The 478,148-nt window shown below is 38.9% G+C and overlaps 2 protein-coding genes across 10 annotated transcripts; one reads left to right on the top strand and one right to left on the bottom strand.

Annotated features, from left to right (window-relative positions):
• Positions 1 to 25,462: 25,462 nt before the first annotated feature.
• dcun1d5 (DCN1, defective in cullin neddylation 1, domain containing 5 (S. cerevisiae)) lies at positions 25,463 to 48,629 on the bottom strand. Of its 7 annotated transcripts, XM_052026814.1 has the most exons (12): positions 48,093 to 48,121; positions 46,951 to 46,981; positions 46,782 to 46,838; positions 41,050 to 41,092; positions 40,855 to 40,972; positions 39,897 to 39,985; positions 35,360 to 35,430; positions 30,124 to 30,215; positions 29,796 to 29,904; positions 29,592 to 29,696; positions 29,351 to 29,453; positions 25,464 to 29,261 (listed from the first exon to the last, which is right to left on the bottom strand). In XM_052026814.1, the coding sequence occupies exons 5-12, from the start codon at positions 40,923 to 40,925 to the stop codon at positions 29,206 to 29,208; spliced, it is 696 nt and encodes a 231-aa protein (XP_051882774.1). In that variant the 5' UTR covers positions 40,926 to 40,972; positions 41,050 to 41,092; positions 46,782 to 46,838; positions 46,951 to 46,981; positions 48,093 to 48,121; the 3' UTR covers positions 25,464 to 29,205. The 7 variants fall into 7 exon arrangements, with proteins under 7 accessions (XP_051882779.1, XP_051882774.1, XP_051882773.1 ...); XM_052026813.1 differs by lacking the exons at positions 46,951 to 46,981; positions 48,093 to 48,121 and adding an exon at positions 48,495 to 48,629; XM_052026815.1 differs by lacking the exons at positions 46,951 to 46,981; positions 48,093 to 48,121 and adding an exon at positions 48,467 to 48,606.
• Positions 48,630 to 48,915: 286 nt separating this feature from the next.
• On the top strand, positions 48,916 to 429,348 carry LOC127576305 (cytoplasmic dynein 2 heavy chain 1). 3 transcript variants are annotated; one of them, XM_052026809.1, is made up of 90 exons: positions 48,916 to 49,048; positions 64,299 to 64,503; positions 77,441 to 77,611; positions 78,450 to 78,588; positions 82,551 to 82,669; positions 84,074 to 84,218; positions 85,751 to 85,983; positions 89,931 to 90,065; positions 90,150 to 90,263; positions 91,030 to 91,141; positions 91,236 to 91,360; positions 93,162 to 93,337; positions 94,394 to 94,589; positions 94,746 to 94,841; positions 98,195 to 98,356; positions 99,685 to 99,783; positions 102,723 to 102,862; positions 105,652 to 105,880; positions 111,080 to 111,207; positions 112,497 to 112,612; positions 114,867 to 114,994; positions 116,237 to 116,386; positions 118,814 to 119,019; positions 121,257 to 121,412; positions 122,898 to 123,012; positions 123,680 to 123,850; positions 126,668 to 127,050; positions 128,359 to 128,491; positions 129,001 to 129,118; positions 131,533 to 131,645; positions 131,721 to 131,840; positions 133,116 to 133,266; positions 137,137 to 137,342; positions 140,099 to 140,281; positions 141,152 to 141,334; positions 143,180 to 143,403; positions 147,191 to 147,300; positions 147,865 to 148,064; positions 148,875 to 149,139; positions 155,589 to 155,796; positions 157,379 to 157,508; positions 159,074 to 159,229; positions 160,160 to 160,419; positions 164,637 to 164,883; positions 165,653 to 165,804; positions 166,488 to 166,632; positions 168,043 to 168,145; positions 177,009 to 177,176; positions 181,653 to 181,783; positions 186,578 to 186,826; positions 190,822 to 190,930; positions 194,456 to 194,569; positions 197,050 to 197,192; positions 202,761 to 202,833; positions 205,970 to 206,124; positions 208,768 to 208,905; positions 214,781 to 214,894; positions 216,165 to 216,325; positions 218,480 to 218,603; positions 218,843 to 218,964; positions 220,101 to 220,187; positions 220,590 to 220,716; positions 224,511 to 224,652; positions 226,935 to 227,044; positions 228,722 to 228,820; positions 233,541 to 233,664; positions 238,372 to 238,535; positions 239,068 to 239,187; positions 241,302 to 241,436; positions 242,617 to 242,760; positions 243,805 to 243,894; positions 271,879 to 271,944; positions 273,503 to 273,553; positions 279,778 to 279,855; positions 287,990 to 288,121; positions 290,835 to 290,907; positions 299,641 to 299,801; positions 302,648 to 302,773; positions 313,095 to 313,205; positions 319,542 to 319,697; positions 321,132 to 321,207; positions 324,543 to 324,754; positions 330,705 to 330,809; positions 365,257 to 365,373; positions 367,771 to 367,980; positions 386,015 to 386,104; positions 421,270 to 421,379; positions 421,550 to 421,631; positions 423,990 to 424,106; positions 428,755 to 429,348. In XM_052026809.1, exons 2-90 carry the CDS (start codon positions 64,309 to 64,311, stop codon positions 428,911 to 428,913), a joined length of 12,921 nt encoding a protein of 4,306 aa, XP_051882769.1. In that variant the 5' UTR covers positions 48,916 to 49,048; positions 64,299 to 64,308; the 3' UTR covers positions 428,914 to 429,348. The 3 variants fall into 3 exon arrangements, with proteins under 3 accessions (XP_051882769.1, XP_051882770.1, XP_051882771.1); XM_052026810.1 differs by lacking the exon at positions 313,095 to 313,205; XM_052026811.1 differs by lacking the exons at positions 48,916 to 49,048; positions 64,299 to 64,503; positions 77,441 to 77,611; ... (11 more) ...; positions 98,195 to 98,356; positions 99,685 to 99,783 and adding an exon at positions 102,508 to 102,595.
• The last annotated feature ends 48,800 nt before the right edge of the window (positions 429,349 to 478,148 follow it).

The following is a 478,148-nucleotide window of genomic DNA, read 5'->3' as shown; positions in this document are numbered from 1 at the left end:
GCAATGCACTTCGCTGTAGCTGTGACACTTTACTCTGTATTCTGTTATTGTTTTTACCCTGTACTACCTCAGTGCACTGTGTATTGAATTGATCTGTACAAACGGTATGCAAGACAAGTTTTTCACTGTACCTTGGTACAGATGTCAATAATAAACCAATACCAATACCTTACAATGCAGATGACAGAGGAGAAGATGCCACTGCCAGCTTTGGTCCACACAAGCAGTGGAAACCTTGACTTCCATGAGGAAAAATGGGTGCATTCCTGCATTAATGCTGGCATGAAGTCAGGCCCTTAAATATGTTAACACCTGATGAATCCATAGATTCCCTTGTCATAGCACTTTACAGCTCAAACTGAAGTCATGAATGACACTCCCCGTAATACTGGTGCACTATTCCTCCTCATCCTGTTCACATTTCTGCTGCCTTTGACATCGATAAAGAGACCGTCCTTCTTCAAAGCCACTCCTGCAGCATAGGAGCAAAGAAAAACAATGAGAGAGCAATTGTGATAGGGGATTCAATAATTGGCAGAACAGATGTATGTTCTGGTGACCCACCTTTGTTCCCAAAGCAATAACTTCTCTGCATTCCAGCAGAGATTAATTGCTTTAGGAACAAGCATGTGACCCCTGTATTATTTTAAGAGAACATTCTAGTGAGCTATTATAACATATTTAACAGCTATGTCAACATTATGAAAGCCATAAAAATATAAGCCTACAGATAACAATAGTGTTAAGAGGAGAGAGCATGAAGAGTTTCTAATACCTGTGGAGGATAATTTTCTACAGTATTATGTTTCTGGTCCCATGAGGCAGGAGACATCATTGGATCTGGTTCTGAGGAAAGATGTGTGTCAAGTCCAACAAGTTTTGACAGGGGAACATTTCAAGTGACCATAACGTTGTAAGATTTAGGTTAGCCATGGAAAAGGGAAGGAGAAATCTTAAGCAAAAATAATTAATTGGAAGAAGGCCTATTTCAATGGGATAAGAATGGATTTGACCCGGGCAAATTGGCTTTCACAGGAAGGGTTCTGTCATCACTAAGGATGTTTTGGAGCCTCCTCCTCCCAAATGTCCACCATCATTTGTGAATCAGTGTGGCAGGATTGCAGAGATCTGGTTTTTCTGTTTAACATGCGAGCATACTGGCATTGTAGCATGGCCAGACTGGTACCTCATTTTTAGATGTGCCTGTTGCTGCTGTTGTTATGTTTTTCTCATTGAACCACCATCAGTCTCCTGGCTTGATGGTAATAGTAGAAGGGGGGATGTTTACAGATTGTGTTGGAATACAATTTTGCTGTTGATAGCAGTCGGACGGCACAAAATGGTGAGCCGAAGGGCCTGTTTTGTGCTGTATGGTTCTATGGTATAGTCCTCAGCATCCTATAGATATCCAATTCTGAAATTAATCATCTGCTCTAATTTTAACCTACTTAGCATGAAATTAGTGTCTCACATGATGTAGTGACCTCAGTGAAAAGCCGATATTTTGTCTCCCTAAGCACTATTCAGTGGTCACTCTTATCAATACTATGATAGGCAGATGCAACAATGATAGATTGATTTGGTGAGGACAAGATCACTGGTATAACTCTCACATTGGTTGTCCTTCAGTGTGAGTGATCTCCACTGCACTTACTTCGATGATGAGACATTCCACACAGGAGCCTCTGAAATGTCTTCCTTCTTCCTGGGCTATGATTTCCCTTTTACCATATGGGCAGAGCCCTTGACAGCGTCTCATACTTTGAAGGGCTTGCTGCCTTTGCGAGTCCCTGGTCTGCTTTTTGTCACTGTCTACCAATCCATGTCTAATGGCAATTTCCCCTACAACTGCAGGAGGTGCAACACTTGTCCTTTCACCTCTTCCTTTCCCACCATCCAGGGATCCAGTCTTTCCAGGTGAAGCAGTGATTCACTTGCACCCCTTGCAATCTAGTATACTGCATTTGGTGTTCACAATGTGGCATCCTCTAATTTGTAGAAACCAAATGCAAGACTGAGTTATTGCTTTGCAGAGCATCTATGCTCAGGCTGCAGGAGTGACCCTGACTTTCGTGTTGCCTGCCACCTTAATTCATCATCGTGCTCCCACTCTCACCTTTCTGGGCCCTTCTGCACTGTTATAGTGAGGCCCAACAGATGCTTCAGGAACAACACCGCATCTTCTGTCAGGGCATGTTGCAGCCTGAATATCGAACAATATTGAACTCTGCAGCTTTAGAAAATTCACTGTTTTTTTCTGTTTGTGTGGAACTGGCCATTTCTACCTGTAATCATCATTTTGGCTCACTTTTTTATTTTTGTATAGACTGGCCTGCTGGACAGGTCCCACAGCCTCACTGTTAGCAATATATTAGCAAAGAAATGTAATGTGTTCTTACCTGCTTCTTAGCTTCCACATTACATTTATTCCCTTTATTCCACCATTCCCCCTACCCCATCTTTTCGCCATCTCAAACTAACTTGTTTTTTCTCATCTCCTGTTCTGGTAAAGGGTCTTTTCTCACAAATACTGCCTGACTGGCTGAGTTTTCCAGTGTTTTCTGTTTTTATTTCTGTAAGTGTTGATGCTCGTGAGCTGCCCTGAATGAATGGTATTCAGTGCTTCTTCCATATTTTGTTCAACGTGGAGGAACACTGATTCATCATCTGAGGGAGAACAACAAGCAGTAATCAGGTTTCTTTGGGCTTATTTGACCTAATGCCATGAGACATTTTTGAAGAGCCATTCAATTCTGAATGTATACCACCGTACCACCATCTGTGGCAAGTGAAGCTACACCTAGAGATCGTGGTGTTGGAGTATGGATGTTGGTCAAAAGATATGAGTTAACGAGCACCACTGTGCCATACTGTGGCTGGACTAAACCTTAGATGAAGCTTTCCCAAGTTAGGCATGTTCTTAAGAAACTTAATAACTTTGACTAGATTATGTCTGAATCCACTGCCTAGGTCAATGGTAGATGGTCTGTTTGGAATTATTCTTATTGTGTTTTGACATAGCCATTTCAGAGCAATCTTGGAAGCATGTATGTCTCATTAGTTTAGATCTCAGGATGACTAGTTCAATAATTTAACCACAATGCTACCATTCCCAACTTGCTCCTCTGTATTGCCTTCAATGACTTAAACCAAACTATAAACTGGAAGCACTCAGTAGATCAAACAGCATCAATGGAGAAAACAGAAAGGCTAACATTTTAGGTGAAAATTATTTAATGACAGCAAGGTGTTGAAGGTCGGTGGGCAGATAAATCACAGAAAACAGTTTAATGTATACCAAACAAAGTAATTTTACTCAAAAAATAGCTTATTTAAAGAGGTGAGAGACAAGAAACCAAGGGCACTTCTCCCAATTAATGCAGTGTAATTTCTACAGAAAAAGAAAATCAGCGAGTTGGGAAAGGCTGTATACAAATTTTTGGTATAGGGTCCAGGTTGTTGGGCAAAGCAATTCCCAAGCATCTTCACAGGATTGTCATTATGTGTGAAAGCAAGGAGAGCTTGCATTCAACAGACAGAATTTCAATGCAACGCTTGTATGCTGAGTTGCTTCTGCTTGTGATGGCTATCAGATACAAATGTTGAAATGGAGAAGGATGTTATATTCACACTGGAAAAGCTGGAATTTGGAAACACATATTAAAAGAACTGTTTAAAGTAGGAGCTGGATTCCACCATGCTCCTTGATTTTTCATGTAAGCTTTCAAACAGGCTCAACAAATGTCCCAAATATCTCAGTGGGTAGCCCATAAATCGTCGTGGCATGCCTCATTATCTGATCCCTACAGAGCAAAACGCATCTGTGACCTTACCCTCCAGGTAGTTGGCATAGGGTGTGTTTTCACCCCTTCCTCTGGCTGCATGCCTTCCATGACCATTAACTCATGAGGTGCAGATCCTTCCCTAAACTATCCTTTTGTGTGTGTGGAATTCCAGTGTTTGAGTTGGCAGCTGTGTGCATCAGATTGACTGATGGAGTGTCTTCTTTGTTATCTTTCTACTTAGCATTGAGGAGTTGACTAGATGGGGGTTCTTGATTCAAAAAAGCAAAAACCCTAATCACTACTTCAGTACAACAACACTATGACTGCTTTGACCACTTTGCACTACAATGGACTTTGCTTTTATTATTCTAATTGTGTTCTCTCATTTTTTCATATAATTTATGTTTTTCTTGTGAAATGTTGTGTCTCTGATGCTACATGCCTGTGATGCTGCTGCAAATAAGATTTTCATTTTATCTGTGCCTACATGTACTTAGGCATATGACAATAAACTTGACTTTGACTTTGTAAGACACAAGGATGGTGTGCTGGTAAGGGGATGGGGAGAGGGGAGATGGTGCAGTAGTAAGAGATGCACATTTATACCGTCTGCATCTTGTAAATCTGAAGAGATTGTGAAATGAGGAAGTAGTAAATGTGTGAAGTGGGATTAGGTATGAGCATACTGTCATCTTCAATGATATCTCTACCACCATTGGCCAAAGATACTGTGGCAGCCACTCTAGTAGTCACAAAATGTTCTCCTTTAGTTTGTTAAGCCAGTGCATATGGACTTTCCAGTCAATCTGCAGCTGCTGTTTCTTTGTCATCTTTTCCTGAGGGTTCTGTAATATTTCTCATAAAGCCATCACTAATGCAAGTGTTTATTGTGAAGGCAAATGATTATTTTAATTTTTTATTTTGTTAAGTCAGTCCGTATTGTCTGGTCAATAGTAAATTATCCACACTCACTGCTTCTCAATATGCCAAGCCTGCACTTACTTGGTGCCTTCCTTCCTGAAGCCATCCCAAAATATTCAGTGGCAAGGCCCTGCTGATGTGATTCCATTATGTGGAAAGGGAAAGGAGTGAAGGGAGATAATAGAGAAGAGGAAGTGCAGAACAAATCCCACCACAAAATGGCTGAAAATAAAACATGACAAGTTGCTAAGGCATGGCTTAGTAGGTTGTCAAAGTCTTCAAAATACATGAGTGTTTCTGAATGTTGCTAGCATTTAAAAACTAATATAAACTAATGAGTAATAAAAATGTAAAAAAAAGATAAAACTATTAAGAGGAAAACAATTAAAAGCATTTATCTAAAGTTAATTAATCCAATAATGCAATGAATGGTTATTCTATTGTTATTTAACAGTGTAATTAAAACTGAAATTAATTCATCTCTAATTTTTAAAAATCTCTCAATTAATTTTTAAAAGTTCTTAACTTTAGTTTTGAGGTAATATGCCTGCCATGATGAAAGATCCAGCATTGTCCAGCATGGTCAGGCACGGTAGTGTAGTGGTTAGTGTAACACTATTACAGCGCCAGTGACCCGGGTTCAATTCCGACCACTGTCTGTAAGGAGTTTGTATGTTCTCCCCACGACTACATGGGTTTCCTCTGGGTGCTCCGGCTGCCTCCCACATTCCAAAGGTGTACGGGTTAGGGAGCTGTGGGCATGCTACGTTGGCACTGGAAGCATGGCAACACTTGCAGGCTGCCCCCAGAACACTCTACACAAAGATGCATTTCACTGTGTGTTTCGATGTACATGTGACTAATAAAGAAATAAAGAAATCTTAATTGTGTAGGAACTGAGTCCTGGATTAGTTAGGTTGCCGATTAGATTTATGAGGATGCTGCCAGGACTCGAGGGCTTGAGTTATAGGGAGAGTTTGGGCAGGCTAGGACTTTATTCCTTGGAACATGGAAGATTGAGGGGTGACCTTTCAGAGATGTATAAAATCATGGGGGGCATAGACAAGGTGAACGCACATAGTCTTTTACCCAGGGAAGTGGAACTAAAATCTAGAAAGTATAGATTTAAGGTGAGAGGTGAAAGGTTTAAAAGGGACCTGAGGGGCAACTTCCTCACACAGAGGGTGGTGCGTATATGGAATGGAATTGTTGAGGCAGGTACAAGAACAATATTCAAAAGATATTTGGATAAGTACATGGATAGGAGCAGTTTAGAGGGATATGGGCCAAACACAGGCAAATGGGACAAGCTTGGTTGGCACAATGGTTGGCATGGACGAGTTGGGCCGAAGGGCCTGTTTCCATGCTGTATTACTCTATGACTGAAGTGGTACGTACGGAGGTATAGTGGGGATTTGTGATTTATTAAGAATGTTATTAGATGGGTGAAGTGGGTACACTGCATGGATCAATGAATAATGTTAGTGGAAAACACTATGATGCTGGAGGAACTCAGCAGGCCAGGCAGCATCCGTGGAGAAAAGCAGGTGGTCAACGTTTCAGGTCAGAACCCTTCTTCAGGACTGAAGATAGGAAAAGGGAAAGCCCAATATATCGGAGGGAAAAGCAGAGCAGCGATAGGTGGACAGAAGAGGGGAGGCGGTGGGGGGGGGGCACAAGGTGGTGATAGGTAGATGCAGGTAAGAGACAGTGAAAGGCAGGTGCAGGGGAGATGGGGAGAGCAGATCCGCTGGGGAAGGGTCAAAGGTAAGGAGAGTAAAAAAGGGGAGAAAAAAAAGAGAGATAGGCTAGGAAAGGGAAGAAAAGACAAAGCATGGTTGGGAGGGTGTTGTGGGGAAGGAGTGTGGGGATTACTTAAAGTGGGAGAATTCAATGTTCATGCCGTTAGGCTGCAAGGTTCCAAGACTGAAAATGAGGTGCTGTTCCTCCAGTTTGCACTCGGAATTCTCCTGGCAGTGGAGGAGGCTAAGGACAGACATATCTGTGATAGTGTGGGAGGGGGAGTTAAAGGGGAGATGCAGATCATGGTTACAGACAGAGTGCAGATGTTCCATCTCAGGAGATTCCTTATCCACCGACATCTTCTACAAACCCACTGATGCCCACAGCTACCTCGATTACAGCTCCTCCCACCCTGTCTCTTGCAAGGACGCTATCCCTTTTTCTCAATTTCTCTGCCTCCACCGCATCTGCTCTCATGATGAGGCTTTCCACTCAGGACATCTGAGATATCCAACCTCTTCACTAACCAGGGCTTCTTCCCGACTGTGGTCGAGAGAGCTTGTATGCATATCTCTGCACTGCTCTCACCCCCACTCCTCCCAGTCCCAACAAGGATAGGGTCCCCCTTGCCCTCACATTTTATCCTACCAGCCTACGTATCCAACACATCATTCTCCGCCACTTCCACCATCTCCAACGGGACCCCACCACCAAGCATATCTTCCCATCCCCACCCCTTCCTGCCTTTCGCAGGGAAGCTCTCTCCACAACTCCCTAGTTCACTCCTCCATCCCCACCCATCCTGCTCCCATCCCGGGAACTTTCCACTGCCCCGTCGTAGGTGCAACACCTGCCCCTACACCACCTCCATTCAGGGACCCAAACAGTCCTTTCAGGTGAGACAGATTCACCTGCACCTCCCTTAATATCATCTATTGCATTCGGTTCTCCAAGTGTTGCCTCCTCTACATTGGTGAGACCAAACGCAGACTAGGTGACTGTTTCGCAGAACACCTGTGCTCTGTCCATAACCATGATCTGCATCTTCCCATTGCCAGTCACTTTAACTCCCCCTCCCACACTATCACAGATATGTCAGTCCTTGGCCTCCTCCACTGCCAGGAGAATTCCCAGCGCAAACTGGAGGAGCAGCACCTCATTTTCCATCTTGGAACCTTGCAGCCTAATGGCATGAATATTGAATTCTCCCACTTTAAGTAATCCCCACACCACTTCCCTGTACCCCACCCCCCCCAACCATGCTTCTTTTATTTCCTTTTCCCAGCCTCTCTTTTTTCTCCCCCTTTTTTTCTCTCCTTACCTTTGACCCATCCCCTGGTGGATCTGCTCCCCCCTCCTCCCCCCTGCACCTGCCTATCACTATCTCTTACCTGTATCTACCTATCACCACCTTGTGCGCACTCCCCTCTTTCGCCCAGCTATCACTGCTCTGCTTTTCCCTCCTATATATTGGGCTTCCCCTTTTCCTACCCTCAGTTCTGAAGAAGGGTCCTGACCCAGGACATTGACTGCCTACTTTTCTCCACAGATGCTGCTTGGCCTTCTGAGTTCCTCCATAGTATTTTTCTTCTAGATTCCAGCATCTGCAGTCCTTTATTTCTCTAGTAACGTTAGTAGTACTGTTGTTAGGTTTGCTGATGTCTTCTTGGACCTTCACTATAAGTAGGAGTTCATGGATCTTTGTCCAGCACTACATTCAAGTCCTGCATGTGTCAATCTTGCATTGACTTTTTAATAATCTTTTGCCTCTGATTAGGTTCCTTGACCTCTGCAATTAGAGGACCTTACTTCATCTTCAGCATGTGGGGAAACTCTGCCCTGTTCTGCTGTTGCTTCCATTAAAGTTCCTAAACTTTTGAAATGACTTCCACTAGTGGAGGCAATGAAGATCCAGTCACATATACAAACAGCATTGGTAGCTGCTCATGAAATTTAACTCTGTGGTAAAAGATTAAGAGCATAAATAGTGTGGGTGACACTAAGTGGACAGTACAATCATGGTGATGGAATGCAAATACTATTTCTGGTCTGTACCAGTTCAAATGGTTCTTTTTAATTGCATTTCGGAATTCTGGTGCATGTTCTCTGGTGCTATCCAACTTTTCCCCAGGTGTCTCTCCAAGAGAGTTAGGGACAGGTCACATTTGCAGAAGGTTGTAGTTCACAAGAGCTTAGTAGAAGGAAAAAGCAGGTCAGTATTTAAGTTGCTGAACATCTCGACAATACCTTGTTCTGAATACAGCTCCCATCCCAGAAACACTGTACACCAACAAACATTTGCTGTTGTTCCTGCCAGAGAGAATATTAGATTTTTTAAGTTGTTATGCATATGACAATAAACTTGACTTTGAAATACCTAAGGGTAGTGTGATGGTGCTATTCTGAAGAATACCAGACTTATAAACTTTATAGAGTTACATAATATATAGTGATTAAAAATAAAGTCAGCATTTGGATAACGTTTCATTCTAATGTTTGTCAAAATAAATTTATCATCAACTCTTTTTGTGTTTCAAACATTGATCTTAACAATACAAAATATAAAGTTTGCCTAGTATTAAAAGCACAAACAACACAGTAATTTTACATTTCACCATAGTATTACAGCAACTTAATTGCTCAAGAGCTTGCTTTAACCTTGGTGCAATAGAAGCATTAGATGGTAAATAACAAAATGTTTCAAAGCAAATGTTGAAATGTTCTTGAAACCCAAAGCTGTGTGTTAAAAAAGGTGGCAGCCACATTATTTCGCAAACTTCTTATTTAGAAAATTTTAACGTTACCTTACTTCAGAATACAGTATTCTTCTGATAAATGCATAATTCTTTAATTTAGTGGATGATGGTGTAGTGTTATGTTACTGGAGTATTAATCTGATATATACAAGTCATGCAAGATGATTAGCAAGTTTGCAGACGATACCAAGATTGGTGGAGTTGTGAATAGTGTAGAAGACTGGTGACAGATACAGCGTGATATAGATGAGTTGCAGATGTGGGCAGAGAAATGGCAGATGGAATTTAACCCAGATAATTGCGAGGTGTTGCACCTTGGTAGGACTAATGTCAAGAGGCAGTACACACTTCAGGGCAAGACTCTTAACAGTGTTGAAGAGCAGAGAGACCTTGGGGTGCAAGTCCATGACTCATTGAATGTGGCTACACAGGTAGATGGGATGTTTAAGAAGGCTTATGGAATGCTTGCATTTATTAATTGAGGTATTGAGTGTAGGAGTCAAGTAGTTATGATGCATCTCTGTAGAACTCTGGTTAGGCCGCATTTGGAGTATTGCATGCAATTCTGGTTACCTCACTATAGGAAGGATGTCGAGGCTTTAGAGAGGATGCAGAGGAGGTTTAGTAGGATGCTGCCTGGATTAGAGGGCATGTGCTATCAGGAGAGGCCGGACAAACTTGGGATCTTTTCAGAGGGAGGTTTTTCACCCAGATAGTGGTTGGTGCATGGAATGCGCTGCCTGGGGTGGTGGTGGAGGCTGATAGGTTGGTCAAGTTCAAGAGATTGTTAGATAAGCATATGGAGGAATTTAAAATAGAGGGATATGTGGGAGGAATGGGTTAGATAATCTTAGGTGTGGTTTGAAGGGTGGCACAACATGGTGGGCTGAAGGGCCTGTATTGTGCCGTATTGTTCTATGGTTCTATTCTCTGGAATGGTGGAGGCTGAGGGGTGATCATTTGGAATTGTATAAAATTATGAGGGGCATAGATAGGGTGGACAAGCAATTTTTTTTTACCCATTATTGAGTGATCCAGTACCAGAGGGCATGCATTTAAGGTGAGAGGGGGTAGGTTCAGAACAGATGCGAGGGGTAAGTTTTTTACTCAAAGAATGGTAGATGCCTGGAATGTGTTGCCTGATAGGGTGGTGGAGGCAAATTCATTGGGGGTTTTTAAGAGGGACTTGGATGGGCACATGAATGAGAGGAAAATGGAGGGATATGAGAATTCTGTAGGTAGGAGGGATTAGCTATGTCGGCAGGAGGGATTAGCTATGTCGGCACAACATTGTGGGCCGAAGGGCCTGTTCTGTGCTGTACTGTTCTATGTTCTACACTGCTTAAAAGAACAGGTAAGATTCGAACATGGCAATGTGGTAAAAGGAGCCACTTACAGACATTATAAGACAGGTTGGGTTTTACAACAATCAAATAACGTCATGGTCACTGCACCTTTGTCAGCCTTCTAATTAAATATGCTCATTTTATCTGAATTCAAATCCACACACTGTTAGGACTTCATGATTTCTGTTTTTTTTTTAAGCATACATTTTGGTTATCCAGAAAACAAAATCCTTTCTATAGCATTCTTAGTTAAATTCTCTTCCCTGTTTACTGTTCATTTTCTGGTGGTACTGGACTTGGAGATGAGAGAAATCTGCTGAAGAACCTGGAAAAAAACGGTGAAACCATTGGTGAATGGTGAAATGAAGTAGTATTGCAATAGTTTCATTCCCTATGCTCACAAAAGATGGAATTTGTCCAGTCTTAGGAATAGCTATAGGACCTATTTCACTCTGTCTTACCATTCCTAGTGCTGGCTGGGATGGACACTGATGCAATATGCCTTATATTAGTGAATGGATACTTTAGTATCAGATGGATACCCTAATCCATAGCAATTAACTTGAGAGTACTTCATTTAAATACATTCCCAAGTCAAATCACTTTACTTCATGCAGGACTGTGGATCCAATATTTTGTTGCTTGTCTTTTGCTTGGTTTCTGTCAGCCAACACACTTTGATATCAAACTATTACAAACTCTAGTCACTAGCTTCCAAACTTCAGGAACAATTTGAGAATCCATAGAACTTTGCCAAATGACAACCAGAGTATCCACGATCTCTAAAACTACATCTTTCATAAATCTGGGATATAGGCCATCAGGTCCTTGGGATTTATCAGTTTTCAGGATTATTAACTTCTCTAGCAGTACTTCTATACTAAACACATTTCTTGTGTTTCCTCATTAGAATGAGACTTTTGTTTCACCGGTATTTCTGGAAACATTTTATGTCTTCTTCCATAAAGATGAACACATAGTATTTGTTTAATTCCTCCACCATTTCCTTAGTCCCCGTTCAAAAATCTCCCATCAATCTATGTAAACAATCTACAGTTGCTCTCACTAGTCTTTTCCTTTTTTGTTATTTTGAAACTGTAAAAGATGGAAATAAAAAAGTAATCTTGCTTAAAATATTAAAGAAATGTGTCATCTTTAACTTTATGCCTTTTGGAAATCAGGTCATCTTTCACTCACTTAGCTATTCACAGTAACAGAAATTTTGACCAGGGGTGTCCAAACTTTTGCATGCCACTGTATATGGGGTGTCCACAAGTCAGCCGTTCGCAACCCAGGGAGGGCCTATACATTCAACAGTGTGGTTTTCAGAGTACAAAAAGATTTATATTACCGTATTGTCTGGGTAAAGATTGCAATTACATGTCTCTTCGCTCTTCAGCTCTTAATTCTATTATTCTTCCAATCCTCAAGCTTACTGCTGCTTTTTCAGGCAACTTTATCAGCCATTTCCTTTCATATAATATAAATTTCCATTTGTTTTATAATCATGGTTGAACCATTCCTTCTGCTGTGTCTTAGTGTCTTAATGGAACATATATTTGTTGCAGACTTACCACCTTCTCTCAGCTGATGCATTAGGCTCTGTTACTTTGTTGTAGCACAATGGTATATAGGAGATCAAGAGTATCCCTTGGCGTTCTCAACATTGACTCCAGACCCAATTAGGTCTCATGGCATCATATGTCAAACATAGGAAAGAAACGTCCTCCTGATCATCACTTACCATCTTCCCTCAACTGATGCATTAGGCTATGCCACTTGTAAGAAACACTTAAAGTAACTTTGAGTGGAGGACTTCAATGTCCGTCACCAAGAGTGATTTGACCATGTCCACATAAATCCACCTGTGACAGATGCATCTGTCTGTCCATGATAGCATTGGTTTTGTAAAAGATTGCTGGGAATGCAAGGGTTAACGACTGGCAATGTAAGGGTTAATGGTATGCTTCTCATTGTCAGTGGCTTCCCAGGGTAAAGAATTAATTCAGACATGGGATGATTATAGTTATGGCTGAAGTGAGGGCCAGGTGTGAGTAAGGGAGACATAGTTATTTTGGACATATGTTTTGCTGAGGCTTACTGTAAGCAATTACCATAGTGAGTGCAACTTCCCACGAAGGTTTCTCATGAAGGGAGTATAAAAGATACACACTGACCGAGGCTTCTTCGAGTGGGAAAACAGAGCTTGGGTTACACTGTTTACTCTTTCTCTGTATCCCCCACTCCTGCTAGCGTTATGATAATAAAGCATTAATTGTAAGTTCTTTGGTTCTGCTGTTGTCTGACTTATTACAGAGCGCGGGTCGACTTTAACATTGGCATTAGTCGGCAGGATTTTGCAAGGATACCTGGACACCTCCGGACTGAGTAAGTGGCCGATGGCATTCGGAAGGTCAACGGGAGAAATAAGGTGCCTTCAGACCCCTTGTGTCTGACTCCTATATTGACCTCCAGGAACACTCTGGTCCCTCATCCGAGGTCGATCTGATTCCCAGTCAAAATCCCAAAGAACCAGCAGAAAGCAAAGAAATTCACAGGTAGGAGTGTGGTATTTTTATGAAATAGTCATATGGTTAAAATAAAAACCACTGGTTCGTATGGATAAATAATTCTGAGTTCGTATGGTGTAAGTTCGTTTGGAAAAATAAAGTAGCACTACAAAATTTGTTTGGGAAACAGAGTTCGTTTTGAAACAATGTTTGTTTGGAAACATAGTCTGGGATAAATTGTAATTCGATCTGAGGCAGTGAGGCCAGGGTAAATTGTGTTTCGGACATCAGACATAAATCAGAATGGGACAGACTCTTGATAAAAGTGAAGGAGGCACCCCAGTGCAGCAGATGTGTTATTTGCACCCAGAACATCAAAAACAGTATTGACAATTGTTAACTGAAGGGTTTCTGAGTGGTGGCACAAGCTGCGCATTAAGTTATCTGTTTAAAGACATTAAGGCAGATATTTAATTTAGTTTCTTTTTTTTTTAAGGCTCTAATTTCTGTCTTATCTTATTTCATGTTATCTTATAATTTCACGTTAAGTCCGCTCTTTAATTTCAAGAGTGCTTCTCAGTTTGTGGTAGAAATTTGTTTTTAAATTGATACTTTAATGTATAAGTGTTGTTTTTGGGTTATTTTTTGTCTTTCATATTATGTAAGATTTTTTGAGAATTGAGAGCTAATAAGTTAAGTTTTGAATGGTTAATGAGCAACATTATATACTAAAGAGGGGAAAGCAATGTAGGAAAAAAGTGGAAAAGACGAAAAAAAAGTTGAAAAGCAATGGGAAGAACAGGGTTTAAAAGAGTGGCAGAAGACAAAAGAGTAGTTGGAGGGATAATGTATGTTGAAGAGGGATTGAGTTGTGTACTAAGGAGGGTGCACCCAAAGACTGGGAGGTTTTAAAAGCTGAGTGTGAATGGTATGACAAGCAAGAAAAGGAGCGTAAAGATAACAAAGTACAGTGTCAATTGATTAATAAAGTGGCCAAAAGTAGTAAAACTGATAATGACCCCAGGGACCCACTGTCGGGCATGGTGACCCTATTCTTGCAGAATGATGAGGATGAGGAATTGGAAGATTCCTTGTGGGTGGGACCACCCCCATATGCCCCTCAGGGACCCCCAGATCACCAAGCTGCAGCACTGCCGGCACAGGCGGAGTAAATGCCTCAAGCTCAGGCTCCCGACAGGGATGAGCTAGCAATACAAACGATAGCTGATAGTGTGAAAACAGACCACAGAGCAATGAGGAAAGAAGTCCCTGAGGTAACAATGCACCCTGTTCAAGTAGTCCCCAATCCCCGAGCGGGTGCTCACGGCCAAGAAGACACTATGCAGATTTATACACCATGGAAACCCCAAGAGATGTTATTAATTGCCCATCATGCCCCAGATAGAAATAAAGATCCAGAGCATGTACGGGGCATGGTTATAAAGCATTAATCATAAGTTCTTTGGTTCTGCTGTTGTCTGATTTATTACAGAGTGCGGGTCGACTTTAACAGTTGAAGTGACCACTGTGAAGTCCTTTTGGAGACAATGTCCCATCTTCACGCCAAGGAAACTCACCATCATCTTATGTGCACTCCAAATGTGCTAAATGGAATGGACACAGAATGGATCTGACAGCTCAAAGTTGATTTATGTACACCACCACAATCTCTAACCTCATGCACATCCCTCACTTTGTCACTACTATCACACCAGGGGATTCTGATTCAATGAGGAGTACAGAAGGACATTCTGGGGGCCAGCACCAAATGTATGTAAAAATGGGGTGCCATTCCAGTGAACATACAAGATTAAATGCATGTTAAACAACAAAAACAGTTTGCAATGGACAGAGCTAAGCAATCTCATGACCAATAATCATGCAGAAAGACCTTGATGGCATTCAGGCATGGACTGATAAATGACATAATATTGGTGCCACGGAATGTGCCAGGACATGACAACCTCTAATTAGAGAGGGTCTAACCACCTACCCTTGATAATCAGTGCCATTACCCTTATTAACGGCACTATTCCATTTCCTTTTTCTTTTCATCTGTCTTCCTAACCGTTGAATACCCTGGAATATTTAGTCCACTGCTTTGGTCTCCCTGCAACCACATTTCTGTAACAGCAATTAAATCACACCCACTTACTCTATTTCTGATGTTAATTCATTCACCATTAGCATGCATTTAGATAAAGTGTCTTTAAATTTGGTCTTTTAACATTTTTCCAAACTCCAACTTTATTTGCTGCTTGCCATTATTTTTGCTGCCTTTCTATTTTCGTTACTACATTTCTGACTTCTAATTCCAGCTTTGTTTCTCTCCCTCTGGACTCTCGACTCAGGTAGATTATTGTTTCTGTCTGTTTTCTGGAGCAAAATTCATATTTGTCTTTTCCATGTCTTTCCAACTTATGATTTTACAAACCCAATTTTCTAAGCCAGATTGAAAAGTAGGTAGGTTGTAAGTATAAAACACCACAAAGAATTTTTAAAAAATGGCTGACTGGAGACACAAGGGACTGCAGATGCTGGAAAAAAAGGCTGGATTTTTTTTTCCCACCCATTTTCTAGGGAGTGAGACTTACCCATACCTCTGTACATGCTGGACACTTGTCCAGATTCCTTTCGGAGTTCTGTTTGGTTGTGCAGATCATTGCTGCAAAGAAGGAAATATGACTTGTGGTATTTTGTTATGGCAATGGAAGTAGGAGACCAGAAATCTCCTGAAAATATACATCTTTTTAAACATCAAGGGCGCCTCAAGTCTTGCTTTCACCCTATCAATGTAAACTGCAACTCTGCCATTGGGCCTGATGTCATTCCCCCCACCCCCCTGCCCCCAGGAATCCTTGGCTTTGTTGTGTCTTAGGCAGTAGGCAGGAAAACTATGAGTTGTTGGATTGCATCTCCAGACAGTCACTGACCTTCCAGGCTGAGGCAAGGGGAAAGAAAATTTAGGTCACTAAGGGGATATGATTGGTAGCTTCCACCGTTTCTGCCACTGTACTGTGCAAATTGGAGGATCAAGGAAGATTACACCCTCATATTGAGAATTCCTTTACAATGGATCATGTACTGGAATACATACATCAAATTTTTAAATAGTGAACTACATAGATATATCATACCTTCACTGGAAACATACATCCAAAATTTTCTCATATTAAAATCAATGATTCAGAACAATAATGATTATTTGTTAATGTAGATTAATAGTAATAATAGAATATTAATAATAGAACTAATAGAATAATTTTCCAAACAAAATAGAATTCTCCATTTTGTTTGGAAAAGCGAAATACAAAGTGAAAGTTTTCCCTTTCTGGCAATGTTGTATTTATATTCCAAGTACTGATAAATGGTACCAGTAAATTATATTTACCGCAAAATATCATGGTTAGTATTGACAGTTAATCACCATTGTTTCTAAATATTGTTTTTAGAATATCAAACCTGATGTGAATTTACTAAAACAAATTTTTGTAGCTATTACTACCATAACTTTCAAGAAATAACTTATTCATACCAAGCTGACAACATCATCTTAATCACCACATCATTTCAAAATCATGGCCTCTATTCTTGGAATATGGCCTTGGTATTTCACAATATTGTGTGCCAATATTTCCTGTAGGTACAGGAATCAGAACATTTGAAGGGTCATATCCTAAAGTATTATTTTCACAAACACAGCATATATGCTATTTGCATTTTGATTTAAAACATCTTTGTTGTTGGTTAAATACTATACATCTCTCTGCCCTGGAAGAACATCTTAGATCTTCATATTGAAGCAATAGGCATTTAAGTTTGTTGAGGCTCACGGCTGAACTCCAAGTAGCTCGTATATCACATTATAGTTTTAATCTTTTTGATTCTTTTGCCATGGAAAAAAGCAATTCCCTAGCATGTGCCAAAGATAGGTCAGCATTTTTTTAAAAAAATCTAATGTTTGATGGAACTGCAGTAATCTGGGGCTTTCTCTGAGGGATGGTAGTCAAACCCCATCTACTGTCATCATTGATTCCTTCACTGAAGCAACAAGAGGGCGAGCCTTAAACTAACCATCTGGAAAATGCAAGGTCCTCTACCAACCTCCCCCTGCCCTGCTGCACAACAGCTCATCTCCTGATAATCAAGGCCCAGGAAGAAGCCATAGAAAAAATGGATTACTTCCACATCTTGGGAACCATCACACAACAAAGGCAGACATTATTGACAAAATTCACTGCTGGTCTATTTGGAAAAGCGTGTGCAGAGACCAAGATCTTAAACCTGGCACCAAGTTGGTGAATTCTGCACTCCTGTATGCATAGGAGACATGCGAGTACTTGTAAAGCACTGAAGTACCACAAATGCCACCTTAAACCAATGTAAGTGAGCCTTCCGTGGCATCATCTGTAGCACTGAGGCTCTGATTACAATCCATCAGCTACACTCGGCAGGCCATATCAGTACAGAAAGTCATATAGTGCTGGTCTGGGGAAACAGATGAGCTCCTACGTGACTGCTTTGAGTTAGTGGACTGGTCCATGTTCAAAGACACAGCACTCAGCCCAGATGAATATGTCACCACCATCACAGACTTTATCAGCAAGTGTGTTGAGGACTGTGTACCAAATAAAACAATTTAGGTGTTCCCAAACTGGAAACCATGGATGAACTGGGAGATCCACTCCCTACTGAAGTCTAGGACTGCAGTGTTCAAATCAGGTGGCCCTGACCTTTGCAAGAAATCGAGATACAACCTCCGTAAAGCTATCAGAGATGCCAAGAGACAATACCAGTCCAAACCTTAATGCATTCTATGCACGTTTTGAATAGAAGGGGATTAGAATGTCACCACCCACCCCAACAGCCTCCAATGCACCTGAACCCAGTCACTGTTGCGGGCTTAAGATCAGACTTTCGGAGCATGAACCCACAGAAAGCAACTGGCCCAGATGGTGTTCCTGGCCATGTCCTTAGATCCTGTGCAGATCAACTGGCGGGGATATTTGCAGACATTTTTAACCTCTACCTAGTTCAACCTGACATTCCCACCTCCTTTAAGACCACTATCATCCCGGTACCTAAGAAAAACAAGGTACCTTAATGACTACTGCCCGGTTGCTCTGACATCCACCATCATGAAGTGCTTTGAGAGGCTGGTCATGGCACGCATTAACTCCAGTCTCCCAGAAAACCTCGACCCACTGCAATTCGCCTGCTGCCAAAACAGGTCTATGGTGGACGCCATCTTCCTGGCCCTACGCTCATCTCTGGAGCCCCTAAAGACACCTACATTAGACTATTATTTATTGACTACAGTTCCAAATTCAATACTATAATTCCAAGCAAACTTCTCTCCAAATTCTGAACCCTGGGACTCAACACCTCCCATTGCAATGGATCCTTGACTTCCTGATCAACAGACCGCAATCAGTAAGGATAGGCAGCAACACCTCTGCCATGATTATTCTCAACACTGGTGCCCCACAAGGCTGCATCCTCAGCCCCCTACTCTACTTCCAATACACTCATGACTGTGTGGCCAGATTCTGCTCTAACTCCATCTACAAGTTTGCAGATGATACCACCGCAGTGGGCCATATCTCAAATGATGCTGAGTCGGAATACAGGATTATGGTGTCATGACGACAACCTTTCCCGCGCTGTCAGCAAAACAAAAGAGCTGGTCATTAACATCAAGAAGGGGGGGGGGGCCGGTACATGTCCTCCTATTTACATCAACAGTGCTGAAGTCTACAGGGTTAGGAGTTTCAATTTCCTAGGAGTGAACATCACTGATAGCCTGTCCTGGTCAAACCACATCGATGCTGTGGCCAAGAAAGCTCACCAGCACCTCTACTTCCTCAGGAGGATAAACAAATTTGGCATGTTCCCTCTGACCTCACCAATTTTCATAGAAATTTTCACCATAGAAAGCATCCTATCTGGATGCACTGCTCTGCCCATGACCGTAAGAAACTGCAGAGAATTGTAGACACAGCTCAGCATATCATTTAACCCAGCCTCCCCTCCATGGATTCTGTCTACACTTCTCATTGCTTCGGTAAAGTAGCCAGCATAATTAAAGACTCCACCCTCCCCAGACATTCTCTCTCCTCCCCTTGCAGAAGTTACAAAAGCCTGAATGCATGTACCATCGGGCTCAAGGACAGCTTCTATCCCGCTGTTATAAGACTATTGAATGGTTTCCTAGTTTGCTAAGATGGACTCTTGACCTCACAATCTACCTCGTTGTGACCTTGCACCTTACTGTCTACCTGCACTGCACTTTTTCTGTACTGTAACACTTTACTCTGCACTCTGTTATTGTTTTTACCTTGTACTACCTCAATGTACTGTTGTAACATATTGATCGGTATGGACAGTATGCAAGACAAGTTTTTCACTGTACCTTGGTACATGTGACAATAATAAACCAATTTACCAATTTTCTGCATGCCTTATACCAGACTCCTCAAACCAGCACAATATGCCAAGCTCCATCACAGTGAGGGATTTCCAGGACTGAAAATACTTCAAGGATGTTCTCAATATCTCCCTGAAAATATGTAACAATCTCATTGACTTATGGATATCTCTGGCTTATGATTACTCAAAATGGAAAAGCAGCATTCAGGATGGCATTCAAAGGGTGATTGTAAGTCAACCACATTGGTGGGTCTGAAGTCACAAAAAACGAGATTGGGTAAGGATGACAGATATTCTTTTCTGAAGGCTCTTAGTTGATGGATTTTCACACTCAGTTCAGTGTCCAGTTAAGGGTGAACAATAAATGCTGCTTTGCCACCCACATCCATATCCTGTGCACGAATAAAAAAAGACTATATGCTTTGTATCATAATGTAGAAGGGGATCCTATTTAGAGCTAGAGGACTTGAGACAGAATTTGTGTGATACTCAAATCATGTGCTAGAATAATAGATGTGGAAGTAATTTAGAGTTCAGCCATGGATGACCAAGAATTGATAAAGGAGGAGAAAGGAATATGGGAATAAACTGTAGAGTCCTCGATAGGTATGTCATAAGGAAAAAACATACCTTTGCTCATTGCAGCCAAGGAGTTCTATTTTAACTTCATCAGTCCACAGGACTTGTTTCCAAAATGCATCAGGCTTGTTTAGATGTTCCTTTGCAAACTTCTGATGCTGAATTTTGTGGTGAGGATGCAGGAAAGTTTGGAGAAAAAAGGGTGCAGAATTTCATGAAAAGAAGACCTCTCCAACTGTTAAGCACGGGGGTGGATCGATCATGCTTTGGGCTTGTGTTGCAGCCAGTGGCACGGGGAACATTTCATTGGTAGAGGGAAGAATGAATTCAATTAAATACTAGCAAATTCTGGAAGCAAACATCACACCATCTGTAATAAAAAAAGCTGAAGATGAAAAGAGGATGGCTTCACAACAGGATAACTATCCTAAACACACCTCAAAATCCACAATGGACTACCTCAAGAGGCACAAGCTGAAGGTTTTGCCATGGCCCTCACAGTCCCCTGACCTAAACATCATCGAAAATCTGTGGATAGACCTCAAAAGTGCAGTGCACGCAAGACGGCCCAAGAATCTCACAGAACTAGAAGCCTTTTGCAAGGAAGAATGGACAAAAATCCCCCAAACAAGAATTGAAAGACTCTTAGCTGGCTACAGAAAGCGTTTACAAACTGTGATACTTGTCAAAGGGGGTGTTACTAAGTACCACCCATGCAGGGTGCCCAAACTTTTCCTTTGGGCCCTTTTCCTTTTTTGTTATTTTGAAACTGTAAAAGATGGAAATAAAAAAGTAATCTTGCTTAAAATATTAAAGAAGTGTGTCATCTTTAACTTTAGGCCTTTTGGAAATCAGGTCATCTTTTACTCCCTCAGCTATTCACAGTAACAGAAATTTTGACCAGGGGTGCCCAAACTTTTGCATGCCACTGTATATGAATGAGCTCCCATAAATATTATTAAATTCAAAGAGAACCAGTCTTGAAAAAGAAACCTGGTTACATGTAACCTCCCCACAGTAATGAGACACCACTGCCTCCTAAGAGAACAGGCTGCCAGTTTTCACCACAGAATACCACCTAAGAGAGATGCTGTGGAAATTGACAAGCAAATGCTTCTTTTGAAACTAGTGCAACAATACTCTATTAACCAATATAACAGCCACTGATACTTGAAGCCCATCAAAACCAGCCATTAAGCGTGGGACATCCTGATTTTGTACCACTGTAACCGGGCAGGTGAAGACAATAAATAAAATGTTCATCAACACCATTCATTACAATACCGCATTGAGTGATTTTGTGTATTTTCCAACTTATGGACAAAATCAACATGGATGTCTGTAAAAATGGAACCTGTTCATTACCCAGGGATGGCATGTATCAAGTGTTAGTTGTACTGAATAATGTATAATCATTGTCCTCCAATGTAAATTTGGACATTAGTAGGGTATTTGACAAAGACCCAAAAGCATCAGAACTTTCTGGAACTCAATTATAAGTCTTGCAGCAGATCATCATATTGTTGCATCATTCTTGTTTTGTAATTCATGAAAATAACAGTATTTCATTTAGGCTCAATGTAAGACATTAACCTCTGCTTTGTTTCATAGAATCTTCCTGGTGCTGTGATTTATCCTAGGTGCTGTCCAAGACAGAAAATAGCTCACACATGCCCAATAAGCAAAGATTTTAAAACATCCCACAAAGGATATCCTTTCATAACCTCATCACCAGATTTAATGGCTATCTTTCATACAAATTGAGCTTCAAGGTTTGAACTTCAGGATCATGACAACATTGAATCCATTAAAACCACATCCCTCAGCAGTATACGTAGCATGACTTTACCAATAAGACTGAATTGTCAGGATAACTACATAAGAAATAGAAACAGGAGTAGGCCATCAGGCCCTTGTGGCTGATTTGCAACTTCACATCCCCTGATTCACTTAATATATAAATACCTATCAACCTTCTTTTGACAACTAGGCCAAACCGGAAGTGTAGCGGTTAGCATAACGCTATTACAGCGCCAACGACCCGGGTTCAATTCTGCCACTGTCCGTAAGGAGTTTGTACGTTTTCTCCGTGTCTGCGTGGGTTTCCTCCGGGTGCTCCAGTTTCCTCCCACATTCCAAAGACGTACAGGTTAGGAACTGTGGGCATGCTACGTTGGTGCTGGAAGAATAGCGACACTTGTGGACTGCCCCCAGCACATTCTCAGCAACACAAGACTCATTTCACTGTGTGTTTCGATGTACACGTGACTAATAAATATCCATCATTGACCTTTATAGCAAATTCCAAAGATTCATTACCCTCCAGAAGATATTCGTCATCTTGAATGCTCACTTTAATGGTATTTTAAAGGAGCTGAATGAGGCCAGAAAAACTCGGTTGCAACACACTGTCATTCCATTTCTGAGCTATTATTGAAGGATACTTTATTTACTTAATGTTATGAATTTGAACTGTATTAGCTCAATGTTATCACAGTCCAGATTAATCTTACCTTTCCACATCAAATGGCACCATACCCAAATAAATGTTTTCATGGGATCATTTACCACATTTCACAAGGCAGTTGATGCAATTTCTACCTGCTTGACTGGCAGAACATTAGAACTGATTCTAAGAAATATTTTTTGTATGATGTACAATCAACGTTGGGCAAGTTTGGCAAACAAGCTTATTCTTAAGTGGAATCTTGAACCTCTATTGCATATCCATACGTAATGAAAAGCTGTGGGGCATTTAACACTTTTCCCAAAATTGTAATCATTAAGAATTCCATTAGAAGACAGACTATATAAACCATTTGGTTTAGTGGAAGTACATTTACTAATGATATTGACACAGTGAAAAATAAAATTGATGTACAAGTTCAATTAAATGAGTACATCTGTATTATTAACGAATAGTATCAAGCAGCAAATTATTCTTGAAGGCTCTTCTAGCAGGAACCTCCAGTAGAAAGAGCAAACAACATTCTGGGTAATTTTCCCACAAATTAAACATCCACTGGATGCTCAAGGATTTTGTTTTTACCTAAATGCAGATCTTTCAAACTTCATTTGGCTGGATGGTCCTTGCTGGTTACTAAATGATAGCTTTGCAACTGGCAGTTGTGGGGTAGGAAGGTGTAGTGGGAAAGATGTTTGGTTTATTGCCTCCCAGTTAACTCATTCACTATTTCATTTTATTTTTGATTCATTTTTATTCATACAATTGGATACTTTGACTAACAATCATCACTTTATTTAGTTGTTATGAATGTGACATTTTCACCAGTGATATTGGTGAAATAGTGTAACTAACCTTTAGGACCAATGTTAAAAAGCAAAGTGCATTTGTACACCCATCTGGTCAGAAAACCAAGGACATTCAACTCCATTTGAGCCTGTTCCTTCAATAGGTTATAGTATGGCTGATTTGTGACATCCCTTGCACCAATGAAAAGATTTAATGATGTGGAAGTAATGCAGATAGGTCAAGTTGCAGATCTAATTAATTGGTGGAGCATGTTTGAGAGAATGGCCTGCTCGCACGTTCCCAAAATTTAGCAGCACAAGGAATTGCCAATCCTGTTACAGGGGTGTTGGAACTATTACACAAAACTGCAAAAAGTCAGCATAAAAAGTAATAGCAGGTATAATCAAATTAAAATTTTTTAAAATCTTGATTATATTTAAAATAAGGATTTTGAGATGAAATTCTGCATAATTGATTCACCTACAAAATTAAAACCTAAGGGTTTAAAGTTAATGAATGCATAGTTACAGAGTAGTGACCAACTGTTTTTCATTCCAGATGGAAATGTGCAGTGGTATTCCCCAGGGTTTGACGTGGGACCATTGTTTTCTCTATTATATATCTAGGACATATTTTCATAGGTTGCAGATTTCAGAACTCAAAAACGAATTAAGCAGCGAGATAGTAAAACTTCAGGAGGACACAGAGCTTGTCAGACTTGGTTGATTATGTTTTATGCAAGGAAGTGAGAAGCAAATCATGTTTTGAGATGACCACATAAAATGGTACATGATATAATTTTAAAAGGAGACCTGGGGTGGATGAATGCAGATTTTTGGTGGTGACAAAACAAGTTGAAAAGACAGCAAAAGCTGTAAAAGACTTAAGCCATCCTTAAACCTTAATAGCAGACTGGTTAGTCATTACAAAAAGTACCACGGTCACCATATTTCAGAAAAGATGTTGAGGATTCATAGACTTACCAGAATTCCAATTGATCTAAAATACCTGTTAAAATAAAAAAAAACACTGGATGCATGATTATCCTCGATACAGAGGGGAAATACAAGGGAGAGTTCATACCAGTGTTCAAAATGACTTGTATTTAAGGGTTTTTATGGTGTAAGTACAGAGAAACTGTTTCCAGTGGAATCCAGGCACAGATTTTAAGTAATTGGCAAAGAATCAGAGGCAATAAAAGAACAACATTTTCTTCATACAGCATATTGTTATGGTGTGGCTCACAAAGTCTGAAAGGGTGGTGGAAGAGTTTTCAACAGCACTTTTAGAAGTGCACTGAATAAATACTTAATGAAAAATGATTAAAGATTAAAAAGCTATGGGGAAAGAGGTTGGGAATGGGACTACTTGGATTGCTCTTTCAAAGAGCAGGTGCAAATGGTTTGACCTTCTTTGCCATATCATTGTGCATTTTATCCTCACCCATAGGCAAATACACTTGTGAAATAAAATCCAATATGGTGGGTTTATGATTAATTGGCACTTTTAAAAGAAGATAGATGGTTACAAATTGAAAAGTCAGAGGAAGCCTTTATAACTCCATTAATATTTGTCTTCCAAAGAGGCTGAGGGAAGGAGATTAATAGGGGTAGGGGGTGGGGAAAGAAACAGTCAACGCAGGACTAGTCTATCTTGGACTCTTATCCGAAACCACAGGCTGGCTAAAAACCATTGCTTTTTCTTTTGATTTTGTGATTAAGAATGATGACTGAAAGAAACCAAGAACATGGTATTCTAAACCATTAGATGTTAAGTTGTCGAAAATAACATGTAATACTATCCAATCAAAGCTGCAAGTATTCTGGTTAAGAAAATAAAGAGACACATCCATATTGAACACAAGATCTGTGGAAACATGATCTTATGCTTGAATTGATGTTTAGTTTTCAATATTATCAAAATGGTGTCAGGTTAGTATCTGATTTTCGTTTAAGAGTGTAATGAAAAACAAAAGATCACACGCAACTATTGTTCAAAACACTGACAATAAAGAGACACATCTCTATGCCCCATTATTCACAACCTTGTTCTCCCTTGAGTGTGCAAAATATTTAGACTCTGGTTGTTTATGGTTATGTAAACAGTAGGGTGAATGGATTTTCAATATCACCATTCAGGAATTAAGACACTTAAATAAACACTGTTCCTTTTTTTTTATTATACAACTAAAATGCCAGAGTTCACAATCCTTGGCGTGTCAGTAATCCTGTTTTAAGTTGCATTGCAATAGGTTTTCTTTTTTCACCAATATCTTTAAATATGAAAACATGCAAAGTCATTTTATATTTCATTATGAACCTCTTTATAAAGTTTATCATTCAATTTAAATAGGTTTGCAATTAGGCAATGCAAAAATATATAAACATAATTCCAATCCAAAGGAAACAGTGAGTGGATACCACTGAGTAGGAACAGTGAAATCAGGAAGAAAGTTGTGCTCCTTTTGTAGGATCATCCCAACAATGCAAAGTTGTAATAAATTGAAATAGTATTTTTTTTAAGTCATAAACTGGACTGAATTGTTAACAATACTGGATTCTCTATTCTCTTAGCACAACTTACATGCATGATAATCCCCTTGTTACACTCTACAATATTCTTTTGCCTCAGATAGAGAGAGAACCAAGGGATTAAAATACACTTGTTGGAAAATGACAAAAGAAAAAAGTTGCAATTATATATTCAGCAGCATATTTTAAAATTATTGAAAGTACACTGAACAACTATAGGTTTCACCTACAGTATTCCCCTTTAAAAGAAATGCTATTAAGTACATTTAACTTACACAACCAGTAAGTTTCTTCAATCTATTTCTATTCATATTCTTTCTAAATATTGCATTAGGGAGTTTCTCAAAGATTAGGGTATTATTTCATAGACAAAATGGAAGAAATACCCTTCTCTCTAAACCCATGGCATGTTTTACTATTTTGTGTCTTTGAGCACAAATTAGATACACTTTTGAAATTCTGGCTTTAAGCTAAACCTCTTGTTTCTATGATTTAGGAAATCTGTTCTGGGCACCTCCAAATTATGAAAGAAAGGAAAACAAAAAAAGCTGACTGCAAATTCCTTGGAAATCCTTAAGCATTTCACACTTTATGATTAACTTTTCTCAAGTACAGTCAATTATGTGGAAACCAGAACTCATTATGTGACTTGGGTTTTCTCTTTTAAGACAACTGAATACAAGTTATGGAAAATATAAAAGGAATAATGTACATGTGTTCCTACCATGCTCATATCTGAAACTAATGGAGATAGCTACAAACAAAATTGAATTGAGTATTTCCAAATTAATTATTTCACATTTTTTTCCTTAAACACTTTCACAGATAAAGATGGGTTTCACACCAGATTAAAAAAAAACAATGAGAAAATGAGAAATGATGCTCTCTATTATAAGATTTAAAGTTTGAACTTTTGAATGTTAAGTACAAAGCATAAAATTGTACTTGAGGGTCTGCCACAAACTGAAATTGATCAGTCACTTTACTTAGGTGATTTTCAAGGAATAAAGAAAAAAAGTTGAAAGATGAATGCTGACAGTGTAATTTTTGCATTACTGTGCATCATCTAGACTAAAATCTAATAGCTCTTGTCCACTTGCTAGAAAGCTTTTCAGTGACATAAATGACAGGATCTGCAAGGAATCTCAAGAATTCTCTGACTTTGTGCATCATATTGATGGCACAGGAGCCTGAAAAACTCAATACTGCAACTATACCAGAAAGACTGCCATTTTCCTAGCCTGGCAGTTAGTCTAAATGGGAAGCTTGTTGATACTTCTAGAGCTGACATCGACGCACTCGTTCCCTGGTGAAATATAACATCCTCAGAGGGTGGAAATATGGCAACATCACAAAAATCAACTTTTAAAAATAAAATATATTTTAAACCATCCCTTGTACTTTTACGAAAACAGCCACATAACATTTACTGAAGTTCTGATATCAGAATTTTTTAGACCATTGAATAATTACCCTACTGGCTGTAAGATTTCTTTATTTTCTTAAAAAAAACTATTATGCTTGCTTAAAGATCCACTGTACTATAGAGGCTAAATTTCATTGAATTAGTTACTTTACAACTGGGAAGAACTAGCCCCAGAGCAGGAGCATGTTATTTCAGATAAACTGTCATAATAAATCATTTAGCAGTTTAAAAAGCAAACTTTTCAAGTAACCAATTCTGTACTAACAAGCTGCATTCACATAAATAACTTTTACTGAGAGAGAACGGGTATGATGATGTTGGTGTGTGTTGGAATAGATCACAAGTTGAATTCATGCTCTGGGAATGGGGTGCATAATGGCTTATCTTGTGTAAGTGGGTGGATGAAGGCAGTACAGGAATTTAGCAATTTATTGGTTACTGTATTAAACAACTGGTACTCAAAGTTGAGCAATCTAGAGTTTTGGGCCCTTTGCACTGTTAAGCCATAGTTAAAAATCTGTAAGACCTTGTAAGACAATTTTAAAATGTGAACTTGTGAAAAAAAAATCAAAAATACACTACTTCATTAGCTGGCACTAGAATGTACAGAACTGTGTAAAGTGCATCCCAAAACACCACTCTACATTTAACTTTGTGGGCTTTTGAGTGAACAGTAAATCAGTAGCTTTTAGTGTTTCTGAAATTATCATACTGTTCCAATAATTAAATTGCCCCAATACCTTCTGCAGAAAATAATTTTAGGATTTGGTAAGAACCTGCTCAAATCTGAAGTACTGAGGGAAAAAAAAAAATGAACAATTCACTACACTTGTACTTCAGTGTTTCAATTTGAAGTATTTAGATCATACTTTCTATACACAAAAGATCCACTGTCAAAATTTCAGTTTGTATTTTAGATGCTAATAAGCACAAGAATGTTCTCTGAAATTCAAGGTCCACAGTATCACCTTTGTATAAAAGCTTTCACTCAACAATAGCGTAAGAGTACTTAGTTCAAGCTAATTTACAGCTTTCTACCCAGAGAGTGAAATATTTGATACTGTATAATCTCATAGTGTACTTAGTACAATGGGCCAAAGAGCTGTGGCAACTTATCTGCTGTTACTAAAAACTGTAGTCAAAACCACATGCTTACTCATCAAATATTGAATTATATGCAGTTCTGATTATATACCTTTTCCCCCACTCCAATTCAGATGACTATATTCCATTTTGTTCTTAATGGGCATAAAATAAAGCTTTTGAAAACAGGCAAATCTGTGGATACCTTAACAATGTAAATGAACAAATTTAAATATACATTGGTATCACATGTAATCCTCTGTTACATGGCATCGCAGTGGTGCTACTGTCATTACCATTAACCCTGAGCTCACAGTCCTAGAACAGCACCAGTACCTATTGATATAGTATATCACAGAAAAGGTGCTATATAGTTACAATAACATATGATGAGGTTCAGTAAGTTTTTGGTATGGTACCAGAATGGCAAATTTCTGATACAATAGCATACACTTTCCAACAATTGAAAAACGCATCCATACATTTCAAGGCCTTTCATCTCTCAGTCACACATGAAAATCATTTCTGTTTCTAATGAAAACCTATAATTTTTAATGTGCTTCATCAAAGTACTTATGAAGTTATAAACAGATATTGCCAAAAGCATTAAGACTCAAGACTGGACAAAATCCTAACATCAGGTGCCATAGTTGATGAATACATAATAAAATGCTTAATATAGATGCAACTGAAAACCGTCTCCCCTCTTGTAACACTGAAAAGTCTGTAGCTAGCATAAAAGATGGCTTTTGACAAATACTTTCCATTTCATAATTAAAGATGTAGTTTGGTTGGATAGCAAAGCATTATTGCTCTCCCATACTTCTCTTTCCCTCCAACTTGTTATGATGACTGCCTTGCTTTCTGCCACTCAACAAATTCATCAAGCAGCACAGGCCCTGAAAACAGAAATAACTTGAAATTATAAATTTATTTTGTAACTATATTGGAATAAATGCATACTCCTAGATATGGGAAAGAAACTTACATGCACCATCTTCATCATAGTTGCTAAGGTCTGCAAGTACAGTTCTGCTGAATTCCAATACATTGAACCATTGATCTTTATTCATAACTCTGTATTTTGATTGCTGCAAAGAGAATACATGCATTATGAGAAACATACTTTGAAAAAATCCCCAGTTATTGCATTTCTTTAAATTTGTGTTTGCAGTTGTAATCTTTTGCAATAATTTTCTAGAATTATTTTTAAAGAATTAACAAAGTACCTCCAAAAATTGGTAGAAGGCAGAGAACAGAGCCCATGTTCTCCCTAGGAGCAGAGCTAACATAGACTTAGCAGTATCAATATCAAGGCTACGCTGGTCTTTATCCTAAAAGAGGGCACATAGTGGGGTTCATGATATCTTTTGTCAAAAGAAATGAAGAAACAATTCAAAATCAATGCAATAGGAATAAATTTTTTGTCTTACTCTAGCAAAATCAAAGGCATATCTGTAAATTTGTTTGAAAGCTGATAGGTCATTGAGTTGTGAGCGCAAATAATCAAACTTGCTCTGTAGCCTTTCTGTGCAGTCACATCTAGGTTAAAACAAATGTAACATTAAAAATTAGATTTTCCTGAGCAAAAATCCAAAACAACAAACTGGAAGCTTTCATACTTGTCACATACAAGTTTATTGGGAATAAGCACGAGTTGTAGCATGTGGTTGCTTAGCAATTAAACAGAAAGGAATGGACTGTCATGCTTTAATTTTACAATTTTATTGTAGAACAGGCATAATCGCTGAGATTTCTTACTGTAATGATGTCATTCCTTTTAACCACTCTTCTTTAGTGAAAAAACCCATGTTTTGAGCCTCCAGCTTCCATGCTAATACTAACATGATAATCTGCAGACAAAAAAAGATTATTAGGTGCATTTTCAGCACATCTAAATCATTGGTCTACAACATGTGGCCTTTGGGCCACCACAGCCCACGAGGTCAGTCTTTCTTGACCCACAGGCTCCAACCCGGCAGAGGAGACAGGAGATCATTTTGGTTGATTCGTCTTTCTTTCATGTGGATGCCACACCTTTGAACACAGCAGGCTAACTATATGTAAATATCCTTTTATGTAGTTTTACAACCCGTCTAAAACAGGCGCCCACATCTTACAATTACGACCAGCTTACAGCCACAGCATTGTCAACGTTGAAGTACTAAGACCATTTTTGACCCTTGAGTTTTGCAGTTTTAAAGAGGTCTGCTGACTATTGATTTATGTAGTTTGTTCCTGATATCCAAATAATGACTTGAAGTGAACCCACAAGTTGTAAATCAGTAGCCCAGCAAGTGGTGCCAGCAAATGTCAAAACATTGTAGAGCCAGTCAGCATACACCTTATCTGAGAGTTTCTAGAATGCCACATGCAGAGGTTGGGAGACAGTTTATACACTATTCAATGTTGATGGATACTGGAATTGTCTGCAGCACCTCTGTAGAGACAGGCATTGGAAAATTGTGGGCAGATTTAAAGAAAAACCAAGACTGACACAGGATTCCCTCTACTCTCTCTTCCCATATTCCCAAATTTGGACAATTACATTAGCTCTTCGATTAGATCAAGAGGGCCTTGTCTGGAATTGTTGTTCTGGGGCCTGGTATCGATGCTATTGTTGGGAATTTCTATAGGGTAGAAAGGAGTTAAGGCAGGCAGGGATTTTGCTTCCATTTGGCCACTTCCAGTGCAAGTAGAAGCACCATTTATGCATTATATCTTGGGTGTTGTCCAGTGGATACTCGGTCCATTTCTATGATAAAGCAGTTTTGTTAGTGTTCGAAAATCCTGGGCTTGGTACCTGGCCCACCAAGCCCCACTTCCTGCATTCCGTCTAACCTCACCTGTTTCACTACAATGTAATACCTAAAGAAATGAAATAAAAGTGTATTGTATTAATAGGAGTTCCATCCAATAGTCCAGAAAATCTGTTAGTACGAAGCCAAAGTCCTGATTGTGCTGAATTATTGGAGTTTTACTGTAAATGCCATCTCCTTCCCTTTGGACCCGTGTCTACTAGAACTCTGTTAGGGCGAGATGTTTGATTTTAGTCAGGCAAACCTGTATAAATTTGCTAGACTAATACAAGGTGTTGCTTGGGCCAGACTAGGAGCATTGCATCCAGTACTGTTCACCCTACTTTAGGAAGGATGTAAAAATAGTCAAAAAGTTTGAGAAAAGATGTCCTCAGATGGTTCCATGGATGAGGTTGGACTGGAGAAGGTAGGGTTGTTCTCTTTAGAGCAAGGAAGATTGAGAGAAGATTTTTTTTAAAACAGAGGTGTACATTATCACAACCAATTTGGATAGGATAAACATATGGTTACTGCACCTATTAGTGAGTGGTCCAAACACTAGAGGGCACAGGTGTGATGTTCTGGGCAAAGTATGTAAAGAATAAAAAATAAACTTTATATACAGCAAGTAGTTATGAAATGGAACTCATTTATAGTGAGGGTGGCGGAAAGACAGTCAATCTGGGCTTTAAGAAGTGATTGGAGAGAAAATAATTTGCAGGGCAATGGGGAAAAGAGTGTTGATATTAAGACCAAGGGGATCATTCAACAATTTTATAATTTCATGATTCTATAAATTCAGTGGCAAATATGCCTGGCTCTCAGAATATTTGTTTTTTTAAATTTTAAGAATGCATCGCGCTGATCTAAGTTTTCAAGAAGTATCATCAGATCTCAAATCACTTGAGACCATAACCTTTTGAGGCAGAGCTAGAAAATTAATCCAAATGACTTCAGAGGGCCATTCACACAAAACAGGTTTTATTTTAACCATACACAACTACATACTGATAATATTGTCACATTATGTAAAGACACAAATGCTAACACTTTAATAGCCCATTGTTCAAATTGCTGGCAAAAAAGAAACACAAACCTACAATGGTTTCCTTATTTAAAGAGCAGGAAATTATGACTCTGAATCTGTGCATGATAAGATAATTTGCTCAAAATCATACTTAGTCTTTTTCAGTCCCAAGATTCAAACAGCTATTGAGTCTCATATCCAAACAATGTCTCAAAGATTTTCAATTTGAATTAAGCTTTAACTATTAAAGCAATACAAATTTTCCTCCCTCCCCTTACAGCCAACCTCGTATTTAGTTAATGACTGTTTCTTTGACCACTCGATTCTCTTACAAAACCCCCTAAATTTAAGAATTTCTAAATAGAGCTAATTAAGTGTCAGAATGTACAGAATTTGTTTGCATCAATTTCCTCCTCACCTTGCAATCCTAAGTCTTGAACCTGTCAACTTAGAAGTTGTTTTCTGCACCATGTTTACAAACAAGCAGACAGGAGTTAGGGAGCATCAACAAGTATAGGGCTGCTATCAGAGAATAAATAAAATCAAATTTCTTAGTTTACCAGAGCTCTATTAAACTTGCAAATCCAAATTACACGTTAGGGCATTTACTTTATAGACTGACAATGCTCCTATTCATAGAAACAATTTGAGAATTTCTCTTGTACTCCTCCCTAAATAAATGGTGCTTTTGTTCATAGTGCAGCAACCAAAAGGAGAACCTTCCTTAACAATGGCAATACCCCTTTCCATGAATATTCCCAACAACAGCATCATCGGCATAATCCAGCACACACAATGGTCAGGGTTAGGAGCATGCATAAGCAAGGACAAGCACCAACATAGCCTCCCCCAATAATATGCTGACTTTTATGAGTATATACATAATCACCCAATAATATTAAATATCTCTTTGTGTATAATACAAAATTGGCACATTTAAAGTCTTGTGCAAAGCCCTCTTAAACCACCTAAGACTTTGTGTAATTTTCCCAAGTTTATAATATGAGGAGAGCAGGTAGAAAGAATATTTTGTTAATTCTAATTTTTTTCTTTAACTCTTCGCCCTTGCTTTTTTTTTGTGGCCTGTCTATCTGCTGAGATGCCAACTAATGGCAGCGATTAATAAACAGCTTTCATTTCTCTTCTGCATCTTGGCAAATGGATTAGAGATCCTCTGTGCCACTTTAGAGCTGTATGCCAACTAGCTACATCCTTTAATTAACATCACTAAAAGACAAATTTGGTCCTTTTGGGTTTGTGGGACTTTGCCATATGCAGATTAACTGGTACATTTCTCTGCATTACAACACTGATCATACTTCAAGAAAATGTTTCTGGCTACAAGGCACTTTGGGATATTGTAAATTCATGAATGAAAGCTTTTAATTTAAAGATGGAGAAACTATTTTAAGGAACGTATTGAGAAAACTGAGGCAAGAAAGAATGGAAGCAAGAAAGGTCAATGCTGTGGGGATGGAAATAAAAGGAAATATTTAGATTGCTGCAATGTATATGTTTCTTCCTCATAATTCTCCATTTAAAGACCCCCTCTATAACACATCTTTTCCATCAAAGATGATAACCTGAATATCTCAATCTACAGAACTGTATCTCTGGTGGGAATTGCCAGTAATAATCAACTAAATGAACTTTTCAAGCAATTTGGTCATTTTGTTTTGATTCCAGACTCTAATCTATATTAGAAAGAAAATTCAGTCCACAAAAATACTGAAAATTGTAATCTCGGATTCCTGATTGACAAGAGGGCTAAAAAGGATGTTGCGGACTAAAAGTTTTAGACTGGCACATTTAAACCAAACTAAGGCTGTAAAAACATGGGAGAAGCTTATCCTCCTGGCACACAATGGCACTGGGTTGGCAACATCTGATCATGTTTAAAAGTATGATTGCAACAATTTAGTTCACTGAAGTTATAATACAGCATTTATCGCTAAATAAAGGCAGTTCATGACATTTTTTATGGGAGATTTCTTCTGAAAAACAGCCTGTACATAATGCTTGTTTCTGAAATAAACTCATGGAGTTGCCTTAAGTTGCTAAAGCTATTCATGATTGCATACATTGTAAAACTTGTGTGTGCTGACACTGTGCACTGTTGAGCATCTCTGTCATTAGTTCCTATAAGCTTCTTCACCAACTTTAAATACATTGCTAAGAATTTGATACAGAGGGCATCCTCCAGGAGTTGCTCGAGAAGACATTCTGACATATGACCACGCAGTGGTTAGATTTTAAGAACTTTCTTAAAGAGGAACATGGTGGAGAGGTTTAAGTGAGGAATTCCTGAATTTAGGGTAGAAATATCACTTGGCAAAAGAAGATGCCCTAAATTTAACTTGTTGCAAAAAAAAAGGCCACTTAACTCATTAGAGTTATCAGGGTATAACAGATATACTCGTTTTAATGATTTTTTGGGATTGATTCAAAGTCTTTAGGCCCAATGCTCATCATTTCCTAAATTTTAAGAACAATGGGCTTATTTTACAAGTATTATTCTTTGCAATTTTAAAAATCCTGAGATAGGATCTCCCTAACAGAATTCAAAATCATTTGCACAAATCAGTTTGTCCTGATATCTGGAAAAAAACATTCCTGTGAAAGAATGTCTTCCTGGAATTGCAAAGTACAACAACTGGTACGAGATATTCCCATGAAATGCACATTCGGGAAGTTATTTCTTTTGGTCATTACAGGGACAACATGTGTGACAAAATTTATGAATGAATAATTTGGATGAATCCTAGGTCTGCACTCCTGTGATTAAAATCCAGTGGAACAACATTAATTTTAATGCAACCATACATTTTCATTATAAAAGCATAAAAGGGCAGCCAACTATAGATCACATACTTCCTTTTGGTAACTAGCTATTCCATCTTTCTCATGTAATTATTTTTAAAGCAAATCTTTCGCGTTCCAAATCTTTAATATCTCTTACCAATTTACGTAGTTTACGATGATTAAACCATACAATAGCACCAGGTTAGCAAACTGATATCTTGTTAAAAGAATGGAAGTTAATCCAAAAAAAGTGGCAGCACATTTACAAACTATTAATGGTACATTCAGTATAGCTTAAAAATTATTTCAATTACTGTTATTTCAACAACAATTATTTCAATAATTATTTTTAAAAGGAGATAAAACTTACATTTTCAGGCTCCACACCTATATCTTCACAAAATTTTTCCATTCCTTCAGGACCAACAACTTCATCTGTTCCTTTAAAATATAATGGGAAAAAATCCTGTATTCTATCCAAAAAGGTCACTTTGTTCACTATAGGCAGTCCTGCTGCATTTGCATAGGGTCAGATCTGTATTGTGATCATGTGCTTTAATTAGTAAGGCAAGTTAGAACCAGAGAAATTAAACTGATCCAAATGGAGTAGTTTAGAAGTAGCAGGCATACAAACACGTTAACATTTTAAAGAATTGTATGGATCAAGAATAGCAAATCAAACTCTCAGTATCTTCTGACACTATTTTCAAGTTGATTTACAAAATAAATGAATAAACATAGGCATATTTAAAAAGTTAGCTGCAAATGCATTTTTACAGGATATGAGATACAAGAGACTGCAGATGCTGGGATCTGGAGCAACAATCTGCTGGAGCAACTCAACAGGTTGAGCAGCATCTGTGGGGAAGAAAGGAATTGTCGACATTTTGGGTTGACACTCTGCATCAGCAGTTAGAGTGGAGAGGGGAAATAGCCAGTGGAAAGAAGAGAGGGGGAGTGGTGACACACGGGCCAGAGTTAATTGGTGGACTGAGGGGAGGGGTTAAAGGATAATGGGCAGATAGTCAGGTGGGGGAGGGGTGGAGTTGGGAGACAGGCTGGTGGATGATAGAAGGAAGACATCTCCATCTTCACCCTCCCCTCACTTCACCTGGCTCCATCTGCCTTTTTGTCTGCCTCCATCTTTCATGCACCTGCCTGTCTCCCAAATTCAGCCCTTCCCCTCCCCTACCAAGCTTGATATGCATGTCATCATTTGCCTGCCCTTGGTCCACCAATCATCTCCACTGCCTGTCTCACCACCCCCCTGTCCTTTTTATACTGGCTATCTCCCCTCCCCACTTAGCCCCAGTGTAGGGTTTCAATCAGAAACGTCAACAATTCCCTCACCCCACAGATGTTGCTCGATCTGCTTAGTTCTGCCAGAAGATTTGTTTAAAGGATACAAATCCACTAGAAAACTTGAAACAAAATAAAAACACACACAAAGCTAAAATTCTCAAGATACACAAGTAAAACGGTCATGGCCTATATTCAGTCATTAATCACCCAAACCCATATCCCACAAAGCCCTATGTAATTAACTCAATTTCCCTTTTAAGATAAACCAATTTGGAAAGGAGTTTCAGTTATATTGCCAAAATTGCATGCACTTAATACAATAATATAAAAGAATCTGATAAATGAAGAAATAATTAATATACCAATTTTCATTGCGAACAGAACGTGGATGATGCTCCTTAGGACAGCATTTATTGCTCAACTGCAATATCTCCTCAACTAAGTAGCTGACTAAGCGATTTCAGAGGGTAGTCAACCAGATTACATTGGAGTTGGAGTCACATACAGGCCAGCCTGAGAAAGAGCATCAGATTTCCTTTGCTTAAAGGACATTAGTGAACCAGGTCAATTTTTAGGACAACACAGTGGTTTTGTGGTGACTATTATCGATATTAATTTTCTATTGCCAATTTATTTAGTGAACGGAATTTAAATTAGTAAGCTGATGAATTTTTGACTCCAGATATCTAGTCCAGCTCTCTTCATGCCAGTGCACTAACTGGCTACTGAACCCAAATGTATTAGCTACTTAAAAGTCAAAATACTCTAATTGCTATAAAGTAGGCACACAAAAGGTAGCGTGCTCCCATTCTTATCTTTTCTCACAGAAATACGTAGAAAGTCAAGTAAATATCATCTATATACTCCTTTCCCCAGCCTCCAAGGGGGTTATAGAATAGGAGCAGTCTATAAAACTGCTCTTTCAAATTTTGGATCACACAGTAAGCTCTTATCTGGAGCCAAGGAAGACAATGTATTTAACTGTTTCAATTAACCATTTTATCCCACATCAAGCTAATTCCAGTATGGCATACCTACTGCATGCTCTTCTGAAACAACTTATCAAACAACAACCCCTGACTCTGATGTGCTCTATGACAGATCTGTATTCTGCCTTCCCAATTTCAAACTGAACTATGCTGTTTTCTACTTCCAAAAGGACAAAAATTATTTTGAAAAATCTGTAGTTACTGATTTATTTTAGGGCAAAGGCACATCATATTTTTCTGCATGGAAAATCAAATTAAGCTACCAAAATAACAATGGACCAAAATAACTCTTCAGAAAAGTATATAGTTAACATGGATCTCATTCCATTGCTTTCATAACTGGTTGAACATTGATGACAGTTGCTCAACATCACCACAGAGTAAGCCACTATGCCAGTAACAATCACCAAGCCTTTTAAACAGTCTACTTCTTGTTTACGTAGCCTAACTAGGTGAAGTGCTACCTCCATAGGTACTTTAAAAACCTAAACAAAGTTTTCCAAAAGGTGACTGAAACCAAAGTTTCACTGGAAATTAAGGATTCTAAACAATGATAGAAGTACAATCACCAGATTATGCTTTAGAATACCAACCTACAAAAATTTGCTGCTCTGCCTGATTTCTAATAGATTCCAGCTTTCCATTGTTGTATTAAGTAAAATAGTAACAGAATAAACATGCTCTAATCTAGATCTTTTGTTATGCAGCTGACATGCAACACACTAAAGGCAATTGTAGCAAGAAGGGAGCATTGTTAAAGGCAAATTCAAGTTTCTGCAAATAAGCCTAAAGAATTCCATTGAACAAACCCACCCATGAGAAAAATAATTTTTTTGTTGCAAGAACAAATGAAAAAGGTAACAATATTAACAAATATTTCATATAGAACATCTATTTTTAAATGTTGATACTGAAGATCAGAAGCCATTTGTCAGAAATAACCTAAACGCAATGAAATGTCCAATGCTGAATTAAGCCAAAGGACAAAGTTGATGTGTGTGTTTGTGAATTGGAGGAGAAAAAAAAAGTATCAATCTTCTGAAAATCAAAGGAAAACTGCAGATGCTGGAAATATGAAATAAAAACAGAAGATGCTGGAAACTCTCAAGTATTTATGGAAAGAGATGTTAACGTTTCAGGTGAAAGATCCTACGCTCAGTTCTGACAAAGGGTTTCAGACTTAAAACGTTAACTGTTTCTCTTTCCCCAGGGGCTGCCCGAACTAAATGTTTCTAGCACTGTCTGTTTTGATTTCACTCCTCTGAAACAGTGGTTGATTTGTGAAGGTAATTATTTAGAACAAACTTCTGTTTAATTGATCCTATGTCTGAGCAGAAGTGTTTGATAGTGACAATGGGACAAGTCGTTCCTTTCCATATCCTGGGACAGCTTTAAGCTTTGACGAGAAACTTTGAAGAAGAGAATATGCTGCAAGAGGAGATTAAAATATCTGAAATAATTTAATGGTACGACGTTACAGTGGTTGCCAATATATGTGGACTATGTACCCTAATACACCCAATTAGTAATGTTAGCTCAGAAGTTAGATACAGGTGGGACAAGAAGCAGTTGCACTTTAATGGAATGTCATATGTCCATAGATGAATTGGTCAATCTATCTATCCACCCCCAACCCCATCAACCCACCCATCTGGAGCTCCTGATCTTCATTACTGAAATGGGAAGGTGTTGAAAAGAAGCTTGATATTTTCCAACAGGGAGAGGGGGGGATCCAACTGTGCTTGAGTCATTCATAGACTGCATCAGCACATCTCCTAACATTCTGTCTACAGTGCCACCAGCAGAAACCTGGCATGAGGTTGCCTGCTTATCCTTGATTGCAGCCCATACATAGACCAGCAGGGAAAAAAAAGGGTACATTCCCTCAAATTAATTTAAAACAAAAAAACATGTATTCTCTAGAATGTTGTTAGATACCTTTTGAATACTCACCGAAGGGTTAAGTAAAGATAGAATTTGTGGTGCCATGTTCAATGACATTTTCTTATGAAAGTGCAATGTGATTTTGTCCAAAACCTGTCACAAATGATAAGCTTTCAATAACCATATCACAAAATACTGGGGTAGAGCAATTCAGAAAGATCTCAAAGTCTCTACATTTGGGAAATATGCTTAACAATTTGTACATTTCTTTGCACTGCTATAGCACCATGTTTATTTAGACTAAAAGCCACTTACCATTCATGCACTTCAATGATATTGCTCTGGTTTGTTCTTGGGTAGGGCACGATGGGGGGAGGGGAAGGGAAGTTAATTTTTTTTGTAGGAATACTGGCAAGAACTTGTTATATTAAAAATGCTCAGGTTAACAGGCAGAATGAACATGCTCTTCTCATCAAGATCTGCTGTTATGCAACTGGCATGCAACAGACTTAACAGAAATGCTGCATTGCAATAGCACTATTTACTAATTTCCCCCTGCTCCAATAGACTTAAAAACATGTTCTCCTCTATTCAGATCCTGCAGAAAAAAGGTACTGATTTTAATTTGTCTCTCCTCATACTATATTTTGTAAGCATGTTTTAATGATGAATAATTACATTTTAGGCATCATAATGTGCCATAATATAACAATATACCTTCAAAATTCTTACCTGCATATTCATAAAACCAAGCTAGGCACTTTTTGCTTGAAAAACTGTCATCACTTATTAATCTAGATGGTGTCTGTACTCTACAGAAACTTAAAAAGACAAAAGGCGGTCAGTGAGCCATTTTCCATGAAACAGGTTCATTTTTATTTCATTCTTCAGACTCTTATATTACAAAGGAATATGCAGTAAAACAAGCCATTAGGCCTAATAAATCCAGTCCAGCATCTTTGCTCCACTCCAGCCTCCCCGCCTTTATCCTCATAGGGTTGGCTTGGACCAGTTAGGCCGAAGGGCCTATTTCTGTGCTGTTTAACTCTATGAAGGTTTTTTTCAGCTTTCAGAACAATTTTTCCCCCAAAATCCCAATTAAAATATCCCATTCTCATAACAAAAATTTTAGACGACTCAAAGATTAAAGCCAAGATTTAGCAGCAGCTATAAATGAATCTGTTTTGATATCTAGGATGTCTTCTTGCATGTTAAATGTACATTAGGCAAAATATGCCTCTTTAGTTTCAGTCATAGAAAACCTAGAATAAAAATACTGTTCCACAACCAAAGTAACACTTTTGGCCCATGAATGCCCATCACTCATGTTAGAGTTGCTTAAATTAATAATACATTATGAAACAATATTTGTTAAAAAAAAACTGCATTATCTGAGAAAACATAACTGTTAATATACCAAATTAATCACAAGAGGAAAATTTGTATTAAAGTCAGGAAACAACTTGAGGCTTTATTTTGTACACATCAAATGGAGAGCTTCTATTTCTACGATGCAGTTAAAAATAATCCTGCAGTCAACTATCCATAAAATCTAAACTTCTGAGTGAATTTAAAAATCAGAAAAATTGTTGGTGATTAAATCTACATTAGGGTGATACTGGGCTTTGGGACATGGCGGTAGAGGGTGAAGAAGAAGAAAGAAAAGTCTTAAACCTAAATTGGTACCCACCTGCTTATTCTACATTTTTTCATGCTGGCGTCTTCTGATCCTGAAGATTTTCTCTTCTTCTTAACAGGCATCTTGTGAGCACACCAAAAGACAGAACAGGTGCACTGAAAGGAGCTACCTACAATAGTTTACAGATTAGTCAGTTCCACCTTTATGATAGCCTCTTAATCAATAAACTATTTCTATTGCGCTTACCTATATTTTGATCACCTTGGCCATTCAGATCTTCTTTCAAATTCTGTTTAAAAAAAAAGTATAAAAAGAGACTAATGATGACAAATACTTGCATAACTTCCCACATGGACTCAAGGAACAAAGATCTGAAGATGAATGATATAACTTTTAGACATCGATCACATAAATACATATAGCATCGATAAAGAAAGGTCATAAATGATTCACTATCCCGAGTAATTGCCAAGTCCACCATGAATATTCCTGCTGGTTTGACAATGTTCTCTTAATATATTGTACTGAAAAGATTTTGCTTCACAGAACAAAAGAGGATATTTAAAGTGAAATATGGACTGGCCAAGTAAAACAATTGTGTTGAATCTATTTGTAAAGTCATAAATTAGAAACCAGAAATCTCAACATCCTAGAAAAATGCCTATGTAATATTTTAAAAAATAACGATTTGGAATAACATTCACATATCTTGAAACATAGTCAACTTTTTTTTAAAAAACAGAAGTGATTCCCTGTGCACTAAATGTGGCACTGGAAGTGAAACCCATTGAAATATGGCCTATTTAATTTCCAAATATTGCATCAGTTTTCAGGTCAGCTTGATGATACAGTCACCTGTAATGAGCCCAGATTTGAAATATTGGAATAAGAGCTAACGGTACCCAAAGAAAACAGTTTGGTTTTTGTATGGTGTACTACTGCTTTTCATGGTTCCTTCATCTCCCCACTGTAGAATATTTCACAATTTCCTTGAATTCAGCTTTCGGTTTACTGAAGGCCATTGAAATTCAAACTCTCACCAAGTTTGAAGGCAGCCAGACATTGCTTCAGCTAACTTATTGATCAAGTAAAAATGTGAGACAATTACCACGCATCTTCAAAGCACCTTGAATAAGATGCATTGTTCTGACGACCAAGTTGTTACAAAACCGTGAATACATGTCAGCCTTTAGTCAATTATCTGTGCTCCAAACAAACAAGAATAAATAATGACTAATTTTTAAATTTAAGTTTAATTCAAAACACACAATTGTTAATTTTAAAACTCAGCCTTCCTCAAAAACATGTGTGAAAATAATGCTTCACTATTGAATAGTTCAACAGTATTCTTCCAATCGGAGGAAATCATGGAGAAGACAGTACAAGCAATTCAGATTATTCTGCAGCATAATTTTATAAACTGATTGCATTCAATCATGGAATGATCAACAAAACTACAATCCTGTGAAGCCTTGTAATCTTGGTTCCACACTACAGTAAGCAAGATAAATTAGTTAATCTTGTTCTTTGCAAACTTCCATAAATTAGGGTTGATGTTACATTCCACGTGCTGCCTTATCTGGTCACAGCTACATTGGTGCAGATATATGGATGGAACCTAGATTGCCAAAAGGACATCTCATGCCCAAAAGTAAAGCATCCACCCGATATAATATTGATAGAATGCCAACTTTCCTGTCTCAATGTATGGATGCTTTGACAACAGATTGGAAAGCAGGAGGCTAAGGGCCAGGAATCCCTAGATTATCCTTAAATCCTACACCATGGAGACCAGGGGACAGTGATTGAACATTAAAGTTCCACCCCCAGTCCATCTGGTTCCTGGAACTCTGGGACTCACCTGCTGTTGGCCACCAACTGCAATTTAAAAGAGCTCTTCTAAAACACTTCACTGGCATGATGGGTTGAGAATCTTTAAATTATTGTCCCTGCACCAGCCTTCTATATGGGGCACATACACGAATTTGAAGGATTCGCAGACAAAGCTAATTCTATAAATAGCAGTGCTTTCTGAATGTGGACAGGGCAGAAATGTGTTCAGCTTCTTAACTTAAGAAAGGGGGAAATGTTTGCCATTGAAATTAGAGTGTGAACATTCAGCTTTTTGAATAAAAACTCTTTTTCTGAATGGCCTGGAGTGTTGCCTTCAGAGTTTAATGGTCAGAATTCAGAAATAGGCAAATGATGGATCTTGTTCACTTTTTAATATCATTGCATACAATGTCCATAGTTACACGAAAGCATTTGGCCCAGAGTTGGTTCAGCTGCCAAGATCTTTTGTTATCCTGTGGGATGTGGACCCAGCCATAACTTGCTCCTTCCTGTTGTAATACAACATTGGCAACATTCACTTGATGGACAGCTTCCATCTCTGAGCAATGAAGTTCAAAAAGAATGTAGTGACCTAGAAACACAAGGTTGTTCCTCTGGGCCAATGCAGTGTACTCCTCTCATTCTGTGATGCAAAAGCAACGTGTGTGTAAACTTTTACTTTATTTTTTTTGTTAAATCAATTCTATTCCCATCTTGCAAATATCCTGTGGATTTTAAGAGTTGGAATGTAGCTGATGGATTTTAACCTTGCACTCCTAGTTAAAACAAGTGGGCAAGCAGTTAAATTGCTCCATATTACTCATCTGCTGGAATGTTGCCTAGATTTTGCCATTTCCTTTGCAATACATACTACTTGACAGGTGGGAATTGAATTCATGTATGCCAAATTGAGATCTGATATTTTCCATATTACAACATACAATAGTGTTTGATGCAAATTGCTGGAAAATTTGGATTCAGATTATTAACTGGAAGGAAACCATTTCTTAAATTTCACAAAGGATTCTCCAAGGCTATTGATTCTTCTGCAGGCCTAGACTTTTTGTGGATTGCTTCATTAGTCTCCAGAAGAGCTTGACCTCAGCATTTGTCTAAGCAATTGCCAGTCCACTTAGATGCTTCCATTTAGACACAACTAGACTGTGTTTGGATGCCACAGAGTTAACAGTGATGGATGTCCTAAGACCAAACTCTTCACTTATGAGGTCAATACATCTTTAGTCCACAATATATATGTGGACTTTAGGAAGGGGAAGTCGGGAGAACACACACCAGTCCTCATTGAGGGGTCAGCAGTGGAAAGGGTGAGCAACTTCAAGTCCCTGGGCATTAACATCTCAGAGGATCTATCTTGGGCCCAACACATTGATGCAATCACGAAGAAGGCATGCCAGTGGCTCTACTTTATTAGGAGTTTGAGGAGATTTGGTACGTCAAAGACTCTTGCAAATTTCTACAGATGTACTACCATCGGGGAGGAGGTACAGGAGCCTGAAGACCCACTCTTAATGTTTCAGAAAGGGCTTCTTCCCCTTCACCATCAGATTTCTGAATGGTCCATGAACACCACCTCAGCATTCCTCTTTTGCACTATTTATTTTTGTAACTTATAATAATTTTTTCATGTCTTGTACTGTACTGCTGTCACAAAAACAACAAATTTCATGACATATGTCAGTGATAATAAACCTGATTCTGAACAGAGTAGACCAAGGTGCCGCCAACACATAGTAAATTATCTTACTCTCTGAAATCCATAATACAGGAATCCCAGGATGGTAGCCCTTCAAGGGGCAATCAGAATACATGTTACAAAGTATACATCTGGTCTGACCATTTACAGGTGGTGGCATGGACTGCACTGGGCAGGCCACACAACTCCTGGTATGCCCTTTCTGAGGTGAAATATGCCCTTGCTCCAACAAAGCTAAGCTGTGCATGTTATGGGAGAAAGTTTGGCTAAATTCTTGAAGAATGTAAATAGTTGTAATGCCGTCACATTTGATTATACCTTGCTCTTTATTTACTCTTGGGATTGTCCTTTATGTCCAAAGAAGACAATGGCAGATCTTTTCTTGAGTACTGAACTTCTCATGATGCTGTTTAAATATGCAATTCAAGGGGGTTTGATCTAAGAACAAAACAGCAGAGATGTGTATCTAAATCAAAAGGACGTACAACTTGGAGATAATGGCATCCCTATGACCTTGCTGTTTTTGTTCACCCAGAAGTGAATTGCTATCTAACCTCGAGTTGCTGCAGTGAATCTTGTAGTTAGCTCCATGACAAACTTTGGCTGTGGTATGTTAGTAGCAAAGAGGGTGGATAGAGACTAGTGACAAAGATCCAAAATGAGTGGATTGGTCTATGATCTTGTGCCTTAAGTGCTGTTGCAAATATATCTATACAGGCCAGGTGATCAACACGATAATACATTGGTGACTTGGGTGTTTTATACAATTGAGATGTCTTGAAAGGTCATCTAAACTACCCAATCCTTATTATCTAGGTGTTGCCCTGGTTACTCAACCCCAAGGATCTTGATAGCACTGGTAGGTCAGGTTGTTGGCTATTTTGTTGGAGGCAACAATTACCTACTGCAAATGTGGTATGAATATCTGCCCTTCGTAATTAACTGAAATATGACATCAGCTAAACAAACAGCTTCCCCTATATTTCTAACTTACAAAAATTAAAGCTCCACTCAATAATTGCTAATCTCTCCATTACGAAGACCACCTACTTCTACCTCCCTGATTTTTCCTTTCTCAAATCTATCCACAGCTCATCCGATGCAGAAGCCCTCATCCCAGCCTTTGTTATCTTGATTCAATTATTCCCTCTTCTGGATGCCTGCCCTTGCAACTTCCTGTAAACAAGCACAAAGCACCCTACTTGTTTGTATCCTAATTTATGCCATCCCATTCAACCATTACCCGAATGTTCAATGGTCTATTTTGACTTCCAGTCCAGCAAGGACTTATTTAATATCTGCATTCAATGTTTTCAAATCCTTTCAAGGTCTTTCCTCTTTCTACCTCTGTAACCTCCTACAGCTCTAAAACACTAGGACAGTTCTGCTCTTCTAATTCTGGCCTCATGTACAATGCTGATTTTAATCACAACATCATAGGTGACTTTTTAAGCATTCCCTTTCCAAACTTCACCACCTCTCTGACCCACTTAGAGATGGTCTTAAAGCCACTGCTTCAATCAACCTTTTGGTGACCTGCCCAAGTTGATGCCCTTGTGTGTTGATATTAAGTTTTGTGTATAAGATTTCAACAAAATGGCTTGGGAGGTTTATGAATGTTATAGGATTGATTTCATAATCATCACACTTTGATTCCAACAAATCAAGTTTTGAAATGAATTTTCACCTGGACAAGATACCCATCCCATTTCCCCTGAAGATAAATGGATCAAATCTGCTCTCGGCCAACCACTCAAATGTGAAATCCCATCCTGTGAATAGTGACAGTCTTCAATGAACCTCAAATGAACAGGCCTTTTTTTCCCCCCCTCAACCAGTGTCCATATATACACTACCCAATGGATTAGTATGCAGAGCTGGGAACTCATGCTAATTCTGCCTACTGCACTTACTTGATCCCCAGCAGTACAGTAGAATTATGGATCTTAAGATATGTATTTGCCAAGATTAACTGGTTTACTACAAAACTCAGAGTTAACTGCGACCCCCCCACTACTATGTAAATATTAATTAATGTACTGAGCTGCTGTTGCAAAAACCTAATTTTCATAGCATTTAGACCCTGTGTAGGTATGTCTATGGCAACAAACTTGAACTTAAATTTAATAATACAGGGGACGGATTTATGGTATCAGTTATTTGATTCCTACATCTCACTGTAGCTAAGCTTCTTGTTTCGTTTTATTAGCAGCATTCAGGAGACAACCCTCACTGATCCAAACAATTGTGCAGATTGATAGAAAAAGGAATGTTTTTAATTATATAATGTATGACATGAATCTGCTGTTGTAATATTCCACTTTAGCTCTTTCGACTTAAAATGGCCTAGATATGTTTCAACTGTAAACAATTGTTGACCTAATTAAGTTAGAGGGCAAACTATTAAAGATGGCAATATTCCAACACTTACCAGTCGATTGAACGTTCGAGATATCTGATGAAAGTCTGCCAGTATGAGCCAGTCTCACTAGAATAAATTAAAATGAGATGGTGTTAAACTTGTGTGCAAATCCTTAACTATATGATGAAACAACATTTCTTCTTCGCGTTTAAATGAAATAAGGAATGCATTATACAACCTCTGGTCTAGTTACGTTTTCGTCCTGAATGCTGCAGAACAGATCGTGAGCGCAGAAGCAGAAAGAGGACATAACAAAATTAACACAGACTTAATACCACGAACTGCATCTAAAGAAAGGTTCACGAAAAAGGCTCTGGTCAATTTGACTTCTTTTTAAATTACAACTCTCTCACGGAGTAGACAACCTTTAGACCAATATTTCCCGATGGGCCTACGTGACAAATAAAGGTAGGATTGGACTGGAAACGAATTCTCTAAAAAAAAGCTTCATAAGCAATCCAAAAATCACTTAAATCTTGTGGTTAACTCTTGCCGTATTTCCAACGATTGTGACTAACTGCGCAATTTGTAATTGGTAAAGAGGAGGCCCTCGATCGCACCAGAAGGAGCTGCAGTCAGAACAGGGCTTTGACAGGCTGCATCCACTCCAGTGCCTCACAATTACTGTGCGATTGAGAGGGGAAGCCGTTTAAAAGAAATGCTAATCACGTTCGGCGGGGCCTCCTTGACTGGGTGCACGACCTAGATTCAGGTCGGAAAACAAAGTTACAATAAAATTTCGCGCTGCGTCGTTTCCAGGACATGTAATTGAAGGCTAAATGCTCCACCGATCAGTGCGCTGTGCAACATTCACCACCTCCCGACACTAACTTCGGAGCAGCCACCGGGCGGCTCTAACGTTGTGCAGGAAAATGGGTCAGTTTCGGGGATCTGGGACCGGCTCTGTCCCCAACCTCCTGACAAAGAAATCGCCCTTTCGCTACGTGATCCCACCACGCAGCGGATCCACCTCCTCTCTCTCACCAACCCCCTCCCCCCAGAACAGCACTCAGGCTCCTAGAGGGGACAGGACTTTACACAAGCCGGCCCTCGAGTCAGACAGCGGGCCGGCCCCGGCTCGGGAGGGGACGTGAACTGGCTCCGAGACAGACGCTCTGCTGGCGGAACCGGCCGCTTCGGGAAGGGGGGGGGGAAAGGATCGGCTCTGAGGTGATGTCCGGGCCGGACCCAGGGGCCGACGCCCGGCCTCTCTCCCCCCCACCCTCCCCTCTGCCGATCACACGTCTGGATTCATGGAAAGGAGCCGGCGGCCGGACGCCGGTCAAGCGGCGGGTCGGAGCGATCAGAGCGCGGCTGCACCTGCCACCCCCGCTCCGGGCTGCCGGGAACGCGCGGCGCGGCTCCGCTCCGGGCTGCCGGGAACGCGCGGCGCGGCTCCGCTCCGGGCTGCCGGCCACTCACACACCGGCACGGCGATCACTTCCGGGGCTGAAGGACGAGGGTCGGCGCCCCCACTGGGGGAGGGCGGGCGGACGGCAGCGCCGGTCGCAGGCATTGCACAGCCTGCAATAGCCCACGGTCGGAGGGAGCGCCCGCTCGGAAATGTTATCCTACTGTAAATAAATCAATGCCCGGGGGGGAAGAAATCTCCCCTTTGGGGGATCCACGCCGCCAAATGCAGGTTCCGGGCGCCGCGGAGGTGGAGCCCAACGCGGCGAGTGCGTAAATCCCACCAGGAGCTTTCACAGCACGTGTGCTGACCGGCGGTCGGTTTATATTCACGGCTCCTGCCGCTCCCGTCCGTGGTGCTCCTCATAAAGGCGAAGGAAAGCGATTGACGTTCGCGGCGCCCTCCCCTCCGCCCCGCGGTCTGCCCGCCTCCCTCCAGGCCGTCGGCCCAACTGCTCGGCAAATCCCTTAAAGGGGCAGCACCCGCCCCGCTCTCTCCAGCGTTGACGGGGGTGTGGACACGGTGCTTTACCACTTTAAGCAGCGGCGTGCTCCCTCTCAGGTTCCCGTCACTTCCGGCGTGCCGGGCCGTTGCTGTGTGGGGTAACCGTGGACGCTCCGCGTTGCCAACAAGGCGGCGGCGCTGATCGCGGCCCATCTCCGGGCCGGGGCTCCCGTCCCACCAGCTCCTCCCGTCAACCGCGCCCCATCTTCGCCGAGCGGTGGATTTATTCGCAACCATAACGCGGTGGTGCGGAGACTAGCCCCGCGGGGCTGGTGTGAGGGAGCTCGGCCTCCGCTGACCGGGACAGCTGGGCGCTGCTTCGCACGGAGCTCCGGCGGCCTGTGTGTTGACGTCTCTGGAGGTGAAATGTTCACTGAACAGATTTCACATGTTTCGATGCCGAACGGACTGATGCTGCGATTTCCCTCTTGCAGTCCCTTTGAGTAGTTTAATGGTCAAATAAATCACAGAAGAGTCACAGCACGGAAGGACTCCACTCTGGTTTTACGTAACAAGAAAATCCGCTCTCTCGCCCGTTATCTGTAATCTGCTTTTCTTTCACACAGTTACCCCGCTCTGATTTGTACGGTACAATCGAATCTTTCGTTGAGCCAACACTTGCTGCATGCAGAGAAATAGTTTTCCTCTTGTCACTTTTGGTTCTTTTGCCTTCATCATAATTTAATGTCTATAGATTTTTGACTCTTCTGCCAATGAGAACTGTCTCTATCTGGTCTATCAATACCTTGCATGATTTTTAAACAGCTCTTTGGGATCCCCTTGCATCCTCATCGGTTCCAATCAGTTTTCCCACACAACTATGTCCCCAATCCCTTAGAATCAGTTTAGTAAATCTCTTCTGCATCCTCTTGAAATAACTTTCAAAAGATGTGGCCCCCAGAATTGATGGAATACATGGGTTGTGGTGGAACTAGCATTCATTACAACTTTCTTGTTTTTGTATTCTATGCTTGGGTCCAGTGAAATTTTAAAAATTACTTTCTCAATCTGCCCTGCCATTTCCAATAAACTAGGTTGATATATCCCAGGTCTCTCTGTCCTGCTATCCTTTCAGAATTGTGCCCTTTTGTATTGCTTCATCTCATTCACAATGCGTTTCTCAGCATTAAATTTCATCTGCCATCTACCTGTCTATTCCATCAGTTTATTTTTTAAGTGTGAAATGATAACCTCCACCACACCCCACTTCTACTGTGCTGGAAACAGCTGTGAGTTAAGGAAGGGCATTTTTTTTTGCCAGTTTAGACACTTGGCTGAAGCTGCAAGGTTGTACAGCTACTCTTGCACTTGTCCTACCCATCCTACTTTTTGTTGCAAGTATTTGCTTTAAGTGTGTAAGCAGAGTTTAATTCTTGAGAGGCTTTAACTTGGAGATGTGTTGAGGACATGCATTTGTGTGTGAATGCTAAATGGAATGGTATTGGAAAATGCTTTGGAGCAGAGTGAGCTCGGAGCTGGATATGTAATTCCAAAAGAAGCCAATAGAATTCTATCATAAAGTTGTATATGACATGGAAAATAAAATGATTATGACACAAGTAGATATGTGGACAACTGGCAGAGAGATGCGATTAAAAATAGTGTTATAGTACAAGGGGATTTTAATTTCTCAAATATTATCTGGGATTGCCAGCATAAAAGGCTCAGAAGTGCAGAATTTTTGAGGTGTGTCCAGAAGAGTTTTTGAAGCAGTATGTAGTTAAACCAATGAGGGATGGATCATTACTGGACCTTGTTTTGGGGAATGTGGTAGGTCAGATGGAGGGAGTGTCAGTGGGGGAGCATTTTGAGATAGTGGCCATAACTCCATATATTTCAAAGTGGTTATGGAAAAAGATAAATGTAGACCAGGAATAAATGTCTTGGGTGGCACAGTGGAGCAGCTAGTAGAGCCACTTCCTCACAGTGCCAGAGATCTGAGTTTAATCCTTATCTTGGGAGCTGTCCGTATGGAGTTTGCACACTGTGACCACATGGGTTTACTCCAGGTGCTTCAGTGTCCTTCCATATCCCAAAGATGGGCTGGGTGGTAGGTTAACTGGCCACTATAAACTGCCCTTAGTAGTAGAATTTGGGGAGAGTTGATTAGAATGTAGTGAATTTTTTTTAAAAAATGGGATTAATGTAGGGTGAGTGTAAATTGGTGGTTGATGGTCATTGCGACCTTGGTGGGTTGAAGGGCCTGTTTCCTTACTGTATCTTTCTATGACTCTATAAATTTGGGGAAGGCTAATTTAATTAAAATAGCAAAGGTAGACTGGGAGCATTTACTTACAGGCAAGCTTACATTTGCACAGTAGGAAATAGTCAAGGGAGAAATAACAGGAGTGGAGGAACATCGAGGATCAGATAGAGAGAGAAAAACAAGCATATGGCAAATATAGAGAACTAAAGACGAGGAGGCCCACCTATAAAATGTGTAAGGAGACACATAAAAAGGAAATTGGGAAGGCAAAGAGGGGTCACAAAATATCATTGGCAGAAATGATTAAGGTAAGTTTTAAAGGTATATTAAGGACAAAAGAATAACCAAGGAAAATTAGGACCCATTAGGAATAACAGGTAATCTGGAGCCAGAAGCTATAGCTAAGGTCCTAAATCAATACTTTTCATTAGTATTCGCAAAGGAAACAGCCTTTGTAGTTAGAGAACTCACTGAAGTGGAACGTGAAAGTGCAAGTTTCCATAAATAAAGAGGAAATACTTGATGCCTTAGCGAGTTTAAAGGTGGATAAATCCCTAGGCTGGATGAGATTTATCCCAGGCCGCTATGGGAGGCAAAGGATGAGATTACTGTGGCTCTGAATGAGATTTTTACATCTTTGCTGGCCACATGTGAGGTATCGGATGTCTGGAGAACGGCAAATATCGTCCCCTTTAAAAGAAGGGCAGCAGGAAAAAGCCTTGCAATTACAGACCTGTGAGTCTAACATCAGTAGTGTGGAAATTATTGGAAAAAATTTCTGAGGGACAGGATTAATGATTACTTGGAAAGGCAGCATGACTTTGTCAAGGGCAGATCTTATCTGATCAATCTGATTGAATCTTTTGAGGAGGTAGTAAAGTGTATTGACCAGGGCAGTGTAGTGCAGTAGGTGTGGTTTACATTGACATCATTATCAATCAGAATTATTGTCACTGATATAGGACGTGAAATTTGTTGTTTTGTGGCGGCAGTACAGTGCAAAGACTTAAAGTCTATAAATTACAAAAATAAATAAATAGTGCAAAAAAAAAGGAATAATGAGGTAGTGTTCGTGGGTTTATGGATCGTTCAGAAATCTGATGGTGTAGGGGAAGAAGCTGTTCCTGAATCGTTGAGTTTGGGTCTTCAGGCTCCTGTACCTCCTCCCCAATGTTAATGATGAGAAGAGGGCATGTCCCAGATGGTGAAGGTCCTTAATGATAGATGCCACCTTCTTGAGGCACTCTCTTGAAGATGTCCTCGATGGTGGGGAGGGTTGTGCCTGTGATGGAGCTGGCTGAGTCTACAACCCTCTGCAGCCTCTTGCAGTCCTGTGCATTGGAGACTCTATACCAGGCTGCGATGCAACCAGTCAAGATGCTCTCCACTGTACATCTATAGAAATTTGTAAGAATCGTCGGAGACGTGCCAAATCTCCTCAAACTCCTAATGAAGTAGAGCTGCTGGCATGCCTTCTTCATGTTGCATTAATGTGTTGGGCCCAGGATAGATCCTCCGAGATGTTGACGCCCAGGCGCTTGAAGTTGCTCGCCCTTTCCACCACTGACCCCTCAATGAGGGGTCCTGACTTCCCCTTCCTGAAGTCCACAATCAGTTTCTTGGTCTTGCTGATGTTGAGTGCAAGTTTTTGTGACACCACTCAACCAGCTGATCTGTCTTACTCCTGTACGCCTCCTCATCGCCATCTGAGATTCTATCAACATCAGTGGTGTCATTGGCGAATTGATGGATGGTGTTTGTGCTGTGCTTAACCACAGAGTCACGAGTATAGAGAGAGTAGAGCAGTGGGCTAAACATGCATCCTTGAGGTGTTGCCGATGTTGATTGTCAGCGAGGAGGAGATGTTATTGGCGATCTGTACTGACTGTGGTCTCCCTATAAGTAAGTCGAGGATCCAGTTGCAGAGGGAGGTACAGAGGCCCCAGGTTTTGAAGTTTGGTTATTAGTACTGAGGGAATGATGGTGTTGAACACTGAGCTGTAATCGAGAAACAGTAGCCTGATGTATGTCTTGCGGTTGTCTAGGTGCTCCAAAGCAGAGTGGAGAGCTAGTGAGATTGTGCCTGCTGTAGACCTGTTGTGGCGGTAGGCGAATTGCAGCGGGTCCGGGTCCTTGCTCAGGCAGGAGTTAATTCTAGCCATAACCAACCTCTCAAAGCACTTCATTACAGTAGATGTGACCGCTACCGGGTGATAGTCGTTGAGGCAGCTTGCCCTACTCTTCTTGGGCATGATTGATGCCCTTTTGAAGCAGGTGGGAGCATCCGACTGCAGCAGTGAGAGGTTGAAGATGTCCTTGAACACTCCAGCCAGTTGGTCAGCACAGGTTTTCAGTACCCTGCCAGGTACACTGTTGGGGCTGATGCCTTGCAAGGGTTCACCCTTTTGAAGGATGTTCGGACATCTGCCTCCGAGACAGAAATCAGTGTTGCCGTATGCCATGGGGATTCGCACAGGTGTAGTGTTATTCTCCTTTTCAAAGCCTGCATAAAAGGCATTGAGCTTGTAGGGGAGTGAAGCATCGCTGCCATTTATGCTGTTAAGCCTTCAACAAGGTCCCAAATGGGAAACTAGTTCAAAAGTTTAAGGCCCATGGGTTCCAGGGCAAGTTGGCAAATTTGGATCCAAAATTGGGTTGGCAATAGTCGACAGAGGGTGATGGAAGAGGAATGTTTTTTGTGATTGGATGCCTGTGACTAGTGGTGTTCTACAGGGATCAGTGTTGTGACCCTTGCTCTTTGTAATATACATGAATGAATTGGATATGGATGTAGGAGGCATGATCAGTAAATTTGTAGATGACACGATGATTGGTGGTGTTTGCAATACAGAGGATAATCTTAGGCTAAAGGGTGATATTGGTGTGTTGGTGAAATGGACTGAGAAACAGCAGATGGAGTTTAATCCTGATAAATGTGAGGTGATGCATCTTAAGAGCACTAATGAGGCTAGGACCATGAATGGTTAGGTTCTCGGGAGTGTTGGGGAACAGAGGAACCTTGGAGTGCAAGTCCAAAGATCCTTGAAGGTGGCAGCGCAGGTAGATAACATGATTAAGAATATGGGATGTTGGCCTTCCGTGAGTCAGGGCATTGAATACAAGAGCAAGTCGTGGTTGAAAGAATATCACAATTGGGAGCTAAACACCAAGGATACACATCTTATCGAAAAGACAGCAAGTGGGCAGAGGGGGTGGGGTGGCTCTGTTGGTAAAAAATGAAATCAAATCCTTAGCAAGAATTGACATTGGGTCGGAAGACGTAGAATCCTTGTGGGTAGCGTTAAGAAACAGCAAGGGTGAAAAGACCCTGATGGAAGTTATGTATAGGCCTCCGAATAGTGGCCAGGATGTGGGGTACATATTACAACAGGAGATAGAAAAAGCATGCGAGAAAGTCAATGTTACAGTGGTCATGGGGGACTTCAATATGTGGGTTGACTGGGAAAATCAGGTTGGGACTGGATCCCAAGAGAAGGAATTTGTAGAATGCCTACAAGATGGCTTTTTAGAGCAGCTTGTGGTCAAGCCCACTGGGGAAAAGGCAATTCTGGATTTGGTTTTGTGCAATGAACCAGGTTTGATTGGGGAGCTTAAGGTAAAGGAACCTTAGGAGGCAGTGATCATAATATGATAGAATTCACCCTGCAGTTTGAGAGACAGAAAAGCTAAAATCGGATGTGTCAGTATTACAGTTGCATAAAGATATCTACAAAGGCATGAGACAGGAGCTGGCCAAAGTTGATAGGATATGAACCTTAGCAGGAGTGACAGTAGAGCAGCAATGGCAGGAGTTTCTGGGAGTAATTTGGAAGAAGCAGGATCATTTCATCCCAAAGCATTCTAAAGGGGGGATGAGGCAACCGTGGCTGACAAGGGAAGCAAAGACAGCATAAAAGCAGAAGAGAGGGCATACAATATTGCAAAAATTAGCAGAAAGCTAGAGGATTGGGAAGCTTTTTAAAAAAAACAAAAGAAGGCAACTAAAAATGCAATAAGGGGAGAAAAGATGAAGTATGCATGTAAGCTTGCAATAATATGAGGATACCAAAACTTTTTTCAGATATATAAAGAGTAAAAGAGAGGCAAGAGTGGACATTGGACTGCTGGAAAATGACGCTGAAGAATTAGTAATGGGGAACAAAGAAATGGCAGACGAACTGAATAAGTATTTTGCATCAGTCTTCACTATGGAAGACACCAGCAACATGCCAGAGTCAGGGGGCAGAAGTGAGTGTTGTCGCTATTACTAAGGAGAAGGTGCTTGGAAGCTGAAAGGTCTGAAGGTGGATAAGTCACTTGGACTAGGTGAACTACATCCCAGGTTTCTGAAAGAGGTAGCTGAAGAGATTGTGGAGACACTGGTAGTGATTTTGTTCAAGTATCATTAGAGTCAGGAATGGTTCTAGAGGACTGGAAAATTGCAAATGTCACCCCACTCCTTTAGAAGGGAGGGAGGCAAAAGACAGGAAATAATAGGCCAGTTAGCCTGACTTCAGTGGTTGGTAAGATTTTAGAGTCCATTATTAAGGATGAGGTTTCAGGGTTCTTGGAAGTTCATGATAAAATAGGCCGAAGTCAGCATGGTTTCCTTAAGGGGAGATCTTGCCTGACTAATCTGTTGGAATTCTTTGAGGAAGTAACAGGCAGGATAGACAAAGGAGAGTCAGTGGATGTTGTTTACTTGCATTTTCAAAAGGCGTTTGACAAGGTACCAGACATGAGGCTGCTAAACAAGATAGGAGCCCATGGTATTAAAGGAAAGGTACTCGCATGGATGGAAGATTGGCTGACTGGCAGAAGACAAAGAGTGGGAATAAAGGGGGCCTTTTCTTGTTGGCTGCCGGTGACTAGTGGTGTTCCTCAGGGATCGGTGTTGGGTCCGCTACTTTTCACGTTAAGTGTTAACGATCTGGAATGATAGCATTGATGGCTTTGTGGCCAAGTTTGCTGATGATACAAAGATAGGTGGAGGAGCAGGAAGTTTGCAGAAGGACTTGGACAGGTTGGCAGAATGGACAAGGAAGTGATAGATGGAATACAGTGTTGAGAAGTATATGGTCATGCATTTTGGTAGAAGGAATAAAGGCATAGACTAATTTCAAAAAGGGAGCGAATTCAGAAATTGGAGGTGCAAAGGGACTTGGGAGTCCTAGTGCAGGATTCCCTAAAGGTTAACTTGCAGGTTGAGTCGGTAGTAAGGAAGGCAAATGCAATGTTAGCATTCATTTCGAGAGGACTAGAAAATAAAAGTAAGGATGTAATGCTGAGGCTGTGTAAGGCATTGGTCAGACCACATTTGGAGTATTGTGAGCAGTTTTGGGCCCGGTATCTAAGGAAGGATGTGCTAGCATTGCAGAAGGTCCGGAGGAGGTTTACGAGAATGATCCCGGGGGTGAACAGGTTAATGCATGAGGTGCATTTAATGGCTCTGGGCCTGTACTCACTGGAGGTCAGAAGAATGAGGGGGGATCTTTTTGAAACCTACCGAATATTGAAAGGCCTGGATAGAGTGGATGTGGAGAGGATGCCTCCAGTAGTGGGAGAGTCTGGGACCAGAGGGCAAAGCCTCAGAATGAAAGGAGATCCCTTTAGAACAGAGATGAAGAGGAATTTCTTTAGCCAGAGGGTGGTGAATCTGTGGAATTCGTTGCACAGATGGCTGTGGAGGCCAAGTCATTGGGTATTTTTAAAGCAGAGGTTGATAGGTTCTTGATTAGTAAGGTTGTCAAACGTTACAGGGAGAAGGCAGGAGAATGGGGTTGAGAGGGAAAAATAAATCAGCCATGATCGAAAATTAACAAATTTTTGCTGAATGCCATCAACTTTTTTCTAGTCTTTGCATCAAGATTGATTGAACATGTAATTGATGAATCGCTTTTTGCTTTCACCCACATTTCAGATGTAGCTCTTGATATAGGATGAGTCTGTTCAGCAATGGTCAACCAAAACATTAGTAAACAAGTTTGCTTGGCATTATTTTTAAGTTTCTATATTCAAAACTAATCTGAACACTTACAGTTTTAAAATATAGTTTTTTTAAGCTTTTCTGTGCTGTATATTTTCCAGGCAGGAGGTTGATGAGGTCCCAGGCCAGCGTTCTCAAGCTAGCTGTTTTAATGACACCAGCTGATTTACCTGTTAAATTTTAATCCCTGAGCTCTTCATATCCACTTTGTGGTGTTGCTGAGATCATTATTCACAAATACCACATATATGATTTATGACATGACTGTTTTTCTCAAATTAACATACCATACTTTAAATGATTTACTGTTTATAGTTTTTGCATCAAATTAAATATAAAAGAGTTTGTATTGGGGTAATTCCTTTAAATTCTCAATGAGGATTATTTCTAGAAAAAATTTGTTTCTCTGATGTGCAGAAAATGCCTGCCCATTAGTTCCATAGAATCATGAACAGTGTTTACAGAACATAAAACAGTTCATCTTGTCTGTAATGTTAGGGCAATCCAGAACTAATCTCAATATTGCTTTTAAATGTATGTTCCTCCATTTCAATTTTTTACTAATTTCTCCGTACAGGATGCAAAGGTTTGTACTGCTGTGATATAGCATGTTACAATAATGCAATGTGATTATTTTTGTCCTTATCTCTCCAAGTTTTTGGTGATTGTTTTACATTGATGGCCTCTTGTGATTAACTTCCCAGTCAGAATAAATAGTCTTGCCCTGTTCACTCTGTTATCTCCTTCCCTTTAGCAGTTTAAATGATGCCAGTTTTTACTTCGTTATGGCTCTATTGGTAGCACTCTTGCCTTTGAGTTATAAATTTATAGGATTGTTCAAGTCATGGAACTTGAGCACAGAAATCTAGGCTAATGCTGCAGTGCATTACTGAGGGAATTGAATTGTTAAGAGTGCCATATTTCACAATGAGACATTGAACAAAAACTTTGCCTGTTCTCCCAGAAAGTGTGGTTCCCACCACACTTCCCAAAAAATTGTGCAGGAATTATTCCTGGTGTTCTAGCTGATACTTATTCGTTAGCTGGTATTACTAAAATGATTTATCTGGTTGTTATCATGTTGATATGAGCTGCAAATTCACTGGATTTCTTACATTACTACAGTGATCACACTCTAAAAATACTTCATTAGGAGTGAAGTACTTTAGGATGTCCTGAATTATGAAAAGCAGTGTAAAATTGCAAGCTTTTTGTTTGTCTTTGCTTGTTCTTTTTGAGCCACAGCTTCCTGCCTTTTATCATCCTATTGAATCCACTCTCTGGGCACTCTATGACTATAAGGTTATATCCTGTTATGGCGAACCCAAAACTGCATATCTGTGTGGGCAGTCTAATAGTTTGTAAGTTCATTGTTACTGATCTAATATTGAACTTGATTGCTCCATTTCTAGAGCCTGAAATTCTACAGGTCTTGTTCTTACAAGTTTTTGGCTTTCCCTTGAGTGTATTTTCCATTTCATTTGCCAGAATGCATCACCTCACAAGTCATCCACATTAAACAACAACAATCACTTCTCTACCCATTCTAATAAATTGTATCAGTCTTCCTAAAATAGTGTGCAGTATTCCTCACTATTTACTAAATCTCCTACTTCTGTGTTGTGACTGATCCTACAACCAAATCCAAAAATAGATCCAGGTCTGACATTGTATGGGGGGTAAGGGTGGGATGGGGAATGTGTCACTTCCATTTAAGTTGGGCTGGATTTAAAAACAAAAAAAGAATGGATGAAGTCTGTGCTGGCAGTAAGTGGCAACCAAGCAAAATTTATATTTGGTTTTCAGAATGCTGCATGTGGCTTTCAAAATGCATGTCATTTAGACTGCTGATCAAACTCATTTGTCTGTGAGATGCATTGTTCAGTGGCATGATCATAGTGGATGAGAAAACAGAATAGTAAAAGCACTTGTAGATATAGAGTGAAAAATAAAAGCTGTGTGCAATTGAATGAAAGAAAGGATTTTGTTTAAGAAACAACTAAGGGAAATCCTAGACCAGTCTGTAAATATTGCAGCATTAGTTTTTCTGTAATTAATGGCAAAACTGCCATTAGTTTTCAGGGCATCTATTTTGTAATGTATTGCAAATAACATTAAAAAAATTCATTTATGACTACTGGAGCAATATAGATGTCACTGACAGAAGTTCTAATCTAAAATGAAAAGACAGCATGAGGATGTCTGAGGACCATGTTGAATTGAGTGGGTAGTACTCCTGTTGAGTGAACATGCAAAAGACCCCCTGCAAGGAGGATACTATCCTCACAACAAGTATTTAAGAGGTTTTTGGAACTTACTTGCAATGTGCAATAAGTATGGTGAGTGTTTTTTTTTGAAAAAAGCTATTATCCTTGATGAAGGCCCTGAGATATGTGGCATTTCAGCTGCAAGTTCCCTGTTTACATTTTATGATGGTGAGAATGAGGATGGGAGTAACACTGTAACAGCCAACATAGAAAATGTGCATTTATGGAATTACTCCTCTCTGGCAATATTGCTTCAAAAAGCTCTCATCGCAATTGTAAAGTCATGTGAGCTACATGTTGAAGCTCTTGCATGGTTTGAAATTGTCTTCCTCTAATTTTAGAAGGTGTGGGATCTCTGCCATTTGTTCGACACCGATCAAGGCTGTCCTTTACTCAGATTCTTCTGAGGAGGTAGTTGATTTCATTATTCATGCTGGTGCTTTAGTTAAACATGCTCAGTAGCTGAACTTTGCAATCGGTCAGGACATTCAATTAGCACTGAAAATGATTCCATCAGTCATGATCTCTCTCTGGTTTTCTTTTGCCAAGGGTGTCAGTTGCTTAGTTAAATACTGAAGACTGTTCACAACATCTCTTTTAGGCAACAGATCCTCTGAAGTGAAATCCCTCAAACTGAATAAACTGATAGTTTCTGAAGAAAATAGGTACTTTATAATTATACCAGCTTAAGTTTGTGTCAGAGAACTTTCTTCCTTAGAATCAATCAAAGCCCTAGAAAGTGAAGTGACTCGTGCAGACCTGGGTTCAATCTTGAAATAAGAATTAAGCTACACTTCAACAAAAATCTGTAGAAGGGTTTAGTGATTATGGGCCTGAAGCCTATGCTCTATGAAATTTTCAACCAATCAATGTATGTAAAAGGCTTGAAGCATTTCTTTTCCTTTTCAATACTTATTAAGAGGCAGGCAGCTTTAGCTAGTTTAAGGTTAATATGCAAGTTTTTGGCTCTCTAATTAAGAAGCAATTTTCTCAATCCTTTAAAGGTTACATTTTTAATCTTTAACTGTTTTGCATGAGAAGATCGAGAGGTGCTGCAGAATTGGTTCATGAAATATTTGCTCAATCCAGCCCCTACAAATCTAAATAACACATCAGTGGCATTCTGGAGAGTGCAAATTGTGGAGTGAGTTAATCAGCTTTTGTGTCATAAATGATTGTGAAGAAAAAGCACCAATAAAAGTGTATGCCACAATTTACAATGGGTTTTCTGAACCTTCTTCATTTTAAATGTGAACATCTGGACTTTATTCTTGAACCTTATATTTGTAACTAAATGTAGATATTTTATTTATTGTTAAGTATATATTTTAAATACAGTTTTGGTGGAATCAATGTTGAAGAAAAGAGAAGCTGGGGCACAAGCAATTAATACATTTTATTAACAACATTTGCACATTCAAATTCATATTTCAATCTGATTGCACTTGCAGACACCAAAAATTTATATATTATTTTCTGAGTTTCTTTTATAACTAGATACTGATGGTGGCATAGCTAGCCGAGCTTGCTGCCTCAAGCTTCAGTCACCCAGGTTCAACCCTGATCTCTGGTGCTGTCTGTACGGAGTTTGCACACTTTCTCTTTGACTGTGTGGGTTTCCTTTGGGTACTCTAATTTCCTCCCACATCCCAATGACATTTGGGTTAGTAGTTTCATTGGCCCATTTAATTTGCCCTGGTGTGTGGGTGAGTGGTTTGTTCTCGGGAGAGTTGATGTGAATGTGGAGAGAACAATGGATTAGTGCAACTTGGTGCTTGATAGTTAGCTAGGATTTGGTGGGCCTGAAGGACATGTTTCCATGCTGTATGACTGAATATTATTGAAGTCTGAAAGAAAAACTAAAACTAAAAAATAAAAATTCAAGCAACATTTTTGTTTCTTATCTCTTATTTGACTCCCTTATGGTAGATTTGAAATGATACAAGGAATGCTTTTTAATAGCATTTAATAGCTTTTAATAGCGTTTAATAGCTTTTTGTATGTGGTATAGGGATCACGATACACAAACCAAAATTTGAACCTGTGAATTGCTCTTGGGAAGATAATATTTGTCCTTTCTCTTTCCCAGTTCTCTGGCTGTTTTCCTGTTAGCCAGCTAGTTTATTTGACCCACGGTCTGTTGATGTAGTTTGTAGTTGTGCCTTCTAAGCCAAGAGCTGGTTGACATTGTCTTTCATGTCCACATTCAGTTTCTCCCATTGAAAGTGGGAAGCCTTCCACCAACCCTGTTGGACTCACCAGGGCAGCACTTTGTAGAAACACCAGAAAAGGCAAAGACGTAGTGAAAACAATAGTCAGTAGGGGGAGGGACAAGTATTATGAGATGAATGGAATGGTTATTGTGGGGTGGCTTTTCTTGTATTATGGTTAAGCATACATTGTAATGATCAGTATTAGAGAAAAGGTAACATGTAGAGTAGAATATTACAATTGCATTTAGAATAGTTCTTCAGTGACAAGAGGAAAGAAAGAGATGGACTAGGTTGCTTTACTATTGCCGCCTCCTTCCTTCAGCTCCTCATGCTCCATGTGAGTTTTGTAGCAGGCCACCATGAATCTTGACTCTTGATTTACCATGAACTCCAGGGCTCGGCCAGAGCAATCCAGCTTGTCGAAGTGTTACTTCCACTAATGGTTTGTTCTGTCACATTTCTTGTATTAGCAGTTTTCATTGTATACATAATGATACCCTTTGCTGTCAAATTAAGAATCTGAGAGGACCATTTAGCTTTTTGAACTTGCTCTACCACTCAGTGATATGACTGATCTATGAACAAATTCCTTATTCTTGCCTTTCTTCTCAATACCATTGGTTTAAAAAAAAGCTAATGTGTGTGTGTGTGAGAGAGAGAGAGAGAGATGCAAAAATGTGAAATCATCTACTTTGCTAGAAAAAAACCAGAAAGGAAGGATATTTCTTAAATGGTGAGAGACTGAAAAGTATTGGTGCTCAAAGACCAGTGTGTCCCAGTGCATAAATCACTGAAAGCTAACATGCAGGTACTGCAAATGATTAGGAATGCAAATTGAGCTTTAGCCTATACTGCAAGTAGATTTGAGTACAAGTATACAGATGTCATACTAAAATTGTATTGGGCCTATTGAGATCACACCTGAAACAACTTGTGCAGGTTGAGTCTACCCTGCCTTAGGAAGACTGTGCTCCCTCTCAGTGCAGTGAAAGTTCACCAGATTGATTCCTAGTACTGGGGGGGGAGAGGCTTGTCCTATGAGGAGAATAAGCAAACCGAGCCTGTGCTCTAGAGTTTAGAAGATTGGAGATGATCTCATTGAAACATACAAAACATACAATAACAGGGATATTGTACTCCTTGACTAGGGTGTCTAGAACCCGGTCACAGTCTCAAAATAAAGGGTCAGTCATTCAGGATTGATAAGAGAAGAAACTTGTTAGCCCATAAGTTAGAGAATCTTAGGAGTTCTGTACCCGAGAGGGCTGAAAATGTTCAGTACAGAGATCAATAAATTCTTGGATGTTAAGAGAATCGAGGCATATGGGCTCCTACAGGAAAATGGTGCTGAAGTAAAAGATCAGGTTTGAGGGGTCAAATGGCTTACTCCTTCTGCAGCTAAAGCATGATGAGAATTACACTTTAAATTTGTAACTAAATGGCATTTTAATATTTAACACACACACACACACACACACACACACACACACACACACACACACACACACACACACACACACACACACACACACACACACACACACACACACACACATTACCGGATCAGTAGTAACGTTTCCTTGCTGACAATCAACAAAGGCACACTTCAAGGATGCTGCTTAGCCCACTGCTCTACTCTCTCTATACTCATGACTCTGTGGCTAGGCACAGCTCAAATGCCATCTATAAATTTGCCGAGGACACCACTGTTGTTGGCAGAATCTCAGATGGCGACGAGGAGGTGTACAGGAGTGAGGTAGATCAGCTGGTTGAGTGGTGTCGCAACAACAACCTTGCACAACATCAATAAGACCAAGGAATTGATTGTGGATGTCAGGAAGGGGAAGTTGGGAGAACACACACCAGTCCTCATTGAGGGGTCAGTGGTGAAAAGGGTGAGCAGCTTCAAATTCCTGGGTGTCAACATCTCAGAAGATCTATCCGGGGCCCAACACATTGATGCAATCACAAAGAAGGAATGCACGTGGCTCTACTTTGTTAGGAGTTTGAGGAGATTTGGTACGTCACCAAAGACTTGCAAATTTCTACAGATGTATGGTGGAGAGCATTCTGACAGGTTGCATCACTGCCTCGTATGGAGGCAGGATCAAAAGAGGCTGCAGATGGTTGTAGACTTAGCCAGCTCCATCATGGGCACAACTCACCCCGTCATTGAGGATATCTTTAAGAGGTGGTGCCTCAAGAAGGTGGCACCTTTCATTAAGGACCCTCATCACCCGGGACATGCCCTCTTCACATTACTACCATTGGGGAGGAGGTCAGGAGCCTGAAGAGCCACACTGAATGTTTCAGGAACAGCTTCTTGCCCTCCGCCATCAGATTTCTGAATGGTCCATGAACACAACCTCGTTATTCCTCTTTTGCACTATTTATTTATTTTCGTAAAGTAATTTTTATGTCTATATGTCTTGCACTGTACTGCTGCCACAAAACAACAAATTTCACAACGTAGGTCAGTGATAATAAACCTGATTCTGATTCTGAACTTCCTCCAAGAGTGGTTGGGGCTAAATTACTTGCCACAGGATTCCACTGGTTTTTCACAACTTGAGATCACAACATCAGTCCAGCTCTGTTTATTTGATTAAAATGTTTTCATTGTGAAGTTTTGCATGAAAAGATTCCTTGAATACAGAGGGACCAATTTCATTTGTAACTTGTTGAATGTGATTGATTAAGATTTCTGGAGGTTTAATTTCTGAGGGACTTTTATTGTTGATCATGGGTCTGCATTTCACAATTTTGAATTTCATTTCTGGCTGCTTAAGAATAGTACTGGTTTTAAATATTTTTTTGTTGGAGTGAAAATTCAGGATGTGTGCATTCTAGTTGATCTTTTATTTTCCTGCTCATTGTGTTCTTCTGTGCAATAAAATTTGGACTTTGGCATCTAACCTTTCTTTAAATTTCTGTTTAAGGAAAGACAACATGCCTGCAAGTCTAGAAGATACAAGAAAAAGCTTCATCCTCAGAACAGCAGGAAATTATTTTGGCATTTCACCATCAGATTCTTTCATTTCATCACTGGGAGACAGAAAAGAATTGAACAATTTTCTGGATGATGGCAATGTGTTTGTTATCTCATTACGGAAATCGGGTGACCAGCTGGTTGTGTGTAATAAGGTATCATTTTATTTTACTTGTATACTTAATGGCATTTAGTAGAATTTCAATCTATATGTCCACAACACATAATTTTCATGTAATTTAGTGCAGAGTTGGTAGCCCCAGTTTCAAATGCATTTTCTGTGGGAAATTGTATGGTGGGGTTCTATCTCTATCGAGGCTGAATAAAGGCATATTGTTAGGGAAGGAGGCTAACTATCCAACTTCCGTTTCTCCAGGGAGTGATTGATGGTTATGTTGGGTTACAAATATGAAGGATGCTCTATTCCCCTGCACTGACATTTCCTAGCTTGTCAAACACAAATTTTACCGGAAATCCACGTTCATTTCTTTAAAAACAAAATAAGTTCAAAAATAATCTTTTTCTTTAATTAGTCTATCAGTTATTTCTGACATTTTTAAGTTGTGGTAAATATTGTTTCAGATCTGAATTGGATGATACTGTACTAATTGTTTAGGGTAAGTTAATATTACAATTTGCATGAACTGAACTAACACTAGCTGCAAGAGAGTCATCGACATAGGAAGCAAAATTCTGCAGTTTATCTCCCACCCAGTGCTATTTTCCTGTCAGTGGAAAAGTTGGACAAAACGATAAGATATCTTTATTGGTCACATGTACATCGAAACATCTTTTGTGTCAAGTGTTCTGGGGGCAGCCCGCAACTTATGGTTTGTAATTATATTTATGTAAATGATTACCAAAGAATCCATTGGATGGGGTTGGATGGTGATATTCCTCCTGTCAAAATCAAAATTGCTTTTTCAGAAACTCACAATGTAAGTTTTTTTCAGTAAATTTTTGGCTAAGTAGTTGCAATTAGTTGGTATTTTCAGTCACCTTCTCACAGGTGGGAAAATATTAACAATTCAATGTTTCATTATTGTACAAGAACAAACATTGCTTAAATTCTAATCAAAGTTGTATTGATATTGCCAAAATTACTGTACAATTTTATTATAACAAACTTATCTGGTCTGTTTTTATCTATCTACCCTTTCTACTGATTTATTGAATCATTAAATGCTTTGCATTTATAGGATGTAACAGATCTTTTGGCTAAAATTTCTTAACTAACAAATAATAAAACATCATTATGAAGAATTATTATCACAGAATAAATTTGATTTTTTGTCACTAGCAGTGCTGCTGCTGAAAATTAGGGATGTGGGGATTGGGAAGTCTTCTGGTGCAAAGTGGGTGACATTTGATGACTCTATTCCATTGAAGAAAATGTACTTACTTAATGAATTCAAGGTGGGAATATATTATGTCTCAGCATGCTTATGTAAAATAGGTGATTAAAATAATTATTTAAAAATGGTTATCATTACTGCAATCAGCAATTTTTAAAATGATTTTATTCTTAGAATACAGCTGATACTGGCAATAACAATATTTATTATTTATCTTTTATTTCCTTTGAGGTGGTGGTGGTAAGTGTTACCACTGGACTAATCCAGTTCCTCTTGTGAAAGTAGGGTATGTTAGAACTTTGACCCAGCAACACTGAAGGAATGGCAATATTTACAAAGTCACGATAGTGTGTGAATTGAAGGTGGTAGAATTTCTTTGTACTGGCTAGATTGTCCTACTACATTGTGAAGGTTGCAGATTTGGGAAATGTTGTTGAAGAGGCGTTGTTGAGTTGCCACAGTTCATTATGTTGATGGCCTCTGCAGGCATGTTGGAGCACCAGTCGAGGAGTGAATGTTTAGGTGTGTTGATCCATTTGGTAGGTTTGTCGTGGATGGAATAAAAACTAAAAATTCTGGAAATATTCAATCAGTCAGGCAGCATCTGTGAAGAGTGAAATAGAGTTAATGCTCAAGGTTGATGACCTCTCATCGGAACTAGGAAAAGTTAGAGATTAGAGAAAATTCAAGTTGCAGTGATAGGCATGTAAACGGAAGAAACAAAATAATTATCTGAAATTACTTGAAGAAAATTGTGAATGCTCAAATGTGAAATTCAAATGCTGATTATCTGAAATTGTTGAATTCTGCTGCCCTTGAAAAGGTATAATGTATACACTGGGAAGATGAGGTGCTTTTCCTCAAACTTATGTTGAGCATTGTTGGAGGAGTGCAGGATCCCAAGGCATAAGATCAGGATGGGAGTAGGGTGGAAGGCTAATGCGACAGTTGACTGGAATCTTGGGATCATGCTTTCAGAATGAAAAGGAAGACCTGCTTTTCATTTCCCATTGTAGAGGAGACCACAATGAGAACAGAAAAAGGAGTATACATCTTGGAAATAGAGCGAGTGAATTACTGCTTCATCTGTACAGAGGCACAGCTCTAGCAGTCCGAGTTTGATCCTGACCTCTGGTGCTATCCGTTTGCATATACTACCTAAGACTGCGTGGGTTTCCCCGGATGCTCTGGTTTCCTTCCATATCTCAATGATTTACTGCTGTAAATTACCCGAATGGAATTGCTCTGAGCGCCTACATAGAGTTAGTATGCTGAATGGTCCTGATAATGGCTATGTCATAAATACAAGTGTGTTTGGGATCCCAGGCAAAGGGCAGGAAGAAGTAAAATTGCAGGTACTGTGAGAAAGTAAGTCATTCTTTATAGAGGTAGAAGAGTAATCTGTACAGTCTCTGGAATGGTAAGAAGAAAGGAAACCTCACCCCTTCTTTTTCTCTCCCCCCCCTGTCTTCCCTTATTCCTGTGGCTCCCTTCTGCTGCCTTGATGACCTGACCATCTCCTCTCCTCCCCTCCTCCATCCTTTATTCCATGGTCCACTACCTTCTCCTACCGGATTCCTTCTTCAGCCTTTTGCCTCTTCTACCTATCACCTCTCAGCTTATTACCTTCCCCCCCTCCCCCACTCACCTACCTTCTCCCTCTCACCTGGACTCGCCTATCACCTGAACTCACCTATCCTCTGCCTGCGTGTGCTCCTCCCCCTCCCCTCACCTTCTTATTCTGGCTTCTGCCCTCTTCCTTTCCAGTCCTGATGAAGGGTCTCGGCCAGAAATGTTGACTGTTTATTTCCCTCCATGGATGCTGCCTGACCTGCTGAGTTCCTCCAGCACTTTTTGTGTATTGCTCCAGATTCCAGCATCTGCAGAAAATCTTGTGTCTCTGTATTACATGGATTCACATGGTTTTCCAAAGCTACATCTTTCATTTGAGTAGAGTTTAAGGAAATTTTTTCCGAAGTGAGAACAAGTTCAGCAAAGCAGAGGAGGGTCTGGTGATGGAAGTAGAGGGGGATTGTTTGGGCCTCCGTTGGAGAATGAAACAAAGCTGGTGAATTATGAAGGGAAGAAGGATTTAAGATCCTAGTGTAATGTACCACCAGACTTAAGGACATCTTCTACCCCACTGTGATAAGACTATTGAACAGTTCCCTTATACAATGAGATGGACTATGACCTCACGATCTACCTTGTTGTGACGTTGCACCTTATTGCACTGCACTTTCTTTGTAGCTGTGATACTTTACTCTGTACTATTATCGTTTTTACTTGTACTACATCAATGGACTCTATACTAACTCAATGTAACTGCACTGTGTAATGAATTGACCTGTACAAATGGTATGCAAGACAAGTTTTTCACTGTACCTTGGTACAAGTGACAATAATAAACCAATACCAATAATGCAGTTAGGACCAGGGGATTAGAAGCTATTAAAGTGATGAAGGATGCTGTGAATATAGTTGACACAAGATCAAACAGGCTGGAAAGAATAGACTCAAGATCAGAAGAAGTATACCATGAGAGAAGAACAAATCAAAATGATGGATCTACCTGGGTAATCCTGCCGTGGATCTTTGGGAGGAGGCATAAACATGGCTGGAGCAACTGTGTGGTTGGAGGATATGGAGGGGAAGATCAATAAGGTAAAAAAGACAAATGGAAATTTTACTGTAGAGAAGAGCATAACTTAATGGTGGCCATTCCTGGAAGAGATGGATACTTTCCAGATTTACTTGTACCAGCGGATTTCTATTATTGCATTAAAAAAAAATGACACTGTGCTCAGATTCAGGTACATCATGGTGGAAGTGTCCAAGTTCAACTACTTAAACCCTAAGATTTGAATCTCTAAAGCTATGGATAGTCAAGATCCCATTAAGCTAGTTCTGTTTCTTCCCTATAGATTATAAATAATTAGTTAATTGTTTCTACAATATAAACCTTTTATACCAATTATACTGGAAGTACTTGAATTTCTACTCTTGGCCAAAAAAGCAAAAACTGCAGATGCTGGAAATCTGAAATAAAACCGGGAAATGCTGGAAATACTCAGGCACCATCTGTGGAAGGAGAAACAGAGTCAATATTTCAGTTCACTGTCCTTTTTAAGTTTCTTTGTCCTACAGGTCAAATACAACCTGTCAAAGACAGCACTTTCTGTTGTTATTAAGCCTTTGAGAATTTTGGATAATGAGACAATAGTTCATGGTTTTCTATCTTGTATCTTATTTATGTAAAGTAACATGTGGAAAAGTGTGAAGTATCTTTAAGATGAGTTGCTCTGTTTCAATTCAAATATTTCAAGTATAACTGTCAATGCTTCATTATCATTGTTTCAAAGACTGATTCAAGAAGATAGGCACCCATTACCTAATTAAGCCAGCCAGAGAGGGGCAGTAATTACTGACATTACCAAACATGGCCATACATCAATAATTAATAGAGAAAAATATTTTGTATGTTAATTACGGTAGCATAGCAGTTAGCGTAATGCTATTACAGCGCCAGCGACCTGGGTTCAATTCCTGCTGCTGCCTGTAAGGAGTTTGTATGTTCTCCCCATGTCTGCATGGGTTTCCTCCAGGTGCTTTGGTTTCCTCCCACATTCCAAAGACATACGGGTTAGGAGCTGTGGGCATGCTATGTTGGCGGTGGAAGCGAGGCGACACTTGCAGACTGCCCTCCAGCACATTCTTAGCAATGTAAAAAAAATACGTATTTCACTGTGTTTTGATGTACATGTGACTAATATCTATCTATCTATCTATCTATCTATTATTACTGTGAAATTTGAATTATTGATTTGTATATAGTCCTAGCAAGTACTTGCTTGGTTTCTCTTTGAAGTGAAGGACTGTCCATATCTAGCTCAGATCTTAAGAGGATAATTTCATTCCCTCTCTTCAAAACTCCCTCTCTTCAAAACTCCCTCCCTTTTAATACCATGTCATTAATCTGCCTTTAAGAAAATCTATACTTCAACCCTGTGTAGTTGTAGTTCATTGCCCCATCTACAACCTTTCATTTTAATAGCCCCTTTTGGGTCAGTGTTCATTCTTCTATTGGACTGTCTCCATTTTGGGTTCTACTTTTCCTAGCAGCAAACATGTCCTACTCAAAGCCATTAATGTTGTTCTCTGACTGCGAGATCATGATACATTAGCCCTCCTTGTCCTTCTCAGCCTCTTTGCAGTCTTTGATACAACATGGTCAACAATATCATCCAACTGCCCTCACTTCATTTCTCTCATCCTCCTTATGGTAACAAGAGCATTTCTAGCAGTGACTTCATTTATAGAGCCCAGAGCTCTATTGGTTTTCATTACCTTGTCCAATCTTGAAAGAAAATCTGTTGTTGGAGGTAGAGTCTCTCAGTTGAACCAGAGAGACAGGCAATGGAAACAACAATTGTGATGGCAGTGGATTTGCAGATGGGGGCAGGTAAAGAGGAATAATAGACCATGATCATAATTATAGATAATAAAATCGTGGAATGTTATGGCACAGAAGGAAGCCATTTAGCTTATTGAGTCTCTGCCAGCATCAGGCACATAGATAACTAGGTACCTTGGTTATGTGTCTCTTGCTGCTTAGAGCAGGATGGAATCCGGACCAAAGGGGTTTGACAAAGTACTTCGTGAGATGATGGTCAAGAGTGGAAGGTTATGTTATATTTGATGGAGAAAATTATGTTAGAAATTAGATAATTATAAATATAGGTGGATAAATTGAAGGTGGACTGTTTGACAAATGTTGAGGAAATGATGGCCTTGAAAGGGAGAAGGAAAGTACCTAATCAAAAAGAAGCTGTTTGTGGTGTTGCAAAAATGGTCAGGTAATAAATGAGCAGCTGCTTTAGAAAGCGGTGTTCTTGAAAGGGATGAGGTTGAAGACTGCAGGAGGATTATAGGAGAGGAACTGCAGAGCAATGAAGCAATATTATAGACTGAATTGGGAACATGTCTGTGTCTTATAACTTTTAAGGCAGCACAACATTGTATGGAAATTAATCAATGCATTATAAAGACTCTGAAGCAATACACACACATCTCCATAAAGACTCTGAAGTTGGTCTTGACATGGTGAACATCAGTTGCTTACATGTTTAACAGGAAATATAATGCTATAAAGGAATGCTTTCTGGGAACAAAACAATACTAACAATAACTATTAACCTTTTAGTAATATTAAGATATCTAAAAGCAATAAATTTTAAAAATGCATGGCACATAGTTGTGAAGTAGCATGTGGAACATGCATCAGATTTTCAAATTTATTTACTTCAAATATCTCATTATTTACTGTTCGTTTTTCATGGAAAGTGTTCTATATGAGAATGTGGTCTTGTAAGCAGAACAGACCTCAAATCTTTACGTAGTTTTCATTTGGCTAATGAAATTGTCCACCTATAATGCTTTTTTTGAACCTCAATCAGTTTCTGCTTGGTTGAGTGGAGCTGTGGTAGTAATTCACTGGCGCCCTCTGGTGACAGATATTCAGTACTGCAACATTGCACAGGTACTTTAAAGTGGGAATAAAGAACTTGTGTTTCTGTGGCATCTGTCATATCACTGGGGTATCAATGTTCTTGATAGATACTTTTTAAGCATTGTAAAAGTTCTTTTTTAAGCCAGTGATAATTAATGTAGATATAGCAAAGACCATAAATGAAAAGAATAAATAGCAAATCTATTTTTGATGATAATGAAAACAGAAAATGCAGGAAACACTCAGCAGGTCAGGCAGCGTATCTGGAAAGAGGAGCAGTTAACACCACCGATCTGGGACCTTTCTCCTTCCACAGATGCTTTAATTGCTGGGTGTTTCCAGTATTTTCTCTTTTTATTTCAGATCTCCAGCATCAGCTACTTTTTGATTTTCGTATTTTTGATGGTGTTGGTCGAAGGATTAATGTCGTTAGTACACAGGAAGAAATTACCAGCCCTTCAACACTTAGTGCCATAGCATCTTTTATGTCCATCTGTAAGGATAGACAGATCTTCAGTTTAATATCTCAAAAAAAGTACCATCTCTGATGCTAGACCTAGGATTTATGTTGCAGTCCTGCACTGGGACTTGTTTCACTTCAGAAAAGAACCCTTTTTGATCTTACACATGTTGAAATATTTTGAGATCGTTGAAGGTCCTTCCCTAATCAAAGAAACCACAAAATAATTAGCAGATTAACATGATCGGTGAGTTAAACAAAAAGTTCAGAAGGCACAAGGGTGCAATAATTCTAGTTGCCTTTGTGAGGTACTTGATATATGGTTATAAATGTGATGTTCCACAGTGTCATGAGAAATGTTATAAAAGCAAAATGGAGGCATGAAAGAGAATGAAATGTCTAAATCAGAAAAAGGAAAATTTGGCAAAGGCTTCATACAACTTGTATAAAACAATAACAAAGCAAAATATCCTAAAGCAGTTCATAATTGAGACCCAGACCTAGTTCTTTGAAGGCTTTTTAAAGCATAGAGGGATTTTAGCAAGGTGGTGGATTCAGGAGGAGTTTGAGTATATTATGGTTGAAAGCTCTGCAAGTGGGAAATTTGTAGTAGATGAAACTAGTTGGTGACATAAGCAACAGCAAGGTTTTGGAGTAATTGGAAACGTCAATTTATTGAAAATGATTTGCTGAATGCAAGACAGTGAACAAGTGGAGGTTGCAAGGACGAAGGAAGATCGGGAATTTTGATTTTTGCATAGCAAGAGATGTTTATTGCCAGAGTTCTAACTGAATTATTATTTATATTCTTTGAAGTGCAGGAGGGATTTGAGAAAGTGTTTGAATCCTTCAGTCTGAAGTAGCAGATGCGTGATTGAGAACTTCAGTGACTGTATAGTAAGGTAATGATAAGAGTGTGTGGAGGAAACCTTTTGCAATGTACTAAATGTGGTTTCAAGCTCAGTACAAGATCAAATGGGACCAGATAGTGGTCCTGAAGCTGAGATCTATGAAGAGAAATGGAATCAATGGACAGGGTGGGAAACTATCTGGCAGGCAAAAAATGGTGTTTTTTTTACCTTGTTAAATTCCAGAGTGTTCTCCATTCCCCACGGTTTATGGGCTGGTAGATAGTGAGGCATTATGGCACAATTTATGATTCATCTATGATTATAGAAAGAAAAAGACAGCATCCATGATATAAAAATGTGGTGCCATAACACAAATCAGAAGAGGGCAAGGATGAAAAGTGACTTTGGAGTACTGGACAAATGGGGAGATGTGATGAATTCATTGGGACTAATAGTATGATAGGTTTATGAGCAATTGATATGCAATGGTAACTTCAGAACTTTGAAAGCGAAAGATGCAGTTTCTGGAATTTAATCATTACTGTGAATTTCTATTAATTAGATTCTTGCTTATATATTAAAGAAAGATTTCCATTTGTATATTACCTTGCCTCACCTAGAATTTTAAAGTCATTGCAATACTTTTAAAGTGTAAATGCTGTGGTAATGTAAGAAATGTGACAGTCAATTTGTCCAGGACACTGAGAAGAATTGTGGAGAAATGACTTGAAGGGGCAGCTTAATGTTCCTGCTTACAGGGTTTTCAGATGAGGTAGAGGCAAGGATTAAAAAGAAGAGTGGAAGCAGCTGGCCGCAATTTTGGTTAAAGAAATAATTGGAGCTATGAAAAGGAATAGACTAGATGGATCATTAAATGAAGCTATTTGGGTTAAACAAAGGAACAAAAAAAGGAGCAGTGAGGTTGATGGGATTGTACTATAGACCTCCAAACAATTTGGAAGAGATTGGAGAACAAGTTTGTAGGAAAATATCTAACAAGTGCAGAAGCACTTGGGCAGTAAGATTTGGAACTTTCAGTTTCCCTGATATAAACTGGTATACAATCAATGTAAAAGTTATAGACTACATAGATCGTCTAACTGCAAACTACATCAAAGAGTTTTTTTTAGTCCAAACCAAACCAAACCAAATCAAACAAGGGGAGCAGTTTGTGAGGGGAGGGGGGGTGGGGACTATTCAAGATTTAATTTTAGGAAACAAAGGTAGGCTGGTGGAAGGGCTCCATACTCAGTCCCTTGCCATTTTGTAGCATATGGTAATGATTTAGACTTAAATGTCGGGGCATGAGAAAGGAAACTGTAGATTTTACAAATATTGGTTATATGGTTGCCAGTGAGGAAGAAAACTTGTGATCTGAGGAAGATGAGGCTGATCTGGTTATTTGAGCAGAAAATTGGCAAATAGTATTCATTCAGAAAAAATATGAGATAATGCATTTGGCAAAGTGCAACAAGACATGGAATATGCAACAAATGCGAAAACACCAAGACGTGAATGAATGGAAGGAACTTGGGAAGTATGTCTACAGAACCTTAAAGGTTAGCAAGACCTATGGATAAAATGGTTAAAAATGTAGATGGATGCTTTCCTTTATAATAAAAAGGAGATTATGCTGGAACTTTATAAAACACTAATTAAATGATAGCCTGAGTACTGCAGCACTGCAATGCAGGAAATATGTGATTGCATTGGAGAGGTGCAGAAAGATTTACGTGGATGCTCCAGGATTGGAAAATTTTGGTCTGAGGAAAGATTGGGGTTATTTTCTTTGAAACAGAGGAGGCAAGGAGAAAACTTAATTGAAGTTTGTAAAATCAGATAGAGTAAGTAGAAAAACTTATTTCCCTTAGCAGTGGGCTTAGATTTAAAATAGAGAAATTAAGGGGAGGCGAGGAAACATTTTTTTACACAGACAGTGGCAGGGGTCTGGAATTTCAGAATTCCCATATTATTCCCAGCTTTTTGATTTTTTTGTTATTTCAATATATGTCAAGAACTAGAGGACATGCATTAAATGTCAAGTACTAGAGGATATACATTTAAGGTGAGAAGGGGAAAGTTTAAAGGAGGTGCGCAGGGGAAGTTTTTTTTTTACACAGAGAGCCGTATGTGCCTGGAAGCGCTGCCAGGGGTAGTGGTGGAAGCAGATATGACAGTGGTGTTTAAGAGGCTGCTAGACAGACACAGCAGGGAATGGAGGGATATGGATCATGTGCAGGCAGAAGAGATTTAGCTTAATTTGGTATTGTGTTCGGCACAGACATTGTGGGTTGAAGGGCTTGTTCCTGTGCTGTACTGTTCTATATTCTGTACCTCATTGGCTGTACTTTGATATTGAAGGGCATAGAAATTGCAAAATAAGTGAATTTTTGTTGAGACATTAAGTAGATTTATGATGAATGTGGATTTCTACCTATTATTAACTTTTATCATGCTATGGGACTTGAAATCTGGACTACTTCTGTAATCTCTCCTTTCATCATTATCAGTTTAGAAGAAATACCACTAACTGACTCATCCTATCCTTTCACTGATTTTCACCAGTACGTCCCCTGGAGGCTAGTTTTGTCACCTCAACGCAACAAAATTATTGCTAACAATGACAGCTGTTGTCATTGGGGGCTCATGCCCTCCCTGTTGTTTCCACTATTCTTGGCTTTTCCATAAGCCTTTAGGTATTTGGGCCTCGGTGGTTTTAGTAGCACAGAAGAACCTGCATATGTCCCAGTAATCGCCGAGTTTCTGGATCTCATGCACTGTTCTTTAGGTAACAGATTTTCTGTTGTATCTGGGCCTTCAGGTATCTGCACAGCTCTGTTTCCTTTCTCTTGTTGCTTTGAATCCAAGAGTGCATTGCGTTTGTAGTTAACTTGCTCTTGGACTTGAAGAATAAGATAAAATAAAAGGGGAGTTACTGAGTCACACTTAAGGAGACACCTGATTGCAGTGACTACAAGGAAATCTCTACACTGTCTGCAAGGGAAAATCCTTGCAAGGGTCCTTCACTACCACTGCTGCATTATCACCCCAATACTTTCTTCAATCTTGCATGACACAGTACTGTATCTCACCACTGGAGTGGAACTAATCTGCAGGATTAATAGGAAAATATTCAATCTATATCGCTTCTACTCCAGAACCAAGGTCACTCCACTCTAGGTCATTGAGCTGCAGTATGCTGATGTTGCTTGCTTATGAACACAGTCAGAGGTTGAGCTCCAAGTCATTTCAACTTGTTCATCATGATTGCATCATGGTCTGATATGGCAATTCAAATGCGCAGGAACGTTAGAAGCTGCAGAGAGTAGTCGACTCAGCCCAATACATCACGGGAACATCCCTCTCCACCAGTGGTAGTATCTGCATGACGTGCTGCCTCAAGAAGGCACCATCCACCTTCAACAATTGCCACCATCCAGGCCATGCCAGCTTCTTGCAGCTTCCATCAGGCAGAAGGTACAAGCCTGAAGTCCCACACCACCAGGTTCAAGAAGAGCTACTTCCCTTCAACCATTCAGTTCTTGAACCAACTGACACAACCCTAATCACTACAGTATGGCAACACGATGACCACTTTGATCATTTTGCACTAAAATGAACATTTTTTTGTTCTAGTTGTGTTCTTTCATGTAAAAATTGTGTATAATTTATGTTTAATTTATATTTTTCTTGTGAATGCTGCTTATATGATACTTTGTGCCAGTGATTACAAAAGAGTCATCCTTGACCAACCTGTTCCTGCTGCAGAACACTGTCTTTGAACAATAAAGTCCACGATGAGATTCAGGAAATTGTGGCCTGCTTCCTATATCCTAGGAGCCACCTCTCAATGAAGGCAGATGTTGTTGATGAAATTCACCATCTTCATTGAGTTATCATGGCTATTGGTGACTGAGGAAAAGAGTGTTTGAAGATCAAGACTTCAAACTTGATAGAGAGCTTACTGGCAGTAGTGATCCTCATCTTTCTATTGCATTTCTGAGCAACGACCTCCCTACAGCATGCACCACAAAGTCCTCCAGATCCACTGGCAGGATACTGTTAAACTTCGTCTCCTGGGCCAACATTCCCAGCACTGAGACACTAATTGCACTCTATCAGCTCTTATAAGCAGAACATGTTGCTGGTATGCATGACTCCAGACTTCTGATTCAGACAGTCTACTCCATCACAGCTAGAGCTCACCAGATGGACAAAGGAAATGATTCAAGGCTGTTCTCAAAGCGTCCTTGATAAAGTGTAACATTCCCAACTACTCGTGAGAATCCCTGACACATGACTTCACCACCTCTTAAGTTCCTACCTGCCTGTCCTATCAAGCAACTCTTTCTTCACATACGCCAGAGTCTGCGAATCCTACTTTGGTCTCAGCCACCTTAGAATCTATAGAACTTGAGTGGGAATAAGTCATCTTTGACCACAAGGAACTGCTTAAGAGAGAAATGGTAATTTGATATGAATATTACTATCAATGAGAACCTGTTCATTCATAAATGAAATACCAAACAATATTTTCTCATTGCTAACTTTTTAGACACAATATTCTTACACATAGTTATTGAGCAATATTTAATTTTCACTGGGAAGGGTTATTACATTGAAAATGTTATCTGAGTGGAGTTCAGCTGTGTTTGGCAGAAATTGCAAGAACCTTACTTCTTGTGTGGGGAAGGTGGTAAAATCCCAGAAAGATGACCAGAGACATAGGAATTGGAATTCCTGTTGATATGTGATCAGTGAGGGAAAACATTTTCTGTTGTGTTTAGAAATGGAAAGATTTAAAGGGTCATAATAGTAAGAACAAAATACAGTTTTATTAACTGTTTGGAAAGTTAATATTGCTGCAGGTAGTTTTTAGTGACTCTGGAATTTTGTTTTTTTTTTAATCAATGATAGGTTGAGCCAGGAGACATCAAGGACAAAATTTTGGTGTTCTTTAAGATGCGCCCAGATGTTATTACTGAGGAAAATTTGCATACAAATATACTTGTGTCATCAATGCTGGATTCACCCATAAGTGCTTTTTATCAAGCAATACGTCAAATATTTGCACCAGTGCTGTTGAAGGTGAGTTTTTGAACATTTCAAGAAGACCCTTTTCTGATCTGATATCTGTTCCCTACTTTCGGAAGGTAAATATGTTATGGAAGTTTATGCTGTTGTATCTGTGCCCAATAAAGTGTACTCTGCAATTACTAATTATAAATATGTAATCTGTAGGAAGGGAAATAGATTAGTTCTTTTTGATAATAAGTATGTTTAGAGGTCACTTCAGTAATCAGTACATAATAGTTTAAATTTTAACTTGATGTTATTAGTTTTCCTGGATCTTATCATCTGTTGTGGTGTTCCTGTGTGAATATTACAAAATTACTTGAAGTTGCGCCACATTGTTTGATAATTAAATCTCTCCTAATATTTATATGAAAATTGCATGGCTAATTATTCAACATCACACTGATAGTATTTGTTAAAAATGCATTCATGTTTCTACAGGAATTTGCCTTGATTGTTTTACGTTGTGGGCTAAGCTTGTGCTCTCTTTTTGATTAAAATGTATTGTCTTTATTGGGATTTTCCTTGTAATGCCAGTTGAGAGCCAAAAGCTAGCTTGCAAGACCAGGGTGATATTATCTGGATTCTGACTTTATGCTCAATTTTCAAAAGTATTAACAATCTCTTAAAATCTACCATCATCAGACAACTGCAAAATAAATTGTGCTACTAGGTTAAATATTTTGATGAAAAACTGATAATGATTAGTGACTCAGTCAGACTTCATAAATTTTAAATTGTACATGAAATACAAAAAAAAGTGAGAAAGGGCTGGGACATGGGATTTATTTTAAACTTCAAATTACTGGCAGAGTTTTTATGGTTAATGTATTTTCTGCTTTTTTTTTAGGATGAGAAATGGAGTAAGAGTTTTGACCCAAAACTTCAAAATTTGTTGACTCAGCTTGAAGCAGGTTTGGGGTCTATTGTAAGGCATTCAGATCAGAGTCATAGTGGAACAAAATTTGGAGGAGAAGAGGACACTTCAGGTTTGAAACTTAATGCTGGAATACATTATATTTAACGAGTCTATAATTTTATTTTCCCTTCCTGTTCTTTCACCATCTTCATGACGTCATGAACTAAGACATAGACATCTACATGACTGCTGTCAATATTCTGAATAATTTCAAAATTTAATTTAAGCAGGATGCAAATTGGATGAACTCTTTCCATCTATATAATTTTTTTCTTATCCACATAGAATGGATTAGGCTCAGCTTGCCTAATTAGGTAGACATATTTCTCATCATTTAGATAAATGTCCTCATGTTTTGATGTAGTTTTTGCTCTTTATTTGGAATATCAACTCAAAATTTCTCTTGACAGGTGAGGAAGAACAAATCTTGCAAGAAATGTAATGTTATTTTTATTTTTCTTACTGATTTCATGAAGGTAAAGGGATTGGTATGATTTAATATCTGGCCATCTGGTGTATACTTAGCTGAGATTTGCTGGATAACAATCCAATGGGTGAATATTTTAAACTCGAACATAGCAAAGTCAGATACTAGGACAGGTCAGGCCCCAGTGGGAACTAAGTACTTTTATTGGTAGGGAATATTTATGTATAATGAACAATTACGTTAACAGACACTTACTTGGTGAACCCAGAGAATTGCAATTCAGAGGATCCTAGTTATGTTTTTCAGGTCTATCACTGGTCAAATGGGCATAACTAACAAAGCTCCTGCACGAGAAAATCCATTAGTTTGTTTGTTAGGCTAAGAAATATTGAAGCTTTTTAAGAAAGTAACATTGAAAGTCAAGATTTGCAGTGGTTATTAAGGGTACAAGGTTTTACTTCCCTCTGAGGAGGTAATATGAAATTTCTTTGGAAACTTGTTCAAATTGATCTCAAGTAGCCACTGAAGGCTTTTAGCTTATACATTGCAGTTCTCTAAATAGAATGATGTCCATCTCATCTGATTCTCTGATTAAGTTTACTTGGATATTGGGCAGAAGATAGGCATTACTAACAAAAGAATGATCTAATCAATTTGTTTAAAATGATAATGGGAATAATGCAGAAAAGCTACTGGGAAGATTTTAAAGCTATCACATGGCTAAAGTGAGCAAGAAGTCAAGTGACAATGCAGGTACTATATTGATAGAGTTATGACTAAACTCTACAGTGTTCCTTGTCATAGTCACTAAAGATGCTGGGTAATATATGGTGGAAACTCTTTGTAAATTAACCTTTATCATGTATGAAGCCAAAGAGAAATGTACATTACTTGAGACAAAACTCCATCCAGGGTGGAGAAGTGTCCAGCACTGGTTCAAAGAGACAAGCAAAGTTTATATACCCTTGACAGAGAGACTGGAGAGGCTGTGTTGATAGCAAAGATGGAGATTTGATTGGTGTTTACTAAACTGATACTTGAATAATGAGAAAGGTTTGCTTTCATTGCTTAGTCAAGTCTCATGATTTTTTTTGGTTGTTCTTTTGTATTCTTCATGGTCTTTGAAGGTTTAGATGAAGAAACATCGTAGCAGCTGGGTGAATCCAGTAAGACTATTCTTACTTCTGAATCACCCATTCTGCCATGACATTTTGCTTAGTCAAGTAATAGCCTAGATACATCCACTCTTGGAGGAGGGTTTACTGCCACAAGTGGAAATTGCTGGGTGATAATGAACAAGAGGAGCTGGAGGATACTTCTGGTCTCGCATTGAAGTTTGCATAAGCAACATGCCAGAGCCGAGGCTGCCAGGTCCAAAACCAAAAGCGAACCTAGCTGTGGCAAATGGAAAACATGCTTCGGGATTGGTTTCACGTGATGATATTGGACATCATCCCTTCTCATTGTGCTGATGTAGAACTGTTCGAGCAGTTCTGAACTGTATCTTTAATGCAGTGAGATATGTTGTGAGGAGGACTCCAGTTTATGTGGCAGCAAAAGAGATCAATGCTGTTAACAAACTAAAGGAGAAGGATGCAAGAGCTAATGTTACTTCTGTAACAGCAACTAATTCCAAGTCTTACAAAACAGCTTTGACTGCACAGAAACTTCAGTCTCATGCATCAAAGCAATGCTGCAGAATCATATGCCTGTGAAGATTTGAATTTTCTGGGTGTTTACTGAGCTGATTTAACCAGGCCTCACTCCTTTATCTGATTCTGATGGTCAACAGAATTACCAAGATGACAGTGGGGTTGTTGTTGCAGACATTCAAGCATCCAATATTGGTGCATTATTTTAATGTGTTACTTTGGCTGACAGTCCCATCCCATTTCATTTACTAAGTGTCCTTCATGCCACCTATAAATGTAGAGTTTTCATTTGAATATTTTGCACTTTTATGCCAAAATGAAGTTGTACTTAAGGATGAGGTTTCAGAGTACTTGGAAGCACATGATAAAATAGGCCAAAGTCAGCATGGTTTCCGTAAGGGGAAATCTTGCCTGACAAATCTGTTGGAATTCTTTGAGAAAGTAACAGGAAGGATAGACAAAGGAGAGTCGGTGGATGTTACTTGGATTTTCAGAAGGCCTCTGATGAGGTGCCGCACATGAGGCTGCTAAACAAGATAGGAGCCCATGGTATTACAGGAAAGGTACTAGAGTTGGAATAAAGGGGGCCTCTTCTGGTTGGCTGCCGGTGACTAGTGGTGTTCCTCAGGGGTTGGAGTTGGGTCCGCTACTTTTCACGTTATATGTTAATGATCTGGATGATGGGATTGATGGCTTTGTAGCCAAGTTTGCAGATGACACAAAGATAGGTGGAGGGGTAGGTAGTGTTGAAAAGCAGGGAGTCTGCAGAAAGACTTGGACAGGTTGGGAGAATGGACAAAGAAGTGGCAGTTGGAATACAGTGTAGGGAAGTGTATGGTCATGCACTTTGGTAGAAAGAATAAAAGAGTAGACTATTTTCTAAACAGGGAGCAAATTCAGAAATCAGAGAGGCAAAGGGACTTAGGAGTCCTGGTTCAGGATTCCTTAAAAGTTAACATGTAGGTTGAGTCGGTAATGAGGAAGGCAAATGCAATGTTAGCATTCATTTTGAGAGGATTAGAATATAAAAGCAAGAATGTGATGCTGAGGCTTTATAAGGTGTTGGTCAGACCACATTTGGAGTTTTGTGAGCAGTTTTGGGCCCCATATTGAAGGAAGGATGTGCTGGCGTTGGAGAGGGTCCAGAGGAGGTTTACGAGAATGATCCTGGGGGTGAAATGGTTAACCTATGAGGAGCATTTGATGGCTCTGGGCCTGTACTCATTGGAGTTTAGAAGGATAAGGGGGGGATCTCATTGAAACCTACTGAATATTGAAAGGCCTGGATGGTATGGACATGGAGATGATGTTTCCAGTAGTGGGAGAGTCTAGGACTACAGGGCACAGCCTTAAAAGAGAAGGTTGTTCCTTTAGAACAGAGATGAGGATGAATTTCTTTTGCCAGAGGGTGTTAAGTGTGTGGAATATATTGCCACAGGTGGCTGTGGAGGCCAAGTCATTGAGTATATTTAAAGTGGAGGTTGATAGGTTCTTGATTAGTAAGGGTGTCAAAGGTTACAGGGAGATGGCAGGAGAATGGGGTTTAGAGGGGAAAACTAAATCAGCCGTGATCGAATGGCGGAGCAGACTCAATGGGCTGAATGGCCTAATTCTGCTCCTATGTCTTATGACAAAAAATGATGCTTAAGTCAAAGCCTGACAATACTGTCCAGTGCTGGCCACAAAAGCATGAGGGAGCTATTGATGCCTGGGCTTGTGTAGAGAAGAACTACAAAGAGGTTTCCCAACATGGGAGAACCCAACATGAGGATGAACTCAAATTTAGGATTAACGTGAAACAAAATCATTGTTCACAAAAAGATTAATTCGTACCCGTTTGTGGTTAAACAAGACAACTTAGTTTTCTTTAAAAGTTTCCAGCCTTGTGTCAATTTAACATCTGTGAAATGTGACCATTAATACGATGCAAATGTTTTATTTATGTTTTGAAAGGAATTCTAGAACCTAGTGATGAATTTCAGTTCTGGACAGAAGTTGCAGCAACCTGTGGTAAAACAGACAAAAGGGAAAGGGCCCAGCATTTTGAAGAATTATTTAAAACAATTACACAGGTTTGTTTACTAACACAAAATTTTGCAGGCTGAATTGTTAGTTAGAAAGTTTTGTATGTTTTCTATTTTTCTGCTTTAATATCAATGTAACACTCAACAGTAGTAATGATAATATTAAAGTCATTGTTTTTGAGTACACACTGTTTGGCTAAGTGCTGGACAAGTTGTATACATGTTGGGAGTTTTTTTTAATTTTATCAGTTATGTTGGGATTCTTTGTTATCTGACTCAGTAAATAGCTCTGTAAATCTAAGATATGAAGTTTGCACCTGGCTTGGTGTTTATAGAGTCATGGAAACAGGCCCTTCAGCCTACCACATTCATTCCTGCTATCAAATACCTATCTATACTAATCCCATTTTCCAGTGCTTATCTATGTACTTTTTAAATACCTCCATCTCCCCCTCAGGTAGTGCATTCCAGATATCAGCTACCATTTGGGTGAAAAGAAATCCTTCCTCAGATCCCCTCTAGCTCTCCAACCCCTTACCTTAAGCCTATGCTCTCTAGTCGTAGACATATCTGCCAAGGGAAAAGGTTTCTTATTATCTACCCAATTTATGTCCTTCATAATTTTATATACCTCAGTCAGGCCCCCATCAGCTTTTCTCTGCTGCAAGGAAAACAAATCCAGCCTCTAGTTTTCCCTCACAGCTGCGTTTCAGACAACATCTTCTCTGCACCCCCTCCAGTGCAATCACATCCTTCCTATACTGTGGCAGTCAGAAATGTACACCAGCTGTGGCCTAACTAATGTTTTATACAGCTGCACCATAACCTCCCTGCTCTTATATTTTATACCCTGACTAATGAAGTAAAGCAAACCAATTTAACTTCCTGTGCTGCTGCCTTCAGGGATGTACCGCAAGGTCCGTCTATTTCTTAGTACTTCCTAGTGCTATACCATCCAACCTTAATGGTTCTTAATGCATTACCTCACATTTTTCAGGATTAAATTCCATCTGCCATTGCTGTACCCATTTCACCACTTAACAATATCTTTCTGTAGCCAAAGACTACCCTCTTCACTCTCAACAACATCACTAATGTTTGTATCATCTGTAAATTTACTGATCACATCTCTTACATTTGCATTCAAGTCATTAATGTATGGAAACAGCAAGGGTCTCAGTACTGATCCCTGTGATATACCACTGGTCACAGGCTCCCAATTGCAAAAACAACCCTTGACCATCACCCCCTACCTCTCATCTCCAGTCCAATTTCAGATCCAATTTTCCAAATTGTCCTGAATCCCATGAGCTGATTACTGGTCAACATGAATATTTCATCCCATAAGCTGCTTACCTCTCTAGCCTCTGATTTGGTAATGCTATGGGGGCAGCTCTTAAAATTTCAAACCATTTTAATAATTTTTTTAACTTGTTTATTTTGCTTTCTTAGCAGTACAACAATTTGGGTGCTCTTTCTTTGGCTGATGTGGTGGATTTGGTTGAGACTACTCATGATACCGTGGATGATATATGGAGGCAAACTGAGCATGATTTTTATCCAGAGGCACGCATGCGCCATCTACTAGATATCATAGGTACTGACCTGGAAAAAGTAAAGAGCTGTTTGCTAGAGCACACAGTTTATAGAACTGTATCTATGTTTGGATGTTAGTTTTTTATTTGCATTGGGAAATCTTTTAAAAATCCAATTAATATCTAAGAAATAGAAGTTTTTGATAAAAATTCCTATTTATATTAATTTCAACACCTAAGAAATCTTTTAGATTGTTCCTTGTATCACCTTCCATCTTCATGATGGGCTTCACTTTACAAGGACTATATTGATGTAGGTTGATGGAATACTGTTTTGGTGTGAAATGATTATGTGCTTTCATATTTAACAAGCTTGTTACATATTAAAATGTGATTGTGAATATCTGTAATGTTGCCATTTTGCTTTGAAAGTAATTCCTAATTTTGTAAGAATGGGGTTAAGATAGGAAGAAAGATTTAAAGATAAGTGATTTGAGTCCTGATCGAAATTTTAAACGATGAGCATTCCTACATAACCATGTTATTCTGACACTTACCTGACATCCTTTATTGAAGCAACAGATTTTTAGCCATTGTACCCGAGATCCATGTTGCTGTATACAACAGTTTTATACTGTCTGATGAAAGTGCATCAAAAGTGCAAAAGATGTAATACTTCAGAACACATGTTTGAGAATAGCCTGGAAAGTTCATTCGTTTTCCAGTTCCTTTGTCTGTTACCATTGACACTTCAACCAGATGTACTTTTTGTTATTCATGAATCTTTACCATCCTCTTTTAGCTGGCACCACTATTCCTGCTTTCCATCCTATCACAGACACTCCTATTGTTCTCTCTGTGCAGCGTTCACCATACACTTTCTTTGCTCTGAAAATCTCTTTAATCTCTTGCCTGGTTCAAATGGAAGGTCATTGACTTGAAATGTTAAAATTTCTCTCTTCACTGATGTTGCCTGACCCGCTGAATATTTCCAGTGTTTTCTGATTTTTTTTTCTCTGATTTTATTTCTGATTTCTAGCATAGGCAGTATTTTGATTTTGAAGCAGAGAGGCATAGAGTCACACAGCATGGAAACAAGCTCTTTGGCCCACTGAATCTGTGCTATCAAGCACCCATTTACACTAATCCCGCACAATCCCATCAACTCAGCCCGTGATTTTGCCACTTGCACACAAGGAGAAATTCACTGTGACCAATTAACTTATCAACCACATGTCTTTGTTGGAGGAATCCAGAGCAATTGGGGAATATCCATGCAGCCACAGGGAGAATGTGCAAGCAGAGAGCACCAGAGGTCAGGAATGAACCTAGGTTTCTGTAGCTATGGGAGCCCCACTAGTCTCTTGGCTGCCACTTTGATGGTGGGGAAGTTTTCTAGCTTCTATAGTTGGAATCCAGGATTTAGACCCAGTGATGTTGAAGGGCCTATAATATAATTCCAAGTTGCAATGGCATGTGGCTTGGCAGGGAATATGCAGGTGGTGATGTTTCCATGCACCTACTGTTCCTGTTCTTGGTGGCAGTGGTTGTGGGTATGGGATAATAATATTATTGCATATTTTCTTTTCTTCAGGAAATGCCTTGGGTAGATTTGTACAGAAAACTCTAATACAGTTAAACTTATGGGGAGATGCTTTCCACATTGTGAAAGAAAGCCTCCGATCTGGCATCATCATCTGTGGACAGTGGGTGTCAGCTTGTGATCACCTGACTGGACAGCTTTGGCGACGATATACTCCTCATCAATGGAAAAGTGAGAAGTATTATCCAGAATTGTTGAGTAAACTTGCCAAAAGACTTGAAGAGGTACAGTCATAAATCTTCAATTTTCTTTATTGTTTTTGAAAATAGTATTATTTTGCTATTACTCTTGCACATTATTATTAGAGGAAACCACTATGCATTAATGTTTAAATTAGCAATCACAATGTGACACTGCAAATGTAGGCCTAGAAATTGCTTTACTATATTTTAAACCTGTTAAAAAAACATTTTGGATTACCCTTGCATTGTTTGTGAAAATCTCATAAAGATCAACATTTTCAATGGCAAGGTTTGCAGAAAAATATTCTCAAATTGCATATAGCTTTGGACTTTCAGCACAGTGTGTTCTATTGCTCTAATGGGAGTTCACATGCTGCCAGCATTTTGCCTCTCAGGTGTGATCTCTGCAGCCGGCTTTTAAAGGGATATAGCATAATTCAGGCAGCTGTGTTCTAGTCACAAAGAAGTGTTCCTATTTAACCATGTGATGCTGTCCTATGGGAGGGTGTGGGGGAATGTACGGACAACCTGAAGAAAAATAGTGCCTGCAGGAGGTATGTTCAGGATACTTCTGGTGGGAGGGAACCAGGGAGATCTCTGGCTGCATGAACACCATTGCTGAGTACCTGCACTTTGGGGAAGCCTACCATGCAGGCTAATCCCTGTACCTGTTCAGTGGGCCAAGGGAAAGGTACGGGGTTTCTGAGATGTGGTGGCAATCAGCAGCAGCAGCTGGGAATGACCCTCAGGCTAGGTAGCTGGGAATAACAACAAGCTTGACTAGTAAGGGGCAAGTCATCAAGTTTCATGTGTGAGGCTGTCTTTTAGGTCGCAGGAGGTCACAGTTCTCAGTAAGGATAAAGAATGTAATGTGAGTGTTTGTCCCTTAAATAGCATGGTTTTAGGGGAAACAGGGTGAGTAAAATTTGGTTGTTCTATGAGGAAGTAACAACTGCCAATTCTGTTAATGTCAGTTAGGTGGGGTTAAACTGGAAGAAAAGTGCTTTGGTAAACTAAAATCACACTGAAAGCTCGGATTTGAACTTACTAAGGGTAACTAAAAAAGCTCTGGGGTGAGCACAATATTGCCCTTACTCTTGGTTAAGCCATTTTTTAACTATACAGCTCCATTTTTATTTGGACTTGTGTGAACGCATTTCATAACCTAGTAATTGCAATGTGTCATTCAGGTAAATATTGAATAATTCTTTATAGCCTTCCATGAGCATGTAATTTGAACTGCATTCTTCTGAAGATATGAATACAGCTCATACTGGAAATTAAACAAATAAAAACAAAAAATGCTGGAAATACTCAGCAAGCTACGCAATATCTATTGGGACAGAGGCAGAGTTAATGTTTTACATCAGTAACCTTCAGGACTTAGATTACTGAAATTTAAACAATGTTTTAGCACTTGTACTTCCAGTAAAGTCATACAGCACGGAAACAGGCCATTCAGCCCAACTGGTCCATGCCGACCAAGATGCCCATCCAAGCTAGTCCAATTTGCCAGTGTTTTTAACCTGCCAAACCTTTTCTATCTATGTATCTGTCCAACTGTCTTTTAAAAATTGTTATTGTACCTGACTCAACCAATTCCTCTGGCAGCTTATTCCACATGGATACCACCCTTTGTGTAAAAAAAAAAGTTGCCCCTCAAATTTCTGTTAAATCTTTCCCCTCTCACCTTAAGCCTATGCCCTTTAGTTCTTGATTTCCCAACCCTGAGAAAAAGACTGAGTGCATTCACCCTCATGATTTTATCCACCCCTTTAAGATCATCTCTCAGTTTCCTACGCTCTAAGGAATAAAGTCCTAGCCATCCAACCTCTCCCTATAACTCAATTCCCCAAGCCTTGGCAATGGTCTTGTAAATTTTTTCTGCACTTTTTCCAGCTTAATAACATCTTTCCTGTAGCAGGATGACCAAAACTGAACACAATACTCCGAATGCAGTCTCACCAGCATCTTATACCACCGCATCATGACCTCCCAACTTTTATACTCAATGCCCTGACTGACTGATGAAGGTCAGAGTGCCAAAAGCTGCCTTCACCACCCTGTCTACCTGTGACTCCACTTTTGGGGAACCATGTACTTGAACTCCAAAGTTAATCTGTTCTACAATACTACCTAGAGCCCTGCTGTTCACTGTGGAAGTCCTACCTTGATTTGACTTTCAAAAATGCAAGGCCTTGCACGTATCTGAATTAAACTCGATTTGCCATTCTTTGGCCCACTTACTCAGCTGATTAAGATCCCCCTGTAATTTTTGATAACCACCTTCACTGTTCACTATACCACCTATTTTGGTGTCATCTGCAAACTTACTAACCACGCCTTGTACACTTATCCAAATCGTTGATCTAGATGACAAACAATGGGCCCAGCACCAACTCCTGAGGCACACCACTCGTCACGGGTCTCCAGTCCGAGAAACAACCTTCCACCCTGTGTATCCTACCATCAAGGCAATTGTGTATCCAATTAGCCAGCTCTCCCTGGATTCCATGCAATCTAACCTTCCAGAACAGCCTACCGTGTGTGGAACCTTATGAAAGGCTTTACTGAACTCCATTAGAAGTAGTAGAAAAAGTTATTTTTACACACAGCCTATTTGATTAACAGACCATCCACTAACTCAAACATATGAAAAGTCAATCATGCTCCTTTTGGAATATTCCAGAAAAATTGGAACATAAAGATGTGGGAGTCACTGTTGGTCATTTCTGGGGCAACCAGATTTGTATAGTGCAGTACTGGACTAGGATCCATTGAATGAAATCCCACACTTGCTTTGTCTGTACCCTTTGGGCCCTCAACCCACAGAAGTGACCATGTCCCTCCCACCCACCTCCCACCCATGCTTTCCCCCCACCCACTGTTTTCACCCCTACAACACCCTGATCAGCCAAGGTTCTGATCTCCACCCCACCTTTGAGCTCAGATCCTCTGGGTATAAATCTAGCCTCCACTAGACCCTCTTGACCTTAGCACCAATGGCTGGCTGAACAATTCCTCCCCAAGACCTAATTGGGTGTCCAACCACTGGTCTACTTTGCTCTCCAGTCCTTGAGATCTTAGTCCCAGCAGCACCTATTTCTTAGCCAATGTGCTTCTGTGGAAGAGAAGTTGAAAGCTGTGTTCCTTAGTAGAGAATTCAGTGTAGATTTTCATAAGTCTTTTCGTTTGGGAATGGTTTTTTTAAAAAAAAGGATAAATGTTTAGAAAATGGAGAGGTGACTGTGCTGCTTTATTGTAAACAAGGCATCTACCAGTTGGGTCTGATAGCCAAAGAGCAAATTATCAACAATGTGTCACCCTGGGGTTGCTTTTAGCACAGTAAATGTGTTAAAGAAAGTTTGTAATACCAATGTATATGAATTAAAGTTTTCAATATTGAATGCCATAGTTTGGTTGTTTATTATAATATTCTTATGTAAATTTATCCTAAATGTTCAATGAATTAAAAAGATACATAGAATTTGCCATGTGGAAACTGGCTGTTTCACCCAGTCAGTTTAAGAGTTAGCACAGCATGCAAGTAAATGAGCCTGATTACATTTACCAACAGTGTTTGTAGATCCTTTTTCCCACTTTTCCTTCACCAGCTATTCTATTTTGGTCAAACTATTGTTCAGCATTTTAATATGGTTCTGATTTTTAAATTTAGTTATTAATATTTTCACCCATTAAGAGATTGTAGTTGAGGCAAAAATATTTTAGCAATCAGTGTTAGAATGAATGAAAGGAAAGCATAAGAGAATAGAAGTCTGGGGTGGAAAATACCCACTGGAATAGTTTTGCCACATCGAAGATATATGCAATTAACTGCATGTGATTGCTTACTATAACTTGTAGTTTTATGTATTTTGGGCTGGATTCAAACTAATCCTCTGCTCAACCAAAGCTTCTAAAAATTTAATTTGCAAATCAAGAGAAAATTGACTTCACTGTAAACATTTTACTTTAATTTTTTTTTGCAGATACAAACTAGTAGAACTGTCCACGAGAAGCTTATGCGGCTCTTACCAGCTGGAGAACAGCAATTGCTTCACAATGCCCAAGTATTTGAGCCCTTTGTTGGACTGAATCCAGTTCAATATAATCCTTACACTGAGGTTTGTTATATTTTACCTCTTAATTTGTATAAGCTCAATATTATTTTAATTACCCATACAATGTAGAATTATTCAATTTTCCAGCCACTTTGGAAGGCTGCTGTAGCCCAGTTTGAACGCTTAATCGCTCCATCAGAACAGAAAGTTGCAAGCAAACTGAAAGTCTGTATTGTGGAAGTTAAAGATAATCCCCAACAGGTAAAATAGTAATACATTTACTAATCAAATCAAATTATTGTGAATCAGAAAGTAGTTAAAACCACAATTTAAAAAAAATGATTTGTAACACAAAGGGACCAGTGGTCCTAATTGTATCTCTTCGACCTTTTTACTTTTATTTACCTATCCAATGTAATGTTGACAAGAGAGTCTGACTTAACCTCTTATCCCCACCTTCACATGTGTCCATGTAAGGACGTTTCTCTTATTCTCTGACCTTTCTTTCCTTATCAACTATGTTCTTCCATTCCAGTGAGTACCCAACCTCTTTCTTCCCCTATCTAGTTGGATGTTAAACATGGTTTTATAGTTACCACACCAAGGCTGCTTGATCAATTCTATTCTTCAAGAGGATTTCTCACTATAAGAGGTTTGGGACTTCCACTCATGCATCCAAACTTGTTGGCACTATTTCTGGGGAAATATTGCTGGTATGAGTGGAAACGTTGGCATTTATTTCATGCTTATCTTTCTAATCTGTCAGATCATTTCATCCTCTTTCCACAACTTAAAGGTTTGTAAGAATGTCTCATAAAGCAATACACCTTCTTAAAAAAACCTTTTGGACTCTCAGCACCTTCCTTGCCAGTATCAAATCTCTCAAGCATGAACTTCTAATTAACCTGCTATTCTGCCGCCTTTCTTCTTTCTTTCATTCACACATAACAAGCTTTCTGGAGCGAGCATTTCTATCAGTGGACTGATGTATCATGTAGCTTTTTAGAATTTGTACTTTTCTTTCAAGCTTCTGCAGGCATTTCAAAAATACCAAGAACTAGTCAAAAGGCCAAGCATCAGCAAGGAGCTACTTTCAGAGCGTGAAATGTTGTTGGCAAAACTTGTGGAGTACATCAAAGGTGAGGGAAGCACAAGCATTTCTGAAATATAATCACATCAAGTAGTAATTGAATAGAAAATTGTTGCCTTCATTGATGATACTGTTTGAATTAGGCATCCACACTGATTTTGAGAGTCGGCGATATGGTGTTCCTGGCGAACCTTCTGGCCCCCTTTCAGGCAAGAATCTCCCTGAGGTTGTCAATAATATTGTTTGGGTTAGACAGCTAGAACTAAAGGTAAGCATTTATGTAACGAATGTTTTCTTTTTGCTTTACAAAATTTTAGATTGGATTACTGAATTTGTGAAAAATGAAAGAAGAAACAGCCATTTACTTTTAATATTTAGAATCATGCACCATGGCAATATACCTCCTATGGAACGATTCCAAAAAATATAACCAGGAAAGTTATCTCTGCTGTCCTGGCTATTCTTTTTCCCTCAATCAACATTTTTAAACAGATTATCTGGTCATTATTACACTGCTGTTCATGGAAACATTTCTTGTGCAAATCGGCAACTATGTCTTCAAAAATATTTCATTAAACACTTTGTGATATTTTGAAAGAGATGTGAAAAGCACAATATTAAAAGCAAGTCTTTCCTTCTTCAGACAATGCTTTTGATTATCTTTTTTGTGTTTGCTGCCATTGTCGAACAGAGACATGTTGTGGATTATTTTGTATCTTTACTATGATGTAGTAAATCAGAGTAGAGAAGTGCCAAGTTTCAATTACTCTAAACTGTAAATGATTCAACTATTTCTTGTTTATTTAATGAAGAATGGAAGCCAAGTGATGGTTGCTTATATTGGAATTAAATTGGGAATATATTGACTCGAGGAATTAATTGCAAAATGCTTCCAATTTAATGTTTATTTTAAGCAGTTTCTTCTACCTTACTTTGTGGACTGGTATTTTAGATTGAATTATGACCTCAAAACAATGAGAGGGAAATAGGCAATACAAATTTTGATGCAGGTACAGAGAGCTAGAATTTGGTTTAGACATGTGATTCCATTGTAATAGAATTCCTGAGAACTGCTTTTACATAGCACTTAATATCTTCTTTGTTACGACATTTCAAAGAGCCAGATAAAGATTTCTGTTTGCAAAAAAAAAACTGCTGGAAGAAATCAGTGAATTAAGCAGCATCTGTGGAGGCAAAGGGATGGCCATTGTTTTGGGTTGAGATCTTGCATCAGGACTGAGAGTGTTGAGGGAAGATAGCCAACATATACATGGAAGTGAGAGGGAGGGGTGAGACAAGAGGCTGGTAGGAACCTGATGAGGGAGGGATTGATTTTCCAGTTTCAGGTAACCCACTCATATGTTCCTATCCCATTCCAACCAGGCCACACTAGTTCTCTTCCACTTTGTTCACCTTTTCCATCTCTTCTCCCCCCACCACCCCCCCCCCCCCCCCCAACTGTGTTACTAAGACTTGCTACCTCCCCAACTTGGTTCCATCTGCTCATTACCCACATATCTATCCACCTGGGTTTCTTCTCCCCTGGTTCACTTTTCTATCCTCTTACCCTCTCCCCCCTTTCTCTCATTCCATCTGCCCATCATCCCTCCCTCATCCGGTTCCACTTATCACCTACCAGCCTCAACACTCAATTCTCTTCCCTCCTCCACCTGCATCCATCTGTCCATTATTACCCCCCTACCTCCATTTGGTTTTGCCCATAACCTACCAGCCTCTGTCCCATCCTTCCCTCTCACCGCTTCATACGGGCTATCATCCCTCAACACTCTTAGTCCTGATGCACGGTCTTGATCCGAAACGTTGACCATCCCTTTGCCTTCACAGATGCTCCTTGACCAGCTGAATTCTTTCAGCAGTTTATTTTTTTGCTCCAGATTCTAGTATCTTCATTCTCTTCATCTTCTTTTGTATCCAAAGCTTTCTGTTTGTTCTTCCATATTGGAGTGGTATCTGGTGGAAGAGATGTAAAGGGAAAATGATGAAATTTAAGTAGGGAAAAAGGTAGGGCAAGCTATGTTGCAAACATTAATGGTGTGCTTTTATTTTAGGCTGCAGATACTGTAAAGGTTGCTGAGACTTTGTTGCATGACTTGTCAGGATTTCAGTCATTTTGGCGAACTTGTAATGAGCTTTTGGACCAGTTGAGGACCTATGAACAAGAACAGTTTGGTGACTGGTCAAGGGAAATACAATCATCTGTATCAGATCCCACATCTGGTATCAGGTATTATTGTGTTGTATACAAAGAAAATAAGAATGTACGGAACAGAATAATAAAACAAAATGTCTTTTTTTTTCCCCTTGCTGGCAATGAAACCATTCCACAGTCAAAGTTAGTTTTTGCAGTTGTCATGCTTCCAGTTTTTATTGTGTAAATAAGGCAGAGGGTTGTTCCTCTGATAAGAAATGCAAAATGATCACATGGAGGGTAAAGGGAAACACTAACATACAGGTTATGTTGTGTGGTTTGCATCTATTTAGTTATTTCCACGTTTTTCTGAGCAAGATCAGCAGTTCCAGGGGATGTGGAATATGTTAATGTTAAATTGCTACTGAGTTCAAGCTTTTCATGGTGTAAAGGCAGCAGAAATTGGAAGAATAATAAAACTGAGTTCCATTTTTCATTGGGGAGAGGAGATTAATTTCAAAGATTATAAATTCACCATTATTAATCATTGCTCGCATGTTTTAGAATCATGGAGTCTTAGTGTCAAAAGCACAGAAACAGATATATAAACAGAAAGTGCTGGAAAATCTTAGCAGGTCAAGCAAAATCTATGAAAAGAGAAACAGTTAATATTGCAGGTCCGGGACCCTTTAGAACTGAAATATGATGGCAAAACACACTCAGGCAATGTCTTCCAGATTCCAACCACCCTATAGTTGAAAGAATTCTTCCTCAGGTCCCATCTTAATCTCTTAACCCTTCCCTAAACCTATGCCCTCTAATTTTAGACACCTCTGTTTTGGGGAAAAGATTCCCATTATCTATGCTCCTCATAATTTTCTATATTGTCATCATGTGCCCCCTTCAGCTTCCTCTGCTCCAAGAGAATTTATATAAAATGTAGTTATAAGACTACAAGGTTCCTTTTCTGTATTAGTCATGTATGGCTTTGAAAATGCCAGTTTTCAACTCTTATAATTTGAACAAATAGTAAGTTTTCTCCACCTTATGAAATATTGCATTAAAGCTCTTTTATTACTATGTAAAGACATACATACATTTGTGTAAATGTACAACATGTAACCATTGACATTTTTGTCTAATTTGTGATAGTTTACAGGCTAATGGTCGAGTTATAGAATTGGATCACTTTGATGGAAAGTTGAAAATACATTACTCAGATCGCCTCGTTTCTTTGTTGAGGGAAGTGCGCCAGCTTTCTGCTTTGGGGTTTGTCATTCCTGCAAAAATTCAACAAACAGCAAATACTGCTCAGAAGTTTTACAGACAAGCAGTTATTCTCAAACAAGTTAGTACTGCATTTCTTTGTTCGATTCCATTCTTGCATTCACCATCATATTTCTTTCTTTTTCCTTTTTGTTTTAACTGCTTTCTCAATAATTAAATGCTAAAGGGTGAGAATCCAAGCTTTAGTATTAAAATATGCTTTTATTTTCTTTTTCAGGTTGCTCACTTTTACAATACTATTGATCAGCAGATGATTCCTAGTCAGAGACCTATGATGCTGAATTCTGCTTTATCCTTTGAACACATAATAAAGGTGAGTACAGAAAATTTAATTCATTAGTTACATTGTCGTAGAAATGTATCTATACCATTAATGACTAACACTGCTGAAAGGTCACTGTATAACATACAAAAGAAAAAGTACTGAGTCTTGTTGAGGAGACGTGGGGGAGAAGAGAGAGGGATGGTGGGGCGGTGCTGTGGAAGGTTGAGGTGTGCTGGGATGTACACTGTGCTTTGGGAGGTGGGTGCCTGGAGGTGAGTACCATTGTGTGGTGATGGGTGATACTCAGAGATTGGAATTTAGAGTGGGGGAGGGTGTGCACAGAAGTAGGTTGTAGAGTGGGGATGGTGGTGAGACTCCATTTTGGGTGAGGAGATTTGGTTATGTTGGGAGATCATTGAGTGGTGGGGTTTGGTACAGTTGTGAGGGAGTTTAGTCAGCCCGAGAAGTGCAGGTAAATAAATAAAAAATCAAAAGGGAGCTACCAGGGCTGCATTCTCATAACTATGTTGTGACTAGTTTCAGGATGCCCTCATTAAATAGCACAAATGAGAACAAGGTTGTTCCAGGAGTGACTTGTGCTTCTTGGAACATTGGGTTGGATCAACTGGGCCTGGTCCATGCCTTGCGTTCATCTACCATGGGGCTTGCAAGTTCACATTTACCTTTCGTGGCTGCCTAGCTTTCAGCATTCTGCTGGCCTCGTTGCGCCAACATCTTGCTGACTAATTTTTCCATGAGTTGCAGTTGATGAGTGGAGTTTGGGCCACAGATAGCAGAAAATGAATCCCAGCCAACAGACTTCCCCGATGGCCATCTGGCGCCTTGTTCTGTCAGACACCTTTTTGCACTTCCCAGTTCTCTCTGATGATATTTAGAAACAGTTGAAAAATATTTAACTAATTTAAAAAAAAAACAAAGGTAAATTAATTCAGAAGTAAATTAATTAGTAAAATCATAGCAATTAAAATAAATTGATAAAAACACAATTTTTATCATTCTATGGACAGGTAATTGGATAGGAAAGGCATAAAATGATACAGGCCTAATGCGGGCAAATGGGATTAACAAGGATAGGGATTGTGGTCGGCATGGACCGGGTATGCTGAAAGGGCCTTATCAGTGTATGATTCCGTGACTCTATGAAACACCTTTTTTCTGAAGGTTGGTGACCTCATTGAAATGAATGGGGCTGCACTATGTATGACCAGTGTAAAGACGAGAGGCCAGATATGAAGTACGTAACAGAACACCCCTAAACACAATAGGAAGTATGGGAGTGGAACAAGACATGTAACACTGAAAAGCACAGTGCTATATGTTGGTATTTTTCAGCTTGTATGTTTTCAAAATGTGATGTGTTGGTTTGTGAATAATTTATTGTGTGATATTACAAAAAACGTTTTGTAGGCAGCTTGACATTTAAAGCTACAAGACAAAAGCTGTTGCTTTGTATATACCTGCTTTTGATATTCACCAATGTTGCAAGGACATTCTGTTGTTTTTTTGGCAGTAGTGATCAGAGAAAAAGTAGAATTTCAACAATGGATTGTGGAAAGCTTTGTGATTTTTTTAAATGACTTGGATAAGGATGTGGAAGGGTGGGTTAGTAAGTTTGCCGATAACACGAAGGTTGGTGGTGATGTCGACAGTGTAGAAGGTTGCTGTAGGTTATAACAGGACATTGATAGGATGCAGAGCTAGGCTGAGAAGTGGCAGATGGAGTTCAAACTGGAAAAGTGTGAAGTGATACACTTTGGAAAATCGAATTTGAAGGCAGAATACAAGGTTAATGGCAGGACTCTTAGCAGTGTGGAGGAACAGAAGGATCTTGAGGTCCACGTCCATAGATCCCTCCAGGTTGCGTGCAGGTCGATAGGGTTGTTAAAAAGGCGTATGGTGCGTTGGCCTTCATTAGTCGCGGTATTGAGTTCAAGAGCTGTGAGGTAATGTTGTAGCTCTATAGAACTCAGGTTAGACCACGCTTGGAGTATTGTGTTCAATTCTGGTTGCCTCATCATAGGAAGGAGGTGGAAGCTTTAGAGAGGGCACAGAGGAGATTTACCAGGATGCTGTCTGGATTGGAGAGCATGTCTTATGAGGAAAGGTTGAGTGAGCTTGGGCCTTTCTCTTTGGAGGGAAGGAGGATGAGAGGTGACGATAGAGGTGTACAAGATGATAAGAGGCATAGATCAAGTGGACAGTCAGAGACCTTTTCCCAGGTCGAAAATGGCTAACATGAGGGGGCATAATTTTAAGGTGATTGGAGGAAGGTATAAGGGGGATGTCAGAGGTAAGTTTTTTTTACAGAGTGGTGGGTGCATGGAATGCACTGCCGGCAGAGGTTGTGAGGGCAGATACTTTAGGGACATTTAAGAGACTCTTAGCTAGCCACATGAATGATTGAGAAATGGAGGGCTATGTTGGAGGGAAGGGTTAGCTAGATATTAGAGCAGGATAAAATATTGGCACAACATCGTGGGTTGAAGGGCCTGTACTGTGCTGTAATGTTCTATGTTCAACAATAGCGTAAACCATCTTTATAGTGGTGGTAACATAGAGAAATATTCCAGCCTGCTTTAAGGTGGCAATCCAAACAAATTTGGTTGCTTTGGCATTAAGGGGATATAAGGGATATCCCCTTAGTAGAACTGTCTATGAGCAAAGGACATAGGTTTAAGGTAAGGGGTAGGAGATGTAGCAGGGAAGAATTCAATCACCCAGGGGGTGATTGAAATTTGTAAAGCACTTGTGAGTGAGTGATGGAGGCTGGTACTGACAACGTTTAAGTATTTAGGTGAACACTTGAGGTGCCATGGCTGTAGGCTGAGTAATGGAAAATGGGATTAGTACAGAAAGATACTTAATGGCTGGCATGGTGCACCAGAGGGCTTGTTTCCGTGTTGTATGCATTAAGATGTGACTCTATGATTAAGTGACTGAAAGCTTGGTGAAAGAGAGAGTTTTTGTGTAGAGAGATGTGAAAGGCAGAGGTACTTACCTCGAAGTTTTAGGGCTTGTTTCCGTGTTGTATGCATTAAGATGTGACTCTATGATTAAGTGACTGAAAGCTTGGTGAAAGAGAGAGTTTTTGTGTAGAGAGATGTGAAAGGCAGAGGTACTTACCTCGAAGTTTTGTTTTTGATGCTCATTGTATATCTGTAGAGCTCAATGTATGTCAATCTGCCACAGTCAATCCATGCATGTATGACTTTGTGCTATACTTGCAGTTGGCATACAGTATTGGCTAATGTCTGATCTTGGCTTGGTAGCTATCATTGTTTTCTAAGTCTTGTTTGGTAATCCTAGCCACTCTCTGCTTGCATAATAATTAGTCAGGGTTTTAGTGATAATGTACAATTATTTTTATCATCTTTAATTAGAACCCGAAAGCAGGAACCAAGGAATCTGGCGGAAAAGTACAGATCACTTGGGATAATCCCAGGGAGCTGGAGGCCTATATTCAGAAACTTCACACTGCAACAGAGCGTCTTACAACAGAGAATAGAAAGTTGAGAAAGTGTCATACTGATTTTTGTGATAAGGTAGGAACATTAAGTAAAGAATAGCTGAGGTTTTTTTAACTCCATCAAACCCACTCTTTCCATATCCTCTGAATCTTCTGTGAAAAGGTTAAGTAAATGTTATTGAAAAATAAATTTGTCATTTGGCTACTCCGCTAGACTGTATCTTGAAAACTTTTGGCAAATAATTACTTAATCACAATCAATTTTATCTCTTCTTGCCTGCTTTAGTTCTTGGTCTCATGTCCTGTGTACATGTTTTCTTTTCCATTATAATTCTCCTCTACTTTGTTTGCTGAGCTGTTGTGGAATATTAAACACAACTTTCTGTGAGGATAAAGCCGCTAATAATTTTGAATATTGCTCACTGTAATACTATGCCAAATTATTTATGTGCAGGGAAAAAGAAAAGAAAATGGCGTCAAAGATACTGGACTATGCAACAGTTGAAGGAACAACCACATCCTCATAGTTTTTTCTTCTCAGTGAAAATAATACGGCAATCAATCTGTTTTAATATTGGTTTTACAGCAGTTTTGCTAATTTAGTTTTATTCTTCTGTTTCTTTTTCTGTGCAAATAATACACATTTGACCAGGTGACCACAGGAAATAAAGTTCTGGAAATAATGTAATTGGGAAATGATATAACAAATTATTTACTTGCATTTTAAATATATGACAGAAATGCCAAAAATTGAGAATATCTTTATGCAAACCTGGGATCAGCCCTTACCACATGTTAAAGATTTCTTTAAGTATAGCTGGCCACATGCACTGAGAGAGCTCCTCTATTGTGCCTCACTGATATGCTGGGAACTGGCTTCCAAAGAAAGTTTGTGCCAGGACTACACTGGAAAACATTCAGTGGTCTAAAGGCAGACAAGCTGTAAGCTGTGAGCCTTGGCCACTTACCATTCAGTACTTAATGGTATACAGTTTTTAGCAGTTAACTTGTATAATTAATCTACTCATCCTTTGAATTTAATTGCCAGAATTGGAGTCCACAAATGCTTATTTTACATGTAGAATGGATTCTGGAAGGATTATGGCAAGATTCGTATTTAATGTTCCTATTACTTCTAAAATAAATGGAATTGTATTTTCTATTTAAGACACAAAATACTGGAAATATTCAGTGGGTCTGAAGAGAGAGAGAAATAGAATTAATGCTTTAGGTTGAAGTCCTTTTGCCTGTTATTTATATTTTCTATTTCGCTGCATTTTAAGGTTTTAGTTCATCGCACTTATCTGCCGTTTTTAGAAATTGCAATAAAAAGGTTTACAAGTCAAATAACTAAAATATAAGTTGTTAACGATGTTGTTCGTTTGTCTACTGGTAATCTTGCAGGTTGTAGCTCTTATGAACATTGACCTACTTCGCCAGCAACAACGATGGAAAGATGGACTGCAGGAACTCAGATTTGTTTTCTCCACCCTTGAATCACAGGTGCTTTGAGCAGGGCATTTATGGCATTGTTATCGGACAGGTCATTCTTAAAAATAATAATATGATTGCATTACATTTTCATCATTTTTAGTTGGACTGCACACAATGTTTTTTTTTTCTGGTCTTAATTTTGTGACCAGATTTTGTTTTATGTATCAAAATAGTGGCTATCATTCTTGTAAATGTATTCATTTGAAAACATTTAGTCAACATTCATTTGCTACTATAGTATTGTTATGTCATTCAATCCAAGATTTTGATCTGATATCCTCTCCAATACACTACCCATTTCGACATCCATCACTTTTCTTGCCTCCACTCACACTTGATTCCATTTGATGCAAACTTTCATCCATACCTCTTGTTATATGCAGACTGCCATCTGCCATTTACAAGTTAGAATATTGTACTAGGCTGTGCCATTCTCTTTCTGACTTTTTTTTTCTCTATCTTTCCCTCGAATCTTTCTTTGTCTTGTTCATGCACAATCTCACTTTTTGTCCCTGCTGTGATTTTGATTCTGCCTTTCTCTGCTCTGTCTTTCCCTCTTGCTCCCTGCATTAATTTTTATACTATATCATTGATTGTATTAATTGGAGAAGTTAGGGCAATGATTCCATGGTGGGGGGAAAATCTTAAATATCTGAGGTGGGGTAGAGGGGAATGATTTTGAACTCAATATAGTTTGAAGAAAAAAAGCTTAAAAATTCTTTGGTGCTAGGTTTGCTCTTTAGGCCCAATAAATACAAGAAAATATTTTTATTTCTGGTGGTTGTGACATTTAGTAGGGCAACAATTCTTGGGGGAGCTCAAAGCTTACTCGTAAAGAGGACTTAATAACTATTGATTAAAAGTATTTGAAGCAGGTGTTAAGATTTTACTCGCAAGAGTGAGTGAATGAGTTACTAAATAACATGAGCTGTCCCAAAATCGTTTCACAGGAAGTAAGAGTGAGAAAGTGAAAAGATTTCCAGGAATTTTAGTGTTTTTTAAGGTAACATTATATAATGCTATAAACTTGATTTTAAAAATGCAGCAGCATCACATGAAATATTAATTTTTTAACATTGTTTTTATCAACACTTACTTTAGTTTATATAATAATAATCTAGTTATATTATGTTTCTAATGGTGTAAAGGTATAATTGGAGAGAGAAAAAAATAAGCTGGAGAAAATAGCAGCTAAGTGGAGTTAGGTGTTAAGGGCAAGATAGAATTTTTGAAAAGCCTTTTGGAAGCAATTGGGGTAGAGGGATTTAGGTAACAACTTTCAGTAGAAGCGTGGTTGTTTTTGTTTAAAAGAAGAGCATTGTCTTGGTATCTCCCTTTTTCATTACCCAGGTACTTCAAAATTTTCAGTCATTCAAACCATTAGCAAAGTACTTTATTAAAGGCTGAAGGCCAGCATTCTTATTGTAGTAAAACAGAAAATGCTAGAAATACTTAGCAGGTCAAAAGCAAGAAACAGTTAACTTTAGGCCTATGACCTTTCATCAGACCTTTCTTTGACCTGAAGCATGAACTCTGTTGAAACAGGCAAAGTAGGAGCTCTCCTTATCGAGCTCTGTGCCTGAACCCGTTCTTTCACATTGAAAAGATTTGCTCTACCAAGGTTTGGCAAAACATCTGTTATCTTCATTGAGTACTACCTTTTTTTCAGACCTTCATTTGGTGTCTTGGGACGAGGTGAATTCTAAGCTTACTGCTTTATTTCTCAACCTGCACCAACAGATATGCACCATGTTTGCTGTGGCTACTATTTCTGCCCAAGTCTGTCTCTCTCAGTTGTAAGTTTCTTCTTGAGAGCCATTAGTACACACCATGGTAGATATACTACAGGCTACTTTCATCTTGGACTAGATGATATTTACTTTCTAGTTTCCCTGTTCTGTAATGCATCTGTGAGATGTACATCTGAAGTGATCGCTTGCATTGAAGCATTCATGATGCTGCCGTCACATCCAGGACAAAACAGCTTGCTTGGTTGGCACGCCATCACTCCACAACCAGTGCAAGGTAGCTTTTGTATATATCATCCATAAAATACACTGCAGTTACTCACTTTGGCTACTGTGACAGCACCTCCCAACCCTTGACCACTACCCTGCTACCAGCAAGGAGGAAAAGGGCAGCAGGTTGTTGGGATGACCAATACAGACACACACCACACACAATACCTTCACTGCAAAAACTTGAGCAGTTCAGGAAGGCAGCTCATCACCACCTTCCCAAGGACAATTGGGGATGGGCAATAAAAATGGGGGGAAAAGAAACTGCAGATGCTGAAATTCTGAAATAAAATTAGAAATTATTAGAAATGCTCAGCAGGTCAGGCAGCATCTTTGGAAGGTGAAACAGAACAAAAATTTCAGACCAAAGACCCTTCATCAGAAGTTAGTGCTAAATTGCAGAGAAGATGGTGGAGGGAATATTTATGATGGGATGAAGCCAAGTGAACTTTAAAACGAATTTGCTGGCCATTGTTTTCTTGGTTGGCAGTAAAATCAGGAAGAATCAGTTCATACAAGAATTTCTGGATCTATCCCAAAGATATGCAGGTTGATATGTTAATTGGCCATAGTAAATTACACAAAGTATGTTGCTGATGGTAGAACCTGGGGGGAGTTGATGGAAATCTGGGGATTAGTATAAATGGGTACTTGATGATCAGCACTGTCTTGGTGGGCTGAAGGGCCTGCTTCTGTGCTGTATGACTCTATGATTCTATGATTGCTTCCCTTAACTTAAGTTTCCATTACTGAAATAAATGGATTCTTGCATAAGGGTACCAAAGGATATACAGCAAAGACAGGTATGTAGAGATGTGGTACAGATAAGGAATGATTTCATTTAATTGTAGATTGACTTTGAGGCTTAATAACGTATTCCTGTGTAAGTCAACTTATTTTCTGTTATACATTTGAATATGATTTTAAAAGGGCTTTCGCTCCATTGATATGAAAGCATGGCGCCAACATTGGAACCACCAACTATATAAAGCATTGGAACATCAATACCAAATGGGCTTGGAGGCCTTGAATGAAAACCTTCCTGAAATCATTGTTGATCTGACTTTCAAGTAAGGGTTTGGTCATATATTATTTAAATGCATTGTTTTTTTAAAGTTTATTTCAGTTTATTGAATATCTTTGCAATTAATAACTGATATAAAATTTCTGAATATTATCAAAACAAATTTGAACAACTTTTCTGGCACTATCACCAAAAATATTGATGATATCCTTGGAAGGTTTTGCATTCCTCAAGACTTGACCATTCAGTGCTAGAGTCTGTTTCTTCACTGATACCTTGATGATAATGTAATATCACACACTAGCTTCCAGTACAGGGACAACTTGGGTTACAGATGACTTGACTTATGGAAATCCTACTTTATTCAGATTCTCCCATACACTTTAAAGCATTTTCCAGAACAATGATAATAAAACTTCTTGTGGTGTTCATTGATGACTGGATACAGTATATATTCCATCAGTTTGTTTTTGATTATTTGTGTTTTGATTAATGTTATTCATAATTTAAACACGTTGATTGAATTTTCTTGAGTATTTTATTTATTTCATTTAAAACTATTTAGAAAAGCATTTGAATATTAAGGACATTCAAAAATGTTAAAAAAAATTCAAACAACTTTGGCAGCTGACCAAGCTGGGTGAAGATGTACAAGAGACCAGAAGTGGGTGATTCAGAGACTTGCAGGGTTGGTGACTTATATGAAGATGGGAGGGATGAGGCTATGGAGGGAATAAAAGGATTTGGTGTTTAGGACAGTTTTCTGCAACAATATGTCCTGAAACCAACATGGGGTCAGGCTATATTAGTTTTAACAATGTGTAATGAGCCATCTTCAATTTACAAATTAATGGTATGTGAACATTTATTCATTACTGTTCAGTAGTATATCATTTATAGGTGATGCCTCATAGACCACACTCCAGTATACAAGAGTTTTGATCCTACTACCAGTCGTATTTGGATAACCATATGATAACCCAGTTAAATCAAGACCTGCCATTTATTCTCGATAGTATAAATTACAAATAATGAAAGTTGTCATATTTGGTTTTCTGATTTTGAACTCTACTCACCCTGGTTACCAGCCCTGTGAGCTTAGGCTATGAATTGCACAGGTGATCAACTCCATCTGTGGTTTCCTTGCAAGTTGTAACTCCATACCTCAACCAAGCAAGCTTTAAACTCTCAAAACTTTCCTCATTTCCCATCGACTCGCATGCTGCATATCTGTGCATAGCAAGATACCAAGCTTTGTTTTAGTATATCCACATATTGTTGTGAGCTGTACTTTCCCAAGTTTTAAGCTTTTTGGTTACCCCATGTGATGGTGTTCAAAACTTAAACGGTCTTCAGTCAGTCTTTGTTAATGGCCGATGACTCCTTTTGGTGCCTGAGGTGCCAGATTTCATGTTCTTGTGATATGTTAAGTCGCAGTATGAAGTTTCTTTATCCGTTGTTCTGCCAAGAACCCCTATAGTCAGCCAGCTGTGTCTTTTCTATAAAGATGGCTCTGAAAAAACAGCCAGCCAGCAGTGTGAAGGAGAACAGAAGCCAGCAATGTTCATTTTAACATTTTGTTGGCTTCATAAAGCATTTTTATGGAAAACTGATTCAACAGGCTCTGCAGCCTTAATTTCCAGTCATTTCAGAGACTCAGCTTGTGGCTAATTAAGTGCTGAGTTATATCAGAGCTGTTTTTTCAATTGCAGCAGTTTTGTTGCAATGCAATGCCTTTTTTTTTCCTGTAGGTTTTTCTGCAATGTACATGATTTTGTTTTTCTCTAACGAGAGAAAAGCAAAAGAGTCATTAAAATTTTATATTTAGTTAAGGTCTAATTTAAATGTCTGAGAAGGAGTGTCCTGGATTTTTCCTATTTATTAAGTTCATAGTAAACCAGAAAATGTTATGAGGAGGATTTCAAAAATAACTTCAGCTGTTACAAAACTAGTTGGTACTGCTAAGAGATAGAGTTCAACTTGGCAAGAAAGTCAGCTATGCTTGACTAAAGGTGGTGAAGTTCAGTGGAAAACTAAAAGAAAAAAAACCATACAAAAATGTCAAACATTGTAGAGATCCTGATGAATAAGAGAGATATAAAGAGCAGCAAAGTCAGTCATTATAATAGTGTTAAGAAATTTGGAAGGGATTAGCATTAAAGGTTTTACAATAATATTGGAAAAAAGATGGTTGTTAAGAGCAATGCTAAACTCTTTAAAAAAAATTGATAAAATAAATCAAATCAAGGAAGTGGAATATATGTTAGATCATTTATGTCAGCATTTACAATATGGGAAGTGGATAGCATATTAGACTTCCCATAGTTTTCTTGAATCAACAAAGTAACTGAAAGATAGAATGGCACTAAAGACTGACTAATCCCCAGGATAGGATGTTTTTCTTCCCAGCATGCTAAAGGCATATGTGAGAACCTGGCAAAAGCACTGACCGTGGTCCTACAAGGTTCTGTTGATTCAGGAACTGTTCTTTAAGATTGAAAAATTGTACATGTCATTGATGTTACAGAAAGAAAGAGACCAAGGAATTATGGACTACTTGTTATTAACATCAGCTATTGACAAATGTATATCACCACTTTTAACAGATGTTGGTTTATAAATATAGATTAAAGATTTTAGAAGCACCAGGGTGGTTAGCTGGAGATGTAGTTAACATGTTGAGTTATTAAGTGGTGAACTTCCTTCTGTCCATTTTTACTAATGTTAAAAAAAAATGAATGCATACAGCATATAATGAATTTAAGTTTTGTTTTATTCCAACATGCTCCCCTGTTTGGAATAATGATTTTGGTTTCTTTATTATATTCTTTGTAGACAAGGAAGGCTACAATTTAAACCACCATTTGAAGAAATACGAGCAAAATACTACAGAGAAATGAAGAGGTTTATTTCTATTCCAAATCATTTCAAGGGTGCAAGTGAGCCTGGTGAAGAGTCAATCTTTGCTACCATGATAGAGAGAAATGCAAAAGGTTTCATCACTGTTTTTAGTAAAGCAGAAGATCTGTTCAAACGTCTGGCAGCAGCATTGGATAAGTTTCAGGTAAAGCTTTTTGTCGTATTGTGCAGAAACCTAATTTTGATTTTCTAATTTGAAATGTCCTATGTATGATGCAGAATCATAGTACACCATAAATCAGAAAGAGACATTCTGGCAGGCCATGTCAGTGCTGGTTTTTTGAAAGAGTTATCCAAATATTCTTACTCCCCTGCTCTTGCCCTATAAGCCTACAATTATTTTTCCTTCAAATACTTATCTAATTTCCTTTTGCAAGTCAGTATTGAATATGCTTCTACCACCCATTTGAACATTACAGATCACATTAACATGCTGCAGCTTAAAAGATTTTCTTCCTCTATCTCTGGTTCTTTTGTCAATACCTCAAAATTGGTTGCTGACTTTTCTGTTATTGGAAACGGTTTTTCTTATTTACTCTGATAAAAATGTTTTAATGAATTTAAGCATTTCAATCACAGCTCCCCTTAATTATCTTTGCTGTAAAGGAAAGCAAACTTAGCTTCCCTAGTCTTGCCACAGTTCCCAGATCGTTGATCATCATTTGAGTTAAACCCTGGTGTAGTTCTCCAAGGCATTGAGATCCTGTCTATTGTGTAATTCTGGTGCCTAACTTATGTTTTATGATGGTTTAGAATAAAATCCTTGCCTTGTACTCTAAGCTTCTAATTAAAAACCAAAAGGTCCTTTTAAGGATCTTTGCATCTTGTCTTATCACCTTCAAAGATTTATATGTGTACCCCCTCAGATAGCTATGCTCCTCCTCACCCTTTCAATTTGCACCTTCAGGTAATGTGTTTCGTATGCAGCACTCACTCTTTACAAAATCATATTTATCCTACATGCGTCAGATTGTCTCAAGAATAGTTATAGATCAGTCACAAATCTTAATTTTGCAGCTTACCACTGAACATGTTTACAGATGAAAATATTGAATGAATTCTGACTGCTTACCATTTGTCAGTCCATTTCTAAACTTTATTCAGATCTTGGTGCAATCTGATGTGGACTGCTTCATTTTTTTGCAGAATAGCATTTCCAATCAGGCTTCTCTTAATTGAAAACATAATCTGTTCTTGATGTTATGGCTGGAAGGGGATTCTCTTCTTCCTCCTTTTCTCTTACTCCTTTTTTTTCTGCCACATCCTTCTCTTTTTTTGGTCCGAATTGGCTGATGGGAAATAGCATGTGCAGTGGATGTTGCACCAAGAAGGTGTCATAATATTCTCAGACCGTGGATGGTTGACCATAATTACCTTCTGACTGCAGTTGTATGTGAGCTGTACATTGAAGGAATGATATAAATTTTGATTTATGAACTCTCCAGTACATCTGTGGAGATTTCAATGCAATATTGATTGATTCCTTGTACCTTTGTAAAAAATCTCTTTGCTCTGCACCTCGACAAGGTGTAGAACTGGAGCAGACAACACCCTTAAGTTTCCTTGTGCAGCAATGAATTACAGGGTATGATGTATTCTTCAGCACCAGCTTGAAATGATCCAGTCAGAGGCATAGAAATTTAGCACAACTGTCACCTAACTTCTGGGGAAAGTAATTCTAGCCCTGCTACATTGCAAATATGGCTGCAGTACATTGCAGAACTCTGACAGGATACCCTTGAAAAAGTGGAATGTGGGTCCCCTGCAAAATATCATGAAATTGGTCAAAAAGATGCTTGCAAAAACGTTAGGGTAGTTTATACCCAAGCAAGTGCTAAAGTGCATGGTTTCCTACAGGGCCTCACTCAATTTTGTGCATCCCACAATACTGTTCAGTAACCAGACAAGGATGGAGATAATTGTCACTGGGGCTGTCCATGGTGGGTGGCATGGGAAAAGGGTGAGAGTAAAGAACCTATATTAGAGAATCCAGATATTTCCTAGAGTTATAGAGCTGTAGGTAAGAAGATATGAAACATAGACTGCTGTAAATGTGAGGATAAGAGTTTTAAAGTAGAGGATAGCAGTTGTCTTCAAGGTGCTGGCTTATGAAAATATCAGCAGGAGTGTCACTACTGAGGTACCCATGGAATCAGTACCTTAGCAGCTAAGTGCTGGAAAAACTTCTTGGTGTTAGCTTAAACATACTCGGTGAACTTTGAAAGGGCGAGCAGTTTGGAACTGAGTTGTAAGGCTATCAGTCAGGTCTCTGATGTCAGTAAAGAGTTTCTTTAAATGGTGGAAATAGTGACAAATTAGCACAATGTGCTACTAGATCTACTGAGTTTGTTCCAACTATTGTATGTTGAAACTTTTGAACTCCAGTTTGCATTGGGATAGTCGGAAATGGGGCTTATGTGAGTAATGAAGTCATTAGCTGTGCATCTGATGCAGGGAGGAGGTCAGTTTGCTAATGTGGATTGTGCACCAAAGTGCCTGATTCATTTTCATGATTGGTATGATTTTACCAGGAAATCTTTGTCCATGCAAACTACTTGAGTTGAAACAGTATTTTTCTTGATTAAAACTGAAAAAAAAAATGAGTGCGATGCAAACCAATTTCTAATGTGTCCACTCTATCAAAAATGTGCTCTCACAACTTGCACACAAAATTGGAAGCAAATTGGCACCCATTGTGCCAGAATAACTGGTGCTACACAGCCTGGTTTTATTGGTCAGGTTTTGACTGAACTAACAGTCTTGTAGCTAAACAGATGGAGAACTTGAGAGTCAAGACTGCCAACTACTCAAATGTTACCTCTTCAGAATGATGGGACAAATGCACTTGTTACGTATAGCTTAATGTAGAGGCAAAGCTTTCTGCAAGAGGAGTGGGAGAGAAATCTAGCACAAGAAAAAGTAACACAGTTCAAATGTTAATATAACCATTAGAATGAACCTGCATCAGCATCTGGTTCAATGTAAATAATGAATTTTGCCTTTCAGTTAAGTAAATAAACAGTATGGCATGCTAGCCTTCATTGGTCAGGGCATTGAGTATAAGAGTCTGGATTAGAGGGTCTGAGCTATAAGGAGAGTATGGACAAACTAGGGCTGTTTTCTCTGGAACATTGCAGGCTGAGGGGGAAACCTGATTGACATTTATAAAATTATCAGAGGCATAGATAGGGTAGACAGTCAGAATCTTTTTCCCAGGATAGAAATGCCAAATACTAGCGGGCCTTCTTTTAAGGTGAGGGGGGGAGCATTTAAGGGAGATATGCAGGCAAGCTTTTTTAACAGCGTGTTATTCCCCTATTATGGGATGCTGGTTGATTAGTGGTAGAAGCAGGTATGATAGTGGCATTTAAGAGGCTTTTAGATAGACATGGATATGCAGGGAATGGAGGGATGTGGATCATGTACAGGCAAAGAGATTTAGTTTAATTTGGCATTGTGTTTGGCACAGACATCGTGGGCCAAAGGGCTTGTTCCTGTGCTGTACTGTTCTGTGGTCCTATGTTCTTTGTAACCATTGCTGGCTTGGCAGACTTTTTAACGGGTTTGGAAAGACTGGTACTTCACTAGATGTGACTTCTACCTGAAATCTGAATTGTAGAAGTAAATTTTAAAAATGAATTGGTCCACCTAATTGGGGCCATTTACATTTATGTGGAACCTTTAACAGATCTTTTTAAGAGCTTTAGAGGAATGTAATCAGACAAAAATCGACACTAAGTTAGAGATAATGGGCCAGGAGACTAAATTTTTAATTGGTGGAGTTTTCCCATCTGTCGTCAGATTTCTGAACGGTCCATGAACTCTATATTGTTATTCCTCTTTTGTACTATTTAGTTCATTTATTTTTTGGTAACTTGTAGTAATTTTTATGTCTTGCACTGTATTGCTGCCGCCAAACAACACATTTCACGACATTCGTCAGTGATAATTAACCTGATTCTGATTCTGAGAAAGTGTGGCGAGGTAGTCTTAGGCTAAGGGTAATATTGATATGTTGGTGACATGGGCTGAGAAATGGCAGATGGAGCTTAATCTGGTTAAATGTGAAGTGATGCATTTTGGGAGTACTAATGACGCTAGGATTACACCATAACTGGGAGGGTTCTAGGGAGTACTGAGGAACAGAGAGACCTTAGTGTACAAGTCCAAAGATCCTTGTAGGTGGCATTAGAGGCTCTTTGGACTTGTACATGCGTTTTGTACATGGATTAAGAAGGCATATGGGATACTGGTCTTTATCTATTGGGGCACTGAATACAAGAGCAGAGAGGTTATGCTCCAACTTTATTAAGTAATAATCAGATCTCAGCCAGAGTACCACGTGCTGTTCTCATCTATAGGAATAATGTGATAGTGCTGGAGAGGGTGTAGAGGAGGTTCATCAGGATGTTGCATTGGATAGAATTCAGTTATGAGGAGAGACTGGAGAGGTTAGGTTTGTTTTCCCTGAAGCAGAGGAGATTAGGAGGGGATATGATTGAGGTATATATATAAAAAACAAAATTGAGGGGTATAGATAGAGTAGACTGCAGGAAACTTTTCTCCATATTGCAGGTAGATAAAACTAGTGGACTTGGATTTAGGGAAAGGGGTAAGAGCTTTAAAGGGGAACCTTTTTCACCCAGAGAGTTGTGAGTACCTGGAATTCACTGCCTGAGAGAGTGATGGAAGTACAGTCACACTTTAAGCATTTTAAGAAGTGACTAGATCAGTGCTTGAATCGCCTAGGCTTAGAAGGCTTTGGGCCAAGTGCTGGAAGATGGGATTAATGCGGGTGGGTGCCCACTAGTTGGCGCAGACGCGGTGAGCCGAATGGCCTTTTTCCATGCTTTTTGACTCTGTGACTCTACAAATCTATAACTCTAGCTCAATCTTACTGTTAAATTGTCCACAGACACCTCACACATTGGAATAGAGGGCAGAGTGAACCCGTAAGATGTGCTTAATATCCTATGCATTTACATCAAAAACTCTTTCAAGCCTTTCTTAGGAAAAATGGTGAAATAATTCTCAAAATCTGATATTAAGCTGTTGTCTCTTCCTACTTCTGTTTGTCGCTGGGTTAGGACTATATAAGCTGCTAAAAGATCGTCCTCGAAATAATTACGTTGATGTAAAGAGAATTGGTTGTGAACTGTAATATAACTTACCTAACCGTATTTTTGTCCCTTCATTTCTTTTCTTTTGTTACAATTTTTATTAACATTGAAAAGAAAACAAAAAGTGTCAATCAGTACTCTTCAAGTAGCTTATTGGAAACATAATCTTCAATTGGCAATGCATTAACTGTATCTATTAATAATGGTAAACTTTTTTCTAAAAGGAATGGGTTGTGCTTGGACAAGTGAACGTTGAAGCATTAGTTGAAGAAAATCTCCATACTGTACATGACTGGGAGAAGAATTTCAAGGCTCTCAAAGGAAGAGGAAAGGATTCTGAGAGGCTTCCAAGGTTGATTATTGGCTTTACAAATAGATATCTTCACAAAAAAAAGAAAATCCATTACAATGTAATATGATGAGAGAAAGAACCAAGTATACTGCAACTGACAATTTAGGCTGTCATTTAGGATCTTTGATGAATGCTTGCATAGGATCACATTTATCAATTTTCTAATGGATGGTTAACCTAGGCATAGCATTAAAATATAGAGCACAATTTCTTGATTATTATAAAAGCTAAGTTATAAAAATATTTAATTGTTGTTGAACTAAATGAATGGCAAATAGAAATTTGTTTCTTAAAGACTATATAAATTGCATAATCTGAGAACAAATTGAATGCAGGAAATTAAATATTGGGAAAGATGTGAAAGAGAAGATCAATATACAAGAGTGGCAAAGGATTAGGAGATGAACTTATTTTGCTTTTAACTTGTAATTTGCTTGTTCTTTCTTTTCTGTACTGTAGATGCACCTGTTCAGAGCCTTTTTTTAGTTATGCTCCCTGTTGTGACAGTAGCAGGAGTATCATGGAATTAGAAATTTGGAGAGGTTTGCTTTAGCCCACCCGAACTTGTCCAAAGCCCTTTGTTTTCATTAAATGACATGCAGTATCTTTGAAATTTGGAGGCTAATATGCAAGGAATTTTCAGTAAATCACTTCACTGTGGACAGAACCTACTGATGTGATATGGGATATCTATTGTTCTATTAAATTAATTTCCTATTTATTGTTATAGAAAGACCTGTATCAGCTCAAAATATGCTCATGTTTATCAGAGATGATAGATTTTTGGATGTTTACAGCGATTGATAGATTTTTAGATATTAGAGAAATCAAGTGATAAGGCTATTGCAGAAAAGTGGCACTGAAGTGAAAGATCAGCAATAATCTTATTGAATGATGGAGCCTGCAGGAGGGGTCGAATGCTTCTGCTTCCACTTTTTAATGTTCTTAGGATAATAGATATTACAAGTTTATTAAATTATTAAGTGACTACCTCAAGTCACTCTGGCCACTTGACATTATAAATCTTGTTATAATCCATTAATAATTGTAGAAACATGAAAATACTGTACTTGTCTCCATGATTCTTTTCTAATCACATCCAGACCTTGGCAAAGCAGAGATGCTTCTCTAATTTGTGTAGGGTTGGATAAGATTCTTGGGACTAAAAGTTTGCATAAGATATGATATACAGTGTGTTTAAATAAATTGGATTAATGCATGTTTACAACTTTCTTGTGTTTTCGTGTGGACTAAAGTGAAAGTGACAAGCAATTTTTCAAATCTTGTAGTGTCATGAAAGTGGATTGTATTACAATTAACTGTAACCCAGTGAAGGCTGTGATTGATGACCTTATTCAGATGCTGTTTGATGCTTTGCTTCAGTCATTAAGAAAGTCCATACAAGGTAACACCATTTAAATCATACTTGGGGCAACTAATACTAGTTTTAATATGTTGAGGTCTGGCTAATTTACTTACTTTATTTTTTCATTAATGGAATATGGCCATCACTGTCAAGTCAGCATTCAATAACCACCTGTCTTGTCTTAGACAAGGTAGTGGTGTGCATCTTCCTTAACTCATCTATGTTGTGAGATGCAGTTAATTGAATCACTGTGGAATTCAAGTTGAACTGTGATGTGTATTCAGAGAAATAAAGGACTACAAATGCTGGAATATTTAGGTGAAAAACACTATGATGCTGGAGGAACTCAGCAGGCCAGGCAGCATCCATGGAGAAAAGCAGGCAGTCAATGTTTTGGGTCAGGACTCCTCTTCAGGACTGAAGGTAGGAAAAGGGGAAGCCCAGTATATAGGAGGGAAAAGCAGAGCAGTGATAGGTGGACAAAGGAGGGGGGTGGGCACAAGGTAGTGATAGGTAGATGCAGGTAAGAGATGGCGATAGGCAGGTGCGGGTAGGGGGGAGAGCAGATCCACTGGGGGATTGGTCAAAGCTAAGGAGGAAAAAAGGGTAGAAAAATGAGAGAGAGAAGCTAGGAAAGGGAAGAAAAGAGGCATGGTTGGGGGCGGGGTGGTGGTTGTGGGGTTACTTAAAGTGGGAGAATTCAATGTTCGTGCCGTAGGCTGTAAGGTTCCAAGACAGAAAATTAGGTGCTGTTCCTCCAGTTTGTGCTGGGAATTCTCCTGGCAGTGAAGGAGGCCGAGGACTGACATATCTGTGATAGTGTGGGAGGGGGAGTTAAATTGACTGGCAACAGGGAGATGCAGATTGCGGTTACAGACAGAGCGCAGGTGTTCCATCTCAGGAGATTCCTTATCCACCGACATCTTCTAGTAACCCACTGGCACCTACAGCTCCTCCCACCCTATCTCTTGAAAGGATGCAATCCCTTTTTCTCAATTTCTCCGCCTCCACCACATCTGCTCCCATGATTAGGCTTTCCACTCCAGGGCATCCAGTAACTTCTTTACTAACCGGGGCTTCCTCCCGACTGTGGTCGAGAGAGCTCGCACCTGTATCTCTGCCATTTCCCGCACTGTTCTCACCCCCGCCCCTCCCAGACCCAACAGGGATAGGGTCCCCCTTGTCCTCATATTTCATCCTACCAGCCTACATAGCCAACACATTATTCTCCGCCACTTCCACCATCTCCAACAGGATCCCACTACCAAGCATATCTTCCCTTCCCCACCCCTTTCTGCCTTTTGCAGGGACCACTCTCTCCACAACTCCATAGTTCACTCCTCCCCCACCACCCATTCCGCTCCTACCGTGGGAACTTTCCACTGCCCCCGCCAGAGGAACAACATCTGCCCCTACACCACCTCCATTCTGGGACCCAAACAGTCCTTTCAGGTGAGACAGAGATTCACCTGCACCTCCCTTAATATCATTTAATGCATTCGGTGCTCCAAGTGTGGTCTACTCTACAAACGCAGACTAGGTGACTGTTTCGCAGAACACCTGTGCTCGGTCCGTAACCGCAACCTGCAGCCCATTGCCAGCCACTTAAACTCCCCCTCCTCCACCATCACAGGTATGACAGTCCTCTGCCTCCTCCACTGCCAGGAGAATTCCAAGAGCAAACTGGAGGAACAGCACCTCATTTTCCGTCTTGGAACCTTGCAGCCTAATGGCATGAATATTGAATTCTTCCACTTTAGGTAATCCCTCCCCGCCACCCCCCACCACCCTCCACCATGCTTCTTCTCTTCTTCTCTTTCCTAGCCTTACCCTTCCCCTGGTGGATCTGCTCTCCCCTCCTCCCCTGCACTTGCCTATCACTATCTCTTACCTGCATCTACCTATCACTGCCCTGTGTCCACCCCGCATCTCCTCCTTTGTTCACCTATCACTGCTCTGCTTTTCCCTCCCATATACTGGGTTTCCCCCTTTCCTATCTTCAGTCCTGAAGAAGGGTCCTGACCCAAAACATTGACCGCTTGCTTTTCTCCATGGATGCTGCCTGGCTTGCTGAGTTCCTCCAGCATCATTGTGTTTTTCTTGTCATTTAACGTACTTCTTGGCCAATTGAAATTCTGACTTTATAAATTTGTATACTAATGTAGCACAGTTAGTAACAATCACAAATTCTATTTTAAACTTAAGGAATCAATTTAATCAAGATATTTTGCAACCATTGCACTTTAATTTACCAATTTACCATTTTGTTTTTACTTATAATTCTGTTATTCAGCGAATATCCATGAGATAGACAGTTTTGTAAGTGATGCAATGGAATTATTATCAAAAAGACCTGAGACAGTGGAAGAAATTGGAGATGCAAATTCAAAACATATGGAGATTACTTCAAAAAAACCTCAGGTAAGGATATTTAAGTACAAAAGGAAAAATATGTAATTATAAAAATATAGAAAAAATAATTTAAATCTATATTGATAACCATTTTTATTTAGTTATCAATAAGATCTTTAATCAGAAGGATAGGTTAAAGTAGTATATATTTCATTATTACAAATGGAGATTACAGGAAATATTATGTGATAACTACCAATTTACAAGTAACAAAATACATTTTTAACCAGTGCTCTGCTTTTGTTTGGCATTTGTAAAATATTTTTAAAATGTATTGGTAATTCTCAGTTTTAACTGTTTCAGTGAGTGGAAGTGAAATCAACTCTGACTATGTGAAAAATTAAACTGAGCACAATTCAGTCAGAATTTACTATCAAAATAACATTGAGGGTATTTATATAAAAATGGTACAGCAGTTTAAGGTGAGGGCTAGATGTGTAGTTAAACTCAGATATGCAAAAGTTGATGTCTTCCTTGTGCTGTCCATCACAACAAAGGTTTCTTGCAGTCTCATTCACCACTGAAAAGCAATGAATCTTCATACGCTTACTTTACCAGTCAATAAGATCATGACTGATCTTTTACCTCAGCACCATTTTCCTGTGATCGTTCTATATCCCTTGATTCCTTTAACCTTTAAAAGTCTTTGGATTGGTGGTGCTTTAATTTCTGCAAATAATCTTCTTTTTCACTGAAACTTAAGTATTATATACATGGGTTCTCATTACTTCATTTGTTCTTGGATATTTTGAAAATGTCATTTAAAATTACAATGTTTTCATTATTTTTCTTTAGTCTTTTTTCTGTCTCTCTTTTAAAGTGATTTCCTGTACCTGATTTGAAATTGAATTCACCCATTCTAAATCCTATTTTCTTCTCCCTCCGAGTCCTTCAATCTGATTGGTTAAGAACCTAGGTGAGCATATGCTGCCCATCTTTTTATTGCCTTTATCACCTTCACTCTCAGCAACCTGCCATGGAAAACCAAATGATGCAAGGATAATCCTAAAGCTAAACAGACTCCCTTAGAACAAATCATGATGCAGTGTTTCTTTCAAGTTTTATTTTGATAATAGGGACTCCTCTCTAAAGCTTCTGTCATTCACTTTTCTGATATACTATCAAGAGTAAAACAAGTCAAAGAAATAAAATAGAACTGATGTATAATTTAACCATGTTTTGTGCTGCATTTGTTTTTCATGTCACCAATAAGCATTTTGTAATTACTTTGAATTCTACAATTTCTGTCAGGTTTTACCTCTGTTTCAAGATGCTGAAGATAAAAATAAGCTGCTGCGCTCTGTCGCAGGTGGTGGTCTTGAGACTCTTAGTAGCCTAAGAGCTAAGTGGGACAAGTTTCAATTAATGATGGAGAGCCATCAGCTTATGGTGAATGAACAGGTAAGACTAATGTATTTTCTATGAAGCAAAGTACTTCAGAGGCTAGCAATCTGAAGTAAAATGGGACATGTTGAAAATACTCAGCAGATTGGGCAGTAAGTATAGGAATTGAAACAAGACATACGTCAGGCTACTGTTTATTGATTACAGCTCGGCATTCAACAGCATCATTCTCTCAGTACTAATAACCAAGCTTCAAAACTTGGGCCTCTGTACCTCCCCCTGCAACTGAATCTCAGATAGTGTGAGGAGGCGTACAGGAGTGAGATCAGCTGGTTGAGTGCTGTCGCAACAACAGCCTCGCACTCAATGTCGGCAAGACCAAGGAACTGATTGTGGACTTCAGGAAGGGGAAGTCAGGAGAACACACACCAGTCCTCATTGAAGGGTCAGTGGTGTATAGGGTGAGCAGCTTCAAGTTCCTGGGCGTCAACATCTAAGAGGATCTATCCTGGGCTCAACACATTGTTGCAGTCAGGAAGAAAGCATGCTGGCGGCCCTACTTCATTAGGAGTTTGAGGAGATTTGGTGTGTCACCAAAGACTCTTTCAAACTTCAATAGATGTACATACACAGAGCATTCTGACTGGTTGCATCACAGCCTTGTATGGAGCCTCCAGTGCACAGGATTACAAGAAGCCACAGAGGGTTATAGACTCAGCCAGCTCCATCATGGGCACAGTCCTCCCCACCGTTGAGGATATCTTCAAGAGGCAGTGCCTCAAGAAGGTGGCATCCATCATTATGGACCCTCAACATCCGGGATATGCCCTCTTGTTACTACCACCAGGGAGGAGGTACAGGAGCCTGAAGATCCACGCTCAATGATTTAGGAACAGCTTTTTCCGCTCTGCCTTCAGATTTCTGAATGGTCCATGAACGCTACCTCATTATTCCTTTTTTTTTGCACTATTTACTTATTTTCGTAATTTATAGATTTTTATGTCTTTGCACTGTACTGCTGCCACAAAACAACAAATTTCATGTCATATGTCAGTGATAATAAATCGGATTCTGATTCTGTAATGTTTCAGGTCAATGAACTTTAACTGGAACTAGATGAAGTTAGAGATATAAAAGTTTTATCATGCAAAGGTGGGGGAAGAGGAAGGAAGAACAAAGGGGACAGTCTGTGATGGTGTGGAATGCAGGAGAGTTTAAGGACCAAAGGAATGATGGTATAAAGAAAAATGGTGATAGTTGTGGAACAAGGGAAAAAACTGGACATGAGTAACAATAAGAAAATTATTAACTGAACTGTTGAACTCTGTGTTGATTGGAAAGCTTCCAATATGCTGAGTCAAAAATGAGATTCTATTACTTCGCATTGCATTGAACTTCATCAGAGCAATGTAGGAAGCTAAGGACAGGCAGGTGGGATAGAGAATTAAAGTGATAGGCAGCCTGAAGCTCAATGTCATGCTTGAAGTCTGGTCACAAATGTTCACAAGGTGATCATCCATTGTGTTTTTTGATGTTTCTGGTGTAGATGTGACCACATTGTGAGTGGCAAAAACAAATTGAAATGTACAAGTAAATTGCCGTTTCAGCTAAAAAGAGCTTTTGGGAATCTGGATGATAGGAAGAATGGAGGTGAAATGGCAGGGCTGTTGCATCTCCTGCAATTTCATAGGAAAGGAACATGGGGAAAAAAGGGATGCTTGTGGTAATTGTAGATTTTTATGGAGGAAATAGTTGCTGCAGAATGCTGAGAGAGGGGATAGAAAAATTTGTTTAATGCTGGCAATGTGCTGGAGTTGCCAGGAATTTCAGAGGATAAAAAAACGTGTTTTCTTTGTGTTTTACCTTGTGAATTATCATCAGTCAAGGCATTGAGTATAGAAGTTGGGATGTTAGGTTGCATTTGTACAAGATGTTGATGAAGCCGCACTTGGAATATTGTGTTCAGTTTTGGTCATCCTGCTACAGGAAATATGCCATTAAGCTGGAAAGAGTGCAGGGGAGATTTATGAAGGTGTTGCTGGGACTCAAAGGACTGAGTTATAGAGAGAGGTTAAGCAGGTTGGACTATTTTCATTGGAGCATAGGAGAATGAGGGGTGATCTTATACAGGTGTATAAAATCATGATTCTGTTTAAAATCATGTATAAAATCATGACACATTGTGAGTGGCAAGGCTTAATAACCTCGGAGGCTAAGATCCAAGATTGGTGAATTTGCCATCTTGAAGCAGAATGAACAATAGGACATCATCATGCTTTGGCACATTTCCTGGACCCTACATGAGGAAATTAATTTCCAGTGTACAAGCACTCAAATGATTTTATGATTATTATTTATTATTATATGATTACTTATTTTTATTCTGATATTTTCACTCTTATTACTTTGCTTGAATCTAGATATTCAGATAAGAATTGGAGTGTACTTCCTGCAGCCTTGAACTTATTGTATTTACTTCCTTAGATTGAAATTATGAAAGCAAATGTTGAATCTCACGTAAGGATGTATGTTCAAAAGCTGGAGAAGTTTGAGGCTCGCTGGAATCAATTAAAGCCAAGTGATGACGTTGTTGACAGTGGAAGCAGGGAAATACTCAATCAATGTGTTGAATGTATAAAAGAGAAGAGAATTGAATTTGATGAGCTGGAGACGACCAGAAAGAAATTGATGTATGTTTTTATTAATCAGGAAAGTAACTTTGCAAAATTAAGTCCTCACCACATGATGCTGAAAATTCTAATGCTTTTATGAAAAACAATAATCTAAAGCAAGCATAATTAAGGGTGGCATGATCAAGATATGATTATCTGAGTCACCCATTTCCAAGAAATTCACTTCTTATTATTTAGTGGTTTTTCCTCAATGAACTTCTGTTGATTGCTTAAATGAGATGGGACATTTGGAAATGTCCACGTCATTGATGGATAAATCATTAGTCTGAATGTTACTACAATAGTAATATTGTAATATTTCGAATGCAAACCCGCTGATTCCCACAGCTAACTTGACTACACCTCCTATCACCCTGTCACTCGCATGGACACCATTCCTTTACCTCAGTTCCTCCGTCTCTGCATCTCTGCCGCACCTGTTCTGGAGATGAAGCCTTCCACTCCAGGACATCCGAGTTGTCATTCTTCAGAATAAAAGGCCCCCACCACTGTTATTGATGGTGTCCTCATCTGCATCTCCTCTGTCTCCTACACTTCTGCCCTTACCCCATCCTTCCTCAGGCAGAACAGGGACAGTTGAGGACCAGAGTTCCCCTGGTCCTCACCTACCACCCCACCAGCCTATACATCCAACATTTTTTTCCAAGTTCTGCCATCTACAAAGGGATCCCAACACCAGCCACATATTCCCGTCCCCTCTCCTCTCCGCTTTCCATTGAGACCACTTTCTCCATGACTCCCCACACATCTGTCTCCACCCATTCCCCCTCACCTCCCCGCCCCCCCCCCCCCCCCCCCCCCCCCCCCCCCCCCCCCCCCCCCCCCCCCCCCCCCCCCCCCCCCCCACCAGGCACTCTCCCCTGTAACCAGAAAAGGTGTAACGCCTGCTCCTACACCTCTTCCCTCACCACTATCCAGGGCCCTAACAGCCCTTCCAGGTGAGGCAGTCTTTCACATGAGAATCTCCTGGTGTTATTTATTGCATCCAGTGGTCCTGTTGCAGCCTCCTTTACATTGGTGAGAAAGGACGCAGATTGGGTGACCACTTCACCAAGCACCTTTCTTCTGTCAGGCATGGCCACCTGGATCTCCTGGTTGCCAGCCATTTTAATTCTTCTTCCCATTCCCACATTGACATGCCTGCCCTTGGCCACCTCTACTGCCAAGTTGAGGCTAAATGCAAATCACAGGAACGGTACCTTATATTCCACCTTGTATTTCTGGCAGCATTCTCCAACTTCCGGTAACTGCTCCCCCTCTGTCCCTTTTCTCTTTCCTCCTGGTCCACCTGACTCCCATCACCCTGTCTCTTTCCCCTCCCCATCCCCTTCCCTCTCCATCTGCCCATCACCCACACACTCCTCCAACTAGTTCAGCTCCCCACCTTCCTCCCTTTGTTCCATGCTCCACCTTCCTCTCCTGTCAGATTCTATCATCTTCAGTCCTTTGTCACTTCCACCTAGCACCTCCTAGATGCTTCTGACATCATTCCCACTCTCCCATCTGCCTATCACCCCTCCTCACCTGGATTCACCTATGGCCTGCCAGCTCTTGCTCCACCCCTTCCCTCCAATATTTTATAATACGTGCTATCTCCCCACTGTCTTTCAGTCCAGATGAAGGGTCTTGACCTGAAATGTCGACTGTCCATTTCCATAGATGCTGCCTGCCCCTCTGAATTCTTCCAGCGTTTTGTATATAGCTCCAGATTCCAGCATCTGCAGTCTCTTGTGTCTCCAATCTGAATATTCAAGATGTGTTATGTCGTCAATTTGAGATAATGGAAATTGTTGCAAACATTTTTTTAAATATAATTTTTTTATAGTATATGTTGAAGTAACCCATAAACAAAATCTTGGGCACTCTTGACACAACCAATGAATGCAATATAAGGTGCTTTACATTACTTATTTTTTTTCTATGACTTTTCCCACTCTTCCCCTTAATTCACTCTTTCAAATAGTACAGTGGATGGCAATAACCCTAACTGTGTATAAATGGCCATTCTTTGTTTATAAGACATATACATTTATTCTGAGTTGTTGTAGGCTATTTGACATAAGGCCAGGCAATCTTATCCTTGTATTTTTGGGTGGACTTCAGCAGAGTTTTTTGTAAACTAGTTTGATGTAAATCAGCCAACCCAACAGTCAAATCTTCCTGGCCTATATGGCTACTGAAATAGCTGGCTAATTACCTTTTCTTATGCTACTGGTTATCTGTAATTCTTTCAGTGAAGACTGCCGCCACTTTAAAGTAGAAGAACCTGAATTCGAGTTGGCAGAGCGTCTTCGTGAGGATCTTGAACAATATGCAAATATGTGGTCATTATATGAGGAGTTTACCAATGGATTACAAAGTATGGTAAATGAGGACTGGATCTCCTTTAGGTAAGTGACTGCAGTTGTCACAAATAATAACATTTCTATGGTGCCTTTTCTATACTTGGGTTTTCTACACAATTACTGGGTATAATATTGATTTGTTTCTTTATGCTCTAACTTTGTTTCACCATAAAGCCTTTTGCCTATTTGTAGTGCCTTTCACTAGGTAGGTCAGACGGTCAAGGTCAGGTAGTTATTCAAGCTGCTGGAAAAGATTGATGTGTGGCAGTGGATTGGCTCATAGTTCTAAAAGTGACCGTCCCTTTGCCTCCACAGATGTTGCTTGAGCCACTGAGTTCTTCCAGCAGAAGACAGGATTCATTTGGAGTAACTTGTTTCTTATAATGAAACTGATTTTGTCATTGGTTGACACTGGAGGAGCTGTTAGGCATTTGTACATGTAGTAATACATAGCTTTTATTTCTATATTTTGATAGTTTTCTTCTCACATCTAAAGTTACTGTCAGTTCACAGGAGGTGTGTGCTCTTTGGTACTTTGTTCAAGTAGCCATTCTTAGGCTATTTGATTGTACTTCTTGACTCTGTGCTCATATGGCCATGCATAGCACATAATTCCTTATTAAGACCCCCAAAGTATCTTCTCCTGATGAAGGTCTGTGTATTTAATTGTGTTTAGTTTTTCCAGCCCTCTGTCATCTAGGATCAAATAATTTATTAGCACATATAAAATCCACAGGGCACATCAGCTATCTAAAATAGCTGCCTGTTGTCTATAAATTTCAACTTCTTGTTCTTTGTTTTTTTTCTACCAATCACATTATGCTTTCTAAAATATCTCTGTCAAAAGGAGTTGTTGGGAACATCATATCCTCGCCTAATATTTATACCAATGCTTAGGTTTAAGAGTCCTTGGATGATAATGGAGAGTGAAACCTTATCTGGTATTTGCTGCCAAGGCAATTGGGGCACCCAAAATGCTTCCTTTGATGAGATCGTCTTACCAGTACATCTGGAAGTTATATCTCTAAACTTAAAAGCTTTATCACTGAGTGATATTGTCCCCTTAGTTAACTGTCAAATCAGTTTATATACTTTTAAGAGTTATGCATTGCAGTTCAGTACTAAATAAGATTTTCTTAGGATTAGTTGTTTTGAAAACTGTACTACATTTCAAAACAGGAGCAAATCCAAAAAATAGAGAATGGTGCTTGGTTTAATTTCATAAAACCACACTGGGTCTCTCTCTTTTGTGAATATGTACAGTCTAATAATTTTCAGAGAAGTATATTTCTGAATTGCTAATTTGTGTGCAGCAGTAATACAACGTTGGCTGCAATTCATAACATCTAAATGGATTCCAGTGCTGTCAGCTAGGGAAGGATAAATTTGTTCCATTTGAGAATCATCTTAATGAAATATGCTTTTCTTCATTAAAATATTGTGTGACATTAATTGTTTTAGGAAGTTAAGTATTAAGCAGATGTTTGTTTGATTTCTTTAATTTAACACGTTGCATGTTAATTTTCATAGGAGTAAATCTTACATTTTTGAGGAATTTTTATTGATGTGGCATGACAAGCTGAGAAAGAGAAATGAACAAACAACAGTGACTGTCAAACTGCAGAAAGATGTTGATAAATATAAGGTACATTGCTATACAAGTAATGATTTTACTAATTATATATCCAGATAAAAAAGATCTTAGATGCTGACCTTTTACCCCTGAGAAGTTCAAGTGGGATCACTTTACCTTTTCTAGTAGTTGCATACTTCCTGTTATAGAAGAAAGGTTGGCCCACATTGATTTTTTAAAAAAATATGTATATGGGTCCATAACCTGGCAATTTTGAAAGTTAGAAGAATGATTGATGAGGGAAAGTGTCATGTAGCCAAAATAGATTATTTTAATATTATGTCAGAAGTACATTATTAGAGCTGAGCTTTTTTTCTGAATTTATTTGCCTGACCTTAATTGTGTGATGCTGAATCTTAGTATTGAAAATGTTAAAAGCTTTTTTTGCTTGTTCCAAGGATCCCTCATCATGATAAGCAAAAAACAAAAAGCTTTTCAAATATAAGTTAGATTTTGTTGTTATTCATGAACTTTAATCAGCTTTGAGTAACTGTAGATTAAGGACACTTAAACTGAGGATACTAATCAATTACAGATTTTTCTTGCATGTTTACCATACATATTTTTGAAAAGCAAGAGTAGTCCTTCAAGCTTTGCATAGCACTCTTTGGAAATAAAATTGTTGCTATGTTTTGGATTGGAAGGATTTTTTTAACTTCAGCTCTTTTCCCTCTTATAGACTGTTTTACCTGTTCTGAAGTATGTCCGTGGAGAACATCTTTCCCAGGATCACTGGCTGGATCTGTTTCACCTGATAGGCATGCCCAGAGGCACCACGTTAGAAAAGTTGCAATTTGGGGACCTACTGAAAGTGGCAGATGTCTTGGTGGCAAAATCTTCAGAACTAAAGGTATTGACTTATGAATTTCACTGTTAATTGTAAAATAATAGAGCATTCATAAAATGATTTCACAGTACATATTCACCAGAGATGCAGTGTAGCCCTATGAACTTGAATAGAACTTGAACCAAACACCATTTTCTACTTTTTGGATTTGCTCTTGTCCTGAAATATAGTATGTACTTGGCAAAACAATTAATCCTAAAAAGATCAGATTTTGTACTGAACTGCAATACAAACTTTTAAAAGTATATAAAGCATTTGATAGTACATTTTTATGGAAGAAGTATTTACCATAAGAAGTATAAACTTCTACCTTTACATCAACATATAAACAGAAATACTGATTGTGAATCCTACTTTTGGTGAATTACCACCAGTCTTCATGCTTGTATTTTTTTGTGTACAACTGTAGATATTCCATAAAAGCCTGAAAATGAAATGGTTTTCACACTTCATTTAGACTTTGTCAGGACTACATTCTATTTATTATTTTGCACTGTTTCGATTTGAGCTTGTGATTGATCTCCCCACTCTTTCCTTTTGTTGCATTATGCTTGTTTTCTGCTTTTTGACTTGAATATATTCTTCATATAGATTGCTTTTTGTCTTACTCTCATGATTCCATTTCAGCTTTTCAGAATTTCTGAAAAATAAACAAATGGAAGGCTTTGGTATGGGCTTGTTTTGGACTTAGATATGGTAGTGTACAATTAGTATATGGTACAACTAAGAACCCAAGAATAATTGGAAATGGATGCTTAAGTCTGATCTGCAGACTTGGAGTGAATTGCTAATGTTTGTTGTATCTCCCAGGTAGCTTGACTGTTCAGTTTCATCCATGGCCTTCAGATATGCTATGAAGTGGAAGGTTGGATCAGGAAACATGGGGAATATGTGAATTCTGTGGTGTCAGGGATCTACAGGAAATTTTTATTTTGAAACTTTTTTTTTAATTGTGTCAACTTGCATATCCAGAAAAGAGCTGGCTATCAGTTAATTTCTGAATTCCATGTTTCAACAGGTTTTAGCTTTTAACTTGTATGATTTAAGTGACTCATGCCTATTTTAGGCATTTAGCATTTAGGAACTCAACAGTAGGACCAACACCTGAGAAGACTGGGTATAAAATGTTCACTGCTATACTAGTTTGCTTAGGGCCATATTGCATGTGACAAAACAGGCATATGACATACCAATTTCTACCTTGAAGCCTCAGGAAAAGAAAGACACATTCATGTTGTGCTTTTCACATCCTTTTCAAAGTTCTGAAGTGCTTTACAGCCAAAGAAGTATAACCATTGTTATAATGTAGGGAATGCAGCAGCAATTTTTGCAGCACTCTCCCATAAATAGCAATCTGATATTATTTTTCATATTTTCTATAACAAATGTTGATTGAAGGATAAATATTACCCAGGTCACTGGTACAACACCTCAGCACTTTAAATATTTCCATTGAATCTGTTGTGTTCGCTTAAGCTCAAATGCACCTTGGTTTTACATCTCAGCTGAAACATTGCACTTCTGACAGTGCAGCATTCCTTGAACACTGCATTGAAGGAAAAATCCATAACTTCATGCTCAAAATGTTAGAATTTGAATTCAGGGATGAGAGTGGTGTCAAATGTATTGCAGCTGGCACTGATAATTTCTATTATAACAAAATATCCATTAAATTCAGGAAAAAAGTAAATTTTGAGAAAAATATATTCAAAAATTATGCTGTTGGTAAGGGAAATAAATTGGGCTATCAGAACATATCTGTTCTTTGATTGCAGTTTCTCAGTCCTCACTCTGCGCATACCTTTCTCAGCTGTTATGTTATTCAGTATAGGCATATCCTTCAGACTATCTTTTACAGTTACCCCAATAAATAATATTTTTATTCTCTTTTAATCATTTCATCTGTACTAAATAAATAAAAAAATCTGCAGATGCTGGAAATTTGAAATAAAAGGAGAAAATGCTGACAGACAAAGGATCTACAACACTGATCAACACTGACTGACAAAGGATCTTGAATCTGAATGCAAGGGATCCTGGACTCTTAATGTTAACCATTTCTCTTTCCATAGATGTTGCCTGACTTGCTGAGTGTTTGCAGCATTTTCTGTTTTTATTCCTGTTTCCTTTTTGTTTACTGCTTTCTTTGCACTGCCTTAACAGTAATATTAGCTGTGGTGAAATAAAACATAACCTTTAAAGATTTTCTCAATGACTACTAGCTGTTATTTCAAAAATCATAAATGCTAATTGAATGACAGTAACTTACTTTCATAGCAATGACAATGAAGACTACAGTACTCTAAAAGAGCAATTTTTAAAATGGTTGCAATTCCAAGACTTGTTTATATAATATTAAATTCTAAATTGCATTTTGTAATACTAATTGTTATAACGATTCATATTCTCTATTTTTTTCAGTATAATTTAAAGTGTTGCATAAGCCTATAAAACATATACAGCTGCACAGTTCTGTTCTTCCTCCGTGACTATGAGTGCATCTATCAGTATTTTGAATTATGTAGTCCTTGGTTAAGGTTTTCTTTGGTGTTCAACATTATTATTAAGACTACAAAATGCTTAATGTGGATTATTTATTCACATTAGTTTCTTAATAAGTTACAGTCTCTTGACAATGAATTCAAAGGAATGTTATGTCATTATTTATTAACTCAGGTTTTTAAAAAGTATCTTTTCCTTTAATTGAGACTGCAATCGCATTTCAAACTTTTTTTTGTTTCTCAGTTTTGCTCAATGTACTTATTGACAATTGATATGTTTGAATTTATTAAACAGCAGCTTTTGCAATTTTTCTTCCAGGAACTTAACAGTCGAGCCCAAGGGGAAGTCTCCATTAGGGAAGCATTGCGGGAGCTTGATTTGTGGGGGGCTTCTTCAGTCTTTTTGATGACAGATTACCGGGACAGCCAGAAAACAACTATCAAACTGATTAAAGATTGGAAAGACATTGTCAACCAGGTTGGCGATAACCAGTGCTTACTGCAGTCTCTTAAGGACTCTCCCTACTATAAAGGATTTGAGGACAAGGTGTCTATTTGGGAAACCAGATTAGCAGATCTTGATGAATATCTGCACAATTTAAATCAAATTCAAAGAAAATGGGTCTATTTAGAGCCAATTTTTGGCCGTGGAGCTCTTCCTAGAGAACAAGGACGTTTTAAGAGAGTTGATGATGATTTCAGGTCAGTTTTAGATTTCATTTTAAAGTGCTATGAAAGTTGATATCTTAATAAATAAATTTTAGTTTATTTGTACTGAATATAAATGTTATGTTTTTTCATGGAGAAAACTGGGGAGTGGATTGTTTGGTTTGGGTGTAATTGAGAATTTGAGGCCCAAATGCACACAGAATTACACTGGTCAGGTTAAAGTTCATATTTCCAACAATATCTTTGCATTATCACAAACCTAAAGTCCTCCACTTATCAGTGAAATTAAGAAGAATAATCAAATGTGATACATTATTTTTTAATTAAAAACCACTCATTAATATGTTTGCAAAGAGTAACCTTGTCAACTTTATTTGATAAACCAAACACTAATATAATGTTACACTTTTTAAATGCTACTTATTCTGAGTGGTAACATGAAGCAAAATAATGAAATGAATAATAATCCATTTACACTGGTTTCCTCAAGATGGTAAAATAAGCTCATTAATCACATTGTTTCAGGTAATTGCATTTTATTGGATTTTTTAATTCATCTTTTGAAATTGGTGACAAGGCCAGCAAAGCCACCACTAAATGCCTTTGGGAAAATGGTAGTGGACTGCCTCCTTGAACCCCTGCAGTCTTACTAGTGAAGAAAATTTCCAGATATTAGGTAGATAGTTCCTGGATTTAGACCCAGTGATAAAGAAAGATGATGATATATCTCCAAGTCAAGATAGCGTGCAACTTGGATGGGAACTTGCACCTGGTGCACCCCTGCACATGATTCTCTTGTCCTTCTTGGTAGTTGGAGTTATGGACTTGGTAGGTGCTGTTGAGGTAGCTTAGGCAAGTAACTGCACTTCTATAGTTGGTACACACCCCAGCCCCAGTGCTCTGGTGGTGCAGGGAATTAACATATAGAGCAGTAAAAGGGGATACCAGTCAAGCGGGTTGCTTTGTCCTGGATGACAGATAAATAAAGACCTGAACTTCTATTTTATAGCATGGCATTAATGTGTGCCATGCAATTAAATCCCTCATGGCAGTGATCCCTACCCCAGTGCCTTGAATCAATATTCAAATTCCTGATTTCTCTTCATCTGCACGTGAACCCCTCTCTCCCATGACCAGTGATCCAAACCCTCAGCAGCCTCTTTTTGTTTAGTCATTTTGCAAAGATAAGCAAGGGTTAATACTGGCTTCTGAGTCAGAATTTCACATAGGAATCATATCAGGAAATGTTTGCTATTGCAATGGGCAATGTTAATATAATGAAGATTGGCCAAGCATGGATAATTATTAAAACATTGGATCTGTATATTTTACCTTCTCCAGATCAATCATGGCAGATGTTCAGAGGGACAACAGAGTAACTTCACTCTGTGTGCGAGCTGGCATAAGACATTCTCTCATTACCATATTAGATCAAATGCAAAGATGTCAGAAGTCACTCAATGAATTTTTGGAGGTAAGAGCATAACATAATTAAATAAACAGCATGCGTATAAGCAATCCAAAATAACAAAATCAAATCTGATGTTCTTAGATTGCTCGGTTCGGTTAATTGCTGGTGAGGTTAATGTTAGCCATTTTGAGTTCTGATTTCCTCTCTTACTATGCTTTTACTATTGTACTAAAGATAATTTTAGTATATGGTACTGATTATTAATCATATCTCCCAAAGATTGTTGTTAATACCTCTCTAATATCTCTCTAAAAAGCTGCATTATTTAAAACTCTAAAGCAAAGTATTTAATTCAAGTGGAACTTGTCAAAAATGGTATGATATAGAATCATAAGTGATCAACTAGGTTGTTATATTAACTATCATAATATCTTTTGAGGGAATTTTGATTCATGTAAGGCCACATAAACCTAAAAATATGATGTAACGATGTAGTAACATCATGAGTGCCTTTCTGAGGTATATATTGCTAATATGCAAATAGACTAATATTTTTAAACTCCTCTACTTAGGAAAAACGTTCAGCATTCCCAAGGTTTTATTTCATTGGTGATGATGATTTACTGGAAATCCTGGGACAGTCAACCAATCCTTCCATCATTCAAACTCATCTCCGAAAACTTTTTGCTGGTACGACTTCATATCTAATTGCATTGGCTCCTGAGTCCTATTTTTGTCATTCCTTAGCAACCTTGGTTATTGTTCATCTAGCTTTTAGTACATTTGTTTCAACATCTTTTAATCAGCAAGCTGTAAATTTTTAAAAATTGAAGATGAAAACTGACTGAGAGTTCCCTGTAAATTATTCACTTGTGCTTCCCACTGAATTATAGAATGGTTTAACATTTACATTGATCAATATGATTAAAGGCACTAAACTAGATGGGTATATATAGAGTACTGTGCATAATACAATGGTTTTCATTAATATTTATTCTTAAAGTAACATAGAACATGGATTTTATTTCTCATAAAGTTATTGACTAATATTCAAAATGGAGATTGAAAAACAACTTTCTTGGGGAAAAAATAGGTGTTACTTAGAACTAAGTTTAAAAATGTAAAGCATATAAACACATTTTAAGGGAAAGCATTCCATGAAGTTTTTTTAATCTTCATGCCTATCTTTCCATGTTTGAATCTCTCAAAAAATTTAGCTGTACATTCTCCATACTGACATGCCCGTGAAATGAATTAGTAAAATCCAGATGTGACAGCTGGCAATTTGCCCTCGTAAATACCAATAAATTTGGAATTAAAACATGAATGCGGCAGTTTCCTGGCTGTGCCCCAACAATGGATTCTGTACAGAGTCTGAGAAATTCAAAACACTCAGAGTCTATTAGTGAAGTGGATCAGAGAAAGCATTGTGGCACTGAAGCTTGCTGATATTTCCTTGTGTCTATGCTGGGGTAAATGCTATTGGATGTTGGGTCACATTAATCCTTGTATAGGATTCATGAACCCATTTATTTGAAAAAGTTTATTTGAATGGAGTTTTCATGAGTGGACAGCAAAGGCAAGAATAAAGTAAGTTACAATTTTTAAATTACTTAAGTTTGCTGCTGTTTTTTCTAAATATTTAAAATGTTTGAACTGTTTTTAGTTGATTTCCTTTTCTAAAAAGTTTTTTTATTTGTTTATTTCATCTTCACTTGTTTTTAAATGTTTCCTAGTATTAGAGAAATATTCAGAAATAGTGAAAACCCCGTATAGCATTAGCAGGCACTAGAGCTGATGGTGGAACTTGGGTCTTAGTCAAATGATCATAGAGTAGTTTCTGGGGTGGGGCTTGTTCTGGTCCACTGTTATAACTTGATTACATTGTTCAAGACTCTGTTGCTGTTTGGCCTCAGGACACTATCAGCCAGCATTATTACTTTTCTGGATGCAGCCAAGGTTATTCATGAAATGTTTAATGGTGAACTTAAATAATGGGGCTCATTTGGCAAAATCCAGCTGTGAGGTTGAAAGAGGGACTTCAATAAATCAAATTCAGTCAATGCGGAGAACCAACAGAGAATGTAGAAAGTTGAATTATTTAGGAGAAAAAGTTGACTATAAGGTAGAGCAAACTGTTGTCATCCAGTGCCAAGACTAGATCTTATTTGACTGCATCCAGGTCCAGTCTTTGAGACCCAAATATTCAAACACAAGAATCAATCCAGAGAAGACTCATGAGAGTGAGGTTGAGAACTGGAGGACTGGGTTGTAAGGGAAAACTGCAGAAATCTTTTATTTTCAGCTTTGAAAGGAAGCGAATAAAAGGTTGTTTAAATAGTAATTCACAATACGATAGGGAATGGAAAAATGAGGAAATTTTTCAAGCTGTTCTCTGAAATTAGGGAAGAAACCAGCACATTCAAGATAGTTAAGGAAGTTTTTTTCAATAAAAATTAATCAGCATGTTGAATGGATGTCTTGCGGAAGTAGGGGAGTAAAGCTTCAACTGTTGTCATGAAGGGCTAGTGGGTACTTTAAATTGATAAGAATAATATACTCTATTATCTTATGATATTTTAATCTTGTAAAGTGAAAATTGTTGAACTAACTTTTATTATAATCAACTCAAAGACATTCTTTGAATAAATAGAGACATAAGAGACTGCAGATGCTGAAATCTAGAGCAGCAAACTATCCAATGGAATTCAGCAATCCAGCAGATTGTTGATTAGAATAAATGGAATTTGTTTGGCTGTTGTATCACATTTTGTACTTCATGTCAAAGGAATTATGATTAATCACAGAATGATTTTGAGGTGAGATTAAATGAAGGCACCACGAGGTATAGTAATATTACACATTTTACTGGTATAGAGTATAATATATGACGTGTAGGAGAATATGAGTTAACTATTGAAACAAACCTCTATTCTCCTGCATTTGGTTATTGTACTGTATGCTATCACAACATGTTTATCAGAGAAAACATTGCCAATTTCATTTGCAAATTGCTGTAAAAACTGTGAATAATTTTTGCCAGTTCTGTTGATAATTTTACAAATTTAACATTGGCTGTTCCATTAATTTATGGTTGTTTCCAGGTATTAACAGTGTGGATTTTGATGAAGATTTCCAACACATTGTTGCAATGAGGTCCTTGGATGGTGAAGTTGTGCCTTTAAAAAGCAAGATTCGCATTTCAGATGATGTTGAGGTGATAAAATTTCGATTATATAAAACACAATGAAAAAATTTATGAATCCATCCAACCATTTTTTTAATTTGTCAGGTTTGGCTGAATAATTTGGCTGGTGTAATGAAAGAGACTCTGAAGCAACTGTTGGTTGAGTGCATTGATGCTTGGAAACAATCGCAAGGCGCTATTGACCCATCACGCTTCCCCTCACAGGTACTATATATGATTAATGTCCTAGATTATGCGACTTAAAATCTTTCATAACATAAATACAGTAAGTTGATGATGAGATATAAAAAAATGAACACAGTTTTCAAAAAAAGTTCTGTTCTGCAATTGTAAAAAGTGTTATTGAAAATCTGTGACATAAATCAACAGTATTTTTTCTGCAATTAATTTCCCAATAAAAATGGTATAATCATCATTATCCATCAGGAATGTCAGCAATGTGACTGAAATGAGCAAAATTAGAATTAACATTAGCATGTTGGTGTTATCACTGTAACAATCTAAAAGTGATATTTTGGGACTCAAAAGTATTAAAATTATAAACATGTAGAATTTTTTTTATCATTGTTTAACATCCTCTAAATCTATCAAGTAGATTACTGTTTTGTAATTATTCATTGCTCTTCATGTACTGATTTGGGGTTTTACTATGGTCAATATATAATTGTAGTTTCGATAAACCAATTGAATTGCCTTTGTACTTGCTGTTATATCTGGTATAGTGTACCACAGAAACAGCAACTAACCTTTATTTCATAGCTGAATGACCAGACAGGTCATGGCACAAGCACTTAAAAAATGGAAAGTAGCGTGTCTTTACAATAAGACTGGCAGATTTATTGATGCAAAATAATTACACAGAAAAATAAAATGTGGTACCCATAGCTTACACATAACAGCTGCTCGAAAATGCAAACATAAAAAAAATCAGTCTTTGTTCTATTGTAACTGGAGATTGACTGATTGAACTAGTTTAATTAGTCAAATAACTCACTCAGAATATATTCCTTGTGTAATTGGATAATATAACATTTTTAGGAGTAAAGTAACACTTCATAGTTTTTCTAATTTAAGAATTACAATTGTGTGAAACTGTTTATTCCTGTGAATCACACAAATTTTAAATGCTAATTTAAGTTTATTTGAAACTGGTCTCTCATTATTGAACACTGAATTAAATATGAAGAGGAAAATGAGTGTGTGTCCATGATGAAGAAAGACCACTTCCATCAATTTTTGGTTGAAAATACATTTGCCTTATATTTATATTAAATTGGTCGTATGATACAAAAATTCTACCTGAATTAACACTCTACTTTTATCATGTTCTGAGTTTAAACCAGAACAACCTTTCTTACACATTAATTTTTACTTCAGGTCTAATTTTATGTTCAGAAATACAGTAGGTTTTGGAATGCTCAGTTATATTTCAAATATTCTTATGCATCTATAAATGCTTAATTACCTCTCTGTTGTCAGATTCTTTGCTTGACTGAGCAGATTCAGTTCACTGAAGAAGTTGAAAATGCCATAAAAAAGCATAGGTTGCAGCAATTAAATGTAGAACTGGTGGCAAAACTGGAAAACTACACAAGTATAGACTCTTACAGCGAGGAGGCAGGAAGTGCAGGTAAGAAACTACTGGCAATACTTAGACGGGGCTTGCAAGGACGGCTGTTAGCAAATGCAAAAATAAAAAAAATGATACAACCTTTGATCTTTAATAACTGGAAATTGTCAATTTTAGTAATATCAATATCAGTAATCTCACTCTATAAAATTCTAGAAGGATCACAAGTACTGTTATTTACTTAATAATTTAAGTTTAATTTAATATTTTATATAGTTAGCTCCTCACAATCAGTATTTTTGGGGTGATGGCTATTTGAACATTAGTAGGATGGAGTGTAATGATAAAAAGTGGTGTATGTTTCTAGATTTATAATAGCAAAGTAGGGCTACAGTTCAAACTTGCAATTGTATCAACAAGCTACATATAATAGGATGACCTTTTAACTATCTGTTCACTTGAAGTCTTGGCCAATAACAGCCAATATACTGATTGAGATAACTGCAAACTGAATTTTTATGATGTTATGAATATACAAAAGTTAATTCATCCATTATTTCTTTTATATTTCTGTAAAATACTTTTCTTCTTTGGTTTATGTTAATTTGCAGTTGCTGCAAATATGCATTTAACTGCTTTCTAGTAACCATCAGTTTATGTGATTTTTGTGACATTGTTAAGTAAATACCAAGAGAAGATTATTTTTTCCAGAAGGTTTGCACAATGTTAGGTGAGTTAATCTAATAAATGTCTTTCTGCCTATCAGATCTGGAATGGCAAATGGTTTTAGGAAACAGTTTTGCCACTTAGTACAATTAGCAGTACTTCCTGAAATCCAAGATGTCTGGTATGTAAAACAAAGGAATGATAGGTCATTGTGGAAAGGGAAAGTTCATTTTACAATGAATGAGTATTATTGCTGGAAGTACAAAAGGATAAAGGACTGTGGTCCAGAAAGGAAGGAGTGAAGAAAGTTTATTGTGTTACTTATTGGCTTGTAATTTCATAATCTTTGGAAAAAGTGTAGTCAGAGGCCAAACATGTGAGGGAAAGGAATAAGTGTGTGGAGTTTTGTCATAGAAGTAAATTATAAGATGTTTTTTAAATATGATATGCCAAAGCAATGGTGTGTCTGTGAATTGGTATTTTTTGAGAAGCATATAGAACTCCAGGATTTTATTTCATTAAGAACATGATCAGCAATTATGATTGGCCTTGTTCTTAAGATGCTCTCAACTTGTATTCTTAGTCACATATAAAGCAAAATAAAGACAGGTTACTTTAATGTTGTATGCTACTTAGGATTTTGGTGAATATACTGCAGTTGGGTTTTCTTTAGAATGAGATGTTTTAGTAAAATCTTCAGTGGATAAAAAGGAAGTTCTTTATCTGTACCACCATCAGTTGGGAATGGTGGTGGGCAATTAGATGTAGTAGCCCATCCTCAACTATGGTCTATCCTAACACCAGAGTCTAAGAGACAAGCCTGATGTGGTGAAGGCATCTTCAGCCAAAAATACAGATTGGGTGATTGTATTTGGGTTTCCTCTGAAATGCTATGTATAGTATTTGGAAATGGCTGAATTCACTAGAAACACTAAATTGACTAAGGCTTACTATAGTGGTATAGGAGCTATTATTAGTAAGTTTGCAAATGGCATGAAGATTGGTGGTGTTGCTGATAGATAGGAGGGTAGTCCTAGGCTAGCTTTAAGGTGAGAGGGGAAAAGTTTAAAGGAGATTTTCAAGGCATGTTTTTTTACATAGAGAGTGAGAGGTGCCTGGAAAGTGCTTCCAGGAGAAATGGTGGAAGTAGATCTGATAGCAATGTTTAAGAGGCATTTAGACAGACACATGAATAGGCAAGGAATTAAGGGATATGGACTACGTGTAGGCAGATGTGCAGTTTAAACTGGCATCATGGTCGGTACAGACATTGTGGGCCGAAGGACCTGTTCCTGTGCTGTACTGTTCTGTGTTCTATGTGTGTTCCATTTACAAATAGCTAAGAATAATTGAACTTGGTCAACTACCATCCTTCCAGACTTCCCCTAATCACCCCTAACATGATTATCAATAATACTGCCACTCAGTACCTGCTTATCAATAACTTTATACCAAATGTTTATTTAGATTCACTTTCTATTTCATTCAAGACTACATCACAGCTCTGGTTTTGTTATGGATCTAAAAAGTAAAAGCCAGGAGAGATGTGAACAGTGAATCCCAACATCAAAGGAACTATTGACTGAATAAGCATCAAGGACCCTGGCAAAACTCTTCAGAAGCATGAACTATAGCTGGCACAGAATTATAGCAGATCATTCAGTATCACTATTGGGAGTTCCACAGGCAGCTCTCATTACATCATTACCTTGCATCATTGCAAGGTCAGGGGTAGTATTGTTGGTTGTGGCTCTTTAGCTGTAAAAGTTGAACAGACGTTGAATATCGTGTGTTGCATTTTTCACCAACCAATATGTTAAAATCTATCCATTTTCAAAAAGATTAGAGTCAGGATTGTAACAGAATACTGGTCAGTTGCATGGATATGTGCAGCTACAATAGCAATTGACAAGGTCTACACCATCTATTAGCTACACAGCTATTCACTTCAATTGAAGCTGTTGCCACTGGATTAATCCACCAGCGGTGAATTGTCACTGTAGTGTGTATGAATTCCAGGATTTACTGCAACAACTGACAGCATTACCCTCCTCTGTGACTTCTACCATGAAAAACAAGAAACAACAATAAGAACATTCTATTGAAATGGTACATATACCAATATAACTACATTAACATTGGGTGTCAGCTGAGGCGACAGTGTCACCAGTGTTTCAGTTGATACCTCTCATGCTTTTGAATCAGAGGGTTGTAGGCTCAAGTCCAACTTCAATGACTTGAGCACAAAAGTTTTGACAAACACTCCAGTGAGGAAGTTCTGCAGTGCAGATGCTGTAGATTGAATGTGATTTTATACCAAGACTCTATAATGCTCAATGACCTGGTCGATAGTTATCCCTCAATTTATATTGTTAGAGAAGATTGCAGTGTTATTTCATTGTTACTGGTGGAACGTGCTGTGCACTAGTGGACTGTTAGTTTTCCTACATATAATGGTGACTACATTTCAAAAGCACTTTATTGGTATTAAAGTACATGGAAGCACCCTGAAAGTCATGTGAAAAGCACAAAAAAGGTTCATATTTTTTCTTTTTTGGGATTAATATTTCTGCTCATCCAGTACTAGTTGTTGAACAGGTAATGTGACAATTTTGAGTTAGTGGAAAGGCTGAGTGAGGGATGGTGGTGCACTGCTGGGAGCAGTCAGGATGTGTATGGATCCTGATGTTTATTTGGAAAATATCACAGAAGGGTATATAAGGTGACAGATGCTTTGAGACTCCAGAAATAACATGTGGAAACTCCTCTGGCTGGTAATGTCAGTCACTCAAATGACAGTTCGCATCTTAGCTTGCATCTTGCTATCTTGAAAATTTAATGGAACACTAGCTGAAGAGCTGTTTGGAATATGCAGAATAAAATTATGTAGCTACAGAAGGTAAACTAGGCTTTGTTTTTAATTTTGAACAGTGCTTTATTCTATTTAACTATTTTAATGTTGGCACCAATTTTGAATTTAATAACCTTTACACCATTAGTATTTTATAATAGCAATTCTGTTTAAATAAACACGGTCAAATTGTTTGTTGTGGCTTAATCTAATATGCTCATTAAGGATATTAAGTTCAAATACTGTTGTAGAGTTTTAAACTGTAAGAAGTGCCCATCATGCTTTGTAAGCTTTTTTCTAAAGCAATTCAAAATAATCCCTTTCTCTGTGATTTGGTTAATGTTTAGAAGGCTTCACGTGTTAGTGAATTTTTGTTTTGAAGCACATTTTTATATATTTGTGTGTATTTTCAGAGATGACCGTTTTGGAGTTGAAGCTCAAAGCCCTCATTCTTGACATCATTCACAACATAGAAATAGTCAAGCAGTTGAGTCAAGCACAGATTTGCAGTACTTCAGATTGGGCTTGGAAGAAACAACTTCGGTTTTATATGAAACCAGATAATAACTGTTACATTCAGATGGTGGATGCAGAGTTCCAATATACTTATGAATACCAGGTGGGCTTTTTCCTGATATAATTAGTTTCATTGTGTTTGTTCTGAATTCTGTTTAAAATTCTAACAGTTTTTAAAAAAAATTTCCATTTCTCTCTAACAGTTTTTTTTTAAAAGCTCATTTTATGTGGTTTCTTATTCTTTAAGGAAGTTGTAAAGAATGAATTCATTTTGCAAGGATCAGTATGGTAGAGAGAGATCCTGCAGTCAGTATTTACCAGATGGTCATAAGCACACTGTTTATATAACTTTTTGATTTGCACTGTATAAGAACACTGCTGAAAGTGTGAATCTCACAAAATTTGCACTTGTGTTTCAAGACTGTTAATGAAATAAGTAAGCTCTTGTATATAATGTTGGTGTGTGGATAAAATGCATTTTGTAGACTACTTAGAGGATTGATGTGTGTTTGTAGGTGTAATGCAGAGTGGGTGGTAGAAGATTGCTTATCCGTTATGCATCCTTCTAGTTTTCTTTTCCATTAGGGAGTGTGTATTATGTTTGTCATTCTGTGTTAGTCCATGTTCTACCTGTGCCAATGTTGAATTTATCTTCCTTTTGTCAAAACATAAATGGTATACACTTTCTAACTTTATTATTTATAACATATGCAAAATTATTTAGTGTTCTGATAATCACTCTTTAGAGGAACTCAATATTTTGAGTTAAATACTTTTTCTAAGTGTATCACTTCTTGAAGTTAAACATAGGTTTATGCAAATTTTTTTTTCTGAAACTGGTTAGAATAGATGTGTTGCCAAAGATTCCCCTCAGTTTCCTGCAGTTACCCTATTCTGTAAAAATGAATTTCAGCATATTAAGTTGATGACCAAAGTAAGAAATAATTCCCCCAAAGAAAAAATATCAGGCTTACAAACGTCTGCTTCTGTCTCAAGACCTGCACCCTCTTCTATTTATAAAGATACAAATTCACAGGGAGGCAAAATAATACAAGGGAGAACAAAATGGCAAATTCTTTCAAGATTTTATTTCTATATGGATTTCATCCATTTTCGCGCATTTCCAAGTTTGTATATAAGATTTCAGTGAGTTACTCAGAAGTAATGCTGGCAGTTTTGATCTGAGACTAAACCTTAATTGATCTATAGCGACTTTGGCCAGATTTGCCAAATTGTTCAGAGACTGATGGCTTGAATCTTCAGAGGAGGTATTTAATTGCATAACATTTCAGCCTTCAGTTCTTTATTGTAAAATGGTTCAAGACTAGATCAAAAATGCATATCTCTTCATGACAGGATAACCAACCAGTGTGACATTTTAAATTAATTATTTTTAAAATTAATTTCTCCAGTTTGTTCAATATTTGGCAATTGCTGACTTTTGGTAGTAAAATTGATTAGGAATTTCTCTGACATTGAATTTATCTTACAGAAACTAAATTTCTGCACAATTCCAGGATTGCCGACTTGTGGTCGTCAATCAATTAATTAATCTATTTTTGTGAAATCATTGAGATAATTACGTTACTGAGGAGACCAGGACGGTGCTTTATTCTTCAAAGTGTCTAACAAGCCATTGGAATCGTATCTGACTTCAGTTTGATTTGATGAACTGAAGTTGTAATAGTGTAGAAGCCTCTGTATGACGATGCATTGATCTTATTTGGGAAATTATATGTGTTTTACCTCTAATTACATTTTTTTTTGTCTGCTGCTTTCGTGAATGCACTGATCTGTTCCATATTTGATAAAAATTTGTTCATTTATTACATTAAGACTTCATTCTCCAATGCTGATAGTAGTAATTTCTAGGTGATCCTGGCTCAGACTTTGCTGTCATATTCTGCAAGAAATTCCAGCATCTGCAGAATCTCTTGTGTCTCCATGTTGCCGTTATATTGACAGTGAGTCTGTCAAAATTAACCATGATTACCCTAAGAAATTGTGCAGCAATTTTAGGAAAAGAACATAAGAAATAGAAGGATACATAAGTCATTCAACCTCCTTACTTATGCTGTTCCATCATTCCAGAAGTTCATGGCTGATCTGCACTAATCCCATATCCCTTTAGTTCCTAAAATCTATCTCTCTCCACCTTGAATTTACTCAATGACTGAGCTTCTACAGGTTCTGGGATAAATAGTTCTAAAGATTTACTACCCTCGGGATGAAGAAGTTTCTTCTCTGTCTTGCGACTTCAAAGTGGAAATCCAGATGTTCTTGGCAGTGATATATCTATCTGCACAGCTAGGTCTGTTTCACAGCCTTCCCAGTTGTATCCAGGAGAACATCAAAAACTGATTAAATTTTCAAGTACCTATTGTTGTTTCAAAACACCCTGGAAATATTACACTCTGATGCCATATTTCATTTTTCATTTTTTTAAAAAAAAGTTTATTAATGATATTTTACCTTCTGCTTTAATTTTGTACCCTGTAAAATGTTTAAAGTGTAAGTTAAAAATTGTAATTTTTGTTTTTGTTTTGCTCTCTGTGAAAATTCTTCAGTGTGATTGGCTGTTCTGCCAGCTTAGTGATAAATAATATTAGGCATTTGGGGATCCCACAGAGATAAATAGATCTTTGTGTGGAGCTGTCTTCTGGATCAGCAGCAGGTACCATCTTTTTGCTGGTGAACATGCAGTTCAAGTCAATTTTTTAAGGATTGGCATGTATCTCTTTTAAAAAAAAAATTCAATATGATTATCCCATAGTAGCAAAGATATCTATTTTGTGGAAGCTATATGGTGGGAATATTTGTAGTATTGTTATTAACAACTTTCTAAAATTTTTTTAATAGGGTAATGCTCCAAAGCTGGTTCATACTCCTCTCACAGACAAATGCTATCTGACTCTCACTCAAGCCATGAAGATGGGGCTTGGAGGAAATCCATATGGACCAGCTGGTACTGGCAAGACGGAATCTGTGAAAGCTCTAGGTGGCTTGTTTGGTAGACAGGTTCTTGTTTTTAACTGTGATGAGGTAATTATTTAGAAGCTTTTTATATATAATACATAATATGTAAGTTGATTATTAATGCTTTAAAGACCAAGTATACAGTAGTTGCTGGTTTTAAGGTGATCATACCAGCTAATGTAATTAAATATTCTGATTTAAAACATGATACTAATTTAAAATGGAAAACTGCTTCATGCCATATGGACTGTAGTACTTTTCCAAACCTTAGATCAATATTTAATTCCAATAAATTTGAAAGGTAATTTTGAAAAACTTTTCAAGAAAGCAAATAAATGTAATAGAGTCTCAGTGAAAAGCTACAGATGGCCTTCATATCCCTAAATAAAAAGTGGAAAAAGTTGAGCCAGGGTCCCTGCTACTAAATTCAATGACCAGTGGAGGAGAACGCAGATGTGTGAATACAAATAAGAAAAGGTAACTTGTTACGGAGTGCACAGATGTGCAAGGTTGCCAATTTGGGTAAACTGCTAGAGGACTTTTGCCATCAATGAAACTATACTTTCATGTGAGATATCAGGTCAACTAGAATTGACCATGATGCTGTCTGAGTGTTCCCATACCGAGGTCAAGGGGATGTCCAACAAGATTGGTAGAAATTAAGATGGTAGAATCTTTGACTGAAGTTGAACAAAGTGGTATGTAGTGATTAGGTTTCCATCCACATCAGAGGTTGAAATATCATAAGTGGTATTATGCTAAATTGGACTTTGCTAATATTTAGCACAACTTGCAACAGAGTTATTAAATGCTCTTCAATCAACATTGTAAGATTGCTGCACATTTACTGAATTACTATTTACTTTATAACACTTGAACCCTTTTATGTTTTAAGAAATTATTTTCATCCTTGATTTCTTATCCTTATTCCTGAAGGGCATTGACGTGAAATCGATGGGTCGAATTTTTATTGGTTTGGTGAAATGTGGTGCATGGGGCTGCTTTGATGAGTTCAATCGTCTGGAAGAAGCTGTACTGTCTGCTGTTTCAATGCAAATTCAGGCTATTCAGGATGCCCTGAAAAATCACAGGCGGTTCTGTGAGTTGCTGGGGAAGCAGGTATAGTTCTTAATTTTACAGGAAAAAAATAACAAAAGTTCTTGTCATATTTTGAAACAGCGGACATTAAGTAATAGAAATAGTAGGTTTTAATATGAATTATTTGGTCTGCCCTATAAACAGTTTCTATGAAGGAGTGAGTTGCCTGAAAATTTGGTTGCATGAAGCTGTTTCCTGCTGTACAATGTGATTATATGATTTTCCAGGTCACTCTGGAGATATGATGAATTATGCTCGCACAAGCGAAACATTTTTCATGTCAAACATGCAAGTAATTCCATCACTCCTTGTGCAACACTTGTTAAGAGCATTTCTGGGAGTAATTAGGACACATTAATCCAAAGTGTAACTCTAAAAACTTGAATGGGTTGTGTGCAAACAATCAAAGCATTGCTTGTCCTGCAGCTGCTTGATATAAAGGAGGCCTTACTGCATAGGTCTCAGCTCAATATTGAGAATTTGACTTGGGTAGGTCCCTTCCAAGTCATTTACTTATTGGCTCTTCTTTAGGCCTCTCAACACCTTCCCAGCTACAGACAGCAACTGCCTGACATGATCAAGCTACCTTTACCAATTACCTTCTCTTTCATGTACTGACCATATGACATAAGTTTCTGTTCCCACCCAATGCAACTTCTTTTGACTGCTAATTTTAGGTGCTTGAATTGTTAACATCCTCTGCCTCAACTGATAATCACAAGCCCTATCACTGCCAACCAATCCTTGTCACAACTCCCCTTCCACTCCATGACAATTCCCCCTGGGTTTCTCTCCCCTGTGATCCCTTGGACCTAGACTCAGACACTATCCTACCATGAATACCATGGAGCCTGATGCATTCCTTGAAAGGAAGGCCTGTCCTAATGCGAGCTGTTTGTAGCACCTTGCACCTTTGTCAGAGGTCATCCACAGTCTCATTGAATGGTAGAACAGGCTTGAAGGTCTGATTGGCATTCTCCTATTGCTGCATTTAAGAAATAATGATTAAAAGATTGTGCTTATAACATTTAAAATTCCAACCAATTTGCACAGATTAAAAGCATATTTATTGTTATTACAAATATTCTGGTACAAAATATGGTTTTAATGAAGATGGTTAATGGAATATGCCTGTCCTCAAACAGCACAATTTGTATTTCACAGCTTGGTCATAAAACAAACCCTGGTTCATTGTCTTTGCAGTAACTACGTGAGGACCAATGTTTTCCATAGCCTTGCTGGGAGTGAATGATGGAAATGTGTTGCCTTTGTCAGCCACAAGCTTGTATGGGGCTGGATCTGTACTTGCCCTGCAAGTCTTTTTCTCCCCACCATTGATTGTAACTCTAAAGATATTAAACATAATAACACCAATGATTCAGAGTGAAGCTTAGGAATACATAAGAAATAGTCTGAACAATATGAAGCATCAGGTACTTGTTTATAGACTTGTGCTCAGATACTGAATTCTATGGACCATTGATTGTATTTGAAACACTTACAACTTCTCTAATATCACAGTAATTTTACATTAAGTGCTTGGATTCTCAAACTCAGTGCTACCTAGTCAATTTTACAAACAGTATCAAATCAGGAATCCGAGGGAGCAGCCAGAGGACAGGTTATTAATTTAATTATTCTTATAATGATCAAATTACTAAATAAGTTACAATTGGAAACCCTTAATTTGCTAAATAAACATATCCAGCAAAATGAAAGTGCATGGTTATAGCTGTGGTTCCATTGTAGGAGTGGTTTATAATTCGGGGGAATTGCATCATCATATATTTTTATAATTTTATTTTGTGAGTCTAATCTTGTTATTTTAGTGTAACTTGTTATGAACTGGCTTATTTGCAATTTTAGGTTGATCTTGATTCGAATTCTGGAATATTCATCACCATGAATCCTGCTGGAAAAGGTTATGGAGGACGACAAAAACTCCCTGATAATCTGAAGCAACTTTTTCGGCCTGTTGCTATGTCACGGCCTGATAATGAACTTATTGCAGAAGTGATTCTTTATTCAGAAGGATTTAAAGATGGTAACATGTTGGGAAGAAAACTAGTGGCCCTCTTTAATTTATGCAAGTATGTATTCAAATAAGTTTTTTCTTTCTACTTGAAATGTATGAATTGTTAAAATTTATATCTGTTCTATGTTCATCTGGTAACAATGTCTTTGATGTATTTGTTGAGTAGGAATAAAAATCAATTCAATGCATAATGCCAGATCCATGTTTCATCCAGGGCTTCAACTTTTCCAATAAACTCATCCACCTCTTAAAGATCCCTTCATATTTCCCATTTCTTTAAATCCAGCCTCTTGTATATCCTCATCTTTGACCTTCTAATCACATATCTTCACTTTCACTAAGGTCCTCTTGCTATCTCAACTTTTCCTTGCTCAGCTCATCTGCTACCAAAGCCATCATCTACCCCTTTGTTAGCTCTTGACTTTTCTTATGACACTCTTCTGGCTGGATTTCCATGTTCTAATCTTCAAAAATTTAAGACCAAGCAACTTTCTACTGCATGTGCCCTGGTTCACACTTAGTTCCTTTCACCCATTACTTCTGACCTGTATTAGCTCTTGATTAAGAAAAGCCTTGATTTTAAAATTCTCAGCTGTTTTCAAATTGGTAAATGGTGTATCCCCTCCACAGTCTAGTAGTGTCTAATTACTTATAGACCTCAGATATTTGTACTACCGCATTTCTGACCTTTTAGGTACCCCTAATTTTAACCACTGCACCTTGCCTTCAGATGCCAAGGTCCCAAGAGATGCTTTTTTTAAAAATTTTATTTACAGCGTGGTAACAGGCCCTTCCGGCCCAACGTGTTGCCCATTTTAAACCCCCAGATTAACCTACCGGTACGTCTTTGCAATGTGGAAGGAAACCGGAGCACCCGGAGGAAACCCACGCAGACACGGGAGAACGTACAAACTCCTTACAGACAGCAACGGGAATCGAACCCCGATCATTGGCGCTGTAGTAACGTTGTGCTAACTGCTACGCTAAAGATGTATCTCTTTGAACAAGCTTTTGGTCACTTGCCTAAAATTTCCTCATATGAATCAGTTCCAAAGTTAGTTTGATGATACTACTGCGCAATGTTTGTTATTTTGTTGGAGAGAATTCCATAGCATACAGGACAGTAAACTGAAGGCACTGTTGCACTGTATGTAAGAAGATGAGGATGTAGAAGAGGCTGGATTTACAGGAATGGAAAATATGATAGGATCTTTAAGATCTGCAAGAGTAATAAGAAAAGTTGAAGCCATGCTTGAATTTAAACACAAAATGAGAATTTGAAATTTGAGAAGACTGGTCATTTGCTTTGGATCTGAAAAATATAGATCACTGAATTTTTCTTTCATGATTTAAGAAGCTTTGGAGGCTCTAGGAGAATCAACCATTCTTGTAGACAAATCATTAAGCTGACTGGGACGGGCAAAGAAAATAATGGAATACCGGCCTTTACATCCAGAGTCCTACAGTATAATGGAGTAGAAGTCTTTCTATAGCTTGCAAAGCTGTGATTATCCTCACCCAGACTGCAGTACTTATTTTGAAGCACAAGATTTAGGAAATATGCATTGGTCTTAAAGGAACTACAGCAGAGATTTATGAGAATGATACTTGGACTCCAGTTTAAACTAAAAGGAAAGATCATACAAATGAGAGTTGCATTCCTTGAAATTTAGAAGTTCAAGGACTGCTTTGATTGAAATGTTTGCAATATTAAAGGCAACTGATATGATAGATGGAGATATACTATTTCCTCTTGCTGAGGAGTTTAGGACTAAGCAACATTTTAAGAATTAGAGATTAACAAGTTAAGCACACCTACATGCAAAGGCTAGTGGAGGTTTAGAGTTTTTATCTATAAATGGCAGTTAACACTAGATCAGTTGTTAACCTGAGACTGATTTTTTTGTTTTCCAATAATTATTACGAGGTAGAGGGCAAAGGGAGGTATTATGAAATCTGATCACAGAAAAGCCATGATCTTACGGAATGATGGAACAGACTTAAGTGGTTTAAATAGTCTTTTATTCCTTTTACCGCTAGGAGATATGGAGTTATATTTTCAATCTAGAATAGTCTGTTCCTTTTGCTAGAGAAGCTAAGGCTCTCTAGATCTTGGTGGTTAATTTAGATTTGATGAGGAGGTTACAATTTGTGTGAATATTTGCCTTGTATGCTTTGGACGCAAGGCTGCAAAGATGGGGAGAGCACAATGAGGTAGAGATTGGAATGGAGACTGAGGTTTTGCAAGGTCAAATGGTTGAGCAAGTCAACAGTTGCAAATACAGAGTTTGGACTGAGGACCAAAGACTAGTATAAGACAAAGAACATGGACATAAATGATTTGAAAGATGGTGGATGGGGATATTTTCAGATGTAGAAATGTTAGATTGAAGTAGCGAATCAGAAGAATTCTGAGAGGAAACGCATGGTTTATGGGTAGCAGAGTTTTGAGAAGAGGGTTTGAAAGAACGAGAGGGCAGTAAATTTAGAGAAGAGAGAGGGGAAAGGGAGAAGATTGAAATTTCCTAAGGGTGTTGCTCTCTCACTTCCTCTCACATTTGTATATCAGAGAGAGAAGTAAGAGTATGGTTGATTGTGAAAGGTGCCGTATGTAATGTCAGGAGAGATAAAAAGGGGAGAATGAATGTGTAGTGGGAGACATCAAAAAGGAATCAGTCAAATTAGAAGTGATGGAGTAAGAAATGCAGGGGAATAGCAATAACGGGAGGAGGAGAGAAAGGAGAAAATACAAGAGAGGGGGGAGGGGAACACAAGATGAACAATGTTAGAAAGATATAATGGAAAGATGACTGATAGAACAAGGGAAAGGTGTAAGGAAAGGGAATAAGGAAAGAAGAGCAGGATAGAAGTAGAGGGGAGGAAAAAAAGAGGGAAGAAGTGTGTGAGAGAGAGAGAGAAGAAAACAATGGCTCAAGGAAGGATAGGGATAAAGAGAAAAGGGGATGAGGAAAGAGAAGGCAAGCAACAAGCTGACTTTGAAATCTAAGAGTAGCTAAACTGAAATTTAAAGCCAAACTTTCCTTCTGGACATTGCTGAACTGCTAAATGTTCCAGACTAGCATTTGCATTCTTTTGGATTTGTTTCTTTGTTAGAAGGTGGTTAGTACATGTCCCTTTCAAGGATTTGCACACATGATCTAAGCTTGCAGTGGGAATTCTACAGGAGTGATTAATTATTGGAAAACAAAATCTTTTGAGTAAGACGTTAAAGAGAATCCTGTCCACCATTGTTTGCTTTTCCAGGACACTATTTGAGAAGCAGAGATTGTCTTCAACTTCAGGGGCTCAATGTTCCTGAACCGACAGCACATGGACGGTTTCTATTCCTGGCTTAATATCTTTGCTGCACCAGTTGGCTAATTCATAATAACAGTGAATATGCTTCTGATGCAGTTGATTAATTGAGCAAGTTCTGGATGCCTAGCAAGTTCAATCACAGGCAAACGATTGCTATTTGTGGAGACTGTCAGGAAAAGTGTTAAAACATCAGTGGGGGGGAAGGAAATGGAAGAGTCCCACAAAAAGCCATTAGGACAGGCTAGTGCAGAAATTAACAGAATATTGCACTGGTTTTTGCTTTCCTCAGTCAAAGGAGGAAACATTCTGTTAACTATTGTTAAGTACTGTGTGTGATGGGTTTTTCATATAGCTGCAAGGGCTTATGTTTAGTTCTTGATATCCCCAGTACCTCCATAATAAGGGGTGCACTATTCTTCGTCTGGTATAATCACTGTAGGATAAATCTTTCTGAAAGACCCAAGACATAAACTAATTTATCTAATTAGGTTTTTATTTAAAATATGTTTATGATGGTATTTCAGAGAGCTCCTTACGCCACAGCAACACTATGACTGGGGTCTGAGAGCACTGAAGACTGTCCTCAAGGGTTGCGGAAGTTTGCTTCAGCAGCTAAAAAAAAGCGAAAGAGAAAGTAAGGCTTGCAATAATTTTTAACAATGCCAGGTGTAATATCTGTATAAAGGTAGGATTTGTCATTATCTGGCAGCACGACATTCAGTAACTAAATTAGAATGAATGTGTATATAATTAATACAAAGTAAAAGGTGCAATGTTAAAAATATGGAACAAAACAGTAAATGATGGTAATGCATAACATGTTTGTTTAATATCTATAATTAGGTAAACTAAATTTAAATGAGTTTGACTGGAAGTGTTTTAGTTCACATACAATGATATCCTATATATATAAATGTCTATCTATAAATTCACTTGAAACTCTGAATACAAAGTGCACCATCAGTGTTCATCTTCAATAAAAGTATAATTCTGATTGATGTATTAATGGCAGTTATAGAATTTTTTAGCATTTTCCTTTGGAATTAGCTCTCTTAAGGGAATGCAAAGAAAATTTAAATAGTAGATATTAATGTTTCACCGGTTCATGTATTTTGTGCTGGAAGCCTACAAATCAACACAGTTGTTAAAATGCACATTGGAATATGTAAAATTATTTCCCCATTTCTTTGTTTTGCAGTTGATGAGAGTCATATTGTGGTGCAGGCTCTCCGTCTTAATACCATGTCAAAATTGACATTTGCTGATTGTACACGGTTTGATGCTTTAGTGAGAGATATTTTCCCTGGTGTTAATTTTAAAGATGTTGAATATGTTGAGCTGACTGCAGCTCTACATGAGGCATTTGAGGAAGCATACCTTGAAATTATACCCAACCAGGTGAGTATAAAAACATCTAGAAGGCTGAAACGTTTATTTGCAATTATTTGCACATTTCTGAATGTTATTATACAGTCATATTTGTCAGGTGGAAAGTTGTAGGATAACTAGGATAAATTTTAAGATCAAGTAACAAAAATAATTTTTGCATTTATAGATGTTCCTGATTAATCAACAGTTCAAGAGATTTTCTATATAATGCTTATATTTATATTAATCATGAAGATATTTTACTCAGTAAATGGTTCAATTAATTGTTAGCATGGCCTTTAATTAAACAATTTTTATACGTTGTGAAATTCTCAGAATGCTGCAAGCTTAATATGGTTTTAATAATTATATTACATTGAACAGTTATTGTTTTAAAAACTGGTATTAGTTATATATTCATATTTTAAAATAATGATTTAATATTATTGCTACATAGATCCAATATTTAAGGCTGAAATTATTTTTGGTGTATGTTAGTATTGCATTATTCCTTTGTTATTGATATGCAAGTTATACTCATTTTAGTGTTTCTAATGCTGGACATAGAAATCTTTTCATTCTAAGTTTAAGTTGCTTCAATGTTGTCAGTTAACCTTGGCTTTGAAATTGATGAATCAGTTTTCCTGTTAAATCAGGCAATTGCTAACTTCGGGAAAACTGTATTTTAATTAACTGAAAGAATCAGAGTATTCTCAACAAAACCAATGATGCGTTTTGTTGTTTTTCCAGGTGAGGAAGTCATTGAACAATCTCTTGTACTTGGATGTCAAATTTGATTTCACATTCTTTGCTAACATTTGTACATTTGCTACTTTCTAGATAAAAAAAGCTTTGGAACTTTTTGAACAGCTACGTCAGAGAATGGGAGTAGTTATTGTGGGTCCAAGTGGTGCAGGAAAATCAATTCTATGGCGAATGCTGCGGGCAGCTCTTGGCAAAATAAACAAGATAGTGAAGCAGTACACAATGAATCCCAAAGCCATGCCACGCCAACAGCTCTTGGGTCACATTGACATGGATACCCGAGAATGGTCTGATGGTGTGCTAACGAATAGTGCCCGGCAGGTTGTTCGAGAACCACAGGGTAAGAGTTAATCAACTGCGGAATAAAATGATCAAAATTTTACAAAAAAAAATTGAAATAAATGACTATGTCCACAGACCAAAATAGACAGACATTATATATAAATTACATTTTGCAGTGTGTTATTTGAAGGGAAATCTAGAAGTCAGTTTGCAATGTGAAAGGTCCTTCAACAATAAATGTGCTTATTCTAACTCATTTTGTCTTTAATTAATAGGTATTTGTTAAATGTAATATTGATTTTAATAACAAGTTCAGGTTAGAGACCCTCTATTTGACATGGACAAGATACTAGACAAAAGAATGTAAGAGTAATGAAATGCAGAACAGAAGGACAAGGAGCAAGCCCTGCACTCCAGAAAGAGGGAAAAAAAAAACAAGTTGAGTTAACATTACAGATGATGATTAGTACAGACTGAGAAATCAAGTTACCTGAAGTTGTAGAAGTGATGTCAAACAAAGAGTCTCTGACCTGAAATGTTGACTGTTTTTGTTTCTCACAGATGCGACCAGATCTGCTGAATATTTCCAGCATCTTCTGTTTGTGTTTTATATTTCTAGCATCAACAGTTTTATTGATTTTCACTCTTTTGTTTATGTTACCATTTTCTAACTGCTCCCATTCACTCTTTGACCAGAACCTTGTTTACAGCTTATCCCCATGCTCACTCTGGTTTTACCCCCATCAGAAACACCCTTGCCGCATCTTCCCTGCAGATTTACAATATTCTTTTGTTTCCTTTTCAGTTCTGATAAGGGGTCTCCTGAAACGTTGACTGTTTTTCTCTTCTCACAGATGTGGTCTGACCTGCTGAATAATATCTTTTATTCTTTTTGCTGTAACAATCTGTATTGAAGATTGCCCACTGTGTCCTATTTTGAGCAGATCACAATGTGCACAAACCAAGAAAATCTCTTGTTTGACCAATGATCCATGAAAAGTTGATCATACTTGTACAGTGACGGGACTGGTGTTACTGGGCAGTGGGAAATAGTTGAAATACCTGGTTCCAGTTATAGTACTCAGTGGCTTCCCCTGGGACTGTGCATGAGGGGAAGATTGAATTCAGCAATGGTAAACTTCAGTTTAATACTTAGCTGATGTCAATGCAAAGTTACATGGGAAAAAATATGTGTAATGCACTTGAGAGTGACTGGGGAAGAGAATGAGAAGCTACTAACACAACAACATACATTCATGTGGAAACTTTAACTCAGTGAAATAGTGGAAAGTAAAATCACAAAGAAATATTAGTGGAGATAACCAAAAATGTTGGCAAAGGATGTAAGTTTAAGCAGCGTCTTAAAAGGGCTGGAGAGTCAGAGAAGTTGTGGGAAGGAATTTGAGAGTTTAGGCCAGACTTCTAAAGGCACGACCACTGATGAGGAGTGATGAAAATCCGGGGATTCACAAGGGATTAGAATTGGTGGAATGAGGAGTACTCTGAGGGTCGTCAGACTGGAGGAGATTCAGGGATTAGGAGGACAAAACTGTGGAGTGAACACAGATGAGAATTTTAAAATTGAGATCTTGACTAGGAGTTAGTGTAAGTCTGTGAGCACAGGAGTGATGTATAAGTAGAGTAGAATGACTTAATTTTAAAATAGCTTGTGGAACAAGTTGGTGAATATGTTTATTTAAAAATATCAAATGAACATGCTTTTGCCACAAGATGGCACTTTATTTCAATGTTTTTTTTCCCTAAACAATTTGCTTGATGGAATATATTTTGCATGACCGTAAACCAAAAATCCAGACAACTAGATAAACAGTGACATTGGTTTGATGAGCAAAGTGGAATAACTATCTGATGTTACCTGTGATACTGCAAGTAATGCTGCCGTTTCAACTCTAATGAACTGGGTTCATTTCTGACCTCTGGTGCTATCAATGTGGAGTTTGCACATTCTGTCTGTGACTACCTGGGTTTTCTCTGGGTACTCTGGTTTCCTCCACATTCCAAAGATGTGTTGGTTGTTAAATTAGTTGTCTATTGTACATTTGCCCTGATGTAGTTGAGCGGTAGAAGAATCATGGGTATGTATGAGAGAATAGATTACTGGGAAATAAGTGGGGCAGTTAGATTGATGGGATTACTCTCATAGCTAGCATAATTTCGATGGTCCAAATGGCCTCCTCACATGTGAATATAAATCCTGGAAACTATAAAAGATGAAATTGTCGAACGTTTTTGAGAAAGGAAGGCTGAACTGTGCTTTTTAGAAGATGAGATATTATTCCTTGACCTTGCATTGAACATCTAAACAGTGCGAGAAGGCTAAAGACAGAGACACAAGTGGGAATGGGATGGCAAAAATGTAGTATAGCTAAGAGTGAATGCAAATTTTGTATGATGTCTCTGCTCTAGATTTACATTAGTGTTTGTTTTGCTTTTTTATGAAATTAATCTTAAACGCTTGGTCGAGCAGAACTTTTCCTTTTCAGATTTATTCAGTAATATATTTTTGTTCCCTAGATTATTTTTCTATTTCCTCCTTCAGTTGAGATTCCATTATTTCTCCTAACATGATGTAGAATGACAAATCAATATTCTATCTCACTTCAAAATTCTTACAGGACTTGATAGGGTGGAGGCAAAATTGAAGTATTCCCCTGCTGAGGGGAATCCAGAGGATGATAAATCTAGGAATTCACTACCTCAGAGGGTTGTGGAGGCTGAGAATATTCATGGTAGAAAAAGATAGGTTTTAGATATTGACAGAATCAAGGGATGTAGAGTCAGTGCAGGAGAGTGGTGCAAGGGAAAATATCAGCCATGATCTTATTGAATAGCAGAGCAGGCATGAGGGACCAAATGGCAACCTCCTGCTTCTATTTCTCATGTTGTTATTTTCTAAGATAGCAATCATTTTTTATGTTTTCTAACACTAACTTTTGCTAATGAACTTTTAACTATGTGTAATAGTGTCTCTGCAAACTTTCTAGCTTCTTCTAATGTTCATGAATGCAATCACTCAGACCTCAGGCTTTATCTTCTTTGAGCTTAGTCAGTTAATTTATTACAATACATCTATGTTCATCTGGTGCTCCCGGTGCAGCGGTCTCTACATCGGTAAGACCTGACGCAGATTGGGTGACCGCTTCGTCGAGCACCTTCGTTTCGTCTGCTGCAAAAGCCGGGATTTACTGGTGGCCAGCCACTTCAATCACACTCCCATACTGACATGTCTATCCACAGCCTCCTCTGCTGCCACGTTGACGCTAGCTGCAGGTTGGAGGAACAACACCTTATACTCAGCCTTGGTAGTCTCCACCTGATGGCCTCAACATCGATTTCTCTAACTTACGTACCCCTCCCCTTTCTCTCCCCCCACCCCCCCTTTGTTTTCCCTTATTCCTGTGGACGCACCCACGCCCTTCTCTTTTCCCTGCCCATCTATTCTCCACCTTCTTCCTTTTTTCCATAGTCTAAGCCGTCCTCTCCTACTGGATTACCTCCTTCTTCAGCCCTTTGCCTCTTCTACCTATCAACCCTCAGCTCCTTACATCACTCCCTTTCATCCCCCTCCCCCATCCACCTATCTTCTCCTCTCACCTGGATTCACCTATCACCTGCCAACCTGTGTTCCTCCCTCTCCACTGACTATCTTATTCTGGCTTTTCCCCTCTTCCTTTCCAGTCCCTGATGAAGGGTCTCCACCCGAAACGTCGACTGTTTATTTCCCTCCTACATGCTGCTTGACCCTGCTGAGTTCCTCCAGCAATTTTGTGTGTGTCACTCCAGATTCCACCATCTGCAGAATCTCTTGTGCCCTAGTTTAATTTATTACTTTTTATTCTAAATGCAGTGTTATTTTATTCTCATCTTCTGATGTTTAGCTCATTTGATCTTTCTCCATGTTTATTGCTGTAGCAAACTTTAAATGGGGAAAAGGCAAATGCCAGTGTTCAGCCATTTCTGCACAAGGAAGATCTGGGCTTATGTGGACCTGCTGTGATTTGATAAGTGACAGTGTCACTTATGTCACAGCGCTCCCCCACTGGTCTCCTTGAGAAGTCCATAGGGAGAGTCTGGTCTTCATAAGATTCCCCAGCGATTTGAATAGGATAAATTGGATTATTGAGAAGAAAAGTTATTTTTAATTCAGTTCAATGGTTTTGTTGATTTGTAAGTGTTTTACATAGAACAGTATGGCACAGGGACAGGACATTTGGCCCAAATGTTTGTACGTGACAATGCCAATTTTAAACCATTTAATGAATTGTTTTGTTCAATTATTTTACGAAATGATTTTTACTTTTAAAAATTGTTTCTGCCACTTTTGATAGTTTTTAAAAGTCTCTATACAGCAGACCTTTAAATGCCTCAGGCTTTGACAGAAGGCTGTCAAAGTGTTCCAGGACCAGGTTACCTCAGGCTTTCTTGCTTCTGGAGTCTTGCTGTGCCTTACTGTCTGACTCCCAACAGCAAGGGTCAGTAAGATTGGTTCTTTTCATCCAACCAAGTAATTGTGGGTAGTGGCAACTGGGTGGTTGCTTGGTTCTTTTGATCTCTTAAGGTCTGGTGCAGTATGTTTATGTGTGCTCCTTTCAGAAATAGCTCTCAATTAGCTTATGTTCTTGCTCCCTTGTTGAACTTTGCATGGAATGCAACTTTGGTGTGCATCTTTCAGGCACCTGGTGAGTCACTGACTGTAACTTCCCGACTTCTGCATCTGAAATTTCAAAGTTGCTATTAATTTTGCAGAGTAATGATGCTGTATGCTAGTATTTCATTGTCATTACTCCTGCAAAATCTGCCTAAATATATATAATTAACCATTGTTGCTTGTGATTTTATCTGATCCATCCCTTAATATCCTTATCCCCATTCTGAAATTCCTTTCATTTTCCTAATCTTCTGTTATCCTTTGTCAAGCATTCATCTGCTGAGTACTCTGCCCTCAGTTTTTGCCTATGCCATTATTCATTCATGATGTCTAATCTAGTTTAGCCTATTTCAGCAGAAAGTATTTTTCTTGTATTCTGCTTAACACCTGTTTAAATGTTCATGCTTAACAATTTTTGACAATAATATTGATCATTGTATGTTTTTCAAACTCTCTTCTAATCTACTTCCCTAGTTTTTATGATTATCATCTTAAAGCTACTATACTGTGGTCACTTCTATCTTGGAGTTCTCCAATTTTTATTTATTTCCCTTGAGTGTTCTTGCTCATAAGTCCAGTAGTAGACTTCTTTATTACGTCTTTTTCATATTTTCTCACAACAGAGAGAAAGGCCATTTGGCCCAGTGAGTCTATGCTGGCTCTTAGAAAATTTCCATCAGTTCCATGCCTCTAATTATTTCCCTGTAACCTACTCACCCATTCAGCCTACCCATCGATTTCCCTCTAATTCTTCAGCCGATCCATCTACAGAAGGTGTAATTTAAAGTTGCTATTTAACTTAATAGCATGTCTTTGGGATGTCAGTGTAACCTGGCAAAAAACCCATGTGGTCACATGAAAATTCTGCACAGGATCCAACTCGGGGCCCATGGAGTTGTGATGCAGCTTCAATAACTCCCATGCCACTGTCCTGCCCCACTGTGTCACTGTACTAATGAGGGGAAAGGCATAATTAAAGCTCCCTCTGCACTGTCTCATCACATGCTCTCAAAGCAGGGAATAGCATGGATTAGGTATAAAGTAAAGCTCCCTCTTTGTTATTCCATAGCACGCTCCCAGGGCAGCAATAGATTAATGCTTCTCCTGAATCAGTGACCTGCTTCAGCCCCAATCTCTTGGTATAGAATCTTTTTTTCCCAGTCCCTGGCTACCATCAGTGGGTATTGCTAATTAGTGCTGTTTTTTTTCATTGACAAATGCATTCTCAGCTGGATTGCATCTACCCAGCTCCGCTCCATCAACAGTAGGATCTTAAACAGTCACTAAACTCAGGAGACTTCTGCCTCATGTTCAGAATCTTAATACTGGGGTTAGAAAGGGATTCTCGCACATAGTAGACACTCCATTCTCTTAACATTCAACAACCTCTTCAGGTGAATTATTTTGGGATAATTGACATAATTCATGTTTATTATTCTATGTTTTTAATAATTTTCTTAATTTGTTTGCATATTTATTTCCCCCTCTTCTACTCCGGAATTAGTTGTTACCTGCTCCTGTCAGTGTGATTCTTCCTTTAGTACCTTTTCTGTCCATCCATCTGAACTCCATGTATGTCCTACAGTCCTCCACCTGTGTTACAGTTTGCTACTTCGGGAATTAACTTAAATTAACAAGTAAATACATCTTCATTATATTTCCTTTTCTCTATTTTTGCTGAATATGTTGCACCCACCCAGGAATTTTTAATGCCTATCTTTGATTTTTTCCTGTAGCCACTTATCAGTATTCTCAACCATATTTGATTTCACACTATGCAGAATTGCCTCCAGTTCTTCTGTGAACTACACTGAAGACTGTACTATGCTTCTCTTTAGAGGTTCACTCTTGGATTATCTGCGATGGGGACATTGATCCTGAATGGATTGAGTCCTTAAACTCAGTCCTGGATGATAATCGACTGCTCACCATGCCAAGTGGAGAACGAATTCAGTTTGGGCCAAATGTTAATTTTTTGTTTGAAACTCATGATCTCAGCTGTGCTTCTCCTGCTACAATATCCAGAATGGGCATGATTTTCTTGAGGTGAGTAAACTTCAGTTCAGCTTGTTCCATTTACAGTCTTGTTAATGGAATATATAAACAGTTTCAAATGGTTTCTCCAAGTAAAATTAGCTGCAAGATTTCTTCAACATCCCATACAGTAAAGTTATTACAGTTGATATCCACATAACAAATAATTTAAAAACAGATGGGAACTTGTATAACATTTTTCACAACCTCCATTGTGTACACATGCAATGAAGTAATTTTAAGGTGTAGTAACTTTTGTAATGTGGAAACTCTGCAACTCCAAAATAAAAATGACATGATGATCTAGGATAAGCTGCCTGTATGTGACTTTATCTTAATGAAGACATTTCCTAGACTGAATTGATAACAAACATATGAAACCTGAAGAGTGCATTTTATGCTGATAGGCTTCCAGACACAAAAATGCATAAAAATGTACACATTGTCTGAGTTTAACAGTGGTTTCATTCTGTAGTGTATGTCGTAACCTAAATACTGAGTGGAAATGATTTGAAAATATAATGGTAGTTCATCATGGGTGACGCAAAAGACTATAATATTAACTTGTGGAAATCAGCTGTCGTTTACATAAGAAACAGAAGCAGGAATAGGCCATTTGCCCCCTTCTGCCTGTTCTGACATTCAGTATCATGGCTTAATCTTGGTAAAGAAATTTCTTCTCACTTTTGTCTTGAATGGCAGATCCCCTTATTTTGAGACTATGAACCTTGGTTTTGGACACCTCCAGCCTGGGAAACATGAATTCTGCATCCACCCTGTCAAGTACCTTAAGAATTTTGTGTGTTTCAATGTGATCACCTCTCATTCTTCAAAACTCAGACCTTATTTGCATAACCTCTTCTCAAGGGACAAATCTGCCATCTCCAAAATCAATCTGGTATTCACAGTTCACTTAGTAATGCTTCTGTTCAGTAAAGTCAGGCCCCACATTTAATCAAATAATCATAGCCAAGGAATGAACTGCATTATGCAACATAAATCAAGAGTTTTGCTTTTATAGAACTATTTGATCTCGTTTTGTTTGATACAGCCTTGTAACTATATTCTGTAACCGTTCTAAAGGAAACATTGGTGGCTTTTGTTGCTGGCAGGAAGGTTTTCTCCTTCCCACACATAGTACTAATAATTGCCAATGGTTGTAGTTCAAGTAGTTATGAAATTTGACTTAAGGCATAATTTTGCCTGTTGTTACTAGGATCTGGGAAACAATAGAATTATGAAGTATTTGTGAAACAGGGTTTTGAATAATTTCTTTAAAGTAAAATGAAATATATTGTCAACTCTGTCAAAAATTATCTGGTACTGTTTTTCTCCTTCACAGGGCTGGGACTGTGAGGAAGAAAAAGGCTTTACTGAACCATTCCCAGTTCCTCATACTTGTCTATTAAAGGCTTTTCACTCATTTCTTAAAAAAAAATTTCCATGTCTATGTTGCATTTGACTAAAGAGTCTTGACTTATTTGCTAGATTTCAACAGAATTTAGAAGAAACATGTGAATGCTGTGGTAAAATAAAAATAATAATTGATTTCTTTTAATATGCCACAAAATGTGCTCTTGTTTCCAATTCTTAGTGATGAAGATACAGATGTAAATTCTTTGGTGAAGTCTTGGCTGCGAAACCAGGCAGATGAATGCCGGAGTAATCTTGAAAACTGGATAGGAGACTACTTTGAGAAGAGTTTGAACTGGGTTTTGAAACAAGTGAGTGACCACTGTAAATCCTAAATTCTTTTGCACAATATGGATAAGTATTTTTGGATGATAATGATGTTGTGAAATAAAAGAAATATAGGGGCAAATCTTCTACTGGGATCTGCTGGCAAAGGCCCATAATATAGGCTAAAGCACAACTATCATCTTAGCAGAATATCAGCCTTGGGACACATTCTGGTTCCTCTTAGAATTTCTAGCTCTCAGGCTAAGAAATCTGTCCACTCAGCCTTTGTCAGATTGAACCTGCAACAAGTTCAGTGATCCCATTAAAATGAATTGGGTGTCATGAGAGAAGTCAGTAGAATTTTTTAGTCTGTTAAGATTTTTTAAATTGTTTTTAAGTCTGTGTTTCTAACACATACTTTTTTGATAGGTGCAGAGAGATCTTCGATGTGGATGCAAAAACTTTAGAAACGTTTAGAAACAGTGACAGCTTTGATAGCGAGCCTGAAGATGGGGCCTCACTGGCTGTCAAGTACAGTCTATCAGTGCAGCAAGCCAGTTGCATTGAGAGAAGCCCTGACCTGCAGTATACAGTGCTGGATTTTAATGTGCTGGGAGCCAGGCTTCCAGCAGTAGGCTGCGTTCAGGACCACCCTGGAAGTAAAAGAGTCCAGGTGTCGCCAGCTAGGAATCTTGGGGGAGAGGATGATCAGTTCCTCGTTTATACAGCATTGGATTACTCCACTTAAGTGCCGTTAAAGTGAATAGGTATTGGTATTCACAGAACAATGATAACACCTTTTATTTATATAGATGCTGAGCAATATCTAAGTATATAACTTCCATCTTTTAGTGTGATTTCAGTTGTGGGAGATCCACATAGCAAGGAATGATCACACAAGTATTGTAAAAGTGCCTACAGTTTGGTTCTAGAGGTTGCTAATTCTTATTAACAAAGCAATGTTAGAATTGGAAATGATCATGATGGTGTCCCTGGTGATTCCTGGAGTTCAAAAATAATTATTCATTATTTAAGTACCTCAATACACATTGCATGACCTCACATGTACATCCATAAAAATGGTAACTCCAAGTTTATTTTGAAAAATTACTCCTTTCTGAGTTTGGTACTTTCCACAGTTTAGTGTAATTTATGTATTTTTCAACTGAATTATTGTGTCCAAAATTAACTGTGATGGCGAAAAATAGTTGTGGGTAGCAAATCTGTTCAATTGTGACTTCTGTTAACTCTCATCTGGTTACTTGCGGTCTTCAACACACCTTAATTCACTGAACCAATAACTCCTTTACAAAACCTGAACTACTGCCTGTCAGGCACTAGCAGAATACACATTATTTTTCTTATATCATAGTGCTATGATACTTTTGAAGTATTTGTACATTTCTTAAATAGTAGTAAATTTAATGTAGAAAAATTAAAACAAAATGTAAACTTCTCTGTGAAATTTTCAAATATCTATTTGTCATCAATAAAACTGGTCAGTGTGATTGACCACTCTGCTTACAAATGCAGAATAAATATTAAAATGAAGTCATGAGAATTATAACCTGTTTATTTTTATTTTGTAAAATGGATATTTCTTTTTCAGAATGACTTTGTGGTAGAAACAAGTCTTGTTGGAACAGTTTTGAATGGTCTTTCTCATCTTCATGGATGTATGGATCGTGGACAGTTCATAATTAGTTTAATTAGAGGTCTTGGTGGTAATCTTAACATGAAATCTCGACAAGAATTTTCTAAAGAGGTATGTGAATGTTGTACAGCAGATCAGAAATTTGAAATACATACTACTAATGATTTCAAAACACGACCTGATCCACATTAATCTTCAGACACATATTATGACCATCAGAGATGGCGTTTGATACAGCCTAATGTAATTTAAGATCATAGAAATTTATGGGCAGGAATAAGTCAGCAGGTTTAAGAGAGAGGTTAATGTAGGAAAATGCTAAAAAGTGAAAATTAATACACTGTAAAATGATCTTCCCCCACCCTTGTTTCCCATCTATTTTCCAACTTTGTCTTATGCTAGTGGAAGGTGATCGACCTAAAATATTAACTATGTTTCTCTATTCATAGAAGATGCCTGACCTTCTGAGCATTTCCAGCATTTTCTATTTTAATTTCAGATATAAACACCTGCAGTTTTTGCTCTTCAGCCTTTGGGATTAATATAAGGAGGAATTTCCTCATTCTAAAGGTCATGAATCTAGAAATTTGGTCTTCTCAGGAAATAAAAGGAAAAGAACACAATGCAGGAAAGACTATCAGCCATGATCTCATGAAGAGCAAACAAGGTTGAGAGGTCATACAGCATTCTCCAGCTTCCTATGTTCTGAAAGATATCATTCAAAAATTGAATTAGACAAAACAAGTAAATCAATTCATTGAGACCAGAGTACTTAAGAAGGAGATTTTCGTATTCAATATCTTCAGCTTATAAACTGTGAAGTGGCAGGAGAAAGAAGGATGCTTAAAGTTACGAAAACGCATTAAATCTTTTTTGGATTAGCTACTAATCAAATAAATTAGTAGTCTAATGACTTACTTTTACTCTGACAATCAACTAATACATGGTCAATAATCCACCAACTCTGTAATCTTAAAAAAATAGTGTTGGGATGATGTTGTATGTATTATAATGAGTTTTAAAAAAATCGTTTTTACTTAGGTTTTAAACTGGGCAAGAGAATCACCACCTGATCCACGTCAATCTCTAGACGCATATTATGACCATCAGAGTGGGCGTCTTATGGCATACCAAATGGAGAAACCAGAAAATCTGAAAGCTGATGATTTCAGTAACCCTCAAAAACTTCCTGTCATCCGAACTCCTGACATGCAACGAGGTCTAGATTATTTTAAGCCTTGGTTAAATTCTAACAACAATCAGCCATTTATACTAGTAGGACCAGAAGGATGTGGAAAAGGGTAAGATTTAGTAATGAGAAGTGGTGCATCTTAACTGCATCTTGATTTATTGATTGTTTTAAAGATAATAGTTTGCATTGTGAATTAGATTATAAAGGAACTCTTCTCATCTTTGTATCTGTCTATGCCAATGCTTGATACAAACTGTCATCCTTAATGAGGAGCTCAAGCTGCTTACATTAGGCTTAAGGAGTTCAAACTATTTTAAAAACAAGAAGTGTATGCTTTGTTGTATTGTGGATCTTACCAGAAGGAGTATATTTAGATTCAAGGTCTCCATGCAAATAATGGAATAACATCAGCCAAGTAGCTTGTTGGAAAGGAAATCAAATTTTTAATATCAAACTTTAAAAATTCATTTTTATTTGTTTTTAAATGATTCTGAATGTCAGGGACATCTTACCTTATCTGCCATTCTAGCTTATCTGTTCCCTTCAATATTTTGAAAACTCTGTTCAAATTATTCCATAACCTTCTCAATTCCTTATCAACATAATTAAACCCTTTGAATTCTGTTGTCAATATGATCAAGCTACATTGTACTCTCTCTAAGGGCAAAACATTTTTCAGAAAGTGTGGTGCCCAGAACTGCTCAAGGTGCTCCAGATGTGATCAAGTAAGTGCTTTGTACAATTGTATTACTTCTCTAATTATAAATCAAAGCAATTTTATTATCCATCTTATTATTTTATGATCAGTTTATGAAATCTTATGAAATGAAAATCTTAGGTTACAAGATGCTAAGGTAAAGGAGGAAGTTTATAGAAACAAGTCCAATGAGGATGGCAAGAAGGACAGGCAGGTGAGAAGTCAGGATAATTTGCTGAATAATAGAAGTACAACAAGTCAGAATGTTAGGATAGGGGATGAGGTATATAGGAACATGTCTAAGGTAGTATGTAGTGAAGATGGTAAGAAGGATAGACAGGTGGAAAGCCAGGATAATCTGCTGAACAATAGAAGTACAACAAAATTAATAGCAGATACCAGACTAAACGTACTATATTTAAATGCACGTAGCATTAGGAATAAAGTAGATGACCTAGTGGCACAACTACAGGTTAATAAATACGACATTGTGGCAATCACCGAGTCATGGCTTTATGATGGATGTGATTGGGAACTGAATGTCCAGGGATACACAGTGTATAGGAAGGATAGGCGGGTAGGCAGAGGGGGAGGTGTGGCCATGATGGTTAGTAGTGATATAAAATCAATAGAAAGGAAGGATATTGGGTCAGAGGAGGTGGAATCCTTGTGGGTGGAGCTAAGAAATAGCAAGGGTAAAAGGACAATAGTAGCAGTCATATATAGGCCCCCTAATAGCAGTCAGCAAGTGGACGATAAGTTGCAGTTTGAGATAGAAAAAGCATGCCAGAGTGACAATGTGAAGGTAATTATGGGGGATTTTAACATGAAGGTGGACTGGGAAATCCAGAATGGCGGTAGTACTCAGGAGAGGGAGTTTGTGGAATGTCTAAGGGACGTTTTTCTAGAGCAACTTGTTGAAGAGCCCATCAGGGGATCGGCTGTTTTGGATTGGGTGCTGTGTAATGAACCGGAGGTGATTAGGGAACTAAAGGTAAAGGAACCACTGGGAACCAGTGATCACAATATGATTGAGTTCAGTTTCAAGTTTGAGAAGGAGAAACTGATAACTGGTGTATCGATATTTCAGTGGAACAAAGGAAATTACAATGGTATGAGAGAGGAGTTGGTCCTAATTGATTGGAAGAGTAAGCTGGCTGGAGGGACGGCAGAGGAGAAATGGAAGGAATTTCTACAGGAAATAAGGAAATTGCAGGATAGATATATTCCAAGAGAAAAGAAGGTTTTGAATGGAAAAAAGGCACAAATGTGGATAACGAGAGAGGTGAAGGCTAAAATAAAAGCAAAAGGGGCGGCGTACAAAGAAGCAAAAATTAGTGGGAAAACAGAAGACTGGGAAGCTTTTAAAAACCTGCAGAGAGAAACTAAGAAGGTCATTAGGAAAGAAAAGATGAATTATGAAAGGAAGTTGGCGGATAACATTCGAAAGGATACTAAGAGTTTTTTTAAATACATAAGGTGTAAAAGAGAGACACGGGTTGATATAGGACCAATTGATAACGGTGCAGGAGCTATTATAATGGACGATAGAGAGATGGCAGAGGAATTGAATGAATATTTTGCATCGGTCTTCACCGTGGAGGACATCAGCAATGTGCCAGTTAGTCAGGAGTCTCACGAAATGGAATTGAGTTCAGTTAAGATTACTAGGGAGAAGGTGCTAGGAAAACTAAATGGGCTAAAGACTGATAAGTCTCCTGGACCGGATGAGGTGCATCCCCGGGTTCTGAAGGAGGTGGCTTTAGAGATAGTGGAGGCATTGGCGATAATTTTCCAGAAATCGATAGATTCCGGCGTGGTTCCGGAGGACTGGAAGGTTGCAAATGTAGTTCCGTTGTATAAGAAAGGTGGGAGGCAGCATAAAGGAAATTACAGACCTATTAGTCTGACGTCAGTGGTGGGAAAGTTATTGGAATCTATCCTCAAAGATGGGGTTACGGAATACCTAGAGGCGCAAGGCAAGATAGGTCCTAGCCAACATGGTTTTGTGAAAGGGAAGATCCTGCCTGACCAACCTATTGGAGTTTTTTGAAGAAATCACAGGTAAGGTGGATAAGGGAGAGGCGGTAGATGTTGTGTATTTAGACTTTCAAAAGGCCTTTGATAAGGTGCCTCACAAGAGACTGATTAATAAGATGAGAGGTCATGGAATTACGGGTAGGATAACAGAATGGGTGGAGCATTGGCTGGTTGACAGGAAGCAAAGAGTGGAAATAAAAGGATCTCGTTCTGGTTGGTTACCGGTTACTAGTGGTGTGCCGCAGGGGTCGGTGTTGGGACCGCTCCTTTTTACCTTGTACATTAACGATTTGGATGATGGAATAGGATGGTTTTGTGGCTAAATTTGCGGATGACACCAAGATAGGGGGAGGAGTAGGGAGTATTGAAGAGATAGGAAGGTTGCAGAGGGACCTAGACAGTTTAGGAGAATGGGCAAGGAAATGGCAGATGAGATTCAATGTAGAGAAATGTGCAGTTGTACACTTTGGAAGCAGAAATGAGCGGGCAGATTATTATCGAGGAGGAGAGAAAATCCAAAGCATGGAAGTACAAAGGGACTTGGGGGTACTCGTGCAGGATACCTTAAAGGTTAACCACCAGGTCGAATCGGTGGTAAAGAAAGCGAATGCTATGTTGGCATTCATTTCGAGAGGTATAGTGTATAAAAGTAAGGAAATGTTGATGAGGCTCTACGGGGCACTAGTGAGGCCTCATTTGGAATATTGTGCGCAGTTTTGGGCCCCACATCTTAGGAAGGATGTGTTAACGTTGGAGAGGGTTCAGAGGAGATTTACGAGGATGATTCCAGGAATGAAAGGGCTTACGTATGAGGAGCGTTTGTCGGCTCTTGGACTGTACTCACTGGAGTACAGAAGAATGAGAGGGGACCTCATAGCGACATTTAAAATATTGATAGGAAAGGACAGAGTAAATGTGGCTAGGCTGTTTCCCTTGGTGGGTGAGTCCAGGACCAGAGGGCACAATCTTAGAATTAGAGGGTACAGTTTCAAAACAGAGATGAGGAAAAATTTCTTTAGCCAGAGGGTGGTGAATTTGTGGAACTCCTTGCCACGTACAGCAGTGGAGGCCAGATCAGTGGGGGCGTTCAAGGAGGAGATAGGTAGATATCTAAATAGTCAGGATATCAAGGGATATGGGGATAAGGCCGGAAATTGGGATTAGAATAGTTTTTTTTTCCCCCATTCCCCATTTCTCAATTCTATTTCCCTTTCCTTGGAGCAGACTCGATGGGCCGAATGGCCTGCTTCTGCTCCCTTGTCTTGTGATCTTGTGAAAATTTCAAGCTAATGAAAGTTGGAATTTTATGTTACTGCTTGTTGCAGTCCTTAAAAAGCAAAGTATATATTTGTTTGAAAAGCAATTTAGCTGAGTAATAATTACTCCAAATGGAAAATGAGACCTTGTTTTGTTCCTAAATGTGTTTCTTGACCTGTGCTTAAAAGATTGTATGATGATTTTTGGAAAGTTCTGTTACTAAGTGCAAGATTATACACTTCTGATTAAAAAGTGTCCCTATGATTTTGAATTGGTTTCGTCCACAGAAATGGGATAAAGAGAATTATTTAAATGTTAATTTTCATTTTTAGGATGCTTCTTCGTTATGCGTTCTCTCAGCTCAGATCCACTCAGATTGCAACAGTTCACTGTAGTGCACAGACCTCACCTCGACATATTCTGCAAAAATTGAGCCAGACGTGCATGGTTATAAGTTCCAACACTGGTCATGTGTACAGGCCCAGGGATTGTGAGCATTTGGTATTATACTTGAAAGATGTTAACCTCCCCAAACCAGACAAATGGGGAACCAGCAGTGTTATTGCTTTTCTACAACAGGTTAGAAGATTATTAGATTTATTATGTGTATTTGTCATTTTTACTTCAGCTATTTTAATGCTTAGTTTTACTCAGCTTTACAGTATATTACTTAAATGTTTTGGAATATCAGTTAACACGGCATAAATGACATCATGATATGCATGAAATCCTACTGAGCAATTTGGGTGATCCTAATTTGGAGAACTTTATTGAATTGTGGTTTTTGAAGTGGTATTATTGTCATTGTCACCTTCTTATCATTTGGTTTGTTCCCCCTCTTTAAATTGCTTCCATACCAATAAACTGTCAATCATTTTCAATTCTGAGGGACAGCCTGAGAAGAAAAAGAAGGCTGTGAATAATTTGGGGAGCAAACTAATAACCTGCTATTTCAATGTTGTAAATAGGTTTGCAGGCTTCTGCAATGGCACATTGTTATCAATTGTTCTGAGCTACAGAATTGTGGCCAGATTATACTTAATGATTTATCCTCTGGTTTGTAAACGAAAATTTAGCTTCATCCTTGGCTTCCTCTGAAGGCATGTCTTGGAAATATGTCATTTGAGGAAGAGTTGGACATTGCCTGTATCCTAACAGAATGTGCTATATGACCTCTGGTTTTATTTGGAAGCACAGGGGCTATTAGAGTCTTAAAAGATTGAAAATTCAGAATTTATACTTGAATTCTTATTTCATTTATTCACTCTCTAGCAATGGTTGGGTGGACTTCTAATTAGTTTATAAAGTTGTATTTTTTTTGTATTTCTTGAATTAAAAATTTCCAAAGGTATTGACTTATCGTGGATTTTATGATGAGAATCTTGAATGGGTTGGATTAGAACATATTCAAATTGTGGCTTCGATGTCAGTTGGTGGAGCTATGGGACGACATGCCCTAACAACAAGATTTACATCTATTGTCAGGATCTGTACAATAAAGTAAGTGCTATAATGTCCATTTTCTGTGGTTAAAGTTATGTAGAAGGTCATTTGTGAGTTCAGCAATGGCGTATCGGTACTGTGGATTGTAAATGCTATGTGCTGGCAAGGCTGCCCAAATACACACAATGTATTCTGAGAGGTTGTGCTCCTTCAAGTCTTCCTATGGTTAAAAGAAAGAAACAAGACTAGTTCCCTTATGATGAAATGGAGCCTTTCTAAATGATTATAATTCAGCAAAAGCAGAGGTTCTGCACTGGAAACATAACTGACAAAATGTCAAATGACTAGGAAGTTGCAGCTGAGAGCCTCTTTTATACCACCTCAGGTGCTCATCTGCAGCATTGTTATTAAGTTTCACTGACAAGCCCGAAGGAAGTTTAAATTAAAGTACTTTATGGTGGGTATGTTATTCATGATGTAGGACTTTGCTTTTTTTTAATTCTGATCTCATTTGTTTGGGGGGGGCAGGGTTTGGATGCCATGCAACCTCAGAAATTAAAATTAAAATTATGAGGGTGTCAAAAAGACTAGTGGTGCCACAGGTGTAACTAACTCACTGACTATGGTGTGCCTGTTGTGTAGAGAGGGGTGGTTGGTGAAGTATTGTATAGAATGTGCAACATGGTGGTAAAGTCCCCATTCCTCTTGTTGAGAAATGTTTGTTCTCAATTTGATTTCAGCTATCCTGATAGAGAGCAACTGCAGGCAATATACAGTGCATATTTACAGCCTGTGCTACATAAGAATCTGAAAAACCATCATATATGGGGGAGTCTGACCCGAATACATCAGCTGGCCAGTTCACTGGTACAAGTTTATGAACAGGTATGTGAAACTTGATATTTCTGATACACTTAATACTATATTTAATTTACTATTTCATTAGTGCTGGTATGACTTTTGGGGAGAGAGGTTGGTGATGATGACAATGTTATTGAACAGGAGAGCAGGTGATGACATCTTCCAATAGGCCATGGTACATTTCTCTTCTAATATTAATCTGCCAGCATCATTACTTTTGAACAATGCTATAGCTTATCCAAAGAGGAGCTGTTGTAACCAAAAATGCACGATATCGTATAATGTCATCTTGTTTGTGCCAAAGCAATGCTGATTACAATTTATGGATATTTAGCAAAGATAAGGATGGTAGATAAAAGATAGAAAATGTTAGAAATATGTTGCATGTTAGTGGAGAGAGTTAACGTTTAAGGCTGATGACCTTTGATCAGAATTGGATTTGTGGTTATGATGGCAGAGCCCATTTACAAGTTAAAAATCCAGCCAGGAAACACAGTTGACCAACTGACATTCCCACCCTAGAGGTTTTCCTGGGCATGGAAATCCTAAAGCAGATGGGCTTTCAAGCACCTTTGCCTGTTGCTACCTGGTGCCTATAAATTAGGTGAACCTGAGGAAATTCTCTGGAGTTTATTGGTGCAACTGAAGGTGACTAGAATTCCTGGCCCATTACATATATAGAAGCTTATTTGTTGAGCTGGAAAATTTAGATCAATGTTTGTCACTGCTTGCAAAAAAACATGTAAACTGTTAGTTTTAGGGCTGGCAAAACAAAGTTACCTTTACCTTTGTTACATAGTTTAAAAGTATTGGCATGAAAGTTCAGCATAAAGTGTTCAACAATGAGATCAACAAATCAGGAGTTAGGATCAAGTTAGGCTGGTGTATGGTGTGAGGAAGACCTGCAGATGGTGCTGTTGCCATGCATTTGTTGTTTTTGTCCTTGGTGGTGGAGGTGGCATGTTGGGAGAGGCTGTTGGAGTAGCCTACAATAACAGCATTGCATTTTATAGCTGGTGTATAGTGCAGCCACAGTCATCAACAGTGAATATTTAGGTTAGCCAGCCAAACAGGGCTCCTTTCACTTGGATGGTGCTCCATTTCTTCTCAGAAATACTAAATTGGGTGTAAAGGATGTTGAGACATCCTGAAAAGAACACAAAAGGCACTGTAGAAATTAAATTCTTTCCCTAACTTTTTCTTAATAATGTTATTCTTGAAGAACTTTAGAATTGTGTTCCTACTCTAATTAACTTTTCAAAGAAAATTCAGGAAATAATCTGGTACTTTGCAGTGAAACATCATTTTGGCCGCTGACTGTAAACTGTTTAGAACTGTTAACATAGATGGCATATTGGCAAGTACATTTAAAAAAATTGTTGCTGCATAACAATTGTTTTCATTTTCTATCTGATAAACTGCTGTTCCTTACAGGTTCGAATGAAGTTCACAGTGGATGACAATGGTCATTACCTCTTTACTCCTTGCATTCTTACTCAATGGGTACTGGGGTTGTTTCGCTATGACCTTGAGGGAGGTAAGAACCTTGTTAGCTAAAAGTCATATCTTATTTTCTCCTTTCTCTCTCTTTTCAACTTGCTCTTGTGAATTGAATATTTAAATTCTGTAATTGTCAACAAAATGATAATCAGAGACTTTGTTTCATTTCATAGTTATTTGCAATTTCTAAAAAAAATTCAAATGTGAATGAGGAAATACAGATTACTTATTTCTGTCTTTGCATCTCTCTTATTGTGCCTATTTTCTGCCTCACAATTAGAAAGCTTAATTCAAAAAGACATAAAATACTCGTGATTATTAGATTATTTTGGATGAAAAGGCTTATTTACAGACAATAATAACTATTTATCATTGCTTCCATTATGTAATAAGAAACTTTGAAGGTGATAGTTGACAACAAGATTGATCGGAAAATGATAAGTTTTGGTATCCACTTTCTTCTGTGTAGAATAGTTGTGATATGTTAAGGATCCATTATCATCACTGCCTTTTGAATTATCAAATACACAAGTGAACAATTAAGGTGATAAAACCCATGGGGTAGATTGTGTTGGCCTAGTCCTCTAGCCTGGATTCACCATGGTTAGCCCACACTCTCACTTGCATGGTTGGATGCAGAGGGGCTTTCTCACTGGCTCCTGACATCCTGGCCATCATCTGGATGATGAATGGGCTTCAGGCAGCTCCTAGGGTGCAGTGACATCTTTGTTAGCTGGCAATCTGGGGGTGGAGCTTTGCTGGCTGTGGAAGTTGCCACTGATTATAATTTTTTATATCTCTAACAAAGATTTAAAAAATTAATAAATTGGAGCTAAGAATTAAACAACATCAATTTAAGAAAGAAAGTTAACAAAGATGTATTAAAGCTGATATGTAATTAAAAACATTAAACTAAGGCAAAATAGCTGTTTAAAAAAAACATTTGTATCTTAAATCTTTGCTGTCCAATCCCTGTTGAAATGAATGAGATGTCAGATCCTGTCAGGAGAAAGCTGCTGTGGAACAGCAATAGTGGTGTAGATCTAGCAATAATGGGTCCCACTGGTGGATCTTATATTGTGTCCAGAAATGGAACCAATTGAAAGATATGGCCCTCCAAATCTATCAGTAAGTCTGCATGTGTGGAAGGGCAGACTTCAGTTCAGTGGCCGAGCTTTTGTGGTTATAATTGGAACTACTGGCAAAAGTCATCATCATTCAGCCCATTACATCTCTTCCGTTGACAACGTGTAGCTCTCTTTTTTTCCTTTTTTTTTGGATCATTGTGGTTCACTTCTACATCATTGGCTACTATAACTTGAGCAGCTCCAGTGGTTACAGATCCTGCTCTGATACTGGTGTCAGGAGGGAAGAATAATATTCAAACTGATATGTCCATCAGTTTAAGTAAATTTACATGCTAAATTTCAAAATTATCATTTAAATTGCTATCATGTATTTGTGCCTGGATAGGCTATTTGTTTCCTTTGTTTTTAGTTGGAGGGATTAGGGTATTAGTAATTTTCTAATACTACCCCATTTGGTTGGGGGGAAGAAAACACAAAATGATGTATTGAGGTTTTATCTCACATCAGTCAAATTTTTGACATTGCCCACTCATGTTCCAAACTCAAAGTTGAGTTTGTCATATGCACAAGTACATGTATGCACAGGTGCAATGAAAAACTTACTTGCAGCAGCATCACAGGCACATAGCAACAGATACACAACAGTCACAAGAAAAACATAAATTAAACATAAATTATTCAAAATTATACAAGAAAGAACACAATTAAAACAAAAAAAAATCAAAGTTCATTATAGTGCAAAGTGGTCAAAGTGATTATAATGTTGTGAGACCGAAGTAGTGATTAGGGTTGTGCAGGTTGGCTCAAGAACCAAATGGTTGAAGGGAAGTAGCTGTTCTTGAACCTAGTGGTGTGGGACCTCAGGCTTCTGTACCTGCTGCCCTATGGTAGCTGCGAGAAGATGGCATGACCTGGATGGCGGGGATCTTTGATGATCTTTGACCTTCTTGAGGCAGCCTCATGTCAATATTTCCGAAGGTGGGAAAGGATGTGCCAGTGACGTTTTGGGCTGAGTCCACTACTCTCTGCAGCTTCTTACGTTCCTGTGCATTCAAATTGCCACATTCCAGGTTTGCTATTGGTCAGAGTAGTAGTATCAAAAGTGACTTCACACCCTTGTCCTTACTTCGATATTTTCATTTTTGTCTCTTTGCTCTTAATCATGAAAGACTGACTACTCTTTTCCCAAGTGTAATGTGCACATTCAACCTAAGGTGGCCACCCAGGGGATGTGGTGGAAGAGTAGGAGCAGTAATGGGAAAAGGAGAGTCAGAGTGAAAGGTAGGAATGGGGTTTGCTAACTCCTATAAATACGTTGAGAAATGAAAATGGTGGTACATTCTCTCAGAAGGATAAGATAAGGTATCTTTATTAGTCACATGTACATTGAAACACACAGTGAAATGCATCTGTTGCGTAGAGTGTTCTGGCGGCAGCCCGCAAGTGTCGCCACGCTTCTGGCGCCAACATAGCATGCCCACGACTTCCTAACCTGTACATCTTTGGAATGTGGGAGGAAACCGGAGCACCCGGAGGAAACCCACACAGACATGGGGAGAACGTAGAAACTCCCTGAGATGGAGGCCAATTTCTGTTCATCCTCCACAGCTGCTCCTTGTATAGCTTGTGAGAAAGGAATTGGCCCTCGTGCTGGTTAAAAACCTTGATACTTGTTCATCTGAGGACTGCAGAATTCATTGAGGAGGAAGTTGCACGAGCACACAAGTTACCTGCTCTGTCAACTGGCTCTTGACAGCATGGCATTCATTATGGATAGATTGTGCACTGGAGTCAAGATCCAAGCAGTTTGTAGATGACCCTGGTCACCAGTAGTTTTGCTTATTAAGAAGACTCAAATACAGGAGGCACATGGGAGATATGAAAGGAAGAAACATCATGATAGCATCAATAACCTGAATGATGCAGAATATTAAGGAGTGGAATCCCTCTGTGCTGATAGTTAGTGCTAGCAATTGATGCACATTCAGTACGAAGTCTTCACAAAATCCAGTGGTCTTCTGTTCTCTAGTCAGGGAGAATAAGCTATATTCAAGTGTTTCGGAATCAAGAGTGTCTTTTACCATCCTTTTGCAACAAAGTGTGGCAAGCTGTGATAAGTAGAAAATATCTCCAGTCCAGCTTGGACTGTGCCTGAAATGCAGTTCATTGAAATGCAGTTAGAAGCTTTGCTGATCCCTAAACTCTGTGTTACATATGACCTTTGCTGAAAGTGTTTCATCCCTCCACTTTCTTCCTCTGGCAGCTTGTCCTCCTCTGTGTTTCCTCTGCTCATACTCATACAGTGTTATATGGCAGAATCAATGTCCACTCTCAACTCTTGGAGTAAGGGATATTGCAAAAGCTTTGGAAGTCAAGAAAAAAATGAAAACACCACTCACCACTCTCTATTGACTTCAGCAACTTGAATTAGGTCCAGAAGCACTAAACACTAGTTGATTTCAGACAACACTCAATAGATGTCCATCAACAGCAAACCTGCAAGTACTTAATGATTCTTTAAACTCAAAAATAGGTGTCCATCCTGCTGCTAAATTCTTTGTTTGCTTAAAACATGGTATCAACTGGATCTTTGGTAGCACTGATGTAAAAATCAGTGTTGCATACCGATCAACATCAGAATCTATGTGCTCAACTTGTGGCCAGCAGGCAGCACCCACACAGTAGGTCTGGTATATTTTGGGCTCAAATGGTGTGTGTGCATTTTGGATGCTAATTTGGAAGCTTTCATTGGGTCCAAACAAAGAAGTTACGCAGCCACATTTTGTGTCCCATCAGTCCTAAGCAACTAGTATGGCAATGGCTAGTGACCAATGGTCTTAACTTTCTTCTTATGAAGACGTGAGCCTAAAGTGCATTAGGAGAGGTATAATAAGAAGCTCAAAATGAGGAGCATAATTGGAAATCAATGGAGAGTATTAGCTGGGAAATGGTTTCGCTGAAAATTGGATAAACTGATTTGAGAGGTAGGTAGCCCTATCAATCATGATGCAGGAATGTAAAAATTACACAACTTTAAATTTCAAAATTCTTTACTGTTAATTAGTATTAAGACTTACTTAGTACTCACAAACTGCACTTGTGGGACTGTTGGGGTCTGGCTAAGTTGGTGATGAACAAGTCCAGCCAAAGAACATTGAGAAGGTCAATTAGCTCAACTGCCTACCTCAGCTCCATGGCAACGCTTGTGCCCAGGTGTCCTTTAAGGTGGAACATGTGGTGTCTAGTGGTGTGCTTCTGCCATCCACATCTGCAGGGCATTGGTGGATTGACATATTTGATTTTAAATTTCATTTAAAAATCGAAAAAGTTAGGAAAAAGGAAATGACCTGGTTAACTGTTACAAATTCTTACAAATTTCCAAGAAAGATCTAAGTATGGTACATGCACTGACATCCAGTGGTTTTGTTACTTAACTGCATTCATGCATACTTGTCACTTGGGAAGAGAATTATGCTACCTTGAAAATCAACAAAATAGACAATAGACAATAGGAGCAGAAGTAGACCATTCGGCCCTTCGAGTCTGCACCGCCATTTTGAGATCATGGCTGATCCTCAACAATCAATATCCTGTTCCTGCCTTGTCCCCATATCCCTTGATTCCCCTATCTATAAGAAACCTATCTAGCTCCTTCTTGAAAGTGCCCAGAGAATTGGCCTCCACTGCCCTCTGAGGCAGTGCATTCCACAAATTCACAATCCTCTGGGAGAAGAAGTTTTTCCTCACTTCTAGCCTAGCCCAAGTTTTGCCTAGCCCTTATTCTTAAATCATGCCCCCTGGTCCTGGACTTCCCCAACATCTGGAACATATTTCCTGTCTCTATCTTGTCCAATCCCTTAATAATCCTGTATGTTTTAATCAGATCCCCTCTCAATCTTCTCAATTCCAGCGTGTACAATCCCAGTCTCTCCAACCTCTCAGCATAAGACAGTCCCGACATCCCCGGAATTAACCTCTTAAACCTACGCTGCACGCCCTCTATAGCCAGGATATCCTTCCTTAACCCTGGAGACCAAAACTGTACACAATACTCCAGGAGTGGTCTCACCAGGGCCCTGTACAAATGCAAAAGAATCTCTTTGCTTTTGTACTCAATTCCCCTTGTAATACAGGCCAACATTCCGTTAGCCTTCATCACTGCCTGCTGCACTTGCTCATTCACTTTCAGTGACTGATGAACAAGGACTCCTAGATCCCTTTGTATTTCCCCCTTACCTAACCCCACACCATTCAGATAATAATCCGCCTTCCTGTTCCTGCTCCCAAAGTGGATAACCTCACACTTATCCACATTAAACTTCATCTGCCAAGTATCTGCCCACTTACTCAACCTATCCAAATCACCTTGAATTCTCCTAACTTCCTCTACACATGTCGCACTGCCACCCAACTTTGTATCATCAGCAAACTTGCTAATGTTATTCACAATGCCTTCATCTAAATCATCAACATAGATCGTAAACAGCTGCGGTCCCAGCACCGAGCCCTGTGGCACCCCACTAGTCACGGCCTGCCATTCTGAGAAACATCCATTCACCCCTACCCTTTGTTTCCTATCCGCCAACCAGTTTTCTATCCAAGTTAATACCCGCCCCCCAATTCCATGAGCCCTAATTTAACCCACCAATCTCCTGTGTGGCACTTTATCAAATGCCTTCTGGAAGTCGAGGTATACAACATCCACTGAATCTCCCTCATCTATTTTCCTGGTTACATCCTCAAAAAACTCCAGTAGATTAGTCAAGCATGATTTGCCCTTGGTAAATCCATGTTGACTCGACCCAATCCTATCATTGCTATCCAAATATGCCGCTATTTCATCCTTAATAATGGACTCTAGCATCTTCCCTACCACAGATGTTAGGCTAACTGGACGATAGTTCCCCGTTTTCTCCCTCCCTCCTTTCTTAAAAAGTGGGATAACATTAGCCATTCTCCAATCCTCAGGAACTGTCCCCGAATCTAAGGAACATCGGAAAATGATCACCAATGCATCCACAATTTCTAGAGCCACCTCCTTTAGTACCCTGGGATGCAGACCATCTGGACCTGGGGATTTATCAGTCTTCAGCCCCATTAGTCTACCCATCACCATTTCTTTCCTAATATCAATCCACTTCAGTTCCTCTGTCACCCTCTGCCTTTTGTCCATCCTTACTTCTGGGAGATTTCTTACGTCTTCCCTGGTGAAGACAGATCCAAAGTACTTACTAAATTCGACTGCCATCTCCCTGTTTCCCGTAATAATTTCACCTGATTCGGTCTTCAAGGGCCCAACATTGTTCCTAACTAACTTCTTTCCCTTCACATACCTAAAAAAGCTTTTGCTATCCTCCTTAACATTCCTGGCTAGCTTGCCTTCGTACCTCATTTTTTCTTCCTGAATTACCTTTTTAGTTAAATTCTGCTGCACCTTAAAAATTTCCCAATCTTCTATCTTCCCACTCAGCTTGGCTCTGCCATACTTCTTCCTTTTTAACACAATGCTATCTCTGACTGCCTTTGTCAGCCACGGTGGCCCCTTACCCCTCTTTGAGTCTTTCCTTCTCTGGGGAATAAACTGATCCTGCACCTTGTGCATTATTCCCAAGAATACCTGCCATTGCTGTTCCACTGACAGTTCTGCTAGGATGCCCGCCCAGTCAACTTTAGCCAGCTCCTCCCTCATGGCTCCATAGTCTCCTTTGTTCAACTGCAAAATTGACCCTTCTGATTCAGTGCATCAGTGGGAAGAGAAACAGTTAACATTTCAAGTCAAAGACCCTTTGTCAGAACTGCAGTAACTCCATAAGAAATGGGGTGGTTGGTGGCACAGAAGAGTGCACTAGGGAGTCGCAAAGAGAATGGTCCCTGTGAAATGCTGAAAGGGGAGGAGAGGGAAAAACTTGTCTTTCCACATGAAGCAGTGAGTCACTTGCACTTCTTATAATCTAGTGTATTGCATTCGGTGTTCACAACATGGTTTCTTCTCCACGAGAGAAACCAAATGCAGATTGGGTGAATGTTTTGCAGAACATCTACCCTGAGTTTCCTGTTGCCCACCACATTAATTCTCCATCCCATCCCCACTCTTACCTGTTGGTCTTTGGCTTCCTGCACTGTTACAATGAAACCCAATGCAAGCACCTAATCTTCCATCTGGGCATATTGCAGCATTCTGGACTCGATATTGAATTTTACAACTTTAGATAATTTGATTTCTCTGTTTGCATCAGTTTTCCATCTGTGACATTGGCTCAGCTTGTTTGTTTTTTTCCCGTTTTTCATTTTCCTCCCCTTGTATTCTTTTTTTCCTGCTTGACCTGCTGGGCATGTCTTTATACTCTGCATTATTTGGTCTACGTTCTTTTGTCTATGTTGTCGCCCTCTACCTGCTCCCATTTACTCAATGACCAGATAACCTTGTTTACAGTTTATCTCTATGGTCACCCAGGTATTATCCTATCAGAGACATCCCCCTTCCCTCATCCTACCTGCAGCTTAATAACGTTATTTTATCTCCTTTCCAGTTCTGACGAAGGATCTTCAACCTGAAATATTAACCCCATTTCTCTTTCCACATATGTGGCCTGACCTGTGTATTTACAGAATTTTCTGTTTTTACATTATATTCCCATGATAGACCTCTGACATTTAAAGGCCAATCACAGTGCTCTGTATAAGGATAATACTTAAGGTAAATGTTGAAAATTGAAAAATGGATCTTGCTTTTAGGTTGCTGAGCAAAACTGTTAAACATTCCTGGGCATTGTTCTTTGCCAAAGTAAATGCTTCTTTGCCACTTACTCGGTAACGTGTGCCCAACACCATTCAGCAGGCTTATGTGCCCTGGCATATCCTATGATCTATTATAGCAATGTCATGAAAAATCTTATAAGATATTGCTAAATAATTCGGGGAATTTTATATCCTGCCGCCATTTTGAATTTATTAAATGGTTGATATTTGTTAAGTTTAGTAAAATGTAAAAAATGTCATAGAAATTGAAATTTTCATGGAATGAAATGAAGTTTCCGAGTAGTGGAGCTCCATGTGTATTTGGGAGGACCAGAGAATACTCATAGGAAAATAATGAAATTCAAAGTTTTTTTTCCCACTGATAACTTAGCCTTTTTTGTATAATTGCCTTCAACTGTGATTATAATAGGAATTACTTTGTAGTTTATGGTATTTGATAAGCAAGCCAGAGATGCTGAGTTTAAATCCCACCAAGAGATGCTGTGGAGCACAATTCAATGAATTTGTGCTAATACTAGAAAAATAGCTATGGAAGTTCTTGGATTAATACCAAAGCCGAATAGCTCACAGATGTCTTTTAGGGAAAGGAATCTGTCACCAATCTGGTCTGTGACATAAGTTTGTGCTATATGAACTAATTTAATGCTCTTGGAGTGGGTTGCCAGACCAGTTCAGCTATTCAATTAACTGTAACAAAGTAGGTCCACAACCACTTTTTTAGGCTCCTGAAAATGAGCAATAAAACCTGAAGTTTTATCATGCAACATTTCCATGGTTATGTTTGGATTTGCTAGTCTGTGGGTTTTATATTCCAGGATTTATTGACTCATTAACTCCTATTATCTGATTTGTTTTTCATTACTTCTGTTTTGTCATTGGTCTGAAGTTTTGTTTATTTGATCTATTTCCCTCATGGACTTGTATATGTCTGAATTTCCATTATGATATTCATACTATGGTATGAATCTTAGTCACTACCGTAGAATGTAAATATTTTGCACTTGTTTATCATTAACATTTTAAAATTAATATTGTTTTGATAATTGTTTACAGATGAATCACAAAAATCAGTGGACCATGTTCTTGAAGTCGTTGCCTATGAGGCACATCGTTTGTTCCGTGACCGCATAGTAGGATCCAAAAATCTAATTATTTTTGACAACATTTTAATATCAGTTATTCGAGGAGATTGGGGATCGGATTTACTGGACAACATGATGGGTAATTGCATTTTGCAATTTTTTCTGAGATATTAGGAAAATAATAGCTGATAGAATAATGGAGAAGAATTTTGGAGAAATGCAGGACCCAATAATATAATTTCAGTGCCAAGGTCTTTACTGATCTACTTTTGGATAATGACAAACCTGATGAACTAAGTTTACATTTTATATTATTTTCTTTAACAGTTCTTTTGTGTCCCTTTTTGGAAAATTTAATACTATTTGCTCAATATATTTGGGACTGATGTTGTCTCCAGTCCTTTATTTGGCTTTGATTATTCTATTTATTATTATTATTAAGGGTGATAGTATCAAGCTGTCCCATTAGAAATCTTGTCTTTGGATCAGACTGTTTGGTTTGACCAGGTGACAAGGAAATGGGCATTAGGCTACCACTTCAATATCGTACTGTGTAAGCACTGCATTCCAAAAGTGTCTTTTTTCTAATTTGGCCTATTGTTCAATTTGCGTATACTGTTTTCCACAGCATCTGTAGGAGAAGGTGAGAAAATTCCATTGTTGTTCTGGCCAATATTCCTTCTTTCACTAACAAGAGAAACTTGCTTATTTATGGTAATTCATCTCAATTCTGTGAAATATTCTAATTTAGCAATTTTCACAGCATTCTTACTGACTTAAATGATGTACTTTGAATCACTTGAGAAATATGACAAAATGATGTATAAACATTTTTATTTTCCTTTTATTTTCTTCTTAACTTTTTGGCAAAGAAGCAAGGGTGCTACCAACTGAACTAAGCTGACAATCATATAAATGGAGAAAAATCATCTTATTTTTTGTTGTCCACTTTGCAGTTATGGAAGGATTGCTTTAATAGATGTACCTTAGTTTAACCTCCAATGTCCAATTTTGATAGATATTTTTAAACGATTGTGTTAAGGGACATGGGCAAAAGTGAGTAGCAAGTTGTGAGGAGGACACAAAGTGTCTAACAAAGGTCCAGAGATAGATGAAGTGAGTGAACAACAAATCGGCAGATGGAAAATAATGTCAATAAATGTTAGGTTATTTTCTTTGGAAGGAAGAATGAAAAGGAAAATTATTATTTAAAAGGGATGAGACTGCAAAACATTGCAGTAATAAGGGATATGAAGATCCTAATGTAAGAAGCAAGTAATTAGCAATGCTCATGGAATGAGGGCCTTCATTGCAAGGGCTATGGATTAATAAAGACTGTACCTGGAGTACTGTGTACAATTTTGGAATCCATATTTAAGGAAGGATATACTTGCATTGGAGACAGAACAGAAGGTTCACTTGGTTGATTGCTGGGATGAAGGAGTGGCAACATGAAAGGTTGATCAGGTTAGGTCGATGTAAACCTCTGATAATCCAACACACTTGGGGCTTTGATAGTGCTGGACTGTGGGATGTTATTTCTTGTAATACCTCAGCACTCTCTTAATTCACTGTTTCAGATGTCACACACTATGATAAATTTTCCAGTGAACCAGGTGTGATGAAAGGGATCATGGGAACTGGGGCCCCTTAAATGGAAAGAATGTGGGAACCCGGACCCAGGTGACTGGACGGGGAGTGTGGGAACCAGGATCTGGGGATCTGGGTGAGTGGAAAGGGAACATGGGATCTAGGGCCCTGGAATGTGGAAACTTGGGCCCTGGAATGTCAGAAGCAGTATGGGAACCAGGGCCCTGGTAAATGAAAAGGAGTGTGACAAAAATTACCTGGTGAGGCAGATGCTGAGCCATCAGGATTTCTGAGTAGTTGGATGGCAGATTATCAGAGTTTTACTGTACTCTTAGGAGCTTAGAAGAATGAGAGATGATATTATTGAACCATAAGAGATTCTGCAGGGAATTGATAGAGTGAATGCTGAGGGTCCCCTGTCCCCCCCCCCCCCCCCCCCCCCCCCCCCCCCCCCCCACAGGGGTGTCTAGAACTAGGGGACTTATTTTGGACAGAGATGAAGAGGAATTTTTTTTCTAAGATTGTCGTGACTTTTTGGAATACTTTACCCCAGAGAGCTGTGGAGGCAGAGTCATTGAATATATTCAGGATGATGACTAACAGCTGTTTGGCCTACAAAGGAATCATGGTATATGGGGAGAGTGTGGGAAAGTGGCATTGAGGCCAAGATGGATCACACATTGTCTTATTGAATAACAGAACAGGTTTGAGAGACTGATTAGCCTACTCCTACTCCAGTTTCTTATGTTCCAATTTATGTTCTTAAAAGCATATTGCACATAATCAGGATGCTGATGTAATTGAAATGTGATTCAAACTCGGGGCAATATGGCCTACTTCTATTTCTATCATCTTGGATTTTAGTTGTCACCTTATGTGATGAGTAATTCTGCCTTAAATAAGGATATGTACAGTATATGTATGGGTCAATGTACTGAAATGTAAAGAAGGAAATCAGGAGGGCAGAAAGAAGACATGAGGTTGCTCTAGCAGATAATGTGAAGGTAAACCCGAAGGGTTTCTACAAGTATATTAAGAGTAAAAGGATAGTAAGGGACAAAATTGGTCCCCTACTACTGATCAGAGTGGTGGGCTATGTGTGGAACCTCAGGAGATGGGGGAGATCTTAAGCAGTTTTTTTTTGCATCAGTACTTACTCCGGAAACTGGCAAAGTGGATATGGAAGGAAGGAAAACAAGCAGTAGTGTCATGGAACATATAGAGATTAAAGCGGAGGAGTTGCTTGCTGCCTTACAGCGAATAAAGGTAGATAAATCCCCCGGGCCTGACATGATATTTCCTCGGAACTTGAGAGAGACTAGTGTAGAAATTGCAGGGGCCCTGGCAGATATATTTAAAACGTCCTTAGCCACGGGTGCGGTGCCGGAGGACTGGAGGGTAGCTCATGTTGTTCTGTTGTTTAAAAAAAGGCTCTAAAAGTAAACCAGGTAATTACAGGCCAGTGAGCCTGACATCAGTAGTAGGTAAATTATTGGAAGGTGTTCTGAGAGATTGGACATGCAAGTATTTGGATAGCCAAGGGCTGATTAAGGATAGTCAGCATGGCTTTGTGCGTGGTAGATCATGTTTAACGAATCTTGTAGAGTTTTTCGAGGAGGTTACCAAGAAAGTAGATGAAGGAAAGGCTGTGGATGTTGTCTACGTGGACTTTAGTAAGGCCTTTGACATGGTCCAACATAGAGGTTAGTTCAGAAGGTTCAGACACTAGGTATCCATGGAGAAGTTGTAAACTGGATTTGAAATTGGCTGTGTGGGAGAAGACAGAGTGGTAGTGGATGATTGTTTCTCAGACTGGAGGCCTGTGACTAGTGGTGTGCCTCAGGGATCTGTGCTGGGTCCATTGTTGTTTGTTGTCTATATCAATGATCTAGATGATAATGTGGTAAATTGGATCAGCAAGTTTGCTAGTGACACTAAGATTGGAGGTGGTGTGGACAGCGAGAAAGGCTTTCAAAGCTTGCAGAGGATCTGGACCAACTGGAAAAATGGGCCAGAAAATGGCAGATGGAATTTAATGCAGACAAGTGTGAGGTGTTGCATTTTGGAAGGACAAATCAAGGTAGGACATACACAGTAAATGGTAGAGCACTGAGGAATGCGGAAGAACAAAGAGATCTGGGAGTTCAGATACATAATTCCCTGAAAGTGACGTCACAGATAGACAGGGTTGTAAAGAAAGCTTTTGACATGCTGGCATTCATAAATCAAAGTACTGAGTATAGGAATTGGAATGTTATGGTGAGGTAGTATAAGACATTGGTGAGGCCAGATTTAGAGTATTGTGTGCAATTCTGGTCACCAAACTATAGGAAGGATATCAGTAAGATTGAAAGAGTGCAGAGAAGATTTACTAGAATGTTGCTGGGTCTTCAGAAGTTGAGTTACAAAGAAAGATTGAACAGGTTAGGACTTTATTCCTTGGAGCGTAGAAGAATGAGGGGAGATTTGATAGAGGTTTACAAAATTATGAGGGGTATAGATAGAGTAAATGCGAGTAGGCTCTTTCCACATAGATTAGGAGAGATAAGTACGAGAGGACATGGCTTTAGGGTGAAAGAGGAAAGGTTTAGGGGGAACATTAGGGGGAACTTCTTCAATCAGAGAGTGGTGGGAGTGTGGAACAAGCTGCCATCTGACATGGTAAATGCGGGCTCACTCTCAAGTTTTAAGAATAAATTGGATAGATACGTGGATGGGAGGTCTGGAGGGTTATGGACTGGGTGCAGGTAAATGGGATTAGCGGAATAAAGTTACAGCACAGACTAGAAGGGCCGAATGGCCTGTTTTCTGTGCTGTAGTGTTCTATGGTTCTTTGATAATATTTTATAGGTATGCTTTGTTAAACCTCTGGGCTTCTATGTACATTTGTTTTTCTGAAATGGTTGGAGAGACAGGATTTTCAACGTTCATATGCCTTATTGAGAGACGTTTAACTTAAATATTTATGTAAATATTTAAAAGAAGTTCATGTTAAAATTTCTGATTTTTTTTTGTTTGTTTGAAGATTCATTTTATGTAACCTGGGGGGCTCGGCATGAAGCTGGCTCTATGACTGCCCCAGACCAGCCGTTACCTCCTTATGGAAAGATGCTGGGAAAGTTAAGTTCTTCTGACTTGAAAGATGTTATCCAAAAGGTACTGTTTCCTTATTTGTACTGCAAGTTTCATTATTGAATAGCACTTCTAAAATGTTGCATTTGAACAACCAACACATTTAGGAAGTCATAATCTAGTAAAGCAGAGTATGCATGGCTTTATGAAGGGGAAATCCTGTCTAACAAATCTACTAGTCTTTTGAGGAAGTTACAGTCAGAGTGGATAGAGGGGAGCCAGTAGATGTATTATATTTGGACTTCCAGAAAACATTGGACAAGTTATCTCACAAAATGTTAAGCCATAAAATTAGATCCCATGGTGTTGGAGGTAATATATTGGATTGAATAGAGAATTAGCTAACAGACAGGAAGCAACCAGTAGTGATAAGGGGGTCATTCTCAAGTTGGCAACCTGTGACCAGTGAGGTGCATTAGAGATCATTTCTGGGGCCACAACTGTTTACAATATATATTAATGATTTGGAGGAAAGCAGTGAATATACAGGAGCCTGATTTGTGGATGACACAAAAATAGATAGAAAGATAAGGTGCAAGGAATCAGAATCAGGTTTATTATCACTGACATACTGTATGTAGTTTTGCGTTGTTGTTTTGCGGCAGCAGTACAGTGCAAGATATAAAAATTACTGGAAGTTACAAAAATAAATAGTGCAAAAGAGGAATAACGAGGTAGTCTTCATGGGTTCATGGACTGTTCAGAAATCTGACGGCGGAGGGTAAGAAGCTGTTCTCAAAACATTGGGTGTGGGTCTTCCGGCTCCTATACCTCCTCCCCAATAGTAGTAATGCAAAGAGGGCATGTCCCGGATAGTGAGGGTCCTTAATGATGTCCTTGCCTCTTGAAGCTGGTGGGTTATTTGCAGACATTTTTAGCCTCTCCCTGCTTCAATCTGAGGTTCCCACCTGCTTTAAGAAGACCACTATCATCTTGGTACCTAAGAAAAATAAGGTAACATGCTTTAATGACTACTGCCTGGTGACTCTGATATCCGCCATCATGAAGTGCTTCGAGAGGATGGTCATGGCACACGTTAACTCCAGCATCCCAGACAACCTCTACCCACTGCAATTTGCCTAACTGCCGAAACAGGTCTACAGTGGATGCCATCTCCCTGGCCCTATACTCATCTCTGGAGCATCTGGACAGTAAAGACACCTATGTTAGACTATTGTTTATTGACTATAGCTCCACCTTCAATACTATAATTTCAAGCAAGCTCATCTCCAAACTCCTGGACCTGGAACTCAACAACTCCCTTTGCAATTGGATCCTTGACTTCCTGACCAACAAACCGCAATCAATAAGGATAGGCAGCAACGTCTCTGCCACAATTGTCGTCAACACTGGTGCCCCACAAGGCTGCGTAATCAGCTCCCTACGCATTCATGACTGCATGGCCAGATTCTGCTCTAACTCCATCTACAAGTTTGATGATGACACCACCGTAGTGGGCCATATCTCAAATAACGATGAGTCAAAGTACAGGAAGGAGATAGACAGCTTAGTGGCATGGTGTCGTGACAACAACCTTTCCCGCAATGTCAGCAAAACAAAAGAGCTGGTCATTGACTTCAGGAAGGGGGGCAGTGCACACGCTTCTGTTTACATCAACAGTGCTGAGGTTGAGAGGGTTGAAAGCTTCAAGTTCCTAGCAGTGAATGTCACCAACAGCTTGTCCTGGTCCTATCATTTAGATGCCACGGCGAAGAAAGCGCACCAGGGCCTCTGCTTCCTTAAGAGGCTAAAGAAATTTGGTATGTCCCCATCGACCCTCATCAATTTTTATCGACACACAATAGAAAGCATCCTATTCAGATGCATCACAGCTTGGTACGGCAACTGCTCTGCCTGTGACTGCAAGAAGCTGCAGAGAGTTGTAGACACAGTTCAGCACATCACGGAAACCAGCCTCTCTTTCCCGGACTCTGCCTATACTTCTTGCTGCCTCAGTAAAGCGGCCAATATAATCTAAGACCCCGCCCACCCCGGACATTTTCTCTTATCCCCGTCCCCCATTGGACAGAAGGTACAAATGCCTGAAAGCATGTACCACCAGGTTCAAGGACAGCTTCTATCCTGCTGTTAAAAGACCGCTGAACGATCCCCTAGTACGATAGGATATATTCTCAACTTCACAATCTACCCCGTCATGGCCTTGCACCTTATTGTCTGTCTGCACTGCACTTTTGCTGTAACTGTAACACTTCATTCTGCATTCTGTTATTGTTTTCCCTTGTACTACCTCATTGCACTGTTGTAATGAAATGATCTGGAAATATGGATGGCATGCAAAATAAAGTTTTTATCAATTTATCAATTTAATCTAATGTCCAACCTTCTCCATCGGCAGAGCAAAAGAAGGAAAGGCTTTTTTTTATGTTGACACTTTAAATGCCTTTCCAAAACACACAATGTTTCAGGCTGTGTGAACTACAAAATATTCCAGTGAGTAGCTGAAAATGAAACGTGCAGGTCTGCTCAGTGTATGTTTGTTTTATCTCAATTTCTAGGCTAGTGAGCCTTATTAAAAGCTGTGGAAATATTACTTCCAATATTAACTTCAGTTGAAGTGTATTAACAAAATTAATTAACAAAGGCGTTCCATTGCCTGCCTACTGTACCTTTCAAAGAGCAAGCCAAATTATTTATGAAAAAAAGTGCATTATGTTAAGTCTTCTAACCTTTGAAGAATAACCCAATTTAGATTCTTTTAAGCGAATTGCAACAAAATCTATGACAACTGAATTAACCTCACCACTAAATTATTGATGATTTGAAGTGTTTAAATTTGAATCTTAAAAGCCTTGTAGGCTTTTCCGTAAAGTGCAGTTTGTTAATTTGTCAGTGAACAACATTTACAAGTTCAGAGGAATCTCAGGTCTGCCTACCTCTGTTATGCAAGAACATATAAAATTGCTTCTGAAACATCTTAGATTGACACAACTCAAGAAAAACTCTTGCAGCTACATTTTTGGGATAATTGACTCCTGAATTTTATTGGTCAGAATAATTATTAGCCTGCCATTCAGCCCACAAAATGGTGATGATTTCAGCTAAGCCAGTGGTTTAGTATTTCCAATCTGCATTTTCCAGTATTGAATAACATTCTGCATTAGCATTCTTTCCAGCTCTCTTGTGCAGTCTTTGCCACAATTGGCATTATCCCTCAATTTAGTAATATTTGTTGTTTAATGAATTTCAAAGACCAGATCATTTATGTACCTAGAAACTTCGTATCAGGATCCTTCATTCTTATACCTGTGACCCTAATGCCCTGAATTATTTGTGCCTCATGTTCACTACTTTATAGTGGAGGTATAGGAAATTGAATACAGACCACATTCACTACATTTCCTTTATTCCCTCTGTTATTTTCTCAAAGAAATTTGTGCAATCGACTCTTGTTTTAGCAAGTGCTTAGTAATTTAATTCCATTTTCATGTTTAGTAGTCTACTAACAAGTGAAGTTGAGCTAACTTTGTTATAATTTACTGGCTTGTTCTTGTTCCCTTTTTAGAAATAGAGACCACAGCACTCCCCAGTTCTCTGAAACAATTTTCTTTTCTACAGAATTTCAGAAAATTCTAGATGTAAGGTTCATAATTTCTTAATGAACTTCCTTTGGCATCTTGGGATATAAGTCATCAGGAACCCGCAATTCAACAATTGCTGAGGAAATATTCCCATGTTTGAGCTTAACTCTTTTGGATCTTCTGTTGTGTAGCTCATCCATTTAGCACAGTGATTCACATTTTTGACTAAGCAATATTCCTGCCAGTGACTAGATAATTCATAATTGCTGCCATTGGATGCAGTATTTACTCTGGAGAAACCAGAAAATTATATAAGTCTTAGTGGTTCAGGAAGTTCAGGCATTGTTGCCAGAGTTGGTACAGCATAGTAAACAAAAAAATTAGGTTTGTATAAATGCACATTAGGAAACTATGGCGCAGGTTGGAGGAACAACACCTCACATTCTGCCTTGGGAGTCTCCAATCTGATGGCCTTAACATTGCTTTCTCTAACTTCTGGTAACCCCACCCCTTTTTCTTCCCCCCCACTTCTTTGTCTTTCCTTATTCCTGTGGCTCCCTTCCCCCTCCTTGATGACCTGCCCATCTCCTCTCCTTCCCTCCCTTATCCTTTATTCCACGGTCCACTGCCCTCTCCAACTAGATTTCTTCTTCTTCAGTCCTTGGCATCTTCTACCTATCACCTCACAGCTTATTACATCTTCTCCCCCTCCCCACCCCCCTCTCACCTGGACTCATCTATTCCCTGGACTCGCCTATCCCCTGCCTGTGTGTACTCCTCCCCCTCCCCCTCCCCCCACCTTCTTATTCTGGCTTCTGCCCCCTTCCTTTCCAGTCTTGATGAAGGGTCTCAGCCAGAAATGTTGACTGTTTATTTCCTTCCATGGATGCTGCCTGATCTGCTGAGTTCCTCCAGGGCTTTTTGTGTATTGCTCCAGATTCCAGAATCTGCAGAATTTCTTGTGTCTCCGTTAAACATTAAGTGTTTTACTCCCTTATTTTCATCCTCATATTTTCCCAGTACATTGTTATTTTGCTATTAAGACTGACATTTTGCACAAATTATACTGGTAGGATATAAACTATATAAACAGTTGTATGAGAGTCACTGACGAATTAGAAACTGTGAATCATCAACCCAGATATATTGTTGATGCATTTAATCTAATAGTAATCCTTATAACTTTATTGTCTCTTTCAGCTGATGTATATTGTGCAATACATGGAATTCTATAAACTCAATATTATTTTACATTCAACTTTCTCATCTTTTCTAATAGGGTATTGTTCAGTATGGAAGAGACAGTAGGGAGATGGATATTTTGCTTTTCCATGAAGTTTTGGATTACATGGCAAGAATAGACCGAGTGCTGAGCTGTCCTGGAGGCTCGCTGCTGCTAGCAGGACAAAGTGGTGTAGGTCGTAGGACGGCCACCTGTGTAGTCAGTCACATGCATGGAGCAATATTGTTCACACCAAAGATTTCCAGAGGATATGAGATCAAACAGTTCAAAAATGATTTAAAATATGTAAGTAAAAATATTATTTATTCATATAAGACATTATACTTCCATGAAATATGTGTAGATAATTTTATTAACTTATCATGCAGACTGATGTATATAAGTTCCCAATAGCAGTGATACGCACGTTTTTTTTAGTAATTATAGGTAATTGATATTTAAGCACATTAAATCAATATCATAATGCAAAGAGGTGTGTTGTATTTTCTGTAATACTATAGAACCACCATTTAGTATTTAAAAACAAAGGTTGAACTTTTAAGAATAGATTTTCATATTCACTTTCAATTGGTTCTCCCTTGGGGTAGTCCAAAAATCAATCCAGTGGTGCCTTCTGAGTACAGATGATGTTTCTTATAAAGTGAGTGTAGTGTTAATGTTCTATAATGACATCCACATTCTTTTGCTATCAGCAGCAATCAAGTATTGTTTCATTCAAGAAAAAAAAGTTTGTTGATCATATGACATGTGATTCTGTTAATCGAAATAAATCTTTTTCCACTTATTTTGATTGAAGAGATGAACAATTTGTACTTCTCCAGTTTTTTTTTTCTGTTATTGCAGTTTAGCTCACGGCGCTTGTTCTGCACTCTCCTCAATTTCTTGCTTTAATAAAAGGGAATGTATTTCCTCTTCCTTTATGAAATATCTCCGTAACACTGTTTAATAAAATTCTGTAAAAACAAAAGCAAGGACACCATTCAGAGCCTGCCTTCAAAATTGAATAATATACAGTGATTCCAGAATTATGTTATAGTCATTGTCGTGCAGCACAGAAATAGGCCCTTTGGCCCACTAAGTCTATGCCAACCATCAAATATTTATTTATACTAATCCCATTTACTAGAACTTGATCCATAGTCTACTATGCCTTGGTGATTCAAGTGGTCATCCAGATTTTTCTTAGAAGTCGTTAGAGTACCGGCCTCTACCACCTTCCAGGCAGTGCATTCCAGATTGCAATCATCCTCTGGGAGAAAAAAAATTCTTTCTCAGGTCTCCTCTAAATCTCTTACCTCTTACCTTTAAACCAATGCCCTTTGGTCTTAAATACCTTTGCTATGAAGAAAAGTTTCTTACCATCTATCATGTCTATTCTTCATAATTTTGTATACCTCTAAGTGCCAGCCCCAACCTCCTCTGCTCCAAGGGAAACAAGCCCAGCCTATCCAATCTCCCCTCATAACTGAAACACTCCATCCCAGGCAACATCCTGGTGAATCTCCTCTGTATCCTCTCCAGAGCTGCACACAATATTCCAGCCGTGGCTTAATCAGCATTTTATAAAGTTGTACCAAGACCTCCCTGCTCTAATGAGGGCAAGCATCCCATATGCCACCTTCACCACCCTATATACCTGTGCTGCCCCCTTCAGGGATCTTTGGACTTGTACATCAAGGTCCTATTATTCCTCAATACTATCGAGGCCCTGACCATTCACAATATTTGTCCTACCCTTATTAGACCCCAAAATGCATCACCTCACTCTTGTCAGGATTGAATTCCATCTGCCATTGTCCTGACCTATTTACCAGCTGCTCAATAGCTGAAGACTACCCTCCTCACTATCAACAACATCACCAATTTTTGTATCATCTGCAAAGTTGCTAATCAATTTTGCTAATTTTTTGGGTATTTATAAGCAAGTTAAAACATGCAATTAAAATAACTAATTAAAATAATTCTGAATTATAAAGAAAAAAACATCAAATTTAAATAACAAAATTTCTAACTTTCTCAGTTCTTATGAAATGTTAATTCTGTTTTTTTCCTCCGCAAATGATTATTTCCAGCAAATTATGTTTCTATTACCAAGTTTCTTTGTTGCACATTGATATGATAGGCAAGAAATTGATAGTGATTATTGCTTTGGGGCAATGGCTGCTATTTGAATACCACAATAACTTTTGGCTTATGCACATTCACTTTTGTAATTAATGCCAGATCCATATTGATAAAGATTCTTTACCCATGTCTGAAGCAGATGTTAGCCATTTATTTAGGCAAATCAGAGACCTAATATCTGTTTTCTGTGAAATTTGGTTTGCCGTAAACCAGGATCTCAAATCTTACATCAAGTTCTGACAGCCACCACCTAAGACCTTCCCCTACCTCCGTGACAGCACACCTAATGCTCCAAAAGCACTCCTGAGGTCTGTGATCTTACTATTTGTCAGGTCCAACAATATTTCCAATACCAATCAAATCTCCTACTAACCCAGACCACTGCTTTGGATGCCTACCTGTTTTCTGTTCCAGGACAATGGCTCCAACAACAATGCCACCTACATTATGATGAGGCCTGTAAGCCAAAATCAGCACTCCAGTGACCTCCCTTTTGAGCTTTTAAGATTTTATGGATTAGGTGCCCAAAAGGGTGAACGTATGAATTTCCAGGTCACTGAAATTTGTCTGTAAAGAGGTGATGTCTCAGTAAAAATTGAAGATATTGTGCTTTATCCTGTGTAATGCAAAATCAAATTATCTCTGCTCTTAGAACATAAGAAATAGAAACAAGAGTAGGCTGTTTGGCCTCTTGTGCCTGCTCTACCATTCAGTAAGATCTTGGCTGATCTTTTATCTCAGTGCCATTTTTCTGCACTAATGATTCCCTTATATTCCAAAAAAAACTTGAAGATTGCATTAATCATTGCAATTTTGATCCAAACATGAATTTCTGACTTGAGGTGAGAATGCCCGCCCTTGACATTAAACCAACATTTGACTCTGTGTGCCATGAATGAACCTGCAATATTTAAGTCAATGGGCTGTAGTCATACTGTACCTAGAACAAATAAAGATGTTTGTGGCTGTTGGTCAAGCTTCTCAGTCCCAAGTCATCATTGTAGGAGTTCCATGTGGTAGTGTTCTACGCCAAATCATCTTAAACTGATTAAATAATAATCCCTCCGTAATAAAGTCAGATTTGGAAATGTTCACTGACGATTGCATGATCTTCTATTCCATTTGCAGTTCCTTAGATAATGAAGCCATTTATGGCTATATGCAGCAAGACATGGGCAACATTCAGACATGGGCTGCTAGGTTGCAAATAACATTTGTGCCACAGAAGTGTCAAGCAATACCCATTTAAAACAGGAATATGTATAACCATCTCTCTTTGGCACTCAACATCATTGCCGTCTCTGAATTCCCCACCATTGACCAGAAATTTTACTGGCCCAATCATGTAAACATTTTAAGGCTACAAATTCAGATAAAAGGCTGGGAACTCAACAGCCAATGACTTGTTTGCTGGGTTCTCAGACACTTTTCATAATTTGCAAGGCATGGCAGGAATCTGATAGAATTTTTTTCCCACTTGCCTGGATGGGTGCAGCTCCAAAAATAGTTAGGAAACTAAACACCATCCAGAACAGAACAACTTGCTTCAGTGGCAGTCTATCAATCTCAATGTTCACTCCATCCATCATCACCATATTATGTCTGTTATGTGTATCATTTACAAAATCTACGTCAGTCACCAGCCAAGACTTTGTTAACAGCATTTTCTAAACTTGCAATTAGTTGGAAGGATAAGGGCATAAGCACATTGGAATGCCACTTCTTACAAGATCCCTTCAAGTCACAAGATCCCAGTCTGAAAATTTATTGTTATCATTGCCTCAGTCCTGGAATTCCCTCCCAGAAACCTCTGCCATTCTTAGTGCTAGTTTTGCCAGTGGTGTCCTAACCCTGTGAATATAGTAAAAACAAAAAAAACTTGTCACTGTTATCAATAAAGAAAAAGTACAAATAGTGTATTTTCATCTGGTTTGCAAGAGTTTTTAAGGAAGTTCTAATGCCCTTTCAATTTATTAATCATGTATTGTGTATAATCTTGTTAGCTAAGTCAAAACATTTTTGTTGCAACTTTTGTAATGAGGGTTGGTATTGGTTTCAACATCCTAAATGGATTTTGAACTTCACCTGTTTCTGTTGCGCATTTCAATCAATGTATTTATTTGTTGCATTTTTTCTTAATTTAACCTATTGTCCAGGTGATGCAGCTTGCAGGTCTTGACGGACATCAGGTAGTGTTGCTCCTGGAGGACTACCAGTTTGTGCATGCTCAGTTCCTTGAGATGGTGAACAGCCTACTATCATCAGGTCTGTACCTAGGTTACACTTAGGTAAAGTAATAAATATAGTTCAGAAACCTTTGGATTGTTGTTTGCTGAAGTATTGAGGCACCATTGTGCTGGATTTAGTAATATATTTAAGTGAAAAAATGGTATTCCCTTTCTTCCAGATGATGTTGCGTACTTGTGTATGTCAAAACATTGTATACCAGACCTGGTACACATATGGTTTGTCTTCAGGCTACAGCTTACTAATTATTTTCACTTATTGAATTCTTGCCCCAGTATATTGCTTGAAAGAAGTTTATTAACAAATTGTGGAACCAATAAATCTATCGTTGACACCATTTCCACTGCTGAGCACTAGGTGCAAGCAATTGTTTTGTTTATTGTGCAATCTTCTTCTTCAGCTGTTCCTTGGAATCGAGGATGATTTGCTTCCATTCTGCTTCTGTGATTGCATAGGTGTCTGGGGCCAATTTGTAAATCACATATTCCTCCACAGATGGGGCAGGAAGTACCTGATGGGGAAGACTAATTGGAAGTTTGTGAGCTGCTTCTTCCATTTGAAACATTGACATACATCTTTTGCCTCCATGGTTGCTGCTTGACCTGCTAAGTTCTTCCAGCGGTCTGTTATTTGTTGAGGAATATTATACTGGGAGAGCATACTGATGTTAGTTTGTTTATCCTTCCGGTGAATTTAGAAGATTTTATAGAGGCTTTGAAGTGCCTGCTATAATAGCTCAGGTCTTGGAAGCATACAGTAGAACAGGGATCAGTGCTGACCAGTAGATCATGAGTTTTGCACCAGATCTGAGATCTTGATCTTCAGCCATCTTTTCCTCAATTGACCAAAGGCTAGGGGTGAGTTTCATCATTGATGTCTCTTTCACTGAGAGAGAGTTCGTATGATACAAGAAGTCATCCACATTTTTTTAAGCTTGCATGCTTTCATCAATGAATTGACAATAATTTGGATCTCAGTCTGTGAGTGTGCAGTTAGACAACTGAGATTCATTTGGTTCTGGAGTGGATTCACCATAGATTGAACAGTTTCCCATTAATTTTGAAAGTTACCTCCAATCCTAGATTTGTGCAGTAGATATACTGTGCACAGCATGCAGTAATCTGACAGGAAAGTACCTTCTCACAGCTGCATAAAATTAACAAGCTGATTGCTCCTTAAATCTACTCAAAGGACTAAACAGCAGTAGGGAAGTTCAGGACCCAAGTGAAATGAGAAATGGAAGGTTGATGCATTAAGTCATGGTATGTTCTTAAAATTCTAATTGAGATTTTCACTGTAGACTTAGCCAGCTGCTCAAACTCATCAATTGTGTTCCTATCCACAGAAACTTCACTTTCTGGATTCAGAGGTCTAGATGAACTAGTTCTTTGTATCCGATAGGTATCCTACGAAGCAGGGTGGGCCTCTAGTGGCAAAGGAGCCTCAGGCATCATACCCTGAGTCTCTGTCCCTCAGATACCATCGCAGACTTTGTGTATTTTGATGCTCCTGATGATTAGAAGTATTTAAAAGCTACCTAATTAAGAATATTAAAAAAAACTCGAATATTGACCTGCATTTACCTTTTCCCACAGGGTCATCAACCATATTCAAATGAACGGGGTCAACATCTGTGCACTAACTTTCAGTGTGATAGTGCTCATTGTTGGGAGGGGTGGTGTGGTGGTAAATCATTTGTGCAGGCATCAGACTGCAAGCTCACCTCACACTTCTGCATTTGGCTGAGTATTTGTATCAGTAAGTTCCTGTATGCCTAGCACAGTATATATACTGCACAAATTTCCTGTAGGGTTGGAGGTAACCTTCAGAATTAATGGGAAACTTGTTCAATCTATGGTGAATCCACTCCAGAACCAAACCCCTGTATGATGTTATAGAGCAACTGGAAATGTTTGTGTGTGCTTAGACAATGAAGAGGACTTTTTGAAATGTTGTTATGATTGTAATGAAGGAAAACACAGCAGCCAATTTGTACACAGTAAGACATCACAAACAATTTTATAAAAATGGCAAAATACCTTGGTTTTTCAAATATTGACCAGGAACTCAGGAGAACTCCCTTGCTCTTTAATGATCTTTTACATCAGTTGGCATTAAATTGCTAATTGGGTTTCCTTCAAATGTTTCAAATAAACACTAGACACATGAGGGCAGAGTAATGGAAAATGCTTTATTTACTTCTGGTTAAGGTAATTGGTCCTATTTGCTAAAGAGATGGATTTTCAGTTTCTAGTTCTATCTACTGAATGCTCTAAAGAACTATTTTATGCACCATAATTTGACCACTTTAAAAGTGTATGTCACAGAAAAAAAACTAAGACACATGTTACTGAATCTCTCTTCCAAAGCTACCACCAATAATACTTCTTCACTTAATTGTCAGTGAATCCTTTGAGTAAAAGTTTTGCTGATATGTTTGTATACTGGATTTAATTGATCTCACTAACAATGTTGATTAAATGGTTCACCAAAATGACATGTAAATCACGTTCGGATATCTTTATTACTGGTCCTTAGATACTTGTGCAAGCATTTCTGGCATATAACTCCTAGGCATAAAAGACAGAAGATAAGCTACGCTTACTTCTCTCAACACTTCATTGTGGGGTAATGGGGTAATGCAGGGAGTCCAGCTATCTTACAGCTCCAGCAACCCGAGTTCGATGCTGACCTTAGGTGATGTCTGCCCTGTGATTGCATGGACATTCCCCAGATGCTCTGGTTTCCTCCCACATTCCAATGACATGCTGGCTATTAGGTTAATTGGCTATTATAAGTTATGGGTAGCGTGGGTAGCAAGTGAGAGAATTGGTGGGATATTAACAAACACGTGTGAGAAGGTAGGTTACAGGGAAATAAGTGGGACTTGGGATTGATGTCCTGGCTTTGAGAGCCAGCATGGGCTGTATGGCTTCCTTCTATATTATAAGGAAATATGAGAAAATGAGTAACCACCTATTTATCTTGTGAAATCTATTGCTCCAAAATAAAAAAAAGTTTGACTATTAGAATCCTTTGATATGTTAAATAAATTCAATTAGCTCTGGAGAGTGAATGAGCGAGAGAGAGTTGTTGTTGTAAGATCCAATTAGACCTGTTCCTAAGTCATCATCCTTAGCTGCCCATTGAAGTCCATCCTTCACATTGGAAAAGGACCCAACTAAATTTGCAAAGCAGACGATTAAGTTCTTAAACTGTTGCTCTTTGTTGTATTTGGGATTTTGTCTTCTGTTGTTCAAAGCAATTATTTTCAAAAATCTATCTTTAGAAAATACAAGAATGTAGATCACAAATCAAAATTAGCTTTGGGATTGTGAAATTACTTAGCACATCAGCTTCTATTGTCCAAAGGAAGATCCTATAATGCATATACATTTTTGTTCAGCATTCAATACATGCACACTCTTTAGTTTTGTCTAACAAATATAACTCTTTGCAGTTATATTTCAACTGTGTAGACATATCACTTGTAAAATGAATTGATGCCTAAATCAGTGCTTTTACCAATTTTAATTACATCAGGTGAAGTGCCAGGCCTGTATACACCAGAAGAACTGGAACCAATCCTGTCACCTTTAAAAGACCAGGCCTCACAAGATGGATTCCTTGGACCCATCTTTAATTACTTCACATGTAGTAAGTAAAATTGAAGTCAATATAGCAGCATCACATTTGTTTAGTTACTGTGGTATGGACTAGCTACCCACATGTTCAAATTTCACAATGGAAATTTGTGAAATCAAATTCTAGAAATCTGGGAATTTGTTGAATATCCATAATATGCAGCTCTACATTTAATGCCCATCAAGGTTGGGAACCTATACCTATTCCTGGTTTAGTCTACATGTGAACTTCATTTCCACGAAATGCAGTTGATTCTTCATGCCCACAGGACAATTAGGATGGCTACATTAAAAGGATATGTCGCAGGTGAAACGTTTTGACGGGCTCACACATCCCAATTCATGTAATTGTTGTTTGTTTACTCCAAAGCTTACTCCCTTCTATCAAAACTTATTGACTTAACTGTAAAAGAAACCTTTGACTGTACCTTGACAATGCCTCATTTCACCCTCCATTTCATTTATCCAGTTTCTCCAGCACTGTTGTATCTGAATGACACCTTTCGTAGCAGTGCTTCTGAGATGTCTTCCTTTTCATTAAACGTAGCTTGCTCTCCATCATAGGCTGATAGGGCTCTTGTCCACAACTGCTCTACTTCCCATATTTAAGCTCTCTCACCCCACTCTCCTTTGATTCAGATGAAGGAGACCACTTCCCCTAGTCCTTACCCACTCCCAACAGCCTCCACATTCAATGGATCAATCTGCAGATCTGAAATGAAATAGAAAATGCTGAAAACACTCAGCTGTTCAGGCAGCAGTTTCAGTTCCAAGACCCTTTGTCAGAAAATAATGAACCTGTTCGTGCTTGATCATCATGCAAGTGTTCAGCAGATGATTAGGAATTCTAGCCTTTATAGCTCATATTTCCTGCAATCATAATTTTCTGTTGTTAATTTCACACTTATTTATGTTCTCCTCTTATTTTCATTTCAAAGAAAAAGTCAGTGACCTAAAACTTTACTTCTGTTTCTCTGTCCATTCATGTTGCCCAAACTGCTGAGTATTTCTGGCAATTTTGATGTTATTATTTTTCATTCCAGCATTTTATTCCTGTATATAATACAGGTGTAGTGCAGGTGAGTTTCCCTTCTATGGCTGCGGCTGTGTACAATATCTGGTGTTTGTTGCACATTTGAGCATTTTCCCCAGTATTTGCATTTACTCAATGGCCCATACTGAGTGATGCCCTGACCTGCCTTTTGATATTTCCTATAGACATTATCTAATATATATTAATGCCCTTCAGAATATGATGGGTACACAGCTTGGTTTACAAAATTGCATGTGCATAAATAATATTGGAAACAAATTGTTAGTTGCAGTTCTTAACCCATGGGTGCATGGAGCCAAATATTGTGATCATTGGCCATAAACTGGGAACTGGATGACACCTGCATGTCCTGCCATTCAACCATCATAGAAATAAGAGAAGAAAATTTAGCTTGATGAGTCTGTTCTGCCATTCAATTAGGTAATGGCTGATCTGGTATCTAACTATTTGTATCGTCCCTTAATATTAATGGTTAATAAATATCTGCCAATCTCCAGTTTAAAGGTTAGCAACTGGCCTCCTATTGATTACCTTTATGGATGAGGATTCCAAATTACCCTTTGCATGTTTCTTAATTTAACTCCTGAAAGAGCTTGCTCTAATTTTTAGACCATGTCGCATAATTCTAGATTCCCCAACCAGAAGTAAAAGTTTCTCTCAACTTACCTCATCAATTTGCTTTAAGGTCTTGAAAATTTCAATGTAAGTATAATTATACAGGCCCTCCCCAGATTACGAAAGCCCAACCTATGGACAGCCCGATCATATGAATGAGTGTTTGGGAGACTGGCGGGATGGATTTGCCAGCTGCTACGGGGCTGCAGGCATCTTCTACCGGGTGGGAATGGGGCACTTCTGCTTGTCTCCTCACCATGACCTCTTGGCCCTCCACCCCCATAGAGCCACAGCAATTGGGCTGCGTCGAACTGAGCGGAGCTGGGAATGCTGAGCAGACACACTTGCTCACTCGCTGAATCAGTGAGACTAGCTGGGCTGATTTTCCCTTGCCTGATCTCTCTCCCATCACAGCTGTTTCTGTGATCCTTTTCCACAAGTTTGTTCATTTTTAACTTGTGAACAGTTTTCAAGAATGGAACCCTGTAATGTAACCTTTCACATTGAGTGCTATTTTGGTAAATCTACACTGCCCATAAGGTGGGCTTTGTATATCTGTAGCATGATTTTGATTGTTTTATAATCCAGCTCTCTAGATAAAAAGATCAGGAATTCATTATCCTTTCTATCTTATTTTCTGTACTAGTACTTGACACTTTAATGATTGATAGGCATGGATCTTCAAGTTTTTGTCACATTAAGGCTGCATTTGGTTTTTGACTTCCTTTATGTAATGCATTGTGAGATAGATACATTCTATCTAATTTTACCATAGTAATTAATTTTATTTAAAACTCAACTAAAATGTTCATTTTATTTTATAGGAATTCAGCAAAACTTGCATGTTGTCCTTATTATGGACTGCACTAACTCCAATTTTACAATTAATTGTGAAAGTAACCCAGCTTTTTACAAGAAGTGTGCAGTACAATGGATGGAGGAATGGACTAATAATAGCATGAAGAAAGTAAGTGAAGGATCTTTTAAGAACATCGCATTATTATAATTTTTTTCACCCTAGTTACTCTCCCAGCAGGTCTTCTGAAGACATTACTGAATCTTTTGAACAGGAGTTGACTTCTGGAGGGAAAATTATGTTTTACATTTCTTTCTTGACTGTGTAAATCTTCTTAAACTACTTGTATATGTTGCCTGTGTATGGGGGAAAAAGCATGTAGATTTCTAATTGACTATCTCTATAAGTAGTTTGTTTTTCAGCAAGGAAGGAAGTTTGGAGTAGGTTTGTTCTTAGTTGTGTGCACTAACATGCAAATAAGTGATAGCTCAGCATTGTCCTCATTTTAGTTCTAGTGATTTCGCTGATACTAAATTTCGGAAGTGTGGTAGAACTAGCAGCCAGACTCATTTTAGGGTGGTAGGTAGGGTGCTAAATGAATAAGCTGCTTTGTCCAAGATGGTATTGAGCTGCTTGAGTGTTGTTGGAACTGTACTCAAGCTAGTATTGAGTATATTCCATTGTAGATGTGGGAAAAGCTTTAGGTTTAGGTTGTGGCACTTGCTGTGAAATGCCAAGCTTCTGACTTGGGTTTGTAAACACTTTATTTACATGGTGTGCGCATTAAGGTTTCTAATCAAGAGTGACTCCTGGGTCATTGATGATGGGGATTTGCCTTTGAATGTTAGACTCTGTTTTGTCACTGTTGAAGCAAACAGTTTTTTGGGTCTCGAAAACCATCTTAAGGAGTTTCATTAACCTGCAGCAATTTTCTTGGGTTGAGTTGATTCATCCCCAATGGCTGTAAACATCTCTATTTGTAGAGAAATGACATCAGTCAATTGCAATTTTTCTCTTTGATTGCCATTGATCTCAATTTTACTCATATTTCTTGATGCCAAAGATAGTCAGGTGCTGCCTCGATGATAAGGGCAATCACTGCCACCTCACCTCTGGAATTCATTTTTACTTTGTCTATGTTTATGCCCAGGCTGTAATGAAATCTCAGGCCAAGTAATCTTGAAAGAAACCAAACTGAGGTTCAGCTATAAGTAGCTGCCACATGAAAGCATTGTTGATGGCTGCTTTTATTAATTTGCTGACAGTTTTGATCAGATGCTAATTGGCAGGATTGGTTTTGTTCTACTTTTTAAGGACAGGACATACCTTCACTCGTATGTAAGCCTTCAAGGAGGTTCTAAGCATTAAGCTAGAATTCTTGGGTGCAAGGACAATAATTTTTATTGATTTGCTAGATTGTCCTGGATCTGGCCTGCTCCCTGAACTCGTTGTCTTCTGTTTATGCTCGCCTGGACTAACCAATTCCCGATGTGGAGGGACAGCCAAGCTGATGCTCTATATCTGAGAGTCATCCCATGATTCATCGCATGATCCATAACTTGAGCATGCTTCAGGCAGTGGATGCTGTGGCCTGATCTGGAAACACCCTCAGAGATGTTCTGCTGGCGTTTGACATCTTACCCTGTCAAAGCCCTTTAGAACTGTTTTAAAAGTATCTGATCTCACGATTTTTCTTTCTTTCTTTTTCAATCTTTTTATTAGTTTTAAAATTAATACAGATTGATATATAGCATCAATATTTATACATGTAATACAAAGAGATCAGGATAACAATCATAGCATATAATCATAAAGAATAATAAAATATAAAAAAAATCTGTAGATCCAACGATCTCTTAGTAAATGAATATAATATAAAATAGAGGAAAGAAAAAGATTTATTATATAAATTTAAAAGAAAACCCAAATCAATAAAAAAAAATTATAAACAATATAAACTAAACAAAAAAAACTTTTTAAAAAGAAAAACAAACAACAAAAAAAAACTGGGCTAAAATTTCTCAGTAGAAACAGAGCAATATTATGTCATCAAGTCTGTTCCTCCAAGTTGGAAGATTATTGAAAGGGGATCTACATCATGTGAAAATATTGAATAAATGGACTCCAAATATCTTCAAATTTAAGTGAAGGATCAACAGTACCACTCCTAATTTTTTCCAAGTTTAAACATGATATAGTTTGAGAAAACCATTGAAAAGTAGAAGGGGGTATTGGATCCTTCCATTTAAACAAAATGGATCGTTTGGCCATTAATGTAACAAAAGCAATCATACGGTTAGCAGAAGGAGATAAATGGCCAGACTCTATCCTTGGTAATCCAAAAATTGCAGTGATAGGGTGAGGTTGTAAATCAATCTTCAATATGTTTGAAATAATGTTAAAAATGTCTTTCCAATATTTTTCCAGAAGAGGACAGGACCAAAACATATGTGTCAAAGAAACCACATTTGATTTATGTCTATCACATATAGGATTTATATGGTTATAGAAACGAGCTAACTTATCTTTGGACATATGGGTCCTGTGGACTACCTTAAACTGTATCAACGAGTGTCTGGCACACATTGAAGATGTATTAACTAAATGAAGAATTTTCTTCCAAGTCTCTATAGGTATAGATGTCTGGAGTTCACTTTCCCATTCATTCTTAATTTTGTCTAATGATTCTAGACGTATTTTCATAATTAAATCATAAATTATCGCCCTTCTGATAAGGATTAAGACCTACAATTTTTTCCGTAGTTTCAATTTTATAAGGTGTCGGAAAAGAGGGTATAGTAGTTTTAAAAAAAATTCTAATCTGCAAATATCGAAAAAAGTGTGATCTAGGCAAATTATATTTATTAGACAATTGTTCAAAAGATGAAAAACAGTTATCAATGAATAGATCACGAAAACATACTGTTCCCTTCCTTTTCCATATGGAAAAAGCTGAGTTAGCTCTAGAAGGATGAAAGAAAAAATTAGATTGAATGGGACTTGACAAATTAAATTTATTCAATCCAAAAAATTTACGAAATTGAAACCATATTCGTATTATATGCTTAACACTTGGGTTAGTCGTATGTTTACTTAACTTGGTAAGTGCAAAAGGGAGAGAAGCACCTAAAATAGAAACTAATGAAAAGTCAGGAACTGATTGGTGCTCAAGGCATACCCATTTAGGACATTGAATTACATCAGAATCTTGTATCCAAAAAATTAAATATCTAATATTAATTGCCCAATAGTATAATCTAAAGTTAGGCAAGGCCAAACCACCATCCTTTTTTAATTTTTGTAAATATTTCTTACCTAACCTTGGGTTTTTATTCTGCCAAATATATGAAAGAATTTTAGAATCGATAGTGTCAAAAAAAGATTTTGGGACAAAAGTTGGAATCGCTTGAAATAAATATAAAAATTTTGGTAAAGTATTCATCTTAATCGCATTAATTCGGCCTACCAATGATAAAGACAGTGGAGACCACTTAGTAAATAATTGTTTAACATGGTCAATTAAAGGCAATAGATTAGCTTTAAATAAGTCCTTATGTTTCTTGGTAATTTTAACACCTTCGATTTTTATGCCAGCAAGCTCCAGCATTCTGAGGATCCAGATGTGAAGTACATCTGGCTCCTGCGTTCAGCAGAGCAGGTCAGATGTGCCACATTGAACCACAGACTGCAAGTGGCTTGCAATTCTCTGTGGCTATAGCCAATCCAGTGCATGAGTTTAGTAAGGAACTGCAATCGAACTAACAATAGTTTTGCGTGTTTTTTAAAGTTATTTCAGTGACTTGAAAATAGGTGTCTCACAGGTGATGGATTGACCCTGTGATTTTAAAATGCTGATTTTTTTTAAAAAGAAAAACACATTTCAAGTTATCTCAATCAACTTTACCATGTTACCACTTTTAAATGCAACAAGGAATATTTTTGAATAAACAGCTGAAGATAAACATTTTGAAAGCTCTCCATTTGCAGATTTTGCATTTGTCAAATGCAATGATTTTTAATTGAAACTCAAGAACAAATATATTTCTCAAAATATGTATAATTATGGCCTGAACCACAATAGCACCCCAGGGAGATACTGTACCTAACAAATATAACACAGAATATTGTTCATCCTAAAATAGAAATGGCTTATGATCAGAAGCAATTAGCACTTTTAATAAAACATTCAAATGCTTCATAATTTCAAAAGGGGCTGCTGAAGACTCTTCCATGATATTTCAAACGTGGAACCAAAATTTCTGAACCATAATAGATTGAGTAATGCTGGCTGACAGCTAATAGTTCCGAAGGGTAAACTATTGACTATCAGCTATTTGTGCTTCAGCAATTCTTGGATTTCCGCCTGTGTGCTGTCAAACACTGAAGTGCAAAACATCATGAAGGTCACATGATGGTGTGCCTGGCTGTCTAGCCCACTGGTGGACTTGCTATTGAACCCAGAGGTGAAATAGTAACTTTGAGAAGAGAGAGTCTGGATGCATTTTGCATCCTGCCCTTAGCCTTTTGCCAGGAAATGTTTGTGTAGGCTTGGAACACAAATTATTTAAATGCTGGCCCTGTGCAAGAGGGCAGGTACCATACTTATTTTGATGTTTTTAATAGCTTGCAAACATCTTAATGTGCTTTTAGTTAATATTTTTGAATGAGTGAAGTAGTTTTTATTTTATTGAATTATTATATATTTAAAAAGTTGTTAATTCTTTTTGACTATCAGAGAGTTCATTAGCTGTTAGGAGGTTCTGGGGTCTGGGCCTCCATCTATGATACCTGAGGCCTGCTTGCTGTTTGGAGCCTGCTCAGCTGAATGTCTTGGGTGTGAGAGGTCAGCATGTCTGGCCTTCTACAGTTGGAAAATATAAACACTGATGGGCACGGATGCTGGTCAGTGAGTTTGTCCCAGGACCATCTAGACCGTTTTCTGGTAGACAAACCAATATTTTGTATTTTACTTATACTCAAAGGCAAAATTACTATTGTAAGTTATTTAACATAAATAGCATTCAAACGACAGCAATCCATTTCAAGAGTATGAATTAATTTGATTTTTTTGTTGCCAAAGGTTATTAGATAAACACGCACTTGTTCCTTAGATTCAATTACTTCTATTTGCTAATTCTTTGAAAATGTTAATTCAATTATTCTACCAACATTGCTGCCATATATCTATCTTACTTTCTTTGTTTATCTGCCTTCACCAATTTTATTTCTATCTATTTGAACCATAGAACCATAGAACCAAACAGCACAAAACAGGCCCTTCAGCCCACCATGTTGTGCCGTCCATCAAACCACCCTCACACTACCTAACCCCTTCCTCCCGCATACCCCCCCCATCCCACACTCCTCCATATGCCTATCCAACAAGCTCTTGAACCTGTCCAATGTATCTGCCTCCACCACCACCCCAGGCAGTGCATTCCATGCACCAACCACTCTCTGGGTGGAAAAACCTCCCCCTGACATCTCCCCTGAACCTCCCACCCATAACCTTAAAGCCATGCCCTCTCGTCTTGAGCATTGGTGCCCTGGGAAGGAGGCGCTGACTGTCTACTCAATCTATTGCTCTCAATATTTTATATACCTCTATCATGTCTCCTCTCATCCTCCTCCTTTCCAGTGAATAAAGCCCTAGCACCTTAAGCCTCTTAAGATACAGATTAACGCCATGAAAATATATGTGAGAGATTGCTAATATGCAAGAACCTTATTTTATTTCAGATTCCTGATATGTTGTTTTCATTGAGCCACGGACAAGAGGCGAAAGGAAAATCACGTAGAAATTCAACTTCTGGTTAGTTCACTGTGAATCTAATGCTTTATCAATGTTATAAATTACAATTCTATTCCTAGCAGTTTCATCTACATCTTGATATTTATTCCAGACTGCAACACTTAGTTTGAATCTTGTAGTCAAATTTAACTCTTTATCTACTTCATATTATAATATTTGGATTAATGTTAGACTTCAAATTTCTTTAAATATATAGTCTATAACCGCTTAAGCATTGTTTGAATTCAGTATCTGGGACATGAACCCCAGTGATGGAAATAGTTCAGCTTGTGTGGGCTTAGCAGTAAATCAAGTGAAACAGTGATGAATGTGATGAATTTTAAATGCTCTGCTCCTAAATTGTACATGTTCACACAAATTACGTGCTCCTCAACATATACGGTGTTACTATTTTTAACTGAATGATTGGAAATTACACTGTTTCATAACAATATGGTTGGATGCTTTTGTATGTTAGCTGCCTGACGGGCAGCAGCATGGGCAGTGGTGGACTGCAAGAGTGGACAAGCATTAGTGGACCAATAGTACTGCATCACATACTAAATGGGGATGTCTGATTAATGTTTCATGACTATACCATCACAACTCTAGAGTAATGTTTCTGCAATGATAGTAATCTATTTGATTGCTTGTGTTTTTTAAAATAATGGTACCCATCATCAAGATGGTGATAGTCTAAGTTTCCATAGCTCAGAATATTGCCATCATGGTTCCTGGTCTGAGCTTCTAATTCAGCTTTCAAATGTTTGATAGCTTCTGCTTGTGCTGTATTGGGAGCTGAGACCTTGACAACCAGACACTGAATCATAGTTAGGCCTGGAAGTATTGCAACAGTATTGGCAGAACTTCCATAATGGGGAGGTTTTCTTTCAACTGTTCAGGGTATTGGTGAGGTCACTTGTGGAATAATGAGTATAGATTTGGTCCCCTTAAAAAAAAGGATACAGTAACATTGGAGGCAATACAAAGCAGATTCAGCAGGCTAATTTCTGGGATCCTATCAAGAGAGACTAAATAGTTCAGGTTTGTATACCTTGGCCTACTCCTGCTCCTATTTTCTTGTGTAGTGCTAAATTCACTTGTTGCTTCAATATTCAGATGGAGAAATTTAACTCTTTGTCATGATCGTAGAATTTATCATCGTTTTTATTCTTCTGAATCACAAATTAGTAGTAGATCTCTTTCAAATGAATCTGATTCACAAAGGTAATTAAAAACATGTAAAATTGTGTTTTATCATAATAGTTTGCTTTGCTGTCTGAATTACTCAATTTCTATATGTTGGAACTGAATCTTCAGAAGAGCTGCCCAACTTTACAGAACTTAACTTCAGGGTGGCACAGTTAGTAGAGGCACTGCCTCAGAGAAACCTGGGGTCAATCCTGATTTCGGGTGTTATCTATGTGGATTTGCAGGTACTCCCTGTTACCCATAGGGTTTCCTCTAGATACTCCAGTTTCCTCCCACATTCCTAAGATGTGGGTTGGTAGATTAATCGGCTGCTTTAATTTCCCCTAGTGTGTAGGTGAGTGGTAGAATCTGGGGGGAGTTGATGAGAATGAGGGGTAAATAAGAACAATGGAATTAATGTAAATGGGTGCTTGATGGGCAGCTGAAGGGCCTGTTTCTGTGCTGTTTCTCTCTGTAACTCTATGACTCTATAACTTACAAAATTGTCAATGATAGCTGTATTAAATTTAGATATATTCAGCGTAGCAACAGAAAAGTAATTTTGTACCAGAGTTTCTATTGCCTTCTGTCTGTAAAACATGTAGCAAATGTGCACTCTTTTGTAGTGAGGCAGGAAATATCCTAGTAACTCATCAGCTTTGTAGCTTGGTGTGTTTATATAACCACTAATGTGGCAATACATGTAGTAAATTATTACCTTAACAATTTATGTTGATTAAAATCAAGCCTCATCATTATTATTTCTACTGATTTTGTGATGACAATGACGATGCAAGATAATTTTGAAGCCAGTGATGGACTGGTCTTTTAGAGAAATCTTGTCCAGTTTCTGCATGGGCCCAGGGCCATTGATGCTCTTTATGCTAATTGAAACAGCACAATAATTTGCTTAAGTAGCCTGATGACTAGAGACTGCCCGCTGCAGCCTGAAGCAGAGCGAGTGCACAGTCTTACATCGAGTGATTTAAGACAGCACACTTGCAGTTCAAGCTCATAATGTTGGATGTGGTACCTTATGGACATTTTGAACAAATTTCCTTGTAAAAAATTATATTATCTCAGGATATTGGTAAAGTAATCCAAGTATATTCTGTTTATTTTGTGACGGTGTCAGGTCATTGGATTTGTTTTCAGGGTTGAGTTTACATTATCAACGTGTGCCTTAGCTGAGGTTTGGATGTCAGAACTCAGAAAATGAACTTCAGTTCATTTGCCAACTAATTATCTTAAGTAAAAAGTTATTTTACAGTTTTAAGTAGTGTTTTAAACATACATTTTAAAGCTTGGATACATTATCAAAAAGGCTATCATGATTAATATAAATCACAGATGCCCAAATTTACATAGAACCATGTCTTAAACGGAGCTAAAGGGCACATGCCCATCCCTCCTGGCTGTCTACCGTCTTGTACCCAAAATACCCTTGATCATTATACCTCACCCCCTTCACAACCATGGTCTCGATACACACCCTTGCCACCCCCCCCCCACCCCAGTTCCCTTGCCTTCTACCTGGTCCCCTACCTCCTACCTCAGCCCTCTTGCCCCCTACCCTGGTCCCCTTGCCTTCTACCTGGTCCCCCTGCCTCTTACCCCAGTTTTCTTGCCTTGTACCCCAGTCCTTTTGCCTCCTGTGATCCTCTCTCTAATCTCTGTGACCCAATCCTCAACCCTTCCTTTAGGATCTCCACTCTCTGCCATGGCAGATAATTGCAGAGGAAATTTTATCATGCATATGCCTAGGGCTTCATAAGCACTGAGATACCTGAGCCCCAGAGTTATTCAACAACCTTGATAGAGAGAGACTATTTATCGTTGGATGCTTTATGGGAATTACTCAAGTAAAGATAGTTACCATAAACAGCTTCATTGGCACTTTTTTAAAGACATAATCTGGCATATCATACAAATATTACTTTTGCTGATGTTATGCTTTTGACTACAGGTGGTGGTGATCTAACAAAATCTTTCCTGATGATTCATGAGTCTTGCAGAGCATATGGAGCTACTCCACACAGATATATGATTTTCTTGAATATGTACAGCTCCATATATAATACCAAGAAAGCTGACCTAATGAAACGGCAGAGTCATTTACAGGTATGTGTAAGCCAGAGAGGAAACATAAAATCTTAATGGGCTGGAGAGGCAGTAAATTACAACTCTCATTTTATCCATGACCATTTATTTTCTTAAAGTTAATAATTTGAAACAGGAAATGGCCATTTGGCCCCTTGCACCTGCTTCACCATTCAATAAGATCATGACAGATCTTTTAATCATACCACCATTATCTTGTACTGACCATATACTTGATCTAAGTCTTGAATATACTCAGCAACTGATTCTCCACAGTCCTGGTGGACAGGGAACTCCAAAGATGCATTACCCTCTGGGTGGAGAACTTTCTTCTCAACTCTGTCCTGACTGGCCAATCCCTTATATTGAGACTGTGGCCTCTGGTTCCAGACACCCCAGACAGGGGATTCATTATCTCTGGATCTACTCTGTCAATCCCCATATACAAAATTATAAATTTTAATAAGATCACCTCTATTCTTCTGAACATTAAAGAGTACTAAAATTAAAGTTATCATGAAAGGTTATTGATCAGAAAGGATAATTGCATTTCTGTCTTCAGAAATATTACCCAGTTTGCTGAATACTTTCCATGATTCCCTGTAATTATTTAAAATTAGTTATAAGTGCATGCTACTGAAATGCTAGTACCATTTCTGTTAAAACTGTTTTGACAATTTAAATCTTTATTTATAAAATAAAATTACACTACCAGAATTCATGTGGAGATTGATCCTCAAAGGTAGAATAAAGTACATATATTGTAACCACATTAAATCAGTCATATCTGAGGTGTTTGTAAGCTGCACATCTGCCATGTGATGATTTCTATTCCAAAAGCTGTCTGTCCTTTGCACATTTTATATATTGTGAAATGACACATTCGTGTGCATTCTCTCATTGAAAACTGCAGAATCATCTATCTATTTTATTTAATTTATTTTATTAAATAACTCAAAATTGAAAGGCATTTGTTCTTTTATGAAATGAATCTGAATAGTACAACTAACTAATGATAAAATAATTGGTACACGACACAGTAAAATACCTGGATTACTGTCATTACCAGTGATGTTTTATGTAATACAATTTTTACTCATGCCAATGGCCTATTGGTGCCCATTAAATAACTTTTGATATGGTAATTTTTGAATTTGATGCCTTTCAGGAATTTATTTATTAGTTTAAGTTATGGATAGTGTCTCTGATCATGTACCTAAAATAAGCTATTACACTTTGAAAGGATTCAGGTGTTCCATAAGTTGTGTGTTGCTTTAACTCGATAATTGTCAAAAAGGAAGGAGTTGTACTTTTGCTAACCGTGATAAATTGTGTCTTTAAGAATATTACAAACATACATTTCTCCCAATACCTACTATCTCCAATGGATAAAAATGAAACTCCGTGTGCCTCCTCGGCTAATATCTCCCTCTTCATGTAAATTAAAATTTCAGCTAAAATTTCTAAATATTTGCAGCTAAACTTGCTATTTTGTGAAATACAATTCTTTGATGTGATTGGTGTCTGCTAGCAACATGATTAAAGAATACCATATAATTAGAATAACCAATCTGAGCCACCTTTCATATGACGAAGTAAGGATTATAATAGATAAATTACATGTTTTTAATCTAGTGACAAGTAATGTTTAATAATTGGAACTTTCAGTAGCTCGATCAAGATCACTATTGTTTTGGAAAGCCTGATACAGACATCTTAGGTTGAGGTAGATGGGCTCAGCTCTCAGTTGTTTTTAGGAAATTCAGAACTGAAAATTAAATTAAGCTATACGTATGTCTTTCATGTATAATGTGAGAAAGGAAAGCTGCTCATGAGTTATTTATGTTGAATAGTATAGTTAAAATTGTTTACTGTTGCCGTAGTTCTAGATTCTGTGGGCCAGCTTGTGCCAGCCCAGTCCCTCTACCACTGACATTCCCTCACACCAGCATTTACCTTGTATGGATTTGGAGAGTCGATCTTGCTGGGAGTGAGGCTTTGCTGGCTGTGAAAGTTATCATTGGTTTTAGTAATGTTTAAAAGTCTCTGACATTTAGAAATATGTAAAAAAAAACTGTTAGAATTAAAGCAAATCATTGATTTTTTTGTTTAAACAAACCCAAGTAAAATGTGTAAAAACATGTAAATAATAATTTACCTTCTCCTCCTAAAACTTTGCCCTAAGGTCTGTTCTCGAATCAGTGGGGTCTCAGGTTCAATACAAGATCAAGCGGTGTGCAGGATCCATGAGGCATTTTCTCCAGTATGCTGGGGAATTCCAGGCAGATTGGGCTCTGTAGCTGAGCTCCATGAGGAGTCCAGCAACTGGTGGGCACTGATGGATTAGGCTCTCAGAATGTCAGTAAGTCCTGGACTTCTACATTTCACAAATAATGCATAGAAACCCAGGGCTCACTTTAGTTCCAGTGGCTGAACTCCAGACTTTCCAACAGGAATCACTGTGATTTCAGCCTGATCTCACCCAATATTTTTACCTCTTAAGGAGCTCTAGGAATTTTGTGAAAAATAAGATCTTTGATTTCAATTAGACTTGACTAGACTATGTTGGTCTATTTAAATGTGCTAATGTACAACAGTAAAGTTTCCGTACCATATTAAAATAAAACCCAACATTCAAAGTTTATTTGAAATGTCTTGATCCAGGCTGGAGTTTCTAAGCTAAATGAAGCCAAAGCACTTGTTGATGAACTGAAAGGAAAGGCAGCAACACAGAGCATTTTACTTAAAACCAAGCAAGCCGAAGCTGACGCTGCTCTGCAAGAGATTACAGTATCAATGCAGGTATACTAGTTCGCATGAACTGTGCAATGGGTCAGGAGTGTTTGAATATCCCAAACCTTATAATTGTTTTTATTTCTCTCATACTTTAATGTAAGAGCAATTCCATACAGTTGATTGCTGAAGGTATCCTATTCTAAAGGGTATTCTTATCAAGGATGATTTTGTTTTATGCCCACAAGCTACTGGAGCCCTGATTTTAAAAGTTGTCTGGAAGTCTAGAGCAGTTGCATTATTCAAATGTCAGTGAAAAATAATGGTTGATGTGTAAAATGGGTTATCAAATCTCTATTGTTCATTTTATGCTACAGCCAAAGTTGAATTTCATTGTTGAAATACCACAACACTTCATCTATGTTACAAGTGCATCTATGTATTATAGTCATACATAGGAAAATAATATGACCTCATGAAATTTCATGTCAAATTATTTTAACATTGTTTCAAACTTACGATAATGGGCTTTTCTTAACTGTACATGTAAACTGCCTTTTGGATCTTCTTGCATTAAAGAACATAAGAAATAGAAGCATGAATAGGCCAGATGGTCCTTCGTGGCTGCTCCACCATTGAGTAAGATCATGGCTGGTATTTTATCTCAGCAGCACTTTACTGCACGAAACCTAGATCCCTCAATTTCCTTAAAAATCTATAGATCTTTCAAACTCTGCCATGAATATACCCAGTAATTAAATGTCCACAGTCCTCATGAGTGGTGAATTTCAAAGATTCTCTAGCTTCTGAGTGAAAAAATTCCTTCCCATCTGTTTCCTGAAGGACCACCTCCATTATGTGTGACTCCAGCCCCTAATTCCAGACATTAGCCAGGGGAAACATCAATTCTGAATCTGTCCTATCAAGTCCCATAGAATTTTGCATATGTCAATGAGTTCATCTCTCATCCCTCTAAATTCAAGACAGTACAGGGCCAGTTCATTAAGTTTTAGCTCATACCACAAATCTGTCACTCTGGGAATCAATCTGGTGAACTATAGCTGTTCTCTCTCTCTCGCCCCCTCCCTCCCTCTCTCGCCCGCCCCTTCTCTCCCCCCTGCCCCCTCTAACATGTATATTGTTCCTTTCCTAGGGAGACCTGCTCTATACACAACATTCCAGGTGGGGTCTCTCCAGGGCTCCCTTGAATGGGTGCAAGATGTCTCAACTCTTGTAATCAAGTCCTCTTGTAATGTCAAGTACTTGCCTTCCTAATTGCTTGCCAAACCTGTGTTGCACCCAAATCCTTCTGAACACTGACACCTTACAGTTTCTCACTATTTAAAAAATAACTACCTTTCTACTTATTTTTACCTAAGCGAATGACCTCACATTTATCCACATTAGATTCCATCTGCCATGCTGAAAAATGATACTGTTGAATTAGTAATGGGCAACAGAGAAATAGTGGAGGAACTGAATAGGTACTTTGTGGTAGTCTTCACAGTGGAAGAAGCCAGTAACGTGCCAGAAGTTTAAGAGAGTCAGGGGGCAGAGGTGAATTTAGTGGCCATTACTAAGGAGAAGGTGCTGGGAAAGCTGAAAGGCCTGAAGGTGGATAAATCACGTGGACCACACGCCAGAGTTGTGAAAGAGGTAGCTGAAGAGATCGTGGATAGTAATCTTTCAAGAATCACTGGAGTCAGGGAGAGTCCCAGAGAATTGGAACATCGCAAATATAACACCTCTGTTTCAGAAGGGAGGGAGGAGAAAAAGCAGGAAATTATAGGCTGGTTTCCCTGACCTCAGTGGTTGGTAAGATTTTAGTGTCCGTTATTAAGGATGAAATTTCAGAGTACTTGGAAGTACATGATAAAATAGCGTGAAGTCAGCATAGTTTTGTTCGGGGGAGATCTTGCCTGACAAATCTGTTGGAATTCTTTGAGGAGGTAACAAGCAGGTTGGACAAAGCAGAGCCACTGGATATTATTTACTTGGATTTTCAGAAGGCCTTTGACAAGGTGCCACACATGAGTTTGCTAAACAAGATAAGAGCCCATGGTGTTAGAGGCAAGGTACTAGCATGGATGGAAGATTGGCTTGACTGGCAGAAGGCAGAGAGTGGGGATAAAGGGGTCCTTTTCAGGATGGCTGCCAGTGACCAGTGGAGTTCTGCCAGGGTCAGTGTTGGGACCACAACTTTTCACTCTATACATTAATGGTCTGGATGAAGGAATGGATGACATTGTGGCCAAGTTTGCAGATGATACCAAGAAAGGTGGAGGCACAGGTAATGTTGCGAGGCAGGGAGTTTGTAGATGGACATGGACAGGTTAGGAGAGTGGGCAAAGAAGTGGCAGATAGAATACAGCTAGGCAAATGTGGGGTTATGCATTTTGGTAGGAAGAATAAAAGTGTAGACTATTTTCTAAATGGGGAGAGAATTTAGAAATCAGTGGTGCAAAGGGACTTGGGAGTCCTAGTTCAGGATTCCCTTAAAGTTAATTTGCAGGTTGAGTTGGTAGCAAGGAAGGCAAATGCAATGCTAGCATTCATTTTGAGAGGACTAGAATACAAAAGCAAGTAGGTACTGCTGAGGCTCTATAAGGTGTTAGTCAGACCTCACTTGGAATATTGTGAGCAACTTTTGGCCCCGTATTTAAGGAAAGATATGCTGGCCCTGGGTAGGGTCCAGAGAAGATTCACAAGAATGATGCCAGGAATTAAAGGCTTAACGTCTGCGGAGTGTTTAATGTCTCTGGGCCTGTACTCGATGGAGTTCAGGAGGATGAGGAGGGATCTCATTGAAACCTTCCAAATACCAAAAGGCCTGGATAAAGTGCACATGGAGAGGATATTTCCATTAGCAGGAGAGTCTAGGATCCAAGGACACAACCTCAGAATAAAGGGATGTCCTTTGGAGAAAATAAACAGTCATGATTGAATGGTGGAACAGACTCGATGGGCTGAATGGTCTAATTCTACTTCTATGTCTGATGGTCTTATAATAAAGACATAGAGTACTACAGCACGGAAACAGGCCCTGTGGCCCATCTAGTCCATGTCAGCTGATCTGCCTAGTCCCATCTACCTGCACCCAGACCATATCCCTCCAAACCCCTCCCGTCTACGTATCTATCCAAAATTCTCTTAGATGTTACAATTGAACCCGCATCTACCACTTCTGCTGGCAGCTCATTCTACACTCACACCACCCTCTGAGTGAAGAAGTTTCATCTCAGATTCCCCTTAAATATTTCACCTATGTCCTCTAGTTTTAGTCTTACCCAACCTTAGGTGAAAAAACCTGCATGCATTCACCCTATCTATACCCCTCATAATTTTGTACACCTCTATAAGATCTCCCCTCATTCTCCTCCGCTCCAGGGAATAAAGTACTAACCTATTTAACCTTTCCCTATAACTCAGGTCCTCAAAACCTGGCAACATCCTTGTAAATTTTCTCTGCACTCTTTCAAGTTTATTGATATCTTTCCTGTAGGTAGGTGACCAGAACTACACACAATACTCTAAATTCGGCACCACCAATGACTTGTACAACTTCAACATAACATCCCAACTCCTGTACTTAATGCTCTGATTTATGAAGGCCAAAGTGCCAAAAGCTCTGCTCTCTTTATGACCCTATCTTCCTGTGATGCCACTTAGAAGGAACTATGGATCAGTATTCCCAGGTCCCTTTGTTTTACCACACACCTCAGAGCCCTACCATTCACTGTGTAAGTCTTACCCTGGTTTGTCCTCCCAAAGTGCAACACCTCACACTTGTCTGCATTAAATTCCATCTGCTATTTTTCAGCCACTTACTTAGCTGGTCAAGATCACGCTGCAAGCTTTGACAGCCTTCCTCGCTGTCCACTACGCCCCCAATCTTGGTGTCATCTGCAAATTTGCTGATCCAGTTTTCCACATTATCATCTAAATCATTGATATAAATGATAAACAGCAGTGGACCCAGCACTTATCCCTGCAGCACACCACTAGACGCAAGCCTCCAGTCAGAAAGATAACCACCTACCACCACCCTCTGGCTTCTCCTGCTAAGTTAATGTTGAATCCAATTGACTACTACAACCTGAATGCCAAGTGATTTAACCTTCTGGACCAGCCTCCCATGCAGTACTTTGTCAAAGGTCTTGCTTTTTGCTCATTCACTGACCCTCGCTACATTTCCCCAAAACCTCTGTTCGACCTCGTCTGGTTTCATAAGGTTCAGTAACATCGTGATTAAGTTACTAGGCTAATGCTCAAAGGCGCAGATTATTGTTTTAGAGGCACAAATACGAATCCTATTATGGCAGAGAAATTTGAAATTTTGTAATGAAAGAACTCTGGGATAAAAACCTATTGTATTTAATGATAACCATGAAATTAGTAAATTCTTCTGCTATTCTTACCCAATCTGGTATATATGTGACCCAGATCCACAGTTATGTCTTATGTCCAACCATTTGTTCAGAGGCAATTAGGAATAGGAAATAAGTGCTGGCCTACTAATGATGCCCTCATTTAATGAAGTAGTACAAAGAATCCATTCAAATTATTATTTCTCCTACATTATCCAAAATAGACATTGTTATATTGCCAACCACCTGCTTGTTACAATGGATTATTTCCAACATTAGAAGATGTTGGTTGTTAATGTAATACTTCATAACAGATTAATTTAGAAAACAAATATGGTAACAAACAATATAATGTATTAAAGTGACTTTGTTAACTTGTAAAACAAAGTTTGATAAGGAATCAGAGGTGGTGTGCAGTGATGAATAGTTGTTTTTCTAATTTGAGTCTGCAATGGAGACCCCAGGTGGTAAGTTTCAGAGCTACTACTTCTTTTCTTCAGTTAAATTGCCTGGTCTTGGGTATATGGAGTGCAGGTTTGAATATTTCAAACAAAACAAAACTTGGCAACACAGTAAATGGTGAGTGTGATGCTAGTGGATTCTAAATGTGCAATCAGACTGCGATATTGGACAGAAATGTGGGAGATAGAAGTTAATGTAGGCAAGTATGAAATAAAACACTTTGAAAGTCACAATGTATACTGGCAGTATAATATGAATGATATTATTTTGAGGGGAATGGCCTGCATGAACAGAGAAATTATGCGGTGCATGTCGCTAATACTTGAATGTGACAATGCAGTTGAGAAAGCTTTTGAGATATTTAGATATATAAAACTGTGTGACACCTAGATATACAAAACAATAAAGAAACATATTCTGTAATGGGGAAGTGAATCACTAGGAGCAAAGATGCAAGGTATTTAATGGAAAGATTAGAAGAGAGCCAAGGGTTTTTTTCTAATCAGTGGTGGGAATCTGGAACCTACAACTGAAAGGTTGGCTTCTGCGGAAGCCCTCAACATATTAAACATTAACTGGATGAGCAATCTATGACTATGGACAGAAAGCTGGAAGGTAAAACTAGCCTGAACAATTCTTTTTATGGTCAGCGCTGAAATATGTTGCATCATTCTGTGCTGTTAATTTCTCTGATTCTATGATTTAGCTTTGTAAATCAAGTCGTTGAATATAAAAGCAGGGAACTCATAAAAACATTTTGGAAATTACTGGTAAGATCTCAGCTGGTGTTTTGCATAATTTTTAAGAACGTCAAGGCTCTGGGGAGGGTGCAGAAGAGGTGTACCAGATAATGCCAGGGATAAGGGTTGTAACTTTTATTTGGAAAATTTGGGGAAACAGATTTATTTTCTTCTTTTGTTTTTGGAAAATTTGATAAAATTGGGAAATCCAATTATAATATTTTTGAATAAGGTGGGAATTAGCAAAATGAGGACAAAATTTGTTGCTTGCTTTTTTTGAGGATATTTATTTTCTGTATTTTTTTTAGTTCTATATTACTTTGGGAATGGTGACAGAGGCTAATGTGAATGTTTGAATTTTATGGTTCTTGACAGAATGCAAGTGAACAGAAAACTGAAATGGAACAGATAAAGCAGAAGATAGCTGAGGAGATGGTGAAAATTGAAAAACGTAAAAGTGTAATTGACAATGAACTTAAGCAGGTCCAGGTAATGTTTCATTATTTTCTGTGTAGCTATTTCCAGAATATTAAGAGGGTTTTAATCTTTAATCTAAAGCAAGAAATTCAATGCAGCTAGGTAACTGAAAAATATATCAACTAATTTCATGTTTGCTGGTTTCAGAGCTTTTTCCAATAATTATTTTTGATAGTATATAACTGAAAGAATTTGAATAAACATCCAAAAGTGTCTTATGCAACAGCACATAGCTGAATTAATGAGAGTTAATGCCCATAAGAACAACCACTTTTTACACAATCCCAATTTGTGTTATATCAAAAGTGTTAATTAAGAACAAAAATTATTTTTGAGATAATGACCTGGAATTCTCTTGGAACAGCTTACTGCTCAACCTGCTTTTACCATGAGCAGGTCCCTTTGTGAAAACTTTCTCAAGAAAGATGGCTCTAACCTGATCAGCAAAAATCTGAGTAGCACAAGGTTGTCGGAATGTAAATCTCACAGAAATGCTTTGACAACGAAGCTATGATCCCAGCTGAACTGCCTCTCAAAGCTGTCAAGCTGTTTGACTGTTTATGAAGGTCTCTGATGTTAACAATTTTTCAGAAACAGTTAAACATTTGAAAACATTGAAACAATTGCAAAAATAAATTGAAATAGTTAAAATGATTTAAAGAAATTTAAATTGATGTAATCTTTCAAAAATGTGTATTATGCTTGAATCTCCTTCACAGCAGTTCTTCTACATTTAAATAAAAGGAGTCACTGAATCTGCACCAGGTCTGACATGCGCAGGTTCAGCAGGCTGAGAAACTGCATGAAGTTTTCACTACTGCTGGATTCATGAAAAGTCCAGTGTCAAAACAGTGGATTTTATAGTGTTGATCAGCTTTGCGGAAATTCTTGGACACTAGCATGGAAATCTTGAGCCTCATAGTGTAGAAATTTCAGGTCACTTTTTTGTGCTTAAGTGGTTAGTTATTTTGAATTTAAATTCGATTCAATACTTACCATTTTGACGCAAATTGTTAAAATTTGTGTATCTCTGTCCTTTCAACTTAACCTAACATTGAGACATGGCAAGATTGGTAAGTGGTCGTAAGGAGTAGATTTTCTAATTCATTATTCCTGTGCACCGTGAGCAATTGTACTCCAATTTCATTTTCATTTGGTTTAACTAATTCAATACAGTTTGCTGATTGAATCCAAGACATGCTTCCTTGGCTGTATGACAGCTTTACATCACATTACATGTGTTCTCTGAGCTATTAGACAGAGGCTATTTTTTGTCTTTCAGCCTCACGTAGATGAAGCCAAACGAGCAGTAGGAAATATAAAGCCAGAATCACTTTCTGAAATACGGTCACTGCGAATGCCACCTGATGTAATCAGGGATATTTTGGAAGGCGTATTACGGCTAATGGGTATTTTCGATACGTCATGGGTCAGCATGAAAAGGTGTGAATGTATGAATTTGAATTGCATGCTATGTTAAATGTATCAGAATATTGTAGTGTAGGCAGAACAAGTGCAACAATGAGTAAATCATTTTAATTTTGTGCCTCATAGAACGTGTTAAATTGAGAAATACTACTTCAGACTAGTATTTCTCTCCGTATCCAATAATAGTTTTATACTAGATGAGGTGCACGAGGTCAGATGATAATGAAAACTCCCAGCATTTTGTGAATCAATACAACTTAGTTCTGTCCCAAAAGAAATGCTTCTCATACCCAATGAGTAAAATTTCACATATCCATTAACTCTTCTTGTGACCCTCCAATCAAGATTGCTTCACATGATGCAAAGTTTGAGGTCAATTTTTTGTTACAGATGGTTGAGAAACAATTGTTTGCTTTATTTTATAAATACTTTCCCCACTGTTACTGCAATCCCTGAATCTTAAATTAGCTTTATCTTGCTGTACTTCTCCTAATTCTCAGATGGAACTTCCACTTATGCAGGCTGGATGATGAAAACTGGTCTTGCTGGCTGAATTGGGCTATGAGGTCCTAATGGCAACCAGACCTCAGACATGAGGATGGTACTTTGTCTTCTGTCAAACCTGTAAATAATTTTAATATTTTAAAGGTCTCTGACATTTAGAGGCATTTAAATGTATTAAATTTGAGTTAAATAACTTTAAAGAAAGTAAAAATTGTTAAAAACTTCAGATAAATGGTTTCAGAATCACTGACTACAGTTAACAAGGTTCAGCCCATTATATCTTGATCTCTTCTTGTCAAAGTTGATCTGTAGAAGGACGATCATACAGCAATCGGGTGGAATCCTTGATTGACTACGTTCTCTCATTCTGGAATAGTAAATTTGATCCTACGGCCCCTTTAAATCCAATTGGCATGGATCAGAATTGAACAAATTCTGTTCTAATTTTACACTGCTTGTATTTTCCCATCAATCATTGAATAGTTGTTCACAAACATCTTAATTTAAATACAGAGCTGGATCTGAAAACACAAGCTTTTCACCATATAATCAGCAGCAAGTCTGGCAATTCCATGCACTGTCAAATGCAGAAGTCCTGGAGTGACTGAATCTGTTGGTTCACTCTGTTACTAGAATCCCCATTGATTCCAGTGATGTTGCTCAATTTTTTGCAAATCCCCAACATTTATGCGTGGGAATCACATCTGATGCAGAATTCAGAATCCACTGATTTTAATAGGAATTAAAAGGCTGTGGATTAGGAGACAAAAGGGCAGAAAAGTTCATTTTATACTACTTCCACTTTGGCATAATGTTTGTAATTATGTGTTGATATTGTTTATAACATTGGGGTGTTTTCTCTGTGATACCCATTGAATGAGTCATTACTGACATTATTCTCTGAAAATAACTAGCTACTAATTAAGCCAAAGGCTCAAATTGGACATTCAAAGGGATAGGCACACCTTTCAGCAGTCAAAGGCAGACATTTACACAACTCTGCAAAACACACCTCAAAGAGGATTGAGTCTGCTCACTGTTATATTGACAGATATATCAGAATATTGTGAGACAGGCAGAACAAATGCAACAATGAGTTCATCTTTTTAATCTTGTGCTTCTTAGAACTTGCAATGCAGGATGACCAACGGTTCTGTCTTTCAGAGAGGGCGCTCATGCCCTGACAGACACATCTTTAGTGGCTTCCTGTTGGGGGAGCCGTTTGCACAAGCAGATTCCCCCTAGCATGCAAAGTTCTTCAGAATCCTGTATCCCTTTGGGAGAAATCTGCCATCACCTTGCCACCAATGCAGCATTCACTAGTTCCTTGTCAACACTCTCTAGTAACTGAAAGAATGCTGGTTGTGTTGTGCATCATTTCCTGTGGTGAAAACTCTGAAGAAAGCTGCTAGTTATGTGAGAAATTTGACTTCTAATGCATTCTATATTCTTGAAACAGATTGACATAATATGAGGGAGCCCACTAGCGCTGTTCTGGATCCTAATGAATTCTAATTTTTTTTAAAGAGCCTAAATTAGGGTAAAATAGCACAGATGAATATTGTACAAACTGAATATAATTTATAAAGTATGTTATCTAAAGTGGCAATTGATTTCAAAAAGAAACAGTGGTTTAATGCATGAGTTTAACTTTGATCCTCACAGTTTTTTGGCAAAACGAGGAGTGAGAGAAGAGATTGCAACCTTTGATGCCTGGAATATCAGCAGAGAAATCAGAGAGAGTGTAGAAGGGCTTTTGCAGAAGAACAGTGCTTCTTTTGACCCAAAGGTATTATCAATAATAAAAGGAGATTTTTATGGCAGCTTATTAGAGACAATTAAATGAATGACAATTTAGAAATAAAAATTGGTATCAATATTTTTTTGCTTATTAAATTTCCTTGGCAGAACAATGAATGTCTTGGTTATTTGTTTATATCTCCTGCAGTTGTATTGATCTAAACCTCAATTTATCTTTTGTGTGTGATATTTGATAAATTTGCTATGAATTCAAAAATGAATTTACAGAATGCAAAGCGTGCCAGTGCTGCAGCTGCTCCATTGGCTGCATGGGTTCGAGCTAACGTGAAATATTCATATGTTCTGGAGAAGATTCAACCACTGGAAAAAGAACAAGCTGCGTTGATTGAGTGAGTAATTCAGGATCAGGGCATTAACTTTACATGTTTTGTAAACCGTATTGCTTTAGTTTCATCCCTTCTGTATATATTTTTGTGGTATATATTTGTCCAAAGTGTAGGCAAGGTCAGAACAGTCAACTGCTGAATGCTAATCACATATTGGATAATTATTGCCCAATATTGATCTACAAAGGTATAACTTAAAGGAGCCAAGCCAGTAACATCTTAACTCTGGAATGAAACAAAGAGGTTTAATAAATAATGCCATGTTAGCCACTTGATCACAGAATTTGATTCTCTACAGGTCAATTGTTGTTAAATAAGGTATACTGTGCAAAGAACTTTAAGTAAAATTTTACAAAAGCTCTAGGTCTTTTGTCTAAGAATACAAAATATGCTTATCACTCTGCTGCTTTAGCTTTATCTAAATACTTGTCAAGAAGTAATTTCACTATATTTCTGGAAAATTTCATGTACCCTTACAAACTATTATGTGTTTAAATTGAAATGTCAAAAATATTGATCCCAGAATGTGCATAATTTTAGTGATTTTAAGATTTTTAGCATGCTTTTTTTGTTGACATCAACTAAAATTGAAAGTGAATTAAGTGACAGTTAGAATTATGGAAGATAATAGATTGCTCAGAACAAACTCTCTGAACTGATCAACTTAATCTCAGACCTTGAGCTTGAGAGTTTGTGGTGAGTTGTTCATTCCATACTGTACCATTATAGTCATTATGCTGCAGTGATGGAGAGGGTGAAAACTGAATGCAACATTGGGTCCAATGATAAGTAGACTAGGTAATGTTGGGTTGATAAATATCGTGACTCTATTCCTCCATTTTGATTATAAAGTATATCTGGGAATGTTATAACATTGGTGAAACCAAATAAAGCCTATTACTTGAATATGTGATAAGTGACAGAGGAAGGAATATATAAAAAAAATTATAACTATTCAGAACTTCAAGTATACTCTTCCTGTAGCTTAGCACCTTTCTTCATAACGCGCTTCATTGTGAAGCCAATCACTTGTCAGTTTAATAACCTGATGTATTAGTGCAACATTGTATTTATATCATGTGGGGTATTTTGTTTTTCATAATGTGCGTGTGTCTTAGTTTCATCTTCTTCTTGACCAGAAACCTAAATAAAACTGAAGAAAGAAAACAGAATCTGGAAATCAAGCTCCACAGTGTGGGACGAAAAGTGGCTGAACTCAAAGAAAAGTAACCTTATTTGAATTAATTTTTTTGGAAAATAGAAAGCAAAATTATATAAAAATAAACATAAAAGCTTAGAAGTTTACAACATAGAAGAAAACTATAGTATATTATCTCTTCACGAACAATCCAAAATTAATGACCTGCTCCCCATAATCTTGTAAATTATCCTGTTTCAGTTATTTATCGAGTATTTCCTTAAAAGAAGCAATGATATCTGTTTCAATCAGTCCTTGGGTCAAAGGTTTACTTCAGCTCTACTGTGAAAAGAAACTTCTAAGCTCTCTCCTCACTCTTTCAGTAATCATTTTATCTAGTTGATCTTTTGTAACTGTCTTAAAAACAAGGTGTACCTTATTAATTTAAACTGATTATATACTGAAATTTGTTGCACCATTTACTTAACAGATTCCAGATCAGAACAACTGAAGCAGCTAAGTTGGAAGCAGAAGTAACTAAAGCTCAGGAGACCATAGAGGCAGCTGAAAAACTGATTGGTCAGCTTGATGGGGAACACAGAAGATGGATTACACAAGTAAGTTTCAACTTTGAAATTAGGTAAAATGTTTTAGATTATTGCATTAAGATAGTTTTCCAGCTGGTGTAATTTTCAACGCTATATGTCTCAATACTTGAAAATGATACTTGTAAATTAATACAATTTATAATTTATATAATTAGTTCATATAAACAGTTTATAATTTCAGAGAGCCTGATGTTAAGATTTATTGCTAATAGTTGGCCTAGATGACATGTGAAAGTTCTCCTAAATTTTTAATTTTGCCTTCTGTGTTGGTTAATAAAATGAGTCAAGTCCTCTCTTTATTGAAAGCTATGATTCCAAAAGGTAGATGGGAATGCAGAGTTGAGATTGCAATCAGATCAGCCAAGATCTTATGAATCAGTGGAGGGGACTACTCCTCCTAATTTGCATTGGACTAATTATATGTGTCCTTGACAAAATAGCAATGATCCTCATTGTTTGAAATGTTGAGAGTTCTGCTCATAAATGATGCACTTTAACACTTGCCACTTATTTTAGAATATTCAGAATCACCAGATATTCTTTGTTCCACTAAAGTAATTATTTCTATCTCCTGCTGACTAAAAATGTCTGAAAGGACAAAACATAGCTTAATGACCTGGTTTGCAAAGATTTTCATTTCAGTGACTGAAAATCCATACTTCACCATCAAAAATTGGTAATGGGAGACAAGTTATCAATGTTCTTGCATGTATTTGAAGACATGCCTCTCTTAGTTTGACAATGTTGTGAGCATAAGGACATTTTTGTTTACATTCTGTAAAATGGAGTAAGGATGCATCCTTACTTGAGAAAATTGACAACCTTTAATATCTTTCCCCTCATTCTCTGTTTTCCTTTTCACTATTTTGTTTTTCTCCATTTTCCCTTTTCCCTTGTGTGTCAAGAGCTAGGATCTTCCACTAAATAGCGAGCTACCTGGGCTCATTCGGTTGCTTGTCATTGGAATGGATTCCTATACACACTTTTCGATTAGAAAGACAGCTCCGAGGTGAGGCCCAGTCCCATGCAGAAGCTTCACATGTAACTGGAAGGCTCCACCCTGCAGAGTTGCTTTGAGAGCTGATATGTGCTGTCGCCAAGCCTACTGACAGTCAAAGGTGTCAAGAAAACTGAACATTTGTGAATGTTTCTGACATTCACAAACACTAAATAAAACTGAAAGGAAGTTAGCTTGTACTTATCCTTCTCTCTCTAGCCATGTTTTTCTTCCATTGAAATCAAAGACCTGCTGGACCAGCACCAGATTAATGTGAGCACAGGAGAATCTGTGGAGTTTGCATTCCTTTGCTGAACTCAATAAGGAGTGCAGAATTAGAGGGCTATTGTCCTGGGATTGGGTGATCAACTAAACAGAAGTCTGGAGTTACCATCACCTAGTTATGTAGGTAAAGGCTGGCAGTTCCCAATGAGTCTGTCAGCTTCTAAACATCTGGGCTATTATATATTTTCTTCTCTGCCATATTTTTTCCACTTCTCTTTACTTTTGTACTTTCTACTTATTGTATCCATTCACCATTGAGTGTACGTCCTGCAGTTTCCTTTTGTTATCTGTCAGAGTAGATCAAGAGAAAGACAGAAAAATATTGCTGAGACGGTCAATGCATTAGTGTAGTATCTTTTCTAAAGCTGTAGTTCATGAAATTTTAATTGGAGACTTCCAATGGCACCATGGGGGCTGCCTGAATGTCATGGGTACTGAATTATTTTGTTCTTTCTTGCTTTGCTGCCAAAAGAACTGAAAGAATTTCATAAAATTGGAATTTACAAGTACAGTGCACATTTTGATCTTGGCAAAGCATTATTGTCTGTTCTCTAATAGTCTTGGATCTACTTGCCATTAGACCAGGACTTTACTCTGTTAGGACCATGTGGTAGTTGGTATGCAATGGACACCCATTGTTAAAGAAAATTCATGCACAGTTATCTTCCACTCTTCATAAATAGAGTCATCCTTGATTCTGAGGATCTGCCTAAGAAGGAAATGATAGGTACCTTTTGGAAATATATGGCCCAGATCTTGCAGAAGTCATAGCAAGCTGATGAAATTGAATTTGGCCCAGGGACTTTATAAAACATTCCACTGGTTACATCAGGCATGAGTAAAAGTTAATATATTGGTTGTATGACTGCAAGAGGTAATGCATTGGAGCAGGTTCTTTTAGGACCACATAGAAATAAATAGAATTTGCAGCACAGAGCAGGCCATTCAGCTGAATGGGTCTTAGCTATCATTTATGTTACTTTCATGTCTCCTCCCACACTACAGTATAAGACTTTTATATGTTTTTCACTCTTCTTAGCTGTCCCTTAAATGTATCAAAATTGTTCTCCTAACCTATCTCTTGTGGTTGCAAATTCCACATTCGAACAGTTTTCTGGACAAAGAGATCCTTCTGAATTACTTATATTTCCACATGTCACCTCCTCAAAGACTCAGTAAAGTTTGTAAGACATGACCTGCCCCCCACAAAGCCATGCTGACTATCCCTAATAAGCCCATGCTTTTCCAAATGCAAATCCTATCCCTAAGCATCCTCTCCAATAGCTTCCCTTTCACTGATATGAGGCTCACTGGCCTGTAGTGCTGGATGATCACTATTGCCCTTCTTAAACAAAGGAACAATATTGGCTACTCTCCAGTCCTCTGGGTCTTCACGTGGTTAGGGAGGATACAAAGATATTTGTCAAGGTCCCAGCAATCTCCTCTTTTGCCTTGCTGAATAACCTGGGATAGATTTCTGTTAATATTTCAGATTTCCAGCATCTGCAGTTTTCTTTTGATTTTCAAGCATCTCTCTAATGTTTATGATGCCTCTAAATCCCTGACTCCAGTGCATTTACTTTAAAATGCTCAATATTATTTTTACAAAGTCAAAGACCTAACCCACTTTACACTTAAAGCTTCAGTCCACTGGCCTGATCCTTTTCTTTACTGCATCATTCGTGGCAGATTCTTCATTCCTCATCTCCTCTGGACAAGAATGATCTGGTCTTTTTGTAAATCCTTTTGATTATGTTATGACATCTTTGCAACCTTCAATACATTTCTCAGAAAATTATATGTGTATATTTCATAAAGACATATAAATATATAGTAAACCTCAAGGTTTTGCAAGCAGATTGTCAAAATAGATGCCTTACTGTCCATTACAAGTGGCAGGGGTTTGAGTTTTGTTTCTTATTAAATCTTAGCAATATCTTTAATAGTGCTATCCATAAAGTGTTAACTATTGCAGACAGTTGAAAGAAAATGGGTTCTTTATTTTAAATACACTTAATTTGACTTCGATCATAATCTGTTGAACATTATTAACATGATAAAGGTTAACATGATTGGTCTTGGGGCTTCAACATTAACTTTTTTGCAGATGAAAGCACAACATTACACAACATTGAATTTTATAAACCATAAACCATAAATTCCTGGATTTGATAACTAACTGCTCTCACTTTAGTTTTAACTGATCTTATCCTGGGAAACACTAACATTGTTGGATTTAATGTTGGGATTGCTGGACAGTGAAAGGTGAAAAGATAATTAAGTTCCAAAGGCCTGTAAGTTACTGTTGTATCAGTATAAATGTCATATGAAGATTGTATTGTACTCAGATGTGATTTTGAGCTAGACCAACATTGCTATCCCCAGCCAGGATTTCCTTGCTTGCATATTGAATTGTCTGCCAGGACACACCATGTTTTGAAGAATGACCACTTAACCAATATAATCGAGTAGCTTGAGTCAGGGAAGATGTAGTAAATGAATTTTCAATGTTTTTTTGTAGGTTGCAGAGATCACAGAAGAGTTAAATACTTTGCCAAAGAGGGCACAACTGGCTGCTGCTTTTATCACCTACCTGTCTGCAGCTCCAGAAGATCAGAGAAAAGCCAGTTTGGAGGAATGGATGAAATCATCAGGCCTTCAAAGTGAATATTGTATATATTATTAAATTTGTCAGATGACTTTAGATGTTTTGAAACACACTCCTTTCTTTCCATGTTGAAATAGTCATAGGATATTTCATTCATAATATTTAAATATTATTCCAGAAGCCAGAATAAATTGCTTGAGACAATTTTTTTTTGTGTGAACTTGTTACCTACGTTTTCAGGCAGGCGACTAGAACATTTGGCTTGCAAATTGCAGTACTGAAGCATTACTTACAAGGATTTTATTACCTAAAGAGTAAGTTTATCAGTTAAGCCATAATAAATTATTGATTCCTCTCAACAATATTTTTTTCTACAATCAGAGGTACAGTGTATATATAGGCAGTTGTCTTGAATATGGGGATGTAAATAGTATTTTATTTATAATGTAATATGGCTACATGGCACACAAGGCCTGTCATGGTCAAAAATAAGAATGGAAATGTTGAGACTTTGCATTTAAGTACCTGCAGTTCTCTGTTGCAGTAACTGTTGTTGCTGATTTTGGCTACTATCCTGTGTAGCAGCATCTTCATAAGCATTACTCGTTCAATTTTTAGATATCATTAACTGTGATGGGCATAATTAAGAGGAAATATATATGAGAAGCCCTTGATAAGCGTATCTAAAATCATGAATACTTTTGATGGAGTAAAGAAGGCAAAACTACATTAGTGAAGGAATGGTCTATAATCAGAGTAATCAGGTTTAAGGTGATTGTTAAGCGAACCAGAGGCAAAATAAAGAAACCTTTCTTCTGTGCAATGTTAATGTGACTTTGACTATGTTGTTTAAAAAGTTAGTGGCAATAGTAAGTTCCAAAATTTGAATAAATAAAAGAAAGACCTTTATTTATATAATACAATATTTTGAAGAGAGAATTTCCAGGACAGTAGAGAAGGAGCAGGATGATGCGATGAATTGGAGAACTTAACCGGAGCCAACGCTTAGATTTTGGACATTCATGCATCATTATGCTTACAAGTGCCAGTTGAAATTAAACAATCAGATTTAACAACTATGGATGCAACACTGTGCAAAGAAAATCAATCTTTCGAAAACTCGGCCTCCTCTACTGCCACATTGATGCCAGATGCAGGTCGGAGGAGCAACACTTCATATTCTGCCTTGGTAGTCTTCAACTTGACGGCCTCAACATCGATTTCTTTAACTTCCAGTAACTCCTCCCCTCCCTCCTCCCCACCTTCATTTTCCCTCATTCCTGCGGCCCCCTCACCTCTTACCCTTCCCCCCCCTTGTGACCTGCCCATCTATTCCCCAGCTCCTTCCCTTTATTCCATGATTTACTGTTCTCTCCCACCAGATTTCTTCTTCAGCCCTTTGCCTCTTCTACCTATCACCTCTCAGCTTCTTACATCACTACCTTTCATTCCCCCTCCCTCACCCACCTACCTTTCCCCTCTCACCTGGATTCACCTATCACCTGCCAGCTTGTGCTCCTCCTCCTCCCCCGAGCTTTTTATTCTGGATTCTGCCCTCTTCCTTTCCAGTCCTCATGAAGGGCCTCGACCCGAAACATCGACCGTTTATTTCCCTCCATAGATGCTGCCTGACCTGTTGAGTTCCTCCAGCATTTTGTGTGTGTTACATAGGTTTAAGGTGATTGTTAAGTGAACCAGAGGCAAAACAAAGAAGCCTTTCTTCTGTGCAATGTTAATATGACTTTGACTATGTTGCTTAAAAAGTTATTGGCAATAGTAAGTTCCAAAATTTGAATAAATAAAAGAAAGACTTGTATTTATTATAATAAAATATTTTTAAGAAATAATTCTAGGACAGTAGGGAAAGAGCAGGATGATGCGATGAATTGGAGAGCTTAACCAAAGAGCCAACACTTAGATTTTGGACATTCATGCATCATATCATTATACGGTATGCTTACAAGTGCTGGTTGAAATTAAACAGTCAAATTTAACAATTATGGATGCAACACTGTGCAAAGAAAATCAATCTTTTGAAAATTCGGGTAGCAAATGTAAGCAATTATTTATTTCCTCCTCTTCTCCACAATATATTTTACCGAGAGGAGCTCGGAGATTCTGAATAGTAGATAGATAACAAAGAACAGGATCTGTTATTATTGATGTATTTGGTGTTGGAAATGTTAGAGCCTCTTCAGTTGAACTTGAAGCAAAGAAGGTTGGAAGGTGAGGAAAACGGGGATCTTATCATGGTTGTGCGAGGGAGGGGCAGGATGAGGGCAGAGGATGAAATAAACTGAGGTCCACATATCTGTGCCTTTTTATTTGTTTGCATAGAATTCGATCTACGTCGATTCCTTTGCACTGAAAGTGAGCAATTGATTTGGAAGAGTGAAGGATTACCTTCTGATGACCTGTCCATAGAGAATGCTCTTGTAATTTTGCAGGTAATTTAACACACTTATTTTCCTTGATTACAAACATTGGAATGTTATATGGTTATTTAATTCTTTCAGAATACGTATGATATCTTTTTGAGATTTTTTTTATGTATAAAAGAAGGCACAAGAAGTTAGGAATGCCTGCTTCAGTTTACTTAAAAAAAACCTTCAGCTTGTTTCATTCTTTTGTATATTGTATAAATATTCTTCGATTTCCTGTTTTCTAATCAGTGAAATGTCTTAACATCCATTTCTATAGGATGTCTCATTCGAATCTCAGTTATTCTGCTGTTGTATGCATACTAAAGATCTACATTTTATGAAAATTATTGAACTTGTTCTAATAATTACTAAGCTTGTTAGCTTCATCAGTCACGAAGAACAAAGTGAATATAATTTCTAAAGTGTAGAAAAAAATTGAAAATTTCTCAAATTTTTCAATACTTTTCTGTTAATTAAATAGTAAAGCAAATCAAATTTTAACCCGTTCATGACAATAGGAGTAAGAAAGTTGGGAGATACTTTGGAATATAGACTACAGACCACATTTATATTATTCATTGCAGTTAATTGACTGAGGTGCCAGATGGATGCCTCACATATTAATACAAATTGGGTATTTAGGTCACCTTATATCAATGGGACCTCAATTTCATTTTAATTTGAAACATAACAAACCATTGTCCACATATCTGCGTAAATGCCTTTGTTTGTGTTTTCACAGAATTTGATCTATACCAATGATTCTGTATATCAGAAATTATTTTCCATTTTGTTCATTGTGACTTTTAAGGTAAACAAGTTTAGTAATCACAAATACAGTTACAATAATTTTTATATCATTTACATCTTTAGTATGCATACAATAGGTGAATGATTGAGCTTGGAACGAGGCATAGTAGAGCTGAATGCTAATACATTTCACTCATGAGAAAACATTAAATGCAATGCAATATTGAAATTGTCATGGCTTTTCCAAAGAGAGCAGACAGGGTTTTAGTCATTTTTCAGGTGTTGCTGGCACAGTCAGCATGTATTTCTTATCACTAATTGCCCTCATGAAAGTGGTGGCAAGCCATCGCTTCTGCAGTCCTCTTGATGAAGTTGCATACACATTGGTGTTGGGGAGGGAGTTTCAGGATTTTTAATTGGTGATGATGAAGGAACAGCAATATATTTCCACGTTAGGATGGTGTGTGACTTGGTGAGTTGAAAATATCATGGTATATTGTATAAGATATGTAAAACATTCCATAGTCTCTGAATTATTTGTAAACATTAACTATGAACAAATTAGTTATGTTATTTGTATTTTCATTGTACTAATTACATCATATGGAAGCTAGTGCAAGCTAATGTTAATTAGAAAAATGTTAAACCTCTGCTGAGATTAATGACCAATTTCAGTTCTGTTCATTGGGCTTCACTTAAACTTCAAAGAAAAATATAAATTGGAGACGTGTAATTTACCAAGCAAATTACATGTCACTAAATACATTTATTAATAAAAATGCTTTTAAATACATTTTTCATTTCCACTTTCAATTTTGATGGTTGCCAACCTGAGAGTACAGAAAAATAATGAAGATATCTTTGCTGTATTGAATATGTGTTCAAAATGGTATGTTTTACTTCCTTTTGCAGAACAAATTTCTGATCACAGTACTGTTTTTCTTTTCTCAGAGTAAAATATGTCCATTCTTAATAGATCCCTCTTCACGTGCAACTGAGTGGTTAAAGCATCACTTGAAGGAGGCACGTCTGGAAGTTATAAACCAACAGGTATTTATTGTTGGAACAATTACAGTTAATTCTCTAGTATAGCATATAAAAGGTAGAATAACCACTTTTGAATCATAAAGGTAACTCAAGAACATTGGGATCCATTCCTTATGATAGCATCTGTTAATGAAAATTGTCATTTGCTGTTCTGCCTTAAAATGCTGGAATATTTATTTCTTAGTGTCATTGTTGGTGCTCGTAAACATCAAAACAATGTACCTACTAGAAACCTACATTTCTGTTCATAATCATTCATTGACATGAGATTGATAGAGTCACTGACAGCTGAGTGATGTGAGTGTGGTGAATTAAGCGGCGTCTGTGGCTGATGGTGCATTTGAGGATATAACAATTGAAGGTGCATTGATCGTGACCAGTCACATAAGATGAACATCTTGCTGCATGTTATTGGGTCTTTGAGCTTGTTCCAGTGCTTTCTAAGCATGTGATTGGGATATCCTGACCTTCTGCTGACTGATAACATCTCTCCATCTTTCTTTCCACTTTCCACTGCCCCCGTCGCAGATGCAACACCTGCCCCTACATCACCTCCAGCTAGGGACTCAAACAGTCCTTTCAGGTGAGACAGATTCACCTGCACCTCCCTCAATATCATCTACTGCATTCAGTGCTCCAAGTGTGGTCTACTCTACATTGGTGAGACCAAAACACAGACTAGGTGACTGTTTCACAGAACACCTGCGCTCCATCTGTAACCGCGATCTGCATCTCCCCGTTGCCAGTCACTTCAACTCCCTCCTCCCACACTATCACAGATACGTCAGTCCTCGGCCTCCTCCACTGCCAGGAGAATTCCAAGCGCATACTGGAGAAACAGCACCTCATTTCCCGTCTTGGAACCTTGCAGCCTAATGGCATGAACATTGAATTCTCCCACTTTAAATAATCTGCAACCCCTCCCCCCACCATGCTTCTTCTCTTCTTTCTTTTTCTAGTCTTTCTCTCATTTTTCTACCCCTTTTTTTTCCTTTGTCCTTACCTTTGACCCATCTCCCAGTGGATCTGCTCTCCCCTCCTCCCCCACACCTGCCAGTCCCTATCTCTTACCTGCATCTACCTATCACCACCTTGTGCCCACCCCGCCTCCCCGCTTTTGTCCACCTATCACTGCTCTGCTTTTCCCTCCTATCTATTGGGCTTTCTCTTTTCCTATCTTCAGTCCTGAAGAAGGGTCCTGACCCAAAACGTTGACCGCCTGCTTTTCTCCATGGATGTTGCCTGGCCTGCTGAGTTTCTCCAGCATCATCATGTTTTTCATCTAGATTCCAGCATCTGCAGCCCTTTGTTTCTCTTTATCTTTCTTCTTTCTTCACCAAGATCTCCAGTACAGTGCTCAAAAAAACATGGTCTTGCTCTCCCCCAAGCATCAATTTTTACCTGAGTCAGGTTCACATGGAACAACTAGCGTTTTGTCGAGTCATAGAGAAAGATACAGCACAGACATAAGTCCTTTGGCCCATCGAGTCTCCATCAACCATCCACCATCGATTTTGCATAAATCTTACATTAATTCCATCTTTTATTCTCCTTACATTCTCATCAACTCTCCCCAGATGCTAACACTCACATAGACACAAGGGGAAATTTACAGTGCAGGCACAAGATACTGTTGACGCTGGAATCTGGAGCACAAGTTTGGAGTCTTGCTGCAGGGTCTCAACCCGAAATATTGACTATTCCTCTGCCTCCACAGATACTGTTTGACCTGCTGATTTCCTCCAGCAGTTTGGTTTTGCTTTGGGAAATTTTCAGTAATCATTTAACCTACCAACTCACAAGTCTTTGTGATGTTGGAGGGAACTGGAGCACCCAGAGGAAATACATATGGTCACGGGGGAACATGTAAACTCCACTCAGACTATCTACTAGCTGTGTCACTGTGCTGACCTAATTTGCCCTGTTGAGCTCCTGTTTAAGAGGTGAAGATGAACTTTAACTGGTGGTGGACAAATTGGCATTCACCTCAACAAGCTGACTTGCATAAAATATTTCTTTATCTTTCCACATTCCTTTCTTGACCTAAAAAATATTATCTCTGTGAAAACTTATCCTCTCAAGTAAATACCTCAAAAGCCCATCTTCTAATAAAATCATTTTTTTTGCTTAGGATATCTAAGCTGCATAATGTTATACATATTTCCCATTTATTAATTTCTTTGTACTATATTTAAAAAGCTATTTAAAGTTCATGCTTTTTACGTCTCTGTTTTCTGTTTGTGGGAAATGTTTCAATGTGTACTGGTGACATCACTGTTCTGGATGCCGTAGAATCCCCACAGCTGATGTCTGACAGGAACTGATGTTGTGAAAAGGTAAATGTCCGTCACGTGGATTGCTGCAGATCATGGGCAGATTTCTTGAGACCAGTGCCTTTGCTGCTGGCAAAGTTCATACCACAATGATACTAGTTTTATTTTTAAAAGAATATGATTGCCTAGAAATTGGATTTCACCCCTTTTTTTTTGGAGCCCTTGTGTACAGTGCTAATTGATGAGAGTAGGGCAGTGGATGTCATCTGTATGGACTTTAGTAAGGTATTTGACAAGGTTCCTCATGGTAGATTAAGATACATGGGATCCAAGGTGACTTGGTAGATGGGTGTGGTGGAGGGGTGTTATTCTGACTGGAGATCTGTGACCAGTGGTGTTCTGCAGGGATCAGTGCTGGGACCTCTGTTGTCTGCGATACAAAAATGTAGATGGAATAATTAGTATTTGTGGATGATACAAAAGTTGGTGGAGTTGTGAATAGTGAAGAAAGTTGTCAAAAGATACAGCAGGATGTACATCAGTTGCAGATACCGGTAGAGAAATGAGAGAAGGAGTTTAATCCATGTGAGGTGGTGCACTTTGGGAGTTCAAATCAAAGAGGAAAGTATACAGTAATTAGAAGGACCCTTTGGAGCATTGACGTACAGGGGGATCTTGGGGTCCAAGTCCATATCTCCCTGAAAGTCGTTGGAGTATTGAGTGTAAGAGTCAGGAAGTCATATTGCAGCTGTATAAAACTTTTATCAAGTACATATCTATATTAATCTCGTTTCCCAGCACTTGGCCCATTGCATTCCATGCCATGATGTTTCAAATGCTCATCTAAATAGTTCTTAAAGTTTGTGAGAGTACCTGCCTCCCTCAGCCCCTCAGGCATTCTGGATTTCAGTCACCCTCTCGGTGAAAAAAAAATCTTCCTCACGTCCCTTCTAAATCTCCTGGTCCTTTCCTTATATCTATGTTTTCTGATCTTAGGTACCCCTGCTAAGTGGAAATGATTATCACTATTTACTCTATCTGTGCTCCTCATGGTTTTGTAAACCTCAATCAGGTTCTCTTCTCAGCCTGCTCTGCTTCAAAGAACAAAAACTTAGCCTAACGAGTCTCTCCTCATAGCTGAAGTGTTCCACCCCTGGCAATGCCTAAGGAAATTGCATTTACTTGCTTGGTCATTTCTTCCCAGATTGCCCTGACGAGAGCTAACTAGATGGGATGCCCTCGTATCAAGAGAATCACTTTTGCTACCACTCTATTTAGTAGGATTTTAGGTGTTCTCAATAAACAGTAGTTTGGATCCACTTCACCCTGGGAATGGGGAGATTTTGGACTGGCTCTGCACTAGCAGTATGTAAATCAGGGAACCATAAAAATGCCAGGAAAAGTGCATTGGCATTACTGATGCTCATCTTAAAAATTCAAAGCCTGTGATCATCACAATCTAGTCATAGCTGCTAATTGGAATACGTAAGTAATTGCAAAAGTTGTGAAATTGTGTGCACAGTACTTAGTGACAGGGATAATACTTCTGTATAGACTTGAATATTGATGTAATTCTGAAAATAGTTTTGAGAAATCTGCTTACTGTACAAGCTTTTATGAATCTGGTTTGAATAGTGAAGCTTGAATATCAACAAAGAGTATTTTTCACGTAATTCAGATAAGAGAAGATATCTTTATTCATCACATGTACATCGAAACGCACAGTGAAATGCATCTTTTGCATAGTGTGTTCTGGGGGCAGCCCGCAAGCGTTGCCAACTTAGCATGCCCGCAACTTCCTAACCCGTACATCTTTGAAATGTGGGAGGAAACCGGAGTACCTGGAGGAAACCCACGCAAACACGGGGAGAACGTACAAACTCCTTACAGGCAGCAGCCGGAATTGAACCCGGGTCGCTGGCACTGTAATAGCGTTACTCTAACTGCTACACTACAGATTTACTAAAAAGTTTTGTGTTACATATTAAATTTAAATTTTATTTACAGCGTGGTAACAGGTCCTTCCGGCCCAACGAGTTTGCGCCGCCCATTTTAAACCCAAATTAACCTACCCGTACGTCTTTGCAATGTGGGAGGAAACCGGAGCACCTGGAGGGAACCCATGCAGACATGGGAGAACGTACAAACTCCTTACAGACAGCGGCGGGAATTGAACCGCGATCGCTGGCGCTGTAATAGCGTCATGCTAACCGCTACGCTACCGTGCCACCCCCCGCTACACTACCATGTTATTGAAAATACCATATCTCATATAATGAGTGTGCTTGTAACATAAGTTTCTTGATGAACAATTCATAAATAAATTAAGTTACTGATGTTTCTCACATAAGTATAAATTGAACATTTGTTTCACTGGGCTATACTTTCATGATAAACCTGATTCTCGGGTGTCAAATACCTAACTGTTTGTCTGTATTACAACCGGGTAGGATTCAAACTTCATTACAGCGGTAGAACTGGCAGTACGTTTTGGGAAGACACTAATTATACAAGAGATGGACGGTGTTGAGGCAGTACTATACCCACTTCTGAGAAGGGACCTTATTGCTCAGGGTAAGTGTTTGACCTGCTTCTAGGGAATGCTTTTGGTTTGATGAATTAAACAAATAAAATAATATGAAAATAAAACCAGAAAATGCTAGCAAAACTCAGCAGGACAGCATCTATGGAAGGAGAAACAGTTAATGTTTCAGGTCAAAGACCCTTCGTCAAATTCACTGATTAACCAAAAACATTAACTGTTCCTTGTTCCACAGCTGTTGCCTGACCTGCTGAATTTTTCCAAATTTTGCTTTTATTTCAGAATTCCAGCATCTGCATATTTTTTGGTTTTCAAATAAAATGATGTTGTAATAATCTTAGGGAGACTGAGGGAAATTTAGCCTGGTTGTGAGAAGGAAGAGGAAGTTGTAACTGTGGGAAGATGAGGTGAGCATTATGATCCTGTGGAATTCGTTTTTGAAGATAAAAATTGGCAAATGTTCAATTTCAGATATGAAAACCAACATTTCATAGAACATAGAACATTACAGCACAGTACAGGCCCTTTGGCCCACGATGTTGTGCCGACATTTTATCCTGCTCTAAGATCTATCTAACCCTTCCCTCCCACATAGCCCTCCATTTCTCTATCAGTCATGTGGCTATCTAAGAGTCTCTTAAATGTCGCTAATGTATTTGCCTCAACAACCTCTGCGTAAAACAAAAACTTACCTCTGACATCCCCCTATACCCTCCTTCAATCACTTTAAAATTATGCCCCTCATGTTATTCATTTTCATCCTGGGAAAAAGTCTCTGACTGTCCACTCGATCTGTGCCTCTTATCATCTTGTACACTTCTATCAGGTCACCTCTCATTCTCCTCCTCTCCAAAGAGAAAAGCCCTAGCTCACTCAACCTATCCTCACAAGATATGCTCCCCAATTCAGGTAGCATCCTGGTAAATCTCTGCACCTTCTCTAAAGCTTCCACATCCTTCCTATAATGAGGCGACCAGAACTGAACACAATACTCCAAGTGTGGTCTAACCAGAATTTTATAGAGCTTCAACATTACCTCACGGCTCTTGAACTAATGAAGGCCAATACACCATATGCCTTCTTAACAACTCTATCGACCTGCGCAGCAACCTTGAGGGATCTATGGACATGGATGCCAAGATCCCTGTTCTTCCACACTGCTAAGAGTCCCGCCATTAACCTTGTATTCTGCCTTCAAATTCAATCTCCCAAAGTGTATCACTTCACATTTTTCCGGGTTGAACTCTATTGCCACTTCGCAGCCCAGCTCTGCATTCTATCAATATCCTGTTGTGATCTACAGCAACCTTCTACACTATCCACAACACCACCAACCTTTGTATCATCAGCAAACTTACTAACCCACCCTTTCACATCCTCATTCAAGTCATTTATAAAAATCACAAAGAGCAGGAGTCCCAGAACAGATCCCTGCGGAACACCATTGGTCACTGACCTCCAGGCAGAATACGCTCCGTCCATCAACACCCTCTGTCTTCTATGAGCAAGCCAATTCTGAATCCACACAGCAAAGTTTCCCTGGATCCCATGCCTTCTGACTTTCTGAATGAGCCTTCCATGAGGAACCTTTTCAAATGCCTTACTAAAATCCATGTACACCACATCCACTGCTCGACCTTCATCAATGTGCTTTGTCACATCCTCAGAGAATTCAGTCAGGCTCGTGAGACACGACCTGCCTCTCTGAAAGCCATGCTGACTGTCCCTAATCAGCCTATGTTTCTCCAAATGTCCATAATTCCCGTCTCTAAGAATCTTCTCCAGTAATTTGCCCAGCACTGAAGTAAGACTCACTGGTCTGTAATTCCCAGGGTTATCCCTACTCCCTTTCTTGAACAAAGGAACAACATTTGCCACCTTCTAATCATCTAGCACTACTCCTGTGGCCAGTGAGGATGTAAAGATCATTGCCAAAGGCACAGCAATCTCTTCCCTTGCTTCCCGTAATAACCTTGGATATAGCCCATCTGGCCCCAGTGACTTATCTATCCTAATGTTTCTCAAAAGTTCCAGCACATCTTCTTTCCTCACGTCGACATGCCCTAGCGTATCAGCCTGTTGTACGCCATCCTCACAAATTTTAGGGTCTTTCTTACAGGTGAATACTGAAGCAAAGTATTCATTAAGGACCTCCCCTACCTCTTCCCACTCCAGGCATATGTTTCCTCTTTTATCCCTGATCAATCCTACCCTTACTGTAGTCATCCTCCTATTCTTCAGATATGTGTACTTCAATACTTGCATGAGTATTGTGTGCAGCTTAAATATTATTATTTATCTATAGTCTGCAATCTATTCAATATTGTTGAGTCTTTTGCCTAAACTATATATAGTTTCCAGTTATAATATATTCCTGTAATATTGTGGAACAGTATTCACAGATTAAAAGATTTAATATGCTTCAGTTGTCTTGTATTTCCCTGCTGTTTCTCAAAGTATCTTTACTTAAGGTATGCTTTTTCTAGTAATGTAAAGAAAAACAAACACTGCAGGTGCTGCAATATAAAATGTTGGAAACCCTCAACAAGTTAAGCAACATCTGTGAAATGAGAAACAGTTGTTTCAGGTCAAAGACCCTTCAAAACTGGAAAAGGGAGATAATTTTTTTTTACTTGCATTGCTAGAAAAAGCATATCCTAGCAAAGATAAAGAACTAAGTAAATGGCGTATTGGTGCCCTTTTCTGCATATATGCAAAATAACCCAAGGGAAGGGACAGCAAAGTCTTCTAACTGATGGTACGTCATATAATTAAAGTGACTCAGAATCAAAAATAATTGAAAAGAAATACCATGTAGCATTGGTGCATAAGTAAAGAATATGATTTCCAAGGGTGAAGATACAAGAGACTGCAATTGCTGGAATCTGGAGCAGTAACTGAGTTCCTGACATTTTGATGTTGTTGACATTTTGAGTTGAAACCCTGCTTCAGCTCCTCCAGCAGACTGGAGAGGAAAACAGAGGAAGCATTTGTAATATGTTGCTGTTGTTCCTGCATCAGAGCATTGGAGTGGAGTTCTTTTTACGTTAAATAAATTAAATTGTGAATTTTTCTATGTCATTGTGATGCAAACTCTCAATTAAAAGGAGAAAAGACTGGAAGAACTCAGCAGGTCAGGCAGCATCTATGGAAAGAGAAACAGTTTCTGGTCTAGGATACTTCAGAATTGGGAAAGAGAGAAAACAAGTTAGATTTTGGTAGCAGAGAAGATGGGTGACGGATGGCCAGAATAAAGGGAATAACTCTAATAGGGTGAGACCAAGCTACTTTATATAAAACTCAAATATGCTTACATGACACATTTAGCACTTAATAATGGGGCAGAACATGGAATGATATAAAGTAATGTGATAAAAAATTAATTCATAAGTAATACTTCAGTAACTTATACTTCGGTAACAAGATTTTATTTATTTAAGAGTTTTCAGTTAAGTGCTAAATAATCTTAGAACTTTGAGCTTATTTGTATGCAAGACTTAAGTTTTTTGCCTACCTATTATTAAATTAATTTATGTTAAGTTTATATTTAAATATAGTTGATCACTGTGCTGAGTTGCACAAAGTGATTCTTAAGATGTAGTAATTTGTAACAATTTCAGGAATAAAACTAGGGCTATTTATTCACGATCATTAAATAAGTGAAAAAATCTATTTTGCTTCACAAGTTTCTGGAATTTGCTCTGCCCATTACAGTGCCAGAGCATTGTATAGAGTTTGCCATTAGTTTGACATTCCCCAGCACCCTTCAGTTCAATATCAGTTCAGAACACCCGAGACCTGAGTGAACAGGAAAAGGAACTGTGTATCTCCTTCAGCGATCAGATTATGGAGTGCATAAATAAACATTAGGAGAAGAGAGATATTGTAAATAAGAATACAAATTTAGTGTTGAATTAGAGACAGAAAGAAAAATAGAGGGAAAAAGAAAAGAATAGAAAGAGCACACAGAAATGAAGTATGAATATATTTTGACACTAATATTAAAAGGAATGAGACTACCTAATTATCATGATTAAATTTCAGTGATTGAGTTAATTGGCAGTAATTCATAATATTTTTTCCAAATGAATGTATTAGAACACAACATATTGCGATTTATCTCACCTCCACTGCCATGGCAATTCTATGCATGCTCTCATCCCTTCTGTAGTCAACTGGCATGATTTATATGGATCTCCTGGCCAGATTTCACATTGGGCAAGATTCACCATTCACCTCCTATCAAGCATGAAGTTCTGTTTGGTCATTATCTTTGTTCTTTGATCTGTAATTTCTTTCTGCGGGCACATTGAATTCAAAATTTTCATCCTTTTGTTTAATACACAAAGGGTTTCTTCTATCTCTTTCCATATCAGTTTTTTCCATCCTTGTATTCCAGCTTCTGCACATCAGTTCTAACTGTTCTTCCCTGCATCATCATCTGCGATAGAATATTCAGTTCCTTGTCCATTTTCTTGGCTTTCCTTCCACATTGTAACTTCTTAAACAGCTTTACAAAATCTCAGCGTCTATATTTTCATGCATAATTTTAGTATTTTTCATTACTATTTAAAATCTGTGTTCTCCTTTATGGAAGTATTTTTGGCTGCTTATTGAGGTATGGCATGATATGATTATTTAGACAGAACATCCATACAAGTGTAACATTTTGATTAAAATACACTCATGCCATGCAATATTTTTGCAATGTACATGTGATTTTTTTTTATTTTAAACAGGACCTCGCTATATTGTACAAATTGGAGATAAACTAATTGACTACAATGAAGATTTTCGCCTGTTTCTGGCAACTCGCAACCCCAACCCTTCTATTCCACCAGATGCAGCTTCTATTGTCAACAAGATTAATTTTACAACAACAAGGGAAGGTCTCAGGGGACAGGTAAAGAAATAATGTTATTTTTTTTCAATTTTTTAATAATATTTGGTAGGATTGCTTATGACAGTTCAAATGACGCTTATTTATTTATTTGTGTGTGTGTGTGTGTGTGTGTGTGTGTGTGTGTGTGTGTGTATCTATCTATCTATAGGTTTACAAAATATTCCTGAATCCAAAGAGAGAATGTTTTCAGTTGTCAGAGGAAGTCATAAGTGAAACTAGCTGGTGGTGTCAAGGTTAGAAAAGGGCACCACTACTTTTAGTAAAAATTGTTCACTCAGAAAACTGAGCCTTATTGGAGGGTTTGTACAGCTAGGAAAGGCTGTGAAAATAGGGAAGTGCAGGACATTGGAGTGTTTTATATTGAATTTGTTATGGAGAGTTGACGTAGGACAGCAAACTTGGATGAAAATTAAGATTTTTCTGTTAAGCACTATTTCCTGTTTGCTCATATTAAGTGTCTGTGTACTGCTAATCTTTGTTATTCATATTAATGTACAACAATGAATAGTTGAGTACTCTTATATATTTGAAGCTGTTAGCTGTCACCCTGCAACATGAAAAACCAGAGCTAGAAGAACGTAAGACAGCACTTCTACAACAGGAAGAGGAGAAAAAGATTCAATTAGCAAAGCTTGAAGATTCTCTGCTGGAGGTATTATAAATAGAAATTTATATACTTAAATAATTATATTTAATAAGGAACCTGATTGAAGCAATAATGCTACATTGCCTCAGTTTTTACCTTTTCAAAATACATTAAATTTATATTGTTTGGAGAAGACAGTGAGAACAGTTTTGTGAAGATTTCACACGATGGCTGTGATTTGCACATAATTGACCTTAACCATTCTGTGTTCTGTACTAAGAGAAATGTTTGCCTGCCAGATTTTTGTTAGAATGGTTCCTTTCAGCAGTTTTGATTTAAAAATGCTGGTTTATAGGAATAAGTACTTGGAGGGAAAAAACTCACCACCGTCTGCATTATCTGGTTTACCATGATGCTTTCCATTTTTGCACAGAAAGTTTGTGGAGGCAAAATTGTTACTTTCTAAGCATATCTAGAAAATATGGGATAAAAAAACTAATTGCCCAAATACGGATTGACTAAAGTAAAGCTAAAGACTTTTTGCTTTTGGTTGAATGAAAAGTGAAAATCTGCAGAGGTTAGGAATCTGAGATGAAAACAGAAAAGGCTGGAAGTACCCAGGTCAGGCAGCATGTGTAGCAAGAGAAACAGTTAATGTTTTAGGTCAGTGACCATTTATCAGAATCAGGGAAAGTCCAAACATGTTTTAATCTGCAGAGAAGGGAAAGAAGTGAAGAGGACAAGGGGAGTGATGGTTTGGAGACTGAGAGAGATAGAATGATGCAAATGGTGGTGTGCCAGTTGAGAGAGGGTGGTCAAGGCCTGCTAGTTCTAGGTGATCTTTCTGGACATGTAGATGATGAATTCTAGATAATCTTCAAACAGAAGGTGATGAATGAGGACAGAGAAGAAAGAGAAATAAAAATACTGGAACTAAGGGATGCAGAACAGACTAGTTAGTGGAAATCTGAAATAAAAGAGAATGCTGCAAATACCCAGAAGGTCATGCAACATCTGTGGAGAGGAAAATCTGAGTTAACGTTACAGACTGATGACCTTGCATCAAAACTGGCCAGTTCTGATACAAACCAGAGAGGCTGGAGTTGTTGCTTTCAGCGTAGAGCTCTGAAGGCTGGTAAAAGGTACAAGGTAAAAGGCTGTTCCTTGACTTTAATTTGGAACATTTAAGGGCCAAAAGCAGAGAGGTCAGATGCAACTGGAAGCTCAGAGTCACTTTTGTTCTTGCAGACTAAAGGTGGTGTTCTGCAAAGCAGTCATCCAATCTGCATTTGCCCTGGGACAAAAAAAACACTGATTTTCAAAACATCTTAACATCTTACTTTTCATGGATTACATAACGTACAAAGACATGGGACTGTACAATCCATTTCTAGGCATCGGAACAAGAGATTTTTTGATAAATTATGTTAATTTCAGACTCAAAATAAAAGCAATCACAGTACTTATGAAATATTATTTTGGTCTGAATCTTATCTGCGGTTTGTTATAATTGAAAATACCCTTGATGGAAACTTAATGCTTCTAAATTTAGTTGTTGGTGACTTCATGTATGTTTGATTAAAGTTATGTGATCTGCATTGGATTAAATCTTGGAAAGTCGTTAGTGTTTAGGTTGCAAGTAGAAAATTGCAGCAAAGACTGTTGTTAAAGTCAATTTTCATTAGTCATCCTCATGAGATAAGAATCCGTGATAAGATGAACCAAGAACGTCCAATTAATCTTCAGAGTGCTGTCAATGAGTTATCAGATTTTTAAACCCTATTTTGAAAAGAATAAACCTTCAACACCGGAATATGTTAATTGTAGTTTAGCATTTCATAAATTTAGGCTTCTCTTGTGCACCCACTAAACACTGGCGTGAGCCACTTTGATATTGGAAAAGCAGATGCTGAAAATTTGAAACTAAGGCAGGAAGTGCTAGAAACACTCAGCAAGTTGGGCAGCAATTGAGCCACCTGATCTGAGAATTTCCAATATTTTCTGTTTTTATTGCACTTTAACAGAGACCTGGAAATGTATAGTTGCATTTCAATTTTAAAAACCTGAAATTGAAAGATCTCTGCTGTTATAATCTTTAGATTGTTGTTTATTCAAATTTAAATCAACTTTTTAGTGATAATGAAATGGATTAAATGATATGCCAATGTCATTTATCTTAGACACTGGCCACTTCACAAGGAAATATATTGGAAAACAAGGAGCTTATAGAATCACTCAATCAGACCAAGGCCAGCAGTGCACTAATCCAAGAATCCCTCAATGAGTCTTTCAGATTACAGATTTCTTTAGATCAGGTATGTGGAGATTTGTTTTGTACAACTTTTGATGGATAGGCAACATCCTGGTGAATCTGATGCAATCACATCCTTTATAATGAAAGAGTTCATATGTTAATTAATTAAAAAGTAAAGAATATGATCTAATGGGGTTAATCATCATTAATTTTAATTCAAAGTGCTGTGATTTCATTTTTTATATGTGTTGTTATGACAGAGCCATAGTTGAGGAGTTTTTTGGAGTGTTCCTTCCGGACTTCCTGTTCAACTCCATTCTTGGGTCCCAGCGGTGGGCATTTTAGTTGGCACAGACAGCACTGAAGAATCAGTGCATGGACATAGTTCCTGTACTTTTTCCAGCTACCATTTGTCCTTCAGGCCTCTGACTTTCCATTATGTGTCTTTTTTCAGGGGTTTGTAGAGCTGTTGCTTTTCCCATGAGGCATGTTGCAGCATCCTACCAAGAATCCTTATGTTTGCTATTAATTAGTTCCGGGATCTGTTGGTTATTCTCCATCAGGCCAATCCTCTATCATGATTCTGTACTTGACATGAATGTCCTTGTGTTCATTCCACAGCAAGCTGTCCAGCCTCACTGCCATCCCTGACTGGCAAGAAGTCAAAAAGGCTTTATGTCACTTGAGAAACAAGAAGCTCTCAGGAGCACGCACTGCCTCTGCTGACATTCTAAAACTTGGCAGAGAGAAATTTCACATACAAGTTCATAACCTCACCCTCCACGTCTGGGGAGAGGAGGGTATGCCAGTGGTTCTCAGATACAATGCCATCACCCTCCAGTAAGAAGACAAAGCCTAATTGGTAAATTCATTAGAGTCTCCCTTAGGGCCTCCCTATCACCTCCCACAATTGTACCCCCTGTGCTTCTCTTTACCGTGACCCAATCCATGACTCTCAATCTGTGCCCCACTTTCATGACCCATAGTATTTTTCTCTTCTTGACCCAACAGTAACGTTTTGCAGTGGTGTCCCACACACAAAATATCTGTTTCTCTTGCAAAAACTCTCAAGTCTTTCCCACCTTTGAACAATTTCTAGGCTGTAGAGTTCAACTATTTGTAATTTTTCTCCATTTAAGTTCACATATGATTTACAGCATGTTGTAGTTTATTGTTATACATTGCTGTCTGTGGAGGGCAGCAAAATATCATAATTGATTGTAATTTCTCATTTTTTGCAGGAGAGGGATGCATTCCTCCCACTTGCTGAGACCGCCAGCAAGATGTTCTTTATTATTAGTGATCTGTCCAAAATTAATAATATGTATCGCTTCAGTCTTGCAGCCTTTCTTAGGCTCTTCCAGCGATCATTGCAGAACAGGAAGGTATGTTTTGAACTTATCAGAATGAGTTGAAACAGTTTAATTTTCATTATTGGCAATGACAAAAGTGAACAAACTATTTTATAATGTGCAAACAGCAGGAATTTCTAAACAAAACACTAAATTAATTCTTACCATTTCATCATGGCAATTTTGTAGTTAAACTATTGGTTATTTCAACAAACAAAATACTTTTACACAATTAGAATGATTTTGTACAAGAAAATAGAATGATTTTCTTTCCCAGCTCACACTTCTAACATACTGTGTTATTTTCCTTAAAGAGGGATGGGGTTAATTGCTCCGTAAAAGAACTTAATATTAATGTGGCTTGCAAATGAAAGAGGCAATTGTGCTCCTGCCTTACTTTTTCGACATCATTTAGCTGAAGGCTCTCCTGAGCTGCACTTTGAATGCTCTAAGGCTTGTGGTGCAAACTTGTTGCTGCAAGTTTCTGGTGATACAGATTTCCCCCTCTGTGGTTGTATACAAGTATATTCAAGGTGTAGAGAAACAAAGGACTGCACATGCTGGAATTTAGATGAAAAACATGGTGAGGCTGGAGGATCTCAGCAGGCCAGGCAGCATCCATGGAGAAAAACAGGTGGTCAACATTTTGGGTCAGGACCCTTCTTCAGGACTGAAGATAGGAAAAGGGAAAGCCCAATATGCAGTATATAGGAGGGAAAAGCAGAGCTGTGATAGGTGGACAAAAGAGGGGAGGCGCAGTGGGCAGAGGGTTGTCACCTATCTACCTATGTACATATTTTAAAATAAATGTCATGTATCAGAACTATTGTAGACAGAACCAGGGATCTTAATCTGCAAACAGCAAGAAGATTTTAGAATGCTGCTTAATAAAAATTGAATTTCTTGTGTCCATTCAGTATTCTTGTGCAATCCAGAAATGTCCTCAGTGTTGTGTAGCAGGAAATCTTGCGACTCACTCTGAGCAGTGGCACAGGAAATCTTGTATTTGAATAAGTTTATATGTTTACATTCTAAAATTATTTTTTTAAATTTATAATCCATTCATTTACCCATTAGGAATCTGAAAACACAGATGCCCGAATCACAACACTGATAGCTATACTGAAAACTTCGACGTATGAATACATTTGCCGATCACTGTTTAAGGTGAGAGTAATCATTGCATGAGGTGATGTTTTGTTAGAATTGTTATGGAGTTTGAAATGTCTGGTCTTGAAGTGTTTGTTTCCCAATCCCTGAATTGTGGGATGGAAACCTTGTCATTTGAGTAGCCTGAGTGTTATGTATTTTGTTTACTGGCTAATAGCTAGCATTGAGTGCAATCATTTCTAATAACTATTTCTCACTAGCTTTTTTAACCTTAAAGACTTGTTGGGATAGGTGGCAGAAAATTTTGAAAAGTTGCTAATCAACAGAAAGTTAATAGTTTGTCCTCCACTAATTTTGGAATATGTCTGTTTATACCATTTCACCTGTGGAGTTTCAGAAAATTGGCTTGGTCAAGCACAGCACAATATTGGGAGGTCGCATTCTAAATATTGCATCTCCATGGGGCATTGTTAATTTTGTTCTAAAATTGTATTTACATAAATGCATTTATTTAAAATGTACTTATGCATCCTAGTGTTGCATTAGGTACATGTGGCCATCAGTTAACTCCTATTTATGAATTAATTCCCAGATAAGAGTTAACTGATGATTAACTAATCCATAAAATGGAAGTTCTATCCCAAGGTCACTGGTTTAGTGATTTTTTTCATTGTAAGATGTACTCTTTACCATGTATTTAGATGCTGATCAATGTTGGAGAGAATATTTTTTATCCAGATTAATTCATTAAGCAAGGAAGTATTCTATTAATTGAATGTGCAGAAAATTGGTCTTTTTAAAAGAGCAATTAAACTCCACAAATGCTGATGGAGATAATATTGTTTTTAAAATACTTTTTCCTTTTTCCTCCTTTCTGTTTTCATGGGAGAGTTTGTTGTGGAGTTTGGCCAGGGCATAACGTTTATTTTCTTTGGACGGAATGTATGTTCACTGGTGGCTTTAATTCTTGTTTCTAACCTCCCTCTCTCACCATGACTAGTTCTTTAGGATGGAAGTGACCAGGATTTTTTTTCATGTAAGAGTAGCTGTCCATTTTTACTCCATCATTGACAATGAACAAAAAAAATATAGAAATCAGCATATTTAAAAAAAAGTAAGAATGAAAAGATGTCTACCTAACAATTCATAGAGCTATCAACTTGGCTACAGAAAGAAAGGCAGGAAATGTATTTGTGTATTGGATATACAGTTCAACAATCACACCTAAGTAATTTATTTGAATAATTTTGGTGTTTGCAGTTTATACATAGACCATTTATACCAAACGTTTTACCTGCAGCAAGATTTCAAAACCAGAATAGAGATGATGGATTAGTGAATTTGCTATTGTTAATATTAGGTTAATGTAGTTATGTTGGAGGTTAGGATCAAACCAAGGTTGCTTAAATTCTTGGGGATTAGCCATCATTAGGTCACTTCTCCTTTTATATTTATGTACCACAAAGGAATGTATAATTATTTCAGTTCCTGCATTAGATATTGCCCATCCACTGTCATACCTGTCAATAAAGATTCCCATTGTCAATAAAGATTCCTATTCTATAACAGCCAGCTCAATCTTTGTTTTGGTTTAGGACTTTAATTTCAGATTAAACTACTTCACGTTCCATTCCATCATATTATGATCACTCTTCCCTGATGGACCCGCAAGGTTATTAATTAGCCGCTTCTCATTGTGCAATGTCCAGTCTAGGTCACCTTGTTCCCCAATTTGCTCCTAATGGTTGGGAAAAAAGTCCTGTACTACTTCAGGAATTTACCTCCATGGAATTGTTGCCTTTTACCTGAGACGCACTTGACCAATGACCTCTGGGATTTAGAGCTTGTGAGGGCCCCGTTATGGACTTTGCAGGACAGACTTAGCAATTGGAAGCAAGGCAGCGTATGGCATACTGACTGAGGTGGCAAGGTTGAGGAAGTGATGGGAATTGAACTTAGAGTTGAATTCCTACTCACTTTCATTGTCATTCCTCCAGTAGTCCACCAACATTGCTTTGCTAGGAATGAGCTGGTGAATCCTTTGCTCTACATGAGAGGGGCAAAGAACAGTCAATGTGAGAGCATCACATGCCATACTCAAGGTGACATTCAGAGTGTGCAGGAGATTACTGAATGACTGTATCCACTCATTCCATTGCCACATTTGATGCTCCATGTAGGCAATTGTGGCTTGAGACATTAATGCCATTTGCTTGTTGTCACTTGTGAAGTAAAAATCCAAATATCTTTCTTACTAATGCTATTGAAGTGTGTGTCTTAAATGCTGCATGGTGTGCATTAATTCTGTGGTATCTTAAATGATGCATGTCGTGTCTTAGTTCTCTGACACTGCTCCTCAGAGTGAAAAGTCATCCTTGCCATTCTTCACCACCCCCTTGTAGTTTGATCAAAAGCCCTATGGGTTATTATAGAGATGAATTAGAACTGTTAACGAATGAATGTTTTACATGATCATTATATACTCAATCATAATTCATTGGCTGATGACCTTTTATGTGTTGTATTAGTGGATGTTATTTAATTTTATCACCAGTTAGCTGTAAGGCCTGTACCTCCCCATTTCTGATAAATGATCAAGCTAAGACTCTATCAGCTATTGCTTGTGAAATGGCTGGAGGGGCACCTCTGGTTCTCTCCCTCCTTTGTGTTCTTTGCTTTTGTCTGCAAGAAAGGTAAGGTGAGATCTATGACTAAAAGTGATGGTCTGTGCCGTGTGGATGGATGGAGAACACTTGTTGATGGTGACTATGAAATTGTTGCATGATATAGCTTAAAGATATCAATGGGGATGGAGGAATTGAATGAGTGGGTAGTGGTGATAATACCTGCAAATTGGTGTGAGTTTCCCCCATGTGCCCTGGTCTCCTCTCTCATCCCAAAAACATGATGTTGACTTAATTCATTGTTGTAAATTACCCCTTTGTGTAGGTAAGTGGCAAAAGAACAAAAGAGGAGTTGAAGGGCATGTAAGAGAAAATAAGTTGTACGGCGAAGGGGAAGGAAGGAGTGGGACTGATGTGATTGCTCTCCTGGAAGCTAGCATGGACCCAGTGGGCAGTATGGTCTCTTACATTGCTCAGTAAAACTCCAATAATCCAGCATGTTTGGGACTTTGCTGGATTAGCAGATTTTCAGGACCATTGGGTGCTATTTCCATTAATACCTGAATACTCTTAATTCAGTTTTTTTTAAGATGTAAAACAGTATTGCAATAAATTATCTACTGAACCAGGTAAATCGAAAGGGACCACTGTAAGTGGAAAGGGAGCAAGAGAACTGGGTCTCTGGTAGGCTGAAAGAGAGAGGGAACCGGGGTCTCAGTGAGTTGCAAGAGAGTACAGTAAATATTACCAGATGACCCAGTGGAAATATTTTTATAAATGCTCAAGGAAAGGAGAATTGTTGTTCCTTAAACATATAGGGCCATGCCCTTACACTAAAACTCTTCCGCTTTCTTCTTTCCTTTCAAAGTTTATGATGTGGATTTGTGACATCTGCAGTGTAAAAATGAGTCTGCAATAAAATCTGCAAAATCATATTCCTCCTCCTAGTTTTAGAGGAGTGTTGGCATTGATCCTATGTCAGGATGGATTTCTAATGAACATTTTGATCATGCATTTGGGAGTTTTTAAATATCTTCAATCAATAATGAATTAAATTGCAAAGAAACATGCAATTGTTTCTTGGTACAGGTTACAAAGAATGCATTTTTGCAGAGAGCTGCCTGTGAAGCTGCAGTACAGTCACAGAAACAAATTGCACAGTGAAAGTTTTCCTATTCACAGAAATAACTCAAATGTTATAAAATAAATGTTAATACTTAATAAATAATGTCCACTAAAATGTTGGTAATTGTCAACTTTAACACTAATTTTAGATTTCCTGTTCTTCCACATTTTAAGAAATTAATCTAACCTGGTGTAACAGTGATGTTGCTTATGGGCTCTATCATTTCTTTTCAATAATTATGTGCTGGATTGACTGTGCTGTTTCATAGAGAATCACCAAGTGTGGGTCAAAGCATTCAAGTCAGGTCAAGTTCATTGTCATGTGCACAAGTACGGTGAGGTACAGGTACAATGAAAAACTTGCATGCAGCAGAATGACAGGCATGACTTCCGTGTCTGTGCTTTGCAATGCAGGAGTCAGGAACACAAGTGAAAATCAAAATAAAACTGCAGATGTGGGAAATCTACAATAAAAACAGAGAATACTGGAAATACTGAGCAGGTCAGGCTGTATCTGTGGGAAGAGATGCAGCCTGACTGAGTCTTTCCAGCATTTACTGTTTTTATTTAATCAGGAACACAAAACTGCTGGACTCAGCGCTGAGTGCAGAGGAAGAGCTCAGTTGTGCTGAGCTTAGGAGCCAGATATACTTCGAGTCTGGTCATAGCACAGCTCCATGGATTTGGATGGGATGAACAACTTGGATTGAAAAAGTAAGTGCAGGTAAGTTTTTTTTAAACTAAATCCCAGTGTTTTCATTTCTACAACACAACATGTTTTTAAGTAATTTTATTTTTCTTAATGTGTTTAATTCATTAGAATATCAACTGGAAATCTTCTGTTAGGACTGTTTTTGGTACAGCATTGACCTACAATCCTAAGTAAGTACCTTCTATAACCTTAGTTGAGACAAAGGTTATTGAAGGTTTATTAAGGAAAATAATGAAGTATATGACAGATATAGGCAACTCTGGTCAAGTGAGTTGCTTGAGTAATGTAAAGAATGTAAGAAAGTACTTAAGAAGGAAATTAGGAGAGCATAAAGAGATCATGAAATATCCTTGGAAGGTAAGAATAAGGAGAATCCTACATCATTCTATAAATATATTAGGAGCAAGAAGATTATCTAGGGAAAGAGTGGCTCCTCTCAGGGACCAAAGAGGTAATCTCTGTGTGGAATCAGCAGATGTGCGCGAGATCTCAAATGAATACTTCTCATCTGTATTCACCAAGAAGAAGGATGTGGAGAATAGTGAGTTCAGGGGGATGTGCATTAATTGTCTGGACCACATAAGTATTAAGAAGGTGGAGGTGTCAGACGTCTTGAAATGCATAAGGGCTGAATGAGATCTATCCCAGCATGCTATGGGAAACAAGGGAGGAGATTGCTGGGGCTCTGACAGAAATTTTTGAATCTTTGTTAGCCACAGGTGAGGTACCAGAAGACAGGAGGATAGCTAATATCATTCCTATATTTAGGAGAGGCAGCAGGGATAAGCCAGGTAACCACAGGCTGGTGAGCCTTGCATCGGTGGTAGGGAATTCTAAGGGACAGGATTTATGTACATGTGGAAAGGCATAGACTGATTAGGGTCAGTCAGCATGGCTTTGTGAGGGGGAAATCCTGTCTCACTAATTTGAGATTTTTGAGGAGGTAACAAAGTGGATTGGTAAAAGCAGGGTGGCAGATATTGTGCATACGGACTTTAGTAAGGTTCCTCGTGGTAGACTGACCCAGAAGGTTAAGGTACATGGAATCCAAGAGGGGTTGGCCAATTGGATCCAAAATTGACTTGGTGTTTGGAGGCAGACGGTGGTTGGGGAAGGATATTTTTCTGACAAGTCCGTGACGAGTGGTGTACTGCATGGATCAGTGCTGGGACATTTGCTCCTTGTCAAATATATTAAAGACTTAGACATGAATGTAAGAGGAATGTTTAGCAAGTTTGCAGATGAATGGAAATTTGATGGTGTTGTAGATAGCAACGAAGGTTGTCTGAAGCTTCAGCAGGATATATATCAGTTGGAAAGTTAGGTGGAATGAATGGCTGTTGAAATTTAATCCCGACTAGAGCAAGGTGATGCATTTTGGGAAGTCAAATAGGGGTAGGACATATACAGTAAATGGCAGGTCACTAAAGAATGTTGATGAACAGAGCGACCCAAGTTCATAGTTCATTGAAAGTGGCAATGCAGGTGGATAAGGTGGTGAAGAAGCCATATGGCATGCTTGCCTTCATAGTTCAGGGCATAGAATATAACAGTTGAGACGTCATGTTGCAATTGTACAAAACACTAGTTAGGATGAGCTTGGAGTATTGTGTGCAGTTCTGGTTGCCATATTTCAGGAAGGATATGATTTCACTGGAGAGAGTGCAGAGGACTCTCAGGATGTAGCCTGGATTGGAGGACTTTAGTTATGGGGAGAGGTTGTATTGACTGGGCTTGTTTTCCCTTGAGCGAAGAATATAAGATGAGAGGCGTAGATAGTCAAGTAGTCAAAATCATTTTCCTATGGTAGAGGGCATAAGTTTAGGGTGAAAGGTAAGAGTTTTAAAGTAGATCTGAGGGGGTAACACAGAAATGGTTGATATTTGGAATTTGCTGCCAATGGAGATGATGGGATCAGATACAATTACTGTGTTAAAGAGGCATTTAGACAGACACTTTAAAAGGCAAGGCATAGAAGGATACAGTCCTAATTAGGGCAAATGGGATTAGTGTAGATGGGCAAAATGGTCAGCATGGACACGGGCTAACGGGCCTGTTTTTGTGCTATTCTGTGCTATGACTATGAAATGTCTTTGAACATTAATAGATGTAGAAAAGATATTTGTATTTTAGTATTTATCTATGTTTGAATTGCAATAAATACTGGCTGTCATGCCATTAAGATTGGAATAACTGCAGGCCTAGGTTTTAACTCAATTCTTAGGTCACTGAATTAGCCTAATAAATATAATCTCTTTTTATACCATGGGAAATAGAATGTTAGACATAAATATAAATGTTGAAATTATTTTAGCTAATTAAGCTCAACTCATAAAGTATTGCAAAGCTTTTTTTCAACATGCAATGTATGTTAAATATAAGAAAAGTGTGTGAACCAGATATTCTAAAGAGAGTCCTGACTGATGACAGTATTTTCTAGAAACTAGCCTATTGCACAGTGCTGTTTTTATCAGCACTGTGGAATCCAAAATCAATTTTACCCAAAATAAATCATGCTGCCAATAGTTTTCGGGTGAACTTGCAGCAAATATTGAACTACACATTTCACATTGGTGCACTGGAAATTTTCTCTGCATCATTTACACCTAAGAATGTTTATTGTTGTGCCAAGGAAGTTTCAGTACTGACATAAATTGGAGTTCAGAGCTCTGTAAAACAGTTGTTGTGGAACAGTCTGAGAAGAATTAGGGCCACAATAATCTATGTTCTTGCTTTGGTCACAAATTACTCATTTAGCCCCCCTCCTCCCCGTCTCTACTCACTCTACCATCCTACTCACTCTACCATCCTACTCTTCCATCTCCTGCTGTGCCATATCAAGCTATTCTGGTAAGCAAGAAACAGTGGGCCTCTCCTCATACACTGCAAAAACCAAACAGATAATCACGACCCAAGTTACTGTTCTGGTGATGTAGCAGCACACATGGTAATGAAGGTGTACACAGTAGATCAATTCCAAAGGGATATAGTAATCACAATGAAACATTATTAATGAGCACTACTGGCAGATTCCATAAAGCCTTAGCTCATGAGATTGTTCGTGCGTCTGTGCCCCCTCTGTCCTTGAGGAGAAGAATCATTTCCTCCAGCCTGGTGAAATGTCGGACTTGAGAGGGCCTACTCTTCCTGTAATGTGACTTCCCTCTTCCTGGCTGACTTAGCCTATGTAGAGGAGATATAGAACACTAAATTATCTTTTCATTACTTTGTATTTGTATGTGTGGGAGGGAGAGGATACAATTGTCAATGGTAGGGTATGGATGTGGAGCAGTGCAGGAGTGTGTGTGTGTGTGTGTGTAGATGGAGTAACAGTCTGTGTGATTTAACTGTTTATATGTTTCTTTTGCCTCTCTCATGCTCTCGCTCTTGTGCTCTTGCTCTGGATCTGTGTCAGAATTGGATGGCAGTTTTGCATATCTTAAGTTCCCGAAAGTTCTTGTGACACTGCCCTATGTGGGGATTCTCATTTCTGGAGGAGGCAACTTGGGCCAGGGTTTTCTTATGGTAAATCTGGCAGGTCTCCTATCTCCCTTGTACATAGGACCTTTCTCTATATATCTCTTTGACCAGAGATTTTGATGCCGCTTTCTCTAAATGTGGGAGCTTTTCTCCCTCTCCATTGTAGTCTCTCTATCCTGTATAGAAAACAGTGTGTGTTGCTGTTGTCTGGCAGCTATGGGGATTGTCCCTTTAAGGGCTGCTGCTCTTCTCTGATTGCTGGGCAGCAAAATGCCAGCAACTGTGTTGAATTTAACATGCTGCATCTGGAACAGCAGAAATTAAGTTTTAATTCATCCTTCTGGGTGTAATGCAATTTAATGCTGTTGCACATGCACTTTGGCTAATTTCATGATTTTTGGCAGTAAACATAACGATGTAGGACGATCCAAGTTCTGGGCATGTGTCTGCCAGTGGGGCATATGTCTGTATTCACAGCACACAATCTAAACCATAGCAAACAAAGTCAACTTGCTTAGAAAACAGTAAGTAGAAACAGAATTATTGCAAAAACTGAAGCATCTCCCCAAGAAAAGCAGGGTAATTACTGTGGAAAAGTGCAATGAATAGGGCATAGTTCTGCACATACACATTATAACCATAAAGTAATTTTAGTTATTTACAGAAATGTGATCATCAATGTTGATTGATAAAGGAATTAGCCAACCACTCCATCTGAGAATACCATTATCATTATATGCAAACTATGCTGAAATGCCTGCATTTTTCAAAAAAAAGTGATTTGCCTCACTTTGTTTTGACATGATTGTGAATTTTGAACTTTGTGCACTGAATCCTTTATAAAAATACATGCTAAATTATAATTATCAGATATTGACTACCCATTGATTGATTAAGAGATTTAGATAATATTTTTGAGAAATATGGTAATTTGTGCCTGTGGCTCTCAATTATACTTTGTGCTACACCAAATTCCGTGCCTGGAATGTGATTTTCTAAAGTTGGTTTGTTATTCAACTAGAGTTTGATGTTTTGTTTAGCTGGAGTAATGCTTTTGATTAAGTGTGTATACATGATGAGAGAAGGCTTTGAATGAGGAATATGGCTGATGCTGTGTTTCTAAGCCATGAAGTTTTTCAAAAAGTTTTAGTTTTCTTTTAGCAAATCATGATCAGGACAGTAATAAAGATAGTGGAATAAATGTCATTGGTCTCAAACTAGGACTGTTTTTGTTACTATTCACTAATATCTGCTGCAAAGTCTTTAAGATGTTCTGTGGGATTAGGTTAGGGCTCAGTCAATATTCAGCAGGCATTCACAATTTAACTTCATACATAAAAGATGATGTATGGGAGGGGTTACTGGTTCCTCTAAATCTGCACCCAGAAACACAAGACAAGGTAAAAGAAAATGGACGAATATTGAAAACTATATGGAATCTGTTCATCAAAAAAATAATCAGAATCACAAGAGACTGCTGGAATATGGAGCAAAAAATGAGCTACTGAAGAAACTCAGTGAGTCAGGCAGCATCTACGGATGGAAGGGGTTAGTTGATGTTTTAGGTTGAGCACCTTCATCTGGACTGAAAGAGTAGAGGGGAGATGGCCAATATAAAGAGGTGAGGGGCAGGGCAACAGCTGGCAAGTGATGGATGGATTGAGGTGAGGGAGGAGGGTTGATGGGTAGATGGAGTCAGGTGGGGGAGGGTAGGTGAAGTTATTGACAGAGGCTGGGAGGTGGAGGCAACAAAGGGATGTGGATTATAGAATCTGATAAGAAAGGAAGATGGAGAGTGGAACCAAATAAAGGAGAGTTGGTGAGCTGATGGGAACACGGGGAGGGAACCCAGTGGAAGGAGTGTGTGGGTGATGGGCGGATGGAGTAGGTGAGGGAGATGTAATAAACTGAGTGATGGGCTGTGGGGGTTGGAAAGAAAGGTGTGTTTGGGAGGACATGGGTAAATCAAAGGTGAGAGAAAGGGACATGATGTTGGGTTGTAGCTACCCAGGTACCTCATTAAGCAGTGTTCCCTCCCCCATCTGACTCCAACTGCCAATAACCCCCCCTCCCCCAGCCTGGATCCACCTATCGCTTGTCAGCTCTTGCTCCTTACCTCCCCTTTACCTCTTTATATTGGATATCTCCACGCTACGCTTTCAGTCCAGATGAAGAGCCTAGACCTGAACATTGACTGTTCGTTTTCCTTCACAGATGCTGCCTAACCAGCTAAGTTCCTCCAGCAGCTCATTTTTTGCATGAAAAAATTATAGTGGAAGTTGCAATCCTGAATAGATAATAGTTGAAGATTGGTTGAAATATTTGTATGTCAGACTCTGTGTCCTGTCTTAATGAAGTTATCAACTTGTGTAAAACAGGTTAATATTCTTGTTAAAACAACATACTGAGAAATGTCAAATGCACATTTGCCTGCTGCTGTTGCCCAAAGTAAGTTCTAACTTTTGATATTTATTACAGCATTTTTTATGATATTGCCATAGTGTTGTGAATAATGATGAATTTTTAGAAATGTTCCTAAAAGTGCTGGTATATCACTCAACTTCAGTTCCTCTTGCCCAAAATTTCTCTGAGATGCTTTACCATTTCTTAACATCAATAAATAATCAATATGTAATACAGTAAAATTATTTTTTGGAAGAACGTATGCTTCCAATAAAAATGTAGTAATCTTAAAAGTTGTATTTGGGTGTAAAATTATCAGTAGTTAAAGTTTGTGATGAAAATTTATTGACTTGAAACGTTAACTCTGTTTCTTTCTCACGGATGCTGCCTGACCTGCTATAGTTTTTTGTTTTCATCATTAGTTAAAACTTGCTGAATTTGGCAATGTCTTGGTTCACTAATTGAACACCAGCTGATAGGCTAGCCTTTAGACTAAATTATATTCTCATGTTTCTTAAAGTTTTCATTTCAATTTGGGTACACATTGAGATTCAAGTCATACAATCAAAATATTCTTGAATTTTTCATTTACGTTCTTATGTAAACTCAACGGCAGCTGTAGAATTTTTCTGTTTTGTAACTTTTACTGGTGTTGGGTAGAGGCAACGCCCTTCAGAAACCTACATAGGAAAACACCATCTGGAATATTAGGCATTATTTTAATATTATCCAATGCTTATGAACATTTTGTCTCAACAAGTCACACTGGTTACTTAGTATTTACTTGTTATGAGACTGTAAGAATATCAGGCAGATGAAATATTTATGCATTGAATTTCTTATCTATTTCATCGGCATATTTAAAAATACATGCGAATGCAACCTATGTCATTGTCAGCAATGGACGGAGGCAGTTTCACAAATTAGCACTGCTCAGGATATAACCTGACACATAAGCTTCCTAATTTCCAGTGGCTGCCACATGGAACAAATGAAACAAAAAAAAAATCTTTGCTGAACCTTAATGTCCACAGATGTATTGATTAACCTCTTCTATTTATTAGTGCATCTCTCTATGAACTTACATTTCTATGATAGAAGAAAAAGGCTTCTATATTGTGAATGTACAATCAGTAATTGGTGTGAGGAATACTTTCATGGGAGTGTAAATTTAATTTATTCAGAGCAATACAGATTTAAGCTGGAATTCATTCAAAATTTGACAGTTATTTGGTCGTGTTATTCGATAAACTTTGAAATATGTTTTCCTTCAATATTTGATGGGAATTATTCTCTAACAGGTAATAGATGCAGGAACCTAAATGTGCTGGTACATTACTCAACAGTTATGAAAGCACATATATTTTCATGCATGCACTTTCAGATTTATAGGAATTGCGGTGGTGCTGGAGGCAGGGCACACCTTGGCCCTAATCCAGCACCATGGCAACATGTACAAGAGAGCAACACTAGTCCACACACTGAATTTTAACCTTTCATTCTTCCCTGTTCCAAAGTGGTATTGGAATGGTGGGCCTGTGGAAGTCAGAATTCTTATGTCTGTGAAATAGGAAGACTCCCTCCTGATTATCTGCTGTGAGTTATTTCAGGGAGACGGTGCTTTCCAGATTACAAACTCCAGGATTTTCAGTCTATGATTTATTTACTGTTTCCCTGCTGGCTTCTCTTCCTTTGCTGCAAATAGGAGAATCACTTGCTGTTGTCTTTAGGCAGTAATGCCTAAAATTCCAGTACACTGTTAATGGTGTGATGGAATGATGCAAATGCTATGACAGAATGACTGTTTTGCTTGTTGCCTCATTGCATCAAAATTCAGTTGCCACCCAGGCTGGAAGTCATCCACAGTCCCAATCATTTCAATAGATTGGCTGAATGTCTGGGCTTCAAGCAGCACAGCACTTGGTCAGTGAAGGAAAGTGGGAAGCAGGATGGTGCATATTTGGGAAGGAAGAGATTAGGAAGCAGGACAGCATTATACATAGAACATAGAAAATTACAGCACAGTAAAGGCCCTTCAGCCCACAATGTTGTACTGACATTTTATCCTGATCTAATATCTATCTAACCCTTCCCTTCCACATAGCCCTCCATTTCTCTATCATTCACGTGGCTATCTAAGAGTCTCTTAAGTGTCCATAATGTATCTGCACCCACAACCTCTGCTGGCAGTGCGTTCCATGCACCCACCATACTCACTGTAAAAAACTTACCCCTGACATTCCCCAGAATAGTTTCCTCCAATCACCTGAAAATTATGCCCCCTTGTGTTAGCCATTGTTGCCCTGGGAAATTCTCTGACTGTCAACTTGATTTGTGCCTCTCATCATCGTGTACACCTCTATCAAGTCACCTCTCATCATCCTCCTCTCCAAAGAGCAAAGCCCAAACTCACTCAACCTATTCTCATGAGACATGCTCTCCAATCCACGCAACATCCTGGTAAATCTCCTCTGCACCCTCTCGAAAGCTTCCACATCCTTCCTACAAGGAGGCGACCAGAACTGAACACAATACTCCAAGCGTGGTCTGACCAGGGTTCTATCGAGCTGCAACATTACCTCGCAGCTCTTGAACTCAATACCCCGACTAATGAAGGCCAACACTCCATACGCCTTCTTAACAACCCTATCGACCTGCATGGCAACCTTGAGGGATCTATGGACATGGACTGCAAGATTCCTCTGTTCCTCCACACTGCTAAGAGTCCTGCCATTAACCTTGTATTCTGCCTTCAGATTCAATCTCCCGTAGTGTATCACTTCACATTCATCCAGGTTGAACTCCATCTGCCACTTCTCAGCCCAAATCTGCATTCTGTCAATATCCTGTGGTAATCTACAGCACCCTTCTACACTATCCACAACACCACCAACCTTTGTATCATCAGCAAACTTACTAACCCACCCTTCCACATCCTCATCCAAGTCATTTATAAAAACCACAAAGAGCAGGGGTCCCAGAACAGATCCTGCAGAACACCACTGGTCACCGACCTCCAGGCAGAATACGCTCCATCTACCACCACCCTCTGTCTTCTATGAGCGATCCAATTCTGTATCCACACAGCCAAGTTTCCCTGGATCCCATGCCTCCTGACTTTCTGAACGAGCCTTTCATGAGGAACCTTATCAAATGCCTTACTAAAATCCATGTACACCACATCCACTGCTCCACCTTCATTAATGTGCTTTGTCACATGCTCAAAGAATTCAAGTCAGGCTCATGAGGCACGAGGTGCCCCTCACAAAGCCATGCTGACTGTCCTTTATCAGCCTATGCTTCTCCAAATGCCCATAAATCCTGTCTCTAAGAATCTTCTCCAGTAATTTGCCCACCACTGAAGTAAGACTTACTGGTCTGTAATTCCCAGGGTTATCCCTACTTCCTTTCTTAAACAAAGGAACAACATTTTCCACCCTCCAATCATCTGACACTACTCCTGTGGCCAGTGAGGACGCAAAGTTCATTGCCAAGGATGCAGCAATCTCTTCCCTCGCTTCTTTATAACCTTGGATATATCCCATCCAGCCCCGGTGACTTATCTATCCTAAAGTTTTTTAAAAGTTCCAGCACATCGTTATTCCTCACGTTGACATGCCCTAGCATATCAGCTTGATGTACGCCATTCTCACAATCGTCAAGGTCTCTTTCTCACTCATTAGGAATGGGGGAGATTGGGGACCTGGACAGCAATTTATATTGTGCTGATGGTGAGGAATGGGTGGTAGATCGTAGCATTTGGTGAGGTGGTGGCTAGGAGACTGTCTATACAATGAGCAGGAATGTGATAAACAGAGCAAGAGAGGATGGAGGGTCCCAAAGACTTAGCTAAGCATTTGGCACTGCATCTTTAAGACCAAGGAGCGCTGTTGATGAAAGCCATAAGGACAATGTGATCTAAGTTCACCCCAAATCCCTCATGCTCAAAAGGAACATTGGATGGGAAATGTTGTTATGTGTTCCAGTGTTGGAATCATATTCACCTTGTAAGCCTGACTAGAAGTGCTTCTTCAGATTTCAAGATCTATTTTCATTTATGAAACACTGACAAAATCAGGCTATGAAACCAAATTTCTAGCTACATCTGGTTAATGTTGTAGTTTTTTCAGTAGTTTTTGCTTTGGATCAACCCGTGCAAGCTTCAGATAGTTTTCCATTTTGTTTGATATAATTGAGGATGCAATATTTTTCTACTTTTTTTGCATCACATCTTTGCTTTAAAGTGTACTTTCAGATTTCCTTGTCAATAATTTGTATTCATTGTAATTGCTTCATAATTTTATTTGCATTTTTGGAATTAAAAGAAAACCTTGTAAAGTGAAAGGAAAATTGCAAAAAAAAGTGCCTCAAAGTATAGATGTGAATTGTGCTCCACATAAGCTTTCAAGCAATGACTTATTGTAAACTTTAGCTTTATGATCTGGTACAATAATATCCTGCAATCACCATTTAGTGTACATTCTACAATAATGGGAAGAAACAGGTTTGCCTGGAAGCCATCATTTAATCTGCACTATCAGTGGAAATAGCTTTCAAAAAGAACTTGCTTTTACATTTCACATTTGTTGGAGTGCTATGCTTCATTGCGTTACTCCCCTTTTCCCTAGTGTCAAGTTAAAAATGATCTATAAAATGGATTGCTTTTCTGGTTGTTCCTTTATCCACTTAAATCAAAAATGGCATTTTAACTGGATCAAAAGCATTTGCATGACGTATATCATTTGTATGCACGAGCTAAAATTTCTCTTTCAAAAAGGATCATAATTTGGTCATGATTAAAATTTCAGTGCATTTTTTTAATAACTTTACAGTGAGTGTGAAGTTTGTTGTACTATTCTACTGTGACCATTTATTTATATGTAAAAAAAAGATAGTGGACTGGAGCATAATAGCACTTGTACAGATAGGTCATAGGACAATAATCTTTTGTTTTATTATACGTTGATGTGACCTTATTAGTTTAAGGTATATTGGAAGTAGTGATTAATATTTTTGTTCAGCAAATTACGTGAAATATTTTGGCTGAAGGGTACAATTATTTCTTAAAGGGCAGTGTATATGTGGTGTATATTTTGTGGATTCTAACCAAGATTGCACTGCACATTCTATGAATTCTGATTTATTTTCCTGTTCAATTTTGTGTGTTTTAATAATTGCAATTTTGTTTTATCTTGTATGAAGATAATTTTTTGATGGGATGCTTATAGTTGTTATCAATTATATCTTAAGAAAAATGACAACAAAAAACTGTCACATTAAGAATTACAATTAATATGACTGGCCATTGACAATAGCAATAAGATTTATGAGTAGATTGGCTCATGAGCATCTCAGAACATTTTACAAAAGGGTTAAGCAGATAAATGGGAATTCTGAATAAATGTTATAATTTAACACTCTCAGCTGACCATGAATGAATCCGATAGCTGACTACTTATGCTCCCAACTTAATGCTTCAAGACACAGTCACTTTGAAATACTCCCCAAGCTTAAATAGAATCATCCATTCATCACTCAAATGATATTCACACAAAATAATGTAAATCCTTTATTGTATTCATGCGTAATATAAGTTGCACAGCCTTTCACCAAATTGACTTCCTGTTTTTGCACTTACATCATGCTTCTGATTTGCCGCATTTTTTCTTAGCAACTATAAACTCCAGTATCTATAATAATTGACTTAAATGTTATTTGAAATGTTTACTTGTTATCTTATAATGCATTATTAAATGTATCCATTGAATTATCTTTCATTAGTTGAAGGCATTAGCCTCATCTAAAGATTGTGGTGCAGAGATATAATTGAATGTACAATATGAGCATGTATTGTGTTCCTAATTTGTAGACACATCTTTTAGTTGCCCTGATAAAATATTTTACATAGGATTGCTGAGAGATTTATTGAGAGTATTGGAGGAAATCTAGATGACAAAATTTAACAGCTTTATTAATGCAGAATGATTTATTGAGATTTTTAAGAAGAGGAGCTTGTGTCTATCCATATGCACATGTTGCACTCTATCAGACCTCATTGTCCTCTACCAAACAGTTTCAAATACTTGGAATGACCTGAACAACAAAGATAATACATCTTATCGCCACTCCCAATTGTATGCTTGAATACATTTCCTCTGGTTCCTCCATACTCACTGTTAACCATGAATGCAAGGCATTTACGGACTTTCAATTGTCGCTTGTCATTTGGCCATCTGCCTCTGCTACCTTTGCACATTTCCTGCTTCAAAATGCCCCCCAGGTCCTTCCTTCTGTCATAGTCCTCAATCCACACATATCTCTCTCTTACCCTATCACCTCTTAACTCTTCCTTGTCAAATCCAGACTTTTCCCTTCCTTTCATTTTATTACCTTTTTTCCTTCCATAAGTATGCTCCATTATTCTCTTCTAATGATGGAGGATTTTGTCATGTTGTCTATTAGATATAATATATATTTATTCAATAAGTATCTTAAGAGCAAAAGGATAACTAGGGAGAGAGTAGGTGCCCTTAAGGATCAGTGTGGTAATCTGTGTGGCACCATAGGAGGTGGGTGCAGTCTTAAATTAATGCTTCTCATCTGTATTTATCGTGGAGAAAGACGTGGAAGCTAATAAGTTCAGGCAAGAGAACTGTGAAATCCTGAAGCATATCGATATTATGAAGGAGAAGGTGTTGGAGGTCTTGCAGTGGATAAATACAGGCACTGACCAGGTGTATCCTAGTTCATTGTGGGAAGCAAGAGAGGATATTGCTGGGGTCCAGGCAAAGATTTGTGTATCTTTGGCTACAGGTGAGGTCCCAGAAGAGAGGAGGATGGCTGATGTTGTTCCTTGATTTAAAAAGAGCTGCAAGAACAAGCCAAGGTGCTACAGGCTGGTGAGCTTAACATCAGTGTTACTAGAAGGGATTCTGAGGGACAGGATTTATTTGCATTTGGGAAGACTAGGACTGATTAGGGATAGTCAGCCTGGCTTTGTTCATGGGGGATCATGTCTCACAAATTTGAGTATTTTGAGGACATAACCAAGAGGATTGACGAGGGTAGGGCAGACGTGTTCTACGTGGACTTTAGCAGGGCCTTTGACGAGGTTCTGCATGGTGGGCTGTTCCAGAAGGTTAGAATATTTGGGATCCAGAGTGAGATAGCAAATTGGATACAAAGTTGGTTTGGTTGGTAGGAGGTCAGATGGGTGGCAGTGGAGGTTGCTTTCAGATTGGAGGCCTGCGACCAGTGGTGTGCTGCAGGGACGGTGCTGTAATTGTGCATTGTATCTATTAACTATTTTGGATGAGAATATACAGTAGGTGGCATGATTAGAAGTTTGCAGATGACACCAAAATTGGTATAGTGGACAGTGAAGAAAGTTGTCTAAGGTTACAACAGGATCTAGATCAACTGGGAAAGTGAGCAAGGGAATGGCTGATGGAAATTAACTCAGACAAGTGTTAAGTGATGCATTTTGGCAAATTAAACTGGGACAGGACATACACAGTGAATGACATGGCCATGGGGAGTATTATAGAACATTAAGATATTAGGATACATAGTTCCCAAATAGTGGTGACACAGGTAGACAGTGCTGAATAAAGTGTATGGTTTGCTTGTGTTTATCAGGTGTGCCATTGAGTATAGTAGTTGGAACGTCATGTTACAGTAGTACAAACTGTTGGTTAGGCCCCACTTGAAGTATTGTGTGCAGTTCTGGTTGCCATGCTATTGGAAAGATGTGATTAAGTCAGAAATGGTGCAGAAAAGGTTCACAGGAATGTTACCTGGACTGGAGGGCTATAAGAGTTATAAGGAGAAATTGGATGGGCTGAGACTGTTTACCCCGGAGTGAACAAGGCAGAAGGGTGACCTTATAGAGGTTTATAAAATCATGACGGGTAGAGTGTCTTTTTCCCAGGGTAGGGGAGTCTAAAACTAGAGGACATGAGTTTAAAAGTGAGAGGGGAAAGAATAAAGGGGATCTGAGGGGCAAATTTTTCACATAAAGGTGGTGGTTATATGGAATGAGCTGCCAGAGGAGGTGGTACAGGCGGGTACAATTCCAACATTTAAAAGACATTTGGACAGGTGCAAGTTTAGGAAAGGTTCAGAGGGATATGGGCCAAATGAAGGCAAAAGGGATTAGGTGTCTTGATCGGCATGGATGAGTTGGGCCTCTGAGCCTGTTTCCGTGCTGTATAACTCTATGAATCTAAATATGATTGTGGGAGTACTTCTGTTTCAGACTGTTGCTTGATTAGTCTGTGGGACAACACTCCCAACGTAGATATCCGTTCCCAGATGTTGAGAAAATGACTTTGCAAGGTTGAACTTTATTCAGTTTTTTCTAACTTTTCAAGATTCTGCTTACTAGTTTTAATCATAATTCTTAAAGTAATTGTATAATGTACTTGTGAAAACATAATTTTGTAGTGTGGAAAATCCAAAAAGTGGCAAGTTTTTTAATGAAGAATTGGTCCATACTATTTGCTACAGTTGTCATAATACATTTTAATTTGAGCTTTTTAAAATAAATTTTGAAGTAATGATAATACATTTGGTGCAACAAGGCTGATGTTGTCTGCTTTAGTTTGGAGGTGGCATTCTCACCTCTGAGAGACAGAAGATCAGGGTTCAAACCCTACTCCAGAGACCTGAGTACATTATCTACATTTAAACTTCACGTGAAGTATTTTGAATAAGGTGTTAAAATGACACTTTGCCAGTCCAGATGAAGGGTCTCGACCCGAAATGTCGACTGTCCATTTCCTTCCACAGATGCTGGCTAACCTGCTGAGTTCCTCTAGCAGTTTGTTTTTTGCTCCATGTCTCCCTGTTTGGTGGATGTAAAAGATGACATGCATTGTTTATAGAACAGTAGAGAACTAGTATTGTCGTGGGCAATCTTTATCGTATAATTGATATAAATAAAACGGATGATCTGGTCAGTTTTTCAATGGCGTTTGTGAGAATTTGTTCTATTAGAATTGGATGCTACTTTTCCCTTATTACAACAATTACCACATTTTAAAAAGCGCATAATTACCTGTAATATACTTTGGAGAGACCTGACATCGTGAAAGGTACTACATAAATTACAGTTCCTTTATGAGTTCAATTAATTGGTGAATTTTAATTTAAATCTTATTTGGAGTTTCAGTTCATTTGCAGCTTTTTAATTAAAAATTCATGATAAGCAACTGAATTGACAAGAAATGAAACCAATTACTTGAATGTCATTGTCTGATATTTGATATTTTGCATAGACTGTGATTTAAGTCACTGGCACAGCAGCAAATTAAGAGCTTGGAAGGTGCAGCGAACATTGCTTTCATCAGAATTGAAAATTTATATATGGTTTATTCATCTATAAATCTGCTGGTGTTAGTTATAGTTCATACATTTTTCAAATTTTGAAAGGAAATGTCATAACTCTCTCATCATGGAAAAATCCATCACAAGCAACATTGGAATATTGTATTTTTTTCATGCAAAGGATATGGCCATCACTGTCAGGGCCAGCATTTGATACTCATCCTCATTTGCCCTTGAGAAGGCAGCGGTGAGTTGCCTTCTAGAAATGCTGTAGCCCTTATAGTAAAGCTACTCTCACAGGAGTGAGCAGGGCATTCCATGACTTTGATCCAGCATTAATGAAGGAATGGAATTATGTTTCCATTTCGGAATAGTGTATGACTTGGTGGTCGAAGATGAATCTTTGGTATTTTCCTTCAGTGGTTTTGCACATGATATAAGACAGCCATGATGCATTGCTGGTTGAGGGAATGAATGATTAATGCCTTTGGTAGTATGGAGGCTACAGAAACCTATCCTCTGATCTGTTGTTGAAACAATAATATTTAAGCTTCAGTTTGGTTTCTGGTCAATGATGACTCCCAGAATGTTGATGATAGGGGATTTGGTAATCATGATGCTGTTAGAGTCATAGAGCTTTACAGCACGGAGACAGGCCCTTCAGCCCAACTCATCCATGCTGACCAAGATGTCTATCTGAGCTAGTCCCCTTTGCCTGCATTTGGTCCACGTCCCTCTAAAACTTTTCTATCCACAATACCTATCCAAATGTCTTTTAAACATTGTAACAGTACTTGCTTCTACAACTTCCTCTGGTAGCCCATTCCATATATTCACCTCTCTCTGTGTGGGAAAAGTTACCCCTCAGGTCCCTTTTAAATCTTTTCCCCTCTCACATTAAGTTGATGTCCTCTCATTTTAGAATCCCCTACCTTGGGAAAAAGACTGTGACCATCCATCTTATCTACACCCCTCATGATTTTATGTTAAATGTCAATGGAAATTGGATTGACTCTTGGCTTTGTGTGGTGCAAATGTTGTCTGCCTCTTACTAGTTCTTTGCTGAATGCTGTTGAAGTCTTGCTGCATGCAGGGAAGCCCTACTTCATTAATCTGAGAAGTTGCACTGAATGCAATGAGTGATCAGCAAACATCTTCACTTCTGAATTTATGATAAAGAATGTTAGTGGCAAAACAGGTGAAATATATTCATTGTAGGATGTTGGCTTGAGGAACTCTTTAACAGTGTCCTGGATGCGATGACTTGTTTCACCCACTACAACTATCTTCCTTTATTTGAGGAATGACTCTAGCAAGTCAAGAGTTTCCCACTGATTCCTAATGCTTTTTGTGGTACACTTAGTCAAATGCTGCCTTGATGTTCTGGTCAATTATGCTTAATTTCCAGTTGGAATGCAGTTCTTTTATCCACCTTCACACCAAAGCTGCAGTGAAGTCTAGAGCTGAGTGGCCCTTGCAGAGCACACACTGAGCATCAGTGAGTCAATTATCAGTGAACAAATGCTGCTAAATTGTATTATTGATAAATCTTCCAGTACCAGAGCAATGAAGTCGTTATTGTGCAGAAGGATTGTCCTGATTTTGTGGGTCGGCTCTATCAGAATAATTTTTCAGATAGTCATGTGAATGCTGGTGTCATTGCTGTACTGAAACAGCTTGGCTAGAGCCACAGTTATTTCTGGAATACAAGACTGACTCGAGCCAGAACATCAATGTCCCTAACCTTTGTTCTTTCCTGTGCATTCTGCCTTTTCATGGTGTGAGGTAGAACTGGCTGAAGGCTAGTTACCGTGATGAAGAGTTCTCAGGAAGAGATTAAGGTGCCTTTTGGCTGAATGTGGTTGCAAATCCTCCTAGGTTGTAACTTGCACTCGGGTTCTGGTTACTCCTACTACTGGGAATGGAGATATTTATGGAACCTCCTCATCCTGTTAGTTTAATTGTACATCAGCATTTATGACTGAATGTGATAGAGTTCTCGAACTTGAATCTAATTCGGTGGTTGTGACTTCACCAGGTTGGTCTTTCATGTCTGATGCTGCTCCTTACACATGCCTATGCCTTGATATCAACGACTGAGGAAAATGCTAAGCCATGAGTTTACAGATTGCAGTGGAAAAGAATTCCACTGCTGCTGATTGTAGATGATATCCTGTCGATGTCTAGTTTTGAGCTGTTATGGTTTTTTTCATTCTTGTAATCAAGAATTAACCATGTTGGTGGATCTGCATCAAATTAAAGTATGAAGATACTGAAAACTCAAAGAGGGTGCTAATATGAAACACAGAAGCCAAGAGCAAGTTTAGACATTAGGCAAAAACTTTCCTGTCAATGGTGGATATTTTAAATGGATTTATGAAGAATACAGAATCAATTGGCACTTTTCAAAGGGCACAGGGCACTCAATTGGATATTGATAGCACTATTGATATTTATTTCAGAGAGATGAACTCACCTTTGGTGTGCATTAGAAATAAAGCCAATAGTACGTGATGAAGATGGGAATGGGAAAATATTCCTGAGAGAACTTGGATGGAATTGGTTAGTTGAGCAGAATGCTATTCTGTTGTCCACAAATTTTATGTTCTCCAGGATGTTACATTATTAAGAACATCAGATAAGCCAATTATTATAGGTAAGTCAAAATAACTGTCTCTAACGTTTTCTTAATTTTCCATTATAAGTTCTCCTGTCTCTTGTTTAAATTACTAGTTTTTCTTTTAATCTCTTTCTCTAGAAGATTTTGCAACCTTTTTAGTTTTCCCAGTCTATACAAAAAAAAATTAGGGCCTCTCTCCTTTGAATGCACTTGATTTATACTTTTAAGGACATCCTTTTGCCAGTGTGTTATGAGAAAGGTTCTTTTGGTATCTTAAAGATAAAAGATATCTGGACACACAGTCTTTGTACTTTAAAAGGAGGATTTTATTCACAAAGACCGACGCGGGAACAGAATGTGAAGGAACAAATGCACCCTCACACTAGCGTGACCGCGAAACGTGGGGGGGGAAGTCGCAACGGGTGAAGTGCACACACTCACACACACATGCAACGAACTAGTACAAACTATCAGGGAACGAACAAATACGTTGTCTGGACCCCCCTGAATCGGGACAAACAATGGCTCTACGCTACTGGGAACCTACTCAGGATGCTCCTAGACCCCTGTGGAAGTGCACCCTCTCACCTGTGGTCTCGACCCCAGCAGCAATCGGAAAAGAGAAAGAGAGCCCACATGTACCATCTTTTATAGGGCTGTAGCGGGGTGGAGCCCGCTCAAGTGAAACGAGCCAATGACTCAGGGTCAAGAACAAAAGCGGGTGATGAGCCAGTCCTCAGGTGTACTCTTAATGGGTAGGGCGGAGCTGGCTCCCTGATTGACAGTGGTATAGCTTCCAACCTGATAGGCAATGCTATCATCCGACCATGGGAGTCAGTAGTGTTGTCACGGTCATCTGACCCCTGGTCTTTCATACTACACAGTGTTTACCTTAAACGTGCTTTATCATAGCAGCTGTGCTTTGCATTGTTAAAATTTGGTTCCATACCTAAAATCTCTGCTGTCTGTGTCCCATCCTTTGTTATTAACACAACAGGAATATTTAGTTCCCAACCCTGATGACTCTGGAACCATGTCCTCATGATGGCTGTTAGATCAAACCCATTTAATTCATCTGGTTTGTTGTGATTCCTTGACATATATACTGCCTTCAGCTTCAACTTTTTTCCCCATTTTTCTCTGATATCACCTCACTAATGCTTTATTGCATTTCTGAAGCTATGTACCAAAATTGCAAATCTTCTCCATAGCCTTGACTTTTCTCATACTCCTTCTGAATTTACCCTGTTTTGAATTCTCTGAAACTTTCTTTAGTTGAAACCATTATTGCTGTCTAAATCAATCAATTTACTAGGATTCTGGTTCCATTCTGTTTTAAGTGGAACAAGTCCAAGTGGAACTGCTTCTCTTGTCACCATAACTTGCACTTGTGCCCCCATGAATCAAACCCTTGGACCCTACAATGCTTTCAGCTACGCAGTCAATTTTCCAATTCATTTTTCCCTATGCTAATTTGCATGTGGCTCAGATAACAACCTGGAGATTATTCTACATTTTCATTTGATCCTTGTTCCTCAAAATGTCCAGAATGTCATTCCTAGTTCCGCCAATGTTGGTTGCTTTATCAACCACCAAAATTGGATACTTCCACTCCCAATCCGTTTTCTCCTGTAGTTGCAAGGAGATGATTTTAACCACAGCACTAATCATGCAACATGGTCTTTGTAATTCTGGGTTGTGCCTGCAGAAAACAATATCTTATCATCCTGTCTGTGCTTATCCTTGCAGTTCCTACATGTTTTCCATTTGCTTCCCTTGAGTGGCCTCTTGTACCACAGCAGCATTTTGGGATTAGCCATTTACTCTGCAGACTTCCCCACATCCATACAGGCTCTAAGATCCCTGTACCTGTTGGATAAGGGAAGAAGTCGGAGTTCCTCCAGCATTATACTCGCCTGTTGAACTAGAAATGATCACATACTAGGTTAAGTTCTTTATTGAAGTTCGAAGTTCCTTGAAGATAGAGGCACTTGCAACAGAGGAACAATGCTCTCGACAAACTCTCAGATACTATAGAGCAAACATATCATCTGCAATAGTTAAAAGGAGGAGCTGACTGGCAGGTTGAGGGCAGTCAGAATGGGTTGGAAAAGTAGAGGGACCCAGCACTGCAGAAACTGCAACTGCATAAATAAGCAACCTGCCCACGAGTGGCATCGTGACATCCAGATAATTTTAAGAACCAAACTTCTGTCAGCCTGTGGTCTACCAGCAATGGGCAGAAAGAATTGCAAATGAACAGGAAGAAAAATGCTGACAGACTCTTCTGCTCCACCTGACACCAAAAAGGACAATCTTATACTTACTGCAAGTCAGGTTTCATTGAACAGGGTGGCCATAATTTGTCAGTCCTTGGTTAATATGGTAGGAGGGACCGGATTTACACAAACATACAAAGCACTTGTCTGATTTGACAGATGACCTGATTGCTTGAAAAAAAAGCTTATTGAAATCACTATATGAAGGAATAATGCGGGAACCTAATCTGCTTGGTAAGGGAGGGGGGCAGGGGTGTGGGGCTTGGTTGAAATTTCCCATTGTTTGGTAGACTCGTATGGCATTACTTTAAAAATTGGCACTCTTCTAAACCCTCATATACCCTATTCAAATTCACTACAAGTTTTCCTCTCAGTATCATTTCAATTTTCTTTTAAATACTCTAATTTTAATATTGCCACTAGTTAAGGTGTTGTTGAATCTTTGATCAAGAAGTTTATAAAATAGCTTGTTTACATGTGAATGTTTGAATCTAGTCTTTCATACCTCAGGAGGAATTGAACAGGTTGGATCTCTGATTGCATACAGTTAAACAGCAATTAAATGTTAGTATTCATAGAGATAATTGTGTGCAGAGGATCATGCTGACAGGTTAAAACTGTCACCATTGTCTCATATTACATAAGAAAAATCAATGGAAATCTCTTACTTAGTATTCATTTTAGTCTATTTGTATTCAGAAGCAGATCTGTGCAGATTATTAACCCTTTATTCAAATGTACAGGTTTAAGTTGATAATGAATAATAACATTATGTATCTTTAAGCATGTGCTGTAATAAAACTCAGGCTGAACAGTTCTTATTCTGTTTGCAATAGACATGCTATTGATCATAAAATATCTGTTGAAGTGTGATGACCTTTACATTCTTTTTCCAACAAAATAAGCCTTTTTTTTTGAAAACTGCATTACTAGATTTATAGCTGTTGGAATGTAGCACTGGATGGCTCTACTTTATTTCAGTCATAAAGCCTACATTTCATCATATGTTCCAGGAAAAGTCCAGTTGAAAAGATGAATTCATACTAAGTGTATTTAAATAATTTCATTGTTGAATCCTCAGATTTGAAGTTCATCCTCCTGCACTGATGCTAAACCAGTGGTTCTCAAAACTGTGGGCCATATGCAGCTCAATCTGCTGTGATCTATGCCATATCAGATACCAAATAATTTTAAATAGTTGCATGGGAAGGACATTGTGTGGGGTAGGCAGTATACCACATCGTTGACTGCAACTGAAATCAACTATGGCAAATAGTTTGATAATCATGACACTAAATGTATGATACAGGATACTGAAGTGTGTTAACTGAAACTGAAACTAAATTCATCAACTTTAATGCAACCTAATTTTGGCATCAGTGTTCAACGTATACATGCTACTATGTTGCAAATTTAGCACATGGAGTTAAAGATGAATTTCTACCCCAAGGATTCTGAAGATCCTTTACTAATCTATCAGTTTGTCTAACGCTGTTCAAATTACTGTGAACGCATATATCCATGTCATGAGCAACTTCTGCACAGAATGAGCCTATTAATATATATAAAAGCTGGTCTATTATTTCTCTATATATTTTAAATCAAATGTGTGATTTGAAATAAAAGTCCTTCGCAATCTCATGTGATTTAGTCTTTCATTTTTTTTATTGCATGTTATTGCTATCAAATTCATTTTGTGTTTGACATGCTTCATTCATCTATGTATAAAAGCATGTATCAGGATAATCTAACAAAATTTGTGTGTTTTTTCAGTGTGTTAGGAGCTGTCATTGAGTTGATCATCAGTTAATTCAGCAGATAAATGAAGCACCTCATTTTAGCTTAAGTCTATTTTTGTCACTAATTTAAATTTCACGTTCTAAATGTTGTTTGTTATTCCCGATATTCCTGTTGCCTGCCACTTTAATTCTTCTCCCCCTTCCCACTCTGAACTGTCTGTTTGTTCCTTCTACGCTGTTATAATGGGGCCCAATACAAACTGGAGGAATAACAACTCATCTTCCCTCTGGGCATACTGCAGCCTTCCAGATTCAATATCGAATTCTCCAGATTTTTTTTTAACTTGATCTTTCCATCTGTATCAGAACTGGCCATTTCTGACAATCATCCATCTGTGATTTTGATTCAGTTTTTGTCCCTCCATAGTAAAGCTTGATCTGCTATGCATATGACATAGTCCTACTATTAGCAACATACAACACAGACAAAAAAGGGTAATAAGTCTCTAACTGCCACATTAAGTCATTTGGTCTCACTCTACCTGAGATACTCCCTTTGCCTTTTCTATCTCTCACCACTTCTCTGCTTCTTAAATCTAACCTTTTTTCTTTCTTTCCCATTTCTGACAAAGGGGTTCAGACCTGAACTGTTAACTCTCTTTCTTGTTCCACAGATACAGCCTGACCTGCTGAGCATTTTCTGTTTTTTTTAATTTCAGATTATCTGATTATTAGTACCTTGCTCTTTGTGGGATCTTATTGTATCCAAATTAGCTGCCAAGGTCCCTGACATTACAATTATTTTTATACCTTACCAGTTCTTTTTTGGCTGTTGTGAAAAATAGGGCATTGGACTGTCCAACAGCACATCTGCTCACTTTTTAAAATCATCTTTGTGGTATTTGAGTTTTGCTACTTTGTGATGCAATGACATGAACCTGCCAGCTGAAAGTGCTCTCACTTATTAGGCTAACAAGTGCCAAAGAATCAACCTTCTGATTAGTCACTTGAGTTATTCTTTGATAATCTCAAAACGATTGTGTAGCATAAGCCTGAACAAAAGAAAGAAATTGACAGTAGCAGCATCCCTTTTGCCAGTTAATCATTCATGACCTCCATCCTATCACCTATTGTTCTTTCCTGTTCCCAGCTCTTACATTTGCTAAGTTTTGTTAAAATCAGTTAATCTCTGATGTGTTTCCATTCTGATGAAAGGCAGAGTTTGAAAGATTAACTGCTTCTATTTCCATAATCCTGATCCGTTGATTTATTTCTTGTATTTTCTTTTAATTCATATCTTCAAAATTCACAGTATTTTGTTTCTGCTTTACATTGTGATTGAATTTAATGGTTGTTCAGTAATGAATTATGAGTGCAAAATGTCATCAGTAATCTGGAGGAAAAAAAAATGTAACGTTGGGGCAGAGTAGGAGGAATTGTTCACTGAATACCTAATCTGGGCATATTTGCTGCTGCTGTTCAGTGCCTAATTGATGAACACAAAATTTTTGTAGGAATTATTTTAGTTGTCTTTCTGGACAGCAAGTGTATTTTAGTTCTGATGAAAGGTCGCTGATCCAAAAATTGACTGATTCTCTTTCCACTAATGCTGCTTGACTTGCTAAGCTTTTCCCCCATTTTCTTTTTTATATTGAAGTAAATTTTAGATTGTAAAGACATTTTCAATTTTATTGCAAAACCTTTTCTAATTGTACTTTTTTTTTAATTGCAGGCTGATCAACTGATGTTTGCTTTGCATTTTGTCCGTGGAATGCACCCACATCTCTTCCAAGAAAATGTAAGAAACTAATCTTCTTTATTGGAAGAGTTAATTTAGATGCCATTCTTAATGGCAGTGTGGCAGTGCCCATCACTTGTTAGAATTCAGAAAATTCCGATGGAGAAAATTGACATTTGGCCCATTATGCCTCTATGTAATCTTTTAATGTTCTTCCACCAAGCCCTATAATACATTTTTCTTAATATTATTCTAATTTCCTCCTTTTGGTTGTTCTGGCCCAGTTTTAATAGTGCCAACACATTCTGTGTGTTAATAATCCATGGGTGATGTTGGACTTCAAACTTCTTCTGAATTGTTCTAATTAAATTGATGCCTTTCTGTTTTCCAGTAATCATTTGTGAAAGATCTTTTTAAGCTCTGACCCTCTATATTTCTTTCAAATTTTAAATGTGCTAACTAGATGATCCCTTCATAATCTCTTCTCTAATGTTTAGTTTTTTTCCTCATATCTATGACTCTTGCACCTGAATGAATGTATGCTGAATATTTAATGGATTGGCCAAAGTATATTTAAGTGATCTCTCGGTTGCAGATAACTTTGGCAGCCTAACACAACAAGGCTCCACTGCAAAATTCTCCTTCATGATGTGTTTTTTTAGACACAAACATGAAAGAAGCACAGTCATTTCTTCTAATAGATTTATTATGCTTATGTTAAACAAGTGTTACCTCAAAACTTACTCTAATGGGACACTAATCATCACATGTTTTTGGTTTCTATCTTTATTTTGCTTATTTCATTCCAATTATTTTGTTTACAGTTTATCTTTAATTCCATATGACTTTTGTGGGAAATGTAAGGAATACCTGTGTTAATGCGAGCAAACAGTAGTCAATAAGAATGTTTGGTTCTTTTACTCTAACATTTTGTAACTGACCTTGCTGCTGTTTATGCACTCCAGAGTTATTTTTAGTATTTGAAAATGGTTTATTCTTTTCTGGAAAGTTGTATTTGCTTCATAAATTTGTGTTCCCTATTTGTAAGTTTTTAATATTTATTTTCTAGAAATCATTGTTACTATATAGTGAAAGACCTCAGCAAATGAATTGTAATAAGAGGTCATGGACTAGAACTTTAACTTTGTTTTTCTCTCTCTGCTGTCTGATATCCTGAAGATTTTAAGCATTCTCTGTTTTTGTTTCAGATTTTCAGTATCTGCAAATTTTTGCTGTTTAAGTAATATTTACCAAGTACGCTGAAAATATAATAAACAGAAAATGCTAGAAATATTCAGCAGGGCAGAGAGCATTTATAGAGAGAATAGAAAGTTAATGTTATGACATTTCTTATGAAAGGTTACTAATCTGATTGTTAACTCTGTTTCTCGTTTTATAGATGCTGCCTGACATATGGAGAATAAACAGCATTTTGTTTCTTTCAGATTTCCAGCCACTGCAGTATTTTGCTTTTGTATTTCAACTACACATGAATCTTTATAACACTGCCAAGCTTTGCAAAGAAAAATGCGAAAAAATTGCAGTTCATTACTTTTTATATTAAAAGGGAAATAAAACACATAGAATGCATAATTGAATGTTTAAATACCTTTTTTAGGAATGGGATGCGTTTACTGGTTTGATTGTCGGAGATATGGTTCGGAAAACGGTAAGCCTTTATTAAATTGTGGGTGCCTTTGACCTTATTTTTGATTTTGTTCATGCAATAGCTTTTATTTTGGCTGAGAATTGTAGGAGATGCACCAACTGAGCACTCCATCCAGCCATCTGATATCACAGTTTGGGAAAGATTTTAAAGCTTTCCATCCAGTGGAAATGAGTTTAAGGGCTTGGTCTGATCATATAAGATGTACTATGTACATGAGAAGTTAAATGCTAGTAATTTCCAACATATTTCCTGGATGTGACAGCCTGAGACCCAAGTGTCCAATTGAGGTGAGGGGAGAGATGGCTGATGCATTTATTGTGGTGTTCTAAACTGCCTTTGACCTGGCACTATCCCAGCAAATTGAAAGATGGCAAATATAACACCACTATTCAAGAAAGTAAAGAGAGGAAAAATAGGACGACAATTACCCTGAGATTAGTTATCAGCAAACTGCTGGAACACATTATTAAAGGAATAGTAACAGGGCAGTGAGATAATTATAATGTGGTAGGTTAAGTCAACATCATTTTTAATGTAAGAACACAGAAAAAAAAGCAGGAGTAGGCCATTTGGCTCTTTGAGTCTGCTTTGCCATCTATAAGGTCATGGCTGATCCTGTGTCTCAAGTCCCCTGTCCTGACTGATCCTCATACCCTCCAAATCCCATTGTGTCCAAAAATCTCAGGTTTAAATGAGTAACTGTTATCCTGAGAATGTGTCATTTAGTTTTAGGCTCTCCAGCCAGGGGACACAACCTCTTGGCATCTACCTGGTACACAGGGAGGAAAGTAACTGATGGTATCGTTATGTAAATTTCTCACTGGTATGGTTGTATTGCAAACATGGCATTGACCATCTTCTTACTGATACACTATACTGGCCCATGCTGACTTGTTTTCATTTCTGCCTGTCAACCTCTCTCAGAACCTCATATGTGTCAATGAGATTGCATTCTTCTAAACTCTGTTAAATGTAGGAAAGTTATTACATGATTTCTCCTCATTCCAAGAATCCAACTTGTAAATCCATGTTGCATTGACATAGCTGCCATCCTACTTTAGCACTGGATGCTAAAACTGCACACAATGCTCCAAATGAAGTTTCACCAGAGACTTGTGGAATCTTACCAAGACTTACTTACCTTTTGTACTCAGCCCCCTTACAAAGAAGACCAGCATGTTATTTGCTTTCCAAACTGTTCAAGAGCACTCTATACTGTGTACGAAATTCTCTCTTTAAAGATATCCCGAGTTTTCACATTCCCATGTCCTATTTTATACTACTACTGCCATCTTCAAGTCTACTCATCTGACCTATCCACTTCGTAGGTTCCTTCCGACCTCATGGTTCACTTTCTCAACAAGCTTTCGTCATCTTTGGATACGTTACACTGCCTTTTCCCTATATCAATAGTATAAATAATGAAGAGCTGAGAGATACTGATCACTGTGACACTTCGTTAGTAACAAGCTGTCAATTTGTTAGTAATAATCTGTCAAAAAGGGAAATTCTGTTTTACAAATTTAATAGAGTTACTCGCAGAAATAACTAGGAGAGTGGACAGGGTAGAGAGTAGACAGTGGCTGAAGTAAATGTAGAATTTCAAAAGGCACATGTTAAGTGAAGGAAAAAATAGTAAAGGTATTAGCAGGGGGTCAATTTTTTTCATATGTAAGACAACATGGAAAGGTACGTGCTTGCTGCTTGTAGCTAATGAAGTTAAACATAAGAACATAAGAAATGGGAGCAGGAGCAGGCCATCTAGCCCATCGAGGCTGCTCCGCCATTCAATAAGATCATAAACTGCACGCAGTACTCCAGGTGCGGCCTCACCAGTGCCCTGTACGGTTGCAGCATAACCTCCCTGCTCTTAAATTCAATCCCTCTAGCAATGAAGGCCAACATTCCATTTGCCGCCTTGATAACCTGTTGCCCCTGCAAACTAACCTTTTGCGATTCATGCACAAGTACTTCCGAGTCCCTTTGCCCAACGGCAGCTGAAATCTTTCACTATTTTTAAATAATAATCTGATCTTCTATTTTTCCTTCCAAAGTGGATGACCTTGCATTTACCAAAATTGTACTCCATCTGCCAGACCCTTGCCCACACACTTAACCTATCTATATCTATCTGCAGACTCTCTGCATCATCTGCACAATTTGATTTTCCACTCAATTTAACGTCATAAGCAAACTTGGATACGGTACATTAGGTCCCCTCTTTCAAATCGTTCATGTATGTCGTGAACAGTTGTGGGCCCAGCACCGACCCCTGCGTTCAACACCATCATCCCCTCAGTACTGTTCAACAAGCTTCAAAACCTGGGCCTCTGCACCTCCCTCTGCAACTGGATCCTCGACTTCCTTATCAGGAGACCACAGTCAGTGCAGATTGGTAGTAACGTCTTCTCCTCCTCACTGACAATCAACACAGGTGCACCTCAAGGATGCATGCTTAGCCCACTGCTCCACTCTCCCTACACTCATGACTGTGTGGCTAAGCACAGCTTAGACACCAGCTATAAATTTGCCAATGACACCACTGTTGTTGGCAGAATCTCAGATGGCAATAAGGAGGTATACAGGAGTGAGATAGATTGGCTGGTTGACTGATGTCTCAACAACAACCTCGCACTCAACATCAGCAAGACCAAGGAATTGATTGTGGACTTCAGGAAGAGGAAGTCAAGAGAACACACACCAGTCCTCATTGAGGGGTCAGCGGTGGAAAGGGTGAGCAGCTTTAAGTTCCTGGACATCAACATCTCTGAGGATCTATCCTGGGCTCAACACTTGATGTAATCACAAAGAAGGCACGCCAACAATTCTACTTCATTAGGAGTTTGAGGAGATTTGGTACGTCACCAAAGACTCTTGCAAATTTCTACAGATGTATGGTGGAGAGCATTCTGACTGGTTGCATCACAGCCTGGTATGGAGGCTCTAATGTGCAGGATTGAAAGAGGCTGCAGAGGATCGTAGACTCTGCCAGCTCCATCGGGGCACAACCCTTCCCACCATCGAGGACATCTTCAAGAGGCGGTACCTCAAGAAGGCAGCATCCATCATTAAGGATCCTCATCACCCAGGACATGGCCTCCTCGCGTTACTACCATCGGGGAAGAGGTACAGGAGCCTGAAGACCCACACTCAATGATTCAGGAACAGCTTCTTCCCCTCTGCCATCAGATTTCTGAACAGTCCATGAACCCATGAATACTACCTCGTTATTTGTCTTTTGCACTATTTATTTATTTCTGTAACTTACAGTCATTTTTATGTCTTTATGTCTTGCACTGTACTGCTGCCACAAAACAACAAATTTCACGATATATATCAGTGATAATAAACCTGATTCTGATTCTGACCCCTGCAGCACTCTGCTCTCCACTGATCGCCAACCAGAGAAACACCCATTTATCCCAACCCTCTGGCTTCTATTGGTTAACTAATCCTCTATCCCTGCTAATACATTACCCCCAACCCCATGCGTCCTTATCTTATGGATAAGTCTTTTATGCGAATGCCTTCTGGAAATTCAAGCATACAACATCCACCTGTTCCTCTCTATCCACTGTACTCATTATATCCTCAAAGAACTCCAGTAAGTTTGTCAAACAGGACGTGCCCTTCCTGAATCCATGCTGTGTCTGCTTGATGGAACCACTTCTATGCAGGTGTCTTGCTATTTTGAGGATGTAATGAGTGCAGTGGATAGAGGGGAACAGATGGGTGCTGTACACTTGGATTTCCAGAAGGCGTTTGATAAGGTGCCGCAGATGTTAAGCTAACTGGCCTATAGTTACTTGCCTTTTGCCTACAATTTTTAAATGTGGTGTGACATTCGCTACCTTCCAGTCCACTGGGACCTGCCCAGAGTCCAGAGAATTTTGGTAAATTATCACAAACACATCTACTATACCTTCCGCCATTTCTTTCAGTACCCTGGGATGCATCCCAACAGGACCAGGGGACTTGTCTGCCTTTAGACCCACTAGTTTGTTTATCACTACCTCTTTTGTGACAGCGATTGTATTGGTGTCCTCACCTCCCGTCACATCCATAACATCTCTCTTTGGCATGTTAGACATGTCCTCCATTGTGAAGACCGACACAAAATAGTCCTTCAAAACTTCGGCCATTTCCACATTACCCAATATTAATGCTCCCTTCTCATCTTCCTTTGAGGGTCTGAAGTAAGAGAAAACAGGATGATGGAACAGAGGTAGAAAGGACAGTTCGATTATCTGCTAAAAAAGAGAGGGATGGATTGAGGCACAGCTTGGCTCCTGCTAGACTGCATTTTGAGAAAAGTGTATGGTCAGAATTAACCCCTTGATATTATGAAAGGGTGTGTAACTGAGATGATTACTGGGAGGAATGTGAGAGCACAGATAGCCAGTTCGTTCTTGGTACGTGACCTTGTCATGGCTGAACAGAGCATGCCTCCCCCCCCCCAATACAGGACCCTCCGGCCCTGGAGGTGGGGTTGCAGGTACAGGGTGATCACACAGGGCTCATGATGTCAGAAACTCATCTTGATTGGCTCTGTGCCAATAAGAGAATGTTTGTATATTGGGTGAAGATGTTTATACATGACTCTGCCATGCTTTCTACAATCAGTGAGAGTGTGGTGCTCACTTCAAGATGAACAGACCCTCTCCCTCCAGTAGGCATAACATTGATTGAAGTAAATGCATTTCTGCTTGACCTGAGAGCAGATGTGAGTAACTCTTTGTTCCTCAAAAGTAAGACAATAAAATAAAGACTTGGGATTGTGGGTAACATATTAGCATTGATATGAAATTGCTGAAAGGATAGAAAAGGCCAAACAGCAGGCTGTAAGTGGTGGAAAATTTTGAAAAGTTGGAATGTTGAGGAAGTGGTTGAAAGTAGAAAGTGTGAATCAGATGCAACAAAGCTACCACTGGCAAGAGATTTTAGTGATGGCGTAGAAAATTTACAGATGTATAAATACAGCCATTGAAGTTGAAAATGGAAAAGAACTGACAATAAATTGCATCCACAGGAAGCAATGTTTATAGACCAGAGTGCAGGCAAGGTTTTCAAATATTGTAGGAAATTATTCACATTTGTATTTTTATACAAAACAAAATGCCCAGAAAATCTGCGCTGGTTGTAATTCCTTCTTTTATGGCAGTATATACATGCTGCTGAGATTAGCATTACTCCTCTGAAGTTCATTTACAAGGTCTGCAGGAGGGCATTGGCATTCAGGCCTCTAGCGATGTGGGGACATAATTGCAATCTGACCTGATGCAGGAGTGGAAAGCCCATTCATTTCATTGACCATTCTCAGCCTGGAGAATGGGGAAGGCATATTACTGTCACTTTAATATTTTTAGCATTTTAAATGTTTTAATTGAATTTACTTTTATTATTTTTGTTAATTTTTTCCAATTTGTCATATTACTTGTAATAGCTTTTAAATGTCCCTGAAAGACATTCATAAACTTCAAAAAATGTCACATGGCCTTTGACTAGAGATAAAGCTCTGCCCCAACTTTGGCTACTGTTAAAGGCTGTCAGGCAATCCAGAGAGCTCATCACCTGACTCCTGGGCAAGCAGGGTCAGTGATATTAGCCTTCAACATCCAACTCGGGCAGGAACCGAGGGCAGCTGACCGGTTTCCATATGACCTAACCCATTGCAATAGAATAAGTTAAGATCTGACCTTGTAGGGATTTTCAAGATGAGAGGTTTTGATAGAGTAAGCAAAGAAAAAATATTCCTGAGGGTGAGTGGTTCATTAACTAGATCACAGTTTTAAGCTCTGAAGGGTAGATGGAGTCATTGAGTGCTACGGCACAGAAACGGGCTCTATAGTGCACTGAGTCAGCTTTGACCCTCAAGCATTTATTTTTATACTAATGCTACCCTAACCTATTTTATCTTCCCCACATTCTGATTAACTGGAGATGTCTAGAAATGTTTCATTCATTTGGATTGCTCTTCCTGAAAAGATGGTGGAAGATGATTTCATAAATAATTTCAGAAGTGGATGGGCCAGGTATTTGAGGGTGAAACAATTACAGAGCTGCAGACAAAAAGTGGTGTGGGAATATATGTGATTGCAGTTTTGAAAAAGCTAACAAAAGCACAATGGGCTGAATGGCCTCCATCAGTGCTCTACATTTCTATGATTATTCATTGTTTTTAATATTCTTGTATGACTGTGACACTTGATTGTTCCTTATTTTAGGATAATCAAAAATCCAGACGTGAATCAATTCCATCTTGGATTGATCAAGAGAGGGTGGCAGCAATCACACTCTTAAAGGTACAATTTAAAATTCAATTTTGAGGAATCTGATTACACTTGAGTGATTTAATGCAAAGTTATAATCCTAAACCTTCAAAACTTGTCTTAAACTCATGTTGTAGTTAGAAAACTAATTTTAATTGACATCTGTGTGATCACACCATTTTGTAGATCTTTACCTCTTTGTCTAATAATTGAGAATTAATTGTTAGCAGTTGATGTTCTGAATGATAATAAGATATTTTTTGAACTGCATTAACATTCTTGAGTGTTTCTTTGTGGTTTTCAAACATTTGAAGGTTTCTTGTGAAGATTAAACAATGTAACTTAGCCCCAAATTGTGTAAAGTTCTTTTGTGTGAAGATTACATTTCCTCCCATTTCTCTTTTTGATTTAGTTTTATTGGCTGTAACATTCAGCCCAATATAACCACTTTAACACCAGTTGTGAAACAGGAGGAAAAGGTTAGCCTGACCTTGGAATGTTTTAAGTAGCCAACTAATTATTATGTTAAGGTATTCAACATTTGTTGCATCTTACTAGAGCAAATTTATTTATATTTCTGACAAGTAAGCAAGTTGTTTTCAGTGCTTCTTGATGATTCAGTAGATTTAGCCATGGAGTAGCTGAGCTTTGCAAATAAAAATACTTAACCCTGAGTCTGTGCTGAGTTAGTTGATTTAGCAGACTGGCAGTAGTGCTGCAATCAGTCTGTGCACCTGGGAGAGAGAAGGGGGATTTCACTCTGATTCTGGTTCTGAATTGATTCTGCTTCTGATCGGTATCTTGCTAACTCTTTTGAGGAAATGTGCATATGGTTTGGACAGGGCTACAATAGCTCTAATTTTTGAAAGTCCTGCCAACCTTCACCACCATAGTTCATACAAAACAATGAAAAGAAAGATTACCATTTATACAACATTGTTTCTCTAAGGGTTGGTGCATCATAATTTAACTACACACAAAAAAAGAAATTTATGTTACGTTCATTCATACTACATCCGGAACAAGAGAAACGGGCTATATTGCATGCAACACAGAAACTATCCTTGTGCCACTCTCCTACTTTCACATTTGCAGGAAGAAGATAATCTCAGCAACTGTCTGTGCTTTGTTTTTTTTCAAAGCCTTGAAATTTGCAAATGTGCAGGATTAGCTTCCTGTTATCGATCAATCACTACTCATAGATTGGAAGTACCTATATAATGAGTCTTATTTGATTAACGTAACCTGCAGGAAGAGTCTCTGCTGAGAGTCTCTCAGATTTTTAGAGTACATCAATTTTTGTACACAGTTGAGGCATAGGCAATGATTGAAAGCTCATTGACAACGATGTACGGGTAGTGCTGGCAGACTGGTGACTACTGTAGGCCAGGACAGGAGATCTTTTTTCTCTTCAGTGGCTATAGGCTCCCACATTTTGGCTATCTTGTGACTTATAGTTTACGTCTAACTAGTGTCCCTTCATCCTTCTAATTTTCAAGCCAATAACAATTTACATTATTATACCAAATGTGCTTACAAGGTCATTCCCAGGTAACAAACAGGTTCCGTTTTTTTACAGATATCCATTAGTCAATTTTGTCCATAAGTCGGAAAATACACAATGATCACTCAATATGGTTGCCATACCTCCACAGTATTGTAATGAATGACATCACACACAAGACTCATAAGAAAGAACAATTACTACAAATGGAGAGAAAAAGAGAGAGAGAAAGCTAATTCTGCTGTTTGTAGGAACGAACGTATGTGCATATGTTGGACTTTTGATTTAATAATATTATAGGAACTCATTCATAAGTAGGGGGTGTCTGTAAGTTGGGCATCTTAACCCGGAGACAGCCTATATCTAAATATTCTTGGGATAACAGCGACATCATCTTCAACAGCCAGTGTTGAACTATTAACTGTCCTGTTCCTGGCTTTTTAAATACCTCATTTTCGTTGTGTCCCATCATGCTTTAAGTTACATACATAGCATTTTAATAGTGCAGAGTATACATTCAAGATTGCAGCTTCATAAATTAGTAGGTTTAAACACTCAAAGCATCTTAGGCAAACCCAATTAACATAGAATTGGCTTGTGTTTATGGTAAATACATTTCTAAAGCCTACCTCCCTAGTGATCCATACCTAAGAAATAAATCTGACCTAGTCTCTGTACCTATTGTTTCATCGAACTTGCTGTTTAACTAGTATTGCAAGGGAATTAGTGACAGACATTATGCCATGGAATAATGCAAGTAGCTTAACTTTATTTTTCATGTGGTGTTCTGGTTCAACCTTCTGGTGTTAACATTTTTAAACTTGATAATTAATCAGTCAGCAGAGAAACTTGAGTAGTTTTGATTTTACTGTTTCCTTACTGCTTTATTTCCATCTTCTGAAGCATGTTTTGTGATGTTTTTGTATTGAAGACCTACTTCAAGTTAGGGTTAGTCCTGATGGAATAAATTTTATTTTTATTGTACACAGCATTTTAATTCAACTTCAAGCTTGCCAGGAAACCACATTACCGGTTTGAATAGATTAGAATGTGCTTCTTTTGTCAATGGGTCGGAAAAAGTGGTATTTTTCCTGCTATTTTGTATTTCCATTTGTGGTATAATGTCATTGCCTTTTGAATGTATCAGCAAAACTCATGTTCACTGTAGCCAAGATTTAAGACTATCTGTTAAGCACGCCATACTTCACTCAGTCTTACTCCTGAATTTCAGTACTTTCTCCTTTCATGACCTGTCCAACTTCATCTTGACAGTGAATCCCATATCCTGCTGTCTCGACCCCACTTGCAGTAAACTGTTGGCAACCAGCATTCATTCCTCTTCTCTCCCTTTCAAAACCACTTTCGTCATCTTTCTAAAACTCACTATCTGTCCCTTTCCCCTTGAAAACTTTTTCTGCCACTATTGTTTCTTTCCTAAATCATTGAACACAAGTTCACTGTAAAATTCATGCCTATTTTATTTTCAGAATCTATATGTTTGAATCTCTTGAATCATTATTCTATCCCCTGAGAAAAGCAGAAACTAATCAAAGTCAGGAGTAACATTCTTTGTAACCCTGATCATGACGCATGCCTGTTCCTTGTCTTTCTCCCTTTAGCATCTCTGTAAAGGATTGACCTTTATTGTCTTCCTTGATGTGCACAGTGGTACTGCCCTTGCTTGTTTAGATGTATCAAGAGTCCCGGGTAGAAGTGAACATTTACAACTTGTGAATCAATGTATAGGTTATACTAATGTATCAGTCAACATGATGAATTGACTTTCAACAATCATCACCGTCTAACGCAGCAAGAATATTTCCTTGCAATAGTATCAAATTTTTGACAGTTCTGGAAACGTTTTCATTGTGAATGCCATTCAAATCCAAGAGCATCAATATGACATTACATGTAATCTAAAGTAACTATGATACTCCTATGAATTTTGACGAAGGGTTGGCTCTTCATATTGGAGAGGCTATTTAAGCAATGGGTACATTCAATTAATGCCCATATCAGATTCGCAGATTGTTTTACTATATCGAAAATTTGAAAAGTATCAAGTGCAAATTTTGTGCTGACTATAGCCAATCACACCATCACAATGCAGGATTTCCTTTTCATGCCTGTAGACAAACCAAGAAAGAACTTCAGCAGTGATACTGTCTGTAGGATCCAAAGCAGTTTCAAGCTCTTGGTAAAGCTACAGAACTTAAGCAAACTGTGAACTTCATGCACAATGTTGAGTTCATCATTTATTGCAGTCTATTGATTCCTGATTTAGCCACATTGTTGGTCCCCCTAAACTAAACCAAAGAATCAACAATGCAGCTAGATCAGAAATGGCCTGAAACTCACAAATGAGAAAGAATACCTTGATCACTTTAGACATCGTTGAAAGAATTGGAAATGAGTTTCCCCCCATTCAATTTGTTTCCCCCTATTCAAATCATCAAGAAGCCTAAAAGTTAAAACCAGATTATTAAAACTGTGTAGATATGCCTATACTGAATTAAATAATCAAATGTGAGTGTCATATAACACCATCAATTCATGAAATTATTGCAAAAGTGAACAGTTCTATGCATTTTGCAAAGCTATACATTAATGCCAGCTGTCATCAGATAAAACCTGCCACTATCCAACAGATCTCTTTACAGGTATTGGATTTTTCCAGTACAAGAAATTCAATTTTAGATTGAGTTCAGCAGCTGAAGTGTTTTAGAACCTCATTTAGTCTGCTCTCCAAGGCACACTAAACATCAGCCATGACATACAGGTATATATTAATTGAATATGAGCTCCAGATTGAAGCATGTTTACAATGACTTCAAGCTTGTGACTTCACACCAAACAGAGACCAAGTGTTTGCTCACTGAGCACGATGTTGAGTTCTTCCTTCACGTCTTTAGCAGTGATACCACCTTGTAGGATCCAAAGAAATTTTAAGCTGTTGGTAATGCTACAGACCCTAACACTGTGCATGAAATTCACAGTTAGCTTGAGTTCATCATTTATTTCATCGTTTATTTCAGCCCATTTATTCCTTATTTAGCCACATTGTTGGTTCCCCGACACCATCTAACCAAAGAATCAACTATGTAGCCACATCAGGAATGGAACTCAAAACTGAATCAAACAGCACTTACTTGCTAGGTGTACAACTATTTACAGCTGTCCAGATAAAGCTATAACATTTATTGTAGATTTGAGCCCTCTTGGTCCTCTTCTCACACAGCAAAACAAAGCTAGTTGTAGTAAATGTAAGATTGGTTGTGAACAATAATTGTTACTTTAAGGCCATTACTCCTTTAAGGATTGTATCACATGACTAATTTCACTGGACTGCAGCAATATTTATAGAAAATTCTGGAGGCAGGCGGTGAAAAGCCCTTGAGTAACTACATATCATATGTTTGAGCTCTTTTTGTCCCATGTGTAAAAGACTAGGTTTTGCAGTGGACTTCTTTTGAGATGAGAAACCCAGCCAAATGTTGATTGTCACAATGGCAAATAGATTGCTAACACGTGTGGCAGACTTATTCATGGCCAGAGGGAGAAACATCACCTGTCACTTTGGGCATTTTACATTTTCATCTCTACCTGTATGGTAAAAACCTTGAAGTTCTAACTGACCACGAGCTGATAGTTGTTTAACAATCCTAGCCTGCAAGCTGCTTACTCACGTTAAGTACTGGATACTGAAGCCTTAAGAGTATGATTAGCATGCCACATAACAATAAGGGAAGTTAAATTCTGCTGATTACCTTTCCATTCTGTGATTTATAATTAGAGATGTAGACTACAAGAGTAGGGATGTTATGTGGAATCTGTGCAAAACATTAGTTAGGCCACAACTTAAGAATTGTGTCCAATTCTAACACTTTGCTTTAGGAAAAGTGAGAAGGCCCTAAAAAAAGATGTAGCAAAATGATTCTGGGATGAGGGATTTCAGCCACAGGATTAGGCTGGAGAAGCTGGGGTTGTTCTCCATGGAGCATATAAAGTTGAGAAGAAGTTTGATGAAGGTGTTGTATTTAGATAGGGTAAATAGAGTTAAACTATTCCTAATATCAGCAAGGGGCACTATTTAAAGTTTTGGGCAACAAATGTCATTAGCTATGATCTGGAACTCCCTGCCTCTAATAGTGGGTTTCAATAGGGAATTAAATAGTCATTGAGAGTGAATAATTTACAGGGCTACGTGAATGTGTGAGACAGTGGAACTGATGAAATGGTGTACTGGGAGCCAGCGTTGACTCGATGGCCAGATGCCTCCCTACTATGCTATATAACAAATAGCATTCTATGATTCTGGGCCACTTTAAACCCAAGGTCTCATCTGAATAATTATTAGATCAGTCTCCAGCCCAAAACCAACAGGAGGAATATCAGTGCAAGTGGGTGGAAACCAGAACTGTGAGTCAGGCTGAAGAGACACCTAGGCCATTTGTGGCCAGAGGAGGGTGAGCCCTGAGCAGTGGAGTTCCAGTGTTTCCTTGTTGGACCAGGAGGAGCAGGACTATGTTTCCTGTGTCACAAGAAACCTTAAAAATGATTAAACTTCATTAGTCACTTGGGCCTCCTCAGTCAGTTTGGAAGATACGTAAAGCAACAAACAATCTGCTGGAGGAACTCAGTGGGTCAAGCAGTATCTGTGGGGGTGAGGGGGGGGGGGTGGAAAGAATTACTTCGGGTTGAACAAAGGAGTTAAAATGACAGCAAGGGTGGAGGCAAATGTTGTAATGAGAAAGATTACTGTGTTAAACAACATGACCTGTTTGGAAGGATTTATGAAGCAACACTGAAAATTTGAAGTGCACGTTGTATACGCAACTTTATTGGCCCGGGTTTCGCAATATTGATGATAGCAAAACTCCTTACGTTTGTCATCATTAGTCTGTAAAACTGACACCAACTTTGCCAATTTCATGCATTTGTAACTGAACACAGACATTCCAGAGTTGTTGTCAGTGATCTTGCATACCTTCATAATCTGCACTAGTCCTAGTCTCCCCCAACCCAAATCAAGTTGAAATCATTGAAACTGACACAACTTTAAAGGACTCATCTGAAATGTACCAGGCACTGCTTAGCAAATTATCTGGTCACAAAATACTACATTTATGACTGTTTATTTTAATTAACTTACTCAAATAACAAGGGAAACAGATTTTAGAATATTTTTTCTATTTTGATTTAAAAATTCATGTTTCAGGTATTTCTTTAATGATTAATTATGCTCTAATGTTTATTTAGCACTCAGAGTTTTGTTTAAAAGTTAATTAAAATTGCTTCCAAGTCTTCTGTCATTGAGAATTCTTTTAGATGAATGGTTCCTCAGTCAAATTGATGACATCACAACAGTTGGGGCTGAGAAAGTCCTGTTGATCTGACACTTAAAAGCTGCAGGCTTCAGAAAATGGGAATTTGCAGCCACGAAGAGCACTGGAGTTTTGTATGAAGTCATTTTCAAGGCTAGCATGAATGATGTCACTTGCTGAAAATTCTGGGCTAACATGTTAATTCCCCTTTCTTGGGACCAAATCCACATTAATTATATTGAGCCATTTAATTTTCATTCCAGAAATTATACTTGTATGAAGTGATTTAGACATAATAAATGTAAAATAATGTTCATAAACAAACTTTTCTGTTGAAACATCCAAACGCTGGAAATTAACTTTGCTAAAAAGCAATTTTTGAGGAAGAAACCAAGTTAACTTTTCAGGTTGGTAGCCCATTAGATCCTCCCTTTTGACATTCCTGTCAGTAACTGCTTGCTACAACCAACATCATTCAACACTTCTTTAGACTTTTAGTCTGTGAGGTTGTTGCACATTTGAACATGGCAAGTTGTCAGAAAGTTCAAATCAGTAGTGTAGCGGTTAGCACGACGCTATTACAGCGCCAGTGATCGGGGTTCGATTCCCATCGCTGTCTGTAAGAAGTTTGTACATTCTCCTGTGTCTGCGTGGGTTTCCTCTGGGTGCTCCGGTTTCCTCCCACATTCCAAAGACGTACGGGTAGGTTAATATGGGTTTAAAATGGGCGGCGCGGACTTGTTGGGCCGGAAGGGCCTGTTATCACGCTGTAAATAAAATTTAAATTTAAAAAAAATTAAAAAAAAATTAATTTAATGATTTTCCCATCACCTGGGACTTTGAATCAGGGAATGTTTGCAAACTGCTTCTGTTGTAATTTGTGAAGTGGTGCTTTAGGTTCTAGGAAACTCACAGCTCTGAATCCATAATTCTTCTGTCCTAAGCTTAAGTTTTTCATTCTGACTGTATTTGTTTGCCATAAGTTCCTTCATATTGAGGGAAAAAGCCAGCATGATGGAACTATATTTTTTTCCTTTTCAGGGCACTGGCAGTTAATCATTGATTACAAATGTGTATTTTAATATGGAGACTTTCAGTGGGAAGATCACCTAGCAAGACTTTGGCTCAGATTGGTGCTTATAGAATTCATTTGATTTCATTAGCAGTTAATTCTAGGTTGAAGAACTGTCTCATGTCATTTATTTTGACAGAGGTTTCCCATAGTGTAATGTAATTCCCTTAAAGAATTTTACTTCTGAAAGATATGAACTATTTAAGAGAAGGTAGTTCTCTGAGTTATTTGGAAAATATTTTTATAAATCATCTATTCATATTCTAGACTACCTTCCCATCTTTGTATCAGACACTCTGTTTGGAAGATATAGACCTTTGGCTCAATTTCTCTCAAAGTTCAACCTGTGAACAAGATATCCCAACATCTATTGCTCGAAGAATCAGTCTTTTTCAACAGGTATGTTGTCACATTAATTTAAGAGTAATGGCAGAACAGAAGAAACAGGTTTTCATGAATCTAGAAAAAGGAATGGAATTTTTCTCATTTGGGTGATACAAATGTGAGAAAATATATTTTACAGTAGATGACTACTGTAAATATTTTAGTTAACCCCATGAAGTAATTTATATTTTTTCAATAATGTAGTGACAGGCATTTAAATAAAATCATTGAAAAGAAGTAATTAATTGGACTATATTGACCTTGTCCAAAGAAGGGATTAAATTAATTAGTAATATTTTGAATATGAATCTTCAGTAAACCACCAAATTGCCTTTAATGCCTTTAACAAAGCAAAGCATCCTACAACTGAACCAAGTTTTGGAATTGGAGTGCATCATGTAGCCACTAAAATATTACTAAATTGCATCTGATGAATGAGAAAGGCAAAGAGAAAGAAAGACAAAAGATGGGAAACAAGCATAAGAGGGTATCCAAAAATATTCTCTAGCCATTCTTAGAGGAAGGGGATTGTAAGAAGTGCGGGGGGACCAGTCAGACACCAAAAAAAGAAATCTACTCATAAAGATAGAGAGATAGTTGAGGTACTAAATGAGTTCTTTACATCAGTCTTTCCCGTAAAAAAAGGTGCTGCTGGAGCTCCAGCAAAGGAAGATATGGAAGATTGGGCTAAAAATTGGTGAGGAAGAGGTACTAGAAGGGCGAACTGCACTAATGTGCAAAAACATTCTAGTTCAACTGTGATGTATCCTAGGTTGCTGAGGGAAGTAAGGGAGATCATGGAAAATTTATGTCACAGAAGGATATTTGTCCCATCATGACTATGCTTGTAAAAAAAAAGTAGCCTAATGCCACCTTTCAACACTGTGCCCTGCAGGATATTCCTATTCAAGTACTGTTTAAATGCGCTGAGGGTTTCTGTCTCCAGCTTCTTTTCAGGCTGTGAGGTCCAGATCTCCGCCGTACTTTGGGTGAAAAGGATTTTCATTATATCCCACTAATCCTTCTAGTTTATACCCTATGGTTTTTGTCAATGTAGGTTACAGAATGTATGAGCAAATTGCAAAGACCCTGGCTATAAAGATATCTTATTTTATATTCTTCTAAACATCCCTAGATTTAGTGATATTGGCTGTGAGGTGGAAATTTACATATGTTACACTGTTGTTCAAAAAAAAGGGGTGTAGGGATAGAGCCAGTAACTATAGACCACTCAGTTAACCTTGGTAGTGGCTAAAGTTCCAGAAACAGTAATCATGGACAGAATTAGCAGTTACTTGGACAAGTATAGAGTGTTTAGAGAAAGCCAGCACGGATTTGTCAAAAGCAAATCTTGTCTAGCAAATTGAAACTTGATAGTTATTTGATGAAGTATCGGGTGAGAGAAATGCTTTTGATGTTACATATATAGTCTTCCAAAAGGACGTTTAATATAGTGTCACGTAGGCTGATCATTGTGATCGACGATCTTGGTATAAAATGATCTATAATATGAATACTAAATTGGAAAGTAACATGAAGCAGTGAGTAGCATTGAAAGGTTGTTCATTGGTCTGGAAGAAATTATATATTTGAGTTCCCAGGGGTTGGTAGTGGGACCACTGCTTTCACTAAAATTTATTAATGACTTCGTCAAGGTGCACAATTTCTAAATTTGCAGATGAGACAAATGTTGGGGGTACAGTGAAGTGTGAGGAGGATAGTAATAGACTTTAAGAAGATATTGACAGGTTGGTGGAATGGATGGACAGGTACCAGATGAAATTTAATGCTGCAAAAAGCCTTGTTACATTTTGAAGAATGAGAAGAAACAGTGTAAACTGGAGGTGTAATTCTAAAAGGAGTACAAGAACAAATAGAACTGGAGATATATTGCATAGTTCATTGAAAGTGGCACCTCAGATTGAGAATATGGTTGAAATAGCATGCAGGATCCTGAGGTTTTTAAATAGAAGGACAGAATACAAGAGCAAGGATGTTCTTATTAAACACTGGTTCAGCCACAGCTGGAGTATTGTACCTGGTTCTGCAAGCCACACTCTGGTAAAGATGTAAAAGCTTTTGTGAGAGTGCAGAAGGGATTTACTAAAATGATTCCAGGGATGTGACTAGACTGGAGAAACTGGTGTTGTTTTTCTTGGAACAGAGGAGGTTGAGAGGGGATCTGATCTGAGTTTTATTTTCCAGTAAATGGAACAATTAGCATTTATTGAATTCTATGCTGTTTAGTAACAAATACTGATTTCTGCTATAGTGGGTGAAGTACTCAAGCCTACTACAAACATAACATTAGCATTGTCCAGTTTAGAATTGGCATTTCTATGCATCCTTAACTGTGTTAGCAAAAAAACCACGTCCAGGCAAATGAGAAAAAAACTACATTGAAGTTGGATTCATAAATTAAAGGTCTAAATTAAACTTTTTTCCAAGCTAAGTTTACTTTTTTTTAACTATTTATCATGTTCAGTTGTATTACTATTTGGTTATCTTCATAAACAAATAAGATTCTGGAGTTGTATTGGGTTAGGATGCAGACTAAATTGTATCCAAGGGAAGTTTTACAGCATTAAGGAAGCTTAACTGGAGCAAAACAATTACAGAGGTCATAGCTTTGAGTAAGGCTGATGGCATTTTTTTTTAGTTGTTATATGTTTCTGTGAATTTTGTTGACACCATGTAGTTTTCTCTCAAAACTTTGTTTTCTTCAAAGGTTCTGGTTGTTCAAGCAATAAGACCAGACAGACTTCAAAGTGCCATGGCTCTTTTTGCATCCAAAGCCCTTGGTAAGAATAATATTTATTTGAAAACATTTGGAAGTGTATGTTTCACTATCTTAATTTCAGTTTAGATTGGTTCCCTTTCTTGCACAAACTTTACTTAGTCTTTTGATTTGAGTGTTTTGTGTATTTCTTTTTTTGTGCAGTGACTTTATTTCTGAGATCACAATGAGTTATTTTTTTAAATTTTTCCCTCATATTCTGGGTATTGCTTTTATCAAGCTGTTGATTTTATAGTTCTAGTAAATTTTCTTGCTATTTTTTGTTTAAGGTATTCCGCGTATCAACATCCAGCATTTTTGTGACTCTTGTGGCTTCTGTTAGGCAGAGAAAGCAAAACCTAGAATGTTGCCTGATGATACAACTAATGTAGAAATGATAGGACATTTTTAGGCAATGTGACTGCATCTTGCTGCTGTAAGGTCTGCAAAACTGTTGCTGCTTACTGACATTCTAATGAGAAACTTACAGCAATTTAACAATTTCTTTGCAAGAGAAGTTTAACACAGAGATACTGAAATTGCTCTCATCCACAAGATGTGTAGTTTTGCACCTGCCTTTAGTGTATTCACAAAGGGAAATCAATGGTCTGATGACGCTTTGGTGTTTTTGGTTTAAAGTATCCTGAAAATGTTCTCGTTTTGTTGCACGATGCATGTGAGTTTTTAAATGGTTTATTAAGCCATTTTCTATTGATCCATAGATTTCCAGGTTGACCCCACCACTGATAACCAGCCAGACTTTTCCCACTGCTTCATACCTATATCTAGATACCCCACTCCATGATTTCCAATCTGACGTTGCCCAACCTGAGAGAACAAGCTGATAAGGTGGTTTACCTGGCTTTGTAAATAAGCTACAAACAATCTGCTGCAGGAACTCAGTTGGCTGAGCAGCATCTGTGGGGAAAAAGGAAATTGTCAAAGTTTCAGGTCGAAACCCTGCTTCAGGCCTCAGATGGAGCATCACAAATAATTCTGGGCAATACACTGAAAGAAACAGCCCAGAGCACAGTTATGTTACCAGGCACAGTGGCATTCAACTGGGAAGAGAATTTGAAGGATTAAAACTGTTCTTAAAATAGAGAGATTCAGAGGTTATTTTGACAGACCAAAGGAGTTCCCTCCAGAGAGTAGTTCAATAACTAACAGTTATTGATTTTAACTTATTAGGATGCACTATGCTTGACCTTGCCTTGCATTCACTGATTACCTTCCTCCCCTGTATCCCTGCCATCCCCATGGCCTTACTAACCTTTCAGAGCTCCATGGGTCCAACCAAGCTCAGGTTTTCATTGCTGTGGCTCTCCTGTAACGCTGGGCACTCTGCAAGGTGATGGGGTGTCAGGAGACTGGTCCTGAGAATGGACCCACAGACCTCTCTGATGGACAAGGGCCTTTCGAACAGTGTCTAAGTGTCTCTAATAATCATAGACATTTGAAAATTGAGGCAGTTGAAATAAATTTAAATAATTTAAAAATTAAACATTTATTAAAATTAATAAGAATAGGTTTATTTGAAGTACATTTAACTGATATAAATAAATTAAAGACATGAGTATTATTTAAAAATAAAACAAGCCACTTACTTTCAGTTAATTTTTAATTACAGGTTGTTAACCTTTTTCAAATTAATAGGGCAGTGCTTGATATGCCAGCCGCTGTGTGTACCTGGCCCCTTATATTTGTTCTCCATCCCTTGATTCAGTATTGATTCCAGCAGCAGAGTGGGAGGCCAAATAAAATAGAAAGGACTGCAGATGATGGAAATCTGAAATAAAAGCAGAAAATGCTAGATACACTTGGCTGGTCAGGCAGCATCTGTGGAAGGAGAAATAGTTAATATTTCAGGTGCAGGACCCATTATCAGAACTGAGAAAGAGAGAGAACAAGTTAGTTTAGATAGCAGAGAAGGTGGGATAGGGGATGAGTGGAAGAAAGGGCACATCTCTGAGAGAATGAGGGTGGATTACCTTGTGTCAGGTGAGGTGCAGCTAAGATCAGCTTAAGCTACTTTGTATAATGTGCTGCAAAAGGTAAGGAGATACCCAGCCTCCAAACTATACGAAAAAAAGAAAAAGAAAATCTGAGGTAAAATGATAGCAGATAGAAATTGCTAGTTCTGATACAAACGGAAAGAGAAAGTGAGTTATCTTAAGTTGGAAATTTCAACATTGAATCCTGCAGGATCGTTTGAAATCAGAGATGGGGTGATCAGAAGGAATGTGAAAACATGACGGGGGGTAGGAACTGAGGGGGAGGGATAGGAGTAGAAAAAAGCAGGGTGAGAAAAGTCTGTCTCTGTAGGACTAAATATCAAATTCTCCAACTTTAGATAATTCACTCTTTCTTTCTGTTTGCACTGGAGCCCCTACTCAGATGCTTCCTGACATGCTGAGTGTTTCCAGTACTTTTGTTTATATAGGAGGCCAAATAAGCTGACATTTGACCTCCAGTCTGCTCATTACTTCCAGTTTGAAATTTTCAGATGCAAAACTTTTGAGTGTGCTGAACACAAAGTGCAATTCATTGATGGTCCTCTTTCAAAGAGGCAGTGAAAGCTACATACATTTTGGCCCTTCTTCAAAATATTTTGATTGGAGCTTTTAGACATATGCAAAAAGGAAAAGACTAGCAAAGGCAAATGTGGGCCCCTTACAGATAGAAAAAGGAGAATTTATAATTCACAATCCTTATCAACTTTTTTGCTGAGGGGACCAAATGTCGTATTTCCAAATTTGTTGACAATGCTAAACTAGGTGTGATTGTGAGTTTGGTGGAAGGTGTAAAGAGGCTACAAGGGGTTATGGATAAGCTGACTCAGTAAGTGAGAATGTGGCAGATAAAATACAATGTGGAAAAATGTGACCTCGATTATTTAAGTGTGCATAGTGAAAAGCAGAGTATTTGTTAAATGGTGAGAGACTGGGTAATGTTCATGTTCAAAGGAACCCAGGAATGGTTGTGGACAATTCACTGAAGACTGATATACAGATGCAGCAAGTAATTAGGAGGAAAATGGTAAAATTGGCCTTTATTACAAAGTAATTTAAATAAAGGAACAAGGAAGTCTTATTACAATTGGAGCATTGTGTATAGTCCTGGTCTTCTTACCTAAGAAAGGATGTACTTACCACAGAGGGAGCACTGTGAAGATTTACCAGACTGGCTCCAGGGATAGCAGGTTGGCTATATGAGGAGAGATTGAGTAACTGGAATTGTAAGATGTAGAGTTTAGAAGAATGAGAGATGCCATCAAAACTTAAATAATTGTTAAAGGATTGACAGGCTAAATGGAAGGAGGATATTTCCCTTGCTGAGTTGAGGACCAGGTCCACCGTTTCAGAATAAGGGGTAGATTGTTTAAGACTGAGATGAGGAGAGATTTCTTTGCTAAGAGATTGGTGAACCTTTGGAATTCTAACACCATTGAGTTGTGGAGGGTCAGTCATTGTGCTCATTCAAAACAGAGATTGATAATCTCTGGACATTAAGAGAATCAAGGGTTATGGTAGTTTTGGAGGTCAGTCATAATCTTGAAAGGCTGGATGGCCAACTCCTGCTCCCACTTCTTGTGTTTTTTTAATGATAAATAGAAAATTATTTCCACAGAGTGGTCAGGATCTAGAAGACTCTCCATGAGAAGTCAGTAGAACTTATTTCCATTAATAATGTTGAATGGAAATTGAGCAGGTATTTGAGGATGAGGAACATACAGTGTTACGGCTAAAAGCAGAGATGTGGATTTAAGTGTGACTTCTTTCAGAACTAGCACATCCTGATAGTCTGAATGGCCTCCTGTGCTGTGGGTTCCTATGTATCTAGCTCATTCTTGCTGTTCGTGAATTATTGCTGTATGTAAAGTGCCAATATAACCACAAAAATTGTGTAAAAAGCAATAGTCTTTACCATACAAATATAAATCCTTATTGTTTTTAATGTTTTATTGATTCAGTCAGCAATATACTTCCCAAGTAGTATTAGTTCTAGCACCTGCAGTTCAAGAATTTTTAAAAAAATCTGCTGTAAGTAAAGCACTAATAAAAACATTAAAAAAAAAGCCACAATAGGTTGTTTGTCCCTATGAGCCTGCTTAGCCAATATCATCGCTGATCGTTTACCTCATTACCATTTTCTTGTACTAACCTAATAATCTCTGATTTCCTTGATATCCAAAAATCTATCAAACTCTGTCTTGATTGTGCTCAATGACTGACCTCCTATATTGTAAAGAATGGTGACCCCTAGTTCCTGGCCCTCTTAGCAGTAAGGTAACCATTGTTCCTGCATCTACATTTTAACCCCCATAAAAATGTTATATGTTTCAATCAGATCACCTCTCCTTCACGCAAAGAATTATATGTTCGTTCTGCTTAATTTGTCCTCATTGGACTAATTTCCAATCACAGGAACCAATCTGGTGAATCTTTGCTGTACTCTCTTGATTATATATTTCTCCTTCCTTATGCAGAAAACAAACTACTGGAGCATCATCCATTGACCCACTGAGTTCCTCCAGCAGTTTGTTTTGTGCTCCAGCTTCTTGTGTTCCTATCCTTCCTCACGTTGGGAGACCAGATATGTAGACAGTGTTCCAAATGTGGTCTCCCTGAGGCCTTATATAATTGCAGTAAGGTATCTTTATTCTTGTACCCAAGTTCTCTTGCAATAAAGGCCAATATACCATTTGCCTTCTTGGATATTTGCTGCGATTTTTCAGTGGATTTTGTACAATTATTTCCCTTTAACGTTTTTCAAATGCCCATCAATTCATTCTAATTCTCTTGCCATCCATGTACACCGGGGTTAACTTACAGCAACCAATTAACTTACTAGCATCCCTTTGGGATTTGGGAGGAAATCCATGCAATCATGGGGAAAACATGCAAATTCCACACAGCACCCAAGATTACAATTGACCCCAGCTTGCTGGAGCTGTGCAGCATTAATGTTATGCCACTGTCTCACCCATGTACCAGAGGTACAAGAAACAATAAGCAGAATATGGAGTCCAATATGGAAACTCCCTTAATTTCATGAACAGAGAAAAATTCTGTTTATGTAATAGCCGTTTCACAATTCTATTCACTTAATGCCTGATACCCAGGAAACTGTTCTGACGATTTTGTATTGCGCTACTCAATCATATCACTCCTGTGTCAGATTGCTTGATTGCTCAGTTCTGTCCTCTGAAGCCATTGCTAAGTAAGTCTCTGCAGGTATGGAGACAGCAAATAAATAGGCACTTCTATCAGTATAGGATGCATCACAAAGCAAAGTGTTACATTGGGTGTCCAGATAACTTCAAGTAAAGGTCAATGAAAATATTCAGCATTGTAGCTTTCAGTGTCCTATGTGACATCTTTCTGATGATGCTTTCTTCTGAACAATGAAGATGAATCTTGGCTAAGGAAGAGAGGAAGCAATTCATTGTTCAGTGCTATCAATGAATAATGGCTGTAATACTAAACAAGGTAACCTCACACTCGCCTCTTCTTCTTCCAACCCTTCCCCCACCATTACAACACCTTGGTAATGTCATTTACCATCAAAGAGTTCTGACAGCTTCTTTCATAAGTCAGAAATATTTGACAAAAGAGAAGATTAAAGCAATTTTCAGAAAATGATTGGATTACCAATAAATAGTACCATAAAGTACAGTTTATTCCATATTACTTTTTAGAATGGTTTATATAGTACAGCAAAACCTGCTTATAGAGAACAATTAAATTCAATGCAGGGAAAAAAATCCCCAAAATTAATTTTCAGTATGTGAAATTATAACATTCTAATTGTGAAAATATGCACGCTAATCTTCGTTTGATCTTAATATCCAAAAGAAAACAACTTTTTACAGTTGTAAGAAAAACTAAGTTGTAGGTTTCATGAACTAGCTTGGACAATACAGAGCATTGCGCAAAGCAGTGCATATTGGGCGCTGGGATATGCAAGTTAACTTGCCTTGGATAAAAAAACCACGATAATCTGACATGCTTGGGACTTTGGTGATGCTGGATTGGCAGAGTTTTCAAGGCTATTGTTATCCCAATACGTTTTTAAATACACAGTATTATAATAAATTTCCCAATGAACTTGGTAAATTTAATGGGAGCTTGGGAACCAGGGCCCCAGTGAGTCAGAAAGGAGCTTGGGAACCAGGGCCCCAGTGAGTTGGAAGGGAGCATGGGAACTGGGGCCCCAGCATCAAAAGGGAACTTGGGAACTGGGGCCCAGTGAGTTGAAAAGGAGTTCACTAAATATTACCTGGTATGCCAAATGCCAAAGGACCAGGATTTCCGGATAGTCTGATAGTGGATTATTAAACTTTTACTGTATTCCATCCATTTCATCTGGAAGACCTATGATGCACAGATCTCTACACCTGAAAAAAATATGCCTTAAATCATCGCCTCAAGTTCCAGTTGCAGCTTGAAATGTCTTTTGGATCACATTTTCTTTGATGTGTTTACTTCATTTTAGATCAGCTCACAGTCTGAGGAATTAAAGTTTATAGTACCTTCTTTATTTGTAGTTACTTTGATTGTTGGAAATGTTACAGTTCTAAGTTGAGCTATTTATTTAATGTAAGTAAAACCATCTACACAGCATGGAAGAGACATTATCAGTTGAAGAAATTGTTGGGATGTACTGCCAGCAACCTATCTGAGAAGTTGAGCAAATAACATTCTGAATCTCCATAATACATTAGTTACATTTCATTTAGAATACCAGTCATACAGGCTGTGATTTTCCCCATGCATATAGCAGCAGATGAACTGTCCATGCTAATGGAGAGATGCTACTATTCAAAATGTTCCTTTTATCTGACGTGCATTTATACATGATATACACTTTTATGCAAAGACTTCTTTACCTGGAGTCATAGATTAATGCAGTATAGAAACGGGACCTTTGACCCAATGTCCATACTGACCAAGGTGCCCATCTAAGCTAGTCCCATTTGGCCCATATCCCTCTAAACCTTTCCTATCCATGTACCAGTCCAAATGTCTTTTTTAAGTTATTGTACCTGCCTCAACTACTTTCTGTGGCAGCTCATTCCAAAAACACATCACCCTCTGTGTGAAGAAGCTACCCCTCAGGTCCCTTTTTAAATCTTTCCCCTCTCACCTTAGACCTATGCTCTCTTGTTTTTGGTTCACTTTCTCTGGGAAAAAGACTATGTGCATTCACCCTATCTATGCCTCTTATGACTTTATACACTTCTGTAAGGTCACCCTTCATTCTTCTAGGAATAAAGTCCTAGCCTGCCAAACCTCTCCCTATATCTCAGGCCCTCGAGTCTTAGCAACATTCTCATAAATCTTTGCCTGCTTTCTAGCTTAATGACTTCTTTCCTATAATAAGGTGACCAAAGCTGTACACAATACTCCAAGTGTGGTCTCACCAACGTCTTGTAGAATTGCAAAATAACGTCACAACTCGTATACTCTATACCCTGACCGATGCAGGCCAACGTGCCAAATGACAGCTTCACCAGATTTGTCAAGACGCAATTTCCCACGCACAAATCTGTGCTGACTATCCCCAATGAGACCTTGTCTGTCCAAATGCTGGTAGATCCTGTCCCTCAGAATCCCCTCCAGTAATTTATCTGCCATTGATGTCAGGCTCACCGGCCTGTAGTTCCCTGGCTTGTCTTTACTGCCTGTCTTAAATAATGGTACAAAATTAGCCATCCTTCAGTCTTCAGGAACTTTACCTGTGGCTAAAGATGAAGCAAATATCTCTGCAAGGGTCTCCACAATTTCTTCCCTTGCTTCTCACAAGATCCAAGGATGCACTTGGTCGGGCCCTGTGGATTTATCCACCTTAGTGTGCTTTATAACTGCTAATACCTCCTCCTTGTTAATTCGTATGTGGTCCAAGATGTCACAACTCATTTGCCTCAATTCCTTAGCATTCATGATCATCTCCACATAAACACGTGGAGAACAGTGCCAGCAACTAACATAAATACAAAGTGCAGTGGATTCTGAAAATCTGTAAAAAGCCCTGAAAATCCTGCTTTATAGTTAGCAAGCCTGATTACATCAATGGAAGGTTAGTATTATTAACATTTTGGCTTATGATCTTTTGTTAGAGTAAGCAAAGTTTAGAGGTGTAACAGACCTTGCTTAAAACCTGTTACAAGACTAATAAATTTTCAATTGTAAAGGCAATAATATGAAACTCTGGTTCTCTCTCCATTGATGTTATCTAATCTGCTGAGTACTTTCAGTATTTTCTGTTTTTATAGTTGTTAAATATATATCCAAATGTTTTTTTAAATAGTGATTAAAACCTGCAATAGCTGTGTCTTCTGAAGCAAGATGCTACAAATCCTAGCCATGTGCTCCCAGTAGTAACGCTGGAAATGTGCCTTTAATTAAATGGAATTTCAGAAGCTAGGGTGATTTTCAGCCACTATTATATTTAAAGCTTTGGAACTTCTGATCATTGACTTTATTTTTTAAGGAAGTCATCTACTCTGACCGAGGTGGTATGCTAACTTCTACTTACGATTACAGATGTTTTAACATAATTCTGAAGTTTATGGAGTTCCAGAATTGTACAAAAATGTCGTGATATTATGCATATATATGCCTTTGTCATTTTTTTAACCTTTTATTGTAATGTTACATTTGCAGATAAATGTTTAAATTATTTTTGTTCTGATTTCAGCAACTTGTCTATTTTTATCCTATGAAATATTAAAGAGAATTTGTATTCATTTTAGGAATGAAGGAATTATCCCCACCTCTTTTAAATCTGAAACGTCTTTTAAGTGAGACACTGGCAACCGAGCCTGTTCTCATTATTATTTCACCTGGTGCTGACCCATCCCAAGAACTTCAAGAGCTGGCCAGTGAAACGATTGGCAGAGAAAACTTTCATGAGGTACAGAAAAAAGTGTATTCAAAAAGTCTTAAACAGATAACTAGGGTGAGAGGAGGTGTAGGCATGATGGATATGACAGTCTGTGGACTTGTGATGGATATGTAGCTTGTACCTCTTCCAATTTAGTGTGTTGTGTTAGTTGTTCATGATGTAGTGTACACTACTTTGGAGAAACCAAATGCTCATTGCAGGATACTGTGCAGAGCAAAAGGTGACTGAGATTTCCCTTGTGTGCCCCTTGAATTCTTCATTCCACTTCTACCACTGTCTCTACTACTGTTCCAAAAAAACCCAACAGATAAGATATCATCATCTGATTAGGCATGTTACAGCCCTAGGGACTTAACATTGAATTCAATGACTTCAGATAACCAGCATTTCCACAATATTAGAATTACTCAGTTCTAATGAAGTGTCATCAACCAGTAATGTTAATATTTCTTCTCTCCATATATGCTTTTATTCCTTTTATTTCAGATTTCCAGCAATTGCGGTATTTTATATCACATAGTCCCAGAATTTCTCTACTCTTCCCCTTACTCGTTCAGTTCCTTCTATTTATATTCCTTCCAGTTAGAGCAGTTGCAATAATAAGCCTTTGTCACTCTAAATTTTCTTAGTCTGATGAAACTTTAGCTTTGCTCTTGTAGCTGCTGAGTATTTGCAGCATTTTGTTTCTCATACACGTTAATAAGCCCATTTGAGACAAAAAGCAGAGCATTGGATTTCATATTTGGAGGGACAAAACTGAAAATTCAGGCAAAAACATTAAGATATAACAGGGCTTGAATTTATGCTGTTAAAATTTGGTCTAACCTGGAGTAAAGCAATTTTTTGCATATTTCTGCTTGTCTTAGCACCTGTTGGAAAATTGGTGTCCTCAGATTTCAGTCTCGGGCTTGTCCTCCCTATGATTTCTTTTCCTGGTGTAAAATCCCCTCAAATGACGACAAGAGTTGCGCAACATACAAAAATCATTTGTAGTGAGATATTCAGCTTCACTGACAATATTTATTCACGGAACAACCAGCTTTTACCAACTCTGTTATATTAAATTTATATACAACCTTGTTTAGATAATGTCATGTGGATGATTCTGGTTTCCAAATTTTAAAAATGTTATAATGAGATATGAGAGGCTACAAAGTATCCAAGAATTGTGGCAATACAATTGAGAGTTTATAATTATCATAAAATATTAAACTGGCTGGGAAACCTTTCTTGGGAAAAGGAAATGCTGATGGGTGACCTTATAGCTGTCTTAAAGTTTAAAAGATTCCTAGACCCAGCTATGCCGAGATCAGAAAATAACAAGCTTTACTTTCTGGCAATGCCCTTCAGCAGGCTAACTCTGTCAGGCAGCTCAGGAACAAAATCAGCTCAAGTTGTTTTGATTTTGGACAATAAAATAACTGATAGATTGCTTTATAGTCTTAAGTGTCAAAGAGCACAGAAAAGTCTGCAAGTACCTGAAGTAGTAGTTTAACTTTTCAAGTCTCCAGTATGTGCTTGTTTACATTACAACACAGAAGACCACCATTTGGTCCAGGTGGTCCATGCTGTCCATCACCAGAACAATCCCATCTCCATATTTCCCTATATTACTGGATTTTCTTTTACATGCCCATCAATTCTCCTTTGATAGTATTGCCACTTACATGCACTAAGGGATTAGTTACAATAGCCAATTAACCTAACAACAGCTCTTTGGAATGGAAGGAAACCAGAGCACCCAGCAGAAACCTACACAGTCACAGTGCATCTGAGATCAGATTGAATGCAGATTCCTAGATTAACAGCTGTAACTGCTGTGCCACATTGGTGGTCCCTTTGCTTTTGTCATTCAAAATATTCAAACAATTTTTTAGTATAAATATGGTGGTCATGAAGGGGCAAGCTATCTGTTTGGTGTCTTTTGTTAGAGAATCTATTTGGTCTCAGATACTTTTAACTTTTTAATGAAATGTAATTTTTTGAAGGAGGACAAACTTTTTAAGGCTTGATTAGTTGAACTCCTGGATAGAGGGTTATGATAACAAGCTTGGGAGAAAACCAATAGTGCCAGAAATTATGTAAAAGTTCAGACTCCAAATATTTGAGACTTTCACTAAATATAAATTGCCTAAATTATTTGATAATTGGATTTAACTAAAGTGCGGCTTTTATAAATCTTCAATTAAGAAGCAGAAGTATAGTTTCATTACTATGTATTAACTACATCAGCTTTATTGTGATGATATAAAACACGATGACGCTGGAGGAACTCAGCAGGCCAGGCAGCATCCATGGAGAAAAGCAGGCGGTCAATGTTTCAGGTCAGGACCCTTCTTCAGGACTGAAGATAGGTAAAGGGGAAGCCCTATACATAGGAGGGAAAAGCAGAGCAGCGATAGGTGGACAAATGAGGGGAGGTGGGGTGGGCACAAGGTGGTGATAGGTAGATGCAGGTAGGAGATAGTGATAGGCAGGTGCAGGGGAGGAGGGGAGAGCAGATCCACCGGGGGATGGGTCAAAGGTAAGGAGGGAAAAAGGTGGGTAGAAGGAAGAGAGTTAGTCTAGGAAAGGGAAGAAAAGAAGAGGCATGGTTGGGGGTGGGTGTGGGGGTTTACTTAAAAGTGAGAGAATTCAATGTTCATGCCATTAGGCTGCAAGCATCATAGTGTTTTTCATCTAGAGTCCAGCATCTGCAGTCCTTTGTTTCTCTGGCTTTATTGTGTCAGCTGAGTTTTAATATGTGCTATCACAGATGTTCAGTTTTTATGTTTAACTAGTGACTCGTGATCAGTAAATATTTAGCATTTCAATGTATTAGTAGAGGCAAATCTTTTTGCTTGTACCATCTGTAGGTGGCAATGGGCCAGGGTCAAGCTGATATAGCCATCCAAACACTAAAGGAATGTGCACGCAATGGAGAATGGTTGTGTTTAAAGAACTTGCATCTGGTTACAGTCTGGCTGCCAGTTTTAGAAAAGGTAAGAAGGAGCATTGTTTCAAGCTTATTTGGAGACCTAGTCAGAATTTTATACTTTTAAAACTCTGCTAATGTATGAGTATTATGTTTCTAGACTCTGTTAAAACACTCACCAGATACATTTCTTGTAGAAGTTACTTCATTTGGATTTGACTGTTCATGGCCATTTTTTCAGATCATTATTCAAAAAAACCTGGTGATCAAAGCTCTATGACAGTTGGAATGCCAAATATTTTTACACTGAAGTTAAACAGGCATTTGTATAATTATTTGCTTCAACTACAACTTTCAGATCCACTAGTAATAAATCACAGTAAAATATTTCTTTAATGCATAGAATAAGAAAATATTATGCAGTTAACAGCTAAAGAATCAAAATGGCAGTCAAAGTACACAAAATGGTGGGCAAATGTTGATAAACTTATGGACAAGCACATAGTTTTAAATACATTTTCTTCGTGGCATCCGACAGCAACATACTGGAGATGCTGGAAATCTGAAACAAAAGTGAAAATGATAGAAATGGTCATCAGCTGAGGCAACATATGTAGAGAGAAATAAAGCAGGTTGATCATCTTTCATCAGAGGGTTCCTGGAGCAACAAACAATTGGCTGGAAGAACTCAACTGATTGAGCAGCATCTGTGGGAGAAGAGGAATTGTCGTTGTTTTGGGTCAAAACCCTACATCAACACTATGCATTGGTCCTGTTTGTTTTTTGACAATTCCTTCCCTCCCACAGATGCTGCTTGACCAGCTGAGTTCTTCCAGCAGATTGTTTGTTGCTCCAGATTCCAGCATCTGCAGTCTCATGTCTCCACTTTCTGGTTTCGGTCTGCTAGTATCATTCTCGTATATTTTTGCAGTTGCAAGTAGGGCTGCTTAACAATAATATTTTACTAATGGGAAAGTTGATCTTCCCCTAGCAGTTGTGTCAGCTGACAAAAACATTGACATGAGAAAGGTTAGAGCTACCTGCCAAATATGTTCCACCATTATGCTTCTCTTTTGGCAACATGCTCAGTTTATTTGAGAATCTGTCCCTGTTGTCAATGTATAATCAGTTTGAAGCAGAGGAAACTGACAAAGGGTCTCTGACCTGAAATGTTATCTCTGCTTCTTTTTCCACAGATGTAGCCTGAGGTGCTGAAGGTTTCCAGCATTTTCCATTTTTATTTCTTGTACACAAATGCTGCATCTTAGCTACAACCTCATTTACATTGTTCAGAAATTACAATTTTTGCTTTGAAGATGAGTTGAAACAGTCTCACTATAAACACTAGAGAGAATTCTGTTGCTGTATCTGGAGTTGCAGGGACTGTTCTGAAGAAAACTGTTTGCTTCACGATTGTTTCCTGTAGCTTTAAGGTCAGCATGACACCCATTTTCTCACCAGTTTAGCGTTGAATGCACTGGACACATTCACATCAGCAGATTACATTTGCACTTACACTGATCAGTCTAATTTAGTACAAATAGTAAACTTCTGTTTAAACCTTTTTGCATTTTGATATGAAGTATTGGTCGTATCAATGGGAATTTTATTCACTTTGCCATTGCAAGAGCAAGGTCAAGTAAGTTAAAGGACAGGGATACTATTGCACTGAGACAATAAAGGGAATGGAGAAAGAGGGAGATGGGATGAGGAAATTGATCAAAGGAGGAAGGGTGGCTGTAAGAGGGGAGGAGGATGAGGGGAAATTGAATGAAACCAAAATCTTCATATGCCTGGAAAAGTTTTTTTTCATATTCTTTGCTACTCTTATCCAACAGAAAGTCTATTAATGTTTGTCTTTTTGGCCAAGAATATTTAATTACTAATCCCAATCCGTCTAAAGGCTGTGATTGATTGATAAAATTCCTACTAGTGTTGGGAATACATAATAACCTTAATAATGCCCTTTTTATTTCAAAGAGCAACATATTTCAAGAGGAAAGGCCATGCTTGACCACTCTCATTGAAGTCTTTGAACACAACATGAAGGAAAGATAAATGAATTATAGTAGATGTAAAATGTAGATGTAAGATGTAGATGATGCATCAATGGCATCATTGTACAGAGTCAGCTGTTATAAGTTCTTGGGAATACATATAGCAGACGACCTGTCTCGGTCAACCAACACATCCTCCCTCGCCAAGGCGGCACAGCAGCGTCTCCACTTTTTACAGCAGCTGAAGAGAGCAAACCTGCCCTCCCCCACCCTCACCATTCTACAGGGGTACCATTGAGAGTGTCCTGACCAGCTGCATCTCTGTCTGGTACAGTAACTGTAACATCTCTGACCATAAGACTTTGCAGAGAATTGAGAGTACAGCTGGAAAGATCATTGGAGTACCTCTTCCCTCCATCCTGGATATCTATAAACACACAATGTACACGCAAGGTCTGCAGAATCATAGATGACCCTTCTCATCCCTCCCTCCCTCGACCTGTTTATCTGACTGCTGTCTGGCAAGTGGTACTGGAGCATCTGGGCCAGAACTACTAGACTGTACAACAGTTTTTTTCCCCCCTGCAGGCTGGCAGGCTCCTGAATACCCTGGAGGCAGTTTCAGACAAATGCCACATCAAAAGCCCTGGTTTGTACAATGGCGTACAAGAACCTTGGCTGCTGCTGAACATGTTTATACATTTAGTGCAGCACACTGAGTTCTGTATTTTCTTCGTCCAACTTGGTTTGGCACTAACACTGCACTAATTTTGTATTCTGTACATACCTTTTTTTTTTGCACTATTTGTATTTGCACAATTTTTTTTGTCTGCCCTCTGTTCTATGTGTGTCCTCTGTTGTGAGAGTCTGGGGAAACGACATTTCGTTCCTTCCTGGAACTGACCACCTCCTCCTGTCTTCTGAATATATGATTAGGAAGGCTTCACCACCTTCTGCATTAATAGGATCTCTCTCCTTCATAGAATCATACAGCGCAGAAACAGTCCCTTTGGCCCACCCTGTCCATGCCAACCATCAAGTATCCATCTATTCTAATTCCATTTGCCAGCACATGGTCCACAGCTTTTAATGCCTTGGGTATTCAGTTGCTTGTCTAGGTACTTGTTAAATGTTGAATCTTTGCCTCCACTATCTTCTCAGGCAGTGCATTCCAAACTCTAACCATCTCCTAGGTGAAAATGTTCTTTATATCCCCTCTAAATTTCTTATTCCTTACCTTAAACCTATGCTCTGGTTACAGACACCTCTGCTATGGGGAAAGTTTACTCCTCTCAACCTGATATCTGCCTCTATTAATTTTGTAAACCCCTATCAGGTTCTCTCTCAGCCCTTCCTGCTCCAAGGAAAACAAACCTATCCTATCCAGTCTTTCCTACATTACTGAGACACTCCATCCTAGGCAACAACCTGGTGAATATCCTCTGTACCCTCTCCAGAGGAATCATGTTCATTTTATACTGTGGAGATCAAAACACCACACAGTATTCAAGATGTGGGCTCATTTTCTAAAGCTCTACTAACATTTATAAATCTCACTTCCCTGTTTTTCCCTCATCATTGGCACAAGGTTCTTGATGTAGCTAGGGAAAACCATGGACCTGTGCATGTCCACAGAGTCTCATTATGTAATAAATATCTCATGTCTCCTGTGATGGTGTCAGTTCCAGAATATATGATCATTTCTGCAAGTAAGCTTTAAATAATAGAGACTGTTCTAGCCTCAAAATTGGGCACTCTGCCAAAGTAAAGCCAGTTAGTGTTGGCTGCACATTGATATTATTATGGTGAGCAGGTGCCATGAATTTGTTATGCTGTTTGCATTGGATCAAATAGATGGAAATTAATTATGCATCCCAATTTCTGAGCATGCTTTCAAGCGCTATGCAATTTAGCCCCAAAATATTTTAATTTCCTGAATAGACTTTATTCAGTTTTAACCTATCATGGTGGAGCATACTGCATGTCAGTAGCATCTGAATGTTCGTTTTGTTGTTGACATTTTAGCCTGTTTACACAAATATTTTACTTATGAAATATCATTGTAAGTTTGAAAAAATGTGATCGACTGTGAGAAGATATAATACATGTATATTTTATTTGTTATTTGCATCCTTCCCAACTTTGTTTCACGGCTTAAAAAGCTGCTAATTGCACAAATAAGTAAAACAAATCTAATTATAATTGTGGGCCTTCCAGCAGACTTTTTTTCTAAAGGCTTAATCAGATATATCCCAATAAAGTTAATGTCTAATTAGCTCCAAAATACAGAAAATATCAAACTGTAAATGGCTCAGTTTATTCCTTTTACTTGAGTAAATAACTTGTGGTTTAGTTTCATTAATGATGCACAGAACTTACCAAGACAAAATATTAATGTACAATACAGACATTAATATTTATAATTTTAAAATAAATTACATTATAACCAAGCATTCTGAATATTTTTAGGCTGAACGGTGCCAAATGAAAGTTGGCATGATCAGGGGTGATAGATCTGGAAATATAACCAGGATACTAATTTGACAATTATTGCAAGTAGTTCAGTAGTATTTCTTATAATTGTTTTCAAATCATTCATGTCTTTGTCCCTCCCTATCTATGTAACTACCCATAGCCTCAGAAATATTTGCACACCTTGAAATTAGTTTTTTGTGCAATCCTGATTTGAGTTATTCCACCATGTCCCTCAGTCAATGTGAAGGTCAGTGTTGCCATAGGGATCTTGCTGTGAAGAAATTATTGACATGTTTTCTACATCAGTGATGGTAGCAGTTCAAAAGTACATCATTGGCTTAAGATCCTTTGGGGTGAATTAAAGCTGTGAAAGACACTATAGAAAGCCAAATCTTTATTTTCTTAAGTTTTGGCGATCCAGGGAAATTGTATTGAACTTTTTATGTTTACTGCTTGCTATAGGTATCATATGATCAATTGTTCCAAATATCAAGCCTGCATTTAAATTTTATGTGGCATTTTTACTACAAGTTATTCCTGGAACATTGCAAATGTAAGCTAGTCAACACTGTAAAATGAGGTTATCAAGATGCATAGTTTTGAATGGTAAAGAGATAATGGCATGAGAAGTCTATGTACATTAGAGCTTCAGTAGATTTAACATAGAACAGTACAGGCCCTTCAGCCCACAATGTTGTGCCAACATTTTATCCTGCTTTATTATCTAACTCTTCCCTCCCACATTTTTCTATCACTCATGTGCCTTTCTAAGAGTCTCTTAAATGTCCCTAATGTATCTGCCCCCACAACCTCTGCCAGCAGTGCATTCCACATGCCCACCACTCTTAAAAAAAACTTACCTGACATCCCCTTATCTTCCTCCAATCACCTTAAAATTTTATGTCCCCTCGTGTTAGCCATTGTCACCCTGGGAAAAAGTCTGACTGTCCACTCGATCTATGCCTCTTATCTTGTACACCTCTATCAAGTCACCTCTCATCCTCCTTCTCTAAAGAGAAAAGCCCTAGCTCACTCAACCTATCCTCAAGACATGCTCTCCAATCCAGGCAGCATCCTGGTAAATCTCCTCTGCATCCTCTCTAAAGCTTCCACATCCTTCCTATAATGAGGCAACCAGAACTGAACACAATACTCTCAAGTGTGGTCTAACCAGAGTTCTATAGAGCTACAACATTACTTCATGGCTCTTGAACTCAATATCCTGACTAATGAAGGCCAACACACCATACACCTTAACAACACTATCAACCTGCGTGGCAACCTTGAGGGATCTATGGACGTGGACCCTAAGGATCCCTCTGTTCCTCCACACTGCTAAGAGTCCTGCCATTAATCTGGTTTTCTGCCTTCAAATTCAATCTCCTGAAGTATATCACTTCACTTTTCCAGACTGAACACCATCTGCCACTTCTCAGCCCAGCTCTGCATTCTAGCAATATCCTGTTGTGATCTACACCAACCTTCTACATTATCCACAACACCACCAACCTTTGTGTCATCTGCAAAGTTACTAACCCACCCTTTCACATCCTCATTCAAGTCATTTATAAAAAATCAAAGACCACGGGTCCCAGAACAGATTCCTGTGGAACACCACTGGTCACCAACCTCCAGGCAAAATACACTCCATCTACCATCATCCTGTCTTCTATGAGCAAGCCAATTCTGATTCCACACAGCCAAGTTTCCCTGGATCCTATGCCTCCTGACTTTCTGAATGAGCCTTCCATGAGGAACCTTAAAGGCCTTACTAAAATCCATGTACACCACATCCACTGCTCTACCTTCAATGTGCTTTGTCACATCCTCAAAGATGTCAGTCAGGCTTGTGAGGCAGAACCTGCCCCTCAAAGCCATGCTGACTGACCCTAATCAGCTGATGCTTCTCCAAATGCCCATAAATCCTGTCTCTAAGAATCTTCTCCAATAATTTGCCCACCACTCAAGTAAGACTCACTGGTCTGTAATTCACAGGGCTATCCCTACTCCCTTTCTTAAAGGAATAAGATTTGCTACCCTCCTATCATCTGGCACTACTGCTGTAGCCAGAGGACACAAAGATCATTGCCAAAGGTGCAACAATCTCTTCCCTCTCTTCCCATAAGCTTGGATAAATTCCATCTGACCCCTGTGGCTTATCCTGATGTTTTTCAGGAGTTCCTGCACATCCTCTTTCCTCATGTCAAGATGACCTACCGTATCGGCCTGTTGTACTCTATGCTCACAGACTTCAAGGTCTCTCACTGGTGAATACTGAAGCAAAATATTCATTAAGGACCTCCCCTACCTCTTCCAACTCCAGGCACGTTTCCCTTTTTATCCCTGATCAGTCCTACCCTCACTCTAATCATCCTTCTATTCTTCACGTGTAGAAGGCCTTGGGGTTTTCCTTAATCCTACTCGCCAAGGCCTTCTCATGCCCCCTTCTAGCTCTCTTAAGTCCATTCTTAAGCACCTTGCAACTCTCCAGAGCCCTGTCTGATCCATGCTTTCTAAAGCTTAGGTAAGCTTTCTTCCTCTTGACAAGATATTCTACGTCTCTTGTCAACCATGGTTCCTTCACTCTGCCATCTTTACCCTGCCTCAATGGGACAAACCTATCCAGAGCACTATGCAAATACTTCCTAGACACCTCCACATTTCCACTGTGCACTTCCAAGAACATCTGTTCCCAATTTACACTCCCAAGTTCCTGCCTAATAGAATCATAATTCCCCCTCCCCCAATTAAATATTTTCCCATATCATCTGCTCCTATCCCTCTCCAAGGCTATGGTAAAGGTCAAGGAGTTACAGTCACTGTCTCCAAAATACTCTCACCAAGAGATCTGAAACCTGATCAGGCTCAATGCCTGGTACCAGGTCCAGAATGGCCTCTCCTCTCCTTGGCTTGACCACATACTGTCAGGAATCCTTCCTGTACACACCTAACAAACTCTGCCCCATCTATCCCCTTTACATTAAGGAGGTGCCAATCAATATTAGGAAAGTTGAAATGACCCATGACAACAATTCTGTTATTTTTGCCCCTCTCCAAAATCTGCATCCTGATCTGCTCCTCTGTGTCTCTGCTGCTGTTGGGGGTGGGGGTCAGTAGAATACTCCCTATAGTGTGATTGCTGTCTTCCTGTTTCTGACTTCCAGCTGCACTAACTCAGTAGACAATCCCTTCAGGTTGTCCTCCCTTTCTACAGCTGTGACACTGTCCCTGATCAGCAAAGCCACTCCCCCACCTCTTACCTCCATCCCTGTCCCTTTTGAAACATCTATACCCCAGAACATCCAGCAACCATTCCTGCCCTTGTGACAGCCAAGTCTCTGTAATAGCCACCATGTCATAGTTTCATGTACTTACCTATGCTCTGTTCATCACCCTTGTTCCCAATACTTCTCACATTAAAGTAGACACTTCAGCCCATCCAACTGACTGCAATTTTGCCCTTTCAACTGCCGAGCCTTCCTCAGTCTTTCTACATACTGCATCTACTTGTACACTAAAGGCACCAACCTCTGACTGATCACTGATTCCTATGCCCCTGCTGAACTAGTTTAAACCCTCCCCAACAGCTCTAGCAAACTTGCCCGCGAGAATATTGGCCCCCTCCAGTTCAAGTGTAACCCATCCCTTTTGTACAGGTCGTACCTTCCCCAGAAGAGAGCCCAATGATCAACAAATCTGAAACCCTGCCCCCTGCACCAACTACTCAACCACTCATTCATCTGCCAAATTAACCTATTCTTACCCCCACTGACATGTGGCACAGGCAACAATCCAGAGATTACTACCTTGGAGGTCCTGCTTTTCAGCTTCCTACCTAGCTCCCTATATTCCCTCCTCAAGACCTTATCTCTCTTTCTACCTACATTATTGGTACCAATATGTACCATGACCTCTGGCTGTTTGCTCTCCCCCTTCAGGATGCTGTGGGCCTGATCCAAGACATCCCTGACCCCAGCACCCAGGAGGCAACATACCATCCAGGAGTCTTTCACATCCACAGAATCTCACAGCAGCCCCCCTTACTATGGAATCCCCTATCACTACCGTTCTCCTCTTCTTCCCCCCCACCTTTCCTTCTGCACCACACAACCAGGCTCAGTGCCAGAGACCTGGTCACTGCAGCTTTCCTTTGGTAAGTTGTTCCCCCCAACAGTATACCTGTTATTGAGGGGAATGGCTACAGAGGTACTCTGCACTACCTGCCCATTCTCCTGACAGTCACCCAGCTACTTGCCTCCTGCAGCTTAGGAATGACTGCCTCCCTGTAGCTCTTGTCTATGAATACCCCATTCTCCCATAGGAGCCAAAGGTCATCCAGCTGCAGGTCCATTTCCATAACACAGTCAGTAAGAAGCTGGATGCACCTCATGTAGATGTAGTTATCAGGGAGATTGGAGGTCTGTCAGAACTCCCACATCTCACAAGATGAACACACCACTGACCCTGGAGCTATTCTAACTACTCTGGCCTGGCACTAAAGGAAACACCCAAAGCAAGCAAGAAAGAAAAAAACTTACCTGAGCCTCCACCTCTTCTCGCCATAGCCTCAGTACTCCTACAATGGCCGTTCTGCTCATACCTACCTTCCTTTTATTTGCTGCTGTTAATTAACCAATCAACTAGTAACAATTTGCAAGTGTGCCTTGGTTAGACTCCTGCAAGTTGAAACTCACAAGCACACATACAGAGACTTACTTCTTTGGAGGATTAGAGATTACACATATATGGGAATGCATGCTTCACATTATTGTGGCGTTGCCTTCATGGATAGGAAATGATTTTATTCTCTGAATGTTTAGCTTATTTGAGATCAGAACCATTGCAAGTCATTATTTGATGTGCTGGGAGTAGCTAGGTATTTGATAGCATGCATCAGGTACAGTATCTTAGCTTGTATGAAATATCATCAAGGAAGTGGAAGGCATAGAAAGCATTCAAATACTGCAGAATAAACCTCCAGAAACTGAAAAAAGAATCCACTTCAACTAGAACAGGAGGGTTCATACATCAGTACTTTCCATAAGCTAGAAATACATTGCTAATACAATTAGGTCATCTGTATGATTTTAAGACCCACTAGTAAACAACATGATAATGGATCTTGAAGGCTGAAATGCCCAGCCGATTTTCAAATGTCATCCACCTGTTCTCAAATGATAAATGAACGTCTTGCAGTTGCAATTGCCTAATTGTACATGGGGCCCAATTTTCGGTATGGATTTATTTCGTATCTAAATCCAGAGGTCTGCCTTAACACAGTTAGATATTCACATCCACCAAAGAAAAGTGCAGTTCAATTTTTAGGGACTTGAGCTGTATAAAGGATGTCCTATTTTGATATGCTACAAATGATTGTCTTATATATATAAAAATTCTTAATTCACAGTATAATATTTATTAAGTTAAAAGTTTTAATGCATTGTTTCATTATTTTAATTAAAATATGTCATTGTTGTTCTTGAACGATATGTGTACATTATACCAGATCTCAGATGCTTTTGGCCATCTCTGGAGGAGTGCAGATTTTATTTGCTGCCTCCAGGAGGCATAGGCCAGATATAGCCATTTAGATAAATCATCAGAAGATGTTCCTATTCTCATGCTTTATTCTGCTTGATATGGCAAGTCTGATCTTATGTCTATATTTTCTTCAGTCCTAGCCTGGGGAAAATCTTTCCCTAACTAATGCATGGTGAGTGATGGCTCTGGGCAGAACTGGGGCAAGTTGATGTTTTCCAGGAAGAATTTCCTTGGTTACTGCCCAGCAGAAGCCTAGTCTTGGTCAGTTGGGGTAACAAGCTGGCAATCTCTGAAGACTTTTAATAAATAATTGTCAATAAATAAGTAACCAAAAATAAAGATTGCAATTTGTCAGTAAGCTAACTTTTTTTTTAGGAGCTGAACAGACTTGAACCTCATACGAATTTCCGTCTTTGGCTTACCGCTGAAAGCCATCCAAAGTTTTCTCCAATATTACTGCAGTCTAGTCTGAAAATAACATATGAGGTAAGTAAGTGATAACTGATCAATGTTATATTCAGTGGGAGAGATGCTATTAAATGGCTAGGTTGTGTAGACAAATTCTGTTCTCCATCTTGCCTGGATGATGACAATACAGTGGTTATGAATATATTGCACAGAAGGCAAGCACTAGTTGCCCTAGTTCTGACAGAGGCCATTGCCTGTGTTAGGAAAAAATGACTGCAGGTCTCAACTTTTAAATTGCATGGTAATCTCTGGTTGGCTCAGGAGACATCAGCCATTTGGCTGGCTTCCAAATCTATCACTAGGTCTAGGGCTTAGGCATTTGATAGCATGCATGGAAGTTCCAGACATTAAATGATTGTAAGAATCTCTGTCATTCTGTTTTCTTTCCTCACATCGATGTATTACCTTCATGAGCCCTTATTGTATATGCAACAACCTGTCATGTAGTATCAAAGTAGGTTTGTTTTGTAAATCCAAAAATACTATGAGGTTTGGGCTTTTTTCTTTCTTGACGTTCATCAACAAGGGCCAGTTGAGGTGATATTTCTTGGGGAATGGAGATGTTAAAGACCCAATAGTTAAAAAAGGTGTACAGCCTCAATTGGTCAGGGCATTGAATATAAAACTTGGAAAGTCATGTTGCAGACATATAAAACTTTGGTTAGACCACATTTGGTGTATTGTATGCTGTTCTGGGGCCACTTTACAGGATGGAAGTGGAGGCTTTGGAGAGGGTGCAGAAGAGGCTCACCGGAATGTTGCTTAGATTAGAGAGTATTAGCTATAAGGAGAGGTCAGACAAACTTGGATTGTTTTCTATGGAACATTGGAGGCTGAGGGGTGACCTGATGGAAGTGTATGAAACTATGTGAGGCATATATAGGGTAGATATTTAGTCTTTTTCCCAGTGTCACAAACCAGCAACAAAAGAAACACACTGAGCATGATTTAGTGTTAAAAACTATTTTATTAATCACTACTTATGATAATACGTAAAATAAAAGTAAAAATGTTAGTATGTTAGAATTCAAAAATGTTAAACCTCTAACGTTAACCCCAAAACTAAACTTGTCGTGTGTGTGTGTGACAAAGTCCAAAACTCCCAGTTCCTGAATGGTTCTTAAAGTTCAGTTCCGCAAGCCATAAGGTGAAACATGAGCAAGGGCTTCTTCAACAACCACCGTTGTCTGAAGATAAGATGTAGATGTAGAAAAACATAGAGAGAGTACATACGAAATCCAAATGTTCCACGATGGAACCCAAACGACACTTCAGTGTTTACTCGGTAGTGACTTCCTCACCCCGAAAAGCATCCGAACCGTGGTCGTCCACATACAAATACCTGTTTCCTTCTACAGGTCAGCAACAAAGTGAACTCCACCGGATTACTTCCATACGTGGATTTCAGTGGCAAACACAGTTATTGTTTCTCATCCATCGATAGAGAACACTAGCAGGCTGGTGTCTCTCTCCCTTCTCTCTCCCTCTCTCTCCTTCTTCTTCTTCTAACTCCTTCAACAACGTCATTACGTCCTTTATCTTCTATTGACGTAAGCACGCCCCACACACGCAAACACACACACTCTCTAAAAGGGACTTTCACTGAGTCCGTAACACCAGGGTGAAAATGTCAAATACTGGAGGGCATAGCTTTAAGGTGAGAGGGGGAAAGTTAAAAGGAGATTTACGTGGCAAGTTTTTTTTTAAATACAGAGTGGTAGGTACCTGGAATGCACTGCCAGGGGAGGTGGTAGAAGCAGATATAGCAATATTTAAGAGGCATTTAGACAGACACATGAACAGCCAGAGAATGGAGGGATACAGACCATGTGCAGGCAGATGGGATTAGATAAGCTCGGTGTCATGGTCGGCGCAGACATGGTGGTCCAGAGGGCCTTTTCTTGTGCTGCACTGTTTTATGTTCTACAAGGACATGTGTAAATCATCTGCATATTAAAGTTGTGAGAATTTGTGGAATATGAGAAGGAGATATCTTCAATGGCCTCTGGTCCTTTGTTAGCCACAGGCTCAATAATGGCTGAGTTCATGAACCCAAGCACTCTTCTAAGAGGATAACAGCATCTGTGCATGGTTGGGCAGACTGATGTTACTTATGGTGGTTTCAACCCACCTTATGCATGAGATTTGGAAAAGTGTTGGGGTTGTGTGTGTGTGTGTGTGTGCGCAGGTGTGTGTGTGTTTATTATGCTTACTTTGGTTGGTAAGGTGTATAAAGTGTGAAGTGTGCTTGTGAATGTTGGAGTGGTGGTACTGTGTTGGTAGATGAGCTATAGTGCTGGTTCCACTGACCTTGACCAGATTTGTGAGATCTTTAAGTCTTTCCTGCCTTGTGACCAGTTTCTTAGGGGCATCAATCCTGCTGCTGACCATGGTGGCTACATCTTCTGGAGGGGCAAGCTGGGAGAGAAATGCTCTCTTCACAGTGTGCGTTTCCCCATCAAGAATTTGCTGGCCTGATATCTCTGTAACTCCCTCTGCAGGATTCATGAATGCCTTATTTGGCTCATTCTGACATGGAACCAATACACTATTGTCATCAGTGCACAAACCCCAATCTTGGAAGCTTCAGGTGAGGACAACAGAGGCTTCTTCGATCTTGGAAAAAATCCTGGCCCACATCTCACAGGGAAACAAACTGCTCGTCCTGGGCAAGTTCAATGCCAGGGTGGGAAGAGTCGGAATCTTTTGGCAAGGCTTGGTTGTTGAGGAAGGAGCACGGAAGACTAACTCCAACAGAGATCCATCTCCTTCCAAAATACTTGGAACACAACACATCTTTGTTGAGATGAACATCTTATTTAGTCAGAGGGACAAACACAAGTTGTCATGACAACACCTCTGGTCCAAGCACTGGTACCTGTCAGATTATATCATTGTCTGAGTGAGGGATGGCAAGGATTTCTGAATCTCCCTCACCATTACAAGTACCCATCACTGCTCAACTGACCACCACCTAATCTGCTCTATCGTTTCCATCAACATGCCTCGAAAACATCAGCATCAACAAAAGCTTTGTCCTTATAAAATTGATGTCAAAGCTGTCAAGTACACCACTAAGGTAACAACTCTGACAGTGCCTCATAAACAACTTGTCTATGGCCAACCTAGAAGAGGTTCAGAGTGTCTAAACTTACGGGCTGCCCTGGTCAAACATAATTGACCCCTGTGAAGAGACTGTTGGCTTCTTTACCAGAAAGGGCAAGGACTGGTTTGATGAAGTTGACCAGGAGATTGAGAATTAACCATAATATATAAAATGTTCCTGGACTGGAAGCCCCACCATCCCTCAAGGTAAAAGAAACAGCTTATCAGGATTTGCAGAGGGATCTTGATCAGCTAGGTAAGTGGGCCGAGGAATGGCAAATGGAGTTTAATTTGGATAAGTGCGAGGTGTTGCACTTTGGGAAGACGAATGAGATTAGGACTTTCTTAGTGAACGGTAGGGCCCGGGAGAGTGTTGTAAAACAGAGGGATCTTGGAGTACAAGTACACGGTTCCCTGAAAGTACCATTGCAGGTAGATGGAGTGGTGAAGAGGGCTTTTGGCATGCTGGCCTTCATCAGTCAGGGCATTGAGAAAAGAAGTTGGGATGTTATGTTGCAGTTGTACAAGATGTTAGTGATGCCGCATTTGGAATATTGTGTTCAGTTTTGGTCACCCTGCTATGGGAACGATGCCATGAAGCTGGAAAGAGTGCAGAGGAGATTTACAAGGATGTTGCCGGGACTTGAGGGACTGAGTTATGGAGATAGGTTAAGCAGGATGGGACTTTTTTCATTGGAGCATAGGAGAATGAAGGGTGATTTTATAGAGTTGTATAAAATTATGAAGGGCGTAGATAGGGTGAATGCATGTCATCTTTTTCCCAGGGTTGGGGAATTGAGAGCTAGATGGCATAGGTTCAAGGTGAGAGAACAGAGATTTAATAGGAACCTGAGGGGCAACTTTTTCATCCAGAGGGTGGTGCAGATGTGGAATGAGCTGCCAGAGGAAGTGGTTGAGGCAAGTACATTAACAACATTTAAAAGATACTTGGACAGGTATATGGATAGGAAGGGCTTAGAGGGATATGGGCCAAATGCAGGCAAATGGGACTAGCTTAGATGGGAATCTTGGTTGGCATGGACCAGATGGGCCCAAGGACGTTTTTCCATGTTGTATGACTTCATGGCTTTATGACTCTAAACAGCTGCATAGGCACCTAAAGGCAGCAGTCCAGCAGAAAACTCATGGCATAAAGAACAGATAGTGAAAGGACAATTGCAAGAGGCTCAGCAACTTGCTGATGGCCATGATGTGTGCATTCTACAGTACTATCAAGGCCATCTATAGCCCAAACACCCAAGACCCCCACAGCGGTTAGTGTAAAACTATTATAGTACCAGCGATTGGGGTTCGATTCCCATCGCTATCTATAAGGAGTTTGTACATTCTCTCCGTGACTGCATGGGTTTCCTCCAGGTGTCCAGTTTCCTCCCACATTCCAAAGACATACGGATAGGTAGGTTAACATGGGTATAATTGGGCAGTGTGGGCTCATTGGGCCATAAAGGCCTGTTACCGTGCTGTATAAATAAAGTTTAAAGTCCACCAAGAGCTAGGAATGGAGACAGAGAGGCACTTAGAAATGGGCAGAAATTGTCACCACTGATGCCCACATCTCAAAAATTGACTTAAGAAACACAACATTTAGCTGAAATACCAACGTGATCATGCTCAAAGATAATCCCCAGGATTTAGAAGGTAGGGGTTGAGTAATTGTAATATCGCTGGATTTCAAGAGGAATTTGTTAAGTTGTGTTTGTGGAGAATATCATTGATTGGTACCTATTACATACTGCATGGGCCATGCATCCAGGATATGCTGCATGTTGCATAAATTGATTCAATATTTCAGGAATTATAAATGGAAATGAATACAGTGTAATAATCGGTGAATTGCTGACCACGTGAAGGTCATTATTGAAGCGGCTAAAGTTAATTGGGCTTAAGGCAGTGTCCTAAATAACTCCCCAGTAAAATCCTGAGGCTTTAATGCTTGACCTTTGTTAATCATAAGCATTATTTTTTCCCCTTGTATACATCCTCACACTAGAACATTTTCTGTAATCCCCCTGGTTTAAGTTTTACCAGGGTTCTGATATGTCACAGTCATAAAGTCATAAGGCAGAGAACAGGCCCCTCTCTATGCTGACCACTGAGTATTTATCTATACTAATTTCATTTTCCAACACCTGCCTCATAGCTTCTATGCCTTGGCGAATCAAGTTCTCATCTAGGTGCATCTTAAATATTTGAGTGTCTCTACTTCCACCACCCCCTCAGATAGTAAGTTCTGGATTCCAATCATTCTCTGGGTGAAAAAAATTCTTCCTTTGTTCCCCTGTAAATCTCCTACCCCTTACCTTAAACCAATGAAATCTTGTTTTATCCACCTCTGCTGTGAGGAAAAGTTTCTTACTATCTTCTACCCTCATAATTTTGTATCTTAATCGGATCCCCCTTCAGCCTCTGCACATCAAGGAAAAGAAACCTAATCCATTCTATCATAACTGATATGCTCCATGTCAGGTAACATTCTGGTGAATCTTCTCTGCATCCTGTCTGATGCAATGATGTCCTTCCTATGGTGTGGTGAGCAGAACTGCACAGAGTGCTCCGGCTGTGGCCTAACAATTGTTTTATAAAGTTGTACCATAACCTCTCTGCTCTCGTATTCCATGCTCTGACTAATGAAGGCAAATGTCCCATATACCCTCTTAACCACCTTAGTTACCTGGGCTGCCGGCTTCAGAGATCCTTAGACTTAGACACGTATGTCCTTCTGTTTCTCAATACTACCATGTTGTTGAACACAGCCACGAAATCAATGACATTTGTTATCTCATAAGATTTGATTTTGGACAATTAGAAGGAATTTTAGGTCAACTGAGCTAAAGCACTTTCTCTACAATAGCAATTTATTAAAAAGGAGATTCATGCTAAATATTTTATTGTCTATGTTCAACATTCCTAAGCATTAATATACTGCATACGTTACAAGCAATAGGGCATTGTAAAATTGACAGAATCAAAAAAGTGTTAAATCAAAAACATGTTATCTGCATTTAAATATATGTGATAGTTGACATAAACTTTTCTGCAGTTTTTTTCTTTGATAGGAGAAGAATTACCCAATATCAGTAACATTATTTTTAAGGCATATATTCCTCCACCTTCCGGATCAGAATCATAACTGTTTTGGAAAATGCATAATTGTGATGCAGTAGCTTGGTTGGATTTTTATGATTCTATTCTTCATATTTACTCATTGCTTTTTGCTTCATCTAACAGGCGCCACCAGGTTTGAAGAAGAATTTAATGAGGACATATGAGTCCTGGACATCAGAGCAAATCGCTAGGAAAGGTGTTATAGAAAGAGCACAATCCCTCTTCAGTTTGGCCTGGTTCCATGCTGTTTGTCAGGAGAGGAGGAACTACATTCCTCAAGTATGTGGTTTAGTTTCAAGCAAACATTTATATCAAACCAAATGTTTAAACTTTAATCGTCTTTAACATGGGACAAAACTAGTGAATGATTTCAAGTAAATGCAACAGTTTTATAATGTATTTAAGTTCATTTTCCAGTATTTTGAGATTTTTGATTTATATGGGAGACAGAGGTGGAAGGATTTCACTGCAGTTTTTACGGTGGCATAGTTTTATGCATTAGACTTAACACAGACGAGACACTTAAGGAGCAAAAGCAAGAGGATTAAGAAAGCTTGAACATAAGGATTGATTTTCGAGCAAGCTTTAAAGCATGGGAGACATTGTAAGGCTCAAGGTGGGAGTTAACAAGAGCAAAGCAAATATGGTTGAAGTCTGTCGCCGCTAATGGAGTTAAGAATGGGTTGCTGGATAGGAGGTCAGAATTAAAGTCTCAAGAGCACAAGCTGGGACATGAAGAGCAAGGAATGGGGAGACCATATAGCCCAAGGTATCATGGACTAAATTCCCCCTAAATGCTCCAAAATGAGGAGTATGCAAGATATATGAAAAACACTTATGATGCTGGAGGAACTCAGCAGGCCAGGCAGCATCCGTGGAGAAAAACAGGCGGTCAACGTTTCGGGTCAGGACCCTTCTTCAGGACTGGAGATAGGAAAAGGGGAAGCCCAATATATAGGAGGCCAGAGCAGTGATAGGTGGACAAAAGAGGGGAGGTGGGGTGGGCTCAAGGTGGTGATAGGTAGATGCAGGTAAGAGATAGTAATAGGGAGGTGCGGGGGAGGAGGGGAGAGCAGATCCACTGGGGGATGGGTATATGATGTCATACATGTGTATCAAATGGAAATTGCATTAATGGTACAAGGCTGGAAGTGACTGGTCAAATTTCTGGAGTGCTGCAAATGACCTCGAAATGGTTAGTTTCATATTTCAGTCTGGAAAAAAGATGATATTTCAATCGCATAGCACTAAAACAAAGAGGCATTATGCAATTTCTAGGCTGTAAAACTGTAAAATCATAATCAGGGAAAGTAGAAGCATATGGAAAAATAGAAATACAAATTTTGTTCCCAGAACAAAACAATTGTGCTTCTCTGATGTGAGTAATATTAACTACTCAATACTTTTATGCATCTTATGGTAATTATCAAATTGATAATACATGTTGATAGTCACACTGACAAGGAGATGGAACTATTATTTCTGTTTGGCTTTTAAACAATTAAATAGCTTCAGGATATTTTTAATGGTATCTACTGTCCATTTCACAAAATTCATATTTCATCACTTCTAGTGAAGCAGAACCATTATTCACCAGAATTGTAACAATGCAACATTCAAATGAGTCATACAGTTTGTTCTGGCAAACAAATGGGTGTTGTAAAAATATCAGAAAAAATTATTCCTTTGTATTTGTATATACTCTTATTTAAGGGTTGGACCAAATTTTATGAATTTTCCTTGTCGGATCTCCGAGCTGGATTTGAAATAATTGACAGACTTTTTGAAGGTAAGCCAGTTTCTAATGAATTATATGTTTTACTTGGTATGGTTAACCATTTCCTAATCGCTAACAAAGAATAGTTAGTTTTGTATAGTTTTTAGTTCAGATGTTAATGATCCTCGAAGCTTATGTAGAAAGTTAGTGGTGGAAAAATGGATAAAGTATAATAACATACATGTAAACAATGATTATCTTCAAAGTTATATTATCCAAGCAGTTTGATAGGAGCATACCAAAGACTAGTAGGTGAGATTACAGGTATCTTTGTGACACTTAAATGGGACACACTTGCACCTCCTGACATACAATGCATCCTTAAATAATTCAGTTCATCTTATGCTTCTCCTCTGCTGAGGGTGATATGGCATTCTGCCTTTGATAATGACACAGTTGGACTCTGAACAATTAAAGGGAAAACCTGTTGACTAGGTGAATGCTCTTGTTGCCTGCTATTTCAAGAAAAAACAACAATGCGGATGTCAAACAACATCTGTGGAAAGTTCTGAGGAAAGGTCACTGATCTGTAATGTTAACTGGTTTCTCTTTCCATGGATGCTGCTTGACTGGCTGAGTTTTTCCAGCATATTTGTTTTTGTTTCAGATTCTAATCTGCAGTTTTATTTGTTTCCCATTATAATTTGCAAGTTTGGAGTTCCAGGATTCTGGGTGACTCCTGCATCCAGTTTAACTGCCTTCAAACCTTCTGCCAGTGTCCTAAAATATATTTGTAATGAGATTTGATTTACTACTCCAGGATCATTAACAAATGTTCTGAAGGAAGGTTTAGTTCTTTCTATATGAACTCATAAAATTAAATATGAATATATATGTGTCCACTAATTCTATGCTGGAGGTGAACTTGAGAATGCCTGAGGAGCCAATGGTGCAAAGCTACCATCCACGGGATTATTGACTGAATGCCTCTAAGTTGCTTTTTACTTAGGCATCTGGTGTAAAGATTCCTGCATCTACAAAATGTGTGGCAAATGTTACCTCTTCTAGATGCACAAATCTTTAGCCCAATATAATGTACTGCCCTGCACTAACTACCTACATTTCTGAAATACAGGGGATTTTCTCCAAAATATGTATCTTGGGAAACAGAAAAAGCACACAATATATTGGGGGGGTGGGGGGGGTGCATAAAAATACATTACTATATCGTTGTTGTCTGTTGGAACTGATTTTGCTGTGAGTTTATAAATGTTGCTTCTACTCAGTATTTTACTGTATTTTCCATTTTCTTTCTGCATCTTTCTTTATTGTTTCTGGCCATTTACAAACTTGGTTTTGTAGAAATAACTGCAATATTTAAATGTCAATTATCAGAGGAGGAGAATCACCAGGATGTTACCTGGATTTTAAGACTTTAGTTAAGGCAAGAGATTGGATAGGTTGAGCTTATTTTTCTGGAGTGTAGGAGGCAGAGGGGTGACCTGATAAAATCATAAGAGGCATAGACAGGGTAGCTATTAGAATCTTTTTTTGCCGCGGTATGGGTTTCCAAAAAAAAGGAGGGCATTGGGTGAGAGGAAGGAATTTTAAAGGGGATTTGAGGGGAAAGTTTCTTATAAAAAGTGGTTGGTATTCGGAACTTGCTGCCAGAGGAGGTGGTGTAGTCAGATGCTATCACTATATTTAAGAGAAATTGAGGCAGGAGGATGCAGACTTAATGAGGGCAAATGGGATTAGTGTAGATGGGCTAAAAGGTTGGCATAGACGAAATAGGTGAAGGGCCCGTTTCTGTGATGTGCAACTCTATGACTCCATGAATGAATACAATTGAAAATGCACAGTTATCAATGAACACAAGCCGAAAGAAGATATCTGTAATCCTAGAATATCCTGAGTATTAGTAACAAATTCTCAGGTTAGTTACAGAATACTATTTGTGATTACATGTTTCTTTTTCATGCTGATAATTTAAATTATGCTGTGCATCCAAAATAAATTATCTAGCATTTTCGGTGACCATCTGTTAACTGCATACTTGTTCATGGCTGGCCATCCATGTTTAATCTAGGGGATGATTGATAATTGTGCTACCTTACTACAGTAATGATTAACACAAGTGAATTGTAAAGTATATATGTATTGTTATTTGCATAAATTTTGATATTCAGGAACACTCAAACTATTAAGAACTAGAGCCATAAATTTTATTATCTAATATGAGAGAGGTTAATTTGTTCTGACAATATTTCATGGGATATTCTTCTGTTCACTTGAAAAGGCAGATCTCCTGTTCCAAACATTATCAGTATTTCAGACTCAAATTTTAACTCTGATGGGATCAGATTGATCATTGGATTATAAAGTCATAAAGCATGGAAACAGGCCCTTTGGTCCACCAAGTTCATCCAGCATCATCAAGCATCCATGTAGACTAATCCCCATTTTATTCTCCCCTCATTCCCTTCCACTCCCTCCAGATTCCAGCACTCACCTCGGGACAATTTGCAGTGGCCAATTAACCTGACAACCTGCATGTCCTTGGGATGTGGGAGGAAACCAGAAAAGATGGAGTATGGTCAGGATCGAACCCAGGTTGTTGGAGCTGTGATGCAGCAGCTGTAGTAGCTGTGCTACAGTGCTGCCCCATTTTGTAGATTAAGACCAGGAAGATATTTCCAGACCTCTTTGTAAACTTTTAGTGAACTATCCATCTAATCCTTGTGGAAAATCCTACCTGGTAAATGGGTGAGGAGATTGGGAATGAGATTTTGGGTATCAGCAGAATGCTGCCAGAGAGCAGACTGGTGCTAGTGATCTGATGTTGTTAGGAACTGGGATCAGCAGTGCATTGCAGTAAGGAAAGGGGGAAGGTAGGCCAGTGCAGCAGGACTTATTTCTGAGGGTTTTTAAGTGCAGTGTTCTACTCCTAGCCCATTAAAGGGAGGAAAAATTAAATGCCTACATCCCTGGTCTGCTTTTGCCCACTGATTCATTTGTCAACAAGATGGTCTGATGAGGATTTCACCACTATTCCCAGTGCAAACCTTAATATAAAATTGCAGTGAAACCCTAATGACTTAATCGTCAAACCAACACAGCATACCATTGCATGTATGTACCTCATGCTACTACTGAAAACAGCAGGATAAAATTACACGTTTCAGGAAGGGCAATGGAATCAGGAGGAGGTATAAATTGATGTCCCAATTTTAACTTCTTCCCTATATCATCTTCCCCAAGTCTTGGCTTTTGTGTTAACAAAATGTGCAGAAACTAAACATCAATTTAAAAGTAGAAAATACTGGAAAGACTTTGTAGGTCAGCTGTTACAAAGAAACATAGTTAATTTTTCAGCAAGTTGATATTGATTTTTTTGATGACCTTAGAAACAAAGGATGTTCAGTGGGAGTTTGTTCGTGGTCTGTTGAAAAATGCCATCTACGGTGGACGCATCGATAACGTATTCGATCTACGGGTTCTGAATTCGTATCTAGAGCAATTTTTCAATCCCAAAGCAATTGTTGGGTCACAATCCCGGAGCAAAAATGTAGCATCATTTCCATCATCCATCACTGTGCCTAAATCCTGCAGCATTATGGTAGGTGATGTTAATAATGTATGTATATGCAAACAGTGGAAAGTCTCCATCTGGCAGGAAATGACATTTTGATTTAATTTTTAAAGCTTCACTGCAGATGACATTATTTGCCATTGAAGAATTTCTTTAATAACAAACTTTAAACAGCTGGCATAATTAAAGAGCGCTCACTTAAAATAAAACATGCACTCAGACTTTCATGCTTTGATGAGGTAAACTTGAATGTCACAGTGGGACATATTACTTATCACAATGTTCAAATATGATGGACCATTGGTCTCGACTTAGGACAGTGATTGCAATTAATGTTACAATTTGTTTGAATTGTATTTGATATAGATCATTTTAATGTAATCCATATTTCCTTTTGGTCTGTTGTGCAAATTGAGCTTAACGTCACTTCCACTTCTCTGGAGAATTGCCCCCCTTTTATGTTGATCTGCCACTTCTGACATTTGGTATAGTTCTATCTCCATAATTCCAACTGGTTACTGATCATGTTGTCAGATTACTTGTTCAGTATTATGATGGGTCATAAACTTCATCAGCTCAATACCTGCAACAATGAATTTTTATCAAAAAACTTTCAAGCTACTGACTGGACTCTTCTTCAATCATTTTCTCCCCTTGAATCAGTTTATTTACATTCAATCTTGTTTGCAAACAACATATTAGCATGTTCACCAGGCTTCTGAAATTCAGTTCCATTGAAATCACTTGCATATGCTACTATATCAAGCCTTTCAATTACCAGACTGAGGGTGAACTCCTACCATTTGCTGCCTCGTTCAACCCTGAGCTAAGATCAAAATGCCAATTTTGTACCCTTCATCAGGATTGCATCCTTTATTTAAATCTGCACAGAACCATTTGTCAAATCCATGGTGGGCAATAAGGAAATGTAAGATTTGTTAAATTAATACTTTGCATCTATTTCCACAGTAGAGAAAGAATAAAATGGTGCAAGTGAACATTAATGGATTTTGTACAAGTGAAAAACTATAATTAAGAAAGGAAAAGATGGACAAATCTCAGGAAATTGATGGTCTTCAGTACGCATATTGAAAGAAATAGATGAAAGTTATGACATTAACTACATTTATGCATTTTGCTTTTGTTTGCGAAAGCATAGATGCAAGTCTATAATTTAAAAATGTGGCAAATAAACTACATAATTACTCATCTGTTTAGAGCTGTTGTGATGAAATAACTGTAACCTTTCATCAGATATAGACATTAGCTTTTGTAATATCTTGTTCCTGGTTATACAGTTTTCCATCCATTGAAATACCATGGGTAGAAATATGTCCTTGCATGATACAACAGCATAAAACATTGGACTGCTTCCAAAATTCAGTTCAATCGACTTAAAGCTGATGAAAAGTCTCCTTTTTCCACAGTGCAACCAATGACCAAGCTCATATCACAACATGGGGTTCATGGGTTGGTCATCTCTACCTAACTTAGATGGGTAAGTTGGTCAGTAACATGGTGGTTGAGGGAATGTCAATGGATTTTGTATGTATGGACTGCTAAAAGACAGTAAAGAAGATTTTATACAAGAGATCGTTTAAAAGTGAATGGAATTAGAGGTAACATTGTGATATGGGCTTGGTCAATGGTTGTGATGTGGGAAAAGGAGAGTTTACATTTGCTTGATGTCAAATGAATTGAATTTAGGATGGTCCAATGTGATATGCTGTGTTGTGCAAGGATATATTTCTACTCATGGTACATTCCATAGATGATAAATTGTATAACCTGTAACAAGATGTTATAAAAGGACATAGACATACTGAACAAGTGAGCAAAACTATGGCAGATCATTTTAGAACAGTGTAAGGTCATATTCATTGGATCTGTATATCATCTCACAGTTATTTATTTGCATAACAAACTAAAGTTGGTGCATTGTTTAACTCAAACAGTAATCGAGCAGGAAATTGGAATCTCAGGATGGCTGGAGTACAGAAATAAAAAAGTAATGTTTCAGTTGGACATAGCTTTTTATCAGATTCCAGCTGGAGTAACTTCTCTCTGTCTCACTAAGGCCAATTCTTTATTCATAGTGCACATACCAACATAAGCACTATCACACTCATAGAAAGACTAAGGATTTAGTTTTAGCTGGAATATGGCAGAAACAAAAATCTTGAAAAGTGGATGGACTTTTAGAAAATTATGTAAAAATGAAAATCCTGGATATTATTAATAATTTATTATGTGTAGAAGTAATGGTCTGGGTCACACTCCAAAGTCACCATCCGTACATTCTCTGCTGTTCAGCATATCGTGACGTACTTCTGGGGTTGGGATGCTATGACAGGAATTAGTGCTGGGGCTCCAGCTTTTCACAATCTTGAGGGCAACAAGTATAATATACCTGTGTTTGGTGATGACACAAAGCCAGGTGTGAATGTGGGTTATGAGAAATGTGAGGTCTTCCACTTTCATAGAAAAGAAAGAAATGTAGGTTATTTTTTAAATACTGAGAGATTGATAGGTGTTAAAGTTCAGAGGATGCAGGTGTCCTTGTGCATGAATCATTGAAAGATAATATGCAGGTACAGTAACCGGTTTGGAAGGCAAACAGTCTTTTGGCTTTTATTGCAAGAAGATTTAAATACAAGAGTAAAGGTGTCTGATTGCATTTATATAGAATGACCACGCCTGTAATATTGTGATAAAGGTCTGGAATCTCCCTAGCTAAAGAAGAACATTCTTTCAATAGAGGGAGTGCAACAAAGGTTCCCCAAAATGATTCCTCGAATGAGGGGATTGCTTTACGAGGACAGAGTAAGCAGATTGGGGCCATGTTTTCAACAGTTTACAAAAAAGGAGAGATGAGCACATCAAAGTATACAGAATTTTTACCGGGCTTTACAGGATGGATGCAGGGAGGAGGTTTCTCCTGCTTGTCTAGAACTAAGGGTTCATTCTCAAAATAAGATGCTGGCTGCCCTGAACCATGAGAAGAAATTTCTTTATCCAGAGGGTAATGAATCTTTGGCATTCACTACTCAAGAGGCTGAGTTGCTGAGTCTATTCAAGACAGAGATAGATATTAAGAGAATTGAAGGATATAGGATTGGTACAGGAAAGTGGTGCTGAGGTAACATTCATGATCTTATTTGAATGGTGAAGCAGGCACAAAGAGCCAATGACCTTCTGCTTCTATTTATAACTCTTTTATGTGCTTTGCAGCACATAAATACAGATCACCCTTGCTAATGACGCATCTGACCTTGTGCTCTGCTTCGAGGCTCTGCCCTTGAGTCCAGGGTAGAGCTTACTGATGCTGAGACGAGGGGTAGGACATATTTTATACCTGGTTCCTTAGCTCGGCAGGCATATTTAGTGCAACCCCATACATTTGGTGGACATAAAAGTTGTTTAATACTTTTAAAATTAATTTATATTAGTTATGTGTTTTAAATAAAATTATTAAGCTATTTTTTAAAAATTATTTATATCGGCACCTTTTTAAATGTCTTTGACAACATGAGTTGTCAAAAGGCCATTGGGACACTCTTGGGGGCCACACAATTCTGGCACCTAAGGCCAAGGACCTGCCCACAGACAGTCCGCTTATGAGACAGCTGTGAGAGCAAGGCCGCCAGTTTGAGTAAACCCATGGGAGTGAAAAAGGTTAATGAAGCTGCAATGATTGCGTATGGTGTAGATGAGGGCTGTGGACTTTTTGCAAGACTTAGCCTAGGTCACGTATAATTTAACCCATTGCTAATTGCACAAGGGTACATAGGTGCAGTTAGAATATTTTGCCTAATTTTGGACACTAGCAATTAGCATTAGCAAAATATCAAGGTCATGTAGAAAGTAAAAAATTAAGAAGCCCATTTGTAGGAGAAATGAAGAATTGCAGTTCTTTTATAATTGGAATGTTAAGAGGATTTCTTATCAAGATATTCCCATTTAGATAGGGTTTTGATATGTAAGTCTGGTTGAAATAGAAACCAGTTGAAAAAGAAATTAAAGTGCATTAGATTTTAAAAGGGAAAAGGATAAAAACATTCAGTTTGGGCAAGAATTTCTATAGATATTTAAAAAAGGAGAGTTAACAAAGTGAAACACAATAGACTGCAGATGCTGGAATCTGGAGCAACGCACAGTCTGCTGGAGGAACTCAGTGGGTCGAGCAGCATCTTTGGCGGAAAGGAACTGTCGATGTTTCAGTTGAAACCCTGCATCAGGAACTGACATAGTGTGGATAAAAGATTGGCTGTTGTTGTGGCCTCAACTTCTTAAAGTTTATATAAATGATTTGAATAAAGGCACCAAAGGTATGTTTGCTAAATCTGCTGATGATACAAAGATAGGTAAGAAAGTAATTTATGCAAAGGATGTGAAGGTGCTTCAAAGGGATCTGGAGACTGGAGTATAATGTGTAAAAATATGAAATTGTCTGTTTTGGCTGGAAAAATGTATTTAAAAAAATCTAAATGGTGAGAGATTGCAGAGCTCTGAAAGGAAGGGGGATCTGAGGTACCTAGCATAGAAGGGTAGTGTGCAGGTACTGCAGGTAATTTGGGAAGGGAATTGAATATAAAATGGTTATGCTTTATTATGTCGGTCACTGGTGAGACCACATCTGGAGGATAGCACTGTGTACAGTATTGGTCTCTTTATTTAAGGAAGGATTTTAATGCAGTTCAGAGAACAATTACTAGAATAACACCTGGAAGGGGTGAGTTGTCTTCTGAGGTTGACAGGCTAAGCTTGTACCTATTGGAGTTTCGAAGAATGAGAGGGGACTGGATTGAAACATGTAAGATCCTGAATGATTTTTTGAGGATGAACGTGAAGAGGAAATTTCCTCTTGGGGAAGAATCCAGAACTAGGAATCACTGTTTAAGGGTTAGGACTTGCTATTTAAGATAGAGATGAGGCATTTTTTTTCTGTTGGAGGGTTGTGATAAAAGCAAAGTCTTTGAACGTGTTTATGATAGAGATACAGTATATTCTTGATAACCAGGGAGTGAAAATTTACTGTGGGTATACAGGATTGTGGACCTGAGGTCATAATCTGATCAGTAAAGATGTTATTAAATGGTAGAACAGGTTGCAGACCAAGTAGCCTACTTATGTTCCTAATTCACGTGTTTCTGTATTATAAGGGAATAGGAAGAGATTGGGAAAGTGAAGTTAAAACTGAGCTTTTTTAGAGAGGAGGCACAGTTATAATGGTGCAAATGGCCTTTTCTGTGGTGTAAATTCAATGTACAATTCTAGTTTGGAACAAGACGTGGAAAATTGGGTGGTAACTGCAATAATTTGCCGTAATGGTAGGTTGCTACTTGTAAAACGTTCTAAATGTCTGGCTACTTTTAAAGACTTTTGTTTCTGCCTTCATGCCTAACAGTTTCTGTAATGGTTGGCTAATTCACAATTCCAGTTTTATGCTTGTATGGCAAACTTACAATCTATTGGCAAAATATGATGGCAACATTCTGTAATCAAACATAGGAGTCCTGTTCTTACTGATGGATTTGGAATGCATTTCATGTTGGGGAATCACCTCTTAGATCCAATGCCAGGTTGGAACTACTGTAGGATACAAGATCCCATTAATGTTGATAGTTGGGTTGTGAAAGTAAAGCAAAAGGGAAGATAAATTCTGTTATTTTAAGATTATTTTGGTTTACCCTACTGCTTTTTGGCCTTTTTGAGCTAATTTTTTTTATTTTTCCTTTTTTATAAAAGTTTTTTTTAAGAAAGGAAATAACGATCTATTCCATTTTTAATACATGTTAAATTTCAGAATTTTGGAGATATTTAAAAATATTAAATGACTCACAGATTTTTACAGCTGGCAAAGCTGGGTGTAGGACATTTCAGAGTATGGGCCCAGGCTGATAACATATGGGCCATTAAAGCAATAACATTCATTTTTGGTTAATGTGCAGTCAATCTCTATTTTTATTGGTTATAGGATTACCGTGCCATTGTTACCCATTTACCAGAAGATGACAAGCCTGCATATTTTGGTCTACCCGCCAACATAGAGCGGTCATCGCAACGTATTTTCAGTAACCAGGTAAATGTCTCAAATTTTTATATCGACTTGTGAGATAAGGGTTATGAATTTCAGCTGCTGTCCATGTTCATGAAAATGATTAGTATCTTGGAAGTACAGGCCCAAAAAGAGATCGATGCTGAGATACACCTCCTGGAATGTTATTTGGTAAATTGGTTTATTATTGTCACTTGTACCGAGGTACAGTGAAAAACTTGTCTTGCAGACTGTTCATACAGATCAATTCATTACACAGTGCATTGAGGTAGTACAGGGTAAAACAAAACAGAATACAGAGAAAATGAAGAATAAATTGTTACAGTTAGAGAAACAGTTACTTAAACACTAAATTTCAATGTTATAGTTAGTTAAACAAAATGGTGCCAGATCTGAAATGTCTCTTTCTCCTTCCTCTACCAGTCTTGTTACAAACATGTCTTCTCCCTCTTCTCACAGCTAAAAGGCATCAGTGAACCAAATGTGTCCTTGCACAAACTCTTTCCCCCCCCCCCCTCCACCCCCAATCTCCATAATTCCTAGTTCTGTTAAACTTTAGGTTCCACCTCCACAGATTCCCCTTATCAAATTCATTGCTAATACTAGCAATTCCACTGTGGTGTTGCAAATTTATGAAGCAGACTAGCAGATACATTTTGAGAAAAACCTTTCTAGGCATAAATATAACTTTTAATATTTACATTATGAACTTCCTCCTAAATTATTTATAGATCTGTTCGTGATAATCCTTATGTTTTTGCCCCCATGATGAAAACAATTCCTCCATTTCTACTTTATCAAGCTCCTTCATAATTTTAATGATCTTTCCTCTCTAAGAGAAAGCGTCTTTCTAAGAGAAAGTGATCAGTCTGTCTTCATGGTTAGATCACTTAAATTCTGGTAAGGTTATTGGATTTCAGTTTTGGTAGAATTTACTGCTCACTGCTGCAATAGGGAGGTCAGTCAAACTCCATACTCAAGGAGAGAAGACTTAATCTAAGTTTCCTTCAGCCAGCAAGAGTGAACATTTCGCTGCATTACCGGCGTCCCCAAATTTAGGCATTCATAGACTTGAACTCATATGCATTAGGAAACTTTACTTTCAAATGTATGCCATATGCTCCAGCTGAAGCCCATACACAAAGAATATGCCTCCTGAAGGCATTGTTGTTCACCAGCCTGTCCCAGTCTTTCTGATCCACCGGGAGCACTCTCCCAAACCCCTCCCATCATTGCAGCATTTACTTATACAGTAGCAATACTCTCAAGTAGCCAGAGAGTGTTGCTTGAATTATGGGGTGTTCCTTTAGGAACTGCGTGCAAGGATCACACTTAGTAAAAAACATTATTCATTTTCTGGGGTACCTGGGTTTCACTGGCAAGACCAGCATTTATTGTCCTTCCCTAATTGCCTTTGAGAAGGTGGTGGTGAGCTGCCACCTTGAACCACTGTCATCTTTCTGGTGAAGGTACCCCTACAGTGCTACTGGGTGGGGTATTCTGGGATTTTGACCCAGGAACAACAACAGAATGGTGATGTATTTCCAAGTTAGGATGGTATTTACTAATCTGCAAGGTTAAATGCCAAGGTATGCTAAGCAAACAGATAAATGGAAAATGCTGTAAGTGACATTGCTGTTCCTGAGCCTCACAACTGATGATCTCACTCCACAATACTGTATTAATGCTATTAAGGTCATAAAACAGTTCCTTGATTCTTGTATTTAGCTGATTCCTTTTTTAAGTTCTCAGATGATGCACTTTCAATATACTAGGAAACAACTTGCATATAACATTAGCAGAACACTTTCTTAATTTGGATGCATTCCAGTGATATCAGCTATGAATTTAATAAAGGAATGAAGGTGAAGTCTACCGTGGGCAGTAGTTCAAAGTGAATCACCAGCACGTTTTATACTTTGTTTGATTTTCTTTTCCATTGACTCGTTTTGTTGATTAATCTTTATTGGCTCAAATGTCTTTATATATATTTTAATATAGCTGAATTCTGTTAATCATGGATTGTTCTATTTAAGTAACTGGAATTTTTTAAAAGGAATAAAGCTGTAAACTGTATGCAACTATCCCCTTACTAAATTTGTAGAATTCTAGTAGCTCACTGACATTCAATAACTTATGATTTAATTTTTTTATGATGTGAATTTCATCCATGCATTATAATATACATAGACTAATTACAACTGCACATATTGATAACATGCTTCATCGTAATTGTTAACATAAATTATTTTGCACGTTAATTAATTAGAAAAAAATGTGAAGTGAACAAGTAAGCTGGTTGGAACATAATCATTTTAGGCAGTAATGGATAATGTTTAACAGTCGTTACAGTACCATGATTGAAAATGTATAATTATAGTAGTGCTAATGTACAATGGCAATTTTATTAAGATTTAGAATGGAATCTCTTATAGAACTTATGCACAAAAATAATTTTCTTTGCTATTGAAATGGTTACTAACACGTAAGTTATTTGCATTGTATTTGCCCAGTATTTTTGTTAGTCTTTTATTTAGAATCCATCTAGTTGAACTTTGTTAGTGTGCCTGGCACCCGAAGAAAATTTAAGAAAGTATCAATAACTAAAACCTAAATAAAGACCATTTTCTGAGTTTACACTGACAGACGATAGCCCCACATGTTAGTGGCACAAATCGGAAACTCAATTATGGGCTATAAGACATGAATTTAATAGGGGTATAGAGTTATAAAAGGTAGATGATTGACCAATCTTTTGGAATTCTTTGAATAACTAACTGAAAAGGTGGATGCGAATTTAAATTGATATATTTTATGTGCATTGCAAAGTACCATTTTGTAAATTTCCACAGCAAGCTTTTGGCAGAAATATGGCAAATGTAGTTAAGAAGGTTGTGTCCACATAATTTGAGAGGTGATTGGTGGGAAAGAAGATTTGGGTGCAGGAAGGTTCCTCGTATAGGAAGATGAGTTGAATGACTTTCCACAAAGTTGCTTTTAAGATGACTCTTACCTATTATACACAAGTAAGCAAGTTAGATTTGTAACTGGAGGGAAAATATCTAAATTTGTTAATGACCCCATACTGGGAGGCACGGCATTTGTGATCATGACCGGAAGACAACACAAAAATGGAAAGGTGGGTGAAAGACATATCTTTTGAATAAGAGTTGGATAAAGTAATAAGATTTTAGAAGGATTGAAGAAGCCGATATGTGCAGACAAACATCACTTAATGCTGCAATATGATTGGATTATGTTAAAAGAAGGGAAATTGAATCTTACATTTCGTGTGTTGGCATGGGATACAAAGTAAGGATGTAATGTCAAATTTGTATGCAGCATTGAGGTTATATTTGCAGTTCTTGGACACTGTATTACAGGAACTATGTTAAGGCAATGCAGTTGATACACCAAGATATTAACAGGGAGGAAGGATTACAATTACAATTAAAGAGTTGATTATTTTTTTTATTCTCTGGAGCTGAGGTGTTTAAGAGTGTGATATAATTCAATTCTTCAGATTATGACAAGGTAAATAGTGATTTATTATTTCTATTCATCAGCATAATTATGAATTTGATTTGACAAATTAAACAGGAAATTAGATAAACAGTACTTATTGACAACACTGCAACAGCTGATGGGTTGGAGTCAGTATGACTCATTGCAATCTATTATTCTGCAAACAAATGCTAGTTTACTCAGAATCAGGGTTTTTTTTAAACAGAGAAGTAAACAGAAAAGACACCAACTGCTCCCAAAATAAGCAGGGTAATTTCTCCAGGTAATTGGAATGGAGGATAATTACATACAAACTACATGGGGGAAAAAAATAAAATCTCAGTCATTACTTCCTAGTTAGTTCCTTGGGATCAAAAGTGATTTACTTTTAGTCTGGCTTTATGGTTCTGAGGTGGCAATTGAGTCCAATGTGCAAACTGCAAACCAGAAGGAGCAGGAGGTGACTGACGGTGAAGGTGAATGAATGGGTAGTTTGGGTGAATGTGTATCCTTCTGCTATTTATGCAGGGCTTCTCTGTATTCTCTGGCTGATACCTACGGCAATGAGGCCTTAGTTACTCTCTGTCAGTGTTACGTACTAGCAACAAAAGAAACACACCAAGTCACGTATAAGTGTTAGAAACTATTTTATTAATAACTACTTACGATAATAAGAAAAAATAAAAGTAAAAATGTTAGAATGTTAGAAGTAAAAATGTTAGGTATCAAACATTAACCCCAAAACTAAACTCAAAGTGTGTGTGTGTGTGGCAAATTCCCAAACTCCAAGTCCAGGAATGGTTCTCAAAATTCAGTTCAGCAAGCCATAAGGTGAAACGTGAGCAAAGGCTTCTGCAAAACCACCGTTGACTGAAGAGAAGATGTAGAGAGAAAATAGAGAGAAACTACGTAATCCAAATGTTCCACGATGCAACCCATACGACACCTCAGTCACTGATGATCTTCACTGCTTTGTTTCTAAGTATCTGCCACCCCGAAAGGCATTCGAGACATGGCCATTGACACAAATAACTGTTTCCTTATACAGGTTAACAACAAAGTGGACTCCACTGGATTATTCCAAAAATCCGTGGATTGTAGTGACAAACACAGTTATTGTTTTTCATCCATCGATACAGAGACCAGCAGGCAGGGTGTCTCTCTCCCTCCCTCTCTCTTTTCTCTGACTGACTGCTCCAAAACGTCTGCACGTCGTTATCTCCTGTTGTTGTCATAATCACACCACACACACACATACACAGACTACTGTGCTATGTCTCAAAGGGACATTCACCAAATAGTAACCTAATCCGTAACAGTCAGCTACATTGTTCGTATATCTGACACCGATTTGCAAAATACACACTCTATTTGAGCTCTGACATGGGAGGAAATTGCAATAATGACAATGAAAATGATTCAATAACATGCTCAAAGCTTTCCTGAAGAACTGACTCCAAGTAACCTCTTATTCATGACCACTCAATGTGAAGAAAGTGCATTCAGAATGGTATTGAACAGCTCAGTGCCATGCACTTGGAGTATACATGCCAGTCTGGAGCCTAGCAGCCGGGCCCTGTGTGGTAGATTGGCCAGGAGTGAAAGAACTGAGCTCCTTGGGTGAACAATAAAAAAACTCCATTTTCAAGCTACACTGGAAACCATTTTTTAGATTGTATTACCACACCCCCAGTCTTGTCACTGTAAAATCTTCAATTTTTAATTCTTCTGAATATCCTTTCCATTTAGAAACTATAAAATCTATTAAAATGAAATAAACATTTTATATACTAAATGGCATAGTTCTAAAGGGTGTATAAGAACAAAGAGACCTGGAAATACATGTGCATAAATTTTTGAATGTGGCAGTGCATTTTCAAAGGGTTTTTATTTAAAGCATATGGGATTTTTGGATTGATGAAGACTCAGGGAGAACAAAAACATGGTAGTTTCTTTGAACACTGGTTAGGCCACAACTGGAGTGTTGCGTCCAATGTTGATCTCTTATCTTCAGGAATGATGTGAAGGCCCATGAGAGGGTCCAAAATAAAAAAAGGTGCACTTGAATGTTTCCAGCGATGAGGGTGTTAGGCTATTAATTTAGACTGGAGAAACTGGTAGTGTTCTCCTTGGAGCAAAGAAGATTGAGGGGAGATTCATAATGACTGATTTATCAGAATCAGGTTTATTATCGCTGATATATGTCATGAAATTTGTTGTCCTGTGGCAGCAGTACAGTGCAAGACATAAAAACATAAAAATTACTATAAGTCACGAAACTAAATAATGCAAAAGAGGAATAACGAGGTTGTGTTCATGGGTTACTGAGGGGATGATGTTGTTGGATGCCGAGCTGTAATCAATAAACAGCAGCCTGATGTATGTTTTGCTGTTGTCTAGGTGCTCCAAAGCCAAGTGAGGGCCAGTGAGATTGCGTCCGCTGTAGACCTGTTGTGGTGTTAGATTGAATAAACAGAGGGAAGTAATTCCCATTGGCTAAGGGTTCAGAGACCAAGATTTAAAAATGTAGGCGAATTATACAATGTAGAGATTTGTTGTGACCTGGAACTCAATACCTGTAAGGAAACAGGATCATTAAGGGTTTTCAAAAGGGAATTAGGTAAATATTTGAGAGAAATTCATTTTCAGGGTTGTGTGGAAAGAACCAAGAATGGGTTGAATGGGATTGGCTGCTAGGGGTGGCAAAGACTTAATGGGATGAATGGCCTCTTTCTGTGCCATAGCAATTCTGTGATTCTTTGAAAAGCATTTACCAAAGGCAGGCATGGTAGTGTAGCGGTTAGCGTAATGCTATTACAGCGCCAGCAACCCAGGTTCAATTCTGGCCACTGTCTGTAAGGAGTTTGTACATTCTCCCCGTGACTGCATGGATTTCCTCTGGGTGCTCCAGTTTTCTCCCACATTCCAAAGATGTACGAGTTAAGAAGTTGTGGGCATGCTATGTTGGTGCCGGGAGTGCGGCGACACTTGCGGGCTGCCCCCCCAGAACACTCCACGCAAAAGATGCATTTCACTGTGTGTTTCGATGTACATGTGACTAATAAAGATACCTTATGTTATTGTACTGTCCTGAATCAGTTTCCAGTTAAACAGCATTTCAGTTTAACTTCTTGCCTTTGACTTTAAGATTATTTCCAGCCTTACCGTTACGTATTTTGGTAAACAATCTTAGTGTTGTAACTCTCCAAAATATTTGTGTTCCTCCAACTTCATTCTGTCAATTATCCCTAAATTTAACTGTTCCACTATTTGCGGCTGCTCTTGCAATTGCCAAGTCCCAAAGCTCTAGAATTCTGTTCTTAAACCTCTCCACTTTTTATTCTTTCTCCTCCTTTAACCTTTTAAAGAAAACAATTTCATTATAGAACTTTTGGTCTTTTGCCGTGATATCAACTTTAAGACCATACCTTTTGAAGTGCCTTAAGACATTCTGTTCCATTATTTGCACCATCTAAGCACAAACCAGTTTTGGGCAAATTGCCCAGAAAGAAATCTTTGCAACCAGCTAAAACTTCACTTAAAGTACTTCACATAGAATCATTGGAATGTGAAATTTAGTATTGCAAGACTTTATTCAAGCAGAATCCACAAGGATTATAACAGGATATTGGGGGAAAAAATGTGAAGACAATAACTTCAAATAACAGAGTGAAATCAATCATGGGGAGAAAAATTGCCAGTGCAGGCCAATAAGCAGAAAGTGTAATATTTTATTATTTTATGAAACTAGCAGTTAGCATGCTTAAAAAATGCAGTTAACTGGTGAAATTACATCTTCATTCCTGTGCTACATTTTGGACTTTTGGATGACACATTAAATTGAATGCCTATATATTCTTTTTGGTGGCATTTCTTAAAATTCAGTTTTATGGAATGTGGCTAATGCTGATGAGGCCAGGATTTAATGTCTGTCCTAGATATTAGTGGATAGGTGGTTCCAGGATTTTGATCCTTTGAATGTGAAAGATCCAAAGGAACCTCTGAAAGAAGGGCAGGGGATTTCTCCTTGGTGTCATGGATATTATTTATCCCTCAACCAACATGTTAAAAAGAAAACTGATAACATGATCATTTATTTGATCTGCCTTGCTGATTTTAAATTAGCCGCTGCATTTTCAATACTGACTATACTTCAAAAGTACTCACTGGCCATTAAGTACTTTGATTATTTTTGGGTAAATTGCACAGAAAATCCTGTGCTATCTACCAGAAACTCCAACCCAACTTATTTACACGGGTGATTTGAATGCAGAATTCTGTACAATGAACTGTTGAAGCAGAATCTGGAGGTTACCTCCGGTGCTGAAAGACACAATATAACTGCCAGTCTTTCCTCTACATGTTTGGGAAATATTCAAACCACATAAGCAGTGTAGACCAGAGCCATGAAGTTTATCTCTTCCATCTAACCATGTAAGTACAGATTGGTTTATTTGGTCTTGAATTAAAGAGATTCTATGTTAGTATAGAGTATACAAATGGAATGTATTATTTTCATCTGGATTGCCTCAAGATATTCAAACATATGGTGTAGGTTTAAATAGGCTGAATAGTTAGGACATGTGTCCAGTAGACTTCCTTCAGGCAAAGGTTGATCAGCACTTAGAATGTTCTTCAAGTCGTATAGTGCTGGGTAAAGATTTTGGATATGATGAGCCAAATGGCTGCTTTCATTTGTACCTATTTTATACTCCTGTGAATGGATGACTCCATATATATTATATCATTATTCTAAAGAAAGATTATTTTAAATTTATGAATGTCCTGAAATCATAAGCAATTCTTTTTATATAGTCCATTTTTTAAATAAATAATTATGCGATTCTGTATGAGCCATTGTTACAATCTTGATAAAGCTAAAATAAACTTTGCAAATAAATTCAGGTCCACACCTGAGTGGCGGAGTCCTGGCATGTATAAAAAGTATAGAACTAAGTGCTGCCCTATCCAAATCCAGTAGCTGAGAGCCACGCTTGCAACTAAGGGCAGTAAGAGAAGCATGAGAAGTTGTTACTGTTTAACTTTAATACATTAATGATCACATAATATAGTGGATCAATGAGATACCAAATAGAGGGACGAGACATTCAGCTGAAATAGATTATGTCCTTTCTTGCGCCTATTCCATTTCCAAAACACTTAGTTCTTCAGTAGTTATGTGCTTCCACATTTATGTTGCAGCTTCTTTGTAACTGATCACAAAAAGCTTTTGTATGAACATTAAAAATGTGTGCCCTTTGGAAACTTTGTCTAAAATTACATATATTTTAATTTATTTATGCAAATTTGTACTGCCTTGAGCTATAAAGGTGAAATGTTGTCACATCTATCTAATTTGATGGATATCCTTGGGTTTTAAATATACCTAGTTAAAATAATAATTACAAATGAGATGTTCTTTTGATGCTTATTAGAACAGTGCTCAAGGTTAGAGAGATGATGTGATCAAAACTGACACCAAATTGTGTACAGTTGTTCAATAAAGAAAGCTGTTCTAAACAATAAAATAAACCTTAGTGCAACCAATGCAGTTATATATAAATTCCATACAAAATCTCAGTTTTATGCAGTAATCTCTATAATTTAGCTTTAAAATAAATAAATTGTATTTTCAAAGTGTTGGCCTGCAAAGGCTTGGATTTTTTTTCAGGTTTCTGCTGCAGTGCAGTAGACAGGACAGCTTTCAATAATCTTGGCATTTCCTGTGCACCGATAAATAAATCCCCTGGGTTGCCTGCCTGCTGTATTTCAACTTGCCAGAAACCTGAATACATTAATTGTATAGATTGTACCTCTTAGAGTACGTGGTTGAAATTAAGAATTCTACAGCAGAGCAAAAGCAGCGAAGAAAAAATAATTTGTGCTTTGTGAGACATTGACACATGCCAAATGTGAATGCCTGGTACTGTTATTTTTGGCAATAATAGTCTGAATATAAATTGCTGACAGTAACATTAGATAATTGAGTTTATTAATAAAGATGTGACTTTTAAAACCTTTACATTTGTCATGCAGCCAAGAATAATCAGCATGAAAATTAATGATATCTGCATCACCCGTAAAATTATTTTGCTTTCATGTGTGAAGGCTGGGGAATGAAAAGAGGACAAGTGGTCAATGTCCTTCACAACAGCAGCAGCTCTCTGTGCTCATTGTTGTTCCACTTTGAAGATTAACTATTAGAAATTCATTGCGATCTTTGAATAACATCTTCTCAACCTTTAAAGTGTATGTTCTACATCGTTGTGTCGTATATATAACTTAAGGCAACAAACCATTTTGAAAAGTATTGTGAATATATTTACTTCATTAACAATACTTTTTGCATGGCTCATAACCAAATGACAGTGAATGCACTGGAAACACTTTATTTAGCTTTTAATTAACTTGCATTTTCTTTTGTGCACCTCTCTGAAATTCAGAATTAGTTAGCAGTACTGAAAAAGAGAAATCTGTTTCATAGCACATCTAAAGTACTAATAGATTGGATTGTGCTGACTATTGCTGATGGCTCCAACAGCATTCAGCTATTGAAATTGAATTAAATCTTGGACTTCTGCAAATCTTGGACTTCTACCTTCTGAATCTATAAGTGTTTAGAAGCTGAAGATTTGACCCCAATACAGGATTCGCCATGGAGTCTAGCAATGGGTATCATTGCTCGGGTCGTGTGTCAGATGAACCTGGTGCAGAATCTGAGAACCCATTAATTTCAGTGGAGATTATAGGACAAAAATTTAGGAGGCAACCTTCCATGAACAATAAATCCAACAGATCTGTGACAACTGATAAAATGTATTGCAGTAAACATGTATTTTACAACAGATAGCTATTGTTACATGCATCTTTTACTCCAGATATGAAATAATAATGTCTTGGCCAATATTCTATGGAGTTGCAATTTACTCTTAACAAGCATACCACATCCAGTAATGTGCAAATTGTGGGTGAATTGCAGATTATGGCAGCACAGTGACGCAGCAGTTAGTGCTGCTGTCTTGTAGCTCCAGGGAGCCAGATATGTTCTCTCCGTGAAAGTGTGGGTTTCCATTGGGTGCTCATGTTTCCTCCCACATCCAAAAGATGAACTGGTAAGTAGATTGGCTATTGTAAATTAATCCTTAGTGTAGGTTAATGACAAAAAGACTCAAAGGGGAGTTAATAGGCATGTTTGCCAGAATAAGGTGCATGGGTATAAAGAAGTGAGGAGAAGGGGAATGGATCCAATGGTTTTGCTCCCCAGGAGCTGGCATGGACCTGTCTCGTTATAGGTATGAAAGTAAAAGATAAAGTAAACTGGGTATCTCAGTTTTGAGTCAAATTGTTTAACATAAAACTTCATTAACAAATGAAGCCTTCTTTTGTGTTATAGGCTTAAAAAATAAAACATTGCATTTAAGATTACTACATGAATGCACAAAATTGTAGTAATGTGTATAAAAGAGCAATTTGTAATTGAATTTTACTGAACAACAGAGCTGCTTGTTATGAATTCAATACATTTGTGGTCAAAGATTTTAATGTTGTCAAACTAATGCACAACCTACCTTTTGGTTATATTTAATGAGTTACATTTCAACATACTTCTTGGGGCAACCCTCTATAGTAAATGATATCTTATGTATTTCATTCCGTTGGAATGGACTTTTTTTTCAATCCACAGACAATCATTAGTGTTAGAAATTTTGAACTGGCTGCAGGATACTCTCCCATTGTACTGCATGTGAAAGTCTAAGTAAAATACAAAATACAAATGCAAAAGTCAACAAAACATTTCAAGATGTTTTTCTTCTAAATACTTCATTCAGCTTGGGAACAGTTCACATTTCTGATATAGACATATTTTAATCTCGAGCACACAATCATGAGAAAATGCCAAATGTTTTCTTTAGATATCTCTCTTGTTGAGGGTGTAGAAGATTTCTTTCCCCGGATTTTTTTTTTGACATGACAGTCTTCCAAATATTTATTGGAAGATTTGTTTGTACCTGATTTCAAAAATACCGTTATGTAGGTTAGCAATTATTAGATGAGTAACCAGGGGCCCAGACCAAGAAATATGTTTGAATTCCACTATGGTAGCAGGGGGATTTTAAACCAAGTAATTAAACGCATTCGGAATAAAATGCTTTGTAATTGTGACTATGAAAATGTCTGGTTCACTAATGTTATTGAGTGGAGAAAACCTGTCAACTTTTCTCAGTTTAGCTTAAGTCTGACTCCCGACCTACCAATTTGATTGACTCTTACCTGCTCTCGGAAATGGCCTAGAAGCTACTCAGTTCAAGGGTCAATTAAAGATTGTCATTAAATGCTGGCCTTTCCAGTGATGTCCCTATCCTGGGAAAAAATGATAAAAAGCAGCTCGTTACCTTCTCTAACAAAAAATTGTTTGGGAAATGGCCTGCTATGAAGCAGATATCTTCCAAGGCCTCCTATTTGGTAGCAGAACTTGAAAAATATTAATAATTGGAAAAGGCCCATTAAATTCTCTGGTACTTTCAGTCTCCCTATCTAATAATAATTGTTTACTGGACAGCCTCAAAGTTTTATCTTTATTATCTTGTCTGGTGGAGTAGTCCATACCAAACAATCAGATTACTAGATGATCTACAAAGTTCATGTAACCTTACTTAGTCACTCAGTTTCCTCATTTTCAATGGGGAAAATATTTTCCTGATAATTGGCTTTGTGCAAATGAGTTACCATTTGACAAGTAAAACTACTTTTACTGCAAACAAATAGAACAAGCACATCAGACAGAATTTATAGATATTATTTCAGTTAAGAGGTGGCACAGAGGCACTGCAAATGGAAGGATAGAACCCTAGAGTCCCAGCAAACCATATCATAGGAAAGGATGGAGTTATGTTCGACTGATTTTAAGTTGTGACTCTTTGATCTCAAAAATCAGAAATAAAAGCTTGGTTAGCACCATGAAAGGAAAACTAAGGTAGACTTATTTGGATTGTTCTCATGCAGTTCTAATGATCAGTTTTCCCCATCCAGTGATAAAGGCTTAAAAACATTTAATATTTGCTAACTGTAAACATTCTAGCTGGTTGGAATTGTGAATCAGTTCTTATTCTCTGAGTAATAATTGATGATATAGTTAATAACCTCAGCTCTTCCACATGGTCAATAATCCTAAATGATTTGCCATACTTGGCATGGTTATGTGATTTATTTCCAGAAGAACAGCTATCATACATCAGACTGAGCAAACTGAATAAGTAAGAAAATGTAGCTAAAAATTGTGGTAAGCGTATCTTCAACAAAATGAGAATTAGACTTCTTTTAGCTGGCAATAGAGAGCTATATCAAATGAGTTCTAAACAATATTCTGGGATGTTGGCTCAAGGTTAGTTATAACCCATGAAGGTAGGAGAATCATCTTGTCCTTATTCAATCAGTGCCATAAAAGATTTTATGCTGATGAAAGGTTCAAAGAGTCTCAGTTTAGCTTATCATGTGGAAAATGGTGCCTTTGACAATAGAATAGTACTTGCGTGCCATATTGAAATGTCTGCCTAGGTTATGTGCCCGAGTCTCTAGAACAGAATTTGAACATTCAACCTTATGACTCAGATGAGAGTGCTGCCATTAAACCAAGGACAATACAGAAAAGATCAACAGGGCAAAGGAACTTTGAAGACGAAGAGTCTTGGCTTTGTTTGCCTCAGTGGACATTGAGATGGGATTGGGATTGAGCCTCTTGTTTGGTGTTTGAATGAGGTAGGGCAGCTGGAAGCTGTTCTACGGGGAAAGATGAAGTAACTCTGTATCTGATGAAATAATCCATATTTTACATCAGTGTCTTCTTCTATCCTGTTTCATTTGCTTGGGATCATAGAGCAGACTGTATCCTAAGAACTCAGTGGTAGAAACTTTACAGTTTATGATGTCGCATTCCATTAAGAATCTAAGCTATGATGTCTACTGAAACCCATGGTTAAAAAGGTAGATATCTTTGGCCATAGAATATTTTCAACATACCATTAGTCAATTTCCAAGAGTTTTCCGACTGACTTGTGAGAGATGGAGCACAGATGAACCTTGAGTGATGTGAGAGAACATTCCTGTAACTCAAGACATTATTTCTATGGAAAATAGGAGGACAGGGATCTAGTACTAAGTTTGATAGTCTTGTTTCATAATAAAGGGATATTTGCAAGCACAATAATGGAATGAGTAGCCTTGTTCACAGCAAGGATCACTGGCTGTTGAGTTTGTTACCATAAGGAAGTCTCCACACTGGGGAGGTCAGTGCAGCCAAACAGAGAGGGGGAGATGGCAGCTTCCAGAGACCGTAGGATTTGAGTGATCTGTTTACATGTGGAACAGCAGCTGCCAGTCCACAGCAATGCCTAGGTCCAGCTCCATCCCATCCAAGACAAGTCAACCCTGCTGAAGGAACACCAACAGAGAGCATGGGTTCATGCATGTTCTCGGCACAGCAGCCTGCAGCAGTGGGGATGGCAGTGTTTTGCCCAGCTTCCTGGCATAGCATTGTGTCAGTAACACATCTCTATAGAGAGAGATAAGTAATGCTATAGTGACCCCTTTTGGTGCTGATTCCATTGGTGCACTCATTGCTGAGTATGCATCTAGAGTGCTAATCAAAGTACCAGTGTACTGTGTAAATGTGAAGCAGGGTACCATGTGAGTTGAAGAATTGGTCACGTAATATAATGTGCATATACATGATTCAGTATAACTCAAAATTATGCAACTGGGGTGGGGTGAGGGGATGGTTTGGGGAATGGACAGCATTTGTCTTCCCCAGAAGCGCTTAAGTCTGGTATCTTCATTCATGGTTCTGGCACAAGATGTGCTGTTGCAGTGCTTGTTGTAGTTTCCAAAAATTGGATGTGTCTATTCCTTTAAATTGGGAGTGTAAGTTCATTGCTTTGGATGGAAGTTCTGGAATAGGCTTTCTTTTCAAATATTGCAAATCTGAACAAACACAATAACAATCACTATTTGCATATGTGATGAATTATTAAGAAGTCCAAATTGCATAAGTGTATTTAGCTGCAGGCATATAGCCTGTGCCAACGTGTATGTAATTTACATTACTGAAGCACAGATACCTGGTGACCTAAAATGTCACAACACATTTTTGCCATATACTTCTCTAGAGGCCTGGGACTGATCCTGACCTTGGGTGCTGTCTTTACAGAGTTTGCATGTTTCTCCCTATGACCATATGGGTACCCCTGGGTGCTCCAGTTTCCTCCCACATGCCAAAGATGTTTGGTTCATTGGTATCTGTAAATTAATCTTAATGGATAGGTGAGTGCATATGAGTGGCAGGAGGGGAGGGAGGTGAGAGTTGATGGGGATGTGAGAGAAAAAATGGGATTAGTGTAGATGGGTGCTTGATAATTGATGCACTACTAATGGACAGAAGGACCTGTTTCCTCTACCACTCTATGACCCTATTATCCCATTATTGCCTTTTCACTTTAAAGAACAATGTATTTCTTGCAATCATATCTGCCATCAGCATTTTTATGCAAAATTCTTTGTAATTATAGAGTCATTACTAATTGCAAAAATGGCATCCTTTTCATAATAGAACATGAGAAGAGGAAATGTTTTGAACAGAAAATCTTTGATTTTTCTTAGTGACTAGTATAGGAGATGGCACCTTTTACCCTTTTGAGAAATAGTGCATTTCTATTTTTCTTTGCATAGGGATCAATTTTACATGTTAGCACTTCCTAGCAATTTAAAAGTTTGAATGCCTTTCAGAAAATCCTTGGAGGATACAACCTTTCCAGTTGACATATTATTCCATTGTAATTTTTTTTAGACATGTTGAGGACTGTTGGGGAATATCACTCAAGACTGATTCTTAGGATTTCAGTTTTAAAAATAGTTTTGGTTGCCAATGAGGCAAGATTATATGACCAAGAGGGTAAACTACATCAGAAATATAGATCTTGTAAAGTTGAGCCTACTTGCTTCATATACTTTATATATTTAGAAAATATGAAAAGAGATTTGTACTAATTACACCATAAGTTTTCCAAAAATATCCCTGAATATTGGGCTCTGATCAAATAGCACAACTGAGGCAGACTAAGAATAAGTAGTGTGTTAACTCATTATTTGTACTGAATGTGCTGAACCTATGTGGAAAAATTGAACCAGAATAGGAAATGGTTACGTTTACAGGAATCCTGCTGAATTATGTCATTAGTGGTCATGTTTCTCACTGATATGTTGAACGAATAGGAACCTTGCAGTGGATATCTTTTCAAGTCAAGACCGATTTATCACATTTTGACGACTGTTTTTCTTTGCTTTCTTTTACTTCATGTGCAGTATTTTTTTTCCTTTCTGTTCTGAGGGCAAATTGCATCCATATGTCTTATTAGCCAGTATCAGTCAATGGGAAAAAAGTTACTGTATAGCAATCTTTGATACGATAATTTTTTTAACCTATTAATAGGTGAATATCTGGGCTCCTCTAAACATTATACCTTAGACAAAGAGCTAAGGTTGATCTCCATCATGGTTGATTAGGCCAAGCCTAGAAATTCCATGATGTTCTTATCATTTTACAAATGTAAAATGGATGTCTGAGAATACAAAATGACATACAACATATGGTATACATTCCAGATCTGAGCTGTGTTCTCTGACAGAACTGTTAAAGGCTCCAGGGTGCGATCCAGGGTCCACATTTGATTCTGATGTTTTGATTTTTGCTTAGTGATCTACATTTATTTGAGGCTTCTTCCCAAAAATTGGATTGTCCTGAATACAGCTTTAGCCAGGTGTGTAGTTTTCAAAATTACTAAACCAACATGCATCATTAAAGGACTATTGGAGGTTGCCATTAAAAAGGAATGTTTATTTAAAAGTATTGGTATTGGTTTATTATTGTCACTTGTACCGAGGTACAGTGAAAAGCTTGTCTTACAAACCAATTGTACAGGTCAATTCATTACACAGTGCAGTTACATTGAGTTAGTACAGAGTGCATTGATGTAGTACAGGTAAAAACAATAACAGTACAGAGTAAAGTGTCACAGCTACAGTGAAAGTGCAGTGCAATAAGGTGCAAAGTCACAACAAGGTAGATCGTGAGGTCATAGTCCATCTCATTGTATAAGGGAACTGTTCAATAGTCTTATCATAGTGGGGTAGAAGCTGTCCTTAAGTCTGGTGGTACGTGCCTTCAGGCTCCTGTATCTTCTACCCGATGGAAGAGGAGAGAAGAGAGAATGCCCCAGGTGGGTGGGGTCTTTGATTATGCTGGCCTCTTCACCAAGGTGTGGAGAGGTAAAGACAGAGTCCAAGGAGGGGAGGCTGGTGTCCGTAATGTGCTGGGCTGTGTCCACAACTCTCTGCAGTTTCTTGCGGTCCTGGGCAGAGCAGTTGCCGTACCAAGCCGTGATACATGCAGATAGAATGCTTTCTATGGTGCATCTGTAAAAGTTGGTAAGTACATGACAGTGAAGCCAAGAGGAATAGGTGCTCTTCTAAGCTCTGCAGTGGTCCTGAAGACAATTACAAGATCCACCCAACATCATCCTGGCTATCTAATGACATCCTCCTTATCACCTCAATTATAACTTTCTTATTAATCCTTTCTTCCTGATAGGTCTTGGAAAAGTAAACACTATCAGATTTACACTGGTGTGATGGCAGTTGCACCTCAGCTTCATCCTTGTGGAAGACATAAACTGCCTCTAGCCTCCACATTGTCATCTGCAACTCGCTGACTAAATGCTGGTGAGACCTGGGTCCCAATTTTGGATGAGTCTTCTACTTCAGATCTCTGGAATTCTCTGCCTCAGAGAGTTTTTTTAAAATTTAAAAAAAAATTTATTTACAGCGTGGTAACAGGCCCTTCCAGCCCAACAAGTCCACGCCGCCCATTTTAAACCCAAATTAACCTACCCATATGTCTTTGCAATGTGGGAGGAAACCGGAGCACCCAGAGGAAACCCATGCAGACACAGGAGAACGTACAAACTCCTTACAGACAGCGATGGGAATCGAACCCCGATCGCTGGCGCTGTAATAGCGTCACGCTAACCGCTACGCTACCGTGGAGGATAACTGATTAGAAATATTTAAAGTGGAGCTAGGTAGTTTTATAAAAGATCAGGATATTAAGGACAATGGGGACCTAGAACAGAGAAGGAGATGAGGTCTGTGATAGGTCAGCCGTGATCATATTGTATGGTAGGGTAGGCGTGAGGGGCCAGGTAGCCTACTTGTGCTCCTGTTTTATTGTGTTTTTGTGTTCTTGCAACTCTGATTTTTCTTTGTGTCTGTGACCAGAACTGAATTTAGTATTCAAAATGTGGCTTGATAATTGTACTTTCAAGTTTAATTATTTGCCTCTCTTAATTTTAAGCAATTGATGAAACAGAATCAGGTTTATTATCATTGTCTTATATGACGTGAAATTTGTTGTTATGCGGCAGCAGTACAGTGCAAAGACATAAAAAATTACTATAAATCACAAAATAAATAGTACAAAGGAATGAGGTAGTGTTCATGGACCATTCAGAAATCTGATGATGGAGGGGAAGAAGCTGTTCCTGAATCGTTGAGGTAGTAATGAGAAGAGGACAAGTTCTGTATGCTGAGGGCCCTTAATGATGGATGCTGCCTTCTCGAGGCACTGCCTCTTGAAGGTGTCCTTGATGGTGGGGAGGGCTATGCTTGTGATGGGGCTGGCTGAGTCCATAACCCTCTGCAGCCTCTTGCGATCATGTGCATTGGAGCCTCCATACCAAGTGGTGATGCAACCAGTCAGAATACTCTCCATCGTACATCTATAGAAACTTGCGAGATTCTTTGGTGACACACCAAATCTCCTCAAACTCCTAAGAAAGTAGAGCCACCTGTATGCCTTCTTCATGATTGCATTAATGTATTGGACCCAGGACAGATCCGTGGAGATGTTGACACCCAGGAACTTAAAGCTGCTCACCCTTTCCACTGCTGACCCCTCCTTTTTAGTTACACTGCTATTCAAACAGAATGGCAGTGTAACTAAAAGGAAACTGCTGGAGGAACTCAGTGGGTCAAGCAGCTTCTGTAGAGGCAAAGGGATGGTCAACGTTTCAACGTCTCAACCTGAAAAGCTAACCTTCCCTTTGCCTCCAGAGATGCTGTTTGACCCACTGAATTCCTCCAGCAGTTTGTTTTTGTGTTTCAGATTCCAGCATCTGCAGTCTCTTGTGTCCGATAATGTAACTAGTTGTATTTACAAGAAGAATTCCATAAAAGAAAAAAGGGCAAGGCTTTATTTAAGATTCTGGTAGTAAGTTGAAAAAGCACAGTAATTTTAGTAAGCAAATCATTCACAGGCACTACAGCAGAATGGTCATAAAATGTATACATTTGGAGAGAAATTAATGGCACTGAATTCAGTTAAAGCATTGTAGCTAAAGAAAATGTCAGACAAATTGCTACAAATCTGTTAGAAATGTTTGATACACATGTAATTGCATTGTACAAAAATGATCAAAAGCATAATTTGGAAAATTTTACCCAATTAATATAACTTCATACAAAGCTTAAATATTAAAAATACTGGGTACAATTTAACAAACCTAGAAATTGTTATAGTCAATGTTGTTGGACAAGTGCTTAATATCTTCAGAAATATTCATTTAACACTTGATTTGAATGTTTGCTTTAACCTGTTGATTTAAATTAGTCTCTGACTCTGCTAACGTAGTGTACATTTGATTCATTTTACCTTATAGATTTCAATTAATTTTTAAGTTCAGTAATTTTGATTATTGTAACTCAACATGAATGTTTGGTGCATCATACATTTGTTAACTACATATGCTCTGTTTATCAGAAGACATGTTTACGCAGTGCAAGTGCTCAGGTGAAATATTCCATTCCCATTCTTACTATTCGGCTCACCGTGAGCATTCCCAGAAATCTTAAAATTGCAGAACCATAGAGCACATAAAGAGGCATTTGGCCCATATTACCTGTACCAGGTATAGAATTACTACCTTTCCTCCGCTTTTTTTCCTTTTCTAGTATATACCTCATTTCCTGAAAGTTATTATTGACTTTGGTTCCAGTGGTATATTTGGGACCTCTGCTTTTCATGATTTTTATTAATGACTTGGATGAGGGGGTAGAAGGGTGGGTTGGCAAGTTTGCAGATGACACAAAGGTCGGTGGTGTTGTGGATAGTATAGAGGATTGTTGAAAATTACAGGGGGATATTGATAGGATGCAGAGCTGGGCTGATAAGTGGCAGATGGAGTTCAATCCGGAGAAGTGTGAGGTGGTACACTTTGGAAGGACAACCTCCAAGGCAGAGTACAAAGTTAATGGCAGGATCCTTGGTAGTGTAGAGGAGCAGAGGGATCTGGGGGTCCATATCCACGGATCCCTGAAAGTTGCCTCACAGGTGGATAGGGTAGTTAAGAAAGCTTATGGGGTGTTAGCTTTCATAAGTCGAGGGATCGAGTTTAAGAGCCGCGAGGTAATGATGCAGCTCTATAAAACTCTGGTTAGACCACACTTGGAGTACTGTGTCCAGTCTGGTCGCCTCATTATAGGAAGGATGTGGAAGTGTTGGAAAGGGTGCAGAGGAGATTTACCAGGATGCTGCCTGGTTTAGAGAGTATGCATTATGAGGAGATACTAAGGGAGCTAGGGTTTTACTCTTTGGAGAGAAGGAGGATGAGAGGAAACATGATAGAGGTATACAAAATATTAAGAGGAATAGATGGAGTGGACAGCCAGCGCCTCTTTCCCAGGGCACCAATGCTCATTACAAGAGGGCATGGCTTTAAAGTAATGGGTGGGAAGTTCAAGTGAGATATCAGATGAGGGTTTTTTACCCAGAGAGTGGTTGGGGCATGGAATGCGCTGCCTGGGGCGGTGGTGGAGGCAGGCACATTGGTCAAATTCAAGAGATTACTAGATAAGCATATGGAGGAATTTAAAATAGATGGATATGTGGGGGGAGGGGGTAAGATAGTCTTAGGCGAGGTTTAAAGGTCAGCACAACATTGTGGGCTGAAGGGCCTGTATTGTGCTGTACTATTCTGTGTTCTATATTCTATGTAATAGAAATTTATCCTCATCACACTGGTGGTTCTTTTGCCTATTATTTTAAAACTGTGTCCTTTAGCTATTGACTTCCATCAGTGGAGCCAGTTTTTCTTAACTTGCTTTATTAAAACCCTTCATAATTTTGAACATTTCTATATATGGTACAGCTAATAAAGTCACTGTGTCACAGTGCCAGAGACCCAGGTTCAATCCTGGGCTGGGATGCTGTTGTGTGGGGTTTGCATATTCTCCCTGTGACTGTGTGGGTTTTCTCCCTCATCCTAAAGATGTGCAGATTAATTAGCCACTGTAAATTGCCTCTAGTGTTTAGGTGAGGGGTAGAATCTGGAGTTATTGTGTGTGGGGGTGGGGCGTGCTGGTGGTTGAGGAGAATGTGGGGAGAATACAAAAAAAGATGTGATTAATGTAGGATTAGTGTAGATGGGTAGCTGATGGTCAGCATGGACTCGGTGGGTCAAAGGGCCTGTTTTCATGCTGTCTCTCTATACGGTTCTCTATCACCAAAACAACCCCACTCTCTCTAATTTCTCTACATAACTGAAATATCTTTTCTCCCCTCGGTATTCTTGAAAGAAGGCCCAGACAGAAAGGTAGTTCTAAGGGACTTTCTTTACAAAGTTTTATAGTTCAGGAAAAGTTTGAGCTGAGTGGCACTGAGGCCCCTGGTCCTATGAACACATGAACACTTCAGGCCCAACAAAGGAAATTCATTTTTAATTTGTCCTGGTAGACCTTACTAGTTTACTGACACATTTATTAGGTGGAATGGCAGTGTTGGACCTATTATACATCCAAGTCCTCATTCACTGCTAAACTACAGGTCATGGATGCAGGTATTGGAGCTGCCGTTTAATGGCCTTTGTGTTATTATTCATTGGTGAAAATCAAGTTCAGAACTCGTTGCAACTCACGGTAAGAAACAGTACATGGAGGGTTAATAGTAAATCTGTACATTTATGTAGTCATTGAGTAATTAAAAATCCATTACATTCCCATGTGTTGCTAAATAGCTGTGAATAATGGTTAAATTAATCCACTGACACCTTTGCCGCTCTCTTGGAGGTCATATTGGCATCTCTGTGTTGGCTGAAAAGGACCTTTTGGCTTGAATGTGTAAAGTCAAGATCCATATGGCCAGTGTTACCTACAACAGCAAAAATTATCCTGGACCTTAGTCCAACCCATGGGGTTTGATCTTAGGCAAAACGAATAATCTATCTTTCACAGGATCAGCTCTGGCCACAATAGATGAGGTCAACTACAACTTTGCCAGTAACACGCAAAATCACCAAAGATGACACTGGACTTGTTAACAATGAAACAAAATAGCATGAATAAGATCATTATGCTGACAGTTTGAAAAGTGCTTGAGGACCCTTTTCTCAGAATAACTGTTCATTGAAATTTTGAAGGTTGCTTGAGCACTAGGAGACAATCTGCTGTTATAATGTTGAATAAATGGAGATGTCAAGGCGGCTTGCGATTGCAAACGTGCTATGATTGCAGTTTGCCAACTTAAGCATCTTACCGAGCTCAGGTAGACGACAGAGAAAGCAACTCTGAACTGCAATAATATTTTCAGCAATGCTCTTCAAAGGACAATTATTGATAAATATCCTTTCAAAATTAATCATGAACCTTAATATGGCAAAGCATAGTAAACATATAACTGAGAAGTTATAACCACTTTTTCAGTTCCCTTCTACAGTTCCAATGTACGTCAATATTATAAGCAATTAAAAAAAACATTGTTCAATATTTCCTCAGTGAGCAGACCAGTATTCATTCTATATGTCAATTATGGGAAAGTATTACATTTCAATATAGCTTGTGGGCCAAGGAGCAGAAGCTTAGGATCAGGAAGGGGAACTGGTGTAATAATACAGGAATAAAATAAGCAGGAGCTAAGGGTTGAGGATATAACTGAGGTAGCGCTAGTAGATCCAGGATTATGAAGACAAGGCTGCCACAGGGGAAAGGAGTTCATAATTCAGCTGTGGAGCTAAGTTAAAATTTACCCTTTTGTTTTCCAAGGTTTGTTGGAATAGCCACAAATGTAGAGAAAAACAACCCTGGTGCCTTTTGGGGAATAAACCTTTTTTTCTTTGTAGCAGTCTAAATGACTTCCATTTATCAAATATAGCTGGAACATGACATTTTTCCTTAATGCCACTTATAGCAATTCTGACAATTTTGCAACTGAAGTGTTTGTTGTAATTTATATGAAGATGGGAATATTGTTAGATTTGGCTTGCAAGGAATTAAGCCCACAGGATTTCTAAGACCTGGATTAGTTCTGAATATACCTGTTCATGAAGTGGGAATTCCCACATTAAACATGAAGCAGTGTGATCATTTCCATATCTTGAAAGCACTCACACCCATAAGCTGCAGGGTGACCAATTGATTTGAGCTCAGGAGTTAATTTCTGGAACTAGATTAATGCACCTTGTCCTGCTATAAAAGGAACATGACGAAGGAATGGATCCTCTGGAGGGTAGTTCATTCATTAATACTAACAAGAAAAGTAGATATGGGGAATAAGTTCCTCTTAAGGTAATATTGGACAAGTTTAAAGAATTATTGGGCAGATAACTTGCATTTTGGTTTGTAACTGTGATGGTCAAGCATATACTATTAGTTTCATTGTTTGAAGAACACTACAGAAATAAGTTGCTAAGTAGTGAAATGAACCGTACATGTTGGTCTATTCATTCACTTGGTAGAAAAATAAACTTGTTTGATGCAGGTATTAATCAGTTTGTGTTACGGAAAATTGGAAAGGAAATATATGGCACATACAGGCTTACAATATCCTATTCATGGATCAAGGGATTTTAGTGGATGGCCCTTGGTTAAGTTAATGAAGGCTAGATACTGGATGTTAGTTAAACTGCTGACTATAAAAGATGTGGGGTCTAGTTGAAGAGCAACATGGGCATTAATTTGATAGAACAGTACATCTTCTTACCTCTTGGTTCCACAGAAAGAATGCCAGAACCAGGGTTCAGCTCTCTCAGGCATTAATTCTTCCCTTGTCCCAATATGCCAGCTGCTTGTTTAGGAACTGGGTGATTTTCCTCTCCCTGCAGCTAGAGTCAGAAAAAATAGGTAAATGCTTTAATTTATGGGAACGAGGGCACACAGAAGTTCCTTCTCATAATGACAAAAAAGTGATTCTATGCAATTTAAGATATGCTTAACTCGTAGAACAAAATTGCACCCATTTCCTGATATCTTACTAATCAGCAGGAAATTCAACAGTTGACTCTCCAGCAGGTTTGTCTGCTGTAAAGTTTCTCCAGATAAAGTTTCTCCAACCCCTGCACAATGCTCATATTTGTCTCCAGTATGATTTTCAACTTCATTGGTATGAAAACAGTTCTTGTTTACTCACAAAACAATTAACTTTTACTAACCCTGTTTCCATGGAAACAAAACCATCAGAGGAACAACACTGAAAATACATTATTTGGCAGGCTGCTCCATACCATTCTTCTGCCTCACTGCTTACATGGCAAACTGTTCACACCTAATTATTCTTGTGTCTTCAATGATCTTATGCATTCAAAACTAACTTCCAGTGGAGATTTGTATAACCTTACACTTTTCTGGCTGAATAGTATGGTGATGGAATCATAGGCTTCAGAGACATCACAGCCATGGAGGCCGTATTGGAGGAGGAATAGAAGGGGTCATCTTCCACTATTTTATCACTCAAGTTTACAGGGACGCATACTCATAGCTAGACTTGTCCAAGGAGCAGACAATTACCCAGTCCTTTCACAGAATTCACTGTGACCTCCTGCAATTTCAAATACAGCTTCACGTACGTGCCTGGAATCCTTTGCTCTTGGAGGTCAACATCGTGCTTGTTCTCATCTTCCCAACTGGAACATCCCGTTGCTGCTGCTGACCTGTGCAACATCCCACAGTTTTCCAGTCATTGTTTACTGCAGTGTTAGAGAAGTCACCAAAGCTTCATACTCATTGAGAAAAGCCTTCATCTGCTTTCCCTTCAGTCCATGGGAGCAGACAGGATGGGCAAGGGGATTTGCCTGCATTTCAGGCTTTTCCAAAGTGTTGATATAGACTGGATTCATATAGTATTACCTTTTACAGAGACTGCCTTGGTAAAATCCTGCCAGGAGCACCTGGCTTGGCCCTGGAGGTTCTCCTCGGTCCAGTTGCGCAAACATCAGGACTGATGTAGACCTAAATAGGACTGATCTTGACCTAAAATGTCGGCCATCCCTCTGCCTCCACAGCTGCTGGTTAACCTGCTGAGTTCCTCCAGCAGTTTTTGTGCTCCAGATGATAGCGTCTGAAATCTCTTGTGTCTGCACAGACAACATAACTTTTGCTTCCTGCTGTCCACCAGCCTGTCCAGGCTCCTCTGAGGCCCTGGGAGCACTCTCCTTCCCTATTTCCACCATTGTAACATCCATTCTTAAAGTTGCACAGCCCCCCAGCATTTGGAAAGGTGTTGTTTGTATTTTGCTGTCCCTTTAAGGCTTGGCTTATGCTGTTGCTGGCGTGGAGCTTTGCGTCAGCAATTGCAGGATCTTGCAATGGGTCAAAACAATAATAGCCATTAAAATTCTCAGTAAGGTATTTAAAACGTGGCAATTGTGGTAGTGGATGAAGTGGCCTGGAAATTGTAGAATGTGTTCATGGTTTTTCTTCAGAGTATTTATTGCCAACACTGTGTCTGCCGTTTAGTTGGAGTTGTATGTCTCTGAGCGAATAGTCTATAGACAGCAAACAAAATCAATTTCCTGTGTAAGTATTCCTTTTAAAGAGCAGAGATAATAAGCAACTTCTTCCAGTAAAAGCAAGGTAATTTCTCCAGAAAATGCAATTGAAGGATAGTTGTGTATAATTTATGAATATAGTCTCAGTTATTTTTGGCTGTGTAGTCAGTAACCTTGATTGACAGAAGAATTCCTCAGTCTTTTCCATTCTGGCTGGCTGTAGCTCAGTCACCATTGGCAGCCTTTATTTTATTGTATTAGCTTTGTGATGAGCAAGCCTAGCATCCTGCAAAGCGCTGAGGTGTCTAAATAATAACAACAGCTGAACGAAAATGAATGCACTATCAGGAAAAGAAGTTTTTAGTTGTTGAAGTCTAAAATGGTTATCACAGATGAGCTGTGATTATACAGTTGTTACAAACTGAACTTTTCAGAACGTGTAGGAATTGGAACATGCACAGAAGGCTGAAGTACACTCATCCTCGAGACCTTTGTAAAGGCAGGACCTTATGGAATAATTGCAGATCTATCACATTGCCTGTCAGCTGAATAATTTATATGTCATTTTCTTGAATCATTTGTGTGCAGCAAGTTATCAAACAGTGCACATAATTCTCAGTTTGCTGAGGGGAACCAGATTCATAGAAATTGACAATGCCAGTGCCCTTAATGCTATTTGTGTACACATGGTCTTAGTGAAGAAAATACCAAAGTTCTATCACAGTCTTCATTGCTAAGCCTTAGAATCGTAAGGCACAACTCTTATAGAGTCATAGAGTTGTACAGCATAGAAATGGGCCCTCAGTCCACGACATCCATGCCAACCTTTTTGCCCAGCTACATTAATTCCAGTTGCCTGCATTTAGGTCTGTATCCTCTATGCCTCGCTTTTTCAACTACCTGTCTAAGTGTCTCTTAACCGTAGTAATTATATCTGATTCCACCACCTCCTCTAGCAGTAAGTTCTAGATATCAACCACTCTGTTTAGAAAAAAAGCAACTTTCTCCTCAGATTCCCTTTAAAATTCCTTCCTCTCACCTTAAATCTATGGCCCTTGTTTTTGATATGTCTACCATGGGGAAAAGGTTCTGATTATTTACCCTCTCATAATTTAATATACCTTGATCAGGTCGCGCCTCAGCTTCCTCCTCTCCAGGGAAAAGGAACCCAGCTTATCCAGTCTCTCCTCATAACCAAAGTCCTCCAAAAGCTGCATCCTGGTGAATCTCTTCTGTACTCCCTCCAGCTCAACTTCATTCTTCCTATAATGTGACAACCAGGACTGCACACAATACTCCCAAGTGTGTCCTAACCAGTGTTTTGTAAAGTTTCAATATAATGTCCCAACTTTTATATTCCATATCCCAACCAATGAAGGCCAGTATGCCATATGCCTTCTTCACCACTTCTTCTACCTGTGTTGCCACTTTCAGGGAATTATGGACTTGAACCCGAAGGACACTCTGTTCAGCAACATTCCTTAGCACCCTTCCATTTACTGTATATGTACTACCTGTATTTGATCTTCCAAAATACATCACCTCACACATGTTGGGATTAAATACTATCTGCCAATGCTCTCCCCAACTTTCCATCTGATCTATATCCTGCTGTAGTTTTGGACAGTTCTCCTTGCTATCCACAGCATGACCAATTTTTGTGTCATCCGTGAATGTACTAATGTACCTCCTACATTCACGTTCGAGTCATTAATAAACATCACAAACAGCAAGGGTCTCAGCACCGATCCCTGTGCAACTAGTCATAGACTTCCAATCAGAAAAGCAACCTTCCCCCACTACCCTTTGCCTCCTATCACCGAGGCAGTATTGAATCCAATTAGCTGACTTGCCTTGGACCTCGTGTGCTTTAACCTTCTGGACCAGCCTGCAATGCAGGACCTTGTCAAATGCCTTGTCAAAGTCCATACATACAACATTTTGGATGCATTTAACAGATTCTGCCCAATCTAAGTCACTTTACACCAAGGCAATCCCAGTCAATAATAGTTACAAATCCCTCACTACTATGAACCCTATTGCTCTTGCACCTTTCTGCAATTTGATATGTAAGTATCTGTTCCTATAATTCCTGCTGACTAGTGAGAGGCCTATAGTATAACCCCAGCAAAGTGATCGTTCCTCCCTTATTCCTAATCAGTACTGTGACTCCCTTCCTCTTTTGCATTCCCCTCCATCATTGTTTGAAACTTCTATATCCTAGCCCCACCCTTCCCTCAACCATATTTCAGTGATTGCAATAATATCATAATTCCAAGTGTTGATCCATGCTCTAAGCTCATCTAACTTAACTGTGAGGCTTCTTGCATTAAAGTAAATGTAATTGAGTCTGCCAGCCCTTTGACCGATCTACCCATTAGACTTGCTTGATTTATCCTTCACATTTTTCTCCCTATGCACTGCTACTATGTTTTCCAATCCTTGCCAAATTAGTTTAAATCCTCCTGAGTAGCATGAGCAAACCACCCTGCAAGGATATTGCTTCCTTTCCAGTGTAGGTGCAACCCATCCGTCTTGTACACATCCCACCTTCCACCTCCCTAGAAGCCATCCTATAAATCCAGGTACCCAAAGCCTTCCCAGGTGTGGCCACTTTTTAGGCACACATGTCCAATCCTTCTATTTCTGTCCTCACTAACACATGGCACAGGGAGCCATCCTGAAATTACAACCCAAGAGGTCCTGTTTTCTTAACCTTCTGCCAGTCTCCCTAAACTCACTTTGTAGGACCTCATCCCTCTTTCTACCTATGTCATTAGTACCAATGTGTACTACAACCTCTGGTTGTTCTTCTTCGCACTTCAGCATATTTTGTACCTGATCTGAGACATCTCTGACTCTGGCATTCTGGAGTCTCAGTCTTGGTCACAGAAGTGCCTGTCTATTCCCCTCACCTGGACTTTTCCCTCCCCTGCTGTCCATCAGAGCCAACCGTGGTGCCACAAACTTGGTTGTTGCTGCTGCTTTCCTCTGAGAGGACATTTCCCTCAACAATATTCATAGCAGTATATCTGTTTGAGAGGGGAATGACCACAGGAGACTCCTGCACTACCTGTGCACATGGCCCTTCCTGATGGTCACCCACCTCCTTTCTTTCTGTACTTACAGCGTGACTAACTCACTAAGCATATTATCTGTGACATGTTCTGTATCCTGATGCTCTATGATGAGTTCAACTGCTCTGTGCAGCTTGACAGGACCTGCAGCTGGATACACTTTCCGCTGCTGTGGCCACTAGAGACATTGGAAATGTCCCTGATCTCCCATGTTCTGCAGGAGGAGCATACAACTGCCCCTACTTCATATCCTTTATCCCAAGTCCATTCTACTAAGAAAAAGAAGAGAAAAAAAACCTTACCTGGTTACTACTTGCCCTCTTCCACAAAGCCCGCATGTTGACACACAGCCCCTTACAAAGTGACCGTATCCATTATACCTGTCTCTCTGTTTATACCTCTTGCTCACCACCGATCTCACACGTGCTGTCAGTCCTACTGCTGCCTAGGTGCCTTACTGCACTTGCTGTCCTTCCAAGGGTACTTCTGGCTGTTGGAGTGGTTGGCTTAATTGTTAGTGAAGCAAAGGCATCATGTATAACCTTGAAATGGCTGTCCATCATTTTCTGGCTTGAAGAAAGCATTGTGAAAGTTGCATGAAGTGAGACTTCCAAGTGTGAGTTTATAGAGTAATGTCACTATGTAATGACAGTTTCAATTCAGTGTTCCCAATTAATGCAAGTTCTCACTGTTCTCAACGTGGATCACGGCTATGATCTTTGCAGCTCCAGAAGAAAGTACCACAATCGGTTACTTGGGAAAGTTGCTACTGATGACACCGGAATGTTGGAAGGAAGGTGGGAGATCAGTGGGACTTGGACAACGTGGTGGAGAACATGACCTACAGGAGGCATGTTATTTACGTTCTGGGACACAGAGGTCCACCAGAGCTGCAGCAGGGGAGTGCAATCTCTAAACGTTTGTACTTTGTGGAAGCCTGCCAAGTAGGCAAGTGGCCATGCTCACCCATGCGCTAAGATAAAGTAGATTAAGTTATGTCTCCTTTCCTTGAGTTTAGACAACCTCCCTAATGCAGCAGTGAGCAGCAAACTGTGATATGTGGCGGAGATCAGCAGCAGCTGCCTCAAATGATCTTGTGGCTTGGAAGCTCCATGAATGTGAGGCCATGTTTGAATGCTGGCCCTTTAAATAGCACAGTTTCGGAGGAAACATCTTGTGGTTCTGAAAAAAAATAAACTCTTGTTTCTCAGATGTTTGAGCTTGAACATCTTGATGCGGCCAAATTTTGTGACTTGACATAATTTGGAAGCATTTTATGCTGGAGGAGGGAGGGGGAGAGTGCAAGGGAAAACAAAAATCCCACCAAAATGAGAAGATGAATTTCCTAACACACGAAGACACTGAGATATTTGTGAAAAATTGTTCAGTGTGCAACACATTACTGGCTCCAAAGTAATGCAGGACTTGGTCTGTTGTATCTGAGGCAGTTGAAGTTTGCAACAGAGGGTGTAATGGAAGTTGTAAGCAAGTAGGAATTAAAATAGGTTGCCAGAATTTTGAAAATTTTATAGCAAAGTGGTTACTGCAAGTGGGATCAATCAAATGTTTGGTTTGTGATGGTGATAAATCAGATACATTTATCATGCAGCTTAAAATTTGGATCATTAACTACAATGGTACAAAGGTCATGTGCAATTCTTCACCTCGGGTGACTTGCTAGGCAATAATAATTAATTTGTCTTTTGTATGAGTTCTGGAGTGCTAAAGTTTTATCAAGTGATTACAGAATAAATATGTTCAGTATATTTATTTTCAAAAACTTAAGATGCTATTCTTAATAAGGCATTTGAAAAAAATAACGTGGTAAATTTGTAAGATTAAAGCAGAGTTGGTGATTAAGGATTCACACTGTCATGGCTGAGTGATTAACGACAATATTTTACCAAATGACTTTTGTTCTTTATTCACAATTTTCTACAGCATGATGTTGAAAAACAAATAGTTTAAATTTCAGTAGTTTTAGGAATGGTTGTGTAGAAATCGGATTGCCCCTGTTTTTGAGGAACTGAAACATGGGTGCATGTAGTGCTAACACCCAATTGGGTCCTTCATAAAGAATCAAGAAATTTTCCAAAATGAAACCTGTGTAGTTCATATTGGGACCTCTTCAATTTCAGGCATGTCCAAGTACTTTGAATGCAAAAAAGGCCATCAGTCCTTAAATACGTCCTTCCCCTGGAGCCAGAAAACAGTAACACAGACCTTGGCTGCCCTGTGGAGGCAGAGGTTGCAGAGGGAAAGGAGACTTGTATTCACTCAAAAGGATATTCAGGTCCTGATCAATGAGATAAATGCAAGCATACCTGAACTACCAACAACAGGCATCTCAAGACGCTTGAACAATACCACCAGTACTGTCTCCACAAAACTCAGCAAATTCACTGGAAGGATAAACAAACCAATGTCAGTTTCCCCTCTCCACCCGCGGCCAAGAAAGCTCACCAGCACTTCTACTTCCTCAGGAGGCTAAAGAAATTTGGCATGTCCCATTTGACCCTCACCAATTTTTATTGATGCACCATAGAAAGCATCCTATCTGGATGCATCATGACTTGCTATGGCAACTGCTATGCCCATGACCACAAGAAACTGCAAAGAGTTGTGGACACAGCTCAGCACATCACAGAAACCAGCTTCCCTTCCATGGATTCTGTCTACGCTTCTCGCTGCCTTGATTCCACTCACCCTGGACATTCTCTCTTCTCCCCCATCCCATTGGGCAGAAGATATAAAAGCCTGAAAGCATGTACCACCAGGCTCAAGGACAGCTTCTATCCCTCTTTATAAGTCTATTGAATGGTTCCCTTGTACAATTGGTTCCCTTGACTCTTGACCTTACAATCTACTTCATTGTGCACTTACACTTGCACTATCTACCTGCACTGCACTTTCTCTGTACTGTAACATTTTATTCTGCACTCTGTTATTGATTTTACCTTGTACTACCTCAATGCACTGTTGAAATGAGTTGATTTGTATGGATGGTAAGCAAGACAAGTTTTTCACTGTACCTTGGTACGTGTGACAATAATAAACCAATTTGCCAATTCCCAGCATTGAGGTGCTAATTATACTCAGTCAGCACCATTGGACAGGCCATGGTGTTTGTGTACCTAACATCGGACCCCCATAAATCTATTCCAAGCTCAGTTACAGAGAGAGATTACCAGGAGGCAGAAGAAATGATTCAAGGTTGTGCTCAAAGCCACCTTCAAAAATGCAGCATTCCCACTGGCTCATGAGAATCCCTGGCCTTTGATGGCTCAAAGTAGAGAAGGAGTATTTGGGATGGTATTGAGAACTTCAAAGCCGTGCATCGGGAGCACAGAGATTCCCTGCATAAATGGTGGAAGGAGCACACCACTACACAAACTAACCAGCTGGCCAACCTATCAGGACCCTCTTGGCCCATCTATGAATGATTCTGCTTTTCCACATTGGCTTCATCAAGTCACTGCAAAACCCACACATCTGAAGTGGTAGCAAGTTATCCTTGATGCTGACAGAATCCCAAAGAAGACAAGTGCAGAGTGGAAATTTTCCTAGCAAATGTATTTTATACATAGTCTGAGTTCTTTAAGGAGGCTGCTATTCATCAGGAAATACAGATGTTGGAGCAAGGTATTGAGGTTAATTGGAGCAGGGATTTATTCATTCTTTCATGTGCTGGACTTAGTGTGGAGGGACTTGCACAACAGTATGTGAGGGGATGTTATTGACACTGCGGTTTTCTAGGTAATCATCAGTGTATTCTGTTGCTATTAGAGATCCCACGTTCCAGCAAGCTGACATCTGTGGCACTTTACCCTTCTGATATAATTCCTGTGCATTCCTGTGAATGAAGTTCACTTCTGTAATTTACTCCCTGGACAATTCATGCTTTCAGTCTTTGAGCTTCTGGTTGCTATGGTCACATTGGTTGGCATTGAAGCTTCAGAGAAGCTGCCCTTTCCTTATTGATGTAATGTATTTCCAGCATCTTAATAATAAAGGACAAGGGTAAGCTTTTAGTGTGAAGAGAGAGCAGGAAGAGAAGTTGCTGGTAAAAGTTGTTGCAGTATATAAGGTGAAATATAAATAAGAGGAACAAAGGTTGAGGTGTGAACAATCGCTGTTTAAAAATCATCAAAAGTTGCCATTTATCATGACCATAGCTCCTCTCCCTGCCTGTAATGATCAGCAACTTTTCTTCCAAAGGGCAAAGGATGTGTGGTCACACTCAGCCTCCTTCAGTTACAGCTCATCACTGGTGTCTGCAGCCTTTTGCTGCAAGAGAGAAAGTGTGCTTATAATTTAGTGCGTGGTTAGCAATTTGGATCCAATTGTATTTCTAGGCTGAACTGTTTCTGTCAGCTGAGAGGTCAGACATTTTATCTGAAAGCTAGCATTTCCATGGTTCAGCATGCTCTAAAGCACTACACTGGTATATCAGTTAAGCTTATTTGATCAAATCTTGGAAATGGAGTTTAAACACACAGGGTGTGACAGGCAAAAGAACTATCATGGAGCCACACTGGACACCGAATACCTACTCTTCATTTTAATTTAATTGCATTGTCTTTTCTTACATGTAGGTTTTCCTATCTGCAATAAAAACAATTTGTTTTTATCCAATGTTTTTAACAAAATAAAAGATTCTAAAATCCCTAATAAACTGAGAGTAAACCACAGGAGGATTTATTGCAACATGAAGTTAGATCAAATAAAGTTTGGTTTTAGGGTCCATCTTAAAGGGAGGTGGAAGGAGAGAATTGCAGAGCTTAGGGTTCAGGCAGCTGGTGGCCCAGGAAGGCGAAGGAGATCACAAATACATGTAAACCTAGAATTAGTGGAAATAAGGTTGGAGGTTTGTAGGGCTGGAGAAAATTATAAGTGTAGTGTCTGGAAAGTGATGGAGTGTTGTCAACATGTGGTATGGGCATTTTAAAATCAAAATCTTACAAGACTGGGAACATTTGTAAGTCAGCAATCTGGGTGATGGGTTGTCAAGGTCATTTGTTATCCTTCCGTTCATTGTTGGGCTGGATCCACATACAAACCCTCTGGTACAGCAAGTGATTTTGAGGCCTTGGTTCTTGATCTGACCTGCTGCCCACATACTAGCACCCCGGTACAACTAGTGATCTTGAGAATTTGGTTCTGTAGCAGATCAGAAATAATTAAAACTGTAAAGAATAAATTATTTAAAACACTTTAAACTACTGTTGATTGATTAATAACAAATATACAGTGAAATAAACAAAAGTAACAAAGTGTCGATACCAGAATTAAATGGGACTGCACTAGATGCACAAACAATGGCTGACATAAAGCTGAAGGGCCAGTGTGTCCAGTGAACACCTTTAGACTCAATGATGAATCCTGTTGAGGATGGACAAGTCAATTTTGTTAGTGTCTAACCTCCTGTGCATTCCATGATTGGATACCTGTACGTGGTGATGTGTGATCTGATCCATTGTGCCTAGATCAAAATCACACATTGATCAACTATCAGAAATCCAAAGCATTACCATTGTTGTATCTCGTATTGACATTGCTGTCATGGAGAAGCCGTTGGGCATAGCTTGTCAATTAATATAATTGCTGTTGTATTGGATGGCTAGCTAAATTAACAAAAGTCTCTTGAGGAGTACTTGGTGGGTTAATTTAGGGCTCTCTGTTGCTAACAGAATAAATTGTGATGTTGATTAGTTTCTCCCTGTTTCTAGTATTTAGATTGTTGTTTTCTTCAGATGCAGGCAGTGATAATGCAGTTAATGCTTCCACAAAGTAACAGAAGATTCCGTCGCAAGTCCAGGACCTAATGTTTCTTGGTCCTTGCAGAAATTAAGACTACTCTGGTAGAATTGTGTCAAGATTACAACAGAGATCTCGTATATTGGTCATTGTAAATGGATCTTGTATATTGGTCACTGTAAATAAGCACAATCTTTATCTGTATTTCACTGTAATGTCAGCACATATCTACCCATGTTTGATTATTCCTGGTCACTACTTTTTCCCTCCCAGGTCATTTCCCAGCTGCGGATTCTAAGCAGGTCAATGACAGCAGGGTGTAAATTTGACAGAGAAATTTGGTCCAATGAGTTGTCTCCCATTCTCAACCTCTGGAAAAAACTTAACCAGGTAAGATACTGTCCAAATAAAAATCATTTGTGCATCCATTTAGTGCATGCAAACTGTAAAGATATCTAGCTAATTAACTGAAATTTTCGGTGGGGTTATGCGTCAGCAGTCGCCAGACCCCAGAGAAAGTATGTAAATAGCTAAAAAGAACAAGGTTCCAATAGGTTTAGCAGAGAAGTCTACATGGAGTTCAGTAAAGTATTTGACAAGGTTCCATGTGGCAGACTGGTCCAAAAGGTTAGAGTCCTTGGGACTCGGGATCCAAAACTGATATGGTGACAGGCGGCAGAGGATGATGGTGGAGGGTTGTCCTTGTGCTTGGAAGCTTGTGATCAGTAGTATATCACAGGAATCAGTGATGAAACCCTTACTGTTTGTCATATACATTAATGATACGGATATGAATGTTGGAGGAATGATTAATAAGTTTGCAGATGACATGTAAATTGGTGGTGTTTTTGAAGATATTGATTAGTTGGTAAAATAGGCAGATTAATGAGAAATAGCATTTAACCCTGATAAGTGCGAGGTGATGCACTTTGGGAGGACTAATAATGGTAGAACATACACAATGAATGGTAGGGCCCTATGGCATATTGAGGAACCTTGGTGTACAAGTTCATTGATCCCTCAAGGCAGCAGCACTGGTAGGTAAGGTGATGAAGAAGCTGTACAGAATACCAGTCTTCATTAACCAGGCCTAGAATATAAGACCAGCAAGGTTATGTTTCAACTTTTAAAAAAATTTGGATAGGCCACAGCTGAAGTACGTGTGCAGTTCTAGTCACCACACTATGGGAAGAAAATGCACTGGAGAGGCTGCAGAGGAAATTCAGCAGGAGATTGGTCCAAAAGGTTAAAGCCCATGGGAGCCAAGGCAATCTGACAAATAGGACCCAAAATTGACATGGTGATAAGAGGCAGAGGGTGATGGTGGCTATGAAGAAAGATTGGCCAGGGAGCAGAGGAGACTGAGGGTTTGGGGGGTATATGATTGATGTATTCAAAATTATGAGGGGCATAGACAGGGTAGATAATAGGAAACTTTTCCCTGACCAGATGTGTCAAAAACAGAAGGATACAAGTTTAGTGTAAGGGGGAGGAGGTTTGGGGGATTCTGAGAATTTTTTTCCACCCAGAAAATGGTTGGAATCAGGACCACACTACCCAAGTGGGTGGTGGAAGTAGGTACTTTCACAGCACTTAAGTATTTAGGGAAGTACCTGAATTGTCAAGGCACAGAAGGCTAAGGACTAAGTCTTGGTAAATGGGATTGTTGTAGATGGGTAATTGATGAGGAGCATGGATATGGTGGGCCAAAGGGCCTGTTTCAATGCTGTGTGAATCTATGACTATGTTAATTCTAGCTGCAGTGCCACATGTTGCGTATTGTAAATATTCCAATATCCAATGGTGTTCATTGGCAACCAAGATAGAATAATGGAATATAGATTGAACTATTATCTTCCTCTCCTTCCTATTAACACAGAATTAGTGTGGCAAGACTGAATTGGCAGAATAGCAACTGATTCAAGCACAGAAAATATTGGCAAAACTTAGTAGGTCAGACATTGTTCTGATGAAAATTCATTGACCTGAAGCATTAACTCTGTTTTATCACTCCATAGATGCTGACCAACTTGCTGAGTATTTCCTGAATTTTCTTCTTCTTAATTTCAAATTTCCTGCATCTGTGATTTGCTTTGCTTTTCACTAACAACTGATACCCACAGTGTGAAAAAATGTAACGTTTTAAAAGAATGAGTTCCTTGCTTTCAATGGTTTTACTAATATTTTATTTGAAAAACTTAATCTCTCTCAAAATTTAAACAAGAGTTTATTTTTTCAGCCAAGCGACAATGTAGGTTGAATTTGAATTTTACAGTCTGTCTTTGGAATTAGTGTCTAATTTCTCAACACACTCTCTGGCAGTTATATCTATGAATTTTTTTTGCTCTTTTCTTTAGTAAACCTTTTTATAGAAATTCAATCATGTAGTATGTATAAACATTATGTTACAGGATGAAGCTTCCAGGCTTCTATCTTTAAAAGAAGATATTGTATTGACTGCCAGTGCAAAGAATAAAATTTCCACACTGAAACATTGGAACAGTAGAGTGGAAATCTAATGTGCTTTCTTTGAATCTGAGGAGGCAATTTTAATTATCTTGCTGGGTAGGAAACATATGGTGGAATGCTGGTTTATGTAACATTCCTAATATAATCCTCCTTTAACTTCTTGAGAAGAAATTGAACCTATTCCCATTAATACCAAACAATAAATTGAAACAAGAAAAATCAATGTAAATCTTTTATAAAATTATAAGAGGAAGTTAATCAATATTTTCTGTTTTTTTAAATTAATTTGCTTTTTAACAATTACCATTTTCTTCTTAGGGCTCTCAGCTAATTCACCAAAAGATATCTCCTCCAAATGAGAAGCAGGGTTCTCCTATCCAGTCATTCATAGCTTTGGAACAATACAATGCCATACGGTTGGTGCAAAGTGTTCATCAGTCTCTGGCAGCAATGAGCAAAGTTATAAGAGGAACATCTTTATTGACATCCTCAGTGCAGAAGCTGGCAACTGCACTGATGAATCAAGAGGTACCTTTCTGAAAATTATGTTTTTATTTCATTATATATTTTGTATATGTTATGCTTTAGACATTTGTAAATGTCCAAGGCTTTAGGACCCAACAAAACAATACCCCATAAGACAGCATAATGGCACAGCTAGTAGAACTGCTGCCTACAACTCCAGTGACTTGGGTTCTATCCTGACTTTTGGTGCTGTCTGTGTGGAGTTTGCATGTTCTCCTTGTGACCCTGTGGATGTTCTCCCACATACCAAAAACATGTGGTTGGTAGGTAAATTGGCTATTGTAAATTGCCCTAGTTTGTAGAGTCATAGAGTAATACAGCACGGATACAGGCCCTTCAGCCCAACAAGTCTATGCCAACCACAGTGCCCACCAGCTAGTCCCAATTTCCTGCATTTGGCCCATATCCCTCTAAGCCTCGCCCCTCCATGTACCTATCCAAGTGCTTCTTAAATGATACCATTGTACCTGCTTCAACCACTTCATCTGGCAACTCATTCCATATATTCACCAACCTCTGCATGAAAAAGTTGACCCTCAGGTCCCTTTTAAATCTTTCCCCTCTCACCCTAAACCTATGCCCCTTAGTTTTGGACTCCTGCTCAGAGTCCCACCACCCTACCAATCTACTTTAAACCCTCCTGTGTCACATTAGCAAATTTCCCTGCAAGGATATTTGTCCCTCTCTGGTTTAAGTGCAACCTGCCCCTCTTGTACAGGTTAGCTCTACCCCAGAAGAGATCTCAATGGTCCAAGAACCTGAATCCCTGCCCCCTGCACCAGCTCCTCAGCCATGAATTCATCTGGTCTATCCTTCTATTTCTGACCTTGCTAGCACGTGGCACTGGGAGTAATCCAGAGATCACCACCCTCAATTTCCTGCTTCTTAACCTCATACCCATCTCCTTATACTCATTCTGCAGGACCTCATTCCTTGTTCTACCCATGTCTTTTGTACCAACATGTACAGCAACCTCTGGCTGTTCATCCTCCCCCTCAGGTATTTTCTGCAGCTGCTCAGAGACATCCTTGACCCTGGCACCCAGGGGATAACACATCATCCTGGTGTGTCTTCTGTGGCCACAGAATTTCCTGTCTAACCCCCTCTCACTATCAAATCTCCTATCATTATCATCCCTGTCTGACTGCACCCTTTCCCTGTGAACCACAGGGCTGGTCGCAGTGCCTGAGACCCAACTGCTGCTGCTAGCCCCTGAAAGAACATCCCCCTCAACGGTATCCAAAGAGGTATACCTTTTAGTAAGGGGAATGGCCACAGGGGAACCCTGCTCTGTCTGCATACTCCCTTTACTTTTCCTGGTGGTCACCCATCTATCTGAAGCCTGTACCTTGGATATAATCACCTCTGTAAAAATCTCATATGATGTTCTCAAATTCCCAGAAGATCCTGAGTACATCCAGCTCCAGTTCCTTGACCCAGTCTGTCAGGAGCTGCAGCTGGGTGCACTTCCTACAGATGTAGTCATCAGGGAGGCCATGATGTTCCCTGACTTCCCACATTTTGCAGGAGCAGCATTCCACTGCCCTACCTACCATCCTGCCTACACTGAATCAACTATTAAGGATCAATAACAAAATAAAACCTCACGTGTTCTTACCTGTGCATCCTCACTGAAGCCTTTTTAAAGATCTGCTCTCATTCCCTACACCTGGGCCACTTACTCAGCCTCGTCACACTGAAGCCTCCCCACTCCTACACTGGCCCACTCTCACAATGGCTGCTCTGCTTGACCCCACCTTCTTTTTATTAGCTGCTGTTAATGAGCTAATTAGCCAATGAACTGTTAACTAATGATTTGCAAACTTGCCTCTTTTAGAGTTCTGTAAAGTGAAAGCTCACAAGCAAGTCCCAAGGCCTACCTTGTAAAGAAAACTGTAAAGTGTAGGTGAATGGTAGAATCTGGGGAGATGATGGGTACGTAGGGAGAATAAAATGGTATAGGATTATGGTAAATGGGTACTGACTTGCTGGAATGAAGAGCCTGTTTCCATGCTGTATTACTTTATGACTTTAATATGGGTGCCATCTGCATGCTATGCTGTGCACATTGAAGCCTGCAACATCAATGAACCTATGGAGACAAAAGAGAGACCGCATATGCTGGAAATCTGGAGCAACACACGAGATGCTGGAGGAACTCAGTAGGTCAGGCAGCATTAATGGAGGCCATCAGTTAACCTGTGCCTGCTGCTTTCCACCCAATGAGACGGAGATGAATTTTCTTTTTCTTAAGCAGAGAACCTGCTTCTTACTTTCCCTGAAGTTACATAGGCCAGTGTATTGGGAGAAAATGGTAATATCCCCAGTTATAGGTTAGAATGATACTTAAGGTCATTGTAACCTTCATGGCTACAGAGAGTCCAGAATGTTTTGCTCCTCAAGACCTATGCTACCCAAATACTCTAGCAGGATCAGCCCTCCTAACCAAAGGTCACCTTCTCACACTTCCTCACTTCCTCTTTACTCTTTTGGCAGCATAGCTGCTCTTCGGACCTTCTCTTATGCCTCCCTACCATGCAAGAGACTGAGGTGGAATGGCCATTGAAGCACATATCCAACTTGAGCATTAGCTACAGTGCTTTCTGTATGTTATTTTCTTGGAAGTTGCTGCTATCGGTTTAACCTGCCTTAAACTTGTCCAGGAAGAAGATCGCATCACAAATAACTTCTAGGCAACAAGCAAGCATCTGTTCCCATGAATAATGGTTTTACTACAATGGACACGTGGTTCCACCAAAATGATAATCAAGGGAACCATTAACATCTTATAGAGGAGTTTTTCCCGTTTTGATCGATGGGATTTGGCTTTGCAGTTTATCACAGCTCATGCATTCCACAGTTCATACCTTTCTTTATCTAAGAAGTTTTGGGTGTGAATAGAATACTTCCTGGGAAGTTGGCCACAGAATACTGTGTGAGGCCCCGAGCAGCTTTTAATTTTGTAGTGTGAGATTGTATTGATGTCCAGCATACCCAATATAATGAAAAGTATATGACCAGTGGGGCAACTTCCCTGCTCCTGTCAGGTCACTGAATTTCTAGCAATGCTGGCTTGCAATCCTGAGGGGTCAGAAACAATTATTTGGGATATTTCCTTCAGTGGAGTCTAAACCTGTTGCTATACTCATCAGCAAACCTTGGTATTTTGGAGCTTGCAATCTGTCTTCTAATCTCATAGCATTTTAAAATTATTTAAACAAGGTTTTGCCCTAAGATCGACAGGACTTCTATTATCACCGATAACAGGTGTAACACTTGGTACACACACCTAGCACCTTACCATCTAGAATTTCCATACTCTGATTCTGTAATTTCCACCATCATAATGGTAGCTTACCAGTAAATTATTTATAACTTGTATTCTCTTCTTTCTTGTCAGTGTGCATGATATTCTGAAGTTGGTCAGGAAATTATAATCTACTGTTATCTGGGTAAATGTTCACAAGAAATTTGGAATGGTCAATTGAAAGATCAGATTTAATGCCATAGACAGAGAGGCAATAACAATAATAGGCCATAACCCATAGGAACCATGTTTTATTAGAAATGTGTCACTATTTTCTAGGGGCAAAGGGCTTAATAAAGTAGGAGAGGCTCAGGGGTTATAACAGAGGAACAGTGCAGCTGAGTGGCTTTCTTGCATCCTGCAGTGTAAGTGTGATTTAATCTAAAGCGGAATCTTATCCAACCTGCATCAGCATATTGACAGCAAATATGAAAAGCAGATGTTAGTATACAGTCAGTGCACATTTGTGATTGTTCCTACCACTGGAATTGCATTTTCTGTAGAAAATAATAATTTCTAATTGAATTCTGATAAATTAACAATCCTTTCATGCTTGTGAACTTTCAATGTCACAGCTCCAGAGCTTGAACGATACAGTGAAAGGTTTTAAATTAAAGTGATAGAAAACATTTATCCAGAGTTTTCATTTCCTTGCAGACACACTCTCTCATCATTGTCTCTGCTGATTTCCACTCCCCTACCAGCATCATCCTCCTCAGCCTGGCTGACCTTCTTCATGCATTGAACAAGTGATTCCACGTATTTCCTGCAGATAACAGGCAACACTATGAAACTTAGTGACCTTGTTGGTCTTTTCATTTGGTACATAGACCATTCCTGATTCCAGTCTTATCCAGTACATTGATAACTATATCCATGCCTTTTCCTATACTGAGCTGGTTGTTTTACAACTTGGTATTATATTTGACCCTTAAATGAGTTTTATATCACAAAACTGTGCTCTCACTGGTACAGCCTATTTCATTCATTGTGACATTGTCCCACTCTTTTCATGTCTCAGCTCATCTGCTGCTGATTAATGCCATTGTTCCCACTCAGTTTTATTGTTTCACTTAATTCCTGGTTGGCCTCCCTTACTATATATTCCATTAACCTGAGGTCAACAAGAAATCAGCTACCCCTGTCCAAATTCTCAAGAAGACCCATTTATTCACCACCCTTTTCTTAGAGGCTTACATTGGCTGCCATTAAGCAGCACCAATTCTCATTGTTTTCAGACCTCTTTATGATTTTGTCTCTCTTTGTCTCTATAATCTCCTCCAACTCTGAAGCCTTTCAATATGTTTGTTCTTCTCCAGTTCTATCTTCTTTATCAATCCCGGTTTAATTGTTCTTTATTTGGTGGTGATATTTTCAATTGCCAAGACTCTAAGCTCTGCCCTAAATCTCATCACTTAATTTCTTTTTTCTTTTATGAAACTTCTTAAACCCAACCTCTTTGACCAAGCTGTTGATTATCTGCTCTTGTATCTTGTAATGAGGCTTGGGAATTTTTCTATATTAAGGGCAGTACATTAATACAATTTGCTGTTATTTGGAAGCAAAATGCTGCAGAAACTAGAAATCAGTGCAAAACACTCTCCAGATGAAGTTGTGATGTAATTCTTTCAATTTAGTATACCATTTTCACCAATTATGATGTGCCTCCCATATGCACAGTGGAGGCTAAGCACAGATTGAGTGACTGATTTGCAGAGCGCCTTCTTTCGATCCATCACATAGAACATAGAATGGTACAGCACAGACACAGGCCTTTCCACCCATGATGTCTGTACTGACTACGATACCAAACTACACATCTGCCTGTGTGTGGCCTATATCCCTCAATTCCCTGCCTGTTCATGTGTCTGTCTAAATGCCTCTCCCTAGTTATCCTCTAGGTTTTAATGTATGTATAAAATGCCATGGGATTCTCTTTAATCCTACTTGCCAAAGACATTTTATGGCTCCTTTTCGCCCTCCTGATTCTCTGTTTAACTCCTCTCCTGCTTCCTTCATATTCCTCAAAGGCCCTGTAAGTTTTCACCTTCCTAAACCTTATATATGCTTCCTTTTTCTTTTTGTCTACATTTGCAACATCTCTCATCATCTAAGGTTCCCAAACCTTGCCATTCTTGTCTTTCTTCCTCACACAAACATGTTAATCCTGAATTCTGACCTGCTGGTATTTAAATGACTCCCACATGTCAGATGTGGACTTGCCCAATAACAGCTGCTCTCAAGCTATTCTTCCCAGCTGCTGTTGTAATTAGCCTTTCCCCAATATAGCACTTTCCGTCAAGGTCCAGTCTTATCCTTATCCATAACTATCTGAAAACTAATGGAATTATAACCGCTGTTCCCAAAATGTTGTCCCACTGAAACTCTGCTCATCTGGCCAGGCTCATTTCCCAATACAAGGTCTGGTATGCCCCCTTCCCTGCATGGATTATTTGCATACTGTGTCAAGAAACCCTCCTGGATGCACCTAACAAATTCTGCCCCATCTAAGCCTCTGGCACTAAGTGAGTCCCAGTCAATTTTGGGGAAATTAAAGTCACCCCTACAACTACTTTATTGCTTTTACATCTTTCCATAATCTGCTTACATACAGTATCTGTTCCTCTGTCTCCTGCTGGATATTGGGAGGCCTATAGTATAACCCCATCAGAGTGATTATACCTTTCTTTTTCCTGAGCTCCACCCATATTGCCTCACTTGATGAGCCCTCCAGGATGTCCTCTCTAAGTGCCGCTTTGACATTCTCCTTGATCAGTCGTGTAACTCCCCCGCCTCTTACATCCCTCTCTATGGCATTTTACATCCCCTTCTATCACCATGACCATGGCTTCCAATCATCTGTTAGCTTATTCTCTGTTCCATTCCCACTCTGACTTCTCTGTCTGATGCTGTTCCAACAAAGCTTAATGTAAACTCAAAGAATGGCACCTTGTCTTCTGACCAGATGCAATATAGTCTTCCCAGAGTTCAACAATTTCAGATAATAAGCATTTCCAGCATTTTAGTTTCAAATTTCCAGAATTCACAGTACTTTCTCCTGGTAATTTCAGATAATGATTTGCTTCTCCCTTCAAACTGATCTTTTTTCCCCAACTTGTCCCATTACCAACTTCTTTTAACTATCATATTATCCCTTTTGCCATTTAATCTCTCCCACCTTTAACAGTCACAGACCTTTTCTCCTTCATTCTCCCCTCCCCTCTTTTTCTGCACCTTAAAACCTATCTATCCTAATCTGTTATAAGGTCAACAATGTGAAATGTTTATTCATTTTCTCTCTCTACTGATACTGCCTACCTGTTGAGTGTTTCCAGCAGTTTTCTATTTTTATTTGTTATAGTTATTATTTAGTTAGAAAAAAATCGTCAACTTTACTTTAAATTTTCACCTCCCACTTGTCTTCATGTGGTGCATCTTTGACGCATCTCTACCCCTCCTCAACTTCTCTATATCAATTTCAGAGAATAGGCTGTCAGCCACAATATACCAGAAATCCATTAACTTCTACAGCTACCTTGATTACATGTCCTTCATACTGCTTCCTGTGAGGTCTATGCCAATTAATACCGAAATTAGTAAGTGCCTAGAAGTATTTCTGTGTCTCTGGCCAACATCCCTTATGTGTCCCTGATTAAAGAAATTGGTTCCAATATTTACTGTTTTTGTTTCAGATTTACACTATTAGGGTCTTATGGTTTTTGTTTTGTTTCTTTCCTTTCTGATATCACTTTCAATTTGTGGCTTAAGAAACATGTTCTACTTTCTGCACTTACAATTTCTGCTGAAAAAATTCATTTGTATTAATCCCTCTGCATGAAATAAGGGAAAGCCATCCCTATCACATACAGTGCATTTATGCTCAAATATTTTAGTGTTTTTCAGAGAAAGTAAGCTGAACTAGTTCATTTACACTTGAAGTTAACAGTACTAGACAAACTAAGAAATGGGATTAATGTAGGATTACTGTGAATGGGTGCTTGATCGTCAGTCCAAACTCGATGGTTTGGAGGGACTGCTTCCGTGCTGTGTGACTCTATGACTCCAAATTGCCTGACTGCAGCCCAGTTCAATAGACAGTAGGGAAACTGGGCTTTATTATCTGCTTGACCTGAAAGTTGCAAATTTCAATTCAAATTGCCTAGTATAAGCCCACCCTCATCATTTGGATACATTTATTGGATCCTGTTTGGATCACTAACCACACATGGTGGCTGGGGCTCTAAAAGCAGGGAACATGAGGAATAATTCAGTAGCAAATCATGAAGACATGCCAACAGAATGCCTGGTCTCATCAAAGTATGGAAATTCAATGATGAAATTTAGGTTGTTGAATTTTATTGGTTTGGATGATGCTACATACAGACCAAGAGCCTTGATTAAAAGCTGGGTGAAAGTGGAGTTTCAAAGATTCACTATTGAAGCAGGCCTTTCAGAGAGATGTTTTTTTCTTCTTACGCTTTCTGGGGCTTTTGGTGAATTTGCTGTTTTGGGTTTATCCAAACCAACATTGTTGTTCAATGGTTGGCTGGCTTTGACATTGCACCCTGCTAAGAGATGAAGGCCAAGAAGACTACAATTTGAAGTCCTGTTGTGAGTATGGGTGAGCACTGAAGTCATAGTTACCTTTTATTTCAATGTTCTAATGAATATTTTAGTAATGGCCTTGCTGGATATCCATCAATGAGGAGGAAGAGATAACCGTAAGGTAAGGCTGACTTGCCAAAGGGAGAAGAGAGCCTGACCCCAAAAATCTTCTAGGATCAATGCTCCAACCTACAACTGTTAAGAAGATTGCATCCAGAGACTAAGATTTTCTAAGTCATTGGTGATAGATATATGTTATGCTCTGCAAGCATAGTTCCAGCCATGCCTATACTGTTTTGCTTGTGGAGTTGAAGATTGCCTTGCATTTCTTAACTTGTGGATCATTCCAGGCAACGTCTGAAAAGGTTTCCTAGTTTGCAACCTGCAACCTTATAAGGGGTGTCATGAATGCTCTACTCTTCACTTGTGCTGGAGAGTGCTATTATAGCCACAGCTATTGGAGTCCTCAGGTTATCTGGGTTGCTCAAAAGTAACAATGCAAAAGTCTCCAGAGGGTCTTGCTCTTCATCCTCTGTTGCATGCTCTAATCTGAGCCCTTGCTCAGGGTGCAGGAGAAGAAGAGGAGAAAAGTGGCAGGTGGGAAAGAAAGCAACTCTCTCTGGGCAAGCTATCAGGGAGTGACTTTTGGTCCTGCAATTCTCTTGGGCACCCCACTTCACTGTTCAGGGCAGAAGAAGGGAGGTTGTTCATGCCACCATTAGGACTTGGTCAAGTTACCATTGAGCCACCTGTACTTGACAAATGACAGGACAAGTCAAATTTAGTCAATTATCAAACTATAACTCTACCCTTGTATCATCAGTAGAGTGAACGAAGGTGTCTATTAAGTACCACTTACTAATAACCTGCTCACCAGTGCTCAGTTTGGAATTTTCCAAAGCTGTGCGGTGCCATATCTCATCACAGAATTTGTCCAAACATGGACAAAAGAACTTTATTTGTGAGATGAAGTGACAGTGACTGACCTTGATGACATTTACCCAAGTGTGGATCAATAAGCTTTGGCAAAACTGAGGTCAGTGGGAGTCAAGATGAAAATTCTTCACTGACTGAGTTATATCTTGCATTGAGAAATATGGTTGTGGTTTTTGAAGCCCTATCATGTTAACCCCAGGATGTCACTGCAACTATCCTTTAGTTCATTGCCCTAGGCTCAATTATCTTCAGCTGTATCACCACTGGCCTTTTTCTTCCATAAGGTTGAAAGTGGATTTGTTCACTAATGATTGCACAGTGTTCAATTCTGTTCATAACTCTTCAGAAAATGAACTAGCCCAAGCCTGCATGCTGTAAGGACAACAGCTTGATATGGGCTGATAAGTGACAGATAATATTCATTCCACTCAAGTGGCAGACGATGAAAATATTGAACAAGAGACAGTCTATAAAAATAAAAAAAATCCTGCAGATGCTGGAAATCTAATAAAATGCAGAAAATGCTGGGAATACGCAATAGGTCAGGTAGCAGCTGTTTAAAGAGATACGTTTCAGGTTGGAAACCCTTCATCAGGACTAGGAAGTTAGTATGGTTAAGACAAAGGGAATATCTCTGATAGGGTGATGTTAGGATGCTCTTGAGATGAGCTGTAAATGAAGTGCTCTGGTTGATATGAGTTAATGGGGTCATTTAGGGAGGGAGAACATGGTACTTTGTTCATAAAAGCTATGAATGAGGGCAGATAGAGAGTGAGAACACAGACATGGGAATTGAAGAGTTCCAAAATGCTGGGATACAGGACATAACCAGCAGGTCAGGCTGTGCTATTGGGGAGAGAAAACTGAGCCAATATCACAGTTGAATGACCTGACCCATTCTGATACAGACAGGGAAGTGAAAGGGAGGAGAGCGGAGGGAAAGATCTCTTTTCAGCATATCAAAGGGACTGTTCCCTTCCCTAATGTCTGTCTGCTCTTCTGTCTCCACTGACCACACGCATTTTTATGCACTTTCTCATGCAACCGCAGCAGATACGAGTCCTTTCACTTTCTTTTCCCACCTTCCAGCAACGCAAGCAGTTCTTTCAGGTGCAACATTCATTCACCTGGAACTTCTTCCAAGTTAGTATGTTGCATTCAGTCTTCACAGTGTGGTCTCCTTTACGTTGAAGAAACCAAGTGCAGATTGGATGAGCACTTTGCAGAACACCTCTATTCAGTCTGCAGGGGCAATCCTGAACTTCCTGTTGCCTGCCACTTTAATTCTCCATCCTATTGCCACTCAGATCAATCTGTCTTTGGCCTTTTGCACTGTTTAAACAAGTCCCAAGGCAGGCTTGAGGAACAACATCTCATCTTCCATCTGTTCCAGCTGGGCACACTTCAGCCTTCTGGACTTGATACTGAATTCTACAACTTCAGGTAACTTGCTTTCTTTATGTCATAATGGGCCAGGTCATCCATCTAAGATATTGGCTCAATTCTTCCTTCTTCATCCACACAGCCTGACCTGCTGTGCATGTCCTGCAACCGTGCGTCTTGTAACTTTACATTCCTTTGCCCGTGTTCTCATTCTCTGTCCTCTAGAACAACTGATTCAAAAAACAATATCCCTGTGTTGAACCAGTCCCCTTAACAATAATATTAGAGTTCCTTGAACACAAGCACATAAACGTGACTCCTTTTCACCTTCAATCCCAAATAGCAATTAATCCTGACCTCCCAGCTATGATCAACACCCATGACTTATAACCGATAAAGACAAATGCAAATCCTTAAAGTAAGATAGTTCCTAGTTCATCATCTCAGGACCTACTTCTGTAGGAAAGCCAGAACCAAATAATTCAATGTATCAAATGTCTTTATATATTAAATCAAGAGCAAAAACATTCATTTACTAATCACACTTCAACAATGCCTTGGTGATTGTCATACATATGCTTATGCCTGCACTCCTGCTGCTCCTATTGATACAACCAAACCAGACCTCTTACTCTCTTGGAGTGGAGGAAGTTGGACTTGGCTTTGAAAATCTCTTGCAAAAATCAGGTACTAGTGGCACCCTGCCATCTGCACAGTTCCATTTCATTACAACTTTTTATGAGCTAATGAATTTCCACCTGACAATGGAAAAGTAAAGAATTAATGGAGATTGTACATCTGCCAGTGTTTTGCACAGTTACTAAAGTATCTTTGTGCTTCTCTTTGTTAACAATAGCCTTTACAGTTCAGCTGTTTTTTTAGCTTGAAGAGCATTGTGGACCACTTTGACACAGACTCTTCACAATTGAACCAATGTCAGCTCATACTCTCTTATGAATTGTAAACCACCAAATAAGCAGATCTCAAACAGGACCCATCTTCTTGTCAGCATTTAATTTGGTGCATATTCATATATTCCATGATGGTGCACCCTCAGAAGGAATAATGTCATCTGCAGAATCATTCTCATGTATCACCAATGGATCTGTACATGAAAGCCCTAAAAGACAAAAATATAGGGATGTAAATTGATTCTGGCAAATGAACAAAGTTGACCGAGTTACTGTACTCATTATCCTCTTCATATAGTCATTAATTTAATAAAGCCAGTGCCTGTATCAGAAATGTTTTCCATATTGCTACTAGACATTTCAGTGTTTCCAGTATGCCCCTCTCCTATTGGGAAGGATGCAGATGTACAATTTATATTTCCATGATAGACTTCTTCATAAAAGCTGCATATGTTGCATCATTTCCACTCCTCTCCCTTCTTTTCTGCTGATTTTGCACTTTCTTTGGCAAGGAATGATTTTAAAAAAAGATCTGTCAGAGAATGAATGTCACATATTCACCCAGTGGATGGGACTGGAAGTCAGACAGAAGAATTGCATTGCATTTGTTTGGATGGATAAATAGGGAAGTGAGGAAGTACATAGAAATTGAAGAATGGGTAGTTCAGAAAATCAAGTGAGTGTGAGGAGCATTGTGAAGTACAACAAGACAAGTTGGAGCATGGGGGTATGGTATTTAGGAGTGGGAATATGTTGATTCCACCTTGAGGGTATTGTGAACCAGTAAATGTACCCACTTTTCTCCTCTCTATTTAGTTGATTATTAAACTATGTCTGGCACCACATTCAAGACGACACAGTGGCTCAGCTAGTAGAGCCGCAGCTTCACAGCACCAGAGACCCAGGTTCAGTCCTGATCTCAGATGCTGTTTGTGTGGAGTTTGCATGTTCTCTCTGTGACTGCATAGGGGTGCTCAAGTTTCCTCCCACATCCCAAAGACATGTGGATAGGTAGGTTAATTGACCACTGTAAATTCCCTGTGTGTGTAAGTGAGTGGTAGAATCTGGGGGGGAAGTCTCTGGGAATGTGAGATTAATGTAGGATTACTGTAAATAGGTGGTTGATGTTCCATGTGGACTTGGTGGGTTGAATGGCCTGTTTCTGTACTGTATCTCTCTATACTCTATGACTATGACTCTAAGGCCAGGGCACAATGTTTCTGCTGCTCATTTCTTAAAGCTGCCACCTGTCATTTCTTCTTGGCGACAGTAGCAACTTTATTACTCCATTAAGGTGAAAGTGCTTTCTTGTCTTGATTGCAGTTTGTATCAGTTTAAGGGAGCATGATTGAAACAGAGTGCTGATCTTGTTCTTTGTGAATCTATTTTAACAGCTCCTGTTTCCTCCAAATTCCGTTTCTGCATTGGCTCTCTAAACAATAGATATCAGATCATGCTGTGCATCTTTTCTCTTCATAGCATGAGCCAAATGTAGCCTGAAAGAGAAATGTAATGCTTTGGTCAAGTTGAAAGTGGAAAATCTGATCAATTGACTTTATTTGGGGTGTGTCACACCCAGTGTCCACCAACTCAGCTTGGAATCAACTTTGCAATAGTATGGGGAACTTGATATCGGTGAAGAAAATATTCTAAGTTGCAATAAGCTATTTAAATAATATCTTAATAAGCCATCAACCATCAGAGTTTTATTAAGGAACAGCACTAGTTTATCCTTACTGATGAGTGGAACATTTCATACTGTTATCAAACTTTATATACTACATGTAAAGCAACATTTATTGCTTTGTCTTGAATTAGACAAAGAATTTCCCATGTCTATTTTTATGATATTTATATAGCATTACCATCCATGTAGTCATTACTATGAAGCACAACTAATATCTTGTATGTAAGTTAGGCTGTCAGTGGAATGGCTCTCATTTTTAGTGATAGAGCAAATTTCCTTTTTTTATTGAACTTACTTTTATTGAAACCCTCAGACCACAATCCCAAATCTAGATTCCATAGTAAAAGCTATATATTCAAGTAGAGGTGTTTTTTGTTTCTTGCCCAATACAGCCAGTGATTAATTAGTTTACTTAAATGCCAGAAAATGTCTTTTGAAGTTGTCATTGTAATTGAGTTTCAATATCTGCAATTAAGGGCTAGATTCTGATGTCAAAAACAATTGTTAACTAAAATTGTTGCCACTGTACTAACAAATTGCTCAAAATATCATTTACTTAGCAAGTTTTCATTTCGGTGTAAATGACAAAATAGCATTGCATCTTTTGGAAAAGTCAAAGTAGTGCAGTGGCCTATTCTGAAATATTTATTAGCTGTTAATTTTTAATCATGGTATGTACTCAGGAGGAAAGTGCACATTTTCAATCTGTGAAAATCAGTTAAATATATTTCATATATTTCACTTTTCATACTGCATAGAAAGAAGCCATTTAGCCCATTAAATCTACAGTTTCTCAGAACAATCCCATTGACCAATTCACTTCCCTGTAATCTATTACCTCACACACATCCATTGATATCCCATGATTCTCCCCACAACTGCCTACACAGGGGTAGCTTTGGGATATGGGAGGAAACCAGAGCACTGAGGGTAAACCCACACAGTCATGGGGAGAACATACAAACTCCACACAGCACTTGAGGTAAAAATCGAACCTGAGTTTATAATCAAACCTGAACCTTTCAGGATGGATATCTCTAACTCTGTAAAGCTATCAGGGATGCCAAGAGAGCAGACTAGAGCAAGCTAGAGGCTCAGTTCAAGTAGGTGGATGCCAGGTGACTGTGGCAAGGCCTGAGTACCAACACGGGCTATAAGTCAAAATCGGGGGCAACCTTTGGTAACGATGCATCTCTACTGGATGAGCTCAATGCCTTCTATGCCCATTTTGAGCCAGCAAGCAAAGTTCCACCAAGGCACATCTCCCATCCCTCGCTGGCTCTGTCCCCTACATCTCAGCAGCAGAAGTCAGATCTGCTTTCTCGAAGGTAAACTGTCGGAATGCAGCCGGACCTGATGAGTCCCTGGACCGGTTCTGAAACTGTGCACCAATCAACTGGCCACTGTCTTTGCTGATATCTTTAACCTCTCACTTCAACAGTCTACTGTCCCCATCTGCTTCAGGGAAACCTCCATCATTTCAGTTCCCAAGAGAAATAAAGTGTCCTGTCTCAATGACTACCAACCAGTAGTTCTAACATCGACTATAATGAAGTGCTTTGAGAGACTGATAACAGCCCATATCAGCTCCAGCCTTCCAGACAATCTCGACCTCCTGCAATTTGCATACTAGAAAAATAGGTCTACGAGGACGTCATCTCCCTTGCATTACGTTCAGTTCTAGATCACCTTGACAATAAGAATACATATGTCAGGATGCTATTCATTGATTACAACTCAGCCTTCAACACCATAATACCAAATAAGCTCATCTCTAAACTCTTTGACCTTGGCCTTGAGGCCCCCATCTGCAACTGGTTTAGACTTCCTGACTGGCAAACCTCAATCATAACATTTCATCCACTCTGACCCTCAACGCTGGTGCTGCCCAGGGTTGCGTGCATACTCTACTCCCTGTATACCCATGATTGTGTGGCCAGATACAGCGCCAACTCAATCTTTAAGTTCGCTGATGATACCACTGTTATAGGCTGAATCAACAACAATGATGAGACAGAGTACAGGATAGAGATTGTGAATGCTGTATCATGGTGTCAGAATAACAACCTAGCCCTTAACGTCAGCAAGACAAAAAGCCTGGTTGTTGATCTAAGGAAATGGTGGGAGGGAACACAACCCTGTCCTCATCAACAGAGCTGCTGTAGAGATGGTCGACAGCTTCAAGTTCCTTGGCATCCATTATCACCAGCAACTTCACCTGGTCCCTCCACCCTGATGCAGTGATCAAGAAAGCACATCAACACCATAATAGGCTGTATCTCAAACAACGATGAGTCGGGGTACAGGAAGGAGATAGAGAGCTTAGTGGCATGGTCTCATGACAACAACCTTTCCCTTAATGTCAACAAAACAAAAGAGCTGGTCATTGATTTCAGGAAAGGGGGCGGTGTACATGCATCTGTCTACATCAACGGTGCCGAGGTCGAGAGGGTTGACAGCTTCAAGTTCCTGGGAGTGAACATCACCAATAGCCTGTCCTGGTCAAATCACATAGATGCTACGGCCAAGAAAGCTCACCAGTGCCTCTACTTCCTCAGGAAGCTAAAGAAATTTGGTATGTCCCCTTTGACATTCACCTTTACCGATGCACCATAGAAAGCATCCTATCTGGATGCATAACAGCTTGGTACAGCAACTGCACTGCCCAGGACCGCAAGAAATTGCAGAGAGGTGTGGACACAGCCCAGCGCATCACGGAAACCAGCCTCCCCTCCTTGGACTCTGTCTTTACCTCTCCATGCCTTGGTGAAGCAGCCAGCATAATCAAAGACCCCACCCACCCAGGTCATTCTCTCTTCTCTCCTCTTCCATCAGGTAGAAGAAGCAGGAGCCTGAGGGCACATACCACCAGGCTTAAGGACAGCTTCTATCCCACTGTGATAAGACTATTGAACGGTTCCCTTATCGATGAGATGGACTGCAACCTCACAATCTACCTTGTTGTGACCTTGCACCTTATTGTCTACCTGCACTGCACTTTCTCTGTAGCTGTGACGTTTTACTCTGTATTCTGTTATTGTTTTTACCCTGTACTACCTCAATGCACTGTGTAATGAATTGATCTGTACAAACTGTATGCAAGACAAGTTTTTCACTGTACCTCAGTACAAGTGACAATAATAAACCAATATTAATTTGGACATTGTTGGCACTCTGGGGCAAATAACATGGCATTACTGTGGCTGCAGTGCAGACTAGCTGGGTCTGAAGGGACTCTTTCTGTGCCATATGACAATGGCTCTCAGCATTTATTCTCTATCCCTGAATTCAGAGAGAGAATTCTGTTTCCTGTATACTTTGTATTCTGTTATTGTTTTTACCTGTACTACCCCAATGCACTCTGCACTAACTCAGTGTAACTGCACTGTGTAATAAATTGACCTGTACGATCGGTATGCAAGACAAGTTTTTCACTGTACCTCGGTACAAGTGACAATAATAAACCAATAGCAATACCAATATGTACTTTCTTAGGTGTCTGAGAACATTCAGCTTGTCCACGAGAAATTCTCTCAAACTTGTACAGTGCTGTAGAAAGTATCCTGATGGGTTGCATCTCAGCTTAGTATGGCAAGTGCTCTGCTCTGGACCAATAGAATCTGCAGAGAGTGGTGGACACTTCCCAGTCCATCACAGGCTTGTCACTTCTTTCCATCCAGTCCATCTTCACAGTGCGTTGCTTCAGGAAGGCTAATAGTATTGTCAAGGCTGCCTGCCACCCTGGCCATTCCCTTTTCTCTATTCTACCTTCTGGGAGAAGATACAGGAGCTTGAAAGCCCAGACAGCTAGCAGTGGGGAGAACAGCTTCTTCCCCACTGTTATCAGACTTCTGAACCAATCATCTCTTTCACATCCCCTTCCCGGTGGTGCTGCCACATTCTCAGACTCTTAATTCTACCTCTCTTGGTTATTCAATTATTGTCACTTTAGCATTTCTTTTTGCACCACTTCAGAATGCACTACAATCTTTGCACCATTCTGTGGTTTTGCGCTCGTCACTATTTATTGTTGTATTTATTATTACCAAGTATACTGTTTACTCACATGTGCAAGGAATTTCATTGCACCCCGGTATATATGACAATAAACGAATCTGATCTAATTTGGAGCTGCAATACCTGCAATGGCACGGTGCTGCCCTATGAAATATGTAAAAGCTTCTCAAATTTAAATTATGAAGATTTTTTTTCATTACAGTAAGTTGAGAAATAAATGATAAAACATGTTTTTTCTCTTAATATGTCTGAAACATTTTGTAAAGAATCTGCAGTCTTTAAAGCAGTCTTTAAAATCTTTTTACCTGTCACATATCTTAAATATTACACTACTATTTTGTAAAATTACAATATAGCCTAGTGTAATGAACAGAAGCATCTAATATGGTATTGTAATAATGCCTCAGATTTCTTTGTGTCTCTCAGATATTGGTCCCATGTGTGGTACCAAATAATGTTTCATATTAATTGATATAAGATAAACAAGTTCCTGTAGCTAACGTTAATCACCTACAGGTCTTAATAAACATTCAAAGAAATTAAAGAAGATATAGCAGAGCAAGGACAGGAGGAAGGATAAATTTAATACTCAAACAGGTCATCGTGACAAGAATAAAATGTTTTGTTTTGTTGGAGTGAAATTGATGTTTGTTGAAAGCTTGTAATGGGCTTTAATAAATCATTTGCCCATTTTACATTTTCATTAAAGTCAGTGGAAAAGAAAATAAGATTTGGTGAGAGGGAGTCTAGAATAAAAAAGTTAGTGTTAGTAATAGTGTCTGTGAAAGTCATGGAATGTCTCCATAATCTATCAAATTGAAATCTATCAAATTGAAATCTATCATCCTTACCTGTTGTGGCCTTTATGTTATCGGGGACCAACAGCGATATGGTTGTTTTTCAACTGCACTGCGAAATGGTTTAGCAAGTTGCTCAGTATAAGCACCGTAGTGGAATGGCAATGAGTGCCAGCATTGCCTGCATTTTATGAACAAAAAAAGGGGGCTGCCAATTTGTAATTGGCCATTTTGGACTAAAGACCAATTCACTCATTATCTCAGCTTATGATTTTTTAGTTTAGTTTCAATAGGCTTTCGAGAACCAGGTTGGGGAACTGCCATACATGGAATAAATATTTCAGCTTTATCATGTAGAGGTTTGTATTCTAACTTTTAAATTTTATCTGTACAGTGTCCTTTGAGCTGGCAGAACAAGTGGGGAGGACCTGAAGACCCCATGCAGTACCTCCGAGGATTGGTAGCTCGTGCTCTTGCAATACAGGTAAATATGGATGCTAAGAGCAAACAAAAAGCTTTGAAGCATTTATTGGAAACAGATGGGCATATATTATAAATATTGATAGCTGATTCATGCACATCAAATGAACAGAATGTGTAGCCTCCGAGGAGTAAACACATTGCATTTTTCCTTCAGTTTTGGCTTACATTCTTTGTGCTAATCATTAAAAAATCATTACTTTCAAATTAGTTCACAGGTTTAATGAAGAGTTGCCATAATTTTTCTTCACCTCATTAGACTCTGGTTTACACTGTTACAAGGCACATGGTTACATGTTCAAAAGTTGAGTTTAGAAAGCTTCTGAAAAATATATGTGTGTTTCTTTTTACCTCCAAAACAGAAGTGTGCATTTTGGGTCATTTTTGAACTACAGGAAACTAAAGCCAAAATGAGGAGTTCAGATGGTGCCACAAAATTGAGCAGTTTATCCTGTGTGACTGTCACAATACACAAGGATAAAGTTGAACAGTTTCCCCTCTGACTCTTGACTTTTCTCTCGGTTCAGTTTGTTAAGTATTACCTCCCTTTTTACTTCAGTCACCCATACCGTCACCCAGAATTTTCTACTCTTCCAAATCTGTCCTAATGTGGGTCCTTCCAATTGCAGCCCACCGTAGACAGTAACACCTTGAGGTGTTGAATTCCAGTTTCTACTTCCTTAAACCCTTCTCAACCTTTAAAGCCAATCTCATTGACCCCGTTTTTTGCCCTCCTTCCCATGATTCAGCATCCATTTTCGTCTGACTAGATGTCTGTGAAGGGGCTTGGATGATTTTAATTATTAACGGTGCTACATTTCCCTTCTCCCCTTTGTTTTCTCTCATTCCTATGGCCCCCTCACCCCTTCTTTCTCCTCCCCTGCCCTCATGACCTGCCCATCTAATCTCCAGATCTCCAGCTCCTTCCCTTTATTCCGTGGTCTACTGCCCTCTCCTACTGGATTCCTTCAGCCCTTTGCCTCTTCTACCTATCACCTCCCAGCTTCTTACATCACTCCCTTTCATTGCCCCTTCCTCCTCTCACCTGGACTCACCTATCACTTGCCAGCCTGTGCTCCTACCCCACCCCTCCCCCCTGCCTGACCTCCTTACTCTGGCTTCTGCCCTCTTCCTTTCCAGTTCTGATGAAGGGTCTCAACCCGAAACGTCAACTGTTTATTTCCCTCTGTAGATGGTGCTTGACCTGCTGAGCTCCTCCTGCATTTTGTGTGTGTTACATTTTGTTGTAACAGAACTACTCTATTGCAATCATTTTAAACAAAAGATGCAAAACTTCTTTCTTCTGAATTTCCTCTCCAGCCTATGAACTGAATTTCTACAATTCTTGTCTTACGATGCCCCTGTAATAATCCTCCCAAAACAATAATTTTATCAAATATTTCTGAAAAGCATCTTCTTAAACAGCTTCTTGGCATTGAGGATGACTTGCATCCACTCTGGTTTTGTGGGATCTGAAGTAGCTGATGAAGCCAGTATGGGATCAGGAGACCCTTCCACAGTGGAACAGGAGGTGTCTGATAGGTTTGCCGTTCTTTCTGTGATCCCAATGCATGGATGAGGTTCTCTATACTGAATGCTTTTCTCCACTTTGAGAAGTCATGGGCCAGAGGGAGGCACAGTGGCTCAGCAGTTAATGTCTCTGTCTCACACCCCCCCAAGGACCTGGTTTCAATATTGACCTCAGTTGCTGTCTTTGAGGAGGGAGTTCATTCTCTGTGTGTTTTTCTATATGCTCTGGTTTCCTACCACACACCAAAGACGTGCTGCTAGGTTAATTAAATGCTGTAAATTAATGGCAGAAAGAATCAGCTGGGTGCTGATGAATGTGTGTGACAGAGACTAAGTTGCAGATGTACAGGGAAGTTAGGAGAAGGTGAAGGTTGATAGAGACCCTTCGTCTTGCAGATGCTGAGTGCCGATCTCATAAGCTTCAGTGAATGGTTCAGTGATGGCTTGGAGCTCATCCTCTGAGCATGCGCATGTGTAGCCATGGTCTGCATACTGTAGCTCAACTACTGAAGTTCCCGTGACCTTGATCCTAGAGTGCAGTTGCTTAGGTTGAATAATTTGCCATTAGTTATAAAGATTAGCTCCATTCCCACAGGACATTTGTTGGATATGAGATGCAACGTTGTGGCAAGAAGGATTAAAAAAAAAATGTAGGAACTGTAATGCTGCCTTGTTTAATGCTGATCTTACCTGAGATTGGCTCTGTTGTAGACCCATTGGTTAGCCCCATCACTTGTCAATGAAAACCATACATTTATACCATTTATCATATCTATTTCATTGGCCACTTACTGAGTAAAGTTTATGAAGTTTGTTAAGTATGATGGCCTAGAAATTCCACTACATAATTCTGATAAAGTAATGGCTTACAAAGTTGGAAAGTGTGTCAAAGTTCTGTGCATGTTCAATACACTGGTTCCAGGGTTAATGTGTTTGTCTAATGGGGAGAGATTGAATAGGACGCAATGGTAGTGTAGCGGTTAGCATAACACTATTACAGCGCCAGTGATCAGGGTTCAATCTGCACGGCCGTCTGTAAGGAATTTATAGGTTCTCCCCATGACTGCATGGGCTTCCTCTGGGTGCTCCGGGTTCCTCCCACATTCCAAAGCTGTACAGGTTAGTTGGTTAACATGGGTGTAATTGGGTGGCATAGGCTTGTTGGGCCGGAAGGGCCTGTTACTGTGCTGTATAAATAAAAAGAAAGTTTAAAAGATTAGGTGTGTAATTTCCAAAATACAGAAGAAAGAAATATTGTTGAAACTCTGAACATTCTTACATGGCTTGACAGGCTGGATGCAGGGAAGATGTTTCCTCTGTTTGAAGAGTCCAAAGTCAGCAGTCCCAGTCTAAGAATAAGAGATAGGGCATTTTAAACTGTGAGAAGCAATTTCTTCTCACAGTGATGAATTGTTTGAATTATCTGCCCCTGAAAACTGGATGTTCATTAATTGAGTTCATTCAAAACAGAGATCTATAGATTTCTAGATAATAAGGGAATGAATGGATATGGGGATGGTACAGAAAGGAGATCAGCTATGATCGTGATAAATGATGATGCAGGCTCTAAGGGCCAAATTGCCTATTCCTGTTCCTATTTCTTATGTTCTTACTGGTTATCTTTTTACCATTTGCTAACAGAGTATGCTCATTCTTGTGCAAAACTTTCATATTTGCTTGTGCTGCTTTTTTGGCATCAGACCAGCCCAATGTTGCAAACCATTGTGCAGTGCCCAAACTTTTTCATCAGCAAGACCTTCAACTACATTGATCTGAAAATGACAGCTGCTATTCATTCACAAAAGAACCAGCATTACCTAATGCAGAAAGCTCAGAAATATTTCAAGTGTCAGTCATTCTAAACCTGAATTCATAGTGAAATTACTGGCCACCGCTCTACACACTCTGTATACTGTATAATGATCCTTCTTCACATCTTCAAAAAATTTGCAGCAGTCAAAACTGCCTTCCAATGCCCATTTGTCTAGACCTTAAAGCTCTTCATGAATGTCATGGACATACCAAAGATGTCTCCCAGGCACTGCAGGCTTCCACAGGAATCATTTTGCAGCAAACTTACAACAGTGCACATGTAATATGGGAGAGTTACAAACAAGGGGACATAGACACAAAATCAAGGCCTAGTCATTTAAAACTGAGGTGCGTGGAAACTTCTCTCAGAAGGTAGGGAATCTCTGGAATTCTCTGCCCCCTAGGGTGGTGAAGGCCAGATCATCAGATATATTTTAGATGGAGATGGATAAATATTTGAAAGATCAAGGATTTGAGAGTTATGGGAAATTGACACACAAGAGGAGTTGAAGCCCACATGGATCAACCATGATCATATTGAATGGCAGGACAGGCTTGAAGGGCTTGGTGGCCTACTCCTGCTCCTGTTTTCTCTTGTGTTCTTGTGTTATTCAACCAGGCTTCACAGAGAGACGTGCTCTTATCTACACTTCTAAGAAAAGCAAAGCCTGCACAGGCTACTCTTCCACAAAACTGTCTTCACTCACATCTTGTAAAATTTCAAGCGCAAGTTCACATACGTGCTGTCAAGTCAAAGTCAAGATCATCTTTACTCTCAGCTTCCTAAACTCAGGATCATTCCAAACCATTTCTGCTTACAGATGTCATATCACTATTGGAATGGGCAGATTATTGATATTCTCTGCACCAACAAACAAGTCTTCACCTTCTCCATCAACCCACAGGACCAGGCCAACTGGCCATAGGCTTTGGCTGCCATTATACCTTGCTTCAAGTACAGCCATACACTCGTGTGGCCATTGCAGCTCCTATTTACAACTCTCAAATACTAATTGACAGGAGAAATGTACATACTCTCCAGGTCCAATTAGTCAATTTAAGGTGCGCTGACAGCTCGCATGTTTAACTCATTCTTTGCTGGTCACAGTTGCTTCTCATCTTTCAGGGACTACACTACCCCATAGGATGGCTTTTGGGGTGGGGCAGGCAGTGGGGTAGGGCTCTTCCCTGCTCATTGTGTTCCAGCCATACCACCTGAGCTAATTACAGCCATGCCACAAATGAACTGCTGAATATGTGATTTTGCTGTCTGTATCACTCTGGCAATGCTCTGCCTCAGAATGCTATGCTTTGCATAATTTGGTCATCTGATGAACTCGGCCATTATCCACCAAGACCCACAAAAGGGAAGACCAGCAGACAAGACACCAAGACCACCAGAGTGAAAACAAAAGCCAGGATGTACAGATGAAGCTTTTGCAAGAGGAAAACAATACAAGTGAGGTGCCACATAATATTTGCTGTTCCAAACACTCATTCTTTAAAAACTCACCCAGTTGCAGTTTCATTTAATCACTACAGTATCTTATGAATAGTCTTCAATCAGTGTGATGCCATCAATTACTGGCATCTTACACAGCAGCTATGCTATAGGTATAAACTGGAGCTAAAAGCTGTAGATCTGGAAAAACAAAAACAGTAAGTGCTGGAAGCACTCAGCAATTAGGCAGCATCAATGGAGAAAGAAGCAGAGGTGACTTTTGGGGGTCAAGGTACTTTCATCAGAACTGGAAAAAATGAGAAAAATAAGCTTGTTTCAAGTTGTATTGAGGGTGATGTATAGAGAACGGAGGGGATACAGGGACACAAATAGTTGTTCCAGGTGAAGCAGCAACTCATTTTTCACTTCCAATTTTGCATATTGCACACCCTTATCTCCTTTGCATTAAGTAACCACTTTGCAGAACATTTCTACTCAGAGCTCAAGGGTGTCTCTGAGCTGGCATTTGTTTTAACTTTGCTTTAATTCTCCATCCCAATCCCACTCTGACCACTCAGTCTTCATCCTCCTACACTGCTCCACCCAATATAAGCTTGAGGGTGGCAGCTACTGCATGAATTAATCTCAAACGTTGAATGCTTTCATTGCCAGCAGTTCTTCCCATTGACATATCTCATAGGTGCTCATCAAATGTCCCACTTAAAACCAAGTTCACTGATGAATACTTAGAAGCATAACAATACAAAGTACTAGGGCACTTAATAATCTCTTGATTCAATGGAATACCCAGGCAGCAGCTGCAATTGTAATCATTTCACTTGATTGAAACATACACTCAAGTCTAGGCCTCATGGTTTCTTTTGAATTGCAACAAAATCTCTAACAATGCAGCCTATTCTATTCAATTACAGACCTAACATCATAGTTTGACCACCACACTCAGGTCCTAATTCTCCCGCAAAGCCTTTGCCAAAGCAACAATGCTTCAAATAGATTATTTATCTCTACCGTCTGTCATTCTTCAAACCACAATGGCTATTCAATGATAGTTCTCAAATATGGCATGATCTTCTGATATTTGACATGCCTCAATGTTAATCTGACTTGAGGTCATCCTCACGTTTCCAACCACATCTCAAATCAGCGCCTAGATGCTCTCCCTATGGGATTGTTCCTATCCTAGCTACATTCTGTATTAGTTTGCATTTTCCGAAGAGACCCTGCCTTTACAGTAAGTCACCATCATAAGCCTTCAAACCATCTATTTTTGCTAAGGTAAAAGCATCATGGTGTGAGAAAGCCCAACAATATTAGGCCACTGTTGACAACATTAATTGCTCTTCGAGGCCAGAGGCCAGACTCCAGGTGGTGACTTGTGTGACTTTATGTGTCCTCATGATATGAAGGATGAGCCCTGGTACTGGTACTCACACAGCTAGGTTTAATATCATTTCCTTTGAATCCAGGAGTATACAAGCATCATGCAAGAGAAGGACATTTTATTCTTGTTCTGTCAGAGTGTCCACAATGGGCTCATGCCTTTGGGATAGCTCAGGCTGTGAAGTACCAACTGGTGTGTCTGGGAAAGTAGGTTTGAGTGCACCCTCAAGGACAGCCAGTAGCTGCAGCTGAGATCTTCACAAACATATATACATAAGTCTCAATTCTGGAACAGCCAACTTCACCCCACTAGTACCAGGCAGACAACAGTTTGAGCATCTGAGGTTGCCCTGATTGCACATTGATTATCATTACCCACAGAATGTGCCAACACTGGCAGCTAGAAATATGGCTTTTTCCTCCCAGATAGCAGTACCAGTATTCTGCAGAGCAATAGCTGTCCTATTGCTAGTTCAGGGTTACCAGAGCTCTGGAGAACTGCAACTGTCTCTCAGCCCTGTGTTTCCTTGGGATTGCTATTATCTAGCATAGAGAAATGAATCACTTCTCAGGTAGAAAAAAGGTTTTCCTGGCTTTGCACCAGCTCCGAAGGGAATGTGGATATGGACTCCTCCATGCTCTTGATCACAGAGCCAGTTGGGTTGGATACTGCCCTAAACATCTTCATATCCTTTTCCTATAAGCGCCTCCCTTTTGTAGGGTACTTCTGACCTCTGTGCTCAGGTTTCCCTTTCCCTCCTGGCTGACTACATCCCATTAATGTTCCCCTTGTGACATGCACCCCTCTGATCTACTTGTTTGTGGTGCCAGTGTCTGACCGCTGCTTTGCAAGCAAAGGCACACTGCCACAATGGTGTACTCTGCAAATGCTGCAGCCAGTACTGTCATCTGCTGCTGGTCAGCTAATTCCAACAGCTCCTTTGGGGCAGCAGGCTGTGGCTCCCTTCCCTGCCTCTGATGAAAGCCAATCGCAAACTTTGCCTTTATATCTCTGATGCAGTCAAAGTAAGAGTTCTCACAATGTAGGTGCCTTGTGTGATGTGTCTCAAGCATCCTTGTGTATTGTTTCTAGCAATGGTGTCTGAGTACATGTGCAATAGTGGTGTCAGTGTTTATGTTGGATTGTATGCATGTAAAGGTATGTGGGGATGTAATCCTGGGGAATGTGGTATAGTCCCGTTGAGATAGTGTGTTGAATCATGAATGAAGTGTTGACCTGTGGACTTGCTGCAGTACTGGAAAATATAAATCTTTGACTCTTTGAGGGTCACCATTTATCCAAGTTTATCTCAGTGATATGTGTATTTGGATCATGGTTTGCACCTGGCTATTGTTATGATTTAATGTCCTACTGATGTGTGATGGCTTCATTAACTGAGAAAGGTTGGAGGTAAGCCGTCTTGGTTGGAACTGCTGACACTGCAGAAAAACATACTTGTACCATTGAATAAGGTTGTGATAAAGGTACAATGAAATTTTACCTAGCAGTTCTCAGACAACCTGTACTATTCCTGGTGCCTGGGGTTTACCTGCAGGTTGAAGAGTCAACCTGCAAGGCTGAGGTCAGCTCTATCTGGTCTGAATTGCTATGTTCCTGGCATCATTTGCCTGTGATATTGAACAATTGTGAGAAATAGTTGAGAAAGTGTGGATGTAGGAGGATTAATGGAATGAGGGCGACGTGTACTTGTGTGAGTGAGTGAACTGGTGCAAAGACTCTGTCAAAAAACAATAGGAAGAGAAGTAGGCCATTCACCTCCCTGAGCCCATTTCCTGGGCCCAGCACATGGATGCAATCACAAGGAAAGCGTGTCAGCATCTTTATTTTCTGAGGAGGTTACGAAGTTCAGCTTGTCACTGAACACTCTAACAAACTTCGACAGATGTACTGTTGAAAGTATCCTGACTGGTTGCATAATGGTCTAGTACGGCAATTCGAATGCGCAGGAACGTAAGAAGCTGCGGAGAGTAGTGGACTCTACCCAATACATCACAAGCACATCCCTCCCTACCATTGGTAGTATCTACAGGAGGTGCTGCCTCAAGAAGGCAACATACATCATCAATCGGGCACTGTCTGGGCCATGCCATCTTTTCACAGCTACCATTGGGCAGGAGGTACAGAAACCTGAAGACCCACACCACCAGCTTCAAGAAGAGCTACTTCCCTTCAACCATTCCATTCTTGAACCAATCGGCAAAACCCTAATCTATACAGTTGCTAAACACTATGACCACACTGATCACTTTGCACTAAAATGGACTTTGATTTTTTTGTTCTAATTGTTTTTTTTCTTGTAAAAATTGTGTATAATTTATGTTTAATTCACATTTTTTCTTGTGAATGCTGCTTATATTATGCTATGTGCCGGTGATGCTGCTGCAAGTAAGCTTTTCATTGCACCTGTGCATACACGTACTTATGCATATGACAATAAACTTGACTTTGACTCTGCCATTCAATACAATCATCGCTGATCTAACTTTTGTTAAATCCACTTTCCTAGCTAACCCCATAATCCATGATTTGTTTATGGATTAAAAATTTATCTGCCTTAGCTTTGAATACATTCAAGGATTCAGCCTCCAGAGACCACTGAGACAATTCTGTGACAGTACTTTTTGGTCCTAGACTCTTTCATGAGGGGAAACAACCTCCCAGCATTTACCCTGTCAAGCCCCCTAATACTCTTGTATATTTCAAAACAAAAAATCGCTCCTCATTTTCTAAACTTCAATGAATCCAGATGTTTCAACCTTTCTTCACAAGATAATCCCTCCATACCTTGGATCGTCCAAGTGAACATTCTCAGAACTGCCTCCAATGATGATATAATGATAATAAATAAAGAAACTTACACTGTACACAGTTCTCTAGATGTGGCCTCACTTGTGCCTTGTACAGTTGTAGTAAGACTTTTATATTCCATCTCCTTGAAATAGAAGCCAGTCTTCCATTAGGCTTCCCAACTACCTGGGGCATCTATATGCTAGATTTATGCATTTCATAATTTTTTTCATGCTGCTGCTTTCTGCCGTCTTTCTCCATTTAAATAATGATCTATTTTATCATCTTTCCTTTAAAAGTAAACCATTTCATATTTTCCCACAATATATTCCATTTGCTCACTCACTCAAGTTATTAAGATTTCTCTGTAAACTGTTTGCATCCTTCTCACAACTTGCATTCCCTCATACTTTTGTGTCATCTGCAAATTTGGCAACAATACCTTTTGTTTCTTTCCTCTAAACTGTTAATATAGATATTGGAAACAGCGTGGTCCCAGCTGTCGCTCCCGCTGTTTACAGGTTGCCAACCTGAAAATGAAAATGGCCCCACCATCCCTACTGGGAGCTTCCAGCTATTTAGACAATCCCCTGCTAAATATAATTCTTCCAATATCATGATCTCTTAACTTTCAAAGTAACCTTTTGTGTGGCAATTTGACAAATGCCTTTTAAGAATCCAAACATTTTACTACTTCTGGTTTCTTCTGTCCATCATGGTTGATACTTCGTCAAAGGACTAATAGGTTTGTCAGACATCATTTCCCCTCCATGAAACCATACTGACTCTGCTTCCATGTATTCTATTATTGCTTAATTAATTCCAATACTTTTTAAAATAATAGACATTAGGTTAACTGGCCTATAATTACCTGCTTTTTTGTCATCTATCCTTTTTGAATGAGGGTATCACAATGGCAGTTTTAGAATCCTTCAGATGGATTTTGGAAGATTGCAAAAAATGTATCCACTATCTCTGTGGCCGCTCTAAGGATCCTAGGATACAAGCCATCAGGGTGGCACAGCTAATAGAGTCACTGTCTCGTAGTGCCAGAGACGTGGGTTCAATGCCAATTTCAAGTGTGTCTGCATGTTCTCCCTATAATGGTATATGTTTCCTCTCGTGCTCCAGTTTCCCCTCACATCCCAAAAACATGCAGATGTTAATTGGCCAGTGTAACTTGTCCCCAGTAGAAAGGTACAGTTGTAGAATATGGGAGGGGGGTGGGGGGTGGGGTGGGTGAGTTGATGAGAATGTATGTTGAAAATTGAGATAATCATGAAAAGGTGTATGCAGTACCTTTTGCCTTTTTGAATATTAGAGGAAATTGGCTAGTAAATACACAGAAGAAAGAAAGACTTAGATTTATTTAGCCCAATGCCAACATCAGAAAGTCCTAAAATACTTTACAACCAATTTAACTCCTTCTTTTGAAGTGTGGTAACTATTGTTGAAAGACTTGAATCTATCTCATGTCCATCAAAATTTGGATCTTACAGATGAAAAATATATTTTTTAAGAAAAGAGGAATTTCAGCTCATCTTGTTTTGAGCCAGTGCTTCAAATTTGTAAGCAGTTTACTAACCTACAACTGACTTCAGCAATTTACAAAAAGTTACAATTAGCTGTATTCCCATAGGAAGTAAAAAGGTAATAGCCTTCAAGAGGCAAGATGAAATTACCAGCTAAACTGCCTATAAGTGCAACATGAACAATCCATTATTGTATGAGTGTAAAGGTCTTTCATCCAATACTCATCCATCACACTTTAGGCATCACAATTAAAAACACAATAATTTCTTGCTAGTTTTTCTAACCTCGATGAGTTAGACTTTTCCCAGAGGTAAAACAGACTTTTACGAGCAGCTCTAGTCTATAGAAATTTTGCTTAATTACTTAGCTTAAGGGTAACCTCAAAATGTGCCTTTTTGAATGACTTCCCTTTAGGCAGTGCATGGAATAGCACAATTAGTGACCTAGAATTTGTGTCATGGAATGTTATGTTTTTTATGTGTTACCGAAGGACAATTTCTTCAGATCCTTATTATTATAACTGACCACCCACTCTCTGCCAACATTCACAGGCCATCCCAACCAACTGTCCCAATTTGTCTGTGAAACTCCCCCCTCTCTGAGATGCATTTATATATAATATATTAGTAAATCATGTACTGTTAGACCAGAATAAATCACACAACCTTGTTTAGAAGTTCATGTAGTTGTTTTTGTGGTTAGAGTTGACCAGCACTCCCAGCCAAAAGTCCACCCAAAAATAGGTTACGCACCACCCGCTTCTCTCCACTAATCATCATCTCCTGAACTAATCAAGGATTAGTTCAGGAGATAATGATTAGTGGGGAGAAGCAGGTGACCTCCACATCACCCCCTGTTCTGATTACCTGCCACTTTCTCCCCACACCTCTGTTCTTTCCTCCCAGTCTCTTTTCCCCTCCATTTCCACACCTCTTCATGCAAATCATTGCTCTCTCCCACTCCTGTCCACCAATGTATGTGTGCAGTGTATACTTTATGTGAAATCTCCACTGTTTGCAATGGTAGGGAATACTGAATAAAGGCCCACTCTATTGCACACAATGTCTTGGTCCTAACCTGTGTTAGACTATTGCAGCCTGGGGACCTGGGTAGAATGCACAGCTTTAATGTTCATTTTTTTTCAAGCATTATAATTTCTCGACCAATATCTTTAAAATTAGATGGCCTGAAAAGTATATGTTTCTTTGTAAGGCCTCTGTATCAAACCCTGCCTTGTTAGAATCAGATGGAAAGAGAACAAGTTGTGATGCTCCTGGGGATTTTTAAGTGCTTTGTAGTCCTGCCTAGACAAAGAAGTCAGAAAGGTCAGACAAATCATGCCAGATAATTTGATGGGTCTCCCCCTAGGAGAGAAGACTGATTCTAGGGACTGTAATGTTTTCTTATTTTAATTGCATTGTCAAACCCTTATCATAGTCAGAAATTCCACATGATTTCCACAACCTAATCTGAGGTCCCAGCAGATGGATCTTACTTTAGGATCCCTGGACCTCTCCCCTGCTCGTTCTTATTTGAGTTGCATTTCTTTACATGTACCAAACTAGTTTAATTCAGATCTGTGATGACTGAGAAAAGATTAAAATAAAAAGCAGCCAATGCACAAACACAAAATGCCGGAGGAACTCAGCAGGTTAGGTACAAATGCACAATTTGTAAATTTGTAAATGCTAATCCACAATTTGCATTGAGCTAGATTGCACTAGAAGCCACCTGCACATGGGGTTTGTATCTCCAGGGATGCCTGATGATACACTTAACTTTTGTAGCTGTATGGCTCCAAAGTCCTCCCAGCCTTGCTGCTGATTATCAATAATATTTAAAAGCAGTTGAAAATATATAACTGTATTTTTGTAAAATAATAAATTAATTTAAAGTCATATTCAACATATAAATTAATCAAACAATTAATGTTAATTAAAATAACACAAAAAGAAAAACAGTTTGCTTCGCTTTCTGGGAAGGTCTGCAGTCCTATTCAAATGAATGGGGCTGCACAAGCTGAGGAACCAGGTATGAAGTATACTGTATGTGGTTCTTCAGCATGGTACATAACAATACAGCTGTGAAGTTGATCCTGAATTCAGTTGTGGACTTGGAGCTTCATTATGTTTCACAGGTCTGCATGGCAGTGCACAGGCACAGAAGTCCAGAATGTGCTGTCTAGACATCCGCATGATCTGCCCATTGTGCTTTGTAGGCTCTTCTGGAATAGTGTGTACTATTATAGGCCTCCTAATAGTCAGCAGGAATTAGAGAAGCAGATTTGTAAGTGTATCACAAATTTGTAAGAAGAGTAGGGTTATAGTATTAGGGGGAGTTTAACTTTCCCAGTGTTGACTGGGATTGCCTTAGTGCAAGGGTTTTAGGTGGGGCAGAATTTGTTAAGAATGTACAAGATAGTTTTTTGAGACAATATGGAGAGAGTGCTACCAGAGATGGGGCTATATTTGACCCTATCTTAGGAAATGAAACCAGGCAGCTGGTGTAAGTATTGGTTGGGGTAAGTATTGACCATAATTCCATAAGTTTCAAGGTAAGTAAGGAAAGCGATAAGTTTGGTTCCTCAAGGTCCTAAATTGGGGGAAGGTTGATTTCAATAGCATAGGAGAGGACCTGGTGAAAGTAAATTGGGAGTAGATGATTGCAGGTAAAACAATATCTGACAAGTGGGAGTCTTCTAAAAGAGAGTTAGCAAGAGTTCAGGGCCAGCATGTTCTGGTTAAAGGTCAAAGGCAAAGATGACAAGATTCAGGAATCTTGGATATCAAAGGTTATCAAAGATTTGATCAGAAAAAAACAGGAGGCGTATGACAGATGTTGTCAACTACAATCAAGTGAGTCCTTTGAGGAATATGGAGGGTGTAGGAAAGTATTTAAGGAAGAAATTAGGAGGACAAAAAGAGGCCATGAAATAGCCTTGGTAGGAAAGATTAAGAAGAATCCTATGTCATTTTATAGGTATATTAGGAACAGGAGAAAAGCTAAGGAAGAGTGGGTCCCCTCAGGGATCAAAGGGATGGAGCCAGGGAATGTGGGCGGTCCTAAATAAATCCCGAGGACCGGATGAGATCTATCCCACAATGCTAATGGGAAACAATGAAGAAACTTGCTGAGGTCCTGGCAGAAATGTTTGCATCTTTTTTAGCCTCAGGCAAGCTACCAGAAGATTGGAGGATAACTGATGTTGTTCCTTTATTTAAGAAGAGCAGCAGGAATAAGTCAGGTAACTACAGAGTATTGGGCCTTATGTGAGTGGTAGGGAAGTTACTGCAGAAAATTCTAAGGGGAAGGATTTATGTGCATTTGGAAAGGTGGGGACTGATTAGGGGTAGTCAATGTGGCTTTGTGCGGGGGGAATCCAGTCTCATTAATTAGATTGAGTTTTTTGAGGAGGTAATAAAGGAGATTGATGAAGGCAGAGAGGTATATATGGTCTGTGTGGACTTCACTGAGGCATTTGACGTCCCGCTTTGCTCCTTTCCAATTTTCTTGTTTTCTAAAGATTCTGATAAGCAACCTCAGAAGGCAAAAATGCATGACGACTTTCGTTATCAAGTTACTGACATCAATTGACAAATTACAAGATTTGTTGAACTAATTTTCAGAAATTGCCATTGTGGGATTTCAACTCAATTCTACTGGGTGGTTAATTATCCACAATATCCTCAGGGGTAGCTATGACTTTATGAGTGATAGTGGCCATCTGCTCCATCAGTTTGGGATACTTGCCTTGATTGTCTGAAGTATAGAATATGAAAATAGGAAGTTAGAATAGAACTGTATAAAACAGCATTTAGGCTGTAGCCAGAGTATGAGGTTTTCTTTTCTTACTATTTTAGGACCATTAGGTTGACCATTACTATGGCCTAGTTATCAGAAAAATATGATTAAATCCTGGACTTCTAGGAAGTAAATGCCATAACCCACAGCATCACCAGTTCCTTAATAACTTCTAATGTAATTTAGTACCAAGCCTTCTTATAGTTTCATATTGTTACTTTTCTTCTTCTGCTAATAATGCTCAGAATGTATATGTCCTGTGGATGAGTAAATAGATACCTTGCTTCAAGACCACTTTCAAAGCTAATCAGTGTCAGATGGCATGAGGTATGAGAGTAGGCATGGGGAGACTGCACATCCAATTTCTTCTCTCAACATTATTGTTATTCAATCGTAGTGAACTTTCCATCTCTCAAGTCGGCATCAATATTGAAGCCGAGGCCTTTTCAAACAGCTGATAACCACGATGGGAAGGGCAGTCTCCATCAATCTGATATCAATATGGACAGTTTAGTTCCAACTTCAAATTCTTTAATCATCTTAAACCTCAATTAGATTGCCTCTTGATCTTCTGTATTCAAGGGAATGCAAGTCTAGCCTCTATATTCCTATCTATTAGCTCTAGTGATAACTGGACTTGGACCTCTAAACCTCCCTGCTCATTCACCTTTCCCACCTCCTCGCCATTTAAGAAATGCTCTGATTTATCTTTTTAGATGCAGAGAAGATTACCTTGCACCTTCCCACATTGAACTCCCTCTGCCAACAGTTCTGTCCACTTATTTAATATATTCTTTTCCAAATTTGTATTTTAAAACATACTTTGCCATCTATGTCATCAGCAATCTTAAAATACATACGTGTCAATCTTTTTGAACACAATGAGAGCTTTCAGACTTAATGATTGGTTCCAACATTTAGGAAATTAGCTTATGAATAAAAGAGCAAATGTTAAACTAAAGTTAATGCAAAATGAGTGCAAAATCATAACCCAAGAATCAGAGAAGAATTTCAGAGATTTAACTAGTTGATTAATTGAAATTTGTAGGCAAATATTCCATAATTTGCTGTGTTTATTTACAGATATAACATATTACAACAATGCAGGAAACCAGTACCTCCATCAAATATTGGGTCCTCTGTCTTCCTCTTTCCCTCTTTCTTGGTCTCCCCACTTCACTTTCTTACTCTCTCTCTCTCTCTCTTTCTCTCTCTATCTGTCTGAGTTGCTTTGTTTGTCAATCTCTTGCTCTATCTGCCTCTCTCGATTTCTGTCTATTTGTCTGTCTTGCTCTCTCTCACTGTGTATGTGTGTGTCAGTGTGTGTGTGTCTGTCTCTCTCACAAAGCCTCATTCTCTCGCTTTGTCTGTCTGTGTCTCTCTCACAAAAAAAGCATAATTTTCTCACCCATCTGCCTAATTTCTCCATCTCCCTCTTTCGCTCCCATCTCTCTCCCAACTCCCCTCATACTCTCTCCTTAACATGTCTCTTTCTCTCCCAATCCCTCCTCGCCCTCTCCCACCCACATACTCCCACTTAACTGTAAGGGTGGGACAGAGGCTGGTAGGTAATAGATGGAAGTGGATAGGCAGGTGGAATCAGGTGAGGAGGGGGGAGTGTGGGAAAGGTGAACGAAGGGAGAAGAAACCCGGGTTGAGAGGTTGTGTGGGGGAGAAGAAAGGGAGGAGGTGGTGGGTTACCTGAAATAGGCAAATTCAGTGTTCATACCATTTGGACCTTCAACTTCATAACTTCATTACATGGAACAACTTGCCTGGCTAGATTGGATTAGGTAATCATTTTACCAGCTGTCAAATTTTACTTTCTATTACCTTCAATTCAAAATTGAATGCAAGGACATAGGAGCAGGATTAGGTCATCAAACTCTTTGAGCCTGCTCCACCTCTCATCAAGATTATGCTGATCTTCTATCTCAGCACCTTTTTGCAGCATCATCATGTATCTCTTAACGTATCGATCTCTATTTTGAATGACTGCAGTGACTAAGCTTCCAAAGCCCTTGGGGTAAGGAATTCCAAAGATTCATCACCCTCTGAGTGCAGAAGTTTGTCTTCTTCTCAGCCCTAAATGGCCTACCCCTTATTCTGCAACTATATCTCCTGATCCTGGACTCTTCAGCCAGGGGAAACATCTTTCCTGCATCTAACCTATTGAGCTCTTTAAGAATTTTGCAAGTTCAGAGCATACAATCCCAGTCTCCTTACTTTCACCTCATATGGCAAATCCATCATTCCTGGAACCATTCTAGAGAATATTTGCTGAACTCGCTTTATAGCAAGTATGCCCTTTCTTAGGTAAGAGACAAAAGGTATACAGTCTTTTGGGTAAGTCCTTGCAAGGCCATATACGTTTGAAATAAGACTTCCTTGTTCCTGTATTAAAATCCTTCTGAAATATAGGCTAACATACCATTTATCCTCTTAATTGCTTGTTGCATTTGCATATAGGCCTTCAATAACATGGGAAAGTATACCTAGTTCTCTTTGAGCATCAACACTACCCGATCTCTTACCATTTAACAAATCAGGCAAGTTGTATTCTTGTCAATTTCCTGCTGAGTGAGTTTGCTTAAAATCGCTCCCTTTCAAGTATTAGAAAATTTAAATATGATTTGCTGAATTCAGTCTTATGAGAGAAGTTAATGATCTTCACAGTTTTAGTTTGATCTATACATGCTTGGTATATCTGTTACAAATGAAGCTCACTTTTAGAAAAAGTTTGTAGTTATTCTTTCCCTAATTTTAAGTAGAAAACTGTGTTTCCTGTTTTATACTCATATCTATGCTTGCATAAAAATAGTGTGCAGTGGAAAATGTAACTGTTGGTGTTAGTACATTTATGCTGCCCAGTATCTGATTAAATTTTAAAAGATTGTTGTTATGCAGCATGTAAAGAGCAGAAAAACCTATTTGGACATACCTTTCATACCAGACATAGTTGTAGAGAAATGCTATTAGGTTAAACAATTAGGTTGAAATTACATGGCATGTCTCCCATGAGGTATTTACACGTATCGTGTTACTTTACAGTCACAAGGTGATCAGATTTCCCTTTAAGAAATGTTTATAACATAACATTAGATCACATTGCAAAAACTGAACTCGAAACTGTTTCAAATGCTGTCAGTTGTTTTGCATTCTTACATATTGTGATTTTCTTAAAGTTAATTGTATACTAATTCAATAGGGAAATTTTAATCCAAAATTTAGGTGTGTTGTCAGGTGAGAAGGTAAGATGGTATTGCCATGTTCTGAAATCTGACCTAACCTGCCTTCAACATGGGGGCATATTTGAATAACCACAGGTTACTTGATCTTCGCAAGCTGTTTGCCCATTGCCCATCCTTGTATCAGTGGTAGGGAAGTTGTTGTAGAAGATTCTGTGGGACAGGATTTATGTTCACTTGGAAAGCTAGAGACTGATTAGGAGGAGTCAGCATGGTTTTGTGGAGGAGAGGTCATAACTCTCATATCTGACTGAATTTGTTGACGAAGTAACTAAGGAACTTGAAGGCGGAGCAGCGGATATGGTTTATGTGGACACTAGTAAGGCTTTTAACTAGATCCTGCATATTCAGCTGGTCAAAGTTAAGGCACAAGCAATACAAGGCATGTTGGCAAACTGGATCCAAAATTGGCTTGGAAGTAGGAGGTAGAGGGTAATGAATATCTGGAATGAGCTGCCAGAGGAGGTAGTGGAGGCAGTTGCAAATACAATATTTAAATGGTGTTTTGACAGGTACATGGAAAGGAAAAGCGTAGAGGGATATGGGCCTAATAAGGGATTACAGTAGATAGGCATCGTGGTCGGATGGACGAGGTGGGCCTAAAGGGCCCATTTTTGTGCTGTACATTTCTATGATTCTACTGTTATATGGCATTAACTCTTATCTGAGAATATTTTATAGATATTTTACAGAGATTTAAAATTTATTTCTCCAACAGGGCAAGAAGCATTGCCAAATTTTATTTGCCTCCTGCTCTTGGCTACAGTCAGAATAACTCAAGAAAAAACATTGTTAAACTTCTGAGCTGCCCTTCCTCAATCGATTTGGATAACTTTCACCATGTCCTTCTGAACTCATCCTGAATTCCATTTTTGGATTTATTCTTCAAATACTGAATTTTAGATCATGATGTACACATTTATACACTCAAGAATATGAAGCCCAGAAGTAATTTACAATTAAGCATCCATGTGGCAATTGGCATTCTCCCATGTAATTTTCCCCTTCCTGGAATCTATATGTGTGTAAACATACAAGTCTATGTTTTGAATTATTTAACAAATGTTGGTCTGTAAGGAACAATAGGCTCCTGCTGTGCTAGACTTTCAGATATGCCCTGACTACTGATGGAGCAGGTTATTTATAGTTCTTTCTATTACAAGGAAAACCAAACAAAACATCTTCTTCATAATGCTAAAGATATTTTAAGTATATTGGCTGAGATATAATACTTAAATTGTAACAATCCTTTTCAATTTATTTGGCCTTGCAAAATGGTATATTTTAAAAATCCTGTTGTTCATCTTCTTTCAATTATTATGAACTGCAAACTATTATTTCCAATGGAATTCAGTTTAACATCAACCAAGAGGCTGAAGTAACTGATATATTTTTCATCTCTAACCAAGCATTCAGGAATAAGGTGTTAGAGAATTGACAAATTCTACAACTAGTTCTACAACTGCTGAGTAAAAGTGAATGGCAGCAGGCCAAGGTTCAAACTATGCACGTATGATTTAGAAGCTGGCATTGTACCACTTGTGCACTGGAGTGACTTGTATGCTGTCATTGTAAAGCTTCAAAAATGTAGAGGCATAGGTATGCAATCTACACTGTATGTTCATCACCATCAATAATAAATCAGTGTTTTCGTGGTTTCTCTATTCATCCGTAGCAGATAGTACAGTACCAGCTGAGGGTAGAGAATGATGTGCTGAAGGCTGATTTCCCTTGACACATTTTGAAGTGCACAGAAGCAGATTAGGGTGTTTCACTATTTTTAAAAATTGCTACATTAATATTGTGCCAAAACTATGCAAAATATAAGTGAATTCAATTGCATTATTAGCAATTGGAGTAATACTTGCCTTCACCACTTACCTAATAGTCTGATAGAGTGGATCATAGGCTGTTCAGAACATGTACTGAAACAGGCAATAAGCATTTTGTATGTGCAAATAAGGAACCTGATGCACAATCATTTCCCCCCCTTTACCAAACCATTTCTACAAAGTGTCTCTCCAGCAATACCTGAATGAACTACTGGGGGCTACCACCAGAAGCTAAGTTTTAAAAACGTTCAGTTGAATATGGAACCAGACATTCACAGTGATGACTCCTGGTTTCACATTGGAAACCACAGGCTGTTGCCAATCACATCACATCCTTACTGTTCCATTTGCTATTTTACTTCTCCTCCCATCTTACAATTATTATCCCTCTGCCCTTATCTCCTCCCCACCAATTGCAGCCCTTGCTATTTCCTCTCTTGCTTTTCCAAGATATAACTGCTAGCAACACAATGACATAAAATTCAAATTATTTGTGCTGTCCAGAAGCCAGGAGTGTCAGGGATTGAGACCGGAAAATTAAAAATTGAAAACAAAGAAATGGTAGATATAGTGAACAAATATTCTGTACCCATCTTTACCATAGAAGACTCTAAAAGCATCCCGATAATAATAGAAAATCAATGGGCTCAAGGGAAGGAGGAACAAAACAAAGTACTTGCCAAATTAATACAAGAACTTCAGACCTAATGATATGCATCCTAGGTGTGTCCTAATTGTGTAGGTGAGACTTGAGCCAACATCAGGTAGGCCTTGAGATAAATCTCCTGTACTTTAAAACAGCACCATGGCATCTTTTATATCCACCTGAGAAAGCAGACAAACCCACAATTTATTCTTACCAAGAGAATGCACCTTTTTATAATGCAGCCCTGCCTTTGTTCTGCATTGTAATGTTAGCCCAGAATTTTGTGATCAAATCACTGGAGTGAGTTTTTATTTTAAATATTTCAAGTCATATTCACTGTAGATTGTTTCCTTCATTTTGACATTTTTTTCAACTATATTTAATTTGTGTATATTCTAACCCAGTATTGTTCCTTAAATTTCAAAAGCTTTCCTTTTCACAACCACCACAATCTTGTTTCATTCTTAAATGGCTCAATCAGTCTTTAATACTTCTGAAATAAGCAAAGATACAGACTTTGCTTTCATCTTTTACATTTTGCTTCTGGTGCCACATAATCTTCTTTGCATATCTCTTCTTGTCTTTATAGTTATTCTTATTATGTGTGTTTTCTTAATATTTTTAAACGTTATAAACTTTCTCTTTCCCAAAATCTTTTGTGAAACTTCCTTAGTTTTGCACACTCAGGACTTAATTTGTAAATATGTTGCATCTAGCATTTGTATTTAAAAAAACATTTTAAAATAGAGTTTTGTCTTCCACGTCCTTTCCTCTAAATTGTTCCTCCAATGATAATGTTCTCATACATTATCATTATACTCCGTGGTCAACAACCTTGAGAGAGGATACCCTGAGGCCCTCTTCATCATCGCAGAGGACTTCAATCAGGCCAACCTCAAGAGTGTGTTACCAAAATACTATCAGCACATCTCCTGCTCCACCCAGGGTGCCAACACCCTTTACCACTGCTATACAACCATCAAAGATGCCTTCTGAGCCACCCCTTGTCCTCACTTTGGGAAATCAGACCACCAGGCTGTGCTCCTTCTTCCTGAATACAAACAGAAACTGAAACGGGAGGATTGGGTACAAAGAGTTGTGCAGTGCTGGTCTGAGGAAGCAGATGAGCTCCTACGTGACTGCTTTGAGACAGTGGACTGGTCCATGTCTTTGAACAGGACAGTGGACTGGTCCTGTTCAAAGACTCAGCATGCCACCACCATCACAGACTTTATCAGCAAGTGTGTGGAGGACTGTGTACCAAAGAAGACAATACGGGTGTTCCCAAACAGGAAACCATGGATGAACCGGGAGATCCACTCCCTGCTGAAGGAGAGGACTGCTGCACACAAATCTGGTGATCCTGATCTGTACAAGAGATCGAAGTATGACCTTCGAAAAGCTATCAGGGATGCCAAGAGAAAATACCAACTCAAAATAGAGTCCCTAACCAGACGCCAGTTATGGCAGGGCTTACATGCCATAACAGACTACAAGACGAAGTTGGGCTGCATAGCTAACAACAGCGCATCCCTTCCTGATGAACTTAACACATTCTATGTGCATTTTGAACAAAAGGGAAGTGGATTGTCACCATCCACCCTGACAGCCACCAATGCAGCTGAACCTGTGATCACAGTGGAGGACGTAAGATCAGTCTTCCAGAGAGTGAACACAAGGAAAGCACCTGGCCCAGATGGTGTCCTGGGCCACGTGCTCAGATCTTGTGCTGATCAGCTGGCAGAAGTATTTGTGGACATATTCAACCTCTCCCTGCTTCAATCTCAGATTCCCTCCTGTTTTAAGAAGACCACTATCATCCCGGTGCCAAAGAAAAGCAAGGTAACATGCTTCAATGACTACCGACCAGTGGCTCTGACATCCACCATCATGAAGTGCTTTGAGAGGTTGGTCATGGCACGCATCAACTCCAGCCTACCAGACAACCTGGACCCGTTGCAATTCACCTATCGGCAAAACAAGTCTACAGCGGATGCCATCTCCCTGGCCCTACACTCAGCTCTGGAGCATCTGGACAGTAAAGACACATACATTAGACTATTGTTTATTGACTACAGCTCTGTCTTGAATACAATAATTCCAAGCAAGCTTGTCACCAAACTCCGAGATCTAGGACTCAACACCTCCCTCTGTAGCTGGATCCTTGACTTTCTAACAAACAGACCGCAATCCGTGAGGATAGGCAGCAATACCTCCGGCACGATTATTCTCAACACTGGTGCCCCACAAGGCTGCGTCCTCAGCCCTCTACTCTACTCCATATACACGCATGACTATGTGGCCAGATTCTGCTCTAACTCCATCTACAAGTTCACAGGTGATACCACTGTTGTAGGCCGTATCTCAAACAGCGATGAGTCGCAGTACAGGAAGGAGATAGGGAGCTTAGTGGAGTGGTGTCATGACAACAACCTTTCCCTCAATGTCAGCAAAACTAAAGAGTTGGTCATTGACTTCAGGAAAGGAGGTGGTGTACATGCACCTGTCTACGTCAATGGTACTGAGGTCGAGAGGGTTGACAGCTTCAAGTTCCTGGGAATGAACATTACCAACAGCCTGTCCTGGTGAAATCACGTAGATGCCACGGCCAAGGAAGCTCACCAGCACCTCTACTTCCTCAGGAGGCTGAAGAAATTTGGTTTGTCCCTTTTGACTCTCACCAACTTTTACTGATGCACCATAGAAAGTATCCTATCTGGATGTATCATGGCTTGGTATGGCAACTGCTCTGCTCAAGACCGCAAGAAGCTGCAGAGAGTTGTGGACACAGCCCAGCGCATCATGGACACCAGCCTCCCCTCCTTGGACTCTGTCTTTACCTCTCGTTGTCTTGGTGTAGCAGCCAGCATAATCAAAAACCCCACCCACCCAGGACATTCTCTCTTCTCTCCTCTTCCATCAGGTAAAAGATACAGGAGCCTGAGGGCACGTATCACCACACTTAAGGACAGCTTTTACCCCACTGTGATAAGACTATTGAACGGTTCCCTTATACAATGTGATGGACTATGACCTCACGATCTACCTTGTTGTGACCTTGCACCTTATTGCACTGCACTTTCTCTGTAGCCGTGACACTTTACTCTGTACTGTTATTGTTTTTATCTGTACTATATCAATGCACTCCGTACTAACTCAATGTAACTGCACTGTGTAATGAATTGACCTGTACGATCGGTTTGTAAGACAAGCTTTTCACTGTACCTCGGTACAAGTGACAATAATAAACCAATACCAATACCCCCAAAATTAGCTTGTTGCAACTGAGATTCTTACACCCTTTTATGTTGTGCCGCTATCTAAATGATCTCATACTATTACTTGGTTTATATTAAAAATACCTCCTTAACAGCTAAAGTCACTAGACCCCATGTAATGTTAAATTTGCTTGTGTATTGCCTCCATGCTTGTCTTAAGATGGGTATGTATAATTTCAGGAGATGTTCAATCATGCACAGATTGTTTATTTACTATATCTTAATTACCATTAGAAGATTGAAATTCTCCTTGGTCACAGGATAAGGACATGGCCTTCGCCTGTCTTGCAACATTGCAGCCATCTTCTTTGGACTGTGGTCCTGTCAGATTCAATAGTGTACCTAGCCAAAACCAGAGGTCGTTATACATTTACCAGTCCAGATGAAGGGTCTTAACCTGAGACATCGACTTTCCATTTCCCTCTACGGATATTGATTGACCCGCTGAGTTCCTCCAGCATCTTGTTTGTTGCTGCAGATTCCAGCATCTGCAGTCTCGTCTCTTGTCCTTATACATTTCGATTGGCTGCTGCAATCAAGCTCTCCTGCTTCATGAATGACTCTCCCTTATTCTTCATCTATTTGATTGCACCAGAATGCTTCCATCAGTAAGTTCTTTCTGAGTGCTGATGATGTCCACAAATATCTTTGAACCTCATAACTAGTTTGGGGATAACCCAAGCTGACTGCCCACTGTCTATAAATTACTCGTTATGATGAGAGGACTTTGAACCTTATCTTTGGAGTCTTTTTAACAAGCAAAAGGTTGAGGGAGGTTTTCAGACATTTCCCCAACCCATTTTGCATCAGAGCAATGATAGCTGGGAACAAATAGTCACCATTACTGCTTACTACTGATGTTGTGCCACAGTTTAGATATGTCTACTTATTTACTGATAATAGCACACAGGAAAATCATTAGGGGCCAGACTACCATCTTCACCAATGTAATTACAGAAATGAAGGGTAGGAGCCTTGAGGTTGTGCTTTCCTATATCAAATGAAAATGTTTGAACAAAGATAATAATAGTGCTCAGAGAGCACTAAATTAGCAGGTGGCAAAACTATGTAATATGGGGATGCCTTTTTTTCCTCTGAGCAAGAGAAATAATTAGACATGATTGTGACAATGTGGGTAAAACAACAAAGCAAATTCAATCTCAATTACAGTTGTGATTTTAAACTTTGTTTAATGCTTTTTGAAAAATTTGAGGATCACCCACTAGCCAGCTATAGAGTGGTATGAGCTGAAGTCTGTGAATATTTCTGTTGGATCTGACTTCTGAAACTTTAAACCACCTGTGTTTTCAATCAACTTGCAATTCTTCTGTGGTTATTTTATGGCATCTTATTCATCGCTTACAAATTGTTGCCTCCATAGATCTGTCTCTAAATCTAAAATACTACAGGCTACCTTCAAAGTTCCATCCTATGCCTTTAAAAAATAATGCCAAGATGAAAGTATGTCCCAAGACCAATTTAAGAGTTTCAAGTTTCCTTGTGAAGTTGCAGTTCTTTTAATCTCAGTTGTTAGTGCATAAGCATTTCTTAAGTTATCACTCATTACAGGTGAAATTTGAGATATGAAATAAAATTTGCTGTCACAGAACTTGTGAAGAAAAAGTAAATAACACAATTTTTTTCAACTCATGCTTCTTGACAGATGCACAGATGATGTAGCTACGCGTTACAGAAAATCATGATACAGGCCATTTTCTAGGAATGCAAAACCCCCAGTAATGCAGGGGGTGCCTGTATAAATAAAGCTCAGTTGCCAGACTGGTATATAATGTTGGAGCATGTTGTTCTAGAAAGATAGGACAGATTTCTTACGTTATTCTCCACACAAAGAATTTCCTTCTTACATCTTCATTGTGACATGATAATGAGTAGGGCCAATTATGTTTTCAATAGAAGGAGAGAGAAAAAATAGATTAGGCATTATGTGCTGCTTTTCGACATCTAACTCCCAGCTATAAAATTTTATTGTCTACGATCTTCAAAAAGGAATCAAACTGTCTTCTCAGCTTGTCAGTGAAATAAATTCTTTATTCTGCCGTTCTCTATTCAGCCACTTGTTATCCCCTGAAAGTCAATCAAGGACTAACAATTTTCAGAGAATATGGGTAAGAGCTTATTCACTGGAGAACTGCAGAATACAGTATTTAATTCATTGAGATGAAGCTGAATAACTGCACATGATTATACTTGCTTGAGTGCTGCAACAGTCCCATGAGATTTGGTGGGTCTTCAGATGGCTAAGGTGCCCAATTCTGAATGCACATATTCTTCAACAATGGGGCATGTTGTTGCCTGGGGAGTGGGAATTGCAACCCATGTTAATCCCCATCTCTTCCACAGCCACCATTCTGCCTCGGCGTTAAGCCATGGGGCCTTGAGATGGCATGGACCTTGACTGATCAACTGGTGCCATGCTGAGCAGTCCTCTCAGTCATTTGATGGTAATGGTTCCATGCTTGAGGGAAACCTTGAATGTGTCTTTCTACCTTTTTTCTGGCTGTCTTTTGACATTAGCCAGTCGAGAGCAAGGAAAAGAGAACTTGGTGAGTGAAATAGTTCTTGAACATTCAGATGCAATGGCCTATCCATTGTTTCCATTGAGCCATTGGTCCCAGGATTGGATGCAAGCACAACCGAATGAAGTCTTCAAAGGTCTTAGTGCAGCATTGGTAGATGTTCCAGGATTTGCTGCAATACAGAAAGATAGTCAGCTTAACAGCCCCATAAAACAGGAGCTTCATCAACATCCAAAGGTCATTTTTTTTGAAGATGTATTCTTTTGGCTTGAAGAAAGCAGCACTGGCGATGTTGATCCAGTGCTGGATTTTTTGACTGATGGCAGCACATTGGGAGAGGTGACTGCCAAGACATAGAATGTGCTCCATTGCCACTCTGTCTCTGTTGGCCTGGTGGAGGTTGGTGCAGGACTGTTGTCTTGTGATGTTCAAATGCAGGCCAAATCAATTAAATGAAACATTGAAAGGATCTAGTACCTCTTGCAAATCCTGCCTACATGCTGAAGATTGTGCATGTCCATGTTGATAAGTTTTGTTTTAGCTCACCAAGATTTAAAAAGTTCCCTGTCTAGTGGATACTGGATACTGATGCCACAAGTAGATTGCCTTAGATGAGGTGATACAGTTAGGTAGGTGGTAAACAAGTTGGGGGGGGGGGGGGGGTGATTGGTAACTTTGTCCAACCCCACTCTGGATGTGTAAGGGTTTCAGTCTCAGATCTTCCGCTCAGGACAGTGACAATGACATCACCGTGCAGAAATCTCAGCATGGTGACAAACTTCAGTGGGCAACCATGACATTGGAGAACAATCCATAGAATCTCATGACTTAAGGAATCAAAGGCCTCGGTCAGGTCAAGAAGACCGGGAACAGATCTACCTGGTAACGAAAACCATGTTTGGAGTGTGTAAGATGGACAGAAGCCACTCTGGGGTTCTAGAAGGATCTGAGCAGTGGGACAAGAGTGGTTCAGGAGCATATGGGCCAGGATCTTAATGTGATGGACAGAAGGCAAATCCCTTTGTAATTCCCACAGATTTATTGCTCTTTTTGTTGATTGTCACTGTTGTTGCATTCTTGAGATCACCACAGATATCTTCTTCCCAAACACAAAGAATGAGCTGATAGAGACGTGACATGAGTTTGAAGCTGCTGCCAGGACAGACCTCTGCAGGTCTACCATCTAGACCACAGACATCAGTTTTCATCTGTTGTGTAGCCTTCTCCAATGAGTGATAGAATACCAAACAAATCAGGTTGTTTCAGGATGGCTTGAAGGGTGTCCTGTGATATGGTGGACTCATAGTTAAGGAAGAGGTTTGAAATAGTCCTTCCAATGCTAAACCAGATGGTGTCTTCTTCCATGAGAATCAGGGAGTTCTCCTGTGATCATAGAGGGCTTTACTGATGGAATGGGGTCTGTGGGCTGTCTTTGTAGCATGGAAGAAGTTATGGAAGTCATATTCATCTGCATTGCCCTTGATCGTGTGTGCTATCTCCACCCATTAGTAGTTTCCGTGTCATGAATATGTTGCTGGATCTCATCTTTTAGCAGGTGTACACTGACTTTGTTCCCAGGGTTGCGATTTGCTTTGCTGCTCACTTCTTAAGGAGATCTCAAATCTGAGCATCATTTGCTTAGAATGAATCCTGGTGCCCTCATAGCAATCTGGTTCCTTAGGGCAAAGCCAACTCCATGAAGGCTGGTGTCACACTATGATTTCCCTATCCAGAGAAAGACGTACCCTCCATTAACTTCCCTCCACTGTCCCTCACTGACAAGCTGAATTCCACTAAACGCATCAATGGTAGCAGCTACCTCTTGGGCCAAAAGTTCATCTTTCAGGTAATTGCTCTTTTGGTTGTCGATGAAAATTCTCACATTCCAGAATCTGAAGTTGGGGCCACAGCATTCCTCCACCTGCTCCAGAGTTGAAGAGTTTTAAGGATAATTCTTTGCCTGGAGCCTCTCTATTGACATTATTGCCATGAGTGACTCTGCCCAGAGCATAAGCTCCAGCTGGTAGTATTCTTGGGGTCATTGGGACATACAGGTTTCGCCACCAAATAAGCAATAATCTTCAGAGAGGTTGAGTGGTATGTATTCAATATTTAATGTGATGTCAAAATATATCTCATGCAGAAGATGCAATTGTTTGTCAATAAATTAAGTGTTTGCCACCTTTCTTCAGCAGTGAGTAACTGATATCTCAACAGTGCCCTGACCAGCAGCATTCACTTCACTGGGTTTTGTCAGCCCGTTATAGAATTTGCTGCAGCAGTGAGTCACAGAATATAAAGCTGTTACATTGCAGGGAATTTTAATAATGATTTCTATTTAATTGAAGTATCATTGCTAAATTTTGATTATTTGTACGTGCTTCAAACAAAATTCTTTATACAACTGTATAAATCAGTGATCCTGGTAGATTACTGATTGAATTGTACATTTCCACTCCAGGAATTTTATTTATTTTCCCCTAAAAATCCTTTCCCTTGCGTTACATTAAACTTGTTTGCAACTGTTGAGTACTTTGCACCATTTTGGTCTCCATCTTACAGAAATAACATGGGAGCACATCAGATGTACAAGGAAGTTAACAGAACTGAGCTAACAAGAAAGATGAACTGGCCAGAGGCTCTATTCTGCCAAAAGGATAACCTAATATCATTCTGTGGGTGTTTGATAGGAGAGGCATAGAGAAGATGTTTCAATTAATGGAAATCCAAAATTAAGGACCATAAATAAGAGCTGGGCACTAAACCAATAAAAAAAGGACAAACTTTTTTTTACTCAGACTGTGGAATTTTCTACTTTCTGAAGTTAATTGAGAAGAATAACATTGATATATTTAGGGGGAGATGATTAGGTATGTGAGAGAGAAACAAATAGAAATATATATTGATATTGTTGGATGAAACAAAGTGGGAGAAAGGTCATGTTGAGCATAAATACAAGCACTAAGGAGGCCAAATGACCTATTATAATGCAATAAATTTTACATAGATTCTGGATAAGAACTCTATGGGTGTATGTTACTTAGACACCCACTCTTTGTGAGTTACATTGAAGCTTTAACGACTGTTTAACCACACAAAACAATTTCACAGCTAAACCTTGTCTAACCTCTAACAAAAAAGGCTCACTTTCAACTTGGATTAGCAAAAATGCTCAGTGCTTGAAAGCTTAACTACGTTTTTTTTGTTCCCTATAAATACTGAGGTTGTTTGTTGTTTATCTATTTCTGGCTTTTGTTGAGATCAGATTGCTTTGCAAAAGAGTAATGTCAAACCTACAACAATTCCAGTCTAAAACAGAAACTGAAAATGCTGGAAGTACTCAGTAGTTCAGCTAGCACCTTTGAAGAAACATTTTAGATTGATGAACTTTGGGTCTATATGGCTATTTATGCACAAGTTTTTGCATTTCACAATTGAGCCATCTGAGGGAGCTCTCATTGCAAGGATATGCAGATTGTAATTAATGTGTTGTTGAGGAACTCATTAAGAAGTCATGATTATGGCAATATTCCACAGCATTTACTGGATTTAAAGTAATATGTTCCATTACAAGTAACATGTATAGAAGAAGATCTTGCTTTTTTAATGGAAAGCAAAAATGGAAAGCAAATCCTATGCTGAACTGGATGTATCGGATCTAACTAAGGCTGCTTTCATTCTTTCGGGTGACTCAAATGGCGTTGATGCTTTCTTCTGGTGTCTGATTCCAACACCATGATGCCTAATCCTCTGTCACAGAAGTGAGATGCCTGTTCCTGTATCTGTCCTGCGCCTCCTGGCGAGATCAGCATATTCAGCCCCATTCTATGAAGCTACCATTGACAGCTGCTCCTCTGAGTGCCCTAACATTGTAGAAGATGGCCAGGTAAATTCCTGGATCATTCCTAAAATTACACATGGTTACTGTCGATGTACAAAAATTCCTCACCTGTGTGGATCCTTTGGGCAGCACCATTTTAACTACATGAGTACATGCATATTGCATTTTATAACTCTAGACATTTTTGGACCTGGTGCTTTTGCTGGATTTTTGATAAAATGTAATGGATAACAAGCAGAGGCCCTGAAGTTAAGTATTAGCTTCAGGAACCATAATGAAACTTGCCTGGATGAGTGCAGCTTCAACAACACTCAAGAAGCTCAACACCATAGAGAATGTAGTAGCCCACTTGATAGGCATCCCATCCACAACCATTCACTCACTCCACCACAGATGCACAGTAGCTGCAGTTTGTGCCATCTACAGGATGCAGTGCAGCAACTCATCAACACTCCTTAGACAGTATCTTCCAAACACATGACCTCAACCAGCTAGAAGGACAAGGGCAGTAAAAGCATTGGAACACCACCGCCTGGGATTTTTTTAAATTAAAAAATTTTTTTTTAAACTTTTTTTTTTATTAGTCATTCAATGCATTTTCATGACTAGTCCTCTAAAACATTGTGGACTAGCTCCCCACTCTCCAAGTTGCCCTCCAAGCCATGCACCCTTGCCTTGGAAATACATTGCTGTTCCTTCACTGTTGCAGGGTCAAAATCGTGGAACTCTCTCCATAACAGCATTGTGGGCATACCCACACCTCAAGGACTGCAGTGGTTCAAGAAGGCCGCTCTTTATCACCTCCTCAGGAGCAATTAGGGATGGGCAACTAAATACTGGCCCAGCCTGCAAAGCCCACATCCCTTGAATGAATAATTTTTAAAAAATGAAAGATTGGGTTGCAGGCTTGCCCCTTTTCCACAGTAAAACCCATATAACCCCCAATTGCTTCAGGGCAACCAAATATTTGAATGCCCAAATCAAACCTGGACATACATTTTGTTTGGGAAGCTAGTCCACAATGTTTTAGAGGACCAGTCATTAAAATGCACTGAATTTGCCACTGCAGTTTCAGATGGGTTGCTCATGTACCCCTTGCCCAGGAGATAAGTTTCTCCCAAATTTTTATTTCCCTTTTTGCCAGACTTCTCTCCTTTTCTCCCTAACACAGTTCCAAAGGTGATGATTGTTCTTCAGAATTTTGATTTGCTCCATATTGTATAGTATGCATGGAAGTAAAAGACTGAAAAAAGCATATGACATTCCCAAGATCTTAGTTTACACATGCATGTCTGTTTTAAACTTTATGGTGGATGGAGTCAGATTTTGCTCAAAAGGAAGATACTTCTTCAAGGTAATTCTTCATGCTAGGCAACAGCCATCGACAAAAGATTAAAAACACTCCTGTCAAAATTCTGAAGATGACCATTAATTAGAGACTTAGTTAGATCAGATATATAAGAGCAGGTCAAGTACTTGGTATTCTATAGTAGATAAAACGCTGGAGATGGTGCAGAAGAGGTTTACTAGGATGCTGCCTGGAATAGAGGGCATGTGCTATCAGGAGAGGCTGGACAAACTTGGGCTCTTTTCTCTGGAGTGGTGGCAGCTGAGGGGACACCTGATAGAGGTTTATAAAATCATGAGAGGCATAGATAATCGGTATCTTTTACCCTGGGTTGAAATGTCTGTTACTAGAGGGCGTGCATTTAATGTGAGGGGGAAAGTGCAAAGGAGATGTGTGGAGCAAGGTTTTGTTTACACAGAGTGGTGGGTGCCTGAAATGCACTGCCAGGGGTGGTGGTGGAGGCCAATACGATAGAGGCGTTTAAGAGGCTCTTAGACAGGCACGTGAATATGCAGAGAATGGAGGGATATAGACCATGAGCAAGCAGAAGGCATTAGTTTAATTAGACATCATTATCTTAATTAGTTCAGCATATCATCATGGCCCTAAGAGCCTGTTCCTGTGCTGTATTGTTCTATGTTCTAGAAAGTCAGAAGTTATGGTTGCATAAAATATAGGACAGAAATGCCAGCAGAATTAGTTTCAAGAAAGCTCTTGCCTAGCCTTAGAATTCAGACATAAATTTTGCAAACCCTAACCTGGGATCTCTTGGACCAGTGAAAAAACAGTGGTTTGCTACATGCATTAAAAGTTAGTGCAAAAATGCAAAAGATAAACAATGACTCATTGAAAGTTGCCCTCTACTGGCTGCCTGTACAGAGGCCTAGTTTGATATAGTATATTCAAAATTTACAAAGTTAAGCATTGTTCTAACAGAAATGCTTTAAATGATTAGGGAATTTGCTGGGCAGCAAAAGAAACTAATCCAGCTGGTGGGGGATTTGAGAACAAGGACAGTAAATGTAAAATTGTTAGGAGTGAAATTAAGAATTTTTCACCCAAAGTGGTGGAAGTCTGGACGACTTCTTCCGAAGTGTGTGGATGCTATGTCTATCAAAATTTTATTGAGTTAGGTTAATAGATGTTTGTTAATATCATCAGATGATGCAGAGAAAAGTCAGATCAGCAGTGTTAAGGCTGAGATAAATCTTGATTTAATAGAATGATGGAAAAGGCTTGAGCAACTGAATGGAGGATGACAGATGAAAATCAGAGAATTGTAGCCCAGTTATGTAAGAGCATTACTAGAGCCCATAACTAAGGCAAAAGTGACTGAACAGCTTGAACAACTTAAGCAGGTTAAAGATGGGTAGGATAGATTTGTATAGGTTTAGACATGGTTGACAGATCTGATTTAACTTTTTAGAGACATGACTGTGGCAGGGGAGTGCGAATGAATATAATTTACGTGAACTTCCAGAAGCCACTTGTTAAAATCCTCCACAGGAGATCATTAGTAATAACTAAAGCTTATGGAATTGAAGGCAATTTATTGGCCTGTCTAGGAAGTTGAATGGGCAATGGGAGACCAGGAATGGGGTAATGGGAAATCATTCAAACTGGCAGGATATGATGAGTGGAATCCTGCAAGGATCTGTGTTGGGCCACATTTATTCACCGTATTTATAAATTACAGATGGTGCAATGGAAAGCTGGATATCCATATTGTGGTTGACTTAACCATAGCAGCTCTTAATCAGTGTAGATGGAAGCATCACAAAATGATGGCATTAGGTTGTCTCAACGCTTAAATGTGTGGTAAATCAATATCAATGACATCATCCACTTTGGACTTCAAAGGATGACACAGAAGAGATTTGAAGTTCCATGTGGATAGATCATTAAAATATCATGAAGAGGTACAGAAACTAGTAAAACAGACTCATGGAATATTGGACTTGAGTACAGGTAGGTAGAAATAATGCCACAGTTATACAAAGCCCATCTTAGACCTCACCTTGTGAGCACCACGCTCCAGAAAGGAAACAGCGTATTTGGAAGAAGTGCAGCGCAGGTTTGCTGGGGTTAAATTAAAGGAGAACTTGCACCCCCAAGGATTAAGACGTTTGATTGAAGATGAATTGAGAGAAGTTTTCAAGATATTAAAAGGATCTGTTTGTGAAAGAAGAGACAAAGTGTTTCTGTTTTTTGGGGAGTCCAGAGTTAGGAGTGTAGTTTAACAATTTAAGTCAAGCCTTTCAGGAGTGTCATTTGGAAACAGTTCCACATGCAGAAGATGGTAGGAATTTGGAAATGTCTTCTTCAAATGGCATTTGTGATAGATCATTTGTTAATTTTGAATGCAAGTTTAATGAATTTTGATAACCAAAAGAAAGGAATGGATGTGGGAAAATCTGGCACATGGAGTTGTCACAATCAGCCATGATCTGATTAAATGGTGGCACAAGGTTGAATGGCTAAATAGCCTACTGTTCCTAATGACTTATTCTGGTATTCCAACCTGGCTGTGTTTGTAATCCTGCAAAATTCTGTTTGAGTGCAAATCACTGCTGCAGAGAAGATAAAAAGGCTATTTGAATGGAAATTGGATAAGGATGTAATTGTGCTTTGTGTGCCGTTGTATGCATTTAAATTAAGTTTATCCCTAGAAGCCAAGTTATTGTGGCACTGCTTTTTTTCATAGTTCTGAATGCGTACAGTTTTAAGTACATAAAAATAAAGTTACAAGGTTTGTCCTTGTACTTGTACCATTTGTTGAAGCTACGGCAAACAAGCAGCCGCTGCTGAAATATCCTGTCTATCTCACAATCAGTTGATTATTATCTGGGGCAAATACAGTATGTTATGTGCCACCAGCTTAATTAATCTTATTAAATATTTGGATATTACATAAAAAAGTGGTAGGACGGGTGCGTCAATAGGAATTCAGAGGTGTTTTGAGCCAGAAAAATTTCATTTGAAAGAAAAAAGATTAACCATGTTTATGATTGCTGGCACATTCTAATGTCATTTTGTTTTCATTTTTACAAATAAAACAACATACTCTTTCAAAATATAGCTACATTATTAAAATGTACTTTCAGAAGCAGTGCCTTGGCAGATCTGTGGAATTCTTGTCTCTAACATTCAAGTACATTCTACATCAAGGAAAACTTAATTAAATGAAATTTTCAGCAATAAACAGGCATTGTCTTATTTAACTGGATTTAGTATTATTTATATAGTGACTTTTGACAGACTGAACATTTTGTCACATTGCAACTTAATGAATTTTATCACAATTATTGTAAAGAGTAGAATTATAAAGAGAATACTTCACACCAGTGTAAATGTGATACATAAACTGTACACAGTAGTTTCATCTGGATAAAATTACCCTGTTCTGGGAAAGATGTGATTAAGCTGGAAAGAGTGCAAAGAAGGTTTACGAGAATGTTGTCACAACTCAAGGGCCTGAGTTATAGGGAGAGGTTGGGTACGCTAGGACTATATTCCTTGGAGTGTAGGAGACTGAGGGGTGACCTTATAAAGGTGTATAAAATCATGAGGGTCATGGATAGGGTGAATGCACTCATTCTTTTTTCCAGGGAAAGGGAATCAAAAATTAGAGGGCATAGGTAAAGGTGTGAGGGAAAAGGTTTAAAAGAGACCTGAGGGGCAACTTCTTCACACACAGTGTGGTGCGTATATGGAGCTGCTTACGAGCTGCCAGAGGAAGTGGTTGAGGCAGGTTATATGCATTTGAAACTGTAATAATCTAAAACATTTCTTTCAAAAAATAAATTGGGTATTTGATGGTCAGTGCCGACTTGGTGGGCCAAAAGTCCTGTTTCCATGATGTATCTCTCTTTTGAATCCATGATTCTAAGTTGTTCAAACAATTGAAATACATTTTGCTTGAACCAGTAGAGAGGCAACACTTGCAGGCTGTCCCCAGGACACCCTCAGTAATGCAAAAAGACGTATTTCACTCTGTTTTGATGTACATGTGACTAATAAATAAATATTTTATCTTATCTTACTAAAAACTGACACATGCAAGAAAATGCAATTGTTTGCTGCACTTCTAACTTACTTTCTTCTTGTTTCAGCAATGGGTTGAAAAAGCTGAAAATCATTCATTGCTGTCTGATACCCTAGACCTATCTGAACTGTTCCATCCAGATACTTTTCTGAATGCTTTGCGTCAAGAAACTGCAAGGTAAGCCTTTGTGTTTGAACACCTAGTGACATTTATTTTCTTCATAGAGTAAGACAATGAGCAAATGAGGAGAAAATCAATAAAGGCAACTACAAAAGATCTAAGAGAATTTCTAAGAAATATTAATTAGGAAGGTTCAAATATTTCTAAATAGTTTGTTTATGTTGCAGGGTCATCAGTTGCTCAATAGACAGCTTGAAATTTGTGGCAACGTGGAAGGGACAGACATTGGATGCAAAACTTCAAGTCAGGGTAAGAAATCTGTATGAAAAAGTTATCTTTCATCTGGGTTAACAATTATGATTAAATTTCACCAGGAGGATGTGCACACACTTCATGATATCACCTTGAATTTTGAATCATGTTGAAAAACAATGTTATTTTCAACTGATGTCAAAAAGTGTGGATTTTTTTGGTAAGTATGATTCATTAGAGGAACTGAGATATATTGAAACTTTCAAATTGGAAACTTACAGGATGATGTGAAAATAATACTTGCAGGCAGTTAAAACTTCAGTTTGATTTTGCAGCACTTGTTGCATTATTGCATGTGTTCAGTGATGTTTCCATCCATAGATGCACAACATAACATCATAGAAGTTACACAAGAGACTATCTGTTGTCACTTGTAACTTTTCCCTCTTTCATTGTAACTCTTTACACTCTTTACATTCTTATACTGAATTAATTTTTATCTGAGATCATAAAAATTACCACATTGAGAGATAAACTAAGCAAAATTCATATATTCATAAAACTGGGCCAAAGATAGCATTAAGCAGATGTTATTTGCTTCAGTCATTACTTTAGTAGGAAGTTTTTTTAAAAAAGTGTTTTCATTGAAATTAATGTTTTAAATGAAGACAGAACTTAATTATAAATTTTCAAAGTGCACCAAGTACCTAGCATCACTGAAGTACAAAACACAAGCTTAAATGGAAACCAGTGACTTACCAAACATTTCCTTAAAGTTGTGAGAAATCTGATTGAAAGGGTTTAGTGGGGATAAACAAAATGCAATAACTTCAAAAAATTATAAATGCTTGTGACACTGAGATTATGCAGAGAATGGCACATTGTTTCTCAATGTGCATTACTTTGCACCTGAATTGCATTACTTCAATGTTCCTTCATGTTCCTATCTCCAATGTAATTAAAAATTACCTTGCAATGCCTGAGAACAATTTTCTGAATGCACTTAATGGAAAAAACTATTTTGTGGCAGCATAGTCACTCTTTTCATTCCAATCATAGTATAGCACTCTTAAAACAATTGCTTCTTTATTGCCAAAAATGATTTCTTTACACCTGAGATTTAAAAATGAAGATGACCATTCTAAATTTAATGTGTTAGGAAATACAAGTCAATGCGTCTAGGTCAATGAGGATGGAGTTCACACAAGGAAACTGGTGTGAATGATTTCAGCAGATAGCTACAGTGATGATGGATTTGCTAAAATTGTCTAAATGGTGATTCTTAATAAAAATTGATTTATTGTATTTCTGATATGTATCCTAATCACTATAACTTACCATGTTATAAGGGCTAAAGATTGTTGCAAAATAATGTAATTGGTGTTTGGGTGCCAGGCTGAGCAAAGGGAGGAAAGGCATTTCAGTGTATTAGGTATGCAGGGCCAATTCTATTGCACAAGATTCCCTGGACCTGGTTATAGAATTTTCATGCACCACCCTTTCCATACATAAAAGATTCATGTGTTTTTCTAAGCGAATTATACTGCATCGCTTAAAATTAGTAATACAGAAATAGGAAAGTTTTTCAGCAGTGATTAGGTGTGTTGCTAAAAACTCAATTAAGTCTCAATCAACAACTTAACACTTTCAATTATTTTTAATATGTTTTAAGAAAAATATTCACTTTTTCTGTGTTGATTGCATCTGCAAAGACCATAACAATGCAACTTGTGGAGCACAGTATAACTGCAACATCTGTGGATTTCCACATCTAACTGCACTAATGTGGAAGTCACAAGTTGCATTGGTTTTACACAGTAAAGATGGCAGAGCTGACAGTCTTGCCATCATTACAACCTTAAATTCTAGGGAATTATTCTTTACTTGAGAGTAAATGACATTTGGAGTTTCTTTTTTAATGTGCAACTGTGCAGTTCTAACTTTATGTGTGTGTACCTGGTTAAAAATCATACAAATGCTGTCAGAACTCTCTAAGGGATTCCATGCAAAACATTGGTCAAATATCCATTGTTCTGAAATTCCTGTTATTTTAATGTCTGGTACATCAGATTATAAAATACTAGTCAGTATGAACACGCAAATTTATCACTGTTTTAAGCTTAAGTGTATCTGCAGGTAGATAGTATAATTCATGCCAAGAAATTAATCCTCTCAACTTTGGGCGAAAGGGGAAGTTTTCAGGGTTTGCCCTCATGGAGATGTTATTTGTTTGAACCAGATTTCCTCTTCTCACACAGAAGGTTACAGGCTTTACCTTCCTGTTATTTATTAGCAAAAGTGCTTCAATTTCTCAGAGTCTTTTTTATCCTTGTTAAACCAGAGTTAATTTAGTTTTTACACTAAATGTTTCTGATAAACAACCTAGTATTTCGTCTCTCTCTCTCTCTCTGGCAGATTGGTGGTCTGTATCTAGAGGGATGCAGCTTTGATGGGAATCGACTTTCAGAAAATCAGCACGACTCTCCCAGTGTGTCAGCTGTTCCCCCTTGTTACATGGCCTGGATTGCTCAGGTACTAAATTATTTAGGGTTTAAATCTTTAAGCTGCTTTATCCATCTTAATTGGAAATGTTGAAGTTGAATGTGGTATCTCACCAGAGATATAATTTATCTTTCTTTTCAGATTGTAAATAAGCTATTGTCCATTTCCAACATTTTCAGATTTCATTTTAGATCACAATTCACCTTTGGATAATTCATCTGTTAACTAGCATTTAAAATGTGATTTCAGGGAGTTAAACTTTTGCAACATGGGATATATTGTATCTAAAAATAAATTGACATTCATTTAATGCCTTTTACTATGATAGTGCACCCCAAAGTGCCCACAGTCAATCAAGTACTTTTAAATTACAACAGCTGAGGTGTGCACAAGAAGATCCCATAAATGGTTTTGAGCTAATGACTAGGTAATCAGTTTTTGAGGGATGCATGTTGATCAAGTGAATCAGCAGCCACCTATAAAAAGAAGTGAGGGAGAGCTGCATGTTAAGTCACTATGAGCACAGTCTTGCAACCAATTAATTCTTGTTACCTTCTGGGTATGGGGACTTCTCAGAACGATTCTCACATATGTATTCTTAATCAAATATACTCATGAAACTCATAACGACAACTATTTCATTTTGCTTTTTAACTAGTGGGGGCCTGTTTCAAAAATATTGGATTGAATAAAGCTGACTAACAGCTGACATTTCTGTAGGGAACAGCCACCTTCAACAGTTCAAGAATTGCCATGCATGCTTGGTACATGTGATCTCCCATTCATCATTCAACCCAGTAGTGAAGCACTTACATGTTAATGAGAGGGGCTGGATGCATTTCACATCTGGCTCCTCAAGCTTATTTAAGGGACAGTTGGCATACGAATGGTGAGTCCAAAGTAACTTTCCTACTTTGAATCGGGTCACTAACCCTTTGGAAAAAGGTAAGTTCAGGTAAATATTTGAGTTGTCTTCCTTTTATTTTAATATTTTTAACCATGTATTTTAAGATATTTTTAACTAAATCCTTAATTTAATTTTTTCCTAAATTTATATTTATTGAAATATTTCTATCTAGTTGAATAGTTCTTAGATATTTCTGACTATCAAACACATTTAAAAACAGTTCAAAAGTCTTTCACAGCAGCGAGCTGTCAAAGGCCATGAGCTTATTGGGCAGAGCCTCAGGATATGCTACATAAGGCTTAATCATCAGTTGGAACCTGCAAACGTCCCACGGGAGCTTTTTGTGTGCAGAGGGTCAACAGCCAGAAAGAGCAAGTCCACACAGGTAGGCACTGCTGGCAGTCAGACAAGGCAACCAGCCAGGTCCAGCACAATCTAGTCCGTTATCATCCTGTTATTTTCTGATCCCAGAGGTTTGAAGGAGGTGGCTGTGGAGCTAATGGATACACTGGTTGTCATCTTCTAAATTCTACAGATTTTAGAATAGTTCTCAAAGATAGGAAGATAGCAAATATGACCCCACTATTTATGGAAAGGGTTGATAGACGGTAAGGGACCAGTTAACTTGAGAGAAGGAAGTGGCAACATGACACTTGGTAAGTAGTAATAGGATTGAACATATTCAACATAAATTTATGTTGATAAATTTTGTTAGGCCTACTGGAGCTTGTAATTAGTAGATTAGATGAGGGTGAACCAATTGATTTGGTGTATTTGGACTTGGAGGGCTTTCAATAAAATGTCACACAAATTAGTTCACAAATTACAGTGCATATATTGGAGTAATAAATAGATATGAAAAACAAAGAGTAGGAGTAAACGTTACTTTTGGGATGGGAGACAGTGACTAGTGGGGGTCTGCAGGGACTGGTGCTGGGGACTCAGTTCACAGAGTCATTAAGTCGTACAGCATGGAAACAGGCCCTTCGGCCCAACTCGTCCATGCCGACTGTATTGCCCAGCGAGCTAGTCCCATCTGCCCGCATTTGGCTCATAGCCCATAAACCTCTCCTGTCCATGTACTTATCGAGATGGCTTTTAAATGTTGCTAATATATCAGTTGTTCGCTATCTATATCAATAATTTGGATGAGGACACCAAGTGTTATATATCCAAATGTAATTAATAGCTGCAGAGCAGTGGCAGCTGAGGGAATATAGACAGGTTAATTGAAAGAGTAAGGAAATGGCAAATAGAATATAATGTAGAAAATTGTGAAGTCATCCACTTTAGTAGAAAAAATAGGAAGGCAGAGAATTTTTTAATTTTTTTAAATGGTGAGAAATTGAAAGGCATTTTGTTGGTGTTCAGAGGGGCCAGGGTGTCCTTGTAGATGAATCACGAAAGGTTACCATGCAGATACAGCAATCATTTAGGAAAGCAAACTGTATGTTGTCCTTTATTGGAGGAGGACTTGAGTGCAAGAAGAGACATCTTACATCAATTATATTGAACCCTGGTGAGACTGCATATGGAATTAGTCGAGAAGTCTGGCCTCTCTACCTAAGGAAAGATACCCTTGCAATAGCAGGATGCAGCAAAGGTTCATGAAGTTGATTCCTGGATGGTCACCTGTTCTGTGAGGAGAGATTGAACAGACATTTAACAGAATGAGAAGTGGTCTCATTGATGTGTACAAATAGATGTTGACCTGGTATTTCCCTTATTAAAGTGTGTAGAACCAGGGATCAGAGTTTCAAACAATGAGACATAGATGAGAGGAAAGGTATTCACCGAGAGGGTAGTGAATTTTTGGAACTGACAACCCAAGAGGGCTATGGTAGCTCAGTTATTGTGTGTTCACGACAAAAGTAATATGCTAAAATGCAAGTTTAATGCAGATATCGTTGTAGCTGTATCTTTGCATATTGACCAGTTGAAGGTGTATCAGAGCAACAGCTTACCAAGGCAGTTGTATTGCAGCTGCAGGAAAGGCTGCCATGGACACAAAGAGAATTGTGGGGGATGGTGATAAGTGATCTCCTGTGTGTTTGAGACCACCTGTGTGTCTGAAGATCTGGTCTGATAAACTCCCAAGCTGCGAGTTGTTCAAGTGATCTGCAATTACTGGGTACAGCTCAGAAAAGATTTTTTTTGAAGAAAAGGCTGTGAACCAGTGAAATGGCAAATATGTGAATTATTTCACATACATGCCATTGAAAATGAGGCTTTCTGTGAGGTTTGTTGTGACAAGAAGACCCTATAACTGCTATCTCATGCCTGAGCCCTATGCAATGTGCTCTAGATATTTGTATTTTGTGAGTATATAATTGTTGCTCCCCCACCCATCCGCAGCTCCCATTTCTGCTGATAGTGGAAGAATTGCACCTGGATGTGCCCATGCCCAGTTTCTTGATGGTCATTAATTGAACCAGAATTGATCATCAACACCATCTAATGATCTTATGCATCCAAACTGGCTTTTAAGCATGATTTACACATAAAACCCATGGGGAAACAGGTCCCATTTCAGGCACAAACATTCAAAGTAAGCTCTTTCTTCCAAAGCATTCTTTACATCTGCTATTTATCTTCTATGACATCGGTTTCACTTTCGTTGTCTGGTGCTGCTCCAGCTTCTCACTCTACTCCTCTCATTTGAGAACCTCAGTCCCTTCCATCCCTTTTGGTTCCTTTAGAGTTCTTATTGTATATTCACCTGCCAAGTTCCATGTTTGTTTCTTTGCTGCACTGAGCTCCCTATTTAATTTTTTGCATGGAGCATCTTCTCATTGTTGCTGATTTCAACTTTCACCTTAACTCCTTGTGCTACCTTTCCTCTGATTTAACAGCTCTGTACTAAGAATAATAAAATCCTGAATCCACCAGTTAAACTGCCTAATACATAAAGTGTGCAGAAAAGAGCAATGTGACTTCTCAAATACCTTTGTGAGGCAGGCAAGAGGATTTAGAGACAGTCCTGAAACTTTATGCTTCCCATTTACAGTCTAGGCCATTCACTCACCAATGATCCAGCCAATGGGAAGGATCTTCAGGCTAGGAATTCTCTTTTGCCCTACAAATTACCTTATTTGTGGCAAGTTGAGGTTCCATCCACAAACTTGTGAGAAACCTCAGTAAAAATATTTGGAAAAACTTTGAAAGAGAAATAAGAAAATCTACTTTGTTGGTCTTTACAGAAACAATTGAATTGTAATACTCCTAGAAACCAATCCAGAGGGGAAAACAATGCCATTTAGCAAAATATGTGAAATATTTGAGTACCAGATTTTAAAAATGTCTAATGTAAATATCATTTGTGTTGCTGGGAAAACAGGGTCTAAATGAAAATAAGATCAAACCCTTTGTATCTTTTCCAAAGCACCGAACAAGAACAGAACTAAATCTAAACAAATTTCAAAGGCTTCCTCTCCCTCCTCAGCTGAATAACCTGTCATACCTACTTCCCATTAATATACAGTTGCTTTTTAGAAATGTTTATCTGCAAAGATGGGGAAGTTAGCTTTCCACGAAGGCCTTTTATATCCTGATAGCTTACCAGAAAGTTGTCACACAAAAGGACAAACTGTTCGAGACCGTTCATTGTTTGCTTGCCTTCGTATTTCCTGTTTTGATCAAATTGTTAGTTGCTATTGATTTTTCTGGCCCAGACACCCGTAAATTGTCTGCTAAGGTTTCAGAAGATTGTTTAGTTTCTTTATTGTGTTAGTTGATTTTGGCTTTGTTTAACTTGAAACTTTTTTTTTGCAGGATGCTATTGGGCCATATTCTCCTGAAGAATGCATTTCCCTACCTGTCTATGCCAGTGCTGAACGAGATCAAGTAGTCATAAATGTAGATGTTCCCTGTGGAGTCAGCCAGGATCAATGGATTCAGTGTGGAGCAGCTTTATTCTTGAAGAATCCATAGTTTTTGTGTTTTTTAATGAATTCTCAAAACATGAAACTTCAAATTCAAAAAAAAAGCATAAGATTTCTTTTTGATATGTTGAACATCCTATTGATTCAGTTGTAAAATTGAGGCATTGTAGTATAAAATTCTCTAAAATAAGTTAGTGTCTCTATTTAACTAAAGTTACATTATTTTAATTAGAAATTATCTGAATCAGTTCAGTTCATTCCATTCAGTGATTGTCATTTGTTGGAAAGGAAATGTTTTTGAATGAGTTTCACCTTACATAACCTCAGGAATGTGCTTGTTTTGTGATTTCCTACTTCATGCCTTTACAGTCAATGTGGAAATTTAATGTTACATAGGTTGCGCTTGTTAGAATGTATTTTCATGAACATGACCAAAGGCAACTCTCCACTGTTTAAATATGCTATTTAGTTATCAGATTAAAATAATAGATTAACACAGTCCTCTTTGAATTGTTTTGTTCATTAATGACATAGTTTAAAAACAAGATGCTTTGTGAGAATTATTTTCATTACCTCCATAATACATGCTATAAAAATAGCCATTGTAAGTTTCCACTTCTTGCCTTCTGGAAGATAATGCAATAAATCATTATAGTGTGGGGTCTTAGAAAGAAATGATAAATTAAGGGAAGAAATTATATATTAAGAGCTTGAAGGTAAATATTCAATTTTCTTTTCATTTTGGTTGAAGTGCAATGAATATGGAAATATTCCATCATGTTCCTCATTTAGTATTGAATGAAATAGAGTAATTTCCTCCTGTGGAGTGATAGGATAAGGGAGCTTAAAAACTAGGATGCATAATCTTTAAATTAGATCTAGTTTGGAGTGTCATTCTTCACACGAAGAATGGTATATATCAGAAATCTCTTTTCCTGAAACCTGTGGAAACTGTGCTCATTAAATTTTCAAGACTGAAGACAATAGCTTTCCATCAGAGAAGGATTTGGAGGGATACAGTCACAGAGCAAAAAATAGTAAATGATATTAAGGTGTTGATTAGTCGTGATACTAGATACCAGCAAAAAAAGGCAACAATTAACTCACTATTCCTGTTCTTGTGTTTCCAGTGCTCTGATATGATTGAATGGGGAGAGGTAAAATTCCCCCATAATTCCTGTTCATTGCAATTTCCCTGGGGGAAGGTTTGAGTAATCTAAATTTAGTAAATGATTTCTTGCATACATACTATTCATTTATTGTGGATGTACTCAGCATTCTTGAAGTGTTTTCTATGCATAAGTAAACTGCTAGAGGAGCTCAGGGGGTCAAACAGCATCTGTAGAGGCAAAGGGATGGTTGATGTTTTGTGTAGAGACCCTGCATCAGAGTCCTGATGTAGAGTCTTGACCCAAAGCATTGATGAGGCATTTGCCTCCACAGATGTTGCTTGACCCACTGAGTTCCTCCAGCAGCTTGTTTTTTGTTCAAGATTCTAGCATCTGCAGTCTCTCGTGTCTCCCTTAGCATTCAGTGCAAGGTTTAAGTGTAGTGCAGCAGGATGGCAGAATTTTTCTTTTGAGAAAACAGAGTAAACCGAAAGGCTGTCTTTTGCTCTTTAAAGTAAATTCAAACAATATTTTGATTTTACTAAAAATGTAGTGCTAGATCCTGGTGAGAAATTTTGTTTAGCATTGAACTGGGGCTATTGAAAATGAATCTTATGGTGACATATTGCTTCACCAGTTCGAGTAAATAAATTAAATGTGAAGGGATTTGCTCAGTTTTATGTGGGCTAAATTAAATACTGTCTCCAAAGGTCTGTTTTAAAAAATTAATTATGTGCAGGCACTATTACTAATGATTTCATCAGTAGAAAGAAAACATCATACTTCCCTGCCACTATTTGGGTATGGCAAAATTTTATAGGGCATTGGGCACACTTAGAGTTATTCCATCTAGTTTTGATCTCATTATTTTGGGAGGGTTATTTTTACACTGGAGGCAGTTCAAAGCAGATTCAGCAGGTTGATTCCTGGGATGAAGAAGTAGCTTTATGAGAAAAACTTGAGCATATTGGACCTATTCTCATTGGGGTTTCAAAGAATAAAATGCAATATTATTGAAACATGTAAACTTCTGAAGGGCATCTGCAGTTTTGTTTTCTGAGGATGTTTGATAGAACAGGTGCTAAGAGGGGTTTTTCTTTCATGGGGGAATGTAGAAAAAAGGGGCATTAAGAGCCATCCGTTGAAGATGGTGATAAGGAGGAATGTCTTCTCTCAAAGGGCCATGAATCCTTGGAATTCTTAACTCCACAGAACTATGGAGGCTAAATCAAGGTATATATTCAATGTTAAGATACATCGAGTTTCAATCTATAGGAAAAGCAAGACTGATGGGGAGCAGACAAGAAAATGGAGCTGAGGCATACGATCTGATCAGTGATGATCATATTGACCTTATTAATGAGAGTCACAAACTCTATACTCATTACTACTACTCATGTTCTTAAACCCACGGTCTTGTACCCCTGACATTGGTCTCCAAATCTCGAAAGGCAATCTGAAGTAGGTCTATACTACATGGGAACTTACTTGTAACTTACCAAATACCATGCCATATTCCTAGAGTTTCCATCGCCTCTCTTTCTCTATATGCAGGGAATGGAGGGATATGGGTCATGTGCAGGCAGAAGGGATTTGTTTAATTTGGCATCATGCTCCGCACAGACATTGTGGGCTGAAGGGCCTGTTTCTGTGCTGTACTGTTCAATGTTCTATAATCAGGCAGAAGTTGGCACTGAACAAAAGATGATTACAAATAATATAGACCTGCTCTAGTTTATTAATAATCAGTGGGACAGAACTTTCTGGTTTGCTCTATACAGCACGATAAGTGAAACATAGGAAATACATCGAGTAGTATTGAATTTACTATGCATTGTACTTCATCCATGTAAATTACGTTGATAAATTTTATAAACAGATTTTATGCACTGTGACAGTTATTGTCATTGTCAAGGCCAGTAGACAGCACATTCTGCTTACTCTTTTAGCAATTTACTTTTTATAAAATGTAAATGTATTTTTTTCAAAAACTTTTTTCTTCGAATATCTAAGAATTAGTAATAAAACCTAAACATTGAGCACTTCACTGAATAATTTAGATAACAAAAGCTAACTGGAATGTAAACAGTCAGCTGATACCGTCAGTATCAGGATCAGATGTTAGACACATGCAAGCCACACTGAACAGAAAGGATCCAAAATATAGTGCAAAGGGCTCAATTGATGCAATTCCTTTGTAATACATTGGAGAATCCGACATTCAGAATCACACTTGCTTGAAATTTAGAGCACTCTTGGAGCAGTCAAGGATGGAAAATCAAACAGTTTAAACCATCTAAAACTGACCCCCAGGGTGAACATCCATTACTTGGCCACCCAATATTTGTAAATGATAGATTTCTAATTTACTCCATTTCCACTACCAGCCACCCACTGTGCCCTTTATCATCTGTGGCTTGCAAGTGGAAAATATTACTTCAGTATCCAATCACCAGAGCACCTTGATGGAGAACAACAGGTAGAAGACTGCTTTTAGACCACCAAAATAGATAAGCAACTTCTGCAAATGCAGTGATTGCGAGAGGTGAGTCCCAGTGTGCACACAGTAGAAAATGGTAAGATTCACTAAGGCTCTTACTGATCTTAGCTACTTGGAACAGTGTAATCAGATGCATTATATTGCACAGGAAGCAGGCATCAACATTCCTCTGCAAGCCAGTTGCGTCAATGTCAGCCTTAACGTTAGCAACCATCTTTCAACAACATCAACAATAGGTTCTTAAGCATCAACATCACCAACCTCGTTGCCATTCAGCAGCATCAAAGTCAATACCAGTAGTAACAGTTTCATCAGCATCAACAACACCTGTAGCAACAAGCACCTCTAAAATGGAAAAATGCCCCAATGTACTTCACAAATGTGGATTCTAAGGAAAAATGAGATATTAGGTGGCATAACCAGAATCTTGGCCAAAGAAATGAACTTTATTGCCTGTATTTGAGAAAGTGAGGGAAGTGGTGAAGTTTAGGGAGGGAATTCTAGAGCAAAGCAATCAGATGGCTAAATGCATGATGCCCATGGGAGGGCAAAGAAGGCAAGGATGTCATATACACAAGAGTCCAGAGCTGGTGCTCCAGAGAGCTTTGGAGAAGGGTAAACTGGAGCTGCAGAGAAGATGATGATGGAATCTTGACTGAAGCCTTCAAGGTGCCTCTAAGTTCTCCATCCAACCATTACAAAGGAACCGAAGGGAGGGGAGGGGTGGAGATGGGTGGAGGAAGCCAAGGTAAGTATTTGGTTGGCATGGACTGTTTGGGCCAAAGGGCCTATATACACGTTGTATTGCTCTGTGACTCTATGGCTTTAAGTACTTTTTAAGTCAGGAATTGTCAGACCTGACTGAATCATGTACATGTTGCCAGTGGAATGACTGTCAGGCACAAGAGGATAGGCCACAATGCTTCTGATTCACATGGCAATCTGTCCAAGCATGTGAACTCAGTGTCACTTATTGTGAAGATCTGAGGGAATCTGAACAATTTAAGAGCAAGCACCAAAGTAATGCAAGAACATTATAAAGCAGTGGCACAGTATGAAAATAACAATCGTTTCAGAGCTGTTGACTTGTGTATAGGTAATAGAACATGTTTCCAAAATTCGATAAGAGGTAGTACAAATGAAAATGAAAATAACATTTCAGATGCTATGATAACAAAGATTATAAGAATATTATAGGATTGGAATCCTTTCTGATCATCAAGATGATTAAGTTAATTATTGGAATTCACCATGGTAACTGTACATACTCTATTGAAGAAATAAGTTTCACCGTAAAATTAAATGACTCAGTAACTCTGTTGTATAACTGAATGAGATGAATTCCACAGATTGACTGAAAATGTGTCGATTACCTGATAAGTATGTAAATAATCAGCAAGTCAGGCAGCAGTTGTGGTGAGAGAAACAGATTAACATTTGATAAATGATAATCAAAACTACGAAAAGTGAATGATCATCATGTTTTAAGATGCAGATACGGGAGAGAGGTGGAGGGAGATAGAGCAAACAGAAAGGTCTTGGATTGGTATAAAAATAGGAAAGATGAGGCTTTGTTTTAGAAAAAGAAGGAAGTATATATTGGGTTCAGGAGGTTGGGGACGAGTGAATCCCTTGATGACTATAAAAAGATTAAGAATACTCTTAAGAGGGAAATCAGGAGTGCAAAGAGAGGGTATGAGATGGATCTGGCAGGTAAGGTTAAAGAAAATCCCAGAAGGTTCTATAGCTATATTAAGAGTAAAAGAGTGGCCAGGGAGAGAGTAGGTCCCCTAAGAGATCTGCAGGTTCGCCTATGTCTTGAGCCGCAGGAGATAGGCGGGACTTTTAACGATATTTCTTCTTGGTGTTTACTGAGGGGAAAATAATGGTTGGTCAAAAGAAAAGGGAAACAAGCGGAGATGTCTTGGAGGACATTTGTATTACCAAGGAGGAGGTATTTGCAGCCTTACAGCACATTAAGGTGGATAAATCCCCAGGATCTGACTGAGTACCTCTTCGGAAGTTGTGGGAAGCTAGAAGAGAAATTGCAGAGGCCTTTGTGGAGGTATTTGCATGATTGTTAGCCACTGGTGAAGTTCCCGAAGACTGGAAAATGGCTGCTGTCATTCCGTTGTTTAAGAAGGGTAGCAAGGATAAGCCAGGGAACAGCAGGCTAGTCAGCCTGACATCAGTGGGAAGTTACTGGAGGGAATTGTGAGGGACAGGATCTACCAGCATTTGGATAGACAGAGTCTGATTAGGAGGAGTCAGCATAGCTTTGTGTGTGGAAAGTCGTGTTTGACGAACCTTTCAGAATCTTTTGAAGAGGTAACGAGAAAGGTAGATGAGGGTAAGGCAATGGATGTTGTCTATTTGGTCTTTAGAAAGGCCTTTGACAAGGTCCCTCATGGTAGGCTGGCCTGGAAGGTTAGGTCCCATGGAATCCAGGGAGAGCTCGTTAGGTGGATTCAAAATTGGCTCAGATGTAGGAAGCAAAGGGTGGTGGTTGAAGGTTGTTTCTTGGAATGGAGGTGGGTGACTAGTGGTGTGCCACAGGGGTCGGTCTTGGGACACTTGTAATTCATTATTTATATAAGTGATTTGGATGCGAATGCACAAGGCTTGATCAGTAAGTTTGCAGATGACACGAATTTAGGAGGTGTTGTTGACAGTGAAGAAGGTTATCATAGATTATAGGGGGATCTTGACCAGTTAGGGAAGTGAGCCGAGGAATGGCAAATGCATTTCAAGGCAGATAAGTGTGAGGTGATGCATTTTGGAAAGTCAAACCAGCATAGGATTTAGGAATGGTAGGGCACTAGGGAGTGTAATGGAACAGAGGGACCTAGGAGTACAAGTGCATAGTTCGTTTGAAAGCGGCCACATCACCAGTAGACAGGGTGGTGAAAAAGGCATTTAGCACGTTGGCCTTCATCAGTCAGGGCACAGAGTATAGGAATTGGGACACTGTGTTGCAGTTGTATAAGTCATTGGTGAGGCTGCACTTGAAGTACTGTGTATAGTTTTGGTCACCCTGTTATGGGAAGGATTTGGTTAAATTGGAAAGAGCACAGAAAAGATTTACAAAGATGTTGCCAGGACTAGAGGGCCCGAGTTACAGGGAGAGTTTGGCCAGGCTAGGTCTTTATTCCTTGGAACACGGGAGAATGAAAGGTGACCTTATGGCGGTTTATAAAAATCATGAGGGGCATAGATAAGGTGAACAGTAACAGTCTTTTCCCCAGGGTAGGGAAGTCCAAAACTAGGGGGCATAGATTTAGGGTGAGGGGAAAGATTCAAAAGGGTTCCAAGGGGCAACTTTATCTTGCAAAGGGTGGTGAGTACATGGAATGAGCTGCCAGAGGAAGTGGTTGAGGCAGGTACAATAGTATCATTTAAGCAGCACTCGGATAGGTAAAAGGAGAGGTGGGGCTTAGAGGGATATGGGCCAAATGCAGGAAATTGGGACTGGATGGGCGGGCACCACAGTCAGCATGGACTCGTTGGGCCAAATGGCCTATATCCTTATTGCTGTGCTGCAGTGTGAAGTGCTATATTGCTCTATAACTCAACAACTCTATGCAAGGAGTGATAGTGCAAGAAGGAGAAGAGCATTAAAGGGACAAGTCAAAAAATTAAATGTCAATTTAGAGAAGGTGTAAATGTGGGAAGCAGAATTATTACCTGAAATTAAAGAAGGAAGGTGCTGTGAAATGAAAATGAAAATGCTGGAAATGTTCATTTTTTTTTTGAAATAATTGTATTTTTTTACTGGATAAGTATGTGCCTGATTGGATCATTTGACTGACACCGGTTCTTTTGGTGTTTAAACTATTGCTGTGGCATAAAGTTAAGGGTGAGCTGTTTGGACTTGTAACCTGAGCCAGAGGTTGTAATGCAGTTGAGTTCACAGGTCTCCTACTGACTCTAACAAAGCACATTCTTCTAACACAATGTCCTCACAAAAATCTTAACCAAATCTGCTTGGTCTGTAACCTCATTGGTGAGGGCAATAGTATTTTGAAGGACACATCCCTGTTTATTTCCTATTCACTCTCATTTTACTCCTTAGTCTTCTTTTTAAAATTTAAAATGAAGAAGGATCCTTTGCACATCTAGTATGTGGTCCTGTTTGACCTTGCACCTTATCGTCTACCTGTAATGCACTTCCCTGTAGCTGTGACACTTTACTCTGTATTCTGTTATTGTTTTTACCTTGTACTACCTCATGCACTCTGTACTAACTCAATGTATCTGTGTAATGAATTGATCTGTACGAACGGTATGCAAGACAAGTTTTTCCACTGTACCTCAGTACAAGTGACAATAATAAACCAATACCAATACCAATGTTCTCAGGATAAGGGAAGAATGAAAAGTCCCAGGGCTCTCCTACTTTTTGAACCTGTCAGAGGCTATTCTTGATAAAAACAACTCCAAAAACTTTTTGCTGAGTTTAAACATCTAAATATGTGTAACTTTCTTCATTCTTTAGGCTCAAAAGCTCCAAATATTAATATCAATAGTCAAGTCGTGAATACTGTGTTCTGATTTGCCACCGGAACATTATGAACATAACATGTGAAATTTCAACTTACCAATGGCCCTCATTTAAATTATCTCCACGTAGACAGACAGATTTTGAGGCAGAAGTCTGTCCTGCACTTTTGTAAGTGGGAAAATGCAACAGTGCCATTCCATACACTAGAAACTGAGTAATTTCAGGTGACCTGTACCTGACAGGCACATACTGATTTTTTTTCTGTCCTTTAATTGCTTTCATTATTGAACAGAAGTATCAGTAACCTTAATGGTGACAGAATTCCAAAAACATTTGACTTTGATTTAATATTAGTTTTCTTTCTAAAAGCAAATAATGACAGCCTTTATTAATAAAACTAAATAGCTAATGTCTCACTAAAGTTGTGCTATACAAATCTCTGCAGTACCAGCCATTCACCTTGGAAAAGGCCCTTCTAATATTCAAATGAAAGAACTAAATATGATTAAAATGTGATATATTTCCAATAGAATGTGTAATTTTCTCTTGTCAATTTGTTCTTAATGTTTATTGAGAATTTATTTTTGTCTGAGAGAAAACATTGGAATGAAAAATTTAAGTTGCAGCTGTTGTCCTCAATGCAAATGAGATTCTGGAGGAAGTGAACTATTCATCTGAATATTCATACTTCACAAGGGAAATGGAAATACATATGTCATATCCAAACAACAGTGAATGAATCATTCAGTGCCAATCTATGAAGTGTGTGTCATAATAAAGAGTGCACAACAAGCAAAATGTAAGAGCAAATGTCTACCCTAGCAAAATCTGCAAAACAGGGAACATCCATCTACTTTATCCATTTAGTATTTCAGGATAGGAATAGCAAGAAGCTCTCAGAGAATTCTAAGGTTGTAGGTTTTCATATTGGAATTTGAATTGGTTTATTGTTACATGTATGGAGGTACAGTGAAAAGCTTGTCTTGTATACTGTTCATACAGATCAATTCATTACACAGTTCACTGAGGTAGTAACAATACCAGAATGCAGAATAAAGGCATGTCCAATTATTTGAATGTATCCAGAGGGAAGCATATGACTCCCCTAAAAATCCACTCTGGTTCTCCCAGTCTCATTTGAGACCATGGAATACTTCAAAAAGTGGCCCAGTTCTACCTGGTCTCTGTCATTCCCAGGATTTTACCAGTTTGGGCAGTTGCCCAGATGTGTGAAACCATATGTGGAGAGTCCCCATGCTGTGACTTCCAGCTGCCTGGTTCATTTAGAGTCTTTCATAATACTGGAAACTACTACATCAGATTTGAAGAGACAGAGCTCCCTTGATATCGATTAATGCGGCTCACACCCACATGGAGTGGAAGGATGGATAGGGCTTCAGATGAAAAAAATGAATTTGATCAGCCCTTTAGACAAAGCAAATGAAGAGGTGCACCTGGGTACCAAGGGAGCAGTTCAGATGTGTTGGTCCACTCTAATTTATCATTTAAGCTTTATGCTTACTGTTCTGACTGCATCAGCTGTCTTATATTTAATACTGACCGGCTTCATTTGACAAAGGGTGGTCCTAATCCCTGTGGAGCTAGTCAGACACTTGCTGGTAACTTTCATCCATGAAATGAAGAGAAGATTGGTGCTAAATGTAACTGGCATGTTAAGTCTGGGTACTTGGCATTTACTTGCATGACCAACTTCAATGATATTAAAAGTCTTTTTTAACTAGACAGTGAATATTTCTGCCAAGAAGTGCATGAAGAACTGAATGAGTCCCACTGAATATCTCAAACATTTTAGAAAACCTGACGATGCAGAAAAAAAGCCTGTGTTCTTTCACTGAATTTCTTAAAGTGCCCTCGGAAAAAATGTGGCTTTAATCTCATTCATAAGACATCAGTGAAATTTCTATATGTACCTATGCACTGCATAATGATTAACGTTTTTGTTCATCATTCAAATTATCTACTATATCCTGTGTTTTACCCAATTTAGCTTTACAGCCAGGTCCTTGACACCCACAGTGAACGAAAGTGATTCCAAATCCAAACCGTTTTCAGCCACTGCGACAAACAGTACACTGTTTCCTTCTTCCTAAAACCAGTTGGTAATCCAATTTGCAGATGTGTTTATCTTCTAGAAACACAGGAACAGGAGAAGGCCATTCATCTTCTCAAGTTGGCACCAATGTCACCTGCTTCTGATCATAAGAGATCATTTGAGATCTACGGTCTCTTCCTCTGGCACCACCTCCAAACAGCATTGGAAGATCTCCTAGCAAGGCCTTTGACGATATCCTATATGGTAGGCTGGTCTGGAAGGTTAGGTCCATGGGATCCAGGGAGAGCTGGTTAGGTGGATTCAAAATTAGCTTGGAGGTAGGAAGCAGAGGATGGTGGTTGAAGGTTTGTTTCTTGGAATGGAGGCCAGTGATTAGTAGTGTGCCACAGGGGTTGGTGTTCGGATCCTTGTTATTGGATACAAATGCACAAGGCTTGATCAGTAAGACACAAAATTAGGAGGTGTTGTTGATAGTAAAGAAGGTTATTGTAGATTACAGGGGGACCTTGATCAGTTAGGGAAGTGGTCTGAGGAGTGGCAAATGGATTTTAATACAGAGAAGTGTGAGGTGATGCACTTTGGAAAGTCAAAGCAACGTAGGATTTGTACTATGAACAGTAGGGGACTAGGGCACGTAATGGAACAGAGGGACCTAGGAGTACAAGTGCATAGTTCGTTGAAAGCAACATCACAGGTAGACAGGGTGGTGAAAAAGGTGTTCAGCATGCTGGCCTTCATCAGTCAGGGCACTGAGTATAGGAGTTGGGACATTATGTTGCAGTTGTATAAGTCATTGGAGAGGCTGCACTTGGAGTACTGTGTATAGTTTTGGTCACCCTGTTATAGAAAAGGACATGGTTAAACTGGAAAGAGTGCAAAAAAGATTATGAGGATGTTGCCAGGACTGGAGGGCCTGACTTATAGGGAGAGGTTGAGGCTAGGTCTTTTTTCCTTGGAGCGTAAGAGAATGAGGGTTGACCTTATAGAGGTTTAGACAAATCATGAGGGCCATAGATAAGGTGGATGGTGACAGTCTTTTCCCCACTGTAGGGGAGTCCAAAACTAGGGGTCTTAGATTTAGGGTGAGAGGGGAAAGATTTAAAAGGGACCTGGGGGTCAACTTTTTCACACAAGAGGGTGGTGAGTATATGGAATGAGCTGCCAGAGGAAGTGGTTGAGGCAGGTACAATAGTATCACTTTAAGATGTGCGGGGGGTGGGGGGGGGCTCTTAGAGGGATAGGGGCCGAACGCAGGAAATTGAGACTGGATGGGTGGGCATCATGGTTGGCATGGACTCATTGGGCTGAAGGGCCCGCATGCGTGCTGTACTGCTCTATGACTTTATGATTCTAAAGGAAATACTGATTTCAACAAATGATGTGTATGCACTGGAATGATTAGCATTGTCAGTTATCTCCTACTTAGAATGAAATAGATCTATAAAAAAAAATCAAGCCTGCATTAAGCATGACAGTTCCTAACCTCTCATACATTTCTGAGTTCAGGTGACTTTCCATTCTGCAAAGCCTCTCCAGTAAACGGGAATCTCCAAATGCATATCTCCTGGGTCATTCAGGGTTGAATGCCTTTGTGCAAAACATTCAAGCTCCTCCTTACAGTCTGCCTGGATGCTTGTCTAAAACTGTCAGATGGAGAGAAATGCCCAGTGGGATTTCCATATTTTCTATTTAGTTCCTTTGGGGAACACCCATGGCTGAGAAAGGCAGTGGGGTTTTAAGAATTTGTGCATAAATCTGGTCATGATTGACAAAATAACAATGTTAGATAGCAGAAATATCAATAGGTACAAATACCATTAATGGTCACTACAACTGCCAACAAAAATACCTTTATGAAGAAGAATCTAATGTGGCTCAGGGCTTACCATTTAGTGTTTTCTCTTCATGTAGCTACAGAGCAACTTCAGTACTGTTTAAATATTGAAACCAGGTTATGGGGTAGCCACCTAATCAGTATTCTTTCGGTTCTGTATGGTTTTACTTTGGGTCAGCACATAGTGTGCTTCTTGCTGCATCCTGGTGCACAAGGTATAGCTAATGTTCAATCGGGCTCAGAGTTTGGTATGGGTGTTAATGCCCAAGCACCCATTAAGAACAAAACTGTGCAGTGTGTTGGCTTAGAGTTGCTAACATAAGAAAACAAATCTGAACTATTTCTCAGGGAGACATAAAGAAAATGTATGTTGCTGCTAATTAAGTGATTAGGGTATACAATATAGGGTGGTGAGCTTTTTTGCAGAGCAGTACAGAAATTTAAGGAAGGAACCCAAGGCCACAGAACTCTGGCAGCTATGGAACCTCGTGGCAGTGTCGGGGCATAGGGTTAAACACACCGTTAATTTGGGGTACAGGAATAATGCAGAGGCAGAATGGTTCTTGGACAAGCAGTCCCAACAACAGATGGCATAAAAGTTCAGGCACCCCGTGTACATGTTGATCTATGGTATCCACAGGTGAATGAACTACCACAGGTAATATTAATGCCTTTTGACAGTTCTCCATTCAGCAGAAGATGTGTATAATGTTTTCAAAAGGAAATAATAGCACCTCAGCAGTAATCTATAAAACAGGAATGCAGCATTAGGCTATAAGAAAAGCTAATACAAGGAGATAGGTGGTCTGACAGAAGTATTATTTCAATCACTTTTAGGCTGTTCACAACTGCCATGAAGGAGCCAAGAGATGGGAATTTAAGATGAACCTCACACTTTTAGATTGTGTCTCTGTATAGACAATAGCATGATGCGGTTTTGAAGTCTCCACACAACAATTATTTCCTATATGCAATGATTCTTCATACTAAGGTATAGGACAATATTACTCTCTATCATGCACAACAGAAGCTGTTCTTCAGTGCTTTTATATTATGTACATTTGATTGTTGGGGCCTGCATTGTAAATCTTAATCAGCTTCTCTTCCATTAGGTTTATCCCAAGGTGAAAGGCCTGAGGAATTGGTTTCCGGACCAAGCTTGTGCATAAACCACTGAAAGACACAAACATTAGTACAGATATTTGTGCCTCAGAAAATGCAAGTAACTGGAGTGAGGGAAGGCGCTGGGTGAATCACTGATCACAAATCACAAATCAGGAGCTTGTCCATTTGAACTCACAAATGTCAATTTCACAGAAAAGCTATGAATTGATCCACACCTAAGAATGAAGTACAGTACAGCTAAGATATATGTCCAGACATTGTGATAGTTCCTATGTGAATGCAAATTCTTTTTTTAATTTTAAGCAATTTGTAACCTTGCTACATTAAAAAATTGCTGAGGTTAAGTATTTAATTAGCTATCACTCCTTTTGGCATCTTGAAGTAATGAAAGGTGTAATAAGAATGCATGTTTATTTGCCAACTGCCCTTGACATTTGGAAAATCTGGTAATTTGTCAGAAGGTATCATCTTGCTCCTATCAGCTTGGACCCACTTTCTGAAGTTATACTTTTGTGAATAGTGTATGGAGAATGGACTTCCAAATTTCAGACTAATCTTGAACAATATACAGTACTTTACAAAATTTAACTTGACTATAATCAATTGGATTTTGAAATAATTTCTGAATCTATATGGCTGTGTCCATTGCAGAGAGGTTGTTTATGCATGTCATAGGATTCCTGCCATATTTGCAATGAGGTAACGCCAGTGAAGCAAGACCAGCTCTCATGATCTCCCCAACAGGTCAGGTACTTGGTTAGGTTTTAGCTTGACACTGTTTCTGCTGCCTACCATAACATCAAGATTAGATTAGTTTATTGTCATGGGTGTAATGAAATTCCTTGTTTGCATGAAGCTCATAGCGTAAATAGTATACATGGTAATAATAAATACAACAATAAATACAAAGACAAATGCAAAACAGCATAATGGTGCAAAGATTGGAGTGCAATCTGAGGTGGTGCAAAAAGAAATGCTGGAGTGACAATAATGGAATAACCGAGAGAGGTAGAATTCAGAGTCTGAGAATGTGGCAGCACCACCGGGAAGGGGATGTGAAAGAGATGATTGGTTCAGGAGTCTGATAGCAGTGGGGGAGAAGCTGTTCTTAGGATGATCTTAAGAAGTTAATGATGCCGTTCGCATCAACAGTGTTGAGAATTATGATATACCATGAAATTAATACCAGAATGGGATTTCCAAAGTATGGGTAAAATCTAATGTCATAACTATAAAACTCTACTGCAGTGTTCCTCTTGAGTAGATTAGTGGCCTTTTAATTAAATAATTCCATCATATCATTGAAGCATGTGAAATAAATAACTTTATCCCGATTACACATAATACACTCAGAGGTAGGCTTGTCGAATTCATTATAAAGAAATGGATTTTGCTCAGGTAGTGGCGACTGAACATTTAGAGCACAAAGCTTCAGCTTTGATTGTTAACTAAGAATGCTTATCCCTAAAATAAATAGGGTGCTAAGACCACACCATATTAGTAAAATACATTTTTTATTGTTTAGGAAATAAAATATTTCACTACAAATTGAATTATGGTTGCAAAAGAAGAAAAAGATAATCCAGCTATTTTCTACTAATCCTAACACTGAAATGTTTTTTTGTTGCACTTTACTTTTTTCTCATTGCTTGAGCTAACTAATGTTCTGGATACTGGTGCAAATAATTTTCCAGTAGAAAGGGTGTTATTTTATCATTATATTTTTCACAACCAAATGTGTTTTGTCTATATCTTTCTGACTTGATGCTGGTAATATGTTACGTACCAGCAACAAAAGAAACACAACGAGCCATGTATAAGTGTTAGAAACTATTTTATTAATAACTACTTGTGATAGTAAGAAAAGTAAAAATGTTAGATGTTAAACATAATCCCCAAAACTAATAAACTCAAAGTGTGTGTGTGGCAAATTCCCAAACCCCAAGTTTAGGAATAGTTCTCAAAGTTCAGTTCAGCAAGTCATAAGGTGAAATGTGAGCAAAGGCTTTTGCAAAACCACCGTTGACTGAAGAGAAAATGTAGAGAGAATGTAGAGAGAGAAATTACAAAATCCACATGTTCCATGATGGAACCCATACGACACCTCAATCTCCGATGATCTCCACTGCTTTGTTCCAAAGTATCTGCCACCCCGAAGGCATTTGATACGTGGCTGCCTGCAGAAATACCTGTTTTCCAGTACAGGTTAACGACAAAGTGGACTCCGCTTGATTGCTCCAAAAATCCATACATGGATCATAGTGACAGACGCAGCTATTGTTCTTCATCCATTGATATAGAGACCAGTAGTCAGTGTCTCTCTCTCTCTCTTCGACTCTCTGTGCAAAACAGCCAGCACGTTGTTGTAGTCTTGCTGTCTTAGAGATAACACCACACACACACACACTACTACTCTACTGTCCAGGTGCCTTAAAGGGACATTCACCAAAAAGCAACCTGGCTCGTAACAAGATGGACTCATGGCTTTATAGATATGATCAGAATTTTTCTTACAAATTAAAAGTAAGGCATTATAAAAACCAATTCTTATTCTAAATAACATGAAAGGTATGGGTATATACCTTCCTGAGTATAAAATAGGAAATGTCATCTTTCCTGTAAAGATGAGCTAATAAGGGAAAAAGGAACTAAACACATGGACACAAATTTCTAATCTGAGACCAGGATGGAGGATGGCCAAGTCATACTGATGCTTGCTGTTGTCTGAAGTTGCTGCATCAAAGATGAGCATCATTAGCCTCAATATTATTTTGACAGCAAAATCTGTTCTAAAATTATTTGTATATCTTCGCTGTATTCCGCTGTGAAGGTATGCATAAAACATTATTTCTCCATCATCATAATTATCCAGGTTCAATTTATCCAAGATTTTCTTAAAATTGTGTGGCAACAATTGAGGTGAGGAGATACCTGGTGTAGCAGATTTAAAATTCCAGTGCAGGGAGTTAACTAAAAACAAGAACATCAGCATATTTTTACAGCTCCCGCAGTTGCGCTTTGATGGTGAGTTGTTAGAGTTCACAACTGATTATCTTGGGCCCCAGTGTAAATGTCTAGTAACATTAGATAACAACAGAACAAAGGGTAAATCCAATGCACAATAAAACCAGTAAGAGGCTCATTTTAAAAATCAACATTTCGACTTGAAAACAGGAAACATATGTTTGGACTGTGTGCAGTGGTTGCTCAATTGAGACATGAACTCACACTTCATTCTGCTTATTCTAGTGAGTCACCTTGCTGGTAATCAATTCTGCAGCACTGCAGTGTGATGAACAGCAATGGTTAAATGTTTCAGTACTGGCTTTCTGTAATAAAATCACAATAATTTGTACTTATTCTCCTTGGTGGGGAGCTGGCTCAAATGTATCAATTTCAGGTTTACACGTCAGCTAATATTAGTTTCAATTAAAAAATTGGCTGTTCCGGTCGTGTTAATATCCCAGCTGGTAGTATAGGTCAAAATTACCCCCACAAGGAGATAAATCCTAAGAATAAGCAACCACTCTATGATGCAAAGCTCTGTATCTATAATCTTATAATACGTGTGATACTTTGGTTAATATTTATCCTCCAACTAACATCATTACAATTCAGATTATTTGGCCATTGTCATTATGACATTTTTGAAGCTTGCTGCACACAAATTGTCTGCTACATTCCTACATTACAAAGGTGATTACACAAAATTCCATAATTGGCTGAATGAAGGGACAGTATGTCTTTCCTTCCTCTTTGTCATTGTTATAGCTCTGAAATTACTGTTCATAATATTACCCAATGATCACCAGATGGTAATGGCAGTCTTTTGTCCAGAACTTAAATGGACATGTTTGCCAGATAGTTTTAAATATCATTATATTTATTAGATCTCCACATTTGTCATGGTAAATTCATGACAGCCCAGACCAAATAAATTGTTGATTAGGTTTTTTTAAGCCATATTTGACAGTCCTGTTTGCCCTTTGGTGAGGAAAGTTATGTAGGACCTGTAAATCCTCTGCATCATATGTATTTTTGGCATATAAAGCTTTGCTCTGGGACCCTAGACTTTAATCTATATTCTTGATGGGCAGTGTTAGCAATTGGAATTATTGAAAAAAATTGTCACATAATAAATACAATTAAACAAAGCCAACTGGAACATCAAGAACTATTATTATTTTGTTATTTGATCAAAAGGCAGCACTTGAAGTTTCACCAAGGATCTCCCTTTGATTAGGGATATCTGCTGAAACAATGGGGATATTTTCTTTCTTGGCATTTAGTTTCAGTTAAGGCAAGGGACAATACGTTGAAGCCTTCCCCTGCCTTGCCACATACTACATTGTGTTAGTTTCATACCATGCTCTGCTAAATTAACAATCCCATTTATATTTCTCTTCTAGGAAACGGGGCGTATTGAACTATGGCCTCCTTGTCCTTATGGATTCCAAATATGCTGATGAGTGGATGCAAAGGAGGAAAGATGCTCTACCAGGGCTAATATTCAGCTTCCACAAGCCAGGAAATTAATAAGCACCCACCTCATTTTCCTTTCCATTGATGTCAATTGTCTGGGGTATATCAAGGACAGACAATCCACCATCACCAGTCTTCAGCCCTGCATTGAAGTTCCCAGGCATTGTTCTAGATCAGTCTGGTGGATATAAGATAAGATATCTTTATTAGTCACATGTACATCGAAACACACAGTGAAATACATCTTCTGCATAGAGTGTTCTGGGGACAGCCCGCAAGTGTCGCCACGCTTCCGGTGCCAACATAGCATGCCCACAACTTCCTAACCTGTACGTCTTTGGAATGTGGGAGGAAACCGGAGCACCCAGAGGAAACCCATGCAGGCACAAGGGGAACAGCGGCCGGGATTGAACCCAGGTCACTGGTGCTGTAATAGCGTTATGCTAACTGGTACACTACCGTGCCTGCCCATAAATATAGACAATTGACTGACATCACTGATATCTTGATTGTGAATGGTGATCTGCAATTCTACTGATAATGAAGAATGCAAAGGACTAGTGGGAGAATTCCAGTGAAGGTCTCCTAAGCAATGTAAATTAAGTGGATCATCAGTAGGAACCCTCGAGAAATTGTTTGAATTGTGACAATAAATTGGGAACATCATTGCTGAAATTCCCATTGTAATGTTTATGGAGGTGTTGGGAGTTATTGTCTTTCTACTTGCACTGGGAGATAGTGCGTGGTAAGCTTTCCTGGGGCTGATAAATTCCAGAATTTTGCTGTTTTCAACTAATCCCCAACACGTTGTATCAATGGATGTTCCCTATGCCTTGTATCACCAGCTTGTGAATGTGACCTAACTTATCTTTGCATCAATTTCACATTATTTCAAGGCTTCATACACCATGTCTATCACACATGGCAAGAGAGAATTGATTCCTCTTTGCTCGTAATCTTCTGTCACACAGTTGAGAGGAGATCTCGGAATTAGCTGAACTTTCATATCCTGAAAAGTTTGATTTTAATTTTTAAATTCTGAACAATCAGCAAACTAGTAGTTATTTCTTACTTACAATTGTCTTTATTAAGATAATTTTAATAAGATTATTTTAAAAAGTCCATTTTGTAGGCAATCTGAACTACTTGAGAAACCTCAAGTAAGTGAACAAGCTCAGGACTGATGTTTTTGATTTTCATAAATACAAAATGCTTCTAATTTATACACGGGTGCTTCCCAATTTCTTGCAAAGACTTCAGCAGATGATCACCGCAATCTCAGGAGAAATGGAAGAAATACCTACATGTCCAACAGGTTGAGTAGAATTCTGCTGACATCCTGGACTCTGGGACAAGGGAACAATGAATAGTAATCAACAAACAAATGGCATAGGACTTGGGATAAATACCAATAGTTCCAGTGCTGATAGTGAGGACTTGACTTAATGTTTCTTTAAAGATACAACACAATAGGAATAGATGAATTCTGAGATTTATCAAAACTTTTTTAGCATAGCTATTGTTAGTGGATGGGAACTGTGTTTTGGACAGGAGATAAAGCTTTACTTGTAAGACTTTTAACATAGATTTAAGTTTTTTTAGAGTGTAGAATAAATCACACATTAGCTATAGGAGTTAAAGTTTGCTCAGCAACAATAAATCAAGCAATGATAATGATTGCTTTGTCTTCAGGTAAATGAGGAAAGAAGTTCTGCAGTGAAATGTTCTGGATTTCTTGAAACTCATGTGTTCCAAAATATCATGAACAATTTGCTTTGCCATCTGAAAATTGTTAATTGCATCACGTTTATTTGACTTCTGTGATTTTGTGACTAGTATACCATAAGGTTTAACATATTTAGAAAAAAAGAGAAAAAACAGATAGGTGGAGTAATGTTACCTATTAGGAATAAAACAGTGACCATGGAAAAAAGGGACACAGCTACAAGGAAGACAAAAGAAGAATCCATATGGAATGAGATAAAAGATCAATCAAACCGATATGCATAGTCTACAAATCATCCAATAATGGAAGAGGAGTGGAGAAAGAAATTTGCAAATTATGGAATTGAGTAAAAACATGGAATAATAATCATGGGAATTTCAACTTCTCCAATATTATTTGGACTGAAAAGGTGGCTGCAGAGGGTAAGGGAATGGAGCTCCCCTCCATTTATAGGAGTCCTTTCTAACCCAGTAAAAGGTAACAAAGGACAATTCACTTTTGGATCTTGTAATGAGGGATGAGCCACAGCAGATAAGAGAAACAAAAGTAGGTAACAGTGCCCATCACATAATACTAAGGTGATGATTTGGAAGAACATCAATATGATAAAATTCCAGATTAATTAATGGGAGAGAACCGATTTTGAGGAACTGAGAATGTGATTTGTGAAGATAAAATGAGAAATAATATTGATAAAGAGGGATGTAGAACAACTATGGGAAATATTTGAAATGGAAAGAGAAAACTATATTATCCCTAGTGTGTATGGATGAGTGATAGAATTTGGGGAGAGTTGAAGAGAGTGTGGGGAGAATAAAAAAATGAGATTAATGTAGGATTAATGTAATGGGTGGTTGGTGGTAATTACCGTATCTGTCTATGATTCTATGACTCTAAACGCTCATGAGATTCCACGAATGGGTATAGATATATGGGAAAAAATAACCATGTAGACTGCAGAGGAATCCATGGTATGATATAATGTATTGGTATTGGTTTATTATTGTCACTTGTACCTAGGTACAGTTAAAAATTTGTCTTGCATACCGATGGTACAGATCAATTCATTACACAGTGCATTGAGGTAGTGCAAGGTAAAACAATAACAGAATACACAGTAAAGTGTAACAGCTACCAGGAAATGCATTGCAGGTAGACAATAAGGTGCAAGGTCAGAGGTATAGACAGAGTCCATGGAGGGGAGGCTGGTGTCCGTGATGTGCTGAGCTGTGTCCACCACTCTCTGCAGTTTCTTGCAGTCCTGGGCAGAGCAGTTGTGATGCATCCAGATAGGATGCTTTCTATGCTGCATGTGAAAGAATTCAGAGAAAAGTCACAAGAGCAATTAGCAAGGCAAAGAGGAATTGTGAAATTAAGTTATCCAGAATATTAAAAAGTAGTAAAATGTTTTAGGATACATCATTAAAAACAAAAGGTTTGGATGGGAATAGAGCTATTAAGGGATAGGCAGGGCATTACCATAGGTAACAAAACGGAAATAGGAAAAATATTGATTTTTATATGTCAGTATTTAGCAGAGAGGTAGAACAAGTGGATGTGGCAGTGGATGATGAGGTGAGTAATGAGATAAGTGCATTTAAAATAGAAAAAATTGACCAATCAAACAAAGAGAATAAAATGTCTGCTCTGGAAGGATTGCATCCATACATTTTAAAGGACCCAGGAAAAGAATAGCAGGGGCATTGCTATTTGTTCCAAAATCATTCAAAAAAGACATATTACAGAGGACTGGTGGATAGCCAATGTAATCACCATATTCAAAGAGGGGCTTAGAGCATATCTTGGGAATGGAGGACCAGGCAGCTAAATATTAGGGGCAGGAAATATAATGGAATCCCAATTAAAGGAGAGAATAACAAAAATCTACGGATGATAATGAACAGTTAGCATGAACTTTAAAAGGAAAAATCTTGCTTAACCTTGCTGAAATTCTTGATAATGCAATAGATGTGATTTATCTGGATTTTCAAAGGTCCTTTAAATAGGTACCTCATGGTAATCTATTAAAGGCCAAGGGATGCAGAGTCAGGAGACAAGTAGCAGAATGGATTATTAGCTGGCTGCATGACAGAAAGCAGAAAGTGGGAGCAGGGGTAGTTACTATTAGTGGAAGAAAGTGAGTGATGGAGTCCCTCAAGGAATACTGCTGGGACCACTGCTGTTCACAAATTAAATTAATGATCTAGACTTGGGAATCAAAAGCACATATCGTAAATTTTCAGATGATATCAAATTGGAGGAATCATTGATACTCAGAACAGCAGCAACAAATTACAAAAGGACAATACATCTATAGAACGGGAACATAATTGTCAAATGGGGTTCAAAGCAGGTACATGTGAAATCGCACAATTTGCTAGGAAGAGTAGAGGGGCCAATTTAGTTGGAAGGTTTGAGTCCAGATGAGGTAGAGGAAAAAAGAGATCGCAGGGTGCAAACATACCGATCACTAAAGGTTCTGCTGTGGGTTAACATGGCCATAAAGAGAGTTTGCTTTTAAAGAGATAACTTCGAATGTGGAGAAGTTAAACCTGTACCAAAGTTAGGTTAGACTATGCTTAGATTAATACACACAGTTGTGGCTGCCATATTATAAAAAGTATATAGAGGCATTGGAGAGAGTGCAGAGAAGATGTACAAGGATGATACCAGAAACACAAATATGTACAAATGAGGAAAGTCTGGAACTCAACAGAAAAGAAGGTTGAGGGGTGATGTAATAGAGGTCTTCAAAATTATAGAAGTTTTGACAGAGTGGATACAGAGAGAATGTTTCCACTTGTGCTGAAGGGTATAACTTAACCATCAATATAAGATAGCCACCAAGAAATCCAACAAGAAATTTAGAAATAACAACTTTTCCCAGATTGGTGAGAATGTGGAACCTGCCAACAAACAGTATAGATGCATTTAGGGGTCGACAAGTGTATGAGGGAGAAGGGAATAGATGGTTACACAGACAGATTTAAATCAGGAAAGAAGGGAGAAGACTCAAGTGGGGATGACCACCAGCAAGACTGGTGGGGCTGAATGGCCTGTGCTGGTGGAAGGTATCCAGTGTAGCATAAGATATATTAATAATGGAAATGTTAGAGACAAATTGTAATTGGAGAGTATAAGGATTTTGTTTTAACAGGGTTTGGAATTCTGGAAATTGGATAAGACCAGCTCATGATGTCTTGTTAGGTAGCCACGTGCCTACCCTCAAAATGGCTAACTTGACTAACATATTCAAACTGATTTTAAACAAAGTACACAAATAAAAGCATCAAAGTGAAATCAAAACAGTAAAAACATAACCTAGTGCCATTATTCCACTGTTCATCACCACAGGGGTAATTGAAATAGTTTATTGACACTGCATGATGCATTGATTACTGACCATAGGCCAAAATGTCGAATCACCAATAACCTCTGTTAATAAGGCAGACAGATTCTGGAATATAACTCAAGGGCTTTTGAACTGAAGTCACTGCGGACTATTTTAACTTTGTGTAACTCATTGGTGATGTCATGTTTAGAAGAATTGACTCACTTCTTTCAAAATCACATTACAGCTGTTATTGACCATCTTCTAATGGTTCATTCAACCAGTCAGTGGCTATTTCATTCAGGTCAGAAAGTTGTCATTTTTATCTCCTATCTCTACAAAGTCAGTGGATTTTACATGGGATTCTAAAAGGAGTGTTCTAATTTTTCCAAGAACAGAGATTTTAAAGAAGGGGAAAACATGTCACTGAGCAGTGAAATCTCCTGGAGGTGCACGTATTTGATCATCATCTGAGAGTAGGATTGGGTTTGGTTGGGATGTCTATCCTGTCATATGGTGTCAAGTAAGACAAACACATGCCTTTATGACTACCTTTTTAGAGGCTGGTCATGGCACTCATTAACTCCAGCCTCCCAGACAACCTCGACCCACTGCAATTCGCCTACTGCCAAAACAGGTCTATGGCAGACGCCATCTCCCTGGACCGACACTCATCTCTGGAGCATCTGGACAAAAAAGACACCTACGTCAGACTATTGTTTATTTACTACATCTCTGCCTCCAATACTATAAGTCCAAGCAAATTCATCAACAAACTCCGAGACCTGGGACTCAACACCTCCCTTTGCAACTGGATCCTTGACTTTCTGACCAACAGACCACAATCAGTGAGGATAGGCAGCAACACCTCTGCCACAATTATTCTCAACACTGGTGCCCCACAAGGTTGTGTCCTCAGCCCCCTACTCCCTATACACTCATGACTGCGTGGCCAAATTCTGCTCTAACTTCATCTACAAGTTTGCAGATGATACCGCTGTAGTAGGCCGTATCTCAAATAATGAGTTGGAGTACAGGAAGGAAACAGAGATCTTAGTAACATGGTGTCATGACAACAACTTTTCCCTCAATGTCAACAAAAGAGCTGGTCATTGACTTCAGGAAGGGGGACAGTACACATGCTCCTGTCTACATCAACGGTGCTGAGGTCGAGAGGGTGGAGAGCTTCAAATTCCTAGGAGTGAATATCGCCAATGCCTGTCCTAGTTCAATCACACAGACACCATGGTCAAAAAAGCTCACCAGCGCCTCTACTTCCTCAGGAGACTGAAGAAATTTGGCATGTTCCCGTCGACCCTAACCGATTTTTATTGATGGAGCATAGAAAGCATCCAGTCTGGATGTATCACAGCTTGGTATGGCAACTGCTCGGCCCAGGACTGCAAGAAACTGCAGAAAGTTGTGGACACAGCTCAGCACATCACGGAAACCAGCCTCTGCTCCATGAACTCTGTCTATACTTCTTGCTGCCTCAGTAAAGTAGCCAGCATAATCAAAGACCCCACCTACCTGGGACATTCTCTCTTCTCCCCTCTCCCATCGGGCAGAAGACACAAAAACCTGAAAGCACATATCACCACACTCAAGGACAGCTTCTATTCCACTGTTGTAAGATTATTGAATGATTCCCTCGTACAATAAGATGGACTTTTGACCTCACAATCTACCTCATTATGACCTTGCACCTTATTGTCTACCTGCACTGCACTTTTTCTACAACTGTTACACTTTATTCTATATTCTGTATTGTTTTACCCTGTACTACCTCAATGCACTGTGTAATGAATTGATCTGCACGAATGGTATGCAAGACAAGTTTTTCACTGCACCTCTGTACATGTGACAATAATAAACCAATTCCAATTCCAATTCCACATAGATAATGATTGCAGTAGAGACACAAAGAGTGATAATATGAACAGAGCAAAATAAGCAGAGAAGATTGGTAATTAAGAGATAGTACTATTTGCTTGCCTAAAAAGATTACTCAAAAAGCAAAAATAAAGAAACAGCAATCATGTCACCTCTCCCTCAAGTTGCTGACTGACTGGCATCAGCCTCTTCTCTTTTCATATCTGCATACCTCAAGATATCCAAATAGTTGTAAAAAGTGCATTCCCAAAAATATAAATCATTGAAGATAGAACTAAACATGCATATACAGTAGCTCCTCCATATAGATAAATGCTAAATATTGAAATCCTTCATATGATTAAAGTTCACTGTTCAGGTATTCTAATATTATAATTTTTTTCTTGGCTTCACTCATGGAATACAAGTGAAACTGAATCAAAGAATTATTACAACTCAGAAGGAGACCATTTGGTCCATCAGGTCCATACTAACTCTATACAATAGTATTCAAGCTGGTATCTCTCACCATAACCGTTTTGATCACTGCAATTGAATCTGGTTCCACTATTCACCCTGGCAATGCTTTCTGAACTCTATTCTTTTGCTGTGTATAAACATTTCTCCTCATCCTTTATTAAGTAATATTATATATTCATTCTATCAAATTGAAGGCATTTCCCCTTTCTGATGTGGATATAAACAATTTTCCAACTCCCAATATAGGCTTGAGCAAACACACTTGTGTGTTTGCATTTTCATACATACATAGTGCAGAGCTGTAGAAACAGAATATTCAGTACTAATTAGTCGTTGTTGGTTGTTAGTATCTGTTCAGTTCCTGCTTGGAGCTGTGTCTCTGCTGTGAGTCATGTAATTAGAGTCAGTCTCTGCATAAAATGTTTTTGCTACAAGATTATAATCTTTACATAGCACATTTCTAAAATAGTAACAGGACAGAATAGTACAAACATAACAAAAACGTAGAATCTTTCTGTTTAATTAGTAGTTTTGAATGATATCACAAGAAGATACCACTTAATATAAAGTAGAGAAAGAGAGAAAGAATACAAATGCTATCCAATTGCAAAATTAATGACCATTGACAATATAATCAGCCTTACCCACAGTTTTGTTCTTGGTCTATTGGTAATACTTGTCTCTGAATTAGGTTTGGGGGTTCAAGCTCCCTCTGGAGACCTGAGCACATTAATCTAGGTTAATTAAAGTATTGAGGGAGTGCTACATTATTGCAGATGGAAATTTTGGATGAGGTGTTGAATGGTGGCACTCTCAAAGAGAATATTCCAGTGCTGAAAGCACCCTGTAGCAAAGAACCATGGAGTTTTCCCATTGTCTGATCAAAACTTAAAAAATCTCCAAAAAATAACCAAAACAGAGAATCTAATCACTTGCTATACTGCTATTTATTTGAGCTTAATGTTTGTAACTAAGTTGTCAATATGCCTACAGTACAAAAATTAAAACAAAATCTTTATTAATACTTAATTGGTTCCAAAGTGTTTTGAAATATCCTGAGGTCGAGAAATGTGTAAGTGAAAGGGATTTTTATCCTGTTATTAATAGCATGTGACTTGATTATAATTAGAATATAAACAGAGTATTAACTAAGGTTGGGGTTAAGAGGTTCAGGTTATTTATTGGTGTCAGAATTTAGAATTATGGCGTTGTTAGTTGCCAATGCCTTTAGCATTGCAAGTGCCCTTTACAAAATTGCAACTTCTCTATTTTCTTTGAACATTTTCATTCATTACTTATGATTAATGAAATGTGAAGAAGGTTCTTTGGCTCAACAAGTGATTAGAGGTGGAAAACCTCACAATGGCTCCTCAGGAGTATGTTCACAAAGCTGGTAATCCTAGTTTTCATGATCTTTAAAAAGAATTTGCTGTCTACCAGTCAGAACAGTCAGTGTTCAAACAATAGGTTCATCCCCTCACGGTTGGAGATGAGGCATTGATATTTGCAATAAATGTACTGTTTTTTGACTTGGAGTAAGCAAAGGTCCCACTTTCAAAAAATTGTTTTTCCTTGGACTGAGTATTATGGCAAAAGAACTCCTCATTTTCTACATGTGAGTAGTTGTTTGATTTGATTGATTTTTATCCTGAAGTTTGTCAAATAAGTTCCCAGAGTGCATCTGTGCATTTCTCCAGCCTTCACGCTCTATTTTACTGCCAGCACCACCTAGATCCTCTTCACCGGAGGAGGTAGCTTTCTCACTTCTTGTAATGCTTCTTACAGAGAAAACATCATTAAGTCGATCAGAAAGCATACCAAGGTGACCTAGAAAACTGTATTTTGTACTTGATATTTTTCAAAACTAATCTTGTTTTGAAAAATATCAAATTTGGAGTTATCTGTGAGATACCTGGTTTATAACTATCCCACCTGGGCAAAAAATAAACCAGTTAACAGCCAATGACTTTTAAATTAACAGCTAATACTGTATAATGAATTATTGTGTAATCTTTCATGGTGTCATGCTAGGTAATTAAACTGTATCTTTCCATTTATGGATTGATTCCACTGACACAAGTGAGTGGATGTCAGGAAATATCCTTTCCCTGGGGTATTGTGCCTGTTCATGTGTATTTCTACCCTTAAGAGATTTCAGCTTTCAGCTGACCTTTACTTGTACTTTAACATAATTGTTTAGCTTGGGTTCTTTGCACTTTGGCTGTCATTTTGTTCCAAGGTATTGAGGATTTATTTATCTTGCTGCTTAATTAGAGGCAATTGGTTTAACCTGATTGCCTAACATTGGTTATAGCCTTTGGCTGAGTTGCCGGGCAAAATTGTGTCAAGTGTCTTTGGAGAAGTGTCATTTTTTTTTGTTGTTTAAAACTATTATTTGTTAAAACTACTGTTGTGTTATCTGAAGTCAGCAGGATGAGGTAATATGATCATACTAATCAACCATTTAAGAGAGAAGCTGGAAGCTATTTCAACTGCTATGCATGAGTTAGATTTGTTATTCATGAATAGTATTGTTCTCAATACTTATGGCCCATAACCTGAATATTGGATTGTGGATTTTGTTTCACAGTTGAATACCTTAGCCATACACTCACCAGTGACAAGTCTATGGGAGTCTTAAGTTATTCAATTCATTGGTGAGAAACATACCATTTAATTAAAGTAATGCCAACTTCATTTTGGATGTGTCCAAAAAAAACTGATGCTAAACAGAGTATATTTAAGCAAGCAATAGGCCCAGTCTTAAACTGAAGCTACTATTGTGTGACTATTACCTTGAGCAACCTTAAGAGAAGCCAAAGCTATGAAGGGACTGACTTCATTTCCTGTTCTAGCCTAACTTGACTGATATAGGAAAGCTTCAAGTGCTGGGAATGCCTCTTCCATGGACCATTCCTATTAATGGGAAAGAAATTGTGTGTTCTGCATGCCTTTGTTGGATAAATCAGAACTGAATGTCTTGGTCAAAGATGTAGGTTTAAGTGTTTTGAATTAAAAGGGGTTGGCAAAGTTTAGGGAGGTAATTGAGACCTTGGGGCCTTGGAAGATGATGTCATGATATTCAATGATGGAATTATTAAATTTAGGGCTATCTGATCTCTGGTCTATCCCAAGGGATGCATACCGAGACAACCATCGAGGACTGCTGGTAGATCATCAACTCAGTGAAAGACACACTTTGATTTGCCTGAAACTTGTTGGATTTCTAGGACAATGAGATGTCCATCAGTGAGCACTCACTGATGAACGTCACATTCCACGCTGCAAGAGTACTTGTTAAGGGATAGAGTGAAGGTTGGTGCAGCCAACACCAATGCTTTGTGGGGAAGGACTGAAATTTAAGGTCCTGCTGCCACTAAACACTGAAGGACTGGGTCCTATGTAACAGCCTTGCAAACAATTGACTGGTGTATTGTTCAGAGGCCATGTGAGTGGCATTGGTGTTTTATACGTGGAATGTATTAACTTGATGACACTGCAAGTATACTGGCTTGATAACAATGAATGTTTGTGCTATGCATGTATAGACTTGATGACACTATGAATGTTAAGAAAGCCATGCACTGTTTTGTATTTCTTGAGCATATTTTTTATGAATAAACTTTAATTTTTGAAATTAAAAACTAAGGCTATGCAAGAGGGCAGAAGGAGAGGAACATTATAACTTGGATGAGGTTATAGAGTTAAGGAAAGGCAAGGCTGAGAAGAGATTTGAAATAAATTAGAAGATTTTAAAACTGAGGCACTATTTAACAGAGAACCAGCATAGGTCACTAAAAACATGGATGAACAGAATTTGGGACAACTTAGGAGATGGGGAACTGCATTTTGGTGGATGGAAGTTTATTAAGAATGGAAAGTGGGAGGAAAGATGGGTGTATATTGCAATAGTTGAATCTTGTGATGATCAATGAAAGATATGAAAAGCTATAAATAGTGAAGACTTGGATAGAGAAAATAAACAAATGGAAGGCTGCCCTATATTTACAGGACTGTGGATGATGCTTGTGATGCAACCACACAAGGCCATGGTTAGACCATACTTGGACTACTTTGTGTAGTTTTAGTCACCATTCCTTAGGAGTGCAGCATAGGTTTACCAGAGTTGTACCTGGACTCCAAGGGTAAACTAATAAGGAACAGTTACAGAACTAGGGTTGTATTCCCTGCCATTTGGAAGGTTGAGGGGCAAGTTGATGGAAGTTTACAAGATTCCTGGTGAAATCAATAGGATAGATGAGAAGAACTCTTCCTGTTACTTGCGGAGTCTAGAACTGTGGAAAAAATGTTGGTCTTTTTGGGATAGACACTGGAAAATAATTCTGTAGCCAGAAGGTGGTAGAAATTTTGAATTCTCTTCCACAAATAGGACATAGCTGTTCAATTTTCCACATGATCAAGTGGATGTCACTGTTTTTATTATACTTGAGCAGTTTGGCTATATTCGCAGTCGATTCTGAAATACATCCCCAGTATTACAGACAGGACATTATTAAGTAGCCCTTGTTATAAACGCTGTGCTTGGTTCTTCCTTGATATCTGGTGGAGGGAATCAATTTGGGTGAAGACAGAGCATTTCAGTCAGGGCCCAAGAAAGAGCAGACATCTGGCACTTCCAGCTGAAACTAGCTGGAAGTAAAAAAAAATGGAATCTAAAACACAGGGTTTTGGTGAGTAGGGGAATTGTAGGTGTTTATCACTTTCTGGAACTTGGTGTTAAGTTTTGCAGTTAACAGATGATATTTAACTTTCACTCTAACATGAAGGTTCTTTTGAGAGAGATGTGCTTTTATTATTAAACTCTAATTCTGCTTAGTGAATGTGTTAATGTAACAAATGGATGCATGCAAGGACATGTCAGACCCATGGAAGGCACATCCTGTACCATGTCGTCCCTCCTGGACAATCAGAGGGAAGGCTTCCTTTGGAATGCAGAAAGGGGAGGGGAGGGTAAGATACGTCTGATGGTGGACTCTTGTTGGTGAGAGAAATTACAGAGAATGATTCATTGAATATGGAGACTGCTGGGATGGAATGCAAGGACCGGGAGGACCCTATTCTTGAACTGGGTGGGAAGAGAGGGGATATGAGCAGATGTGAGGGAAATGGGTCCTGTCAAACATGGTGAAGGGGGCCATCTGGAATGTATCAGTATGGAAGGTGACCTTGTCAGTACAGATATCACAGAGAGACTGGGAGAATGAAAGAATCCATGCAGGAAGCAGGGTGGAGGGAGGTGAAGTCAAGACAGCTGTGGAAGTCGATGGGCTTGTAATGGACAACAGCTGCTAACCTATCCTCTGAAGTGGAGTTGGAGAAGCAAAGAATAGAAGGGAAAGAGTCAGAAATGCACTGTGTGAAAGTGAGTGCAGGTGAGAAATTTGGCAGCAAGGGCTTTCGAGAGCAGGAAGCAGCATTAATACAGTTGTCAATCTGTACGATAAAAAGTGAGGACAGGTCCTAAGCAGGACTGTTCCACATATCCCAAAAGAGACAGGCAGAGCTTCCAATAATGTAGATTCCTATAGCCACACCTTGATATGGAATTGGTTTATTATTGTCACGTGTTCTTGGATACAGTGAAAAGCTTTTGTTTGCAAATGAGTGGAGTTAAAGGTAGTTTTCAATGCAAGAACGAGTTTAGCCCGGTGAAGGAGGGCAGTGGGGGCAGAAGACAACCTGGACCTCTTCTCGGGGAAGAACCTGCAGCTTTTTGCTTCTGAAATGTGAGAGTTTGGAATGTAGAAGCAAGCAGCCACAGATTTAAATCATTGGTAGAAGGATTAGAGGGAAGATGAAGAAATATGTCATTCCACTTAGAGGGTAGCAGAGATCTGAGACTCGCTGTCTAAGTGAACGGTTGAGGCAGAAACCCACATCCTGTGTAACCTGCAGGACTACGAGCCCAGTGCTGCTAAGTGGGATTAGGCTCAGTAGCTCTTTCTCAAGAGGCACATACACAATGGGCTGAATGTCCTCCCTCTGGGCCATGTACATCACAAGGTTAATTCTTTTTTTTGCTATAAAGAAGGAAATGTATCCACTTATTTGCACATTGCAACCAGTAATGAAATAATAATTTAATGAAATAAAAACAGAAAATGCCAGAAAACACTCAGCTGGTCAGATGCCATCTGTAGAAGGAGAAACAGTTAATGTTTCAGGTTGAAGATCTTCCATCTGATGAAGTGAATTTGACCTGAAACGTTAACTCTGTTTCTTTTTACACAGATATTGCCCGACCTGCAAAGTGTTTCCAACATTTTCTGTTTTACTTTAAATTTCCAGCAGCCGCAGTTTTTAATTTTTTTTTCAATCTGCTGATTTAATGATATTGGCTGAGGGATAACCGTTGGCCAGAACATCAGTGACAACTCCCTTGCTCCCCTTTGAGAAATGCAATGGCACCTTTCCCATCCACTTGAGGTGTCAAATGGACTCCATTTAATCATCTCACTTGAGAGTCCACACCTCCAGCAATGCAGTGCTCCCTTGGCACTGCAGTCTCGACCTTGTGTTCAATTTTCTGGAATGATCAGCTGATTCGGAGACAACACTGCTGCCCACTCAGCTGCAGTTCACGCCTGAAACAAAAGCACTGTGAGAGCAGGCGGTGTATTCAAGGTCACTTCTCTCTCTGAATTCAGGGATCGAGAATAAATGCTGAGAGCCATTGTCGTATGGCACAGAAACAGTCCCTTCAGACCCAGCTAGTCTGAGCTGCAGCCACAGTAATGCTGTGTTATTTTCCCCGGAGTGCCAATGATGTCCACATTGGTAGTGGTTTATTATTGTCACTTGTACCGAGGTACAGTGAAAATCTTGTCTTGCATACCGTCGTACAGATCAATTCATTACATAGTGCATTGAGGTAGTACAGGGTAAAAACAATAACAGAATACAGAGTAAAATGTCACACCTACAGGGAAGTGCATTGCAGGTAGACAATAAGGTGCAGATTGTGAGGTTGAGAGTCCATCTCATTGTATAAGGGAACCATTCAATAGTCTTATCACAGTGGGATTGAAGCTGTCTTTGAGCCTGGTGGCATGTGCCCTCAGGTTCCTGTTTCTGCCTGATGGGAGAGGGGAGAAGAGAGAATGACCCGGGTGGGTGGGGTCTTTGATTATGCTGGCTGCTTCACCAAGGCAGTGAGAGGTACAGACAGAGTCCATGGAGGGGATCCTGGTTTCCGTGATGTGTTGGGCTGCGTCCACAACCCTCTGCAGTTTCTTGTGGTCCTGGGCAGAGCAGTTGCCATACTAAGCCGTGATACATCCAGATAGGATGCTTTCTGTGGTGCATTGATAAAAGTTGGTGAGTGTCAAAGGGGACATGCCAAATTTCTTTAGCCTCCTGAGGAAGTAGAGGTGCTGGTGAGCTTTCTTGGCCATGGTGTCTACATGGTTGGACCACGACAGACTATTGGTGATGTTCACTCCTAGGAACTTGAAGCTCTCAACCCTCTCAGCTATTCTGTGAATAACTACATAAAAACTGTCAAAAGGGAATACTCTTCATGACCAAAATCATTCCTTGAATAAAGGAAGGTTGCCATGTGTGCTGGAGAGGGAATACCTCAGCCCAGGCCTTCGCTGCAAGAGTTTCTCGGGGCAGTGCCCTAGACCCTGTCACCTTCAGCTACTTCCCTCCATTGTAAACTCAGCATTGGGGGATATTTTCCAAGGGTGACGAATGACAGCAGCTCCAGAAGCACAAGACCATACAGGACAAAGCAACTTGCTTGATTGGCATCCCATTCAAAATCTTATTCCCTCCAGCACTGAGGCATCATGACTGCAGCAGGCATCACCTACAAAAGGTACTGCAGCAAGTCAACCAGGTTCCTGACAGTAGTTCCTGTACCCAGAACTTTTTTCCATTCAGATGGACAACGGCAGCAGGAAGATTGGACTTGAACCACTGTAGTCTTCTTCACTGGTCAGTCACAGAACTCCCTACCCATTAGCCCCATTGGAGTATCCTCACCACAAGGACTGCAGCAGTTCAAGAAGGTTACCCACCACAACCTTCTCGAGGACAATTAGGGACAACCATTAAATGTTTGCCCTCTCAGTGGCACCCATATCCCACAAGAGTGTTGTTTTTAAACAAAAAAAGTGATCATGTTTCAAAAGTAATTACTTGAGACGTCATGAAAGTCTCTTTGTAAATCCCGAATTTTTCTTTGTTCTCCTTTCAGTCAATGTGTTGCAAGCTCACTTACCTAACCCAGGCGTGACCTCGGCAATCTGTGTGGTGGCAGGTAGGAAGTAGTCTGCGCCTGCGTTTCTGGGATTGAGCATGCTTGGTGGGAATAGTTGTGGTGCCTACCTCTCGCTTGGTGTCAAAGCAACCTGGCCCTGCCCATTATCAGACTTTTGAGAAGTCACTGAGGTAAAGTATCACATTGATGTGAATGAGTTGCTGTCTGGAGAGATAGTAGGCTTATCCACAGTCGTATGCATTCCTTCCCTTCTGGTCTCTCCATGTCACTCCTCTTGCTGACTTGTGGTTAGCAGAGACTACTGCAGAAATGATAACCAAGAAGCTGAAATCTATTGTGGGCTAACTATTGTCTCAGCTGGCAGACCCCTCACCACTAGTACAGAGTTCAAGTCCCAATCTAGAAACTTGTACAGAGAAGTTTTGGTTGTTTTCCCCAGTCCAGAATTAGGGGATGTATCTTTCAGATGGAGTGTTGAAACAAATCTCTGTCTGGCCATTCGGGGAGATGTAAAACGTCCTGTGGTGCTATCGTGGGGGTATGGTCTCCCAGCTACCCATGGTCCCTCCTCAACATTACCGAAACAGATTATCATTCTTAGCAGCACATGCTTAACCAGTTGTGTTTAAGTCCAGTGAGGAGAGTTCTATTGGGCCAGCACTCCTTTAAAAATATTAAATCACATGTTTTTCTTTCAATCTATTTTAAGTGCATTTTACTCACTTCTATGATGGGTTTCCTCATCTTGTTTGTGAGGCAGATCTGAAAGTAAACAGTGGGCAAGATGTGTAGAGATCTAAGATCTCAGTAAACAGACTGCATGATAACATTAAGATGATTCACCCAGCTCCTTTCTAATTCCTGGCCCAGGTCTCCATCAGGAATTATTGAACCTCTGCTTGGCTCATCTCCCACATAGTTTAGATTATACGCAATGTCTGAGGAACCAAAGACAATTTAAATGCTTTAACTTGAATGAATGCTTTGATAATTTTATATATGTTGTAAATGTTGTCAAAAATAACTGGAAAAAAAATTCTGCTTGGTATCCTAGCCAGTAAAATCTTTGCACAGTGCTTTACCCAAATCATAAGGTTGACATGCTCAATTCTGAAGCTCTTTACCTCAGCTGTAGAAAGCAATAGGAAACATCTAAGTTGATCTCAGCATTCATATGCTGGGAAAGAAATAAAACAGCCAGACTTGCTGATCTTAATTTAAAAAAACAAATAAAAACCTTTTACTTGGGTGTGAAGCACTCCAAAGTCAAATAGCCAGCTGGTACTTGTGTTTTGCTTTGTTGGAATGCCTACGGCCCTTGTCATTTCACTACAAGCCTTGCACTTTCTCCTGAAATTCCACTCATTAAGGATTTAGAAAGTGCTCACTGCTGTAAATGTGCTGCCACTGGCAGTGAGGGAAATTAAGTCGTGCTGCTTAAAGGGATGACCATGTGGGAATTCTCGAGATGAAGACAAAATCAGCTGGACTATGTGAAGAAGAAAGATAGAAATCTTAATTTAAAACGTAAAGTGCTAACAAATAATTTAAAATATTAAAGCAAAATGGTTTTAAGTAACTTCCCTTCTCTTTTGCCTTCTAAATCTCTGTCCTGTAGTCCCCTATGATATCAGTAGGGTTGGAGATCCTGTGACAGATCCAACCTGCACAAGGTCTGAGAGGTGATCGTCCCAGCGTAATGCTGTGCAGTCCCAGTGATGCAGGTCACCAGTTGTCAGAAGGTCATCGACCTGGTACTTGTGCATATGATAATAAACTCGACTTTGACTTTGAAAGGCCAGGCTGAACCTAGTCCACTGTTCCCCGGCAGTCCTGCTCACCTTTGACAGCCACACTGCTCCCAAGGCACTGCTGACATCACAGCTGTGGTTGGAGCTTCGTGAGGCAGAACAAATCAGGCTGCAGATGGAGGAAATGATAACCTGATGATCTTCTGACAGCTTGTGGTTTCAGCTGGTGTCTGTACCTGATTGAGACATTTAGAAACAGATGCAACATAGAACAGAGAAAAACACCTGAAATGTTAAGTCTGTTTCTTGCTGAGTGTTTCCAACAGTTTGATTTAATCCACACACTGCAGCTCGTCAGTTGTTCTCTAAACTACTGCTGGTTGGTCATCAATGCATTCCAAACCATTAAGTCATTTCTTACTCAGATGTGCGAAGGTGTTATTTTAAAGTAATGTTTTTTATCCTTTAAAGACAAGAAACAGATTTGGTCCATTAGTGTGAAAGGTTCCAGCCTTGCTCAAGTCATTCAACAATTGTCTAATTATCCCCTCTGTTTTTCAAAAATCAAATGATATACGGCAAGACCCAAGTGAAAGGTGAAGATGCTGGAAACGTACAGCATGCAAAGGGAAAGAGTCAATGCTTTAGGTCAAAGGCCCTTTGGAAGAACTGGTAAGAGAGAAAATGAGTTAGTTTGAAGTTGCAGGGAAGGTGAGAAGAGGGACGAATAGGTCAATGGGAATATCTTTGGGGTGAGGCCAGGGTTGCCTTGGAGTGAAGCTGTTGACGAGGCAATTTGTTTGATAGGTTTATGAGGAAAGTTGGAGAGAAGAAAAAAAAAGAAGAGCATAAAAGAAAAACCTGTGCAATGCAGATCAGAGCTGTAGGAAGAGTCCATCAGATCAAACAGTGTTAGTGGAGAGAAAATATAACGTAGATGGCTGAGCAACAAAACTGGTCAGTTCTGATTTTTTTAAAAAAAAGACAAGGTACCTGAAGTTTAGAATTTGATATTAAGTCCGCAAGACTGCAAAGAGCCCAGACTGAATATGAGGTGATGTTCCTCAATCTTTTATTGGCATTTCATTAGCACAGTTTAGGAGGCCACAGGCAGATGAGTCAAAGTGGGAGTGAAATGAAGAACTAAAGTGACAAGCAACTGAAAACTCTGGGTTGCCCTTGTGGACTGAATGCAGGGGTTCCACAAAGTGACCACCCAATCTGCTTTTGGCTTTTCCAGTGCAGAGGAGACCACATTGTGAGCACTGAGTGCAGTACACTAGATTGCAAGAAGTGAGTTGCTGTTTGACCTGATGGTGTCAGGTTTAGGTCCCAGGATGGTGAGAAGGGAAGAGGTAAAGGGGCAGGCATGTCATCTCTTGGAGTGGCAAGGCAAAGTGGAGTGGTTGGCGGAGATGGAAGAGCAGATCAGAGAGCCATGAAGGGAACGATCCCTTTGGAGTACCAGAAAGGGATGGTGTGTCTCACGGTAGGATCTCATTGAAAGTGGTGGAAATATTTTTACGTAAGATGATCCATTGAATGTGGAGACTGGTGGGGTGGAAAGTAAGGTCTAGGGGTATTTCCTTGCTCTGTCCATCAGGGAGTGAGAATATAGGAAATAAGATTCGGTCAATTGCTCTGTCAACTATGGTGGAAGGTAAACCATGGTGAAGGAAGAAGAAAGACATCTCAGAGATATCTGTGTGAAAAATTTCATCTCATTTTTGGAACTGATACAAGTGAGATGAAGGAACTGGGAGAACGGAATAGAGTCTTCATAGTAGATGGCTTGGGAGGAAGTATAACGGAAGTGGCTGTGGGAGTCTGCAGGCTTGTTCTGGATGTTTGTCACTGGCTCATCGAGAAATTGAGGAAAGGAAGAGTCAGAGATGGACCTTGTGACAGTGAGGGTAAGGTAGAAATTAGCAGCAAAAACAATGAGATTTTCAAGCACAGCAAGCAACACCAATAGTGTTGTGATTGAATTGGGCACGGTAGTGTAGCGTTTAACGTAACACTATTACAGTGCCAGTGACCCGGGTTCAATTCTGGCCACTGTCTGTAAGGAGTTTGTACGTTCTCCCTGTGTCTGCGTGGGTTTCCTCCGGTTTCCTCCCACATTCCAAAGACGTACGGGTTAGGAAGTTGTGGGGGTGCTATGTTGGCGCCGGAAGCGTGGCAACACTTGTGGGCTGCCCCCAGAACATTCTATGCAAAAGATGCATTTCATTGTGTGTTTCGATGTACACAGGTATCTTAAAAGGGTTGAGGGAGGGGACCTGAGCAGGACTGAACCAAAGACTAGTCCATGTATCCCACAAAAAGTCAGGTGTAATCTCAGGATTACTACCTGTGCCACACGTTAGTCGGAGTAGGAATAGCAGCATAGTTAGGATGAATATGTGGCTTGAGCAATGGTGCAGGAGGGAGGGTTTCAAATTGCTGGGGCATTGGAACCGGTTCTGGGGGAGGTGGGACCAGTACAAACCAGATGGTCTACTCCTGGGCAGGACTGGGATCGATGTCTTAGGGGGATTGTTTGCTAGTGCTGTTGGGGAGGGTTTAAACTAATATGGCAGGGGGAAGGGAATCCATGTGGAAAGACAGAAGGAAGCAAAGCAGAGACCAGAGCAAAAGTTAGAAAAATGTAAGAGTGGAGTACAGAAAAATCAAACGCAAAGAACACAAAGGTTACTAGATTCTAAAAGGACAATGCGAGTAAGGGCACTTTATCTGAATGCCTGTAGTATTCGAAACAAGGTCAGTGAACTTGTGGCACAAATCAGTACAAAGGGCTATGATTTAGTGGACATTACAGAAATGTGCTTGAAGTGTGGAGATGATTGGGAAGTAAATCTCCAAGGGTATTAGGTAATATGGAAGGATAGGCAGGAAGGTAAGGGAGGTGGAATTGCACTCTTAATTAAGAATGAGATCAGGGCGATAGTGAGAGACGATATAAGATCTAAGGTGCAGAACGTTGAGTTCATCTGGGTAGAGAATAGGAATAATAAAGGGAAAAAAATCACTGGTGCAAGTTGTTTATAGGCCAACAAATAATAACATTACAGTGGCACAGGCAATAAACCAAGAGTGTAAGAACAGAATGGCAGTTTTCATGAGGGACTTCCACATAGATTGGGCGAATCAAGTTGGTCGAGACACTCTTGAGGAGGACGTCATAGAATGCACTCATGATGGCTTTCTTGAATAGTGTGTTAGTGAACCTACAAGGGAAAATGCTACCTTAGATCTGGTCCTGTGCAATGAGACAGGTGAAATTACCGGTCTTGTAGTTAGGGATCCTCTTGGAAAGAGTGATCATAGTATGACTGAATTTCTCATACAAATGCAGGGTGCAATAGTTCGCTCTGAAACCAGTGTATTATGCCTAAACAAGAGAGACTACAATGGGATGAGGGAGGAGTTGGCTAGTGTAGACAGGAAACGCAGGTCATATGGTGGGACAGTTGAGGAACAGTGGAAGACTTTCAAAGAGATTTTTCATGGTGCTCAAAAGAAGTATATTCCAGTTAAAAGCAAGGACAGTAAGGGTAGGGAGAACCAGCCTTGGATAACTAAGGAAATAAAAGAAGGCATCAGGCTAAAAGCTCATGCATACAAAGTCGCCAAGAGTAGTGGAAAACTGGAATATTGGGAAAACTTTAAAAAGCAACAAAGAACCACTAAGCAACCAATAAGGAAAAGGAAGATAGATTATGAAAGTAAACTAACACAAAATATAAAAACAGATAGTAAAAGATTTTATAATTATATAAAGTGGAAAAAAAGTGGCTAAAGTGAACGAAGGTCCCTTGGAAGGTGAGAAGGGGGAATTAATATTGGGTAATGTGGAAATGGCTAAGGCCTTCAATGACTATTTTGTTGGTCTTCACAGTGGAGGACATGTCTAACATGCCAAACAGAGAGATGTTATGGATGCGATTGGGGGGTGAAGACCGTGATACAATCGCTGTCACTAAAGAAGTAGTGATGAGCAAGCTAGTGGGCCTAAAGGTAGACAAGTCCCCTCGTCCTGATGGGATGCATCCCAGGGTACTGAAAGAGGAGTGGAAGTTATAGTAGAGGCATTTGTTATAAGTTACCAAAATTTTCTGGGCTTGGGGCAGGTCCTGGCAGAATGGAAGACAGCGAATGTCACATTACTGTTTAAAAAAGGATGTAGGCAAAAGACAAATAACTATAGGCCAGTTAGCTTAACATCTGTAGTTGGGAAAATGCTTGAAGCTATCATTAAGGAAGAACCAGTGAAAAATCTGGATAGAAGGCAGACACAGCATGGATTCAGGAAGGGCAGATCCAGTTTACAAACTTACTGGAGCTCCTTGAGGATATAATGAGCGCAGTGGATAGAGGGGAACAGGTGCATGTTGTATACTTGGATTTCCAGATAAGGTGCCGCATAAAAGACCTATCCATAAGATAAGGATGCATGGAGTTTGGGGTAATGTATTAACATGGATAGAGGATTGGTCAACCAATAGAAGGCAGAGAATTGGGATAAATGGGTGCTTCTCTGGCTGGCAATCAGTGGTGAGCAGGGTGCCGCAGGGGTTAGTGCTGGGCCCACAACTGTTCACAATGTACATTAACGATTTGGAAGAGAGGATCCAGTGTAGCATATCTAAGTTTGCTGATGACACTAAAATGAGTGGAAAAGCAAATTGTGCAGAGGATGTGGAGAGTTTGTTGAGAGATATGGATAGGTTAAGTGAGAGGGCAAAGGTCTGGCAGATGGAGTACAATGTTGGTAAATGCGAGGTAATCCACTTTGGAAGGAAAAATAGATCAGATCATTATTTGAATGGTGAAAGATTGCAGCATACTGTTGTGCAGAGAGACTTGGGAGTGCTTGTGCATGAATCGCAAAAGATTGGTTTGCAGGTGCAACAGTTTATCAAGAAAGCAAATGGAATGTTGGCCTTCATTGCTCGAGGGATTGAATTTAAGAGCGGCAAGGTTATACTGCAACTGTACAGGGTACTGTTGAGGCTGCAGCTGGAGTACTGCGTGCAATTCTGGTCTCCTTACTTGAGGAAAGATGTACTGGCTTTGGAGGTGGTGCAGAGGAGGTTCACCAAGTTGATTCCAGAGACGAGGGGCTTAGCCTGTCAGTCACCTGGGACTATACTCGCTGGAGTTCAGAAGAGTGAGAGGGGATCTTATAGAAACATATAAAATTATGAAAGGGATAGGTAAGATAGAGGCAGAAAGGTTGTTTCCACTAGGAGGTGAGCCTAGAACTAGGGAACATAGCCTCAAGATTCAGGGGAATAGATTTAAGTCGGAGTTGAGGAGAAACTGCTTTTCTCAGAGAGTAGTGAATCTGTGGAATTCTCTGCCTAGTGAAGCAGTAGAGGCTACTTCATTAAATGTATTTTAAGACACAGTTAGATATATTTTTGCACAGTAGGGGAATTAAAGGTTATGGGGAAAAGGCAGGTTGGTGGATCTGAGTCCACGGCCAGATCAGCCATGATCTTATTGAATGGTGGAGCAGGCTCGACGGGCCAGATGGCATACTCCTGTTCCTATTTCTTATGTAATGTGGGGCTTGTATGAGAATGAGTTTGTCCAGGTGAATGAGTGCATTGGTGGAGGGAACTTGATGGTCCACTGTTCAAGGAAGAAGTAAAGGGCCTTTAGAATGGTGGTGGGGAAGGATTTTATGCCCATAGAAATACATTCGGTGGGTCAAGAGCAGGCTGAAACAATGGGTCTGCCTAGACGATCCTGCTAGTGGATCTGGGGAAGAAGTTTGAAGTGTGGTGTGTCAGGTTGGGGAACGACAAGGCTTAAGGTTGTGGATGGAAGATCACATGAGAAAGTGAGCTTGTTGACTGTAGTGGAGACAATGGCAATATTGCCACAGGTACCAAGATACAGAGAAAGGCTTTTGTTTGTGTGCCATTCAGACAGATCATGCCACACGTAAGTTTGTTGAGTTAGTAAAATGAAAACAGAATGCAGAATATAGTGTTGCAGAGAAAGTGAAGTGAAGGTAAACAAAGTTCAAGGGCCACGATGAGGTAGATGGGAGATCAAGAGTTCATCATAATAACAGGATTAGGCAAAATTAATAAGGTTTTAACTGGCAGAGATCATGTTTGATAAATCTGATGAAGTTATTTTAGGTTGTAACTAGCAGAATAGTTCATGGTGAACAAGTAAATGTGGTGGAGACATAAGAGGCTGAAGGTGCTGGAATCCGGAGCATCAAAAAATCTGCTAGAGGAACTCAGCGGTTTGAGTTTAGTAAAATGACTGTTCATGACATTGAAATTTACACAATGCCTAAGGGGCTTGTTGAGGTAACTGCAAGGATGATGTTTCCTTTTGCTGGAATATCTAGAAACAGGGGATCACCATCTCAAAATAATAGGTCAGCCATTCTAGTCTGAGATAAAAAGAAGTGACTCCGCTAGAGGGTAGTGAATCTTTGGAATTCTTTACTAAGAGAACTCAATTTGTGAGTATACTCAAGGTAGAGATTTTTGGACATTAAGGAGAAAGGAATCAAGCAATATAGAGTTTATGCAGGAAAGTGATGTTGAGGTAAAATATCAATCTTATTTAATGGTGGAGCAGGCATGATGTACTATTTAACCTAATCTTGTTCCTTTCTCTTGTAGTCTGACGTTCTTCATAGATTCTGTCAATCAATAGCAGAGTACTTACCACAGGGTATGTAGGAGGTTTAGGACAGAGCTCAAGAGGAACCTTTTTCAGAGAGCTGCAAGGTTTTGGAAATAACTTTCAGCAGCTAATAGTTGTACTAACATTCAAAAATAGATTGGATAGGCAGATGGATGAAATGGAATTGAAGATGGAATGACTGGGAATATCTTGTAAATGCCAACATAAACTGCTTGGCCACAAATAGCCTGTTTTGAAGATGTAATGTAAATGGATTTCTATGTTTGAGCAGGAAGTGCCATAACAAAATGGTTCTTTCATTTTCACAGATCCATTTTGCTGGCAGAAGGTAATCTGTGGGTATGACCTGCTTTCATTTCCAAACGATGCTGTCATTGGGTGAGTCTTCCTGCTGGCCACACGGACTTTCACATTAACCCCATGACCTAGTGAGTATAAATAGATACATTTGGCTATCAAATGACAAGCAACCTGATAGATTATGAAAGAATTCTCTTTGAGTAACTCAAATTCGCTGGAAAATTAGTGTACTTCTCAATCTCGATGTGATCCTGTCTTTTCCAGTTCAATGACAAATTACATTTTTGCTCTATAATATACAGTGTCTATAAGATATACTTGTGTCTTTATTAATCATATAAGTAGCAGTCAAACAAAAGAGTGGTCAGTATAAAATCTCAATTAGCCAGCAGGAAATTAAAGCATGTTTCTTGATAACCTTGTTTCTTGTATAATGATGTTGTCTTTTTAATATCTTCACTGATGACTAGCATTTAAGTCTTTGGCTAGACAAAAGGCTTGCTTTAATAACATTGTGCCACTGTGTGGTATGACATAAATATCACTCACAACATTTAATTTTCTTCCTTTCTGACACAAAGGTGTAGATTTTCCCCTTTTGATGTGTGTTGGACAGTGACCTGCTTCATTTGGAAATCTTAAGTGTGTATGTGAGGCATTCAAATTGACCAAAAGTTCCATGCACATTTTTAGCAAAATGCTGTATTCGTAATTAATGGCCTTCTCCACCCAGTGTACAGCACACTAACATATTTACCATGCATGTGTATGGAGCAGCTGGGTTAAAATTATCTCCATTATGCATGATCCTGATTTAGTATTGACTCACCCGTGGCTTGGCAGATATTTATTGTGGTCTAATTGCAGGGAGATTCAGCAGTTTCTCCCTCGGTCTCTTTAAGGAAGGTTTGAAACTCAGTAAAGTGAAATTATGGACGTTTTCCTGTACCCTTCTTTAGTTCCCTATGCCTAATCTGCCAGTCAAAGATGTTCTGAAAATATGAAGCAGAAGCACACATTTCACTCAAAATGCAGCTTGCTGACAGTAACGGAGACATCTGTACATTTTCCTACCCATGTCCTTCTCCCCAAAATGTGCAGCAACCTTCAACTGGACTTGGCTGTGCTACTGTATTCAGCCCTCTAGAGTGTTGATTGGTCCTATTTCAAATGTCTTGCCATGAATCTGGTACAACTCACTTATAGAATTTGGCAGATGATGTTCCTTAAAATAATTCACTGTTCGCTTAGCTTGTCTCGTAAACTGAAATGGCCTGGTAGAAACCCGCTGTCTTAATGAATCTGTGGGGAATGTAACTGAGGCTGGAAAATCCACTGTTCAGTGATTTTATATTATTTTAAATTTCACATCCACTATCATACACAGCCAATCAAGTAAATATCATTTCTGTCCTCTCACTAGTTTACAAATAAAATTGTCATCATCATAAACACTTCTTAAAATAACATTTAAGTGCAAATTGATGGGAGTGAAACTTCTGCTGTGCATCACTCTGTGGATGTACTGATCAATGTACTACCCCATTTCATGCTTTGCCCCTCTCCCTTCATTCAGAACCCCACATGATGCCTAGGATTCTGAAATCTGAGACTACCTATGAACAGGTTTAAGGTCTAAGGAGCGGATTCATTGACTCCAAAAACAATAGGATTTTGATAAGGAATCTCGTCTAGCAGAGCAGGAATCTGAGCAGATATCTCCTCCACTCACTGAAGCCATAGGGCTTGTTGCACTTTGCAGGACTTTGAAGAGCAAAAGTAAAGATTTGTAGTTACATAATGCTGTTTTACTATAGGTCTGGTGTTATACTTCTGTTGTTTTTAAATGAAAATATTTTGATACGCTTTTCTATTTTCCAGCAATTATGTTTGTTGAACGGCTAGTTGATGTGTGAAATGTGGAAACTATGGACAGAGGCTGAGGAATGGGGATTGGACAAGGAATGTCTGAATGTTTCCAGTACTAGCTTATGAGGCAAAGAAGTACTGTCATCTAGATTTCATCTTGTATAATCATTAGCAGCTAGCTATATCCTACAACATTGATGGCGTCCCTTTCTTCATTGTCCACTGCCTGCATCTTCTTCCTCCTCCTGCTCCTTAACCAAACAGGCTCGTCTACCACATTATGTCCAAACTTTGCAAAGTTGTGTTATGAACAGAAGACCACTGCACATTTGATGCACTGCCTGGTGCATCCCATTATTTCTTGACATTTGTTCCCTAAACTGCTTCAAAAATCCCACTGAGCCAGGTTATTTTGGTTGAGATTATACTTTCCTCGGGGATATTTTGCTGATGTTATGTATGAACCCTTGCAATGCCAAATATTACTTTATGCTGTGGTCTGTCATCTGCTTACAACTGTGTGTAGATATCCTGGCCTTTGCCAGTGAGCGAATAGATTGGCTGCCAACAATCATTGCATTCAAGAGCATTAGAGCCCATAGAAATTCTCTGTCACTGTCAGATTAAAACCAAGTACCCTGGGGTAAACATTAGTGCAATTATTTGTACAGCCTTCAACTCCTTGTAAGTTTATATTTTAAAGAAATAGATTCTGGATTTTATATAATAGTATAGCACATGGGAGTATAATAACAACGAGGTTCAGATACAAAAAGAACATGCAGCATAGAAAAAGACCATTCACATCAACCATTCTGTGGCAACATTTATGCTCCACTCAAGTCTCAGCCTTCTTATTCCTCCTCTCACTTCATCAAGATAATCATATTCCTTTATCCCTTGTGCATTTGTCCAACATCTCCTAAAGTACACTTGCACTGTTCATTTTAGTTATTCCCTGAAGCAATGGCTTCTGTATTCTTATCACTCTCTCAGGAGGTTCCTTCTGAAATCCCTAATTGATTTTTTGATAGTTGTCTTAGGGCCACTGCGCAGCTATGTTGATGATTTGGAATGTGTTTGATGCAGAAAATGTGTAACCACCGCAAGCACAATTCACAATCTGAGACGCTTAGATGGACATGATTTAACTCTAGAAAGTAGTTTATTTTCATTCACTCTGGATTGAGAAAACATTGCTTTACAGGTGAGGTAATTCCTGTTTCATATGCAGGAAGTTCATCTGGATGAAGGAATTTTATTAAGAATTAATCTCCAATAGGGTTGCATGTGATTTCAGATGAAGTAGGATTCAACAGTAGAAAGTATCGGACTATGGGATGCAAATTGATCACCACTTTTAATCGCATATTCTGCCTCTATTTATGTAAATAAATGTGATTAACCAATTTTACTTATTATAGGATGCCACGTGAGAAATAAAGAGCAAGTACTATATTTAGGCCAACAAGTCAGATCAGAGATAATTAGAGCAAGGTAGAGAAAAGGAAAATGGAGGAAAGAGAAATAAGAAAGGTTTAACCAGGAGATTGTAAGAGAAAGAGGGAAGAGGGGGTATGGAAAAGGTAAGGAGAAACAATGAAGCTGTGAGGAAAAAGAGAGGGGAAAGAAGGAAAGGAAGTGGGAAGAAAGAGTAATTGGCTAAAATTCCAGCTATGATGCTTGGTCTACTCCTGGGTGGGTTGCAGATGCCAGGGATTTGACTGCATGGAGCGAAGTGGAAGTCTGGGTGAGGGTTGATTCATAGGGCATTGACTTGGGACAGCTTTAGCATCATCATTGTTGTAATTTGACAGGCTTCTGCAGCCCACATTTGATCATAGCAATGGGCTACATTATCAGTCTTTGCAGTCAGAAGCTAACTTATCCTTGTGACATGCTTATTGAACTGTTAATATGCAGGGAACAAAAAAAAACGAGGATGGAACAGAAAACATTTTGATTTTCCCTGCAGAGAAAGGCCTTTGTGCACAGTATTTTTCAAAATTTGTATTAGAATCTAACACCATTCCATCTGTTCCATTCTCTTGGCTATTCAGGTAAATAACATTCAGTTTCTGCATCTAGGGATGGAAGCTACACTGTAGGCAAATGCTCTGAACAGATTGTTCCATGTTTTGGCAAAGCAGTGGGACCACATACCATACTTACCCATGTTGCGCTGCCTTTTACCATACTGATAGCTTGTAGGTCAAACTCCACAAAGTTCCTTTAACACTTGTGATATAAATTAAATCTATTTCAATCTTTAACCACAACAACATCTTGCACAAGTATTCAGTTTCATCTTGAATAAGGTCTTTCTTGTTTATCAGTATGAGAAAGCGATCCTCAAAATGTAAGTATAATAGACCCTTGAACATACTACTGGGAGTGAGTTAGACTTCAGTCTAACTTGTTCCCTTTATAGTCTACTGGTAGGTAATCTACGATGTGCAATAATATATAAAATAGGAAATCAAATGTATTATTAATATAGCTACCTTGATTATCATGTAATTATTATTACATAAGATATTTTGCATTTGGATTATACAGCACAAACAATCATTAAACTACTGATGATTCTAAATATCCTTTTTATCTAATGCAACTTTTAATCACTTTTTTTGGGCAAAAAACATCTAATTTTTCTCAGATAATAATAAAAGTGCTGGGAACACTCAACATACCAGGCAGTATCTATTGATGGAGAAACAGAATTGATGTTTAAGATTGAAGATCCTTCATTAGTTCACATTTCAGGCTGAAGACTCTTCATCAGAATGGGACAAAGTTCCGACAAAGGGTCTTGGACCTGAAACATTAACTTTGTTACTCTTTCCATAAATATTGACTGACCTGCTGAGTGTCTCTAACATTTTCTGTTTTTATTTTAGGTTTTCAGCATCTACAGTTTTTTGCTTTTAATTTTTCTCACAAATTACTTCACGCCTTCTTACTGACCTAATACCATGCTTAACTTTTGAGAATCATAATGTAATGCAGGAGTGGAAGAAATAGAAATTGTTGCACCTTTGTATAGTTTTGTAGCAACAGTAAAGACACAATTGATTCCATGGTGATGCACTGAAGGGACAATGCTCACCTGTAGCACATCAGGCTCAAAGAATTGGGCTGTGGCTTTCAACACACTAAGTGCTGAACAATGGGGAAAATGTATGTTTGCTGCATTCATTACTTTTGTCTGTTTTATATGTAAATAAAAATAAAATGGTAAGATTCCAGTTTATTTTTGTAGCTTTTGCAGCTCCTAATTTTGTCTGCATTAAACAGAACAATTTACTTTGACATATCAGGGTATTTTTAGATACTTTTCAGTAGAACAAAAGTATTGTTTCATTGTTGATCTTCTTAATTTACTAAAGGTGAGTGTTCATTTCCTGCTGGACTTTTAGATGACCCTGATCGTGCATTGGTACAACTATTGTCTCAGCATCCACCCATGCGCATTCTCTTGTCCCCACCTGCTTTTTTTCTGATGCCTTCTGAATGGGCTTGTTGCCTCGACAAGGTGCTTCCCCATGTGCAAGGTGAAGTCTTGCTTCCGAGTACACTGTGCTGTGGGTATAGAGTTAGGGTTCGCAAATGGCCGAGGATTGTGTGGTGCCAAACTTAAGGCCTGCACCAAAAAGAATAAGGTTCTCTCAATTTAATCTTCTATTGTCTGTAAACTGGAAGTAACAGCCCCTTGTAAGTTGGAAGCTTAAATTTCAGAGGGAGTAGCTGTAGTATTGGTGAGATAAATTGAACCAATACTTGGATCTCTTACCTTTGGGAGAAACTAGAAGGTGGCCCCTTAAGCCACTGGCAACTCCTTCATGCTCTGTGGGCTCTCCTTCAGTGTAATGGTGCTGTGTGTTATCCAACATTCCCCAAAGGAAATTCTGGTGAACTTCAAATGGAGTTTGTGCAGCTGAATGAATACAGTTTGCTATGTGGCCCCTGCATGTTTCAAACCTGTGCTTCTTTTAGTAGTTTGCTGCAGGATCCTACACCTGCCTTCTTTCCATTGTCTGTTGCCATCCTCGCAAGTTGTTGTGGAGTCTGGAATGTTTGAATGTTCAGGTGATGGATGGGGTTACTGCCTGTTTCCTCCTCCCACCTAATTCCTGTTTCATCATCTTTCAGCAACCATACAAATGGAAATGTGTTATCCTAATGTAAACAAGCAACAGCTGTGGCTACAATAATCAAACAAATATGCCTGTAGAGGGCGCAGCAATATAAATGTCATACAAATGAATTTACAGGGCTTTGTACTCATATTTCCTGCAACAACATTAGGTGCTCTTGACAAACAAACTAGCCCCATAAACCATCTTTATCAACTTAAATCTGGTATATGCAAGTTTGTTATTTTTATATTTGATATTTTGATTGTAAAGTAGTCTTGTTGGTTCGGAATGCAGCAGCATGTCATCCGCACTTTACACTTAGTAATGGAGCTCACAGGTTCAAGGTAGAACATGTCCATACTGAGAGTGAGTCCCCAGTCAAGGGTGGAAGAATGTTTCTAGTACTGTGCTAACTCTCACCTTTGGATATGCCTGCCTCAGTTAACAAATGCAAAGAAGTATCAGGTGCTGTGATTCTACCTTTTCTACCTATATCCCCAGCTCTGAGGAGGTTTGGTCTGACAATGGAAGTCCTGGCAAGTTGGGCCATACTTCTTCATCCGTTTGAGGTTGAGAAGTTACTGTGGAAGAAGCTCTATCATCACAAAGTTGTAATGCAACTGTAGCCCAAAAATATTCTCAATGTTCTGAAGGGAAAGGAGAGAATGGTCCTGATTGAGGTCATGCCATACTAGATTTGTATTCATAGCAATTAAATACTTCTTAAATAATAAAAAAAAACTAGTGTCAATAGTGGTGACCATGAACCACTGGATTGTTGTAAAAACCCATCTATCTTACTAATGTTCTTTAGAGAATGAACGCTGCTGTTCTTATTTAGTCCTGCCTCGTATGTGACTCCAGACCCACCGAGAATTGAACTTACAAATGGCTTCATTCATGGTGTGTGGGGAGGAAGCATGCGGGGGTGCAGTGAAGTATTCTGGCTGCCAACCTTCAACCCCAGGCCATCACTACTTTGGTGGGATTCTAATTCATCTCATGGCTCTAGTTCATTAGTAGAGGTCACTTCAGTTCGTAGTGCCTCTTTGCTGGAACCAACTAACAGGTACCAGGAAATAGCCTGAATAGTAGTGGGAAAGGCCAGCTCCAGGTGTAGTCATTCCAACAGAGTGAGAACTTCAGAACCACTGTCATTGAGGCAACAGCAGGGTGACATTGTGCAAGGAGGGATGTGTTGTTATCTGTCCTGCTTCATCCACAACTGATTGAAAACACAGGAAGTTGATTTTATGCAGTAT

This window comes from Pristis pectinata, chromosome 11 (genome assembly GCF_009764475.1).
Source record: "Pristis pectinata isolate sPriPec2 chromosome 11, sPriPec2.1.pri, whole genome shotgun sequence".
NCBI classification, from domain to species: Eukaryota; Metazoa; Chordata; class Chondrichthyes; order Rhinopristiformes; family Pristidae; genus Pristis; species Pristis pectinata.
The sequence above is the reverse complement of the archived record's forward strand: the minus strand, read 5'-3'. Positions and strand labels throughout refer to the sequence as shown.

Coding starts and splice junctions, on each gene's coding strand:
- dcun1d5 (XM_052026813.1), bottom strand. CDS start 40,925: ATGCCTGTTAAGAAGAAGAGAAAATCTTCAGGATCAGAAGACGCCAGC. Junction 39,986..40,854: donor AAAAAATGTAGAATAAGCAG/GTGGGTACCAAT, acceptor TGTCTTTTTAAG/TTTCTGTAGAGTACAGACAC. Junction 29,454..29,591: donor CCTTCTACCAATTTTTGGAG/GTACTTTGTTAA, acceptor TTCTCTTTGCAG/CAATCAAAATACAGAGTTAT.
- LOC127576305 (XM_052026809.1), top strand. CDS start 64,309: ATGCCTGCAAGTCTAGAAGATACAAGAAAAAGCTTCATCCTCAGAACA. Junction 194,570..197,049: donor CTTTAATTACTTCACATGTA/GTAAGTAAAATT, acceptor TTTATTTTATAG/GAATTCAGCAAAACTTGCAT. Junction 321,208..324,542: donor AATTGACAGACTTTTTGAAG/GTAAGCCAGTTT, acceptor TGATGACCTTAG/AAACAAAGGATGTTCAGTGG.